Here is a 576,716-nt window from a genome sequence, read left to right on the forward strand (position 1 = left end):
AGAAGCCGCTGAGGCAAACGTACTGGCTGTCCTCCTGCACAAGATCAGTCAAAAGTTGCATGTTATCTTTGTTCACTTTGTCTCTGCTATAGAGACACAAACCTGGGGTTGTTCCATATTACACCTCTACTTTTTGTTGCTCTCTTAATTTTAAACGTCTGGACTTATTTCTACATGAAACTGTGTTTTAATCCATTTATTTAGTTTGCCATTCAGAAGTGTTTTCTGTTCATGAGTATTTTCATCTTGTATTGTCTCTCATCTTTTCAGCATGTTGCTATTGGATTTCTGAAATCCGGCTTAAATGATAGCAGTATATACACTCACGTCTGTGAGCAAGGCACAGTCGGAGGTGTCTTGACAGGTGAAAAGACAGCTGTAAGCAAGTGGAAACAACAAGCCAAATTGCTTTCTCAGAGGTTGGGGAAGGCAAAGGGAGAAAAAAAAAACTTGTACTGCACCTTTTTGGTGTTATAGTCATTCGACAAGATTTATGAAACCTGCAACTTTGGAGGGCTGGTGTTCAGCACGCACTGTACAAAAGATGGACAAACTATCGCCTCTGGGTCTGAAAATTGAAACCAGTGGAAAGTGTCTCGACGTGACATGCCATGAGTGCAGCCAGGCCTAAAATGTCACCGGCTCCTGAACGCTCCCATACAAACAAAAAGGAAAAAAACACAAAGAAAAGAAAACAAAAATAGTATTTTTGCACTGAAGGGTGCATGTATGTCAAGACGCACTAGTCTAGATGAACCAGTGGTGCCAGGAAACATAGAATACTTCGAAATCACACAATATCTTGGTATTTCAAACTGTGTTCTCTTATAAAGCTCACAGTGGTTCAAGTTTTCTTAAACGTGATCATTGAGCCTGCTTACCTGCAACGTTGGAGCGGAGCGCTACTTTTGTCAGTACTCTGTCATCTTCAGTGTGTAATATCTGCTGGGAAGGGCTTTGGATTTATATGATTCAAATGAAAAGCAAGAAACGTGAAATTTTTTCAGGGCACCGGGGACTTAGATGAGCGTCACCATCGGCACCTCCACGATCCTGCCTCCCTGTGTGACTGACTGGATGTGCGGGTAGAAATCATTGTAGATTTGTGGCTCTTCCTGTAAATGAGAACACGGAGAAGAACAGGTGCAGCTTTTAAATAATTCATAGAGATATTCAAGGTCCTTATGAGCTCTATTGGAACTACAAGATAATGACAAATTGCAGCCTTTTAAGTATATCACTGAACACGTTGTAAACATGGTGTATTGATGAATGGAGCTCACACATTTATATATAAACACTGAATTATACCTCGTTATTTCTAATAACAAAAAAGAAAAATCCCTTTCCAGCCATGCTCAGTTTTGGAGCAAAAAAATAAAGGATAAGCAAATACCATAACAAAATAGCTTATATTACTTGATGCAAACTTGAAAGCTGTAAAGGTAAAGCAGAAATCACAAACAATTGCATATTATGTGTAATGAAATTGTACCATCGTACAAAATGAGCAGTGTGATGTGCTCTTCAGATGATGGGGGCGTCTCTGCTGGGAACACTAAATAACAAATCTCAGAGCAGCTTAAGTGAACAGCACTAATGGAGCAAACGTAGCAGCATCCATTTGTGTATGAGTCAAACTGATATTAAATATTTTGATCACTTTCCAGCCTTCAAGCTGTGAAATAAGTTTATCAGCATTGTGAAATTGTGCAGTTTACTTCTTTGTGGAGGCTGCGTCCTCCCGGCGATGCAGCTGAGACGTGAGAATGCCAGCAGGGTGGGGGCAGAGTCAGGCCCGCTATAATATTCATATTCATTAGTTGTATTCAGCAGTCGCATTCATTAATCCCGCATGTGTCTGACTGGTAGAAGTTATTAAACCCACCAGATGAAGAATGAGGCAGATGTTTGTGGTGATCCTCAACTCCTCATCGCATTGGTTTTGCAGAAAAAAAAAAATGGCTCTGCTGGCTGTAATTACTCCTGTAATTTAGGTTGTCAGGGTAGGGGAGTAGCCCTCTAACAACAGCAGTGCAGCACCGGCCAACATAAAGACTGACCAAGTGTAAAGAGTTTGTGCGTAGTAGGCCATCTTAACTGACTTTTTACCATGCAGGAAACATTCCTAACATGCTTTTTTCTTTTATTCTCATATTTGTTCTGTCAAGGTAAAGCCTTGAGCATATAACTGTGAAACTATTTGAAAAATCTGGTAAAAATGGACCTTTCCCATCGCTGAAGGGAAGTTTTTATTCATTCTAAAGCAAATGGTTTTGTCTGCATTAAACAACGCAACAGAATTTTTAAATCATATACAACCGCAGATGCATAAGGGGACAAGGCATTAAAGAGTCTTCAAAGTTGTTTGGCAGCACACTTGACACCTGCAGCTTTTTATCACTTTAAAATCCCTTCTCCAGTGAACCGGATAGAAACTTCCCTGTTCTTAGAGGGGTTGTTAGTGTGGAAGAAGTGCATGTGCTCACTAAATGCAGCAGTTGTGGTGTTAATATCCAAAGCTTTGCAGACCAGTCCCTTTTATGTGGGGTGTGTTTGTGTATGACTATTAAGAAACATTGTGTTAATGTATGATCTTCTGGAGTTTTGATTATTGGCCGGTGCCGCAGATAAATGATTGTCTAAGCTGAGGTTTAGACAGAGAGCAGAGGCAGCTCATTACAGCACCACAGATCACCGGCGGATTCATTCAGGAACGTGGTAAATTTGATGAAAGAGTTGAAAAGATATTGGACTGGTGATGACTTGGCCGCTAGGAGAAAGGATGAAATTTGAAAATTACGCCATTAATGGTCTTTGCGTGTTCCACATCGAGCTGAAAATGGTCCGTGCCCTGAACTGCCCCGTTTATTACAAATGACTCTGAATGTGGCTGTACAGTTATCTTAATGGCATTTAAATGTCTGAACAGTCACATTTCCTCTCTCCTGATGTGCTGCAAATAAACAGTATTTGTGTGAGAGCAAGTTAGCGATACAACCTAGTCAATCAGGAGCTTATGCAACTCTGTGTAGCTGAGAGATAGCAGACTGGTATCTGAGGTGCAGCACAGTGAATAAGATCATTTCTTAAATGTCATCCATTTATCTTACATATAGTCAATAGCAATGGCTCAAACAGCAGCTTGTGTTTTAAAAGGACTCTGTGACAATGATGAAGACACAGATCATCATCATCATCCTCTTCCACCACTGCAGTTTTCTTCAGCCGTGTGGAACAAATTACTGTGTTTTAACCCCGTGGGGGGTTTAGATTGTACTGTTTTGACCTGGTTGTTATGCACCATAGCCGCCAGGAGTGTGCTAAACCTACAGTGGACTGAATTATTAACATTTCTACTATTAGAGTCTGTGTAGAGATCACACTTGTGGTCGTATTTCCTCTGTGAAACATCATGCCCAAGTTGTTCTTCAGTGCTACAACTATCATTGTCAAAACCAGGATTTTTCTTTTTCTTTTTTAACCTAAGACATATATATGTGCATTTTTTATATAAAATACATATGATATATATGCCAGGACGCGAGTACACACATGGAGGTGCACATCGGCAATCTGCAAGAAAGAAAAAAAGCAGGAAAATAAACAAAAAATCCAAAACAGACACGGAACAGGCAGAAACACGAGCAGCAACCGTCCCAGGTCCCGAGGCCCAATCACAGCTAGGCTAAGCTACCGCCATGAACTAACCCCCAAAACTACAGAGCCAGCATGCAGGGGAACGGGCCGATGTATATGTCTGTGTGGCCAGGAATTTTAAATTCTGTCCTTTTTAAGGATGTTAAAATATACCATGGCACTTATTATCATGCATGCTTATCTTCCCTCTGTTCCTTTAAGTCTGGACATGCCAGTGGCTCCAGGTACACTGATTGATGGAATGCTTGTGATCTACAACAGACAGATCAACAATTAAAGCTGGACCTAGTGTGAATATGAAAGTGTGTGAATATGAAATATACTGTAGGTGCTGGTAGCATTCTGCCCGTTGATGTTCAATCATGCACTCCACGCTTTGGGTTTAGCTTTTGTCCTTACGTTGACTGCATTTGATTTTTTTCTTTTTTTCCCCAGCAGGTAAACATTAACATTCTGTTCAGCTACTCCGTCACTCATCCTCATGTTTGGTATAATGTAGTCGGTCTGTTGCTCACAATGAAAGCCAGCACCCGACTGGAGCATAATCATTTTCACACTGCGTGTCAGGAAGACTAAAATTGGGAAAAGCTTCTTTTTTTTTTTTTTTTTTTTTTTTTATTATTATTTGGCTTTTTCTATACCTGATTTTGGGTGATTTAAAAAAAAATAAAAAATTTTTGAATTCCTTTTTTTTTTTTTTTGCAGCGTTCTCTTAAATGTGGAATCTTATGTAAATATGTGTCATTCTGCCTAGTCCCACTCATGCACTTACATCTGCTTTCATCCATCTCCAGTGGAGCACATCACGGCTGCCTGCTTTTTCTTCTGGTCCTGGGGCATGTTTGACCGGAAGACTTTTTTTTTTTCTCTACCCAATTCTACTGCTATTTATTTATTCATTTTTGTCCTACTTTATATTTTAGAAACAAAACATTTCCAAAAGGTAAAATTTGATCAATACTGGTCCGTTCTAACATTGCTACTGAACCAATAAAGACACTGGTGCTCAGAATTGAGGAACAAGCTTTTTAATAGATGGTTTCATTGTAGGAGATTAACTTTTCTGAGGGATTCTGAGATGTATCTCTCCTCTTTTGTCCACTGGTGACTATTCTACTCACGGAGTCGCACAATGATTTGATTTTTTCTGCTCATTGTACTCGTTTGACTTGGACAGAAAGTGTCTTTCCCCCACCCTTTTTTTTTTCTTGACTAATGCCCACCTCCATCTCCTCGGCTGCAGGGCTACTGTGTTAATCTGCAGGATTTTAGCTGGATCTGGCCCCTGATCCTCAACCCACCATCACTGGAATCACAACCAATCGTCTCACTGCAGACCACTTATATACTGTATCTGAAGGTCAGATATATAAACAATGTGCACACGTCCCCTCACATGAAGTGGCAGAAAATAAGCATGTGCAGTGAGAACGTGCGCACTTGCATGATTCATGCGTATTTGCTGTGAATTTGTTAGAGCGCGTTAAATCTGAAAACATGAAGTAGAAATTAGAGAGAGAGAGAGAGAGAAAAAGGCAAGATAAATGTTCACTTAAAGCAAAATACACTCTTGTAAAGAGGTTGCGTTTCGGAAGATAATTATTAGCTTTTTCCTAATGTGGACATTAGGAAAAGCTGCAGCTGTGTATAATGGTGTATCGAGGCGACTTGTGCCATCGGAGAACCTTGCTGATGTGTTTGCAGTCTTCAGCTCTGCCAGAGCTGAGACCCCAAATGTCAAACACATTTTACCACATTTCCCCCCACTTCTCCAGTGAATGCCAGTCTGTCTTTATCTTGTGCGCTGCTGTCCTTGCTTCCCACCAGATGAGCCTTTGGCTCTGCTGTTGTATCCCTGTACATCAATGATGCTCTGCACATCTCCGTGAAATGCTCCTTCTTCTTGTAAAACAGGAATGATTTCCAGACATTAGACTTGAAGGTGCATTGTAAACCGTGTCCCTCATGGTTGTCAGACAAGACTTGTGTGAGGTGTTCACCACATGAACAGTCTGATATATTGTTCTTCCAGGCGCACTGCTGACCACAGCGGTGAAATAGTTGGTGTGGAGTTTATGGTAAACATAGTTTAATCCTGGGCCCCGTCTACTGTACCTGTCTGTGTATAAAATGGCATACGTTCATGGCTGAAGATGAGAAAGAAATCAGGCTTTTGCAAATGCAAAGACTGAGATTTATAAAAGAGATGTGCATGTACAGGTTTGACTTGATGTTTCTGGGTTTGTCTCATGATTTAATTCACACGCCATCCTGTAGAGAATCTTTAGGTGTTCATTAGGTGTCGCATTTGCCTGATTCCACTGGAAATCACTCAGAGGGGAACCTTCTAATGATGATAGTGCATTCAGCATGGTCATAAAACCCCTGCTGCATGAGGTGAATATCATGAAGTGGTATGAATGTCATTGAACCCTGCTAACCTCTAATTACTTATACATTTCCTCAAGTGAATGCTCCCTCTTTCTATTTATCTATTACTTTCATATCACTAGAAAATCTCACTAGACAACCTCAATACTAACAGTAACTCAGTGGGTAATATTAAAAACACAGTATCTGTTGTCTTGACTGTTACCTTTCACATGCCCTGGCGATAAATGAACTGTTTTGTGTATTTGCTGCTTTGAATGAGGCTATAAGTCTCAGGAGTGGTACAAGAGCAGCCGCTGTTGTCTTTTTGTGTTTGAACTGCTGTATCCACCAGCTTGGGAGGAGAAATTACAATAAACTTCAACAATGAATTGAATTTACTTATTTATTCATTTTTTTCTTTTTTTGAAAATAAGTTATGGTCTTTTTTTTTCCTTTTTTGTGCTGGCATTTTGACTGTAACTCCTGACCAGTCCCTGAACATTTTCATTGGGCTTCAGTTTGTCTCCTCTGAGGAATCACTGAGTCGACTGACATTCAGTCGCATTATTTTGGCACAATGACTCACCGGCCACCTGTGACCTGAACCGCACACAGCACAGTGCATGACAAATGCTGCATGAATCAAACCCCCAGAACATTTATACACCGCTGTTGACAGCATCTCAGGGTGAGACCCAGATCAGCTTCCCTCAGTAAACCAAGCAGACAGTGATGAACCTACTGGGCCATGCTGCTCCCTTCTTTTCATTCTTCCCTTGATCAGATTTCTTCCCTACCATCTTGGGGGTGATACTGCACCATCTGGATGCACCTCCTGCCCCATTGCAGCTGGAGTGCAATGGGGAGTGAACTAATAGCAGCCTCACTCAGGCTTTTTTTAAGGGCATGAGTGGCCTGCAGGTATGCGATTTAGAGAAAATCGTCTTGATGGTCTTCAGACTTTCTGCTCGAGAGGCTTGGGCCAGGCACAAGTAGTTGTAAATTTTTTCCGAGTGTCAGCATTTTCTTCTTCGGCACCCTAAGTCCTGCTGGAATAAATTTACACACAATTTTCTGAGTGGAAATTGGACATTTCAAGTGTGCCTTTTTAGGGCCCTCTAAATATTGTCAGAGGGTGCTGTTTGTAAGCTTTTCTCAATCTTTGACCTGCATCCCATATTCTCAGTAAAGGGAAATGTTATGAATACATTACCTCATTTAAATAGAATTGTTTATGGTTACTATTTTCCAGTGCTTTTACACAAGAAGAAAACATGTCTCATGCGCTCAGACTCACTGTGCACTTACGCTAGGCATATTAATGGGTACCACTTCATGCTCAAATTGTGTGTCAAATACTGCCTAAAACCTGTATAGCATTTCAGCTAATTTATGAACATGCACCGCCATTGCCCCGCTGAACATTTTATAATGTAGATCATTGAAATAACGGTTCATGATTTTGTAGAAATTGAAAGATAATTGGTGCAGTGACTGCCATAAATTATGCAATTACAATGCATAATATGAACTGTAAAAAAAAGAAGAGGGAAATGGAGACCTCATGAATATGAATGATGCAGCACAAAAAAGCATTACTTATTTTATGTAACTGCTTGATGCATTAATTTGCGATAGGATGTGATCTAATATTCATCTAAGACACATTAATAGACAAATCCAATGTGTTTAATCTGATGACACACAAATACAATTTTCTTGGTGTTTTTATTAAACATTCACAGGGTTGGTAGATAAAGTATGTGAAGCTACAGAAACTAATTATTCAAGTAAAGCTAATGAGTTTTGGGGTGTAGTTTAGAGAAACTGGGATATAAACATTCAAACAGTTAAGTTTGCTGCTCATATGAAGTATCCTCAGACTTGAATTATGTCTGTGGAAAAGCAGATCTCTGAAGACAAATGGTCAAAAGTAGTTGATGTGTGTGAGGCTTTAAATGGATAGAAAGTGTTTGGATCCATAAATTCATGGTTAGAGAAAGCATCTACAAATTGAGATATTTATGAATCTTCTGGATGAATGCGGAAACTTCTGAGGGTTGAAGACGCTGAAGACGTCACTGAAATTTAAAAAAACATCTTTGTTAATGAGTCTAAGCCATTAAACAGGCAGGATGGAACTACTGGAACAAATGTTTTGTGGACTCATAAAACTAAACTTGAACTGTTTAAGAAGAAGAACCAAAACTAGGTGCTAAAAGCCAACATCAAAGCGTCATCCTAACAGTGCAGCGTGGTGGAGGGAGCATCATGATAAGGGGTTGCTGCACTGCCTCAGGCTGTGGACCAGAACATAGTGTCGCTCCGAGCCGGAGTGGCCGAAGTCTTGCAATAAGTCCTTCAATGAATAATGATGGTGGATGTCCAGGACCTCGTCATCATTAATGTACTGGAAAAAGACGCAATGTTTGGAGCAAGCACCTTATACGAGCAGATGGATTTCTTGGAGGTTATTTTTCATGATTTCATGAAGGAGCAGTGGAACTTTAGGATGACTTATGAAACTCTTCAAGAAGTTACGTGAGGTACTAACTCAACTTGCTGCATCTAACCCAAGGGAACCAGTTCCTGCAGATACTGTAGGTGAATGTGATTGTTTTTGAGGTTTTTGCTGCAGTTTTGTTTGTTTGTTTGGTTTGTAAACACGTTTCTTTAATGAATTACCAGAATAAGCCACATTATGTGTAAATATGTATATGGGTTATATAAGAGCTTTTGCAACATGATTTCTATTCGTAACTCCAGTTTGCACAATCTCAATGGTAATATTAGCAACTTGAGCACATTGTATTATTACTTCTATCACGACTACTATCATGAGTTAGACCTTATCACATTTTATAGAAAAATACTACAGAAAACCAATTAATTCTGATGGCTTCATATACTTTCTCTTGCCACTGGCCTCCAGGCTATTAATCAAAAAGAACTATCTTTAAATGAGATATCTTCATTTAGAATCAATCCATCATGCAATCAATCAATTCATCACTTTATTTGTATAGTCCTTTTTTAAAAACCACAGGGGTAGCCAAAGTGCTGTACATTAAGACAAAAGTAGGATAAAAGAAAATAAGTTAAAAAAGACATAAAAAAACCCTACCAGAAATGTAAATGAGTGCTATTTCAATTTTAACATATTCATAGTGAATAATGTCTCAGGAGGTCATTAGCCTGGAAAATGTATATGATAATTGTAAATTTATATAAGAATTGTTATTGTACTGAAAAGGGCATTCAGACATAATGAATACGTTAGATCAGCTTTTCTGTGAGACAAAGTGATCTGTGCTACAGTTGTCACATCTGTCCATGCGTTTCACTCTCAGCAGAAGGCAGAGAAGAAATGACAACATTTTGGTTAACTTATTAATGACTGAGTTGAGGGGATTTTTTTTTGTCCGGTCAAACATAATGAACAAATCGAAAATAACCGGGACACATGCTGTACACACCGAAGCCCATTTTCTACACTTAAGTGTCTAAGATTGCCAAGTGCGTTTCAGTGTTAACAGTAAAATTGATTTGATTTTCCCGTCTATTTCATGTTTCAACTCATCAGGGGATCAACGAAGGAGAAAGCATGAGGATTGATAGGGTAAGTATTTACACCACTTCAAAGCTATGATGGCAGAAAAGAGCGAGGAGTTCTTCAGCAACAATCAGCCTCTATAAAGGAACAGGCTGACATTTTCAGCAACACCTTAACCAGCTCTTTTTAAAGAGTACAGTTAAAAAACAGTCTCATGTCTGATTAGCATACAGACAAGAGCAGCAGTCAATAGCCATGCATTTACTTTAAAACCAAGCTTTTGCCTATTCTTGCACAAAAAACCTGTATTTATCAAGAGAGAATATGCTGTACAAAATGTGTTGACCTAGTGTTCTCCTCAGGCCAGACACGTACACTATTTTGAAGGACTTGACTTTATTTGGTCATGTGGAAATGTGGGAAAAAGACGCAAAACAAACAACTTTACTCAGAATGTCTGAAGGTGGTGGATGACTTTTCTCAGCTGATTAGAGAATCTGAATTGAATGCAGGAGTAAGTGTGAGCCTGCATGGTCTCATTTGTCTCCCTGTGGCGCCGGGGTGGACCGGTGACCTGTCCGGGGTGTACCAGCCTCTTCCCTAATGACAGCTGGGTTAGGCTCCAGCACTTCCCCTGGAAATGGATGCTTAATGGATAAATAATTGTGTAGCTATAAATAACCGCAGTCACGTATAACGGCCATGTATAAGGATAGCTACTCTCAGGGTGTTACCATACCTTACTAATGAGACTTTATCAAGAGAACACGATATCATTCACATCATCGGGCCCCAGATGATGGTTGTCATACTACTACTACTACTACTGTCATTTAGCAGACGCTTTTGAGAGATGTAATTGTGGAGCAATCAGGGTTAAGGGCCTTGCTCAGGGGCCCAAGGTGGTTAGTCTTGGTTGCCATTCCAGGGCTTGAACCTGGGATCCTTTAGAGCAGGGGTGGCCAACCCTGGTCCTCGAGAGCCACACTCCTGCATGTTTTACATGTTACCCTGCTTCAGCACACCTGATTCTAATTAAGGGTCCTAATTAGCATCAAGGTCTGCACAATTCTGTCGATGACACAGGTATCATGGTGTGCTGAAGCAGGGAAAGATCTAAAACAGGGGTGGCCAACCCTGGTCCTCGAGAGCCACACTCCTGCATGTTTTAGTGTGGCTCTCGAGGACCAGGGTTGGCCACCCCTGCTTTTCCAAGGGTCACCAATCCTGGTCCTCGAGGGCCGGTGTCCTGCATGTTTTACATGTTTCGCTGCTTCATTGCACCGTGATAAAAGTGACTGTGTCGTTAAGAGAATTGTGCAGACCTCAATGACAAGCTGATGACGATGATTAAGTAGAATCAGGTGTGTTAAAGCAGAGAAAACTCTAATGGCGCTTTCGCACTAGTACCGCCTTAGCCCGGCTCGGCTCCACCCGTTTTGTCCCCGTTTGTTTTTTCACAGCCAGGGGAGAACTGGGGGGATTGCGGTGAAGCTGCTGTGACGTACTCGATTGCGCAACACCTTTCGCCGCTGATAAGAAATCAGCTGGAGCCGCGAGCGGCTGAGAAAAAAACAGCCCGTCTACATCCCTTTTTAATTCTCTCGTCAGCCACCAGGTTGATTAACATCTGCACCTCAGAGTTGGATCACCAAACAGACATTTGCGCTTTATAATAATCGCCGCGAGCCGCCAGTCGCCCTCCCGCTGAGTCCTGCTTCCTGATTCAAACGTCTGCTGGCCCCCTGACCAATGAGAGGTGTGGCGGGTGGTGACGGCCCCGCCCCCCGACCAATCAGCTGCCTGTAATGTGATGACGTCGGAAATAGTCCCGGCTCAGCCCGGTTAGAACCTCGCCAGAATGGTTACAGAAAAAGTATCTGCTTGGAGCGGCTCTACCCGGCTCAGCCCTAGTGCAAAAGCGCAAGACGGGGCCGTGGCGGGTAGAAGCGAGCTGAGGCTAACGAGCTGAGGCTAGTGCGACTAGTGCGAAAGGGCCATAAAACAGGGGTCTCCAACTCCGGTCCTGGAGAGACCTATCCAGCATGTTTTAGGTGTCTCCCTGCATGAACACACCTGATTCTAATCAATGGTCGTCATTAACTTGTCATCAAGGTCTGGACAGTTCTGTTGTTGACACAGCTCCTTGTATCATGGTGTGCTGAAGCAGGGAAACATCTAAAACATGCTGGATAGGTCTCTCCAGGACCAGGGTTGGAGACCCCTGCTTTAGACTCAAGCCCACCTCTGTAGCCAAAAGCAAAGTCTGTCTACATGTCGGCGTATTCCTCCAGAACATCTCCAGTAGCAGTTGACCCAATACTCAAACCGATGAAACAAAGATTTGTGGATACTTCTGCTTTATTAACTGGAACGCAGCCTGTTTTTTTTCAGTAAGAAGTATTTCAATTTAAGACTGTGTAATTCTTGGCTGCAGATTTCATTCTCATGTCTACTTGTGGTGCAAATTATGTTTTTGTTTATTTATTTAAATGCGTATGACATAAAAGAGGCTCGAGGTCTCTGTACACTGCACGGTTTCCACAGTTACGTCAGATGCTTCAACTGAAGACCATGCAACGTTCAGTAAACAAACAACAAAAAGCAAAACAACAAAAATGAACCTGCATCCATTATGTGTGTATGTTAAAATAATACTTCAAAAAAGAAGCGGTGAAGGAGGAACATGTGGTTCTGCTCAGGCAGAAGAGGCAGGTGTTATTAATTAACTCTGATTTCATGTTGCTTTTTAACTGACCCATAAGTAAGTCCTGCACCCCTTTAGTTACTGTTGCTAGCTCAGTCTTTCAGCATTGTTTACAGTTTAACAATGGCCTTTTAAAATGTACAAATGTCTACAAAACCTTTGATGCTAAACTCCTGAGCGCAGGCACGCCGCAGGGCTGGTGTGATCGGCCTGGAACAGGCAGGAGGTCCAACACCTGCTCAGTCAACGACCCGGTCCTTCCCAGCAACAAAACAAAAGAGGTAAATCACTTTTAGATTGGGTCCTGCTAATATCTCTGGATTATGAACACCTGTTAAACGTGCGTTGGCAATGTAAACTCAAAGCGTGTTATTCATCACCTCGAGCCTGAAGGTGAGTTGAGGGGAGGGAAGGCGTTATCTGCGTAACATAACTTAACCTGTGTGGGTGTGTACAGTGATTATTATCCCTACATCTGCAAGATTCATACACCGTCAGACAGGCGTAATTTTCAAAACGAGGATGGATGAACATCAGGATAAATGTTTGTGGTCGGGTTTTGTTTCTTGCAAACCCCGATTTGTCATATTTGTGTCCAGTTGTTCAAATAATGGACCATCCTTCATGGTTCTGGACATACGCCGGTTTATGGCGTCCTCGGCTCTGAGGCTGAGTAGCTCCTGGATCTCCTCGTCTCCCCGGTTTACTAATCTTGTAAACATAGATCCTACCCGTGACCTCCTGCTGCTGTTTCCTTGTTTTATAAGATAATAATAATAAATAAAAACTCCCGTGGTGGGTTGTACTCAGGTTATGTGATCAACAAACCCCTCCCACGACCCGCCACCCGTTAGTTCTGTTTACATTAGACCTGACCCGCGGTTAAGACCATCATCAAGAGGAGTTATTCCGCGTTGGTCAATGTAAAAGGGGCACACGACACGCTAGATCTGTGAGTTAAACGTGAGGTATTCGCCAGTGTAAAAGGGGGCTATGGACTTGAGGAGGACCAGGAGAGACACCCCCCCCTCTGCCAGGGGTGTACGGGGTGGGACAGCAGCTGCACAGCAGAGGAGAGGAGAGATCTGTCCCGGGTGGTGAAGATCGTGAGAGCTGAGCTCCCAGACTTGGACTCTGTGTGCGCTGAGCGCATGCAGAGAAGAGAGCAAGACATCTGCATGGACAGCAGCCACCCTGGACTTTCCCTGCTCCCACTGCCATACAGGTACAGGATTGTTAAAACAAGGACTAACAGGCTGAGAAACTTTTTTTTTTTCCCCAGAGCTGTAGCCTCTATAACTCCTACCTCCCCAACACACACACACACACTCCCCCCAATAAAAATATCTGAATGTTTAGATGCAAAAGGATTTTTTTATCCACTTATTCGGAAATACAACGAAAGGTTTTGGTCATCAAAGTTGTGCAGTGCAGACTAACTGCTCATTAATCTGCATCAATTCATGGCAAAAGACTTCACGTGATGAAAGTAAATCATGTGCACAGCTTTATAATTATGGCAAAAAGAATGCATATGCATGTTTTGATATTGCTTATTTCCCAATTAACGAGGGTTGGCCCCTCCCGGGCAGAAGGAGAGCAATATAAGATATATGTCAGGATTTGACTTTCCCCCAGTTTCAGTTTCAGTTCTGTCTTGACCCTCCTGTTTCCCATCTGCCCTGATTGTCTGCATCTGTGTCTCGTTATCCTCTGTGTATCTAGTCTTGTCTTTCCCTGCTCCTCGCTGGTCCGTATTGTTTGCTCCCTCCATGTTCTCCTCGTCAGTTTTCTTCATTTTCCAGTCCCGTTTTGGATCCTGCTCAGCAGCGTTTTTGTTGAATAAATCCTGCTTTTTGTGAACTCCTGCTCTCCTGTGTTTGGGGCCTCATCAAACCATTCCTGCGACAATATAAAATAAAACAAAATAAAAAATGAAGATGGACTCAGACAGAGGTGTGGAAGAGCAGGAAAGCGTTAAATACCCGGGATGGAGAACATCGGACAATTTGACGTTAGAATGTTGACAACTTAGGTCACGCTGTTGTGATGTGAAAACAGCAGCTGATTAATAACCTGAAACCTGATTATATCACATCATTATGTTAGAAAAGAGAAAATACTTATTTTAGTGAAGTTACTTACTAAACTTTGTGTTTAAACTCGGGTGCTTCTCTGTTAATAGGCAACTACAGTATGTGTTGAAAAGAATGAGCTCAAAGAGATTTATTGATTTATTTTTTCTTTTTAAAATGTTTTTGTTACTACAACATTTAAAGTTAACAGAGTTAATGTGCTATTAAACTGAATAAATACAGTGAATAAAGTGCCAGTAAGTGCTGGTCTCTGGCCTGAATGATGAAGTAAAATTGCTCAGCTCTTTTGTGACAGCTGAATAATTGCTCGCTCTGAGTTTAGGTTATGATTTCTTTTCCTAAGGTTAGCCGCTTACCGACAGTCAAAATGAAGACAACCCTCTCCCAAAATACAAAACATCTTAAGCCAGGTGGCCTTAAGCTTTCCTTTTTTTTTTTAGTGCAATAGAACATTTGATGGCCAAGTTTAAAATCTGTGGTGTATATCAACAGATGTGAAGTGATACTGATCTGAGAGCAGTTATTTTCTCTTCAGCAGCCTGTCTCTTGGCTGGCTGATTGAATTCAAGCGGGCCAGATTCTGTCCTTTTGCCGCCAGGCGGCTGGGTGATTTGTGCTGCAGCGGTCTGGACTCGGCAGCTCAGTGCTGTTTCCTGATAAAGGGGTCATGCTCAGCCTCACATCCTCTGCCAACCCACCCTGCCACTTAGTAGCCTGTTTCCTGTCAGTCTGCCTCCAGTGAACAACAGGTCGCTCTCCCACCTTTTTGCCTCGCCACGTCTTCCACAGCACTGGCTATCCATTAAGCGAACCCTTCTGTCACCATTTCTTGGTGCAGAGCATCCGTGCACTGCTTAATCTCAGTCAACTCTGAATACAGAAAGTTAACAATGCAGCCGCTGCAGCCATATTATGCTCATTTACTGCAGAGGAAGATGAGAGGACACAGACAGGATGAGGGTTAGTTATTTGGATATTATACTGAAGAGAAATTTAGATCTGAGGGAGAGAAGAACTTCTGTTGGCAACGGTACAATTACAGGAGCGATGGGAAATAAAATGGATGTGATTGTACCATCAAAGAGCAGATTTATTGTGCCTAGACAGGTTTTCTAAAAAGGATTGAAACTGGAGAAAGAGATATTGCTTCATGCCATGCTTTTGTGTGAAATGCCTCAGCACTACAATGCAAAGTCAGGACAATATCTCCTTTTGTTAGATATTTATTGGAATTTCAACAGAGTGATAATTCTCTTTATTTGATTATATTTTCAAGAAAAGAAAAAAAACCCAAGTCAAAAGAGTTATTTTAAAGTCATTGTTATTATTTTTACCCCGATAGATCATGCAGACCACCTGAATCCAAGATATTTCATATTTTCTTCTTGTCAGCATCATTACTTTGTTAGTATGCACCCTTTTTAGCTTTTCAAGCTTCAACAAATAACAAAAAAGCTGGTGTGGTAGCACGTTTACTTCGTTGTGTACTGCTATTCCTTCTCACGAAGATGTCCTGGCATTAAAGATGCCAAGTAATGAAGCGTTTTAGGAGTCATTTTGTCCCATTCATCCTGAAAAATACCTCTTTCGGTGTGCAACAGTTTGGCCTCCTTGATGTGACATTCTGGGACAGATCTGGACTCCATTTACACAGTTTCAGAAACTGTACTTTCCGCTTCTGAAGCCATGACTTCATTTGTATTCATTTATTCTTTTTTTTTTTTTTAAATAATGACATTGACACAGGGCTTTGAAATGATGTTGCATGTGTTTGCAGCATGTGTTGTTCTGAAGTCCCTATGTACTATTGCCAAGGGCAGAAACGCCACCATCCCAGACCCTGTGTTGAGCCTTGTTGCTGATAACAGTCTGGATTGCTCTTTTTGTTGTTGGGCCAGAGGACACGACTTCCATTTCTTCCAAGAAAAGATCTTTAATACTGATTTGTCTGACCACAATAGACATTTCTACCGTTATGCTGTGGATCCGGATGCCTCTGAGTCCTGCGATGTTGATCCCACCTCAGGTCGAGGTTTACGTGAGGATTCTTTTTAATTATGTATTATATTATTATATGTATTATTATAAGTTTTCAGTGGCATTTGTTAATGTTTCTTGTTATTTTAGCGCTTTACAAAGGTTTCACAAAGTAATCTCTTACTTGTGTGATTTTATCAGCTGTTGTCATGACGTTTGATCATTTTTGATGCAGAGCTTTGAAAAGGACCAGGGTCATGGATTTCATTATTTATAGAGCGAGAGTTGCAGCCTTCATCCAAACTCCTCAAACTGCTAAACACAACCTTGCACTGTTGTGCGCTTAATATGCACATTTTTACTCATCTTTAGAGGAACATTGTTTCAACATTTGTTGACAAAGTGGAGATCTTCTGCCCATCTTTGCGTTTGAACTTAATTATGATTAACATCACCTTAAATATCACTGGCATTTTGTTTCTTCACTTCATCAAGAAGTTAGATTTGTAACCTCATGAAATGTCTATCTCAACCGTTTTGTCAAAGTACTGCATACCTGAAATGTAAGAATCGATGAACGTTTAAAAAAATGACATAATGCTGATAAAACGTAAAATATAGTGTGTGCAATGCAATAAATGTCAAAGTAAATGTGAGATTTCTTTTGGCATTTTTGCATTTCTATACCGTCCTAACTTTTTCTGGTGGTAAATAAGAACTGAACCTTCACAACTTAATGATTGAATCCCATTTTAATAAATAAAAACAAAAAGATCTTTTCATTCTGAGCTACATCATTATTCAGTATTCGATACAAGGGGCGTTGCCTTCGAAATAAGAGTAATTATCTCACGTAATCCACAGAGAAAGTGTGACAGTCCTTGCAGCTCACCTTGATGCGTCCTGGAGGGTCAGCAGTAGGATATTTTTAATCTGTTTGTCCTCACATCCTTGTCTCTGTGACCTTGCAAACACACCATGAATTTCATTACACGCTTCTTACCTTTGATGCACCAATGACAGCTGCTGTTTGCTCCCTGAAGAAGTTTTCTTTAGGCATCACTCACAAGCGGGGAAATCCATCAACTTGCAAGCCCATTTCCCGAAAGAAAATATTACTTTCAGTCCTGCTCTGAGATTCAGTCGGCTCAGTCAGAATTCAGTCAGATGTAACTCTTTTGAGAATGAGCCTTATTGTTTCATTTTCTGCCGTGCACACACCGACACACCCACAAACACTGAAGCTCGGCTCTATTAAGCTCGCCCCGTATTCAGGATGCATTGCTAAGCATTATCTGAGGCTGCCTCATGGTTGTTACTAATTGATGATGCAGTCAGTTCATTATTTTTGTCTCCCATGGCTGCTCAAATATCTGATTCATATGTATACCCTGCATTTAATCAGTCTGAAGGCAGTCAGGGAACCAAAGCTGAAGGCCTAAAGTCATCAAACCTCGCATGTGTGAGGTTTCAGTAAAATGAAACGACGATAACATTTTATTATTGTCATTAACCTGTGCATCAGCGACTCAAATGAAAAGGTAAATGTGCTTTTATATTTGTGCTGTATCTTATATTTTAGTCCGCTGGTCTGTTTTAAATGTGGCGCGAGTGATTTAGGGGTCACATTTGGTTCTGTATATATTAAGCCACAATAAATCTGGTTCGTTTCCTCTCTGTTGGTGTCAATGTGCACTATATTTGTTGCTAATTCCTGCTTGATCAAAAGTACCCGCCCCCAAATGCCCTTCTCAACAGCCAAGTATTATTCCATCTAAACTTTTAATAGAACGGCGAGGGCGATAACCTGGAATTATGAAGCTGCCGGCGATAAACATCGGCCTTGACTGTTAAAGAGGCGCAGTAAAGTCCAGAGACAGCAGCCGTTACGATGTTCTAAATGAAGGGAATTCATCAGCCAGTGGGATGACATTAACCACACCCACAACAACCTTTTTGTTTAAAAAACAAGTAAATAATAATGCTTATGTTTTCACCACAAGTTAACTCGCCACATTCATCAGCCATCGCAGGGACATTTCACAAGTCACGGACAAATGGAAAATTCCTAACTGCAGTACATTATTCTTGTCATAACTCCCAGAAATGATGCATTAAAATGCTATGATGAACTCGAAATAGACTTTATGCCACCAGCAAACATTCGGTCTAGGAAAAGGGACTGTATGCCTCTGATAAAATACAGACAAAAAGAAAGACAATTAGGATGTGGAAAAAAAGGAAGATTAGCGGTCTCATTGATGGTTGTGAATAGAGTCCCTGAGGAGGAAGAGGTAAAATGCTCCAACTAGAGGACATTAGCACAGATCCCTTCATTACTTTGATATAATGACCCTCCCCCAGCCGCACTCCCGCCCACAGGCCATCCACATGACCCAGGAAGAGGGAGAATTTAAACACATCAGTGCACTATGCAGACATTGTCAAATTAAGCCTAATGAGCTCAGATGTCCTCTTTGTTAATTAATCTTTATTTTCTGCCGAGAGCTAATTTCACCTTGCTCTTTTTTAGTTGAGGGGAGGTAAAAAAATAAGAAAAAAAAGAAAAAGTTTACAGTATATAGTGAAGGTTTATGCATGAAAATATTTCACACCTGTTTTTAGAACTGATTAATTTAGGCAATTATTACTAACGTCAGTGATAATGAAGTGTTAAAACAATAAGTCAACTGAGTCACAGCAATTATGTGTGCAGTTTTCCTTTTTGTGCATGTACAGTATGTCCTCCTGTGATATGCAACGATTTTCCATCAATTTTGTTTTTCTTCTATTTATTTTCTTTAGGAATTAGAGTAATTGACGGATCTAACAGATGTGTTCTCAATTGACAGACTTTCACTGTTTCAAGCTGTTGTGAAGCTTTAGTTCAGAAAAATACAAAACTTGGTACATGTTGAGAAGTTGAATAGCTTATGAGAATAAAATTCCTGGTTCTAGTTAGGGGAATATATTTTGTTTGGAGTTGAATTCCATCCCATTCACCAGGAAATGCAAACTCCCGGCATGTCTCCACTGAGCAGTAGGGAATGATTTGGGTAGGTACAGTTGGCATTTACATATTTCACAGCACAACAGTTGGAAATGTACGGTGGCCGACAAGGGCCAAACGCACTGCAACGGCCTAATGCGTCTCAGTTAAGGAAAACGGCTTCAAATACAGAAACGATTCAAATTCACAAACTCAAAACGAAGTATACAAAAAGAGGAACATTCCTCTTTTTATACCTCGTTTTGAGTTTGTGAATTTGAATCGTTTCTGTATATGAAGCCGTTTTCCTTAAAGGAGCCGTCTGTAAGAAATGGCCAAAACTGGTACTGCAGTCACTTTCAAAATATTGTTGAGCGGCGTGTACCCTCCCCCTCCTCCCCCCGACCAGAGGTTGCCAGGTAGGCTGCAGAATGCAGCAGGAACGTAGGCTGCCATGGCTGCGATAATTAGAGCCGATCTGGCAACCCGGATGCCGAAACAATACTGACTTGGTGATTGGGAGATAGGTGGAGGGTGGAGCTTCAGAAACAATACTGACTTGGTGATTGGGAGATAGGTGGAGGGTGGAGCTTCAGAAACAATACTGACTTGGTGATTGGGAGATAGGTGGAGGGTGGAGCTTCAGGCCAAAACAAAAAATGACAACATAAACATCAGTTGAGGGCTGCAACTCCTTTTTAAACTAGAATATCCTGGCTTGAGTGCTGTTGTCAGTGACATAAGTATTTGAAATGAACATGATTTTTAAATGTCTGTTGACATATCGGGGTCATTTTATGATTAGTTTTATTATTGCTCTTACATACAGCTCCTTTAACTGAGACGCATTAGGTCGTTGCAGAGCGTTTGGCCCTTGTCGGCCACCGTAGAAATGCTCCAAAAAAACAACTAATCTATAGTATCACACTTCCAGGTATATTTCTGTTGAGGGACCATAATCATAGACCGTATAAAGGGATTTGGACAAGCTCTTTGTCATGTCACTCAAAGGTTTTCTAAAGGGCGGGTTTGAAGCCCAATTTCTGAGGATCTGGGTCTTTGCATATTGCCAGGAGCTGGCTCTGTCCAACCCCAGTTAATCCATAAATGGACAGAACAGGCAATACTCACAGCTGGTTGTAGGATGCCCACCTTAACAAATGTGATATATTATCTTAGCTTAGCTCATGCTTCATGAGCCCCACCAGGACACTTACTTGAGCTGAGTTTGGAGCAGCTCTGGCAGAGCTCGTTCAGACCTGCCCTCGCTGCCATCCGGCCATCTGTCCGCCACTTAGCCCCAGCTCGCAGCTGCGCTTGCATAAACACGTCCGTCTAGTTTGTTTCACCTGATGGCGCCTGTGGTCACAATTATGTATAACCGGACCTTAACCATAACACAAATGTATTCATCCATGCACAAAAAACATACCAAGAAAATGTAAGTCTTACACATGGATAGACATAGATATTTCATTAGTTTTAAAACAAGATGGTAAACACTGATATGGGTCAATGAATCAATCACTTTACTACTACTACTACTACTACTACTACTACTACTACTGTCATTTAGCAGATGCTTTTATCCAAAGCGACTGTAGCAGGGCGAGTGCTACCGGGGCCGACCGAAGGATGGAGAGACACAGAGTTTCGTGCAGACCCTTTTATTAGACCATAAAACACCGCTGTGGCAGGGTGGAGGAGCTGCAGCCACTCAGGTTGATTGGGGCACAGGTGGCCCCAATCAACCTCTCCACCCTGCCTGGCTTGATAAGTCATGGCTGCACAGCAGAAAGGGGCTGCTGCTGCTGGGAGAAGGTTCTGCACGTGTGTCTTGGGTGTGTCTGGAGAAAATAAACGGAGTTCCTGCACTGAAACCTGTGTCCTCTGTCCTGTCGGTCGGCCCCGTAGCACTCGCCGTGCTACACTGGCACCCAACGTGGGGCCCGACAGATGGAGGCACTGGCACAGAAACTGGCAGACCTGGCGGCCCTGATCCGGAGCCAGGCGGAGCGGCAGACTGCAGCGCTGGAGACGCTGGCAGCGCAGCAGCCGGCAGGGTGGGGTCGCCCGCCTACTCTGCTCGCAGAGGACCGCCCCTTCACCTTCAGCTACCCGGACGTGCGGCGAGGGGTGCTGGACTGTCCAGGGCGGTCCTCGGAGGACGACTCCTTTTCCTTCACGTGCCCGTACGTAAGGCGAGCGGCGCGGGACTGTCTAGGGAGGCCCTCGGCAGTCCTGGAGGCGCCGGTCCTGGAGGCGCCGGTCCTGGAGGAGGCTGTCCTGGAGGAGGCTGTCCTGGAGGAGGCTGTCCTGGAGGAGGCTGTCCTGGAGGAGGCTGTCCTGGAGGAGGCGGTCCTGGAGGAGGCTGTCCTGGAGGAGGCTGTCCTGGAGGAGGCGGTCCTGGAGGAGGCGGTCCTGGAGGAGGCGGTCCTGGAGGAGGCGGTCCTGGAGGAGGCGGCGGTCCTGGAGGAGGCGGCGGTCCTGGAGGAGGCGGTCCTGGAGGAGACGGCGGTCCTGGAGGAGGCGCCGATCGAGGAGGCGCCGATTGAGGAGGCGCCGATCGAGGAGGCGCCGATCCTGGAGGCGGAGACGTCGGTCGCCGGGGCGGTCCTGGACGTGCAAGCTCCAGAGGCGGACCAGCGGCTGGAGCAGTGCTGCGTCGGGGAGGGGGTGGTCCTGGACGCGCCGCGGATGCCGTCTGGCCCGAGGCCACCCTGGGCCCAGTCCCGAGAGCGGCGTTCTCGGCGGTCGGCCTGTCGCCAAGGACGACCTCCCGACCGGTCTCTGTGGTCGGCCCGTCGCCGAGGACGACCTCCCGACCGGTCTCTGTGGTCGGCCCGTCACCGAGGGCGACCTCCCGACCGGCGACCTCCCGATCGGCCTCGTCAGCCGGCCAAACCGGGAAGGCCCGGAGGCGCAGTCTCCGGTTCCTGGCTTCCTCTCCCGCTCCGAGGGGGGCGGGGGGGAGTTGGCTCGGCCGGATGGTCCCCGGCCTGAGGTTGGCGATGGGGGTGTGTGGCAGGGTGGAGGAGCTGCAGCCACTCAGGTTGATTGGGGCACAGGTGGCCCCAATCAACCTCTCCACCCTGCCTGGCTTGATAAGTCATGGCTGCACAGCAGAAAGGGGCTGCTGCTGCTGGGAGAAGGTTCTGCACGTGTGTCTTGGGTGTGTCTGGAGAAAATAAACGGAGTTCCTGCACTGAAACCTGTGTCCTCTGTCCTGTCGGTCGGCCCGGTAGCACTCGCCGTGCTACAACCGCCAACACGTGCAGAAGCACCTTCACACAGCTTCTCAGCAGAGCTTGCTGCTGGGCAGCCATGCCTTATGAAGGCTGGCAGAGTGGAGAGGCTGATTGGGCCCACCTGGGCCCTAATCAGCCTGAGTGGCTGCAGCTCCTCCACCCTGCCACACACCCCCAACGCCAACCTCGAGCCGGGGTCCGTCCGGCCGAGCCTACTCCCCCCCCCCCCCCGCCCCCTCGGAGCGGGAGAGGAACCCTCCGGGCTTCCTGGTCGGGTGGTCCCCCCCGGCGTCGGCCTGAGCCACAGAACGGTCGGGGTGGTCGGCCCGCCCGCCGTGGAGGATGCGCTCGGGGCCGGGCCCATGGTGGCCTCGGGCCACCCGGTGCGCGCACGACTGCCTCCTTCACCTCCGCGACGCAGCCCTGCACGGGCTGCTGGTCCGCCTCCAGGACCGCCTCTTCCCCCACACTCTGCTCTGGCCGCAGGTCCGGCCCCGTCTCCGCGGGACCCGCCGTCGCTGGCGGCTGCGCCTCCGAAGCCGCCTTCCCCGCCGCCTCCGCCTCCGTCCGGCGGCCTGCAGCCACTGCCTCACGGCCGGTCGGCTGCAGCGCCACCAGCGCTGCCGCGGCGAACCTCAGATGGGGTGCAGGGATGGGCCGCTCCGCGGGTCCCGCCGCCTCGGGAGCCGTCGCTTGGCGGCCCGCAGCTTCTGCCTCCCGGCCTCTCAGCTGCGGCGCCGCCAGCTCCTCCCGCGTTGCTGCGGCGGCCCTCAGACGGGGTGCAGGGGTGGGTCGCCCCGCGGCCACCAGGGCTTCTATGGCGGCCAGCTGCCGCTCGCCCTGGTCCCGGAAGGCGGCCGCCATGCCCGCCATGGCCCGGGCGAGCGTGTCCAGGGCCCGCTCCATGCCTCTCTCCTCCATTCTTCGCGCCCCACGTTGGGTGCCAGATGTAGCAGGGTGGATGCTACGGGGGCCCGACCGAAGGATGGAGAGGACACGGAGTTTCGTGCAGACCCTTTTATTAGACCATAAAACACCGCCAACACGTGCAGAAGCACCTTCACACAGCTTCTCAGCAGAGCTTGCTGCTGGGCAGCCATGCCTTATGAAGGCTGGCAGAGTGGAGAGGCTGATTGGGCCCACCTGTGCCCTAATCAGCCTGAGTGGCTGCAGCTCCTCCACCCTGCCACAGCGACTTACATCTGAGAGAACAACACAAGCAATAAATCACATAGGAGAGTACAGCTGGATCAGTGCTGGTCAGACTGCTGAGAGTCCAGTTGAACACAGGTGCTGCCATGCCAGTGCTAGAATATACATATATATATTCTTCAAGTAAGAAAACTACGTCTAAGAAGACACCATCTTGTCATAAGTGCATGCATCTTACTACATGCCGAAGTGTTCCTTAAAGAGCTGAGTCTTTAGCTTGCTCTTAAAAGTAGGTACAGACCCTGCGGATCGGACAGAGTTTGGTAGACTTTGTGGGTTTTGCTTTCAAAAGGTTTCAACAGAAACTCCATAAACGTACGACCCGGCCCACAGGACTTCTGATGGGTTGAGTTTGGGGGCGCCAGGTTGTTGACGGCCAGTCGCACCAAAAAAGAATACGTCTGTAGATGAAAGAGAAGACGGCAGGACAGTGAGGATGGAAGCTGAAGCTTAATTACTTGGTTTCAACTGTGGAAAGAAAAAAAAAAGTGTGGAAAAGAGGCAAAGAAGAGAACGCAGGCAGGTTGGAGCGGGTGAAGAAGAGTGCCTGTAGTTACAGAAGAGTAGCAGGGAGAATAAAGGAAAAGGTTAAATAAAGCTTTGGGCCTTGGAAACTGTAGCACCGACCAAGAGACAGGACTCAGAGCCGGAGGTGGAGATGAAGAAGTTCTTTGAGAGTGATGAGGATGGACAGGGTTAAAAGGGAGTACACCAGAGATACAGCCAGAGTTAGACGTCAAGATGAAGTTAGAGTTTGGACACGTAAATATGGAGATGAAGCTGCCAGGCGGGAGAGAAAAAGAGGAAGACCAAAGAGGAGATTTGTGGATCGGGTGAAAGAGGGTGTGGAGCTGATTAATGCAACAGAGGAACTTGCAGAGGACAGGTAAGATGGAAACAGGCGGTGAAAGGGAAGACCTGTACGCAGTTTTCATGATGCGTAGTGAAGGAGATTCAAAAGGTCGTAATGGTATATAGCTGGTAGTAAAAAATTTAATGTTGACTATACATGTCCTGAAAGCAAATATGACATGCCACCAGAACGAATGCATCCTAACCCAACCCATATTTATAACATTTAACCTGCATTTAATCTTACAGTTCTAGTAAGAGTTGGCCACTGGCTTAGGTTGAAGTTGAGTAAGCAAGTTATATTCAGAAGTTTACATTGTTAAACTGACCTGTTTTTTTCACTGTCTTCCACTTATCTTACATATATAAGTTAGATGCATGTGAAAACACTAAGCCCTGCAAGTACGCTATGAGGAAATTATTTGGGCTACCATATCCTAAGCCCTTGCTGTTACCTTTAACAGTTTAATGTTAAATGTCAATTTTTCTTTTTCATCAATATTATGATCATTTCTAATTGATCTTCTGGATTGCTCATCGCTCAGAAAAGTCAGACTGACCGTTGATTGACAACCTTAAAGGAAAACATGTCAAAAAGATTACAGAACAGTGCTCTTGACTTATTTTTCATGACAAAAGTAAAAGTGATGAGAATGATATAAGGAATAAGGACAGAGCACAGAAAGGAGGAAACAGGACAGAGGAGACATGAACGAGGGAGAGAGGAGAACAGGAGAGCCCAGAGCAATAGTGGGAAGAAAGGAACAGAAAAGCAGGAGTCACTTTACATCCTTTTGAGTCTGTTATGTTAAAAGATAAAATCATCCAAGACTGGATTTTAACGGATGCTGAAAAAGCTATTTTGCTCCAAAATAAGTGAGTGGCAACACAGATATCCCCACTGGTCCCAAAGCGGAGATAAGCAGCCGAAATATAACGTTTTGTCAGAAATAGAATAAGACTGGCTTTCTTTGCAGCTTTTTGTGTATATTGCTTACCTTCACGTATTTATAAGAACATCACAAAACTGTGTGTCTACATCAGTCTTGTTTCATGTCAGAGTCAGTGTCGTAGATGCTCGGTGAGCTTAGAGAGGACGAGCAAACAGAAGACAGGACGAGCGTCATCAGGACGCAGCTTTCCCTCTTGTTTTATACAATCTATATTGAAAAATAAAATCTGGAGAACGCTCATTTCTAAATTCTGCTTACGGACCTGCTCTCACAGACATAGTAGATTAGTTTAATTGATCCTTTTTTCCTTATCGATAGAACTATTTAGTAACAAATCAGATTATTAGACTTGAGAAATCTTTGTTTTTCAAAGACTCCCATAGTAGTAGTTTAATGTCCACACACAAAATCTACATCTTCTGTTAACATTAAAAGCAATAATTAATCCATCTATTTAATTGTGGATGACATACAGATTTATTGCACCTGTGCTGTGATGGCTAATTTGTCCTTTTTTCTTTCCATCTGAGTCTTATGCTCCAAACATAGTTTACATTCTCTATTTTCTTCCTTTCAGTAGTTTCATTTGGACAACAGTGCTGATCCCCAAATAAGACAATCTATTTCCCCCTCTACTCCAATAAATGTTTCCATTTTACATTTGGAGAAACTTTTGCTGGTGTTTTCATCACCCGACTAACATGTGGTGCAAACACTAATGAAAATGATGAATTCAATGAGCGTTTGCTCTCAGTCTTGGCTGAAGATAGAAGTGGCAATCAGACTCATGCGCGTGCATAAATTTCACAATGATTTAGATTATTAACAAGCCAGGTGTACCCTGAGCTTTTCTGAATGATGGAAAACATACCTCTGTGCATTTAATCAATGTTTTTATGGACTCTGATCTGAACTATCACCCGTATCCCAATGGTAAAGATGGATTCACACCGTACACTGATTTGTGAAAGTACTGCTTCTATATTTTTCACGAACCACAAAGACCAGCTCAAGCCCATGATTTGCCTTCGCTCTTGCACTGGAGCACTTTAATCTTTTGGCAACATGCAGAGCCCTTTTCTGAGCCCCCTTTACAGCAGAGTTTCAGATCACAGCCCTCAGGTCATTGAACGTTATCACTGCAGACACTTGAGGAGTCATGCATCAATTAATGCTAGCTCAATTAACAGAGAGCATGGCTACGTAGCCAAGTACAGATAACTTGAAAATGATTACGCAGCTGTATCTGCTCGTAACATTGGTCATGATTAGAACAAGTGCGGCTGCTGAGTAATTACTGAACGAGTGAGCTTAATGAGCAGAGGTGAGCACTTAGAAAGTGAATCATGTCTCCACATACTAATGATGTAGGCGTTCATTAGAATAATAAAGGGAAGTGTGTTCTTGAATCATGCTCCAGATGCAGAGGAGGGGATTTAAAATTTGAATTGAAAAACTAAAAACAGAATGGTGTTCATCAAGCCTGTCAAATATTTGGACTGGTTGTGTAGATATTTGATCTGTAAAAATCGAAGCGGGTGAGGACCGGGTGGAAAGGCAAGCAGAGATTTTATGTAATTGTCTCATTTCTCTTAACATCTTATTAGTTGTCACCGCGTTCAAAGTACAAAGAGTAAGCTGTCACAGACTTTAAGGCAAAAAGGAACTTCATATTCATTTCTGATGAAAAGAGAATAAATGAACAGATTACTATGAAATAGAAAGGGCAGCTTTGAACTAATGTTGATTTCAAAACTGGTTCCAAAGGTTTTAATCCGACCGATCCGTCAGGCTGCAGTGTGTAGGTAATGCAGTCCTTTAGTTCCAACCTTTTTCTTTACTGCTGAGTCAGTCAAAGCCCAAAATCTCCAGTCATGACCTATTGTAGCTGCAGAAGTGCTGCAGAGCTCGCTGGCTTGTATGAAGCTGCCTCAAAATAGTAGTTTCTGCAAAATGTGACATTTGTTTCCTTGAGAACGCCCTTACTGGTTTAAGTAATGGAGTCGTTCATCTGCACCACATCGTGTGTAAATAGGTTAGGTTAAAAAAATGTAATGAATAAATAACTCGGACACTGTTTTTCCAGGCTCAGGTCGGATGATTGAGACAGGAGATAACTTAGATGCTGATGGCGAGAGCGTTACTGGAGTGCCCTCATGGTCCCAGAGACAGATGGGCAGCATGAAAAGGGAGCACAAGCACAGCTGAGGCCTTGCAGCGTGAAGTATAACAGGACCAGGAATCGGTGAGCTCTTGCTCTGCACTCACGATGCTGGCGTCTCCCTCCCTCACTGTTCCCCTGATCTCACCAGGAACCCTGGGGATGAGGCACACTGAGCGCAGTTGCAACAAGACGAAAGGCAAACGTTTGCTTTTCCATGCCAAAAGTCTCTCCAATGGAGGCTTCATTTGTTTTTGTTTTTTTTTCCTCCCAAACCCAACAGAAATTGTAAAATTAAGCTTTGGTTTCTAAGTAAAAGATGAAGTTAATACTTTATGTCCCCCATCTGACTGGTCACAAATGGTTTCACTTGATTTGAATGTCCAATTGCAAGTTTTGACAATTTTCCAAACTACCATTGTCATCAGAAGTGTGGATTATAACAAGAGGAGTTGCCTTGACTTATTATAGCCTCCATCCTTTGTGAAGTCTGCTTCACCTTGTGCATCAACACCAATATTTGCAAGGCTGTTGTGAAAGGACCTTGAAAATAATCCTTGAATGGGAAAAGAGAGGTTACATTCAGGTTATCCACTCATGCAAGAAACCTTGTTTTTCTGACTTGCTTTCTGCTCATTACATGCTGTTTGATGAATGTGTCCGCTAAAACGACTAGTAAGAAAAATATAAACAGGGTCAAAAATTGAGATGAAGCACAACGCCTACTCCACCTGAAGTCTGTAAACACTTGTAATCTTCCTCCGGGGATTCAGCAAGGAGGAACAGAAAAGTCCACAAAAAAAGCATCGTCCACTTCAGGTCCATTCTGTGAGAAGGGGACAAAAGAAAATCAACACATTGCCTCAGCAGCTGTATGGAAGAAGAAGAAGAAGCAGTAAAGCAACTTCAGAAAGTCCACAGCTGTGGATCAACTGCATGTGAAGCTTTATCCATGTGATATGTGAGCTAAAATTACAAGAAAAATAAAAGCTGAGGATTACTTGACATGATTTGAAGCTGGATGCTCATTATTATGCTTTCAGATGCACCATTGATCAAAGTAAAGAAACAACAAAACCCAGAGCTGATGGAAACAGCATTTCACAGTGTTAATCGCTTTCGCCTCACTTCATCATCTTCCTTTCTTTTCACAGAGGAAACTTTCATGTAGGCAACTTAGAACAAAGTAGCTCCACAGGCCAGAGCTGGTTTCCAAGGTAACAATGAATGGGCTCAGTGTGAATTGAAAGGCTAATTTTCACACCTGTACTCACTGTGACTGAAGAGCTGTACAATATTTCAGTGTAGTTTATGATTGCTTGCCTGAAGTGATCTGTGGCTCCGGCGTAAAAAAGCTGAGAAATCAGACCAATGCGCTGCCTTCTTATAAGTTATGTCACAGCGATATGAAGTATTGACTTTTTCTTCTTACTCATCACTGCCACTGTTTCATTGTGTGTTATGTCACCTGGGTTTTGTGCTGCCTTTCCTTTTCTTGTAGTAGCGCTCAGTGCTGCTGTCTCATGCTTTGAGCCTCACCTTTGCCTCATCGCCCGTGGTGATCCCTGATTCATGCTGTCTTCAGGTGGCCCTTTTCATCATTCTCAAAGGGCCATCTCAGTTTGCCACAACATAATTAAGTCACGATAGCAGTTATTAGGAGTTACTCATACCCGCTGTGTTTGGCTGCAGACATTACCAAATTTAGGATAAATAGGCCTACTGTATATCATTGACAATATAAAACAGCTTGGCAGTGTTTTAGCTACATTAATGTTCTCCAGGACACTGCTTCCTTCAAAAAGAGGAACAAAAGTGTCTCTGAAATGCTCTCTGCCTTTTGCCGTACAGACATCATTTGCAAGCAGAATCAGTGCAGCAGTAATCTCAGTAAACAGATATTCGCATATAAATACGCAGCATCTCTACGCAAAGGCAGGATGTAGCTTATTAGCTTCGTAAACTTTCTGCGCTTTTAAAGTGAGATGCATTCAAATCACGTGCAACTCCTTCATTATGTCAAGCAGTGAAACACAAATATCCAACCAATGATGTTGCAGCATGAAAAGAGAAGACTAACAGTTATTGGGAACTGAACTGCTCCACTACGAGTAAAAACATGTCCCACAGTCTTTACTCTGTGAGAGCTGCTTTCTCAATCTTATTGTTGCCTTTTTGGGTGCAGGAGGCGGCAGATGGAGAAAGAGAACTTTTTTTCTGCTGTGTCTAACCTTCTCTCTGACAAATCACTGTACATGTAAGTATGTACAAGGTTGCATCTGGATGGTGACTTTGTTATATGACTCATATGCTGCAAAATCAAGATTTCATCAGGGCAGTGGAAGAGTGTCAAAATGCTCTGATAGGGTTGAGATGGCCTAATTGATTACTTTTCATTCTCAATTTGTAAGATGCTCTCTGGATATACAAATAGAAGATTGTGTGAATGACAACAGCTCTCTTGGTAATTCAGCTGTTTTTATAGAGGGTATATGGGATCACAGGGAATAGGGACAACCAGCCATTGCCTCCCTGATGTGTTCAAATGGCATGACTCGAGAAAATAAGTTCTACGTAATGTATTTAGTGTGTATATGTGTAATGAGAATCATTTTTCTGTGTGCATGTGTGAACAGGTAAAAGCTGATTGTTAAGCACGCTCTAAGCATATTATTACCCTTGTGCATATCTTTTAGTTTGGGTTTGTGCAGATCTGTTTAAGTTCTGTTGCTTCACCCCCACTCATTCCCACCTGTTTATATGCCTAATTCTTTGCCTTCTGCTTTGTTGTGGATTGATTGGTTTGCTGTTTCACAGTGTCCAAGGTTTGTTTTCATTATTTTTATTCAAGAGTCTTCGCTCTCCTTCCAGCTGCTGCCTGTGATCTGCATTCGGGTCTTCAATTATCTCCATGACGGGCATTTTCGGCCATCTTGATTAAATTGTACTGAGATAAACACTGCTGGTAAAAGAGGGACAAACTGTGTAATGATAAAGGTCAGTAAATGTCTCATTTAGTGAGCTGCTCAGATTTGCAGGCTTTTGTGACATCACAAATGCAGATTATCCAGCCTTTTTTGGCTCCGAGCTGCATTGTCCAACTCCAGTACATTTCTTATTTTGCTAATTTGATTTGACGGTTCACAATCATAACTGCAAGTCTTTTGCATCAGACTTCCATCTGAATGCAACAGCCTTTTGAAATAGCATGCGTGTGCACTACATACCCTCGGGATGCATCATGTCTATCAACAACAACGGAAAATGTCATATTTATGAGAGCATATTGGACAGGAAAGGAGAGACTGAGGTGATCCAGGACTATTGTCCCTTTCTTTTATCGTTGCTGGCCGATGTTTGCTGCACTACTGCCACAGGTCAATGATGTCAAAGCTCTGTGTGTGAGTAAAGGTAAAAAGCTGCACGAAAGCTGATGTACCTGTTTTCATTCATTTTTATGTTGCGTCGTAAGTCTAGGACAGAAACGACATAATTCTAATCTGAAAGATGGAATTGACAGCTGATTTCTGTGTCCACACAATCCTGAAAATGGCAAATACTGTTGTGGTAGGTTAGATAAAGACCCAAACGCAGGAGAGAGAGTAGGAGGCCGGAGGCAGGAGTTCTCAACAAAAAAAAAGGTTTAATTACAAAAAACAAGAACTAAAAGCGCTGCAGAGCAGGATCAGCAAAAACCAGGATCATGAAACACTACGGGGAGACATGGAGGTGGAAACAGTACGGACCGACAGGGAACAAAGGAATGACAAGACCAGATATACACAGGGGATAACGAGACACGACGAGACACAGGTGCAGACACAATCAGGGCAGATGGGACACAGGCGGGGCAAAACAGAAACTGAAAGTCACAAACTGGGGGGGGAAGTGTCAAACCCTGACAGTACCCCCCCTCAAGGGACAGATCCCAGATGTCCCAACCCAGGGTGGGCGGAGGGGGCCTGGAAGAGGGCCCAGGCCACACACGGCCAAAGTTCCGGGGGCCGTCCTCGGGGCCGAGCAGACCAGCGAGAGAGTTCTGGAGGACACCGACGGGGCCCGGAGAGTCATTTTGGGGGCCCAACCCCGGAGCCAGACTCGGGACCAGGCACACCGGCCAGAGGGCCGTTCTCGGGGCTGGGCAAATCCATCCAGGATCGCCTCAGGAAGAGGAACAGAGATGGGCGGGACCGCCTCAGGAACGGAGACTGGCGGCGAGACCGCCTCAGGAACAGAGACTGGCGGCGGGACCGCCTCAGGAACAGAGACTGGCGGCGGGACCGCCTCAGGAACAGAGACTGGCGGCGGGACCGCCTCAGGAACAGAGACTGGCGGCGAGACCGCCTCAGGAACAGAGACTGGCGGCGGGACCGCCTCAGGAACAGAGACTGGCGGCGGGACCGCCTCAGGAACAGAGACTGGCGGCGGGACCGCCTCAGGAACCGAGACTGGCGGCGGGACCGCCTCAGGAACCGAGACTGGCGGCGGGACCGCCTCAGGAACCGAGACTGGCGGCAGGACCGCCTCAGGAACCGAGACTGGCGGCGGGACCGCCTCAGGAACCGAGACTGGCGGCGGGACCGCCTCAGGAACCGAGACTGGCGGCGGGACCGCCTCAGGAACCGAGACTGGCGGCGGGACCGCCTCAGGAACAGAGACTGGCGGCGGGACCGCCTCAGGAACAGAGGCAGATAGAATGCGGGGAGCCAGTGTCGGGGGGCAGAGGATCCTCGGAGCTGCCTGAGTGGGGGCCCGGGTCCGTGGCACTGGCTGCAGGGGTAACCGGGTCCGAGGCGCTGGCTGCGGGGGTAACTGGGTCCGAGGCAGTGGCTGCGGGGGCGACCCGGGTCCTCTGAGCTGGCTGGGGGGCGACCCGGATCCTCGGAGCTGGCTGGGGGGCGACCCGGATCCTCGGAGCTGGCTGGGGGGGGACACGGGTCCTCGGAGCTGGCTGAGGGGGGTCCAGGACCATCACCGGAGCAGGGGCTGATGCGTCCGGGACCACCACAGGAACATGGGGAGGTGCGTCCGGGACCACCACTGGAACAGGGACGGGTGCAGGAGCTGGAGCTGGAAAAAGCTGGGGCTGGCGCTGACGCCGTCGTCGTTGCTTCCCCTGAGCCTGCAGGCTCCTGGGCCCAACCAGAGCCAGGCGTGTTCCCCAAAAGGGGTCCCAATACTCCTCCTCGGCCCAGCGCATGTTCTCGGCCGATTCCCAGGGAGCAGGAACAGGCTGGGGCTGAGGCCGACACCTTCGTCGTTGCCTCCCCTGAGCCTGCAGGCTCCTGGGCCCACCCAGACCCTGGCATGTCCCCAAAAAGGGGTCCCCATACTCCCCCTCCTCGGCCCAGCGCATGTCCTCCAAAAATTCCATCAGCGTGAGGCACTCTCCCGCTGGGTCCATCTGGTCGGTCCGTTCTGTTGTGGTAGGTTAGATAAGGACCCAAACGCAGGAGAGAGAGTAGGAGGCCGGAGGCAGGAGTTCTCAACAAAAAAAAGGTTTAATTACAAAAAACAAGAACTAAAAGCGCTGCAGAGCAGGATCAGAAAAAACCAGGATCATGAAACACTACGGGGAGACATGGAGGTGGAAACAGTACGGACCGACAGGGAACAAAGGAATGACAAGACCAGATATACACAGGGGATAACGAGACATGACGAGACACAGGTGCAGACACAATCAGGGCAGATGGGACACAGGCGGGGCAAAACAGAAACTGAAAGTCACAAACTGGGGGGGGAAGTGTCAAACCCTGACAAATACGAGAACTCTTATTCACCACTCAACATCAGATTATGTCGCACATATCTTTCACACAGAAAAAAATTTAAAAAGCAAAAAATTAAGCCATACGCTGTGTAAAAGGGGACTCTAACCTCTGTTGTGAACAAGGTGTTAAAAGTATGCTTAAAAATGACGCTTTTGTACCTCTGTGAGATTTTGACCAAAACACATCACAAAAAAGTTATTAAAACCTTAAGAAATGGTGTCAGATTTTGAAAAGCAGCGTGGTAATTAGTTATACATAAACAAGTTTTTTTTTTCTTCAAGTTGTTGATTCCTAATGTGTTAACACTTGCTTCACTGCAATTCAAGGGAGAAATTACATAACTTACTTATTCAATTAGCTTTCAGAACTAGTATTTAATATACATAAATGAATGCAGAGGTGCCATAAATCCCTCATTGTGTTGGTCGGTAGAATTTACTGCAGGACAACTCCTGTCATGTGTTGAAACATAACCATTAAATAACATGGATGACGAACTTGAGATTGTCATATTCAATTTAATATCTCGACCCTCTGGGATCACTTTATTCAGACCTGCTGCCATAGACAGCTCCCAGTCATGACAATCCTCTTCTAATGTCCTGTCTGATGGATTAGAAGGGGCACGCTTAGTAATGTATGCTACTGACAACCAGGGAGTGATCAAGTTATCTTGTCTTCGCTTCTAAGGTGCTGTCACGTTATAAATCCACTAACAGCGGTCTGGGGTAAAACAGGACCAGCCTCCTCCTCGGTCCCTTCAGCTGTTGTGTCTCCATTAGTAGTGATGATACCCCACTTTTGCTGTTACTCAACAGTCAATAAATAAGAGAAGAAATACAATCAGAAAGGACGAGATCAGCACTGAGTGAGCTCGATGGTTGCTGTCTGCATAATGGCGGCGATGAATGTGATGTGAGGACTGGTGCCTGAAGGGGATGTCTAGGCAGCCGAACAATGTTATCTCCTGCCCATAGCATATCCTATCAGTACCGAGTCAACACCACACCCCACCCAGGAGACCTTTAGTACTACACTGAGGCGAGGCAGGGACTTATTCTGTATATGTTTTCACTATGTGGCCATCTTCGTAAAGGAAACGTGCTCTGAAGCTTCGTGAAACAACCCCCAGGTCTCTGATCTATTCAGCATTTACTTTTTCAGGGTATAAAAACAAGATTTTTGAGAAAAAATAAAAACCTATTTAAACTATTTAAAATCATACTGCTTGACTAATGTAAATAATGCTGATTAAAATAAAACAATATTTCAGAAATATTGAAATAATATAAGTGTGCTGCAGTTTCTTACATTAATAATTATCGATCATTTTTCCTTCATGATGTCCCACGTACAAATCCAGTCTCCTCTGTGAGTTTTGGGTGTGTTTATGTTACGGTGTTTGGTTTCATTTTGTTTTATTATGGCCTGAGCACTGACAGTGCGAAGGCCCTATTGTATCTATAGGAATTTTTCTTCCGACGAAATGAGGGCCTTTTTGCCCCCCTAAACGTGCCCCAAAAGTCACCAAATTTTCCACGCAAGCAAAGCCTGGCAAAAATTTGATATTTAATGGTTTGCATTAATGGGCGTGGCCTAATGGCTCAACAGCACCCCCTAGAAAACTTTGTGCCTCAAGCCCCACAATACGGTTTGACGTACATGCACGAAAATCGTTACACACCTGTATCATGTCGCAACTTAAAGAAAAGTCTCTTGGCGCCATGGCCGAACCCAAACATTATGTCGGCCATTTGGAATTAATCATGTAATTTTGGCGCAATTTATGCCATTTTCACGTGTTGTACTTTAACAAACTCCTCCTAGCAGGATCGTCCATCGACATAAAACTCGCTCAGGAGACACAAAAGACGTTAACCATGAAAAGTTATCAAAATCGTGAATTTTCGTGAAGTGGCCGTGGCGCCGCGTCAAACTTCAACGTTGAACAGGAAGCGATACTAGTAGCTGATTGGTCGATATTTGATAGATCCTATTTTCTGCCTTAACTCTTGAATGTTTTGACATATCAATCAATCAATCAATCAATCAAATTTTATTTATATAGCACCTTTCGTCCAAGTACATGAAATACAAGGTGCTTTGACATTGTGATTGAAAAATAAGCATAATAAACAAATAAAAACTGGGAGACCAAAAAGATAAAAACTGGGAGACCAATGCACCCTGACATACAATATAAAATATATAAAATTTATAAAGAGATAAAGGTTCAAGGATTAAGGCTAAAAAAAAATAATCAGTCCACAACAATAAAAATAGTAAAAACATTATAAGAGATAGATAAATAAATAAAACAGATACCTTTAAAAAATTTTAAACGGAATAAAACTAAAACTATAAAATGTGATGCTACATAAAAGCCAGACCAAAGAGATGAGTTTTTAATCTACGTTTAAAAATGTCCACATTTCCAGCTCCTCTCAGATCCTCCGGCAGGCTGTTCCACAGTTTTGGAGCATAGTGGTTAAAAGCAGCATCACCAAATCTTTTAGTTCTACTCTGTGGAACAGCTAGAAAAGAAGAGCCAGAGGATCTGAGGGGCCTTCCTGGTTCATAGAATAAAAACATTTCTGAAATATACTCTGGCGCAAGCCCATGTAGCGCTTTATAAACTAATAAAAGAACTTTAAAATCAACACGAAAACTAACAGGTAGCCAGTGTAAGGTTTTTAAAATGGGCCTAATGTGTGCTCTCCTTCTGGTCTGAGTCAGAAGTCTTGCTGCTGCGTTTTGAACCAGTTGCAGCTTGTTGATGGTATTCTTGGGCAGACCAGTAAGGAGAGCATTACAGTAGTCTATCCTGCTAGTTATAAAGGCGTGCATTAGTCTCTCCGTGTTGCCCAGAGAGAGAAACGGCCTCACCTTAGAAATATTTTTTAAATGATAAAATGCTGTTTTTGTGACACAGCGTACGTGTGATTTGAAATTAAAATCTGAGTCAAATATGACTCCTAGGTTTCTTGCCTCTTTGCTCGGGTTTACTCCATATGTATTTAGTTTAGAGGCCAGTTTCTCTCTCTGGGCTTTTGAACCGACGATCAGTACTTCAGTTTTTTCCTGGTTTAGCTGTAAAAAATTCTGCGACATCCAGGCCTTAATATCTAAAATACAGTTAAAAAGTGAGTCAATCGGCCCAGTGTCATCAGGAGACACGGCCACATAGAGCTGTGTGTCATCAGCATAACTGTGGAAAGAGATGCCGTGTCTCCTGATGACACTGCCCAGGGGTAACATGTATAAATTAAAAAGTAATGGTCCTAAAATCGACCCTTGTGGTACTCCATAGGTAGCCTCATAGTGTTTGGAGACATTATTATCTATTGAGATGAAGAATTTTCTTTCACAAAGATATGAAGTGAACCACTTTAAAACAGTTTCAGCTAGGCCAACACGCTTGCTTAATCTATCTAAAAGAATTTGATGATCAATAGTATCAAAGGCAGCACTCAGGTCAAGTAGTACCAGAACCGAGGGTTTATTCTTGTCAAGGTTTGTTCTGATGTCATTTACTACTTTTAGCAGGGCTGTCTCTGTACTGTGATTTGTTCTAAAACCAGATTGAAACATTTCTAATGTAGCGTTTGAATTTAAATAGGCACTTAACTGAATAAAAACTAATTTCTCTAAAATTTTACTTAAAAATGGAAGATTAGAAATTGGTCTATAATTGCTGGGTGATAAAATGTCCAGGTTCCCTTTCTTTAAAATAGGTTTAACTAAAGCAGTTTTAAAATCAGTGGGGAAGACGCCTAGCTGTAGGGAATGGTTTACAATGGCCAGTATGTCTTCAGATAGTGAGTTAAAAATTGTTTTAAAAAGGGAGGTTGGGATTGGATCAAGGGAACACGTGGAGGATTTCAGTTCTGTTACTACTTTCCTCAGGGTGTCAGCATCAACCAGGTCAAAACATTCATACCTCACGTCACATTCCATACAGGATATTGGTAAAAGTGCAGCGTGCTTGTTTTGCTGGCAGATACCAGACCTGATGTTTATTATTTTCTCCCTGAAGTAGCCAGCAAACTCTTCACATTTAGAAGCTGGAAGCTTACAGCTATTATTTGTTTTTGGATTTAAAATATAATCTATTGTATTAAAAAGCAGTCTGGGGTTATGGATATTGGTATTAATCAAATTTGAAAAATAATCCTGGCGAGACTTTCGAATTTCTTTGTTGTAGTTTTTAAGTTTTTCAGTAAGTATGTTTTGATGAATTTCTAGTTTTGTTTTTCGCCATCTGCGCTCTGCAGCTCTACATTCTCTTTTTAACTTCATAGTAAGATTATTTTTCCATGGAACAACACTTTTTGTAGTTAGTTTCTTGATTTTAATAGGAGCGACTGCATCAAGTACTGTTTTCATTTTAAGATTAAAATCATGGACTAAAATTTCACAAGATGATGGTAGGACTGTATTTTTGCAAGCTATAACATGTGATGAGAAAGTTGTGGCTACTTGAGGGGTAATGTATCGTTTTCTAACAATGCGTTCTGTGGTGTTTTGTACAGCATGATAAAGACTATTAAAAAATACACAGCTGTGGTCAGAAAGAGCCAGATCTGTAACAGATGATATGTTGATGCTCAAACCATATGATATGACTAAATCTAATGTATGTCCATATTTGTGAGTAGGTACGTTTACATGCTGTTTAAAATCCATGCATTCCAATAATTCTAAGAAATCTTTGGCTCTGGTATCTGCCAGATTATCAATATGTATGTTAAAATCTCCAATTAGAATACAAGAGTTGTAACTCGTGTGAATGACAGACAATAGTTCTGAAAATTCTGTTAAAAAAGAAGGGATAGATAACTTAGGAGCTCTGTATATGGTAACTGCCAGGAAGCGAGGCTGAGAGTTTAAAATAGTTGCATTGTATTCAAATGTGTTAAAAGTGCCCAAATCCACATCCCTGCCCTTCAGTGCCTCTCTGTATATTGAGGCTGTGCCTCCACCTTTTTTCCCTTCTCTGCATGAGAAGGAAAAGGTGTAGCTGGGTGGACAGGCCTCTAGTAGTGTGGCAGGAGCATCTGCGCCCAGCCAAGTCTCAGTTAAAAAGAGGCAGTCAAGATTATTGTCACTGATGAGTTCATTTATGCAAAAAGATTTGTTTGCCAGTGCCCTTATGTTGAACAGAGCCATTTTAATTTCCGTCTGTCTTGAAAATGAAAATAAGTTTCTGTCAATGTTAACTGTAATCAGATTGTTTACAATTGTTCCTCTAGTAGCTCGTGTTGCAGTATTATGTCTAGTTGATATAATGGGTTTGATAAAACTAGCAGGGGTGGGTGGGGTATTAATTAGTCATGATGTAATGCAGTGCATTATGTTTTGTGCCAGTATCTGTGTGCCCCTATGGTTGGGGTGCAATCCATCCCGTTTAAAAAATGCAGGGCGGCCCCAGAAATGGTCAAAATGGTCAATAAAAGTAAACTTAAAATTTTCATAGAGACATAGAGAGTTGTGGGTGGTTTCATCGGACTCGGTATTGAGTACTTGACCTTCATTGGCCTGAATTAGCCCAGCCCCTTCTTCTGATTGGTCGATATTTGATAGTTCCTATTTTCTGCCTTAACTTTTGAATGGTTTGACATAAAGAGTGATGGGTGGTGTCATCAGACTTCTTTTTGCGTCCCTGACCTTTATTGGTGAGAATTGCACCCCCGAGGGCCCTTTCATCGCTGCTTGCAGCTTTAATTTGTTGTTTTATTTTGAAGGCCTGTATCCTTGTGTTTACTTCTGTTTTGATTTCCCTGAGTTTCAATGTTACTTGAGTGTTTGCACTAGTGTCTTGTCAACTCCTTGTGTATATATTGTCTTTTCCTTCATTTTCTCCCTGCTGGACTGTATTGTTTTCCCTGTTTCTGTGGGTTCTTCATGTTTTGCTTTTATGTGTGGCTTTCTGAGCTTTTTGGGTTGTCCTGAGTTTTGTTTAGTTTCATTTTGGTTTATTCTTTTTGGTATCCCTACCTAGTAGTGCTTTTTTTATTTAGACAAATTACTTTTTCAACCACTCCTGCCGCTTTCCCTATTACATTTTGGTCTTCCTATAATCTGTATCATGACAGTTTATGCATGCAACAGAACAACCGTCACTCAGCCACACTTAGCCACACCTAACAAATGTACTGGATATTGTCATAGACTTAAGTTTAAAAGCACCCAAGAAGAGTGAGGCACACAAAAAAAAAGACTTTTTTTTTCATGTCTTCATTGATTTTCAAAATATCTGTGACGAAGACAAGAACAGCAAAACAATTACATGTAATTAAAAGGTTGACGTTGAAGAACATGGATGGTTGTGGAGACTGTGAAATTTCATAAAATTTACTTCTGTTGACCCAGTAACAGGAAAAACTCAAGAAAAAAAAAATATTGTAAAAATTATTCAATACATTAGGTTTGCATTGTTTTTTATTGCAATTGAGCTGAGAGGACGAGAGGCAGTTAAATGTTGTGTTTAACCAAAACTATTTGACTCCTTAAAAAGCAGTCTGTGGAGTGTTTTAGATAATTATCCTCAGGTTGAGTGCTTGTCCTCCAAGGGCCAGTTGGCACAGAGTCTAATGGCACTGCAGATGATCTCATTTGTGTATCCTAATGGCTAATGCCACAAGCTGATTGCAGCATCCCTGCAAGCCTTATCAGGGTCAACATGGCATCAAAGCATTCGTTACAGGCAGAGTTTGCTTTTTTTAAATAAGGAACCCCAAGAAGGCGAGAGAGAGAGAGAGCACTCAGTGCTGTACTAACCCGTATCTAAGTGATTTGCTCCAATTCTGACATTCCTCTGCATGTGTATTTTAAATATATCTACATACATGCACGGCACCATCTGTTTTACCATACATATTGTGCACTTTGACATGAAGCTGACCTCATTTACTGTTTATGTTTTATGCATTAGGAGGTATTCTTTTGTTTTTCTAATGTAACAATAATTACTTTAATCCAGTTTAGCTGTTGCATCGTTTGTTTACCTGGAGTATGAAAAAAAAAACATCAGAGAAAGTAATTAGATAAATTCCTCCACATAACCATATGTTTAAACAATGCTGGGCAATTAATATGCTCCTCAGAGCAAAAATAAATCTGCTCTTAACTCTAATACAGATGCCTCATGCTCATCATTATGAAATCCTTTTTCTGCCTTTTGTTTCTTTTGCAACCGACACCAAGGTGGTCTAAAATCTTGTTACAACCGGTCAAGGGCTCCGTAATCAAGAGTGACACCGTGGAATCTGATATGGAGGTGCTAAGGTCAAAACTAATCTTTAATGGTATCTTTTTTTTCATATGTTCAGGCTGGCTAATTTAAATTACGAAGATGAAATCAAGAACGCAGGAGTCAAAGTTGCAAATGGCAAATGAGCACATACATAATGATAAATTATTCGTTAATTAACCTTGGCGTAATTATCATATTGTGAAAGCACCCCATGTCATGGGCATCAGATTATACACACCCTTACCTTTAGTCTTCATTTAGACCTCATACATCAGAAGCTCAACGAGCATTTTCACATTAATATATCTGAAGGAAGAGGCTTGAGCTGCAGTGCAGGGCCCTCCTGGGGTTGGCAGAGGGAGAACAATGCCCAGGACTGACTACACTGGATGAAAAAATGGGGAAAAATCTTGCCAGGTAATGTTTCACTTTGACAGTAGTTTACTCTTGGAAAACATTTTCTTTAGCACTGTGAAGACAAAATGAACAAACAGAAAATACAATGACAATATTAGTGTCTGACTGATTCATCAGTTGGTGGACAATAGGTTGGCTGATTATTGTTGTTTTGTGTTTTTTCAAAACAAAGAAAAAAGAAACATGTCCGCAAAATAAAACCACACAACACTCAGACCAAAATAACTCCACAAGAAAAAGTCAGTATTCAGTGTGTCAGCTCAGAACTACGGAGCCCTGGAGGTGACATGGAAATTATTATTTTTATCTCGTGCGCACGACTTTTTATCTCGTGCGCACAACTTTTTATTGACTTACTGTATCTCGTGCGCACGACTTATTATCTCATGCCATTCGCTTCAACATATACAGCTATTGATGCCAAGCATTTATCTAGTCGTCGAAGTCCAATCTCGGGAAACTGGCTTCACAAACGACGTTTTAAAAGTGGAACTATTTCCAGAGGCGGAGTTGACACAAAGTGCTTCGACATTGTCACGTGAGCGTGCTGGACCAATCAGAGTGGCCGCTGGTCCAAGATCGCTGCCTACAGTGCTGATTTTATTTGTAGAAATAAGCTTTAAATTGCACTAAAATGACTACAAACAATGTTATATGTAAACGAAAATGAATCTGAATTATAAACCTAAGAGACCTGCTGAAACAGTGATGATTCTGTCATTAGAAATAGGGGGTTCTCCCTAATGATGGGAATATAATACCCATATGCTCAAAACCTATGTTAAACCTGCAATAATTTATAGAAAATTATAGATAATTAATAGAATTAATAGAAAACATGTTATTATTGCAGGTTTAACATAGGTTTTGAGGGCTCCGTACAGAACCAAGCACGGATCTAACTTTTTTCAAGGAGAAATCATATGGAGATGTTTGCAATTAATTAGGATTTAAGAGAGCCAGGTTACTGTATATTCTGTTTAGACTGGACAATAAAGACAAGACCAGCTGAAAAAAAGCTAATCAACTTCTTTTGGCTTTCACAACTTTGATATAAGCACAGTTTTCTAAGATAATGATTCTACTTTATTTTTTCTTGACTAATTGGTGGAAGTCAGCCCAACACAGCAGGAATAAGGCTGAGCTGCTAGCGGCCTAACACACAGGTACAACAGATATTTGTCTGGGTTTCATTTTTTTTCTTCAGAAGTTGTTGCTTTCAGAGTCAAGTGAGTCTTTATGGCCAGTAAACCTGAGGAAAATATGTACACTGTGCAAAGAAATGCCTCAGCCAAGACTCAAAGTAGTAACCCCCTTTGTTATGTCTTTTCCACCAAAGCGGTTCCGGGGCTAGTGCCAGACTTGGCACTAGTTCTTTGCTTTTTGACCACCAGCCCCTAGTTCTTTCTCGTTTCTCCGCAACTCTCTGTATCTCATCCCGTGATACTTCTCTTTAAGACAAGGAGAAAGACCTCCCCTTTGAAGATGGATAAAAATATCATTTGTTTTTGACAAAGCCCTTATGTACATACCTGTCAAATTTTAGATCTAAAAATATGGGACATTTTCCGCCGCTGTCCCGCCAGCCAACCGAGGTCCAGTATCCCTTACATTTTAAGACAGGTTTACAAGAAATCCAACCACTTACAAACTACAATTATGTGCTCAGAATATGATCGGCATACAGTACCTTTGTTGACACTGAAATTCTGTGGACATTCCTATGTTTGTAATTCCTATAAAAGGAAATTAAAGTACATTTATTTATTTTAAATATTTTCAGTTTATGAGTTTACTCTTCAGATATTTTGGTGGGATTCAGCTGAAGGAAATGGGAGCTCCGAAGCAACATGGCTGTGTCCCAATACAAAGAAGAATGGGCTTCAAAACCGGCCTTCAGAAACCAATATGTCACATGACGAAATGCAACATCCATTGTTTTATACAGTCTATGTTGGAGCAACAGGGGATAGAGAGGTGGGAGGGGCTTGACTTCCCAACTGGGACAACAACTCCCTGAGCACCTAAGGCGGCAAGAAAGTTTGTCATAAACCCATGAATACTTATAAGGGCTTGTGAATGGATCTCAATACTCTCCTTCTGTCAATAATAAAGGAATAAACAATCGTATATTATACTATAATGAAGTACAGTTACAGTGCAACAGACACAATTCTTCTCCAGGAGTACTCTCTCATCAGTGGTAGCGTTTAGAAACTGGTTAGGCCTAGTCCTCAGTCTTGTTAAAGCCCCTGAGCAACTGAACGTTTGTCAGTTTGAAACCACAATCAATGGAGGACAGCAGAATCTGGAAAAAAAGCTGAAAACCTTAGTCTCTATTACCTTTTTCACATTTTGTGTTGCCCTGTTTTCCATTAAATCCAATTTTCTTTAAAATCAGACAGAAAAAGTGCAGTTCAGTCCAATAAAAACATAATCGCTACAGCATGGTGAAGGCTCTGATGTAACAAAACACAGACTCATGTTGACTAGACTGCCTTTATCTGAATTTAATGCTTTTTTGTTTTGTAGTGTTTTGTAATTTTCTACTCAGACATTTAATAATCCATGCTGCATAATGATTGATTTTACAGGTTACTAATGCAACAAATTAGAATGCAGCATTTGGTAAAATATGACACATGTGCTCATGATGACAACAAATACTTATGTGAGGATTGTAAATGCAGTTGCTCTCGGAGACAGGGAAGAAAATAGGAATCTAAGCAGGTGAATTGGCAGCTTTGCCATGGCTGTCCTGAACAGACTGCCTAATAAGGTTCTCAAATGTCCAGAGAAAGCAACGGACCGTGGCAAGTTAGAGAGAGAGCGAGAGATGGGGGAAGGGACACAAAGGAGGGGCTTTAGGTGCAGGAATAGTGAGAGAATGAGGAGGAAAGGTGGAGAGACATAAGGAAAGGAGGGAGACCAAAGGAAGACAGACGGCAAGTATCAAGGACTGACGACAATAGAGGATGAGGAGGAGAGGGTGAGACAAGTACCTTGGGAAATAAAGCAGCCAGTATATTCTCCAGAGGGGTGACGAGGCTGGCCGTGGCTGACTGATCCAGTGCTGTGCTGCACTGTGTGAAAGGGGCCAATAACAGGCTGAGTAATAGGATTGTGCCACTGCAGATTGTGTGTGAACAGGTTGGGTCCTTGGGTGTTCCTACATGTCAGGTTAGGCCCGACCTGAATGAGACTGAGCTGAAGACTCTCGTACTCATTATTCAAAGACATTACAGTTTAAATTTAATGAGTAAGGTTAGGTATTTTATGAAGATTTCTAGTTATTTGACAAAAAAAAGCCAAAAGCAATAGGGAATTGATCATAATAATGAATGTTATGTCTGTAGTCAAACCTAAACAACAAATGGACAACATATTTACTATTGATTTGTTATTGCTCTAGTGACCAGTTACCGGTACATTATTTATGAAACCTAAGTGTGGGCAGAGAAAGCCTCTCCTATAGCTATAAGATTTCCATCTGCCTGATTGGATTTCAATTCCTTGTACTACTGCAATAAGTATTCCACCCACAAATACTTATAAATTTAAAAATTCATCAGTCGCCACTGGTAGTTTTCAGTGTTCAAATATGTCATGCTTTTCACACACATCTAGTCAAAACTTGATAATGAATTTTTATGTCTTTATTCGTTTCCTATGACTATTGACTGTTGCTGACCTCGACATCTTAAGAAATGTCAAACAATAGATATTACAATAGAATGATGATGAAAATACCTTTTTGTTGTTTCCTGTGTATGTGTTTATCTACTTATTCACAGTTGGAGGGAGTGTTGTGCTGTTCCACTGAAATTAGGAAATTGCCTCAAAAACGTGTAGAACCTACATCAGTGTTCAAACCAGTGTGTATAAAGTGTATATTAGTTGAGGTTTTGGATTTTAGGGGTCACATCACTTCTAAGGATTGAAAAGTGTACAACTTGGCAGGTTCATAATAGGTTATTGACAGGATCTTTCTTTCTCTGAAACAGGAAAACCAGACTGTGTTCGGATGAACATTATTGTGTAGCATCTATTTTCAGATTTCCCACCATGGTGGCGAACTTAGAAGCTTGTGGTTATATTAAAAGTAGTGCTGTCAAGCGATTAAAAAAAATTGAGCGATTAATTAATTAAGATTTGTAATTAATTAATCGCTTTTTTAATCTCACCTAAAGATTGCAGAGAAAAGCCCTCAACTTGAACTGTTTTCCTTTGAATTCATTACATTATTGTGGCAGATCAAAAGATTGATATATGGCAAAAAAAAAGGGGCTTTATAAAGTAATTTTTTACTTTTTTTTAACAGACTTGAACAGATCCAGTCCTAGCCATTTCATCCACCTGGCAAGAACATTCGCCAGCCTCTCTGTCGCAGACGATGCAGATCGATGATAGTTTAACTGGATATGTGTGATTTGCAAATATTAGCTTAACATCGGTCCTGTGAAAGAGATTTTCTTGGGATCATTATTTTGTTGTACCGTTCAATTTTAGCCAAACTTTGGCAAGCGTCACATTTTAGTCATAAGTATTTTGGAAGACAAAAGAGTTCATGTTGAATTGAATGACTGCATGCAAGCTAAAAAAACCATCCCCCCCACCACCGTGCTTCGTAGTTGGTATGGTGTGTTTTGTTTTTGCCAATATAGTGCTGTGCATGATCACCACACATCTCCACTTAGTTAACAATGTTCAAAGGGTGTTGTTACAGAACGCTTTATTCAGAAGTCCGGTTTGTTCGGGTGAAACTTTGCAAATAGTAAAGGTTTTCTCCAGTCCATTTCTCTAAATCTGTTATAAATTTAAACATTTAATATCTTAACTGAGACTTTAAGAATATTTATTGTATTTCATTTATTTATGTATTTTTCACAGTTTCTTAGACGATTGCCATCTGACTTGGTGTGAACTTGCTGGGACATCCACTCGGGGAGATAAACAACTATGTTGAGTGCCTTGTGAATAATCATTTCACTGTAGAACATTGTACTCCAAATTGTCTGATGTTTTTTATAATCCTTTCTAGATTGATGTGCAACAGTGATGGTTTCACTAAGATTATTGCTTATGTCCGTCCCTCTTGACATTGTGTTAACCAACAGCTGAAACCAGCAAACTCCCAAAACATCAATACATTGATGAAGTGAGAAAAAATAAGTTTTGTGTCCTGAAGATGCCCTAGATTCCCAAAACACAGCTTTAGTTTTTAGTCAGCCACGCACCTGCTGTTTATCATAGCAAATGCCTGTTTTTCTGTGAGAGAGCCTGGTTCGCACGGGATTTTGGTCCCGTGGGAGCCGAAACTTAGTTTGAGAGCTTGCAGACGGGGGGGCGAATAGGTCTTTCCCCCCCCCTCCGCAAGGTGCTGAGGGAAAGGTATAAAAGACAGGGAAGCCGGAAGTCTAGCCAGAGTCTGCCGTGGGTTGGCCCTGATAACGCCCGGCACGGGTTTTTTTCCTTGGCCTACTCAAATCGGACTGCTGGCTCTCCAGTCCCCTTTGTCGAGGTAAGATAGGCCTTAAAAACCCTTGTACTTGTCTGTGATGATTGCTGCTGTTTTGCGGGGGATAACTTGGCCCGTCATCCTAGCAAACGAGTAGTCTTGTGTGTGTACTGTTGATTTGCGGGGGGTGACTAGGCCCGTCATCCTAGCAAACGAGTAATCTTGTGTGTGTACTGTTGATTTGCGGGGGGTGACTAGGCCCGTCATCCTAGCAAACGAGTAATCTTGTGTGTAACTGCTGTCTGCGGGGGGTAACCCGACAAGTTATCCTAGCAAACTGCTGGTTTTGTGTGTACCTGCTGTCTGCGGGGGGTAACCCGACAAGTTATCCTAGCAAACTGCTGGTTTTGTGTGTACCTGCTGTCTGCGGGGGGTAACCCGACAAATTATCCTAGCAAACTGCTGGTTTTGTGGATGTCTTCTATGTAAATGCTTGCTTTTTGCTAATAAATGTATGAATATCTTATAGCAAAGACGAGGTGTGTGTGTGATTCATTTTGGTACAGCCGACCACTCCTAGAACCTAATTGAGATTTCTCCCAAAACAATTGAATATATAGAATTGTACCTAACAATAGATGATAATTTTTTGTAAAGTAACTAAATGCAGCATTTGTCTTTTTTGGACTGCAGTAATTAATTCTGAGATTAAACTGGATTCGCGCTGGATACGTGACGTCTCTGTTTTACTTAGATTTACAGACATTGATGGCTTGCATTGAGGCTTTGCATTTGATGAAATTATTACCTTTTATTTTACATTAAATTGGAATATTGAGTTCAAAAAATCTGATCAGACACTCGAGACTTAGATTTCAGTGACAACACGTCAAATTTTGAAAAATGAAAAAATTGGAAAATGGCTGTCAGTCTTGGTTTTAAGTTTCCACGGTAACAGTAAATGTAGGCAGGTCCAGAGTTTTTCGTTGAAACACTAAAGGTTTTGTGCTGTCAGAGAGGGTTTGAAGTGGATGTACAATAAAAGGTTTCTTACTACATGATCCAGCACAGGTGTGATCATCATCAATCATCCAATTCTATCCAATCAACCAATATTGAAAAGAGGTCATTGAATTAATGTTGTTTTGTGGTCAAATATTAATGCTATTGTATAATCAATGTTGAAACCATGTATGCTTTTTGTCGCCGGCCAGGCTTCAACCTGGCTTCAACATGGATTCAGTTCTTCTGCCTAACCCTATTTCAACATTGATTCACTCATATTTTACTATCTGGGTCTGCTGATCTGGACATCTTGAAGCTTAACGTTGATTAATTTTTTTATGTTTATCATCTAAAATCATCAGATTGTTTTACTACATAGGTTGGATAAAGGCTGACATTGTAACATACAGTAGTGTTAAGTTTCGGGTGAGTAGGACCCAGATGCAAGAGAGGGAGGTGACAGGAGTTATAAAAAACAATGTATATATTTTTTTTGTATATTACAAAACAAAAAACAAGAGCCTAAACTTGACAAAAAAAAAAAAAACATGACATGAGACATGGTGGAGTACAGTGGTCAACAGTACAACGGTACAATTTGACTCAGAGCAAGGGAAAGACAAGACAAGATATACACAGACGAGTTTATCTCTTATATATACCAGTATACGAGTGTATATATATATATATATATATATATATATATATATATATATATATATATATATATATATATATATATATACATACATACATACATACATACATACATACATACATACATACATACATACATACATACATACATACATACATACATACACATATATATATATATTGACGAGACACAGGTGCAAACGATCAGGACAGATGGGAACAAGCGAAATCAAAACAAAACAAAGAAGGAAGCAGAAAATGTGGTGAGAGAATTTTTTTAAAGATTCCGTCCCACACATCATTGAATCCAGACATGTGCATTTGGACGGGATTAAAATTATTTTATGACCTCGCTGTTTGCTGAAATAGGGTAGGAATTTTTACTTAGCGCATTCAGATGGGATCAAAATCACAGACGTCCTCTGTGATTTTTACAATTTACCGCAGGTCCCCAGATAATTTTAATCCTGTGCAAATTGGACAATTGTCTATGTATGAATCAGTAGCCAGACAGTTTTTTCTCTATTGTTCCCCAAAGGTGGAATGACATACCAAACCCTCCGATCCGCAGGGTCTGTATCTACTTTTAGGAACAAGCTAACGACTCAGCTCTTTCAGGAGCTTTTCTGCATTTAGTTAACTTATTTAGTCTCTGCTCATCAGAATTAGTTAGGAGATTTGTCCAGCTCTTTGCATGACTCAGCACTGAGAAAGCTGCATGCAATTATGCCAAAATGATGTTATGATGGTGAATTTAAGACCTAATATTGCTGAGTAAAGGGACTGTTGTGCAGGGTGAGAAGGGAAGAAAAAAAAAGTCCTCTAGCACTAGCATGGCAGCACCTGTGTCCAACTGGACTCACAGTAGTCTCAACAGCACTGATCCATGCTGGAACCTCCTATGTGATTTCTTGCTTGTGTTGTTCTCCCAGATGTAAGTCACTTTGGATAAAATCATCTACTAAATGACAGTAGTAGTAATAGTACTATGTTGGTACATCTCCATGGGGACTAAGCCTTTCACCCACCTTCAGTGTCCTCAGAATAAAATAGTTTTGTTTCATCTGCAGAAAAAACACATCAGTCTGGTTCATGGTGCAAAGAAAAGGAAAAAAATGGATCTATATTCAATTTATGATTATACCTGAGAAATGTTCTGAATGTCTCTGAAAAATCACAATAGGAGATCAGCTACTTTTGTATCGAAGCAGGCTGAAAAGCTTATTTGCATCATTCTGAATAAGAGTGGGAAAAAAACCAACAAAAAGTATAGTGAGCCACTGGGACAATTACAATTTTATAAAGATATTTCTGCAAATCCAAGTTTTTGCAACAAATGCAAGGTGCCATTGTTTACTGTCATCCCATGAAAATCACACCTTGAGTTTTCAAAGTTACGTTGTAGCAAAATTGTCCTAGACTAACTAAGCAAGGACTTGACTTAGAATTGCATTTAATGATTTATTCTCACTCAGAGGCATTGGAAGTCATACATCCGATATCTGTTTGATGCAAAACGTGGCCTTGGAAACATCTCATCTCCTCACAAGCTGCAGCCTGCAAACAGATTATGTCTATGACAGGTCTATGACAGGTTATTAAGACCCAAAAGTGACTAGTATTATATTAAACACATCATGTCTATTATTTCACTTACAGTTACTGTATAGACATAAGGCACTGTACAATTCTAGTGGGGCCTAAGACAAATTGAAGAATGCTTTTATCGGAGTCTGGATGATGCTTTATGAGAATTTTCTGCTAAATCTGCCTTTAACAGCCATATTGTAAGATGCAGTAAACTTATGCAGCCATGCAAATTAAATCCAAACATCTAAAAAAAACTACTTAAATAAAAGGAAACATTACAAACTTGTCATGCCAGTAGAATTACTTGCTTGCATTTTATAAATGGAGTGTAAACTCGACCGTTGTGTCCAGCATATATTAGCATTATTTATAATATATTAGAATAATTTCTCCTCTGTATTGTGGACTGTGTTCATTAATGTGTTTTGCTTCATACATGCATTATTGTTTTATGTATGTTGTGTGACAGGACAAGGCTTATAATCACCACAGGCAGAGACGACACAACTGTCCAGTCTACTGTTGTTACAATGTTGACTGTGTCACACTGCTTCACAAGAAACCACCATGAATCTCACTCTGGAAGATTACATATTCAGTTATTAACTCAAATAAGGTTTGGTCCTTATTTTAAGACAAAACAGATAAAGTACACAACAGCTACATTGCATAAGGCTTCTCATCCAGTTTGTCATCTGTGTTTCTATTCACCAGTCTACCACATTAACAATAACCTAAAGTGCCCAGGGCAACTTGAGATGGACATGTAAGATCAGAGGCTTTGTCACACATGATGAAAATTCTGTATTTAAACAAATTATTTGGCTTTATCTGTTTTATAATGTGTGTAAAAAGAACACTGGGTTGAGATATTATAATCTCCAGCCCCCGTATTACTGTGTGTCGCTCAGCCTGCCTGAATGAATAAGATCTAAAGTAAGCACCACACTGATGTGAGGTTTAGTTACTGTAGTTCACTAGGTGTCACTCTGGATTAGAGCTTCGATTGCTCAACAATCCTGCTTTGAAGCCCTTCTGCTTCATGTCCTGCTGGTGCTTTATCTCACATTTATAATGTCCCGTTGCATTAGTCTCACTCCATCCCTTACCTTGTGGCTCAGCTCAAGATGCTGCTTAACCATTTCCATCTGTCCGCTGTTTTTTTTGCTCCACCATATCATTCTTTCTTGTGGAAATGTGTGTCCGTGTGTGTCGATGCACAGGTTTTAATAGTACTGTAAGTGGGGCGAGTCATCAAGGTCTACCGCTGTGATCAGTCAATTAATTTAGCAATTCAGGGTTTTGCCGAAGCTTTTGGCCAACTGCACGGATCAAGAAAGTAGCGTGTAAACAACATGACAAGAACACGGCTGAACAGATGACTGTACCAATCCTAAACCAATAGAAAATACATTCAAGAGTGCAGATAATTACTCGGAGAACTTTCTCTGCTGGAAATTTTAGTCAGCATTGATTTGAGATTATTCAGGTGAACTTCACACTTGGTGAGGTTGGTGTAAGGAAAATTCACTTGTGAGCAGCAAAAAACCCTGATTACTGCATGTTTTTTTCTTTATAACTGGGGTAACAAGCGCTCAAAGAAAAGATCCCAGGCCTTTTCCACCTCTGCCTGCAGGAAGTACTCTATAACTCTTTCAGGCCTCTGACGTCTCATTACTTTGGATTAATTTTGGATTAGCAAGTGCCACATTTGTGAGCACTGTGGGGGCTACTAATGACAGTCTGAGTTTATTTATTTAATTATTTTGGACCACTCACTACTCAGAGTCGGAACCCGACGAGTTCTTACAGCTCCCTCTACTCCGTATAAACACTTAGAAATCCTGCCAGTGAAACAGCAGCCCATTGTCACCCTGAGCACACATTAATACATATGCAGTTGATAGCAAGCATATATCTGCCGGGTCTGGTTTAGAATGTGTGATGATTGTTTTAAGTAGCTTGTTTATACAGAGGGATTAATGTGGCTTCACTTTATTTCAAATATGAAACCAAGATAGAGTTCTGTTGAGTCAAAAATGTCAACAGTCGTAAAGCTACATTCTCATTATTTAATCATTTCAGCATGACAGCAGATAAGGAGTGCATAAACGTGCAGTTACAAGAAATGATGGGAATGCTGTGCAGCAGCGTTTCTGACTCCGCACTGTTTCAATCAACATATTAGTGAGTCATGTGTCCATGGCACTGGCTAAATCCGGGGCTTCATGCAAGTCGACGGATTCAGGCAAGTCTGTGGGGCTTTTGGATCAGTGGCTCGAACACGATCACACTGACCCCAAAAATACAGCTAACGTGCTAAAAGCTTGAGCTGAAAGCTGAAAGCTACCAGTAGATTAGGTATGTGGTGGCTCAGAAGGAACTCACAAAAGTGCAGTAATGAAGAAAGTAGCCTGTAGGCCTGTAACAGCAATTAAGTCTGAGAACTCACACAGTGAAAACTTTAAACACTTGCATTAGAAACTAAAATTTAGTTTTTGGCATTTAGGCTACACTCCAGCATCATTTATCTGGTTTACATAGAAATATTGAAGTGTTGGACTTAACCACCATCTGGGATTCAGGACTTCTGAATCCACCCACAGATCCAAGTTAATCACTCGTATCTGCAAGGATTCCCTACATCACTGATGAGTGCAGGATTCCTTCTCCATCCAGTGAACCCTACATTCATAACTTTCAAACAGAATTTCTAATTTCGATTCGTCACACCCTCTTACTCCATTTGAAATGAGCCTAAACACAAGGCAGCAGTATTTATGCATCTTTCAAATATAAGACATATTTTTATTCGCAAATAAATTCAAATTGGAATAATTTACTGATTTAAGTGCTTTGCGGCAGACCTAAGATACAACTCTGTAAGTGTAGTGAAAGGGCTGCTGTGGGATATGAAGTCTGACTCCAGCAGCTGTGTCATTGATAATTACACTACAATGAGGATACATTTCATTATGCCCTCTAAAAGACATAGCAAGTCCCTGTGTAATCCTTTTCAATGTGCTGCCCATTATGACTCAGCTCCATTCCGCTGCTCGTAAAGTCATCTCTTTAATCTAGCTCCAGCAGCCCAAATGGGCCAGGTGCCTCGGGCTTTTTGACCCCAGACCTGTCTCCGGTGACTGAAGTTACCTGAAACTAAAACTTCCATCTCAAAGGCTGAATAAAGATGGAACCATGGCTGTGTTCCCTAAGTGTTATATCTCTGAAGCAGAGAAGAAGAGTGCCCTGACTGGGGCTGGCTGGGTTGACTGAAGAAACGGTTATGAAACATAATGAGGAAAAATCGCCGCCTTCAGATTTTTACTCCTCATCATCACTCATCATTATTTTTTCATTTAAGTTTTGATTGTTAAAAAAAAAAAACTCCTGAAAACAAAATTTCAGATTGATATTTAGAGTGCAAATGTGTTTATTTCCACCTTTTTCAGCATCAGGTCTTTCAGCTCTTCATAAATATTTAATAAAGACCAAGATTCATTCTGCAAAGTCAAGCCTTTCAGAACAGTTTTATGAAGAGACTATTGGGGACACAAGTAAAAGCCCATAATAAAAATGTATCTTATCAAATGCCAAGTGCTCAGATGTAAAGGTGTTATGAAGCACAGGTTTGAGGTGACTTTTGACTAAATTTGCCACCCACCTGCCTTCATTAGGTTTAAAACTCTTAAGAGACTCTTGCGAGTCCAATGGGGCTTCTTTGATCATCATTCATAAACATGAAAATATAAACATGATCCCAGTGAACTGTTCCAAATAACATGATTATGAACCACTAACATTCTGCTTTTTATGTTATCCTACAGGGTAACCTTATCCAAAACACTTTCCCCAGTATTATATTGAGAAACGTATAAAGAAATGGCGAATATATTTTTTTATGAGGATGTGTGTAAACAGAAGCAGATGGTCAGAACAATGTGCAGTAGAGGCGAAGCTCATAAAATGATCTCTTTTCTGTCTGAAACACTTTTTTCAAAATGTTTGCCATTCACAGGTGTGCTCCTTCCTTGATGTGTATAGTCAACGCCTGCGGTACGCTAATCACTTTAATGTTCACATTAAGATCCTTAGTTCCCAGCTTGTACGACAACTTTTAAAATGCACACTTAATAATATAGAAGATATTAGTTTAGGTTAAAAGTGGTATTTTGCACGATGTAAGAGCTGCTGTCTCATATAGCTCAGATGCTCCATTTAGGTCATTTACTGTCTGCTCTTCCATCCACCCATTTTCCTCTTTTCTCACTATCTCTGGCGAACTGCTGTGCACTCTTTTTGAATAGCCCTGTTATTTTTTTGTTTTGTGTTGTTACTCTGTCCCTGTAGCTGAACTTCACACAGTTGTGGAGAAAGTCTGAAATGAACATTTCAGATTTCGCAACAAAGAAAGTTCCCATGAGAAAATTTGGACTACATTGACTTGGTGCTGCAGTGTTTTTATCAGGTGGTGGCATAGGCTACGTTCCATGTGGCCGCAACAGTCAAGAAAAAAAAAAAATAGAATTGGGGAACAAGAAAAAAAAAAGTGGCATGGGTCATTTATGGGAGAGAACTCTGAATAGACCAAATGGGTTGAGCCCAGTCTGAAGGAAGCAAAAATTGCAGTTCATTAACTGCACTCATTCAATCACCATCAGGGGCGTAGCACAGATTCTGGACCCTGTACACTCTCAATGTCAGTGGGCGCCTATCCATGCCAGTGCATGAGGCGCTTGAGCAAAAAAAAAAAAAAAAAAAAGAGAGAAAAGGAGAAAAAAGGGGGTAAAAAAGAAGCATATATAGGGTTTTAAGCTACAATCATATCAGATTATATTGATGAGTTGTTCCTTAATTTACCACCTGAACTGATGCATTTACTTGTGTTCAAATAAAGATAATGCAAAAATTTGAGAATATCTTATCGGTAATTCAAAGTCAAATGTGAAGTAAAGATCAGATATGCTTTCCTACAATAGGCGCTTAGACTAGCTTAAATATTTTCTATAATACACAGTATTCATCATGGTCAGTAAGTTGCAGAGGCAAAAATGTTTTCAGTCAGATTGAGGGAAAAAGCTAATTGCTTTTCTATGTTGCCCCCCCCCCCCCCTCTCCCTCTCTCTGTGTGCAAAAATCAAAATCACAATTATTTTTGATGGATATTGAGATCACAGTTATTTAACATGATTATTCATTGGCTTTGGTAACATCATAGATTTATTGAGCATTGACAATAGCTTTCAAACACAGCACTTCACTGCTAAAGCTTTTTACCAGATAAAAATAATGAAGTGCTTTATTGCTCAATTAATACATTACTAGTGTAGACTTTAGTCTACTGTGATATTGGTGGGTTATTCACATGTTGATAAATGCTGCAGAAATATTGCTAGGTGGATCATTTATTTAAAAACAGACCTATCTTCTTTTGAGTTGAGTTTGGGTCATTTAAATATGACTTATATAGCATTGTACTGCTGGTTAATTTGATGTGCGTCCCTTTATTGTTTGACACTAAAGTCCGACAGACTTTGATCACCGTCGCCCCCCAATTAGGGGCCTCTTGAGCTCAAGGGGTTGTATCAGCACGGAGTTTCATTTTATGGTTTTTGGAGAGCATGGTCTTGCCCCCAGGTCATTCAGTCAGGGCTCACTGATGTTACACTTGTCACTGGTAGCTGTCAGATGGACTAAACCATTTTGTGCCTCTAAGAGGGGGCTCCCAGAATGTCCAATGTATATTGGGAGGATTGTGACATAAAGTTAATTCTCTCAGTCAATATCAATGTATTTGAAATAAATAATCTATGACACCAAATGGAGGGCCCAATTCATTCAAAATAAAAACATCCCCCCCAAAAATCAGGATTTTCATGGGCCCCTCTCCCTACTTGGGCCCTGGGTAGTGAAGTTCACTTCTCCCCCGCGACCACGGCCATAATCACCATTAATGCCCATGTTTAAATGTCTGACTTTGCAGCAGAAATAAACATGGTCACAACTTTACAACGGGTCATTTTTTTTTATTCGCGTATGATCAAGACATGGACTTTTGATTGATGTGTCATCACTTTTTCTTCTTAGTAGGCTACTGCATTGACTTCTGAGAATACCTTCTGAGCTGTGAATGAAGACTTAACAGTAGCCTACGTGATTATTTGTGTTTGGAGGAGAATACACTTTGTTGTGGTGTTAAACACCAGGCCAAGACCAGGCAGCTTGTGCTAACCCAGCTTTGGCGAAGCAGCCATTTCTTAAGTGGCCCCCAAAACGATATTTCAAACAATTGCTCCATTTGCAAATTTTCCACTGCAGTTCTTCAGCTCGGTGGAAAATTTGCAAATTTTCCACTGCAGTTCTTCAGCTCCCCCTCCTTGAACCGCCACCTTACTGTGGTGGAGGGGTTTGTGTGCCCGAGTGATCCTAGGAGCTATGTTGTCGGGGGCACTTTCGCCCCTGGTAGGGTCTCCCATGGCAAACAGGTCGTAGGTGACGGGCCAGACTAAGAGCGGTTCACAAGCCAATCATGAAGAAGAAGACAGCGAGGACCGTTACGTCGCCCGGATCGGCGTCACAACTCTAAGGGCCTGAGCCAGGCCTGGGGTTGGGGCTCGTGGGACCCGGCCGGGCTCAGCCCGAAACTGCGACGTGGGCCCGCCTTCCTGTAGGCCCACCACCCGCAGGAAGGTCCATGAAAGGCCGGTGCAATGTGGGCTGGGTAGCAGTCGTGGCGGGGTGCCTCGACGACCCAATCTCTGGACCAAAACCCTTACAGTGGGGACATGGAATGTCACCTCGCTGGGGGGGAAGGAGCCGGAGCTTGTGCGTGAGGTTGAGAGATACCGGCTAGAGATAGTCGGGCTCACCTCCACACATAGCTTGGGCTCTGGAACCCAGCTCCTTGAAGGGGGCTGGACCCTCCACTACTCTGGAGTTGCCCATGGTGAGAGGCGGCGGGCTGGTGTGGGCTTGTTAATAGCCCCCCAGCTCAGCCGCCATGTGTTGGAGTTCACCCCGGTGAACGAGAGGGTCGCTTCCCTGCGCCTTCGGGTCGGGGAAAGGTCTCTCACTGTTGTTTGTGCCTACGGGCCGAACAGCAGTGCGGAGTACCCGGCCTTCTTGGAGTCCCTGGGAGGGGTACTTGATAGTGCTCCAACTGGGGACTCCATTGTTCTACTGGGGGACTTCAACGCTCACGTGGGTAATGACAGTGATACCTGGAGAGGCGTGATTGGGAGGAACGGCCTCCCCGATCTGAACCCGAGCAGTGTTTTGTTGTTGGACTTCTGTGCGAGTCACAGTTTGTCCATCACGAACACCATGTTCAGGCATAAGGGTGTCCATCAGTGCACGTGGCACCAGGACACCCTAGGCCGGAGGTCAATGATCAACTTTGTTGTCGTTTCATCTGACCTTCGGCCGCATGTCTTGGACACTCGGGTGAAGAGAGGGGCTGAGCTGTTAACTGATCACCACCTGGTGGTGAGTTGGATGCGCTGGCGGAGGAGGAGGTTGGACAGACCGGGCAGACCCAAACGGATTGTGAGGGTCTGTTGGGAACGTCTGGCCGAGCCCTCTGTCAGGGACATCTTCAACTCCCACCTCCGGGAGAGCTTCTCTCGGATCCCGGGGGAGGCGGGGGACATCGAGTCCGAGTGGACCATGTTCTCTGCCTCCATCGTCAACGCGGCGGCTCGAAGCTGTGGACGCAAGGTCTCCGGTGCCTGTCGTGGCGGCAATCCTAGAACCCGGTGGTGGACACCGGAAGTACAGGATGCCGTCAGACTGAAGAAGGAGTCCTACCGGGCTATGTTGGCCGGTGGGACTCCTGACGCAGTAGATAGGTACCGGCAGGCCAAGCGGGCCGCGGCTCGGGCAGTCTTGGAGGCAAAAACTCGGGTCTGGGAGGAGTTCGGGGAGGCCATGGAGGAGGACTTTCGGTCGGCCTCGAGGAAATTCTGGAGGACCGTTCGGCGCCTCAGAAGGGGGAAGCAGTACTCTGCCGCACCGTTTATGGTGCTGGTGGGGAGCTGTTGACCTCGACTGGGGACATTGTCGGACGGTGGAAGGAATACTTCGAGGATCTCCTTAACCCGACTGACATGCCTTCCACTGAGGAAGCAGAGGGTTGGGGCTCGGAGGCGTGCTCGTCCATCACCCAAGCCGAGGTCACTGAGGTAGTTCGTAAGCTCCTCAGTGGCCGGGCACCGGGGGTGGATGAGATTCGCCCTGAGTACCTCAAGTCTCTGGATGTCGTAGGGCTATCTTGGTTGACACGCCTCTGCGACATTGCATGGAGGAAGGGGACAGTACCGCTGGGGTGGCAAACCGGGGTGGTGGTCCCTCTGTTTAAAAAGGGGGACCGGAGAGTGTGTTCCAACTACAGGGGGATCACACTTCTCAGCCTCCTGGGGAAAGTCTACGCCAGGGTACTGGAGAGGAGATTACGGCCGATAGTTGAACCTCGGATTCAGGAGGAACAATGCGGTTTTCGTCCCGGTCGTGGAACACTGGACCAGCTCTACACCCTCCGCAGGGTGCTCGAGGGTTCATGGGAATTTGCCCAACCAGTCTACATGTGTTTTGTGGATCTGGAGAAGGCATTTGACCGTGTCCCTCGTGCCATTCTGTGGGGGGTGCTGAGTGAGTATGGAGTCCGGGGCCCTCTACTAAGGGCTGTCCGGTCTCTGTATGATCGAAGCAGGAGTCTGGTTCGCATTGCCGGCAGTAAGTCAGACTTGTTCCCGGTGCATGTTGGACTCCGGCAGGGCTGCCCTTTGTCACCGGTCCTGTTCATAATTTTTATGGACAGGATTTCTAGGCGCAGCCAGGGGCCGGAGGGGATCCGGTTTGGGAACCTCAGGATTTCATCTCTGCTTTTTGCAGATGATGTTGTCCTGTTGGCTTCATCAGACCGGGACCTCCAGCATGTGCTGGGGCGGTTTGCGGCCGAGTGCGACGCGGCAGGGATGAGAATCAGCACCTCCAAGACCGAGGCCATGGTTCTCGACCGGAAAAGGGTGGCATGCCTTCTCCGGGTGGATGGAGAAGTCCTGCCTCAGGTGGAGGAGTTCAAGTATCTCGGGATCTTTTTCACGAGTGAGGGAACAATGGAGCGTGAGATTGACAGACGGATCGGTGCAGCGTCCGCAGTAATGCGGTCGATGTACTGGACCGTCGTGGTGAAGAGGGAGCTGAGTCGAAAGGCGAAGCTCTCGATTTACCGGTCAATCTACGCCCCTACCCTCACCTATGGTCATGAACTTTGGGTAGTGACCGAAAGTTTCCTCCGCAGGGTGGCTGGACGCTCCCTTAGAGATAGGGTGAGGAGTTCGGTCACCCGGGAGGAGCTCGGAGTCGAGCCGCTGCTCCTTCACGTTGAGAGGAGTCAGCTGAGGTGGCTTGGGCATCTGTACCGGATGCCTCCTGGACGCCTCCCTAGGGAGGTGTTCCAGGCATGTCCCACCGGGAGGAGACCCCGGGGAAGACCCAGGACACGCTGGAGAGACTATGTCTCTCGGCTGGCCTGGGAACGCCTCGGAATCCCCCCGGAGGAGCTGGAGGAAGTGTCTGGGGTGAGAGAAGTCTGGGCATCCCTGCTGAGGCTGCTGCCCCCGCGACCCGGTAACGGAAAAGCGGGAGAAGATGAGTGAGTGAGTGAGTGAGTGAGTTCTTCAGCTCCTCCGGTGTGGACTGGCTGAAAGGCCTGGGCAAAACACGTTGGCTCATTTTAGGTTCTTCCACATGGATATCTCCATGCACTTGCAGCCTGTCGGGCTACAATTCTATGAGCAGTTCCTGATATACCGCAAACGGTGGTGGAGAGGGTCCAAGAGGAGCTGTGCTAGTCCTTGTTTTGTCTTGTTTTGTACATGAAACGTGCTGTACAAATAAACTTGCCTTGTTTGAGCTCTGACAGTGCTAGTTTCGCCTGTTGTTTGGGTGGCAACACTTGAAATGATGATGTTTGGATGGATTTGATAAGAATGAATGTAGATTAATATTGAATGACATCGTAGGTTAGCATAAGTTAAGTCACACAAGTTAAAATGCCTGACTTTGACTGACATTTGGTGGCCTTGGTTGAAGAACACTGGTCAATGGGATAGATGAGCTCAAGATTTCTTTTTTTTTTTTTTTTTTAATTTAATATGTTCTGGATTGGGCAGCACGGTGGCTTGGTGGTTAGCACTGTTGCTTCATAGCAAGAAGGTTCACGGTTCGACTCCCTGGCCCGGCGGGGTCTTTCTGTGTTTGCATGTTTTCCCCGTGCTTGCGTGGCGTCCGGGTACTCGGCTTCCTCCCCCTGTCAAAAAACATGCATACTACTGTAGGTTAATTGATGATTCTAAATTGCCCGTAGGTGTGAGTGTGAGTGTGTCTGGTTGTCTGTGTATATACAGTATTTGGCCCTGTGATAGACTGGTGACCTGTCCAGGGTGAACCCCTGCCTCTCGCCTGTGATGAGCTGGGATAGGCTCCAGCAGACACCCGTGACCCTGCGAAGGATAAAGCGGGTATAGAAAATGGATGGATGTTCTGGATTATCGTCCAGGTTGCTCAACACAGCAGCAGGGTTGCCCAGTAGCTAGTGCTCCAGGTTGGGCAACAAAGTTTATAATGGAGTAATCTCTGCCTCTTATGCCACGGTGGTAGTAAACATGATGGTATTTGTTTTTTCTTTTTACTGCATCTTTAACTCGCTTGTCAGTTGGCTATGCATTCTGAGACTAGGTGTTAGAGAGAGAGGAGAAAGACAGGCTGCTGTCTTTCTCCTTCTCTGTGTTTCATAGGCTTGTTGCTTGAGCAGCAGCAAGTGGCGTGTAGGAGCATAGTTTGTGAGACATTCCTCATGAATGATTTTGTGCATCCATCCATCATGATCTCATGAGGGTGCGCTGTGTCGCCTATCCGCCTTGTTGGATAAACACTCAGAATAGAGCACAACCTGCTATTCCAATTTCTTCACACACACACAAACAAACACACACCGACCAGTTTGTTAGGTATAGCAGTACAGATGTTCCTGCACGCTATTTCAGCTACTTGATTGTTGCACTCTATGTATGGCTTACCTGCTGGAATCTTACATCACGCTATTATGAGCTATCATGAGTCAACAGTGGCATCTTTGCACAGTCTATACCTGTCTTTATCCTGGACGGTGTCTTCATACATGATGTATATCAAAACTGACACATTGTTTCTTGGGTTAATTCTCATGCTACTGCTTGGTTGCTATTCATTCCTATTCACTTCAAACGGTTTCTATGGCACAGCGTGTAGCACGGCATGACCACGGCTACTGCGGTGCAAACAGGGAGTAGCATAAAAGAGCATGAAGTTGAAGCCGAGCACATTTTCAGGATGAGTAGGCTGCAACATAAAGGCCACGGTTGGCACTTGTAGTCTATGATTTCCAATCTACTTGCTTCTCCATCTTTCCCTCTCCAAATCAAACCCCCTCAAATACTCTTTTCATACTCTTTCACTCTTTTTCATTTCTTTTATGCCTGCCTTCAGTTATTTCAGTTTGTAGAAGCACAGATTCTTAGTGAGGCTGTCAGTGTTAATGTGTTAACACCTGCTCTTAATAAAGAGATTCTAACCGTTGCTATTGTTTTACTGCTAGTTAAATATGTGATGAAGTTTGACCTCAGCGCAGATGGTTATCTGGCTGGGTGTGATTAGGATCTGACATACACGAGGCTAAAGAGAGAGTGCCTTGTGTTCTGAACAGCAAGCTCTTTAATACAAGTTTTGTTAAAAGCAAAGCTGTGTTCATGAAAACATGACGGCTTTGAGGAATCATCTTCTGGCAGACAACATTTTTGCCAATATTAGTAGAGATCGTAATGGTGAGAAAGCGTCAACAAGCTGTACTTGCCAAATGACACTGACAGAGTGTATTCAAGGCCATTCTGGGCCATTCAACAATACAATGACAGCAAAGTTGATCAATACGATTGCTAAATGGATTGCCACAGATTGCAGGCCCATCAACATAACTGAAGTTCAAAAGCTTCATCATTCACATGGATCCATCATAAAAAGTGAGCCATCGTACAAGTCACCTTTTGAATGAGACTACTTTTACAAGAATAACTAAACTGTATTGCACTGAAAATAATACAAAAGTAAGGCACTTGCCAGAAGCTACTTTTATTGCTTTTACAGAAAAGTACTGGACGTCAGTAAGTAACAACACTGTGGGGTAACAATGATGATAAATACCAACTGGATTTATTCGGTTTGAAAATCACAGTCAAGTACTTTAAAATAGTCAGGCACTTCAAACACAGTCCTGCAAACACGGTGAAGATGAAAGCTCCAGTATCTATCAACATGCTGGAATTCAGCACTGGAAACAAAGTGGATTCAACTCAACAAAGACCCACGGAAACAACGCTGGCACAGCAAAAGCAAAGCTTAACCATGCCAAATTCAGCTGAATATCACAGGCTGGTAAAGTTGGAAACACTGCTGGAGCCCTGAAGGTAACATGCTTCCTCTGTATTCCCCAGTTCTATTGATTAAAAAAAGTAAGTAAATCAATAGTCATAGAAATGATTTAAGGTCTGTATTTTCTTAATTAAATCTGTTGATACATGCAGAACTCTAGATAAGCAAAGACGTGTACACTCCAGTGGTGATCAGCATGCATAGGGGAGCTCATGGAAAGGTGGGCCATATTACACAAATGTACTTTGCAACACCTACAGTACCTCAACAGAGCTGTGTGAGAGACTTCTCACTCTGGTGAAACACATTGTGCAGCAGAAGAGGTCAGCTCTATCGTCTGAAAATGTCAACAAGCTGACTGAGCAACTTGTTAACACCAGAATAGTCTGTATGAGGGGCTGGCTGGAGTAACACAGCTCTGATGGACAATGTTTGATGCAATCATCTTTAATCAAAAGTGTAGAAAGAGACTGTCTCTATGGCATTTAGTTTCAGGAATCGGCCTAGGCTCTATGGGTCACTGTGGTCTGTCAGTGCATAACAAGACACAATCTTTCAAATTAGGTTAAAATAAGAGTGATAATGTGCTCATAGCTTTCAATTTGCAGCTCACGTGTCATTTTCTCTGGAAATGCTAAGAGCTAATTAGCTAATGTGATGCCAGCTAGTCATTTGAATGCAAAGTAGCTGTTACTCAAAAAAAAAAAAATCCCAAACCTAATTATGCATACATTTGTGACTGCATTTAATTTGACCTCATTAAGCACATAAAAATTCTCACATGCGCAGCTGTCAGTTTTTACTTCAGCTGTAAGGATGGACGATTTGACGTGGGGGTCAATGGACATGACCCACTTCCGTCCCTAGTGGTCATTCAAGGCCCGTGTTAATCACTGATTTGACATCTTTTTGCTGTGGGCTGAAACTCGAGTGCATATAGAATGTGTAACCATGGTGAGAGTGGTGGGGAGTACCCAACAATTACAGTATAGCAGCTCGAGCTGCTATAGTTTGTGTTTTTGTTGAGCAGCAAGTCATGAACTTTTTAATGTGCTTTCCCATAACTTTGTCCTCAATGTCTCCAGGCTGTAGTGTTGAATTCTTCAGGTGGATGTATAAAGTAGCATTTTTAATCACCGTCCAACCCTGAGAACGGCAATCGGACAATATTGTTACACTTCCTGACAGTGAATATTAAAGCATTAGCTCGCTATGACTCAAGATTTTGCAGTGCCTCCTTGAATTTATTGTTTCGTGCCAGTTTTACAGACAAGGGTGGATTTTTTAAAACTTTTTTCTTTTTACTCCTTTTGCTTGCTTCTTCTTCTTTTCCTTTTGGCTGTTCCCTTGAGGGGTTGCAATAGTGAATCATCTGCCTCCATCTAACCCTATCCACTGCATCCTTTTCCGTCACACCAACTAACTTCATATCCTCTTTCACGGCATCCATAACACTCCCTTTTGGTCTTCCTTTAGACCTCCTTCCTGGCACTTCCAATATCATCATCCTTCCACCAATATATTCACTGTCCCTCATCTGTATATGTCCAAACCATCTCAGTCTTGCTTCTCTGACTTTCTCTCCAAATAATATAACATGTGTTGTCCCTCTAATATTGTCATTCCTTGTCCTATCTATCCTTATTGATCACAAAGAGGACCTCAACATTTTGCTTGCTGCCGGCTAACAGGTGCTATATGCTGTTCTGACAATGTCCATGCCATTTTTAGCTATTTTATGTTACATTTTTAGTGGTGCCATGAAGTAAAATAATAATGAATTCATGACAAATATATAAAAGTATATACTAAAGAATTACATAAAATAAAAAAACAGACATTCCTTCTCTCCAATTAATTTCTCAGGTGAAGACTCCATAAGAAATGAACACACTTTTCTTTTGATAAAAATCACCCTATACTCTTTTGCCCTAGTTGCCCCACAAAATGCTTCGATAAACAGCTTTAAGTGAAAGCGTCTTGGACCAATTACATATGCATCAGCAGCACCAGTGAATTTATGGAACTTAGCCCACAGGGTAGTGATGCTCCTTGTCTGTGTAATACTTTGATCACCACAAGACACCAGCAACACTGGGCATGTTTTCTACCTTTACCTCACCCTCTACCACAGGAATATATTTGCATATTTCGCTTTAAAAGAGCTGTCATGTGTATCTGCATGGCTGCAGGTTAACAATGTCTTCAAACAAATTTGTTTTTCCCTAGTTGTGTGGAAGTATTGACTGGTGCATTAAACACTTCTTGCGTCATGAGTGTCATCAGAGCTTTGTTGTGTTAAAACACAGCGTGCAGCAGCTTTGTGAAACATTAAAGACCTTTTGTCATTTGGCAGACCTTTTGTTACTGTTCATAAAACTTTTTCCAAGCGAATAGTCTCCGGCTGTAATTTACATGTGAAAGGTTTAAGTGCACTTGCTCACTTACGCACTGACTTACCCACAAGAGATGGGAATCTGTGCTTTTTGAGTTAAACTTAAAATATTCGGAAACTTATCACATAACATCTTCATCTGAATGCAGTGCCCTAAGCAATGCCAAGTTTGATATGCTTTGTTTTTAACAAAGAAGCAAACAGAGATAAGGCATTAACTCCTCAGGCTTTGTTTATCTCTGGTCTAGTCTTGTTTTTGGGTTTGAATTCAGTGTGAGTTCTGCACAGCTTAAAGTTGTTCCCACATCATTGCACATTACAACAGTTGATAGCTGATTGAACTTTAGTACTAATGAGACTCTTTGCAAGCAAGAGGAAATGCATTCAAATGTCATGAATGTCAAAGACGAGCTGTATCCTTAAGCTCTTCCCTGACATTTCATATGCATTGCTCTAAGATCGTCTGATAGATTTTAGAAGGTTTTGTCAAATCCTCACAGATTAAGTTATCGTGCATACAAGGGATACATTATATCTCATTATGTTTTTCATTTCTACCACTCATGTTTCAATATTTTTAATCTTTTGTTAGATGAGTCAATTGCAACATATTTGTTTAATCAAATGCCTCATTTTGACAGTAATATCACCCCCCTACCCTGGGATCATTAAGGATAAGACCGTAAATATTCAGTGCCGTAAATCTCACTGCACTTGCACTTGAGGACATTGCTGAATCATGCAATTATAGTTTGGACGACGAAAGTCGATTAGTCCCAGGTAGGAACGTGCAAAGATGTCCAAGGTCACACCTCTAATCATGGCAGCAGCACACTCCATTGACCCAATGATGAGACTCTGTAGACAGGATTGAGACGGGTGCTGATTGCTCTTTATTGGAAAATAGAGTCAGGCTGTCATGAATCCTGCTTCCTCGCAGATGGAGTTATGCTCTAGCAGGTGTATGTTTGCACAAGTCAGGCTTTGATGCAATGCCTGGATCCAAGGGAAACACTTCAATGAAAGTTAAAGAAACACCTGAGGAGTTAAGGTTGGAGGAAAAAGGAAATACCAAAAGTAAGTAGTTTCCAAATGCATTAAAGTGCCATAATAATGAGCAAGATAAATCGTATATAGTTAGTGAGTGAAGGATTTTATGTATGTTGTCTAAAGTTACTGATTGGTCACATGTTTCCTCCCTGGGGCCCATAGACTCTAGTTCAAAGTTGTAAATGCGCAGTTTCCTCTCTTCAATACAAGAGATTGGAGCTTGTCGGGGGGCAGTCCTGCTGCGCCCAAAGCTACGCTACGTCACGTCCGTCTGTCACAAGGTGCAGCTGAGTAAGTTTGAGTTTGAGTGGGAGTTGGAGACGGGCGTTTCAAACAGCAAAATGGAGATGGATTAATTCAATTCAGTGAAGTCACTTAAAACAGCACCATTTGAGATGAGGATGTCTCAGAAGAAGCTCACCGTGAAACAGCTTGGACCTGATCATCCACACATCGCTGTCAATCGATCATGGACTCAGTCTTTGTCCAGGAATCGTGCAGCAGTTCACAGACAACATACAAAATATCAGGTGAATGAATATGTGTTGTTGTTGTGTCGTTTAATATTTCTGATATTGTGTTATTCTCTGTGATGCTTGAACTTAACATTTCTTGTTATTTTACCTGGAAAGTAAAGCTTAACTTTTCTCTTCTGTTCCTGTTCAGGTTAGCTCCCTACTTCCTCTGGAGAACACAGTGGCAGTGTATCTCAGCTGGCAAAGAAACACCCACACTGCGCTCAGCTAATCTTCAGAGGGGAGCTACAGAGGTGAGATAGAAGCTAAATGTGTGGTGTTGGTCTTTTACATTTTTTTTTAAATCATAGTGGTGTATTGTGCAGAAAAGTGTTGAACACACCTTAGAATAAAAAATGTATAATATAATAGAGGTGCATTTTCCCTTAAATTGAATGAGCACATTATACATAAAATACTTTGTTTTATATGAGTTCATATATATTGTAAAGTTGACTTGTACCCATCTCCATATTCTATTAAATGTATGCTTTCATGTTTTAGGGGTTTGTGACACCATCTTAGGCCGTGCACAAGAGCAGTTCTCCTTCACCAAGCAGCCTATCAGTGCTATGCTGCTACAAGCAGAGATATTCCAGCAGTAGAACAACCCTGAAGCAGCACTGAACACCACCATGGAGGTGTATCCTCTGCTGAACAAGTTGAAAACTGAACTATTCCTCATCTACACCAATGATGAGTTCAAGAGCTGCAGTGGTGCTGTGGCTCTGTACCAGCTCTTCATGGGGAATAATCTTCGGGAAACCTTCTCAAAGACTCTGCTTAAGATCGTCATCACAACTCCTATGACTGCAGCTGAATCTGAGAGGTGCCTCTCAACACTGAAGAGAATCAAAACTTTCCTCAGGAACACAGCATCGTCTGAATACATTGGCCATGCTCTCTATGGAGAAGAAACTTGTCAAAAAATATCTCTGACTTTAACCATAGTCATTGAAAAATTTGCTTCTCTCAAGGATAGAAGGACAAAATGTATGTATGTCAATAAAATGTTGCTATTTTTAATTAGGGCCCGAGCACCTTCAGTGCGAAGGCCCTATTGTATCTGTAGGAATTTTTCTTTCTTTCTTTCTTCTGACGAAAGGAGGGCCTTTTTGCCCCCCTAAACGTGCCCAAAAAGTCACCAAATTTTGCATGCAAGTCAGGCCTGGCGAAAAATTTGATATTTAATGGTTTACATTAATGGGCGTGGCAAAATGGCTCAACAGCGCCCCCCGGAAAACTTTGTGCCTCAAGCCCCACAATACGGTTTGACGTACATGCACGAAAATCGCTACACACCTGTATCAGTACACAACTTAAAGAAAAGTCTCTTGGCGACATGGCCGAAACCGAACAGGAAGTCAGCCATTTTGAATTAATCGTGTCACTTTGGCGCAATTTATGCCATTCCTTCGGCAGTTAATACGGCCCGAACCGTAACGTGCCCCCAAGTGTGTTATACATCAAAATGTGCGTCTTCATCTTGCGACTACCCGCATTACTTTTCTCTTTCAAAAGTGTTACCGTGGCGACGCTAGACGCCAAAAAGCGCACCTTCCCTTCATCTGATTGGTCCATATTTGATAGTTCTCCAAAAGTCACCAAATTTTGCATGCAAGCCAGGCCTGGCGATAAATTTGATATTTCATGGTTTGCATTAATGGGCGTGGCCTAACGGCTCAACAGCCCCCCCTAGAATACTTTTCTGTGCCATAACTTTTGAATGGTTTGACATAAAGAGTCGGGGGTGGTGTCATGGGACTCGGTATTGAGTCCTTGACCATAATTGGTGAAAATTAGCCCCGCCCCTTCTTCTGATTGGTTGTCCCGATTTTCTGCTATAACTTTTGAATGGTTTGACATAGAGAGTCGTGGGTGGTGTCATTTTTGATATGCTTATGGGGGGCGGTGGCCGTGAGTGCGAGGGCCCGTTCATCGCTGCTTGCAGCTTTAATTTTATTTAAAATGGCAATTTAAAATAACGGTATATGTCCATTTTGCAGTTTGGTGTAGCCCCCCCTTGGAGAAAAAGTAGAACAGCCGCTATTGTGAGAAAGTCTGATTTATTTGGGGAGATGTGAAAAAGCAATTGAACTCTGATGTGGTTCAGCTAGGTGGACTCTGGTCCACCTAAAAATTTTGGGCAAATGCAGGAGGTTGACTACAACGCAGAGCATTGTGGGTAAACTAAACCTAAACAAATACATGTATTGTGCGATTTCCGAGTGAAATGTTTCACGGTCAGATGACTACGTCAAAGCTCTGACAGAAGTATGGTCTGATAAAAATATATTACAATTGCTGTAAAATATTCACAAAATGACGTTTGAAAACAAACTCAAGCAAGCGCCAACCATCTAACTTCATGGTTGAGTCTCCTGCTTTTGATTTCACATCCATGACAACTCTGAGAGGCATTGATTTTTTTTGTACTACACCAGGAGAGTTTATATAAAGAAATACATTTATTTTTAATATGATTAATTGACAGTCGGCTCAGCCAATGGCTAGTTGTTTTCACTTTCTCATCCGCAGTCGTCAAGCTACACTGCTTAGCAAAGCAATCAACAGTTTGTCGAACCCAGTGTTGGTCAGTTAAAGTGACGTCAATTTTTGATTTTGCCATCAAGTCCAACCCAGTCTCACACAAAAACGTACCCTGCCTACGTTGGTCCAAAGTACAAAAACGTAGAGGGGCTACAATATTAGCCCTTGAAACGTATAACTGTTACATTTTTCTGCCGATTCGTTTTGCGCCCAAGTCACGTGACTTTTAAGATTCTGGCCGTGATACCAACAAACACGGTGGACATTTTTCATTTTTTAGTGAAGAAAATCAATATTTTGAGTTAGTTTCTGCATAGAAATGCGTTTTGATTACATTTCTAGCAATACATATTTCACTTTCATAATATTCACTCAGTAAATGTATATAATCTCTTGCTTGCTCGTGGTTGCAAGGTTTTTTCAGATCTCGTCAGAATAATGTAAATCTGGAACGTTTTAAAAACGTGAAATGGTTACATTTTTGGTTGCTGTACACGCTGTGAAGAAAATCAATATTTTGAGTTAGTTTCTGCATAGCATTTTGATTACATTTCTAGCAATACATATTTCACTTTCATAATATTCACTCAGTAAATGTATATAATCTCTTGCTTGCTCGTGGTTGCAAGGTTTTTTCAAATCTCGTCAGAATAATGTAAATCTGGAACTTTTTAAAAACGTGAAATGGTTACATTTTTGGTTGCTGTACACGCTGTGACGAAAATCAATATTTTGAGTTAGTTTCTGCATAGAAATGCGTTTTGATTACATTTCTAGCAATACATATTTCACTTTCATAATATTCACTCAGTAAATGTATATAATCTCTTGCTTGCTCGTGGTTGCAAGGTTTTTTCAGATCTCGTCAGAATAATGTAAATCTGGAACGTTTTAAAAACGTGAAATGGTTACATTTTTGGTTGCTGTACACGCTGTGAAGAAAATCAATATTTTGAGTTAGTTTCTGCATAGAAATGCGTTTTGATTACATTTCTAGCAATACATATTTCACTTTCATAATATTCACTCAGTAAATGTATATAATCTCTTGCTTGCTCGTGGTTGCAAGGTTTTTTCAGATCTCGTCAGAATAATGTAAAACTGGAACGTTTTAATAACGTGAAATGGTTACATTTTCGGTTGCTGGACACGCTGTGGAAAAAATCAATATTTTGAGTTAGTTTCTGCATAGAAATGCGTTTTGATTACATTTCTAGCAATACATATTTCACTTTCATAATATTCACTCAATAAATGTACATAATCTCTTGCTTGCTCTGGTTGCAAGGTTTTTCAGATCTCGTCAGAATACCCTGGCTACGTTGGTCCAAATGCAAAAACGTAGAGGGGTTACATTTTTCTGCCTATTCGTTTTGCGTCCAAGTCACGTGACTATAAGATTCTGGCCGTGATACCAACAAACATGGTGGACATTTTTCATTTTTGAGTGAAAAAAATCTATATTTTGAGTTAACAAACACGGTGGACATTTTTCAGTTTTGAGTGAAAAAAATCTATATTTTGAGTTAGTTTCTGCATAGAAATGCGATTTGATTACATTTATAGCAATATATAAATGTAGATAATCTCTTGCTTGCTCTGGTTGCAAGGTTTTTTCAGATCTCGTCAGAATAATGTAAAACTGGAACTTTTTAATAACGTGAAATCGTTACGTTTTTGGTTGCTGGACAGTGCTGTGAAAAAAAAATCTATATCTTGAGTTAGTTTCTGCATAGAAATGCGTTTTGATTACATTTCTAGCAATACATATTTCACTTTCATAATATTCACTCAGTAAATGTATATAATCTCTTGCTTGCTCGTGGTTGCAAGGTTTTTTCAGATCTCGTCAGAATAATGTAAATCTGGAACGTTTTAAAAACGTGAAATGGTTACATTTTTGGTTGCTGTACACGCTGTGAAGAAAATCAATATTTTGAGTTAGTTTCTGCATAGAAATGCGTTTTGATTACATTTCTAGCAATACATATTTCACTTTCATAATATTCACTCAGTAAATGTATATAATCTCTTGCTTGCTCGTGGTTGCAAGGTTTTTTCAGATCTCGTCAGAATAATGTAAATCTGGAACGTTTTAAAAACGTGAAATGGTTACATTTTTGGTTGCTGTACACGCTGTGAAGAAAATCAATATTTTGAGTTAGTTTCTGCATAGCATTTTGATTACATTTCTAGCAATACATATTTCACTTTCATAATATTCACTCAGTAAATGTATATAATCTCTTGCTTGCTCGTGGTTGCAAGGTTTTTTCAAATCTCGTCAGAATAATGTAAATCTGGAACTTTTTAAAAACGTGAAATGGTTACATTTTTGGTTGCTGTACACGCTGTGACGAAAATCAATATTTTGAGTTAGTTTCTGCATAGAAATGCGTTTTGATTACATTTCTAGCAATACATATTTCACTTTCATAATATTCACTCAGTAAATGTATATAATCTCTTGCTTGCTCGTGGTTGCAAGGTTTTTTCAGATCTCGTCAGAATAATGTAAAACTGGAACGTTTTAATAACGTGAAATGGTTACATTTTCGGTTGCTGGACACGCTGTGGAAAAAATCAATATTTTGAGTTAGTTTCTGCATAGAAATGCGTTTTGATTACATTTCTAGCAATACATATTTCACTTTCATAATATTCACTCAATAAATGTACATAATCTCTTGCTTGCTCTGGTTGCAAGGTTTTTCAGATCTCGTCAGAATACCCTGGCTACGTTGGTCCAAATGCAAAAACGTAGAGGGGTTACATTTTTCTGCCTATTCGTTTTGCGTCCAAGTCACGTGACTATAAGATTCTGGCCGTGATACCAACAAACATGGTGGACATTTTTCATTTTTGAGTGAAAAAAATCTATATTTTGAGTTAACAAACACGGTGGACATTTTTCAGTTTTGAGTGAAAAAAATCTATATTTTGAGTTAGTTTCTGCATAGAAATGCGATTTGATTACATTTATAGCAATATATAAATGTAGATAATCTCTTGCTTGCTCTGGTTGCAAGGTTTTTTCAGATCTCGTCAGAATAATGTAAAACTGGAACTTTTTAATAACGTGAAATCGTTACGTTTTTGGTTGCTGGACAGTGCTGTGAAAAAAAAATCTATATCTTGAGTTAGTTTCTGCATAGAAATGCGTTTTGATTACATTTCTAGCAATACATATTTCAATTTCATAATATTCACTCAATAAATGTACATAATCTCTTGCTTGCTCTGGTTGCAAGGTTTTTTCAGATTTCGTCAGAATACCCTGGCTACGGTGGTCCAAAGTGCAAAAACGTAGAGGGGTTACAATATTCAACCCAGTCTCACAGGAAAACGTGGTACAGGCTACGTTGGTCCACATTGCAAAACGTGGCCAATGTTACGATTTGCCCTCCTAAAACGTGAGATGTGAAACCGTTCCGTGGCTCATTCATTTTAATAGGTTTCGTTAGGTTTCGTTTCTGTCACGTGACTTTCAAGTTTTCGGCTGTGGAGGAAAAATAAAATTGCTGCCATTTCTTTGATTCTCGGTCTAAATTGCAATATTTTAAGATAGTTTCGCCATGAAAAGCAGATTTTATCATATTCATAGCAAGAAATATATTTTGGTTATTTTACCCTCATTTAATGGATCTTATTGACGGAAATGTATGAACCATGTGCTTGTTTTACTTCCTTTGAGTAATAAAACCACCAATTCTCTTGCATGGCCCCGTTATTAAAATATATGCCAGGCCCAGTGCTTAATTTCTAAAGTGGGAGGTCCCGGAGCGCAGACGATGAGTGGCTCCGGTGCGAGAGAAAAAAAACACACACACACACACACACACACACTGTTGAACTGTCCATTTTGACGTTAACGGCGATTTTCACAATGATATCTGCAACATTTCTTAAGGCAGAAACACCACTGTATCATTGTTAATTACACAACATTAGTGGGTTAATTTCCTGCACACCAATTTTCATGTTTTTCCCTTCGATTGTGAGAAAAAAAAGAGTTGTTTCACGCTGAGAGCATCATGCCAGCCAATCAGAATCCTGGAAAAAACATCAACAAATGACACGTGTAACTTCCAGGCTGATTTATGGTTCCGCGTTACACCAACGCAGAGCCTACGGCGGAAGTGATACTAGTAGCTGATTGGCCGATATGTGATCATCATCATCATCATCATCATCATCATCATCATCATCATCATCATCATCACCATCACCACCATCATCATCATCATCATCCTCATCCTCATCCTCATCATCATCATCACCATCATCATCATCATCGCTACCACCATCATCATCATCACCATCACCATCATCATCATCATCATCATCAGTCAAGTCAAATTGCACGTGCGAGGTCCCGTTCATCGCTGCTTGCAGCTTTAATTTATATATAACTATTTTAACATTTCTAAACACAAAAACACGAAAGTGTCCTTGATAATTCAATAATACAATAGGTTCATGTTAAGGACATCCGTTTTAATTAGTTCTCCTTCGATTATGAGATGTTATTAATGCTCAGTAGACACAGGAGGTTTGTTATGTATTGTTATGAGGCCTATTTCGTGTCTATTTTTGAACAGTTCACTAATGCTTTGAGCTAGGAAGCTGAAATTCTAGACTCTGTATCAAGAGGTGACTTTCATCCACTGTGCGGATTTTCAGATCTGTGTGACCTTCGGAAGTGTCAAAGGTCACCCCGTCTGTTGCTTTTCGGCCTGCTAAGACTATTTCGTGTCTTTTTTTGCATAGTTCACTAACGCTTTGAGCTAGGAAGCTGAAATTCTAGACTCTGTATCAGGAGGTGACTTTCATCCACTGTGCGGATTTTCAGACCTCTGTGACCTTCGGAAGTGTCAAAGGTCACCGCGTCTGTTGCTTTTCGGCCTGCTAAGACTATTTTGTGTCTTTTTTTGCATAGTTCACTAACGCTTTGAGCTAGGAAGCTGAAATTCTAGACTCTGTATCAGGAGGTGACTCTCATCCACTGTGCCGAGGTCCAGACCCGTGCGACTTTCGGAAGTGCCAAAGGTCACCGTGTGTGGTGCCTTTTTCGTGCCTTTTTTGTGTGTTTTTTGAATAATTCACTAACGCTTTGAGCTGGGAGGCTGATTTTTGACTATGTTGCAATGCAGAAGGCCCTTTGCTAGGATCTTTTGGTCTTGTGGCTGTACGACTTCCACAGAGCTAGTTGGCATTGCAGAGGGTTTACAGAGTTGAGACTTGGTAAGCCCAATTTAAGCCCCATATGGAGGCCACAGGTCAAGTTTTACTTGGTTTGGTCAAATATTGTGGCAACGGTGTCCGTTCGAATGTTGGAAAAGGTGACGTTTCAAAGCCCCGCCCATCGAAAAGTACAGGTCTGATCTCCACCAAACTAACGTCTGTCTGATCAGGGGATGCCCCCGAACAACATATAAAAAATTCAGATTTCTATGACTTCTGCAACAGTGTTTCCTCTAAAACGTTCTAGCTGGTTAGGAGGGTGTAGAAACCTCTAGCTCTGAGAGCCTCCTGACTAATGGAACAGGGCCTATTTTGTGTCTTTTTTTGCATAGTTCACTAACGCCTTTAGCTAGGAGTCTGAATTTTTTTATATGTTGTTTGGGGGCATCCCCTGATCAGACAGACGTTAGTTTGGTGGAGATCAGACCTGTACTTTTCGATGGGCGGGGCTTTGAAACGTCACCTTTTCCAACATTCGAACGGACACCGTTGCCAAAATATTTGACCAAACCAAGTAAAACTTGACCTGTGGCCTCCATATGGGGCTTAAATTGGGCTTACCAAGTCTCAACTCTGTAAACCCTCTGCAATGCCAACTAGCTCTGTGGAAGTCGTACAGCCACAAGACCAAAAGATCCTAGCAAAGGGCCTTCTGCATTGCAACATAGTCAAAAATCAGCCTCCCAGCTCAAAGCGTTAGTGAATTATTCAAAAAACACACAAAAAAGGCACGAAAAAGGCACCACACACGGTGACCTTTGGCGCTTCCGAAAGTCGCACGGGTCTGGACCTCGGCACAGTGGATGAGAGTCACCTCCTGATACAGAGTCTAGAATTTCAGCTTCCTAGCTCAAAGCGTTAGTGAACTATGCAAAAAAAGACACAAAATAGTCTTAGCAGGCCGAAAAGCAACAGACGCGGTGACCTTTGACACTTCCGAAGGTCACAGAGATCTGAAAATCCGCACAGTGGATGAAAGTCACCTCCTGATACAGAGTCTAGAATTTCAGCTTCCTAGCTCAAAGCGTTAGTGAACTATGCAAAAAAAGACACAAAATAGTCTTAGCAGGCCGAAAAGCAACAGACGGGGTGACCTTTGACACTTCCGAAGGTCACACAGATCTGAAAATCCGCACAGTGGATGAAAGTCACCTCTTGATACAGAGTCTAGAATTTCAGCTTCCTAGCTCAAAGCATTAGTGAACTGTTCAAAAATAGACACGAAATAGGCCTCATAACAATACATAACAAACCTCCTGTGTCTACTGAGCATTAATAACATCTCATAATCGAAGGAGAACTAATTAAAACGGATGTCCTTAACATGAACCTATTGTATTATTGAATTATCAAGGACACTTTCGTGTTTTTGTGTTTAGAAATGTTAAAATAGTTATATATAAATTAAAGCTGCAAGCAGCGATGAACGGGACCTCGCACGTGCAATTTGACTTGACTGATGATGATGATGATGATGGTGATGGTGATGATGATGATGGTGGTAGCGATGATGATGATGATGATGCGGATGATGATGATGATGAGGATGAGGATGATGATGATGATGATGGTGGTGATGGTGATGATGATGATGATGATGATGATGATGATGATGATGATGATGATGATGATGATGATGATCACATATCGGCCAATCAGCTACTAGTATCACTTCCGCCGTAGGCTCTGCGTTGGTGTAACGCGGAACCATAAATCAGCCTGGAAGTTACACGTGTCATTTGTTGATGTTTTTTCCAGGATTCTGATTGGCTGGCATGATGCTCTCAGCGTGAAACAACTCTTTTTGTTCTCACAATCGAAGGGAAAAACATGAAAATTGGTTTGCAGGAAATTAACCCACTAATGTTGTGTAATTAACAATGATACAGTGGTGTTTCTGCCTTAAGAAATGTTGCAGATATCATTGTGAAAATCGCCGTTAACGTCAAAACGGACAGTTCAACAGTGTGTGTGTGTGTGTGTGTGTGTGTGTGTGTGTGTGTTTTTTCTCTCGCACCGGAGCCACTCATCGTCTGCGCTCCGGGACCTCCCACTTTAGAAATTAAGCACTGGGCCTGGCATATATTTTAATAACGGGGCCATGCAAGAGAATTGGTGGTTTTATTACTCAAAGGAAGTAAAACAAGCACATGGTTCATTCATTTCCGTCAATAAGATCCATTACATGAGGGTAAAATAACCAAAATATATTTCTTGCTATGAATATGATAAAATCTGCTTTTCATGGCGAAACTATCTTAAAATATTGCAATTTAGACCGAGAATCAAAGAAATGGCAGCAATTTTATTTTTCCTTAAATGTAACAGTTATACATTTCAAGGGCTAGAAAAATGTAACAGTTATACATTTCAAGGGCTAATATTGTAACCCCTCTACGTTTTTGCATTTGGACCAACGTAGCCAGGGTATTCTGACGAGATCTGAAAAACCTTGCAACCAGAGCAAGCAAGAGATTATGTACATTTATTGAGTGAATATTATGAAAGTGAAATATGTATTGCTAGAAATGTAATCAAAACGCATTTCTATGCAGAAACTAACTCAAAATATTGATTTTTTCCACAGCGTGTCCAGCAACCAAAAATGTAACCATTTCACGTTATTAAAACGTTCCAGTTTTACATTATTCTGACGAGATCTGAAAAAACCTTGCAACCACGAGCAAGCAAGAGATTATATACATTTACTGAGTGAATATTATGAAAGTGAAATATGTATTGCTAGAAATGTAATCAAAATGCTATGCAGAAACTAACTCAAAATATTGATTTTCTTCACAGCGTGTACAGCAACCAAAAATGTAACCATTTCACGTTTTTAAAACGTTCCAGATTTACATTATTCTGACGAGATCTGAAAAAACCTTGCAACCAGAGCAAGCAAGAGATTATGTACATTTATTGAGTGAATATTATGAAAGTGAAATATGTATTGCTAGAAATGTAATCAAAACGCATTTCTATGCAGAAACTAACTCAAAATATTGATTTTTTCCACAGCGTGTCCAGCAACCAAAAATGTAACCATTTCACGTTATTAAAACGTTCCAGTTTTACATTATTCTGACGAGATCTGAAAAAACCTTGCAACCACGAGCAAGCAAGAGATTATATACATTTACTGAGTGAATATTATGAAAGTGAAATATGTATTGCTAGAAATGTAATCAAAACGCATTTCTATGCAGAAACTAACTCAAAATATTGATTTTCTTCACAGCGTGTACAGCAACCAAAAATGTAACCATTTCACGTTTTTAAAACGTTCCAGATTTACATTATTCTGACGAGATCTGAAAAAACCTTGCAACCACGAGCAAGCAAGAGATTATATACATTTACTGAGTGAATATTATGAAAGTGAAATATGTATTGCTAGAAATGTAATCAAAACGCATTTCTATGCAGAAACTAACTCAAAATATTGATTTTCTTCACAGCGTGTACAGCAACCAAAAATGTAACCATTTCACGTTTTTAAAACGTTCCAGATTTACATTATTCTGACGAGATCTGAAAAAACCTTGCAACCACGAGCAAGCAAGAGATTATATACATTTACTGAGTGAATATTATGAAAGTGAAATATGTATTGCTAGAAATGTAATCAAAACGCATTTCTATGCAGAAACTAACTCAAAATATTGATTTTCTTCACAGCGTGTACAGCAACCAAAAATGTAACCATTTCACGTTTTTAAAACGTTCCAGATTTACATTATTCTGACGAGATCTGAAAAAACCTTGCAACCACGAGCAAGCAAGAGATTATATACATTTACTGAGTGAATATTATGAAAGTGAAATATGTATTGCTAGAAATGTAATCAAAACGCATTTCTATGCAGAAACTAACTCAAAATATTGATTTTCTTCACTAAAAAATGAAAAATGTCCACCGTGTTTGTTGGTATCACGGCCAGAATCTTAAAAGTCACGTGACTTGGGCGCAAAACGAATCGGCAGAAAAATGTAACAGTTATACGTTTTAAGGGCTAAAAAAACGTAACAGTTATACATTTCAAGGGCTAATATTGTAGCCCCTCTACGTTTTTGTACTTTGGACCAACGTAGGCAGGGTACGTTTTTGTGTGAGACTGGGTTGTCAAGTCAACATGTTTAACAGCTTATTCTGCTGTAAACGTCTGCTGGCAGCTCTGCAGCTATTTCAACAGGGATCATCTGAAGGAACTAGTAGCCACTGCTAACTTTGACATATGATGGGCGTATTCCTGTCCGTTTTCTGGGCAACATGGCTGCGTTCAATATAAAGAAAAAGGCTTCAAAACCGCTCTCCAGAAATCAATGAGTCAGATTACAAAATACTTCAACCATTGTTTTTACAGTCTGTGGCGGAGAATTAGCGCTGCATTTGTCTTGTCTCTTTCAGTAATTATTAGGGCACCCCGCCACAGATGAGGAATCGAATGTGCTATTCACAGGGTTCTGTTTGTTTCAGAAAGCGCAGTGTGAAATCAGTCTCAGGCCAGCTGAATGTTGCGATCACAGTCGAGCCAGGTCTCCAATGGTTGTGTGTCTGCTGGCCAATTGTGAAAATGACCTAATTTGTACGGCCATTTAATTTGAAAGAATAAATCCCTGCTTTTAGGAAGCGTCGTCTAACTCTTGTCATCTCCTGTCCCTGTTATTGGCAAAAGTTAGCCAAAATAACTTTAAAAAACTGTGTCTAATCTTTATATTCACAAGCTACTTTAGAATTAACTTTTATGTTTTTGTTTTTGCTATTCTGCCTGGCTTGCACTCCCAACACGTTGTGCACCCTTTGCAGCATAATTAGCCAACAAATATTCGCATTAGTGAGTTGTGAGTTTTCAGTCACTATGTTGGCTCCACTCCCATCTCTCACTGGTTGATTCATTGTTTGGCACTTTGACGCTTCTCTGTTCACGTCCCCATAATTATGCCCCTTCCATATTTGGAGTTGATTAACATCTTTTACTCGTCCGCTTGCAATTTGGTCTCTCCCTTCTCACCATACTTGTGTTTGACAGCATGACTTCGTGTACAGGTAGCTAAAGTTCTATTCTCTGTTAACAGTGACTTTATCTCCAGTGAATCTGCAGCCAGTGTGTCAATGTTGGTAGCTTGCAGTTTTTGTTACCCTGAAGCAGATGTACCACTGAGAAAAGGATGGTTAGCTGCCAAAACATTCACTTTTTTTTTGTGCTGTGGAGATCGGAAGCCAGAATCTGGCTGCTATGTAAATGAGAGCTATTACAGGTTCGAAGGCTTTATTTCCTTAATTGGAGTGTCAAATGAGCGCCATCATTATTGTTGAAAATATGCAGATTATTTTGTGTATATAAATTGTTGTCCATCTTATCAAGTAAGTAAAAAACACTTTTGTTTAGATGGAACGGATGGAACTTTAACATTTTATATTAGCGCAAAAATAGGTGCACAACGAGGGGTGCATATCAGACTGTCCTTGGCTGAACACAACTCAGTTATGCTGGACTGGTTTAGTTTATTTGCTTGTTAGTGTGTTTGTGCTTGTGTGTTACCACAACAGTGAAACATCAAGGATCACCTCCTGCCAAGCTGGTGAAAAAAACTGCAGGCATGATGGGTTTTGTTTTAGTTGCCTGCTTGCTAAGTAACACTGGAAGGGAATGTAATAAACATTGCCGCTTAATGACCTCCATCAAAATGATTGCAGCAGTTATTTTTGAAACTTGATTTAATTGTGTAGGCTCATATTAAAATGATTAGTGAGCAAACCCCTGACAGGTGTTAGATGTTTCCAGCAATCTAATTGTATTAGTTTAATTGGCTCATATTTATTAAACAGGCTCAGGAACATGCTTGTCAAGCCATCAGAAAGATGATGTGATACTTTACAACCTTACCTGGCAGAGAACAGTGGAAATTTCTTAAAGTTACATCAGATACAACCTGCTGGGTTGTCATTTTTCTTTCTCAAATTCTGCTGTCTTCTGGCTTTGTTCAGCACCTATGCAAAGCCTTTATCTATTCTACTAAACTATACTGAGCAAAAGATATGGTCGGCTTAACTGCCTGAGACTAACAAGCGTATTTGAGGTGTTGTTGTTTCAGTTGGATGACATCCCTCTTTTGATCTGAGCAATAATCTGTCTCTCAAAGTCTTGGAGCTATTTACAGAGGAGATTTATTTCACAGATTCTCTGTGTACAATGAGCCATCCGCTGCTGCCAGCTCAGGTAGAGAAGGGCTGTTTCAGGCAGCCGCTCAATGAATGTGTACTGATTCCTCTTGAAAACAAAGACGGGGAAAAAAGTAGCCCACTGAGTGTCTTTTGTATGCTTATAAATGGGTGTAATGCTGCTTTCAAAGAGTTAAGGTGGGAGTAAAACATCCAAGTATGAGCAAATCCTTCCTTCTTTTGTGTCAATGCTGCAGTGAATATACCACAGGAGGAAACTTCTGTCCGTTTTCTATTGACAATGGAATGAACCGTGTTTTTATCAGGCCCGCGGTGACTACAAATAAAATGAAAACGCTACAAGAGGTGTATTCCATTGGACTTATCTTTGTGTTTTATCTCTTACCTCCAAAGTGAATTGCAGCAGCCCTTAGAAGTGTTTGGCAGGCCGTGCGAGATTCCAGGGCAGGAACAACATAGGTGAAGGTGTGAGACCGACGGCCTTAAGCACAACTTGAAATTCTGGCAGTCCTCTCCCACAGGCTTACTTTTCCGATTGCTCTGTTTCTGTCTCACTTTCCTGTTTCTCTCTTCTGCACAGTCCATCTCAGGGTCTCACTCTTCTCCATTTCTATTAACAATTATTTCAGTTCCATTTCTCTTGTTCTTCACTGTTGTCTTTGTACAGCTGTTGGTGTCAGTGCAGTCAGGGATGAAAAACGGGGACTTTCAAAGTATTGAGGTCCAGGTTCCCTCAGCACAGCTGAAGAAATGTTTAACTTGACAGAAACACCCTTAAATTTGTTCACATTTTATTTCCGTTTGCAACTGCATCATTGTGATTTTACATTTTATTTCAACCACCTCAACTAACCATGGCATGACGTGAGGATTGCCTTGATTGGTACCATAGACTTTGCGCCATGTAGATTCATGAGGATTACTGTTTCTGGCTATACATTGTGATGTCCCAGGTGAACAGAAATGAACAATGTTGCCAGACTAGTGTTAAGATGTATCCAGACATACTGTACAGTATAACCAAACGTTTTCAACAATGCACCAAGTAAGGAGTGGTCACCTTCTGCTTCGTACAAGAGTCTTTTGGCTTCATTTCCATAATATTTTGGAATTTATGTTTGTGAGGATGGGATGAACATTGCTTTTACAGCCATTTCAAACAGATTTGTTGGCATTTAACATTTGTGGTTACGGTTCCTCCAGCTGACGACTTCCACACTGTGGTTTTGATTCTGGTCCGGTCTTTGTTGAAAAATCTATGTAATTTCTCACAATGTATATGTTTATGGGAGCCACAACCACTCACATTGCAAAAATGTTCTCTTGTGAGATGGGTTTGGGACCTTTCCATTTCTTAGCCAGTTCTACAATACAGAAAGTATCAAACCAAGGTACCAAGAAGCAAGGATAAGCTTTATGCAATGACTCATATAGGTGCAATCCAAGAAACTCCAGTTCTTCTTAAAGAAACTTGGCGTGAACAACATCTCCGGTATCGAAGAGGTTAACATGTTTACAAATCAGAACAACTAAGATGGCTGCTGAGTAGCTACAGTAATAACACATTTTTACTGCAAAACCATTGACCGATGTTCCAACTCCACTGCACGCTACTGCGGATGTCTTTTGCTAAGAAAGGTCAAATAAAAATAATTTGAAGAAACCATATGAAAAAAGGTTAAACATGTAGGGAATTTTTATCCCAGCAGGACTTTCCTAAGCCGTTTCTCCCTAAAAAATTGCCATCAAGCAAAATTATGTTGGTGCAGAGTGAAAGGTTTGATCCAAACTTATTTAAAGATGCTCATTGCTATGGCAACAGGGAGTGAAAGGTTTCACCTAAAATCACTGCATGTTTTGTTTCTCTGATTGGTTGAACACCTATCTAATGGTCTCCAGAGACAGTTTCGGTCAAATCAAAGAAACCAGGGTGATTATATATTGGAGAGGCAATGAATTAGGATGCCTGGATGGGCACTGCGCTCATTCAAGGCCACTCCCCCCCCTCACAGTAAGCGTTAGAAAATTAGCCAATCAGAAGATGTAAGAAACTCCAGACATTCAGCCAATCTGAAAACATCTCTTTTCCAAGGAAGTTATAATACTTGTGATATTTGTCTTAATTGCTGTAAAATAACTACAAACTGTTTGTTATAAATTAAATAAATTATAAATTTACAAAGAGTTCTTGTATGTTTGTTTTTAACTTGAAAAATGTAGCTTTTATATATATATGGCTCATACAAGTTTTATCTAGCTTGTTTGATCCAAAGGAACCAAGCCAGATAAGGTTTATCTAGCATGTCTTAATCATTATATTCATATCAATTATTTATTCTGTGTTTTTTTTAAATACAACTAATTCATTTTTCCATCTTGATCTTTATCCCATCTGTCTTCAAAACATGTTGCTGAAATTATCTAATAAAATTCTTTATCGATCCTATGTCATGAAAATGGTAACAATTTTTTTCTGAAATATGGGAACGCTAAATGCTTCCTTCAAACATATTTTCAATGTCAATACTGCAGTGTGAAGACATATTAACAACAATCAAATGCTGGGTATGATATTGACAAAGAGTAACATCTGCTAGGATCATATTTGCCTGCACGTTGAACCTCTTTTTGTGTGGTTTGACTCAGGGAACAGCAGGTTAAATAGTCAAAGCTCAGGCTGCGATAGGGATGTGTCTGGCACAAGGAGGCATTTTTATGTAAATCTTTTGCCTCAGGAATTTGCCATCTGTGCAAACTCTGCATCTTAACAGTGTAAGAGCTGAAGTACTTGCTTTTGTACACATTTTTTCCCCCCATCTGAATTAAAATAAATGTTAGTCAGAAGTGGAAGCCACACTTTGATGCTTTTTTTGGGGATAAACTGTTTAGATTTGTTTCATAAATGTCACCTTCAGTACAACCTCAAGTGAAGAGGAATATATCTGAAACTCATCTATTCATCATAGGTGTTACAATTTATCAAAGGTGTCTGTAACAACTTGAATGTGAACATGAAGCAGAGAAGATAACTAAAAATAAATGTATGCCTTGGAGCGTGTGAATGCGGCCACCGTAAAGATCTAAAATATTATGTATTGCTTATTGCAGGGTAGTTTGGTATGACGCTCCATGGGAGGGATGTCATCAAAAGCTTTTTAACAACTCTGGTCATATCAGGTCTTTGTATTTTCCCCCCTTAAAGTACTGGCATTTCATAGAACAAAAAAACCAAAGCTGTGGCTTCATATTTTTTTTAAATGTGAAGTGTCTGAAAAATGAAATAAAAGAAAAGAAACAATCATTAAAAAAAGAAATGGGTCCTCGGTGCAGAGTGGTCAAAGATTATAGTACATTTTTAAAAATAAAGTCTCCCTCTTTGAAAAGTATGAGCTACAGTAAATACATATATTTTACAATTACTAAGCAAACAATTCAATCTCCATTGGCATCCTTGATGCTGTGAAAACACATACCTGAATGCTCATGATCAATGTAAGGACAAAAGTTCTGCTTTCATAGAGATGATCACGTATACTGTTGGTCATTTAATAAAGCATATGTTTTTATGAGCAGCAACTGGCTGTAACTCAACCTCTGAATTCCTGTAGTGAGAGGCGTCGAATTTACTTGTGTGTGTGTGGGGGTGGGGGAAAGGGGAGGGGGACACAACATGAATACTACTTATGAAGCTTGTAATGGTACTCTGGCTGCATACATTGTGCAGGCTAAATAGTTCAGATTTTTTTTTTTTACCCATATCTGCTTTTTTCCCAAGAGTTCAAACAGAAAAAACTAAATGGGATAAATGGGATACAGATCTGATGTTTCCCAATGTGACCTCAGTCTTAACAGTCACCTGACTTCTAAAGTTGTGCATTCTTCTGGTGCTTGAGTGGCTTTTGGCTTCCTCCCATAGTCCAAAATGGTGTCCGTTAGGCCCACTGGTGATTCTGAATTGTCCGTAGGTTTGGGTGTGCATGATGGTTTGTCTCTGTGTGGCCCTGTGATGGAGTGGCGACCTGTCCAGTCTATACCTCTGTCCCGCCTGATGACAGCTGAGACAGGTATCAGCCTGCCTGTGCTTCTCTTTGCATTTTAAAGCTCTTTAGGTTGTACTCTGGCTTGAAAAATGCTGCATAAATAAGGATGAGTTGAGTTGAGAATGTCTTCCAGAGATGAACAAGCGAACAGTAGAAAAAATGTTGAAAATAGATTTTGCCTTCTAATATGACCAGTAGAGACCAGTAATATGGCAACTTTTATCTATATATGTACAACACTGCACTCAGCAGAATGAATGCTATAAGCTTGAGTTCAGGTCAGCAGCAGACCAAGCATTGACAGCTTTTAATCTTTGCCCCTTTGAAATGCTTGCCATTCATCAGTTCGACAAACTTCACTACAAATCTCATTACTACTCTTCGCTAGTGAGGCACCGCAGACCGTTAAAGATCTTGCTTGCAGAAGCATTACCTTTTCTTTTCTATAATTGCTTTTCGACTACATATTTTTTTTATGATCTTAGATGGAGGCCCATTTACTCTCAGACATGTTGCAAGACTGGAGCTCCACAGTATGGAATCACAATATACTACAGCTAATTTTTAAAATCTGCATAAGTAAGGTACAGTTGTATCAGCGCAGTATACGACAACATGACAGTTTCGCTGCTGCTCATCAGTTAGCGTGAAATCTGTCACAAATATTGCTGTTGATTGTGCTGCTGGTGAAGAGAAGGATATGTTTCACTGTTACTTTGAGTTTGAATAGAGGATCACATCACAAAGCATTACACGATTTAAACCTAAAGGTCAGATAGCACCTTGTACTTGTTGTGATTAATGTTAGTTATTCCATTTTTTCCCATCTATTTAACACAAAACTTGACTCTAAAAACCAAAGCCATTTAACTGTCCTCTCAATCCTTGTTCATTCCTTGTTCTGCTTGAAGCCATTACATGCAATTTTCACCCTGATGATTATTATGTCGAGTATACTAATAAAATAATGGTGGAAGAAAAAAAAAGAGGTAATTAGAAAGCAGTGGATCATTGTTCTTGCCAAAAGGGAAGAGGTGGAGGGAATTACCTTGTCCACAGATGGGGAGACACGAGAAGGGAAGAAGAGAGCGCTGATAGACACAATATGTTTGAAATTTTGTTGAGATGGACCTAGTGTCATGGTTTGGTTTGCTAGGACCCAAGTGCAGGAGAGCAGGAGCCAGGAGTTGCAACAAAAAAAATTGTTTATTTTAACAAAGGCAAAAACAAACCGCTGCTGGGCAGGATCAAGACAAAAACCAGGATCAGAAAAACTGCGAGGAGACATGGAGGAAGAAACAGTACGGACCGACAGGGGACAAAGGAATGACAAGACAAGATATACTGAGGGGATAACGAGACATGATGAGACACAGGTGCAGACACAATCAGGGCAGATGGGACACAGGCGGGGCAAGACAGAAACTGAAGGCTGGGGGGAATGTCAAGCTTGACACCTAGTTAAGAGAGAAAGACAGGAATTGCAATAGGATGGAGACTTAAAGAGAGAGAAAAGAATGAAAAAAAGAAAAATGAGAATTGATTAATTTAGAAATTATAGAAATTGTTCCATCCCTCAAAGCTTCCCTCAGTTTGAGAGCTGTAAGGAGAGCTCTGGAACTTTAGAGCTCTAAAGAAGAAGGGAAAAAGGATAAGAGAAAGAAGTAGGGATGACTCTGTCTTGTTGTGCTTGTGTGTGTGTGTGTGTGTGTGTGTGTGTGAGAGAGATAGAGAGAGAGAGAACACACATGTGTGTGTGTGTTATGTGCATCTATGTGTGTCCAACCCATAATTCCATGAAGAGCATTAGTCCGCCCACTCTGCTGCCTTCACTCACTCTGCCGCATGACTGATTATGATCAAAGAAAGATTAACAGATGGATCTCTGCAGTAATTCACAGAAAAAACTCAAACAAACTTATATGCTGATGATGTTATGATATTCATGCAAAGCATTTCTGTTTTTGTTTTTCATACTTACAACTTGTTTCTTTTTATTTAGTTAGTTTATTTAAGGTAGAACATTTATCGTGCCATTTGGAACACGGATATCCTCACTGTCACTTAGTTTAACTAACAAAACTGAGTTTGCGTGTATGATTCTACAAAAACAACATTTGTTAATATTTACTGGGAGAAGGAACCCCTAAAAATATTTTTTTGCAGTAAGTAAATGTAATTTTATTCAACTCATGAATTACTTTTTTTTTAATCAATGCAGACAGTTTTGCTTTTCAAGGTTTTTACATTTTATATCTGTTGAAGACAAAGTCAAATTTCCATTTGGTGTGGAGGACATAGATTTGCAGTAACTGTCTTTTGTAGAATCTAGAATGGCCTCCTAAATTAAAAGAAAACTAAAGTACAGTATAGGGTATAGGATGTGTACTCATTCTGAAGAGGACTACATAGGGAAACAGGAGACTTTACTTTACTGTTTGGATTAGGAAGTTTAGTTTAAACAGACTGCATCGGGCCAAAGTTGCCAACAAATCTATATTGTCAAAGTTATTCCTGGTGATACAAGATAAACTAAGCTCAGCACTGCTCTCTAAAGATCCTGAATTTATCAACTGCAAACTGAGAATAACCGTTGCCATGTGCAGTTACACGCTACTGTATATAAACACTATTTACCCTGAGTCTATGTATTCTTCTATACATAAATGCATACATTATTTACAACGTGAATTTATATAAACCCTTGTACAATTATTTTCATTACAAGTATTCTTACTCAGATATTTCTATACGCAATAAAGCATACCGTTAAACATCAAATAAAGGCCCGGGCGTTTATTTGCTTAAATCGCTCAAATCAACAGGCGTTTATTAGGGACATGCGTTTATTTGGGACCTGCCTTTTACTAATTGTGTGTCTCCATTCAACGATAATCTTATTGTGCGTCTTTGGACACTGAAGCCGTTCCTCAGGAATTGATCGGTTGTCAGGCCAGCGCCGTTGTATGGCAGCTCCGCCGACAACCGGTGTGTGTGTGTGTGTGTGTGTGTGTGTGTGTGTGTGTGTGTGTGTGTGTGTGTGTGTGTGTGTGTGTGTGTGTGTGTGTGTGTGTGTGTGTGTGTGTATGGGTGAACGTCTACAGTGTAAAGCGCTTTGGGGCTGTAGGAATACAGCTGAAAAGGGCTATATAAGTGTAAGCCATTTACCATTCACCATTTAGCCAGCCAGCGCTAGCCACGAACAGCTTCTAGATGTCAGCTATGGTCTGACACAACTCTTTTCCCGTTACTCGTATGATATTCCACAACCCACGCTGGTGTCTGGCACGCTTGTGAAGTATCTAAGCTAAGGGAAAAGAGAGGCAAAAAAAGGAGGGGAAAAAAGGTGAGTGAAGAGCTAGAATAGCGGGCTCCCCACCATCTCCCCACCAGCCACCAAGGCATTCCCACCCCACAACGGGAGCCCCCCTGTGAGCCCCGGGGCAAGGAGAGGCAATATGATCAGCAAATATTTTTGCTTTTTATCTTGCTAAAAACGGATTCCCAAATGTTAAACCAGTGCATGAAAAGTAATCAATTCACCAAAACTCCAGCTGGCACACAGCTGTTGAATGCATGGCACTCAGCTGGCTTAATTCTATGATTGGTTAACCCGGGAGCTAACATGGAAAATAACTTTATACAAATGTGACATTGTCAGTATGAAGCCAATCTTATTATACCTCATTGGTTCCCAAACCCTTTCTGGTAGGTCGTTCTTTGTTTGATAAGATTTTTTTTTGCCAATGAATTCTATAACTTAACATTCTTAGCTTGACAGTCAAGTTTAACTGGACACAGCTTTGATTTGATGGCTGAGGAACGAGTTCTGTCCAAGACAGCCATTCTATTTTCAGTCTGCTAACTGAGTAAACAAGTTGATTGCAGGTGTCTTTACTGTCACTCTACATTAGCCGGACAGACTGAGCTGCTCTCAGCTAAATTAGCTTATGTATTATTTGAGACAGACAGACAGACAGACAGTCTCAGACTCACTCACTCACTCCATGGGAGCCCCCAGGAAATCCAACTCAGATATCTCACTTCCACCAAGCCATCCAACTGGAATAAGTTTCTACCCTGGGTGGAATACGCTCATAATTCAATCATCTCTGTCCCCCTTTGAGGTCAACTGCTAGTCTTTCCCTCCAATGAAAAGGAGCAACTTGTGCCCTCCAGCCGAGCCCCCTCCGCCCACCCGGGACTTTGAGGGGCACCTTGTCTACTCGGTCTGAAGGATCATGGACCCCACTCGTCGGTGGGGTTGTGGTTGGCAGTACCTCTTTGATTGGGAGGGCTGTGGTGCTAAGGGCCGCTCTTGGGTGCCCCGTTCTTTTATCTGTGATCCTTCTTTGATCTCGGATTATGTGTCTTCACTTCAGTCCACATCATCTGGGCCGTCAGGCGGCAGCTATTGAGGGGGGGGTGTTGTCAGGGTCTGGGAGACTTTGTCTCCTTTTTTTAATGCAGTCTTTTTATACCCTTGAGGGCATCCATGAATGTGGTGGCTGGGTGAGGCGATGGGTGTCATCTATCAAGACCTCATCAGCAAGAGGATAAAGGGAGCATGCTGCCAGCACTTCGTTGCCAGAGTGTTACGCAACTGTGATTTTCTTGAGTCCTGGATTCGGGTCCAGCTCTGGTTCCTGGTTTCTGTACCCACCTGCATACCTTCAGAGTCTCCTTGTTCTTAAGTTCATGTCTGGCAGCTTCCCGGATCCTCTTTTCATATTCCTCCTGCGCTCAAGTCCTGCTCACCCTCCACCATGTTCCTATAAAGACTATTCTGAAATAACCCACCGAACGGCTCCGAAACTACCCGTCTCCTGGGTTCTCTCCATTCATTCAAGTCAACCCTTCCTGGCTAATCACAGACCTTGCTCATTCCTCCCTGGTGGATTCCTTTCTCATTGCCAGTAAGCTCAGCCTCTCGGAATCTCCAAACAGTCTTTACGTCATATCTCTAAACAAATCATTCCTCTTCAGAAACTGTTACCAAGCCCCAGTTCCCGTTCCTGGATTCCTGACAAACTTCATTCTTTACAAGAAACATTTTATACCTTTCTTGGTCTCCTGAATGTGTTCTGCCTGTGGGCCAAAGAACTTGGTAAAACCATGACATAGATAAATAGATAGCTAATTTATTGATACTGATGGAAATTCAAGACAAATCCCTTTCTTGAAGCTTCTCTTCATCTTGATAGAACCTCTCATCAGGTTTGTTATCGTAAGACACAGCTAAAGCAAGAGGTAGATGCACCCCTCCAAAGTTGGCCGGCCCTCAGGGGCGCTCTTCTGGCTTGGGGCCCCAAGCATTGTGTGGCCAGTTGGCAATGCCAGTATGGCAATCAGCGTCTCTGATTATGCTAACAGTGTCCAGGCATTCTTTTTTTTTTCATTAATTCATACCGTGGGTCCTACTCATCCAAACCCTTACAGATTCAGATAGTCACTTTATCTGTACAACCTTTTGAACACAAGAATTGATAAACTTTGGTTGACAGTATTTTCTACTTTGATCTTTTCAATTTGTTGCTATAATGGAAAAAACTAAGTGATGGGGCTATGGTATAGCATTGGTGAAAGTGCGTGGTGAACTCTAGCACTCGAGTAGGAAAGATAAATGTTTGTGGCCCTTCCAAAAAGCAAATTTGCCCATTCGCGTATGAGGAATGGGAGCGGTGCTGTGAAGTGGGTTGTCACAGGTGCCGAACAAGACGACAAAGCATGCAATTTATGCTCAAATTAGACAGACAAAGGGCTTATTTACAGCAAACCAAATGAGCAAATAAACTGACAATATTTGCAGGTGACCTTTTAAAGAAAATGAGCCCAAAATAGCGTATAATAAGCAGACCTGTACTTCTGTTTACCAAAACAAGCTATTTGAATCAGAACCATTCGTCAAAAGGAACTTTTTCAAGTGTGACGAATGGGAGGAAGCTCAGCTTCAAGACCCCTGCGTCAGTCTCCTGAGGCTTCTTTATTATACAATAGCATCAGTTTATCAGTGTGTGACTCTTATGATTTGTTTAATGAAGTTCATGATTTGAAAGACTTTAGAAGCATTTTAAATAAAAGTGTTGACTGCTCATAAAAGGAAATGTTTAAAAAAAGCAGCTGCATAGTTTCCTCTAATTTAGAGGCAGTATTATTCATGAATATCAAGTGTTTTGTTCACATAAATGCCTTATTCATTTCCTGATGCTTTTCCACAGATACACATTTTATTGTAGAAAGCCAAAGGGCTTATGTAATGTAAAATGGTTGAATTAGTTGATGTGAAGCTGGGGGTAAAAATAAAATGGAAAATGCAATTTGATGTCATCCACATAACGATATTATGAAGTGACGAAGGATGTGCAGGACCCAGTGCACACTTTGTACTCAGATTAAGAGTTTACTTACTTATTTTCAGTTCACAAACACAAAAATATGTGCCAGAGCATATGCCCGTTAATCTTCTACTTTAAATATCGTTTTTTTCTTGGCTTCTCCTGAAAAATACAGTAGAACAGGAAAATCCTTGGAACATTTAGTTTCCCGAGGCAAAAAGCTCTTTCAAACTGCTGTTCACTCTTGTGTCCCAGTGTGCACTTGATAACGGAAGATTCAAAATGTGTGAGGAATTCATTTAGAATGAATATATATATATATATATATATATATATATATATATATATATATATATATATATATATATATATATATATATATATATATATATATATATATATATATATATATATACGTGTGTGTGTGTGTGTGTGTGTGTGTGTGTGTGTGTGTGTGTGTGTGTGTGTGTGTATGTATATAATAACCTGCGTTAGTCACTAAGCCTGAAATGATGATATGTATTTGATTTTTTTTTTTTTGTGCCGGCTTAGCTGTTTGTGTAATAGTTATAAAACGATCATATCCTGTGACTCAGACAGCTGAGATTTATTTTTCTAATTCTGCAGCATTTCTGCAATCTGTTGTTTGTAGGAATCATAGGTCTGGATTCTTTATTTGAGCAATATTTATTCACAAAACAAAACACTCAACAGAGGAATCATTGTTGCTGACATAATGCAATAAGAAAGCAGCTACCAAAACCCACAACACAGGAAAGAAAATGAAGAGGAACAAAATAAACATTACTTGATTTTTTTTCTTTTAGAAATGGTTAAATCTTAAAGAAAGCTAATGAGAAAAGCATAGAACAATTATCAAAAATAGGAGAAGCTTTCAATGAGGACAACAGTGGAAGCTCATGAAGAGATCTTTATTTTTTGTGCATTTTTTGAGTGTCTTTTCTTCAACCGCCCTCTTGACAGTCCTGCTACATTTTATTGACCCCTGTTGTGCAAAAAAGGAAGTTCTTGTTCAGTTATTAGAGAGTTATTAATAATTGTCTCACGATAGTTATTAATAATGAAGACGAATTCTCAAAATGAATGAATCAAAACAGGGCACCACCTAATTTATCAGGAAATAATAACAAAACAGCACAATCAGTCTCAAAGGAGCTGTTATTCTATGTGTGCCAGCCTGTTGCCAGGGGTGGCGCTATAGAGTAACACTGAAGGAAGGAGTCCGAGCACAGGCCTTTGCAACCAGTAAATGTAACAAATATGTCCAAAATAAACATAAACAACTTCTCACATTCAAATGAAACATAATTTATTGACACAAGTGTTAAAAGATAGTGAAACAACACTTGGGATAAATTCCGATACCTACACTACACATAAACAACAACTAACTAAGCGTGCGTGCGTGCGTGCGTGCGTGCGTGCGTGCGTGCGTGCGTGCGTGCGTGCGTGCGTGAGTGCGTGCGTGCGTGCGTGTGCGTGTGTGTGATAATAATAATAATACATTTTATTTTTAAAGGCAGGTCGCCATACACAACACTTTAAAAAATAAAACCAGCAGAACACATTTTAAAAAAACATCAAAAACATTTAAAGGGGACCTATTATGAAAAACAAGTTTTTTCTTGCTTTAACATATATAAAGTGGTCTATCCTCAGCCTGCCAACTCAGAGAAGGAGGAAAGCAACCAAATTCTGCAGTGTCTGTACAGCCGCCCGGATGAGCCGTCAGTGTGATGTGTCTTCTACGAGCCATTCAGATTCTGCTCACGTCGTTACGTAACGACGGGCACGAGTTACATAGGCTGGCCTCAACTGCGTGAAACCACGCCCACAACTAACTCCCCCGGCCGGAGTTTCTGCCATTTTTTCGTAGCGGTGTATCGCGTCATTCGCGCCATCGTGTCAGGCAGCCAATAAGCACAGTGCCTCATTATCATAGCCGCCCGCCCACTCAGAATCCCACATAGAGAATGCGGTTAGAGAATGGGATCCTAAAAACATAGCTCAGAGGCTGAATTTCTATCAAAACAATCAAAAGCATGTTTTTAAGACATTCAAGGTCTCTTTAAAATAGGTATTATATGCCATAATAGGTCCCCTTTAAAAACAGCAGAGGTAAGAAATAAAAAAGACATGAACATTAAATGAGGTAGGCAGTCTTGAACAGATGAGTTTTGAGTTGTGGTTTGAAAAGAGGGAGTGTGTGTGTGTGTGTGTGTGTGTGTGTGTGTGTGTGTGTGTGTGTGTGTGTGTGTGTGTGTGTGTGTGTGTGTGTGTGTGTGTGTGTGTGTGTGTGTGTGTGTGTGTGTGTGTGTGTGTGTGTGTGTGTGTGTGTGTGTGTGTGTGTGTGTATGTGTATAAGTGTAAGTGTAACGCCAAAGATAGATGGCAGACGAAGTGCGCTTTTCAAAACTGCTGGGGAAGTTTCCTCCGCTCAGTGGTAACTGGAAGTATTGGAGGCCTGATGGCCAGGATATTAACTTCTCCATATGGGTTAATAAGGAGGGAAGGAAGAACTGGTGTGATCTTTCACCACTTTAGCGTTCTGCTGTTTCCCAGTCAGGAGCCAGTGTGCATAGCAAACTCCACTATACTTGATCTAAGCTTTTAACGTGGGAACAGGAGCACGGACCGCTTCAGTAGTGAGGGAACACATTATATGGGTCCACCTACAGGGGCCTGTAACAATATAATAACACAAATGTAATGGCCGTCGGTCTGCTTCTGAGACTGTTGGCCCGTTACACAGTAATAAAAAAAAAACAACAACAGCAAACACACTCAATGCTAATGACTTTAAACTTTGACTCCAACCAGACACAAGCCTCTTACTTTGAGTTGCTTCGTGGTTAGTCGGCGGCGTCCTGGTCCTGGTTGTGGAACTTGTGGTCCACAGGTTGCTGATTTTACACTCCGCCGGTAATTCAGCTGTAAGCGGCTCCCTTGTCCTCTCCCTATCTCTGTCTCTCGGAGACGAAGAATGCAGCGTCGTTGGCAGCCGGGCTGTCCCCCTTTTCCTGGTCGTTGAAGCTGATCGTGGAAGCTGTCGTCACGTGCGCACAGGTCCCCGTCCCACTCGTCAAGGCGTTGGAACGTTTGCAGGTCACTCCATGGTAACGCGGGTGGACGAAGGATGCGTTCACTGGTTCTTGGTGACCAGTGGACTTTCACGAGCGCAGCTGGTGGGATGGACAAGAGAATGAGTACAGCAAACTGGTGGACTTTTTTGTGCCATTTTGTGGGAACATGCATCTCGTCTTGAATGTGAACAAGACAAAAAAGATGACTGTGGATTTTAGGAGAACCAGGATTAAATCAGATTATCCATCATGGAAAAGGTGAGGTTGTGGAGGAATATAAACACCTCAGTATTCACCAAGACAACAGACTGGACTGGAGATACAACACTGACGCTGTTTATAAGAAATGACAGAGTAGACTTTACTTCTTCAGGAAGCTTAGGTCCTTCAGTGTTGGCAACATTTGATTCTGTTCTGGGGCCTCTGGAGTTGATTCTGCAAATGGAGTATACTTCATAAAATGAAGAAGACTATAGACAATCCTGAGCAACCTCTTCACAACACAGTGATAAAGCGACGGAGTGTCCTTATTCAAAAGTTTCTTCAGAACTGCTGCAACACAGACAGGAGATCTGTCCTTCTTACAGCTATACACCTCTACAATTTCCTTTCGGGGACTAGTGGAATATTTTGAATAGAATTGAATGAAAAATTTAACATTTCTGGATATGCTTTCTTCAGCTTTCATGATATTGTAAAAGTAAGGAAAATCCAATTTAAGCGATTACAAAAACAAACTGCTCTTTATGTTTGTTAATAAATGATTAGACCACTGCAATTCCGTATAGCGAGGATGTTCTGAAATGACCCCAAACAGCATCCAGCTGATCCAAATGCTGCAGCGAGAGTTCTGATGAAGATTAGCAAGAGAGATAATTAGGGCCCGAGCACTTGCAGTGCGAAGGCCCTATTGTAATTGCAGGAATTCTTCTTCTTCTTCTTCTTCTTCTTCTTCTTCTTCTTCTTCTTCTTCTTCTTCTTCTTCTTCTTCTTCTTCTTATTGTTCTGACAAAAGGAAGGCCTTTTTGCCCCCCTAAACGTGCCCAAAAAGTCACCCAATTTTGCATGCAAGTCAGGCCTGGCGAAAAATTTGATATTTAATGGTTTGCATTAATGGGCGTGGCAAAATGGCTCAACAGCGCCCCCTTGAAAACTTTGTGCCTCAAGCCCCACAATGCGGTTTGTCGTACATGCACGAAAATCGGTACAGACCTGTATCATGGCGCAACTTAAAGAAAAGTCTCTGGGCGTCATGTCGAGAAACCGAACAGGAAGTCGGCCATTTTGAATTAATCGTGTCATTTTGGCGAAATTTATGCCTTCCTTCGGCAGTTAATACGGCCCGAACCGTAACGTGCCCCCAAGTGTGTTATACATCAAAATGTGTGTCTCCATCCTCCGACACCACGCATTACTTTTCTCTTTCAAAAGCGTTACCGTGGCGACGCTAGACACCAAAAAGCGTGCCCACCCTTCATCTGATTGGTTCAGACAGAAAAAACTTTGCGCCTCAAGCCCCATAATACGGTTTGACGTACATGAACGAAAATCGGTACACATCTGTATCATGTTGCTACTTAAAGAAAAGTCTCTTGGCACCATGGCCGAAACCGAACAGGAAGTCAGCCATTTTGAACATTCTGAATTTATCACGTAATTTTGGAGCAATTTATGCCATTCCTTCGAGAATTAATACGGCCCGAACCGTATCGTGGACCCAGATGTGTTATACATCAAAATGTGCGTCTCCATCCTGCGACTACACGCATTACTTTTCTCTTTCAAAAGTGTTACCGTGACGACGCTAGACGCCAACAAGCGCACCCCCCCTTCATCTGATTGGTCCATATTTGATAGTTCCCCAAAAGGCACCAAATTTGGCACGCAAGCCAGGCCTGGCAATAAATTTAATATTTCATGGTTTGCATTAATGGGCGTGGCAAAATGGCTCAACAGCGCCCCCCGGAAAACTTTGTGCCTCAAGCCCCACAATACGGTTTGATGTACATACACGAAAATCGCTACACACCTGTATCATGGCACAACTTAAAGAAAAGTCTCTTGGAGCCATGGCCGAAACCGAACAGGAAGTCGGCCATTTTGAAATCTGATTGGTCCATATTTGATAGTTCTCCAAAAGTCACCAAATTTGGCATGCAAGACAGACTTGGCGATAAATTTGATATTTCATGGTTTGCATTAATGGGCGTGGCCTAACGGCTCAACAGCGCCCCCTAGAATACTTTTCTCTGCCATAACTTTTGAATGGTTTGACATAGGAAGTTGTGGGTGGTGTCATGGGACTCTGTAATGAGTCCTTGAGCTTCGTTGGCCTTAATTAGCCCCGCCCCTTCTTCTGATTGGTTGTCCCGATTTTCTGCTATAACTTTTGAATGGTTTGACATAGAGAGTCGTGGGTGGTGTCATCAGATTCGTTATGGAGTCCTTTAGCTTCGTTGGCCTTAATTAGCCCCGCCCCTTCTTCTGATTGGTTGTCCCGATTTTCTGCTATAACTTTGGAATGGTTTGACATAGGAAGTCGTGGGTGGTGTCTTTTCTGATATGCTTATGGGGGGCGGTGGCCGTGAGTGCGAGGGCCCGTTCATCGCTGCTTGCAGCTTTATTAGGGCCCGAGCACCTTCAGTGCGAAGGCCCTATTGTATCTGTAGGAATTCTTCGCGTTATTATTTTTCTGACGAAAGGAGGGCCTTTTTGCCCCCCTAAACGTGCCCAAAAAGTCACCAAATTTTGCATGCAAGCCAGGCCTGGCGAAAAATTTTATATTTAATGGTTTGCATTAATGGGCGTGGCAAAATGGCTCAACAGCGCCCCCTTGAAAACTTTGTGCCTCAAGCCCCACGATACGGTTTGACGTACATGCACGAAAATCGGTACACACCTGTATCAGTACACAACTTAAAGAAAAGTCTCTTGGGGTCATGGTTGTCCCGATTTTCTGCTATAACTTTTGAATGGTTTGACATAGAGAGTCGTGGGTGGTGTCATCAGATTCTGTATGGAATCCTTGACCTTCATTAGCCTGAATTAGCCCCGCCCCTTCTTTTGATTGGTTGTCCCGATTTTCTACTATAACTTTTGAAAGGTTTGACATAGAGAGTCGTGGGTGGTGTCATCGGACTCGGCATTGAGTCCTTGACCTTCATTGGCCTGAATTATCCCCGCCGCTTCTTCTGATTGGTTGTCCCTTTTTTCTGCTATAACTTTTGAATGGTTTGACATAGGAAGTCGTGGGTGGTGTCTTTTCTGATATGCTTATGGGGGGCGGTGGCCGTGAGTGCGAGGGCCCGTTCATCGCTGCTTGCAGCTTTAATTTTTCTTAAATTTTAACACTCCTTTAAGGGATTCCTTATAAATTCAGGATATAATTCAAAGATATAAAATTCATAAGGACTTATCTCTTTCCAACCTTAAATAACTCATTATTCCTTCTTGTCCAAATAGAGGATCTTACTTACTTGTGGTGCTTAGTTTCCATGATTACAGGAGGGAGAACCTCCTATTAACAGGTCTGTCTTTTGTGGAACCAGCTGTTCTGGGCACAGACGTCCTCTCTGTGTACAAGTTAAGACTTGCAACATTCCTTTTGATAAGGCTAATAGTTAGGGCTGGTTTGCATGCCATGAACCATCCCTTTAGTATTTATGTTTGATTTGTTAGGCTGCTTGGATCCTCCCATGATGCACTGGGCTCTGTATTCACTCTTTTCTCTTCACTCTTTCTTAAAATCATGTTTTATGAAATTAACATTGTTCTCTTTGTATTAGACAGATATCCACACCAATCTCTGTCTTTGTTGGTCTCTCTTTTCTGCCATATCAGATCCCCAACCATTCGAGGCAGCTGGTCAACCTCCCTGAGTTTGGTTTCTTAGTAATTTTTTTTCTTCCTGTTTCTCGGCTACACGCACAAGCGTAATGATGGGGTTCCATTTTCCTCTGGATGCTGGCATGTCAACTTCTTGTCGCACTTCCTTATTGCTGCCGGCCAATACCAAACAGCAACAAAAAATAAATAGAAGAAGCACAATTCTTTAAAAATTCATGCATGACACAAGGCTAACATGGGGACTGGGCTCCAGTCTGCTCAGCTTCAAGGTGATACAACAGCTTCTTGAGCTTTTACTATTTTTGTTTTGAAAAAAACAGCCCCTTTGCACATTTTCTGGACAAATAAAGGAAGCAGGAATTTCAGAGACAGTGCACACAACAGTGTTTAAGAGTACCAAAGGTCAAATGTCAAGTCCAGAACCTGGGTTGGCAGAGCCTGAGGACATTCAACCAGAAGAGCAACCTGTCACGGCCCTGGTGGTTACAGACCATGTCTATGAAGCCAGCTGAACCATGTTTGTCAGACTAGAAGCAGTATAAACATATTGAGCAGAGATGACACTAAACCCACTGCAAAATCCTCTTACACTTAATAGTAGCAAATATTTGGTAATATGTGCAATGAACTTGTTTGTTTCATGTGTAAAGTGTCTTTAAATTATTTTTTGTATAAATCAACTCTATTCAAATAAAATGAATTGAATGGTATTGCAACAACACACAGTAGGCCTTTGAGAAAAAATGTTTTTTTTATACATAAAGCAAGTAAATTTACATGTTGGCAGAGCCTCAGAACAAAATCATAAACTTCTACATGATTGTAACATTGTAACTCTAACAGGAAAATGTCACGTTTCTAGTCAGATGGGAGAAAAGTGATAAAGTGTCTCTCAAAACATGCTTTTTACCACCATCCTTGATCCTCTTTTCTCTGCTTACTCTCATTGCTCTCTCAGTGCTTCACTTGTTTTTCCACTGTGCTTATTCTATTTTTATCCATTTTGAGGCACCAGGATCATCTAATCATTAGGGGTTAAGGTATGAGCCATTTTGGCACAATTTGTTCAGACGTTGCTAAAGGAAAACTCCTATGGAGGTAATATGTTTTGCTCTTTATTAATGCAGAAAAGAATTTAGGCAGATAATAAGGTTGTTTGGCTCCAAGGCCTTTTCTGTCATTTTTGGCCATTTCTGTAGAATATGCTTATACTGTAGCTGCCACTTGTTATTTTCTAGATACAGATGATTTGTATCTTTGCAAAATGTCCCCATTTATGTTATGTTCTAAATTTACTGCCAGTTTACCAAAATCTAATATGTTGAAAAATCACTCACAGGCATATATTTTCACAAAATATATATGCATCTGATGTAACGCCTGGAAGACTGATCCTTCTTCTCTTAACCAATAATGATAAATCTGACATCCAGAAAAGCTGTTTCAGCAATAAAGTGTTTTCTCAAATTCATCTCTTCAAACAATAAATATAATTTTATTGCATTAGTCACTGCTTCACACAGCGGCTTAACTCCATTATGAAAAGCAGAAGATAAAAACATAAAGTTAGACAAAATAGTTCAATTAAAAAAAAAAAAAAAAACACTACAACAGTACAATAATAGTAGGAGAGTTTTGCAGTCAACCAATGAAAACCAAGAGTCAAATAAAATCAGCAAAGAGTCTCCTGATAAAGGTACATTTTAAGAAGAGATTGAAAAGAGGTCACTGACTCTACAGGCCTGGTTTCCTCAGGCAGCTCCTTCCACTGCAGATGCTGTCATCTCTGCTCTTCAGCAATTAAAAGTCATCCACGGTAGAATCCCGGTCTAGATCCAGGCTATGGTACTATAAGGTCAGATAAATAAGACAGTGAAAGGTAGGAATGAGCTTTAAAAGTCAATAGTAATATCTTAAAATCAATTCCATAACACACTAAAAATCCAATTCAGGGCAGCTAAAGCAGGTGTGATGCGTTTACTTCTCCAAGTGGAGCAGCAGACTGTTATTAATTGTATAAACACAGATTCTTCTAAAATGTGCAACTAAAAAGAAAGGCAGATATTGGCCTGTATCTATGACATGAGGGAAGATCCAGGCCCAGTTTTCAAAATGAAGTTTAAATTTAGTATGGATAAGGAACTATTAAAGATAGGTAACAACCAGGACATCAACTGGACAGGAGGACAATATTTGAAGTAACTCTGAAAAGGCAAGGGTATAAAAATGATTTAAGATGCCTTATAGAAAGCAGTGGATGCAGAAGTTTGCAGCATTAGCAGTTATGGAAGCACTGATTAACTGTATTTTATGGCTAAAATAATTTAAATATTTTCACCATCAGTATCACTTTTAGCAGGGACACTGGAGGAGGGCGGGTTTACTAGTTGATCTATAACCTTAAATAAAACTAACAGGGTGCCTTTTGAGTCTTTACTGAATAAAAGTGAAGTAGCAGCACCTTCATAGGCAAGTGGTGAACTAAAACACCTTGGACCTGATGCATAAAAAAAGTGTTTGCCCAAAGGCAGAAATGTGCATGCATATTCCTTTCATTAGATGACTACAGCTATGTCTATGTGGCTTTCTTTAATAGATCGTAATCAATGTGAAAATGCAAATATGCATATGAATCTGATCTCCCATCCAATTTTTAGCCTTGAATGGATGGGGGCACTCTGCTACTTGGTACTTTGCATATAAAGACGTTGTTTGCAGCACAGCTGAACACACACAATGGAGAAAAAGCTCAATTTTTGTCAAATGTGATGCTGCAAAACTCATCAGTAAAGTAGCAAAAATCGAATATATTTTATTTGCTGTCTCAGTTCTGGAATCATAAACAGTAAAATTAGTTTCTGAATGGAAAGAAGTTATAAAAAAGAAAGTAATCAACTTCTCTATTTTAGAGACGAGAATCCTGCAGGAGGTAACGAAAAAAAATATGTTGATTTCAAACTAAAAGCAAAACAGTGTATCACCTGAATATGCCAGGGTACAGGAGCTTTACCTGCAACTGATGAGCAAATGTGGATATTTGAAGCATTTCCTTTTAATGATCAGGAGGGAGACACGGATGTACAGATGTCCCGACTGCTTTACAAACCAACCACACTCCCTCTTCCTGCAAATCAAGCATCAACACTCAACTTAACCTGCATGTTTATGGAGTGTGGGAGGAAGCTGGAGTGCTCAGAGAAACCCCACACACAATTAAACAAGAATGAATTAAAAAGAAAGGAGGGGAGGTAAAAAACAATGTTACAAAGATCACTATTACACATTCCTCGAAAAACTGTTTTTTTTTTCAGTATGCGAACACTGTGCCCTCTGGTGACATAGATGCCGACCTGGGTTTTTTAGGCCATATTTCAGGAAATGCTTGAAGGAAAAGGACATTCGACACAGCTTTTACACTATCACATTCACAAAGACGACTGACAGTTTTCATGTAACCATCTCAGTATGGCTGCTCTTTTATAAACCTTTACTGGCAACAGAAAGATCTGAGAGATCAAAATGATTTAGATTTGTCACAGAGACTTGAGATTACGTGGATCAAGTGAAGTTTTTCACTGGAATATGATTTATGAAGGCAAAAAATCAAAGATGATACAAATTCAGAGTTGGACTGTAGAAAATTAAGTTTGGTTGTTGTTTTTTGTACAAGTTCAGTTAATTTGTCCTCTCAGATTAGTCATCCTTGCACCACTGCAATCTCTGGAGTCTTAGCTTTAAAGGGAAACAGTTTTTAGCATGTTCCGGTGGCTAGTTCTGCTTTTTTCTCTTTGCTATGTTTTCATGAACTGTTACTTAACTACTTGCTATTGAAACTGTGTTTTGTTTATGTAGAATTTGTCTTCATAGGATTGAAGCTGAGCTTTTCCGATTTGTTTGGTGTGCTGCCTGTGTGTATTGTAATTAAAAATGGCTTGAATGATGTCTACGTCATCTGGCCTTGGTACCAAGGGTGCTCATTAGAAACTGCTTACATTATTTTGCTTTTCTTGGCATTTCCAGGCTTAATCAGGCTTAAGGCGCTTGAAGAACATATGTATGCTTGGTTTAAAGAATGCATGAATTGCATACTTTCTCAGTGTGCACTCTGGCTTGAGTGCAAGAAAAGGTGTGTGTATGCTCTTTGTACCCACGATTGATTCATACAACCGGTCCTAGATTCTTATATGTTCCCTCAGCTTCCTCACTAAGTGGTGCATTATTATTCAGTATATGCATGTTTCCTGTCATATCTCAGATACCAGACACGAATTACACTTGTGATCACCTCAATATCTTTTTTTGATGTGGTGAGTCATTAAAGCAACTACTGATGTTGAGTTAAGATCAGATAATTTTCAAAGGAACTTGTTCCTTTTATTTTGTCATGTCATCACAATATGTTTTCATTGTCTTTACCCACATTTTCACATAATAGCTTAAAATATGACCCGCAGTCACTTGTTAATAGTTTTTATCATGGTAAAACCATTTCCACCTGTGTTTTTAAATCGGTGTGTCTTATCACAAATTTTCTTCAGTACTACATTAACCTACTTTTCACTAGTTCACCCTTCATCCCATGCTGTATGGATGTTTTATCCATGGATATACATTGTAATTTTATCTAATTAAAACAAGGGTAAACAATGCTATAGGTGTTCAATATACACTGATGCAATATCACACCACATTTCTGGCTCAAGGCAAAAAAATACATAATTTTATGCTATGATTTACTGAGGTATTGATTACTTTCCTTCCTGCATGAGAATGCAGAGTTTCTGAATCACTGGAAAGACAAAGGCAGCAACACCAGAAGAAAGGACTGAATTAAACACAAAAGCGGAGATGACATGCAAAGCTGCGTAGCCAATAAGATGTCCTTGAAGCATCATTTGAGACAGTTAGAGCACAGAGCCTGAGGCTCAGGTAAGTCAATGACCCACAGGGTTTGTATAGTGATCTGTCTGACAGTCTGAGGATTAACACACACATATTTGGTAAGCTGCTTAGCACGACACCTGATTTGCCTCAACTTTGCACCATGCTCTCCAAATTCAAGGCTAATTGTAATAATAATAAAAAAAATCACACATGAATAAGGCATATTTTAACATTTGGCCCATCCTGCTCTCAGTAGTGATTATTGATTTTTATGTTAAATTCACACTGTTTAGACTGTTTGTCAGTGTCTGTGTTTGATGCACCTATATGTTGATGATGACACTAATGACAATGATGTGGCTTTCTCAAAACAGCTGGAGAGTGCTATGGCAGTATTTTGCCACACTGTTGCACTCTGGGTTATCTTCCAGTACACAAACTGGCACGCAGAGCAAGTGCAATGCAATAAAACTGAGTTTTCTTTTTACTCTTTTGCAAGAGGAACACTCAGCATTTACATTGTCACTTGGGATTGGCAGTTGCAGGTCTTATTCCTCTTTGGGACTCAGCAGAGAGAAGCAACCAAATAGAGATCTGGTGCAGCTGTGTTTCCTGACCAAATGACCTGCATGTCATCCTACAGCTAAGCAGAAACCACACAACACCACAACACTACTGTGCAGGACTTTAAATCACACACTATTAGATAGTTATGAGGATTTCATAATATGGATTATTAAGAACAAGTGCTACAAATAATTTACACTTATTTGTAATTTTGAAAACACAGGTTTAAACATGTTATTTACACGAAGAAACAGTTCTGTCAGTATGTCTATGATTTCAGTTTGATTGAAAACCTTGCCCTGCATGATCCAAATACTGTATTTTTAATACTGCTTGCATTATTTTCCAGCATTTACTTCACACTCACAATAAAGCACACACATTTTTTGGGTGCCACACATTTCTTTAACCAACTAAGGTGTTATACTTATCCCCCCTCTGTGGACTAAATAAAAAAATCCAGCGTTTGCTTATTCTTTCCTCCTCTCAATCAGCAATTTTTTCCTTTTGATCTTTTATTCACATGATAAAATGTGTGCATCACCAATCTGTTTACTCTACATTTCAGTATACGATGAGTCCATCTTTGAAGTTGGATATACTGCTATAGAGTCACTTTAACAAGCCAAGTGCCTGTTTTCTTTTTCTTTTTTTAAACATTTTTTCTAATCTTCTGTTCAGTTGTTCCAATTATTATTGGGATGGAAACGCTCCATCTTATTAATTATGTGATTTCAATAAATTGACCTCAACTGCAAACATTTTTGCATGCAGTGGCTGGAAAATCCTTTTTTTATTATTATTATTATTTATTTTTTTAATTATTTTATTTTAATGTGTGATATGGTAGTTCCCAAAGTCCCAGAGGCTTCCGAACTCATATGTCCTTACCTCATTCAATATATCTCTGTTTATGTATCTCGTTTCTCTTTGGAAAAAAAACAATTTTCTGGTACTAAGACAGCTCCACCTTTTTCAACACTTTCCTTGTTTTTCCACCATCTGTGCTACTCTTTTTTTTAATGCTACTTATTATAATATTTTACCCTCACTCTTGACTCTCTTCTTCTTTTGGCACATACTGCTTTGATTCATCTTCCCTATGCCCTCCTTCTGCATGTTTGCCCTTCCCTGTCTCACCCTCCTTCCCTTCAGATCACATCTGTTTTCTATCTTGTTCCTCTAAATTTGCCACTATGCATCAGCCAATTCCCTTAACCCTTGTTTTCTCTCAATTTTTTGTTCTCTTATCTCTCAATCTCTCGGTCTCTCTCATACTGTTTCAGATTTTTCCTCAGTAGATAAAAGGTTTAGTAATGTTTAATGACAGATATGTGAACAAAGCATACGTGCAGACTCGGTGAGCCAGTATCAGACTGAAATCTATATAAAACTTAATGAAGAAAAGACAGCAGACTGTGAGAATCTTGCATGTAATATTAAGGTAAAGGTAGTGCTCCTTCAAAGCAAAGGATATATATTCATATCTAAGCAACATGCCATGAAGGGAATAGATAAAATATTGTTATAAATATTCATATTGTATTATTCTTTTCTTGGTCTAAAAATGGATCAGAAATGGTTCTGATGTATTTTATATAACTTTTTATACATATTTATTCAGATTTAAGTTTATCGTGACTCATAGCTCTGAGTGTTGTCCTGGGCGATTATTTTGGGCTGATGATGATTTTGGCAATCATGTCAGAGAAGCTTGTATCGCTATTTTTTGTCAAAGCAACACCCTGTAACCTACGTGATGAGGCATGAAGGTGTACTTTTGTTTAATCACAAGCTCTGCATTACAAATCACAACTGCTTCTGCACTAGGGGGGAAAAGAGTGTGTCTGGTTTAAATCCCAGTGCTGCATTTACTTTTTCTGTTTCAGTCATAATTCATTAAGTGGCCATTATCCCAAAGCACTGGAGTGGAGCAGAGGTCATCTATTATGACATGGCCTCAAAAAGGTACTCATGAGCATTGAAAAAGATATACAGTATGGGCATTTGTTTAAAGTCATATGTTCAAGAGTGACTTCCCTGCCCTTTTTTTTTCAGTAAACAGGGACCTAAATCAGGAGGCAGGTGGATAAGAACTAGATTAGCTTTTATTTTAGCTAGAAATAACTAAAGGGCTGATGTTGCCAGAAAATCAACATGGAACATGCCAATTCAAAAATCACAAACTGAATTGGGCTATATACCACAACCTGAGTTCAACAAAAACAGGCTTTCTTTTTTGCACAGCCAGCAGTTGAAAAAGGGCAGCCGAGATCACAGATAATTGAAATTATAGTTCTGCTGTTTTATGATTATCTACTAGATTAATAACCCAATCTGTCTACTTCAGGTACTGCATATGCTCATACATCAAATCCTACTGCAGATTATTTCTGGGTTTTCATCATTAAAATGAATAAACTCTTTACCAAAATTTACCAGTCTGATACTTCATTGATAAGAATAGTGAATAAAAAAAGTGTGGAGAAAATGATAATTGTAGAATAAAACTATAACAATGCTGCTGTAATTTAAATTACAATGGAAAGGCATACACTTATTTGGTGTACAAAGCAATACATTTGTGCCATATTTTACATTTAGTGTAAAAATAATAAACTCTCAGTGCAGCAGCTGCAATAATCTTTCAACTTGATTCTGAAAAAGAGCAAGGTTTTTATTCCAACACTCTTACAAAAATGAATGTATGAATGAATGAATAAATGAATATTTTAAAATATACTGAATAACTTTCTATTTTTTATTACATTTATCTGTTGAATATCAGCAGTTTGGAACAGGCTTGTTGGTAAACTTGGACAATGTACTTAAAACAATTCCTATTTTTCTTCATGGTTCCTATCATTATAGCCTATAGTTTAAATGCATAGGGTTTGGGATCTTGTCCATCATGCTACATTGCAATCTGGAAAGAGCTGGCTATTTGCATCTATATGTATGCTATACTAAACACAGCCATGTTGCTCGGGGGGGCCAACGGGAACAAGGCGACAGCATGTCAATCAAAGTTAGCAGCTACCAGCTCCTTCAGTGGATCCACGCTGGAGTATCTGCAGAGCTGCTGGCAAACGTTCACAGCAGAGTTTCCTGTTTCACGTGTTGACTTGAAGGTGACATAAAAAATTACCGTCACGTTTAGCCAATGCAACGCCATGTACATATATTTATTTCTGCTCTAAAGTTGGACATATAAATCACAATGGAGACTGACTCACTTTTGGAGCCTTTAGCAGTTGGTTGTGGAACTGCAATGAATCTTAGTTGTCAATAAATAATATACACATTTCAAAGCTACAGGACACACAGGAATTCCTCAAATAGTTGAATTATTTTTTTTATATATATAAACATGAAAGACAAAAGACAACGCTCTGGAATAAATATGATAAAGCATACATTTATGGAACCAGAGAAGCGGTGCCATACCATAACTACGCTGATTAAAGTAAAAATCAATCTTCATATCTTAACATTGCCATTAACTCGAAATTAAAATTAATTGATAAAACCATTTTATCAATTTATCACCCTAATCTGTACATCATTGGTAGAGGATAGTTACATTTTACTCTGCCTGTTTATCTGCTGTCTTATTTGCTTTTTGGTATATAAACTGGACATGTCATTATGGTTAGATGGTATTTTATGAATAAGCACAGCAGGGCTTCACATGCAGTAGCTGACATCAGCGAAAACATAGAGTGGGACAACTTTCTACCTGGAGCATGAATGCATAAACATGCAAAGTTGCACACCGTACTTCCACCAGACTCGTTTACCTTGTTCGATTGAGGTCTTTCTACATGACAATGTCATGTGTAGGTTATCACTGTATGTGACTACCTTATTGTTCATCTTTGCTTTTCAGTTAAATTTTACTTGAAGCAGATCCTCATTACTGTTTTGTAGTTAAAATATTTGAAATATAGCTGTTGGTACTTCTGATTTGTCATGATTTATTTCTTCTGCGCCTTGGTTTATGTAGTCAAGCTGTGCATGATTTTGAAAAAAGGTGCTAAATACATTCAAATGAAGACATTTTTAAGACTACATATCTTTGTTCTTGTGATTGTATTACAAGACACTTCCAGCATGAAGATTTGTGAGTCCTGAACCAGCCCATTTGTAAAATCCACAAGAAACCTCAATAGATACAGTAACAGTATACAGTATAACTCCACAACTGCTGAGCTGTTTGTGCCCTCACATTGCAACACATCAGGTGTCTTGGCAGCATCACCGGACAACTAGTGTGGAATCTCATGTGGATCTAAACCATTCAAAACTCCATCTTTTCCAAATAACGCCGCAAGGCTTAGGACAACTTGTCACAGTGCAGTACTTTATCATTTTTTTATTTCAGTGGTTCTTGATTCTTTACCTTTTCATGACTTTTCATGACTTTTCATGACTATATACTTACATAACTGCCAACATGGCCATCATACTTCACCAATAAGGATGGCGACTTATAAGATTGTATCAATACCAATATGATTATTAATTCTGCTTAAGGATCAGATTTCTTTTTATTCCCTTTTCCAAGCCAGACCAAGTTTCAATTAGGAAACAGGTACACTTACACCTGGTTTTCACCTAAACAAACAAGTAAAACAAAACAAAAACAGTAAGTACATGAATTCATACTTTTGTGAAATGCTGTATATATTGAAATATATACAGTATGTTCCCAGGTCCTATATGTGAGGCTTCTTCAGGGGTATATCATACACTCCAGACAGTTTGGAATATTGTCAATATTGTCTTTCAGCTGAGAATTTCCATCCTGACTTTTTAATTAAACATACATTTCTAATTTAAGGGATTGTTTTTAGTTCAGGTTAAAATACCTGCAGGAACAACTATTAAATTAATTAATATCTCCAAAGAATGAATCCCCATTGTATTAGGATTAAATTTGTAAAATAAAATCAAGGTGTATATTGAATGACTGACATTTAAGATGACAGATGAATTATTGAATGTCTGTCAGTCATTCTACAATTCAACAGTTTTCAACACCCATCAAGTGATGATGCTGATTCAGTTTGATTTAAATGTTACATCAACATTCAGTATTGTAAATTCTAATGCTAGTTCAGTATGATTTTATTTAGGACATCATAGTTTAACCCTAAACACAGAACATAAGCGGATCCAGACCAGGTTATGAGTTCAGCATTTAACTATGGCAATTATGCCCCTTTAAGAGACACTTTGTGATAATGGAAATCCTGGCTTTAGACTCCACAGAACTAGTTATGAACCATGGTACGATCCCTTGGTGTGAGTGAAAGAAACTATAATCTGGGAAATGGGAACAGAAATACAGCAAAGATGTGCTACTGACGACAAATATAACACAGGTGTGTTGGTATCAGTAATCGGTACCTGAAGCCAGTGTGATAAAAGAGCATGAACCACATCTGCACAGAAGGCGCAAGGGAGCAAGACTACACTACACAAAAACAAAAATGTGACAATTGCCTTCAGCAATCAAGAACACATCAATGATTGCATTGATTTCATCTCCATGGTCTTTCACTCCCACATCCACATCTAATACTGCTCCTTTCACCTGTACCCACTTTCTCCTCCCCTTTGGGTGCTGTTTGTAGCAGACGCGGAACAATGAAGGAGCAGAGCCCAGCAGTGGATTCATAGTAGTGTGAATGTGAGAGTCCACAATCAGAGACATTCCTCAGGGGAAGCCAAGCTAGCTAAACTAACCCCAGTGCTTACTCTATCAACACCCTGCCAGCTGCACTTTCCCCCACTGCTACAAAAGACACAAACACAAACAAAATATAACCCGGCTGTGAAGATTTCTAAATAGATGTGTATGCCAAACCACATAAAACTGGAGCACGTTTTCATGAAATTCTTTATACACTGTGAAGCACAAGTGTTGGATACACAGTATATTGTTGAACACTTTTATTGGCAGATATGCATTCATTCATGCGTATTATACACAAACAGTATAGACAGAAAGAGAATACATCAAGCATCATCTGGGAATATAAGAGATCATTGTTTTGTGTATAACATGGAAATCTCCTCCCGCCCCCGTCTTCATACATGGTCTCTGTGAATCAGAACATGCTGCTGCCAACACTCAAGTGTAACTGCCTAGGACTCCAAGGGGAATTACACTTCAACAGTTTCTGTTCATTTGGTTGGCTGATTATGTGTCTGGTTACCTGACTGGTCCAGTTCCTCTTCATACAGTACAGTTGCCAGTGTATAAAAGAACATTAATCAGCTGAATTACCATTCAGAATCGGCTAATACACTCACATTTTTTGACAATATTTGTCTACATTTACATTGTGTTAAACCATACGTTTAACATGACATACATTAACTACCAATACACTGAAAAGGATACACATCCACAGGCGCACACAAAACAATAGGAAGGTCATGAAGAAGTCTTATTGCTCAGCATAGATCCAGGGAGATAGAGGCATCAATAAGTCCAGAGCGCACCCTCTGGGGCCCACCTGTCGATTACACCGGTAAAGACAAGCTGTCAGGTGCCTCAATCCATCCCCACCAGCTTCCACTGGGTCTGTACACAACTGACGAATTTTGACACCAGGGGGGAATAAGGGACCTCAACTTCCCACTTAGACACACAGTGGTTTGCTTCTGCTGAATAGTCCAATGCGATCTACAAAGTCTACAGAGAAATGAAGTACAGATACAAATGTATCTGTTATGTGCAAGTCAGAGACTATCGGCAGAATGATGTTTATCAATGTCGTAACATTTTCATATGTTTTACACTACATTTCACTGAGCTGGAGCAGAAATAATACACATATGGTAAAAGTAAAATAAACATTATTTAAAATGTAAGGTTTTAATTATTGGGACAGCATTAAAAAAATGTGTTCACTAGTTCTGGAATTTGTCTATGTGTTCCTGTATTGATGATCAACATGCTGCAGTCTTGTTTATCCATCGAAACATATGTTTTGAAATGTTTCTCTCCTCCGGTTCGGATGCTCTGATGCTTAAGCCATTAAGACTTAAGGCTTTGTTGAAAGAAGTCTTCTTAAATCTGGGAAAATATGAAGCTGGTCATTAACCTCCTTTATTCAGCTTCAAGGAAAGTAGAAACTGTAAAGTAAAGGTTGAACATTTCTAATTATACTGTAAATTACTGCCTTTTCTTTCATGGTTATTATTATTTCTATTATTATCAATATATTCTAATACTAAAAACCTTAAAACTGAAAGAGGGTGCACTTTCCTTTTCCCATGACTGTATGCTTCTCATATATCTGTCTAACAGACATGAATCCCCTTTGCCCTGTATTTGCCCTGTATTGACTTATAATTAGATAAGATCGCAACATAATCAAGCTGTTTTGTCATTTTTCCCTTCTCCAAAGAAGCACTCGGAATGTGGACAGGAACTTCACTTGATCTATTCTGCCATGACGATGTGGAAGGCACAAATTGCTTTTGATCGTGGAATCCTGCAATTATGGACTAAAAAACTAACAAAACCCAACAACCTTCCTTTTGTTAAATAAGTATGTACAAACCAGTGCGAAGCATATTACTCTTAAAGTCAATTATTTCTTTCAATTGTGAAAACAATTGTGAATTCCAAGCGCCCTTACATGTAAACAGGCAGTGGTTTGTAGTTTCAGCACCACGGACAGCTCTCAGGCTGAGGACAGTCCTTCAGACTGATCCATTAACTCTCTGACTCCACGCTAATACATCTTTTTAAAAGAGCACAAGATATTGAATAATATGAAGGTCATTTCAACCACAGTTATCAATTGGGAACTATTCAAATACACATGCTTGATGAAAATCTAGCTTGTGTATAAACTGCTGTAGTGACTTCACTGCACTTTTGTCATTCCCAACTGCATTAGCGGCAGCTGCTTTACATTTTTACAAAAAAAAAAAAAAAACTATCCGAATGACCGAAGATTGCTCACACATGAAGCAATCGCAGCATCTCTTCTTCCTGCCACCCCATCTCTCGCCTCCGATTCAAAGTAAAGGTCGACGACTCTTCCGAAGCTAGATGGCAGAAGAGCCACACTGCAGCCCAGCTGCACTTTGCGCCGTCATCATTCCATCTTTGCATTGTAAATCGCCCAGCAGCCCCATCACTCCCAATGAGGGATCCGCTCCATCTCCAAAAATGAAAATCCGAGTTACGTGCGGGATTGCCAACGAGGCGAATTTCCTGCATCAGCCTTTGGGGGAAGGAGAGCTGCCTTGTCTGAGTCTTACCTATATCCTCTTGTTCTCCGGACACACTCTCACATATATAAGAACCATTAAGTGTCATTCGGAGAACTCTTTTTTTTTTTCCTCGGGATTTCCATTCTCCCCCTCTCCTTTCTCCTTCGCCACCCTGTTGAGCCGCATTTTGTAATAACGGTGCATTTTTGAATAAACGTCCAAAATGTAATAACTTTGTAATTTCATTTTGTAATAAACTGCCGCATTTTGTAATAAACTACCCCAACGCATTTTGTAATAAATGTTGCCGCATGATGTAATAAGTTTTTACATTTTGAGAAGATTATTACAAAATGCACTTGCAACTTTTTTATTCTCTAGAAAATGTAATAACATGGTGCATTGTGTAATACCAATTCTAAAGCATAGTTTATTTGTTTGTTATTGGCCTATATAATTCCAAACTTCAAATAGGCAACTAAAGTTATATTTGGTGTATTATGTTTATTGGGCTGCAATAAATGGAAATTGCATAAAAAACAACAAAAGTCACTCTTGTATAAATTCATTGTTAAACAAACAACAATAATAGGTATTATTACATAATGCACCATGTTATTACATTTCCTAGAAAACAAAAAAGTTGCAAGAGCATTTTATAATAATCTTCTCAAAATGGAATAACTTATTCCATAATGTGGCAACATTTATTACAAAATGGGGCAGTTTATTACAAAATGAAATGGAAAAAGTTATTCCATTTTGGACGTTTATTACAAAATGCACCGTTATTACAAAAATGCGGCTCAACACTCCCACACCTCGCTGTTCGCACTTGATGATTTGATCCCGACACAGCGGCGAATAAAGGCTGATTTATGGTTCCGCGTTAGAGTTACGGCGTAGGGTACCGCGGCGACGCGCAAAGTACGTTGCACAACGCCGCGTACCCTACGCCGTAGGCTTTGCGTCAATTTAACGCAGAACCATAATTTAGGCTTTAACTCATACTTCCACAGGACGCTCTCCCCTGTTCCCAGCTCCTCCTCCTCCCCCCCACCACCACCTCGTCTCTCTCACTCTGCGTGCTCGGATTGGTGATCGATAAAGGCAGCCTTCAGATTCCCTCCGTCCTCTCCAGCACTTCATGGGGAATAGCAGACAGTTAGTGAGACGTCCTCCTCTCAGCAGAGATGGTCGAGCCCTCCTCCAGGTTGCTGTGGTCCTCTCCTAAAAGCCAGTCTCCTCTCCCCTGTCAGCTGACATAGGCGGCTCTGTCTCCTCTGGAAAAGGGAGTCACACTTCAACCCCGGCAAGAAAACAGCACCCGGGCTTTTAGCTTTCACACTGTGTTAGTTGAGAGAACATGAAGGGGATTTACAGGGACGGATACTACGACGGATCTATTGGACTACGGGACGTTTTCAACAGGAGATGCGTTCAATGTGGCCACGGGGACTTTTTTCAAGCCAAAATCATGAGGATTAGGACTGGGATTGTTTTTTGGAACCTCGTCTTTTCACTGATGCTCACTTGTGTCAAAGGTACGAGCACATTGCAGCAGTGACCCGTGTATTTTTCTAATGAGCTTGGTGTGTGTGTGCGTGTGTGTGCGTGAGAGAAATCAAAACCTTGATCGTTAAACCTGAATTAAATCGACGCAGAGCCTACGGCGTAGGGTACGCGGCGACGCGCACCGTAGGCTCTGCGTTGGTAACGCGGAACCATAAATCACCCTCTACTGACGTGCGCAGATCAGTCCGTGGATGGACTTTTAGGAACCGCATTTCCACGGCTCTTTGCGCTCATTGCGGGGCTTTGGCGGAGTCGCTCCTTTAGATATTCTTCCTACGCTTCTTCTAAAAGCCTACGTGAGCTGTTTTGCTTAGTAGGGTAACTAATGAATTGTTGAGGCGAAAGTGTATGCACTGCAGAGGATGCTACGAGATTGTAATTGATGGGGGATGAAGCCCCTCGCATTGCAGGGGCCGAGTTTTAAAGTATTAATGTGGGATTTTGCGTCAGGTCAGTTTGGCACTTGCACTGATCGCCTGCTGAAGCCATGTATGGATATACGGGGCCGGTTTGGCTGCTGGTGTTTACTGGACTTGCCTCTGTTTGCACCTTATAAGGTGGGCTTCTTGGTATTCCAGGGACTCTTTCTCACGCTCTGCCCGTTTGAACGCCAGCTGCTCGTGACATAACTGCTGGCTCCATTTCCCCCTCCATTATATAAATGAATCACATTTATTCAGACAACTGAAGAATTCCGCATTTTTGGAAATCAACATTATTTAAAAACATTAAGAAACAAAAAAAAAGCTCCAATATTCTCCAGCCCACTTATCTCTCTAATCCTTTCTGTTTTTCTTATATAATACCCCAGTTATTTGATTCATGGACTGTATATCCTGTCAGAAATCAGGGAAAGCAATTGTTGCTTATTCACCCCTCTATCATAACCCACCATGTCCTCTGCAACCACATAATCCAGAGAACCAGTCAAAATGCTTTTCCTTATTCGTTTGCACTGTTACTCGGCTTACATGTTGAAACATGAGCCTGTGTGAGATTAATATTATTGACTGAAATTAAATGTAATGGTACAAGAAAATCCAGCCAATCATTAAAATGCTTATGCTTTATGCACATGTGAGATTTCAGAGAGATTTTGTATGTGTGCACGAGAAAGTGCTCAGCTACTTATTTGTTGAACAATGCATGTGCTCATTTCTGAATGTGTGTACAGATATCGATTTATATGCAGATTTACTTTATTTTATATTTTCCTGTGAGTAATTCTCCTGTCTGTCTATCGGGGGTGGATGTGCAGCATAGCAGCGCCCACCAAGAATGAGCCAAATCGAGTCGAGCAGAGTCGGGCACAGTGCTGTTTCATCACCACCCACATTGAGGCAATGTCAAACCTCCAGGCCACTGCCAATCCTACTAGTTCTCTTACTTATTAGGGAGCCAGCCATCCGGGAATTGGCAAGGGAAGGGGTGGATGAAGGAGAGGAGGAGAAAGCCTGTTTTCCCTTTTGGAAAAGAGTGGTGAATGAAGGACCCAAGACAGCTGTTGGTCTATCCTCTGACAGTTTACATACTGTTTGCAGAGGATATAGACTAGATCTGGTTTGTGACTCACTCTTCCTGCTAAAAGATAATGATGCCATAAAAATTCCCATCCAGTAGAATCTGTACTACAGCACTTTTTTTTTTTTAGTGGTTCTCTTTTCAGTAACTGGTAATTAGACTAATCATGAATCCTGATGCTCAATTCAATTGTCTTCAAGTAAAGTTGTTGCTATCACTCGAGTCATTCTTTGACAACACGCATACAAGGAATTGGACCAAAGTGAAATGTAGTAGCAGAATTGTGGAATTAAAGAAAATGCACAATGGTGTTGTGTTCAGTATCATATGTTCGTGGTCATTCACTGCAACCGAGTCACCTGATCCTGAGGGAAACTATAATTGCTCAACAGAAGCACAACTATAGAAAACACAATGGCAGGCATTAGACTCTTTACAAATAAAAAAATAAGAAAAAGAGCTCATTAAAGTGATGTGTAGAGATCCACTGGCTCCAGTATTAGTATCTGATATTTGCCCATTGTTGTCTGGAACATCCCAGCATTACGTTAAAATACCGTTCTTTTTTTGACAGAAAGCTATTTCAGTAAAAGAAGAGAGCAGCTGCCTCTCCAAAGCCCACATTCAAAGATGTCACAGCAGCACTTTCAACAACAAAACACATCTGAAAATGTTATGTCTTCCTAAACAGCACATAGTTTCTTTATAAGCTGCTTCTAAATTGTTGTAAATGGCATCAGAATCTTCTGAATGCATACGCATTAGAGCTAGTTGATAGGAGTGGTAGCCGCTGTCAACGTGCCATACCTAATCTGAATTATTTCCTATTGTGTGGGACTCTGTTAGTTGCAACCCCACCCAAACATGATCTTCCACTGTTTCACTGTAAGTTGACCCATAAGAAGTTTCCAGCTTCTATATCCCAGTAGAGGAATAGAAATGTTGTCTTAATGTTTTTATTCACAAACTATTGGGCATTTCTAGGGAAGTTACTGACTTTACAACCACTTTCACTCATGGCACCATACAGCGGAAACTGTTAGGAACAGGAAAACAGTAGACATTTGGTGATTACTAACAATAACAAGATTGGGCTACAGATTATGCATAATTATCCTAAACTCAGTGTTAACAAGCACACTAGGAAACATACAAAATATTGCAATTTCCTTTGTATTTATTGAACATTTTTCCTCCAGCACAGTGAATGTTTAATGGGATAAAAAAGCAGGAAAAAGTAAAATTGGTTGCGTAATCATCTTGAAGACGAATTGTTTGTCTATTATTGTGACTTAGATGAAGATAAGATCCCCTTCCATGATAAGCTAACACAGAAAAACCGTTAATTACAACATTTTTACATAGTTTTTGTACTATTGTATTCTAACAATGGATAACAATTCGGTATGTTTGTGTCAGCAGTATGCGATAATGTGCTACATTTTGTTTTACAAAGTCATGAAAGTGATGTTTCATGTCTGATGCCCTCAGTCTCTTCCTTACATCAGTGGTATCAGATTGGTATTAAGCATCAAATGATAAGAAAAGCCCAGGTAACAGCATCAAAATAGAAACAGATGCATCTCTACTACTTTGTAAAACTCATTTACACCATCATACATTCGAAACCATCTCTTCCTGACTCCAATGACTGCTTTTATGCCTGTATTTTTATGAAAGTCACATTGTATTCATTGATCACTAGACAATCAATCAGGATTACAATAATGACACAGTCAAATAGCTTTGAGCGCTGAATTCATATTGCACACGCTTGTAATCATGGTGACTGATATTCAAGGAGAGACTGGCAATGCTCTCAAAATGAAGCGTAGGCACATCAGAGTCATGGCCACCACCTCCTGCATCTGCCATTGATGGTTATCAGACTACTATACCAGATGGGGGCTGCTTAAACTTCTACTGTATTTGTACTTTAATGGACCGAATGGGCTTTAGATGAGAGTGGTTGTCCAGATATACTCAGATATTCAGTGTTTGTCTTTGGAGCTGAATAGAAAACAGCAGGAAAGGGCTACATCATCAAGTCGAAGGGACACCAAAGGAGAGGGCATTTAGAGCCCACAAGTCCATTTGCTGCACTAACATTAGTAGGGGGGAAAAAACAATTACAATCATCACTTTATCGAAAACGTCTCATCTGTTGGATCCAAGCACTTCTGTTTCTTGTGGCTAGAGCTGATTTCTCAAATGTACATTTAGCTAAACATTTTGTCAATATACACTTTTGTAACTTGATATCAGACAGTTGCACTAATTGCTAGTAATCAATGGATTTCTTAACAAACCGTAATCTGGCCACTGAGCCTTTGATGATACGCTCAGCATGATTATGTAAATAGGCTGGAAAGGCTACTGGGGCTAATCAGGATTACAATTTGTCTGTGTAATTATACTCCATCTTAAAAGAATGCAGGGCATTATCACTCTGCCTCCAACATTCTTGATCTCCACAAGAGTAGCAGAAAAAAATACAAGAGGACAATAGAGAGTCTGAAGAAGTATCATGTGTTTTCACCCAAACTGGAAAGAAGAACCAAATTCCTTCCCAGTTTAAGGAAAACAGGAAAATGGAATAGTGACAGTAAACTCATTGTATTCCGAGGATTGGCTGATATTCACTAGATTACAAAGTCTATTTAATCACTAGTCTGGCTGTGGATTTAGTCTTCACTCAAGCTCTTAGATGTTTCTGCGGGGTGCCTTTGAAGGTTAGATGAATTGTCATGATTCTGATGATGTAATTTTTTATTAAAAATAGAACTGTTTTGGGAGGACAGATTGGAAATATTTTGTCTTCAGGAAGAAAAAGAGCTTCCCTTTGTTGAGATGAAATGTTATGGACTGTCAAAATAGACCATCTTTCATCATTAAGCTGTATTAATTTTCTGCATTTATATTTCTTATGAAAATGTATAACTTTATTTGAACTTCAAATCTTCAAAAAACTGATACAACAAGATTTTATGCTGCATCATATGAAGGAGTCAATGTCAAAAAGAAAAGCATGATATTTAATCAAAACTTAATGCAAATGCAGCAAGGTAGTCATTTTGATAATTAATCAATTATAAAGCTCTTTTTTTTAGGCTCATGGTTCAATGTGCAAACAAATGAAATAGCAAAACGTACGGCAGTGTTGATAAAGTAGCGTCTATTAAGACAGAAAAAGACAAATATCAAAACAACAGACAGAATAAAATATTTAAACATAACAAACTGAAACAATCTAAAGAATTTAAAACCTAAAACAAAGCCATATGTTATAGCAGCACAATAGCAGTAGAAGCAAAGCTTACTTACTTGAATTAATGCTTTCTCATATTAGTGGAATTAATTATTGATACACTGGTTACTGGTAGCCAAGAAGCCTCTGAACTGCTTCATGGCACCATTCAATTTAAAGGAGACATTATTATACTCGCTTTTTTTTCTTCAAAAGGTGACACAATTTTCGGAGGTCTTAATGAAATGTCGGTGACATACTTTGGTCATAATCTTATTCCAATGCAGTACCGCAGACAGTTTTGGGGGGTAGAGTCAGCCACTCCACCCCTGATGTTATAGCGTTGTGTTACCAATGCAACATGAGTAGAAATGGAAAAGGATGGGGAGGCTAGACAATTCTGCTGTGATCTGGGCCTGGGATGTCACACAACCTTGCACATCTGAACGCCTCACTGAATGACATGTTTTCAGTGTGACAGAGTATTCTTATGTCTGTGTTTTTGCTTGGATAGTCACTTGTGACAGCCAAAAAGCACAGAAAGAGAAAAAAATGTACAATATGTCACTTTTTAAAAATTGCATCCACAGTCTTTTAAGTGTGCGGTTGTGCGTACACATTCACAGACCCTCGTGAACCTGCCTCCGCAGTGCAAACAGCTGCTCTTGTTTGTTTCTGTGGCTGCAGATTGAATTTTTGAGAAGTTACAGGAGAGCAAGCAGGGAGGTAAAGTGGGGTGATGTCAAGTCAACTGGGAACTAGACTATGAATGAAAGTAGTTGTGATTCCTGACCATATTTGAATACCAAGCTTTGGTTTGTATTATCATCTAAGCTATCATCATATCAATATGGTGCACTGTAGGCGGTGCTGTACTCCATCTATATCTGCAAAATGATTCATACAGGAGGCACAAGTTAGAATTCATAATCTCTAGTGAATTTGAGATACTTATAGATCAAAAGTTTAGAAAGTTGTTGTTTTTGCCCAGAATACCACATTCCTATTTGTTGTTTTGACTGTTTATACTTCTCCTGGCTTGCTTTGCCAGGACTGAGTTCAGTGATAAACTGTGATTTCAAGCGTGAAAAGAGATTCAGACTTCTGCTGTGCTTAGTGAAAACAACCACTGATCAACTATCAGTGATATCAGGGGGCATGCTGCGTGCATTAGCCTTTCATCTTGCTTATTGGAGCTGTGTTTCTTAAACTAGATGTTTGTTAATTTCGTTAACTGTTAACTAAAATGAGGCACACTCAGCACCTGTCCACGCTGTTTTATTAACACTGCATTGCAATTTTGGAAGCCAAATTAGATTTGTGTGTTTAGTCAAACATCTCTACCAGCATGCTTCTGTGTTTTTGGTGCAGCAATATCTCATTTTGATCAGTATAAACCACATGGTGCATGTTATAAAGAGAAGGTGAAAGCAAATAGAGCTTGTACTTCACACCACGTATACTAGTATGTATGACAGCAGTAGTAAATCTGCTAATCCAAAGAATGAAAGAAAATTAATAAAGCAACCAAACAGTAATTGGTGATTTTGAATTCAATGGGAATGATGCATCTCAAAATAGTTGGGATGAGGTGATGTTGATGACTGCCTAGCATCTCTTCTTTTAATATCAGTTCACATTCACTTGGGAACTGAGGAGACAAGTTGCTGAAGTTTTGAGAGAGGAATGTTGTTCAGTTTTATTTGTCTAATCTAGGATTTAAGCTGTTCAACTGTCCTGAGTCGTCTTTTTAAAAATGTTCCTTTTAATGATGCTCCAAATCTTTTCAGTTGGTGAAAGCTCTGGACTGCAGACAGGCCAGTTCAGCAACCGTACTCTTCTACTATGAAGCCATGTTTTTTGTAATGGATTGATTTGACTTGGTTTGACTTGTTGAAATATACAAGGCTTTCTGTAAAAAAAAAAAAAGAAGATGTCTGGATGGGAACATATGTTATCCTATACCTTTCAGCTCTGATGCTGCCTTCACAGACGTGAAAGCTGCCCATTTGAGAGGCACTAATGCCTCCATATACCATCAAAAATGTAGGCTTTTGCACCAAATGCTGAAAAAAAGCCAGATGGTCCCTTTCCTCTTTAATCTAGAGGGCATGCCGTTCATGGATTCCAAAAAGGATTTCAATGACAGGTTTCCAGTTTGCCTCGGTCCATTTTAAGTTCACTTTGACCCAGAGAAGACAGCAGCATTTCTGGATCACGTTCACATATGGCTTCTTGTTTGCATGATAGAGTTTTAACCTGCATTTGCGGATGGCCCAGCAAACTGTGTTCCAAGACAGTGATTTCTTGAGTCCATGCAGTCATTCCCATTAGAGACTTGCCTGCTTTTAATGTAGAACCACCGGAGGGCATCCTGATTTCTAGCCATGTCCCGTGCAAACAGAGATTTCTTCAGATTCTCTGTTCTATATATATATATATATATATATATATATATATATATATATATATATATATATATATATATATATATATATATATATATATATATATATATATATATATATATATATATATATATATATATGTATATATGAGGTTTCACAATTTTTAGGAATCTTCTTTCTGAAATAGAGTTCACAATTTGTATGCTCAGTCCTTCGCAGACTGTTGAACCTCTCCTCATCATGACTTATGTGAGGACCTGCCTCCCCACCATGCTCCTTTTATACCCAATTATGTCACTGATCTATTGCCAATTGACCTGATCATTTACAAGATATTCCTTCATGTCTTTCTTTTTAGTACCACTTACTAAGACCAACTTTTTTGAGCGATGTAGCTGCCATTAAATTTATAGAGACAGTATATCCTATGAAATGGTAAGATATTTTTTCCTTCCAGGGTTTGATATGTTTTCTATGTTCTATTGACATATGGGTTCATGATATTGAAAAATCATTGCATTTTGCTTCACACAGCATTCCAACTTTGTCAGAATTTGAGTAGAGGAAAGATGAGACATTGACAAGATGGCAGGCAGCATCAAAATGGAGGCCACAACTCAGTGAACAAAATAAATGTCATTTTCAAAGGATTTTTCTCACTTTTCCAGTCAGCTAAAGTGCTGCTGCACCACCTGTGAACCCCAAAACACAATTTAAATGAGTTGTTCAGTTGTAGCATCAAAAAGAGAGAGTTTTATCATTTTGATAATCTGCAAGCCAGAAAATCCTCGTACGCTCATGAATCTGCCTCCGCAGCGCACGCAGCTGCTCTCGTTAGTTTCTGTGGTCAGTGAGAAGTGTATTTCTTCACTGTGAGAAATTTGCTCTAAATGAAGAATGTTTAGTGTCTGCATTGCTCACAAGATGCTTCCAGGACATTTGAATATACAGCACGACATGAAAGCAAAATAAGAAGTTGCAGTAGCAAATACTTGCATCTATTATATTATGCCTTCTTTAAGAGATCCAGCTGTAATTATTTTCAAACTGCGAAGACTAATGAGCTACAGTAAGTAGATAAAATGTGTTTTGCAATTTTAACCTGACACGTGTAATGCCCAGGACAAGTTATCTGCTGCTTGGTTTATGCTGTTGAGAATATTATTCAAAAATTCAGGTAACTGGGGAGGATGACAAACAATTATGGACCTTTTTATCAAAGAAAATGGGTGTATGTGTAGTCTGAGAGGGTGAAAGTTCAGAATGGTGCTGCGGGCAAATCATGAGGACAATTTGAGGCAAAAATCATCAACAGTTCCATGTTACAGGCTCAAAAGTGAAAAGATTTGTAGCGCCTTTATTCTGAAATTGATTTTTTTTTTTTAAACGAAAACCTTTGGGTTTAAGAGTGTTGTTTACTGCTTTGAACCAATATTCTTCTTTTTTTTAAACAGATATTATTCAGATTCTAGTTCTCAGATGCAGATGCAGAATCAGAATCGGTTTATTGCCAAGTAATTTTTTCAAGAAATGTATAGGAATTCTTACTTTACCGAGGTTCTGCAGATGCAAAGCACCAAGCAAAAGCGCATCCAACCCCCCCTGTGAAGTTTCTGAGGGCTTCATAAGTAGCTCTTCCCTGCAAGTGAAGAAAGCATTAAATCTGCAGCAGTTGTTACTTTTTTGCATGGTGTGATTTAAATTTGCAAAACTAAACTGCTGCCACCACCACTTTCCTTTTTCCGGAGTTGCGGCAGGTTGTGCAGGAACAGACCAACGTGTTACACATGATATAAAACGAATAAAACATTAACAAGGGGGACTTGTAAGCCTCTGACTTTCCAGGAGGGTGTATGAAGTACTCAACGGCCAAGAAACATGCCTCCACTGTGTGAACAGGCTTTTAACTGGAAGGAGATGTTTACCTGGAGAGTAAAAACAGCCAAGTAATGTTTTAGCCTCCGCAATTGTCTCCAGATAGAAGAAGACAGATTGTTGTTCAGAGCCTCATTCCTTTTCCCTTTTCGGGGAAAGTGAAGTGTTGATGCTATTGTTTGTTTGGGATATTGGATGCTGCAGACACAAGCATCCTATTAGATGTGCTTTTGACTCAGCTTTGTATTGTACAGCAAGCTCTCACAGTGGTGGTCTGGCATCAGGTGCAGTATGGCTGAGTAGTACTTGGAGGAGGTATTGCTGTGTAGCCGTATCATACTGTATCTGGTGGGAAGCAGCTAAAGCACAAGCAGCACACCAACTTTGGAAAATAGTTATTATCCTAGGGCACTCAGGCACATTACTGCTCCTATTTTCATGTGCAATAGTGAGTCTTTGGTGTGTATTTGTTCATATGCCAGCTGTGGTTAAGTGTGGCAGTGAATTTGATTTTTGTATTTTTCACCTCAGTGGCTGGCAATTTAAAAGCACCAAATGGAATATTTCTGTGCCCTCTCCCAAATTGCATTGACACACTCATGTGGTAATAGTCATTCCCTGTAAAGCCTCTTTTCTGTTTTCGTTGTACGCGGCCCATTTCCCTTTCATCAAGCATGCAGACAAGCATGCGTTGTGAGGGGCTGCGATTATGCACATATCAGTGGGAACTGTGAGGGTGCAGCACAGCCATGCAGATAAAATCCTTTTCTGGGTGGACAACAATTGAGGATTTTGGTCTGATAACTTTGCAGTCAAGACTGTTGTGTTCCTGTGCTGATGAGAATTAATGTTCTCTTCCATCCTCTTTCATGTTCCTAGCTCAGATCACAGCTTGCTGTCGATATAAGTGGGGGGAATCTTGGATTTCTAAACACAAGACTTCCTCAGAATATAACTTGTATAACTGTTGTTCCTCTTGTGGACACGGTGTTTTATAATCTGAAAAGACTTCACTTGTGTTCTGGTCACATTAATGTCAAAAAATATTTTCCAGAACTGCCCTTGTTTAGTTTTTGAAAACTGGATCTAAATGAGTCAATACCAGGGCTGATGATAACAGCTGTTAGCCATATTTCGTATGAGCTACTACTATACAATGAAACAAGACCTTTTGCAGCAAATGAAGCCCACCAGTGTGTTTGTTGACCTTCTTTTTGCTTGCTAAGGGTTCTATCTTTTACAGTCAGTGCTCTATAACCAGGCTTTGCTGATGGATATCACTGTATTGGCTGACTCACCTTTAAGGTCAGGTGCAAATCAATGCAGGTCTTTTTGCACTTTAACTGTGATGGTTAGGAGTGGTGCTATAGCCTAGCCTGCTGTTTGTGATAGGAGGCCATCATGATAAATGGTGATAAAATGCCATATGGAGCGAGGGAGGTCCTTGACTGAGCGTGCACTACTGTCATCCGGGAGGAAATGGAGTATCAAGCAGAGAAAAGATAATACATGTCAGAAAAAAAGAAAAAAAAATGCTTTATGAGCTTGTGAATATTGAGCTATGGATTTGTTTGCAGAAAGATACTGATAAATATGTTAAAGGTGAAGGTTAAACACCTCCCAAGCATCACTTTGGCTGCTGTTGCTCAAAACAGGGCTTTTATGCATTTAGTTCTTCAGATCATTCTGTATTTATTTACTCCACACTGATGTATTTTTTACGCAAGGATGAGTAATTCATTCCGGTCATTCATTCAAATCCTTCAAATCGTTTTTTCCCTCACATATTTCAAAAGATTGTTGAATCAGTGACCTTTGTATCTTCACACAGTCAATACTAATTAGACTCTTTATGTATATACTGCATGCTGGCACTGTTGGTGTTGAAGAATTTAAGAACTCAATTATTTAAAGGCTGCTTTCTGGAACTCTTAACCTCATCTGATGTGGTTATGTAAAAATCATCATCTTTGAAGGAAAAAAGAACAAGCTAAAAAGTCTCAAAGGAATGCAAATGAAGCTTTAACAAATCACAGAGAATAATAATAATGTCATTAGTGTTTGATGATTTATGCTTCTGAGTTAGCTGGACAACACTCAGTGAAAGCACTGCTCTATTGCAGAATAGGTGTATTAGAGCTTGAAGCCTTTTACAAGCAGCCAGAATCACTGAAGGAAGCTGTCTCTCACATCTCTACACAATGGCTTCAATAACTAGATATGCGTCTATGTGGTGAAAAAACATGTACGTTGCATTTTTCCAAAGCATCTGCATAATGACTTTGCTATTTTTCCTTTTAAGCAAGCTTTCCTGTATCACTAAAGAGCATTTAGTGTGTAGTCCCTTCACAAAAGCCAGATGACCTACACACAAACGTGCATGCTCAACAACAACTGCAGCCGGTACCGGGCTCCTGCTGTTTTATTTGTCCATATGCAACCATAATGTTAAGCCATGATGCGAATGAAGAACCGAAAAGAAAAAAACCTTTAATGCATCTTATTTACTTTTCTCCATTTCACTACTCAACTGATGCTTTCAGGATAAATGCACATTTTTTCCTCCATCAGTATAAGAACTTTAGAAATAACTGGTGCCAAAGCAGGTGTGTCAGCATGACTTTAATTGTCAGTAAATTCCATTAACAAGGCTACAAAAGGTTTAATTTCTCAATTATATAGATTGCTGTAAGCCAGGAGATTTTAGCACATTAGATAATGTTCATCGTCTTGTCCAGGCTGCCCGATAAACTATCGGACGACAGTCAAAATACAAATGCATTTCAAGGGCAGTGTACCAAATTGAATATGATGCATTTTCCAAACCGAGTGCTTATGTTTTTCATTAGAATTCAGCATGGCTGGAGTCTGAAGGTGAGCGTTTAAAGCTGTTTTGGAATTCTGAGGCAAGTGGCTGATGGAAGCGGGTCAAGTTGTGATTATTTAGTTTCAAAGCCTGGAAAAAAAAAGGTCAGTTCTGAAGAGCAATCATCCATCACCCAGATACCCAAACAGTAACCTGCTTGTCATCCATCATAATTTGAATGACAGCAAACGACTGCTCTCCTCACCTGCTTCACATAATTACAATTAATGCTGGGCAGCATAATGGCTGTTCATACGTTTAAGCAGGAAATATCCTGTTGTGTACTGGAAAACCAAAATGCTGTCTTTCATTTTCCTCCATACTTCAATTAAACCTCAAATAACCTCTTTGGCCTGTAACAAATTTGTTTAGGCTTTGAAAATAATAGGATACCATCTATGATGCATAATGCATTTTGTTTACAAAATCAATTATGTTTTCCGTCCATGCAGCAGTGTGGTTCATTAACTGCTAGATTCTGCCCCAAATCTCTGTTTTCACTGCAGGAAAAGAAAGATCCCATTCAGTAGCTCTGTGTCATCCACTGCATTAACGAGGAGCACTGCAAGGCCAACAACCTACATACATATGCATGTGCTGCAACACAAACACATACATGCAATTTAGATATTCAAAACACCCTTGGAAATCTCCTCGGAGTGGGGTGCAACTGCCATTTCCGTGTCTGTGTTTTGCTCAGCAAGCATAACAATCTGTTATCGGCATCAGAGGTGAGGCGATGTGCTAAAATATAGTATTTTTGTCTATATCCAAAAGGTCAGGGGTAAATATGAGTGCTCACGAAACAGCTGGGGCCATTTTAAGCTGTCTGTCAGGCAGCTTGGCCTCATGCTGAGGCCTTTGTCTCCGCCAGACTTGGCTGATATGATACCAATTTATATTTCTGAACCACATTTTCCCTGCTGTGTAATCACAGCGTGTTGTTAATTAAGTTTCTCATCACAATTTATGGACAGTGGTGCAGCGTGGCACTATTATGGGGTGGGACAAGACTCCAGGGATTGTGTTTCACAATTGAAGTGATGATAGAGGTCGGAGCGGGCGACATAACGCTGACAGCACAATTCAAAGAAGACGTACTGTGGGTCCAAGTGATAAATGAATTTAATGCATATTCTCTCTCCTACACAAGGAAGCACATGTTGTCTCTTCATTTCCCTTTGAAGGAACAAGATGAATGTTAACAGTGTTTTTCTTTTTTTATAGATACACTTTTATGAAGCTGACAGTGCTTAACACTGTACAAGCTTGTGTGATTCACAGCATTGAAAAGAGGGATTCAAATTCATAATGGATAGCCTGGGAAAAACAAATACAAGCAAAGCAAACTGGGGAATGGGGTGTTGGAGGGTTGGTGGTAAGAGTTAGGGTTGTAGAGATTCTGGAAACAACTGGCCGAGTTGGCAGTCGATATGAAAGTTGACTAAGACAGACAGAGGTTGAGGAGAAAAATTTAGTTGGAGAGAGACACTTGTGAGACTTTGAGAGAGGGAGGAAGGAAGATAAAAGGAATGTATATTTCTGAGGAGGAGAACATTGGAGGGAAGGAGTCTGAATCTTGGCAGTGAGCATCTGTTCTGTCATCCCCTGGATATCCGAACAATCAGCCACAACTTCCACTGCTAAGCAGTTCATACAAGCAGCATTACCCTGAATATTCTGCCACATTAGTCATCCAATATGCAACAAACACGGAAATGGAGACACCTGCAGCGCTCTATGGCTACTTCCGCTGGCACTCAAGAGCTTCAAATAAAAACCAAGCAAGACTTGACTTTTGCTCTTTAAAAACGGTGTCAGTCTAAGTGCTTCTGTGTTTAACACAAGATTTACAGGTTTTCGTTTGCTGTCCTTAAACAGGATCGCTTCAGGTTTATGGAACCTTTCAATAGTCTGCACCACTTGAACACTTACAAAACTGTGTAGTCACAAGTCAGATTTAGTTTTCTTGATATGCACTTTGGGTTATGTAGCAGCGATTAAAACTGTATGTTTCTGGTTTCATTTATTTTTTACTCAGCTGTTTCGACAGTCTCAATATAACAGACATTAAGTTTTAGTGGTTACCATCCTGCTACAACATTTAAAGGCAAATCTTGAGCGATTTAGCCTCACCATGTAAGTTTCACAAGGGAATGAGCTGTGTCGCAGGAGGTTAGTCATGCCACAGAGCAGAGCTGTGCACTTATAGCAGTGCCAACTGTATAAGACATGCTACTAAGGTCATTCCAATGCATTTGTTCATTCATTTTTATAAAGAATGGGCAAAATCTGTGTAAAAAAATAGTAAGAAGCTGTCGTTTAGTCTTTTTTTTTTTAATTCCATAATTCCATCTAATGCATGAAAATACATGGCTACAAAGGCACATGGTCATACTGTTTCTCTTTGTTGTTTTGACCAAAGCATGTTGCTGACATTTCATTAAGATCTCCTAAAGCTATGTCAACTTTTTGTCAAAGGCTAAAACATATGACACCTTTAGGTCATCTTTAGGTCACATTTCTGATTCATTACAGCCACTGGAGGCAGTAATGTATTTGTTTTTTATGCGTAATGAGAAGTGACAGGCAAAAATACCCTGTTAAACTAACAAGCTTTCTATTTAAATCCGACCAGGCTTGTGGAGGTTGAGAGAATTTTGCAGAGCTTCATTACCTCCTTGTTATTGGGATATAACTGCATTGTTCTGTCGTGATAGCCAGGTAAAAATACAGTTCTGTCACATTCACAAAAGTAGAGACTGTGACTTTTAAAACAAAAGGAGCTGGACATCAGGATTCAAACAGTGGTAACACATAATGATTAAGTAATGGTTAGGTACTTCTTGGTTCGCCATTTGTCTCTTGGTAATTGGCAACAATTTTTGTACCTTTTATTGTAAAGCGTTACCCAAATAGTTTCACGTCATGCATCTGTGCACTCATTATCTTGCAATCCCAGCATATGAATGAAGCCAATTAACTCTAAACTGAGATTGAATTTAAACAGAACAACTCCACGTGGACCTGCATTCAGAAATTGAAATATTTCCCTTAGATTTCTGTTACAAATTCTTTTTTATATTCACTGTGTCTGACTAATCTTTACGTTTTTTTTTCATTACCTCTTTAGAACAAGAGACTTTGTAAAAATGAAGCCATTATGAATCAGATGTTCTGACATAAAAAACATTTAACGATCCGTTCGGTTGATTAAATTGAATAACGTGTGACAACTCAGGCTTATCAAATATCACATTAGAAATATCACGTACCATCCTCTCAGATTGCTGATTTACCATTCAAAAATCCACATTCTTCCAGCTATGCTCATGACTTGGCTGCACAATTGATGAGCCTCGTTCTAGTAATTGCAATATTTCAGAGTACTTGAATGCAACCATAATGCCGTGTGTCACAGGTTGGATCATGTTGACCCTGTAGGCGGTGCATCAATGGCGCAAATTTGCCATGATTACCCTGCTTGCTCTGTTTGTGGAAATAATTGCAACTTAGATACGCAACAAAGCCAGGCGAGAATTAATCTCAGAGCAGTAGCTCCTCACCAAAAACATTATTTATAACATTTTGTGTCCTTGCGTCTGTGTGCACTTTATCAGTGGATACAGGGGAACTGAAGTGGTCTGTGATAGTCGGCTATCTGAATTACAGAGGTACACACTCTGCCAGGGTTTCTGGGTCAGGACCCCTGTGAGTAAAGACTGGCTGGGTTATTGTGCATTTGATAACAGTCCCCCCCCCCAAAAAAAAGAATAATAATAATAATCAACAGCTGCTAGGCTTTGTCAAAAATAAATGGAAATAAAACAGCTTGAGGAAAATTAATTATCAGTTTGTCTCACAGTTTATCATTCTGAATGTTTGTGCATATCAGTTTATAAGAAGCCAAATGTATAATCGGGTAAAATTACATCCATCTTTCTAGTTAGGCATCATTTGAGTTACATAGCTGCCAAGTGATCTGTATCTTTTGCGTTTTTCCCCTCATTCTCCAGTGTGTCTGTCTGTGTTGGCCAACTATATGCAAAACATCCTTCACCTACCAAGTGTGAAAAGCTAATTACACAAGGAGTAAATTGTGGGGGGTAAACTATGCATCTTAATTAAGTTTGCATTTCATTAGGCAACGTGCAAGACAGCCTGAAACAAAAAGAGCATACTTTTTGCAGTGTGTATGGGAGCACGTCCCTGCACTTTTTGTGCAAGTGTGCCAGTAATGGATGCAATGGTGTGGGTTAGTGTTTTTTTTCTTTTTCTTTTTCTTTTTCTTTTTCTTTTGCATGTCTTCGGGTAACACAGCTGTGGCCTTCACACGCACATACATCATTACCACCTCATGGATAACTGAGTAACCATAGTTTGACAGTGATACTGTGAGGTTTGAGCTAATGTGTGAAAGGTATTGATTTTCATGAAACCAGTGCATTTAGGTGCAAAAATCCTTTGTGGATTGACTGTTAACAGCTTGTTGCACCACACTGGAAGATTGTGCTTCTTGCTTATCTATGGATTGAGCCTCTGAGCCTCTGAGAGAAAAAAATAAAATACCACAATTGCTGATCTGTTTGATAAAGGTATAAGTTAAAGAAAAATACCATAATTATGCATCTTTTTTCAATTATTAGAGCAGCAGGTGCGCCATCTTGTTCCTTTTTAATGTGACAGAAAACACAAATCATAAATGGAAAAACAAAAATTAGCTGTCATTCAGCAGGTTGCCAGATCTCCCACACAGCCAGATGAGAACAATGTTTTTGTGTGTAAAAACATCATTAAAAAGCATCTGATCTTATTGGGTTTCCGGGTGTGGTTAAGGTTAGGCTATGAACAAAATATCATTGTTTTTCATTCTGCAATTATTTATTAAAACCAAAATGAAGCCAAAACAGATCATTCAGATGTGTGTTAACATAGCGCCTTGATGGGAAATCAACAACAAGCAACTGTTGCTGCACATCAGTCTGGAAAATGGCACTAAACAATGTCCAAACGATATGGAGTTACATTTGCAAGTAACATTGTTCACTCGTGGAAAGCAACGTAGTCAGCAATGTTCCCAAGAGTGGATGTCAAGTAAATGTACTTCAAATTTAAACTGTACAATGCTCAAAGCATTGCCAAAAAAAAAAAAAAAAAGGTCAGTAGGGTACGTTCATTTACAGAACCACACTATGCATTGCCAAGCACTTTAGAGGAGACATGATTGATTTGGATGATTTGAGGTTATTTCGCAGCCAGAGGACCTGGGCAGCCTGCAGTCATTGAGCTGACTCAGAATCTCTTTCTATACCAAGATATTCTAGATGTAAATGTGAAGCCATCATTCTGACAGCTATAAGTTTGATCAAATCAGACTCATGCAATATGTAAGTGATCAGCAGCACAACTGCAAATCTACATCAGAATGAATGAAATATGAAACAAATCAAGGGTTGGGATGGCCTTGTCAAAATCCAGACATCAGCTAAACTGAAATATTGTGACAGGAGCGTATGAGGGCTCTGCGAAAGCAAATAGCCAACAAACCTCAATGAGCCGAAGCAACATTATGGAGAAAAATGGGCCAAAAGACCTCCACAACTATTTGAGATGCTCATAACGTCTTACAGGGATTGCATATTTCAGGTTTTGCTGCTTTTTGCGGCTTTTAATTCTGTCAAATAAAAAAAATGGAATGGTAAAAAAAAAAAGTTAATTTTTACCTTTGGTTGTATTTGACTAAAACTAAGACTATAATTCTACAATGAACTGATTTCTATAATAGAATTATTACACACACACACAGACACACACACGGATATATATTGTGTAATGATGCATTGATTCTTCTCTTTTTCTCTCTAGGTTTTATCCATACTTGTGGAGGCACATTAAAAGGAAGGAATGGGACGATAGAAAGCCCTGGGTTTCCATATGGATATCCAAATGGAGCGAACTGTACCTGGGTGATTGTTGCTGAGGAGGGGAACAGGATTCATATAGTTTTTCAATCTTTCGCCATCGAGGAGGAATATGACTTTTTATCTTTGTACGATGGGCATCCACACCCAGCAAACTTCAAAACGAGGTAAGGAAGTGGCTCTGAAGACCAAAGTTTTGAGGGCTGTGTCTGAAGGCTGGTATGTGATGATAGAGATGTATAAGGGAAGAAAACCGTCAGTGACAAAAGGTCATCTTTCATGCACACAAGAAAAGCCTGTTTATTCTTGTCAGGGAGGTGTCAGGCAAGTCAAGCGTTGTGTGAGTGTTGTGTGTGAGCTCTTTTCTGACATGGTTATGTGTAGAGCTTCAATACATTTAATAAAAAGCTTTAAAAAGAATCCCAGTAGGATTTGACATGTGAGAAGGTGTTTTTTATTTTGGTTTTAGAGAATGAAGTTAATAAATCTGCTATTTAATTTTGGCCCATTTTAATAGGACAACCTTGAACAATGAGATGAGTACTAGGGAGAGCTGTCTCTTTTACGAGGTACACATTAAAGTTCTCATGTTATGCTCTGCTTCAGGTGTGTAATTTTAATATGTGGTAACTCTAGATTAGTTACGATTTATTCCAAAATGACAAAAGGAGAAGGTGATCCTGAAAAGGAACGGATTTGACTCAAGTGTTTGAGTTTAATTATCAATGCCTCTTGATGGTTGGACATGTTTTCAACACACTGACATGTTATTAAGGCTGTTTTCAACATTTTCTGTAGATCTCAACATCCCAAGTGCTTCCATACATTTTTGAGCCAGAATTTGATTCAGAATATCAAAGTGGTTAGCCTGACGAACCGCTTTTACAAAATTTCAAGTCGGATATCTGTGTTTTGTAAATACTACAGTCATTATCTGCTATTAATAGAGGTGTCATTTGCAGCAACTGCTTCTCGTGTTGGAACAGCGCTGACTTTCAGCTTTGGTCTCTCTGACCCATCCGGGAAGCTGTCCTGTTCAGTCCTTCATTAAATGTTACAGAGCCATGTTCAGCTGACTTTCTCTCAACCAATAACACATTTCTTTGGAGACATCTTGGAAACACAAGCAAAATGCTAAGTGAGAAGTGCTAGCAGACCCACCCGGACAGGATTATGTGTGCAGTCGTAAACCAGTGGACATGCGCTCCCTGGATACTATGACCATTTAAGAAAATTGCGCTTGCTATAAGCACTTAGCTGACTTTGGAAAAGGTTCTGGAAGAAAGCATTCTCAGTTCTCTGAAAGTACTTGTACATAGGAACACTACAATACGCTTCTGATCAACGCTAAGAAGATAATTCTTCATAACACTGCAGATAACCCAGAAATAATGAATTGCGAGTGCTTTAGTCTCTGAAGCAGAGATCCATTGACCGGGACACTCCAAGCAGAACCCTGCTTTGGTTTTGCATCAGCATTCTGGACTCACTTCAGCAACAGGTCACTTCTATCAATGCTATCCTTCATTCAAATATTTCACAGGAGGAGATAGAGGTGGGGAGAACTATGAATATCAATCACAAAGATTTCTTCTCGTTTGCTTTCAACAGAATGGGCAAACAACTGTTTGCTCAGTGTGCTTCCTGGATTCCTGCGAAAGGCTGACATTCAGGTTCTGTGGAGTCTTTGCATTTTCATGATGCCCTTTCAATATTTGCCTTCAACAGAACATTTTGCCCCGTTCTTTGCGTGGGTTTGACTGTAAACTCCCAGTACACAGCTGAACACAATATTCATTAAATTCTACAGAAAAAAGAGGATTTTGTGCTCATCATTGTACTAACTTTTATCTTCTAAGAAAGATTTTAACACTCTGCCATAAAAAAGGAATGTAAAATTCAATTAAAACATGGTTTGAATGCCTTCTATTTAAGAAATGACTACTTGAGAACAATCACCTCTATAACCTGGTAAATCAATACATTCATGAAGGTTTTAAGTCAATCAGGGTTGACTTGTCAAGAGAAAAAAAATATGTAGCAATATTCTATTGATAAGTGTCACATACCTGTATGTATAATACATAAATGCCATTCTCTACATGTTTCTCTTTCCCTGTGAGCTGATCGAAATGCAGATACTCACAGCTTTCAAATTTGTCAAAACATTCATTTACAGTATGTGTTTGTTTTCAACTCTGTGTGCTTATCCACTAGCATTCATAAGCTTGCGGGTCCCTCAGAGGTGGATAGTAGGATCCAGCATTTACCGTGAAACACTCAGAAAAAAAACACCAATGATTTCTCTTGGTGCATTTATGTGTCTCAACTTCAGTGGGAGTGGGCTGAGGTCGCATGCAAATACGCTGGAGATTGTATAACAAAGAGTGGCATATGAAAAGTTGTAATTCAAGAGTTGACACCATAGCAGCTTTACTGCACTTTCAACAGTATTTTACATCATAATAATTTAAAAACCTAGTCTCCTCTACGACATTTAATCCACAGACAGCACATATGCAACTTTTGATACTTTTACTACAAGTAAATGGTGTTTTTACTGCAAGCAATTACAGCGTTACTCCTGACTTTGCATTTTCTCACATTTATAATAAAGCTACCCTTAAAACACTGGTGTGCTTCAGCAGACATACTCATCAAATATCTTATGCTAATTGGCAAAACATCAATAAATTATCGTTGATGGTGCATTAAAGACTGAGACTATAGTATTGGTTCTTATGCATGACTAACCATGAAGCTTTACATTACCAGAGTAGATAGATCTTCATATTTGGACTCAGTTCACAATGCAGCACAGGAGATTTTCCATTATTCATGAATGCAGCACAATTTCAAAAACACTATTTTACCAGAGTGATCTATCGTTTGAAGAAGTTTTAAGAATAAGATTTAAGACTACTATGAATAACATTTTGTTAATGTTATGGTTTATGCACGATACTTGAATATTTACTTCATGTTAATACTTTTTTTTCAATGTCAGCCTACAAAATGAGCCGCTCTCCTCACTGTTATAGAGACCTAACCTGACAAAAAGCTTTACATTGTCCTGCAGTCCATTACTTCTTGGCTAATCACTCATCTCTGCCAGTAAATCAACCCTTTGTTCCTGAGCTCCTCTCGTTGCTTGTGGATTCAGGCTTTTGGTTTTAAGGTATCGGCCAGCCAGTGGTGATCGTACTGAAGTGATGTCAGCAGCAGCACTTCACTTAGGAAGTTGGAAGGCTGTAGCGCTTTGTTCTGTTGCTATTATGCCCCCCTTTAGCTCTGGGAGGCAATAACAGAAGCAATAACAGAGGCATAACAGAGGTAAAATGTAAAAAGTAAAAAGCTCTGGTAAAAAATTCTGCGTGAAGTGGTAATGTGTAAGGGTGTAGCAGTGGCGTGAGCGCGGAAACTCTCATGGGGGTTGTGAAAAACACCCTGTCGATAGAACACTGGATAAAATGCCTGGACAAGCTACAGATGCTGTAGGGAAAAAATATATGAATAAAAGTCCTCCAGGTTTCTGGCCACAGTGGTTGGAGAGGCAGAGTCCAGCTGGACTAGATTCTGGGAACGTACAGCTGGAAAGTGGACTCAGAGTAAAGGGATGATCTCCAGTATATCTTTAAATATGCTACTTCTGTGTGAATGTTTATTTTGCTTTTTGAATTTCAACATGGATTGTTTGAAGCAACCCTAAGGGAGGATTCGTGTGTACTCAGTTCTGGCTTCAGCAGTACTGGATCTCTTTCACTTTGAGATGCGCAGCACCTTCCACTGCCGAATTGAATCGGGGGTGCATTGCTTTGTTCTGCTAGAGTAGATTGCATCGCAATGAATATTATTGAATTCAGCTTTTCAAGTTTTTCAATATCAACGTCTTCAGCATACCAATAGACCATCACATTCTTTGACCCAAACAGAAAGTGAAGTTTCATCTTGTGCAAAGTGAAACAAAATTAAATTTTAAGCATTGTAGATTTAACATTTATAAAATGCTCTGCAACTATGCTGCTTGCTTCTCGTTTCAACTGTGTTCAGAAACAGTGGGTTGCTAATTATTATTTTTTAAATGGCTGATAACATGGCTGTGCGAGCTGCCCAAATTTTATCCAGGAAGCTTTGCATATTAATCGGGTCATGTTCAACTCACAACCCACTGCTGAACGTCTTTTTTCCCCTCTATGTTAGATAAGTACTGACTATAACAGACATGCAGCTATGTAGGTACAATAAATGGATATTAGATATTAAAATTATTTGTCAAATGTGTGAATTGATTCTGTGTCCTAGAAAGTGAGGGGTCAGATTCTCATGTGAATCACTTGATGAGGGATACTGAGGGTTTCTGGAGCTATTTGCTGCTATCCTAGCTGTCCTTAACTGGCTCTCGTGTCCTCCCCTTATGGCTTCTCCACAACAAACGTGGTGGTTGTAAATGCAGCCTGGAGTTCCATAGGAAGAATAGTCCCTTTAATCTGGTCTAGGATTTTTCATGCCTGCTCTTCTGCTCAGGGGCAGCGCTGGCCAAATTATGAAAGTGCATACTGTAGAAGGAAAAACTTTTTTTCCCTCCACATACCCTCAGTTTAAAGTGCAGCAGTGTCCTTCATTACATTCAAAACAAATAAACAAACAAAAAAACTTATAGGAAAAAGAAAAAAAAGACCTCTGATCCACTGTTGATCTGCTGGTTGTTAATTTATTCTTTTTATGTAAAATGTACACAGCTTTCCACATGGATATGAAGTAGTAGCCAGCAAGAAGAACAGCCCAATTTTCCATACCTTTACTTTTTGCATTCTGTGGTCTCCAATCATGGCCAAACTTTCTGAAGTAAGGGTTGACTCCACCAAATGTAATCTAAATGCAAATAAATGCATAAGGGGTTGCTGCATGTCAGTGAGGCGCTTAAAAGAAGAACTTTCTCTAACTCTGAGGATAATTTCAGCAAAGCAGCTGTTGCATTCAGGTAGAGCCTGTTAATGTTTTAAATAATGTCAACTGTTATTAATTGCTGTTGGTTTTGAGAAGGTATTTAAACTTCTAAACAATGCAGCTGGCAACCTGAGTCAGTTACCTGCTCAGGCATTGTCAGAAAATAGTACAATTCCGACATTGAAGGGAGGATCATCACTCATTTTCACTAAGATTCATTAGTGAGACGGATGGTGAAAGATAGGGATGAAGACAGATACCCAATTATCTAACATGAGACAGTTGTGAGCAAAAGTTTGGGCAGTGACACTAATTTTGGCTCTTGCTCATTTTGCTGCTGGGGAGATCTGGGAAGTTTCCTTGCCACGGATCCAGAACTGCAATCCTCTGATCTGTCTGCCACTTTGCTCCCACTTTTGCCTTGTGACATGGGAAATCAAGTCACGCCTGAAAAATCTACAAATTATCACCATATGCTTCTTAACTGTTAGTAGAAACTATTGTTTGAGGACATTTTGATTCCATTGTCTGTACATTGCAGGATGAGGATTGTTAGGATGTTTCGCCACTGATACGGTGCTCAAGGTGCTCAATTCTATTAACCGTTTAGATTTCCCAAACAGTTGGGAGATGGAAAAGAGCTCAGCACCAGTGTGGTTCTGTGCAGTTTTTGGCATAGACATATATAATATATACATATATGTCTATGCCGCCAGAGACCCATGAAGGAGGGAGAAAAAAAATACGTTCTTTGTGAATGGAATAGTTCAATCACCTTAATAGGCTACCTTTTTTTTTTCAATTTTTTTAGTATTTATTATTGAAATATACAAAACAACTGGTATACAGTAACAAACAGCACATTGTTGACAGTACATAAAAGTATATCAATTACATCAGGGTTAGTTATATATATGAAATAAAAGTAAGTCATTACAAGAGATGGTTTAAGACAAATTTTAAATAATTAACTACATAATAACCTTAATAGGCTACAGTCATGTTAAGTGCACGATGACGCAATGAGGTGACGTAGGTTTTCAGCAAGAAAAAAAAAGGTAAGAAAATAGACGACAAAAATAGCGTAGTGTCATGTTTAAGAAGCCCAAATAAAAAAGCAGTGCACAAAAGAGAAAAGAAAAATCGAGCCACGATGATGTTAAAGCAAAAATGACAAAATTAAATAGTTTTTTTTTTACTGCAACCGAGGAAAAAGCCGCGGCCCCGCAGCGGACCTGCAGTCAGGGATGACTCTGCCCGCAGACTCAAGACATTATTCTGCCTCCTGAGGCCAAAACAAAAGCTATATCATAGCCACTGGTTCAAGGAGCCCCCCGGGACCATTCCCCAGAGACAAAGCAAGGAAACAGGTGTTTGTCCGACACCACGAGGTAGGTATGAAACCCCCGTGGCTGTTATTCGCCCACACTGGACTATGCCTTGAGCCTTAAGGATGATTTATGGTTCCGCGTTACACTAACGCAAGGCCTACGGCGTAGGGTACGTACCTACGGCGTACCTTACGCCGTAGCCTCTGCGTCAGCTTTTAGTGGCTGTATCTTTCTACCGGACTGGCAACATGTGCAGGATCTCAGATTCACCCCGGAGTGTGTCAGACATGAACAGTAACAACTACCGGTAAGACTGTAGTTTTATTTTATGCATTGTGGCCCGCCGTGGAGATGTTATGGTCGTGGTTGTGTAAGGAAGTCCCGAACTTAAACTTATCGATTTTCCTGCCATTGAATTTGATTTTAGTGGCTGTGTTGTTACAGGTTTGTGTGCACTGAACTGTGCAAAGTGCTCAACCGGAGAAGAGCAGCTCTGTCTCCCATGTGCACAAGTGTTGCTTTACGCTATTAGCTCAGTAAACATAAAAAAACATGTCTCTTGTCATAATAGCAGCAAAACAATATTGCAGATCTTCACCAATCAGCGCAGTGCCCCATTTAAACCCTTTAAATCCGGTGGGGATCCGGACTCCATTGGTCCCTGCGTCATTGCATCCTGAATTTGTTCAAAATCCGTTTATAAACTTTTGAGTGACTTTGCAAACAAACCAACGCCACTAAAAATACAATAATAAGTCAGTCTCATCGGATTTTTCCAGGCCCACCTTGGCCGTGTGCGTGCATTATCCCCCACCAGCTGCTATTGTTATGCAACTGTGCGCCTGTGGTGGTAACACAATATTTTGGCTGGAGGAAATGAATATTTTTTTTACTGGTATCCTTGGATGTCCCGTGGATTTCTTGACTACAGTAGAACTCCTTTCTTTGTAATTCTTGATAGTGCAGTTAATGTTTCTTTCAGGTGCAATTTCCTGGTGTTTTAGACCAGTGTTTCCTAACCCTGGTCCTCAAGGCCCACTATCCTGCATGTTTTAGATGTTTCCCTTCATCATCACACCTGATTCTAATTAATGGTCCTAATTAGCTTGTCATCAAGGCCTGCACAATTCTGTTGATGACACAGCCACTTGTATCACGGTGTGCACATTTTTCTTTGTAGGTAACAATCTCCAACACCAAAAGACAATGCTTTCTTGACAACCTTTTACTTTGTAAAAAAAAAAATTATAAACAAATTATAAAAGGAAATTGTATTAATATACAGTAGTATAAGAAGTTGAAATTCAAATGGAAAAAAAATGGTTAGGAAAATTAAAATACAACTGCATTTTAAAGGGGACCTATTATGAAAAACACGTTTTTTCTTGATTTAACATATAGAAAGTGGTCTCCCCTCAGCCTGCCAACTCAGAGAAGGAGGAAAGCAACCAAATTCTGCAGTGTCTGTACAGCCGCCCGGATGAGCCATCCAGTGTGATGTGGCTTCTACGAGCCGTTCAGATTCTGCTCCCTTTCGTTACGTAACCAAAATGCAAACCACGCCCACAACTAAACACCGTGTAACTGCATGCGAGCGTCCGACTATCGCGTTGCACTGCATGACATCGGACGCTCTCTGTCCATCTCCCTCCAGCAGCTGCCGCTTTATTGAGATTTTTGTAGTGAAATGAGGAGGTATCATAGAGATAACTTCTCATTTCAACTAACTGACGGTTTGTGTGCAGGTTCTAAACGGCTCGTAGAAGTCACATGACACTAGAAGATTCAGGGCTGTACAGACCCTGCAGAATTTGGTTGCTTTCCATCTTCTCTGTGTTGACAGGGTGAGGGGAGACCACTTTATATATGTTGAAGCAAGAAAAAACGTGTTTTTCATAATAGGTCCCCTTTAAGCCAATCTATGTAGGAATAATACCCCTGACCACATGGGGGCAATGTGTCTCATGAATGTTGATGGCGCCCAACATAGGACACAATCAATTGCGCTTCTGGGAGGACAAAGCAATAATACAAGATCAGTCAGACTATCTCAAATCATGAGTATTTATCTCGAGTGGCCAACACAGCTGCTTTATACTGTATACCCTCATTTTGCCATAAGCAGTATTGCTAAATAGAGTGGCCTTAAAACTCAAAAAGCACAATAAACCAATGAGAAAAGATATTTTGTTTTTGTTTACAGAAAGAAAGTGTTGGCAACCACCTCAAAAACTGTTTCCAATGGTTGATATGGCACAAATGGTATTATTGATATAGAATGGATCTATTTTGTTTAAATGGTTTATAAGTTGTAGAAAGGATTTTCGACTGTATTCTAAATTTTACATCCAGGTTTTAGGTCAAAATTTTACACTGTTTATGTTAATTGAAGATGACCTAAAAAGGAGAAATGTGATATTTCCTGACAGTAATCTGGGAGCAGCGTTTTGGATCAACTGTAATATTTTGAGGGACAAATTTGGACACCCAATTAAAATGGCATTGCAACAATACCCTTCAGTGTCACTCGGAGTGTCTGGATTTTGGTAATTAATATGGAAATGAAGAATGCTAATCTAGACACTTGTTTGATATGAGAGTTAGAGTTAGAAGAATTTTAATATCCCAATAAATTTGTCTCCAACAATAAAAAATGTTAGCTTCCCCAAATCTGCTATAAATATTTTATAAATTAATATTTTATTCAGTATAAACAAGTCAATCTTTTAAAAACTATTTCAGATTAAAATATATTTATCAAATAAAGAGTTGAAGGATTATTTGCTTATGATTATTATTAGGCCCCTAGATGGGCCAATGATTGGCAGCAAAATGGATTTGGTGCCTTTTTTTTTTTTTTGCAGTGTCACATTTTAAAACAAAAAAATACTCTCAAAGTCCTAATGGCAACAAATATCAGCTTCCCAATTCTGCTACAAAACATTATTAATTAATATTTATTTCCATTTAAAAAAATTAAGTTGATTTCAAAGACTTAAGTTTAAAATATGCATATGATGTAAAAATAACACCTGTTTTACCCCTTTAAAGGCCAGTATGTTAACATAACTCCTCAACTGATCACCTCCCATGCAGGCTTGTCATGGCCACAATTTACTGCAGTATTTCATCTGTCAGCAGCAGTGCAAAGCTGGACTTTGGGTCACTGATTTGGTGGCAGCATGTGGAGGTTCTGGGCTCAAACCTCTGACTGCAGGAATGTAGCGGAGCGTTGCAGTGTTTGTGGGAGACCAAAATGTTTTTCTTTTTTTTTTAACATGGATCATGCCTATTCTTCATCCATCTCCCCTCAGCTCTCATCTTCATATTATTCTCTAGTTGAGTCTGAACTGGACTCAAGCTGGTCTGTTTGGACCTCCTTCATGTCAGTGTCAGAGTCCTCGGAGGAGGATGAGGAGCTATACTTGCACTCAGAGTGCATGATAATATCCAGAGCCTCCTGTAACGTCTTGCTATCACCAAAATAACTACTCCCATAGTGCTCATACTTACAACCTTTTTTTTTTTCCTCCTATGAATGGATGAAAAAAAGTGCTATAAAACTGCTATAATCAGAGGCACCGCTTGGGTCCCCAAACCAGAAGGGAGCCCTCAGCTTTGAATCGCAACAATTTGCGCATCTACCTCTTGCTCTTGCCACTTCTTATGTAAACAAACCTGAAGAGAGTGCCAGGTCTATCAAACTGAAGAGAAGCTTTCCATCTGGCAGTAAGAAAGAGAGGCCAAAAAAAAGCATGAAGTAAGTAATAACTACTGGTAAGTAATGCAGATAATTCAAAAGCAAATTTAGCTCAGAGCAGCTCAGTCTGTCCTGCTAATGTTGACTGTCACAGTAAAGACACTTGCAATTAGTTTACTCAGCATAAAAAAGCTGCCTTGGAAAAAACTTGTTCTTCAGCCATCAAATTAAAGCCGTGTGCAGTTAAACTTAACTGTGAAGCTAAAAATGCTAAGTCATAGAATTCATTGGCAAGAAATCTAGAAAATATGCTACTCATGGGTCGATGGTTACATGGGAGTAAAAAAAAGCTCCTTGAGTGCCATTGGTGTTTATGGTTTAGTTTGAAACAATAAAAATGTGTACTATTTAAAAAACAAAAATACACAGTGTTTACATCTATGGTTTAAACATACAGCGGGAATGGTAATGTGATATAATGTGGTTTATATCACTGTACAACGCTGTACATTACGAGACGTTTCTTTATTATATTTTAACTTTACAGTCAGCTGTTCAGTCTCTCTGTACATCCCGTGTGTCTGTCCATTGAGCTGTTACGCAGAGAGCGCCCCCTGCAGGTTTGGTAACCGGTTATGAAGCATTTTTCTTTTGAAGATGGTTTCTTGTTTTATATCGTTTTGTGCTTTGCATCATTTCTCTATTTGCAGCGTGTTTGATGATGCTGCATTTGTTTTTGTTTTTTGCAGCACGCTTTTTCATTTGCACCATGTTCCTCTTTTTGTACCTCGTTTTGAGTTTGTGAATTTGAATTGTTTCTGTACTTGAAGCCGTTTTCCTTAACTGAGACGCATTAGGCTGTTGCAGTGCGTTTGGCCCTTGTCGGCCATCGTAGAGTTGTTCATGTTTTTAAACATATTTTGAGAGACATTTCTTGAATAATGTATTCATAGCAATGTGGAATATTGTTAAATAATAAAGAAAAAACATTACAGTGAACATGATTACACTGACAGCAAAGAATACTGTTACACAATAGGTAAAAACACTTGAAGTACAGCTATACTTGAAATAATTACACTGTAAGTGTGGTTTATTAATTTAAAATAGGTTGTAGTTTGGTTTATTGCAACCTGAAAATGATTGCAGTTTACTTTTATTTGTCCAACTGTTCAAAAAAGGTTGGTGAGGTGTGAAATAAACTACAATGGAGTTTGAAAGCAAAATGTGTGTCTGACACAAAATGGCACAAAAATGGGGGGCCCCACCAAAAAACGTTTGGTAACAACTGACCTATAGATTAACAACTGACCTATAGGTGAACCAAATCAAAGTTCAGTTTTGTTATTGTTCTCTCTGCAGACTGCAAGAACAAGTGCAATTGGGTTTTGTTGTCACTGCTTAGGTTTCTTTGAATCATTCAACAGTGAATCATTGCTTTTTATTGTTGAAATAATATATAACGCAGAATATGACCTTCTAACGGAAAAAAAGCTTATGAAGTTGGGCGTGAAAGATACAGATGCACACACACACACACACACACACACACACACACACACACACACACACACACACACACACACACACACACACACACACACACACACGCACATTTTTTTTATTACATTTTTTTAAACACACACCATTATCCAATATCAATAGTGGCACATATTTCAATAGCAAGGCACCTACAATAATAAGTAAAAAGTGTGACATTTGGCTCCACACATTCAATATCAAAAAGTAGCACCATTTATTGGACAAATATAAAATGTTTAAAATTGAAATCTGAGTGTCAAATGAGAATATTAAAGTAAAGAAACATATCAGTGTATGTTAAGATAAATTTGGGACCAAAAACCTCAAGAACAAATGTGTTGGTTTTTTGTGCAGCTTAGCCATTTAAGGTTGATTTAACGAACAGAGATGACAATTCCAAAATTTTTCAAAGTGATTATCAGATGGAAAACTTGACCCATATTAATTAAACACAGCAAAAATAATTAGGACAAAAAAAATTAATGGCAGAAAAAGTCCTTAGGTCTCTCTTATAGATCTCTTAGAACTATAAGACGGGTCTTAAAAATTGACAATGATTCTTTACAGAAGTGCTGCAAATTTGAATCCCACAAGTAAGACATTAAAACATATAGTTAATACCAAACAGTAAAAATACTTGGCGGGGAAACATGATAGTTAGGAGTTAAAATAAATCACCAGTGTGTCAGTACCACTGCTGATAAAGGTAACCACCTCTCAGAGACCAGTGGAGGATAGAATGAGTTTGTAAAGGAGATGTAAATATACGTTTAAACAACTTTTGTTAGTTAAATCATTATTACTTAATCAAACTTCTGCTCTTCTACACAAAAATCACTTGGATGTAATCAACACATTGAGATTTTTTGTTCTTGTACCTTTTTAATTTGTTCAAGAAGATACTGCATTGGTTGTATTTCCCTCTTCTCTGTTTTCTTTGATTTCATTTTTGTTTCTTTATTTCATAAATTATTCTGAATGTCTGTAGATGTGTAGTTTGCTTAAGTGTTATTTCAGGTGAAAAAAAAGTGATTGTACTGACAGTCCACCCTGTTTCCCAGCTTTTCCTTGTCTTTTTTCAGCATATTTATAAATAGAAGCTTTGATCAAGATTTAGAAGCCTTTTAATTTATTAATGCTATTAATTATTCATCATGGGAATCAAGGGAAGGCGACAAAAGCGACAATGAATTTTCAACTCAAAAAAAGAATCGACATCATCACAATCTGCCCTGTTAGCACGCCGTTTCATTGATCTGTGTAATCTCTTTGCTCAGTGAAGTTTTACCTCAGCCCCTTCGCTCGCTGCCGCACTTCCATTATGTCCAATAACTCTTTTCTAAGAATGGCTGGTGATATAGCTCATAGCTGTGTTGAAATTTAAAGCTGAGAGTAGTAAAGTGGAGGAGTGTTGGGGGGATAACCCCCTTTTTTCCCCCATCGTTTCCAAACAAAATTTGTTCCTAATGTAGTGATGGATTTGAACTGTTTTGGTTATATTTGTACTGACTGCTGTTTTCATATAAATCAATTTGGATCTTTAGATTGGATTGTTGCTTATTTCATTTAATCATGTATTCATTAAGCAGATAAATGGCCAATACGTGCAGTGTTTCCCCTAGAATTTTTTTCAGGCCCGGTGGTACCCACCGAAAAAATCCTAAACAGACGAGGCGCGTGGGACGGCATATTGGACATGTAGCAATATAACAAAGTTTTACATTAAAAATCATTGTAGGCCTATATTGCTGAATGATATCACTTCAATGAAATAATAAGATTTAATCTAACCTTTAACCAAAGTGTCATGGGCCAGAAAGGTCTGACCCCATATGAGCATTGAGCACATCTTTTCTATATATTTCAGAGGGATCTCTATGAAAACCCTCTGGGATGCTGCTCTTTTAACGGCTGCTTGTGCTGACGGCATATGCCACAAAACATCCCTATTCACAATTGAGATTATATCAGTTATAAATTATTTAAACATTGTATATTTGTTTTACCCGTTTTGTTATAACAGAGTTACATGCATTTGACTGGGGAAAAATGAACCTTTAGTGGTTCTAGTGGAAAGACAATCTATTGTCTGTGTTATTTTCATCATTATTGCTTACCAAAAGAAGCTCAATCAGAACAAAAATGTAAGCTAAACAACAAATTGGAAATTTAACATGGGGACTGTGGTACAACCAAGGGCTGTATTTATGGTTATTAAGCCATTCGGGATCCCAGCCAGATGTTTAAATGCGTTTATTTTACTGGGTCACCAGTCAGACCGGTGTCAGCGACGGTAAAGGCTGATTTATGGTCCCTGGTACACCAACGCAGCCCCTACGGCGTAAGATACACGGCGACGCGCACGTACGGTGCGTGTCTCCGCGTACCCTACGCCGTTGGTGTACCGCAGAACCATAAATCAGCCTTGACGCTCATACATGGCTGGCACTAGGACCCCGCGGACGCCTGGTGTCTCGTCGGGCTGTGTTTTCTTTCATGCTTCCCTGCAGCGTCTCATGCAAACACAAACACACGGACCTGGCAGAAACATTTCTTTATATCATGTTGTCTGTCGCCCGCGATATTTTTTCTTTTTTTTTTGACTAGCTACAAACTCTATACATCCCATAATAATATGCCCGCATTCAGCGAAGCAGGTTGACTCCCGTTGCAGAACAGCGCTGCGCAGAGGCTCCTAAACGTAAATGATCATGGATTTTTTTTAAGGCCTGGCGGGGGGTCTCGTTGGCCTGGCGGCCCCGCCAGGCCTATATAATGGTAGGGGAAACACTGACGTGCACTTTGTGCATGCATACGGGCAACCTAGGCACTTGACAGGCTGATATGACACCAATAACGCTACGAATGCTTAAGTTAATTTCTTGCTTCAACATGGTGTCAATAATATGAAGCTGTTGCTTGTTTCAGGAATGAACAAATCTGCCGCAGCTCCTTTTCCTCGTGTAGAATCTTTATGCATCAAACCAGTGGCGTTCAGGATTTAACCAAACTTCAGGAGCAGGACACATACAAATTAGTAAACACCTGGTGGCTCGGCATTTAAATCTTACTCTGTGTACTGTATTCGCTGTACACACTCTATACATACCACACATCCTTACTTCTCAATACAGTGTGATATTCAAAAGTGTTTGTCTCCAAGTTACTGATACGAGACATCATGTCAAAAGGTGGCAGAAAAATTATTATCCTTTGTCCAGCCCCCCCCCCCCCCCCACCCCCCCGATCAGTGACCCTGAGTCAGCTTGACTCTAAATGTTTGAAACTAATTCACACTGATCCATACTCTTCATGATATATAACCACGTGATTTCTCCACACTACTGTTTAATTTTTTATTACTGTCTCTTATTTTTATGCGTGATCTCTCAACCCTGTACGTGAGCTGCAAATATGTGCAGCAGTGGGAACGACCTCTCAGGACTTCCAGGATTTCTGCACTTGAGTGTTTCATCAAGTATGAAATGTCTTGGCCCGAAAGAACTTTATTCTTGTTCTTGCTATCTTGAAAACAAGAGCACATGTCTCTGTTCTCGTGAAGTATGTATCAATCTTTAGTCGGCATATTGTCTGATGGAGGAAATCTTATTCGCTGTCAAGCTTAGCTCCAGGTTATTTTAAAAATATTGCCATTGATGTAACATTGTGCTTAACAGTTTTCTAATCTAGTCACATGCTAATTGCATCTGCATTTAGTTAGTTTACAGTTCAGTAGTTAGTTTTTATGTCAATGTCGAATTTTGGAATAGTTTTTCTTTCGAGTGTTAGCTGCTGAGCTGAGCCTTCTTGAAAATGTCCTAGGTTGGATAAACACTCTTAAGTGTATTGTTGAAGGTGGTGAGTGATGGACAGTTGCTCGATACAAGAGGATCCCCTCACAGGACATACCCCCAGTGCAGGCTGCCCCGCGATAAATACAATGAACTAATACTAATGCCAAAAATGCACAAGCAGTATTGGAAGAAGTAAGCACACTAAATGCACTCCTATTGCTTGCAGATGATTTACTACAGTAAGTTGTAGCCAGGTCAGGCTTTACCCATCGTAATTTTGGCTTGTTTTGTAGCTGGAGCTACAGGAACTGGGCTCTGTAGAGTCACTGAATCAGGCCAAAAGTCCTTCATTTACAAGAGTAAAAGGTAAGAATAGAAGAATATGGCAATACTCACAATTAAGACAGTATGAAGACATTGTGACAAATTACCTTATTTATCAGTTGGAAAATATTGTATTATCTGAATATAATAGTCTGAAACTTGACACTTTTGGTTTAATACTTGTGGAAGATTCTTCATGTGTAGGTTTCTTCCCATAAACAAAGTAGACACTGTTGTGAGAAGACTGACTGCAACAATGATTCAATGAAATTGATTTATAGTAATTGATTCAAATATGTAAGCAGTAGGATACAGATTAGGGCTGGGTGATATGACCTCAAATCAATATCACGATAAATTGGGCAACAAAAAAATTTCAATAGAGGGTATGCAATGACGTCACTTCCCCACTGGACAACGCCCCCTTACTCACACTGAGTGGCAAAACATCAGCAAAAATGGCTGCAACTAGTGGAGAAGACGGGATAACAAGCCGATTATCGGCTTAAATTAAAGGCAGTTGGACTTGACAGTGACCCATACAGTTACCCGAAAGAACCAGTGGTCCATGGACATTAATATTTGGCCACGAATTGATCCTGATATTTATATGTACTTAATTTCTTCGCCGGGGAAATACACAAAGCAAAGCAGCAAGGCATACAAAAGTCTTGACGCTTGGTCCGACTTCAAGGCAGGATTTGTTGGCGAAATTAAAGTTGATGAGGACACGGAACTTTATGATTTGACGGTTTAACGTTAGCTAACCAAAAATCCAACATTACCTGATACAAAATGGGAACCACAAATCCACGTTTAGGTGCCGGGAATCCAGTTGTTTCTGCGAATTGTAGCGTTCTATTTGTCTCTCCTAAGCTTATATTTCGGCAGTCTGTAAAACGAACACTCTGATTTCTCGCTAAATCTATGGGTACAGTCGATCACACAACAGCCCTTTCCCATTTTAGATGTTTTCGAGTGTGCTCAAAATGAAAGTTTACGCTGCCACTCAGTGGGCGTAACCCGCCGTGAAGTTGCATCTGTGACTTCATGCGCATTCCCTCTATTTTCAGCTTGGCTGATTGGTCAGATATACTAGCTTTCCAGAACGCGTACGAGAGCGCATCATGACCGACATGCGTATCCTGCGTTTGTTTCACGTGTCGACATGCACGTTCTCCAAACAACACTGAATGCGTACGTAAGTGGCCCTGGTCCAGTTCAGAGCACCAGTTGACCACAAGTGACTTGACGCGGAAATCGGAAACTTGCGGACTGTTTTGAAGAGAAGCTGCTGAGCACGTGCTGTTATCCTCACATATATGATGTGGCATCGGCACCGCAGAGTGACAAACATGCGTGTCAGCGGGCGGCAAATTGGCTCAGTCCTGGGTGCAAATACTGAGTCGTGCTCGTTATGTCCTTGCTCGTCGGTAGATGCAGGGCAAACACAGCGGTGATGGTGTTGGTGGGGAATTTTGTCCACCGATCATCAAACGTCTGAGCTTTTTTATTACTTTTCTAACTCTGCCTCTGCATACTGGCCCCGATCGGTTACCGCTGGTACGGCGCGCTCTCCTCGCATGCCACACGAGCGGGGTACGCTCACAATGCAGCTGGTTGTGAACGCGAACAGACACGAACGCTGGCTCAAACAGCAAGTATATTCGCCCCTTTGAAGGGGAATGAAACTAGCCTATCAGTACACAGTCAAAGACAAAAAGACGTTTATATATTTTTTTTTAATCAAAACACAGAATTTACTGACATGGGAAAATTAGGGGTTGGTCATTGCAGTGAATGGCGGTAACAGTAAATTTTCGGTTTATTGCCCAGGCCTAATACAGATTTCATCACATGTGGTTGGATTAACCTAATAATGCATCCTGTGTGATGAATTATGTGGAAGGAAGCAATTTGCTATTTTTATAGTAAAATTTTGAAAATGTTGCAGGAAAAAAAAACTAGCAATAGAGCGTAAGAACATTATAACGCAGAGGCCAACTGTTACAACGAAGAAAAAAAATGCAGTAGCTTGCATAACAAAAGTACATGGCTGGCTGGAATTAACCTTTTTTCAATTTATCTGGATATATAGTTTCAAACAAGACTTTGACAACTTAGACCAGGGGTGGGCAATTCCTGTTCCTCTGGGGCCGTGTCCTGCACGTTTTCAGATGTTTCCCTGCTTCAACAAACCTGATTTTAATTAAAGATCATTATCAAGTCATAAGCAAGGTCTACACAAGTCTGGTAATGACACATCCATCTCTATCAGGGTTGTGTTTTTAGGCAGGGACACATCTAAAACATGCAGGACACGGTCCTCGAAGACCAGGAATTGCCCACCCCCGACTTAGACAATAAAGTTTATCCTGCCTGCAACTGTTGCCCTGCACGTTCATGTATTCCACCTCAGACGTAGTGCAACCGTGCTTCCGTTTTACTTCTGATTGTGAGATGATGAGTGGCAGGGTTGCTCAAAATTTCTCCTCCTATTTAGTGACTAAGCAGCTTGCATTGAGTATAGTAATGGATCGAACAAACCATGGCCAATTCCTTTTCAAGAAAATCACCAAAATACAATGAGAATATTCTCTTCTTACCACACGTCTGCAGAGCAGCTCAAGCCTTACCAACGCTCCGAACCGCTCATTTGCACCAAGGCAATGACCACACTAGCAGGTTAAGCAAATGCAATGACCTCAAAAATATCACTGCTACCACAAGGCGTCTTTTTTACGCATGTTTACTTAAACCTCATGCAAGTAAGTTCAACTCCTGTCAGAAAGCACCATCCTTGCACTTAGTAGCCATGGTGTCTTTTACTTATTTTTCTTTTTTCTTTTTACAGTAACTTGTGAGCAGTACTTTACATCTTGCGTATTAATTCTCAGTTTCTTTCCAAGTTCATTTTACTTTATTCATTTTATATGTCCATTAGTCAATGAAGCTTCATCTGCTTTTATGCACTGACTCTTGTATTTTAATCATACCAGTTAGACTGTTTGATGTTTGACTGATCTGACAAGAGTATGACATCATGCGTAGCTCTTGAGCCTTTGGCAATGTTAATTTTGGCCTAATAATTATATTGTGGCAATTCTTTTTATCTTGGATTTTGGTTAAATTGCAATATTATGTGACAGATATTAGTCACTCATCAAGGCTTTTACGATGTCCTTTCATGTCCTCTCAGTCTGTGTAACTTAGTTGAAATGCAAGACTAAAATAAATGTATATTTATAGCATCAATCAATTGTCAAGATATACCCCAAAAACTAAGTCACATAAAAGTGAGCCTTTGCTGAGGAAAATTAAACAAAAAACAGTAGTTCTAAGTTATCACCAGTAGCTATACATTGGTCTTTATGGAGCCAAAGGCTGGACTTAATAAAACTGAATGTGTATATATGTGCAGAAGGGAATGTGTTTTATCAGCAACCTGCAGCAAGGATTTATTCGTGTTTTTTTTCCCACTTGACTTTTCACTAGTACGCACATGTCCAGGGAACATGGATTGATGTGTGATGTCTAAATGTAGTGGTGTGGCATAGATGGGAAGCTCTTCCTACACTGAGCTGTGATGCAGATGCAGGTCTGTTTTCTTTTGAAAGTTGCGTTTTAAAAACAGACTAGCAAAGTCTTAGCCTTGGTTAATGTCACTTGTTTTGCACTCTACAATCAATCACATCACCGTCTCCCCGTCTCCCTTCTACTCCGAGTGTGGCAGCTGTCTGACAGGCATCCTGGTGTCTTGACAGCTCTCAGTCTGAGATCAGCGAGGTAGTGTATAGTTAACAAACTAGTAGGCTCTTCTCTTCCACCCATATAATGTCAATACAAAGATTTAACTAATGTGTAAATTAGTGATAAAAGTAAATGTTTGTGATGCTTTTATCTGTTTTTAAGTACTTTTAAGTACCCTGTCAAGATGCCACCCTGGGCAACTGTGGCTTAAATGCGCCCCCAAGGCTTAATGAATTAAACTCGACAGGTGGGAGTACATTTACCTTTCACTCCTCTGCCTGGTGAGCTAGTTTATGTGCCCTGTCTCTGCAGCGGAGAGCAGCATCTGTCAATTCGACAAGGACTGGTCTGTCTGTATTTCCGTCACCATAGCCACTGAAACTGAACACTGATGGCACAGCATCTGGCTTCAGCTGATTTGTGGTGCAGCAAACAAACTTCCCACACTCATCAAAGCCTCCCATCTCCTGATAATCAGAGGAGTGAAAGTGGTCACTGCAGACGTTGTTGACTGTCCTGGTCCCACACATGGATCATAGCTTTTCTGTGGGATTAGCCAACAGTGGGGAAGCTGCAGTTTGCCCGGAGTGATAACAGCGTGGTTTACTCTGCTACTTTGTTCGTTAATACTTATTTGAGTATCCAGGGGCACTACAAAATGAGCCACCTCGTTTTTCTCTATGCTCTTTGATGTTTCCATCTATACTAGATTAATGATGAACAGCCACTGAAATCAACAGAGTGGCTCCCCAAGCAGCCATGCAAATGATGTCACCTATGTTTTGTTTTTTTTAGAAATGATTTTCATCTAAAAATGAGAAATGCAACATAATTTTCCCCCAAAACTACTTGAATGTTTGGTTTAACCGTAAAACAATATTTGCTTTAAAGCGACTCAATGTGTCAGTCTATGTTAATAAATATGATTCCAGCACAATCCAGAGCAAGCGCTTGATTAGATGAAATCATAATGTCAGCTTCCTTTCAAACACTAATGATGAAAGGATTAATTACATGTAATTTATGTAAAACACTCAATAAATGTTATTTCTGTTGAATGTGAAATCAGTTTTTTCTGACTATACTGACTCTGCGTTAATATCTGCGTTGCAGCATAAATCAAGTTTCCAACTGGTTTACTGTATTTTGTGGACCATTAGCCGCACTACATCATAATGCGCAAAATCAATGAGCTGGTTTATTTTGATACATAAGGCCCATCGGGTTATAAGGCGCATGATAAAACATATAAAGCGAAACAAAACGGTCAGGTAAGTCAAACTTTATTCAACTCATTCACAATAACTCAGAATATTGTTCAGTTGTACCAAATACAGAAAAATACAATCAAAGACAAACTCTATAGAAAAACACGCCTGTCTATTTTCTTTTTAAAAACACCAATTATTTTATATTTTCCTAAAATGTATGCATTTTAATGTCTCGTTGTACAGCCTATAACAAGAACTGAAGTTAAGAAAAGAGGTCAATGTATAAATGTATAAATGTATAAATCAACAATTTTCATCAATTTCTGACCTATCAAAGAAGCCACCAGCTGAACACATGTGGCATTCTCTTGTGGAAGTTATTTTTTCAGAAAGTTTTTCCCAGCTCTTTTCCTATAAATGTATGACATTTTTAGGTTGCTTTGCTGTCACTCCTCTGGCAAGTTCATGACTGAACAGGCCATTTCATGTTGTCCAGCTCACTATCTAGTTCATCTTTCTCAAGGTAGATCTGGCAAAACTTGGACTTATGCTTTGAGTATTCATCTATCTGAACCCCTGTTCAACTAGCTGCTTACCAGAGAATACTGCATGGCGCTGCAGAATACAGAGCACAGTGCTTTTCTGCAGTACAGTACTGTTCGAATAATGCTCGTGAAGGGACCTTAGTTTGTTCCAACCTACTTTTATGACATAGGGGATTGTAAGTAACCAAGAAAAATTAGGACACCTGCATGTATCATCTCTGTTGCCCATAAAGTTGTAATTATTTTGTTTGCAGAAATATTTTTTTCTGTTTTTGGTTATAATCATTTTTTATTACAACTTTGTAGGTGTATGTAAATTCCCTGCTCATTCTCTACGAGAAGCTTTTGAGCTTGAGAGTTGGATGCAGCGTTTTTGCTGTTCATAGGACTGTCCACCTCTGGACAGACATGCTTGGAGGTCCCAGCTTCTAGTGCTTCAACTGCCACTGGTATCCCTGTTTGTCAGCTACCACATTGTCGGGTGGGTTAGCCATCACCAGTATATCAGTCTGGATCTAGAAGTCCCACAGGATCTTTGCTCCTCCAGTCTCCACCAAACTTGGAGATGTCTCCCATCTTGACTTTCTGACTTCCTTCTACTTGGTTGTGGCATTCCATATATCCTTTACCTGCTCCCAGCATCTTGCATCCTGCTATTATGTGCTGGACTGTCTCCTTTTTCTTTGCTCAGTTTGCAGCTGCGGCCTTGTCTGGTGTGGTAGCAAATGGCCTCAATTGTGCTTGTGCTCAAGGCCTGTTCTTGTGCTGCTCTCATTAATGCTGTAGTGCGGTCCTTCTGATCAGCCTTTTCTAGACATTTGTAGGACTGTCAGTTGTACAGTACATGCCATGCATTGGCTTTTCTTTTCATGATGGTTCCCCCTCCATCTTTTCTTCCTTCTCCCCGAATTTCTGCTGCCTGAGTTTTTCACTTAGCAGTTCATCATTGTGACCACTTTCTGATCGATCTTTTATGTTTCATCCTGGATTGTGGCTTTGACACTCACCAAACACTGACCTCCCTCCTTTCGGTTTGTGTAGTCACATGGTGCTGGACTTGGGCTGAAATTGTCCATGCATCGTGAAGAGTTTTCTGGTCTTGACATCTGAATCATGTGGAGGAGTTTTTGCCTCATGAGAATAAACCCAAGCTGTATTTCAGCACATATATACTGCTTTTGTTCAAGAAAGGAAGGTAGCAGTCCTGTGGTGGCTCTCTTAGTGCCCAGATCTCAATCATATTGAGAATCTCAGTGGTCAAAGTTAATGACCAAGATTGAAAACCAGACACTGGGTGAGCGCGAATGACTTGTCATAGAGTTCCTTATGGTGGTTCTCAACTGGTCCAGCTTTGGGAGCCAGATTAGATGTACAGTACACCACCCACAAAGGACATCTGAACAACTTAGTGTTGCATGTATTAGGTTATTATAATTGGCATATTTTTGCCAATAATGGAGTTTTATTTATGAACCAAATAAACAACAAACACCCTTGTTATAGTGTTTTGCTTGAAAAAGTAAATGGTTTTGTTTGATGGGATTCTGTGATGTTTATCCGTTGTTCAAATAGACTAAATGTCCTGAACCTTTCTGCAAAATTAGTCTATTTATCATTCTCATCTGTGTATTTTTTCCCCTTGTTTTTTGGAGCAATGAACATTAAGGCCTTATTTATCTCAGGAAAAAAAGCAGGGTTTGTTTTGTTAAAGCTGGTTTCTAATAATAAACTAAAGACAAACACTTTACTTTAATTGCTGGTTACTTGGACAGATCAGTCAGAGCACTTAAGATCTCTTCCCCTTTCAGGCGTATTTCTGTTCCATCTTTCGTCACTCACGGTGGATGTGGCAACAAAAAGATATAGGCAGAGACAAAAAAAACACAGAGGCAAAGTGACACACAGCATGAATCAGTGTGTCATGAAAAGGAAAAGTAACGGTTAACCCAACCACCACATGCAATGAGCAACTGAAAAAGTGACTAAGAGCTAGAGAGCAAATGTAACACTGAGCTGGAGGTGGATGGAGAAAGACAGACAGTGAGTTAGACAAATGGACGCGCATCATTTCTGCCTCTCTCTTCGTTCTCTTTGTGGCGCACCGCTACCCCGAAACACTAATCAGATGGCGGGAATGTCTGACAGATAACTTCAGGGCTGATGTAGTGTGTTCAGGTGGGAGTAAGGGCTGCATCTGTCCAGGCAATTATTGGGCCTCTGTTCCCAGACACGTAGAGTCATTCTTTTGCCACTGTTGTTTTTGTGTTTCATAAACAGGAGATGTGATAGCTACTCAGACAGCTGGTGTCTCTAAACCCACAGTGACATTTCTGGTTGACTTGGAAACCAATACAGATGCACAACACCTGCTTTCTTTTGAATCACACTTGTTACTGGTAGTTTATATGCATAGGATGTATTCCAGCATTATTTATTAACAGCATTTTATTAACATTTAAATGTACTGGAAAAAAAGGGTTTGCATGGTCTAGCCAATGTGATGATTTTTACTCTTTTTTTTTTTCCAATCAGCTTTGATTCAATCCATCAAATAACTTTCACTGAAAGAATGCGTTTCTGACCTGAGGCATTTGTTTCTATTTCAGATCAAAGCAAATAATGTTTCGGTTTTCCTATCAATACTTCATGACTTTGCTTTCTCTGAAATTGAAAATTACCTCACTAATTTAATACCTTTTAAATCAAATCCCAGTATCTCATAAAATTCCTCCTTTTTAGGTAAACGCTCAATCGATCCGTCTCCGAGTGTGAGTGGAGATTAGACAGTTTTTCACATGGAAGTAAAGCACCACTTTGTAAAGAATTCAAGTGGAATGTAACTAGTTTATGAATGATTATAAAGATAAACACGCATGTCAGTTCACTAGGGCTGTAATCTCCCAGTGGACTGTTCGATTTATTAGGTCGATGCCTGGCTTGACCAAAATTCTGATTGGTCGATTCTTTAATTTAATTTAATGTCATCAGGGGGAAAGTACCGAATTCTAAAGGGGGTTGTTTTCAGGGCACATCTCTTCATTCATTCATTCATTCTATCTTTGGAGACTATCTTTTGGATTAACCCAACCCACTGACTGGAGACGGATAGATTGTAAAGTAGAAGGACAAGGTCCAGTGATTTCTTGAACTCTATCATGTCAAAGACATCTGCAGTGTGGCAGAATTTCATAAAAATAGACAATGGAAAAAAAAGTTGAATGCAAACTTTGTAAGCAACAGTTTGCATTTCAAAGCTCCACATCAAGCATGGCGTACCACCTGAAAACGGTAAGCCAACCCATCCATTTTGACAATATGAACATAACAGAATTGACATATTGACACCCAGACCATGCTAGATGTTGAGCCTCTCACTCCTATCCACCTGTGTGCTGTTGTTAACGTAACTAGCGTCGCCTCTCTCTCTGTCTCCCTCTCTCTGTGTGTCTGTGTGCGCGCCCCTGCCTGTTTCTATCTGTGGTGGGAGGGTGTTTTATTAAATATATATTCAAATTGAAATTCTCGCCCCCACTGTGTACTGTGCAAAATGATAGTGTTATGAAGACATGACAAAACAATTGTTTTATATAAATTATATTCCACCTATTAATTTCAACGCGTGTGTAATTAAAAAAAAAAACCGACCCCACCCTTGCTGTGTGCATCTTGCTATGAAACTAACTGGAAACTAACTGGAAATATATCCAAATGATCCTTGTTTTATGAACTACTTATAAATAATAATTAATATAATTAAAAAAAAAAGTCAGTCAAATATTTATTCCTCTATATTTTTTTCTCCTAATTCTATTTTTAGGCTTATTTCCTCCCTCTTTTAAATCAAGATGAAAACTTCCTCTTTGGGTCAGTCTGACTTCCTGTAGTTTTCTGGCCCTTTATCCTCACTTTCAAAGTTGAGATGTACAACTGTTTAAATTAATGGACTGATTGAATGTTCTTCGGCTCTGCTTCTCTATAACCGCTGTCGGTCAAAGCTTTTTAATGTACATTGTACTCAAGCTGGTGGGTGTCACTGATGTCCATGTGCTCATACACCCGACAGCTGCGGATTGGATTGTTCTCTTCTATTTTGCTCACCCGATAATTAGTAACCCCACGGGTCCTCCTTCCCAGACTTTAGGTTTAAGGGGGGGCAATTTTAAAAGCTTCTCAGCTTGACATCAATTTGTGATTTGTTGAAAATATAAAACTTGATATTAGAAATGGCACTCTGGATTCCTCCTATTGACCTCCTGTTGAAATGGCAGAGAGACAGAGAGATATGTTGGAAAAGGACTGGCCAAAGGCTTGTTTGGTACTGTACAAAACACAATGTGACCTTAACAGCACTGAACCAAATACTGAACGAACAGATGTCTCCATGCATGACATTTTCATGTTATCTCTGCCGTTGGAGTTTTTTTCCAGGCGGTACAAACAGGTGCAAGAAAAAAGTATGTTAGCCTTTTTCATTTTACAGTTGTTTTTTTATGTGTTAATTTTCCATAAAATGTTATCTGATCTGCTTTTAGTTTATCTGTTACATCAAGTTGGAGTATCTTACAATGTACTATTAAGCTTGACTCAGTGATTATTATGGGCCAGGTTCAAACTATAACTGTTTATGAATGAAACTGTTTTTAATGTTGTTCAGTCTTGTTATGTATTTGTGTTTTCTGTGCTCTTGAAAATACTTGAAAACTATAATTTACCTTCAATTATTCCATGACAAAAGGTACCATTTTATAAAAAAAAACTATCTATAAGTTACAAAAACAGAAATACATGAAACTGTTTAAACACACAGTTATGATTTCTCCTGTCTTCAAAATATTTGATGAAAATTGTGTGTACGCATGTAGGAAAAAAAAAATCAAGTAGCCACACGTTATCACAATTAAAACATTGTTCCACGACTAAAATATGGTGTAGCTATGATTTGCTGCCTCGCAACCTGGACAATTTCCCTTTTTATTTAGTGAAAAATAATTTCCTACGTTTAGTAGAATATTCTACAGGTTGGGGTCATTGTTTCCGTCTCCATCAGACCTTAACTGCGTGTTTAACTCAAGAGAGCTGTTCACACCAGCTCCCCCTGCAAGCGCTCTGGTGTGAAGCAGTTCTGTGTGGACTTGAAATCACTGCTGTCACAGGAAGTTTGACTAGGTATCAACTGTGAGCATTCAATGTTAGTGTTTAATATATAGTGCCTTGTGAGTTTTGTGTGTCTTCAATAAAGACCTAATACAAATTATAATAGTATTATTATTCATTTATTGGAGCTACAAAAATAGTACAAAGTTTGTGGGTCAACAAACTATAAGTAATCAACAATTGAGGAAGGATTGCAGCATAAATTTGATTCCTATCCATCATTTCTTTAATTGCGGTTACCCCATGCGTTGTGATATAACATAATACAACAAGTCTACGTTTCCCTTCAGAATCATCTGGGGACTCTTGTGAAAGCATCTGTTACCATCAGGTATACGTCCTGATAAAGAAGTCCCTCCAGTTTTAGAGGCAACACAGCTGTCTGCAGCAGAGAGTTTTGTTGATGTAGAGAAATGTTTTTTTTCTTTCATTTCATGAATTTATACATCTTTTGCATCAAATTTTATGTCCAACCATTTTCCCTTCCCTTCTTACATGCTTTATTGGACAGAAAACATTAACGGCATCAATCACCTTTCCAGGCCGTCCCTGCCTGGTTCCTGCGGTACCTCTGGCTTATGCTGACAAACCTCAACTTTTTTTTTCTTTTATGCACTTGTTTCTAGCCATGCAGGTTAAGGTTGCACCTTTACACCCTATAGGGTGTTGCTTGGTTGGGAATTAAAATTGACTGATAAGTTACAGGAGCACACTGCCAACCTGCCATTGGCAGGTTGAGTTTTAGGGGGTGCTCTTGGCTCCCCCGTACTGTACGTTTTAATTAAGGTGGTGGTTTATTTGAAAATTCAACTCACAGATTTACAAATAATTACAAAGGTGTATCGTGTTTGTCTATTATTGAGACGTAGATCAAGATCAGATCACATTTTAGGGCATTCTAAGACACTTATCATTGCTGAATTTAATGTGATTTTTTTTCTTTTCCATTTTGAATTCTTTCCATGCCATCAACATGATTTGGGATCTTCAAAACTGTTAAAGTAACTTTTCATATGTTGATTGTCACCAGTTTTCTTATAGCCTAAACAAATATTGTTGCTAACAGACAATCATGAATAAAATGACAAAAATGCAATTCATATGATATCTTTCCATTGCATTTTCTTTCAACTCGAATGAACCAACGTCGATTTATCTTGTTCTGCGCAAGCTTACCTATCAATTTTAATTTAAACTTAATCAAATCTAAGTTAAAGAAATTGTGTTTTGAATTATTACGGCTCTTACAGGGTCACATTTAACTTATGTTTTTGTGTTTTAAAATTACATCATTACTGACTTTTAGCTGATTCTTGGCATACTGTGTGCTACCTACACAAGGAGTAATTATTTATTGCTCAGTTCACAGCCCTGTAATTGGAAATGCCATAGAAGCTTTAAATACCCACCCTCTCCTTTGCTGTCACAGGCAGGGTTGCTTTTTTTTTTTTGCCCTCACGCTTGCCGGGCCATCGACATTATTTACTAGGGTTATTGTCAAGTAGAGATTCAGGAAAAAAAGGGCCACAAAACCAGCTGTAAGACGCAATAGAAAATGAGTCAACGAAGGAAAAGGAGACGTTTTGTTTCATGCAGAAGTTTAGTCCACGCTCTGGTGCCTGGCTTACAGCACTGGAAAGTCAATAGAACATCAGCTACTGCCACTGAGAAATAGTCAGCAACACATCTTGTTTACGACGTCGTGAAAGTAAATGGATTTGTTTGGATCCGCACCTAATTTGAAATGCAGTAATGAATCAGTCCGTTACAATGCAGCTGTGAGACCTCAAGCGCCATCAAACAACAGGGCGGGTTCCCGCTTGGGCTTTGATTGCATGGTACCAAGTATATTATTGCTGGACAAATTGCATCACAATCCTCATAGCAGTTCTGTTTCATTAGACTCAAAATGCTGCAAGACTAAACCCATGTTGTTAAGTCTTTTAAGAGTCATTATTTTTAATAAGCTTGGTTCTGGTGTACAATAACCTACTTTCCAATGTGGTCTATCTGATTTATACACAAAAACAGCACATACGTTACATGTTGGGTTCGCCTGCAACATTTTTAATCATGTTGTCTCTTGGAATTATAACTGCTTGATGGGGAAATAAGGTTATATAACAGTAATCTTTTTAATTATAATATAATTATTTACATTAATCTTTATATACTCTATAGAAGGTTATGGTGTATGACATTATGCAGATGTCATCTATTTATTTTGTTTTACATTTAATTGAGCCAGTGCGGACGCTTCTTAATGCAGTATTAAATATTGGGTGTAAATGTGATGATGTGAGTAAAATCATACATTCAGCACTGAAATGTCTTTCTCTTATCTGCAGGTTAACAGGATTTACCATCCCTCCGCCTGTTACCAGTTCTGGCTCCATTTTTTCGCTGAGGCTTACCAGTGACTTTGCAGTAAGCGCTCATGGATTTAAGGTAGCTTATGAAGGTAAGGACAGCATTATTTTCTATTCTTAGACTCTTAAAGATATCAGAAGCAGCCTTTAATATGAAATATGCAGCTCCTTGTGGATGGGCCTTCATTTAGAAAAAAATAAATCTACCAACTTAGGAAAGAGACACCACTTATTCCTAAGAGAGGGAGGTGAGATCATACTTACTTCACAAGATTACCTCTGGGACTTTCCGTGCTGCACTATGGAAATATTAATTGCTGCGATTAAGCAAATTAACCTCATATTTTCCAAATCAACATGAGTCCCCCCTAAAGTCCTGAACCTTCTCTGCTTCTCCAGAGGTGCATCTGAAATTGCGTGACAGATGGCGATGGGAATTAGACGAACTAATGGATGTAGAGAGATATGTGTGGTGATGTAGAGCCGTGTGCAGCAGTGATCAGTCTAAATATGAACTATCCCTCAATGACCATCTTTCTCAGCACTGTCTTTGTCTTCTTTTTCACTTCTCTTTTTCCATTTCTGTTTTTTATGCATTACTTTTCTCTTAAATTATGTTCCTTTTTATATTCCAGTTTGCTTTCCCAACTTTTGACCCACCAATTTTTTAACGCCCTTCTGATTTTTATGTCTTTCAGTTTTTCTTTCATTTGTTTTTCTTCTTTCACTCTCTCCCTAACCATGCTGGTAACATTGTCTTGCCCCACATGTCTTCCCTAGCTCCATTTACTCCCTCCTCATCCCTCCACCTGCCCTGGACCTTGGCATCACAGTACCCACTCTTGATTTCTTGCTCAGTTAAGTTTGATTTCCCTTCTCTACAAGTTTTCTTTCTCCTTCATAATCTTCAACAAAGGTTCATAAAACATATTGTGCTAGACACAATAGACAGAAATTTCATGCATTTAAAAAAAGCAAAAAAAGGAAACATTTGTGAGACAGTGGAGGATAAACCGAACAGCCATAACATTATGACCCCTGACATGTGACACGGGTAAACACTACTGCTAATGCTGTACTGGGAAAAACCAGCACCCTGGCATTTTATTTATATAGTGTCGCCAAATATCCAAACAGCTTTTCACACCAACCACCCCCTATAATCTTCAGTAGTCAAATCCAACAGCAGGTCAGCAGTGGGATCCTTAACAATTGTTTTAGGAAGTGCCCAAAGGCCACAAACAAAAAGGTCCTGAGATACTCAAACTGATGAGACATGATGGTATCTGTGGTAAACAATCCCAATCCACAGAAACTCCACCACATAACTCACATCCCTGTAGCAGACTATGGAGGTGCTGTCAGAGCTCGTTTGGGAGCATGAAAAGAACCTGCTCAGAATTAAGTGGGTGATATTAAGTGAAAAGTCACTTTGTTTCTGTTATTGACAGCATGTGTTGATGTATAAAGTACTAACTAAAAACCTCTGACATAACACAACCTTGCCACTTTCTTTGAGGCCACCAAAACCTGAAAATACTGTATGTCATCCAGTGAGAATTTTGTTTTGGAAGTAGGTAGTGCTTTTATAACCTTGTCTAGGTTCAAAAGAACCTTTTACATTCTGTTTCTTATTCATGTATTCACCCAATATAAAATATGTAGCACTTTGTTTTGACATGTGCCAGAGCTGGGATCGCTGTCCAACCTTCCAGCCGAAGGATGGCATAGTCTACGCACTGAGCCACATTCGCACCAATGGGTCTTGCAACACTGTTCACCAACTTTATGACACATAACTTGTGTCAAGGAACAGTATGGAGTGTCTGGCTCCGCACCTGAAAACTAGCTGCTTTGAACGGAAGTGTAAAGACAGGGTTAAAAAGCTGTATCTTTGTGGAATTTTCACCAAGGCACCTGACATTTCATTAATACTTCAATTAATTATTAAGGTTTTTTAATAAACGTCACAATAGGTCTTCTTTAAAATGTGTAACTCAGATTAAGGGATTGAGCCAAAGCTGTGATATGGTAATATGTGGACCATAAAGTATGCAGTATGCAACTCGGCTTCTTTAAAAGCGTGGCAGCTCATTTTCCAGCATGCAGCATAAATGCTTAAATAGCCTCCTTCATCCCCCCAAAATTTGCTTTAGTTCTTGTTACTTGTCCTAAACTTTAATGATAACAATTCTTTAGAGCTCCAGTGTGCAGGATTCAAGTGGATCAATTGGCAGAAATGCAATGGAATATAAGTAACTGACGTGGACAAGTCAAACACCAGTTTCAGGTTAGGATTTCTACACTCTTCCTTTAAAATGATCCTGTGTGACCAAAGTTGTTATTATTCCAGTATGCAACTTCTGTGAATGTGATGTAGAAACCAAAAGCTGTTTTTTTCATATACTAAGTAGGGAGAGGACACGTCTTGTATCCTTTTATCAAACTGATTCAATAAATTTATGCAAAAATTTGTACCATTTTCTATGAAAGGAAGAGACACATTATGTTTTACACAAAAACAAATAATTTAAATTTAAAAGGCCAGCAGTTTGACCATTACCACTTTACTTTCTCCAGTCAGACATTTTTACGGAGAGCTATTTAAACAAACACTTATTCATTGAACCCATCCGCAATATATTTGTTACCATGGTAATTTGCAGTCCTTGTATTCCTCGCTTTTCACACCGAAATGGTCAGTTATGTTTTGCACATAAATATGCATGATTTTCTTATTGTAATGACAAAAAATGTGTGATGCTTGAAGACTCTCAGAGATGATTGACTCTTGACTGCAGTTGGATTTCAATCTGACTGCATACAAAGGACACAATGAAGGACATGTCCACACAAAATCTAATTTCTCAGCAACCTGCTGGTCTATCAAGTGTTTACGTGTATCATTGTATTCCTGATTAGTACCCACTATCACGACTCTACTGGTGTGTTCCAGCAACTCTTAAGGGTCAAAGGGTCCTGAAAAGTGCCCCGCTGCATTTATTAAATAGTAGAGATATGGAGTTTCTACAACACAGCCAAACAATGGCTACCAGTGCTTTTCAAAGGTTAGAGATAGGCTGCAGCCATGTAGCGTACACACACTGAGCTGGGGTAACACTATCTACTTGCCCTTTAGCGCATATATTTTCAGCAAAAACCTTACAGCGTCAGTCTAAAACCTTTCTCAGTGCCATTTCAACCTGCCTTTTTTGAATATCTCTCTGCAAGGCAGTTGACCCATGAAATATAATTTCTTTTTTTCCTCCCTAAATCTTTTCATTTGTCCCTGTGTGACATTGCAGCCTGTCCACTGAGCCAGAAAAGCATGTTTATGCGTGCATGTGTGAGCATGTGTTACTTGGCCCTGTCATCCAACATGGCTTCACATGATACTCTTTTCCCCACCAGCTATGGATACATGTATGCAAAATAAATATAAGCTCAGCCAAAGAGAAATCTATCACATAAATATTTAACTTACTGATTCATACAGTGAAGAAGGATAATACGAGCTGGACTTCCTCTGTTTGTCCGTGTGGGTGAATTGTGAGCAAAGTTTGCTGAGAAGTGACTGATTGGAGAGGAAGGTTTGGTCGATTGTTGAATCTCAGAATCTGCAGGGGCAATGCTGTTTCTGTTCTGGCTGTTGATTAGGGCTGGGCAATATGGCCTTTATATGGCCAATATCTCGATATTTTAAGGCCAGGTCACGATACACAATATATATCTCGATATTTTGCCTTAGCCTTGAATTAACACTTTGATGCATACAATCACACCAGTATGATAATTCTATATGTCTACATTAAAGCATTCTTGTTCATACTGCATTAATATATGATCATTTTAAACTTTCATGCAAAAAGGGGGAATAAGTCAAATTTACCAAAACTGTATTTATTAAACAGTTACTAAGCAGTGAGTGGCACAAACATAAAAAGTGTCATTTCAAAACAGAAAGTGCACGTTGCATCTCTCTGACTCCCCGTCTGAAGAACATCTGCTAAGAACATGTTCTGGTCCTGGTTTTACCTGGTTTTACCCGGTTTTACCTAGTTTTACCAGGATGAGCTGCTCTGAGCAGGAGGGGCCCCTGCTAAAGAGCACCTTTATATTAAGACTAATTGTAGGTGTAGGGACTGCAATGTTTCATCCTCTCCTCCTTTACTTTGCATCACTATCACTTACTTTTAGAAATATGACGTCATATAGTCTTGTTTGACTTTGTTTTGATGATAGTGATTGATTTCATGTGGCCACATTTAAGCAATACTAGGTGACGTTTCTCAGCTCTGGAAGAGAAAAGCCTGAATTATGGTTCTGCGTTAAATCGACGCAGAACCTACGCCGTAGGGTACGGCGTAGGGTACGGCGTAGAGTACACAGCGACGCGCAACTACGCCGTAGGCTCTGCGTTGGTGTAACGCGGAACCATAAATCAGCCTAAAGGCTCGGCTGCGCGTGTCGCACTGAGCGGCTCCTCGGCTCTCCGGGGAGCCGTGCGAGGAGAAAACATCCCCTCCCATCTTTACTAAACCGGGTCCGTCGCACGTAACAACCGTGCGGATGAGCTCACGGCGCAAACAGGCCAAGTTTAAGTTAAAGTTAAGTTAAAGCGGGGTGGAAGTGACCGGCGGTCCCGGACAGCAGCGCCGACACCAGCAGGGCCTATGATAATGCATGCACGACAGCACGTGACTGACGTATCTAACAGGGTGCGCTTGTTTTGTGTCTCTGAGAAGGAGAGACGAGACGAGAGAGTGAGAAAAGTCTGTAATTTAATGCCCGCGGCTAAAAGCAAAATGCGTGAAAATTTATACTCGAATATGCACAATAGAGTCATTTTGTACATCGCACAGAGTAGAAGCCGAGATACATCGGCTACACTCGATATATCGCCCAGCCCTACTGTTGATCATGGGACCGACTCTATGCCCGCTCTAGTGTGTTTTTTGGACTTGCAGAAGGGAGATGAGGGGGGTTCTCCAGAAGTTTGGCGTACCGGGTCTATTGGTGCAGGCCATTCAGTCCCAATACAAATGCAGGGAGAGTTTGGTGCGGATAAGCTGAATAATAATAATAATAATAATTTGTCAGGGCTGCCCCTCATCACTGATTCTGTTCATAACTTTTAAGGACAGAATTTCAAGGCAGAGCCAAGGGCAAGAAGGGCTCCAGTGATGTGGTCTGAGGTTTTCATCACTGCTTTTTGAGGATAAGATGGTACTGTTGACATCAACCTAAGACCTTCAGCTCCCACTGCTCAATGGGGATTCAGCATCTCTATATCTGAGACCATCAGTCGGAAAAAGGTGAAATGCCCACTCTCGGTTGGAAACAGGTGGTGCCTCAAATGGAGGAGTTTAGATATCTCAGGGTCTTGTGTGGGTGAGGGAAAAAGTGAGCAGTAATAATCATAATTCTGTACCAGTCTGATGTGGTGAAGAAAGAACCAAATCAGAGAGTTTGGCCTACAAGCTGTGGGCAGTGACTGAGAGAACAAGATCACGGCTCCTGTGCATCGAGAACAGCCAGGCGTGGTGGTTCAGGCATATGGTTAGGATGCCTACTGGATGCCTCCCTGAGAGAGGTGTTCAAAGCTTATCCAACTGAGACGAGGCCCTGGGACAGAACAGGAACATGCTGGGGAGAGTATATCTCTCAGCTGGTTCAGGAACGCCTTAGTATTCCTCCAGAAGGGCTACACAGATGACACGAAAGCAATAAGCAACTCCAACACAACCTAATAACCAGAAAGCAGTATTCATCTTTTTTTTTTTTTTTTTAAGGAAGGCTATGAAGTTGTGGAAGTGCAGCCTGCACTCAGATTGACAGTAGTTAATGGATAGATGGATGATTGTTAAAAGCATTATTCCCTCCATTTTGGGTATATTTGGTGTCCTTTTAACAAATCACCATCACTGTGTCTGATAAAGTAAAGCACTAAAGCACAGTTTTATGTAGGTCCCAGTTTGCGCATGAGGTGATGCTTCTGCAATGCATTAATTTCTTCACTGACTTTCTGTTTGCATTCTCTGCACTTTAAAGTGAAGTTGGTGGAGCTCTTGTTCAGTCATATCTACAACATGTTATAGGTCCTCGAGACAATAATACTTGTTAGCTCAGGGCTTACACTGTATCTAAAACCCCTTGATTTCTATGGGAGTATTTAGGGCCTCATAAAAGCTGAAAGCCTGAGTCAACATTCTCTGCACCCCCCACCCCAAAAGTTTTGCATTTGCTTACAAATCCAGATCACAATGAAGCAGGAGGTTTTATTTTTATTTCATGACAGTTTACTGCCATATACAGAGCAACAGCTTTATATATCTGCAACGTGCTGTGAATTAATTTGAGGACCATGCCTGTTTGAGACATTATTTATGACTCTCCGTACACCAAAGGGCAGAGAGACAGGGCTGGTATAATTAAAGCTGGGATGCATCTATTACTTTTTAATTAGTGACCTGGGGTTAGTTTCTCTAAACATTTACTTGTGAGAATAGACAGAATGGAGAGAAATGAGAACCCCCCACCCCACTCGATATACAGTAGCTCATCCAGGAAACCGCTCCCAGTACGTATAGTGCTCCCAGTAAATTTATGTTACTCATTTCACTGCTCTGATAGGGAAGAGCAGTAAATCCATAAATTAGTAGCATCTTTAAATGAAATAAACAGCTATATTATCTGATGCACAGTCACAGTACTTTTTTTTTTTTTGGTTTCCTTTTTACAGGTTTGGTGCCTCATGCATTATCCGTGCAATAGAACATTGATGGGACATTAAGGACATATATACTTCTTGTAAAATGCAGCGCTGTCCTGGAAAGTAATTTATAAGTTGTTACCTCCAATTTTTTCTAACTGAATTCAGTCTGCCCAATGTCCCAGCAACATCTGGCAGCTAAAATTACAGTGCTGTTCAGCCGCAAAATTACATGCTACGATCTGCTTTTGAATGTGATTTTCAATACTCCCAACACTACGAAAAGTTTGGAAATGTTAATTCTTTATTTACGCATACTTTTGATTAACATTTTCATATTAAAAAGGTGCTAGAAAACAAAGGAACTCTGCTCCCCTTCTCCCAAATTTACAGCCGCACTGCGCCATCCATCCATCACATGATTGATAAAGAAAAACAACTTTAAGGAAAAAAAAACAAATAAACCTCCAGCAGAGAAACAGAAGATAAAATGTGGTAGGGCAAGGGATAAATCAAGCCTGACTGGTAATTCTAGTGTACTCATTAGTCCAATAATGATCCAATAGTTTGTTGCAACACCCTTCCAAAGTTGCAGTGTTTGCCTTGTGAAAATCCTGCAGCGAAAGCTGTTGAATTTGCAGCAGCCTGACACTTGTCAGGGTGAGACTGAGTAGGACCCAGATGCAAACGTTCCAAAAAATATGATTTATTTAAACTTTGCTGAGCAGAAATGACCAAAAAAAAAGAAAAAACACAAAAAAAACCCCACAAGTGCCTAAACATGACAAAATCCAAACAACCTGACCTGACACATGGGGGGAGAAACCTTACAAACCAGCAGGGAACAAGGGAATGACAAGTCAACCTACATGTATACACAGGAGACTTAAAGGAGCATGAGGCAGGATTGAAGCAGGATTTATGAAAAAAATTTGTATACGTTTTAAGTTTTCTAGTAATAATTTCAGATGAAGCGTTCCAAACCAAAAAGAATGAGCCCTCTAGCGTATCTCTCTGTTGCCTTGAACAGGCTGTGTGCTGCAAAATATGCTGCAATTGTGGGGCCGAATTTCCCGCGCTGTCCTGCGGATGTGACGTCAGATGACGCTGCATGCGCGTTCTCCCCGTTCTCCCGTGCCGGCTTCGCTGTTGGCTGCAGTACCCCCGACGGCCGTCGTGGCGAAGGGTGGCGCTAGAGAGTCTCATTTCTTAAAAGGAGCCTTATGCTCCTTTAACGAGACACAGGTGCAAACGATCAGGGCAGATGGGAACAAGGGAAGTCAAGACATAGCTTAAACACAAGGACATGAGATTTCAAAATAAAACAGGACCTAAATACAGAAACTGTGACCACAACCGTGACAGCACTGTGTCATACTCACGTCTATCTCTGAGTCACCACGCCATAACGTTAGGGTCTAAAGGAAGACTTTTCTAATACACAAATACATTCCCAGATCATGTTTCAATGGGTGCCTAAAGTCCCCTGTGATCATTAATTACATCATGTACTTGAGTAGAAACTAAACAGAAGAGCCCCCCACATTTACATTTACCGGTACGTTAGATCACATCCTGCCCCTCTTCCTTATCTATGAACTGATACAAGTGAGCTTTTCATGATTAAGTAATTTCAGCCAGTAGTGCACACACGTGTCACAGTCTTTGAAGGTTTTGGATGCCATGTATGACAAGGAATGTGGGCTCTACGTTGGGAACTTACTGGGATAAGAATTTTTGCATGAATGATTCAACTTAATGGATAACAACGTACACCTTCTACACAAAATACTGTTGATAATAAAAGTTACACTACTTTACTTTTCCTTATGAATTTATGATTTTGATTGGGCCAGTGTACAGAAACAAAATTAAAAATGTGTGTCTGAACTAGCTGCTGGACTGAAATTAAGAAGTGGGGTTGAGAAAGATTTCGACTCCATATCTTCCTCAGATGGGGAGACATTTTTTGATAGAGCTGGTTTCTTCTTCATTCTGGGAAAAAAAAGGTTCCACATTCAGATCCCGACTTGTGTACTCGCTGTGTTTGCATGTTCTCCCCTCGTCTGCATGGGTTTTCTCTGTGTACTTCAGCTTCCTCCCACAGTCCAAAAACATGCATGTTAGGACACGCTGTCTCTTTTTATTTACTGTATGTGTGAAGAAGCCTTTTTAAGGCCTGATTTACCAGATTGAATTTCCACATAAACAGATGGCACATGTCAGGAATTATGTTTTTATATTGGGTGCATAATTTGTCACTGTGATCAGCTGCAGGTAGGACAGGTTTTCATTAAAGAGGGCAGTTTCCTTTAAGAACTAGGCCAAGTGTGGGTTTGAAATCCATTCTATACAACCATGTTTTCTTTTCTTTTTAAATTATTATTTTCAAATGAATTGATGGAGAAGGTTGGTCATGATTAATTTAATTTCAAAATCTAAAGCATTTCTTACAAAGCCCTCTATATCATTACAGTTTGACTCAGACAGGTGTTAACCGTACGCTGAACCCGAGCTGGCTTCCATCTTGCCTCTGAACCAATTGTTCAGCTCTCACATTGAGGCAAAATGACATATAACTGTTGAAAGAAAAAGAAAAAAGAAAAAGACCTCTTTTACTGGTGGGCTTGAACAGCCTTGCAGATTCGGTACAGAGATGGCATCGTGACCGTCTAAAAAGGGCTAAAAGCAGTTACTGGGAGGTTCTGTTCGGCTGAAAGAATACATGACTGAACCATCCTCCACACTAGTTAACGTCTTTATTAAAATTCCTTCTCCATGGCTCACCAAGGAGCACACTAAGCAGGCCGGGTACAGTGATTGAGCACATTTGCATGGTGTTAATAACTGCTGGGGAAAATATATAATTATATAACTGCACTATGTTCCCAGCAAATATGAATGCATTTTTATGCGGCTACCCTCATTTGTCATTATTTTGGTTGTTTCACATGCAGTTATTTATTTGTAGGAGGTGTTTATATGTCCATACACTACTTAGCAGTAAATGACAGAAACGCAGAACATTATCAAAAAAGAACAATGAACAAGGGATTAGGCACTAGTTAAAAAAAAAAAAACTCTATTTGAACAGTCAAACATTATTTGTCCTGCAGCCTTTTCAGTGTATTTCAGTGCACTGAATATATTCTGTTGTCAGAGAATGACAGCCTTAAGAGGCCAAACCACAAACAGCGGCTCTATATCTTATCTATGATTCTCTTCCATGGTTACACTGCAACCTGCTTTAGCGCTTTCACCAGTATGACAAAGTGTACCTTTGCTCAACTGGTAAGGGAAGTACATTGTGAAAACGATTTTGATTAGAGAAACCATGAATCCAGAGTTTGTTTATTTAATGATGCTGGCAAAGATGTTGCAACACTGTTGACACAGGTATTGGCATCGTTTCCACAGTATGAGAGTATATCCGTGTATGCCGTCTGCAATGAAGCCGTAAACTGTCATAGACAATTCGGAGAAACAAATAAGTAATAATAGGACAAAATGACAATTATTTCTGTTGATGCATTGCTAGTTCAGCTGAGAGAGACACTGCAAACATGTTTTCATGAAGGACACTTATTTTTATGCTCTCTTTAGCAACACAATATATTTTTACAATGATATTAAAACTTTTGCAGCAAGCAGATGCACTAATGTTACAATTACCGAGATAACGGCGCAACCTGGATAAACATGGATGACGCTAATGATTAGTTGATGCCGTCCACGGCATAGTTCAGCTATAAATAATGAAGCAAATTAGCTAAACAAGCAATAAAAACACAGCAAGTTAGGATGTTCGTTCACATGTAATTATTTAGGGAGTCATGGCTTACATGCATGTCCTTCAAGTGCACACGAAGGTCTTAAACGGTCCACATCATTGCCTTACTAGTTAGTTTCAGCGTTGGAAGAAAAAGCTCTGCTTGTTAACTGCTCTGGAACTGAGCAGGGCTGCATGACAAGGTGGTGAGAGAGGATGAGAGTATGTGCAGCTCTGATGTTACCTTAACAGGTAAGACTTTTGGAAAACCAGTCTATTTGCCTTGAGCTTGGCCTAATTGCCATTTATAGTGGTATGCTCAAACGTTTTACCAAAGTGTCAAGCTTGGCATCATTTTCATAATTCAGACACACTGACTATTTCTTAAAAATTGTACATTTTTTTAACCTAGACATATTTTTTTTCTCTAAACCCAAGTTGGAAGCCCCTCTTTCTGTTGAGAAGGGCATCATTAGACATTTAAACTCAGCTGCAATGGAATGATCAGGCATTGGGCTTGTTGGGGAAAAGAAAACACAAAAAAACAACAATATGGAGTGAGGGTTTTCTTCTAAAACAGGATGAAGTCAATTGAATACCACAAAAGGCTTGAACTTGAGGTTCTACTATGGTCACCAAAGTAATCAGAGCTTAAAGGAATAGTGCATGCCAAATATCAGGAGTTGTACAGTGTCCATCCCTGCAAAAAACTAATGTAAGCAAAACTATTCCCACAAAGAACAGAGACTCTCTGGTGGCTGCAATAATCACTAATATCTGTACTTAGCGCTAAAGAGGGTACAAACCTGTCCAGAACATGCGTGGCTTTTTTTCTTTTTTTTTTTTTTTTGCCTTTTTTGTTTTTATGTCATTGTCAAACTGTAAAATAAAAGGAAAAAAGTAGTAGTCTTGAATAAGAAAATATCTATTTATGTAGTGTCTCTACAAAATGGGGTCATATTTTAGAAACGTTGACTTTGGGTTTCCAGACTTTTGCAAGCGTTCATGATTTGGCCTGGTGCTGTTCTTCTCATTTTGTAAATTTTATTTATGAAATGCAAGTCAGAGGCAAACAATGTATACAAATGAACAGTGGTTTACTTTTTTCTTTTTTTAAAACATAAAAGAACATCTCCCTCCCTCCCTCCCCCCTCCCAAATCCCATAGACCTATCAGACAACTAACATGTTACCTCAGGCACGACATGGCAATGTAACATGCGAGAAAATAAGACAAAATAAATACCACAGGTCTAAACATAAAAAAAAAAAAAAAAAAAAAAAAAAAAAAAAAAATAAATAAATAAAAAAAATAAAAAATAAAAAATAAAAAAAAAAGACAAAAAAGGTGCTTGTCAAACATCGTGCAAAATGAGAGATGGTGGCTGCTTACTCCTCGGTCAACGTGGCAGAGTGGTTATATTGGGCTATTCTGAGGTGGCTGAATGGGCGACCACTGGTGGGCTGGCGTGAAGGGGCGAGTTCCACTTAAGCCGTGAGGTGAATCCTCAACCAGAAACTTCCCGAGCTGGGAGTTTATCAAAGTAGTTAAGTAGGGGTCTCCAGTGTGTATAAAACCTGTCAGATGAGCCTCTGAGTGAGAACTTGATCTTCTCCAGTTTCAGAAGACATAAGATGTCATTCAGCCAGGTTTTAATTGATGGTGGCTGGGGAGATTTCCACAACAAGAGAATTCTCCTACGAGCAACAAGGGAAGAAAACGCAATAACATTATTTTGGGTGGCTGTAGTGCTATGATCGTCTGGGGGTTTGCCGAAAATAGCAATATGTGGGTTTGGTCTTAAATCTAGGCCTAATATATCCGAGATAGCTTTAAAGAATGATTTCCAGAATTCAAACAATTTGGGGCATGACCAGAACATGTGAGTAAGGTTGCACGGAGTCTGTGAGCATCTATTACATTTATTGTCTATTTTGTCTGGGTAAATCTTTGAGAGTTTTTCTTTACTGTAATGGAGTCTATGAAGGGTCTTGAATTGTATGAGGGAGAGTCTAGCGCAACTAGATGATGAATTAACAGCACTCAGAGCCCCCTCCCAAAAAGCTTCAGAGAGATTTATTTGAAGTTCTGACTCCCAGCCCATTTTAATCTTATTTAAAGTCAATTCGTCAGACGGAGAGAGTAAATTATATAAAAACGAGATACGTGCCTTTGGTAGAGTTTTGGCTTTGAGCACCAGATCTATCCCGCTAGGTGTTGGTATATGTGGGAACGAGGTCGAATGCGTCTTAGCGAAATTGCGCAGCTGTAAGTACCGGAAAAAATCAGAATTTCGTAAATTAAAGACAGACATTAACTGGTTAAAGCTCGCAAACAAACCATCAATGTACAAGTCTCCCAAGCTACACAGACCCCTATTTCCTAGAGCAGTATAATTAGGGTCAATCTTTGCTGGTATAAATAGGTGGTTATTGCAAATAGGAGTAGCCAGGGGGAGGGTGAGCCAACCAAAGTGACGTCTTGATTGTGCCCAGATCTTCAGTGTGCCGGTCACAACAGGGTTGGCGGTGAAACTTGGCAGAGAGAGAGGCAAGGTGCTACATGCTAAAGCCAGTAGTGAAGAGGAGCAAGACGCCGACTCAATCTGGCACCAGCTATAGTGAGGTGAAGCAAACCATGATATTATTTTATGAACATTGGCTGCCCAATAGTATCCAATAAGATTGGGTAAGCCCAGCCCTCCAGCTGACCTGTTTCTACAGAGCAACATTCGGCTTGCTCTTGGACGCCTCCCGGCCCAGATGAAAGATGAGATCAGATCGTTTATAGTCGTAAAAAAGGATTTGGGGAGGAATATGGGCAGGCATTGAAAGACATATAGATATCTTGGTAGCACATTCATTTTCACGATCTGCACTCTCCCCGCTAAGGACAAAGGCAGGAAGTTCCATCTTTGTAAATCTGATTTGACCACTGCTGTTAACGAAGTTAAATTTTGTTCTCGCATCGTTTTCATGGATCTTGTTATTGTAATGCCAAGATATTTAATTCCTATTTCGGCTATTTTAAATGGTATAGTAAGCGGTGGTATGTCTATAGCCAGTTGGTTGATTGGGAGGTATTCGCTCTTAGCAATGTTAAGTTTATATCCAGATATTTGACCAAAGGAATCTAACAGAGTAAGAATGTGTGGGATGCTTGACAAAGGATCCCTCACATAGAGAAGCAGATCGTCCGCGTATAAAGAAACCTGATGTTCCACACCCCATCTTTCAATTCCCTTGAAACCCCTCTCCTTCTTTAGAGCAACTGATAGTGGCTCAATTGAAAGAGCAAAAAGTAAGGGGGACAACGGGCACCCCTGACGTGTGCCCCGAAAAAGAGCGAACGGTGAGGAATGCTGGTTATTCGTACACACTGAGGCACTGGGTGAAGAGTAAAGTAGTTTCACCCATGAAATGAAATTACTGTTGAAGCCGAACTGTCGCAGGGAGAAAAGGAGATAGTCCCATTCCACCCTGTCAAAGGCTTTCTCCGCATCCAGCGATATTACCACCTCTGGGCTATTGGGCGAGGATGCGGTGTGGATGACATTGAGAAGTCGTCTTATGTTAAAGTAAGAGTGTCTCCCCTTTATAAATCCGGTTTGGTCTTCTGAAATGATTAGGGGCATGACAGATTCTAAGCGTCGAGCTAAAATTTTTGCGAGTATTTTAACGTCGACAGGGAGAAGCGATATTGGACGGTAGGAGGCGCAATTTAAAGGGTCCTTACCCTTTTTAAAAATTAAGGAGATAGAGGCCTGCATAAGTGTAGGGTGCTGTTCTTCTCAAAGATAATATTCAGCCCTGCTTGGTTATACGTTTTGTCTGATTCTGAACTCACAAACACGCGGCGTGTGACTTTGAAGTTATCCTGTTTGATCCGTCCGAAGTAAACTGATAAATGCATGCCTGAGTGCTGATTCTGTCACGGGTATGGTGAGGGCCCAAAGCCGCAGAGCAGGTTTGTAACCTGGAGGGAATAGGCAGGGCAGAGACGAGGCAGGCAGGCTGGGTACAGGCGAGGTCGGCAACAGGTGATCAGTCCGGGGGAAACCGCTGGAAAGTCAGGCGTGACACAAGAACAATCTGGCACTGAAGCAGTGATGGGGGCAGGCTTAAATGCAGCCAGGCCTTTCGCAGGTGTGGAGCGTTGGCTTGATAAGGAGCCGTAGCCAACAGGTAGAGTGGAGCAGAGACAGGTGAGTGGAATGATACAGCAGACAGGAGATGTGCAGACTGTGACAGATTCTCCTGGAAATCACACGTCAAACAGAAAGCAGAAACATTAAAAGGTGTAACAGGTGGATGTGCCGGTTAGTTCTTCTCCCTCGTATATTTTTGTTGCCTTATTTTTTTTTTTTTGTAAATTTTATTTATGAAATGCAAGTCAGAGGCAAACAATGTATACAAATGAACAGTGGTTTACTTTTTTCTTTTTTTAAACATAAAAGAACATCTCCCTCCCTCCCTCCCCCCTCCCAAACCCCATAGACCTATCGGACAACTAACATGTTACCTCAGGCACGACATGGCAATGTAACATGCGAGAAAATAAGACAAAATAAATACCACAGGTCTAAACATAAAAAAAATAAATAAATAAATAAATAAATAAATAAAAAAAAAAAAAAAAAAAAAAAGACAAAAAAGGTGCTTGTCAAACATCGTGCAAAATGAGAGATGGTGGCTGCTTACTCCTCGGTCAACGTAGCAGAGTGGTTATATTGTGCTATTCTAAGGTGGCTGAATGGGCGACCACTGGTGGGCTGGCGTGAAGGGGCGAGTTCCACTCAAGCCGTGAGGTGAATCCTCAACCAGAAACTTCCCGAGCTGGGAGTTTATCAAAGTAGTTAAGTAGGGGTCTCCAGTGTATATAGAACCTGTCAGATGAGCCTCTGAGTGAGAACTTGATCTTCTCCAGTTTCAGAAGACATAAGATGTCATTCAGCCAGGTTTTAATTGATGGTGGCTGGGGAGATTTCCACAACAAGAGAATTCTCCTACGAGCAACAAGGGAAGAAAACGCAATAACATTATTTTGGGTGGCTGTGGTGCTATGATCGTCTGGGGGTTTGCCGAAAATAGCAATATGTGGGTTTGGTCTTAAATCTAGGCCTAATATATCCGAGATAGCTTTAAAGAATGATTTCCAGAATTCAAACAATTTGGGGCATGACCAGAACATGTGAGTAAGGTTGCACGGAGTCTGTGAGCATCTATTACATTTATTGTCTATTTTGTCTGGGTAAATCTTTGAGAGTTTTTCTTTACTATAATGAAGTCTATGAAGGGTCTTGAATTGTATGAGGGAGAGTCTAGCGCAACTAGATGATGAGTTAACAGCACTCAGAGCCCCCTCCCAAAAAGCTTCAGAGAGATTTATTTGAAGTTCTGACTCCCAGCCCATTTTAATCTTATTTAAAGTCGATTCGTCAGACGGAGAGAGTAAATTATATAAAAACGAGATACGTGCCTTTGGTAGAGTTTTGGCTTTGAGCACCAGATCTATCCCGCTAGGTGTTGGTATATGTGGGAACGAGGTCGAATGCGTCTTAGCGAAATTGCGCAGCTGTAAGTACCGGAAAAAATCAGAATTTCGTAAATTAAAGACAGACATTAACTGGTTAAAGCTCGCAAACAAACCATCAATGTACAAGTCTCCCAAGCTACACAGACCCCTATTTCCTAAAGCAGTATAATTAGGGTCAATCTTTGCTGGTATAAATAGGTGGTTATTGCAAATAGGAGTAGCCAGGGGGAGGGTGAGCCAACCAAAGTGACGTCTTGATTGTGCCCAGATCTTCAGTGTGCCGGTCACAACAGGGTTGGCGGTGAAACTTGGCAGAGAGAGAGGCAAGGTGCTACATGCTAAAGCCAGTAGTGAAGAGGAGCAAGACGCCGACTCAATCTGGCACCAGCTATAGTGAGGTGAAGCAAACCATGATATTATTTTATGAACATTGGCTGCCCAATAGTATCCAATAAGATTGGGTAAGCCCAGCCCTCCAGCTGACCTGTTTCTACAGAGCAACATTCGGCTTGCTCTTGGACGCCTCCCGGCCCAGATGAAAGATGAGATCAAATCGTTTATAGTCGTAAAAAAGGATTTGGGGAGGAATATGGGCAGGCATTGAAAGACATATAGATATCTTGGTAGCACATTCATTTTCACGATCTGCACTCTCCCCGCTAAGGACAAAGGCAGGAAGTTCCATCTTTGTAAATCTGATTTGACCACTGCTGTTAACGAAGTTAAATTTTGTTCTCGCATCGTTTTCATGGATCTTGTTATTGTAATGCCAAGATATTTAATTCCTATTTCGGCTATTTTAAATGGTATAGTAAGCGGTGGTATGTCTATAGCCAGTTGGTTGATTGGGAGGTATTCGCTCTTAGCAATGTTAAGCTTATATCCAGATATTTGACCAAAGGAATCTAACAGAGTAAGAATGTGTGGGATGCTTGACAAAGGATCCCTCACATAGAGAAGCAGATCGTCCGCGTATAAAGAAACCTGATGTTCCACACCCCATCTTTCAATTCCCTTGAAACCCCTCTCCTTCTTTAGAGCAACTGATAGTGGCTCAATTGAAAGAGCAAAAAGTAAGGGGGACAACGGGCACCCCTGACGTGTGCCCCGAAAAAGAGCGAACGGTGAGGAATGCTGGTTATTCGTACACACTGAGGCACTGGGTGAAGAGTAAAGTAGTTTCACCCATGAAATGAAATTAGTGTTGAAGCCGAACTGTCGCAGGGAGAAAAGGAGATAGTCCCATTCCACCCTGTCAAAGGCTTTCTCCGCATCCAGCGATATTACCACCTCTGGGCTATTGGGCGAGGATGGGGTGTGGATGACATTGAGAAGTCGTCTTATATTAAAGTAAGAGTGTCTCCCCCTTATAAATCCGGTTTGGTCTTCTGAAATGATTAGGGGCATGACAGATTCTAAGCGTCGAGCTAAAATTTTTGCGAGTATTTTAACGTCGACAGGGAGAAGCGATATTGGACGGTAGGAGGCGCAATTTAAAGGGTCCTTACCCTTTTTAAAAATTAAGGAGATAGAGGCCTGCATAAGTGTAGGCGGTAGGGTGCCCTGTTTGTATGAGGAATTAAACATTTCAAGCAATAGAGGGGCCAGTTGGTCTGAAAATCTTTTAAAGAACTCAACCGGGTACCCATCGGGACCTGGAGACTTTCCACTGTTCATTGACCGAATTGCGTCTTTAATTTCTGAAAGTGTAATGTCAGCGTCAAGCCTTAGGTTATCTTCAGGCGACACTTTGGGCAGTCCCAATCCTTCGAAGAAATCATGTAGACGGTTTTCCTCACCAGGGGATTCTGAGGCATATAAACGGGAGAAAAACGACTTGAAAGTGTTGTTTATCTTCTCTGGATCCGAGGTTACAGAGCCTGATCCATCTGTTATTTGAGTAATTTGATTTGACGCTGTTTTAGCCTTCAGCTGATGAGCCAGGAGGCGACCCGCCTTTTCACCATGTTCATATACCAACCCTCGAGAGCGCAGAAGGAGTTTTTCAGCTTCAGTAGTGAGAAGTAAATCAAGTTCCGTTTTAAGACCCGTTCTTTTCTTACACAAATCCGGTGTGTACGAAGACGAGAGTAAATTATCTAGATCTGCAATAGCTTCTTCTAGCACCTTCTGACGCGACCTCCGCAGCTTATTTGCGTGAGATGTGAAAGAGATAATTCTGCCCCTTATATAGGCTTTGAGAGTGTCCCAGAGTAGAGATGGGGAGGTCTCGCCGTTTTGATTAGTCTCACAGAAAAAGTTAATCTCTTCAGAAACGTGCTTGCAAAAGTCAGCATCCGCCAGTAAAAGAGGGTTCAACCTCCAATGTCTGAATCCCTTCGGCTTCATATTAAAGTGAAGGTCCAACACCACTGTGGCATGATCCGACACTGTAATAGGCAGGTATTGAGCAGAGACAACTGCTGGAATAAGATTTTTATCTATCAAAAAATAGTCTATACGTGAAAATGAACGATGTGCGTGGGAAAAGAAGGAGTATTTTCTTAAAGAGGGATGTAAGAATCTCCAGGGGTCAACAAATCCACATTGATCCATAAATACGGAGAGAGCCTGAGACATTTTCATAGGTGGAGTTCGTCGTGGATTAGACCTGTCCAGTGCTGTGTCAATAACACAGTTCATGTCTCCTCCCATTATCAGTTGGTGCGAGTCTAAATTTGGAATTGAAGTCAGCAATGAGTTCACAAAATTGTAGTCGTCCCAGTTGGGAGCGTACACGGAGGCTAGAATTACAGGCTTTCCATACAGTATGCCACTAACAATAACGTAACGACCGTTGGGGTCTGCTACTACCTTATCTGGCGTAAAATGAACATTTTTCCGGATCAATATAGCTGTGCCCCTAGTTTTAACAGTGAATCGAGAATGAAAATTTTGGTCAATCCATGGTCTATTTAATTTCTTATGGTCAGAATTACATAAATGTGTTTCCTGGAGAAACATAATTTCAGCATTTAAGTTTTTGATGTGTGTCATAACCTTAGTGCGTTTGATCGCTGCGTTCAGCCCACCAGTGTTAAGGGAAATAATCCTCACGGTCCGTCCACCAACCGCGCCCCCATTGGTCACACTAGCCATGGTTCAGCGCTCTGCAGTAAAATCGTCCAGCCAGCCTCAGGATGTAAGCAGCAAAAAGTGAGTAAGTCACCTGCACATTGACATCACAGCACAAGGTAAATAAAGTCGTAAAATAAAATACAGCAAAAACAAAAACAAAAAATAAAAACAAATATAAAAAAAACCCCACAATATCAGGCAAAAAGGTAATTTCCCATTTCTTCCCCGAAATCCCTTTCCACAAAACCAAACTCAAATATCCATACTTCCCTTTCTGCATCATCTGTATTCTTCTTCTTTCGTCTTAACTCTGGCAGCTTATTTAACTCAGTTTAAACCCCCATCATAATGAATTTAAATCCTGAACATATTACCCATAACGTTAACGGCATAACATACGTAGATATGCAAAGGCGAACCCCAAGAATAAATTAGGAAACATACCAGGCATTATCTACTCAGATCTAGACATCATGTGATGGTAGGAACTGCTCCTCTTCATTACAGCATTAATTTAAAACAATCTATAAATTGACCTCCATTCAACTTAAATAAAGTGACATGCTGTTCAAACTGAAATAAAGTCAAAAGTTAAAACAATTACCTTTGGAAAATCTAACAAAGTGCAACCTTTAGCACCAACATCTTGACTTTTATAATATAAAAAATATAAAGTGAACAATTCAACATTGTTAAAAATTAAACATATCGTCCTTGTGAAGTTACGAGTGTTAAGGCTCCGCCAGTCCTTGTTTTGGTCGTAAAACTCACCAGTGAAACATCCTCTCCTCAGGAGAGCTGGCAAAAATTAGCATGTTAGCACGTTAGCACATTAGGCGCAGGCTAAGTGCTCTCAGGCCTCGGCGTTTGTTTGTAGCTGGCCGCGAACGCGGCAGCCTCCTCGGGCGACAGGAACCGCTTCCTCGTCCCGCTCTCCAGAGTAATCTGAAGACGCGCCGGAAAAAGAAGCGATGGTCTCAGAGCGAGGTTGTAAAGCTCAGCCATCACCGGACGATACTTAGCTCGTTCCTCGGCAACCTCCGGCGTGTAGTCCTCAAAGATCTGGATCTGGGACCCACGGTACTGGAGCTTCCCTCGTCTCGTGCGGGCCTCCCGGATGATCAGCTCCTTCGTCTGGAAACGATGCAGGCGGATAATCACCGGTCTGGGCCGCGAGCCGGGCGGAGGTTTAGCAGCTAGCGATCGGTGGGCCCGGTCCAGCTCCGGGGAGGATTGAAGAGTCTGGTCGCCGAATACTTCCACCAGGAGGTCGGCGAAGAAGGTCGTGAGTCTGGGTCCTTCTATAGATTCTGGTAAGCCGACAATCCTGATGTTATTTCTCCGGCTACGGCTTTCCAGGTCGGCGGTCTTCGCCGCTAGCTTGGTGTTGCTAACGGCTAGCGTCGCACATCTCTCCTCCAGCGCTTGAATTCGCTGGTCCTGCAGCTCGGCGTTAGTTTCTAACGAGTCCATACGCTGGCCGTGCTCCGTCACTGTCGTCTGTATTTTTTCAAGGCTCCGTTCCAGAGCAGCGAACGTCGCTTTAAAGTCGGCTGCGATCCCAGCTCTGTGGTCCTCTAGCAGGCTAGCAATGTTAGCCAGGGGGGCATCATCCCCCTCAGGAGCGGTGTCAGCTGCGGCCTGTTGCCTCGAAGCTTTCGGGGTCTTTGTTGCTTTTGACATTCTACCAAGGCATATATGATTCTCCTTTAACTTATTTAACGCCCAGTCAATAGGGGTATTAGTGGAAAAAGTACGTTTTTAAAGGTACCGCTGCCAGAGCCAGAGACGACGCGGCTCCTCACATGCTCAACCAAACCGGAAGTCTGTTGCCTTATTTTTTAAATTTTATCAAAAGTTTACTTTGATTTGTCCTCTTATTCAGATTGTACAAGGCCACCTCTTCGAACTATATATTTAAGTCCAGTGGTCTATTATATTTGAAGTTAAATGCGCAGACTGCTAGAACAGAGCCTGAAAAGCAAAAACCTATTGGAAATCCCCGATACCTTCTCTTTGTTGTTGTTATAATAATTCTCTTCCAGACCAACTAAAAGGAACCACAAATGTAAAACTAACAGCAAGTAATATAAAGCATACATGCAAGGTCATCAAGGTCATCTGATAATTCAGCACTTTGGTGCTTTCAATAAAGTTGAATCTATGAACGTAATTGCAACTATCCCCCCTATTATTAGGCAAAGCAGTTATTATGTAGCATTCAAGAAAATGATTATAGTCTGCAGCCATGGCCTCCTCTTTCATGACTCCATGCCACATTTTATCACCTTGATTTTCTACCTTTTTGCTAAAGTACTTATTTTTATCTCACTTTTAGCTCACCCCAATACATTTATGAAATTTTGACTTTTGATGAGATAGCCAATGTTGAGCGTACAATATAATGAATTGTCATTTGTAACAACCCTATCTCATCCATTTTTTTTCTCCTTTTTTCTTGTCATTTTCCAGAGCTGAGAAGCAGCTCGTGTGGAAACCCTGGGGTTCCAACCAAAGGCATACTTAATGGAACCCAGTTCAACGTGGGTGACAAGATCCGTTACCGGTGCGTCACGGGCTACGTTCTGGATGGCCACTCGCTCCTCACCTGCGTGACCAGTGCAGCTGGCGTGTCAGTGTGGGATTTCCCTGTGCCGATTTGCAGAGGTAAGGTTGTCTTATCTCCAAACATTGACCTGTAATGCGTTCGTCTTCAGGCAACGTTTTACTCCAGCTGTAGCATGTCATTGCAGGTTATCATAAAAGAGTGCTTGATAGTAGTTTAGATTCATGCTTCCTTAAGAAATTGAAAATGAGGAGCGGATTAGTTTGGTTTGACCTCTTCATATTAATAACTAAGTGATAATTACTTTATAACGATTTGCAGAGGGATTGGAAGACTGCGCCTCATGTGCTAAAGTTGCACAAGCCTTCATGAGACCAAAAAATATATTTTTCTGTCTGATAGCATGATTTTCATTATGATAAATGAGTTGATTAGGGTTTCCATGGCTCAAAAGGTTAATTAAATATCTCTCCCTGTGGAGCAAGTAGTCTGAACAATGCTTTAAGAAAGATTGGTGCAAATTTAAGTCTTTTCTGCCTTATCTGATTTATTTGGGTTGCTATGTGTTCTGTGCACAGGTGTTTCTGATCTTAAACAAGAAAAAGTAAAAAATTAACAATAACACTAGTTTAATTTACATGCAGTAATAACTTACACCAGTTTACAGCATAACGATCTCTCATATGATTGAAAAATCATCAGTACTTGAGATGTAATACTGTATATTTCTAGGATATGGAGAGGTTAATATCTATATTTCCTCAGACGCTATTGTGCATATTGCGTCAGTAATTTGTCTCAACAAGCTCCTTTTCTCAATCTGTAACAAAACATATATTAATGAGATAAAAATAGAAACAAAATGAAGACGTGATCATGTCTTTGATACAGTTTGAACCTGGTGCCACAATGCATGCTGGGTCATCTAAGTACTTGTGCTCACATATGGTATTGATAAACGTTCTCACATGTGTCTTGAGCCGCCACTTGTGATCTGATCTCTTTAACCGGCTGTTTGTACATTGCTTGCATCACTCACTCGTCAGTCCGTCTACTGATGTTTCTGTAAAATCAGGCATGCCTACAGTGACAAGAACGATATCATTAACGGGACATAACATGATCCAGAGTCATATTTTGTCTGTTGGATAATTTTTTCATCACAGTGAGCCCAGAAACGAAACAGAAGCAACATGTCATGAAGGAAGTGAAAGGAACTTAAAATAATTGATTTGGGATGCTGCAGCTCACTTCTTCTGACAAAAGAACTCAAACCAAAGCTTTTAAACTCTTTGCAGACTCTGCAGTTGTAATGTTAAACCACCACTCTTAAGACAAAACTTCTCAAAAGATATCTGCTCATTATAAGCAGCAACTTGTGTACCCTTAATAAAATCCTTGGAACTGATATACAGTAGAGCGTTGGTGCTGCCTTCTCAGTTTCCTTATCTGCCATCACTGCAGGAATTAGTATGAGAGACAAGTAGGAGGTTTTTCTGATGCCGATACATCCTGAGAGTATATGAACAGTGGTTTCTACAGACTGTAATTTTCCAGAAACTGACAGAGCGAGAAGACACCCGCTGCCTGTGTGAGTCGGCACCAGCTCTGTATGTGGTCCTTCCGTGCGTCCCAGGAGACATCACATCAGCTGTGTGACTGGATCTGGATGCATCCTCAGCTATTGTTTTGCTGTTGTTCACTTGTAATCCATTCTCCACCTACAATGCAGCCTTTTTTCCCTTTTATGTGTTTAACTGAACCTTGTTCTTCTCTACTGACACATACTCCACTGTTATATTGGTCCTTGTGTAATTAAGCAGTTGCATAGTTGCTGGTTTAACAAAGTGATTAACCACCATGACTTTCTAATAGATGCAGTTTTACATATCAATATGTTGGTTTAAGGAATTCTGTCGGCTCTCTTATGTTCTGGAGCTCTTATTTTACCTGTAACTTCACAACCAAGATACAGTTTAGTCATGCCAGTTGCATAGACACACACACACACACACACACACACACACACACACACACACACACACACACACACACACACACAGATACCCTTATTAGGAATTCCCTTTATTCTTCCTCATTAGGACTGGGCTTTGGTCTCCACAAGGTCTGCTGGTCCCCATAAGATCAGTGGCTAGACCAAAAAAATATGTCCTAATGAGATTACAAAAACAAGAAGAAGAAAGCTGATGTTTTTATATTAAAAGGAAAGAAAAATCAGTACAACAGTTCCTTAAAAAGTCACTCAAGGTTGTTTGACTTCTAAAGAAACAGCAGTTTGCCTTTTCATGTATATTTGTTTATTCATCACCTGGAAGCTTGCACACATTGTCCAGAGAAGCAGATGCATTTGCTGTGTCAACTCCTTACACCCAGAATCATTTCCCAGAATGATTTTTGTCACTTGGGAGCCAAGAAGAAGGAAAAAAGTAGCTTTTTTTTAAGAACATTGTCACCATTTCACTGATCGAAGGCACTTCCCAGATTCAAATATTCCCTTCCAGTCTGAAGCAATCGTCTGCTATCGTTGTATAGTAAGATAGCTTCATCCAAAATCAAACACACCTTAGTCAGATTTTCTGAGTCAAAAACGACAAGCCTTACACAGCGATCATATTTATGCTCAGTCTGTGATTACTTTCAATTTTTTTCTTTACTTAATCACATCAATCCACTAAGAGAGAAGGAAATATCTTTACAGAAAAAGAGGTTTTGATTTAATTTTGATCTAATTAGTTCCCGCTTCTGTTGGACCGCTTGGCTTCAGATGTACAAAGTTATCTGAGTAAAAAAAGCGGATGTACTATAAAAGGGAGTCAAAGACGTCCTTTTTTCCTTTTTAACACTTAATCCCAAGAAATCATGAAGCCAGCAGAGCAAATGTTATCATGCCATTTTGGTTTACAGTGCAAGACTGAGAATAATTAAAATGACTTTGTAGGTTTTAGAAATGGCAAGCTTACAGACAGCGGAAAGCTGCAGATGGAGCGTTCTTTTCATTTAAGAACCATGTCAGCCTCCATTGCCACGGGCCACAAACATCACTCTTTCTCAGGCCAGCATGGGCACGGCTTTAGCCACAATCTCTCAATGAAATCCGGGCTGGCTCCTGTAGGTACGCAGATGGTCCTTTGATCGTATTTCCTGAGAGATCCTGCCCTTTCTCCTCATCACCGATTGTTTCAGGGTAAACTCAAAGCAACAAAAAACCTCTCCCCAATCCACCATCCACCCCCACTCCATCCCAGGGCAGTCTTTCATCTAGTCGCCATCTTTTTATTACAGTATCTTTCTCCTTCATGTTTCACCTAGTTCACTGTCCCTTTCTGGCGTTCAGAAAAGAAAAATTAAATCATGTTTGTTTAACATTTAGCTTTGGATGTGTTCATCACAGAGAAAGTTTGGAAAATAGAGCAGGGAAAAGAGTGAGATGCAGGGAGACAACCAAGATGTACGATTGTAGACCCAAATGGGGCAACTATTACATGTAATTACTAAAATAAATTAAACAAATTACTAACAATTCTTTTAATTCATAATAATTCCTAAAATAGAAGGTACTTTTCTGTGTAGGTAAATCATTTAGGTGTTTTTATTTTGCGTCATAGTAAGAAAGACTGATTTAAATAAATAAAAAATAAAAGTACTGCGGGGGAAATAGGCAGCGAGTTGGAGAACTAATAGCTATTGTGACTAATACTATCCGTCCCAGAGGCCTATTTTGATTCCTTTTATCTATCTAAATTGTCTCTTGACATTCATTAAACCAGCCAATGAGACGGCAAGCAGGGAGCAGCATGGCAACATGAGGATACGGTCTATTGATACACTGTCATTCAGCCTGCCAGCTACTGTCCAACAAAATAAGAAAATCAGGCCACAGAAAGCCGTGCTAATGTGAAGGGACCGATCACATAGTTCTGTCCAGAGTATTTTAAACCCTCAGCTATGCACAATATGAGGTCAAATCTCAAAATAAGGCTCTCACTTTACAAAATTGTTCAGATGCAGCACCGTGTTACATTTTACAGTTAAAATTTTAATGAAAATGGCTCCACATCTCATCCAGAAGGTACTATGAGCATGAAGACAGACAACCATTTTAACAGTATTTGAATTAAGAGCAGCGCTACCAATATAAACCTCCATACTTAAGATACATTGATTTCAAAAGACGAATGAGATGATAATGAGGGTCATTACAGACTATACCATGAAACAAAATGATAAAACACCTCACTTTTATCTAGTATTACTCCCGTTCCCACAGTACAAAATTGCTCATTGAATCCTCCTTTTCTTGGCTCATAATTCATTTAGAATTAGAAATTCCATAGAGATGGACACTGTAATGAAATGACCGCCAGAAATATGCATGATGCAAAATGAACCTCTGTGCCTTCTACAGATCTCCTTCCCATTCCTCAACCCCATCAATGTTTAACATGACTCGGAGCAAAGCAAAGGAGAGACTTACTGTAGACAGTCACTCCCTTCCATTAACACCAGGATTATTACAAAGGAAAAACCTGGGGTAGTGTAAAAAATTATACATGAGTTCCTTCCTTTTTATCCTTAAGGGTGAATACTTCTAAGTAGAAAGACAAGTGCTGTATATCTGATCAAAGTCAAGGGGGGAGAGGCTTAATCCGTCCTCAAGTAGCATTAGATTGCTGATGCTGGGGATGTAAATGAGCTCAGCTAAAGCTATCGTAATCCTCACTACCATCTTTTTTTTTTTTTGTTACTGACAGTTCTTTAAAAAGAGAGATCCATTTTCATTTTTAAACACAGAGCATGCTGGATTGATTAGCTGAGGAACACATTGTCCACAATTCAGTTTCTCTTGTTTTCCTGAGCTTCATTTGCAAAACTGAATTAAAAAAATTTCACCAAACATGGTGAGTGAATTTATGAAACCTGCAAAGCATTATGTGACTGAAGCTCCATAAAGTTTGCAAGTTGTACTGCAATAACAGTAGTGTGGCTGATTGTGATTTACAATGTTGTGCATGTGTGCTAAATGAAAAAGCAAAGCAAGCTTGTTTCTAATATACGATTTATGAATTTCTTTTTCCCAATTTTCCTCTGTAATTCATGTACTTTTTTTTGTGCACATTTTGAGTTTGACTAAAAACTAAAAATGTATTTATTTGAAGTTGCTTGCATTCAATGACCAGCATGCATTCGATCGAGAGCAAGCTGAATTAATTCATATCCCCCACTGTGTATTGATATTTGATTGATTTTGACATACCACGCATCATCCCATGATGCCTCAGTCGTTACAGATGTCTTAAAGAATCTTGTTGAACTGGGTTCCCAACACTCTTCAAAATATATATTAAAAAAAATTGGAAAATGTTTGTAAGTGGGTCCGTGAATCTCATTCAGAGCCCTTCAATTTAAGAGTCTAATGACCTTAGGATAATCAGCGTATTGATTCTTTCCTTTGTGCCTCTAAACTACAATTTGAGCTTGTCGACTGTTTAAGAAAGGGTTCAAACGATCAGGTGTTATTGTCCTTAAAGTTCCTTTACATTCTTTCTGCTGTTGCTGAAAGACCTGTCAACAACATCAGAACATTTTCATTGACCATCCTTTCAAAAGTGCATAATGCTGTTTATGTTCGGGTGCGTTATACATACAACATAAAAACAGTGTAGAGTCTATTCCAGTGGCGTTCAGACTGTGGGTCTGTATTTGCTCTAATGGAAGTATAAAAGGCTGAATAAATATTCAGCTCTCTTAAGCTGGTATTAACGTGTTTTGTTTTATTCCACGTTAAAATTCTCACTCTTAAGTTTTTTGTCCGACTCATGTCTGTTTTATGCGTATGTGGACACCTGTACTTACTGTTACCGAAGATTTTCACCGGTTCATTGTAGAATTGCTTAGAACTCAGTGAGTTTGATCAAATGTGAACAATATCATGCTGAACGTTTGATGTATAAAGTTGTATAAATATCTAATTATAAAGTGGTTTAGCTAAAGGTATTCATCACAGCGAATAAGTCTGTAATACCGCCACAGAAACGCTGAAATAAGTGTCCTTATTTTCACTTGACTCTTTTTATCCAGTAAAATACACATTTATTAACACAACATAGAGGAGTTCAAAAGTCATCTCCCATTGTCAACATAAGACGTTTAGATTAAAACGTTGTGAAGCACGTAATGAAAGAGACTTGATTTGTGATAAATCTACAGTGTGTAGCTAGAGAGGCTTCTCACATTTGTTTTCCATTTCTTTTGGGTGCTGTCTTGTCTCCTAAACAGCAGGCAAGCTGAGAATGAGGCCTGTATCTTTGTTACAATCTGTAACTTTGTAGATAGATACCAGTAAAGGATAATCAGTGCTCCTATAATTATGAAACAAGGTGAATCAATATTCTGAACTTGACTGGATGTCCCGTTTTAAGAAGAGTGGAGGAAGTAATCTTCGGTAAAGATGAATCAATTCAAAATTTGATCCGTAAAATTACGACTAATGCACTCTTACATAAGCCATATGTTCCCATCGTGGTTTTATACATGACGTCTTTTATCACCGCCTCATACTTCTCCAAATTGTATGTCTTTAAAACAGGAAACTCCATCTTCATTAGCACTTTTTTCTCTCCAAATTTGCTTTTCTGACCATTGAGACACTGAAAGTGACATTGCTCCTCCACTTGGATCCTGCAGTAGTTTGATATCATTCCAAGTGATACTCTACAAATCCGAAGAGCTCTTTTTGATCTTAAATGCATTTTGGTTATATTTCTTGGGAAGGGTTTTATTAAGTACACTTATAATGGCCTAAACCATAAACGGATCGCAGGGTTGAAAAACAAACCCCAATGTGGCTAGATTAGACCTGAGCTTGGGGTAGTACGAATGAAAAGTATCACATAATAGCCATTTCACTCCCTGTGAAGCGCTTCTGCTAATGTTTCAAAGAATAGAGCCGCCCTGCTCATCTCATCACCATTTTTCCTTTTTTTTGTTTTCTTCATCTTCTCTTCAGTTTGATATCCACGTTCCTGTTCCTTGTCCAATCGTTTAATGCAGCATACAGGCATACTTTGAGGCTTGCCGCTCTGACAGCCCTGAAAGCAGAGCTGAGCCATCAATGGTTTCAGCTGGCACAGCTGAGTGTCACGTTGTCATCTTAAATGATATAAAAACTGTGAAAACCCTGCCATCATTTGGATTCTTTACAGAGGGAGCTAGGGGGAAAAATGGATACAGGAATCAATGGGAGGGGTGGTGAGTAATAGTAGAAGGAGTGGGGCAAAAGAGAAAAGCTGCATGGAGGGAAAGAGAGCAAGCCACTGTTATGATGGAGAGCATTAACATTCAGCTGACGCACCGCGCCTCCTACATCGGAATTTTTCTTCTCTTTTTTTTTTGTAGCATTATAAGCTCTGTTTATCAGCAGTATTTTGTTTCCTGAAACTTTACGGGGATTTGAGGAAACCAAGATCAATTCCTAAGAGGAAAAACCACAAGAAATATCAATTACATTTCCTCACATGTTTTGACAGTAATGAAGACAACTGTCAGAATAAGCGAGAGATTAATTGATTTGTTAACTTGTCAACTGATAATTACTGTTAATTAGCACTTGTCTGTTCACGTTATTTTTGCCGCTGCAAAGAAAACACAAGCCACCTTCAAACTGTCTTATTGCCAACAGCTCTGCCCACGTGCTAAACCCGGGTGTAGATGCTGCGATCGAAAACCTGAGAATGTGTGACAAATAAATCAAGATTTGTGTTTGAATGGTCTCCACAGTTCAATGTACAGATTTCACCTAGGTTTTTCTTTGGTGTGAAGTTATCCGAGTAGACAACCACAGATGTTTAATGCCAGCAGTCATTTTTTTTCCTCCCATCCAGCAAAAGGCCTGAAATAACCCAGAATACATGCGTCTCTCTCTGTCACTCCCACCCACCCCCACCCTGGGCTCCTCTTTGGTGACTGACAGCCGAGGACACGTGCGGTGGCACCCTGAGAGGCTCCAGCGGGCTCATCTCCAGTTTTGATTTCCCCGGCGGTGACTCCCCTGGCAATGGCGGAGGCGGAGGTGCCGGCGGCCTGGGCAGCAGCGGGGAGTGTAAGTGGACCATACTGGCAGATCCAGGCGACACCATCTCTTTGGTGTTCACAGAGTTTCAGATGGAGGAGAAGTCCGATTATCTGGAAGTCGAAGGATCTGAACCGCCAACCATCTGGTGAGTTGACCTCTGTGGAGAGATGAATGTTGGGAGGTGTTTGTGTTGCAGTGGTTAAAGGGGACCTATTATGAGAACCACGTTTTCTCTTGCTTTAACATATATAAAGTGGTCTCCCCTCAGCCTGCCAACTCAGAGAAGGAGGAAAGTAACCAAATTCTGCAGTGTCTGTACAGCCGCCCGGATGAGCCGTCCAGTGTGATGTGGCTTCTACGAGCCGTTCAGATTCTGCTCCCTTTCGTTGCGTTTCGTTGCGTTGTGTAAATGCGATTTACATAGGTTGGCCTGCGATGCGTGAAACCACGCCCACAACTAACTCCGCCAGCCGGAGCTTCCGCCATTTTTTCGTAGCGGTGTATCACGTCATTCAGGCAGCCGATCAGCACAGAGCCTCATTATCATAGCCCCGCCCACTCAGAATCCTGCATAGATAATGAGGTTAGAGACTGGGATGCTAAAGACATGGCTCAGAGGCTGAATTTCTAATTCATTTAGCAAAAACAATCAAAAGCTTGTTTAAGTTTAAGACATTCAAGGTCTGTTTAAAATAGGTGTTAAATGCCATAATAGGTCCCCTTTAAGCATTCAGGTTTTCTACTGCATTGTACAGTGACAGGAGGTGCATGCTTGGCGTTAACATGATGATACCAGAAACGTGTGTGTGATTTACATGGCATGAAGTTGTGGATATGTGCAGGTTGAATCTCCACATATTATTACTTTATGATGTGCACTATTCTGTCAAAATAAATGATCCTTGTTCAGTGAAATAAATAATTAAGGATCCTTTCAGGGTTAAAGTCTGATCACCATTAACATATACATGAGCATGTACTATTCAATTAGAGCTCTTCATTTAATCATACCCATTTCTTTTATTATTTAAAAAAAAAAACAACCTAGGAAAATAAACCTTTTGTCTGAGTAGCTGAGTTTGGATGTTTTGTAGGTCTTCATCTGCAAACCTGAGCCAAACTTTCTTTCTATCTCTTCCCTATTTTCTAATACACAAAAAATTACGAGGAAAAAAAAATTAAAAAAAATCATAACATTGATGAAGTGGTCCAAAAGGAATTATATCAATTTTAAACAGTCTTCCTCTAAGCATAGGGGCCACTTGCACAACTCTACCATTTTGGCTTACGTCCTCCAAACGGAGGGGCTGCCACAGCAGATCAGCAAAGGTTTTTATTTTTTATTTTACACCAGATGTCCTTCTAGAAAAAAAAGACCCTGGGGAAACGCACACAATCATTCACACCTATGGATGATTTATAACCACCAGGTCACCTACATACACTATGTTGGACTGTGGGATGAAGCCGGAATAGCCGGAGAAAAAGAAAAACCCACACAAACACGAGGAGAACATGCTACTTCACACAGAGAGACTCCTGCCGGGAGTCAAACCGCCAACCACAAAACCCCTGTGCTGCCGATGGAGGTCACTTCTACAACACAGTCCGAGATATATTCGCGTTCAGTCTCTTGCTCGGTCACCTCCGCCATGATGGCTCCTTTAGCTAGTTTCATCACTGATGAAGTGTGACATTGTGCTGTAAAGCATTGTGCACTTGTCGCATCGCACAACTACGATGGGAGTTCAAAGTTACTTTGACTTGGTTTTGCCTTAAAAAAGACTGGAGACAGTGAGTTTTCCAGTTTTCCTTCAATTGAAAGTGAAACTGATATCTTAACATGAAAAAAAAACATGCTTTGTGCTGCTTAAAAAAAAAAAAAAAAAACACAACAGCCATATAAAATTCAAGGCCTTTTTGAAAACCTGTCCTCTAAAACCTGAATTTTCAGCCTGTAAAGAAACTAGCAATTTAGGGTTAAATCTTAAATCATGCCTTTGCTCTTACCTTCATAAGAAAATAGTATTGCAATTAAAAATATGATGCTTTTTACATGATAAAGTTGTATATTCTCTCAAATAAGTGTTTAGATATTTAATTCATTGAGAATAGACATTTATTATTTTATTTTAATACATTTTTTACCAATAATATATATAGTCAGGTTTTCAAGCAGCAGGCGGACACAGGTGTAGCCTGAACTCACAAGAAATGAGAACCAAACAATACTAAAGAGCTGGGGAATGTGCAGGGTATAGTTGAGGGCACAGGTGCAGGCCATAAAGTGGAGAATTGAGGAATGCTGGGAGTTGTAGTTTAGTTTCAGGATGGTCATCAGAAGGCTGGCTACGCTGACTGATTTCATATATATATATATATATATATATATATATATATATATATATATATATATATATATATATATATAATATGTGTATGTACGTATAATTTACTGTATAGCTGACTGCATGAATATGACTTAATATTGTTACAGTATATTTACATTTGTATGATTATTTAAAGATAAATTAATCTATATTTCTTTACATAGATAGTATGTACATCTTATTTTCATGTAATCGGTATACATCAACCCCCCCCCCAGCCTAGACACAAACATTCAACAGGTTACATGCTCACTCACATGTACCACACCACACATTCACCACACAGTCACCAAGCTGCACCCTTCACTGTCTCGTCCTTCCCCCCCCTGCTCTTTAATATCCCACTGTCGGTGATTTTAGTCCTCTTTGACAGAATCAGGTTTGGTCTTTTTAGGGGTCAGTGAATATGGTAGTGTTAAGAGAGCTGGTGAAGGACACACACTCTCACACACACCCATGCACAGAAAGGAAAAACACCTCTGTTACAAGATCAAAAGGCATGTATATGTTGCTTCAGGTTTTTTCCAAGCTTGGTATTGTTTTTATGTAAATATGTTTATGTATGTATGTACACACATTTATTTGTGTGTATATATATATATATATGTATATATATATATATATATATATATATATATATATATATATTTTCGATTTAGATTTTTTTGTTAAAACTACAAAAGACAATGGAATAAATTGTTTCAAATATTTTATCTTTATTTTTAATAAAAAATATCAAACAAATTTCCCTATTGGGAATGAAGTGCAATTGAAAGATACTGTAAATCCTCCTTGAGGAGAAGGCAAAGATGACTAGACGAGCTCTGTCTGTAATGCAGCCAGCTGCAAAAAAGGAAAATCGATTTTCCGATTTTCCTTTTTTTAACATCGATTGTGATTAATAAATCCGATTTAGATTTAAAATCGATTAATCGCACAGCCCTAATATATATAAATATATATATATATATATATATATATATATATATATATATATATATATATATATATATATATATATATATATAAATAAATAAATAAATAAATAATAGAATAAAATCAATTTAAACATACACTTAAAAAAAACGTAGAAAGTACCAAATGCTTCATGGGAAGCCTTATTGAAGTCTCCAGTGTCGGGTGTGTTGAGGTGTTTTGTGGATAATAATGGACAAAAACTCATGGTAACAACTCAGTCATCCGCATCTGAGGTGCAGGGATGCTCAATTTATATTAAAAAAAAAAAAAAAAATCATTTTGGTCATGGCAAATGTGCTGATACATCCGGCATTCAGGGGTTAAATGGGTTATATCGATTCAAGAATACACTATGTCCCTGCTGCCACATGGCCATGAAATATTGAATATTGCATTCCTAATATTCTCGCTGTGTCCTTTGTTCTTGTCAGTATTCAGTGAAATGTATAAAGAAATTGAAATAAAACAGATATGAAAGAGAATGTTTTCTCCCTAAATTGTAAGTGTAGCATGAGGAAGATGGACATGTGAGATAGCTGTACCAGGAGATGACTGGCCACATAAACAGCCTTGTGCCTTTTCATTAGTTCCTGATTAAAGCTTTGATCACATGATGTCTTGGTGTACATTAGCACAGGTAGGTTGTGTTTGTTCTTACACTGCAAAAAAAAAAAACATTTCAAAGAAAGTAAAAAAAAAAAGCCCTTTTCAATAAGATTAGACTGTTTTTCTGGTTTTAAGAATTCCAGGAAAGGGAATGTTCTTTTCCTGTTAGCAAAGATATTTTTGCTTAAAAAAAATACAATTTTGACTAGATTTATTGAATATTAGTCTTACTGGAATATTAATACTATAACTGTTGCTTCCCTGAGCTCTTGCCTCTTAAAAAAATACATTTTAAATCTCACAATTCCTATTTCATGTTCTAATAATGACAATAATAATTAAAGACAAAAGCAAATTATCCAATTGAGTAGGCTTAGTGCCACTGCATCATAGAGCTTTACCTATAGCCTATTTATGCCTCGTGGAAGATTGATTTACTTTCAAATGCAGCTGTTTAAAATGCTTTTAGCTGTTATCATAAATACATTCAAACATTAAGTTCATTTACTTAGCCATTTAGGCTGTAAAATGCTAAACAAAACCATTGTATTCAGTTTTAGTGATATTTGACCTGCTGGATTTTATTTGAAGCGGTTTCGTGGGCATCATGCCATGTGCTCACACTGTCAATGAAAGCAGTCACAGTTATTTTCTAGTTAAGTAATTTCAATATTATCAACCTTTAGGAAATGGTAATATTCTTTGAAACTCATTATATCAGAAACCATATGAATCAGTCTCTGGTTATATCCACATTTTACCTCTGCTAAGATGGTGATTGGTTGTGACAGTCCAACCTTTTGAGAGAAAGGAGTCTCATTGACCATGGGCATATTTTTTCCCCCCATCTTCTATGAAGGCTGAATAGTTGGAATGTGGTGCTCTCACATTTGCCCCCTATCTGCTCCTTAACAAGAAAAAAATGAAAAATATACGTGCATCTTTAAATAATTTGCATTGGTTGCTTTTGAACAGAAGGCATTTAAAATATGCCTCATGGCTGTGGTGTAATTAAATCCATTTAAAAAGATTATTTTTTTTATAATTCAAATCATACTTAAAATACAAATCCTTGAAAAAAATGTATTTCTAAAAAAACATCCTTTCTTATACTGTAGGTATATTTCTGGCCTTTTGATGCACTGATTCTGAAATGGATTAAGCTTCTTTCCTTCAGGTTAAGCTCATCTTTCTCCTTCACATTTTATTGAATGCAAGCATCCGCATTATGTGTGCGTTTGAGATCCTGTTGGCCATTAATTATAATTCACCAAAAGAGGCTCTAATAAATCAAAAAGTCTGCAGCTCCGTTATCCCTGAGAGTTGTGAGTCAGAGTCAGAGAGCGAGCGAGAGTGAGAGAGGCAGGCCGTGTGTCAGCGAGAGAATGGAAAGGAAAGGTGGTCTGAGTGTGGCGATGACTGCTAAGTATTGCATGTTGACACAGTTAAGAGGAGTGTGACGGAGGGTCAGTGTGGGATGACAATGATGTGTTTTGACAGACCATCAGGTAACCCTCTTCTCTCAGGTATGACAGCACCAAAATGGACTCCTTCACTGACAAAAATGTCTATTTGCTAATGCCTCAGAGCCACCGTGGCAACTTCTAACATTTTGTTTATATTTGACTAGATCTGTTTGTTAATAATACCCTTGTCCATAAAATACTACCATATGATATTGCCACTCTTACAGGAGGCTGTCAGGTGGTGGAAACTCAAGGTCAGAAATGGGCAAAATTCCTAAAGAAAAATTCCCCAACCTATTCTTCTTTTCGAGTCCGTTGCAATCTCAGATGTCGTTCTGCCAGTATCTGGCGCAGGTCACAGCTGTTGGGGTCAGATCCCGGGGACTGCACTGGGGGGCAACGTAACAGTCGAGTAGGTGGGACATTGTCTGCGCTGCTCCACAGCTGCATGTGTCTTCTGTCTGGGAGCTCCATGCTTTCATGAGGGCTTTGCATCTCCCCTGCTCCACTGAGGTCGTGTCCGTTGGCGAGGCATTCAGTCGGGGGGATTCCTCTCTCCGTCCAGTCATGGGCTCGTGTGTTGAGCTGGTTCCATTCATCTTTCCAGATGTTGGTCCTTCCTGTTTCTTTGGTTATCTGGACAGGTGGGACTGTCTGTAGGAAACTGGCTCTGGATTTCAGTCGGGCTGGGGGTGCTGTGTCCATGCAGGGGGGACCTGGTATCGAACTCCTGTGCTCTTTGCTCGGCGATGATGGATTGTCTGATGTAGGGGGGGGGGCAAGCTATTGAATCATGGACATACGTACATACTTAAGGCTGGATTATGGTTCTGCGCTACACCAACGCAGAGCACACGCCGTCGCCGTGACGCCGTCGTGAATCCTTCGGACTTCACTGTCCATTTCGCCGCGGTGCAGTACCCCCCGCAAGCGCTAGGGGGGTGCGTTCTTTTCCTGAAAGGTTTATCCGACTTTTCCGGTCACAATGAATCAAAGAGATAAGGACAACTATTGTGCAAAAAAACAAAACAAAAAAAATCACACACACGAAGAAAAGAGCGCTGAAAGTTCACGACTGCTTCACGAACCAGAACCGGAAATGTGTTGCTACCAAGCAAACCAATCACAGCCCTCTTGGTCTGCGTTGGTCCGCGACCTCTTGACGCGTAGTTACCATTTTTGGGACGTGCGCCGCGTCATGCACGGTGTGGCATGCGCTGTGGGGTGCTCATTGCGGCGCAACTTGCGGCGCATGCTCGGCGTCGATTTAACGCAGAACCATAATCCCGCCTTTAGACATGCATACATACATACATACATACATACATACATACATACATACATACATACATACATACATACATACATACATACATACATACATACATACATACATACATACATACATACATACATACATACATACATACATACTTTTTTACACACTGTTTCTGGATATTAGTTTAGTTTCCATTAGATAAATAATGTCGTGTTGTTGATTAACTGAGGTCATGTTGCTTAGTTTAAACACTTGAGTAATTTCTTAAAATTGGCAGAGGGCATATTATCGTTTTTCCCATCAGAACAGTCACATGTGTAGAAAAAACAAACAAAAGCCACATTTTAGGGTTACTTATAAAGTTTACCAAGTAGCACTTCTTGGAGTTGTATTTGTCTTTTGCATTGTTGGTAAAAAAGCAACAAGAATATGAAATTCCAGTATGATGTTACCATATATCACCGAATGTCAGAGGCTGTCAGACAGGGTTCTCCTTTTAAGAGTTGCTATTCTTGAGGGATCTGGTGAATCAGAGTGCACTGAGGCCAGCACGTTAGAGACGCGGCCTCAACTCTGCCAGGTAAACAAACAGACTAGCAAACAAGCACGGTTCAGAGCGGGTGAATCCCCGATGTCCATAAAACTCATCACTCTCGCTCCCTCTCTCTATTTATGAGCGTCAGTGTCTTTGTACAAGGCTGCGGGACGGCTAAACAGTCAAACATCCTAATGTATAGCAACAGCTTTAGGCAGAGACAAGCAAACTGTCAATTTACCCTTGTGTTTTACAACGATGGACAGCCTGGAACCTCATACTCTGCCAGATTTATTGTTGCCTAGTCACCCTTCTCAAGCAAAATCACATAAAATGTGGACCTGAACTTAAAGCATATGCCAATATGTTATTAAATGTGATTTTTGTTATCACCCAAACCTATAAAATGTTATGTTTTAAAAGAATACTACTTTATTTCTTGTTAAGAATTCTAGGTAATTCCAAAAGGACAAGTCAGACAAATCAAATATGCATACATTTCTCATTTATACTTAATGTAACCACTAAAACTATGCATTCCAAAATTATGTAATAAAGTTCCTTGACATTTCGCGAAAGGGAGGTACATGACAAACAAAAACTATATACCAGGTTTGGATGGTTACAAATGTAAAGTCCTGGACCACAGGGCAAGAAAACTGATCTGCAGACACCTGCTCACTCCTGAAAGCTTTTAGTCTTTCATGAAGTGAAAAGTTCGATGGATCTCTGCAAATGAGTTGATCAATATCAACTGTTTTCAAGCTGATGAAGCTTGACGTAAGCCTGCACATCAATCACTTTGAACAATATAAATAAAAAGAAAACTTTTTTCTTCTTTTTGTCTTTATTTTTTTTATCAACAACTGACAGTGGGGTTTGGACATGTGGAGAAAAACAGTTCTTTGTTATTCAGTTGACCTTTAATATGATTGTTTAGCCCTGTACACAAAAGGGCAAAAACAACAAGCACCAGATTACACATCAGTCATTATTTCCAATATGGGCAACGAAAAGCCTAAAAGGCTTTGCAAAAATATTTGACACGCTGTTTGCTGCATCGCATAGTACAAATTGGACCAGAAAATGTTATGATTTTTTTCATTCGTATCGCTTTGTGTTTACCTCATTTTCCGCCTTTCGATTTAGTCTCTTGCAGATGTTTCCAGATGCTCAGTGAGACATTTATTCTGCATGCTATAAACATACCATAAAAGCGCAGATTCGTCCTGATTGTCTGCACACGAGGCAACATTTTGCTTGGTTTGTTAAATATTAACGATCCTATTCAAACACAATGGCTACATAATTGTCAGAGGGAGATTAAAATATTCAAAGGTTATTTAAGTGAGAGGTGTATTGCAGCTAAACTGTGGTTAAATTATCATTTGTATTAAATAGTATCTTCTCTCTGGGAATTTTTATTGATCTGAAAACCCATCAAGCTGTCTCCAAATTCCTTGTTCTCCTGTGGTCAATCCTGGAACACTGCAATGTCAATAGACAATTGAGTCAGTGTTTTCTACCAGAACAATGGCTACGATCAGATGCTGGTCACACAGCCACTGTTTTCAGAAGTCAGTGAGCTGGTGGATCGGCATGCATCAAGCTGTATGTAAGCATCTCTTAAACGGCAAGTGATGAGGGAGCAGCAGATCAAATGGAGAAAAACGACTTCCCCTTCTTATCGTTCAAAGAATTTCCACAATTAATCCCCCCTGTCAGATTTTATAGCGTATCTGTGTGGAGAAAAAGGAAACTCTCCTAACCCATATCTTTTTATTTTGACACGTTTGAATGAATCACTCTTTGTGTTGCATTTCGATGAAACTTCTCTGTGAAACCAGATAGAGACACCAGAGGTTTCAGCCTATCGCCGTGGCATCAAGGTCACGTTTGGCCACAGTTCCTTCCCAGTGAGGCTCAATACCATGGTGTTTTGATGATATTGCTATGCTTTCTTTAGCCCCCATATGCTTTTCAATCGTGCACATTTTACTCTACAAACCGCTCTTACATGTTGTTCAAACCTATAAAATCTCAGAAATATCCACCAATAGTCCTTTAAATTCCCCCCAAATCAACCATTGTGAAACTGAGCACATAGAAACACTGCACTTTTGCTTAGAAGCAATCTACAACTACCCATATTGCATAACTATAAAGGAACAAATGGAAAGTTGAACTGCATCTGCAGAAATATAAAAGCCTTTGTAGTTTCTCATTTTTTTTACAACTCAGTATATATAGTTGTAAATGACATAGTAAGAAGACAGAAGACAGCTTTTATGTACCTTTTTTAGTGCACTGTACATGTGTATTTGTCTCCATCATAGTGGCATTAATAACGATGTGTGTCACTATTGGCAAAATGGTTCTTATTTTTTTAATTTTTAATTTTTTTCAAATATATCACTGGTCTTATAAAAGTGGTCACACACTGGCCACAGAAAGGTTAAAACGTGTGACATAAAAGGCAGAGGTCATTTTCAGCTTTAGGTGGGCATAGTTTGACAGTGATGTCTTATTTCCTCTCAGCTCAGTCACATATAACGTACAGTACCTGACAGAAAATGAAAAGTCCACAAGGAGTTGACATCAGTTTCACAATCGTATGAGATATTGCAAGTCCTTCATCTCTGCTGGCCGTCTGCAGAGTAGCATATTTGTTTTCTTCTGGGAGTGTGTTCCTACTGGGAGCAGAGGCTGCAGGGAGTTGTAAGAAAGTAAAGCAGACGTCCACTGACCCCACCACAATGGATGGTATTCTTTTTGACTTTATACTTGCATTTCTCTTTATAGGCAGGAACTTTTTTCCCTCCTGCAGTTATCGTATGAATTCACCTGCAAATATGCTCATTGGAATGAATCCTCTATAAGATGCCATTAAGAGTTTATTTGCAAATTGATGGGGAATCATGTTTCCCTTCCTCTGTCAAATGTACCTTTATGGTTCTAATATATTCACCTCCACAGGCCTGAAATTTCCAACATCACTCTTGTTTTGTTGGAGAATCTGTGCATCGTCTGGATAAGTGCAGCTTTATTATACCGATCCATTTTCATTTATACTTCTAGAATACATCTTTTGAAAATTTGCGGCCTCCATTCCAGGAAACACAGAGGCTGTGTCTTCTTACTTCAGCTACCGGAAAGCTGCTTTTTCATTTTGTCTTTAAAATGTTCTCATTAGCATTTTATCAATTATGGAATGAGAAAAAAAGGTCAGCTTTTGTTGTGGGAATTGATTACCTTTTAAATCCATATTAAGAGGTGCCATTGTTTTCCTGTGCGATGGATAATTAGGATTTTTAAACTAAGCATTAAAAAATTCAAAACTTGCATTTACTCCGCTATCAGTTAAAACTTAAACATGCATTCATCCACATCTGACAATTGTTTCAGACCTCGGGATAAAACAAATAAACAAAAAAACGAATTAAAACAACAAAAACCACCAGAGAATTTACATTTTCCCCTACATTTTTTCATAAAATTTTAGTTTGACTTTAAAATGCATTTCTTCTATTTTCACTGGCAATTCTGACACATTGCCACACGCTCTTTGTCTCATCACTCTCCCTGCCTCATTGAGTTCTTTAATTTAGCTTTTGTCATTACATTTTTGCATTGTGTCGGAACATTACACAGAAAAGAACCTATAAAATTACAACACAGTAAAGCGTAAAGATACACACATACAGAGTAAGTCAGCGTGGTGGTTTTTTTTTCTTTTTGTGTTCACTGAGCCGCCGCGGGAGCTGCACCACACGCTTGTTCAGCCTGTCCCAAGCCTCTGTTTAAAGCTACACTGCCACTGTGTGCCACTGACTGTAGCGTGACACAGCTCGTTTTAGGAGCCTAAGACATTAGTTAAAAAAAAGAGAAAAAAGAAATAGGAAGCAAGCTTGTTAGTCCGACAGATGAGAAGGCCCCTGGCAGCTTTAAACCTCTGCAATTACAGAACATCCCAAACACTGCAGCCACACACTGGTCTTCTACACTGCAAAACAGATGCAGCAGGTGAACACAGAGACATTGAGTCTCACACACATATATTACGTAATATCTTGAAAATTTACCATCGTCATCATATCAATATGTGTCATATCAGTATCTTAAAAGGGGACAGAGTGTGATAAATTGTTGCTTGTTATATTTCCAAGTGGCCAATTAGATGGCCCCTCATTGCCTCGGATTAGATGTGAGTGACGGACCCTAAAGCACATGTTGTGACGGATATGTCACTGAGAGTATTGTGATGACAGGAAAGGAAAGATGGGTGGAAGGAAAACGCAGATGACAAAGAATTTGTGGGCAAAAAGAACAACAGCAATCAAAATACTCAACATTACAGAACAAAACAGCTTCTTCTGCACATTTGTTTAAGTTCTTTGTGTTAGTTTCTTTAATCAAGCACTTAACACAAAAGGTGAATTTTGGGGAGTCTAAATTTTCATTAGTCCCTTTGTAATTTGTTAGTTTTCCCTACTTAAGTCTGCCCAGCGCTGTAATGCTTTCCTACTAGAATTTGTTTCACGGAGCAACTGAGGCAACAGAAACAGACTATGCAGCTGGATTTTTATTTATTTTTTGTTTGCATTCATTCTAAATAATTCAATTTATTCATTCATTTCAAGAATCCAACTAGTAAGGGATGCTGTCCATCACGTAGAAGAAAATGTTTTAAGGAGAGCATAAAGATGCTCTGCTGAAATGATCAAGAGACTGTTTCGCCATCCAAGTTGGTTCGTTGCCAGTGTAGCTGTTGCTGCCAGGTGCATTTTTTTTTTTTTTTTTTCAATAAACCATGTTGTGGGAGTAGAAATAATGCATTTCATTTTTTGCAGTGTTTGTAAAGGCTACTCATTGTCTGGTATTAATGTTAGCTGCAAAACAGAAACACAAAGTGAGTTAAAGGCACTTAACTCAAGTATTGGTTTATTTATTACAAGTCATATTGTCATCGCAGTATTATTACATCACAGTTTATGTGCACCCCTAGTACGTGATGACTATTTAACCTCTCAAATGTAGTTTATTTGATATTTATTGTTTTGTTTAGAGGCTGATAAATAAAGGTTTTAGTGGACAGTGACTTTATTTATTTATTTTTATTTTACAGAATATCTGTGGTTTTACAAGGCTTCTTCCGCCTCTACAGCTTAGTATGCCGTATATGCATCCTGTAAATCTTGTAAACTCTTGATGGTCTTTCCCAGCTTCCTATTCATGGGTTTCTTTTTTCTTCTTTATGATAATGATACTACAATGAGTCTGGTGACCGAACAGCTGCAAAGAGAGCCTTTGTTCATATGAATGACACGTTTTCGTTATATTTGGCTTGTCACATTCAGGCTAACTGGAATGAATATTCCAGCACCCATCATCAGCAACAAAAACTGGCTACGGCTGCATTTTGTAACAGAGAGCAACCACCGCCACAAAGGCTTCAGGGCTCAGTATCAAGGTAAGACGCAATTACTTCATTTGCAAAATGTATTAGAGGGCCCCCTACTTGAATAAAAAGGTTCATCGTCGGAAATGCACTCTGTAATTACAAAACATGTTTTGATCTTTGCAAAGTGAATATTAAATAGTTTGATTAATGCCCTCTGTTGAGGGCATGAAGGCTTCAAACCAGTGACTTCAAAGGACCTGGTTAATCAAATATTTGAGAGGTAAATAGTGTGTATATTTCACCCTTTAGAAAAATTCAGTGCTGGAAGCCCAACAATCAATTACCTTGACATTGTTCTCTGGCATGACTTTAAAGTCACTGTATGTGCCGCATTTGCTCAGTGTTAAAGCCTCGCCCCAGGCCTCAAATGAAACCTTGCAACTTCACTATAAACATCTCCCAAAATGAAAATCTCACAGTAACTTCAATGTGCAGCAACTCACTGTAATCCAATAGCATGGGAAACGCTGTCTCTCCTTTTTTTGCTGTGTTTTTGCTGGGCAGTCACAAAGCAATTGTATTACACAGTTTGCTCATGAGCAAATAAGAATCCTGATCACAAGGCAAATTGACATCAATATTGCGTGTGAAGCAGCTTGATATAATCAGCAGACCTAAAGTGTTGCTCAGACGAGCGGCATCATCACAGTACCCTGAGATGCAGACTCCATTGTCGTTTCTTGATGCATCATTTATTGCTTTTATCTGTTTCCTATTATTGCCAGACACTATATCCCTTTTGCTTTTGTTTGCAATCTAGCCCCGCTGTGTTTGATTAGACTTTTCTTAAGATATGTAGAGCAGCAGTCCTTGGGATGCTCTTTGAAGCTGCATGGTGTTCCCTTATCCATTCAGTCTACTATGACTAATCAGTTTCCTGTTATACAAACATTAAAGAACTAAAAAAAACAGATTAAGCCTTTCCTAAATTGCCAGGGCAACTCCAACAACAACAACAACAACAACAACACAGTTTGGTGTTCGTCATAGGATCAAGTATTACCAAGAGAAAGAAACATTTGCACTGTATCTTCTCACATCTAATACTGTAACTTCTTTTATCTAATGAACTCTTTCTATTGCTCTCGACCAGTGAAAAGCTCTGGAGAGCTTAAATCCAGAGGGGTAAAATTATTACCAGGAAAGGACAACACTAACAAACTGTCTTTGAGTAAGTCTTTTATTTTTCTTATGTAACTGTTTTCATTGTTTGGCATTTTTTTTGTTCATATAGGCCTTGCGTTCTGGATCTTTGTTTCTTTCTGTACCTTTCTTTGCTGCATCTTTTGGTGATGGAATTAAGCTACAGTACTAGATTTTGCAGAAGTGCAGTCTCTTTTTCTTTCTGATGACCTACTTCCCATGCTGTCCCGGACCTCCCGTCCACACAGAAATGTGCTCGGTTACATGAGACTTAGTTCTGTGTCACGCAGCAGAACGCAGCATTTGAGTAACTTCATTTGGACCTGACTCTCCACTCCCCTCCCCCCGACACCACCCTCCGACCCGACGTCTCACTCTTTAATGTGCAAGCAATACATTGACTTATGTGTGATTTACACACACGCCAGTCGTCAGGGTTGAGTGACCACTTATTTGTCAGGTGATTTGTGTACACTTCGAACCAAACAGAATGCATTCTAATTGCTTGCGGAGCTCTGTCATTAACATAAATCTGGAGCACAATTCCCTTTAACTCAGCAGTGTGCTAAACACTTGGATGATAACAGGTTGTAATCTTTATTACCTTATGCCTCATAGATTCAGCACTCCATGGAAACATGAATAATGCAGAGGGCTGTAATCTTCTCTATGAGACAATACTGTTTATCATTAAAACAGTATGAAAAGATGCTTCACTTGCCTGGTGAATTTATTGTCTATAATTGATCTTATAACTGCATTATAACCCACGACAATTACGTTTCAAAGCTGATAAACCTCATTAAAAAGTAAAAGAAGAAAACATACACCAGTAGAGATGCTCACATAAAAGCACAAGTTGCACTGTGGAGTGACATAAACCTTAAGCAAAGCTAAAAATTATTTATTATGTAGCACTTTGATTTATTTAGAGACCATAATTTGAGGGGAGATGAGTTTTTTAATGGCCAGAACACACATTTTTCTTCTTCTTGGGCACTTCTTGACATTCATACTGTAATAAAGACAATGCTAAAAATAAACCACATCTTCAAGACTTTATCATGTCTACTTCAATCAGTATTATTTAGAGAAACCTGGTGGAATGATATCTGTTCAATGTCTGGAGGTTATGTAATCCACTGATGTTTTTGCTCAAGTATTAGATATTCATTTAACCTTAACTCTAACTCTACCCTCCAACACACCATACTGCGAGAAAAACAGGCAAACATCTTATGAATGTGAAATTGTAATATTCCTGTACCCAAACATAAGCATATTACACTGTGGCAGACCTGTGTACTGTTCATGTGCTTTTTCGTGGCAGTGGGTCTTTTTCTGACAGTTTGGAGGATTTGACAAAGTACCCCTCTCACCGAAACTCTTTGTTATTCTCTCTCTGTGTAGTGAATGAGGGGGGAATCAAACAGGTGTCTAATTACTGCCCGGACCCTGGGGAGCCGGAGAATGGCAAACGGATTGGTTCTGACTTCAGGTTAGTCAGTGATTTGCAACTGAACCGAAAGGATAGAAGGCTCCAGCCTCGTTTTGGGTTTGGCAGGACCGTGTCCAATGTCAGTCTAATCCTGGCAAGCTTGTTTGATCTGTTCACTGCAGTCTTTACTGCCTTGTAGGTAATATTATACAGAATGGTGGTGTATACACGTTACGTTCGGTTGCTTTGGGTGGCATGTTGCAATTTACTCATGCAGCTTAAGACACCCTGTACACTTCTACATTTTAACAGATTGTGAGATTTGCCACAGTGCCGTCGACTGTGGTGTCTTTGCACAACTGATTATAGATCTATGAGTACCATGAAATGAATAATGAGAATATCAATGCATACAGGGTCATTTTTGGAGAACTGATTGCCTTTTCAGATGTTAATGGTGTTTTGTTATCGTCTCAGCATCGGAGCCACTGCTCAATTTACCTGTGATGAGGACCATGTGCTGCAGGGTTCCAAAACGATTACCTGCCAGCGCGTAGCTGAGGTCTTCGCAGCTTGGAGCGACCATAGACCCGTCTGCAAGGGTGAGCGTGGCTTCTGAGGAGCTAATAAAACTGTTTGATTAAGGCAGTGCCTCTGGTTATAGGCTCTATGCAGATAGGAAGAAAGTTCATTTCTGTTAATTATGCATGAAAGCCTCTGCTTTAGCACTCTTCCATTCCAAAATGCTTTCCCAGTTTTTTCGTGTTTCATAATACCTGGAGCACCTTTTAGAATTTGATTAATGGAAATGCAGCTAATAGACTCTCGCTCTACTTACAATATATTACCCTTCAATCATAATGCAGGAGTTATTACTTTGCTTTGAGCGCAGCAGTTCCATCAATATTTATAGTGAATTTGACAATAACTTTTATATGTCCTGTTGTACAGTATATCGATGGGGGGAAAAAAAAAAAAAAATAATAAATATATATGTATATATATATATATATATATATATATATATATATATATATATATACATATATATATATATATATATATATATATATAAAGAAAAGTCAAGTAGACCTCTTTTGTTTCTTATAAAGGCACAGATTGTCCAGTGTATGCCTGCAGAAAGATTTGTGAACTGGTGGCCTTGGTGTCTGTTCTTATGACTCTAGTTGCTGTCATGCTGCGAAGTGTCTGTGACACTGAACAGATGTCTCAGTTTTTCACATCTTCTGTTGCAGTGAAAACGTGCGGGTCAAATCTACAAGGACCGTCTGGGACGTTTACATCTCCAAACTTTCCCATTCAGTATGAGAGTAACTCCCAGTGTGTGTGGATCATCACTGCCAGCGATCCGAACAAGGTAGTAGAACAAATGTCCTCACCCTCTAATCGCCATTGTTCTAGCTCTTGGACACAGAATAATACACATCCACTGCGACTGCAGAGATATGAACATCCAGCATTGAGCAGATTTATGATAAAACCATTTGAAAAAAAATTGAACTTGTCTTCTCTGAGCAATAAAATGTGGGTGCTATTGACGGAAAGGGCAAAGTTGTTGTCACCCCTATGGTGAAAGATGTTGGCCCAGTGTTATGTATTCACATGTGTATTGCAGCATTGATAAAGCAGTAATTTCCCAAATAAAAATGTCTGGCACTTAAAATACAAATTAGAGGCCCATTGATTTCTCGTCATGGTTACTATCACACTTGTGAAAATAACAAGAGAAAAAGTGTTGTGTGGAGCCATTACTGCCAGCAGTCACCTTGATAAAATACATCTAAATCTGACCTCTGTGTAGTGTCTTTGCACTGCACATAGTATCTTTTAATAATTTAATAATAGCTCCACTTATCTTAAATAATTTATGGCGAAAATCCCTGAACAATCTGACAGAAGAGTATAAGTAACATGATGTAACGGCTTACATGTGTTATTTATAAATGCGGGGAACAATCCCTCAGTAGTTTTATGAGGATCACAAATGGGCGTTTTCCTCTTCCCCTCACCATTATAGATTAGAAATCTTTCCCTCCTTGTGCTATGATGGATTTTTCTAAGCGTTCCACTTTTTGGTATAAATTTATACATACATTTTTTTGCATCCGTTTACTAAAGTCAGGAGAAGGTTACCTGGAATATGCATGTTTTGGGATTCAGCTCATTGTCAGGGTTCCTCATTAATATACATAACTGCAGTGGATTTTATTTCTGATCTCACTAAAATACCAGTTTGACCGTGGCCATAAGCTCCTGGGTAATTCACCTCATTCATCCGGGGCACTTGAAATGATTAGAACAAGAAACTGAATGAGAACAGCGTTTCCCCAAAGCAAAGCTTTTTTCCCAGTGGTCACAAACACACACTCCTACATGGATTTGTCTCTCCATTTGTATTCTGCACACTGAGTTTAATACACAAGTATGTGCTGCCCTTTTAATATAGTGAAACTTGCTAACCAAAACGCACTTGGTCTGGCAATTGCCACAGTTCTGTGCCGCTGTGCGCTCTCCAAGGCGAACAAGCTTTTGACTTGGCAGCAAAACATGGTCCATTAGAGTTATTATGGCAATTATGCTTATGTGTTCATTGTAATGAGGTTGTTTTACATAGATGTTGTGCAGTCACTGTCCTCCCCCTAGCTAGAAGAAGAGAGGCTGGGGAGGACGAAGCAGACATATGTTTGTCATCAACAGATGTGACACTAGTGTCTTAACCAAATCTTTCCCGTCATTACTAACGCACACAAAGTGTAGGCTAAGGTAACGCAACTGATTGTGAAATGTCTATGCAGTCAACTGTTTGTGTGGTTAGTATCAGTCTAAGCAGCTGTTGCCAGTTTTATCATTAATCATGTTGTCTTTTGGGTTGCTATGTGCATTTTTATCACAAGATAGACCAGTGACCGCCAAAAAGATACCGCAAGGGTAAATTTTGATGGGCAATTCATAATTTGCAACTCTTAAATTTGGTTTTTCGAGTTTAATTTGTGCTCTACAGTGATATGACGTGATGCTGCTTTCAGTTTCTGTGTTGCATTAAAAGATGTTTGCAGTGTCCTTGGTTGTGGAGTTGCATAGCACGAACAAGCAATCTTTGTCAAAGCAACCCACTGTTAACAGTGAAAACTTTAATGTGAGTTGAGTTTAAAGTTTTGTTTTCTCTTCTTTTTTTCCATTTCTTTGTTGACTCGAGTTTTCTGCATAATTCATGGAAGTACCAGAAAATAAGCAGCTATCTGAAGTATGAGCTTTGTGGTAGAATGCATCCGCTTTTGTTACATCGCTTCATCAAAATTGTTGCTGTCTGCTTCTGCAGAAAATGTGCAATTTCTCTTGACGGAGTTACCCTTCTCACCTTATCTCCATAAACATTTTTCAGAAGGCAGGTTTATTATGAAATTCACATAAGTTAGAAGATGTGCATTTGGAAATTAAATCTGAAACTCATTTATGTTCATTTCATTGTGAAGTTTGGTTTGTTCAACAGTGGAAATGAGGTTGGGATGGTAGTGACTATGAGTTGTTGCACAACTTTCTTACATATTTGTGTAAAGGAAATACCTTCCAATGACAAGTGATGGACTTTTAGCTGTGTAATTGCGTGGGGTTGTTTAGGAAACGCCACACAAGTCCTGACAAACAAAAATGTTCAGCCTGTACAGCTGTTTATGTAAACTCTCTCCACTGATAAAAATGTTAAAAGATATCTTCTGAAAGAATCTTCCCAAATGTTGTTAAATGGATTTAAGCATGTCCCTGTTGCTTGTTAACACTTTGGAAATGTCAGACTGCCAAACTAACTGGTAATGTACTCTTATTGACTGCAGGTCATTCAGATAAACTTTGAAGAGTTCGACTTAGAAATTGGGTATGATTCACTAACCATTGGAGATGGAGGGGAAGTCGGGGACTCCAAAACAATAATTCAAGTGTAAGTACAAAACAGGCTTTACAGGATGTATTAATGTACCCTGATAATAGAAAGAAAAGTGAAGAAGAAAAGATAAGTGCCTACAAAAAAGAAGGAGAACGAAAAAAAAATAGATAGAAGAGTGGTATTTTTGTTTGTTTTCTTGTTATAAATATGTGTATAGATAGATTGGTGTTCAGTAAGTCAACGTAATTGTATTAACAGAGAGGGGCAGGTATCATAAGTTTTCTTCTTCCTGCTCCTTTTCTTTCATGGTGATAATGTGTACTTCATGGAATTTTGTACAACATTATTAAGAATATATATGGAATAAATGAAATGAAATGAAATGAAATAATGCACTCGAATAATAATGGAAAAGTATGCTTTTGTTGCATTAAGTGTCGTCTGATGAGGTGATGTTTGAAAAGTGGAGCTGACTGGGTTTGTCCTGTCTGCAGGCTGACGGGGAGCTTCGTCCCAGACCTGATTGTCAGCATGTCCCATCAGATGTGGCTCCATCTTCAGTCTGATGAGAGCGTAGGCTCAATAGGCTTCAAAATCAACTATAAAGGTACCAACATCTAAGCGCTGATATCTTCTCTCACGCCTGTATAATTCTTTTCCTAACTTTCATTTAGTAAATTTAGAAATATTTTCCTGTTCAGCTCTCCATCATGCTCTGGTTTGTCTAAGATACAGTATATACCATGACCAAACTTTTGCAGCATAGCTATAATGTTACCGGGAAAAAAATAACCCTCAAAATTTTTAAGGCTCTCACCCGTTCATCTCTTCTTTTGTTCTCTATTCCCTCACCCACAGAAATTGATAAAGAGAGTTGTGGTGACCCCGGTACACCTCTGTATGGCTACAAAGAGGGCAGTGGTTTTTTAAACGGAGATGTTCTCCGCTTTGAATGCCAGTTTGGATTTGAGCTCATTGGAGAAAGGATGATAACCTGCCAGGACAACAATCAGTGGTCAGCTAACATCCCCATCTGTATATGTAAGTCCCATGCAACCTTCTTTTTTCATATCTGAAAATAAATACGGTTTGTTAATTGAACTTGCAGCACATTGTTGAACAGCCAGCTGTTTACTCAAGGTAAGATGGGAAACAGAAAGCATCTGGTTGCCTCACTGCTTAGGTTTGCAGAAGAGGAAAGTCATGCTGTGCACACACTCTAGAGGGGGCGACCTGCATTATACACTGCATCTTCCTGTATTTAGACAGTTGGAAATACTCTATCCTCTTAGTTTCAATATGCCTTACCCAAATCAGGATTTCCGTTTCTCCATGTTAACTTTGCCCATTGGGACAATATGTTGTATTCCTGTGCGTCTGTAGTGCAATATGGCCATTCCCCATGCAGTTTCATGTTTCTTCTGCTCCTCTGTGCCCATGGGACCAGTGCTGTCTCCTGATTGCTGAGCTACTTATACAGTAGTGACATTGTTCTGCATGAATCTTTGTGCTGGATTTGGTTACAGCAGAACGCACACTTTAGAAAGTAATGTTGCCAGTGAGAATTGCTGTAACGGATTACTGTCGTTGGTATATTGACTTTTTTTTAGTTCTCGCTGATATATTTTTCTCTTTTTATCACACAGTTCCCTGCTTCTCCAACTTCACCTCCCCCATGGGAACGGTACTGTCCCCCGACTACCCAGAAGGCTACGGGAACAACCTCAACTGTGTGTGGCTGATTATCTCCGAACCTGGCTCCAGGATCCATCTGGCCTTCAATGACTTTGACTTGGAGCCTCCCTATGATTTCCTCACTATCAAAGATGGGGATCAGTCGGGAGCCTCAATATTAGGGCGATTTACAGGGGCTGAAGTTCCTTCCCACTTGACCTCCAACAGTAATATTCTGCAGCTGGAGTTTCAGGCGGATCACTCTATGTCGGGGCGGGGTTTCAACATCACCTACAGTAGTAAGTTGCTGTTTGATCAAACAATCATTTTAAGATAAAGTTTTGAGGAGCACCCGTTCTTGTCCTTGTATACTTGGGGATTAGTGTGATGATTATCATCAAGATTGGCTTTCTGGGCTTTTTTGGAAGCAGTCTGTTAGAGGATCAGTATTTAGAGCACACACACACACACACACACACACACACACACACACACACACACACACACACACATATGTACAGTGCCTATCATAAGTATTCACCCCCTTGGATGTTTTACCCTTTTAGTGCTTTCATAAATTAATCCTGGTCAATAAAATTTGGCTTTTTTAACACAAAAATTTATTGGAAAAAACTCTTCAATGTCAAAGTGAAAACAGATTTCTACAAAGTAATGTCAATGAAATAAAAATATATAAAGAAATATAATTGTTTGCATAATTATTCACCCCCTTCAAGTCAGTATTTTGTAGATGCACCTTTAGCTGCAATCACAGCAGTGAGTCTGTGTGGATAAGTCTTTCTTGCAAAACTGCTCAAGCTCTGTCAGGTTGCGCGGGTATCGGGCATGAACAGCCCTTTTCAAGTCCAGCCACAAATTCTCTATAGGATTGAGGTCTGGGCTTTGACTTGGCCACTCCAACATTAACCTGGTTCTTTTTTTAACCATTCCTGTGTAGCTTTTGCAGTATGCTTTGGATCATTGTCTTGCTGGAAAATAAATCTTCTCCCAAGCTGTAGTTCTCTTGCAGACTGAATAAGATTGTCCCCCAGGATTTCGGTGTATTTTGCAGCATTCATTCTGCCCTCAATCTTTACAAGCCTTCCAGGTCCGGCTGCTGAGAAACATCCCCACAGCATAACGCTACCACCACCATGCTTCACAGTGGGGATGGTGTGTTTTTGGTGATGTGCAGTGTTTGGTTTTCGCCAAACATAACGTCTTGTCTGATGGCCAAAAAGCTCCATTTTGGTCTCATCAGACCAAAGAATCTTCTTCCACTTGACCATGGAGTCATCCACGTGCTTTTTGGCAAACTCTAGTCGAGATCTAATATGAGTTTTCTTCAACAGTGGCTTTCTCATTGCCACTCTCCCATAAAGCTTTGACCGGTGAAGAACCCGGGCAGCAGTTGCTATATGCACAGTCTCACCCGTCTCTGCAGCTGAAGCTTGTAACTCATTCAGAGTAGTCATAGGGGTCTTGGTTGCTTCTCTCACTAGTCTCCTACTTGCACGGTCACTCCGTTTACAAGGGCGGCCTGATCTAGGCAGATTCACACAAGTGCCATATTCCTTCAATTTCTTGATCATTGATTTCACTGAACTCCGGGGGATGTTCAATGCCTTGGACATTTTTTTATATCCATCCCCTGAATTGTACTTCTCAATAACCCTTTCCCTGAGTTGCTTGGAGTGTTCTTCTGTCTTCATGGTGTAATGGTAGCGAGGAGTACTGATCCACCAGTCTGGACCCTTCAGACACAGGTGTTTTATACCTCAATCACTTGAAACACACCCACACCACTCAGGTGATCTTCATTTCACTAATTGTGAGACAATTGGAAACAATTTGATGGACCTCTATCGAATTAGACCATTCAATTAAAAAGGGGGTGAATAATTATGCAAACCATTATATTTCCTTATATATTTTTATTTTATTGACATTACTATGTAGAAATCTGTTTTCACTTTGACATTAAAGTTTTTTCCAGAAAATGTTTGTGCTAAAAAACCCAGATTTTATTGACCAGGATTGATTTATGAAAGCACTAAAAGGGTAAAACATCCAAGGGGGTGAATACTTATGATAGGCACTGTATATAAATAAATGTGTGTGTATATATACATATATATATATATATATATATATATATATATATATATATATATATATATATATATATATATATATATATATATATATATATATATATATATATATACATACATACACACTCACTCATATCTCAGTATAGTTGAGGCCTTTTGTGACCTTTTTAAACTGATTGTGGTCTCATTCATATGTATATATAAATACACATGAGACCACATTCACAGATGGTCCAGACATAAAAACGTACAGATGGTTGTGCCCTGTAAAACAGCAAAGAGTTCAAAAAGGGTGCATGAATAGAAGGATATGTGCAAGAGACAGTGCTGGATCACAGCAAGATTGTACATATTTATACTATGAGTATATACGGATGTGAACCAGGATTGTTTGTTCTGCTGCTACAATGATGTGAGCTGTTGTATAATGAAACGATAAAAAGTAGGAATAATTTCCTGAATCATTCTTTATCTGTGAGAGAATGAGCTTTGCTGTCTCTGTATGTCATGGAGGGGGTGGGATGGACTGTCAATGATGGAGAACAGTTTGTTCAGTGAGCTACTGTCTCCGTCTGAGTCAAATATCTCTCGGTTCGGTTCTGTAATTTTTCCAGCTTAATAGATGAGTTTATTGATCCTGCTTACATCACGGGCATTGAAGCTGCTCTTCCAGCAGAGGACAGGTGAATATATGGCTCTTGACACTTGGTGGGGGAAGATGTCAACACCTTTTTTGTATATACACAGGGATCTCTGTTCTTCCTGTGAATTGGACCCCCAATAATCATATTTTTGGTGTCAGTGACATTTAGGAGCACAAGACACTGCAGGAGCACTCCATGCAGAAACTGAGCAGTTCTTTTAAAGGGGACCTATTATAAAAAACACGTTTTTTCTTGTTTTAACATATATAAAGTGGTCTCCCCTCACCCTGCCAGCACAGGGGAGACAAAATACCATGAAATTCTGCAGGGTCTCTGACCCCCGCCTTACAGAGTCCCCCAGTGTCACGTGACCTTTTTTTGAGCCATTCTGAATCTGCGCCTAGGGTGACGTCACCATAGGCGCTCATTTCCATAGGTTCAGCCTCCGCTGCTGAAACCACGCCCACAACCAGCTCTCTCCGCTGCTGGAGCGGTGGTTCCTTCAGCCAGTCAAGGCGCCGCGGATCCGGGTTAAATCATCCAGGTTCCCGGGTGGTTTGGGAGCTGGGTCCTCGGGGGTCCGTCCCAGGTCGGACCAGCTTCACCCTCCGAGATTTTCAGCGAAATCTGTCGGTTTGATCCCCGGTAACGGGAGATGCGCCGCGGATGCGCTCCGGAGCCGATCTGTGTGCCCGCCGTGCGGTTGCAGCGCCAGCGCGCAGAATCCGCCGGGCAGATCCGGCTGAAATTCCGCTGGTCGGTCCCCGGGAGTCCCTGCTACCAGTCCAGGCCGGTTCCTGCGGTCCCGGCCGGTCGGAACCGGTCAGATTCCCCCGTTAAAGCCGCGGTGATGCACGCTGCTCCAGCAGCGCTGCTCCCGGGCGCCCGGCGTGGCTCCGGGGCCAGCGTTCAGCATCCGCCGGGTAGATCCGGCTGAAATAGTGCATAAATGGTATTTATATACAACTCATATTTTATTTTTTTAACAATAAAGTTTCCATTTGTGAAAATTCAGTGTTGTGATAATTTACAGGCTTGGGCTGCTCTGGCGGAGCGAGGGTTTATTCTCCTCCCCTGCTACACGTCATTCAGGGAGCCAATCAGCGCAGAGCCTCATTATCATACCCCCCCCTTCCCTAAAAATGAGGCGCAGAAAAAGAGGTTAGAAGCGGTAAAACTAGTGACAGGGCCCACAGGCTGGATTTATGATTTATGTGGAAAAAACAAGCTTTAGATTGTTTTTAAGACATTCAAGGCCTGTTTAAAATATACATTAAATGCCATAATAGGTCTCCTTTAAGTCTGATTCCTGACCATCTCTGATTCAGTAGGTTATAGTGAAAGTCCAAGGTTTGGAGAGTGAACAATAATGGAGACAGAACAGTGCCCTGTGGTGTTCCTCTGCTACTAACCACATCTCAGGGAGGAAGCTCTCCACCCACACGAATGGATTCTATCTGGCAGATAGTTATAGTAGCAACCTATGAGGCAGTACATGCATGACACCTATCTTGAGCAGTTTCTCATTCTGGAGAAGAGCTTAGATAGTATTAAAGGCAATGCAAAAAATAAAAAAAATACTGACATGCCATCCAATTGAAGGTGAGGATGCTGTAGCAGATAGATCATGCACCTCCACCTGGCAGGCAACAGAGAGGGTCAAGAGGAGGTAACAGAGGAACACAGCTAGGCCAGTCTCTTGAATAACATCTGTTTAAGTGGACTGGTCTAAAGGCATTGAGGTTCTGATGGGGTGAGTGTTTAGAGTCTTTCAAGTCCTGAATGGTATATTTCAATCTGATGCTGAACTGCAGAATACCAGACAGCTGGATGGAGCAAAACTACAGGAACATATGTGAGCAGGGTCAGCAACCTCAACCTGGTGAAGTCTCTTCAGCTGCCTCGTCACCTGGTCAGATGTCATGAGTCACTGCTGTAAAGGTTGAAGTGTAAGAGTCGCCACCAAATAGCCCAGCAATAAGGAGGGGGTGGAAAGGGAAGGATGATTTGATAATTGAAGAGGCTAGTAGTGGAGTATAGGACGGTCAGCAAAGGATCCCGTGATAAATCTTGTTCAGATTCAACTCATTGATGCTTTCATGGTCGACTCCCTGCTGTGGGCTGATATTTGCTTCCTCGCCATCCAGACATCTATAATGTTATTTTGTTGGACTTTATTGCTCAGCTTCTGCTTGTATGACTCTTTCGTCCTCAGCAACACTTTCAGTTGAAAGCTGTAATCTTTTTTACTGCTCGTCACCAACCCGAAGTCTGTCTTCTTTCAATTTAAAAAAGAAGAAAGGTTTTCGTGTTAAATGATCAGCTTACAGTCCTGGTTTTGGATGGTTGTGTCCTCTCAGACACTGATCAGTTCCATGATGCAGTGAGTGATGCTATTAATGATATGCAGCTCAGTCAGGCTGAGATCAAGTGACTGACTGAGCTGTTGCAGAATATTACACCAGTTTACCCGCACCAACCTTTGGGTTTTCTTGACTAAATGTTTGCGTTGATACTTGATATGCTAGCAAAAAAAGTATATGAACCCATGGGGTTAATAACTATTTGAACCACCTTTTTAGCAGTAGTTGCATGGAAGCCAGTACCTACAATTGAAATTGAAGCAATTACTTTAAGCAAGTTCTTTTCAAATCAAACTTGTACAATGTCCATAAGGAATTTTTGGCCACTTTTCTTGAAATAATTGTTTCAGGTCAGACACATTAAATGGCTCTGTTGAGGTCATTCCACAGTATCTATGGAGGTGAAGTCTGGGCTGCGACTGGCACACAGTAAAAGGCTGATTTTCTTTTTCTGAAACTATTTTCTGGTGGATTTGCTTTAATGCTCAGTAACATAATCCACCTGCATCACCCAGCCTCTACAAGCTTCAGCTGGCAGATTATGTTTTTCTCCTCCAGAATATTTTTGGTGAACTTGGCAATTAACTTTAGTGATAAGAACTGGTCTGTCCCTCAGGCAGCAAAGGAAGCCCATATCATGATGATACTTTCACCATAGTTCACTGTTGGGATGATGTTTTAATCTTGGTAAACTGCACCCTTTTGGCACCATAGTGGATAATATTTCCAAGGGATTCATACCTTTGTTTCACAACTCCGCAGGGGCTTTTCCCAGTAATAATGATAATGATAAAAATTAAAATAAATGATAATAATAATAATAATAATAATAATTAAAGCTGCAAGCAGCGATGAACGGGCCCTCGCACTCAAGGCCACCGCCCCCCATAAGCATATCAGAAATGACACCACCCACGACTTCCTATGTCAAACCATTCAAAAGTTAAAGCAGAAAAAAGGGACAACCAATCAGAAGAAGGGGCGTGGCTAATTCAGGCCAATGAAGGTCAAGGACTCCATACAGAATCTGATGCCACCACCCACGACTCTCTATGTCAAACCATTCCAAAGTTATAGCAGAAAATCGGGACAACCAATCAGAAGAAGGGGCGGGGCTAATTCAGGCCAATGAAGGTCAAGGACTCCATACAGAATCTGACGATACCACCCACGACTCTCTATGTCAAACCATTCAAAAGTTATAGCAGAAAATCAGGACAACCAATCAGAAGGAGGGGCGGGGTTAATTTTCACCAATTATGGTCAAGGACTCAATACAGAGTCCCATGACACCACCCACGACTCTTTATGTCAAACCTTTCAAAAGTTATGGCAGAGAAAAGTATTCTAGGGGGCGCTGTTGAGCCGTTAGGCCACGCCCATTAATGCAAACCATGAAATATCAAATTTATCGCCAGGCCTGGCTTGCATGCAAAATTTGGTGACTTTTGGGGAACTATCAAATTTGGACCAATCAGATGAAGGGGGGTGCGAGTGTTGCCACGGTAACACCTTTGAATGAGAAAAGTAATGCGCGTCGTCGCAAGATCGAGACGCACATTTTGATGTTAAAAAAAACACACAAATTGCTGACTATAAACTTTGCATTGTGCTGGGATCGAACCCGCGATCTCTCACACGAAAGACGGTGACAATACCCCTCAGCCACGAATCAGCTTGGCTGTTTCCTGACTGACTGATTAAGGAGACACCAACATAGCGATATAATCTGAGTCCCGAATTGTTATTTCGTAATTTTTTAAATATTTGTAAGATATAAATATTAGTAAAACCCCACTATTTGTGCTTTTATGAATAGCATGTTCCAGTCTTTACTTCCTAGACACACACACTGCATTGAAGGGAGCGTTTGATTTATTGTTCACGTAACATTACTTTTATTTTTTCACAACCAAACCACGCACTTTATTTATGTCATTTGCAACAAGCAAGGACAAAAAATAAATGATTCCACCAAAATTCCAGAGATTTTTGTGGTTGGCTGACACATTACCAGCATATTTCAAATATGTCAAACCATTCAAAAGTTATAGTCAGAAAATATGGACAACCAATCAAAAGAAGGGGCGGGGCTAATTCAGGCCAATGAAGGTCAAGGACTCATTACATGGTCCCATGACACCACCCACGACTCTCTATGTCAAACCATTCCAAAGTTATAGCAGAAAATCGGGACAACCAATCAGAAGAAGGGGCGGGGCTAATTAAGGCCAACGAAGCTTAAGAACTCATTACAGAGTCCCATGACACCACCCACGACTTCCTATGTCAAACCATTAAAAAGTTATAGCAGAAAAAAGGGACAACCAATCAGAAAAAGGGACGGGGCTAATTCAGGCCAATGAAGGTCAAGGACCCCATAAAGAATCTGATGACACCAGCCACCACTCTCTATGTCAAACCATTCCAAAGTTATAGCAGAAATCGGGACAACCAATCAGAAGAAGGGGCGGGGCTAATTAAGGCCAACGAAGCTCAAGGACTCCATACAGAGTCCCATGACACCACCCACAACTTCCTATGTCAAACCATTCAAAAGTTATGACAGAGAAAAGTATTCTAGGGGGCGCTGTTGAGCCGTTAGGCCACGCCCATTAATGCAAACCATGAAATATCAAATTTATCGCCAAGTCTGTCTTGCATGCCAAATTTGGTGACTTTTGGAGAACTATCAAATATGGACCAATCAGATTTCAAAATGGCCGACTTCCTGTTCGGTTTCGGCCATGGCTCCAAGAGACTTTTCTTTAAGTTGTGCCATGATACAGGTGTGTAGCGATTTTCGTGCATGTACATCAAACCGTATTGTGGGGCTTGAGGCACAAAGTTTTCCGGGGGGCGCTGTTGAGCCATTTTGCCACGCCCATTAATGCAAACCATGAAATATCAAATTTATCACCAGGCCTGGCTTGCGTGCCAAATTTGGTGCCTTTTGGGGAACTATCAAATATGGACCAATCAGATGAAGGGGGGGTGCGCTTGTTGGCGTCTAGCGTCGCCACGGTAACACTTTTGAAAGAGAAAAGTAATGCGTGTAGTCGCAGGATGGAGACGCACATTTCGATGTATAACACATCTGGGTCCACGATACGGTTCGGGCCGTATTAATTCTCGAAGGAATGGCATAAATTGCTCCAAAATTACGCGATTAATTCAGAATGTTCAAAATGGCCGACTTCCTGTTCGGTTTCGGCCACGGCGCCAAGAGACTTTTCTTTAAGTTGTGTACTGATACAGGTGTGTAGCGATTTTCGTTCATGTACGTCAAAGCGTATTATGGGGCTTGAGGCGCAAAGTTTTTTCTGTCTGAACCAATCAGATGAAGGGTGGGCACGCTTTTTGGTGTCTAGCGTCGCCACGGTAACGCTTTTGAAAGAGAAAAGTAATGCGTGGTGTCGGAGGACGGAGACGCACATTTTGATGTATAACACACTTGGGGGCACGTTACGGTTCGGGCCGTATTAACTGCCGAAGGAAGGCATAAATTTCGCCAAAAGGACACGATTAATTCAAAATGGCCGACTTCCTGTTCGGTTTCTCGACATGACGCCCAGAGACTTTTCTTTAAGTTGCGCCATGATACAGGTCTGTACCGATTTTCGTGCATGTACGACAAACCGCATTGTGGGGCTTGAGGCACAAAGTTTTCAAGGGGGCGCTGTTGAGCCATTTTGCCACGCCCATTAATGCAAACCATTAAATATCAAATTTTTCGCCAGGCCTGACTTGCATGCAAAATTTGGTGACTTTTTGGGCACGTTTAGGGGGGCAAAAAGGCCTTCCTTTTGTCAGAACAATAAGAAGAAGAAGAAGAAGAATTCCTGCAATTACAATAGGGCCTTCGCACTGCAAGTGCTCGGGCCCTAATTAAAGCTGCAAGCAGCGATGAACGGGCCCTCGCACTCACGTCCACCGCCCCCATAAGCATATCAGAAATGACACCACCCACGACTTCCTATGTCAAACCATTCAAAAGATATCGCAGAAAAAAGGGACAACCAATCAAAAGAAGGGGCGGGGCTAATTCAGGCCAATGAAGGTCAAGGACTCCATACAGAATCTGATGACACCAACCACGACTCTCTATGTCAAACAATTCAAAAGTTATAGCAGAAAATCGGGACGACCAATCAGAAGAAGGGGCGGGGCTAATTTTCACCAATTATGGTCAAGGACTCAATACTGAGTCCCATGACACCACCCACGACTCTTTATGTCAAACCTTTCAAAGGTTATGGCAGAGAAAAGTATTCTAGGGGGCGCTGTTGAGCCGTTAGGCAACGCCCATTAATGCAAACCATGAAATATCAAATTTATCACCAGGCCTGGCTTGCATGCAAAATTTGGTGACATTTGGAGATCTATCAAATATGGACCAATCAGATGAAGGGGACGAGCGCTTTTTCGCGTCTAGCGTCGCCACGGTAACACTTTTGAAAGAGAAAAGTGATGTGCGTCGTTGCAGGATAGAGACGCACATTTTGATGTAAAAAAAAACCACAAAAATTGCTGACAAAAGTTTCGGGAAGCCAGGCTCGAACTCCCGACCTCTGGCACCAAAGACCGCTATGATCTGGCTGAGCCACGTCTCAGCCATTGCTTTTGCTTTGACTTACTGGCTTAAGAGAGACCAACAGAGCAATAAAATGTCTGGAACTTTTTTTCATAATTTTTTAAATATTTGTAAGGTATAAATATTAGTAAAACACTACTATTTCATTTATTACTCTTTCTGTAAGCATTCTACCGAGGTTCTAACCGGGCTGAGCACGGGACTATTTCTGACGTCACCACATTACAACAGCTGATCGGTCGGGGGGCGGGGCCGTCATCACCCTACTCGCCACTGATTGGTCGGGGGGCGGGGCCGTCATCACCCTACTCGCCACTGATTGGTCGGGGGGCGGGGCCGGCAGACGTTTGAATCAGGAAGCGGGAGTCAAACCATTAAAAAGTTACAGCAGAAAAAAGGGACAACCAATCAGAAGAAGGGGCGGGGCTAATTAAGGCCAACGAAGCTTAAGGACTCATTACAGAGTCCCATGACACCACCCACAACTCTCTATGTCAAACCATTCAAAAGTTATGGTAGAGAAAAGTTTTCTAGGGGGCGCTGTTGAGCCGTTAGGCCACGCCCATTAATGCAAACCATGAAATATCACATTTATCGCCAAGTCTGGCTTGCATGCAAAATTTGGTGACTTTTGGAGAACTATCAAATATGGACCAATCACATGAAGGGGGGGCGCGCCTTTTGGCGTCTAGCGTCGCCACGGTAACACTTTTGAAAGAGAAAAGTAATGCGTGGTGTCGCAGCATGTAGACGCACATTTTGATGTATAACACACCTGGGTGCACGTTACGGTTCGGGCTGAATTAACTGCCGAAGGAATGGCATAAATTTCGCCAAAATGACACAATTTATTCAAAATGGCCGACGTCCTGTTCGGTTTCGGCCATGGCTCCAAGAGACTTTTCTTTAAGTTGTGCCATGATACAGGTGTGTACCGATTTTCGTGCATGTACGTCAAACCGTATTGTGGGGCTTGAGGCACAAAGTTTTCCGGGGGGCGCTGTTGAGCCATTTTTCCACGCCCATTAATGCAAACCATGAAATATCAAATTTATCGCCAGGCCTGGCTTGCATGCCAAATTTGGTGCCTTTTGGGGAACTATCAAATATGGACCAATCAGATGAAGGGGGGGTGCGCTTGTTGGCGTCTAGCGTCGCCACGGTAACATTTTTGAAAGAGAAAAGTAATGCGTGTAGTCGCAGGATGGAGACGCACATTTTGATGTATAACACATCTGGGTTCACGATACGGTTCGGGCTGAATTAACTCTCGAAGGAATGGCATATATTGCTCCAAAATTACGCGATTAATTCAGAATGTTCAAAATGGCCGACTTCCTGTTCGGTTTAGGCCATGGCGCCAAGAGACTTTTCTTTAAGTTGTGACATGATACAGGTGTGTACCGATTTTCCTTCATGTACGTCACACCGTATTATGGGGCTTGAGGCACAAAGTTTTTTCTGTCGAACCAATCAGATGAAGGGTGGGCGCGCTTTTTGGCGTCTAGCGTCGCCACGGTAACGCTTTTGAAAGAGAAAAGTAATGCGTGTTGTCGCAGGATGGAGACGCACATTTTGATGTATAACACACCTGGGTGCACGTTACGGTTCGGGCTGAATTAACTTTCGAAGGAATGGCATAAATTTCGCCAAAATGACACGATTAATTCAAAATGGCCGACTTCCTGTTTGGTTTCGGGCATGACGGCAAGAGACTTTTCTTTAAGTTGTCCCATGATACAGGTGTGTACCGATTTTCGTGCATGTACGTCAAACCGTATTGTGGGGCTTGAGGCACAAAGTTTTCAAGGGGGCGCTGTTGAGCCATTTTGCCACACCCAATAATGCAAACCATTAAATATCAAATTTTTCGCCAGGCCTGACTTGGGTGCAAAATTTGGTGACTTTTTGGGCATGTTAAGGGGGGCAAAAAGGCCATCACTTTGTCAGGAAAATAATAATAATAATAATAATAAAAATTCCTGCAAATACAATAGGGCCTTCGCACTGAAGGTGCTCGGGCCCTAATAATAATAATAATAATAATAATAATAATAATAATAGCGTTTTTGTAATAATGCAGGTAGCAGTTTTGTTCTAGTTGAAGTTTGTTGACGAATTTTAGAGGAAGACCAGACACGAGGTAGATACAGCAGTTGAGACGAGAAGTAACTCAAGCATGAACCAGGGTGGCAACTTTTGAAGGTGAGAGCAACGGGTGAAGACAGTTGATATTTTGAAGGTGAAAATAAGCAGATCTGGTGATGTTATTGATATGTGATGTAAATGAGAGCGTACTGTCAAGCGTGATGGAAAAGGTGTCATAGAATGGCAGTGGATTTGGAGTTTGGCTGTGTTCTCGTTGGTACATTTTAGGCATGCAGCGATGTTTCTTTGGACGGCAGCAACTTCCTCTGTGGTACCATGGTCACCCTGTTAGTTCAGTGGTTTACGTCGACTCATGAACAGAGTTGTTTGCCTTTAGCTGTTGTTCATGGGTTCTTCTTCACCTCAATGAGAAATCAGTGTTGTCTTTGGCGTCCTCTTGGTGAGGTGCTCACTTCTAGAGAGTGTAGCCACATTACTGAACTGTCTTCATATAAAGTCTTTAACTGTGTTCTGATGGATGCCTGAACAGCTTAAATAACTTGGTATCCCATTCAGCTGACCAACAACTCTTGATATGTCTTCAGAGATGTCCTTTTTATGAACCTTGGTTCACATCAGCAGTTGTTTCTTATGAACAGTAAACTCAAAATGTTCAGAACTACCGGTATGTTGATAGATTTTTATCATTTTGGATTTTATTTTCTTTTTTTTTTCATTTCAGTCATTGATTTTACTCCAGTTGTCTTAACTAATGACATCAACTAGCTTTTGTTTAAGTAATTAGTCCGTGGGTTTGCTCACGATTTCCACCAGCACTGTGAATTTTTAATGGGAGCGTTCAATAACGAAAGGAAAAATTATAATTCTGTTATCAGCTTACAGACAATATGTTTGTAGATGAAGATCAAATGTCACTTTCTGGCATATTAATGCAGAAAACCAGTTACAGTGGGGCAAAAAAGTATTTAGTCAGCTACCAATTCTGCATGTTCTCCCACTTAAAAAGATGAGAGAGGCCTGTAATTTTCATCATAGATACACTTCAACTATGAGAGACAGAATGGGGAGAAAGAATCCATGAAATCACATTGTAGGATTTTTACTGAATTAATTGGTAAATTCCTCAGAAAAATAACTATTTGGTCACCTACAAACAAGCAAGATTTCTGGCTTTCACAGACCTGTAACTTCTTCTTTAAGAGGCTCCTCTGTCCTCCACTCGTTACCTGTATTAATGGCACCTGTTTTAACTGGTTATCAGTATAAAATACACCTGTCCACAACCTCAAACAGTCACACTCCAAACTCCACTATGGCCAAGACCAAAGAGCTGTCAAAGGACGTGAGAAACAACATTGTAGACCTGCACCAGGCTGGGAAGACTGAATCTGCAACAGGTAAACAGCTTAGTGTGAAGAAATCAACTGTGGGAGCAATTATTAGAAAATGGAAGACGTACAAGACACTGTGATAATCTCCCTCCATCTGGGGCTCCACGCAAGATCTCACCCCGTGGGGTAAAAATGATCACAAGAACCGTGAGTAAAAATCCCAGAACCACACGGGGAGCTAGCAGAGAGCTGGGACCAAAGTAGCAAAGGTTCCATCAGTAAGACACTACTCTACCAGGGACTCAGATCCTGCAGTGCCAGACGTGTCTCCCTGCTTAAACCAGTACATGTCCAGGCCCGCCTGAAGTTTGCTAGAGAGCATTTGGATGATGCAGAAGAGGATTAGGAGACTGCTATATGGTCAGATGAAACCAAAATAGAACTTTTTGGTAGAAACACAACTTGTTTGGAGGAGAAAGAAAGCTGAGTTGCATCCAAAGAACACCATACCTAGTGTGAAGCATGGGGGTGGAAACATCATGGTTTGGGGATGTTTTTCTGCAAAGGGACCAGGACGACTGATCCGTGTAAGGGAGAGAATGAAAGGGGCTGTAGCCGACTCGTGCTACTAGGGTAGCCGGACAGGAACGAGGACACGTGGGTTGGCAGAGAAATGGTGGACTTTATTGCTCACTGTCAGTCAGCAGACACACACACACACACACACACACACACACACACACACACACACGGCAGCCGTCGTCTCCGTGTCTCAGGCGGCTCCGTTTCACCCCCCTCTCCAGTGTCAGGCCACTACTTAAAGACACAGGCAGGGAAGAGAGATTGATTAGACACACCTGTGCCCAATCAGCTGATCCAACCCGCGCCAGCTGCTCCCCCACACTCACTTTCTCCCCTGCAGACCACGCTCCAATCCTACACCCTGCCACAGGGGCCATGTATCGCGAGATTCTGAGTGAAAACCTCCTTCCATCAGCAAGGGCATTGAAGATGAAACATGGCTGGGTCTTTCAGCATGACAATGATCCCAAACACATTGCCCGAGCAACAAAGGAGTGAAGAAACATTTCAAGGTCCTGGAGTGGCCTAGCCAGTCTCCAGATCTCAACCCCATAGAAAATCTTTGGAGGGAGTTGAAAGTCTGTGTTGCCCAGCGACAGCTCCAAAACATCACTGCTCTAGAGGAGATCTGCTTAGAGGAATGGGCCAAAAATAGCAGCAACCGTGTGTGAAAACCTTGTGAAGACTTACAGAAAACGTTTGACCTCTGTTATTGCCACCAAAGGATATATAACAAAGTATTGAGATGAACTTTTGTTATTGAGCAAATAGTTATTTTCCACTATAATTTTTCACTATAATTTCCACTATGATTTGCAATTTAATTCTTAAAAAAATCAGACAATGGGATTTTCTGGATTTTTTTTTTCTTTTCATTCTGACTCTCATAGTTGAAGTGAACCTATGATGAAAATTACAGGCCTCTCTTATCTTTTTAAGAGGGCGAACTTTGTGCCAGTTGTGCAAAACTGGTATCTGACTAAATACTTTTTTGCCCCACTGTATAGTCTAAAAGTTTCACACACTCTTTTCCTGTCTACAAACTAAGTGGCTGCGCTATAAACTTGATTGCATTTAACTGTATATGATCAGATTATACATCCATAAACATTTGAAAGTTCTTCATTTTCATTCACATGTTTTTCCCGTGACTGCATAATTTTTCCTTGTCTGTCTGTACTGTAAGACCCCTTTCCTCATTCTTAGGTTTGACACTAGATCTTGTCCTCTTTCTTCTTACCAGCTTTTGGCCATAATGAGTGCCCTGACCCTGGAATACCTTTGAATGGTAGGCGCTTTGGGGATAGTTTCCAACTGGGAAGTTCCATCTCTGTGGTTTGTGAGGAGGGTTTCATCAAGACACAGGGGACCGACACCATCACGTGCCATCTGGAGGATGGGAAGGCAATGTGGAGTGGACTCATACCTAAATGTGAAGGTACTGAAACGGAATAGTTGATGATTGTGTGGATGTTAGGACTATGACGAACACATTTTGAGAACATTTGAGTGGGTTATGTAAAGCCCACAACTCAGTCCACCCAAACTAGAAAACATTTATTTTCAGGTATATGTTTAACTGCACTGCTTTATGACTCATCCCGTCTGAGCATTTGATGTGGATACAAAAACTCTCTTCTTTTGAGCATTTTTTTCCCCTTGCTTTCACTGCCTTCTGATCCTCCTGTGTTTTTCATCACTCAAACACAATTCTTTCCTCCTCTCCAGCTCCTTGCGGAGGACACTACTCAGGGCCGTCTGGTGTCATCCTCTCCCCTGGGTGGCCAGGCTACTACAAAGACTCTCTTAGTTGTGAGTGGGTCATTGAGGCCGAGTCAGGACGCTCCATCAAAATTAGCTTTGACAGGTCCGTATGACACTACTGAAACAACTGAAAACAAAGACTCACACAATGACAGACAGACATCTCTCAAGCAAATCTTTAAGCGTCTTTGAGATCTTTTAAAAGCGCTATATAAATAAAATGTATTATTATTATTATCATCTCACAACAGAAGGTATTGTAGCAAACAATGTTTCAGCTTTATTTAAAAAAAGGCATTCATGCATTGGCTTTTTTCCTGATTAATTCTTCTCTAAATGTACAAATGCAGCTTACATGGTTACTTCCTTCAAATACACATACACAATTTACAAGTGCATAGACATAGATATAACTACAATACATAGAAAAATGAGAACCTTGATGTAAAATATTTATTTTACAATCCTGTTTACCCGCACCTTTGCAAAGAACAGAAAAATAGTTCACAACACTTTTCCAAATAGTTTTCAATGGCAGAACAACACCATTTTCTAAATTGACATTTGTTGTTGTATGTTGTTGAACATTTTCCTTATAAATAACATAATGCAGCACATATTTTCTTTTTCAGTATGAAGGATTTGTTATGTTGACCTTCTGTCCTGGTGACAGTTTGTTTGATGGTTAGACCAGGGCTTTGTCACTGACTCAAAAAGGCTGAATAGAGATAATTTTTCTGATTCTGCACGTCATCTCTCTCCTCCTTTTACTCCTCAGGTTTCAAACGGAGCTCAGTTATGACTTTCTGGAAGTGCACGATGGGCCCAACCTGCTCTCTCCACTGATTGGCTCATTTAACGGTACCCAGGTCCCTCAGTTCCTGTTTAGTAGCAGTAACTTCATATACCTGCTTTTCACCACTGACAACAGTCGATCAAATAGTGGCTTCAAGATCTTCTATGAAGGTGAGGCGAGGCTCCTGCTGCCAGTGTTCACAGTTAAATGATTTACATGTACATTTTATGTCATACATTGATATTGAACTTGCACAAAATTATTCTTACACATAACTTGATTAATTTCTGGGATGTTTTTTTAAAGGATATAGATGCATTTGCTTTTATCTGGATTAAATTAAGCATGTAATGCCGGGTCAAACGTTCAAAGAAAAAATAACTGGTTTCTTTTTAAAAAACAAGTTAAAACAAAACCGTGTTACGTGACACTGGGGTCAGAAAACCGGCTTTAAACTGCCTTGATTCTGAGGGTGAAAGTGATTTAATTCACATTTTGTATGAGGATGATAATCAAACAGTAATCCTCATTTGAAACACTGCTTTCTTACTTTTTTCTTTCTTAAGAAAGGCAGCAGCGCACCAAGGCCAAACATGGCTCTTATTGACTCATTATCTGTTGAGTGGTGTGAAGTCTTTACTTTTCACAAATGCTTATCACTGATATTAGTTGGGAGCTATTTTTGTGTGAGAGATTTGGGAACAGCACCTAATTAAGATTATTATTATTTATTTTGTCTAATTAACTTTTTGACGAGGTCAACTGTAATTAATAATCTCAGTAGCTTTTAAAAAAAAAAAACACAAAAAAACAAAACAAAACCTGGATTTGTCTCATCAGGGACGACACGGATTATGAATGCATTGTTTCTATACTGCTTCATTATGAAGGCAGCTGGCTGTGCAGAAGTCAGTCACTCAAGTTTATGTCTGATTTATACAGTTATACACACACACACACACACACACACACACACACACACACACACACACACACACACATATACATATATATATATATATATATATATATATATATATATATATACTTACCAGCCACTTTATTAGGTACACCTAGCTAGTACTGGGTTGGACCCCCTTTTGCCTTCAGAACTGCCTCAATCCCTCGTGGCATAGATTCAACAAAGTACTGGAAACATTCCTCAGAGAGTTTGGTCCATATTGACATGATAGCATCACACAGTTGCTGCAGATTTGTCGGCTGCACATCCATGATGTGAATCTCCTGTTCCACCACATCCCAAAGGTGCTCTATTGCAGGGGTTCCCAACCTTTTTTGAGCCAAGGACCAGCAGAAGTATAAACAAAAAGCTCAGGGACCGGTTGACAATTCGTCAATTTTAATAAACATTTTAGAAAAAAACTATGCATTTTAAAATGCAGGCTATCATCAGCGATGTTAGCTGATGTTGTGGCCTTTAAAACTTGCTTCTGCAAATGTAACTCACGTTTTTTCCTTTCAAAAAAATCCACTGGTTGTCTTTGAGAGAAGGATGTTTTGTATTTAAGTATCTTTGAAGCTTGGATGGCTTCATTGCTTCGTTGGCGAGCATTTCTCCACATAAAATACATAGTGGGTTTGGCGCCTCCAAATCGCCCGTTGCAACAATCCGTATTTTATATACATAATGTCGTACTTGCGATTAAAGCTTTTGCTTTTCTTTTTGGTAGGATTTTCTACTTGTTCATCACCATTTCTTTTACTCGAACAACCAGTAAAGAAACGGCTCATGGAGGTTTGCTGAGGTCCGCTCATCTCTGCAGCTGACTGTACCTAACCTGCATAGCACCTGTGCATGGCGCTGTTCAGTCCGGTCGGGTACCAGAACTTATTGTCCGCCAAGCCATGACAGGGCTGCCACTCAAAGAAACACATTTCGATTTATACAAGTTTTGGATGAAATTATATGACAAAAAAATGCAAAAATTGTTTTCTTAAATTTAGTATGAGGTTGCTTTAATTATGTGTCAAATGATAATAAACACGAGAAAGATGGGTACTTCAATGAAAAATAGATATTTTATTCAACTTTGCTGCTGTTCATACAAAAAGTAAATAAAAAACAACAATTTTTTTTTCAAAGATTTTCACTTGAAATAAGTAGAAAAATCTGAGATTTTTTTGCTTGTAATGAGAAGATAAATCTTGTTCCACTGGCAGATTTTCCTACTTATTTCAAGTGAAAATTGACTTGAAACAGGTGAAAATTGTCAAATGAGTTATTTTTCTGGTGTTATTTTTCTGGTGATGACTCTAAATGTTGAAATAGCAGTAAAACCACATTCATTGATGAAATGACATAAGGGATGGAAAGGAGGGATGGCAGTTTTACAGGGGGGGATGATTTGGACTTTTTTTATTTCACGGGGGATGATTCTGACCATTTTTATTTCGGGGGGGGGGGGATGATTTGGACCGTTTTCATTTCAGGGGGGGGATGATTCTGACCGTTTTTATTTCAGGGGGGATGATTTGGACCGTTTTTATTTCAGGGGGGGGATGATTCTGACCGTTTTTATTTCAGGGGGGGATGATTTGGACCGTTTTTATTTCAGGGGGGGGATGATTTGGACCGTTTTTATTTCAGGGGGGATGATTTGGACCGTTTTTATTTCGGGGGGGGGGGATGATTCTGACCGTTTTTATTTCAGGGGGGGATGATTTGGACCGTTTTTATTTCAGGGGGGGGATGATTTGGACCGTTTTTATTTCAGGGGGGATGATTTGGACCGTTTTTATTTCGGGGGGGGGGATGATTCTGACCGTTTTTATTTCAGGGGGGGATGATTTGGACCGTTTTTATTTCAGGGGGGGGATGATTTGGACCGTTTTTATTTCAGGGGGGATGATTTGGACCGTTTTTATTTCGGGGGGGGGGATGATTCTGACCGTTTTTATTTCAGGGGGGGATGATTTGGACCGTTTTTATTTCAGGGGGGGGATGATTTGGACCGTTTTTATTTCAGGGGGGGGGATGATTTGGACCGTTTTTATTTCAGGGGGGGGGATGATTTGGACCGTTTTTATTTCAGGGGGGGGGATGATTTGGACCGTTTTTATTTCAGGGGGGATGCTGGCTTTAGTTCTTCTGAGGAGGAGACGAGCAGCAGCAGCAAGGAGGGTCCATGAAATCCTCATGAGAAGACTTGAGAAGATTTGGGGGAATCCAGGCTCGTTGGAGCTACAGCTCCATGATGACCAGGTCTACTTCAGATTGAACAGGGAGCAGTTTGACAGCCTGTTGGGGAGTGGGTCCTCAGCAGGATGACAACCACCTTCTCTCCTATTGGTCGCACCGAGATGCCCTCACAGCGCGATGAAATTAAAAAATGTTCAATTCAGACGCAGGCAGGTGAAACGCCCGTGGCAGGTGGCCTCTCGCGCGCCGCCAAGCTCGCCAGCAGAGCGGTCCACTCTTGCGCTGCGGCAGCACATACACAATGAATGGGAAAGCCGGCGGCGGTCCCGCTTTGCGCCCTCTATGTGAAAGGAGCTTAATACTGTTGGCCCGTGAAGGTTACATTTGGCCCCATAATGGCCCCTGTTTCAGAAAAATCCTAGAACCCCCAGTGCCAAGTTTTGTTACCCGCAACTGCGCTGACACGCAAAAAAAAGAAAAGCTGCTGAGACCCTGTCGTGCAGCGCTGCTCTCGGCAGAGATTGTATGAGGTGAAGTGAAGTGGGATGCCTCACTCCATTGGGAAAAAAACGTCTGGTGACAATTTTGATTATCGCTTTTTTGTCGACAACGTCGGCGAATCATTGCAGCCCTAATTATGATCGGAACACAAGCCATTCCACGGCCCGGTAGTAACGGCTCTACGGACCGGTACCGGTCCGGGGACCGGGGGTTGGGAATCACGGCTCTATTGGACTGAGATCTGTTGACTGTGGAGGCTGTTTGAGTAGTGAACTCATTGTTATGTTAAAAAAAACAGTCTGAGATGATTCACACTTTATGAGATGGCCCGTTATCCTGCTGGAAGTATCCATCAGAAGATGGTAAACTGTGGTCATAAAGGGATGGACATGGTCAGCAAAAACACTCAGGAAGGCTGTGGCGTTGACACAACACTCAGCTGGTACTAATGGGCCCAAAGTGTGCCAGGAAAATATCCCCCACACCATTACACCACCACAACCAGCCTGAACCGCTGATACAAGGCAGGATGGATCCAGCTTTCATGTTGTTGACCCCTAATTCTGACCCTACCATCCGAATATTTCAGCAGAAATCAAGACTCATCAGACCAGGCAACGTTTTTCAAATCTTCTGTTGTCCAGTTTTGGTGAGCCTGTACAAATTGTAGCCTCAGTTTCCTGATCTTAGCTGACAGGAGTGACCTGGTGTGGTCTTCTGCTGCTGTAGCCCAGCCGCCTCAAGGTTCGACACGTTGTGCGTTCAGAGTAGTTCAAAGTGGTTATTTGAGTTACTGTTGCCTTTCTTTCAGCTCGAACCAGTCTGGCCATTCTCCTCTGACCTCTGGCACCAAAAAGGCATTTGCGCCCACAGAACTGCAAATCCCAGTAGATCAGCAGTTTCTGAAATACTCAGACCAGCCCGTCTGGCACCAACAACCATGCTACGTTCAAACTCACTCAAATCACCTTTATTCCCCATTCGGATGCCGGTTTGAACTGCAGCAGATCATCTTGACCACGTCTACATGCCTAAATGCATTGAGTTGCTGCCATGTGATTGGCTGATTACAAATTTGCGTTAACGAGCAGTTGGTGTAGGTGTACCTAATAAAGTGGCCTGATCTATCTATCTGTATATATATATATTTAAAAAAATTTTTTTTTGCATGTATGGCCACTAAATCGAAGCAGTTCCAGTTTTCTTTCGCTCTAGGTGGTTTAGTTTCAGAAACTATTACTTCATACCTAAGCAGAATGAAATAATATTAATGTCCCTTCTCTATTGAGAATGCAAGCTGAACATTGTCCTGTTACCGGAGCGCTCCTCTAATAGAAGCTCTGTAGCAGTCAATACAAATTATCCTGCAAGCCTCAGGCAGTCTGAGCGAGAAAAACCCAAGATTTGTTCCATAATCTATAATCATAGACAAAGCTAAAAAAAAAAAAATGAAGAATGGGTAAATGTCTTGGATTTCTTTTAACTTGGTTCACCCAGGTCAAACCTGATTATTGACCTGTGATTCCAGATGATCACAAATCTTTACTATTTTAATGTACTCTTGTACTTTGCTGCCTCTTGTCAGGTGCAGCAGAGCCTCCAGGGTAAAGATTTAAGTTAATAGGATGAGTTTGACTTCAAGTGCACACACTGCCTTCGAAAATGTGTACATTACAGAAACCTTAAGCTCTCAAAGGTGTCTAATTACAAGCGGGTTTGTAACGTCAGCTTCTTTACTCTTACAATATGATACTTGGAGTGGTAGACCTAGAAAAATATAATATTTAAACATTTTCAGCAGAGGGATTTGTTTTCACAATTGTTTTGCACTTGCACCATTAACCTCGTCGCCCTGATTTGATTCATAAGACAGAGTTTATTATTATGTCTGTATTATTGACTGAAAGCAGGCCGCAAGTGCCCTTGTCTTATTATGTTTCTCTTTCAAATGCATTTCTCTTTTGTTGATGAGCCTATTGAAAAACAATAACTGTAAGATGATATTAGCTTCTTCCATTGCCGTGCAGGATATATCTAATTGCTGGAATACCTTAGGGAAGCCTGGCATGCTTTATTTGCAAAGTTGCCCTGACCAAAACGGTTAAAATATGCGGTGAATAATCTGAGACACAGTAACACGGTATCGGCCCCTCAATGTGAAGGTAAATCAAATCTTTCCTGTTGCAAAAAGTACCACTGAATAGAATCAAGTGATTTCTAGGTATAAACATCAAGCACACAATGCAGAGTAACTTGCGTACATGCAGGACCCCGCTGGTTTAAGAATGAATGGAGCTCATTATCTTCCACCAAATTCTTCTACCCTGGAGGCCGGGACCAGCAGTGATCAATGAATGCTCCACTTCCTGGACACATTAGGGCAAAATTTAGAGTTTCCTACTAAAAATATCAAGTACTCGTGGTGTAGGTTTTCTACATAGGCTTACAAGTAGTTTCCTGTTAATACACAGGAGTAATCGGTCATCTGTGGCTCTTGTACTTGCTATTATTCATGACAGCATCTGCACTACTGCATATAGTATTTTAACTGTGTTACTTTATTCCCTTTTAGTCACTAAAAGTGACTATAAGTGTAATCTGTGAGCTGTGCAGCAGAATTGTCCTTCCCTAAGGGATAAAATATTTTAGATTAGGGCAAAGTCATTTTCAGATCATCCTTTGTTTTTTTTCTCTTCACCTGCAGAGTGAGTGATGGTGTTTGATTACAGCTTTAAAAGACACCCTGCTGGCTACAGTCTCTGATGATAAATATAATGAACAGGATCCTATTTGTTGATATGTTGATGTCCCCAGAAAAGGGTCAGTCCCTTGAAAACACCACGCGCTGCACTAGAGCCAGGGCACAAACCATTTGTGACAGTAGCACTGTCTCTACCTTCCCTTTTGCCTCGTTTAGATCTGTGCTATTCATGTAGGCTACCATGGCAACTATGTGGCTTATAAACTATCAGCAAGGAGGCACAGATCAGATCTGATCACCTGCAATATATGGTATCGTTAAGGGAAGATCGGATTCTGATCAGATGAGCTTAAAATCGGATTTGGACTGACTGTAGTCAAAGTGGCAGTTCAGACTCACAGACATACAGACAGACGGAAAAAGCTTTTTCCCTGGTATTTCGATAACGTTAATGCTTTCTGCAAAATTAAGTTTCCTGCAAACTCAAAAAAGTACGAGCTAAATATAAAAGTCCTTTAAAAGCATGTTTGCAACAGTCTAGCCACTGATGGCCTGACAGCTGCTTACACAACTTTCGCCATTCATCACATGAAATCAGCATATTTTTAGTGCATCAAAAGCAGTCCTACTTGGACGGTATCCAAACGGCAGCCTTGGAAATCACAGGGAGAAATGGGTCATCTCTCTCCAGCTTAAAAAGAAACCAATTCAATTTGTGCAAAAACCAGTCATGTATGTTTCTTGTTCCTTTTTTTTTTTTTATTCTCAAAAGTGGTGGGCCACCACTTAAAGTGAGCGGGTGGTGGTATTTTTGTTCAGTTTCTACAAGATCATAACCCTTACTTTCCCCTCTCAGTGGAAAAAAAAAACCTTCTTGTGATCCTCCACTGAAAGCTAAGTGAAATCCGCCTTTGATTTGATCAGTGGGGGATTAGCTGATTTAACCACAAAAGCTTAGCATGAGCATCAAAACAGTCCTTTTTCAAAAACAAGAAAAACCAGCAGCTCTGCTGAAGTAATCAGAGAAAACTGTTACGTGTTTTAAGTTACAACATGACTTTTGCAATCTTTTGAAGCGTCTTTAGTAAGAAACTCCATGAGTGAGAATCCTTTTTAAAAAGTTGAAAGTAAAGATAAAAGTCAGTGGGTCAATGGGAACTTTTGCTTGTTACTGTATATTATACTTTTGTGACAGGGTGGAACTATCAGACATTCTCTCAGTACTTATAATGAATACACATAGACATTTCAGTGACATAAAATAGTTTTTCATGAAGCCTTCATGACTCATGGAGGCTGTGTAACAGTCACTAACGCTCTATTAAATGCGTGGTTACCTGCTCACTGAACATAATAAAAATAAGTGCCTTTGTCATTCTGATGATAAATCACAGCAAAACTTTCATATATGAACACAAAACAAGACATAACATCAAGGTTGCGTTTTCAAAAATGTTTTTAAGAGTCCTTGTGACGAAAAATAAAATGGTAACCATCAAGCAAAGGCTTGAAATATTGATGTTTGCTTCTAAATCCTCAGTGGTCACGCTGGACACGTACTCCTGTATGGATCCTGGTATCCCCGTGAATGGCCGACGACTAAACCACGACCTGTCCATCGGCTCCACGGTGTCCTTCCAATGTAGCCCAGGATATAGACTGAGCCACGAGGAGCCATTAGTTTGTGAGAAGAACCACTTTTGGAGCCACCCGCTGCCCACTTGTGACGGTACGTACACATGAACAGCTACTGTCCAACACAGGATACGTTTCATCTCTGAAAAAAACAATGAGATACACAAATACATGCAAAGGAAAACATAAAATTAGCTTTGACTTTTTTTTGTTAACCCAATATATTTGATACTTTAGCTTGTCAAATCCGTTTGTTAATATACTTGTTTTTTTCTTTTACATTTTACACTTGTTGGGCTTTAAGGGTCATTAAAGTCCTGGCAAGGAAGCAAAAGGGAAAGTAAAAAAAAAAAAAAGATTTTAGTCCAAACAGGCAATGCCAAAAGATTCTTGAAATAATGATTTGGTATAAAAGCACTTTTCATGAAAGGTTGAGTCTTTACTTTCTGGACAAGTATGTGAGAAAACAGTGACATTTTAAAAAATGATGTTGCTCTAAAGAAAGGTTTGGAAAACATGTGCAGAAAGACGGACCATCACAAAATGGAAATGTGCATTGTTTTCAGCTTAATCAGTATTCCAGATTTTTTTTTAAGAAATGGATACTTCAGGCCGACATTTTCACCAGCAATTCAAAAGTCAAGGTTTCTGACAGAGTGGGTTTGCAGGTCATTTTCACTTTGACTGCAACATTTATGCAGAAAAAGCACACTGAAATTTTTAAAGCAACATGTGCTGCCTTCAAGTAAACATCTTTTCAAGAGATGTCCATGCATTTTTCAACAATAAAACCACATTTTGTTCCCATGAAAAAGACATAGCTGAACAAGGAGAAGGTACAGGGACCGGACTGACCCGTCTGCGGTCCTTACCTGTCCCCAACAGACATTACAAGGATAATTTAGAAACACCTTTAGGCTTGTTTACTGGAAAAATGAGACAAGGACTGCTGTTTGGGATCCTGAATGCCAGAATAGCTTTCAAGCGTTGTAGGAAAAGTTAGTCTGTACCACCCAACCTTTTTTGGAACATATTGAAGGCCTTGTATACAAAAATGGATGTTCATAAACAAAAATACAAATTAAACCAATTTAATTATATATAATAACATTAGATATAAAGAAATGAAATGAAATTGGCGATAAAAAATAAACTGCAAAGAAATAAAAGTCAGATACGAATATCAGCTTTTATTCTCGTTAAGCATTTTAAATATGATCCCAGCCTTTTCTCATTGAGGCTGTATAAAACTGGAGATTAGGATCTTGGCAAGGTATAAAAATGATCATAAGGAGCCTTATGCATGGCTGCACATATACATACATATACACATACAGAGTATTGTTGACCTTTCAGCTACAAACACTTGTGGGATGGTGAATGGGTGCGGAGCAGGTTTGACTGAGCAAATAGACACTTGTCCTTGTTCTTCATCAAATACACAAAGCTTGTGTGCACAACTCATGGGTGTCATGAATCATGTAATAGTGTGGACAGATTGTCCTCCACTTCAAAGAATGAAACATGCATATCTTGCACCGTCTCTTATTCTCTGGGCTCTGTTTGCACAGGTTTGGTTTTTATTCAGAAACACACTAAAGGACAGCAGTGGGAGTTTTTTTTTTTTTTTTCGTTTTGCAGAGTACAAACCGTAACTCATCGTCCTTTGCTATGGATCACCCCTCTGAGACAAAATGACAAACACAATACAGGCAAGAGCTGACAGGGGAATGATGTCATGCATATGATACAGTAACAAGCCACACCACTTCATTCAAATGGCTCTTCTGGAAATTCCTTTCATATCTTGGAGCGCTTTTCTTGCCGAGGTGTGTGCCAGAGTGAAGCCAAATGCCTTGGCTCTCAGCCTGTGGAGCCTCTGAAGTAATCGTTCGCCAAGCATGCTCATCCACTTTTAATGACTTTATATAATTTTGGCTCATTAATAAAATATTTGATGTAATTTTGTTGGTGGATAAGGATTCCAGCCTTGATGTGTTGTGCTTGCTGGAAGGCCCAAGGGTGCAGGGAAGAGGATAAGGGAGGGGGTGTGGGTGTGTGCAGCTGGGGAGCCCGAGGCTTCCCAATCTCCAAAACATCAGTTGACAGTCATTACTTTGAAATTATGTACATCCACATGAGTTCCACTTCTAATATTTGTCCATGTTCGCTATTTTGTGGAAAACATCAGTGCATTTGTCAGCAATGCCACCCTCGAAATAACTACGGCCGGGAAAGCTCACACTTAAGCACAAGCAAGCAAAAAAAAACAACATAGTCCTGTCAAATTTCATAAATGCTGTATTTAACAAGCATCGGCCTTTATGTGAAATGACCTTTTAGTCGAAACTCAGGGAGAACATTTACAGGTTTGAACAATATCCAATTACACCATTTAACCTTCAGGCAGATTTGGCTTTCATCTCTCCGTGGCCATCAGTGACAATGAAGGAGAAGCTTATCTCATTAAATTCCTTTGATTAGACAAGGAGCTTTTTGGCAGTAAATTAAGCCAACAGTCAACTACTCAAGAGAGTCGTATAACTGAGGTGACACGAGTTGCTTTTTTCTGCAGCGTTTCCTTATTTTAACCCATTCAAGTGTTCATGGTGAGGCTGCAGCTGGATCACGAACGCAGCACGAACGGTACGAAAAGTATACTGAAAGAAGTTTTCAAAAGGACTTTGAAATGATAGTAAACGTAAAGACTTGCCAGTTCTCTAAACTTGCAAGTAAATGAAATGGATTGTCATGTTTTCTGACTGTCTTTCCTTTTAAGACATGACGTTAATCAGTAGGGCTGGCTTGGCGAGAAGGAGAGGGATAAAAACATTGTGTTGGCAGAATAACAGGTACTCATAAAAATGGTAGGGCAGATGTGACATTGCTCAAATGCATTATTCATCCAAATTGCTTCTTTGTCTTCAGGTGAGGGATTTATTGGTTAATCTGCCGTTTTTATTCATTTATTTATTTATTTTTAAAGCACTGTCGTTTAGTATCCTCTTTTCTTTATTCAGCATCATGTGGCGGGGATATCAGGGGACCTGGAGGGATAATTCTGTCACCTGGCTACCCAGAGCTTTATCCAAACTCTCTAAATTGCACCTGGACCGTTGAAGTCAGCCATGGAAAAGGTAAGAGAGCTCTTTTTATTATTATTTTTTTTGCTCTAATGCACTTTTTTCATGGCAATTGGCCAGAATAATCGCAGGAGCAGTATTACACCCACAATACATATACTAGCAGTAATTCCTTATTCAAAGTCGCAATCCTTCTCTGAAAAGTGTTCAATGCAAAGCTCTTCTCTTTCACTAATTCGTTCATTTTCTCGTCACTTAAAGGTTTATGAATGCGCTGATTGGTTTCCCTTATGATTAACACACCTACTAAAATGCTCTTGTCTCATCTATTACCGGTTCTATGCATCTACTTGTAAAACTTGTAAAGAAAGTTTCAGTCACGTGCGTGCAGAGAAATGGTGCATTATTAAGTTGGACAAATGATGTAGAGTATGGAGCTTTTTTAATTTCTCTTTTAAGCTGGGATTTTTGTTTTGTTACTAAGAAAATGATCAGTTAATTTGCCACTCAGGGGTCCATCTGTGCAGCGGATTCTTGTATCTGAGTTTTCTTTACGAATTATTTTCCATTTTAATGAGTTAATTCTATTATTAAAGCACTCTGTGTGTTTCATATGTGTGATCAGTAACCAGTTCTTCAAGGCACTCTTTGTTATTCATATTTGAAAAGCACACTAAGCTCATTTTAGGGCACTAGCTATATTATCCTCATGCACTGCTTAACTGCGGTGTTCCTTGTTATCCTTTCCACACGGCCTCTTGGAAATCTGTGCTGTATTTTAACATTACGTCTGATCCGATCCCCAAAAATTAGCAACTCTTTTTGCATCACAAGCCAGCTTCATTTGTTTTTAATCATTATTGTTTTCCATCCATTTCTTTTTCTTCATTTGCTTCTTTTGCAACGTAAGACTTTTGCAGCCATCCACTTTCTGGTATCTCTTATTAGGAGACATCATTTATTACATCTTCACATAATTCACACAAACAACCGAGTGCTCTGAATTAACTGCACCATCCTGCTGTCCTTTTTATGTTTTATTTCTTGGTGATTATTAAATCAATTAAATCTTTTATCAGCATTCCTGTCAGTTCTTTGCTTCTTTAATTACTGCTGTCACTGAACTTCATAGCAACCACATTTTTTAAAATGGTAATAACTTATTGTTGGCTTTTTCTTGAATATGTCACATTTATATGTATATTTACTTGATAAGGTTTTCATCTTATTTGCAGTTTCATTCACACCGCTTGTAATTGGAGCCACCCTTTCCAAGTGCGTTCCTTTAGTGCTCTTTTCTGCTTTAAGAAACATATAGTTCTAGTTAGTTTCTCCCTAACAGAACTGGGATCGGCTCCCGCAGACCCATGTGACCCTAAACTGGAATCAGCAGGTATAGATAATGGATGGATGGATGGAAAATCTTTTGACATTGATTTCCATGGTTTGTTATCTTTGGTTGGACAGCGGAAGACAAAATCAGCTTCATTAACCGCTCCTTGTATCTACTGCATTATAAAATAGTGTGACGTCTCCTCACAGAGGTGACACCTGATTAATTGATCATACGCCATTACGCCCCTGTAATATAATTGTGGATTTAGAGAGCATGATCAATCATTTAATTTTAGGGTCACTTGGGACTCGCTTTATCAAGTGAGGCTAACATTGTGGAGGACAATATGGAGTCATACTGGAACAGATTCAACAGATGGCATGGACGTGGCAGCACCCATTGTGCTGAAAAGCAGCCAGTTGGCCATGACGGACGGAATCAGAATGTTGTTTTTGAGCATAGGCAACAATGATGGAATAGAAACTAGAATTTAATACATGTATGTACTGCTGAGAATAGCTTGTAGTGAGAACAAATCATCTGACTATCTGTGCTTCCACAGATGGATTTATGTTCTCACCTCATAATGTTGTGAATTTGCATGATTTAACTGCAGAATAATTCTCATGTGCAAGTAAAAATGTCACTTTATCTAGACTTCTTTTTTCCCCTTTAAAGGTGTCCAATTCACTTTTCACTCCTTCCACCTGGAGGATCACCATGACTACCTTCTGATAACAGAAAACGGCAGCTTCGCGCAGCCCCTGGCTCGACTCACGGGTTCAGAGAGGCCTGCGCCAGTTAATGCCGGCCTGTATGGGAACTTCAAGGCCCAGCTACGCTTCATTTCAGACTTCTCCATATCTCTGCAGGGATTCAACATCTCCTTCTCGGGTATTAAGACCTTGTGTGGATTCTGTCCGTCTGGGGAAGCATTGGCAGCTGTATTGAGGGGGGAGCAGGGATGCTGCTCGAGATGTAGTTGCTCGTGTTGTTTGGAAGAGGTAGAATACCAACATGAATGGAAGTGGCAGGCAGTCAGAAGAAGAAATTACTTTTTTATTTTTTCTTTCAGTAAGAAATCAAAAGCATCAAACATCTTTGAGGCGTGCATAAAGCATCACAAGAGGGTGATTTGTGGGTCAGTGGGCTGAATGGAGACCGTGCCTCAAGCTTGTGTCAGTCAGAGGAGAATAATTAACACATAAAGATGTCATGCAGGTAGAGGGTGCCTGGTCATGATGTGAACGCTCATCAAAGCATGTGGGCTTGAGTCCAGACAACTGAGGAGACTGCACTGTACTGAAATAATGGGACCCCGTACAGAAACTGAGGAGATGAGAATTAAACAGAAGTGAAAATGGAAGCCTTATGGAAAGAAAAGAAAGGGAGGTGAGACAGATGGTAATACCAAGTGAGCAGGATGAGTAGCAAAGGCGGAGAAAGTGACAGCAAAGGAGTGTGGCATAGTTGGGGAGACATGACAACAAAGAAGAAGAGAGAGGCAGTCTGCTTCATGAACATTCTAGTTTAATATTTGCATGCTGTTTTGCTGAAATTAAGCACAACTTGTGTAACTTTGAATATTCATGAGACAGTTTTCTGATTGTGTGTTTGTTCTTGCAGGTGCTATAATTAGCATCTGTATTTTTCCTGATCAGAATTAATTTTTCGACCTTTAAGAACCTTTGATGAAAGTGTGCTGATGCACTGAGGCCACATCTCACAGCACAGAATGCTGGAATGTTTTGCAGGGTTCAGATCAATAGGCCTGCATAGTTCTGCAAGCTGCCAGATAGACTGTAAGAGAAATGCTGATGGCATTAAGATGTTACTGTTCTCATACAACCTGAGTGGCATCCTCTCGTTTTCTAAGGCCATCAATAGCGTATGTGTGAGAGGATTGCACAGAGGGTGGCCTAGTTTTCAGAGAGGCCATCCTTCATCCAGACATCTCAAGCTTTGGGCATGTATCCCAACTTGATGAAGAGTCTTAGAGCAAGACATTTAATCCTCACGAGCCACTATATTTCTTTTTTGTGGCTGAATGTGCACTGTACTTTGAAAGGAACAAGGGGGAAAAAAAAGGTCTGATTTGTAGAGCTTTCTTGAGATCCAGTTTAAGTAACAGAAGACTTTCAGTAATATATTTTTTTAGAGCAACATTAGTAGTTGCTGCAACAGATTTCAATCTCTTGTTATCTTGTTTACAGAGTACAATCTGGAGCCCTGTCAGGATCCTGGAACGCCACGGTTCGGCAGGTACATTGGCTCCAGGTTTGGCATTGGCGACTCGCTGTCGTTCTACTGCAACACTGGCTATCGTCTGCAGGGAGCCAAGGAGATTGTGTGCTTGGGAGGTGGCCGCCGCATATGGAGCGCCCCTCTGCCAAGGTGTGTGGGTACGTGGTCAGCTGCTTCTTCTTTCTTGTTTCTGTGTGTTGAGTTGAGACTTTTGGATGCTGTTCAGTGTCAGCTAAATAGATGTCAACACTTTAGTTTTTCTCCAGACATCTCTACATTTAAATATAGGGGCATTTAATCTTTTCAAATTGAGGGTATGTTTGACCTTTGCAGTAGGCATGCTCATGTTTCAAACAAATGGGGGAGTCGTTGGTTCCTTCAAACAGTGCAGAGAATTGTTATTTTGTCTGAACACTTCAGAATATTAAGGAGTATAAAGTGAGCTTTAACTGTCTTCAGGAAGACGGTCAATGTATAATTATCTTTGAATTGTCTATTCCGCAATTGTCAGTGATTATTACCCGTTGTTAATGATTATTATGACAATAGAGTGATTAAATGGACGCACAAGGAAGATGAATTCTGCCTTTTATCTCTTTTTTCTGGCTAATTTACCAATTATGCAGTGTCAACTTTATTTGTTGGGCGGTTTTGCAGTACAAGTTGAAATATATCTGATTTAATTCTATTGTCTTGCTTTGTGTTTTTGCAGCTGAGTGTGGATCCACAGTCTCCAACAATGAGGGAGTTCTTTTGTCCCCAAACTACCCAATGAACTACGATAACAGCCACGAATGCGTGTACAGCATTCAGGTCCAAACAGGCAAAGGCATCAACATCACTGCTAGCACCTTTCAGCTTGCACAAGGTGACGTTCTTAAGGTAAGCAATGCAGCTTGTTCTCTTCACTGACAGACATTCAGTCATTTAACTCCTACAATGGAGACGTCAAAAGGCTTTCTTTATGATGACACACTTGAGTTGTGGGTTTGATCAATCCTCAGTATATCAAGCATATGTAAAGATTGTTAGGCATGCATAAAAGATGATAAACAGAGCCATAAATGACGTGCAGTAATTAGAATAAACCACAGAGAAGAATTAAAGTGGGCATGAAATGTTGCTTGGACTTGCCTGCCTGAGCTGGCTCCCCAGTGGTCGCTGGTTACTAAAAAATGTAACTTCTTTTATTTTCTTAAACAGTTGAAGCATATGAGCAAGATATTGGCTTTTTTTTTTTGTTATGTTTGAAAATTGGATACAAGCAATGGGATTTTGTGGCGAAGCATCAGCGATATTACTTCATTGATGTGTTTATTGAAAATCAAAGAAAAGGTGAACAGCGACTGCTGCAGGATCCATTTGGGAACGAAGGGATTTAATTCTTTGCTTAAAGGCATTAAAGTGATTTTGGTAAGCACCACAGATGGATAATAAATGCTATGTAGACTCCACTTCACAGCTGGAATGTTTTCCTTTGGCATGCAGATGTCTAGTTTAATACTTCAATTAACAAACATTGTTCCCTATTATAGGGTTTTCTGGAAGTCTCCCGTAGTTTGTAATTTGTGAGCATCAGAAAGACAACTCTTTAAGCTAAAACACCCTGAGGATAAAACGAGGCATTGCCTTCATTGTATTCCAAAAGAAAATCCCAAAGCATAGTTCTTCATTTCTTGTCTTTTCACAATACCAATCAATAAGGAAGATCAGGTCTGTTGTTGGAAATGCATATTGTAGGTTTAAAAAAAAAATTTTGGATAGAGCACAACACAAAGATTAAGAAATACGGTTAAGTTTCGTAAAAATCCGTAAAGCCTTGAAAACATTGCTAGCATAGCTGCTCATATTTGCTGAAATCAAACCAACACAACTAACACAAATTATATACATGCTATTTTTCTGTAGCTCGAGAATAGGTTATTTTTATTGACTTTCAATTCGACACAAACCTGTCAGCTGCAAAGTGTTACATCAATGGGAAATGGATTCCAGATTATCATTTCATCAACATTAAGTTTTCCATACAGATAACATCTGAACTTGGATTCTAATGATGTCTTCATTTGTCCGTTCTTGCTCTGATTAGGTCTACGATGGGAAGGACGGCACGTCCGCACTCCTTGGCAGCTACACGGGCACGCTGATGCAGGACCTGTTCCTCACCAGCACGTCCAACAATCTGTGGCTGGAGTTCTACTCAGACCCAGAGTCAACGGCAGCCGGCTTCCGCCTCGTATATCACAGTAAGTCACAACTCGTTTCCCCCGAGGACTGAGCCCACAGAGCTTGTCCAAATGACAGAATTTAGCCTGATTTTAGGAGTCTAACTTTTCAAGTAACAGAAATTTAAAAGAAGATCTTAATTGACCCACAGCCAGCTCCACCGTGCCTTTCACTGTCGGAGTATCTATTAAACACAGCATGGTGTTTCGGCATGTCTCCACCAGGAAAACGAGCGCTTTTCTTTCTGCCCTTTCCCTCTCCGTGTGAATCTACTTTTGCTCTTTTCTTTTGCTCTGTACAATTAGCATTCCCGCCTGCCTGACCGTACCTTGTTAAAACAGATAAATTATGAGGGGGACAGTTAAAATCCCTGTGTGTGTGTGTGTTAACAAAGTTGTTGTGTTTACACTATTTACAGTGTTTATCTTTTCTTAGAGTGTACGGTGTGTATTGAAAGTTTTGGTCATTGTTGTAAGGGGGCTACATTAGTTTTCCCCCTAATTGGGATGCGGCCTGTGTGTTGCTGCTAACCATCTCTAATTCATTACTGTGACAAGACGACATCTTGGTGAGTCTGCAATTTGCTGTCCAATTAAAATAGATTTTGTGCGTCATTTGCAATTGAGTGTTCAAAATTCTTTTTTCGGTGTGTGTTTTTTTTTGACGGCTTTTAAAGATAAAAATCAACATCCAGTAGTTAGCAGGTGTGTCCAAAGTCGGTCCTCGAGGGCCGGTGTCCTGCAGGTTTTAGATGTTTCCATCCTTTAACGCACCCTGGCAGACATGGCGGTGTCATTAACAGAGTTCTGCAGACCTGGAAGACAAGCTGATGACGAGCATTAATGAGAATCAGGTGTGTGAAACCAGGGAAACATCTAAAACTCGCCCTCGAGGACCGACTTTGGACACCCTGAGTTAGTGAGAGGATGCAAAATAAACCCCATGTGACATCATCCACTGGTTTTCTGAAGAGAGCTTTTAAAGCTCCCTTTTCCAATTTCTGAGCAGCACCATGTCGCAATGGGCAGGACGAGCTTATGTTGGTCATTTCAGCTCGGCTGACTTTTCTTCAAGTTAGCTAGGACGCTAATTGATACATCCATTCTCATCAAATCTGTCCAAATGTCCACATTTCAGGTGTCTACAAAAAAGGACACTTCAAAACAAAAAACAAACTGATGATTGCTAGTCATTGGTCTTGCAGGCTGTCAAACAAAAGCAAAAATCTTACCCGTTGTGGTATTTAAAGAAAATCACCACACTTAGTGTTTATGGATGTGAAATATAGCTCCGGAGACCAACAATGTTTTTTGAACCAGCCTGTAAATATGTCTTAACACTGGGATTATTGGAGAAGGATTTACTTTTGGAGCTAGCCCCCAGTGGTCAGATGAAGAAAAGCAGTTTTTACTTTTTCCTTGTTGGCTCCGACCCAGTAAATGGAATGTTGCCACGGTCTTACGACCCATTAGTTCACCTCACGGGAATCCTTGTTGAGCCTGCACCACAGCAGGGCATTTAAGATGTTGTCTGGGGATAGTGCGGCGTCTTAGATACATAATTAATCGCTGTGCCATTTAACACGCCCACAGAGTTACCACAGTTCATCGGAACACTCAAAAAATAATGCAACAAATTTGGAAAAAGAGATGATAAGAAACTGGGATGACAACAAAATCAAGGAACTGCTGGCTGCTCATGCGGAGGAAGAAATGTCTCCGGAGTTCACTGACGCTGATGCAGTCATCTATGCGACTATAAAATGGTTGAGACTTTCCACAGAGGCATCCACGGAAGCTAATCTCAAAGTATTTATGAAGTCAAATCACATGAAGGAACAAAGACATATCAGTGATCATAACCGCTTAAGTAATACTGGAAGGGAGAGTTTCATATGGGTCAACGGCTGCCGGGACGTTCCTCTTTGAGACGAGCAGCCAGCCCACCGCGGGGAGAACTGCCAAGCAACCAGGTCCTGATCCAAACCTGATCCACACTGCTCACAAGGCTGCAGCTGTGTGAGCAGTTTAGATATTGAATCACAAATGAAGAGACAGGTGACGGGAGCAGCCAGCCTGCTCCTGACTGAAGAGGAACATAGGTGCGCTTCAATATTCTCTTTTGCTTAAATGAGTTTGAATGTTGGCTAAAGTTAATTTAACAATATTTCTTCCACCTACTATGTTGCTTATGTTAAGAAAACAGGTTTTTTATGTCTTAACGCAATGGCCAGCTGCTCCCTTTTGGCTAATTTGTGGTTAACACGTTCAGTTTTTAAGTCAAGATATAAAAAAAAATAACCAAAGTTATTTAAAAGCCAAATAAAACACAACATGAAAGCAAAGGAACAGCATCAGATATATTAAAAAAAAGTGAACTGAACAGTAAAACAGAAAAGAGAGTCTGTGATGATTACACAAACGTGCTGTACAACCGCCCGTGCTATTAGCAGTTAGACCTTAGATGACCTGCAAAAAGGACAAGGAAATGGACATTAATCAGGATCGTGTGGTCATTTGCAAGGAAAGCAAAAATCAACATCTGTATCTAAACACAAGATTAATTAGATGAGAAGAAAAGGCTTTCGCACTGATTGCCCTTTGAGTTGTAAAATAAACCACAATTAAGAATTCCACACATTCATTTGATTTCGTTTGCAAATTTGTTTTCTGGGGACATGCACAAAGTGAAGAGCAGGTTGTTGTTGGCTGGCACCTCTTATCCATTTTAAAGTGTAATCGTCATTAGGTCTTTTCATCAAGAGTGAATAGCCCTATTGAACCTGGAGAGGATTGACTGAACTATGAACGACTTGGTACAAAGGAGAAGGTGGGATACGGCAAGCTCGGATCTTGTCTGAACATAAAATCTGATCATGTTTTCATGACTTTACTACCAAAAAGGCTGAGGGAATTTTCCAAATGTGAGCATTAACTGCTGGGGATTTATACCGGCCATGACACTTGTAATATTACCACCTGGCACGGGCATGGACCTCGCTGTAAGAAGACGCCATAAATCAGCCCTGCTGGGTTTATGTGCAGCCCCTGTTGCTGCATAGCAGGGCACTTGTGTTTTCTACCTGGAAGAGGGACACTTATAGAGGCCACGGTCACGTTCAGGCAGGGTGTGCCAAATAAATGTTGCAACTCTCCTTTGTTTGTGGCTGTTGTTTTATGCCTTCTGGAATATATTAAGCTGTTCCAAGTGGATGAGCTTTTTCTCTTTTGCAGTAAATGTTCACACCCAGTTGAACATTCAATTGTGACCGTCTAATTGTGGGGCCTTGAAACGAAACCGTCCTCTTCTCCACCTGAGCTGAATTCTCAATGTTCAATTACTATCTCTTGGCAATACAGAAAAAGGACTGACTACTCTCCACCAAGGTCTTCTAGATGCCTTGAAGCAGCTCTTTGTCAATTTATGCCCATGATGTTCTTTTAAAGTAATTTGTCATTTCTTTTCCAGGTTTTGAGCTGTCCCACTGCGACGACCCAGGAGTGCCACAGTTTGGCTTCAAAATCAGTGACCAGGGTCACTTTTCTGGCAGTTCCATCATGTTCGGGTGTGAACAAGGTTACACTCTGCATGGAAGTGCCATACTTAAGTGCATGACCGGGGAGAGGAGAGCATGGGACAACAACCTACCATCATGCATAGGTGATCCTTCATACCTGTGTCCTTCTACTGGCTTTTTCTTTGTCTTAGATTTAAGATGTAGATACAGTGCCTCCACATCTCTGTGTGTCTTATTTTCTCTTCCACTGTTTATGTCTTATTTTATTATTCAGAACAGGCACACTGTCAACATTTCTCAGCTAGGTGCTAATCCAAAGGATTTATCCCAACATGATTCCCACTTAATTGCTCTTTGTTGGAAGACACACACTGCTTGTCATTTTGTAAGAGAATATAAACGGCTCTGGTGTTATATTGTTAATCATTGATCTGCCTGTGCTGTTGCTAACAAACTGGCTATGGAAAATCATTAAGAACTCTATAGTAAAGAGCTCCAAACTGCGTCAATTGTGCTTCTTTTCACTCTGCTGCATTCATACACTCTGTGATTTCAGCGTTTTAATCCCAAAACACTTGATCTGTATTTCTCTCCAAGTAAAGGCCTAATTTTTCGAGGATTCATATCTTATTGACTCATGGATATGAAACCGATTCCTGACTGTACATTCATATTCAGATCGTGCTGCGAGAGAGAGACTGATATGATAAAGCTATTACCTACACGCAGCTTGAGTCTGGAAGCTGTTGAGAAGCAGAGTCTGTTTCATGGTGTCTGGAACTGATGGATGAGAGGGCACGGAAAAAAATTATTTACAAATTTTGAATGTGGCCAGAATTGCTTTTGAAGTGCCACTGTCTTCTGATGCCGTTTTCGGAAGAGTTTGTGTTGGGTTTGACACTGTGACACGTTCAAAACAATGACAAAACCCTCCCCCCAAAAAACATCTGTTTAAGAGTGCTGGATGATTGAACGGTCATCAGTGATGGGGCGCTTCGTGTCTGTGAGCGGAATATGAAACGGTATTTCTCCAGGGCCGCGTCTACCTCTCCCCTCAGGTACTTTAACAAATGTCCAGTGTCATGAAACTGATTCTAGCCCAGCAGTGCTATAGCAATCTCATATAATTTTCCTATTAATTAAGTGCTTTCAATTCTGTTATATAGATGGCAAGATGATGATAACCAGGGAAGAGACACCTTAGTGTAAATTAGATAATAAGATGTTCCTTTAGTCATTAACGTTTGCAGCACTTGCAGTCTCCCAGCAATTCGAAGCCCATCCTACATATATTCTCTGGACACAGTCCCTTTTACAGCCAATAATCACATCGTTCGTAGATATACTTAGAGACAAAACAAGTATCACATCTCAGAGGATCTGTGGCCAGAGATGAAATGCATTATTGACCCAAATTACCTGTTAGCATTCTTCATGTTGAGCCCAACCTTTTCATCCAAACCCTCTGAGCAACAGCAAGCCTGGATCTACATTTTGGTTCTACTTTATATGCATTTTCTCATGTGTGTGGAATGTTGTATGCATTGGTAGTTTGAGCAATTTTAATGCGTTTTTGTTGTCATTTGTGCGTGTGCTTCCAGCCGAATGCGGTGGCAGTTTTAAAGGAGAGTCTACAGGGCGTATCCTCTCTCCTGGCTATCCCTTCCCCTATGACAACAACCTGAGATGCACCTGGACAATCGAAGTCAGCTCTGGAAACATTGTCAGGTAACCGCTGTTGGTGATCTATACCCTCAGATATAAACTGTCAACGAAACGGAAAGATCCTGGGATTAGTTTTCAAGCTGGGACTCTAGGTTTGGAGGTCTAGTGTAGAGCTACTTTGATTAAAGGCACTCAAATATTTAAACTTTGCCGCTCATAACAAGCATCTGGTGATGTATATGATGTCTGGCAAAAAGGTTGATTAGTCAATTTGAAGAAGACTGGAAAATAATCTCTAGGTGCTTAAGCATATGTCAGTCCACAGTTAGATATACTGTCCATAGATGGACACAGCATTGTACTTCGGCTACTCTTGCAAGCAGTGGACGGCCAGCCAAGATGACCCCAAAAGTATAACACAGACTCATGAATGAGGTAAAGAAGTACCCACATGGTCAAGTATAGCAGTGGGTACATCATTGACTTGGGCTTTCTCAGCAGTTTTGGGGTCTGAGCCAGCTCCCATCGTCAAAGGGTACATTAATTTTCAAATTTAGCAAAGCATCCTGCAGTATGATGTCAGGGTGGCTGTCTGCCACCCGAAGCAAAATCACTACGGACTGGCTTTAGAAAAAGAAAATCTTTCTTTTGTTGTGGCCTCGTCAGAGCCCAGACTTTAACCCCCTTTTGAGATGTTGTTGACTGACCCCAAGAGAGCCATTCACATCAGACATCTTACAAATGCGTCTGAGCTGAAGCGGCTCTATAGAGAGGAATGGACAAAACTTCCTCCTGATGGTTGTGCAGGTCTGATCCAGAGCCACTGAAAGCTTTTGGCTGGAAGTCATTGCTTGTAAAGGAGTTCGACCAGCTCTTGGTGCCAAGAGTTATCTTTCTATTTCCTCCAGCACTTTGAATGATTAATGAGTATGTTGAATAAAGACACAAGGAATTATAATTGTTTGTGTGTTATCAGCTTGAACAAATTGTGTTTTCTCTTTTATTGTGACTTAGATAAAGATCAGATTCTTTTTCAAATTAATACAAAAAGCAAACCAAAACAAAAAACTGTTAATTCCAAGGGGATTACATATTTCTGTGAGCCAGCAAACATGAAATACAATATTTGTGAGTGATCATAATGTAAGAATACTTTCATTAAACATTGTAATAATGTATTTAGATGTGCAAAAATATTGAACACACTTTAGTTACTAATCAAATATCACTGTGAGTGAAAAGATCGTAGGTTGGAAAATAGATAATAATAATAACAATAACAAAAACTACTTCTAGTACTATTGTTAGGTAGTACATGGTGTGTGTGTGTATGTATATGTATGTATATGTATGTGTATGTATATATATATATGGGATGGGAAATGCCGCCAAATGCAAAGCAGGACACTAATGAAATTAGAGAATTGATTTGACTTTAATGAGAACTTGCAAATTATATACATAGGGGAACCGCTTCAAATGTAATTGTAAACACATCTTAAATTAACCAAGAACATCTGATGTGACCTCGCCTCAAATTATGAAAACACCCTACAAAGGGAAATTATATCACATTAAGTGCAGTTGAGAGTTGAAACAAGAGACGTCTCCTCTAAAGTCAGGTGTCATGGAGAAATAACCTGCAGCAGCTTTATTGAGAATAATTATGGGATGGACGGTGACAGCACCTGTGGGAATGTTTCTGGGACATGAAAGCCTTTTGGTTGAGAGCTCCCCTTATTATTGTGAAATAGAATCCATTTGGGCTTAGAGGTCAAGGTAAACATGTTATGATTTAATAAAGTCAGCCACCCTGACACTCTTTGTCAGAACAGTTGCTTCAGGTCATCTTTTGTAGAAATTGTGGATCAGTCTGTGGCTTCATACTGTATTTCAGAGAATGATACGCAGTGATACCAGGACTTAACTTAATAGCCCCGTAGCACAGGCACCATCTTTAGATATACTAAAGACTCATTTGAACATGTTTTCTGTGGGAATGCAAAATTGTTCAAGTGAACACAGCAAATCAGCCAAACAATTATCATGGGAGAATTGATACGATTTTATCTCAGTCTCAAGAAGCAATACCGTTGTGTTATTATAATCTGACGGAACTGCAACCAAACTAATATAATTATTCCTTGTTTTCATCTCTTCCAGTCTCCAGTTTCTTGCATTCGACACAGAGGCATCCCATGACATCCTGAAGGTGTGGGACGGGCCTCCTGACAACGAGATGTCTCTGAAGGAGGTCAGTGGCTCGCTGCTGCCTGAGGGGATCCACTCCACCCTCAACGTCGTCACCATTCAGTTCGAAACGGATTTTTACATCACCAAGTCTGGCTTTGCCATTGACTTCTCAAGTGAGTATTAATTAATGTTCTTGCTCGCACTTAGTGAGAGTTGTTTCGTCAGGTTTGTTAAGATTACGTATAAATTATGTATGTAAAGCATGTCCACATCTGGAACATCACAACTCGAGCTCGCATACTGTGCAATCCTTTGAAAAGTAGGTTAAAACCTCATGTGATGTTGACTTCGAATATTCGGAAAAAGTGTGTTTGATAAGGTTCCCCTCAATCATCTTTTGCAGATCATTTAGAATTTTGTGTAATCTTCAAGCGTGTCCTGCTGAGCAGTCACTATTTTACAGCTCATTGCTGTCTGCTGCAAATTGTTTGCTGCTCTCACACTAATGGTGTCCATGTGTTCTGGTGATGACTAGTTTCAAAACTAAAGCACCTGGAAGCAAGTGTAAAATGAAACACCCTGTATGCAATGTAGTGGGTGATGAGTTTGTTAATGCTTTCAATTTAGCATACAGGCATAGCAGGCTAATGTAAAAATCAATGATATGGAATGCAGCGCACTGCAAGTGGAATTGATTCTGCAGATGCATGCTGTACTCATATAATGTGTTTGCTTGAGGCTACTGGTTTCCAGAACCAAAAATAAAGTGATGAAGAAACCTATTTATTTTACTAAGAACATGCTGTTGTCATTCAATTGATGGTTTATTTGCACTTTGTTATGGTGAAAATAAAGCAAACGAGCAAAATGTTAATTCTTAAATAAAAAGTTCAAGAGTTTTTATTTTTTTGCCTGTATACACCGCCGCGATGAATCTGAAATGAAACAGCTAAGCTGTGATAAGGTGTAGACTTTAGTTTTAATTTGAGAGTTTTTACAAAAATATGGCATTTACCATTAAAGCCATTTCAAGCTAATTGCTTTACTTTTAAAGGGTTAAAAAATATTAAACAAGTATACAAACATAATTGTGAATATAACCATCATTTTTACTTGTTAGATAAAAATCCTTTGCAGTCAATGACTACGTTTATATGCAGTCAAAATTTGGGTTATTGCTAATATTCCGGCTACTGAAACTAGAGCCCTGCGCGGGACTGTTTTCTTCATCCCGCTCCCGCCCGCTCCCGCCCGCTCCCGCCCGCTCCCGCCCGCTCCCGCCCGCTCCCGCCCGCTCCTGCCCGCTCCCGCTGCATTTCTGACCATTACCGCCCGCACCCGCAATGTGTGCGTTACACTCCCGCAGTGTTTACATCCGCTCCCGCAAAACTCGCCTTTTGCGCCCACATCAATTATGTGATTGTGGTTACAGCAACAAGAATAGGTTGTGAGTGGCTCAAATAACACAAATAAATAACATAAAATAAACAATGTTAATGAATGAAACAAATTACTGTAATTTAACAAATGAATCGCTTGGCCATTACATTGCTGTGGAGGAAGAAAATGCTGCTGACCGACTGCGGTCCCAATCCCGTGCGTCTCTCTTCCAACATGCGCCCACAGACACTAAATGCAGTTTCTCCAAATATCTGACTGGCCTTGCTTTGTCTTTGTTTTGTAAAGACCTTGTTTGAGGTTCTTTTACACGTCATTGATTTCCATCTTGTCGCTAGACTACATCCCGATCCCGCAGTGTTTTTTTTTGTCCGCCCGCTCCCGCCTGCAGCAAAATTCAAACCGCCCGATCCCGCGAGATTTGCGTTGGGACCCGCGGGACCCAATCCCAATGCAGCCCTCTAACTGAAACATTAGGAATATTCCGTTTACATGCGTGAGCAAACAGGGTTATCCCTGTTTACATGGTAATTAATCATTCGGGATATCTGGATCAAACCAGCGACGCACGGAGAATGTGATGACGCAATTCCCGTCATTTCCGCTTCTTCTTCCTGTATCCAAATTCAAAACAAATGCTGCTTCACGCAACTTTTCGCTCACCTTCTTGTAAATCTCACTATCCCGGTACTTTCTACTGTCTACAAATGCCAAAATGTTCATATCCTTCATTACATTTATGAAGTGATTGGTCTCCTCCTCACTCCAAAAGTGTGGCGTGGTCTTGCGTTTCTCCATGTTTATAAGAACTTCCTGGACTCAAAAGACCAAGATTCCTTGCAAACGGAGCATGCGCAGAAAACAAATTCCTGTTCCGTTTGATGGGGATATTCCGTTTGGCGTTTACATGACCCAATATTCGGGTTTTAAAAGGAGTAACCCAGGGGTCATATTCAGGTTTTTAAAAACCCGAATATGAGCAAATTTGGGTTATTCAAAGGGGTTATTGGTGTTTACATGGCCGTGCAAATTCGGTTTATTGCCAATATTTGGGTTTTAAAAGGGTTATTTACTGCATGTAAACGCAGTGATTGACTCATTGAAGTCTGGACTTCATGGTCGTCACCAAAGTTTCCTCCCAGGAGCAGATTTACAGGCCGTCAGATGTCGTCAGTTGCTGCTTTTCTGTACGCCTTCCTCCTTTCAGATTTGTTTTCAGTAACTGAAAATCATCTATTGGATTAAAAGACATTTTATTTGGGCACTGAAGGCTATTTGATTTCTTTTCCTTCAAAAGATCTTGAGTGGCTACTGCAGTTTTCTTGAAATGACTCGAATGGTAAATGCCATTTTTTAAACCTTTTACATTAAAGCTGAAAGTCCACTTTGACTACATGTTGATTATATTATTTTCAATCTATTGTGGTGGAGTTTATAAGAAAAGGAGTATGTTGAATTGAAATAAAGTGCTACTTTAAAACTCATCATCTCCTATTCCACAGATGTTATTGTATCGCTATCTTTTTTAATTCATTTAATAGGTTATTTATGACAACAGCAATCCAAAACTGAACTTTTGCGCTCAATATTAGGTTTTTAAATCTTTCAAACTCTTGAAAAATCCATCAAATGTTATTAATGTACTCTTGAGACTCTTGAGTTTCTGTTCAGCTGCGGTGTAGGAAAACAGATGAGGAAAACCCGGCAGGCTTTTGACTGGTATTGGCTGGTAATCTGCTCAGTTTCAACTCCAGTCTCACTTCAACAACTGTCTACTGTGAGATAGAAAACTTCACGGATGTGTGCATGTTCTCCCCCGGTTTATGCTGTTTTCCCTTTGCACTGGATTCATGCATGAATTTAATTCAGTTCAGTTAAACTCAATAATGCCCCATGGGCAATTGTGGTGTTGCACTACAAAGTCTGTCAGTATTAAGAAGTTACTTTTAAAGATTCATTATAGAAGGTTATAGCTGTGTGTAGGAATGAGCTCCTGTAGACGTCTTTATTGAAGCAAAACCTTAATGAAGACACTTTGTTGTTTAATCACTGGGATGTGTAGAGGTACTTAGGTATACTTTGCATTTCCTATATTTTTCTTTGCACACTTCGTGCCAGGCGATTCAAAGCTGTCCTCAAACAAACTGTTCAGCTTTTTGCCGTTTTTTCTTTTCTTCTCTTTCTCTTTTGAATCTGCTGCTGTATATATGTGTGCGAGTCACATGTGCATGTTTGCCCTTCAGGTTCACTTGCGACAGCCTGCAGAGATCCAGGTATCCCCATGAATGGCAGCCGCAATGGTGAAGGGAGGGAGCCCGGTGACACTGTAACCTTCTCCTGTGATCCGGGATATGAATTGCAGGGAGAGAGCCGAATCACCTGCATTCAAGTGGAAAATAGATTCTACTGGCAACCCAGCCCCCCAAGCTGCATTGGTAAGGAAGGGGGGAGAGAGTGTGCCCTGGGGAGGGAAGGATGGATGTGCAGAGGTGACAGAGATGGGCATATGGATATTTTAATTGGAGTTTAACAGCTAATTACATAACAACCCAGTTGAGAATAACTTGAAAAAATAACACCAAGTAGTTTAAAAAAGAAACATATATTCTTGAGTTGATGACATCTTGTCTTTGGCTGGGAAGATACGGTATCTGTGTTTAAAGAACTTGTGATTTTTTTGACAATATGACACAAACGATCATGATGAGAAGACAAACGCTGGTGTAAATGTCAGCTGTTCTCATCCCACTAGATTGTTAGAACAACAAACCGTCATATCGGTGCAAACTCTTCCTTCTTGAAGCAGATGGCAGATGATAGTTATTCTGACAAACATTAGTGAATTTATGAAGCTTTCAGTTTTTTCACCCTGTAAATCTACCGACAATAAAACAGCATAAACGTAAAGGTGGCGATATTCATTAATTCCTCGACAAATAGAGCTGATAGTTAGATATCTGTTACATGCTTCATTTCTGAGAAATACCTGGGAGTATAGAGAATAGGGATGCAAATTATCGATTATTTCATTAATTGATAGTTGATAACCTTATCGATCGATCATCGATTAGTTGATAAGCGGCGTTTTTCCCCCATCTGAGATACAAACATAATTTTTTTTGCTTATATAAAATACAAAGGACATTTTAATGTATTCCTTAATCAAATATTTATTTTATACAAAAGTAACAAAAATAAATTTTTGTACCACAAGGAATATAATATAAAGTGCACTTCAAGGCTATTAGTAGTAGCAGCAGCCATAATAGTGTCATTTGTGTCAAGCAAATTTAAGTTCTAGTTACGTTTTAAGTTAGAGTTTTGGCAGTGTTCAAAATAAAATTATGAGACCTGCTGTATTTTCTTTTAGTTAAAACTGTAGCGGGGACAGATGTTTAGAGAAACCTATGTATGTACCGGGTGAAGGCTGATTTATGGTTCCGCGTTACAACAACGCAGAGCCTACGCCGTAGGCTACGGCGGCGGCGGCGGCTCTGCGTCGATTTAAGGTGGAACCATAATTCAGGCTTTAGGGGAGCATATCGGACAACAACCAGAAGAATATAGAGTGGATTAAAAATAAAAGTTAAGCACTGAGCTACATGTGTCTCCCGTCTGGGCCATTGCAGACTCATTTCCTGAGCATGATATTACTAAAACCGTCTCTTTCTTCTAACTTTATGTGCGCGGCGCAGCTCGTTGTGTCGCATTAAATGTCGTCCGGGCGTAATACCAGCTGGTGAAATTAAACGAAAAAAAAAAATAAATAAATAAATAGATTAATTGTAATCGTTAATTTTAATCGGGTAATTTCATAACGGCAATTAATCGAAAATCGATCAATTGTTAACATCCCTAATAGAGAAGCAGTGAAAAAGAAAAGTCACCATTTTGGCAGCTGTTTTGTTGAAAGACATGACAGAATAAATGGAAAGCTTGAGAAGTCGTAAAGTATATTCTAAAGTATGTAGCATATTCTATAGCTGCATTGTATCATGTTCATTAAATTTGTATTCCTCATATGTCAGGGTCGTCGTAAATAGCTTCACTGAGATCTTTAATGTGTGTATGCACTGTGCTTGTTCAAGCTCACTTATACAGCTGAATAAAGCATTTAGGTGTCAGAGAAATGGCTTGATTTGCCATAATGCAGGGGTGAAATGGTTTAGACTTTTAAAGCCGTTTTTTTGTGCTCGATATCGCTGCAGCACCTCGGACTTTATACTGAAAGATGTTGACCAAGGTTATAGAATTTGAGTCATTTATATTTGATGACCTGCACACACTCATTCTTTCTCTGTCTCAAACTGAATGCAGCTAAGTTAAAGGTTTTGCAGCAGTGCAGCTGCATTTAGAGCCTTTTCTGATGTCTTGGTCTCTCTCTTGTTTCAACTCTTGATTTAAAAATTTTTATTTTTATTTTTTAAATCTTTAAATCTCTGTAGCTCCATGTGGTGGAAACGTGACCGGGTCTTCTGGATTCATCCTCTCTCCCAACTACCCGCATCCATACCCACACAGCAAAGACTGTGACTGGCTAATTGCAGTTCACTCCGACTATGTTATTTCCTTGGCTTTTATCAGGTAAATATGGAAAGAAAACAATGTCACAATTAGGGTGAAATATTGGTTAAAAATATAAACTCAGTGTGACATTCATTACTGTTTTTGCTATAGTATTGGCTGAGTAGCTGTCTTTTTTACTTTCAAACATGTGCCATCGCCAGGCTACAGAGAGACGCGTTTCACTAACACCGCTGCAGGCCGTACACTTTTTATACTCTTTATTTTCTTTCACAGTTATTGTAGTGTTGGAATAAGTGGGCTGGATATGACAAAAAAAAACAAAAACAAAAAGCACTGGGGTGTTAAAAAAAATATTTTGTCCTTCAAGTGCATGGTCCAGTAGATTACAGGATGAATCTCCCTGTAAACCTGCGGTATGTTTGTAACCTGCCTGGAAAACAGAATGGACTCTGTTCTCGGTGGATGCACTGCAGCTCAGGTTGCACCATGGAATTGCTTGTTTTCTGCTGTGGAACGAGCTATAACAGCATAGTATTGAGCAAAGTTGGCCATGTGTGTTATGCAGAGGTCCTGAGTTTGAGTCCAGGTGTGTTTGGCGATAGGAGAGGCAGCAGCTCTTCCACAGACACCAAATAACCAATATAGTGACTTTGCTAAAAAGAGGTCAAACAAGATTTCTTCCTGACTTTTCTATGGCAGAATAATGATAAGTGCAGCTGGTATCCAGTGCCAAATGATACATCGACTGCAAACTTGACATTATTAATTACAATCTAAGAATTTATTCGAAGCAAACACATTGATGCACCTTTTCTAAGGGAGGTTTTTTTGTTATGGGCGGTCTTTTTTTCACCGTTTCTGTTGTCATTTTTCTACTCACACAGTTTCACCAGATTTCTTTTTCAACTTTGTCCTTCAAAACAAACATTTAATAGAGTTAACATGGCGCTTCTTGATCTCGTGGGATTGCCAAATGAAAGGATGCAGTTATGATTTCAAATTGGAGTTGCCTTGATCCGACTTAAATGCAATTATCTCCAAGCTATTTACATTTTTGTCATAAACCATGCTCATTATTTTGAAAACAAACGCTCCTCTCCCTCTTGGTGCAGCTTGTGATTTGATATACAGCACTACAATATGAAATGATCTTTTCACACTTCTTCGCCGTCGCCGTCTGGGAAGATTTCGTGCCACTGCAGTGTCACAACAATTTAATCTCCTCTCACCTCTTGAGGGACGATATGCTTTTTTAATTTTTTTTTTCTTTGTCTGGAAACACAAAACAAATCTCTTGGCATGACTCACTTAGTGCATTGCAATGCGCGCTCTTATTTTGTAAACCTAATGCGTTTCAAATCTCTCATATAAACTGTTCAATCTGGTGGCTAAGACTTAGCAAAATAACTGCTTTATATCTTTATTTGTTTGATTGTTTTGCTTAATGCAGCTTCAGCATTGAGCCCAACTATGATTTCCTGTACATCTATGACGGGCCAGACAGCAGCGCTCATCTGATTGGCAGTTTCCAGGACAGTAAACTTCCAGAGAAGATAGAAAGCACCTCCAACTTCATGTACTTGGCATTTCGCAGTGATGGCTCTGTGAGCTACACTGGCTTTCATTTGGAATACAAAGGTATTTAATGGCTGTGGAAATGTGACTGTAAAATGTGACTCTAAAAGCATTTCCCCTTCATATGTTTTATGTGTGTAAGGTAACTTGTGTGCCTTTTACGTCTTACGCTTTTATTTTATTCATGTTCACCATATGAGTCATTTTGAAGTCTGTGCAGCCGTTTAGATTTACCCCTTTCTATTTAGGGCTAAGTAGAAGCCCTCACTGTTGTAAAAGCTTTATTTTATCTCTCCTCTTTGATTGGCAGCAAAACTGCGGGAGGCGTGTTTTGATCCAGGGAATGTGATGAACGGCACTAGAATGGGTACAGACTACAAGCTGGGATCTATGGTGACGTTCCATTGTGAAGATGGCTATCTTCTGCAGGGCTACTCCACCCTGACGTGTGTCATGGGCAACAGCAAGAGACCAGAGTGGGACAGAGCCAAACCGAGCTGTCAGGGTAAGAGGCAACATTTCATCTGCAACAGACAGCTGAGCTGGTACAAAGGAAAACAGCTCTCCAGCTGTGTGCCTCGAATTTGATCCCATATGCAACAGGATAAGTGTGTAAGGAAGGAAACGAGCAAAATGTGGCACAAAATATTCTCTGAATAAAATGTAGCGTAAACCACTAATTCATTGCTACAGTATGAAGTAGGAATAGAGGACACATACACCACATGTTTGCTTTAAGTACCTCATACCGAGGTGAGTCATGTACCTGTGCCCTGAAGCATATTCTCTAACTTGTGGCTTTTTTTCCCCCAGAAACATATAAAATACACTCCTTTTTTTGTTTTCGGAAAGAACTGTGTGCCATTTTCTTGTTCTCTTGACACTCCCAGCAGGTACTTCTCTTTCTGTTCTAAGGACATATTGCATTTAGTCCTAATACAGAAGCGGCATGTGAAAAATCAAATACACACAAGGATTCAATCTCTTTGTTCCACCATATTTAGCAGCAATTAATTTAAATATTTGTTTTCTATATGCTGTTATTAGACTCTCATACTGCTCTAGAGGAATTTTGAACACACACACACACACACACACACACACACACACACACACACACACACACACACACACACACACACACACACACACACACACACACACACACACACACACACACACACAGTCTTGGAGTAGCATGTCCTGGTGTAGCATGTGTATACATTGATAGTTTGGTATACATAGAAAGTCACGGTCAACTGAATTTCTGCAAGGTGCTGATTTGATTGTTGTCAGGGATAAGGACCCAAACCTTGTAGCACCTTGGAGGCAGTTGGCTTAAGAAAAGTGAGTTTAAGATACAAACTCAAGGTGCTGTTGGGCAGAAACTGCAGATAAAACAAAATGACTGAACAAAGGGAACAGATGCCAAGGAAGAAAGAAAAATGGTCAGCATATATAACAGAAAGGTAATAACTACCTCGAAGCAGCTGGCTGGCAGTCAGTAACTGAAACATGGTGTAAAGCAAGGGCAGGACGCAAAACTACCTGCGATGAACAAAGGAGGCAAGCTCTATGAAATACAACAGTCGGTAAATCTAACCAAGGTGCAGAAGGAAATAAACTAATATAAATCCTGAATAAATAAATAAAGCTCAAGAAGTCAAAGTTTAACCTACAGTATGAAAACCAGAAGATTTAAACAAAACATAACATCAGAACTTATAAACCATGACAAACACACCCAAGGTCCTAAAACAAGCCCAACCCTCGTCTCTGCTATGGTTGCTGTGGTATGGTGGGTTTTTTTTGTTTAGTTTTTTTCTTTTCATTTTTTGTTTTTTTTGTTTTCTTTTCATTTTTTTTTTGTTTTCATCTGACAAGGAATGGCACATATTGATAGAACATCTCTGCTTTTGTCTTGTCTGTCTGAAGAAACCTTGCATCTGAGGTTTTTGTGTTTTAATTCAGTTGCATTTTGCAAACAGAAATGATTTGTTTTTTTTTGTTTATTGTTTTTTTATTTCATAGAGAATAGGTTTTCTGTTCCAAACCTTTCAAAAAAAAGAAAGAAAAGACTGTTGTTATTCTTTTTCTCTTATTATACTGTGATAAACTTTAACGGGATGGAACTCAGCCTCCCAAAATCCTAAAACATACATGTTAAGAAAGCAGTTTGTCTGTGTGTTGCCCGGAGATCAACTCTGAGTCTGTCTAAGGTGAAACTGATTTATTTCCCAACAGGAACTTGAATAGGCTTCACCCCCTCAACATTACCAACTATCAGGAAGCATACATGAGTGATTTGATAAAAGTTGACATTTCACATTCTGAGGTCTAAAGAGATGGAACACATAGATGTGCATGCAAATGACAGACCGCAGCTTCATAATTATGAGCTGAATAGGTGTAGGTGTGAGAAACAGCAGGAAATTGCAAGTGTTGGCAAGTGGAGATGAATTAAAATGTGATATGGGGAAAAGCAGTGAAAAACCGAGGTGGAGCGCACCTAATGGTTGCTAAAATTGTCTTCACAACACTGTAAAGTTGGACATCACATATTACAGTCCAACAAAACTAGAGGTGATGTTTTAATACTCAAGTATTAGATGGACACAAAACAGAATTCATTGCCTAAGGTTCAGTTGGTGGGATATTAGTCATCTTGCATTGTATAGCAGAATGTTGCCACAGTACGGAGCCAGGGACATCGCAGCAGGAGGAGAGTAAATAAAGAGAGAAATGAAGGACAAACTATTAAATAAGAAAAGCAGAGTTACAGTGCACTGTTCCCATTTCTGTCGGGAAGTATCTCTTGCTGATCCATCACTGTCAATTCCCTGGGCTTGTACCCCACAGTCCTGGCAGCCTGATGCCGACGATGACACAGAACTGCACAGAATGAACCGCTATCAGCTATTAATCTCAGATGAATTTTGGCTTCAACAACCTATCTGGAGCTCCAACACATCTCTGGCCACATAATCTTTCCATTCAAATATGCCACACACTGTTGTTTGCTGAAAGCAGAAGGGTCAGTGGAGTCCTGCCTCCTTCCTTCAACAAAGTACAAGCAGGAAGGCAAGCTCCTCTAGGTCAATACAATCAGAAGCTTTGATCTCTGGAAGGTGAGAGTTTGGGCAGTCTACCATAACATTATATTCACAGAGATAAAAATTACAAATAAAACCCAACAAAATCTCAATAGATTTTCACAGTGATGGAGCAGAGGCACACTTCCAAGTTAAGTTCTGTCTGCCAATCCATCAATCCATTAACTTCCACTTATCCAAGTGTGGTTAGCCAGACGAGGTAGCAGCCAGTACGGAGGCCCAGTCCTCTCTCTCTCCCTGGCCATATTTTCTAGCTCATTCAGGGGAATGCAGAGAGATTCCCTGGTCAACTGAATGCTGTATCTCTTGAGCATGTCTGTTTCTGCGTTGGGCTTTCTGCGTTGGTCATGTCTAAAATATCTCCCTAAGAAGACAACCAGACACCCGAACCACCTCAATTGGCTTCTATCAATGTAAAGGAGCAGCAACTCTAAAGTCCCTCCCATCTCTAAGGGAGAGTCCAGCCACCTTGAGGAGACAACCCATTTCCGTGTCATCATCACAGCAGGCAATGTCTCACCTGCAAATTGAGGGCATTAAATCTTTTTCCTACTGAGAACTGTGATCTCAGATTTGGAGGCGCTGATTGTCATGGATGCAAACTGGTCCAATGAAAGCTAGATGTGTTGGCTTGATGAAGCCGACAGTACCACATCATCAACAAAAAGCAGAGAGAATTCTGGGGGAAACCAAACTGGACCCCCCCCCCCTGTGTTTTGGTGATAATGTGACAAATTGGTGAAAGAAAGTCTTTGACATCACTGCTAGAAGGCCTGCTTTTTCGGGGAATATCTTAACATTATCAAATCTAATATATTATCTTCATAATCTGTGAATTTAAATACACTTCAGAACAACTTGGATGTATTTTAAGCCTAACTATAAGACCACAAAGGAAGTCGGTGGCCTTTGGGGCTAAAGGTACTTTGTTATGGTCAACACTTTTAATATAAAATAATCTGATGCAGAAACAATGATTTGGTACAGAAGTCCAACAACAATGTTCCACTTAGCTTCAGAGCAGGCCGACCGTTCAACATCACTGCCCACGTGAGCACTGGTGTTCAAAGTAGGCATTTGATAGAGCACGGAAGTATAACAATGCTCTGGAAGAAGAAAGGAAAAAAAGCATAAAAGCAGTGTTAGGAAACTACCCAACAGACCTTCCTCCAGTAGATTTATAACGTTTATAATGTCCTAAGTATTTAATCCTCTAAAGTAAAAATTCAGCACTTATTTTTACATTGCCAAATGGGAGCATCTGCTTTCTCACCAGAGAGCAATTCATTACTTTAACAGTTGACACCTGGGTCACCGAATAGCCCCGGAGATAACTGCATAACAAGAGGCCATTAGTATCTTTTTGTTAAGTATTTTTACTTTGGGATTAAATCTGAACTGATTTGAGTGAGCCCAACTTAGAGCAAGCTCTTCCTGTTTTACATTATTTAGCAATATTCTGAGGTTACTAAACAAACAAACCTGTTTTTCCACTTTTAAATTGAATGCATGAAAAATAAAGAACAGAAGAGGAAAAAAATATGAGTTACAGTGCAGTTGCATAATAATAGACTTAGGCTAGAGTAACAATAGTACTGATAGTTAACATTGTTTACATTTACAGTAAATTCAGAATGGTTTAAATACTTCAGTCAAAGGCAGCTCTAAACAAATGCGTTTTAACCTTGATTTAAAGGAACTGATGGTTTCAACATTCCTGTAGTTTTCTGTAAGTTTGTTCCAGATCTGTGGATCATAAAATCTGAATGCTGCTTCTCCAACTTTCGTTCCGATTCTAGGTTACACAGAGTAGACCTGAAGCCATAAGACCTGAGAGGTCTTATGGCAACTCTGATGTATTTTGGTCCAAAACCATTCAGTGATTTATATACTAATAGAACTATTTTAAAGTCTGCTCTCCGAGATACAGGGACCTCAGAACTGGAGCCATGTCGTCCACTTTCTTAGTTCTAGTGAGAAATCGGGGAGCAGCATTCTGGATTAGCTATCTGATTTACTTTTTAGGGAGACCTGTAAAAACACTGTTGCAGTAATCAATTTGACTGAAGATAAACGCATGGATGAGTCTTTCAAGATCCTGCTGAGACAGTCCTTTGATCCTGGAGATGTTCATCAAGTGGTAGAAGACTGACTTTGTAATCGTGTCTCTGAATGTTAAATTCTGAGTCCATGTCTGCACCCAAATTTTGGGCTTCATCAGTGTAAAAACTAAAGGTGTGTGCTGACTCTTAAATGTTGTTCTTTTGGTCCAAAAGCAAATACTTGTTTTTTTTACAGTTTTATTTTTGTTCAACTGAAGCAAAATATGGTACATCCACTCATTGACTTGTTCAATGAATCTACTCAGTGCTTGTAAGGGCTCATTGTCACCAGTTGACATTGTAATGTAAAGTTATGTGTCATCTGCATAGTTATGGTAACTTATCTTGTTAATTATTATCTCAACTAGCGGAAGGATGTAGCTGTTGAATAGTAGTCCCTGTCCTTTTAAATTAGGCCTAAACTAATCCAGTAGGCTACTGGCATAATGTTTGACCGATTTCTCCAGTCGCTCTACTAATATACCATGGTCATCGGTGTCAAATGCTGTGCTGAGGTCCAATTATACTAGAACCTCTGTGGATGTCACTGAACATCGTGACTAGGGACGTCTCAGTAATGTGGTGAGCACGAAAACTGGACTGGAAGATGTCAAAGCAGTTGATCAGAGTTAAGAAGGTATTTAACTGACGAAAAGCAGCTTTTTCAATAACCTTACGGATCAGAAATCGCTTTATTTTGCCAAATGTACAATGTACACATGAATTTAGCCTGGTAAAAACAGTGCCACTGAGCAATAAAATAATAAATTAGAAATAAAAATAGAAAAAATATAATAAGTAAGTAAAAAAAATATATAATATGTATGTAAGTGTGAAATATGTACAATGGCTAGAAGTATTTACAGGATGGCAGGAATCAAAAATATAATTAAAGCTGCAAGCAGCGATGAACGGGCCCTTGCACCCTTGTGCATGTTCAGGCGTGCTGCAGTGGAAGTGCTTGTATGACTCGTATGTAGATTCTTCAGGCCTGGACATTTAGTGGATGACACCAGCCACGACTCTATATCAAACCATTCAAAAGTTATGGCAGAAAGTAGGAACTATCACATATCGACCAATCAGTAGTAGGGACGGGGCTAATTTGCACCAATTAAGGTGAAGGAGTCAAAACCGAGTCAGATGACACCACCCACGACTCTGTATGTCAAACCATTCAAAATTTATGGCAAAAAGTAGGAACTATCAAATATGGACCAATCAGATGAAGGGGGAGGGCGCGCTTTTCGGCGTCTATCGTCGCCACGGTAACGCTTTTGACTCAGAAAAGTAATGCGCATTGTCGCAGGATCGAGACGCACATTTTGATGCATAACACACCTGGGTGCACGTTACGGTTCGGGCGAAGAAACGGCCGAAGAAATGGCATGAATTGCGCCAAAATTACACAATTAATTCAAAATGGCCGACTTCCTGTTCGGTTTCGGCCATGGCGCCAAGAGACTTTTCTTTAAGTTGTGACATGATACAGGTGTGTACCGATCTTCGTGCATGTACGTCAAACTGTATGGTGGCACGAGGCACAAAGTTTTCTAGGGGGCGCTGTTGAGCCATTAGGCCACGGCCATTAATGCAAACCATTGAATATAACATTTTTCGCCAGGTCTGGCTTGCGTGCAAAATTTAGTGACTTTTGGGGCACGTTTAGGGGGGCAAAAAGGCCCTCATTTCGTCGAAAAAAAAAAAAAAAATCCTACAGATACAATGGGGCCTTCGCACTGTAAGTGCTCGGGCCCTAATTAAGTGTCTTAATTAAGCGGCGGGGTTGAGGGGCTGAGATGCCTTTTATTTAAGAGGGTGGCGCCTGGGGGAAACACAGTACCATTGTGAGAGGAGGGAAGGGGGGCAGAGGAGTGGAGACAATGGGGGGTTGAGGTGTTGAGATTGTCAGCCTGTCTGGGGGAGGGGGTGGCGACAGGGCTTTTTCTTTTGTAGTTGGTGATGGTTCTGAGGGTCCTGCACACAGCTGCAGAGTCGTTGGTGCCTGAATCATGCTCAAGTTTGGCACTATAGTCCCTTTTAGGAATTTTAATGGCCCTCTTGGGGTCCTGTCTGGCCAGCCTGAGTGTGTCCCTGTGACCTTCTCTGTACGAAATCTGATGAACGAAAGATTTAAGATGGGTCTGTAACTTGTCCAGATGCAGTTATCATCAGATACTGATGGATTGGATTGAACACTTTTGTATTACCACCAGGGTTACATCCTCAAATAATTTATTTCCTTAAAACAGCCCATAATATAAACTCAGGATGCAGTCAGGTAAATTATGCATGCAAATTGGCATTTGGTATGAGGTCTTTGTGCTGATATTGCATTTGCTTTGCATAAAAAATGAAATTAACTACTATTTCAAACAGTTATGCTACAGCAGTAGAAAATATGATTTTTGGATTAATATGGGATGATATGAGATAATTTACAATCAAGTTTAATGCATTCCTTAAAGACACATAAATAATATTTTGTTAAACATAGGTATATATTTTAAGAAGCACAGAGGAGTGTTGCCTATACAAGAAAAAGCCAGCTGAACCAAAACATTGCAAAATTTCCTTTGAGCTGTTTTAGCATTTTATTTCACTATTGGCCTTACATAAAAATGTTGATTGAACTTCGGTTGTTGCCTTTGGTTTGATCTCCATATTTTATAGATGCAATGAAACTGTTGTCTGTCCGTAGCATTTCACCCAATAGCATCAGGATGCTGAGGTGCCTTTATTTTCTGCAGCTGCTGTCCTTTTTTAACGAGCACATTTGTGAGAAATGATATGAAAAGTATATTATTATTTTATTACCTGGAAGATAATCTAAGCTTATTTAAAATGAAGCCTCATGCATTCATGTCTCAAATCACAATGCATATTACGTTTAGATTTAGGATGTCTGCGGGCCATATTGAAAGCAAAAAAATTTCCTCAGTTGCAGTGTGCCCACTCCTCTGTTGCACTGCATTCACCTGTCAGAAAGAAAACACTAAAGGAGACCTTGAAATCTCTCTTTTTCTTATTGGTGCTCTTACCTACCAGACTTCCAATGCAAGTCTCCTCTTCTTCCTCCCAGCAGCATTCTCAAATTCCCATTCTGCATCCTGTCCTGACAGCTCAGCTTGAAATAGTGTCACATTTGCCATTATTACACCTAGTGTATGTGATTTATGCCCCCTTCTTTTCCATATATTAAATGGGGGCAAATTGCTGATTCATCTTTATATATTAACATCTCTGCTTGGCTCCTGTGTGTTGCTGGGCGAAGCAATAGCGGCATGTATGAGCCACAGGAGGTCCGGAGCAGCTGGTGACAGCTTCTCTGTGACAAATGAGCGTGTGTTGGTTTACTGCTGAGAGTCTCCCACCTGATGGCTCATTCCATGAGGTTTGACTTAACGGTGTAGAGGGGACTCTTGGCAAATTAGGCCCATCATTAAGGGCTTAAGATAAGACTCTGGGATGTGGTACAAGTGTGAGACAGACCTCGGCCTAAATTAACAAACCTATTTTCTCACTGAAGATAAGCCAAGCCAATGGTAGTAAAAGTTTGAGATATAAGCATGCATGCAAAGGTATGTTGGGGGAACAGGTGGGGATTCTTCCCTCATAGTCACATTTCTTAGCGTAGCTCTCACGGCACAAACTGCCTCCGCATATGTGAACATAAATAATTAGTGCTCATCTTACGATGGTATTACATCGGCCTTCATGTCAGTGACCACACCTACTGTACAACATTTACTACACATTTCTTTACTCCAGATGAAGAGTTACTGATCATTATAGTGCTGATTTAACTCTTTTAGAGCCATTTTAGTTTTACACTTTTTGTTAATCTCTAGTTTCAACAACAAAAAACAATAGCTCATTAGCAACACAACAAATGGGAGAGAATGTGACCAGTCAAATAGGCCTTTAAAAACCATATAATTAACTGAAGCTATCATTCAAACTCATTTGTAGTAGACAGGACATGGCTCTTCCTCTTCTTTCTGAAGCTGACTGGCTGTGCCTGTCACATGTCACCTAATTTCAAATTCTCTTTTCAAACTGCTCATAGAAGAATGTCTTTCCTCTGATGATAACCAGTCTGACTGAATGTACTGGATCTTACTGGTGGGTCGCCAGCTCTCCCCAAAGGATAACATCCCGTCGGCCTTTGTCCCATGTGAAACTCTCCACTGCCACTTAAAGGGGACCTATTATGAAAAACACATTTTTTCTTGCTTTAACATATATAAAGTGGTCTCCCCTCAGCCTGCCAACTCAGAGGAGGAGGAAAGCAACCAAATTCTGCAGTGTCTGTACAGCCGCCCAGATGAGCCATCCAGTCTGATGTGGCTTCTACGAGCCGTTCAGATTCTGCTCACTTTCGTTACGTAACCAAAATGCAAACCACGCCCACAACTAAACACCGTGTCCTAACTGCATGCGAGCGTCCGACTATCGCGTTGCACTGCGTGACATCGGACGCTCTCTGTCCATCTCCCTCCAGCCAGCTGTCACTTTATTGAGGTTTTTGTAGTGAAATGAAGAGGTATCATAGAGATACTTCTCATTTCAACTAACTGGATCAGCCGTTCCTCATCCATGACTGTTTCCTACAGCACTTTCAACCGGCTTTCTACGCGAACGACAGGAAGAAAATAGAAGCAGGGCGTCCGACAAATGTTCAGCTCAAAACGGCGCGCTGCGTCGCTCGCGGCCAGTTAGAACAGTCCAATAGAAAATAAAGCAATTGAATTGATTTTGTCGCTGACGCTCGCTCGCATCGCATGCAGTTATGACACGGTGTAACTCCACCGGCTGGAGCTTCCACCATTTTTTCGTAGCGGTGTATCGCGTCATTCAGGCAGCCAATCAGCACAGTGCCTCATTATCATAGCCTCCCCGCCCACTCAGAATCCTGCATAGATAATGAGGTTAGAGAATGGGAAGATAAAGACATGGCTCAGAGGCTGAATTTCTAATTTATTTAGCAATAACAATCGAAAGCTTGTTTTTAAGACATTCAAGGCCTGTTTAAAATAGGTATTAGATACCATAATAGGTATCTAATTATAATTTAAGCAATTATGTTCACTGTTGTCATTTTTTTTTTTTAACTCTAAATGATTTCAAACCATTAATCATTTACCATATACATTTGTTGACAGCTCTACTGACAGTTTCAGCCATTTTACATGTAGTTAACTGCATCAGTGTGATCCACAGAGAAGTGTCCTCCTCGCAACAAGCAGCCAGCTTTTCCTTGGTTTTGTTGTCTCTCCAAATTTGTCGGTTTACTGAATGAGTCCTCTGATTAACTTTAGCGCATGGGTTGTATTGCAGCAGCTTTTATTATCTATTTACGTCACTGCACCATGCGCCCACAACAATCTGCTGTGGTTCAGATTGGACACTTTTAAAAGTTGGTAATCTGGTAATTGAGATAACGATATCAGAGGGGCTTGTGTGCATTAGGAGCCGCCTGCTACACCTGGGTGCCAGATTGCACAACCCACCCCCAGAGTGGGATAGAGAGCCAAACACCACCTCTGTTGGGGGGATGTATTGACCCCAACACAACACAACCCAGGGATGAGTGAACCTCGGGCCAACGCTCCATCCTCCGGAGTCAACACCCCGTCCAATGCAGAGGACTCCCACTGAGGAAACCCTGGAGTTTAAAAGTAAAAAGTATGGATAATATAAAAATGAAAATAAGAGAAATTGATAAATATATAAAAATGAAAAATAAACAAATAGATATAAATAATTATAATAAATCACAATAGAAACAGACAAATAAGCAAATAAGATGTCAGCAATAAATAAAAGTAAAATGTATTAAAAAACAGGGCTAATCAGAAAATCTAAGATGGAAAGTCTAAAACAGGATTCAAACAAAGAGCGATATTAGTTAAAAGCTACATTTTAAAAGAAGCAGGTCTTGAGCCTGCTTTTAAAAACATTTATGTTCTCTGCAGCCCTCGTGTTCTCTGGTAGGCTGTTCCATAAATGCGGGCGGCGTATTGGAAAGCAGCCTCACCACAAGTTCTTGTATCGACAACAGGAATATTAAGAAGGCTGGTGCCGGAGGACCTGGAGGTCCGGGAGGGTTCATAAGGTAAAAGCATATCAGTAAGATGAAAAGGCACAAGACCATTAAGACTTACCTTAGAAGTACCTTAAAATCGATCCTGAAAGACACGGGGAGCCAATGCAGTGATTTTCAAACTGGTGTAATGTGAGCTTGCTTTCTGGTCCTCTTCAAAACACGCAGGCATCCGAGTTCTGAAGAAGCTGAAGATGTGATCTGACCAGAAAACAGGGCATTACAGTAATCAATGTGACTTGAGATAAAAGCATGCATCAGCATCTCGGTGTCGGCCCGAGAGAGAAAGCAGACGGGCTATATTCTTAAGATCAGTTGTTCTCAACCTTTTGGGGTCCTGGACCCCCTGAAAAACTGTGCTACATTCGGAACAAGCAGTCTTTTTTTAATACGAGCCATCGTCCTTTACTTCTTTTTTCTTCTTCTTCTTTTTGTTACTGTGCTTATGGTGTTCTTCTTTGTTTTTGTTTCTACATGATTGCAATTTCAAACGCTAACTTGAACTTTGCAAGTTAATGTGCGTTCCCCCAACAGCTTCCTGCATATATTTCATAATAAAAGATAAATTGATAGATAGATGGATACGTTATTAATCCCAAAGGGGTTAATAATAATAATAAGATTTTTTTGAGAACTGAATGACGTGTACCCACTGAAACGCTCATAATTTTAAAAGGATGCAGATCGTGTTACGTTTGTATTAACAGTGTCATGTAGTAACTTCAACAAGGCAAACGGGTGCAAGATTTCTTTTTAAAATACAATGAATGATGATTGTGAAAGAGAAAAAGAAGGTCATATTACCCTCTGTAGTTTAGATAGATAAAGGTCTCAGTCACATTTGAATAAAATAATCTATTTCTATAAATGTCAGAGGATCTTTTTTTTTTTAAATATATAATTTCTTATCAAAGACCTACAGACCTCTTACAATTGTTTGAGAATCACTGCTTAAGACGATGAAAACCTGTTTTAACCACATGTCAACATGTATAAATAAAACTAAGGTCAGAATCAAGAATGACGCCCAGGCTCTTTACTTGATCAGACAAAACATGGTTTGCTCCACACACACATACAAATGGGGTTTTTGGCCATTTGGTTCAGTCAATCCTTTGTTCGATCCGAGGACTTCACCTCTCATGGTCTTTGTGTGTCGTTCAGATACCTTTTTGCCAACTCCCTGTATCAAATATTGCAACTTTTAGCAACCAATAGTTTCTGTCTGAGTAACGCGAAAGCCTGCAGGGAGCAGTCTTGCCACGATAGCTTCTGTCTGTTGGGTTTCTTTTTCTTATAATTGCAGATGGACTCCTGAGACGCACCTCAGGGTCCAGCAGTTTCAGTAAAACACACCTGAACTTTCGATGTTCGATGTGTCATGAAAAGGGGATGGAATAATTATGTAAATGTAAACTCTGCCTTTTATTTTTAATTATCAGATAATTATCCAAACATTCACATATTTCTTTGTCGTGTTTTATCATTTTGTGTAGGATAATGTGGGAGGAAAAAAAAGAAACGGATTTGATGTTAAAATGACTGAGTCTTCCTGCTGGGGAAAATGCTTTTGGCAACACTTTTGTGACTGGCAGTGATTTTATGCATTTTAAAGGCAAAATTACTTTTCCTCACCCATTTTCTTTTCCCCCGCTGTTTTTTTTCCCCTGACCCTGCAAAACAAACTCTGGTTTTCTTTTCCGTCTTTTTACAACTCTGTCTTCTTTTGAAAGCGTCCCTGCTCTCTTAAAAGTGAAACTACTTTCCTCCGCTGTCCAAAAGTATATTTGTCAGCAGTTGAAAGTTCCAAGGTTTTTCTTTTCACCTCATTTTGTAATGTGAACTGCTTACCATGCACTTGTTCCAGTTAAAATGGATTTGCTGATTATGTTTTATTGCCTTATTTCCCTTGGCATTATACTATGCTGGTAGTACATGTGTTAACTTTGCTTGTCTTGTTGCTTGCCTTTTTGTCCCTGCAGCTCCCTGTGGAGGTCACTTCACTGCTTCAGAGGGAACTGTTTTGTCCCCAAACTACCCACATAATTACACCAGAGGTCAAAGCTGCGTCTACGACATCTTCGTCCATGGAGACTTTGGTAAGCATTTTTGGCACGAGTTAATTGGACTTCTAGAGACTTATTACTGTTAAGTTAATAAGCAATAACTTAATTTAAGTTATTGCTTTTTTAGTTTTGCTTAGAAATATTTGTATGTAAGAAATAAAGCCAGAAGAAGAAGCTCCTAGAGGAAGTTGTCTGTTGATTTGGCTGTTGGAGTTGATAATGCGGACAATAGACAGTTTGTGAAGAAAAGAAGGCTCACTGTCAAAACTGGTCATAGTTGACAGAGAATTACCAACTAAAACATCCAGACTTGCATTATTAAATTCCCTGAAGGGCCTAATTTGTGTTTTACACATTTCATCCTTTTTTTACATCTGAATTTGTAAGTTTGATCTTTACTGCCACTGACACTCAATTTAAATGCCTCTTTGCGACTTGAGTAATATTCAGTCCATGTAGACTTGCCTCACAATTAAAATTAGTTAAAGACCAGGCTAACGGTTCAACAGTAGTCAATCAGTGATGCTCCTGCTCCTGCTGCCGGTAAGTGTCTGGTAAAATCTCCATAAATGGCTGTTTAACATGTTGCAGTTCCAGTCCGGCACATTGCTTCAGGACAGCTCTTCCGGCTGACTTCTCAAGTTGAAGTACACCCAACAGAGTAACAGTGTTTGGTCTCTATTGAGAGGTGTGATAACAGAGTAGGATCAAAACAACAAAAATCGATTGCTCATATAAAGAATGCTCTGTAGAGGGTAATGGAGAGGAACGGCAAGTACTGTACAGATGGGAGTAGATGTGGCAGGCAAATTTTTAGGTGCTCAGTTTATCCAAGTGGATTTGTGTGTGATGTATTAAGCGAAGATCTTAGAAAGACTTCGCTGCGTCGCTGCCCTGTGTTTATGAAACACACATTAATCCCCTGTGTGATGATCCAGTCCAGCTGCCGCCATCTCCTGCTGCTCGTGGTCTCCACAATCCCACAGGTCTTTCTTTGTAATGAATGTTTCATAAAAACCCTACCGTTGCTCAAGCTGCCAGCAGAAGCTTAATGGAGTGTGGAACTCGCCAAGCAACATTCCCACTTGGGCGTGTGAATTTAATCCAGGGAATTTGCTGTCAAGTCGGAGGCTACTGGTGCTGTGGAAAAAACAAAAATGTTGGGATGACAAATATATCGATGCAGTGGCAAATTATCTCGAGCATGTGCTTTTCATTCTCCTACCAATACTTGAACCTTTGAAGAAGCAAAAGCATGAAGACTGCATGGCTTTGTGAAAACAGTAGCGGCATTTTCCTAAGCAGAATTTCATATTGGAATAACAACAGCTCTGATTACATTATGTGTTTAATTGGGTGTATGTAATGTTTTATTCAAACATACATGTTCAATCAGTGGGGCTGTTTGGAGAGATTGTTTTTTTCCTCTCTTTTTCTCTCAAGCAGCTTGGCAGCAGTGTCATCTTTGGGCAAAGTTATAAAATTGTTTTACTGTACAGGTGACTAAAACTTTTAAACGCCTTTGGGTAGAGTGTTTTCTTTTGTTGCTCATATGGCCGATAAAATAATCAGAATCATTTTATCGTGAAAAACTCTGAGAAAAACTCCCATCTCTTGACTTTGGCCAAGGGACCTGAGGGTTTTACACCCGTGTTCTAGGGTTCCTGCAATGTCTGGAAGGATCTCAAAGGGTTTTTACATGTTGCCACAGGGAGGGTTGCCCAATACATTACACAGAGACGTGCTGGGGTAGAATATTGATCAAGGACATGAATAGCAAGTCTCCACATAATGAAAGTCTGTTACAATACGATTGCTGTAGTTACACATGCAGCATAGATGCATGACGCAAAGACTCTTAGCTCAAGGTTTCACTGTATTCTCATTATGCACGTCGTCCTTCAACATAACAATATGCTTATTGTCATTTTTTTAAGAATGACCTTTTTTTTGGAGGCAATTGATTGTGCGTATTATCATCTCACTCATTCCCAGTTTCAGTCTTGTTACCATGGGAACCCCTTGAGTATGATTAGCATTGAACATTGTCTAAACATTACTGATATTTCAGCTGAACTACCCTTTTGTTTTATCGTGTCAAATCGCATAAAAAAAAATCTTAGGCAGAATAGTGTAATGTACTCTTTTTTTTCCAGTCATATGTGAGGTTCTTGAATAACATTACGTGTCAGATATTACATAAGCACTCACAACAATGTCTCTCAGAGGCTGTGTAGATAAATGTGTACATAAAATCAGAATTAATGTACAATTTATGTAGATTTATTCTTATTTTAATCCATATTTTGGTTCTCATATAAAATGATTTTTTGGATATTATATAAGCACTTTCAAGCCTGTCCCTCAGAGTGTGTGTAAAATATAAATAAAAGCAGAATGCAATAATGGAAGCCGTTTCTATCTTACGGAATTCTTCTGTTTCACCTTGTAAAAGCTTTTAAAAGTTTTTTGAATTGATAAAGTGAATCCTGTCAGGTTTTTATCTTTACTGTGACTGTCTCTCAGATTTCAGTGCAACACTTGAGACCTTCATACTTTCCAGGAGACTGTATTCCCCCAGACTGTTGGAGCAGGTCTTTAGTGCTGTAGGACCACTTGGTAGTTAGTTTTGTCAACACCTCTCTCCTCATGGGTTGTGTTAAACATGCTGTTGTGCAACCTCTCCTTTAAAAATAGCAACTTAGCAGTAGTTCAGTCTAGTTTTTATCATTTGAGGCTAATCAGCAGATATAGCCTTATCTCAGATATTACATAAACATTCACAACAATGTCTCTCAGAGGCTGTGCAGAGTGTACATAAAATCAGAATTAATGTACAATTATGTAGATTTATTCTTTTTTTGATCCATATTTTGGTTCTCATATAAAATGATTTTTTGGATATTATATAAGCACTTTCAAGCCTGTCCCTCAGAGGGTTTGTAAAATATAAATAAAAGCAGAATGCAATAATGGAAGCCGTTTCTATCTTACCGAATTATGTGGAATAATAAGAATGACTCATAATCTTGAAACTTTGTTATGCTATTGTTTTGATTTTGTATAGATGAGGAACAGAAACATAATAAAAAAAGATAAATAAAGCAGACAGCTAATTTGAGCATGGCAACGGATATCATCAAGTGGAGGAGTTTAAGCATCTTGAGATCTTATTCACGAGTGAGGGAAAATGGAGTGGGAGATTGACAGATGGATGGGTGTGGTGTCTGCTGGAGTGCACACTCTGTACTGGTCCGTTGGAGAAGAGACAGCTGGTCCAAAAGGCAAGGCTTTCTGTTTACGGGTGAATCTATGTTCCTACCAGCATCTATAGTCCCAAGCTGTGGGTATAGTGAGTGAAAGAACAAGATCACAGATACAAGCAGCTGAAATGAATTTGCCCCCCAGGGTGGCTGGACTCCCTGCCATTTGTGAGGGACTCAGCAGAGTTGCTATTCTTCCACACTGAGTCAGTTAAGGTGGTTTGGGCCCCTGGATGCCTCCTTGGGGAGGTATTTAGCCATGACTAAGTGGTCAGATGTCTCGGGGCCGATCCAGGAAAGACATGCTGGAGAGAATACATCCGTGTTAGCCAGGGGATGTCTCTGTTGGATGGATGGATAGAAGGATTGATGTGCATCTGGCTGGAATTGTGATATTAGAAATACTTTTGGATGCATTTTAGACAGTCATTGACATCATTCAGATTTTAGATTATTCATACTACTCAACCGCAGCCAAGTGCACCGCCTCCGAACACACACTTCCACAGGGAAGTTCTTTTGTTCATGTTGATGCCAGGTTCAGAGGCTAGTGTGTTAGTTGCAGCGCATTTTAACAACTATTTTGCATATTTGTAGTAGTTCAAATAGAAAAGATGACATGGGTTCACACATTGATGTGAAGGAGATCCTTGATTGCGGTTTTTCTGATCAAATGCCTGTTTTATTTGAGTTTAATCTTTTGACTCTGCGCCTGGCCCGCTGGTTCAGTGAGCTCCCGTGGCCTGATCAACGCACAGACGGCGTTACATTCCTCGGCTGCTTTTACAGATTCCAAGCTTTCCTCTTTGGAGTTTCACCAAAATGGGAATGTTGATCAGCTCCTGGACGATTTTAATCAGTTTGTGTGGACATCTTAGATTTCGCTGCTCCTTTTAAGACTGAGCGCTGTAAAGCTGCTCCAGAGCCGTGGCTCGATCAACACACTTGCACGCTGAGACTGCTTGCCGGCGCGCCAAAAGGAAATGGAAAAAGGACAGGCTGAGGATCACACTGCTGTCAAAAAATCCAAGACTCAGTTTATTACTAATTTTGTTTCCGGAAATATCAGTGCAGCCTTGTATTCTTTTTAATTCTCTGAAGTCTTTTAAATCCTTATGATTCCTCCTGCCTGACTCCTTCTGTTTCACCTTGTAAAAGCTTTTAAACGTTTTTTGAATTGATAAAGTGAATCCTGTCAGGTTTTTATCTTTACTTTGCACCCCTGATCCCGCTTTGTCGTCTGTAACGTCTAAGAACATTTTGATCCTGTGACTGTCTCTCAGGTTTCAGTGCAACACCTGAGACCTTCATACTTTCCAGGAGACTGTATTCCCCCAGACTGTTAGAGCAGGTCTTTAGTGCTGTAGGACCACTTGGTAGTTAGTTTTGTCAACACCTCTCTCCTCATGGGTTGTGTTAAACATGCTGTATTGCAACCTCCCCTTAAAAATAGCAACTTAGCAGTAGTCCAGTTTAGTTTTTATCATTTGAGGCTAATCAGCAGATATAGCCTTATCTTCTTAATGATCTTTTCTAGACTGGACTACTGTAACTCCCTTTATAGTCATCTCCAGCTGGTCCAGAATTCAGGTGCTCGCCTATTAATGGGGACAAGACGGTGTGAGCATATTACCCCAATATTGCGCTCTCTTCACTGGTTGCCTGTTTCTCTTAGAATTGCTTTTACAATTTAAGCCTTAGCTTTTATGTGCTTACATGGTCTGGCACCTCTTCATCTTTCTGAGCTCTTACATGGTGATTGTAGAGCCCTGAGATGGTGGTTCCCAGGGCGCGACTTGGGGAGACAGAACCTTTTCAGTTGCAGCTTCTAACCTCTGGAATGGTGTCAATCTTTATCTGCAGTTTGCTTGAAATCTCAATGATTTAAAATCTCTTTTGAAAAAATTTTTTTTTACAATGGCTTTTCATTTTTAGCAAGCATGATCAGTAGGCCAGTCCTTGCACTGGTCTTTTGCCTTTTTATTGTTTATTTTAGTGACTTTGCTTACTGCTTTTATATGTCACCTGGCAAGTTAAAGCACTTTATAAAAAAGGTTTTGATTGATTGATTTGATACAATTATATTTGTCAATGTGACTCACTTTTGTGAATTAAGTGAGCATGTTTGTATGTTTTTTGTGAAACCTTCTTTGTCAATGTCGCCGGCTTCAAAGACGCCCCCTATTCTTCTAGTCGCTGGAGCCTCCATGTCTTTTCTTGTATCTTCTCTAATGAAAAGCAGTGCCTTTCTTTTGTTTTGGCTTTGATTCCGCATGAACTGAAACTGCATTAACCCCAAAAGAACATTTAAGATGGATAACATTTAATAAATGAACTGAGGATCCTAAAAGTTTCATGAACATTGAGATGACCATTAAAAGCCCTTTCTAAGATTGATATCAAAACTTAAAACCTCATGGTTTCCTGGCAGTCTGCAATCATTGAATTAACTTTAATATACTCTTATATATATGAAAGGGTCACTTCTATATCATACTAGGAATTTTTAATTTTGTGAAAGTTCCCATTTGCCTAACTTATTGGAGGGAATTTTCCTAATGAGTCAAGGTGAATTTGATTTTACAGACACACCATTCATTCACTTCTATTTATCCTGAGGCTTTTTACAGCGCCAGCGAACATGTCTACAGTATTATAGCGACATATGCATAATGGCTGCCACAGGATGTGTCAGGAGGCAAGACACGAGCTCTGACTGATTGCTGTAATAAATCTAGGCTGCAACAAGACCTGCGTGGAGCAAATGAGAGGGATTCTGGAGAGTGCAGGATGTAGGGTAAACCACAAGAAAGGGGCATTGGATATTTGTTTGAATGTGAAAGTTTTTGGGAAACCCGGTTTGATGGAGAGTGTTGTAATGAGTGAGAGATTTGAGGAGATATGAGGAGAGACAGAAATGGAGTGCTGCCGAGAGCGATCATAGCAACGTTGACCCTGGAGGCTGCCTCTTGAGTTGCCAGTGATGTTTGCTGAAGAGTAAGATTATGCCTGGAGCAACCCCAGCACATGCAAACTTTGTCTGTCTACATCAGCGTACAGTAAGCACACTTCCATCAATGAACTTAAACTAATATAAACCGTAAACTCTTTTCCGGCCCAGTTTGGATCAGACAGGTGTGTTTTATTTGTCGTTGTTGTGGTACGACACAGGCACGTGCATTTCTATTGATGTCTGTTAGATTAGTCTGCTTCAGTTGAATTTGAGTGCCAAACACTCACTTGAGTGACATCACCGACGGATTTTTCCAACCTGCAGCTTTCAAGATGTTGACATTCTGGTTTCTTGTCTTGTAGTTGTTCTGTTTTTTTCTTAGCTGTCAAAAATGACCCTGCAGAGTATGGCACACCTTTCTAAAAGTCAACAACTAAAAATAGCACTGAGTACACTCAACTAAAAAAGGATGAGTGCAGATAAATCTGGAAGTAAAAGAGAACATTTGCAAATCTGTCATGTTATGTTTCCCCTGTCTCTTTTCTTCCTAGGTGACCCACAATTACCTCTTTATATCCAATAAAAGCAAATGTTAGCTAAAACAGTATCTCTAACATAGTCCTAATGGACTGCATGGAGCTCATGCCAAGAAGCAGCCACATACTTTCTGCCAAGAAAACTAATGCAATTTCACTGTGATAATGGTTCATCAAAAATATATGTCTTTGCTGTCATATAACCCCAGTGTTTCCGTAAATTAAGTATGTGTATGCTGTCACAGTCCAGAATCTCAGAGGGCTTCTGCTGTCACAAAACAAATATGACGGGTAGCTCTTCCATAATTCATACCCAGAAGTACAAACAAATGTTTCCATCTTTCTTATCTTTCACTATTGTCTGTAGTGTGGGTGTTTTTAACACTTTATCTGGGATTCGCCTGAGGGCAGATGCAATTAAACTAGAGGCTCAGGGCCAAAAGGCCTTGCATTACATTCCAGTTACATTTGTGGTCTCCTGAGCGATTGCTTATCACAAGAGTTGCTTCTTTACAGTCTTTCTAAATAGGATTCAGAGTCTCTCTTTTATAAGATGAATGGATACAATAAAAATGTAGATACACAGGGTATGATCTTTTTGATTTTTATTCGGTCCGTTACAGTTATTTAACAACTGTTTTAGACAGATATTCATTTAGCGCAAAATGAAAACAAAACATTTCTATGAATGCATACCTGGTTAACAACCTTCAAATAGGCAGAGGAGAAAATCACAAGCACCTGGCCTGTTTTAGACAAGGAAACAGTTAGTGAAATAGTCTAATTTTATTTATTGTTTTACATAGATTCTAATGCATGTGAGATACACATGCATGATAAACCCCAGTATAAGACTTTCAATCTCAAGGTGGCTGTCCGTTATGGGTGTTGAGGAACTTTTTGAGGGACTCAAATGTGTTATATTTCCAGATTACCAGGAATGGCCCTTCAACGAGACTTTTTGGGAATTAATTCAAAAACTGCTGGTAGTGGTGGGGAGTGATGTTGACCCGGTGCTGGTTGGATGTGCTGTAGGCACCGAATTATATCGTTCAGGTTTATCTATATCCCTGTCAGGTACGGGTTGCGTCTTTTAATTCATTGCCACCATCACAGTCCCAGCAAACAGGAACAGCAACATTCTCGCCTCTTTCAGTGCCGATGTCGTAGTTCTAATTTATTTTTCTTCTTTTATCGTCTTCTCCTTTGCCCTCTTAATCTGCCTTTTACCTACTGGTGATTGGCAAGTTGTGAAAAAAGGCAACTAGTGCCACAAAATCTTTAAGAGAGTAAAACATCCTCCAAAGATAATTAAATTGATATTTTAACATGAAAATACTCTTTTATGCAGCTTTAAAACATGCCTATGTTCATTGTATTGGAATCCATTTACACATGATGTCTCACTGGGTGAGAGTTGGTGTTCGTTGCACTGCTTCTGTGCTTCATCGATGCTTTGCAGCCTTATGTACAAAAACGTCCTCCTTATAAAATCCAAATGACTTCCAGATGTTAGAGTTGATGGTGCACTGTGAACAATTACTTGTTTTCCCCTTAGAATCAACTGATTGGTATTTCAATTTTCATTCAATGTCATAATCATCCAGTCTTCGTCTTTGCAGTGGTTGGGTGCACTTATACACTGTTTACATGGTGTGCAAGCACTAGGATTGTGATGGTACTGACTCTGTGGGATTTGGAGCAGGATAATTAGTCAACCAACTCTTAGAACTGTAGATATTCAGCAGTCAATCATTTGTGATACTTTTTTTCTTCTTCTTTATATCTGGGGGTCTGCATACCAATGTAATTACATCTTGAAAATTAAACTTGGTCTCTGATTCGTATCAGTTAATCACTACAGCCTTTTTTTAAATGTATAACATTCCATGAAATGAGTGTCCCTTACTTCAACAAGTTGAACTTGCGATCTTAAAGAGCGGAGGAAAAAATGGTATACAGCTTACAGTATCTTTTTTTTCCCACCATTATGTCGTGCATATCCTTGGAAATAATGTGTACATTCATTCAAATACAATTACACATGATGCAGATAACTTGTTCAGTGTGAAAGAATCACAGAGATGCCCCAAAGTAGGATGGAAAAGTTTAAAGACTTACTTCTGCTTCACAGAATCCTTCTAAGAGCGCTCAGGGCTCGGGCAAAGGGCGATGGAGATCCTGCTAAGGAGGTCAAGGTTCACTGATTAGATTTGACATGATACCTCAGAGCCAAAGCCAACTATCTTGCTTTTATGCTCAGTTTTAGACAAAAACTGCACCATAACAGTTTGGTCACCAGTAAGAAATAATACGTTTTACTGCTACCTTATTTGAAGTGAAAAAAAATGAAATCCATTTCAACAATTTGATGTCACCATCAATGTTTCATTGTGAATTTTTCATTCCAGCATAATGCTGTTACATAACTCACAATGATATTACTTGACTTAGTTTGTGACCTAGTTAGTGATCTAGTTTGTATGTCAAAGTTTTGACATAGCAAAATGTTTTGGTTTTGTGTTAAATAAGTGCATGTTTTTATGGAACAGATGAACCATATGGTTTGCTGCAGATTCTGCTGTTTCAGCTGGAGAACAAGTATACTCGCCGGCCACTTTATTAGGTACACCTTGCTAGTACTGGGTTGGACCCCCTTTTGCCTTCAGAACTGCCTTAATCCTTCGTGGCATAGATTCAACAAGGTTCTGGAAACATTCCTCTGAGAGTTTGGTCCATATTGACACGATAGCATCACGCAGTTGCTGCAGATTTGTCGGCTGCACATCCATGATGTGAATCTCCCGTTCCACCACATCCCAAAGGTGCTCTATTGGACTGAGATCTGGTGACTGTGGAGACCGTTTGAGTAGTTAACTCATTGTAATGTTCAAGAAACCAGTCTGAGATGATTCACGCTTTATGACGTGGCGGGTTATCCTGCTGCAAGTATCCATCAGTAGATGGTAAACTGTGGTCATAAAGGGATGGACATGGTCAGCAACAACACTCAGGTAGGCTGTGGCGTTGACACGATGCTCAGTTGGTACTAATGGGCCCAAAGTGTGCCAGGAAAATATCCCCCACACCACCACCACCAGCCTGAACCGCTGATACAAGGCAGGATGGATCCATGCTTTCATGTTGTTGACCCCAAATTCTGACCCTACCATCCGAATAGTTCAGCAGAAATCAAGACTCATCAGACCAGGCAATTTTTTTTCCAATCTTCCAGTGCCCAATGTTGGTGAACCTGTGTGAATTGCAGCCTCAGTTTCCTGTTCTTAACTGACAGGAGTGACCTGGTGTGATCTTCTGCTGCTGTAGCCCATCCACCTCAAGGTTCCACGTGTTGTGCGTTCAGAGATGCTCTTCTGCATACCTCAGTTGTAATGAGTGGTTATTTGAGTTCTATCAGCTCCAACCAGTCTGGCCGTTCTCCTCTGACCTCTGGCATCAACAAGGCATTTGCTCCCACAGAAGTGCTGCTCACTGGATATTTTCTCATTTTCAGGCCATTCTCTGTAAACCTAGAGATGGTTGTGCGTGAAAATCCCAGTAGATCAGCAGTTTCTGAAATAATCAGACCAGCCCGTCTGGCACCAACAACCATGCCACGTTCAAAGTCACTTAAATCATCTTTCTTCCCCATTTTGATGCTGGTTTGAACTGCAGCAGATTGTCTTGACCACGTCTACATGCCTAAAGCTGCTGCCATGTGATTGGCTGATTAGAAATTTGCTTAAACGAGCAGTTGGACAGGTGTACCTAATAAAGTGGCTGGAGAGTACAGTACAGTATGTACAGTATGTATGTACAGTATATGTAATCTGACACCAGGCCTTTTCTGTTTTTTTGCTATTGTCCCATGGTTTATGTGAAAAACATAATTTACTAAAGCTGTAAATCATAAACAGTCTTCTTAGATGGTTAAGTGGTTCACTTCCCCATCAAGGGGTGTAAAGAAACCTCGTAAAATGTAACGACTAAGCCTACGTTACTGCATCTGCAAGAAACACAGCTACAGTGCGTCATTGGTGGGGTTTTGTTTAATAGCTGTATAGGCACTGTGGCAACCTGTTTCTTTGCAAATGTGACCCTGTACATGCCATTCAGTGTCATCCATTTGTGCAGGATTTAAGACGCAATGAATACCAACAATTCAAAAGTAAGACCTTTTTATTCAGCAAGTCCTCAATGGCATTTTGTTTAAAGTTTTGCATGAGTTGGAAAGACAAAAAGAAAGATTCTCCAACAAAGTGATACCGGCAACCTTGTGGATTTTTGCATTCATTTTCCCGTTGAGCATCATATTCACTAGACCTTTTTTTTTACGTGTCTGCCTGTATTGCTCAGTGACAACACCGAAGGCGTAAGAAGCCAAAGGTTGATTTACAGATGCAGTAAAAGGGAAAGAACAGATTATTTTTCTCATCTATGTTGTCAAGTAAATACGTTGAACTCAAAATACCAGCCGAACTGATTGCTGCTGTCTACATCTGTAAAGCTTTATTCACACCAAAAACTTTCATGGTAACAATCTGTCAACGCTGCTGAATGAATAACGTCCAGTGTTGCAAAGTGCGCTCCCTCCAGGCTCCAGAATGAACTTTGATGACCTGCTGCAACTGCTGTATGTGGTGTAGAAGGAAAAAAACAAACAAAAAAAAGCCCTGAAATGTGAGCATTCATGATATTTTAAAAAGATGCAAGGAGTTAGCACCTCAAATAGCATGGCACTATCTCGGGTATATTGCCGCTTTCGTAAATCAGATTTTTCTTATTTTTTAATGTGTATTTTGATTAGCCTTCAATTTTTTTTTTTTTTTTTACCAAACCTGCAATCCCAACTATGTTGTTAACCACTATTGTTATTGCTGTTGAATCTTGGATTCTGCTGTCACGCATTTATGTTGTATGGTTTCTTGGTACAATGGGCCCATAAAGCATCGCAAGCTGTTTGTAATGCCATAATGTTTGCGCACAACAATGCCGGCAACACAGCAGTCCAATGCACACACTATTCAGCTTGAAACACATTTCAGGAGTGCAGATGAAGGAGTCTCTTCGGAGCAGTTTGTGACAGAGCATCTTCAATATGGCCAGGAAAATCATGCACAATGACCGTAAGTACCAAACCACCAGCTAAACTTAGATGATAGCGATGGGGCCCAGGGTAGCTGAAATAGATAATCGTGTTGGCCATGTATCAAGGATAAAGGTCCTCCTTGCAGCTGGCAGCTCCCTTTTGCTGCCTGCTGTGCCCCTCCTCTCTGCTCCTTTCCTACCTTTCACCCTTCTTTCAAACAGAAGCCACCAGTGCAAAGATTTGGGGGTGGGGGTAAAGGGTGATCTGTATCGAGTCCTTGGCTCTACCTGAGTTGCTTGCACTGATGATTTTAATGGAAGTTGTTGTGTTCTGATAATGTCGGGCTTTGCTCTATTTAGTGTACAAAATACACACTGAATTATTTTTATTATTTTTTTTAATGAAACTTTTTTTTTGTGTCTGTGTTTCGATGTATGGACAGCCAGTGCAGTTTCCTAGTTTCAACTTTTATAGTATAAATGAATACGTACATTTTCAGACTTCTTTTTAGGATGGCATTTGCATTGGCAACGCACAAAAGAAATGTTCAGAGAAGAGAGAGAAAGAGGGGAAAATAATGGAATCAAAGGAAATATAGAGCAAAAAAAGGCCTGGTAAGAACATGGAGAGAAATGTTATCAGATAATCCCATAATGGGGCAACACAAACACCATTTCTCTTAAGGTTATACAGGTTATACAGCAAATAATTACAGGTAGGAGTGGGTTTGTCTGGTCACCTCTGTGAGTGTGTGATGGCCGGTCCAGATGTACCCTGTCTGAAGACTTTAAAGATTTTCAAATAAGATGTTTCCCTTCGCTTTTCTTACATATAAATGCCCCCCCCCCCAAAAAAAAAATTAAAAAAAATACAAATAATAATAATGATAATAGTAGTAATAAATAAGATCTGGGTAATGGTTGGTCTGTGCCCCAGTGAAGCTTGATGTCCAGAATCAGCCGTACCATTAAGCCCCATTCATCCACAAAAGGTCAAATGGCAGCAAAGTAGAGGTCCAGACTAAACGAGGCGTTACAGAGTTCTGTTCAAAGAGCAGTTGAGCCATATTGGTGCAAAAAAATAGAAAATCCCCCAAACTCCTCATTAAGTTTCCCTTGTGCCCCTTTGGTAATATAGATCAGGCTGAGCATCTCTACTGTACATATAGGCTTACATGCAATGAGCCAGCACTGTAGAATTAGCTGTGACACCAGCATTGTTGGTGAAAATCAGTGTTTTGCTGTGCCGTTGCACATGCATGCTAGTTCAGTTCGGTGACAGCCTCCGTTGTCAGCCCAGCTGCGTATCAGCGGTGCATCACCTTCAAATTCCCATTTCACCTCTGTACTTACACACAAAGCACTAGTGTGCAACGAAGATGCATCAGTCCCACTGTGAGCAAGCTGTGCGCTTGAGATTATGACTTTTCTCTGTTGCTGTATTCCTGTGATCCTATCTGCAGCACAGCTTTTGTTTTTGACAGGAAAAGGTCTGCATAACCAAAGCTGAAATGATAAGAGAGCATAGTCAAAAAGTTCAGGCCAAATTTATGATGGGGGAGCACTGGCATTCAGCAAACCAGATCTGTTGTGTGTTTCCTAACCTTTTTACTCTTTCTCTCTCTCTTTAGAGATTAGTTTTTGTTTGAAAGCATGAAGTTAAATTGGCATCCAGCCACAATGTCCACATTTCTTGAATGATCAGACTGGCATTCATATCTGATCTTTTTCTTTTCTATTTTCTTTCTTCTTTCTCATATATATAGATTGAGTTTTATAATAAAAACAGACAGAAATGGGAGTACAGTAGGAGTGTATAATTCCTTACCATTTAAATGTTTGAACTTCAACACTAACATTTCTTTACGTCATCACATACAACCTTCAGTGTAAGAGTGTAAGATTGCATATTTTTGTTCTCCAGATACCATTTTTAAAATCTAAAAAAGTTTCCATTAAGTTTCATTGAATTTTTTTCTAAACAAGTCACGTACTGTATGTGAATTCAAATGAATACTATTATAGCTTTAATCCTTTGAAAACATGTGTAGACTAAGTTCAGAAAGCTTTAGAGTATTAAAAGGAGGCTGTCAGCACACCGGAGATGAGATGAGCTGAACTTGGTCATTTAAAAGGTGGTGATTTCTGGTTAATTATATTATCAGAATATTACTTACAAATTGCACATGTTTGAAAGTAATTCAACACTTCATTAAGAGTGTCTCAGCACCTGAAGTTAATCTGCACAGAAGATCTGGTTCTGAGTAACAGAGATGCCTATAAAGTGGTTAGTTAAACTAGTAAAGTCACTGCATTTGGAATGAATGTGCTGTATAAGAACCAATCAGAGATCATTAGTTTGATGAAATCAATAGTTTAAAAAATGTGCAATGATTCAAAGCTCCGCTGTTGTGGCCTATTGCAGCTTTGAAATGTGTTACTTTGAAAGTCTAGATTAAAAAAAAATTGTGTTTTTTTTTTTTTAATATACTTCAATCTATTTAAAGTAAATACCGGTTGCAATGCTATAAAATATGTCGACTACTAAAAAGACAGTTTATTTAAAATTGCTAAAATAAATCAATTTGATTTTTGTGAATAAAATGGAAAGGACTTCAGGCCCTTAAGGGAGCCAAATCCTGCAGCTCAACAATAATAACTTGTACTGATGTCCTTATTCAGCCACTGCATTGACTCCCATTCTTCGTTTATTCAATGAACTGACGAAGAAAGAAAGGAAAAAAAAAAACTACCCTCAAAGTGATGGTGACGCGAAAGTGTGGAGAAAAAGGACCAGTGCAAGATTTAAAGTGTTCCACTTCAGCTGTTAAACATGATGCAGTTACTGTAGGATCCCAGACTGAACAGGCATGGTTATCAGACATATTGATGATTTCACTGCTGGAGCAGCAGCACCCAGGTGAATTCACAGGTTAAAATGAGCATTTGGTTTTCCACACATTAGTCGGAGTCAGTGAACAGAATTTCATTATTCTGCAGGACCTCAAGTCCTTCAATGCTATAATTAAAGCTGAGCTTTGGCTCCAAGTTGAACATGATGAACAATGAAATACTTTACGCAAATAGTCTTGACTATATCTATTGATCTTAAGATGTACAAAAGTTGTATTACACAAAAAGTGGAGTTGTTGACAAAGGAAAAAAAAACACTCTTCTTGTAGAATGGTCTGCTGGTTATGTACTTGTGAAGTGTTATGCAGTGGAGACATTTTATTGGCTCACATACAGTAGCTCCCTTTAATATTGCCTGTGAGCCATTTGCACCTCATAACATACTTGCTGACCTAATGCACCCATTTATTGCCAGAATCTGCACTTTTTGAAATTGATACTTGATAAAGAAGAATATCGCTAAGAACGTATCCCACTTAAATGATTTGAGGAGCATGACACAGATATTACCCCTCTTTCTCTCTGGATGTCTCTTTGGATCCGAGGCCAAAACTACCTTTGAGATGTTGTGGGAGGATTTATTTACATCTTGAATTTGCTGGCAAATACCTTTAGTAACTGTGTGTGGGATCCATCAATGTTGAATGTTTTTATGGAGAAAGCTCATTAGTTTGTTGTATCAACTGTTTTTCTTTGTCATCCCATAATGGAATTTTTCTATTTTATTTAAATGCATTATAAACATTTTCCCAAACAAGGACATTATAAACCATCAAAACTCAATTTTTCGGTAAAATTGCTTCCAGGTGTAAAAATTTAAATCCTGTCTTTCAAGAGAAGGCTTCACTTTTAGGGTTTTTATACATTTTCAGTGTTCAACAGGCAAGAGGTACCATTCACAGGATTTCACTGAAATTATGATTGAATACCCTGAGAGGTTTGCGATTAAGGGGAATCAACAGCTCTGGGATAATTGAAGGTGAAGGTGCAGACAAGACAGTGTTTGTTTGAGGTGCAAGTGCATCATTGCGCTACCATGACTGAGCCCAGAGGACAACAGATTCATCACAGTCCTGCATAAATTAGGTAACAAGTTTCCAATGATTTATTGACTTGATATCTGGATGTGATTACAGCAAAGGAGCAGATTGGAGTCATGCATGGCTGGTTTTGGATTAGAGGCAGAGATGAGCGATGCTGAGTGTGTATGTGCTCATGTTTCAGCCTGTGTGTCTGTGCTCACAAAGCAACACCTATTCAACACAGCACAGTGTTGGTATCCTCAAAACACAGCACAGTGAGCTGCTCCTCTGGGAAAAGTCATCTCTTACTCCAACTCAAGTTCAACCACCCGCTCTCTTACCTGGCCTGCTGACCTGATAAGTGGGAGTGCAGGCTTACATGTGTATGTGTAGATATATGTGTGTGTTTGTATCGGAGCATTTGCATTTTTTAATGCTTTGTCAGACTGTTCTGGCTTTCATTTGTCTTTGGCTGCTGTGTTTGTTCAATGTGTTTTATTCCACGCAGAATAAGTAGTGAAGTATATATCTTATAAAAATGCAGAAACTGTTATACCAAGGTCAACATTTCCTTCTTAGTACTTTTGTTTTTTTCTGCCTCAGTTTGGATATTTGCCTTTCTTAGTGAATGTGTGTGGTGTAGTGGATTTAGAGCAGTGAAATGTGACACTCTATATACCAAAGGAGGCCGGCACTACTGCAATGTAAAAAAGACGAGGCGGTGCGCCATTTTTCCACTGGCAAAAAAGAAAAGCATATCCTGCCATATTCAGTGTTACGCTTATGTTTTTGCAATATATCTTTTCAGCTGCATCTTGTGAGCGTTCTTCCTTCAAAACACAAGGTTGTGGTGAAAAATCGACCAGAAAAGTTTTTTGCTCCATATTATCAACCATTAACCTTATTTTTGTCCTTCTTTTTTCATCTCAAAATATACATCATATATCAAGTTTATCTAAACGTGTCAAGTTTATTGGAGAACCGGGCTTTTTCTCCAAAAATATCTTTGACATAATTTAAAGATAATCTTAATCTCAATTTTAACCAGTCAGACCTAACCTGGAGATCAGGATGATATAAGATGTGAAACTGATTGCTGCACTACTGACATTCAGGGGGTCGTGCATGTGACATGAAACCAGATCAAAAAGTTATGGTTGCAGAACATTGGAGAAGTCTTTCCAGGTCAGTATTGCATTATTTTTGTGCTTTGGGTTGTATTAAATTTCTGACAACGCTATCCTGGGCTGCAGAAATTGGATTATTCTTTTACTTCATTTCCACAATGTCAAAAACAAGAAAGATTGTGCTTTTGGCCATGGAAGGATCAAATGTGTAAAGAAATGGTGAAGAAAAACATTATCAAGAGAAAATAGAGCAAAAATATGTTGCATTATTAATGAAAAACTATATTTGAGATAAACAATTTGGGTCTTTTTTCTACCAAAAGCTCTACCACACGAAAGGTTGGTTAAGGAGAAGACTGACTTTTTTAAACTGCCACATGCACATCCGCCAAAACTGGCATATTTTCTATTAGTAATGAAGATTACAAGGTTCTTAATAACAATGCAGCTGAGAGAGAGGAAGTGATTTCTTTTTAAATGACACAGTCCTTGAATTTTAATTAATGGGATCCTCACTTGTTGAGCCATTTTTAATCTTTGAATGACACTTCAACACACAGAGGTCGGGCACTGCTCTGGAGACATTTTGATTTGAGGACACCCACTTCTCAACCTAGGCTCTTTTAATTCATAAAACAGATAAAGCATCAATAACTACGTCACTACTTATTTCTAAACAGTTAACTCACTACTTAAGATTGCTGTTTAAGAATTCATTTTTGCTAAGAATAAACCAGCTTTTGAAAAACTGCATATTGTTATAAATGAGCCCCTAACATTTTCTGACAGATCTAAAGTTTGGTCCATATTGGAAGTTGGAAGTCAGATTAGTTTCCAGTGAGCGTCCACTGCCCTTTGTCACCAATTCTGCTCTTAACTTTTGTGGATAGATTTTCTAGCTGCAGCCTAAAAAGGAGCAGAGTGGATCCGGTTTGGTGACCTCAGAATTGTGTCGCAGCTTATTGCAGATGATTGCTTCATCAAGTCGTGATCTACGGCTCTCGCTGGAATGGTTATCATCCAACTGGGAAACAATGTGGAAGAGAATCATTATTTTCAAATCTGAGGCCACAGTTCTCAGTCGGAAAAAGGTAGAATGCCCTCTTTCGGGTTTAGTATGAGCTGCTGTCTTAAATGGAGGAGTTTAAGTTCGCGAGGGTCTTGTTCATTAGTGAGGGTAGATTGGAGGGGGAGATTGATGAGCCGATCAGGACGGTATCTGCAGCAATGCAGACTTAACCTGTTTTTTTCTGTTAAGAGAGTACTGAGTCAAAAGGCAAGGTTATCTAAGAAGAAGAAGTAAATGGGTAGATCAGTTAACAATATTACCTTTATTGTTAATTATTTTTCTGTTAAATAAGCTGAATTAACCTGAAACTGAATAATTTAAACAGAGTGAGAGACCTAATTTTCTTTCTGATGAAAAGTCAGTAGTTCATAATTTATTTTCATAACCTATGCATGAAGCATATTAAATTGCTTTATTATTGGAATATCTGCTTGTAGCCAAACATGCAAATCAGCGCCTCCACCAATGTAAGGTACTAATTGGTGTCATGATTTCCAGGTTTATTCTACCTAATATGGTGGGCAACTTTAAACTGTAGTGGAAATCTGTCATTTTCTGTGCTTCAGTCATCTGCCAGTACTATGCCTAATTTTTGGCAGATATTTTCTGGCATTTGTGGAGCTCTGCTGAGGCAATAATTAGCCCAGCCCCATGGAACACAGAGGAAGTAAACTTATTGTGATGATGCAGTGAGCGCAACAAAGAGGAAAAAGAGAGAGAGTCATAAAACAAATGTGTGTAAAGATTCTGTAGCTTTCACTGTTCACCAGAGAGCAAGATTGAGCATGCATGCAAATCTTTTATGTGCACAGGCATGCACAATTGCACAGTCACAAACTCACATGGTGTCACTGAAGTTGTGATCCGCTCTGCCATGTGTGTTCAATTTGGCTTGGAAAACAGATTATTTTCAAGGGCGTGTACACATTGATATAATCAAGAACGCTTCACTGGAAATATTTATAAAGGAGATTGTTTAAATAATTCTCTTTTATCATTGTAAGTTCTTGTTCTTTCTTGCAGCTTTTAGTGAAAATAAGATTTAATCATTACCTTTGTGATAAATGTGCTTGTGACATTTCATTAAATAAATGTTAATTAATTCAAAGATTAGATTATACAAAGGCTTTGTCTGGATGCCCCACCCTTAGCAGCTCATGCTTATGGTATGATACTATGTTAACCAGGGTGACATTTTTAAGTTTCTTTATAGCATTTTGTATTATTCTACAATTCTGTTAGTATTTCGATATACCAAAATGAATAACAGATAAAATTGCTTCAGCTTAGCCTGTCCGTCATTGGCAGATTAGTTTCATTCTTTTCGCAGAGACAAATACGGTCTGTGTCTTTTCCTGCCACTTAAATTGTTGAATGAGGGAACGACCATAGAAGGACAAGCGCTCTGCAAATATCAGTTTGGGGGTTGGAAAGGCAATTAACTGGTCAGCTGAAACTACAGCGTTGAGTTTTTTATGATTTCTCTTGTTGTTCTGCCGGTGCCTGAACTCAGGAAAAGTGGTACTTTTTAATCAACTGCTTTATATTTTCACTGCTAAAGAGGACCATCATCACATCTGGTCTCTGTTGTCAGAAGGTTGTTGTCCATATGTTAAAGTGTAATGGCATACCAAAGTAAAAAAAAAAAAGAAAAGAAATACATCGTTATTTGTTATTCAAAAATGTCTCAGTGAGGGTTTTTTTCAGATGGGACTTTGGCTGAAGTAATGGTTTGAGAAAATGGTGACATTAAAATTTTACTGGCAAGATGGCATTTTAGACAAAAAAGGTCACAGTTTACACGAGTTGTTAAAGTCTTGTCTCCAGTTAAATTCAGGTTGTTTAGAATTTGTTTATGATTCCCATTGAGGGAAAGAGATGCTGATTTCAATATGGTCCTATATTGTTCAGTTTCGGGGTGGGTATCCATTATCGGGAATATACCAGAATTTGCCTTTCCAGAAGAATTTTCAGTCTTTAATTTGAGTTTCAGGGCAACCCTCAGAATGTGGTGATATTTCCATGATCTGATAGTACCGTATGTTCCGAACAGAGCTCTCCGTTCTCAGAGTGCAGGTTTACTCGTAGTTCCCATCGTATCCAAATGTAGATTTGGAGGACGGGCCTTCTGCTATCAGGAACCATTAATATGGAACCAACTTCCAGTTTGGGTTAAGGAGACTGACACCACCTCCACCTTTAAAACGTTTCTGTTTAGTAAAGCCTCTAGTTAGTGTAAACTGTAGTGTGTTAGGGCCAGTAGTCATAGCTGCAGCTACAGGACAAGACTAGAGCAGCTGGTCTTGAACATAGCCTCGTCGTAGATATGCTGCCATAGGCCAAGGCTGCAGGTGGACACCGACATGATCCACCGAGTGCTGCCCTTCACCCCTTCTTCTCTTCAGCTCAACCCTCAGTTGTTAATTAGAAGTATCTCATAAGCATAAATGTTCTCCATTGTTCTTGTAGTTTGTTGTGCTGGTCTGCCACCTCTTTTTCTCTTCTGTGCATGTTTGCAAGCTGGAGCTTCCGGAGCTGCATGCTGACATTCAGTCCCACTCTCTGTCCATCCCAGTGTTTACCTCCATCTGTCTATATAGATGTCTCTGTTGGATATCTGCTGAGATCCTGACCTGCAATCCCACCCTCTGACCACCTCAGTGTCTGCTGTCTACATCTACTACTACCACTGTGATTTATCAGACGCTTTTATCCAAAGCGACTTATATCTGAGAGAACACAAGCAAAAAAATCACATAGGAGGTCCAGCTGGATCAGTGCTGGTCAGACTGCTGTGAGTCCAGTTGGACACAGGTGCTGCCATGCTAGTGCTACATTATTATTTTTTTTTGTTCCTTTCCCACCCAACACAACAGAACCTTTATAAAGCAAAACTAGGTTTTAGATTTACCATCATCATATAATTTTGGCATGAGTGCATGCAGCTTTCTCAGTGCTGAGTCATCAAAGAGCTGGACCAATCTCTAAACAGATCAGTTGACTAAATGCAGAAATTAGTCTCTAGCTTGTTCTTAAAAGTAGGTATGGACCCTGCAGATCGGACGGTTCTGTAGGTCATTCCATCATCTAGGAACAATGGAGGAAAAGAGTCTGCTGATTTCCCGCCACATTGTGGTGGAAACACCAGGTGTCTTTCACTTGCTGAGCGGAGCTGTCGCGAGGGAATGTAGTCGCTGGACAGGATGAGAGGAAGAAGAGAAGGGTGTAAAAACACAAAGCACTAGAATAACTGCTCACCACCAGAAAACCAAGCTGCTCTGATGTTTCCCAAACAGAGACACGCCGATGTCAACTGGGTTATGAGGAAAAGCTTTGTTTTGTCCTGTGGATGAATGCATCAATGACATCCAGCAACGTGGATGCAAAATAGATTAACTATAACAATAAACAAACACACTTCAGCATATAAACACAGTTGTGGCGCGATCAGTGGTCTGGCCCATCTGTGCAACAGAAACTTGTTATATGCGTTAACCAAGTTTGTCTCTGCCCAGACACAAAAACAGCCTCTTATGTGGATTGCTTTGTAAGCGATGGAAGTGATGGTTTTACCCGTGGCAGACCAATGTTCCTCCTGGTTTGGTGAACAACGGGATGACTACGCTCTGCCGGTGGTCCTGGTGAGGAGCAGATCTCTCTCTCGCTCTCCTCGTATCCATGTGGATGAGAAGATGTAGCATCAGTACCACAGCTGGGCTTCCCTTGGGTCTGGGTCAGTCATCAGTTCATCCATGGCTGTGGCCCAACAGCTGGGTGAAGACCAGGCGTGCTGCATTCTGGATCATCTGCAGAGGTTTAACTTAGCATGCAGGGAGGCCGATCAACAAGGAATTACAGTAGTACTAGTACAGTAGTGCGTGACATGACCAGAGCCTGAACCGCTATTCCTGAGGTTGTAAAGAGCAAATCGGGAAACCGAGGCAACATGGTCCTTAAAGGTCAACTGCCTGTCTAATATGACACAAAGATTCCTGGCAGAAAATGTGGGCACAAGTGTGGTGGAATCCAGCTGCACGCTTATCTGAGGAGGTAAGGATGACTGGCTGGACAGACAATAAGCTCAGGCTTGGACAGATTTAGCTGAAGGTGACGGTCCTTCATCCATGCAGAGATATCAGAAAGACATGCTGATATTCACATTGAGACGGCAGTGTCGTCAGGTGGGAAGGAAAGGAAGAGCTGGGTGTCATCGGCATAGCAGTGGTAGGAGAAGCCATGAGAGCTGATGATTTCACCTAGTGAGATGGTGCACAGTGAAAAGAAATGAGGGCCAAACCGATCCCTGTGGCACCCCTGTTGCCAGCTCATGCAACCTGGTGACACGTCCTTGCCATCTGTTTATATAGTTGTCTCTGTAGTACACAAACTAACCATGTATCAGTAATATGTACATATAACTCTTAGTTCTCCTGCTAAATTATAATTCATACTAATATCTGTTGTACATTTGACAAAATATCTGTGCCGTTTTACCTACCATTGTTTATGTAATAATTGCTCTGAAGTCATGCTCTGGCTCCCTGGAAAACGCCTCGAGACAACTTATATTGAAATAGATGCTATATGAATTAAATTGAATTGAATTCATCTAAAAACAGCTATTGTTCCACCCTCTCGATGTCCCTCCTAGTGCAAGTCATCTTTTCTCAGTCAGTACACTGTCATCTGTCCCCCGCCTACCCCCCCAAAAAAAGAAATGCTGCCTCCTTTTATTTTATTAGCAAGTAGCAAACCACGAAAGTGCTGCATTAACTGCCACCAAGCGGTATGGAGTGTAAGTGCCCTTGGTCATTGGATCCTACCATGGTGGACAATAGAAATTGAGACACAAAAGCTGAAAAGATTAAAGAAGGAATTGTAGGGAATTTTTACAGCTTCCTAGATTTTACTCCACACCTTGCAAATGGAAACCCACCTATGGTGGACAAAAGACTTCAGTTTCAGATTTGCAGTCAACAATCTGACAAAGCAGCTGCAGAAACTTGAAAGATTAAAATTAACAATTGTAGATTTTACCAGCCTATTTGTCCTCCTTTAGAAAAGCCTCAATAAATTGACGTAATGTCTGCAAATGTAATGTTTGATAGTATGTGCTTACCAGCATCATGCGATGTCACTCTTGTCCTCTGCTTTTTGTCTCGTCCAATCTCTTTCTTTGCAGTGCTCTTTGGCCAGTTTGTGGTTTTCCAGACTCTGCCCACTGATGTAGTCGAGATCTACGATGGACCTTCAAAAGACTCAAACCTTCTCTCGTCAATATATGGATCACACTCTGGTAAAAACATAAATCTAACCCAAGAAGCCTGCTTTTGATTTATTTTGTGTTACTAGCTCATACGTGTGAATTGTAGCTCAATGTAAGCACAATGTCTCATTTAAGATGCAAGACAGTACATCCACCTCTCCACTCAATTCTAATCTGATCACTATTTTCCCTGGGTAAAAGAATTGAAAGTTTGAGCAGCCTCATGTTACTAGAGATAAAAGATCAAGTTTATTTTCATACTGTTCTTTAATGGAATTACATCTGATTAAGTAGTGATACCCAATAAAGAAAAAAAAATAAAGAAAAAACTAGAAATAAATTACATTTGTTTTTTTCCATCCCTTAACGCATCAAGGGCCTGATTTACTAAAGGTTTGCGTGCGTAAAAACGTGTGCAAACTTGACATCACCCGCAAACCAATGTGCAAGCTGATCTACTAACAGCGTGCAAAGAGGACTGCGCCTCTCAAATGAGCAAAATAGCACACGCAATTCATTTAGTACTTTTGCCCTGATGAATAATCAATATGGGGCATACCCGCCAGAAATCGTTAAATACTGGGAGGGGAAAATGCAAATATGTTCATTTACCACCCGCAATGAGATTTACCAAGCCTGAAAGTTTTTGCGGGGATTGTGATTGCGTCTGTATTTAATACGTTCGAAAGGAAGGTGCTAATCTGCCCAGCATTACGCAGGGATGCTTGTTGGTGCCTGATTTGAGGACTGGGTTGGGGATGGCTCATCTTGTGGTGAGGATTCTCCACATGCAAAAGGAGAAATATTTTATTTGAATGTTAAATCGAGTATTATTCAGCAAAAGGTTGCCACAGGAGGCACATTAATTTTTTTATTTGTGATAATAAATAAATCACGTGTTTTCATGGAAAAAAAGTGTTTCTCATTGTGCGCCTGTTCTGCAGTTGTCATACCCCGGTGTTGTGCCGTATTCAGCACCCCTGCCGTGAAAAGCACCCCCTCGTCTGACAAAAATTATATTCTCATTCTGTGTCACGTTCTGTTCAGCGTCCAGTTTTGTGTTAATGATTCATGTTTAAATGCGCTCATGGATTCCACAATAGTCATACTTTCCCACAATCACAGTCACAGATAACAAAAATCGGGTAAATGGTTATTGATGTCATTAATTAATAGCCTGCTTACTGAGGAGTTTATATTATATATATTTACAAATATATATAATATAAACTCCTAAGTATGTGTTTGTGTGAGTGTGTATATATAAATATATTGAAGTGTCAGTGTGTTGTTTTTTTTCTTGGTCTACTTATCATTGAATGTACGAGGGGGTGCTTTTCACGGCAGGGGTGCTGAATACGGCACAACAATTTGCCTCTTCCACTAATATCCCTAACTCCAACTCGTCAAATTTCATTTTGTGCTCGCAAACCATAAGACGCGCAACACCTCATTTAAATACTGAGGTTTGCACCTGTTATCAATTGCGCACGCAATCTTAGTTGATCACCCGCAAAACACACAACAACAGCACGTGCAAACTTTTTCAGTGCACATGCAATTTAGTACTCTTTATTTAGGATCTTAGTAAATCGGGCCCTAAGAGTACTAAAAAAATACCAGGTACCAAATTACTCTGAAAACTGCATCTATGAATCGGTATTCCAACTATTTACAAAGCACATCTTTATGCATTTTGCTAATCATTTATGTGTACATTTTACAAACAACACTGTCCAAAAATAGTATATAATGCCTTTGATTTTCTTATTTAGGTGAGACACTCCCTTTGAGTTCTGGAAACAAGATAATACTTAAATTTACCACAAATGGAACAGAAACTGCAAAGGGATTCCATTTTGTATACCAAGGTAAGGTTGCTTTATTTATGTGATTCTATATATTCAAGTTAATTTAATACACTGAGTGCATCCAGCTTTGCAGGTACTTGTGTCTTGCATTCATCACGTGCACAGTTGTGCAGCAGAGTGGGACTGGATGTGGCTGGGCATGACTTGGCAGAACAAAATGATGTGGAGTCAAATAGCCTGTGTTGGAACAGCAGATGAGAGTGACTAATGACGTGCAAGAAGATTCACAAGGGCTTTGCCGTATCATTCTGCCTGCTTTGTCGTGCCATCTCTCTTTCTCCCTGTCGCCTGCCTGCCCAACACACCCACCAATCTTTGTCTTTCCTTCCTCTTCTTTTCGCTACCTCCCTTTTTTTATCCCCAGCTGTCCCTCGGACAAGCGCCACTCAGTGCAGCTCAGTCCCTGAGCCGCGATTTGGAAAGCGGATAGGGAATGACTTTGGCATCAGCAAGGTGGTACTGTTTGAATGTAATCCAGGCTACACGTTGCACGGCACCAATGCCATCAGGTGTGAGGCCGTGCCCAATGCCCTGGCCCAGTGGAATGGCACCGTTCCCACGTGTGTTGGTAAGCATCCTTTCTGCATAATCCTTGCTGTCCCCACTGCATGTACTCAGACACACAATCATACATCCAGAAACGGGGGAGCAGGTGGACAAAAATGGTCTCTGTGGGTTTTTCTGTTGCTTTTTTCCCCATGCTATCCTAAAAGTCTGTCAGCTATAACAAAGAAGCCCCTAACTTTTGTCTTGTAAAATTTGGCAACAGTAAAGAGGGTAAAGGTCCACATATATTTCCTGTATTGACAGCTGACTACTTGACATTGAACTGAATCAGGTGGAGGGGCAGTTTGCACTACTGTAATTGGCTTTTTTCACAATGCACCTGGGACAGTTTGTACCAGCCAAATTGTAAATGATAACGACCTGCGCATGTGAAAAAGCTGCATGTCAGCTGAATGGCCGACTTCGAGCTCAAGTCTTTTTTTTTTTCCTTTTTTTTTTTTCTTCAGAGCTTTGCTGCAGATGAGAAGGTGTTTCACAAACTTGTACCTGTGCCTTCCTGTTGTGGGGTGCGAGGGTTTGAGTCTATCACATTCAGCTGTAGTTAACAATGTACATCCATTGCAAGTTATACTGGGCTTCTTTAGTGTGCTAGCACAAAGAAATACACAACAGTATATATTCACAGCAAGTAAATAATTGCTGGTTATTTTATTTATTTATTTGCACCATTAGAGAAAGCCAGAGCGCCCCCAAAGAGCTCCATGTGCTGGTGACACAGGGAGACTGTATAAGCTCCACACATAAAAGCTTTGTCCAAACACAAAGTCGCAATATTGTGTTCACACTCAGTTTGTATTTATTGCAATTGGCCTAAAACATTTTATTGCAGGTTTATTATCACATTCAATTTAATTTTCTCTTTCTCTTATCAGTGTTATAGCCACCTCTCTCATTATGATGTAAAATATTGTTATGGCTTGATATCATGTCTGTACAACTGTTCATAATCTATTTCCGAGTTTCACTGTGTAAAACCTTGTAGGACCTGTTGGCAGAAAGGTAATATGATAATAATCATAAGTATGCTTTTTATTAGTACATGAAAACTATCATTTCTAGCTATTTATATTACGGTAATAGAAAACGTTCTCTTTTGCTTTCTCCAACATGTTGTACTGCCTAACTGCTGCAGTGGACATAGGATCTGATTGTGTTGGGGCGGGAGGCTTCATTCGGTTACTTATATTTACAAGGTGTCATATTTCAGCTGAAATTGGAAGCCAGCAAGTTGAGATGAGTCTCGAGCAAAGATCTGAACAGTCTGCGTAGTTCTAATTTGTAGTGGTAAGCTGTTTGAAAGCACAGGAGGAGCGTTTATTTTGAAGTCTGGATCTTAGAATATCAAGAGCCATCTGGTTTGAAGACCTCGACGTTCTAACATTAATAAGCTCAACCTAATGTTGCCAATCAATTGAAAACCTTAAAAATGTTCAATGAATCTAAAAATGTATCCCAATGTGATGTAGGGAGGCAGTGTTTCCTTTGAATGGTCTTCTGTGAATGAGTCACGAGACAGCTTTTTGTGTTTTCTAGAATCTCATCTTGTGAGATTTCCCTTGAAAACAAAGGAGAGGAAGAGCTCAACTTAAAAAAAGACAGATGAAAAAATCTTTAGTTTTAGATAAATCATTGTGACTGCCGCTACCGCTGTTGCAAAAAAGGTCAGCAGAAGATGAGGCAGCAGCCGATGATCATTCTTTGTCTCGTCATGTGTCCACACATAGCGCGCCATCTTGCTTTCTTTTTTCATATGGTCTGGTTATCACATCCAGGCCAACATCATCACATCCAGGGATGCCGGAGACATGCAAATATGAAAAAGGTGTTTCCACTAGGCTACACTGGATGATCAACGCGGATGAAAGATTTTTGCGACGTATGAAAATTTGTTTTAAAATCTAGGTGTTTTTCTTTGCAATATTTAGGTTTTACGCAATTTTAGTGGTAATGTAAACATGACTATTGAAATGGAGAAAGTTCCTGTCCAACCAGGTGTTCAGATCACTTAGGAAGTTTAAGAAGGACTGCGGCACATGATAACTACTAGATTTTATTGGCAGATATGTTTGGATAACGTTCACAAAACACTGAAGGGGAGTATAAAGGCAAGGCAAGTTTATTTGTATAGCACAATTCAACACAAGGTAATTCAAAGTGCTTTACGTCAACATTAAAAGTGGCAAGACACAATTAAACAGTAAGACACAATTAAATAGTAACAGTGTAAAAAAGAAAACAGTAATTGACACAAAAAAGATCCTTAGGATACCTGTCAGGATAGGGGCTGCATAATAGGAATGCTCACCAAGTGTATGAGAAAAGTGTGAAATAAGCAAATAAACTTTGACCCAAGCAAGAGTGGTACTTCCAATGCAGACACATGCTTAAGATGGGATACAGTAAATGAATGGTTGATGTTATCAAAAGCAGTAGTTAAATTTAACAGTACGAAAGCAGCAGAGTTTTTCTGAATCAGCGATTAAAAGAAGATTATAAAATAGCTTTTTTCGGGGCTTTGATGAGGCTTTACTCTAGATAATTTTTCATCATTGCTAAACCGATCTGAAAAAGTTTGCAGGTGGTCAAAAATACTTCACACCAAATATTTCTGTATGTATTTGACAGAATATTTTTTATTCCAAAATTTAAAAAGCAGGTCTGAAAACAGTCTTGATAAAAGTTTCATTTAGGTGCGACACTCCCGTTGAACAATAACACAGCAAGGGTACAGAAAGAGCCAAAGAAGCATGTTTCTAAACCCTGCAGTGGCTCTGGAGACCTGCCTCTCATTCTGTTCTGTTGCTTCATAGTGTCAGTGTTTGCAGATCTGTTTCCTGATTATAACCCATGGCTGAAGACATGTTTTATTCCACTTAAAAGCTTAACAATTCAGCATCACCTGTGGTAAATAAGACCTTGAAATCAGGATTAGTCGGGACCTTGGCAGAAAATGTAAGAATAGAATGATTCAGGAGTGTTTTAATATTACAGTCGTATCTGATGGGCTTGTCGAAGTGAACACCACTTAAGGGATTGTTATTTCTCTTTACATGATTCCTTGGCTGGCTGACATTGAGCTGTGAATACATAAACATACTTGCATTTAGATCAACACACCTACAAGAACAGATTTTCAGTGCGTTCGTGCCCTCGATGTTACCCAAAGGAAAAGCACTTAGATGGACGCACTCAGTCTCACAAAGACACTCTCATGCCTGCATTGGGAAAATGCAGAGTTAAGGATGAAGTAAGGCAAAAACCTACTTAAACCAGGCCTAGTGCCAACCAGCAGTATAGTTTAAGACAGTGAGTGCACAAAATTTTAACCTGGGATTCATCCAAGTTCCCTGCCAACTGGAAAGGGAATAGCCACAGAACATGCAGTTGCATTTTAACACTAGACTTTTCATCTGGAGACTGAATCCAGAATCTATTTTTGAAGAAGTTTACTGATTGAGAATATTAGATGTAGTTTTATGAAAGCTTTAGAAAAAACGCCTGCTGAGCTCAATTACCTGAGTGCTCTTTATTGGATATGACAGCTTCAATGATTGTTCAGAAGACAGATTTCTATTTTCTCCTCCCGCTCTTTTGACCTGGCTCATCATGTGATTGTTGTTTAGCCTTCAATCTCACAAATACATTTTTTTAATTAGTGTTTTGTTTAATTAGGGAGTTTTCGCATCGTTCCATAGGGATTACCTGGGTGAAGAGTAGATTATTTTTATTTAATAACATAGAAGTTTAAATGAAAAGGGTTTTAAGAGGAGTTTTAAAAAAGTGAGTTTTGGACTCTTCATATAAAAAAGAAAACTGACATAAATATGCATTCTGAAATAAAGGAATCATCAACCAGCTAGCTGTGCGTGGTCGATTAAACTGACAAGCAGGTATATAAAAGTAAGTTTTACAAAACTCTACTAAATTGAGTTCAGCTTGCTGCACTGAGACACTGAGGACACGTCTGCTTTGAACTCTGACGGATCTCAAAAGACCGTTTCAAAATAAGCGCATCGATGTGGCACACAGCAGATTTTGTTTGACTAAACCAAACTGCTTAGCTGTGAAACACACAATGGAGATAAAACATATTAAGGTCACCTTCCAGCTGTGGACTAAATTGAGAAAATTCTGAAACTGAGCAATCTTTATTTCTTTGTCAGGTACGTTCTACCTCTGTGAACCTGAGATGTTGGCTTACAGTAGCAGAAGAATAGAGTTACTTCAGTACAAGTTTTCAGTTTTTATTTAAATCACATGTTTCAGACATTTATTGTCCAACTTGTTTTTCCTCACAGCAAACCTCTGAATTTGTATTACTCAGATTGGGAACATCTGCTTATGCCGCCGACAAAACTCAGAAGGGAGCGAGGGTCGAGGACGGGTTAACAGAAGTAAAGATCATTACAGCCTGACAAATGGCTCACATACATATCACATTGCTTCTGACAGCAAATTAAACAAAACAGCAATGCCAATATTATATAAGCTCGCAGATTGCTATGATTCATGCTCAGTATGCCCACATGATGGAATTCACAGTTGGCTTAAACACTTGTTCGAAGGTGCCAACAAGTAAACAGTGTCGCACTGTGCTTATTTTTTAACTGTGAATTCTTGTTTTGAAAAAAGCCTCCGAAGACCAATTACTGTAGGTCTGTTTAGGGGAGTGTGGTAAGGTCAGTTCAGCGTGCTGCTCTCAAGGTCTCTTAAGCTTAATAAAGTATCTGGAATAGAAGGAGGAATTATTGACAGTTTTGCTAATAGTGTCTCCACTGATACCCTGTCTACGTTTTTTATTTATTTATTTATTCCCAACACAGAAGCAAATATCATGTATTGGTGTAAAACCTTAATCTAAAAAAATCCTACTAATAACTAATGCTGTATGGAATGCAGCATTTAATAACATTAACTTTACTTTCTGACCATCCAAGATTTCATATTTAGCTTCATTAGGTTAATTTAATTTGTAAATATTCTTCTGTTCCTGCATTTCAGGCCTCTAGCACAATGTGAAAACAGCTGGTATGGGGCAGTCTGGAACAGGTCATTGTGATCCATAATTTGGTTGAATGGAAAAAAAAAAAACAGGAGCTGATTTTTGGAGAAGCAAAGATGGAAACAGGATCTGCTATTTATCAGCAAATGCACCCGACAGACACGGAAATGTTTCTCAAAGAACGATTGAGAAGAATTAGCAAAATTCTCCTTACACGGTATATAATTCCACGTCATGATTAAACAAAATCTGGAGGAATCTCTCTGTGCAAAAGGAAACTGTATCCTTAAAATGGACATCCATGACCTCTTACCTTGTTGAAAGGGAAATTGTAATCATATTCCCAGTCTCTGAACATGTTTAGAGAAAGTAGCCTGCTGTATGTATTGGAAAAAAACAACAACTGTGAAATTGATCATGCCTTGCGCTTGGTTCAACAGCGGCGAGGGGAATTATAGATTCCAAGAAAACCAATACATTCTGTAAGCAAACACCATTTTAAACAAATACAAGATGAATTTGTGTCTTTTACACAGGATATTCCTAAACGTACAGCAAATCCCACAGTGGCCCACCTCAAGAAGTGCAACTAAAAGGTTTTTCTCAAACATAAACGAAAATTGGTGTATTGACCTCTGTGTATGCTGTTAGATTGCCCAGGACCATTACGTGTAGTATGTGTGTAGTGTAGGTTTGTTCTCAAATGAATGATTTCTGGTTCTTATCCTTGAAGTAATCAAATGTAGGAAGTTACTTCGAGATGAACACTTAAATTCATACGGTGTATCTGACATATGAAACAATGTGTTGTTGGGTTATATACAATATTAATATATACATATTAAAACATTTATTGAAATAATTCTGTATGATAAATTGCTAAATCCGATGAGCTTAACGGCAACACTTTATACGTAAGGTGCCCACACTTTTCTACCTCCGGTAACTCTGACTTATGAGCCCTGCACATATTTAGATTGATGAGAGGCTTTTTCGCCTTTCACGGTTGTCAGGATTTCTCATCTTTCATTACTATTAAAAGACGGGTCTCAAATCAGTGCTCAGATTTTTTTTCTTTTAAAGTACATCTGTTAAGTGTTGTCAAAATTGTGCCCTTCTCCTGCAGCAGATGCCTTTTAGGTTGTAGTCAGAACAGAACAGTTTTATTCTCTTTACTTGTTCAGCATTTAAGTTAGAAATGATTAAGTTTACTGACGTTGAAAGTCTGCTCATTCCCTGTGTTATTGATTGTCTACCAACTGGTAACGCTAAGAAACGTCAGTGCAGACTCCAGTGGATGTGACATCCGCAGTGCTTTATTGTGGATATTATTGTCATTGATCGTATTTTCCATTTGAAGAACTGGCTTCAGAACAATTACACGAGCCGGTATGCTCACTTGGGTTTCTGGAGTTAATCACTGTCAGCAAAGATTTTTTTCTATACGTGACATGCCTTTACAGAAGTAGTTAATCCTGTGGCGGTGATTGTATGAAAGTTTGATTTCTTCACTTGGTGATTGCTTTGAGATTCAGGGCAGAAGTAATTTTCTTAAATGTGTCACCCAGGAGGTAAAGAACAAAGCAGACACTGTGGCACCATCTCTAAGTATGTTATAGAGGGGAAACTGCACCCGGGGTTGAATTGATGGTTATGTATATGGGGAACAACTTTGATGCTGATATGTGAAATGTAGTTTTGTCTTTGTCCTGTTTCCAGTGTCCCCTGTTAATATTAAAACTCTAGTGGCTGATGGATGTCAAACATTGGTGGTTATCATTGACCTGTGCCAGGTGGATCCTTGTCCTTGACAAATATGGTTCTTGATTGTGAGAACACTTTTCACAACTCTAAAACTTGCCTGTGAAGGACGTCAGTGCCAGTGGACACGCACAGTTTGAGAAGCGGAAGCTAGTAATGGCAATAAGCTGCAATATCAGGCCGCTAATTTAGTTTGGCTGGCTACTAAGAACAATAATTGTATCATTGTGTCTTTATGAAATCCATGGAACGCTTGGGTGTCATTATTTAGGGACGTGGTTTGGGTGGGGACTTTATACAGCTTATTATTATTATTATCATTATTATTGACTGAGAGCTCAAAGACTTGATAACTAAATTACCTGCAGCTTTGGTTGAAACAGATTCACGTAGAAAAGCTTCTGTGGTTAAAGGATGTGATGAATCTGGTCTTTGAAAATGTAAATTGCACATTAGGGTTCAACTTTTCACTTTTGTGCAAAGCAAGAAATAAAAAGTGCTTCCATTACTGTGGTCAACTGATTTAAAACGTGATCAATCATGATGTTACAGATCATTTGCATAGTGTAAGAGGTATCTGTGGTTTCTAGCACTAGCTGTGTGACAGACTTTGATCGTCTCATACATTTAATTCTGCAGCAGTCGTAAAGTCACTTCATGAGAGTTCGATCTCATGAAGTGACTTTACAGCTGCTCATTTGAAATCAATTTACTTGCAGTCCCCTATAGAAGGTGAGAAGGCCTTTATAAATGTCTGAAAGTGTGCAGTTTCCTCATGTGACACCTGCACACTCCTTAATGTCTGGGGCTTCGGCTTATCTGAACTTTTCGGTCCTCTTTTTTCTTTCCTTTGCAATATGTCATCCTTTGTCCAGTTCCCTGTGGCGGATTGTTAACTGAGCGCCGAGGCACTATTCTCTCTCCTGGATACCCTGAACCATACGCCAATTATTTGAACTGTGCTTGGAGAATCTCTGTTCCCGAAGGAGCTGGAATACAAGTGAGATGCACATTTTTGCTGGTCATGTTGGATATGGAAATTTTTCCAGGGGCGGAGTTATGAAATGGCTCCTTCTCTAAAGTCTATTTTAGGTTTTACTGTCGTATTGAGCCTAATTTCTCTTTCAGATTCAAGTTGTGACCTTTGCCACTGAGCACAACTGGGATTCGTTGGATTTTTTTGATGGAGTTGATGGCAATGCTCCGAGGCTTGGCAGCTACTCAGGTAAATCTGATACAACTGCCTTTTACTGTAGCTGTCGGCTCCCACTTGAATTTCAATCAGACGTCACAATCCTGCAGCAGCAGACAGATGTGGTGATGGTGGTGATGACATTTGAAATGTTCTTTGAGAGAGCTGTCCAAAATGACTTTAAATCAGAAGTAAGGAAAGCAAAAAAAGTCCTCTTTATTCCAACACTGATCCTGTCTTTGCAGGAGATGTTTTCATTATGAAAGCCCTGTTTCAGTTTGGAATTTTACTGTATTGATGCCGAAGGGTTCATACTAATGAAAAACTCTCCGCTTGCCACATGTTAACGTACAAAAACTAAGCTTTCACATCATTTAGAATGCTCACTTTCATCTGATGAACTGTCAAATTTCTCAAGTGGTGGATACTTAACTTAAGCTCCCCAGGACAGTTCCAACTATGCAGAGCGGAGAAACACTATCAGAAGACTATCGTATTTTGAATGGCTGTAAATCAGTTTTAGCTTGGAATAAAGTGATAAAGATTATGATTATGTGCTATATGTTAACATTTCTATGCAAATTTTCAAAGGCATGTCTGGAATGAAGAAAATGATCCCTGACCTGTGGCGGTGCCACACGTACACAATATCCTTCCCTGAATTAATAATGTAGGCCGTGCTTGGACTCCTGAGTTTAACTTAATGGGTCTAAAGTACCAAAAGAGGTGCTTGCGATAATGATTTATACAATAACATAACGGAAAATGTCCATCATCCCAGTGGTTGCCAGTTTTTAATGACAGTTCTCAACCACATTTTCTCTCTCGTGTGATGCAGGAACAACGATACCCCAACTACTGAACAGCACGTCCAATAACCTGTACCTGACCTTCCAGTCTGACATCAGCGTATCTGCTGCTGGTTTCCACTTGGAGTACACAGGTATGAAGAGCGATGGCATGTAAGCCTGCCTGTCACTTCATGTATGCGTCCATCTGCCAGCTGTGTCCATCTGCTTCAAGAGAATTAGAGAAATGGGAAGGACAGCTGAAGTGGATGGGATGGACGGAGCTGGAAAGAAACTGAGAGGGATTGAGTGGGCAAAGTGTAATTCTTTCTCTCTTTAACTTCTAATTTTCAGTCTCTGCATTTGCACCTACAGTATTCCCCAGTGCAGTATATTCCTGCACCGCCCAATTTACTGGACTCGCATCCATTTTCATGCTAGGCGTGAGTTTGCTCACCTCTTAATGGGCTGTTTGCTTTGAGGCTTACTTTCTGAGGAGCCTGCTAAACATTCACTGTACGGCTCCTCTCAGTCAAAAATGTGTCCAAATGAAAATAGTCTTATTTTTAAAGGGACACAAAGAAACTGCAATATTCACCAATGACGGTCCCTCTACGGATGTACAGTAGAAGTGACGTAGCTTTAAAGACACTTGGTTCCTCTGTCATTACTATATTGGATCTCGTAGTTGCCTCCACCATGATATCCACAGTAGCTCTGTGAGCTAGCTTTATCTTATAGCCATCATTGACCATCATGGCTAATGTTTGAGATATTTCCATATCCTAATAAGCAGTTGTCATGAAAGATGACTGGGACCGCAGTTCAAACTAGCTTTTGGTGCTTTCAGCCAATAGTAGGGATGGGAGACCATGAGAGCTACACACAACCTCCCAAAAATAATCAAATAATCTTTTTTTTTCTTCAAATTAAATTGAAACTGTTAGTTTAACAGGGAGGTAACTGGTGTTGTTTTGATGAAATGGTCAACTGTGGTGGATTTTAAATCGTGTGTTCTCTGTCTGCTCTTCTGCGTCAGCGGGCTTGTTTCTCACCGTGCAGCCAGCCAGATTCCACCACTGTGTTGCAAAGCTAAAATGCATGAAAACACATCGCCCTTGCTGAATGTGCTGCCCTTGTTGTCACTTGTGTAAATCATTGCAGTGTAAGGAACATCTTCCAGTAATGTTTCTCACAGCCTGTTTCAGCCTGGGTTTCACTTGTTGCAGCCGCTCTGTTATCATGGACCCCCCACATGAACCATCCTCCCCCTCACCAGCACCAACTGCTGACAATCATTTCAGTATCAGGCCAGTAGGCTTGCTCGTACGCTTCTCCGTCTCACATGTTACCCTTGTGGAGCACGTGAAATTCATCCATTGAATCTTGGAATAAACCAATAAACCACTGCTCTGTACTTTTCAGATCACTCTTCATATTAGCCTGCGTGCCATATGGCTGTACTGCCTGCTTATTGGCACACCTTTCTGAGAGCGAGCCATGTCACCTCCCTTGGGAGGAACTCTTTGGGAAAGCTACTGTTTTCCAGTTTGAGATGCGCTACTTTACATCAGTTATCTGGACAAATAACCACAGCCCTCAGTTATGAGTTTGAGTTTGTTGTAGCTTTCTTGTTCCCTTCAAAAGACCAATTTATTTTCAACACTCCCTATTTTTTAACTGCCAAACCATGCTCTAAATACTGAGCAGGAGTGGAAAACAACCACAACAGTGGCTGGCTCAGACCCAACAAGCTAACCATCTGTTTTAAAACATTTCCTCTGGGTGATTATAGAAATCCATTGAGACCGGTCATAGAAATCCTGGACCACCCATCACTGGTGATTTCTCAAAGGCAATATGGCATGTACAGCCAAATAAAACCCTGCTGTGGCCTAATTCATTTCTAGCTTATTTGATAACAAACAACTCAACTGTTCGATGCTTGATGCTTGTTTCATTCTTTGAATCTTCCTCAAAATATTTCAGGATTGCATGGCAAATTTTTATTCTCTAACACAGAGGGTATGATGTCATCAGTGTGCTTACTCTGAGTTTCATTAAAGACCGAGATGGGACATTTATTGGTGATTATCTCAAATTAAACATTATCTCATCCCTTTTTCTTGTTGCTGCACTGCCAGCTTGCATGTTGTGGTTGGAAGTAAAATGTGGCTTCTGCAACATTCTGTCATATATATTGCAGCTTTAGTTTATAGCCTTCTGGTTTCATTGGCGGTGTCACTTTCATCTAGGTACAAAGTTACTTTTTCGCACCAGCCCCAGTTGTAATTTTCTTGCCCGGCTTGCATCAGAAGGAGCCTCAGTCCACAACTTTCCACATTTTTGTTCGAGATTTGAGCGATTTGATCCCACATTGGTGCCACAGCAACACTTGTACAGCCACACAAAAGAAAGGATTGGTGTGTCTAGAGGTTTTCATGTAGAACAAAATAAAATACTAACAAATATATAATAATATTTTTAGCACATAGGAGATGGAGAGCGTTTTTAGATAACACCCTCTTATTTTCGCTGGAGAAAGTATGCGTGTTTAGCCTCCGCTGGGCAGTGTAAATGCATGCAAGTGCCTCTCCCCTGCCTCAAGCCAAGCTAAGGGGAGGGAAGATGAGTCAAGAGGCGTCATCTGCGTAACACAACGTACCACGCAGGGGCGTGTGGAATGATGTGTTGTCCCTATTTGTCAGACAGGTGTCCTTTTCTTCTGAGTGGGAGCTGGGGAACGGTGGCGGTGAAGAATAGTCCCGTGCCACAGGTAGAGGGTGGAGGGCAGTGCTGTGCTGGGGTTCAGGAGCACGTGCAAATCCATTCGAGTTCCACAAGAGAGCGGATTGGGACTTGCATGTCCCGTTGCATGTCACGGAGCATATGGCCCAACAACGACATTTGTTCGGCCGCCCCCGGCTGTCAGCCTTTCGTGCCTGTTCTTGTTGTTGTTGTTATCAGCTGTTTCCTTTTAAAAGAAAAAACTCCCCTTTGTGGGGTTGCACTCAGGTTACATCATCAACCATCAGTTCATCATCAACAACTCCCACCCCGCTCATTCTGTTTACATTAGGCCTGACCCACAATTAAGTGTGTCCTCGGAGGTGAGTTATTGACGGAGCCAGCTCCAAACAAGACCCTGTGTCAGTTAATGTTAAAGGGACAGGCTTGATTCAAGGATTAAACCATAGACTGTATAAAAACAATGGAAGAAGCAATCGGTCACATGACCCACTGGTCTCTGAAGACCGGTTTTGAAGCCTGCTTTTCTTTCTACGCAGTGTTGCTCTATTGCTCAAGAAGCTGAGGGGAACAAGCCCCCCGCATGTCTATTAAATTTAGCTTTGCTCCTGGCTCCTTCAGCAGATCCTTATTAAAATATCTGCAGAGCTGCCGTCAGACATTTACAGCAGAATATATAATTTAATATGTTGATTGGAAGGCAAAATCAAAAATGACAGTCTCGTTTAGCCAGTGCTGGGTTAATACTAATGGGTAATTGCTTGACAATTATGAATGAGGAAGTAATAACTAGCCATTGGCTGGGCTGACTGTCAATCAGTCACATTAGAAATAAATGTGATGTCTTTTATAAATTATCCTGGCACGGTACGAAGGAATTAACCTCCCTCAGAATTGTCGTAGGTGTGAAATCATCAAAGATTGGGACAACCTTTTTATTTTATTTTTAATCAGGCTGTAAATATGTTTATTTCTGCTCTAAAGCTGAAAATGTTAACACTGGAGTCAGTAGAGATGGACTCGCTTTTGGATCCAGCCTCTAGTGGTCAGTGGAAGAACTGCAACAAATTCTGCATGAGCCTTAATGTAGAAGTTAGATGGTTGGCATTCGGATTCAACACAAGATGTACAAGGGGCTAGTCAGGTTGGGTCAGGTAGCATTACTACATACCCTACTTAAAACTGACTCTAAAGAGCATACCATTCATTTTCTTCAGTTAATTAAGTGAAGACAAGAGCAGGAGAAAATTGTGTTTAGTGTCTGTATCATGAAATAGATTTCATATAATTGTATGCAGCTTTAGAAATAACTTTAACAACATCGTGTTAAAAAGAAAAAGGACAGTGTTGTAAAAGAAAGGAAAAAAAAAAAAAAGCTCACACATGTCCATATTTTCTTACACACCAGCCAAAGTGTGAGGTCTGAGCACCACAGGTGACCTCGGGGTTCATAATGGGTAAATCAGAAACATCACTCCTGAACCCAAGCGGATCAGACAGAAAAGCTCATGTGATTAATAGCTATTGAATCTCTGACTGACTCCATAATAGTGTATTCTTAAAATTAGAATACCATTTAATAAAATAATGCACGGCATTATAATTAAATAAAACCTTTGATTAAATGCCAGATTGTTCGTTTCTTTTTTCTTTTTTTTTTGTGCAAGTTATGCCGCACGATGACAGGCTTTTTTTTTTCTTTGTTCTTCTAGTCATAGAGGATTTAATTATTATTACTCACACATTCGGCTACACCACCAAAAGCACTCTGGCTCCATTTCAGGGAAATTGGAGCTTGTTTCAGATTGTGATAATTACTTATATAAAATATAACATCATGCCATGTTAATTAAAATGATTCTGATTTAGATACTTTCGCAAATAGTGTGGATCATCTGACTGTCAAAGCGATTAAACTGATTGGATTTTGTCCATGTTTATGGATGTTGGCTGATGGTGAAAGATGAACAACAAGATAATTATCACAGAAAGGAAGAATGTAATTATGTGACAACTGATATTACAGATGTTATTCACATGGCAATAAAGAATAAATTAAATGACTGGGATAAGGACTATCTAATCTAGTGTTTCTGTATCTCCTTCGGACTAAAGTACCAGCTTCCTGCGCTGTGATTTTTGTGTAGACACGCTCCTGTTTTCCATAAAAATTAACCTCCAGTTTTCCATTGCATTTTTGTAAATATTTACAAAAATATTTTTATTCCTCAGTGGAAACTGTTTCATTCTGTTTTCTGTCTGTATCTGCCAGGCAGCATTTTTTCCCCCTTTTTTTTGTTCAAGCAGCCCCCTCCCGGTTATTAAAGAGCCTTCCCTGCCTTCACCGGTTCAATTGATTTATTTGAAATTGTACTGAAATTATTAGATTTATGTAAATTCACATTTCAAAGTAGAAACTTCAACAGCTCCAGGTACCTAAGCTTCCGGTTTCACTTCGATAGCGCTGACACAGACTATTTAAAATCCATCGCCTTGACACAGTCACTAAGGCCTCCTGCTTAAAATATCAAACATGTTTGATAAGACATAGCTGCGAATGCAAGAACAGGTGTCGACCTTCTGGCAGCAGGATGGCAACACATACTACCTGCAGATACGGATCCTCACAGTTTGACCTGAAACCTCTGAGAGAAGCAGCAGAACCAGGACCACAGTATGTTGGTGGGCTGCAGCTTTTAACCTGACCAGTCTATTTGTGAAGATTTCCTCCCTCTCTTTTAAGTGCAGGTTGTGTTAGAACCCTCCTTATAGTGTAAGACGTCTTTATGGGTCAATTTGCTTGATGTAATGGATTTTTTTTTTATTTAGTAACCCGGATATTATTTTTACCTTTTTTTTTTGCTTGCTCAGGTGATGCAAGCAACTATCAGTGCACCCTAAATTAACACAAAACACAGTCTCTTTTACAGAACAGTGGCTTTTCCCTAAAGTTTTGACACATGATAACTTCACTAAACGGTGTAATTTAGATCTGTCTTTTGCTTTGATGTCAGATTTACCTCGTGGCAGCTTTGCACTATGGCAGCAAGTGCACTACTTTCATGACTCGTGTTGTAACCAAATCTCCTAGAAATCAATTCAAATTTTCAAAGTAAGTTTTTCCTTTCTTTTTTTTAGCCACATATGACAAAACTTCCCAGCTTCAAAGAATCCACCCACTCCACTTGTACAGTAGCTCTCCTATAGCTGATATGTAGTATCTTTAGCTGCTTTCACGTTGCTTCCTGCTCTGCGCCTCTTCGGGTTATCATCCTCTCCCACTCAATTATCCTCTTAAACATTCGCCTAAGTGTTGAGTGGAGTGACCACTACTGCTATTCAGCTCTCTGATGAGTTACGTTTAAATACTTCTGAATGCTGCATTGCTATATTTACTGCCATCCACAGACATCCTTGGTGTGATTGGGGTTGAATACAGATGTATAAACAGTTGTGTATGTTCTTCTACCTCCAAGCAATGTGCGTACATGTTATCTGTCCCCGCACATGGGTCAGGTTACTTTTTTTAAAGGCTGCTGTTGTTGTTTATATTCCCTCCCAATATCTCTCATTGCGCTGCATAAAAAATGCATCACTGAGAGAAATATCATGTATATGAGCTTTTCAGAGTTATGAAAATCTCAACCGTTCTCTTGCAGCCCGTTTTTAATGGCTTATTATTCATCCGAATAGCTTTTAAAGAGCATATCCGCAGAATATATGTATCAGCTGAAAAAACTCTCAATAGAGGGATTTTTCCTAAGCTTTCTCCCACTGCAAAATAGAAAAACGGATCCATCAATAATGAAGTTAAATATAGAGAACTGTTCTTCTCTGCCTCCTTGACAAATGACACGGAGACCTGACTTTATTTCTGTCACTATTATTCACAGAAATGGTGAATGTAGCTTAGATTTACCCAGATGTACCACAACGGTGTACTCTAAAGCATCACCGGTGCTTTTAAGCTACAGTATCAACCCTGTTACCACCTGGAAAGTGGCACTGTTATCGTTTTATTTCAATAGAGCTCAATGCATCTGTCAAGTAATACATTAGAGATTGCTTTGTAATTTCACAGTGATTGCTTCAGATCACAGTCAGTAGAACCTTGTGATTACATCCCCATGGAGACTAGCTTTATGGCATGTCCCAGTTTTTAAATGTTTTGCTGAAGGGTATGAAAAATAAGACTTAATTGTTAGCTATTACAAGCAAATTAAAATGAGGGACTGTGTAAATATGTCAAAAAGTTTCATTTTAATTAGTTTATTCAATTTTTTCCGTAGATATTAGCAAATAGATGTAAATATGTCAGTGGCATGTATAGAAGTACAAAACAGAAATGCACATTGTGATGTGATGCAGAAGAATAATTGCTGTCCACACTTGTGTGTTGTGACTCTGTCCTAAGCAATAGGTTTGGATTCGTGCCCAGAGCCGCTGCCTCCAAGTAACGGTCAAAGAGTGGGAGATCGCTTCACCGTGGGGGATATGGTTTCCTTCCAGTGCGACCAGGGCTTTTCATTACAGGTAAGAGGAACCGTGCTGATCTTCACCTCTCTTCTGGCTATTAAAACTGAATCAAATCCACCCGCCTGCAGTGGCAATTTTAAGGGAATACCCCAAAAGCATGAGTCAGTCAAGTCAGCATTACTAATAATATTTTTGTGTGTTTGTGAGTGTGTGTGTTGAATGCTTGTGTCCTAATTTTCAATGGCGTATGTGCACTTTTCTTTCATGTTTCTGTGCCTGGATGTGAGTGAGTGCATCACTGTGTGTCTGTTGAAAAGCAGCTTTAAGTTCTTCCAATCCTCCTTGACCAGATACGGTAGCAGGAGTGTAGAGAGCTTCAGAGTCTTCCAAGGCCACAGGCAATGGACTGTGTTAACAGTCACCTCACAAATCCCACAAAGATTATTCTTCCCAGTTTCTTCTCACATTCTCTCTGGACCAAGCAGCAGTTTCTTACACACATCTCCAGGCTGAATGTCTGAACTATAGACTTGAGGCCATTGTTGAAACAGAAACGCTGCCATTGATTATTTTCTTTTTTTTTCTTTTTTTTTATAGTTCAGGTGCATGTGTGTTTGTGTGTAGTTCAACTATACACACAAGCCAATACTTAGGTAGAAATATGTTTTTAGGTCTGGTAATGAATATGTGCTGTGAATTTGTCACATAACAGAAAAATCTCTCGTTGAGTACCTGGCCAAATTATGCAATCTGGTTTCAAAGTCATACAAAAATTTGCACTGAAGATGTTGATTGAGAGAACTCAAATCGGCTTAAATGACCCATACTATATTTGGGCAAACAGAGGAGAGCTCGTTTTAGGGTAATCCAACTAAATCTATAATTACAAATGCCCACTGAGGATAATAAATATTTCATTTGACTTCCAGCTGTGCACAAACTTATTAACTCAGGCAACCACTGCAATGTACACTTTCATGGTGGGCCAACAATGCAGCTATCCTGCCGAAGGGAAGGAAAGTCTTTGTGGATACAACTGTGGCAGGTGTCTCTGTTAATCCCAGCTGTGTCTGGGGAAAGTTTTTAAAACAACCTCATAAATCATCAGGTAGCTCTCTGCAGTGATCCCCACCTCTTTATTGCTGTAGTTCTGCACAACATCAGTCCACCTACTCCTGTAACTTTGGTTATCTGAGTAGGTGTGCAGTCCTCGATGGCTCCTCACAAAGTTAATATGATGTGTTACTCACTCATTGTGTGTGGTAACTCTAGAAAGTTTGTTCTTTTACAATCCCATGAACCCGATCACTAACATTCAGCCCACCAAGCATAAATGTTAGTTTTTTTCTGAATCTCTGACCTGGTGTCTAGCCCTCCAACATCTGAAGTGCCACTTCTCAAGCTTTAACTTAACATAATTCATTCAGTTTTTCTTTGCACTAACCTATCCGCTCCAGACCTTGCAAATTCTCGCCTCAAGAGAATGTGCATGCGCAAGATTTCATTAGCTGATTTCCAGATGTACTAGATGAGATGGTTGGTCTGAGGCTAATGCCCTGTAGTAGACCTATATGTATTTAGAACAAATGTAATGTTTGCTTCCAAGAGAGGCCTTTTCCCTGTACCAGGTGGTTGTGGTGGTGGCAAATGGATCTTCCGCCATCCTTGCCATTTCTGTTAACCTACTGTATCCTAAAATGGTCACTTGGGGGGAGGTAGCGCACCTTCCGGACTATAAGCTGCTACTGTTTTTACACGCTTTGAACCCCACCAATTCTTAGATATATTATATAAGTTATAAATGTACAAAATCTGTTTTCTTTTTAAATTTAGTGGATTCGGCTTATATTCAGGTGCGCTCAATAGTCTGGAAATTACGGTATCCACATCACTGGTGACATGTTCAAGTACATCCACAAACCAAGCACCTATATTGCTCGTTACCGCCACAGAAACTGGTGTTACTAGATTGGATGGAGCACTCTAGCTTGGTAGATACCACAGCAGCCAAATACATAGTCATCATTTTTATGACAGGACTGCACTTGCTTCTTATTTCATTTTTCTAATTGCTTTTAGGTTATTTTGGGATATTTCCACTTATGGTCTTGCACATTGATTTTAAACCTAAAATATATACTGTATGTAAATATGTCTTTCTTAACACAAAAGAGTTTCAAAAGTGTTGTTTATAGTAAAATGCTGCTCAGCTTGGAGTCTTATTTATCTCTTAGCAGGGAAAAGTGCATCTCCCACCTTTGTCCCCCACAATTGAGAAATAGCATGAGGACTTTAAGTGAACCAAAAATATGATTTTATCTTTCAGAGATCCTTAACAGTGTATGATCGGTGGATCCCCTTGTCTGCATTTTAGTTTTCATTACACAATGTTTTTTTTTCAGCAAGCCAATAAATGTGTCTTTGTTTGTTTTCTTACAGGGTAATGCATATATTACCTGCATGCCTGGCCCTGTCAGAAGATGGAATTACCCCGTACCTCTGTGTTTAGGTAATTCATCATCCTACACAGTCAAGCACAGTGTTGCACTAAGGTGATAATGTAGACAACAAAACTGTATTTATAGCATCAAACAAGGGTAGTTCATTTACATTTGACCATGCTGGCTTTTTCATTGACCCGTTTAACTTCTTTCGTCCATATTGTATCTATCTCCCACAGATGTTTCACTTGCACACCGTCACACGATAGATCAGTGGCCTAAAAGGGTCTTGTTATTGTATTAGGGAAACGAGCATTTTATTGTAAGAGAAGAGATGATAGTTGTGAGTCGATGGCTTGTGGAGATAGGCATTATAAATGTTCTGCTTTCCCCGTCAGCTGAAAAATCAATAAGGCTTTGGACCATCTCAATATGTTGTTTGATTTCTGATCCCACTGATGAGACGCTGCTGTCTCCCCGACTCTTCTTCGGGCGTTGATTGCCGCAGAGGTAGAATCCAGGGATGATCAGCGATGAAGCACAGTTCTCTCTCTTCTGACGTCTCATCATTTTGCCCCCCCTCAAATATATATGTAAACAAATGCACTCCCACTGTAGTGCAAATGCCCATAATGTGCAGGCTATACAGCACACTTGGACACAGTGTTTTCAGATGTTCAGTGGTTTTCACGCATCACTACAGACATGAATCCCAGCTTTGCTGTTTACCGACATGTTCGAGATGCACACGTACACTTGTTAGCTTAACTCCTTGCTTGTTTAATGTGCACACACTCACCCAAACACCCCAGGATCTGTATTCATTTTGGCGGTGATAAACCCACATCAAAGTGACTGTGTGCCCCCTGCACAAACGTTATAACATCCTCAAAAGTGCCTCTCTTCCGCTCTTCCCTTTCATTTCACAAAACAAGCAGGTCAACCTCGATCCCCTCACAGCAAAACATTTTTTTCAGACTTAATTTTTGCTTTATTCTGGCCCTGGTTGGTACTCCATCGAGATAAGGCAGATAACGCTGCTTCTTCTTCTTCTTCTCCTTCTTTTTGATACTGTTTGATACAAATGTGTTACATTTAGTGGTTGTGAAAGGAATAGGAGGTATGAGCCTATGGTCAGTTATTAAAATTGCATGCACTTGGATCTTTGTGTGGGGCTATGTTTCGCGGAGGGGGGAGACGAGTGTAACCTTCACCGCAAGCCCGAGTGTTCTCAAACTCAGAATCAAATAAAGGAGGTAGGGGCGAGGGTGAAGCAATCACTGCTGCTGCTGAGGAAAAGTGTGTTGGTGTACCGAATATTGACTCCATCATTTATTACAATTTACGCATCAAACAAGAGATGCATCCAAGTCTAATATGTTTGCATGAATGCCCTTACAGGCACAATCAAGTCAGCCATAAAGAAACGAGATGCTCAAATACCAAATGCCCGAGTTGTGTCTGCATATAAGCACAAGCGTATGAAGCACATGCCTTGCACATTTGGCAAGCACACACATAAACCATACTGCAACACCTCCTCTTTGTTGAACAAATACTCAACTGTTATTCATGTGCTTGATCTCCCACCTGCGCGTAAACACTGTGGTCTTTGCACTTCTCCGAATTCAAACTCCCAGTAATTGTTTTCCTCTGTTTTCCCATTAAGCCGTTCCATAGAGAGGTGACATGTTCTTTCTCCTTGGTTGGTCTCTTTCAGCTCAGTGTGGAGGCTCTATGACAGACTTCAGCGGTGTCATCCTCAGTCCAGGCTTTCCAGGGAATTACCAGAGCAGCCTGGACTGCACCTGGAGAGTTCAGCTCCCCACTGGCTTTGGTCTGTAACCCACCCACCACTGCCCTTCTGTTTTCCCTCTTCTCTCCTCTAACATTTTTCCTATTTCCTGCTGTAGCCCTCTTGTCTCCTGTCCTGATTTCCTCTGTTCAGTTGTGAATTCTCACTCGGCTTTACTCCTCCTGCTTTCTGTTAAAAACTAATCCGTGTGAAACCTCAGACGTAGCTGCAGAAGTCATGGTCGTTAGCTAAAAGGTTTGAGGCATTTGTTTTAGGATAATTCTGCATCTGTAGGGTAAACTTCTGGATATTCACAAGCTGAATGCCTATGGACCTCCATCACAGCCTTTACCAAAATATACTACCAGCTGTGTTGTACCCCCAGTCCATTATTATTTCCCTTTGCAGTAGTAATCAAGGATTTTTTGTCGTAATTGGCAATACCTGTGAAAACGTGAATTACTAGAATGACTTCAGTGGCTTTGAGGGTGTTCAGTCTCATTGCTGGAGTTCACAATGCTTTTTGTAATACTTGTTTTTCCCCTGGGGCATCCATTAGACTTTAACATTCCTATATGTAATATTTGATATATATTACATAAAAAAACAACCATTTTTAGACTATGTTAAACAAATAGATCTGCTGCGTTGACACAAGAGCCACTAAAAATACTGTTCTGACAAATGGGGATGGTCTGTCAAGTAATACTTGTGGTGCATTCACTTGAAATGGGAGAAAACCTCAGCTTTGGAAAAGTGAGATGGAACAGCGCCTGAACTTGGGATGTCAGTTCAGATATGATCCTTGTAGCTCGAGTTAAGCAAACTCATCTCACAGGAACATATTAGTGTAAGTTTTACATTTGAATGTTCAGTGTTCAAATCTTTGATGCCATACATTGATTGTGAATTATGGACCAAAATAGCTTTGTGGCTTTATTATTCATATTGTAGAACAGTTTGCATTGAAATATTTACTTTCCATATGCTGTTTCTTCTCACTCGTGTTGTTGTGGTATGTTCTCTTCTGCTTGTCCAATTCAAGCCAGTCGTCTTCTTGTGATAATCTAATCTCTCTCAAACATACTAGTGTCAGAAGTCTGTAAAACTGTCTCAGTATTTCTGGCTTGCACTCGAACATGGCATTAGTCCCATGAGAGATGTACTTTGTTGTGCCTTACATCAGTGGCTGACACATTTAGATTTGTGTGATTATGTGGCCACTTTTTGGTCTGACGTAGTAACATTTTATAGTGTGGCTTTAACATTTTTTTTTTCCCTTTTGAATCCAAATAAGGTTTTTTAGATTTTAAACTGTGTTGCAAGTCCCATTAGTTGTGTTCCAATATATATAAGGCACTTGAACCTTGGACCTCTAGCACAAAAAGCAAGAACCATGACCCTAGGTAAAGTCTCCAGAAACTCAGAAAGGGTTGCTTCTCACCTTGCCAGCCGAAAACTCCAGCACTGGTCACATTGACCAGTGGTGTGACTCCACTCTCCGTCTAAGAATTAGAGAGCCTAAGTCAGACCTGAAACCCAGATAGCACTCTAGTAAACAATAGATTCATTAACTGAAGCAGAAGGTTAGAAATCCATCCATTTTCTTCTGCTCATCCGTTAACAGGTTGTGGGGGCAGCATTCCTAGCAGAGATGCCCAGACTTCCCCCACCCCAGACACAAGTTCCTCCGGCTCTTTTTAGGGGAGTCAGAGACGTTCCCCAGGCCAGCCGAGAAACATAGCCTCTCCAGCGTCTCCTGGGTCTTCCCCCGGGTCTCATAAAATCAAGTATAGTCATTTCAGGGTAGTCCAAGGATGTCATGCAGGTGTTTTACAAATCACCAAACTTGATACTCCTAAAAGGGAATATAACACATCTACACTTACTAAAATGCCCTCTTCTTTTCCCTAGTAAATGCTAAAAGTCCTGGACCATCTGACCCTGAAAAAGTAGATTTCATTTTCCCTTTCACCTGGTTTATCCTATGTGTATTATCATGAAGAGGTCTAGGTTTCAATACACAGGGACTGACCATAGCTTTAGCCGTACATGACTTTTAAAGCAAAGGTGATTATCATATCAAAAGAGAAAGGGAGATAAAATGAAACAATAAATAATAATAATGATAAGAAGGTGAAGATTAACGCTGCTTTTATTTCTGAAAAAGCAAATGACAAAGCGTTGAAGATGGAACCAGGGTGTGGCAGGCGATTAGGCTGACAGATGTGCAGCTAAAACACAGTGGACCACCCAGAGGAGCATACGGACATAACACTCTGTCATGTTTTCACGCATTCGTATTCAGCTCTTCACTCACTTTGACTTTGACTCTTTCTGCCCTTTAGGAATCCATTTGCAGTTCCTAAACTACTCAACAGAGCCCGTTCACGACTATTTGGAGGTGCGGAGTGGCAGCCTTGAGACGGGAACAGTGATCGATCGATTCAGTGGTCCAGCGGTGCCCAACTCCCTCTTCAGCACCACCCATGAGACCAGTATCTTCTTCCACAGTGACTATTCCCAGAACAAGCCTGGCTTCCACATTGTCTACCAGGGTGAGGATCAGAACATATTTGTTCAAATTCATTTTTAATCAGAGCAAAAGTGGAAGAGGTCTGAATAGTTTGCAAACTAAACTCTTGAAACGTCTGCTTACAAAAGTTAAATTATTAATTACTCTTAATATGCCCTTGGTCAGAGCATATATCTTTGAATGTGGAAAATTCTTTGTGCAAAACATTTTTCAGTTAATGTGGAAAAATAAATAAATAACTTACTTGAATCTGTTTTTGATCTTCTGCTGTATATGGATTTGACATTTATCTCCCAGCATACGAGCTGCAGAGGTGCCCCGACCCCAGACCATTTCGTAATGGCATAGTGATCGGTCAGGAGTACAGCGTAGGAATGACCATTTCTTTCGAATGTCTGCCGGGTTACACCCTTCTTGGAGAGCCCTTACTCACCTGTTTGCATGGAGTCAGCAGAAACTGGAATCACCCCATGCCTCGCTGTGAAGGTGACTGCCAACTCGGCCTGACAAACACACTCTGCCTTATCCAGACAGTGTATCTCATTACCAGAAATAATGTGAAAGACATGGAGCTGGACCCTTCTATCTATCGTTCCATCAAAGTCTTCAGTTTTTAATCCCATTAACCTCAGTGTACGCTAACAAAAAAACAATATATCAGTTCTACCCTAATGTTTAATGTCTATAGTGTTTCTACACTTTGTAGGAAGATATTGCAGTGCAAATCTTTCAAAAACTAATCTACGCAACTTCAACAATGGGTGATTGTAGTAAAGGCAGAGAAACTTTTCTATTGGCTCTACCCTCAACAAACCATCTTTGAAGTTCTTATCAAACGAATTATATACTTTCTTAAGGCCTGTTTGTTGTCCTGTACTTTGTTTCGGCACATTAAAGCAAGAACAAAGCACCATTTTGTTGAAGTACAAAAATAAAGTCGTTATACTGATCCACTGGGCATTTACAAGTTTTTTTTGTTGTTTTTTGTTTTTGTCAAAGCTGAAAATGCCTGTTTATTTCCTACACCTAATGAGATCTCCTTAAGGTGTGAAAAAGATCTATCATATCTTACATTTGCTGTTGCATTTCACGATGCGGCGACAAATGTTTTGAGCCCAGACCACACATTGTCTATATAACAGGTGCACTTCATTATACCTGGTGAGTTTGCTGTCATTTTTTTTAGATGCAGTGGGAATTCTTTTAACTTGCACTCCCAGATCAATGTCACATCCTAACACAGGTGAATCGGTGTATAACAGGAGGAGTTGCAGCATCAGTATCTATTGGCATCATTACGTTTTCTGTAACTAGTGATCATCACCTGCAGTGGTATCAATCAAGAGAGTTCCCCCCTCAGTGTATCAGCGATAAACCCATAACATGCTGCATACTAATATAAAAATGTATCATCCATCGATGACTGTCTTTCCTCCCTCCAGCTCTTTGTGGTGGAAATATAACATCCATGAATGGTACAATATACTCTCCTGGACACCCTGCAGAGTATCCACACTTCCAGGACTGCATGTGGACTGTCAGAGTACCTCCAGGGTACGGCATCTACATCAATTTCTCTGTTATCAATACGGAGCCAATCTACGACTACATCACTGTTTGGTAAGTTCCAATTTTTCTTTCAGTGTTCGATTATTTATCATTCATTACCTCATTAAACATGCTGCACACTGAGACGTTTTACTACCACTGGCTTGGAGTTGTTCTTCCTCATTCACAAGCAAAAGTTTCATACATTCCTGCTTCCATTCATTGTTGAAGCCCTCTACTTGAACCCACAGTCAAACTGTGTGACCGATCTGTTCTTCTGGAAGTATCGCTTTGAAACAGCATTAGCTTGGAGCTAGGGAAGCACCTCTTCAAAGCTTTGGTATTTCATTTCCCTGAGTCTGAAAATGTAAAGATCCATCACTCATGATGTCTTTGACAAGAATGTGTCAACATCAGCAAAACAGGACTTACTTTCTCCCTGAAGCATGTTCAGATTCAGAGTAAATTTCTGTGTAAAAAGCTTACACGGTGCCATTGGACTGCTTTGTGTGCTGTGGAAATTGTTGTGGCTTCCCGTTTGACATATTTTCAAGTATGTCCTGCAGTTTGGGGCGAAAATCATACACTAAGTTTTTTTATTTATTTTTTTCAGGAACCCACATGTTGGTCTCATGGTTGTCATGTGTCCACACATATGGGACGTATCTCTAAAAAGAGATCTTTAAAAACGCACCAGGCAGCCGCTCACGTGATTGTACATTAAGCTCCCTCCAGACTAACAGCAGTGTTGGATGCGTTTCATCCTCACACTAACCTTTGATTATCCAGAAAATGTTTTATTGTCTTGTACTTGAGCACATTTGATTTAGTTAACTCCGTAGCCTCAGTGGAGCGGCAACCTCACACATCTTCTCTCATCTTTGGTGTTTCTGTTGGGGGTAAGCACCCTAGCCATGTTACACATAACAGTAGGCAGTGAGATACAAAAAATAAAATACGGATGGAAATGTTTTGTTTTCCCCATGTTTGTACCATAGAGTTCTTTGCTAGTGGAAAAAAAAAACTCCCAGCTGGTTTGACAAGGCAGAATTGGAAAGAAAAGAGATTTTCTGTCTGCAGTGAGCAAGTATTTCCCTTCATTGCGAGGCAAACTCAAGAGCTGCACAGAAGGGATTTAACAATTGACAAAGCGTTAAGGCCATAGGCCAGTTGGACAAGTAGTGCTCACATCTTCTGAGATGGCACCCGCATTAGTTCAGCCAAATGTTTTGAACTGTGTCTTGACAGTTTTGACTTCATTTTGGTTTTCTGAGAAGGTACTTTCTCTCAGCTTCCTGGACAAACTCTGATTTGGTACTTCATGTACTTCAAATTAGAGGTAAAAGAGGATATCTTCACTGAGTGTTACATAATACGACATGAATGTGTGTTGGCATGAATAGGTATATGAGTCACTCGGGATAACGGTAGGTGCAGAAAGAAACTGCGGCTGATAGTGGACAGTTGCAAAGCAGTAAACAATGCTACCTTCCGTCTGCCACTGCAGCAGCTGCTTTCTGCTCAGTTTCTCCTCCTTCCTTTGCCTTCAGATGGCTTCTCTGTTGAGTAGAAAGTCTTGGGCAATCATGAAGCCATCCGAGGAGTGAAGGCACTACCAGCATCTGCAGGCTGCCATTCAAACTGGGTGAATGTAGCATACGAACAATCTGAGCTCTGATGGCAGTCTTTCATTTCCTTGCCACACTGCTGCCTTCCATTTCACTGATCATTCTGAAATGAATTAAACATAAGATTATATATATATATATATATATATATATATATATATATATATATATATATATATATATATATATATATATATATATATATATATATATATATATATATATAATGTGTATATATATATGTGTGGAATTGAAAAGTACTTTGTTTCTTTACAAATTCATATTTCTGTCCTCAGAAATATAACCATTCTTACAAGAGTTTGAAAATTCTCCCCTTTATTGCATTGGCAGAAGTGCTTGATTTGAAGTGAGCAGCAATACATACCTCATGAACAGCTTTACATCTAATAATGACAAAGTCTATTACTGCTCCACTCAATTCGACCAACACTGCTGTTCATCTTGGGGAAGCGAGAAATAGCCACATTAACCTAAACTGTTTTTGGGTTCATGATGGAAGTTAAACCATAAACATTACTCTCACATGATTTAGGTTTTGTTGTAATCCTGGTACAAATAATTTCCATAGGGAAATGAACTATTTATATAAACACTTTAACAAGCAAGTGGATTTTTTTTTTCTTGGCTCATTCGGTAAACTCGCACATTTCTCACCTACTTCTCTCCAGCTCCACCTGTCAGATCCTGAGGTTCACCCAGGCCAGACGGAATATTTAATTATTATGTTCTGGGTTTTTCCCAAGTCTCCTCCCAGTCAGACGTGTCTGATGTAGCTCCACAGGGAACCACCCCAGAGGCTTCCTAATTAGATGTCTGTGTTGCTTCAACTGGCCTCTCAGAAGGAGAGCTGGAGCAGCAGGTCCACTCCAAGCTCATCTAAAATATCTGGCTTCCATGACCCTCGCCCGCAGCTTATTTCATCTTTTTGTTCCCATAAATCAAGAATTTCCCCCTTAGGCTTAGCTCCATTTCAACACATATCATTAGTCAGTTCCACACACCAATGCAGCCTCATATGGGAGGAAACCCACTGTATACGTATGCTCTTTTTTCTGGGGGCCACATGCTGATATGCCAGAGGTGAACTGCACTGACAACATTTACGCCCACTGCTGACATAATTCCTGGAACTTTCCATTGTATTTTACCGACCTGGTCATTGTTTTCTCATTTAAATGTGCTCAAGAGACTATGTTGACATCTCTTGACACTTTTCTACACAGTCACTTATTTGCTTCATTTAAATGATTCTACCATGACACGTGTGCATGATTTTTGAGAACAAATGTCATACAATTAGTGGTAAGCTGCACTTTGGTGGGAGTGATGTGACTTTACACTTGGGCAGATTTACCAGCACATCACAGATAACTGCCTTTTTTTCCACTCATTTAAGGATGAAACGCTTGGATTAATTACCAGTCAATTAAGTTTGGATTCTTATGTGGGACTACAGTTCCTGCTGCATCATGATATTCACTTAAAGACATAATGAATGATTGATATTATTCCAAAAATTATTTAAACATTTCTATTCTTTCAATCAGTATGCGGAGCAAGGGTTGCCAAATCTTAGTCTCAGCAGTCTCAGTTAAATTTAATTTAATTATACATTGATTTAATTTTCAAGGAAATCAGATGTCTCAATGTCCATTGACATCGATTTATTTTTCTTCTTCTTCTCCTCCTCCACCAAAGCTTCACTCTTCATATGTGTGTAACGTGGCTTAACCCTTTAAAGCCTGACATGAAATAATACAAAGACTTTTTTTGCATGTGTTTATTTATGGGGGTGGAAGAGAGGTCTTACAAACTCATGCAAATATGATACATCCAGAATTATAGGGTGTTAAAGAGCTCTATTCAGCGAACATACACTAAGCTTCTTCTGTTTTTGTCAATGTGAAACTTTCTCTCAGTGTTGGGAATGCCTATGAGACTGCTTAGGGATAACGTGATCTGCTCCTTGATCCCAGCTAAGTTTAACTGCTTTGCATTCATAAATAATTTGAACTCTGCAACCACCTCTCTCCCCGTCCCTTGTATCTGTCCACCAGGGACGGACCCGACCAGTCCTCACCTCAGATCGGCCAGTTCAGCGGCAGCACCGTACAGGACGGCGTGTCAACAACTGCCAATCAAGTCCTCATCAAGTTCCACAGTGACTTCAGCACCAGTGGCTTCTTTGAGCTTCATTATTACGGTAGCGTCACCTTTTTGCAACAGTTAAGCAGAGACCTTGTTCCTCTCTGGTGCAGCACTGATCAACAGAACAGAGCAGAGAAAGATTGCCCACCTTGTTGCCATATTTTAAAGTTTAATTTATCTTTCTTATTTGGCTCCCTCATTCTGCCTATGGTAGGGCTTCCATTTATGTGTAATGATAAGTGTTGAATGACTCCTTATGCTGGTTTTTTGTCTGCACTATTAAAATGCCTTTCAAAGACAAGTTGATTAATAATAAAGCGCTCCTCATCCCAGCTAAATTTGTGATTGTTCTTTGATGATCATGAATACTGAGGTGGCAATTTATGATTTAATGAAGTCTCACCATGATGGTTGAGAAGAGATTGCTGAACAGAAAATGCATGTACACTATCTGTGTGCGTGTGCCTTTTCTTTCTCTCTGTTTTGTCACACACGATCAGTTGCAGAGTTCAGTGTTTGTCTCTCCCCCACAGCTTACCAGCTAAGAACTTGTCAGCCACCACCTCCTGTTGCCAATGCCACTATCCTAACTGAGGACGACGAGTTTGAAATAGGTTTGTCTCAGTTTATTTTGCTCATGCACAAATCCTTTAAAACAACATGTAATGTAATAAAATCAGTTCTCACCAGACAAAAGTGTATTAGCTTGCACAGCAGCAGATGAATGGAAAGCAATCTGAAATGGTTTCCTTCACCAATGAATCCATTCACTTCACTGTTTGTTCCAGTCTCTTATTTAATTAAAAGTCCATTAAAAAGGTATTCTATGATCATTTGAAACTATTTAACTTACATATGTTTTTCAGCGTTGTAGAAACGGAGATGTTTGCTGAAACCATTAACATTTTGTTCCACCTTTAGTTTCTACATCTCCGTCTCTCCGCTCATCCTTTTTAAGTGTAGCCAACAGTTCACGCTTTCTGCATTAAAATATTAGTTTGAAGGCAGGGCTAATTAGGTGTACTCATCGTTGTTTGTATTTTGTATCCTCATAAGTAATTAGCAAAGTGAAGTGGAAGTCGTGGCTAGTGGTTGTCCTTACTTTGTGCCTTTGAATTTGTGTGTGATTTTGACTTTGTGTGTGTATGTGGGCTCATGCTTTATGTTTATAGCTGCATAATTTAATGAAGCTCTTTCAGCACAAAGGGATGTCAATCTTCATTAGAAAATGTGTAGTTGATAATTGTTTCAAGTGTTGATGCTGAGGAGTCCTACTGACACAACCTGATGGGGATGTGTGTGTTTTTATGTGTGTCTGTGGTTGCATGGGTGGATGAATGGATGGATATGTTTTTCATGTCCACTCCTTGACTCTGTGGGTGTTTGTGTTTGGACGATTGCGGGTGTAAATGACCTCATAGGGGACATCATTCGGTACTCGTGCCTGCCAGGCTTCACCTTGGTGGGCAGCGAGATTCTGACCTGCCGACTCGGGGAGAGGTTACAGATGGATGGACCGCCACCAGTGTGTCAAGGTTGGTTTTGTTCAGTTTAAGAGCCTGTAGGTTTGTTTTTTTTGTGTGTCGCTTTTTGCATTTGCACACGTATTCTTTCCTTTCCCTGCGTGTGGATGTGTTCCCATAATTCTGTGTATGCACAATCACGTCATGGATGTGCTTGACACCACTCTGCCAAGGTTGGATGCAGTCAGCAGCACTCACTCTTGATGCATCATTTAACAGACAGAGTCCCAGCACGGCCGCCTCCACAAGCCTCCCGGTGGCAAACAGCACCTCTATTCCAATTTATCAAAAGTCGTATGTTTTGAATAGAGCTGACCCAAATCAGCCCTCAGAGTCGACATTTGACTGCTGAGGAACAGTTTGAGACCAATTACAGATCAGCCGGTTTCTGTAGCTAGCAGCACCTTCTTTTTCTTTTTTCTTCTTTTTCTCTTTTTTGAAATTTTGACACTTAATCCCACTAAAAGCCTCATGCCTTTTATTGATCTTCGTAAAAAACTTTAAGTGCCCTTTTTTTTTTTTTATTCTCACTTCAAGCAGAAGGCTCAGGAAAATAAACATGTAAGTCCTCTTCATCAGGTAAAACAAAGGTCTTACTGTCTAAGCACATGTCTGCGGCGATAACAGGGAGCCCTGAGACCTCCTATCCACTCTGGATGGACATGTTCTGAAATGCTCTGCTAGTCTCGAGCACCCCTGCCAGCCATCCTAATTCTTTTCTTCTTTGATACAAAGCGCCTGCGGATCAAATGCACACAGAAGAGACGGCCTCTGGACACCACTGGAGAGGCATATCCACTGGTGTCAACCAATCAGAGAAATGAAGCATGTCAGTATCAACAAATGACTTCCAAAGTGGCACGCAGTGGAGTTTAAATGCAGAGCAATGGCCGTTGGTAATTCTGCAGCCGTCCTGGCTGTTTTTAATAATGGTTCTTGGATACTTGTGCGCGAGTGTTTGATTAAAACCCATCACTTCCCTCTCCTCACTGGGTACGTACGTTCTGTACTGATGGAGAATTGCTGTGAATGATGCGAGTACCAGACTCATTTTACAAAAGAGAATTTTTGGAAAGTGAATAGGCGATGCTGGCCAGGCGATGTCTTCAAATGTTGAGCTTCTCACATCTGGAAACTGAAGATTACTGCGAAAAACCACAGGGTTGACAAACCCAGAGCATCCAGCCTATGTAAAAAGATGCTGTTCCTATCCTTACGTGATCCATAGTAAACCACATTTTCACTTAGAGAATGCGTCTCTTTTAAATGTTGTCCATGACGGGTGCCTTAAATAAAGCCAGACAAAAACTGTGTTTCACATTAATTTGATCTTATGCTGCTCTGTCGGTGAGAAGCTCTCCACAAACTTTAAAGTCACCAGAGATGAGGCAGTTTGATCAAATTTACATTAACATGTCCGAAAATAGCAATGGCCGTGCTTGTTTTTCGCAATGGCACACTTTTTCCACTCGTTACAGGTAATCAGTTATCGTTTTCAGTCCTTTATAAGAGCACAAGCAGCTTGAAGGCTTGCGGCATCTTCTTATCTTGTTTGGTTTTGCAGAGTAAAGAGTGATTTGTACTTTTACACCAAACATACTGATTTTATCACTTTGCTTTGTGCTAAGAGGGGTCCGATTGTTTCAAGTCACATCTCATAGATCTAAGCATCTCATATTAGATTAGCAAACATGGTGTGTTTTTTTTTTTGTTTGTTTTTTTTTACCCCCGAGGCTTCTTGAGGTTTTCATGAAATGCTTTTTGACATGGCTTGGTCAAATTTACTTATGTCATTTAGTAATTATTGACTGTTATTATACAGTCTCTTTATGGACCAGTGGAACCTTTGGAAATATCCGGACAAACACTGGACTGACTAAAGAACAGAAAACATTGTGAATGTCAGAAGAAAAAAAAAATTAAATTCATCTTTGTATTGGTTTGCTTTTGAGGCTTTACTTGGTTTCCTAAGATTACTCAATAGCTGAATTAAACCATTATTATGTAACAGTATTTTCATAATTCAAGTAATGAGCATAAAGGGAGGATTATACTGTAAACGCCAACATTCCCTTTACTTTATTCTTCCCACAAAATAAATACTAGCTGTACTTCTGAGAGACTGTGCTAACATTACATTACCTATTTTTTTTCATCATTAGATCACTTTGATGCATCCAAGGCTCAAAGTATGTGATATAGATGGTGCAATAACTTATTTTACTGCGATAGAAAGTTAAAAATATATGAAACCAGTATTATTTTGGAAAGATTTAGAGATGAGAGTGGAAAGGTTTTAACTGAAGCCCCAAAACTGTTAGTATACCTGAAAATACAGGTCATACGTTTGTTGAGAGAATAGAACAACATTTTATTTTAAGTGTAGGAGACACAGATAAACCTGGGGTTTAGTGAAGAAAACCTGCCCCCAAACAGGTTACTCCCAAAGATAACATGTTCAAATCATGCAGTAAGTTACCACTGTAACAGTCTGTGAGTTTAAACTATTTTTTTTTTCTAAAATGGGCTTCAGATACCAGAGTTGCTTGAATTTGAGCAACCACTATTTCTGAAATGGAAAATACTTTCCCTCATATCAGGTTTAACATACTCAGGTGTTCTCACTCAACTTGCTTAGTGGTTCCTGGGTTTTCTGTTTCTTTATTAAAAATAATTGAAAATAAATATGTCTATTAAAACTTTGATTTAAAAAAAAAATAAAACTAGGATTGTACCAACACTGTTAGATAGTACTGTCATTCACTGCTTCAGTACTACATTCCTATCTCATCCTCCACAGATATTAATGTCTGATAGCATCATTTATCTTATATCTCATATCAGCGATATGGCTGAGTGGGAGGGAGTTAATGGTCTTAAAGCAAACTGGCTGAGTGGGAGGGGATTAATAGCCTCCAAGCATTTTGAAACTTAAATTTGTGGTGGCCTGTTTCTGCTTCAGTGCTAGAAGAAAGAGAAACTCTTACAAAGACAAGGGTTTTAAGATCACACTTTAGTGAATCCAGAAAAGGACCACATCTGTTACCTAATGAGTGTACAATTTACAGTCAAGATAAATAATGGATATGTGGCTCAAAGTCATCATGTCTGTGTCCTCTTCCTCCTCATCTGGAGATGGAGAAACATCTCAGATGAGTAACAGTTTGAAAATACTACTGTTTTGTACAGATGTTTCCAGCTGCCGTATCATGTATCACTCTCATGGAGTCAGGATGACCCATCTCGAAGCTTTCACAAGTGAATTTGTAGCCAAAAGGAATCAAAATTATTGTTCTGCCACATTCCTGCACAAGGGAAAAACAATAATAGTCTCACTTGTGTAACATGAATGTTAGTGCTTTGCTCTTTTCTGCAGTGCTATACTTAGTGTTAATTACCAAACATTAATAAAGAAAAAAACATTCTAAAGATGTTTGCTTGGTCTATCAAACAAGTCAGACTGATCAGCAAATATGTGATCATATGGAAGTATAATCAAGAAATAGGGGTGCGTCTTTTTTTTAAATCACCCCACGTGTTTACATGACAAATTAAATTGTAGTTTTAAAGTAAATGTAAAAATCTTGGTCCAACTAAGATCAAATTAGATGAAGCTTCTCATACAGTCGCTAACACACCCAGACAATGCAGCTAAAGTCAGGCTAATTCCAGCATGTGAGCAGTCAGTATGAAACTGGCCTTCAGCCTCTCCACAGTTCCTGTCCCCGGCTTTAACCCTCCATGTCTTGAAGAAGCAGAAAAACATCACATAAGACAAAAACTAAAGCTTAAAGAATGTGAAAACACTGCTGTAAATAGTATAAAACAGTGCCAAGACATTGTATCAGGCATAGATCTTTTCAACAAAGAAAAAGAAAATAACCTATTCCTTTTACAAAAGTCTGAATCATATGAGAAAAAGTGTCTAAAAGATTGTTCCTATTAAAATTCATACCCAAATTGTGCATATAAAGTTCTCAGGCAGTAAAATGTTCATTAAAATGAGCAATGTAAGTGATAGACTTTCTTTATGTGTGTTACTGTGTCAGATGACTAATCATCTTGTTCAAACTTCTCCTTAAAACCTGCCTGAAGCATCACACACGCGCAGTTAGGGCAATTCTAGGGTTGGTAAGCTGTTGCTTGACATTTTCATGGATCGCCTCATTTTCACAGTGAGGAATTCATTACATTTTCTTATGGTGGATATGCTATGTCCTTGTGCACCTCTTGCACAAAACTAATTGCTCTCATTGGGACATGTAAAGTTGAACTTAATTCAAATTGACCTGCTATTCACATCCAAGAGACTGCAGCAGTCAGCTTGTAACGGGGCCATTTCTCATCAGCAGCATGCCGAAAGGCTAGGAAAAAGAATTCTGCTTTTGTTTGCTGTGAACCTCCCAGTTAATTGTCATTTTATGCCTTTAAGATAAGAGGAAAATGTCCTCATTTCCACATACCCCTGCCTTTTAACATTTCCCCCCTTTGACAGCTTTTAAACGTGTGATCGTAGCTCGTGCATCTTTGGAAATAATAGATTAGTATACATAAATGGGTTCTAAAGCTGCACATAATAGCTGTTGCCTCTCTTTGCCGTAAGAGTGGTTGCGAATGTGATCATTTACAAGTTTAATGAAGATTCCTTTGAGACAAATGGCTCATTCCTTGAATGAAATCTGTTTAACTTAGACATACATGGACACCAATTGTTGTTTATTTTTTCTTTTATTCGTCTTCAAGATTGTCTTGTGTTGATGTGTCTAAAACTAGATGGGAATCAGGGTGCATGTGAGTCAGGGTGATGGTAATACTTGAACCTGCATTTGTGGCACACTGCAGATGCAGATACATGCCTTTTGTTGTGAATTCAAACTCCTTCATGAGGATATTGTAAGTTGTCTTCTGTCCTCAGGGCAGCCTCCCATTATGCTGTATCGTCTTTATAAACCTTCAAAAGTAGCAGCATAGAAGGGTTTAAAAGACTCTAAGCTTCTCATGATTATTTTTTCCTTTATTCTGTGTACTGAAAGTTACATTTAAAGCTATTTAAGCCCCAACTGTGCTCACTGGATAGACTTGTGTTTGTTGCCTGGCAACACCCATTTATTAGAGAAGTAATGGAAGCTCAGTTATTACGACAAACGTTCATCTGCAACATGGCTCTAGCAGCAACATGTTAGTATGTTTGTCGAGTTCCTCTCAGACACAAACAACAAGGAAGGGAAAACCTTTATATTGTATAAAAATGTACGCATTGTACCCCAGATTCTGAAGCAACCCTAAAGTTAACTGCCATGGCAACAAAACAGATGTTGATCAATGTTTTACATTTGCCAAATTAATAAAAGAAAAAAAAAATTCTACTCAATTAGAGAAAAAACAAATACTTAAAGTATAAAACTTGTTTTTTTACTCTAATGAAGAGGTCTGGCTTTGAAGCAACAAAATCCTATTGATGTTAGTGGGAGTGGTATTAAATGTAACACATAAAACACTGGCAAACAGATGGATAGATAGATATGAGACGCTTGCGGAGAAACAACAAAAGTGCAGTTGCAATAATATAACAACTACAGGAGATATTTTTGAAGAGGAATTGTTCTTAATTATGACATTACTTTTCAGTATTGATATAATAATTGAAAATGTGAAGCTGTCTTTGCTGAGTAGCAAATCATTCTTTGGGTTTTGTGGATGTCTTGTACAAAATTCATCCTAGTTCACGATGGGGTTAAGAAAGAATCACACCTTGACAACAGTCGACTAAAAGAGATTTAAAAAAAAGAAATATAATATATACTTTTTGTTCTGTTCTGTTCTGTTATGTTATACTGCGTTGACTTTTGTACTAATTGGAGGGGATCATTTTAGCATCCTATCGTTCCACAGCAAGTAAAGTGAGGATGTTAAATGTGCATTGCTGAACACACCATAAGAAACCATTGTGAGTGGAAATTATTGCAAAAAAAGCTCTGGCTGGAAAGTCTTCATGCAAGAATGCCAGGAAAAATATGCATTTCAGGTTAAAACAATGAAGAAATATGATATTTTCATCATACAGTCATATATACAGTGTCTTTCTTTGTTTTTGTGTTTTGTTTTAGCCAGAACTTGTTTTTGGAGGTCATATGTTGATGTCAACACCAAAAAAATGGCTGAAACTTTTATAATAACACTCCTAGAGGAAAATTCATACTTCTTTTTTTAATATATATATTGTTTTGATATATGTTCAGATTTTTCCACTGACCTTTTTATCTGGAGGGCTTTTTCGTATTAACCTTTTATATGCTTCATGTTTCTTCACTAATGGCCCTGAAGAAAAACTTCTGTCACCAACAGAAACGGAAACGTCATTATTTCGCACGTGCAGCCTACAGGAAATTAAAGGATTGTTCTGAACTTTTATCCCCTCTTAAACACACACATCCACAGGCCCGGGTGATCCCAGCATATTCACCGGCTCAGACCGTAGGTAGAAATATCACTTTGGCTAAAATGTAATTGTGTTGGGACTAGTTAGTATTTCGTTGGGTTTTTTTTTAAATTCAATTTCTGCTATTACGTTGGAGAATTCCCTTTTTTCTTTCATTGGTCTCATTTAGCTCTTTCTTCAGCTCTGCCTCTTCTCTACCTCTGTGTGTCTCACTGTCTGGCAAAAAGCCAGATTTCTGGTCCTGCCTGTCGTCTTCTTTTTTCATTTACTTTTGTGATTTGTTTCTGTGGCCAGTGGCCACCCACTGTCCGTTCTTCACTTATTGCTGTCTTCTCTTGCTGCTTTTTCTTTCATTTTCTTTTCCTGAAACACTGTGTCTGTTTTTTATATTCCCAGTGCAATGTCCAGCCCACGAGGTGCGCTTTGACTCAACGGGGGTAATCTTGAGTCCTGGCTACCCTGAAAACTACCCCAATCTTCAGATGTGCTCCTGGCTGATCAGTGTGGAGAAGGGCTACAACATCACCCTGCACTTTGAACTCTTCCAGACAGAAAAAGAGTTTGACATCTTGGAAATATTTGATGGTGGGTAGCAGTGGGTTCCTACAGTTTTCAAGTAAAGGATGAAATAGATAAGTCATTTAAATTATTTAGAAGTGAGCCTCAGAGGAAACATTAGTCAGCTCTGCATAATGATGGTCTTGTGTGTGTGAAACTGTGGTCAGGTCCCAACATCTACAGTCAGAGCCTTTCAACTCTCAGTGGTGACATTGAAACGCCCTTCAGCCTGACGACCACGGGCCACCAGCTCCTGCTGCGCTGGTCCTCCGACCACGGCACCAACCGTCGCGGCTTCCACATCAGATATGTGGGTGAGTATCAAAGTATGTATCCACTTTATAATCATATTCTCTTTTTAATTATGCTTTTTTTAATCAATTCTACAGACAACAGATAAAAATCATGGGTCTCCACATTTAAAGAAGCTATATTTTAAGATTTTCACTGCCACTTCAACATCTAATGAAAATACATATATTGATCAATATGATGAATTGTTACGTGTTTGCTGTGGATTTACAGGAGTGACTCGCATTTGTAATCCAATGCCCCCAAAATAAGGAATATTTCAGTCTACATTACAGGAGGTTTTACTCTTTCCTTGGAAGTTTGAACTTGCTGAACATCCTAACTAATTTATGGAGATTCTTATAACTCAAATTCAAAGCTTGCACAATGTGGATTTATGCAAAACCGTACGCTACCGTTGTATCCTAAAGTTAAAATGTACACCGTGAAGACTGTATCCAACTTCTCAGTAACAGCTACTGTATCTTACTGTGAATACAAAACGACCCCATGAATTTTATCACTCCCCACTCGATTGTTCTCCAGATGACATCCGTTGAATTTTCTTTTATGAGTCAATCTTTAAAATATGATCTCCACAAATAATGGCCCGCGAAGGGAGTTCTTATGTGCAAAAAGCATGAGGTCGGCAGAAAGTCATGAGTACGTTTGCATGTTGTTTTGCATCCCTTAACTTCAAAAGGTTTTAATTCTTAATCGGGTCTTTAATAAAGCAAGTGGTGCTAAGCAAAAAAGAGCGTAGGCATCTTGAAATGAATCAATTATAATGACGAAAAGCACAAAAGACATCAACTTTTTATATTTCCTCTTCATTATATCTAATACACAAGAGTTTTCCTGTTAGAGCAAAGTGAGTGGGATGAATTTTGTAAAGAGAGCCCCATATTGACTTGATTGACTTTAACTGGAACTGATTTAAACACCAGCGTGTTTCCATCTTAAATCCACACTACGTCCTTGTCGTGCTGATTTGAAGAAACGGTTGACAGTTAAGGAAATGCATGCAGCCTCTCCCTGGATTGTCTGTCCCATTAGCTATCCCCTGGTCTTACTCTACAAAAGAGTTTGGAGGGCTTTAATAGAAGGGGAGGATTAAAAGAGCTATGTGTTACAGAACAAATGACAGCAGGAGGCACCAGTATCGCATGTGTTGAGACAAATTGAACGTGTGCATGCCAGTATGCCAAAAAGGAATAGTCATAATGTGATTTTGAGGACTTGCTGTGTGCCACATGAGTGCTAAGTAGATGCAGCATTCCTCAGGCATCTCCTTTCATTATCCGGCTGCATTTAAAATAGAAACTCACTGTAATAAAAAATGTCTGCCTAAGTATTTCTCTGGAGCAGCTTTGCTAATGCCTCTCATCCTTTTCTCCGCTTTAATGTCTACTTTTCCATCCTATTTCCTTGACTTATTCTCACCCCCTCCCTTGCATCGGCTTTCCTCGTCCCTGCTCTCCACTGTGACTTTTTCCTTCATCTGTTGTAGTGATGTACTGCAGCACCCCAGACTCCCCACAACACGGCTTTGTCGTGAGCCAGACCGGGGGTCATCTTAACAGCGTGGTGCGCTGGGCTTGTGATAGGGGCTACAAGCTGATCGGTAAGGGCACAGCTGTGTGCAAGAAAACCATCTCTGGGTACTATACCTGGGACGCGCCAGTTCCCGCATGCCAAGGTGAGTTCATCAGCACTGGCAGCCTTTTATTTTCTAGCTTTAGTCTGCCTCTGTCCCAGTTCTTGTGATCACTGCTTCTGCATCACTGTAGGCAAACAGTTCGTCACATAAAGCACCCAAGCATCTCAGACCCACTCCTGCCTTGTTTGAGCTGCTGAACTGAATCCAACCTGACTGAGAGCCAGTTTCCTGTCCGGTGGAAATGAAACAAAAAGAATCAATCATTTTTTCTTCTGTCAATTTCCACTCCTTCAAATTACTCCGGCGAACTGGCCATTAACATGCTGTGTCTGTTGCTGCTGGGCCTCACTCTATGAATTGGGTTCTTTGACGTGCACTTGTGCAATGCGTGCATTTATTTGCACATGGCTGCCTTCACTCGCAGAGACACTCACATCAACAGATGGCGCGCTCAATTACATTTTTATCGTGAAGCAGTGAAATCAAAATATGCGTGCTGCGTGCTTTAGATGATTTCAAAACATTTCACACCTGTGATTGATTCCATCAGTTCTTAATTGGGCGCAGGTTTTTCAAAGCTGATAAACCCAGACATGCCTGCAGATGAATGGTGTAGTCATACAAATGCTGCTCATCTGCTATATGCTATCTGCTAGTTGGCAAAGGTTAAATTCCAGTGATCTCAAAGATGACACACTCTTCAAACATCAGCACTTTCGTCCGTGTGAAATGTATTGCAGTACATTTTCATTAATGTATGTTGAATTATCATTAAGCTGTCATCCCAAATTATTGTCAGCTGGACTTTCTCCTTGGGTGTGATTGGCATCGTAATGGCGCCGTGCCATATAGGCAAATTCCCGTCTTTGAAGATTCATAAGCTGTCGTTCCTATTTCTGCTCCTTTTTTGTTAAGTGTGAGTTTAAGTGCTGACATTTAGTGTGGCTCCTGCAGAGGAGGGTTTCCCTACTCCAGCCGGCCCCTTTGAAACTGTCTAGCTCAGCCTCTCTGTTTGGCCATATCTCAGAAAACCAAGGAACTCACGGTCAGTGTATGTTCCCACCAGAAAAAGTTGGTACTCAAACCAAGAAAGCAGTGCTGCATGCCCCTCAGAGCACCTTGGTGATCTACAGTTCTGTTGAACAAAAAAGTTTTGTGGACTGATTTTAGCAGCTTTGCTGGCTCAGTGGACGAGTTGCCATGAAAAGGAAAAAAAAAAAAATTCCCAAGTTAACTAAAAATCCTTTAGTATAATGTCAGGGTGTCTGCCAGCCGAAGCTTAGCTGAAGTTGGGTGACTCGGCAGGACAATGACCTTAAGAATTGAAGTAAATCCACCGCAGAATGGTTTCAGGATAAATAAGAAAGAAATAAAAGATCTGCCTTTTGGAGTCGGAGCCCAGACCTCAACCCCCTCCGAGATGCTGTAAAACGACCTCAAGAGAGACATTCACTACAAACGCAGATCAATGGGGCCTTTTCAGTAAAGTCGCACAGAATATATAATTTTATGTGTTATCAGCTTAAGCACATTGAGTTTGTCCAACATTCTAACTATACTTCTTGCCGCTGAAATTGCCAAGGGACCACCTTTCCCATACTTACCAAGCATCTGTCTAGCCGGTCTTTTTCTGTGCACACGCACACTGACAGTGGTTGTCTTGCCGCCTGTAGCTGTGTCGTGCGGTGTGCCCAGTGCGCCAGTGAACGGAGGTGTGCTTGCTGCTGATTACTCCGTTGGCACACGGGTGACCTACTTCTGCAATGCTGGGTACCGGCTCTCCTCCAAAGAACTGACGACCACAGTCTGCCAGCCAGACGGCACCTGGAGCAATCACAACAAGATACCTCGATGCATTGGTGAGAGGAGGATGGGAGGGAGAGTGATGTAGAAAATCAAGACAATGGACAGAAACTATTTGACTGATGAGTGAAGAAGCTGATACTTGATGACTAAAAATCCCTTTAGTCTCATAAACAAGATCCCTCAACCTTTAATGATTTACTGAGGGCTATAATTTTGATAACCACTCAGTGTTTTGATGCTTCCCCTGACTGCATGGATACTTTCTATTTTTGGACTGCAGAGAATATAAATGCGGGTTTTGAAAAAGTCTACTGGGAGCTTGTAGTGTATCAGAGTTTTAACAAAACTGTCATTTCAAAAAGGGGACTGACATCTCAGAGAGCCATGAGTCACATATTTATTACAAAGACTTGTTGAATTGTGATGAAAAGGATGAATCAGAAGAATAATTGTTGAGAGCAGAGAAATGGAGCCCACACTAGGGTTAGAGCGTTGTATTCCAAGTCCGCTTAAACATCCGCTCTGATTGCTATAGAGACCAGTGTTTATTCATGGCTGTGTATGATTACAGCAGTTAAAAAAGGAAAACAAAGTTTTGAAACTCGTTTGATTTCGACTTGACTTCATAAATTGAACACATGTACAACTTCCATTATTTGATTGGTTTATTAAACTGCTTTAGATTTGTTACTGTAGTGTCTGAAGATAATGGCCTGTGACAAGTTTTGGCTTTGCAGTTTAAGATTTCAATTAAGAAATAAATTAGTCCTCTTTTGAAATTAGTTCAAAATGTAAATCGTTCATTCTTTGTTGTTTCCTTCCAGTAATGACGTGCCCCAGTCTCAGCTCCTTCTCTCTGGACCACGGGAGATGGAGGATCGTCAATGGTTCTCACTACGAGTACAGAACTAAAATAATTTTCTCCTGCAACCCTGGATACTACCGCGTTGGCCCCGCCCACATCCAGTGCCTGGCCAATGGAGTGTGGAGCTGGAAGAGCGAGAGACCTAGGTGCAGAAGTGAGTACATGTGGGTGATGCAACACGTAAAGTCAGCACCATTTAAGCTCAGAGATGGCTAAACGGAAATAAGATCAAAGCATGGATTCCACAAGAAAATATATAGCTGCTAGAAATGTTGCATTTATCTCCGGTTCGTCGTCCAGTAATTCTAAACGCATATCAGTGGATACACTGATAGTTGTTTCATTGAATAGAAATTGAAAGCCAAATTGAAACCCTCAGGCACTCTACTGATCTTATGACCGTAGAATAACTACAGACTGAATACTTTATTCACAGCTCAATTAATCTACAGCTCACTTTTTCACTTTTGTGCTCTTCACCTATTCTCTTAAAAGAATAGGCTAGATATTACTTATTGTGGGAATTGTGGTAGAAAGCTTTCTTCTGCTGCCATGGAAACTGCTTCTTGAGAGGCAAAAGAGCCAAATAGCCTCTGTAATGGTAGCTAGTATGATGAAAGATGTCGGGACAAAGGAAAACACCATCATTATCCCCCCCGTGCAATAGTGCAAGTTCACGTTTTATCACATTAAGGTCAGAAAGAGGGGTGTAAATGACTGTGCTCACCCATTGACTCTGAAGGGCTAAGCCATCTTCATCTCGTCTTTCATTCCCTCGCTCTCTTACTCAATCTGCCGCTGCCTCCTCCATTTCTTTTCCTCCTCTCGTAACTATCCTCCTCTTCTTCTTATTGCAGTCATTTCCTGTGGTGATCTTCCTTCTCCTCCTAATGGGAAGAAAATCGGGACCCAAACTACGTTTGGCGCATCAGCCATTTTCAGCTGTAACCCCGGCTATGTTTTATCGGGTTCTACTGTTCGAGAGTGTCTCCTTTCTGGCCTCTGGAGTGGGATGGAGACTCAGTGCTTGGGTAAGCATGGTTTAAATGTTCTTGAGCAGGGTCAAACGCTGCTGGGTCAATACCAATTCAAACATTTAAAAGAGCTTTATTGTTGGGGCCAACATGCTCAGAATGGAAACAGATGGTGGACTAGTAGTTGATTATAATTGCCGTTTTTGCCAAGTGTGCATGGCCAATGACAGTAAAACATCAGATGATTTTTTGATGCAGTTTTTGTTCTCCAGTCCAATTGGAATGATGTCTGCACTTACTTGTATGCATCAGACTTTTTCAGACCTTGCAAGGACTGTTTTGCAGTTGTGTGACAACACAACTGAATCTCACTCGGCGTATGATATCAAATACGAAAGAGCAGCTGTAAAGCCTGAAACTACAATATAGTTTCTTAGCTACAACCAGCAAAGTATGATCTGCTGTTTGGACATCCAGTATGAACAGAAAAATAGTCCACAGCTTAGATTAACTCAGCTCATCACAGCTCACTACAATCAAGAAAATTAGATTAACTGAGCTGCATTCAAGCCCACGTGGCAGCAGAATGGAAAGATTTTCCTGGCAGACGGACGCAGAAGTCTGTTAATCGACTTTGCGGCACCAGCACTCCAAGCTCGACTCAAGATTTGCTCATTTCATTAAAAGAGAGGCACCTCTCACTTGGCTAGTGATGTCAGACTGACAGGGTTAACATAGCCAGGGACCTCTCGGTATAGTCGCCTACTTCAGCACTATTTTCACAGGATCTGGCTGCTCTCAGTTAGAGTGTGATAATAAAATGCTCGACTGAGTTTCTGGGTGCAGGAGTGAATTAGGGAAATCAGACTCGCAGTCAGCTGCAATTTCCCAGGTTTTAAGTGGCAGTGGAAATCTCAGCGCGATTCCTCTTCCCTGAAAGGGATTTATTCTAACCGTAAGTAAAATTATTATGTGCATGGGCATGTTGGTCAGGCTGTTGAAGAGTTTCACATCTGTTTGCCTGTCTGCCGTAGATTAGAAAAGCAAAGTTATCAGCAGCAGGTAGCCTGATTCCAGGATGAGTTTAGAAAATTCAGACATCGCGAGATGAAATAAGCTTTCCAAATCCAGTATGTTCCATGTGTGCAAGAATGTTGCTGCCAGGTTTTCAACTCTTGGGGTGCATTTACAGTTGGCATGTTTGGTTTGATTAAAGGGAACTGTGAAATGGTTAGTTGCCTTGGTTTTCGAGCTTCACTCGTACATTTGCGAAGGCTTCCACCTGAACCTTGGACCCCAGCAAACATGCATGCCGAAACCCCTCCGAAAAGTGGGTGTTGCGTTTTAAATGGACCAAAACCCTCTGTTCAGTCAGGTTGTGACCTTTCCTGAATTTTATTTTGTCATGTCTTTTGGACTTGCTGATGTCTTTCTGATGTTGAAAGGCCAATGTGAGTCCCAGCTGAACCAGGACTTTCTACTGGGTGACCAAACTAAAAGTATCATCCATCATTTATTCCCCCATCTTCAAATTCTGAGTGACAGAAGGCTGCTGGCGCCTACCAGTGCTCTCATCAGGCAAAATGCAAGAGTACATCCTAGATATGCCGCCAGTCCATCCCTGAGTCAGATGTAAAACAACTCACCCTCACACCATGGGCAGATTTAGCCCATCATGCATGATTTTGGACTGTTGGAGAAAAACTGCAGTAGCTGGAGAATTATTTTTTCTCCAGAGAAAAATACATCCCAATCAGGATTCGAGCCAGGACCCCTCTAGCTGTCGGGCAGCAGTTCTTACCACGAAGCCACTGTGTTGTCCCAAATGTACCGAACTACAAGTTTGAATGCACCCTTAGATTGTTTAAAATATGTCTTTTTCAATATTTAAATGTGATTACACAGTCAAGATAGTGTTTCTACCGCTCAACTTTCACCCATGAGATTGTTTGCATTGGAGCTACTACCTCAATTATTTATGCGCCAGAAAGAGGAAGTAAAGCATTGGGCTGTATGACTGATGACTGAGATTTGTATCGTCAAGTGTCTGCATTTCTTGTCAAAACTGACAGATCTTCTTGGATTATATTTTTTGTTATATGTTATATTTCCCACACTGTTACAGAATGCAGTGTCTTTTTTCTTCTTTTTTTAAATAAAGCATGTGAAATAAAAGGTCATGTCAAGAAAGAAGATATTTAGAAGGAACTTTATTTTTCTTCTCCACCACTCTGCAGCGGGCCACTGCGGCATCCCTGAGCAGATCGTGAACGGGCAGGTGATCGGGGAAAACTTTGGTTACAGAGACACAGTGGTCTATCAGTGCAACCCCGGGTTCAGGCTCATTGGCTCCTCTGTACGCATCTGTCAACAGGACCACAACTGGTCTGGACACCTCCCAGTTTGCATCCGTAAGCATCCCATTCTGCCTGTCACTCACTGATTAACTGCAAATAGGGTCAGAGAGAAAGTGTCCATGTGTTGTCCATGTCCATTCTTGTGTTTCACTGAGAGAGGTAATTATGGGGGATGGAGTAAGAGTGACTGTGTGTGTGTGTGTGTGTGTGTGTGTGTGTGTGTGTGTGTGTGTGTGTGTGTGTGTGTGTGCGTGTGTGTGTGCGTGTGCGTGTGTGTGTGTAAGGTTTTTTTTTAATTTGAGGTTATTATGTACATACTTAGGATGGATTTGACATGTGCAAGACTTTGGCATATTTGTAAATAAGAAGGTATTTTGTTAATTTCCTATGAGGAAGTCTCAGATAATCGTTTATTTTAGCATGAAAGACGTGTTCATTTAAAACAGCAACATAATTTGAATGCCTAAGCACAAATCAAAACATTGAAATTTTTAATTTTTCAAAAATATCCCAAGGCTGATGGCTGACACAAACTCATAATGTGAGTCTTAATCTCTTATTCACTACCAGTGACCTGAAATGAGCTGTTTAACAGTCATGATCATGTCTTCAGTTTTTATTCCCCTATTATCCTCGGAGGTTAATTGTATGTTAATGACCATGAGGGTTTCACTGTGTGTGACCTCGATCGGTGTTATCGAGTTTTAACTGTAGTCCGCTCTCTTTTTAAATGTTCTCTTTTGCCGTGTCTCTCCTCTTTGCCGTCATCCATCTCCTTCCTCGCTGTGTGTCACTTCCATCATGTTTCTGCATGATTTGTGTGAGCCCAGCTGTCACATGCGGCCACCCTGGCAGCCCTATCTACGGCCGCACCACAGGCGATGGCTTCAACTACAATGATGTTGTGCGCTTCTCCTGCAACAAAGGCTACACCCTCGAGGGCCCGTCCACTGCCCAGTGCCAGGCCAGCCGGCAGTGGAGCCAGCAGCCTCCGACATGCAGAGGTAAGGTCCCGTCACAGCGCCTGCAGAATGCATAAGTGAGTGACTGACAAAGTTTCAGTGTCAGAAGGACACATGTGCACCTTCCAGATGACGTCGTTTCATTTCATTATAATATCTTCTGTTGCAAAAGTTGAGATCACACTTTGTCTGTGAGGTCAAACCAATCAGGACTAAAAAACCACACAAAAAAACTTGGAGGCATATTTTGTATCAAGTTTGCATTATCTGCATCTCATCAACCATGCGAAAGTGCCCATTTCTAAAGAGATAATATCACAATATGTTAAGGAGTTCACTTGTTGAAAGAGGCTACTTTGTTTTGGCTGACGTGCTGCATCCTGTGAATAAAGCTTGCCAGAAGTGTAGCAGGTAGCTGCCAGCAAGCAGAAATTAGGATCCAGCCAAAGTGCTGGGGCAGAATCAGAACGCTTCCGGTGGGGTGGGATTATTCGGTTATCTGAACCCGAGCGGGGAGGCTTCCAGCAATCCAGCACATGTCATGATAATCCAGGAGGAAGCAAACAGTAAACTGATTGAATGAATGTATTTTTATTACCCCTAAAAGCACTACCAGTCATATTCACCCACTTACACACACAATCTTATCGTATGCAGTGCTTTTTTTCTGTCATATGCAAACTCTGAACCTGGAAGGTGCAATGTGGTGACGTCGAAGTGTCCAAGGACACGTCAACATCATCATAAAGCCAGGGATCGAAGTACTGACCTTCTGAATGTCAGGCGACCGCTCCAGCTCCTGAGCAACTGTCACTCTGGACAGCAACTGCTGGCTCGCTGAGGCATAAGCAAACAAGCAGAATGGATTTTTTTTTCTTATTTTGTCTAAATGAAGGACAAAAATAGAGTAAAAGACAAGAAGTGCTGGTCACACAAGTATTGATTTGAATGAGCAAAGTCCCCTCTCGATACAGCATCAGGCAATGGCGAGTAAAGCCACAACTTTCAAGGGGAGGAAGAGCAATAATGAGCTTACGGCTGAATGTATAGGAGGAGAGTCTTAAATGGGAAAATGTTACTTCAATTCAGCTACAATCTTTGCAGCCTGAAAATGGGTTTCTTTGAAGGAAAGGAAGCTCCGCATCCATTCAGGGGTAGAAATCTCAGTGATCCTTGCAAGGTAATAGCTATATTTACTGTTTTGTTTTGCTTTCTTTTTTTCAACTGTGGCCGGATGTATTTCGCACAGGTTATGCTCATTAGCGGCATGCTCACGGCCCACAGTAATGCAGGTATTTTGTGTATCCAGCGTGACTTCGCTGTAATTGAGCTGTTTCCTCAGGAGTCAGTAAACCAGAGCTGGATTTCCCAGTTTGTCTCGCCTCTTGGTATGAGTTCTGTTGGCAGTTATATATAAAGAGATGTTTTTTTTTTTATTTTGGTGAGTAGCAGCACAGAGATATACCTGGAAAGAACAAAGTAGTTAGATGTATGAAAGTGTCAGGACTCTCTTTGTCAAAATATGTCTATTCCCACAAACATTTTCTCACATTAAGTCGATCTTTGTCATCCATTTGTGGGACTGCTCTAATTTGATGCGTCTTTGAAGGTAATTTCACCCTCCTCTGTGCTCAGCCGACTGAACCACCTTGTCACTGGTGCAGTTTTGGAGGCTGCTTTTTAAAATGACGGCTTTGTGACAACAGACAGTTCAGGTGCCTTTGCTTTTCAGGTAGAAGCAGCGGCTGCTATTATTACTGACGCTGCTTAATATAGCTCGTGCTCACTCTTTTTCATGTTTGTAGACTTAAAAAAAAAAAAAAGGCAGCTCAGATCATGTCAACAATTCTATTATTAACTCACAAGCGAACATGCTGACGGATAACATTTAAGCAAATGAAGCCCCAAGCAACAGTTTCCTAAAATAAACATATCCCCAGTGATGCGGCTGTGCAGGATTGCTCCATGCATGTTGACTTTGTTTTTTTCACTCATAAATTAAAATAATTCACTGCAGATTATTGATACACGTCAGTTAACTTGATACATGCATCATATTACGCAGCCACAATAGATTTAATGTAAGAAAAGGTAACAAAAAAATCCATATGTGACAGTTGAATCTAATTAAGAGTTGTTGTATGCTCTATCTAATTTACTGCAGTGCGTTAAGCATAATGTGCTCTACACACATCTAAATGCCATGGCAACCGCATGGATGGACATCATACATTTTTACAAGATAGGTTTGAAACGGCTGCCAAGGCTTGAATATTCACTTTGGCTAACACTGCTTTCCTGCACTGTACATCAATAATTCATTTACATTATCTTTGAAAACTCACAATAAATTGATGTTTATGAAAAGCTGCCAGGAATAGTTGTGCTCAACATTAATAAAATATCACAGTACTCTTATGATAAAGGGATTGATGAGAAATTGAATCCATAAATAGGCTCACTGAAGGCAACAGGAGTATTAGAAGAGGGGAAGGGGCCTTTTTACATCATTTAGTCCAATAAGCCATCACACAGGGCTCTAACAGTAATTGGCCTGAACCGATCTTGGCTGATATATTCTTCCAGCAATGAAAATCTATTGCACTTCTATCAGTTCTGTGCAGTCTGTACTTTTATTATGATCAAATGACTTGTCTGATTCTTGGTGGCCTTGCTGTGTTTATCCTTCCTGTTTTCAACACAGTGGTTAACTGCACGGATCCAGGTATCCCGGCCAACTCTATCCGGGAGAGTAAAATCGAGCACGGGAACTTCACGTTCGGCAGCGTCGTCTTCTATGACTGCAACCCCGGATTCAACCTGTTCGGCTCATCGGTGCTCACCTGCCAGCCAGAGGGACACTGGGACAAACCTCTTCCAGAATGCATCGGTACAGTGGCAGCTCCGACATTTACTCATTTCCATCACATTAGTGAACCCTGAACTTGATCATATTTATCATGGAGAGGTTTCGCTTCTCTGTGCGCATGGAGTCTATGCATGTGCATGGAGTCAGTCTTGGCTCGTCTGTCCTTTGCATGTCCCCTTATCCTTGCAGAGTGTTAATAATTAATAAAAGTTGTTAAATCCTGTGTCTGGTCGCATCTGTGCAATATGGACTGCTTCAGCGGCTTGCGGTTCATCGTGGCTACATGAGCTGCCATAAGACCAGCCAACCAGTCAAGCTCTACAAATATCCCTTTAAAGCTAAATCATTTAGATCATAGCGAAAGCCATGTGTAGACTCCAGGGGTCATCTGAGGTTGGGATGTCTTGCCCAAACAGTCAGTTTATTGTGCACAGTATATGAGTCTGCCAACCATAATGACCTGTTTCTTGTCAGATTCTCTAAAGTAAGCCTTTACATTCTCTACACAGACTCAAAAGCACTTAATTTTATGGCAGAAAAATAACTCGAGTATATTTATCAAATGAAATATTCCTTACTTATTTATTTTCCCCAAATGTATTAATTTCCTTCTATTCATTTAAGATTTTTGTGGAACCGTTTTACATTTCTGTAACCACTTCTGCTTCATTAGGGAAGCAGAAGTGCAAGTTTTGTTGGGGAGTTGGCATCGTTAAGAAAAAAAGGATTGAATCAGTTAATGGAATTTGGATTTAAATAAACTAAGTATGTCTTTTTAAATACACAATTAAATGAATATGTTTCCAGATTTTTTGGCCCTTTTGTCCCATTTATTTACACCTGGTATTTCTTTTTGTTTTTTTTAGCATTGCCATTTTGTACAAACTCTTGTCTGTCAACAATAACTTGGCTTGGAAGTCATTCATTCACTTCTGGCATTTCACATGAATTTACATGAAAAAAACAAACTTCACACACTTTCCTCCCTGCCAGTGTTGAACAACAGCTGTCGTCCTCCGTGCAGCAACTGTCAAAGCCTCGTCAAGCGCAAGATTTAACACATGCTTTTTTTTTGCTTTTTTTTAGGCTGTAAATAATGATGCAAGTGGCAGGGAAAGCTTTGTAAATCAGTCTGCTGTGATTCATTTAAATAATCCCCCTGCCAAATTTTCAAGTCTGAAAGGGAAACTCTCATAAATACATGTAAATCAGGGCTGAGTGGAAAAAATGTGTACATGCCTTTTGGGCACCAACCTACCTTGTTTGTAAATAGTGACAATTAGACTGCAAAAGCAGACTTTACGCTTTACACAAGGGAAAAGAAAATCCATCCATTTTCCTCTGGTTTCCTGAGGTTGGGTCGCATGGGCAGCAGCTTAAGCAGGGTAGCCCAGACTTTCCTCTCCCTGGCCACTTTATCCGTCTCATCTGGGGGGACTCAGGCCAGCCAAGAGAAATAGTCCCTCTAGCGTGTCCTGGGTCTTCCCAGGGGTCTCCTCCTGCTGGGGAATACCCAGAAAACCTCACCAGGGAGGCGTCAAAGAGGCATCCTCACCAGATCCCCGAGCCACCTCATCTGGATCCTCTCTAAGAGAAGGAGCAGTGGCTCTACTCTGAGAAAATATATCTCCAAAATGTTCATACTCATTTTGGACTGAAAACTGTCATTTAGGGAGCAGTCAGAATAATTACTGTCATTTTCAGTGTAAAGGTGCGTTTACACCAGCCGGTCCATACTGTGCCTGAGTACTATTGACCCCTAAACGCTGGTTTCATTTGGCTCCAACACAAGTCCTACTAGAGGTGTGTGCAGTTCCACCTTTATACGGAAGAAGCTGTGTGACGAGCATGATGTATACATGCCACTCGTTGAATAGAAAGTTGTCATCTCTCACAAGAAATCTGTATCCGACCAGAAAAACTCAAAATAAGCCACAAAGTCAGCAGAGTTGCAGCCATAGTTTCTCAGCTGTTTTCCATTCTGCTTATTCTTTGACACGGCGTGAGATTTGACCTGCGTAGACTAAAGGGCACCAGGCTCACACTGGTTTGTGGTGTTACAATGTGATGACCTATGTAGGAGCAGCACGACTGAGGATGGAGTCATGCGAGTTCAGGCCAGCAGGGGAATCATTTGGACTTTTCACATTTTTGCTGATATCAGATTTCTGCTAAACAAATATTATTTCAGTATGCACTTCTCTTGATTTTTTCCCCCCACATCAATACTGTATTAACTAGATAATAAAATTGTTTGCATGTTTTTTGTTGGTAAAACAACATATTATATAGTCTTAACTTTTACGAATGTAACTGATTCAAAGACATTTTTGTGATAATCCTTCCTGCTCACATTTATTAAGCACACTCTATATGTCAAACCGCACTTCCGACAGTCAATATTTTTTGCTCTCCACCCTGGAGCTTCAGTGTATTAGACAAGTCTCAGCATTAATGTCAGTGCTTCAGCACTAAAAGAACTGACATTGCTACTTAAACACCTTCTGCAGCATTCAAATGGATTCCAAAAGCGAGTGGACACTTGTTTATTAGTCGCTGTTATGTTTTGACTACGTTTTTACAAAGTAAAGTATTTGTGAAAACAACTTCAGGGGACAAAAGCCTGGGGAGAATGAAACAGCACAGAGACCAGGACATCCTTACTATGTCTTGAAATGAGTCGATTACACGTTCCAATGGTTTACAGCATGCTACATTTTACATGTGTCATTATTTATTGAACAAAGATTAAATTAATGTAAAGCAGCATGTGGAAACTAAGTGTACCCCATGATTTAACAGCTTTTAGTACCACCTTTAGTATTTTGTAGTTATTGTTTTCTGTCTCTCTTGTTGTGGTGGAAGAATTTTGGACCACTTTTCTTTAAATCATTTCTCCAGTTAATTTTTTTAGTCATTCATGTATTCATTCATTTCATTCTCTCATGTCTTGTCCAGATCATAAGTGAATATTGGTTTTTAATAACTGAATATTGATGTATTAATGTACTTGACTATCCATCCATCCATCCATCCATCCATCCATCCATCCATCCATCCATCCATCCATCCATCCATCCATCCATCCATCCATCCATCCATCCATCCATCCATCCATCCATCCATCCATCCATCCATCCATCCATCCATCCATCCATCCACACTAACCTTTCCTGTCCTCGGTGTGTCATGTAGAACTGGACTGTGGCCACCCTGGTTCTCCCCCCCAAGCTGTGATGAGTGGAGAGAAGTTTACCGTCGGTTCCACGGTGCGCTACTCCTGCGCCGGAGACCATCAGCTCATCGGGGACTCGTCACTCACCTGTCAGCTAAATGGACACTGGAGCGCTCCGCTGCCCCACTGCTCAGGTACCGACTCACAGGCGCCTACAGCACACTCACGCAGTCCTCATATCAGACATCAGATCTCAGACATTTGAAGTACAACTGAAAATATTGTTTTAATCCCAAAGGAAAAACAGATTGTTGTAACATATATTATTGATGAAAAGAAAATGGGGGAAAAAAAGAAATTAAAACTCAAAGTAAGAACTTGGACCATTATTATTTTTATAGAAAAAAATAGGATAGTTGGTTTACGGAGCCAAGTTTGTCTCAGTTAATCAAAAGTTAGAAATCCAATCATGTCTAGGTTGCAATGAATTTAATGATTTCGATGATCAAGCAAGATAACCCCCCTCCCTCTGCATGGGTGCACATAACAGAAGTTAAGTGAGCAGAATATTCAAGACGCACTACTGGACGATGGCATGGTCTAGTAGTAGAGCCCTTGCTCATGGCACTACAGTCCAAAAATATGTGATCTTAATAATCTACAAATTCCCCTTTACTCAAAACTATTTCAACATTTTAAAGCAGGCACTTGTGTAGTCTATCTAATGTATCTGCTCTTAACAGATCATTGTCTGAAAATGACTGATGGCTGGATAGGTTTAACTTTAACTAGGTTTAACACTTCAGCTAGAAAATGTTTGAAAGATTTTTTTCCCTGCTGAAATCGTTAAATGAGCAATATTGAACTTGTGGCCTATTTCAAATAAAAGCTTGTACTGAACTCTCAGTGACTTTGGTTCAGTACATTGAATTCAGTTTTTTTTATATTTTCTGAAAGCATGAAAGAGGTTTTTCTTCAGGGTCTTTCTCCCTGAATCTCTTCTATGCCTCTTCCCTCCCATCACACTTAAGTAGTCCTGACCATTTAACTGTATTCTTTTCTGAATGTTCACCTAGTTTCTTAAACTCACTGATGCAGAATTAACGCTTGTAAGCAGACTTGTGTAATGGTTACCACTGCTTCTTCAACGGCAGTTCAAACTTCAATATTTTGCATATACTGTAGTCAGGCAGTAGGAAAGTAGTGAGGCTGTGGAGAAGTTAGATTATTTATATTATGTTCTTTTTCTTGTGGCTCTAGTGGCCTTTATTTTGAAAGTGGATAGACAGGAAACCTGGATAGAGAGAAGAGGGAAGACATGCAGTAAAGAGCGACAGGCCAGGATTCAAACCTGCGCTGCCTGCACGAGGGCGTTAGCCTCCGTATGTGGTGCGCCCTCTTAGTTAAGATTCTTAAGATATCAATGAAATGCACACCATCGAAGGGGTTCATATCTATCTCCCGGTCAGAGTTATCAGTCCATGTTTTACTTCTTGTTTTATAAAACGTGAAACGTGGGAAGCCACAAAGGGAAAGATGTGAGGGGCAAGTAAAAGCCAGCTCATGAGGGCCAACCCCACGGAGGTGCTGCAGAAAACACCTATAAAGTCCACATGAATGCAAACCACCAGTGCAACATGGTTCCCCACTCTGCTGAGTCAGCCCGATGTCAAGAAAGACTCTTCTTTAAGTTGGTTCACGATGATCTCAGTATGGGTTTCACATGGATAAAATTTGTGAAATTACTAAACTTTTTTTGGCTGCAAAGTTGTTTCAATATTCCGTTTCCATATAATCACATGATAATGTTTTGCATCAGGAAAATTGTTTGTGCATACTAACTTTGGCCAGTTAAAGCAGCACAATGTAACTTTTCCACCTTAATATCATATTTCCAGAGTCATTGTGATGGTACATCAACTTCCAACAGGTTTAATGACACCTCTGTCATGGTCTGAGGGGTCTGTATCGCCTTCACTGGCACTATGTAACTTTGAGGTGGATGGTAGGAACCCTGCCACACTACTGGTAAAGCACTATCGCTTTTGTCCAAAGGAGCCACCAAACTCAACAAAAGCTGAAAGTTACATTGTGCTGCTTTAAGTTATTTCAGTGACCATTGGGATTTTCCTGTCTATATTGGAAGGGTACCAACAAATATGTTCTTGTGTATATATAACTGGAAAGCAGATGGTTGATAGTTTAAATCTCTCAGATCTAACTCTGACTGAAGACGTACCTGGTAACTTTCAGGAACCTGTAGTCCTTTATTATAATGCAGTGGTGTTAGAAGGCCATTTTTTCATCATGCAAGGGCTGCTTTACTGCTATCACTTCGTCAGGCTTGGGCTTTTAATTTCATATTGTGATATAAATAAGAAATCTAATATTGTTGTTTGGGGCAAAAGCAGCACTGTTGCAATGTATTTGCTTTTTCTGTATCACCCATCACTTATGTGTTTTAAACAACGGAGCATGTATTATTGCAACAATTGGATCAGCACCCAGCTGTTTTGACAAATGAGCCTCTCTTAAAGAGATGATGAGTAGTTGTGCTGTGTATCTCATTCTATCATTCACATTGCTTAACTGCCTGTGTTAAATGTTGTCTTGTTAAATGGTTAAATGTTAAATGTATCTTGGCCATAAAGTAATCAGCATCATTCGAAGACGAGAATAATTTTTTTCTAAAGTATTTAAAATGGCAGAGAGTGTTTTTTTTCTGTCCTGACTGAATCTCTGCATTTATTCAGCAGACAGTAGCATTTAATCAGAATAAATAACTATGTCACTTAGTAATCTGGAGAAAGTTAATGAACTTAGTGGGGCCTAATTTAATGCCTAACACACTAATGTTTTGGAACACCTTTAGCATTAATTACCACATGCTTTTGTAGTGCCATAAGGTCAGTGAGCTTTGCATTTTCTTTCTATCCAAATATGCATTTTTTGCTCCAAAGCTTTTACTGAAGCTTTTATCGTGTTAAGTCTTGTCCAGCATATGTTAAATATCCTCAGCCCAATTAAGGGGCTTCTGTAGTGGATAGTTCATGTGTGAAAATTATGTCTCTCGTTTGTTGGATCCCTCTTTCACAATTTCAGCCAGATAAATCCTGCCATAGTTATCTTGGAATATCCCTGTATCGTTAGGGGAGTAAAAATTATTCACTACATTCAACTAGTCGGCTGGCCTATTTTTTTTTCTTGGCCACATATTATTTCTAAGCTACAACCTGGGCAACCCCAATTAACAGTATCCCACAGGCTTTCACAGTCGGCACCAAGCTGCATCACTTTGTCCTCTGCTTTTCCTCTGGAACAGGGTCATCAGACTCCATGACCTTTTTATGTTTCTCAAGTCTAATCTTTATGATTTCTGGCAAATTAGAGCCTTTATTTCCATTAGCCTCAATGATTAATATATTTCTTAAGGCTACACAGCTGTTCAGCCCCAAAGAGCTTAACCATATTGAGCTGAAGCACACATACTGTATCATACCTCAGATGGTGCATGTGAGATAATAATAACAATACCATATATACATATATATATACACACACACATACATATATATATATATATATATATATATATATATATATATATATATATATATATATATATATATATATATATATATATATATATATGTATATATACATATATACACATATATATATGTGTGTGTGTATGTATATATGAAAAAATGCATACATTTGAACAACAAAGTTATGCGTTTGTACCAGATACATCACATCTATAACAGATGCTTTGATAAACTTTTTTTAATTTATTTCAACCATTTAATTTGCAGATGTGTATTATTTCCTTACTAAAATATGATGTTGAATCTAAATACATCATCCTTTGCACATGTGTGGCAAAGGATTAAATTGCATGGATGCTTGTGATTTACTATGAAATTAGTAGCCCGTAATAGAAAGAAGAAAGCGTTGTAAATCACTCGCTCCTCTGTGAAAGAGCTAATGGATTCACACTCGGCAGTTAGCATCTGTTACAGTTGTGGCAGAAAGCGGAACCGGGACACAGCTGAAACTCATCTGTTGCGCACCAGAAGCAAAAATTAGGCTGCTGTAAACACGTGGAGAGCGAAATCAGCGAACGTGTACATCCCAACACCAAGCATCCACTTGAAGTGTTTCAATTAGTGCTGCCATGTTGGCAGTTTGATCAAGCAAAATATTATAATATAATAGTAGTGTTATGATCTGAGCTCTTTTTCTTGATATTTATTAACAGCTATATCTAAAAGGACTAGAAAAAGGCATATCATAACTCTCAGTATCCATCACTCATAGCAACAAAATCACTTGAACTATGAATTTCTTGAAAGTCAAGGGCCAGCATCAGCAGCACTTCTCATCCATGCAGCTGTTCCTTCCCTCATCTGTCCTCCGTTTTTAATTAATAAGATGGCAGAAGGCTGCTTGCCAAGTCGTTTCCCCTTTTGTCCTGCTCTGTTGCTTGGTTGAATTTAAGGCCTTATTATTTCCCCACAAAGGGGTCCTGGTGAACAGACATCAACTCGGACTCAAACCAAACAAACATCCCAATTAGTAAGATTACAGCTGTTACAGTGCATGTCAAATCAGGCTGCCTTACCTAACCGAAGGAAGATAGTGATGTTGCAATAGCTGCTGTGAGAAATACACACATTATTCAAAGAGCTGCATGCACCCCAACGACATCTAAGTATGTGGCGTTCAAATGCATCTGTAGTCATTCACGCATGTGCAATGCCACCCACAGCCATACACACACAAACTTATCCTCTTCAGATGTAAGCCTTTGACCTGGCAATTGCAGTTGGGCACATTTGAGCAGTGGGACGTGTGTAGGAGATATGAGCTTTTGTGCTTGTGCTGTAGTTCTTTGTAAACAAGTCCAATATTACAGCAGCTGTATGCTGTTGTGAACAAAGAGAGCTAAAGCAGACACACAGGGAGCCATAAACAGGGTTAGTGCACAGCCAAAAGAGGAGGAGCTGAAAGCCAATAATGATGAAATCCCTAACAAAGACTCAATGTTAATATCAATTTGAATATTTGTATTTGTGAATATCTGTATACCTGTTGGTAAGAATGTACTTGTTTTTTTCAGAGAACAAAAGCAAAATGGTGAAATAGGGATGTGATTAGTAATGATGGTTGGGTGCAATGCACGTGTTGCCGCCATGAAATTCTAAGTTAATTATTATTTGAAAAATAAAATAAAGTTTATGAGTTTGAGCATTAAATATGTTGTCTCTGTAGTGTATTCAATTGAATATGTCTTAAGAGGATTGTCAAATCATTGTATTTTGTTTTTATTTACATTTTACACAATTTCCCAACTTCAACCGAATCTGGTTAATAGGAACTATCAGATATCGACCAATCAAAAGAAGGGGCAGGGCTAATTCATGCCAATGAAGGTCAAGTACTAAATACCGAGTCAGATGACACCACCCACGACTCTCTATGTCAAACCATTCAAAAGTTATGGCTGAAAATAGGAACTATCAAATATGGACCAATCAGATGAAGAGGGGTGCGCTTTTTGGCATCTATCATCGCCACGGTAACGCTTTTGACTGAGAAATGTAATGCACATCGTCACAGGATCGAGACGCACATTTTGATGTATAACACACCTGGGTGCACGTTACGGTTCGGACCACATTAACGGCCGAAGGAATGGCATAAATTGCGTCAAAATTACACGATTAATTCAAAATGGCCGACTTCCTGTTCAGTTTCGGCCATGGCACCAAGAGACTTTTCTTTAAGTTGCGACATGATACAGGTGTGTACCGATTTCCGTGCGTGTACGTCAAACCGTGTACGTATTGTGGGGCTTGAGGCACAAAGTTTTCAAGGGGGCGCTGTTGAGTCTTTAGGCCACGGCCATTAATGCAAACCATGAAATATCACATTTTTCACCAGGCCTGGCTTGCATGCAAAATTTGGTGACTTTTGGGGCACGTTTAGGGGGGCAAAAAGGCCCTATTTCGTTGAAGAAGAAAAACAAAAATAAAAACGAGGAAAATACAGATACAATAGGGCCTTCGCACTGTCAGTGCTCGGGCCTAAAAAAGCAAGAATCTGTTTACCGGATGATATATGCTCCTTCCCCCACCAATGGTCATGAACTGCGGGAAGTGACTGAAAAAATAAGATTCCCGACACAAGTTACTCAAAATGAGTTTCCTGCAGAGGATGGCTCAGCTCTCCCTTAGAGATAAGGTGAGAAGTTCAGTCATCCGGAAGAGACTCGGAGTAGATTCGCTGCTCCTCCACATCAAGACGAGGCAGCTGAGGTTTGGGTATCTGGTGGGGATATTCTCCTACCTCGTGAGGTGTTTCGGGCAGGTCCAACTAGGTAGAGGTCCTGACGCAAACCCAGGAAATGATGGAGAGATTATGTCTCTCAATGGCCAGTGAACGCATTTGTGTTCTCCCGTAAGAGATGGGGAGAGGAATGTCTGAACCTCTCTGTTTATGTTGCTGCCCCAAAAAGCTGTTCTTGGATAAGCAGAACTTAATGGATGGGTGATGGTGATATGTGCTACCTTATCTGTTTTTTTTTCTCTTTGCACAGAGGGGGTCTCTAATGAATACAAACTCTAAGCTGCAGACAAAATAACCAACCACTCAGCTTAGCATGATGTTCATTACCTCATAAAATCTTCAGGAATGGTGCCACTGCCTTGATTCCATACCTGTCATCTCTTTTCCTCATGTCATGTGGCTTAGCAAGGCAATGTGTCCTATTTGTGTTCTAGGAGAAAGGCCAAATGATAGCAGGAATAGAATTTGTGAGAGGCTCAGCATTGTTTCATCTGATCAAATTCATAGGCAAGCATGAAAGGTCACGTGAGGTGGTGAACTGAAAGTTCCTCCACAGAATAAAAGACAGAAGGAATAATTCAGAATAATGCAAATGCATTTACCCATAGCCATAGAGGTCAAACTGTATTCATAATGTCTTATAACCACAGATGGCTACCTTTTAATGCTGGCTCCTTGTTTTTATGGACAGAAAGCTGCTCCTGTCAAAGCCCTGAGAAGTGTTGGCATGGTGACAAATGGTAGATTTTCTGCACATATATAGCTGCTTTTAACCTTAGCAGTTCAAAAAACAAAAAAGAGAACGAGAGACAGGAAAGAAAAAAAAAGCTCTACACATGCTCAATTCTATGTTATATTTCTGCTTCCTGGAGGATTTAAAAGTTTCCTACTTTGACTCTAAACTCTCTGTATTTTCTGTCCGCTTGACAGAAAGGAACACTGTGTTGTAAACTGCTGCCGTACCAGTTCAAGATGATCCACCTGTGAACACACACAGATAGACGGTTTAAGTGGGTGGCATCTTCGGTGTCTTGTTTTCATTGCTCCATGTCTGGTTATCTCCTCTTGCAGGCGACTCTGCAGGCACCTGTGGGGATCCTGGCACGCCTGCCCATGCCAGCAGGGAGGTGGGGAACTTTAAAGTGCGCAGCAAAGTGCGCTTCACCTGCGCAGTGGGACATACATTGTATGGCTCAGCAGAGAGGATCTGCTTCCCCAACGGGACCTGGTCGGGCAAGCAGCCGTTCTGCAAGCGTAAGGCGAATCTTCTGCATTTCTTTGGGATGTTTTGGATGAAACAGTGTTGGAGTTGTGCAGAAAAGTAACACATTTCTTCAAAGACAAGCACACATTTAAACTCATCCAAACAGGGATACAGTACATGTTGACATTGAAGGCTGGGCTCTGAATATCAATACTTCATATTGATTGAAACAATGCTCCCAGTGCTCTATAGTATCAAAAAGATTGGCCATATTCTTAAATAAAATATGAAATACCAAATACTGAGCACTGTTTTGGTTTCGCACCAAAGCTTGCATCAGCTGTGGGTCCCAAAAAAATTACAAAAGCACCCAGATCTAGCATAAATACACAAACATTGCATGAGACATATTGACTGCATTCTAACACATGATTGCAAAAGCTCACAAAACGCAAAACTGCACCAGATGGATAAATATCTCTCTGCTGCAGTGTTGTATTTTCTGCCAGCATATGGGACGCAGTCTATCTTCCAGAATGCAACCGAAAAATTCATTAAATCAAGACACATGAAGCCAAGTTCTTTTTAGGATCGTGATAAACGACTCATTGTGGATTTTGATGATATTAGCTCACGGAACGCCAGCTCCACAGCTTGCATAAATTACCCCCAAGGGTCAACCTGATATTGAGGCAAATGTTTGACTGCTTCTGCTCTGCTCTACTCACTGTCCGCCAGCTTGGAACAGAGCCATTGTCATTTTGTGATGATAGGCCAAGGCAGGGCCCTTCTGAACTGCTCTACTGTGTATCTGCATCTCATTCCATCTCCATTATTATCTCTCTTTCTACTTTCTTTTTTTTTTCTTCTCTGATTTCTCTGCTCAGCCTTTTTCTACCCTCTTGTTTTCTTCCCCCCACATTTCTCTGCCACTGGATTTTTATTCCTCCATCTCCCAGCTAAACTCTGATATGAAAATTGTTTTAACCATATTTCCATCTCATGAGGGAGGGGGCAGCAATTCAGCAGAGCCCGAATGAGTTTCACTGCTGCCTGTCTGTGATCTAAAGCCCTGTCTAGTGTTAAAACCCGTTCATCCATTATCCACAACCTTTCACAGCTCATGGAAAACAGTTACTGTGAACATTCAGCTTAATAACCATCTCACCTTGCCATCAAGGTCTGGTTTGTGTCATCATGTCCATCTTAAAGAGGAAGAGATTCCTTTATTAGCCATTCAGCCAGCGTCCCCACACAACAAAATTTCATTCCAATACAGCCCGTCCAAAGAGAACAAAAAAAACAAACAACATAAGACACAAGTAGACAGGTACATGAGGCTGCAGCGCCACCATTTAGTATTTCAGAAAAAAACAAACATCCATATTGCTAAATTCACACAGGAGCATGTTCGTATGTGCATGCATATGCAAATATGAGTGCACCTACAATCCAGTACATGAGCACCTGGTAGGGCCTGTGGGGAAGTGTGTTATGTGATTGAGTAATAGTGTCGCAGCCTGGTGACTTTCTGTGGATGCATTTGTGCTAATTGAGAAATCATCACTTCACTAACAGCACATCTCTCTCCGAACAAGAATCTCTATTTCAGATTTTCCAGGCAATTAGTTGATTGAGAGACTGGATCAGTTTAGTAATTAGGCGTGATTTGGAGCACTGGAAAGATTCATGAAACAAACCTCTCCACTCTTCAGGGAAACATTTTAGCGGGCATGTTTAGAAAAAACTGAAATGAAATGACTTAGAAAGACAAAAGCCCATCATCACTTCTCTTTTTCCTCCCAAACGATAGCTCACATAAGTCATAAGCTGAATCATCATTAAACTGATCCCCGATTCTTCACATCATAGCTGCAAAGTTACATAAGTCCCGCAGTTTTTAGAGAGCTCTGAATCTAATTACCACCTGGGAACTATAGGAGTTAACAATACTAAAGTTAAACTTTACATAAGAATGACTCAATACTGCAACAGGATTTTGTCACCACCACCTCTTCTAATGAGTGTCTCTTGATAAAGCAGTGTCTCTATACAGATTAGTGGCTTTTTCTACAGCTTCTTTAAAAGGAAGTCGATGCCTCGTCACATCTCCAGATCTGAGGCACACACATAATGATGAACTCCTGTACAAGCCTGTAATTCCTGCTTGTCGTTTGAAGACTCTTCAGCCTAAGATGCAATCAGACTGAATCAAGAAAAACACAAATATTCATTAGGTCAAAAGCAAAACAGCATTTATTACAGCATATGACTGGTAACATTCATGGAAATATATTGTTTGTAGCAATTTACCTCCTCGGAAGCGGTTTTGCAGCACCTCGGGAGGGACTTGCAACCAGCCGATTATGAATTACTGATATGGAAATTACACTTCTGTTAGATACATTTGACCTTCACGTCTTATTCCTTCTTTGTGTTGCAGCGATACAGTGTGGGAACCCAGGGACGCCTGCCCATGGCCATGTTTCCCGCGTGGAAGGCACAACTTTCTCCCACTCCATTGTGTACTCTTGCATGGAAGGATATTTCCTCACTGGATCACCTACGCGGCAGTGTCTGGCAAATGGCACGTGGTCTGGTACAGCTCCAAACTGCACAAGTGAGTTTTGTGTGTACAGCGGTGGAATTATGTCTCTTGCTCCTTTTGAAGGCACTTAAGAGGCTATTCTTGACACAGTGTTCACATTGTGAAATGAAAAGACTTACAGTTCTTTGTGTAATCACCGCCAAAAGAACGTTGAATGACTGGTGTTTGGCCAATAAGATGTTGTCAGGCACAGTTCCAGTTATCCAAGTGCTCAGGAGAGCAACATTTACTCCAGTCAAACACAGGGGCAGTAACGATCTTTGTTCTTTTATAAAATGGAGCCGAAAAAGAGAGTCTTAAAAATTATAATAAGGTTGCTAACCAAGAAATAATTCACAGTAAGTGTTTGGATTGAATCAATCCTGTCACAAATGGGTAGATGAGGATCCAAGCAAAGGAGAGACGCAGGGAGCAAGAGTTCCAAAAAGGTGATTTATTTATGCCGAAAACATATCAAAAGCGCTGCAGAGCAGGGTTGACAAAAAAACACAGGAGCCAAAATCCAAAAACCTGACAGGACACACGGAGAGTGCAAACAGTACGGACCAGCAGGGAGCAAGATAAGACAAGAACAGATATACACAGAAGGGTTGACGAGACACAGTTGCAGACAATCAGGGCAGATGGGAAGACAAAACAGAACTGAAACACAGACACAGGTTTCAAAATAAAACAGGAACTGACCAAACCGTGTTTTTTTTTTACTTTCAAATTGGATGTTCACAGACAAACTTGATGGTGTAACTTCTAATTTCTCCCAAAAAAAGGCATTCAAATTGATCAACTGCAGAGTAAAAATAAAAATAAAAAGTCAATACACCTATTTTAGCTACTTCTCCTCCTCAAAGAATGAAAACTGCACATTTCATTGTCTGAATCTCAACAAATGAGCCTTTCAGTAATTAAAAACAACACCAATCTATATTCAATTTGCACCAGGGATGACTTTCAAAGAAAATTACCCATTGTTCTCTCTGAAAATCAACTTATTCTCTTTTCCTTGCTCCTTTTTTGCCTATTATCGAAACACAAGAAAAGATAAATGGTATAGGCCTAATTTTCAATTTTGGAGTAAAATGGGTCTCTGGAGAGATACACGCAGGGAAGCAGGGAGCGGAGAGAAAATGGAAGTGAATAATAATGACCAGACGTGCAGAAATACTCCGGAGCCTTCTAGGCGTTTCCTTTCCTTTTCAAGTCTGCTCAACACCAGACTTATGGCTTTATACTATTGCCTCACATTGATGTTTAGTGCTTAGTCCAGAGACATCAACAGCTGAGTTGCCAGGTCTGCTTTCATTCAGAAGGTATACATTTTTACGGTTCATGGGAAATTGATCACGTAGGGCAGCAGATCAAAGTCATACAGGATGTTCAAGGAGAAACAACAATTTTTCATCTTGCAACCCTTTGCTCTTTGCAAAAGAATATTTACAGATCGTATAAGGCTTTAGAAAATTATAGTCACAAAGCAGAAAGACTTTGTGGAACATATTGCAAAAAAGTTTAGATGGTAACATTCAAAACATGACATTCAAGTTATCAAACGTTGGAGTGTTTCAGGTGGTATAATGTCCCGATCTATCTGCAAATACATATTAAGATGTGCAATGAGACAAGCTTGGACAAATTTTTTGTTCTTTTCAAACCTCTACACACACTCTCTGTTGGTGACAGGTTGGTGTCCAGTACCTGCACCCTCCCTCCCAACTATGCCTTTGCAAGACTGTCGTTTTGCATTGTTGTAGTAAAATATGCATGAATATCTTGGGAAAAGATGTTATCTTCTAGGCGGAATTTGTTGCTCTGAAATCTCAACATGCTCTGTTACCCGTGTTTTATTGTTACTATGACAGAAGTGCAAATGACCTGCTGAGACAACCTTGCACTCTAGCTTTTAGACTTTTTCCTGGTAACATTCTGGATGGCCCTCATCTCTTTTTCATTGTTTACTAAAAAGAAATTGCCACATTCCTCCCCATGCTTCTTTGAAAACCTTTCAATTATTTTCTCAATGATTGATTTTTTTTTAAATTTTATTTATTTATTTTTTTTACAAAGTGACAACCCTGTGCTCATCTTTGTTCCCAGGAGACTTGGCCTTTGATGGATACTGCTTTTAAATAATAATGATTGCATTCACTTGTTGGTATCACTCAGCAAATCTGCACACTGTAGCTGCCCATACAGCTCAGTATACAGTATGTACTCTATACTGTACTGTACGTCATTGTTAGTACATACCAGTATACCAGTATAAGGGATCCTGCTGCGACATCAATAGAACCTATATGACCAGCTTGTGCTGTAGTGGCCAAATGCATTATGGGATACAGTTTGTAAGGTAAACTGGTCAGTTGTATACTGGACATTTTAAAACAAATGTGTACCATCCAGGTACGTACTCCGAATGTGGTACAAGGTTTTGAAAGTGGCCCCAATTTCTTTTTCTTCCCTCATTAAAAAGGTCCTGAGTTCCCCGTGACCCAACTTTGTTTTTGTTTTTATTTTCTACTGACCTAAAATAGAAGGATATACGTAAAATCTGAATTATTATTTTTTTTTTAAAGAAACGTTTAAGGTTCTCATTTTTTGCAATTAAATTAAGTGGTCAAAATAATGATGAATTACTATTTTCTCTGGGCATCTTCCATACCACCCTAGACGTCTGTGATTTTGGGCTGTAAACAACCTGCTGGCCATAAACAGCCATCCATCAATTTTTTAATACTGCCTCACCGTGTTCAGGGTCACGGGGGATCTGGGTTCTGTCCTAGTCCATCACACAGACACAAAGAGACAAAAAGCTCACATTCATACCTGTGGTCAATGTAGACTTATCAATCAACCAAACATTCATGGTGTTGGATTCTGAGAGGAGGTCGAAGAAAATCCCCACAGGCACAGGGAGAACCTGCAAACTCCACATAGACACAGAGACCTGTCTTACTGTGAAACTTACCGCCACAACCACAAAAAAGACAAACTCAACTAAAACTCCTGTTTTCTTGAACACAGGTTGGAGAGTTCAGCAAAAACTTCCAGCGAAAACTGTAATTTAGTTAAGTTGTTAAAGTTAATTGCTTGTAGCTTTTCTGCGTGGTGCAGAGATACTTTTTCTTCTCTCACAGGTGGACAGACACATGTAAACGTTTCCATTTTACACAAACTCTTTTCCTTTTGTCTCCCTCATGCTCTCCTTCACTAACTCCACTTTTCCACCTCCTTACAACATGGCTGTATTTGATATCTATTGAATTTTTTATGAGTTGTTTTTTTTTTTATTCATGGCAGCTGCTTTTCACTTGTACTCAGAGAGACATGATGCTTAATTCAAGATAATGTGTAATTGTAGTGGCGCAGAATGGAAGCAAACTACAGATCTGAAATGATGCACACACAAAGAGGTGTTACTGATACTGGTTTACAAGTATGTGTACTGTTTGTGTTCATAAACCAGGCTGCTGCAGAGCAGACTAAGTATTTTTTGACAATGAGGTAAAAAGACTTGTGATCTCCTGGCTAAAACAAAACAGATGGGCACTGTCAGCTCTTTGGATGGTTTCCATGCAATCTTTTAGCTTATTAACATAAACTCTAAATATATATATATATATATATATATATATATATATATATATATATATATATATATATATATATAGATATGTGCTTTTTTTTTCGGTTGGGGGGGGGGCAACATTTCTAAACTAGACACTATCAACCTCCACTTCCATAGATGACCCTGCACAAAGAACCATCAATAATCAATACTTGACCACATGGACAAGGGATGACTTTGGGAAACAGTTGCCAAGCACTAAATTATGTACATTCACAAATGCTATACTTAAAATGTTACTGTTTTTAAAACAAAGCCTTAATAGATTCAAATCATGTTGAAAAAGTTGTAATGTTAAGAAACATTTTCATAACTGAAGGCTGGGTGAGCAGAGGGGCATTCAACGTGCAGCTAAATAATAACTTCCCTTCTTATAAATAACAATGATTAGAATTTCTCAAAAGAGACATATAATTTGTCATTTGTTTACACTGCAGCTTAATTCATCCAACATTTGTATTCATTAGTAAAACAGAAATTCATGTTATATTTCATATGCTCCCCTCTTAGACTGAAAACAGAAATGATGTCACATCTTGTGTCTAAAACAGTGACTCGTCGTATCTGCATGGATAACTTTGTGTTGGTCTAAAAAGCTTTCTTGTGTGCAACTTTTGTGAGGTGATGACCCCAAAAAAGTAGTGTTACTCCCCAAAATGCACTTGAAAGAAAAATTGATTATGTTAGTTCCGTGTGAACCTCAGGTGTATTTGGAACGACTGCACATCAAGCATAAAATAATTTCATTATTTATTTATTTTCAAAATAATTTTTATTTTTCTGACACTTTATACAATGATGGACACGGGATCCCTGCATGAAGATACAATATGGAATCCACCCAAAAAATCAAAAAAGACACTGCAAAGAGCTTCACAACATGTCAGACAAACGTGCAGGCTGCTGATTTTGTGCACTTAAATGACAAGTAGACTCATAGTTTTTGGTGTAGCAGCTTTGTGTTAATTTGAAAAATGTGTACATGAAGGATATGATTCACTAATGGAGCAAGCAAGGACTCATTACCATCCAACTAGAACTGCATTTAGGGGTCCTTTTTGTCTGTGCTCAGAAAGAATTCATCTTCACAAAATGAATCCTCTCTGGAGGCAAAGTTAGTCTAACCCAGCAATCATCAACAAATACAAGAATCAAAGTCCTTGGCAGCAACTGAAGATAAACAAGTGGAAACTGATTTAAGGAAGAGGCGTTAACGTGGACAGTCATGTGCATAATACTGGCGTCTTACATTAAGCTGAACATGTCGAGAAGGATTTTCTAACAAGTATACACAAATTAGGACCTGTGAGATGAAACGAGGGCCATGAAAAAGCAATCAAGACCAGCAACTATAATTTCATCAGAGATGGGACTGGGTTAGGACCTGGCGGCATAGTGGGCCAGCAGTCAGCCATCTGTTTACTTTGGAGAAATTCGACTGTGACAAGAAGCCAAGAGTGGGCATGTGGAAAGATATCACCAACATGTCAACCAGCTACTCCACTTTAATTAGATAAATTACAACAAGCCTAAATTCTAAAAAGTTAACTGCATTTTGAATAGTGCTACAACACCAACACATTTGTCCCTCATTCATCGGTCAAAGACTCAGCATGAATAGCAAGGATGGATGCTAGACTTCATTAAAGTAGTTTTTATCTATATTGTCAAGACATCTTGGAATGTCTTCATCCCACCCCTGCAACTCAGATCAGCATGAAGAAGTTATAGAAAATGAAAGGGGTTAAAATCCTTATTTAATTTATTTTAAGGTATTCAAATCCCAATAAGAGGAAGTGATAAAAGAATTAAAGCTCTTTAATATGTACAACCGTGTCTTGCAGGAGCTGATGTTTAATTGCAGAAATTAACACACTTGGAAGATAAAATTGATTTTAATGTTAAAGGGAAATACTTTGTTGAGAATCCTTTGCAGGCAATGACTTATTGCTTTACTGCTCCATTGATTCCCAACTTCAATGCTTAAAGTCAGGAAGTAATGAGTGTAATCAATGAAGAGATATCCCCCTTTGTGAAGCTCTGCCACGCCTCTACTGCAGCTTTCTTCAGCTGTCTTACAGCACTTCCTTTTGTCTTCAGAGATAAGGCGATTGACCCAACACCTGCAGAATGTTCCAGTTATTTACCTTCAAAAACTCTGTAATCTTTTTTGGGGAGGCTGTCCATCTATTCAGAGGGAACTGAGACCCACTGCATGATTTTTTTTTCCTTTCCCTTAATGTATCTATTTGTTGACTTGACAGGTTTGTATGTTCCTACTGCCTCGTCAATGGATTATTCTGTTTGTGCAGCCTCAGAATGATCTATTTTAGTTCCAAGGGTCCCTTTACTCCATGTTGCAGAATAACAATAGCCAGGCCAGCCCTCCCCTCTCCCTTCCAGAAAATGTCTCTCCTGTGAAAAGGGTCGGGCACCTCTAACATTAACAGACATTTTCACCAGTATAGAACTTACCAAACCCAAACAAATCACAACAGGGCAGGGATGGCCTATGTGCAATGAAATAACACAGAAAAATACAAGAATTACTTTTAAAACAACCAAAACGACTACAGAATTGCAAATAACACCATGGATCAACACATTATTTTTGTCATGGTGTGGCTCAGTAGGACCCAGATTCAGGAGATGAGGAGGCTGTGGCCTAGGCCGAGTCCTGGGCCGAGTCCTGGGCCGAGTCCTGGGCCGAGTCCTGGGCTGTGGCCTGGGGGCCGGCAGAGAAACAGTGACTGAGAAAAGTGTCTGATCTGTGTCTGATCTGCTGTTGAGCAATAAAATCTTGTGAGACATTGAAGTCTCTGATACACTGATCCCTCATGTAGGTTATTATGGACTTCCTTTTACACAATGAGTTGAAACGAAAAGAAAACAGGGCCAAACATGCATTCAATACCAACGTGTGGCTGGAATGTCTGAGAAAGCATCTTCTCCAAACATTGCATCGTAGTGTACAAACACTGCTCACCCCCTGAACAAAACATCCAAACAGAAACTAAGTGCTTTTATATAAAAAGCTGTCCTGTGCAGCACATCAACTCTGCAAACATGACACAACATAGGAGAGCCAGTTCCTCAGGTCAGGACATATTGATCAACCCAAATCTCAAGGGTAGTGGTCACTCTTTTGACGACAGTAATGTTCACATTCAGGAGAAGATAATTGATGGTTTGAGAGGAGTGAAAGAAGCCATGCGGGAAAAAAAAAAAACTGCAGATAGATGAGGCAGTTTCAAGTTTCCAGTTTCTATGCAGCCTTGACTCACCTCCCCAGGCAGTTTTACAACCACTCGAACCTTGATCCATGTGGCAAAAAACATCTCACATGGTGACCAAGTAAACAACGCAGTCAACAAAAAATATTAACAACCCATAAGAGGATCTGCCGGCTCAGTGATATATATCTGACCTGGTGGCTTAAGTGAACCTCCACACCAGTTTTTTTGTATATGTTTACTCTTGTTTCAGCATTATTATGGTATTATTTGGTTGTTGATTTAGTAGTAGTTTGTAACTCTGGAATTGAAGAGACTCGAATACCATAGCATCAAAGAAAATCCCTGTTACAAAAGCCCTTTTGTATATCTCTTCCTGAAATAAACACAGAATAGAGAAAGTATTAAGTAATACTTGATCTTTTTTTTTAAGTTGTCATTGTGAAAAATATGACAAAACAGGTTCTACTGTAATACTCCATAGGTCAAGGAAACGCCTCATTCTGCTGTCCAACTGTTAAATGACCACCTATCAAAAACACATAAAAGGCAAAAGCCATTTGCAGCTGAGAATGATGATAAATCATTGAAGTGTCAGACAGTAGGTGACCTATTAGCATTTACTCATCGTTACCACATAATTAACACCTTTTCATTGGCAAACTTTTAGTGTTGGCATTCTTGTACAAAGTTTCTTTTTTGCTGTTCGTCACCAATATAAAATGCTGGTGGAGTGTTAAAGTAGCTCCAGTTGCTTCTTTTGAATATTAAATGTTGATCTTGATTCAATTTTCTTTATTATCCGCTAAATGACACAGCTGTTTACCTCATTTGAAACAGATACCGTATGTGGCTAACAGGGTAATTGTCAAACCTGAATGGATGATTATCAATCATCACAAACTAAAATAGCAAGTTTTCAGTCTCACAAGGGAGTAAATGCTTAATTAAGAACTCAACTGTGCTACCAGCACAATTATAAGAGACTGTGCTACTCCCCCTTAAATTTTGCATTAGAAAAATATTGGAGAGAGATTATTACTTTATTTCTAATGCACTTTATAATCCTGAATACGGTAGCAAAGAAAATACTTTAACTTGTTAAAAGTTAGCTGGTTTTTCTGCATTAAAATTAACTAACAACTAGATCTTCCACAACTTTTTCATGGAATAAACATACAGCTATATGCTGACAACACTGTTTTGTATATGCATGCAAATACCACTCAGAAATTAACTCATGCCATACAAGGTGTAGTCGAGTGGTTTGATCAATCTTGTTTTACTTTGTATATCAGTTAGACAAAAGATATGTTATTTTGTAAAACTAGGGGCCAGATTTCAACTGCAGACATTTTCATTAAGTTTGAATCTATTGAAATAATCACTGAATCACTATCCTGGCCCCTGCATGTTTACTCGATTTTGTCTGCTATCACCCTGCTTGTTCTGTGAGTTGCACCAGAGTAGCTTCCATCTTTAACTCTAATGTACCTTTCTGCCGCAAAACTTTCGGGCAGTCTGCCTTTTCTTTTGAAGCCTCTCCACAGTGGAGCACTAAGAGACTATATTAAGAGCTGCAAATACTATGGGATTTTGTGCTTGTGTTGTTCTCTCCGATGTAAGTCGCTTTGGATAAAAGCGTCTGCTAAATGACAGTAGTAGTAGCAGTAGTAGCTCTACAGTTTTAAATCCCATCCGAAACTGTTTTTAAAAGTCACCCAAATCTGTAACACTGACTTATGCGACTCTAAATTTTAACCTTTTGTATGTTCTCATGGTGCTGACTAAATATGTGCTTGTGTCTGGGTGAGTTGGGGGCTGTAACCATATACAGTATTTGTATGGGTGTTAGTGTGCCCTGCTTGCAGATGTAAATTAGCCCTAAGGCTAACACTGGTACAACGCATCAAATGAAAAATGTATGTTTGAAATTGTACATAGTCCTTAATAAATAAATGAAATTGGATTTTTAAAAGAAACGATCTGATCTTCAGTACCATTTATAAGCAAATACTATGTGCTCGAGTTGAAAATACACAATTATAGGTTCTTGAGTCTTTATTGAGCATGCTGATTAAACATTCAAAATCCTGAAGGAAAAAATTGAGTGAATCAGTATCTCTGAAACAGATCTGCAGAATGCTAATGAGGATTTTTTGATGATTCCTCTTTTATAGAAGAGACACCTTTGTAGGATGTCCAGCAAGAACAGCTCTCATGAGGTTATTTTACTGTACGTCTATGGATATAAAGACTTGGATTACAATAAACAAAATAAAAGGTGGCATTTCTTTTTCTGAAGTCATTCTGTGGGGGGTTTACTTTGATGAGTGGAATTGGCTGCTGAACACCTACCCTGACAGTATCCTGTAGTTTCCTTTCAGTGGTTGCTGCAGTAATGCAGTGAAGTAAGCCCAAATCTTCCCTTTTTTTCTCCCTAATTTTTGAGAGTGGACGTTTTTCCATCAGTTTACTGCCATGGTCACTCTGGCTGTTCCTCGACTTACCCATGCTAGACTTATGAACAAAGATATGTATCAGTTCCACTGATGAAACCTTCACCTGTTACTCTTGGTTGTTACAACTGGGTGTTGTTCAGCAGGACCCGAATGCAGGAAAGTAAGGCAGCAAGAGTTTCAAATGTCCTTTATTGAAAACAAATGCTGCACTTACAGGAATACAAAAGTAACTCAAAATACATCCGCTATTGGAAGTAAAGAGCAGACCGAGAAGAAATGCAGAGCGAGGAAAAAAAAAACACGCACACAAAAACAGACCAACAGGGCCCACCAAGACAGACGAATACACGGCTGATGAGACATGGGTGCAAACAATCTTGACTGACGATAACAAGAGAAGTCAAAATGCAACTTAAGAAACCAAGAAATGGGCTTTCGAAATAAAAACAGGAACTACAAGAAAAAACAAGGAAAACCAAGAATAACAGGATGAGAAAACTGACACAAAACCCCTAAACAATGACAGTGGCTTCTTCTTTACCTCACTGAGGAGTCTGCATTGTGCCTTTGGAGTCAAATGATTGACTCCAAAAATGCTTTTCGGTCTCTTTTCAGTCAAGTTAGCTCTAAACTACAACCACACTGACCTCATTTCATGAATGAAACTCCAGATGTGCAAATACTGACTAAAAGTAGCTTTCTTTGATGTCATTAATCTATGGGTTCCCTTAAAAATTAAATGTTCCATATGGCATTTTTCCACCACATGAAATGTTAAATGGGTGTATTCAATAAAGACACAAAACATTATAATCATTTGTGTGTTATCAGCTTGATCTCATTATAAATATCTATTATTGTAATTAAGCTAAAGATCAAATCACCTTTTGTGAAAAATGTATGCATAAAACCAGCTAATTCGAAGGGATTCACATGCTTTTTATAGCTTTATTATTGATATCTGTACATTTTCATGTAGCAGTGCACTCTTTTCATCACTCATATATATTTTTTTCTACATCGTTAACTACCCATGGCAGTGATCACCTGCGGCGAACCTGGGGTTCCAGCGAACGGACTGAGATTTGGTGATGACATCACAGTGGGCCAGAATGTGACGTTCACTTGCCAGCCAGGGTACGTGATGTTAGGAGGAGACAGCTCCGTCACAAGGACCTGCACCAACAACGGGACCTGGAGTGGAACCATGCCGACATGCCAAGGTAAGCGTAGAGACTCCACATTTTACTCTGCAACATAGTTGTTCTGCAGCAGACAGTCAGCCTTGATAACCATCAGACCATTCTGTAATAACCTTGGCACCCTCACATAGTGTCATATACAAGATGAATTGCATGCTTATTCTCTGAGATGTAATGAGATGAGCAGGGAAAGTGACACAAGACTTCCTGTGTGGTCAGATAGTGTCACACTCTCCATTTGATACAAGACCATGTGCCATTAGTCTAGACGTCTGCAAGACATACAGATATATTTGCATGTGGTTACATGTATATATTTGGTTTAATGCACGCCAACACTAGTAAACACCGGTGGTGGCCAGTGACTGAAGCAGTGTCTGAAGACTAAATATGATAAAGACAAATAAGCTCGAGGGTTAGAATTATTCCTTGTCTTCCTCTCTGTAAGTTTGTGCATAATCTAGTTAGAAACTCCAAGAAGAGGACTTAGCTGTTGTTCGCCCATCAGCGATACATAGTTCTTTGATTTATGATCCTCGGGTTGAGGCATAGATTAGCATTTTTTCTGTTGACACCGTAGCGTAAGTGTTGCAGGGAAGATTAACTTGTGCAGCAAATACGACCAGGAAAGGGAAGCGCCTATGTGGCAAATGGTGGGTCATTGTTGCTAAGGAACTGCTCCTAGGCTGCTGTGTCAGCTACAGCAAAGTAAGCTTTTTGTTTTATGTTTGCCTCATGAGAAATGGCAAAGGACACATTAAATATGAGAAACAGAGACAGAGTTTGGGGAACTGACGTGTACGCATAAAAACCTAACAACCTTGGAGATTTAGAGGCAGGCAAACTCAGAACAGCTTAGAGTAAGATAAGATCAGATCCAAGTTTCAAACACGGACCTGTTGTTGCTGTTTGTATCTTTGTATAAAATGCTGTTAAATAGTTCAGCTATGTGTTTAAAATATTTCACCTGTGTGCTCATAAAGCTGGTGATAAATTGCTGGTCATCCAGCTATTGCCCACATAGATGAAAATAATGGGACACTGGGCTTGTGGGTACATATGTGCACAAACATAGAAAAAAAGAAAGGAATAAAAGTTTTTGAATCTCCTAACCTTCTAGCTCCAGTCCTTGACAGCTGCTGTCTCTGTCCTGCTCCTGCATTTCTTTATGCGGGTAGTGTGAGTAGGAGTGAAACTCAGAGTTTATCCTTTCAAGTCGGACGCATCACCATACGTTTATACAATCACATGACCTTTGGAGGTATGGGTTTGCCCCTCTCATGCATACATATTCACAGAGACTAACGTGGAGGATTTGAACAGACCATCACGTTTTCTCCCTCCACTGCTGTAGCAGCCTCAGTGCTGTCAGCTCATGTTGACCTGTATGCATTAGTAACTGACCCACAGGGTCCCTCTTGCCTCCACTCACACTTTCACTTCTCCAGCAGCACTGATTTCTCTCTTGAGGTAAATGAATAAAAGAAAGGCAAGACAAAAAGTTGGATTGTTAAGTGCGTGCTCTACATAAATTTTGCTGCTCCTCCATGTGGATGGGGTATTAAAACAGAACCTGGATGTTCTGAGCTTTATGTTCTCCTTGTCACGATGCTCCCCCTCTTCTTTTGTCTCTTTCTAAGACTGTTAACTGTCTCTTGCATACCCTATCTAGGGCATGCCAAAGAAAACCATATGTTAATCTGCAAAGCAAGACCAAAAATGAGGCCTTATCCAGTAAGACTGTTTTTATTTTCCTTTAGTGAACTTAAGCCGAAGGTGCAGCAGTTCAAATGGGGTGAGCAGTTTAGAATCAAAGCGAAGCAGGGCATCTGTCATGTTGTCATAGATTTGGATGATGTGCCACACGTATATGAGCCGAGGGGTAAAGAGATAGAAAGGGTGCCAAGATGAAAGGAAGGAAAGGCAAAAAAAAAGAGACAAATGGAAACTGGAGGAGACAAAGAGGCTTTACATGTGCCGACTCTGTGCATAATTTTTCACATAATGTGTGAATGTCACTTCTAGACACAGCGCTCGTTGTGATGCACATACTGTACACACATACAGCAGATGACGCATTCCTAAGCCTCGCCCGGCAAGGATTCAGCTAGAATCCCAGGTTTGACATGTTCAGCTAAGAGGCACTAATGCTGCTTAGAAGTACTTATGAAAATGGGGCCACTCTGCTTCTCATTCACTTCTGCCTGCCACCCATGCCTGAAGTTTTTTTTTTGTTGTTTTAAGGGGTTTTTTTTTCATGTTTCGACTAATTTCTACAGCAGTTCTTATGGGATTAGAATACTTACTCCTTTAATCAATGCAATTTGAACTTTGTACAGATGTCATCTCGTATTGTCAGACCATAACTTTCTCTTTGTCTCCCTCTCACACATATGCATATATATGACTGCAGGATAACTAGCAAATACGCCAAAACCCGCTTTCTACTGTACCCAGCTGAGCATTTTAGTTATGCAGTTCAAAGTCAAGTGAAATCTTTTTTTTTTTTTCTAGGACTCTAAAGCAACATCAGGGATAATCCCAAGCTGTATTTGCTTTCTTTGAAGATGAAATATTTTATGCAAACTTTTTTCTCCTCAAGAACTTCAGAAAAAGCGATTACAATAAGTCAAAATAATACAAAACAGATTGCAACATCAGTAAGGTTTTTGCTTTTTTACTTTTAGTCATCATGGCCTAAATATCTTTCCACACATAAAAACCCCCCTTGAAGCGTATAGTACACTGGTTGCAAAATGTCCGTATGGAAATTGTTTTGGATCCGCTGGCAGCCAAGAATAAATAGGCGGTTCCTCTTTGGAGACAATGTATGAATATCCCTCTGTGGCTTGTTCCACATTTATTGTAACTCATTGTGTAGAAAACAAACAAAAAAATGTGGCGAGAAAGTTGTCTACCATGCCTTTCAAAGGATCATTATCATACTATGAATATGACTCATTGTCAGATTTTAATTGTCATACAAGTGTTAAAATAGTCAAAACAGTAAAAAGTCTTATTGGAATTAAGCAGAGAACCTGATAATTGGAGTTGCCTCCAAGATCAGAGTTTATCCAAACATAAAGCCTACAGTTCCTTAGACCTTATTTATTTATTGTGTTCTCATCTTTATTTAAAACCACAAACAGTAAGAAAGTTATATAATCTCGCCTTTACCAATTTATAAGGCACATCATGACACTGTAATATAAGTTTACATTAAATGTCTTGTCTATTCTGTTGTGGAAGCAATGTAAACTTTGCAGCTTCATGATTCAAGAATATTTACAGTATATCATGTTTTTTTCATGTTTCCATGAAAAGCACTTTAAAATATTTTATTAATTTCATCAGATGTATTCAAAGAGTTAGTATTTAGTGACATGTTTCTTCTTAAAAGCTTGTGCAATTCACTCTGGCACGCTGGTTGTTAGTTTTTGGGCTCCATCCTGACCTAAATCTATTCTTGTTGTCATAGCTCCTAGAGATTAAACCTATAATGCTGGTTGTATCATATTTGATGCAGGAATTTCTGAGACCTGAACCACCCCCATAATCAATAAGGGGAAAGAATATATAAAGAATAAAAATGAATAAATAAAAAATACCTGAATGTATTCATAATGAAACTGTTACAAACAAGTTTGGAAGTGTTTTTTCATTTCAATATATTACCAACAAAAAAATAAATGATACATTATTTTTATTTCTTATGTCAGGCATTAAAGTGTTAAGACCTGTGAAACTTCTGGCTGTGGGTCCAAATCTCAATGCCGTGATCTCTGAGAAACCTTTCACTTCCACCAAGCTGGAAAAAGCCCAGTGCATTACCAAATTACTCCTGGATTGTTTGGGAGAAGTTGCTCTAAAAGGACATTTTTGAACCATTCTTTATTCTTGACGGTGCTTTCAGACAGAATTGCAAGTGAACCCACTCCCTGACTTGAGAAACAACCCCAAACATGGTTGGATGTTTAAATGTTGGCATGAACTATCATGCCCAAAGTTTTTCTATGATCAATTCATTTTTGCACATTTTCCAAAAGCCTAAAATAATGCACCACTGAAAAAAATGACTTTGCAGCAGTCTTGTGCTTTCAAAGTTTTGTATCTCCTCCAGTGTTTCAACCTGTCCTGATTTTTTTCTTCTTGGGGACAAGTAGGTTCCCTTGTTTGCTGCCCTTCTTGACACCAGGCCGATCGAGCTCAGTACTGAGGGATCACAGGGTTCCTTAGTTCAATCTGCACACGGAAACAGTCCTGACACTTGCTGGGTAGCAGCTTCCTTGCATATACAGTACAGCCATTTTGATGTAGTAAACAGCTAAACTTTGTTGTTTGGAGATAACCATCTCTAACACCAAGGCACGGAGGTTTCTTGACAACCTTCCTTCTTCAGCTGTCAGTCTGCTCTTATTCAATGAAAATGATGGAGTGGTTTCAGCTGACTGGTATTCATTAACTCAGAAACAATAAAGTGCTTTGCAACATACAGCTAAGATTGGGTTTGTGACGAAATATACTTAAACTGTCAATTTAGCTCTAGAGCTAAATGTTTATCACCAAGAGAAAGATTGGAAAGAGCAACAATCAAATAAAAAGTCTATATCACCTTAACGATACCTTCGCTGAACTCCGAGTTACTCTTTCCTAACAATGTCTACAGTACAAAGAACAACTACACCTACAAATACAGCTGCTGCTTCTGATGGAGGTCCTGCCTTCATCTCGCTGCATCTGTATGATGTCGTCTTCTATTTGTTGGGTGAAATTTTCTGCACCGCAGTTTGACTAAACTAGAATTTAGCATGACAGTTAAAGTTGGTAGATTTATATGCGAAACATATTATCTTGTCACATAGTTTGAAGGTTTGAGTGACTTCAGTTTGTGTGCTAAGTGGTTTGCCGTAAACAAGATTGAGTGTGTGCCTAGAGAAAAGAAAGACTTGAGGAAATGATGGCCATTAACGGAGCACAGTAACAGTTTCAAAGAACAGACATAATTTTATGCACGTCCCTAAAACTCATATCCCGTCTGCATTCCCACGGGTTCATCTCCAAGCGTGTATTCCAACATACTCTGAGCTATGTTTTGCATGAATTTGTTACATCCGTTGAGCAAAAAGTTTATGGCTAACACAGACACCAGATATCCTCTCATTTGTCACAGATTTAGTAAACTCCAAACACAAAAAGCTGGAAAAAGCCTTGCGGTCAAAACACAAGCAATTTAGATGTGTTTAAGACCTAGTTTTAACTCAGGAAGGGGCTGGTGACTTTGTGCCTCTTCTATTTATTTCTTTATATCTGTGAAATAACTATATTATTTAAATCTTGATGTGTGATCACGACTAGAACAAAACATGGTCTTTTATTAAACTGTCACATGACAAAACGAATAGAAAATGCCAGAGCCAAGCTGTAGCCATCCATGTAGACCCTCAGAAATGATGGTATTGATCAATAAACCACAACATTTGTTGACCTACATGTTGTAGCGTTTTATTTCACAGTAGAAGAAACATTCTCTGATATATTTTTTTTTTTTGTGAAAAGCCTTGTTTTGCTGGTATTGATGGGTGTAAAATGCTTTGTTTTCAAGACCACCTGCTTTCTTTTTTTAAAACATCTTGATTCTTATAGAACATAGTCCCACAGCAACTCTTGAACATCTGAGGGACCTTCAAACAAACATGAATTATTAAAGATGTACATCTTTCGATCCACTCCAACTACTCTATGCTGCTTATAACTCCTCATATAGCAACATGTAGCATGATGGATTTGTCCTTTTAACAAGAGAAGGGCTTTGGTTTTCATGGTTCAAAATGTTGTTTTTTTATTTATCTATTTTTGCTGTAGGTCTTACATTTTCAATGGTTTTGGTCTTTGTTTTGGCTGGAATCCTGCCTGTTTGTGTAACTGTGTCCACCCCATCTCTCCAGTGGTAACTTGTCCTTCGGCCCCGTCCATCCCCAACGGCCTGCTGGAGGGCTCGGTGCTGGAGTGGGGCACCAGTGTGAGCTACAGCTGTCTGTCCGGCTACGAGCTGTCCTTCCCGGTTGTGCTTACCTGCACGGGAAATGGGACATGGAGCGGAGACCTGCCCCAGTGCCTGCGTGAGTTACCATTTCCTGTCTGAATATGTGAAAACTGGCATCGTAATAGTATTTGTAGAAGCCTGAAGGGGACATTTTACTCTTGGTCTTAGTTCTTGGGGAGATTGATGTCTTGACTATTTGCACGGAAAGCAGAATCAAGTCCTCTCTTTTTTTAAATGTTCTTTTGAACATTATTATGAAAAGTTAATCTGGTTGCTGTCCTCCTTCATCTACTGATATTGATCATTATTTCATTTCCTGTAATTGGGAAAGAAAGATAAAATATTCTGTCCCCTCTTATGTACGTGGCGGTGAAGTTACCTAGTCTTCTGCTCAGCATGAAATAGTTGTGAGAGATTAGATAATCAAGCATTTTACTTTTTTCTTTTTCTTGGGGAAATCGTGATGTAATTGACACTTTCTCAAATGTCACTAGACAGTACCGTGCAGCACCTGCCTGTTATGTTACAACGTCTATTATACATTGATTGCATTAGTCTGAACTTTGTTCTCCATGAAAAACCCCTTACACCAATTAGCTGCTCGCCGTTTTAGTCATTTATCTCAAATGACTGAATTTTTAATGAAAATCGTGAATAAGAATTGGAATTTAACATTGAGGCCAGAGTGGAGTGGCTCAGTTATAATACAAGCAGAACGTGACCGCCAGCAATTCAAAGATGGAGTTCCCCCGTGTTACAACACCAAGAAGGATTTTTTTTTTCTTTTTTTTCTTAAGGCTTTGGAAGCAAACTTTAACTACTTTTAGTGTTTTTTCTTGTCTTCAGTGTATTATACTGTGTACATTTACTTGCAAAATCTGAATAATGAAAACTGTTAAGATGGTGAAACATATTAAGTCCCATCTGTTCACGGTGAACAAAAATGAAAATTTCATCATTAGCACATGAAATGGATCATCTAATTTACATGTAGATGAAGCGAAAAGTGAACTGATCTCCAGCCACAGAGTCAAAGGCACAGCATTGATGAAGATGAAGATTTGAGCGGCGCCACACATGAATTGTCATCAGGATCATTTTGCAAGTGTAGTAACAACTTCTGCTGTGCTTGGCTGCTCAGGTGGTGTCTCACTTGTTTCTCTCTGAATGTTCATTATAACTATATTGAATGTTAGTGGAAAATGAAATTAACTAAATCCCACTTAATCAACACTGAGTGCTAAAACTGCTTGTTTTTTTGTTGATTTTTTTAATGTTGCTTTTTCCAATCACATTTTTATTTTCACTGAAGCATCACGACTGGAAGTGGCTATTGTAGGAATTTATTTTCATTGTGACTGAGGAGGCATTGTCTTTATTAGCTGCATTGATATACGGTAACTGCATGCCATCACTTGCTGTCTGAAAGTAAGAGTTTGGGAACTGAGGATGAATTGGATACTTTTAAGTAGCACTTGCTGAATCACAACAAAACTAAAAACTCTCAGACTGTGACAGAATTTGATGCACGTTGCCATATTCAGTCAAGCGAGCGCCGCCCCATATGGGTACTTGTGCGTCTGAGATGCAGATGGCAGATTGCTTGTGTTTGTTACCTTGCAGCCAGAAACACACCACGTCATGCAGATATTTGCTCCCCTGAATACCCAACATTGCACTCTGCTCTCGGATTAGCAGTATATTGTGCCTCACTGTCGTGTGTGATGACCAGATATGATATGTGGTTCAGCAAATGACCAACTATGAGTTCACAAAAAGGTGCCCTGGTCTCTTCACTCTGGTCTGTGTTACTTTGATGGCAAAAACATGCTATCTGTTCATACAATGGATAGTGTTCCTCTTGGTAAACGCAGCATGTCTGGGAGCTGGCCGCTGCAAAGATGATGAGCACTGACACATCCCTCAACACCCTGCAAACGTTTTTCCACTTCAGCACCCCCACAATAACCTCCTGCATCAATGTGAACAAGTAACCTTTATATTCTAGGGTGGTTTTTAGTGTCAAGGAGAATAATTGTACTTGACCTTGTAATTAAATTTAATAGCTCCATTACTGGGTGATGTGGATGCAAGTTCCAATGATCGTGCAAAACTGACATAAAATTTAGGACTGTTCACTATAAATATGGTTGTAATCAATATCAAACTTTGGAGACTGAGTACGCACCAGAGGAACCAGAGAAGAAGAAAGTCTGTGATGAATAACTCAGATTTCCACACAGCAAATAAATGAGAGAACAGAAACATGGAACAAAGGGGACGAAAAGGCTGATTATATTTGGTGTAGGAGAGGTTATTATCTATGCATTAAAATGTCAGCACAGCACTATCTACACCAGACCCAGCTGGTAGTTTTTTATAAATAATAAAGCCATTATTAAGAGGTAAATCCTCAGTGTCGATGCTCACAGATCAGCACTGACCACTAATACTGTACATGCTCTGCGTTACTTCATAAATGCACACACTTTTTATGGAGAAGCTGTAAATGCACAATAGGCAAAAAATTGTTTTGTATATACATATTTAATGCAAACCTACGAATTGTCTCTATTAAAGTCAAAATGCTGGACATTGCACACAATAAATTATGTTGTAGCAACAAAGTTAGGGGGGCCAAACAGGATTAATAAGCCACTTGTTGCTAATTAAACCTTACACATTTGTTACACTGTGTAGAATGCACTGTTGTTTATTGCACACACAGTAAGGCTGCACTGCTGCATATTTCTGAAATAATCATTGCAATCCATCTTCAAGTCAGCACTTTTAGTTTACATACAGCTCAGCAAAAACTGTGGGAGATTCAGTGGCTCCGAAAAAGTCAAATCTTTTTCTTAAAATCTGTAATTTGCAGCCAAATAGGAATCAAATTCATGCTCATGCCCCCTGTAAGTACCCACAGGAAATGACAAGATTCAGTGTTTGAGAATGGTAGTTCTGCATGTCTACAGGGATAATGTCTATGATCTCAGCTTTTGAATCTGGCCTCTGCATACTGATGACTTCAAAGCACTGATAATTCATCAAAGGAGGAGAGAAGCAGTGGGAGACAGGGAAAAAAAAGTTTGACTTGTCTCCCTCTTATACCTCCTTCAACAAACATACATACATTGGAACACTGGGACATTAAAAATGCTGAGCTTGGTTTGGCCTGGGGCCATTTTTCTTATATATCCATAAAACAGAACATTATTTCCCTGCAGCTTGAAGCTTGTGACTGATGAGCATGTCACCTGTTCGGGCTGTATTGTCAACCCTCCAAGAAATGCCCTTTGAATACTAAGTCTCAAAATGCCATTTGAACTGTAACAAGAATCATTTTCAGATCTAGGCCAGGCATTTGCATATTCATTTGTTGTCATATCAAACATGGCCACACTGGGGGCTTGGAACACACACACTGCATTGTTTTCAGAGGACACCAGCAACAGAGACATATTTCCTCGCAGAAGATAGGACTCACAATACAAGAACTTGTCTCTGAGATAACACTATTTGAGGTAATGGTTTTATTCAGCCGTTCCTGCATGAGCTGGATTCCAATCTCCTCCTTCACTGGGTATCTATTAAGTCTGGCAATGGTGGTGGAAAGACCCGGCTGGTTCATGACTTGTAGGAGGAGAGCGGGCGAGAACTTATCTCAGTCACCAGACCTCCGCACAGCAGCACATGTCAGGTCTGGAGAAGCAGCTGGCTCATTATTGGCTTGATATCGCAGTGGCCTGGCTGCATGAGTCGATGCTAGGCCTTTCATCCTGCCCTCACTCACACTGAGTGTTTCTGAACCTCCAGCAGCTAACAAGTAGCTCTTAGTCATAGTGAAGTGATGGATGGATACAGTGAGGAAGGATGGATAGAAAGATAAAAAAAAGGCCCACACAGCTTATTATCTCTGAATGCAATGAAACACTGAAAGTTGGCTTACTCCTCTCACCATCAAACCCATTTAGCCTAAATTATTTCAGTCAGTTTGATTAGATGTCTGTAAGCAATAAACTGAAGCAGCATCAGTGATAATCCATCAAGCTTCATCTGCTGGGGCTGTGGCTGTGGCTAGAGTCCTATTAAAAACTTTTTTTTTTTTAAAGCAATGTCATACAAGAGGCTTAGAGAGCAGCAGCACCAGCCAGTGGTGCCAGCTGAATTAGCCTCACAGCCCTGTCAAAGAAATTAATATTTTTCTTGCTAATTATTTTTGATATAAAACTGAGAGCCATGACCTCCCTCACTCCCTCTTTGCTGCCAAGATGAATATTCTCGAACCCACTACAACCACGCACCAGCACGGTTGATGGTTGGAAACAAAAAATGATTAGACGGAGCAATTCATCCTGACACAAGGATGAGATGCATCCACCCGCATTCCATCAAAAAGAAAAAAAAAAAACAAAAGGACTTTCTACACAAAGTATAATGCCAATGCGTTTGAGAAATTCAGTCTTTGAAGACTTTCCAAATCATACAGAAAGACAATCATTGGTACGGTTACGGAAATTGGATATTCCAATAAAAGCCTATCAAAGGAAAGAAGGGAAAAAAAAAAGCAAAGCTGTATTGAAAACCAGTGTATGCACGTGCGGCCTGAGCATGCGGAGTCCCACGCGGCTTATTATTCCTGATTTAAATTTGCACTCGGTTGACTATCTGCTGCGCCCATCTTCGCAATGACATAAATGAGACAAATATTGAATTGTAAAAATGAGGCAGAGCATCAGGGCGTGTTGATATGAACAGAAGTAATGTTAAACAGTGCGGATTATCCATCCGTGCATCCTCTTTCTTTTCCCGCTTTGACCTGTTCAGGGTCACGGCAGGACTGTGATTTATTCCAGCTGTCACTGGATGGGAGCTGTGGTAAACTCTGGACAGGTTGAAAGTCCATCACAGGCCCCGCAAAGAGAAAAACAACCATTCACACTGACACCAGGGGACAATTTTGGATTGCGGGGCAGATGTTGTTCGTAATAACTGTGTTTGATTTGCCGGCCCTTTGTCTACCGTGCCAACAATATCACTCACTGCTGCCTTTTACAGCCAAGTTCTGCGGAGACCCCGGTGTGCCGCTCAAAGGACGGCGAGAGGGACGGAGTTTCATCTACAAGTCCGAGGTGTCGTTCAGCTGCAGCGTCCCCAACGTGCTGGTAGGATCAGTGACACGCATGTGCCACGAGGACGGCACCTGGAGCGGCTCCCAACCACGATGTATCGGTATTTGATATTTGATATCATGGCTTGGTGCTTTGAAACAGTGTTATTATTTACAGTCATGTCTTCCTGAATTGTACTATACATGAACCTGATGTTTACTGATGAAATCAATTTGGTGCTATCCATTACTGATTGAAAGAATAACAATATAGAGTAAGTCATTTTCAATTATTTATGTATTTATTACCTCATTTAGGTTCTTAAAAGCATGTTGCTATAGATTTGGACTTTTATTTAACTGGGAAAAAAAGGCCAAACTATCCTCATCAATCAGCAATACAAACAACACTGATAAAAACAAGTATTGACTTTTACCTATGTCTGTATTTATTACGTAGTGTCAGACGCTGAGGAAATATTTCACAGGTTTCAAAATAAGATGTGATGAACCTTATTTTAGAGCCATGTTCCTCTCACAGTGAAAGGAACTTGGCATTTCAGAGTGATTCTGCTCCTGTGACCACATCACTTCAGTGACTGTGCTGATACCAAAGAGAAATTGCTTTTTTATTCAATGATGTTTCCTCCCTCATATTCTCTTTCTTGTCCTGCTGCCATTTTGATTTCATGTTCCAGAACCTACAAGAACCACATGTGAAAACCCAGGGACACCTGAGCATGGCTTCATCAACTACACCACAGGCTTTAAGGTAAAATGAGCTAAGTTTTTATTTATTTTTTATTTTTTATGAAAAAGAAAATCCAAATTTAAAATAGAACCAGAAAAATCCCATTTGAAGACGCCGTAATTCGACCTCGGAGCGAGGCAGTATACTTGAACCACTTGAGTTTCAGCCGTCTCAAGGCTGAGGCTCAATACACGTCAGCGCGTCTTTCAGAAAAACCCACTGAACTCCAGGTTTAGACTGGTGGCAGGGCAAACACCTCGCCTGTCAGCTCTGTCAGCACGGGTTCTGTGAGTCTGGCAGGGAGCGTTACTGAGGTTAAGCTGAGCTATATTAGAGCAGACCATTCACAGTTTCACACATCCATGTTTAGACAACATTACATTTGTTACTGACGTTACATGAATATAATGGATTTCAGTTGATTTCACAGTGCATTGCATATCATATGAACATTTGAGCACAGAGATCTATTCATGTTTACTAAGTAAGCTGAATGTTTAGGTTTTTTGAGCTGCCCTGGATACATATGGAAAGTCATATTTCTTCCCTGCTGTGTACTGACATGCCCTCCTTCAGATGGACAGCTTGCTCTGGTCTTTTTTGGAATCCTCCTATTTTTGGGGGGGGATGATGATATGGGGTTGCATAGATTCTGCAATGAGGATGTGCACTCTTTCTCTTTTTTTTGATGCACAGTTTCAAGGTAAACCAAGTAATGCAAAGTTGCATCTTAGTCACAATCAATACCATGACCACTGGTGTGTTCTCAGCAGCTCCCCTGACAACTGGCTTTCAGCCAGTTCATTTCATTTTGTTTCTGCCCTGTTTTTGTTAGATCCTTGCAAGTTAGTTGCAAACAATTTACTCACTGGATTCATCCGCAATTCTTAAAACATGTCTTGATGAAAGTAGAGGCGGCTTATTTGGATTAGCGCTTGTAAGGCTGTGTAGTTTTGCTTTTTCTTGCATAATTAAACAACTTTAACAACACCCGTACACCACCAAGGGACAAAATCCTGTGTTCGGGATGCCTTGTAGGAGCTGACTGGAATAGTACATAAGAATAAAAACTAATTTATTCAGATAATGAAAAACAGTTGAGCTTCCTGTTTTTACTAGAAAATAATCTCTCTCACAATGTGCATCAGATGAGAGCTCAAACATGAGCCACCGCCTGTAGGAATACTCTCCATCTGCCTCCACACACTACAGATAATCATTAAAAAAGGAGAATGAAACCTTCAGTGTGCAATCTTTTATTCTTCCCAAGCTCTGAACATATCGGCATTTGCATCATTGTATATTGACACCTTCCGCTTTGTGATTTGTCTGTTTGTGGCCAGGTGGGCAGCAGAGTAGACTTCCAGTGCCAGCAGGGACACATATTGCAGGGCTCCACTACAAGGCAGTGCTTGCCAGATCTCACCTGGACTGGCATCCAGCCTGCCTGTATCCGTGAGTATTTTGTTCTTTATGCTCTCGCCGTATCTTCAGGTCGCTCTTTCCTCCTCACTAACCCTTCAGGCTTTTTGTCACTGTTTATCCGCATCGCTGGCCGCTCAGACACTCTCTTTATACTTGTCCTCAACCCCACACCTCCTACCCAAGCTTACTCTGCCTCTGTCGATCCCAACTTTCTCTTATTCGCTCAATCCCACCATGACCTCTGCCCTCCCTGTAGATTGCTTCTCGCGCCCCAATCAACCTGCCATCATTCTGAGAGTGAAGCGTAGACCCTGATTACTGTCATTCTGTCTGAACTACCTGAACCGTTGACCAGTATCAAACCGGGGCTTTGCGCTTTATCCCCTACCCTGATCCAAGACAAGTGTCTCTCAAAGTTTTGATGTTATCCCGTACTTCAGTGAAATCCCTCTCGGCTTAAGAATGTCTCATGGAACTATTAGCCTCTGAAATCTTACCACAATCTCCCTTTTTATGAAGCATTTGCAAAGTAAACCATTGAGCATTGTGAGGAAAAGAGGATTCAAATTAAGATTTCTAATCTTGACTTCATAAGGATGCGCCACCCACTTGGATCCTGCAGGCATTTATGCTGAAGGAACAGAAACATTACAACACGTACCCCTCATTCTCTCGCTGATATGCTCTGCAGCACAGCTTCATCTGTGCGCCTGTGTTTGTTGTAGAAGGGGATCCCTTAAAGGGATTTCGAACTCCTCAATTTGTGTTTGGTGTGTTTTTATTGTGCATAAACTCAGTCAATGCTTTATTAGGCAGATGTAACGGAAACAAGGGCTATCATCTGAAACAAATTTTGCTCCAGTGAGGGTTGAGATGTGCAGCAGCTGGTTTAGAGGCACGTTGGTTTAACTTTGGGGTCATCTTGGAGGCTACCGTTTGTGTAATTCTAAAAATATCATGTCCAGGCATTGCAATTAGGCAAAGACAATTTACTTGAAGGCAGATTAAACAGAATATTCTCCCGGGCGGGGGGGAGCAGCCAAGACTCACAAAAAAAGGAAGTCCTCCCCGTCTTATCTCGCGTCTCTGCTCCCTCCACTCTGCATTAAGGAATGGGAGACATTCACATAAAATCTGGCAATGCAGCACCTTCCCACGCAGCTTTGTGGAGTCGTGGGCGTGTTTATTTGGGCTTCAGAGCACAACCACTGTGAAATAACTGTTACATAAGTTTTTATTTCACGGATTTACTGCTTTGCTCTGCAACTAGTAAAAGTCCAATCTCTCCTGCCCCGACTCTGATCACGCTGATCCAGAGCGGAGGGGCCAAACTTGAATATGGAGTGTCTAGACAGTAAAGCAGTGGAAGGATAAGACGAGGCTGACCCCATGCTGGAACCCCTGACGTCAGTGGCACTGGTCCTCGCGCTTGGTCGTGCTCCTGATGACACTTGTTGCCACGAGACTTTTTTCACTCGTCATAGATGAGCTATTGGCACCGAACGACGACATAGATAGTCGCTGGCACTCCGTGGTAGACGTGAATTATGCAAATTGGCTTTGCTCGCTGACAGTGCACTCTCAAAGGAGTGTTGCAGCATCATTTGCTTGTGGGTGACGCCTTCATCGTGACAATAAACAACCAATTAAATGTCTTCCTGCCAGGTCTACAAGAAAGCCGATGCTTTGACACAGTCCCACCCCCATGTGCGATTTCACTGACAAACACCAGACTGGGTAGCTGCAAGTGGCGCTTGTGTTGACACCTGCTAACCTGAACTTTTGCCGACTTCTGAACACGATGCAACAGACCCAAGATTTAGTTCAGCAACGCTTGATGTCACCCTTTTAAATTAATTGAGCAAACACTTTTTTTTTACTATTGAAAAATGCACTGTAGCTGTTAAATAACTCCTCCATAGATATCCTATCAAATAAACTGATTTTATAATTCATCAAATCCATATTTTATTTCCCTATAACACTGACTCATTGACATCATATATATTTTTGTGAGGTATGTGGGAACGTGCAACACTTTCATTGGACTTTTTGTGTTTTATGGCCAAGTCATCATGTTGCTGTCATCCTGTTTGTCCAGAAAAAATCAGTGTCCATGTGTTTGCTTATACTAATTTATGCCAGTAATTTTCAGCTGATAACACACACACACACATATTCACACAGATTCAGGTCTTGTGGATGGTCCTGACACACACCATCATTGTCAGCAAAATGCTATGTTTTGGATATGGGTTGAGCTGTCCTATGACAAACTGGAATTACTGTAACTCTTATTGTAGGAAATCATTGCCTCTTTAAGTGGCAGCTGTCTTTTATGGTAAACTTAGTTTACAATGTTGAGCATAAAACTGAGTAGTAAGCATCGTCTTCTTTGATGTACTGTGCTGTCACAGATCGTGGAAAAGTAATACCCTGTAAAATCTTGTTTCTAAGAAAGTAAAAAAATGCCTTGTTTCAAGAAGATTAAAAGACTGTCTTATACTATACTATTTTTTACATTTTTCTAACCCCATTTGTAGGTATATATTTGCTTAAAGTAAGACAATTGGGATTTTGGAATATTAAGCTTATCTCTAGAGGACCATTTTTTAAGCATAGAAGCTGCATTTTCTGGCATCTCTTACATATATTAGAACCTGATAGCTTTGGACTCTCCTCAAAGTGACAGAGGATGAGCTTTTGCAGTTTTTAGCTTCAAATCCCCCTGAAAGCATTGAGGTTAAGCCACTTTTGACAGAGTCCAAGATTTACTCTTGTTCCATTCTCTCATTTTCTCTTCCATCACTTCTTTCTTGAGTCTCTTAGTCACCCCTGCTGTGATGTCCACTGTAGCTCTATGTGCCAGCTTCTTCGTTGTTGATGTCTGATATAGAGCAATAACTGCCGTACACAGTTATTGCAAGGAACAAGCGGGGCGGGAGTCCACTGTAGGTGGTTTTTGCTGATAGTGGGGAAGGGAAACCGAGTGAGTGAGACAGCACTTCTTAAAAAATATCAAATATTCCTTTCAATGAAATTGAAACTGACATTTTAACATGAAAAGTCCTTTGTGTCACTTTAATCAGCAACTGAAGCCTTCCGATGCTACCAGGGGCTTGAGTGGGTGTCCGTGCAAATGATGAATTCTTGTGACATGGGAAAAAGAAAAGAGTCTGACTTCTAAATGTGTGATCTTCCAGTTGCCTATTGATCAGGTCAAACTGAAAATCAAATCGGTTTGCAGCCCCTGACCTCTTAATAACATTTTCTTGCCACCATTTTTATACGAATCTTGATACAAAGCAGCAGTCAGATCAAGTTTAAGTTAAAGTAGCACTATGTAACTTTTCCACCTTACAGGGGTGATAGCGCTCCGGCGTCACGCCGGATTTCCGGCATACCGAGGTGTTTGCGAGAAAATTTCTCTAATGATATGATTTTTTTATATACCGTAATACCGGTGAGTAGCGTACACAACGTTGGGAGCGCAGCGCGGCGGAACGTAGCGCCGCTGGACACTGTTTGTGTGGGGACTGTTTAGCCAGTGAGCAGTGAGCAGAGCCGGCAGGGAAATGTCAACAGTGCTGCGTGTCCGCGTGTAACCTAAATCTACCATGGCCACAGCGTTAGGGCTCGACCAAGTGAGGCTTTATAAATATATGGGCTTTATAAATTTATTAAATATATGAGCGCGGAGTCGGCGAGGAGCCGGGCACACAGTGAGTTGCGCTGTGAAGCCTGATTTATGCTTCCGCGTTAAATCGACGCAGAGCTTTCGCCGTAGGGTGCACCGACGTTCGCGTAACCCACGGCGTATGGTCTGCGTTGTTGTAACGCGGAACCATAAATCAGGCTTAAACCACACCTGCAGCCTCGTCAGCTCATCAGGAGGTTAAACAGCGGGGCTGCTAGTTGTTTATTGCTGGTTCGTTTTGTTAACTGAGAGCTTTATTGGTTTGTTTTTTAGCTTGCTGGTGTTTTTTTTCTCTCTGGGATTTTTTTAGTTATTTATGAAGAAGTTCTGAGTTCCGTGTGAGCAGTATTCGAGTTGAAGGGGGATGAGGGGTGGTGTGATGGCACCCCCCCCCCCCCCCCCCGAAATAAAAACGGTCCAAATCATCCCCCCCTGAAATAAAAACGGTCCAAATCATCCCCCCCTGAAATAAAAACGGTCCAAATCATCCCCCCTGAAATAAAAACGGTCCAAATCACCCCCCCTGAAATAAAAATGGTCCAAATCATCCCCCCTGTAAAACTGCCATCCCTCCTTTCCATCCCTTATGTCATTTCATCAACGAATGTGGTTTTACTGCTATTTCAACATTTAGAGTCATCACCAGAAAAATAACACCAGAAAAATAACTTATTTGACCATTTTCACCTGTTTCAAGTAAATTTTCACTTGAAATAAGTAGAACAATCTGCCAGTGGGACAAGATTTATCTTCTTATTACAAGCAAAAAAATCTTGTTCCACTGGCAGATTTTTCTACTTATTTCAAGTGAAAATCTACTTGAAACAGACTGATTTATTGCTTGTGTAGTTGAAAAATACATGAGAACAGGACCTTGAAAAAAAATAATCACATATAAAATCGCAATCGTAATATTGAGGAAAAAAATCGCAATTAGATTATTTTCAAAAATCGTTCAGCCCTACATTAGAATCATAAGTGCTGCCACCTCATTGTAAACTGCATCATTTTGTGAGGCCATGCAAACCTGTATTTATACTAGTGTGGACATTAATGTTTTTCTACAATATTTCCTCCTCATGACAGTAAAATAGGCCATTCTAAGCCAATTTACTGCTTCACATGCGGTTGTGTTTGTGTGTGTTTGGCAGCGTGGAGGCATATCTACAAAAATATGGAAAATCTACAAAAGTCATCAGAATATTCAATTTAATTAACTATTTATCAAAATGTTGTCCCAGGGAATCACACCCCTGGCCTATGTTGTTCAATTTACTCATTCTGTTTTCTATGGGGTGCATGTGGTGAGCTTGAACAACAGGACCATGGGTCAATTTACACCAGACTTACACTTTAAGAGGACAAAAAATGACAATTGTGTTGATCGGGGCATATATCTTGGCTTAGGGGCTCGCTTACCTCCCAGGGAAAAAAAAGTTCAGGCTCAGGATTTTTTTTTACTATCACCCCTGACCTTAATATAAGGTGGTACATCAACTGCCAACAGGTTTAATGACACCTCTGTCATGGTCTGAGGGGTCTGTATCGCCTTCACTGGCACTATGTAACTTGGAGGTGCATGGTAGGAACCCTGCCACACTAAAAAACTACACATTTTTTATGGCTTTGACTGCTTTACGGCATACGTCACTTCCCCCTCCTTCCCGATTCGTAGTCGAGACGAAAGCTGGGCGGGGCGGGGAGCGCAGAGCTCAGCAGAAGCTGGTATCATGGCCGAAGCAGCGAAAAAAATGAAGAAAATGAAAGTTTTATCGGAGGAGGCGAAAAAAGAAAGCGGGAGAGTAACAAGCTAAATGCCCGGACAAAAAAAAAAAAAATGCCAAGAAAAATGCCGGACAAGAATAAACATTGGCCCAGCGTTCACTCGCGGGCGTGAGATGAAAGACGAGGAGGGATGTCCGACAAGAGAGACAGAACTCTACATTTACATTTGTATCATAACAATTCTATGTTCAATAAGAATCAAAATTAGAATGTTTTCACATACAGGGGATTCGTCTTGTGTTCTAGTATTTTTCCTGAGAACTGTAAAATTGTGCAGGGCTGATCTGCAAAATATAAGGAATGGGCATTCATTCATTCATTCATTTATTCATTCATTCATTCATTCATTCATTCACACGTTATAAAGTATTTTTTTATTTGGTCACTAAGTATGTTGGACTACTAATTTATGACAAAGTCCCTCTAAAAAATGTGACAGGAAAAAGGTGCAGAGCGTATGAGTTTGTAGGGCACATTATCTCGCTGAAACAACTTAATAAAACCAAGTTGAACTTATTGTTTTTCAACATCGTCATATTATATTGTTTAGCCAAAAATAGGTACATTACCTCTTCGCTATCCATCCTGCAAACGACAGCTGAAAACAGAAAAGTAGTTTTGAAAGTCCGTCCCGTCTTCTCTCATCAAAACAAATGCAGCGACGGGGACAGGAGTTTTCCGCCAGTACACGCTGGTGCTCATGGGAAATGTAGTGTTCTTTCTGGTAAAGCATTACCGATTTTGTCCAAAGGAGCCTGCCAAACTCAACAAAAGCTGAAAGTTACATTGTGCTGCTTTAACTTGATTATGGGATAGAGCAGTCACCTAGTAATTGTATTACAGGCAGAGAATCGGTAACCCCTGACTAGAACGGTACCGGCAGTTCTGTCACGTGACATCTTTGATCTCCATGCAGATAAATAACCATCACAGGCTGAAGGAGCACGCTCTGCATGCACTTCTGTGTGCTAAAATCTTCTCGTGGGTAAAGTGGCATGGTCCTGTTAGAAACAAACCTTGTCTGGGGCCCAATTTATGAAAAAAAAAAGGTAAGATGGAGGTTACCAGAAACAGATGAACAGAATGCAAGATAAGTTACTGAACAAGGATATAAAGCTTTTGAAGTTTTACTTTCTTTGCATCACTTTCAAGTTGTTGAGCACCACTTCTCTTTATTATCCTCTGAGGAAAGCTAGCGCATAATAATGTAGCACACATTATTTTGGAAATGCAAATGAAGAGCCAGCTGATGTTGTTTTAACGGCTTAATATAAGACATTTTTACAGCTGCAGTATCTTAATGCTTGTGCAATATAAAAAAAAAAATGCAACATAAGCCAAGACAATGAGTCACTCAATTGCTATACTCTACATTAATATTCAAAACTTGACCATGTTATTTGTTGAACTGTAGGCTTAGTGGATTAATAAAGGAATTTAATAGTTGCTGAACAAGAACAAGAAATGATATAAGGCAAAGCTCAAAATGGACTTCTGCAAATGTTGTGAAAAAGGAGTGCATTTACCCTGAAAACTCAGTCAGAGCACATTAAGTTGAATGCAACACCAACTTTATGGTCGTGCGTCTGCAATAACATGACACACGTGATCACTGTGAATATTCTCACTTATTCTCATAAGTGGTACATTAAGCCACAGTGAATGGTCTTTGAGAGGATAACTGAAGCCTTTTTGCTTCAGGATATTCTGGAAAGCATCCCGGCAACCACATTTGCACATTGGTAAACATGAACCGATCCATAAGACAGGATGTTTCAAGGTCCTTAACTTTCTAGGTGCATCATGTTCAGCAAGTTTTTTCTTTTTTTGTCCTTCTTTTGGACTGATATATATGTCTGTTCAGCGTGCAGCACCTCGGGAGCTGATCTCTGGCCCTACTCCATCATAAGCAGTGGCTTGAAACATGCATTGACTCGCCTCTCTGCTGTTATTGCTACGATGTTCACCAGATACTCCTACCCATTATTTTAAAAATTAGCCCTCAAATTTCTCAATTGACTAACATACATATATAGTGCACAGTGCATAGACATTGATGAAGCAATATAACCATGTTTATGGGGACTATAAGCTGCAACCTGTCATATGTACTTTATCCAGAGATATATTTTAAATGAAGTTAACTTCCTCTGTAAGTCTGCAACACAGAAACTCATAACCAAGCGTACAGCTGAAAAATTTAGGACATTTTAACATTCATATTGTGCAGTAATCAGGTTTTCTCTACCATAGAGGACAATGGTGGTGAATTTATTTATTTATTTAGGCAGCTCAGTAGCTTTCTGTGTTTTGCATTCATAGCCACACTGACTGGGTTCTTCTTATCCAATTCTTTAATGGTCTAACTTTGGACTCGTATATGAACGCACCAGGATTATTTTGTATACTTTTGGTGTTTTGTGTACTGCTCAACACCAAATTATCAACACCAGGAAGGAAGTAGACGAATTGAAACATAAGAAAAACCGTGTAACAATTCTGAAGTTAACTTTGTAGCCTTGGCTGTGACTTGTCTTTAATGGGACGCCATCGGCAACCTCGTGCTCACTTTGTCTCTCTTTGTCCTTCACTAAAGCACTGACACCGATCCTAAACTAAGAAAACTGCATGTTGTGTGAAAGGGAAGAAGTGTCCTTTAAGGTCTTGTGTGATCTCACGGTTATACCTACTGAACTGTTTGAAGTGTAAATAAACATGACACCCTCACCAGAAATCAATGAGGGACCTGACTTGTCTTTGATACAACAGTCTGTCAGCCTTTTAAGTGTCTTTTGTACGCACAATCTACAAACACTGCGACTACTGTACTCTGGACATGAGCTGACAGTTTGTCATTTTAATGGATTACACACGCTTCTGTTCAGACAGTGAAGAAAGACTTTATTTTTATACATACTTACTTATACATGTTTCCACATTGTGCCATTTGAATCTTGGCTGGGAGCCCACTTTTGTGAAGAATATGCACAGTCTTCCTTTCTAAACATTTTGTCTAATGCCTAAACAAGATTACTTTGTGTCCCTTTCTAGTCCTAAGTAGATCAACTACTCTTGAGATTTTCAGCGATTTCCTTTTTGCAGAGCACAGTTCACATCAGCAGATGCTCCATGTGGGCAGCAAACTTAAATTGAGTTTGATTAAAGCAGCTCTAAACCCCAGGTTCAAAATTATCTCATAAGTTCAAATAGCTGCCCGCAATTAACTTTCATTTAACAAAATTAATCAATGGATTCATTTTTAGGGTAGTACTGTGAACGTTTAGGGGGTGTATTAAATAAAAACATAATAAATTAAACTTGTTTGCGTGTTATCAGCTGAAGAACGTTTTTGTCTATTTTTGTGACTTAGATGAAGTATCAGATCAATAGTGGAATGTGATATTGCAAGATTTGTTATCGATCTTATACCACATAAGTACAGGGCCAGTATCAGTGATACCGATACGATATCAAGATAATACAGATACTTTTAATTAAGTTGGATGCGTCATCAAATTGCTAAATCTGAACAAATTTTGATGGCAATTTGGAGTTCTTCCTCTGGATTAGGAAATTAGTTCAAACCCAAGGAAGAACTTGGGCAAAGTTTACAATAAAATAGAAAACGCTTATACTGATAAAAGTTTTTGTTTAGAACCACTGAACAGTAATAAAACAATTTCATTACATTTATTGATTTATTCAAATTGATACATGTCAAAGCTATTGTATGGAGCATAACCACATTAACACTAGTATGAATCTCTCTCTCTCTTTCTTTTATATACATGTGTGGGTGTATATATATATATATATATATATATATATATATATATATATATATATATATATGGAGGGAGGAGGAGCAAAGTGTTCCTGCTGCGCCATGACAGGAGACACCTGAAACAGCGGCACTTAGACAGCCGAGTCACTTCTTTGATGAACTCTCTGCAGAGCATGCAGGAGAGAAACTGAAGTATCAGTCTTAGTACAATGGAACCGATCGATAACATTGGCATCGATATTATCCATATTCATGATCGATCTGCCCACTACTACAAATTCTAAATGCAAACCCAAAGACAGTATTGGGTTACATAGTTTTTCCCATCCCTCTCTTGATGTAATCTCAACTGTTGCATCACTGTTGCAAATATGTAAAAAATGAATTAGTCAAGCACCATGCTGGATTTCTGCTGCATCTTCAAGTTTGACCGGCAGGAGCATGAGCGATGTCTGCAGACAAGCCCATGTTTATGTAGTTTTGTTAGACCAAACACAAGAAGTATTATTCAACCAGAGGATTCTCCTTCATTTACTTGTGCATAATATATCTCTTTTCATAAACTCTTGAAAATTGAGTTTCATCCTAGCATTTCCTTTCCACATCCTATTGCCACTAATGTCATCAAGAAAGCATGAAGGACCAATTTGGGACTGAAACTCATGTGCGGCTGTCTCGCATTTGATAGCTGGCAACGCTTTCTTTCACTCCCAAGCTTCAAAATTATTTAGCTATTTTCACATTATTGTTTATGGCTTGCAGCTTGAATTTTCAGTCCTGGAGTACTTTTGGTGGTGATTTGCATACATTTTTGCATTGTAGCGAGTTTATTTGAAACATTAAACTACTTTCAGTCCACAGCATTTTAATGTACTTTCAATCAACAATGTCTATGGTCTTTTTATTTATTTACATTTATGTACCCCAAAACTATGTCCCATTCACTTTTTGTGCACCTTTAAACAATGTATTTTTATTTTGGTGCAAAAACAACAATAGCAACAGGATGGTAGATGGGAAAATAAAAATCAGGAATAAAAAGCACCAGCACAGATGTATAACAGTAAGCAATTAACCTCCCAGTCCTTCCTCTTCCTTAGTGACTGTGTAATTATATGTTTAGAAGTTTGTGTGTGTACCAACACATTTACCCTCTCCTTGCCCTCCAGCTCACGCCTGCAGACAGCCACGCAGCCCGGCCAACAGTGACGTCATCGGCCTGGACCTGCCCTCGTACGGTTACACCCTGGTGTACACCTGTCAGACGGGCTACTTCCTCTCTGGGGGCTCCGAGCATCGCGTCTGCCGCTCCGATGGCAGCTGGACTGGCAAGGTGCCTGTGTGCAGAGGTACGCTCTCGGTAGAGGTCTTCGGGGGGCAGATGGTGGAGAGTGTGATGAAGTAAAAGTTAAAATATCCCAAAGGAAGGATTTGAATAAATGTCGTGGGTTTGGCATGCGAGTAATGTGCGTAAAAGGGTGAAGTGGCATGCTTTCTTTGAGCACACTGTTTTATGAGCCAGTTTCTATAAGTATGCTCTCACATGCTTGTTGCTGTGAAGCACCACATTTATTTTTGACATGCATATTTCTTTTATCCTGCAGCTGGATCCAAATCTGCAGAGAAAAATGTCAAATCTGCACCTGGGACACCAAGCCCTAAAATAATGGGTGAGCATTAAAACATATGAGTCTCTCAGCAAATAGACAGAGAAACTGTCGTTCTCAGATCCGTCTTTTGATGAGAACAAGATCAGTCCACACATCGAGTTAAATCTTGAATCGAACAAAATTCACTATTTCCTCTAAAACCTCCACTAACTTCACGGACTGCAGCTGTCTCTGCCTGGCCAGATAGTTTAATGTAATGTCTTATAAAGATAATACATCTGCACATCTCATTCATTTACACGTTATTTTACCTCAATGTCAACAGGTTAGAAGTTTAGAAGAGGAAAGTAATGATAATAAGAGGAAAGCAGTAGACCCTGGTGAATTGTGACATAACTTCTCTTTCATTCCTCTTTTCAATTTCCATATTTGAAACTGTGGACAATCCAAAGTGAGCAATTACTGCTCTGAAAGGTTCTGCTTCTGTCTTCAGGGAGCATTGTCAGACATTAAGACACATTTCCATTTTGTTACTTTTTTATTTAAAGTTCCAGATAATTAGATTTAAATAGTGCCTAAAATGAAATCTGTGTTTTCAGTACTAGATTCTTGATTTTTTTTGGGGAGAGGATTCTTCTCTGCTTTTCTTTTTTAAATCTTCAACCTTTTCACCAAATACCCATTCAACAGGCTTTTTGCTTAATGCTGATTACATGTTAACATTTGAATGGACAGTGAAATGTCCTACATTACAAACGTTACCAGGTAATCAGCCGCTGTTAGCACAATACTGATGTAGTAATGATAGTGTTTAACTATGTGTTTAAGTGTTTAACTAGTCACTAACACGTACAGACATAAAACTAATCTACCAAACCTCTGAACAATTACAAATCAAAACAACATTGGATTATTCTGAATATAGCAGAGTTTATTTTTGGTGATTAATTACAGTCAGTCAGTGAACTTCTCATTTCCAAATAGATAATTACGTGCAGATAACGGTTGAGCTGTAATAAGAGATAAAAAGAGTTTGATCATTACCAAATTATGTGAACGTTTTGCTGATTTCACAGTGCCAGACTTGAGTTATCTCACTCAGAGTGTGTTTAATTATCATAAACTGAGATTGTCAAAGCATATCAGGATTGTCTAATAATTCAAATTGAATGAAAAGATGATCAGACTTGATATGTTTCTTCCACTGGATATCTAATTATCATTTTGCAGTGTGAGTGCAAGTATCCAGTTTTAGCTGAAATCGGTGATTTAAAACATATTTACGTCAGACACCTTTGCTTTGCTTGTGTTTCTTCACTGGTCATTTTCTATTTTCGTTCAGTTCCTGACGATGTGTTCGCCACGGATTTCGTCTGGAAGGGCTCCTACGACTACAAGGGCCAGAAGCAGCCGATGAGTTTGACCGTCACAAGCTTTAATGCTACAACTGGAAAAGTCAACGTAACTTTAACAGACAGTAGCATAGAGTTTCTGCTCTCTGGTGAGTCTTTTCATAAATCATCTGTCCTTTACTTCCTCCCCTGCTCCTCCTCTCTCCTCCCCCAGCACCTCTGCATGTCACTTCCATTTATTCCGAGGGTTCCTCGTGTCAGTCAGTCAATCACCAAATTATCTCATGCATGGGGCTGGAAATTAAGTATTGGCTTTAAGGATTGATGAATTAGCCCACTCAAGTCTCTCTTTTCCTTGCTTGTTTTTCCTTCTTTTTTTATTAGATCTCTCTGCTTCTTTTTTTATAACTTGTATAATTTCTCTTTTTCCTCTTTGTCCATTGCCATGTAGGAGTTTACAAACGCCAGGAGGCACGCTTAATGCTTTTGCTGTACCAGATGAGAGCACTGGCCCACAGCTCCTTGAGCAGGATTACTGACGAGACCTGGGCCATGGATGGATTTGTGAGTATACACGGGACTGATCCTTTTAAAAATACAAAATTAAAGAGCTGTAACTCTTTTTCATTTTATCTGGGCTTATTTTGTGTTGCTTTGTCAGCCTTGAAAGATGTTAAGATTACAGTTGGAGGAAACGGAACTATGTGAAAGCAGCCTCATTATTATAATATCATCAAATCATAACACACACCAAACAATCCTGTTACTACACTTCAATATATTCATGTTTCTGCTGTTTCAACCTGCTGAATGGGTTCAGGCATGCGCTTGACGGTGGGTAGACCTGGCAGGGCTGCAGATCATTTTTAGTCTTCATTAATCTTCACATATTTTTGCAGCAATAATAAATTACAGTCTTTAACAAACTTTACTTCATAGCAGCCTGTGACAGGTGTTTGCTCATCCGTGAGCTATTGATAGCTACTGCACAGTCTCTGTTGTGGAGGAGAATTTCACACGAAAAAAAAAACAACAAAAGGTTATATTTTCAATTGTAAAATAACACAATGTGTCGGCTGTCGAACTAAATACAGTATCTCCGTAGCTTTTGAGGTTCTGTGGAATAGATGTGACGCTCTCACAGCTGCCATCAGAAACACTTTGTACCCTTGCAGCGGAGACGACGTGTACTGTTTCTCGAGCTCCGTTTCTGTGTCTGTACCAGGTTTCTGCTGAGCCTGAGGGCGGCAGCTACGTGTTCCAGGGATTCATACAGGGTAAAGACTACGGACAGTTTGGACTACAGCGACTTGGTAAGCACCCATTAAAATGCCTCAAAAGCCTCATTATTTTCATTCGCTCATCCTCATCCCCCATACATCACTACAGAAGGAAGAAAGTGATATTATATAAAGCCACAAATCAAGTTCTCTCATTATTATTATTATTACTTCGTGAAGATGGTTGAGCACTGCTCTGCAAAAAAGTGTTTGATACTTGCAGTCATAACTTGGTGGACGTTTGCATGTGATTGCCTGAAGGCCTAATTTAACCAGCGCAAGTCCAGTGTTATATTTCAGAGGGATTTGTATAATACTGTAGATTACTGCAGCTTGTCATCACTTTCTATATGAAACCCTCTGTTTTAGTTTTCTTCTCTTTGAAGTTTGGCAGCAATAAAGACGCCCTCTGAGATTTGCCTACTCAAAAATGTCAACCTCCCAGACATATGTGAATGATGAAATCATTTGCGAATAATATAAAATCCGGACTAAGAATGAGCAATAATCTCTAAAAGCAGGAGTCTGCTGAGGTGGATTGACTCCTGCGGACCAGCTCCCCTGAACTGCACTAAGTGGGCGAACAGAATTGAATTTGCCTTAACCAAATCAAACAATTCATTTGTCAAATCAAAAACCCAGGCTTCTGATGGAGAAATATTCAAATCATTTCCCAGATATGAAGTACCAGCAGTATTAAACCAGATGATGCTGGTGTGATATGAGGATTAAAGGCAGCAAAGGAAGAGCCCACCCACCAGTTACCCGTCACAAGGGCAGCGGTTTGTCTGTTAATCCAAATTGTGTTTGGTGAGGGTTTGTGAAAGGGTTGGCGACACTTGCAGGTGTTAAATGATCACAGCAGAAGGTAGATGTTACCAGTGATCCTCAGCTCTCCATCAGTTTAGGCTCAGTGCATCCAGAAAAGATGCAGGCAGCATTGTGAGCGAGTTTGGTTACTGTTTGGTTGTTTAATTAAATGTGAATCCATACGATTATTATTTTTTAAATTAGTATAGTGTGAAGGTTGCCTTGATATAAGTTCCCCTGGCTCACTGAGTACAGTTTTTTTGTAATGTGCAAAATAGTTTTCAGTCTTTTCACCTTTTTAGCCCTTATCTTCAGACCAATCTCTTGTGTTTCAGGCTCTTAATTTGCATTACAAAAGCTTTGGGTGCATTGGGCTCAGTCTGCTCTAATTGGTCAGAAGGTGGCCTGTGAGGCAGCGGATAGTGCTGTGTTGGAGGCATGCAAAACTAAGCATTAGGCAACATTATGCAAATAGTGTTGTTGATAAATTTGCAGACCTTGCAGACCTTTCCTATGCAGCATTGAACATTATGCAAGGAAAGAAAAAAGCCCTCAGAGGCTTGGACCTTTATATTAGAGACGCCCGTGTCCAAGCATCATTTCTGATGTCCACTTCACGTCTGATTTTCAATTTATGTTAAATAGCAACTTAACAGTTTTTTTGTTGTTTTTTTTGTGCACCCGAGAGGGTTGACCCTGTGACCATTTCGAGGGATTTAATTCATTTCAATTCAATTCACTTTATTTGTGTAGCACCAGTTCACAGCAAATGTTATCTCAGGGCACTTTACAGAGAAGAAAATGTTTAATATGGCCCAGTTAAGTGCAATTCAATTTAGTCAAAAATTATAATTCAATTCACTTCATTATAAATCACTTAATCAGATTTGTTCCAACAGAGAACAGCCTCAAAATTCATATCATATCATTCCTAAAAAACGGAAACCCAACAGACTGCACTAAATCTGCACTGCAATTTCTCATTCTGAGCAGGTTCAGGGTGGCAGTGGAGAGAAAAACTAATTAACAGGGTCAAAAAGAAGCAAAAAAAAACCTCCAGCAGAGCCAGACTCAGGGAGGATGACCATCTGCTTGACCAGTTTGGGGGTTGAGATGACGAGAAAGGGAGCAAGAAAGAGAGAGATTATAGGACATTACGGAGTTGTACATTCTTGCCAGTCGTTGCGTTGCCTGTTGTCATGTTGCTCATTTTCTATTTTGACTCTAAAATCCAAATTTCTACCAATAAAAGGTTCTCTGCAACTGATAATACCATGCTGGAGTTTCTTTTTCTACTTTTTTTTACAAAATCCAAACTGAAGCCAGACTGGTTCCTGTGTTTCTTTCAAGCAATGTCTACTACCATCTTGGAAATTGTGCTTTCTAATAACACAGTTGGCTCCCATGGCATCGTTCACACACATGTGCAGTTCCTTGGATTCGTTGTTAGTCATCCTCTCATTCAGCCGCTTTCATCAATCATGTTTATTATCCCCTTCAGCATCATTGTATTTAATTTCTTTGTGCTCATCATCACCGCTGTCTTCACCCAGATCATCACGGTCTCAGTGATGATTATCGGAGTGCCTGCTGCGTCTCGCACATCTTCTTCATAGTCACTGTTGTCATCACCACCAGCAGATATATTTCTCTGTATCAGTAGATTGTGCTTCTGTTCTGTCGCTTTTCTCTGCAAGTGTAACTATTAACTATTGCACATGGACTACTGTAAATATTCTCTAGATGAATGCAACATGTTTTTCTTTTCTCCAGGTTTGAGTCTGAGAGAAAATGTCACCTTCACTGATCCTGAAACCAACGGCTCCACCAACAGCAGTTCTGTTGCCGTGGCTATCCTCGTGCCTTTCTTTGCTCTCATCTTTGCTGGCCTCGGGTTTTATCTCTACAAGCAGCGGTATGTTGGGCCTCAGACAAAAAAAATCTCAGAACCTGAATTTTGTATATTTTCAAAGGTTTTATCTGTTTACAAGCGATCTGATGGCAAAATCATTTTTGAAACCCAGAGTTATGTTTGTGCTTTCATGTATGTTTGCTATACATGAATCTGGGGATGATCTCCATAGACTGCTGTGCTGAGATTTGGCTTCTCAATGCAAATGTAGCATACTTTTAAGAGATTTCAAAGCATGATGAAATGTTTACGTAAGCCATGTTATTAATATCCAAACTGAATCCCACAGTGGCATACATGAGACCATTTTAGATAACATCTCTAATATCATATGCATTGTTTTAGGTTTTGGATGCATGTGTGTTGTGTACAGATGAGCACATTCCGGTTTGGTTCAACTGACAACCCCACGAGCATACATGCATACATGAGTGTGTGGCGTGCAAATTTTGCATTCATTAAGTTAGCTGCCAGAGATCGTCTGACCGCTCTTTTCGACAGTAATTACCACACAGTCTCATTTACCTTTTGCAGCCGTCCACTCCGAGATAATGGAAACATGTTTATGTGACTGGAAGGAGTGGAGATAATTGGAACTCTCTCTTTCAGCTTACATGCAATCTCCTGTCTCTCTTTTTTTTGTTTTTTTAACCTCAACAGAAAAACCGATAAAGCGCAGTATACAGGTTGTTCCGTCCATGAGAACAATAATGGACAAGCCACATTCGAGAACCCCATGTACAACACAAACACGAAGGCTGCTGAGGGGAAAGTCGTCCGCTTCGACCCCAATCTCAACACCATCTGCACCATGGTTTGATGTCTGCCGAGCGTGATGGAAGCACCTAGGGAGAAGAAGAAGAAACACACGATGGGTGAAGAATTGCAACTTCTCCTTCTTTTGTCTTCACTTGAAATATATATATATATATAAAAAAGAATCTCAGCTTTTCTCAGCAAAGACACAGATTTGTTCAAAAACAGAAAGCACACTTTCAGCAACAATTAAAGTAGCTGAAATCAATAGCGTTCAGAAGGTAAAAAAAAAAAATGAAAGGGGGAGGAAGGGGCCGGTTCCACATCTTTTTGAACGCTTCCCACAGTCTGGTGGAGAAGTGTTCTTTTTTTTTTCTTTTTGCACTCTGTGAGTGTTGGCTCCTTAAAGAAAAGAGCCTCTGGCATATAGTTAAAATGGAGTATTTTATGCTCTGTAGTATAAATATGGAGGGTTTATTTTACCATGCCAAATAAAAAATGTAATGTTTTTCTTTTCAAAGAAAAAGCCCATATCAAAACTGTTTTTTTCCTCCCCTTTGTTTCTTTCCTGATGACAATTATTTTCTATTACAAAGAAGAGGAGCGTCTCAACTCTGAGCTAATCAATGTAATCTATATTCTATTTTCCGAGCAGCAGGGTGTGGAAGAGGAGCTGAAGTAGCAAAAACGGAGTGAAAAAAAAAGAAAAAAAGGAAGAAAGAAACTGCCTCTCTTTGAATTGTGTTGGCGCTGAAGTCTGTTCAAAGTTATGTGGTCAATTATACCTCTTAATTGGATGGTACCTCTTACTGTTGAAATATATGGCCATGAATTTATGTAGGCTACGGAAATGCAGTGCAATTCTTCGAGTGCCACTGGGAACGCTAGGGCTTTTATTGTTACAAGTTCTCTGAAAACAGCAGAGTATATTTTCTTCAACAGAGATATAGTCTACAATAGAGTTTATTATCAAGTGGGTGCAATTTATTTGTTGTGGATTGAAATTTTTGTTGAGCATGACTATTTAAATACTTAACAAGCCTGGGAGACTCATTGGAGCATCTTCTACTGGTCATGTGGGGATTTATTTGATGGCTCTAGCTAAACTGAGCTCAATTTATTTAAGTCTATTTTCTTAATATGATTGTATTATTTTTTTCCTCTTTCTTTCTTTTTATTTTTTTTAAAAAAAAGCTCAGAAATATTTTGGGTCCCAAATGAACCAAATTTGGAGTGAATAACCCCCGCCTTGTGCCTGTATGTATCAAGAATCTCAAAGTAGGAGTTCTGTGTCTTGATTTTTACAAGTTTTATTTAATGACGGGGATGAAGATATTTGCAGTGCACAGAACTTACATCCGGCCAGGTTTCCCAGAGGTTAATTCAAGTCTGGATGTTGACTCAAAGATAAATGAGAGGGCCATCTGAGGTGAGATGAAGCTCAAAGTCTTGCCTGCTGCTCATAAAATGTCAGTACACGTGTCTGCCCCATCTTAGATTAACTTAAAGGCAAAGTGAGTCCAACCACTAAATCATCTCCGTTTTCACCAACCGAGCAATCTTAGTTGTCATCTAATTCTTTTGGGAAACCGTGCCTTAGACAGAAAACCTATGAACCGTACTCCTACTCTTAGACAATTGATAGATACACGGCCTCGGCCTATTTTGTTAAACCCTTCTGATACTAATAGTCATTTCAATGTCTTAAACACATCAGCTTCTGCCAACAAATGTACAGTATACATGAAAGAATTTGCACACTTGAACATGATCCATCACCATTCACGACCAATTACATTTTACAAATGAAAGACACATTTGAAACTGTCATCACATTTCTACATCATTGCAGTGCCTTGAATACTGTGTGGGCATGTTTTTGAGGAAGACGTAACACTTATTAGTAAAACTGCACACTAGTGTAACTTATCTGCACAGTTTGCAATGATTTAGCATAGTGATGTCAGATGGTTTAATTGTTGAGGCAAAAAGCAGCTCATAGTTTCATACCTGTGCATGTTGGTAATAAGTGATCCAGTATAGCGATTGCTGCTATAGTACTTTGTACCACTATGTTGATTCCTGTCATTGCTATTCCATTTTGTACATTTATACATTTTTGATACTCGATGGCACTCTTTGGGAAGATGTCTTGTGTTATCAATATGTAAGAGATTTTGCGACTTCACGTTTCTTATGGATGGGGAAAGAAAAATATCTGGTACAAGCGGCATACAGTCAGTCTCCCATCCAGAGACTGCAGAGTAGAGTAGAACGCTTTTAAATGTGCCACACAATTGTTATCTCATTCAAGAACAGGTGTATATGAAAATGTACATATTACAAAAATTTTGTAAAGAGATATATTTTTTATTCAGATGAAGCATTTGTAAGTTATTAAATATGTTGTGTAAAAATTTCACATGTAAATGTCATGTAAGATCAAAAAAATTTTGTATTTTTACTTTATCAGCAATGTATAAATCGTTAATTTATATAAAAAACATAAAATGATTGACTTGTGTTGCTGTTCTGTTCTTGGAGAATTGATGATCTCTGCAGGTTGCTTCAGTTTTTTATATTTCAGGGAAGTTTCCATGTGTTTAGCAGAGGACTGGCAGCATTTAGCCAGCGTTGTTACTAATGTGATCCAAGTCCAGGGTACTGCACAACACCAAGCACAATTTGATCATTAATCATTTTAAACAGCAACTAATAGCTTGTTGAATATGTGTTGTTTTATGTTTTTTTTAAAGGAAGTGGTAGAACGTATTCATGTGCTGTTATCTGCATCTTCACACATTCAAGAGGAGACAAAATGTTGTTGTTTGCTCCTCAGTGCTGTCCTTGTTTCCAGGGAGCTTCATTTTGTGTGACTGTGATATTTACTCAAGAAAAGCAGAAAAAATGAGATGACATTTGAAGGAACTTTACCATGCATGCAATATTTACAATCTTTTTTTTTTTGTTTTGTTTTATATCCCTTAAACTGACCACTTATGGTGGGAAATAGAATATGGAGGCATGTGCTAAAAAAAATCAACCATGAATGACATGCAATACATTCCTATTCAACACAAAATTGAAAAACTTGGGTTGCTACTTTATGTAGTAAAACTTCAAGAAACACGGGAGTATACAGATCCACTGTGTTGAAAAAATAGCCACTGACAATACCGAATAGTGGTGATGGTGCTGCAGGTCTGGTAATACTGGTACTACCACCCTCCAGGTGCTGACACATGGACTCTCTTGATATCCTACCCCATATGGTCAGAGGTGGAATTTCTACATACAGTGGCTGTAATTTTTGTCACAACCATTTTTGCTTTTCAGGCCTGCAACGTCCATTCATCCATTTTCTATACCAGCTTAATCTATTTCATGGTAACAGGAGTGTGCTGGAGCGCTAGCACACGAAAGGCAGGGGCACAACCAGGATAGGTCGCTAGTCCATCACAGACCAACAATCACACACACTCACATTCACTCCTACAGGCAATTCATCCATTAACTCAACGTACAAGTTTTTGAACCATGGAAGGAAGCCGGAGTACCTGGAGAAAAAACCCTCACAAGCACAGAACTTAATTAATAAATAATAACCTGTAACATTAAAAAAAAATGTTGGAGCAGTAAACTGTTACACTATACAGTAATGTTATCATTTGCTCTTGTTACACTTAAAGGGGACCTATTATGGCATCTAATAAATAAATTACAAATTGAGTCTCTGAGCCATGTCTTTAGCATCCCATTCTCTAACCTCATTATCTATGAGGGATTCTGAGGGGGCGGGGAGGCTATGATAATGAGGCTTTATGCTGATTGGCTGCCTGAATGACGCGATACACCGCTACGAAAAAATGGCGGAAGCTCCGGCGGAGTTAGTTGTGGGCGAAAGGGAGCAGAATCTGAACGGCTCGTAGAAGCCACATCACACTGATGGATCATCCGGGCGGCTGTACAGACACTGCAGAATTTGGTTGCTTTCCTCCTTCTCGGTGTTGTCAGGGTGAGGGGAGACCACTTTATGTAGAAAATGTGTTTTTCATAATAGGTGCCCTTTAAATAATGTTCAGGCATATAAGATCCCAAAGAGTTGAGCGTTTTATGGGTTTATCCAATCCTACCTGCAACTATTGGTGATGCAACATGTTTCACCTCCAATTTCTCCTCACATTCTCATTTCTCATGCAGGCAGTATAGTTCAGTCTCCCCATGAGCCTATTCCTCAGCTATGCTTTGGTAGTGCAAACGTACTGTGATTTTGTATTGTGTTGTCAAAAATGTATGGATGTACCTAAAAAAAAAAATGTCTTTAATAGATAATTTATTTTCTGGACTTGTTGCTGATAACAGTCTGCATATACATAACGGTCTTTTTTTTTGTGTCTTTTTCCAGAGAAAATGACATCCATTTCTTCTTAAGAATATAGGAAATACTGATTTGTGTCACCACAATGCATTGGATAAACCAGTGTTGTATGTCAGATGTTATCTGATTTTTTGCCAGAATTCACTGGCAAAAATTCTGACTTCTTAACTGAATTAGTGTTAAGTACTGACAGTCATTATTGTGGGTGGTTACAGTATACTTAATGATGTTGAGCGTGACAGCTTTACCACTGAATTCACTTCCTTATTGTAATAATTAGGTTTTAATCATATCGTGTCAAAACCCACTCACCGTCCCAATCACACACTTGATCTTCTTTTAACTTATTGTGGAGCATTGAAATGAATCATAATCATTTTGTCTAATCATTCTTCATTTCAATTAAGGGCCTTAGAGAATCTAGTTGTTAAAAAGGTCCATTCCTTTAGGTGTTAATCAAACATTTCAGTGGCGGTGTTTAAGCATGTGATCATCTGCATTTCCTTCATCCCTAGGGGTTTTTCATATTTCACTACCTCACAACCGGACTGTAGATTGAGTATGACACACTGACAATCTGACGTGTAGCCTGGAAAGCTTTATAATATGTGAAAAATGTTTTACATAGATCTAAAACTTCATTCTATTCACTGCTAACGGAGGAAGATAACAATAACTCAAAGTTCCTTTTCAACACTGTAGCCAGGCCGACTGAGCGCCGTAGTGCTTTTGGACGATACATTCCAGCGCTGAGTACAAATGATTTTATTACCAGTAAAACTGTCAGTTGGAGAATGAAATAATATTTCCTACCCCAGTGAGTAGAACTTTAATGTTTAATGTTAGTACTTCAGAAAATGGTCGAAAGGCCGGATGTATTTATACTTTTGCTCCAATAATCAGGGCTTCTAACCATTAACATGTGTGTTGGAGTCCAAATCAAAATGCTGTTTTTAAATCCTTAACCCTCTTTTTATTGCAAAAATCTTCAAAGAATTTACCTTGAGTCAACTAAATTTGATTGCCAATGTTAAGAACAATAGTTTAGCCTAGACCAGTACAGGTTAAACTGCATTAATGTTAAAGTTACATACCGTATGTTACACTAAATTGCCTTCCGATTTTGAATTTGACTTTGCTGATTAAACCGTCCATCCATCATCAACACCTGTATGTTCCTACTGGTGCACTTGTTCATCACACGGTTGTAGTACAGACTGAGAAGTGGTCAAATTTCCAGGATCTTTTTGTTTTTTTGGTCCTGTCCAGAACTGCTCTGTGCTATTTATGAATAAAATATGAGGAAATATCAATAATGAAATTAATAAATAGTGGAAACTAAATGGTGAAGTAACGGGTTTGCTGTAGAGACACAAAGCCGTAACCTGGTTGTACTACTCTGATGGTATTTTAGCTGGGTGTTTAGAAAAAGTCCTGGAAAATACATTATGTGGAAAACAGTATTTGGCCACATACTGTTTGAGGAAAAAAAAAGCTGTATAAAACCAAGCACCACCTCTACATCTGTAAACATCTGTGTTACCAAATGGATCATTTTGAAGAGCTCAGTGACTTTAAGTATGATACGGTGATATTTACAATAAAAGGGTTTGTGAAATTTCATTCCTGCTGGATTTCCACAGTCAACTATACTGTATATTATTAGATAGTCCAAGCATTTCCAAACAACAGCAGAAAGAAGAAAAACCGTGGAGCAGCTACCTTCAAATCACCAAATTAAATGCCGGGCATCAGATGGAGAGATGTAAAGCTCACCAGCACTGGAAGTATATTCTGAGGCGTGACAAATCATGCTTTTCTGTTTGGCCATTGGATAGGATAGTCTGGGTTTGGTGGATGCTGACAGAACAGCTGAATGCATCGTGCCAGCTGTCAAGTTTGGTGGAGACAAGATAATAGTATTTATGGGGCTGTTTTTCAGGGTCTGGACTAGACTTATCTCAGTGAAGTTAGGAAGCCTAGCCTTAACGCTTCAGCGCACCAAAACATTTTTGACAATGTTATACTTCCAACTTTTCAGTTTCCTGAAGACCCTTTTCTATCCCAGCGTGACTGCGTCTCAGTGCACAAAGCCAGGAGTATAAAAGCAAAGTTTGATGAACTGGGGGTGGAGGAAGTAGACCGGCCTGCACGGAGCCCTGACCTCGTCCCATCCAGCCCCCTTGGGATGAACTGTTTTACTCCATATACTGAACTTTGATTTAATGATGTGACCTGAGTGGTGCTGGGTACTACGAAGAGTGTTTACATCTCTCTTGCCCTCGGCTTTGTTAACTGATTGACCATAAAATTTTAAACAGAATTTAAATTTCTTCTCGTGGCATGCAAAGTTCTTGATTGTCACGCTCCTATAGATCCTGCATTTACATGCATTTACATGCAGGAGGAAAAAAAAACACTTAAAACACATCTACAGTATTTGAAAGAGCTTATATATAATTCCCTTATGAACTCTTTATTTCAATATTTATTCAGTCCATCTTTATACACCTTTAAGCACTATGGCTATTTACAGTGCAAAATGGTTTCTGTAATTCTTGTTAGTCTTTTAAAAAAAAAAAAAAAACGTTTTTTTTATGCTTCTGTCTTAATACGTTTTTTTTGCCTTTCCTCTAAAGCAGTTACGGCTGCGCTTTTGTTTGTCAAGTGCTAAATAAATAACGTTGAGCTGACACTAATTGAAGTACCTATAGTGCAGATGATCAGCAAGGGAGTGTGAAGTAACAGAATTCACAGAACGAAGTGTGAAAAAAAGCCCATAACAAACACTTGAATGGTAGAAACTGGCTTGATTTCAGGCTCAGGTTAAGCGCGTGCTTTAACGTCTAAGCCCAGGATTTGTGTGTACATTAGTAATATTTGCCAAAAGGCTTTTCAGTTGAAGTGATTCTGAAGCTCCACCAAGCAGATTTTGCCACAGGGGTGGTGATGTAATGTAAGCCGGTGGTAGGCCGAAAATGTCAGAAAGCTCAGGGCGTTTTCTCGGTGTGAGTGCATGTTCATTGTGATACAGCTCTGACTTCAGGAAGGTTTGTTCTCAGTGCGCTTTCTGTGTCAGAGTATCCTCAGAGGAGCTATTGTGGTGTTCAGTGGCTGCTTTCCGCTGCTTGTTTGTGTCGTGTCATCCTCACAAATACTCAGCTGAGATCCAGTGACTGAACAGGTTAGTGCAGCAACTCGATTTCACCGTTCTGCTCATGGAGGCATCCGTGGTCCTGTGGTATCAGCACGTGACTGGTACAGAAAATCAAATTTGCTGAGATGCATGTGCAATTATAATGAAAAGATGTTCCTGGCTGCCTCTGATGTTCGGATACCCTGTGGCGCTCCTTCACTTTCATCAAAGGGCTGGATGTGTACTGTGAAATCACTCTGCACAGCCCTGCCAGCCAGCCGGTGTTGACACATTGCATCAGAGATGGAAACACTGTTATAGACATAACACGGGACTTCTCTCAACAGGAACGCTCGCTAATATGACTGAGAAGTGATGATAAACGCATGGCACAACATCTTGTGTTTACAGGAAGGCACAAGTTAGTAAAGTTGTTGGGTCTCCTTTCAAGTGCATGTCAAAGCGTAATGACTTATATGTGCGTTCATGGATCTTTTGGCTCTAATGCGCTGGACTGTCAGTTGACTAACTAGCTGTTCTCCTGCCGTATATTTCAGCGTCTTGCTAATGAGTCGTTTTCCACGGCTCTCACTGATCAGATGTCCTCGGGGTGGTGGAGTGTTGGTGATGCAGACGGGAAGATGCTGACAGAAGAAAAACCCCATGAAGCTATCAGCCATCGCCCATCGTCTTAAAAGGCAACTAAAGCACTCAGTTGCCAGTTGTGTTCTCAAATGGTTTGGCATTTGCTTGAATCGAAGTATCAAAACCAAAAAAAGGAACAGTTTTAGTACTCACAACAATAAAGTAAAAGTAGAGGTTATGTAAAAGGATTTAATGTTCTGTGAAAGCGTTTCTGAGAGCAGAGCCTGGAAGAGATGTTGAGTTTGATATAGTCTTTTTAATCTGGAAGTGGATGAATAATATAAACTCCTTCATTACCGTTCCTGCAAAAATGTATTTTTAACCACCAGTTAAGTAACAATGGCGCTGCAAAATAACACATTAGACTAAGTAAGTCTCCAGTTAAATGGAAGGATGTTAAACTGAGGTCAACAAGCACGATCAATGCTGCCATTAAAGCAGCTACGGGTCAGAAGTGTGTGTGTGTGTGTGTGTCCTGGGTAGGGACACAGGACCACAGTTGTATTTCCTCAGTAGATGAGGGATTTCTGAAGACACCTACCAGATGATTAATAGTCTTATATCTCTAATCATAAATCATGAGAGGGATCCATTATGTTCCTCCTCCGTCCCTGAGATTTCTGGGATATCATATATTGAACTGAAATAATGTAAAACATAAGTTGAATATTTTTAGTAGACTTCTTACGAAACCCTAAGCAACGTTTCTTCTAAAATAAAAAGAATAATAAAAGAAAACAAGAAAGTGCAGCGTGACAGCTTTAGACCCAGATGAGAAGATGATTTTTATTTCTAGCTGTCACTGTGAGGTTGCCAGGCAACCAGCGCAGAGTCAAAGAAAGTCATTGTAGCTGGTCGAGACATTCATAGTCCAAATAACAGCTTTTTCAGTTCTTACACCTTTTTTTTTCTGATTTCATGCACTCGCTCGCCGTTGTGTTTAGTGAATCTTCCGTCTCATACAGAACTTTCCGACAGGAGATCAGTCTTCTCATCCACCTCTGCAGGCAGCCCGCTGGGTCTCTTTCACATATTAATGAGTCCTGAAGAATTTACTCTGAACATCTCGTCATTTTGATCAATCTTCTCATTTCCTCTTGCTTCATTTTTTTTCTTTGTCAATGCTTGAAGACACCACATGAGCACAAATAAATGCGAGGAAACCTTGTACCGTGATGGATAATCAAATCCCCCCCAAAGCTATATTCTGTACATGTCACAACACTGATACTGTCAATACAGGTGACATTTTAAAAGGCTGCTTTCATAACCACTGACTTGCAACATCACTTGAGACAATATTGTGGCTATTGAATTTGTGGCTCTTTTCAAAAGACGACACACACATTGACCAGAAGCATCATTTCTGAATGCGTATTGATGATGCACATTAAACTGTCAGAGTGACAACGTCTTTGAACATTAGACTTTTTAAGTGTCAGAAACATTATGATAAAATAAATGTTTGTGCAAAAATAATATATAAATAAATTATGAAGATCAAAATACATGAAGGCAATTAGAGAGACCTGAACTAAATCTGTATGACCTTGATAAACTGTGGCAGCCCAGTGGGAGCAGTGAATCTCTTCATGGCACATGACAACTCCGATCTGATTGCTCAAAGGGTGTCCAATTTAATAGCCCCCCTGTCGCAATCAATTAATTGTGGAGATTTTCTTAATTAGTCTCTAATGCCGTGTGACTCCCTGCTGAAGGTAACAGGTTCAGTGTGATGAGAGAAGAAGAGTCTGCAGCACACAAGCCACTTTTCTTTTTTGTCCATCTCTGAAGAAGATGCTGACCGGGCGGTCACTCACGTCTTTCACTTACAGCGCTATTAGCTGCAGAAAAACCTCCCCTCCCACGAGGCAGATCCTTGAGACATCAAAATGAAATCTGATATTATGCTCCACTGTATGGAGGATTTGCACCTTCTAAAGGGCACGAGAATATTTAAAGACACACAATGCGTTATTATAATTTCATCAGCTCTCAAGTGTGCTGTCACAGAAGCCACAGAGAGAAAAAAGCTTCAATCCTGCCCCACACGGCCCAGAATCCCAACCCCCTTCAGGGATATCCAGAAAAAAAGAGCAGGCAACAACAGAACAGAGGAGCCAACTTTTGATCACTTCAGCTGGTGAGAGAATAATTGAACTTCAGAAATGAAAAAAAAGTCTGTGTAGTATTTTACTCAAGGGTGTGGGTTTTACTACACACTGCTTTTGCTCAGCCTTTTATTGTTAGACTTTCTTAGATTATTTTATAAAGTGTCTACAATTCATTTCAATTAAGTTTTAATTCAGTACAATTATTATACATTATGCAACCCAAACAAACCGAAATGATATTCTGTCTGTTTATGCACACATAGAACACATACATACTGTAGATAGATACACAGATAGATAGATGGGGATGGATGCTGGAGTGATGCTGCTCCTTATGTCTTGCTGAGTACAATTCAGCTTTTACTCATCAGTGCACAGTAGATTTTTCAAGTAGAGTTGTGGATTGCCAAGGTGCTGCGAGGCAAACTTTGGACACGCAGCGATGTTTCTATTGGAGATCAACGTTTGCTTCCACGCCTCATTGCCTGTGCAATGACTTGTGTATGTTAGTCTCATAAAGAGAGATGTTGCCAGTTCCTGTGATATCTTATAAAGACTTTAGCCGTTACGCAGCGGTTTTCTCTACCACACTGAGGAGTCTGCATCGTACCTTTGGAGTCATCTTGGCTGGATGCTTTCTTCTCAGACGAGTAGCAACCATTCAAAAATGTCTCAATTTATAGACAATATGTCTAACTGTGCACTGACAGAGGCCGAAACACTTGATTGTACATCTTCATGATCTCATTTTTGTGTGGCATGGTTTATATCAGCAGATACTAAAAGGGCCAATTGTACTGTTACCAAGCAGGACTGACTCCGGTAGGTCCATGGGTGTGGATGGATGGATGGATGGATGGATGGATGGATGGGAGGATGGATGGATGGATGGATGGATGGATGGATGGATGGATGGATGGATGGATGGATGGATGGATGGATGGATGGGAGGACAGCAGAACAAAATGGCAACCACACTGTGTGGTGCGCATACATTGTCCAGGGATACATTGTTCGGGGATGTAGTCGTGCTGCAAGTGTTGAAACAGATTGGTGGTGTTAACCTTTGGTTGCTGGAGCTGTTTAACATTTCACTTCTCTTTGTTCAGTGTTGTTTTCAGAAAGCCCAACCGTGTCCAAATGACAGACACTACATTTGTCTTCGGCGCAAGCTGTTGGAGTTGCAATTTCCCCTCCATGTTTTCTTCCATGCCGCAGACTGAACGAGGTGGGGTCATATGACTAAAGACATGCTGCAGAATGTTTCTAAGGAAACGGTACATGAACACACACACTGGGAAAAGTAATTACAAAGAAATAATTGATATGGGAAAGAATACAATAGTTATAGGTTCTAAAGGCTGGTTTTGATTAATTTTCAATTACGTTCCCACCCAAAGCTCCCTGTCAAACTCATTAATGACAACAAGATTCAGCAGATGTACTCTATAATAGTGAATAAACATTGCTTTTTTTGTAAAACAATTGCTTTAACAATGGCAACAATATGATGCTGAGGTTTAGCGTTTATATTGTAGCATACTTGTGTTTTCCAGCCAGTTCCACTGTCAATCAACTGAACCTGCCCTCATTCTAACACTGTGATCAGGTTCAACTTTGACTTCAGTTGCATGTTAAACCCAAATTGTTGTGGAAGAAGTTAGCCGGAGCTACGTGCAAAACAAGAGTACATGTTACCCAAAAAGGGCCTTTTATTAAAATAACTTCAACTCCTGAAACTCCTGCTCCATTTGATTAAACTCCATCTGATCAACTCTGCACTAACACCCCCCGTTTCATTTGCTCTCACCTAATAATAAAACCGCTGACATATTCTCCTTTGTCATGTCTGTTTGATGAAAATAAACCAAAAGAATAAAGTTTGCTCTAAGTGAATATCATGCTGACGCGCTCTTTATACTCCATCTAGACTCACATCACACACCGGGGGTGAGGGGGCTAGAACTATGATCCATGAATCATCTAATCATGTAAATGAAAAGTTGATGAAAAGTGATAAAAAATGAAAGGTTGGGTTTGATATTCAACCTTCTAAGTTAAATACTGTGGTATAATTCACTGGAAGATGACATTTTGGATTTATTAGCAGGTATGCTATGCAGGAACCGCAGCTATTTCTTTTTTACCATAAAACCAAAGAGAATAAGAATCACGATGCTTTATAAGCATGTGACGATGCACATTTGTCCTGTGTGGAATAATTACATGGTTTTCTGTTGGCGTTAATGTACCATAGTTTTGCCTGCAGTGACTTCTGAAGGAGGGCGGCTTAAGTTGTCTCTTCAACAGCCCACAGAGAGAACTGGTGGCAGGGATTTGTGTCGACAAAGCTGCGAGTCTAAGCACAGGTTTTATTTTTGTATGTGTTTAGTTGATTTCTTTTCACCCCTTTTTTTCCAGTATGGTGACTTGCCCAGAACTTAAATAAGTCAAAGTGGGAGGAAGGGTAGCAGAAGTGCTGTGAGTAGCTATTAAAGGGCAATTTTAGTATCAAGAATGACAGGATGTGTACTTAGACTAGGTTAAAAGCAGAAAAAATAGAAAGGCACAACTGCATTCAGGGATTTAGGAACACAGTTTTCTATCAATATCTGTGAATAGTTTAGCAGTAGTTATTTATAAGCACATAAACCCAGAGAACTCAGTCAAACACATATTTAAAACCTCCTTTGACACTATTTACTCTGCAGAATATTTTGGTTGAAATAAAATGTATGAAGTGGTGAGCCTAAAGGCTTTAACAAAGTCATTGCTCTTTTTTTCTTCTTCTTCTTTTCATAGTAAAAGGTATAAGAACCAGTGTTCATCTTCTACAGTTTATTTTCTATACGGACACCGCTTGGATGTGTAGCAGTGCTTTAAATCACGAAGGCCATTGGATTCCTCTGGACTTGTAATGTGGTCTTGTTCTGATCCAGACGTGTTTATAGTCATGCGAATACGACTCTACCTCTGGAAATTGTTTTCTATATAGAAACCAAACAAAATAAGGTTATTTTTCTCTCTAAAAGTATCTCTAAGGGTGATATATTTTAACTCAATGGGAAGGGAAATTGACTCTTTACTCAGCAGAATACCAATACATGTGTTGTTTTTCTGCACAAACAATTGGATTTGCTGAAGTGCTCAGTAGTATCATCCTGTTGTAATGTCTTTTGTGATAGTCACATTATGTTCAGGTATTTTTGGATGCAGAACTCAGTTGAGTGAAAGCACTGCCATTTACCACAGGGACATTATCCTGGAAGGAAGGCTGTCTTTGTACCAGTCAGGCTGCTCTTAGGCTCATTCTGCATTGGCAAAGGTTGAGGTTTTTCTCTGATGTTATGTTTGATGTTAAACACAAGCACTTTAAAAGGATCTGCTTAAAAAATTATTATGAAATGATGTGATCGTATTCAAACAGTTTGTTCTTAAGCCGAATTTGTTGAGGCAGTGAGTCCAGGATACAAAAGGAAGCAATCGAAAATTAAAGCTGCAAGCAGCGATGAATGGGCTCTCGCACATGCAATTTCCACCAATAAAGGTCAAGGACTCAAAACGAAGTCCGATGACACCACCCATGACTCTTTATGTCAAACCATTCAAAAGTTATAGCAGAAAGTAGGAACTATCAAATATGGAGAAATCAGATGAAGGGGGCGCGCTTTTTGGCGTCTATCGTCGCCACGGTAACGCTTTTGACTGAGAAAAGTAATGTGCATCGTTGCAGGATCGAGACGCACATTTTGATGTATAACACACCTAGGTGCACGTTACGGTTCGGGCGAAGAAACGGCCTAAGAAATGGCATGAATTCAAAACGATTAATTCAAAATGGCCGACTTCCTGTTCGGTTTCGGCCATGGCGCCAAGAGACTTTTCTTTAAGTTGCGACATGATACAGGTGTGTACCGATTTTCGTGCATGTACGTCAAACCGTATTGTGGGGCTTGAGGCACAAAGTTTTCAAGGGGGCGCTGTTGAGCCATTTTGCCACGCCCATTAATGCAAACCATTAAATATCACATTTTTCGCCAGGCCTGGCTTGCATGCAAATTTGGTGACACGTTTAGGGGGGCAAAAAGGCCCTCCCGGAAGAAGGAAAAAAACAATTCCTACAGATACAATAGGGCCTTCGCACTGTAAGTGCTCGGGCCCTAAAAACAACACAAGTATGTCACACTGAGCTTGTGTGGGTTTGTCATTCAGTGAACTGTTCAGATCTGAAGGTGTTGTAACATAACAGACCCAGATCAGAATTACTTCTCATGTCTATCTGCACTCAGCTTCAAATCATGCAGCTTTTGCTTCACCTCAGTCACGGAGGATTTATTAAAGCTGTAATGTTACTTGTAAATAAGCAACACTGCAGAAGAAAGTGGCCGAGTCGAGTGGCTCCCTGAGCCGCTCTGAAACCCGTCAGACATGTTGAGAAAGATGATTTTGTATCATGTATCCTTCAGATTTGATTGAAGAATGTATCAAACATTTCATTAGTTGTGTCAGCTTGTGAAAATATAGAGTTGAATCTGTGTCTTTTTAGGCCTTTAATCTTTTTAAAAAATAGATTTTTTTTCACATGACTCTTATTCTTTGATCATTTTCTTTTTTTCAGTATCGCTGATCACTGTACAGTTTGACAGTAATTTTTGTTACATAAATAAAAACAAGATGTCATATTTATCTAATTGATGTGAAACAGTTTATTTTTATTATTATAATTACCGGTACTATTATTTTGCATAAAACCTAAAATCAACTGATTGAAATTGACAGATGGTGTGACTCCTAAATGATTTTATTATAAAATAATTAATTTGTTTATTTTCATTGTATTACTGATGTGTGTGTGTGTACTGAAAAAAAATGTTGTGATCATTTGCTGGACTCTTTCGCCGAGGTTTCTCTGAGCTTGCATGATCAGTTTATTTGCTTGTTTTTTATATGGGGGGGGGGGGGGGTAATCTTAGGAGATATTTGTTTTATTGTGTCATGTTTAAACAAAGCTTCAAAGAGGATCAAATGTCTTTTTGTCCAAATATCTCAAAAAGCACAAGCTTCCTTTGACGGTTTTTTAAATGGATAAATGGATAAAACAAATTCCAATAGCAGAAACCCTGATTTTGCTGATGTGAATGGCACGTAACTGCTGGTAAACAGTAGAGATGAATTTGCTTTTAACCTGCACCTCTCTCTATCTTCTGCTCCGCTGCAGACCCTCACTACCTTTTGTTTTGGATTTTTCATTTCCCTTTTTGATATTACTTTAAAATCCAATATACCACACCAAACATTACTAAAATTCCTGTGGAAAAAAAGCAACTTTTCCCCAGAGAGTTAATGAGCAGTCAGTGGAAAGTGATTTTGGCACTTTGCAGCGCTGCCAGCTGTTGATCTGTACGTTTCTTCATGTGTCCGCCTCCCCATTAGTCTGTCACTTGATCCAGCTTCTGTCACGATTTCTTCACAACTACTAGCTACATTACTTTTCACTCTCTGGCAACATGTGCCCCTGAAGATTTTAAGATTTTGAGGATTTCATTGAAAATATCAGCGTTCAAAGACTTTTGACAATATGCCCTAATACTTTGATGACTATTGTTCCAATGTTTCTCGTGTTGTATAGCCATTATTTTCTTCATCTGGTAAAAAAAATATATCCCCTTTTAAATAAAGATAATAAATAAAGATTAAATTCAAAAAATCAAAAAAAGGCCAATATTCTCATAAATGAAACTGCAAAAACTGATTTTTAACTATTTGGTTAGAACTTTGAACCGCATATTTTCTAAATAAAGAAATATAGAAAATTGAGTTTCTATGTACATACATTAATTTGCTACAGGGTTTCACAACATTACCATATCCACAGTAAAGCAGAATATATTAGTCTTTCTTTTCTGTAAACCTTATATGAATTTTAATGGAGTGAATGAAAAGCAACATATTTTATGCTGCAGCATTTGTATGTAGAATTATTATCCAAGCCGGCTTTGTTAAGGCACCAAGATGCGGCCAGGCTGATATTTGACCGCTGGATGGTGGCAGGAGTCCTTCCTCTTGTCAGAGGCATAAGAGAAGAGAAATGCCACTGTCAGTTATTGTTCTGTGGGGATTATTACTAATGTGAAATCCATTTCCTCAGTGTGAAGACATTCTGTCAGGGAAGAAAAGCCCAAACTCAAATCTTTTCTGTCCATTTTTAGAGAGGGAGCACGTGACAGCAAATAGCCGTGTGGCTTCTTCACAGATGAGACATCCATCTGTCCTTGGACTGCCTACCGTCTTTCACAGGGGCTTCATTTTATTCTTCTTCTCTTTTTTTATATTCTTTTTTAACACTAGTTTGAAATTACCTTACTGTCCCTGCTTTGATCTTCTGGAAGATTGGAGGAGAGTCTGCCTCAATGTCATTTCAGTTATCCATGCATTACAGTGCACCTCATCATCACAGGGAATTTCATTTTATTTTAGCCACATGTTTAACGTTTTTATATTATTAAAAAAAAAATGTAATAAATAAACTTGTTTATGTCCAGAGACAGAAATGTGCACAATGCTTTCTTTTTGACAGATTTATAAGATGTGATTCTCTTTTGTAAATCTCGGTTACTGGGAAATTGTATACAGACTGTAATTATTTGTATCATAAAATAGGATAGATAAAAATGCTCTGTGTACCGCAGCTACAAAGATTTAACAATGAAATGCTCTTATGGTGAGCAGCAGTTACAATTGACCACAAGAGGTCCAATTAAAGACATCCAGTGTACCACTTTGGGTGATAGGGACATGATGATGCTGCAAGAGCAAGAGCTACTCCAATCTGAGGACCTCATTAATCGTTACGTTACCAGAGACATGATAGGCAGCTGGATACTAAAATCCTTTGCAAGAAACAAAACTCAGGTCATCAAATAGATTGAAGAGCCTTTGAAAAAGGTTTCTTTGCTGTCCACGACCACGACTGCAGGAGCGGCAGAGGACCACTGGACTGATCATATCTTGATTTTTGCTACACGATTTGGGAGGGAATTCTAACTCAGTTGCTATTCAGGGTAGCATGAGTCCAGTACCCGCTCCATCTCCTGCACCCAGCGCTGCGTCAGCCAGCTCTTCAGATGTTGGTGAAGCAAGCGAGTCAAAACAAACAGACAGCGAGGCCGTCATGTTACACAGTACCAGTTGATAACACCTCCTGACTGCTCTTCCCTCCCCTCAACTCGGCTTCAGGCAACGGGGAGGCAATAACATGCCTCGCATTTACACTGCCCAGTGTGCTTTAAACACAAGTTCGTCATCCAGGGAAAGAAACGGGGTCAACTCTAAAAATGTCTGATGAAACACAAGAAGGATTTTGCAAGTATCGCTTTAAGGTGAAAAAAGTTGATGCTTGCAGCTTTAAATCTTACAATGAAAGAGTCAGAACAAACAGTACATTAGAGCTTGCTGTGTGTAAGGCTGTCAGCAATACAGCAGATGGCCCAAAAGTGCCCTGTTTAATGCCAAAAGTACCTGCGCTGGGCATACAAATTGCAAAACTGGCTTTTAGTTGAAGAATGAGTGAGTCATGATCTTTTGCATCATCTTAATGACCCTCTGAGAGTATTGTTTACCTGGCAATAGAAGTGAGGGAGCAGCACTATGTGAAAGATTCAAGCCAGCAGAGACTAGCATCTGTGTAGAAGTTATTTTGATATGCAACACCTTAACATTGTTATTGGCCCCATGTACTGCTTCAAAGCAAAGTCGCTCCCTGAGGGGAACGTCCTCGTTCAGCAGGATGTTGCTCCCTGGCACAATCCAAACATTTCTCTGGAATGGTTTGAGGAGCATGTCGAAGTTTAAGCTGTTGACCTTGGCTGTAAAATTCCCCAGATCACAGTCAAATGGATTATCTTCAAAAACAAGTCTAGCCCATGGATATATAACCCTTTAAACCTTACAAGACTCAAAGTAAACTGAGCAATAGTTGGTTTTCTTGTTGTTGCTGAATAATGACTACAGACGGTACCATTCATCCATCCATCTATTTTTTTTATACCCATTTAATCCTGTACAGGGTCACGGGATCTGCTTGAGCCTTTCCCAGCTCATTACAGGCTAAACGTCTGTACATCTGTCTGTATAGATGTCTCTGGGCCCGATTTACTAAAGGTTTGCGTGTGTAAAAACGTGTGCAAACTTGACAGCACCCGCAAACCAATGTGCAAGCTGATCTACTAACAGCGTGCAAAGAGGACTGCGCCTCTCAAATGAGCAAAATAGCACACGCTATTCATTTAGTACTTTTGCCCTGATGAATAATCAATATGGGTCGTACCCGCCAGAAATCGCTAAATACTGGGAGGGGAGAATGCAAATATCTCCATTTACCACCCGCAATGAGATTTACCAAGCCTGAAAGTTTTTGCGGGGATTGTGATTGCGTCTGTATTTAATATGTTCGAAAGGAAGGTGCTAATCTCCACATGCAAAAGGAGAAATATTTTATTTGAATGTTAAATCGACTATTATTCAGCAAAAGGTTGCCACAGGAGGCACATAAAATTTTTTTATTTGTGATAATAAATAAATCACGTGTTTTCATGGAGAAAAAAGTGTTTCTTATTGTGCGCCTATACTTGTTCTGCAATTGTCATACCCCGGTCCGGTGCCGTGCCGTATTCAGCACCCCTGCCGTGAAAAGCACCCCCTCGTCTGACAAAAATTATATTCTCATTCCGTGTCCCGTTCTGTTTAGCGTCCAGTTTTGTGTTAATGATTCATGTTTAAATGCGCTCATGGATTCCACAATAGTCATACTTTCCCACAATCACAGTCACAGATAACAAAAATCGGGTAAATGGTTACTGATGTCATTAATTAATAGCCTGCTTACTGTGTTGTCTTCCATAATATTTGTAAATATATATAATATAAACTCCTAAGTATGTGTTTGTGTGAGTGTGTATATATAAATATATTGAAGTGTCAGTGTGTTGTTTTTTTTCTTGGTCTACTTATCATTGAATATACGAGGGGGTGCTTTTCACGGCAGGGGTGCTGAATACGGCACAACAATTTGCCTCGTCCACTAATATCTCTAACTCCAACTCGTCAAATTTCATTTTGCGCTTGCGACTATATCCTGCTTTCCATCCAGACTCTCCATGGCGCAAAGTTTGCGCCGCAAACCTTAAGACACGCAACACCTCATTTAAATACTGCAGTTTGCACCTGTTATCAATTGCAGACTGTAATCATGAGTCCAGCCTTGGGATGGCACCTGTTGAACCTACCGAACCTGCTCTAGCTGCTGTTTATCTGAAATGAGTCTGTTTTAGTCTAAAATGACTGAAACAAAGGACAGATGTATAGACCATTAGACATACCAGGAGCAGCCAATGTGGAAAGATTTTATTAAAATGCATTAAATCTTAAGTACAGTAGGCCTAAATACATGTTTTACATATGTAAAATCACTTTAAGTTGTCTAGATTTGTCCACTTCCTGTGCACGAAGCTGCTTCTTTCCTTTTGTGAAGTGAGGGATGCAAAGGGATGCACCATAGGCCGCAGGCTAGTCTCTGATGAGAATTCTGCCATCCTTCTGGCTTTTTTGTGTACATAAACACAGATGACATAAAACCAGGACTAGCAGACTGCAAAAATAAAACACAAACATGTTTGTTTGGCCTAGCAATCCACCAGCCAAATCTACTGCATTTACAGTTGCATTTGATTATTATTCTACATCATAAAGACAATCACTAATGTAAACAAGGCATTCCCATGATAACCTTACCTGATATAAAGCGGTCGTTGCAGATGTGAGCCTTTTTTACTATGTCTTTATTCCAGTCCACACTTTTAATCGCTTGTAGCCGCAGACCCCGCCGGTTGCTCTGAAATGGTCGTGATCCTGTCGGAATCCTTTACAACTTTATATAGCGTTTCATACAACCGTATACGCAACAACCAGACATGTTGATGAACAGTTTGTGAATACCTGCTAACCAGTTGCTACCTCGTCTTTCAGTCAAAACTGCTGGAAAACAACACTGCTTGTTTTCCAGCAGCATGTTGCCAAGATGCACGCGCAACATTGGCTGAAAAAGGGTCTATACTGCTTCAAATACTTAAGGTAACGCTTGTTATGTTAACTGACTATAACATCAAGTCAGTTAAGCTTTTAGATATCAGTTTGATTATGATTATATTTTATTATTATTTAAGTTTCTCCAGACCACAATGCAGTGTACCTGTCTGCATAAATAAATCTGAGGTTTTCAAACAGGTTGGGAATTTTCTTTCCATGGCCCTGGTCATCAGACAGTTTGCAGATGATACCCAACTGTACCTTGTTAACAGATGACACCACAGTTTCAGCGCAAATCTTACCTTATCTCTCTGACATATCCACATCCTTTCCTAATTCTGACACATAGCTCTCTTAAATTAATGGAATACCTCTCCAATTTGTTATCAAGGTCTACACAAATTTGCTAATGACCCATAAATATGAACCAAGTGTGTTTTGTAGCAGGCAGGTTTTTAAGACATGCAGGGATATAGTATCTAAAGGTTTAGAAAGGCTATCCTAAAAATAATTGTCTAAGCTTGATCTGTTGGTCATTTCAGCCAATCACACTATTGAACATGGTGTCAGTGTAAATGTCATCTCTAAAACTACTTCCCCAACAACTGTTACAAGAAAGATGGGTGGCCTCATTAATAGTTGTTGTTTTCCTTGGTTGAGTTACATTCCACTTTACAGCCCAAGAAAAATCAGGCTGTATCTGAGTCAATGTGCCACCAAACATCTGGTTCAGGTAACTGGCAGATGCCATTTCAACTAGTAGCATGTCTGCGAGCAGAGCCCTTCAGACATGACTGGTGTTTAATCAATAAATAGGTCAAATGAACCAAATGCCATCAGAGCCCTCTCTAAAATCTGTTGCAAACTGATCTCTACCATGAACACTAGCACTCAAAGTAGATTCTATCACTCTTACAAACAATGTGTTTCCTGCTCACTTTTCACTTATGTACATGTTCTATTTCTACTCTGTCATTCAAATTTATTAGCACTTAATGTGCATACCGGGAATTGTTTATGCACCAAAGTTTGAATGCTTTATTTTTGTGAGTCACTTTGCTTCAAAGGTTAATGACTACATTTGAATAGAGATATTTGGAATCGTGGTATTTTCAAATGCAGTTTCTGTTGAAATAGCCTTTAGAGCCCTCTATGTAGTAATTCAAGCAGTGTCATAAAGTTATTGTGACTCTTTTTTGTTATTTTAGGAGATTGCAATATGTTAACTTTTTATTTCACTTTAAGCTTTGTCACTCTGCTGCTTCTTTTTTTCAATAAATCTGGAATATGTAAACATAAGCACTCATAATAAATGTAATTCTGAGGTTAATCAGCCACCAATGGGACTCAGTTTTCATGAGTTTCAGCAATTCTCAAATCACTAAACTCTCCTGCTTGTTTCAGTTCAGCACACATATTGATGACCCAAATGGATCTTTAAAAGATATGTAATTAATCTTTTTAATACATCATGGAAATCTTGGTGAAGATCTTTTATATGGATTCGGCACTTAATCGTGTTTATACAGAAATTGAACATAACAGTATTTTATTATCAAATTTGGCTATAGGAAAATATGAACCATTTTCTTTTTTCCTCTCTGGATGTTACTCAAAGAATTTTTAATTTTTTTTTCCTGTGCAGATTGGAATACAAAACACATTGCGATGATATGCTACAAGGGTTGGGGGAAAGTTTCTTCAAAGCCTTAGCACAGCCTGACAAACTGGAAACATGCTGCCAAGTCACATATAGGCTGTAGTTTCATCATACCCTTTCAAGTTCAGAGCAATTGTCAACATTGATTATTTTCTTCCTTATTCTGTATGTCCGTGTTGCACACATACCAAATCATTATAAAATTAATATTCATCGTCATTAGAATAGTAGCTGCCTTTAAATTCAATTAAATTTTGTGTATATAGGATCTATTACAACACAAGTTGTCTCTAGGCACTTTCCAGAGACCCAGAACATGACCCCGAGGAATATTACATAAAAAGTGGCAGGTAAAAACTCCCCTAGAGGGAGAAAACCTTAAGCCAAACAGTGGGAAAGAAAAACTCCCCTTTAGGAGAGCAGGAAAAGAGAGATCAGAATGAGAGAATGAACAGAGAAAAGAGAGACACAGAGGAGATATCACAGATATATTCTCAAAGGTATATACACAATATAAGATATATTAGTATTAACTAGAGTATCTGTGAGCAGGAGAACTAAGAGTTTTACATATTACTGATACATGGTTAGTCGGTGTGCTATAGGGACGACTATATAAACAGGTGTAGACAGCAGACACTGAGGTGGTCAGAGGATGGACCACAGGTCAGGATGTCTGCAGATATCCAACAGAGGGCCCGATTTACTAAGATCCTAAATAAAGAGTACTAAATTGCGTGTGCACTGAAAAAGTTTGCGCGTGCTGTTGTTGTGTGTTTTGCGGGTGATCAACTAAGAATGCTTGCGCAATTGATAACAGGTGCAGTTGCTCTAGTTACTTCTAGAGAAATAACACTAAAACAGGTTATTTACCACATACAATCCCCCGCCACCTAATAAAGTGCCAGGTGATTTTATGTTTATAATTCAACATGAAGTTTTCTTTCATAACACTAAATTTGTTTTAAGCACTGACGCTTACTATGAGGCAGCTGTATAGATAACACTTGGCAAAAGCGAAAAAAGAAACAAAACATCCACTTTAGGATTTTAATAGGCAAACGAGTGAGAGCCTCCCTTTGGAAACATTAATATGTTTCAGCTGGCATCAGATTGTTAAACGCTACAGTAACTGATACAATGTGAAGAGAACTCGAGCTTTTGGGATTGGACAGCTGTATAGCTTTAAGAAAACTACTTATCAGTGAAGCTAATTAAAAATAAATAAAAGGCTTCACTTAGCAAAGCAGTGTAAAGATTGGACAGCAGATCAATGGAAACATGTCATGTGGTCTGAGTCCAGATTTAACCAGTTCCAGAACGATGGTTCCATCAGGCAGCAGATGAAGTGATGCATCCATCATGCTTAGCTCCTACTGTACAACTTGTGATGGGAGTATTATGATCTGTAGTTGCTTTAGTTGGTCAGGTCTGGGTTGAGCAGCTCTGTGTACCCCAAAAAGATCTGCTGACTGGCTGATTACACTGAGTGACTTTTCAGTAGATCTTTATTTCTTTTCCCATCATGGCACAAGTTAACCATGGCAGGTTTCATTTTGAAAGGTGATTCAGAGAGCATGACACATCCTTTTACACACATGGTTCAGCTATCGCAGAGTCCAGACCTTAACCCCACTGAGAATATTTGGGATCTGCTGAAGAAGACTTTAGGTAATGATCTGATTCATCCACCATTTTTACAAATCTTAGAGAAAAATGTATGTATCTCTAGATATTAGTCAATCGTTTGACAATGGATAAGATTGTAGAAGTAGAAATTTTCCCCCGATCCTGCTCCTTGCCATTTGTCGACCAATTGTAGAGGAGCTGGACCAAGAACCTCCTAATTTGCATAATGAGGCAGAAATGCATAAGCTAAAGTAAAAACAAGGATGCACATATAAGGAAAAGGAGAAAAAAAAAAAATATATATATATATATATATATATATATATATATATATATATATATATATATATATACATACATACATACATACAGTACAGACCAAATGTTTGGCACACCTTCTCTTTCAAACAAATGGGGAAGTGTGTCCAAACTTTTGGTCTGTACCGTATATATATATATATATATATATATATATATATATATATATATATATATATATATATATATATATATATATATATATATATATACGGTACATATATATATACGGTATATATATATATGTATATATACCGTATATATATATATATATATATATATATATATATATACGGTACATATATATACGGTATATATATATGTATATATACCGTATATATATATATATATATATATATATATATATATATATATATTTTTTTTTTTTTTTTTTTTTTTTTTCTGCTTTTATTTTTAATTATGGCAGTTTTGGTACATAAGAAATGACTTCAGATAGCAATGATGGAGAGATGGGTTCAGACTGGTTGAATAGCAAATTGGCAAAAAGGAGGAACACTGGGATCAGGGTCAAGGAGTGGAGGTGCAGACTGACTTTTTTAAACAAAGAAGATTAAAAAGTCATTACAGAGGATGGTTGTAGGTAGAAGACAAGTAGCCACATAAGGGTTTACAATGGAGTTCAAAACACTGAACAGAGTTTTGGATTTTCGAATATTATTAGAGACCAGTTTGAAGATATAGGAAGATTTAACAACTTTTACAGCTCTCATATATTCCAATAGAAAGTCCCTTAGAATTTCAAAAGAGGTGTGCAGCCTGTTCTTCTTCCACCTTCTCTCAGCCCACTTACATGAGCGTCTGAGAGGACGACAGAGTCTGTGATCCAGGGTTTGGAGTGTGTTTTGGGACAAATTATTCTTAAAGGTGCGATGCAATCCATAATAGTAGTGCATTTAGAGTTAAAGAGAGCAGTAAGCTCCTCAATACAGATGGCTACATCCATCCACAGCGGAAAGCACTGAGTCTTTGCAAACCACAGGGAACTGAGGTGATGTATGACACTGATAACGCGATGACGGCCTGGAGGAGGACAAGCTACAGCAACAGACCACGGGACAGTGGCAGAGAATAAAACAGGCAGGTGATCAGGAATACAAGCACTTTCACAGATTTCAGTGACACAGACACAGGCTAGGCCTCCACCTTTGCCTGTAGACCTAAGCGAGCTGAAAAAAGTACAATCAGGGGGAAGAAGCTCAGCAAATACCAAGGTCTCACCAACATGTAGCCAGGTTTCAGTTAGGAACATAAAGTCCAGGTCATGAGAGGAGAAGACATCCTTCAGCAGAAACGTCTTGGTTGGCAATAAGGTCTGTTGCGGCCATTGGTCCTGCAGGATGCAACAGAAAACACCGGGTCTGCAGACTCATGGCTGCGGATGGGCCAGTGTCGGAACACTCAGTGCAGGAAACATCAACGGTGGAAGTGAATTGGCGAGCCAGAAAGGCACTGACTTCAGCCCTGGGGTGGGGAGCAGCCAGCACCGACAAATTGGGAACTGCAGCAGGTGGAGAAGGAGCAACAATCCGCATGGTCCTCTGAGTTGGAGCAAACCTCCCATGGCTGCAGAAAAGAAACAGTATCCCATCTGGAGAAGGTAAGGATCGGTTGCACAAGACAGCAACAGCAAGGCCTTTGTTCGTCCCAAAACACTGCCTCCCTTCCCTGACCGTCTTCTCCAGCGTTTCTTACGAGGGAGGAGGCAAGATGTACTGTGCAGGAATGCAGGAATACTGGCAAGCAGTGGAAAGAGGCTAGTTGTTTGGCCTCCTAGATCACAATTTGAAACTATTTATTTATTTGTATTTATTTATTTATTTATTTAAAGGACAATGTGCAGGTACATTGAAAAGATGGCTGCACCAGAGTTAGCCACAAGCAATTTTCTATCTGTAGTCCTTGACTAGCAGAGTTTCTGCTGAAAAGACCTTGAATATCATAGGCCTACTGTAAATGGGGAGAGCAGTGACATCCATACTGAAAACGTTGAAAAACAGCAAACTGAGGAGACAAAACTGAAGGCCAGCCAAACATACTGGCGCCATCATAACGCCAGTGGCCAAAGTTAGCATCATAGAAATGATGGCATGGCATATGTGTGCAGCAATCAAAGCTAAAAGTGGTCCAACAGAGTATTAAAGAGTTTGACTGTGACTGTTGAATCGATTATTTTCAGGGTCGCTGTTTGTGACAGGTTGCAGGCACTGAGATGACAACAGGCTCCCGATGTCGTTACCTTGATAAATTTAGCACAAAGAGTAGCTTCTGGAACATGTTTCCAACTCTGGATTTGTATTCTGGGGCTCTACTACAACAGCACTGAAAGTCTTTATTTATACTTCACCTTTTCGCAGCGCTTCAGTTCGTTCTCTCAGGCATAGTAATACTTAGGTATCAATTTCAACTCTACACAACTCTGAACTGCTACGGTCACAATATTAGATGGACACAAAGAGCGGATGGAGCTTTATTTGGCATAAGTGGAGAGAAATCCATTAGTTACTGTTATCAAATAAATAAAAAACAGCTCTGCTCAAACTTCCCTTACTCCTCAGCTCTCCTTGTTGTTTATCAGCGAAGCAACCACTTTTTGGAGAAAAAAATAGTAGTTGAATACTCACTATGGGGACAGAGAGAGACGGAGACTGACTGTGCACCTCTCTTTTCTGTGCATCTGTTGCGGTTAATTTACCAAGAAGATTGTAGTTTGACCTCATGACAGTGCCGTGCATGGAGAAGATGAGCATGTCACAAAAAAAACTGTGACGAGAGAACAGACATTTGTCCTCACAGCAGTGTGAAGCCAGAGCTCTCGGCTCACAGGGATTCATTTTGCACGTTTACCTCGTTATTTGAGGTTCTGGTCACATTTTACACGAACTTCCGACATTGTCACGTTATACAGTATGAAAATAAAGAAAAGCGTAATGGATTCTTAATTCACGAATGTATGCTCGCCTGATTTCTATACAGTTTGGAGAGGGCGAGAAGTGCTAAAAAATAAATAAATAAAAAGAAATGCTAAGCAGCTTTGAGCGAGATCATCGAGGTTTAAAATGACTCTCAATCTGCTCAGACAGATGGGTTTTCCATGTACCCTAAGGTATGTGTGTGTTTCGGTTTGAAATCAAATCCCTTAGGACATTTTCAAAAAAGCTGAGTTTTCTCAATTTACACACTGATTTAATTGACGACATGTGCAATTTTAAGTATCTCACTGTAATATGATTATTCATGACTGGATACATGAGCTGATCTAGTTCACAGTCCTGAAGTGATATCAGAGTAGATGTCCACATTTCCTTTTAATAGGGTTTTTTTTTTTTTTTTAAACAATCTATTGCAGAGTCTTGAAACAAAATAACTTAATTTAAGTGAATGCTGTTTAACTATGTCTACTGCATAGTTGATGATAATTGATTAAGCTCTTTGTTGAATATGTTTAGGCGGATGTTTCCCCGAGATTATTTATAATTCAGTAATGGAGTGCTCATGGTAGGCATAACTAATGTAAACTCTGACTCTAATAAGGATGAATTCATCTGCACTCGCTGCCACAATAATGCAATATATTAAATCAACAATGGATAACAGTCATTTATTCACTTAATTATGTCCATTTAGTTTGTTAAACTGCAGTTGAGTCTTTTGAATTGCACTCATTTGCTTAACAAGATAATGTTGTTTATTCTAAAACCGATGCACTGCTGATTCGGCCCTCATAGTCAGTCCAAACATTGTCCTGATGGACCGAAATAATGCGCCGAACGCCACAAAGCTGGAGCAGAATATATGATTAAATGTAAATCAGTGCAGGGTCCCTTTATTTGCAGGAACACGGACCCTACAACTGTGTCATGTGAGCCACTGAAGTTTCTCATCAGCTATTCATCCAGATGAAAGTTCTACGAGCCCAAATGGGAGAAACGTTGGGATGATATTGACAACGCGTACCCATCTTCCTCTCATGCCAGCACCATAGAAGTATACATGGATTTAAAGACCACTGACACCCTAGATCAACATATGCTCCCTCAAGACAACAATGCAAAAATACATTCTGCACACATTAAAAAGGCACGGCTGATGCAGAAGAAGGTGCGAGTCCTGACCTGCCTGCAATAAAGAAAGGATGACAAATTTCGAAATGGAAAAGAAAAAGTACTTATGACAGTTCTGTAAGATGTGTCTGCGAGAAAGATGCCACAAAATAACAATGGACGACAGACTGGCTTTTAAGTGTTGTAGGAAGGAATGGTATCATTACGAAGGGGTGAAGGCTTGAGTGCACTTAGTAGAGATATTACAGGAGGTGAGTGGAGTCCTTCAGTATACCACGGACGGATTTACAAACAGTCCTGCCTTGTGTGCTCTTGAGTTTCTTTTTATAATGGGTTGCAGATCCAAAGAAATAAGTTGACACGAAAAAAAAAAACCCATGAAATATATTGGGTTCATACTGTTTGCAAAGATATAAGTAAATGTCAAAATCACAGTGTTTATTTCTGATTTGCATTTTCTGTTTTTCTGATTTAGGAGGTGTACACCAGCAGCTCCGGAAAGGGTTTTAAATTAGAAACACAGGAGCATCTAGTAGCACAGAAACTAAAACCTGAGCGCGGAGCTCACTGAGACTACACAAACCATCATTTCATTCCTAAAATAAACCTTCTTGTGGTTTTGCCATCTGGGAAAATGTTACTCACAACTGCATGCAAAAGCAGAAAAGGAGACTCGCACAGTGGCTACATCTCACTTTCTCCAGTGACACCAGGACACCCCCCTCCCTGGTCCGCCGTCCCAAAAGCCCCAGAGCATCACAGCAGACAAAACAGGCCTGTCACTACGCATCCAAACAGGGTTTTTCTTACATTTTTTTCTGCCTCGTCTTCTTCCCCCTTTCTTTACAGAGATAGATAGATAGATAGATAGATAGATAGATAGATAGATAGATAGATAGATAGATAGATAGATAGATAGATAGATAGATAGATAGATAGATAGATAGATAGATAGATAGATAGATAGATAGATAGATAGATAGATAGATAGATAGATAGATAGATAGATAGATAGATAGATAGATAGATAGATAGATAGATAGATAGATAGATAGATAGATAGATAGATAGATAGATAGATAGATAGATAGATAGATAGATAGATAGATAGATCTCCATCCATCACGGCTCTCTGGTCTTCACACATCCTGCTTCAGCAGTTCTTATGTGCTGCTCTCGTTTGCAAAGGGACCAGGTAATCTGATGCATTTGAAATTTGGCCCCACAGTTTGTCAACACAGGCTTGATTTCAGCTGCCTGCTCAAATGTGACTCTGTTTGTTTGTGCTTTCCCGTTTAAATCCGGCCAATCTGATGAATAGATGGGTAGCAGGTTCGTCAGATTTGAGCAGGCACTATAAATCAAGCCCACGTGTGGACTGGCTCTCCAGTCGGCGGAGAACAATGTGAGAATCACCGTTTGCAGGTGTCTTTGCTTTCGAAATGTGATTTCCATGCTGTTAAGTCTTTATTCCCTTGTTGTTTTTAATCAATTTTTTTTTTGTTACTGTTGTCTAAACACAGGAAGACAATGTTTCCTGTTATTTTTTACAGCACTTTGTGTTAAGAAACACAAATGTCACATGTGGGTGACAGAAGTGAAGAATTTGATCCATCAGATAAGATGAAGAGGCCGTTCGTTTAAGAGGGCTCTCTGGGGGATTTGATGCTGCCTGGTGGATGGATGGGTGGATGGATGGGTGGATGGATGGGTGGATGGATGGATGGATGGGTGGGTGGGGACTGGGAGGCGACAGTGTGAGAAGTCACAACCAAATCACTGCAATTAGTCGAGGAAGCGCAGGAGAATACTGCCCCCTAGTGTTCGCTGGATGTATAAATACAGCAGCTTCTGTGTAATCAGCAAACCGAAACTCATTTGAAACATACACACATTATTTAGCAGTTTTTGAACATTGTTTGTCAAAGTGAAAATTCAGGTCGAGATTTTAACCTACAGATCTGTTGGATACTTGAAGATGGGACACCATCGAGAAGTTAATTGTTATGTTCATCTGTGATCACTTTAACTTTTTAAGTGTGTGTAATTACTGTATATGTAGTCAAGGCGAAAGTATAAATCATAATTTACTTGAGTTTTTAGGAGAAAAAGGTTTACCTCGGGCTGCTTTCTGATTCATGGTTTGATTCCTTAATATAGCCCATTTACTGGCTCTTTGTCGAAGGATTAAGACCGTATTGACCTAAATCATTTCATGTATTTTCTGCATACATTGTTTCTTTATGTCTTTAGGTTTTCAGCCTTTTTCTTCCTACTTGGCGTGGCCCAGTATCTCTAATCCCTTATCAAAGCCTAGACTTAAGACGTGCATCATTCATCCGTCTCTTTGTTTCTGGATGGCGTCCATGTACAGAGTGCTGTCAATGTGTAACTGGGATGAGGCGGAGAGGCTACGTGACTCCAGGGATCTCACAGGGTATCATTGTGTTGCTTTTTCCCATTTGTAGAGTGAAGTACAGGCTTATCTTCTAAAACAGGATAATGATGTATCACAACAGGAAATTGAAATTTAAAACAGCCTCTTGTTAAAGTGTTGGAAATACATGAATAATAAGATATCTTAAAGGCTTAAGAGTATCCTTGTTGGTGGGATATATAAAGTAAAGACACAATTTGCTCTGACAAACTGCAAGCATTGTTGGTTTAATGATATTTTCTGAACTTCATCTGAATGTCCCATTGAGCCCAATGCAGGAAGCATCCGCTTCCCAGCAGGGAGCTAAAGTCCTGTCTCTGTGGGAACCAGCTGATAGCAGGTAGACTTTGCCCTGAAGGGGAACCAACGCATACAGGAAGAGCAGAATCCTGACCGTCACAGCAGAGGTAAGACACATTACAATGTACCGGAGTTGTGGTTTCTGTGAAAAGACTCAAATCAAACAGCTAGTTTCTGGAGAAATTACATACACAAGACTCTTATTACATAGGAGGCATGTCTGTCCTCAGATTATGGAAAGGATTTTCAGGTTAATGCTGTTGCATCAATTCTTATCGTACATACTTTCACCGTTCTTCCTGCGTTGGAGCTTTAAGGTTTTGAAGTTGGACTGGGAAACGAAATGATTAATTACTGCCATGAATGCAAATGTCTTCACTAATCAGAGATATTACATGAGGCAATGGTGTCATTCATTAAATCAAAGGATGGATTTACACGCAGTGCTGATGTTGATTTAAAACCGCCTTATATGCTCTTGAACTTCTTTTTATCCAGAGCAATCATTGTTTTACTGTTATTTAACATCATGGAGGACTGATTATCGTGGAGCTAATTATGACTTCATCCCATGAATGATTGATTACAACCAGGGACAACCAGGGAATATGTTTTTTCTTCACTTCTTTACATTTTATAAAACAGAATTCCTGAGTCTATCGTCTTCGTGTCCTGCGTGATGACAGCTGCGTTTCCTCTGAGATCAGTTACATCTATCTGGCCATTTAATATACATACAACCAAAGTCAATTAAGCTTTAAGGCCATAATTATGGATGTTAGTCATGGATGGTCGTTTGTTTGTGTGATGCATCATTTTGTAATCACCCATTTATTTGTTCCCCACTGACATTGCTCCATTTGCCAGTTTACCATCACTGATGAATTTGCGATATGATGCATCTGTGCCTCGGACGTGACCAAAACGTACTTGCATGAGTGATGTTTATTGTCATGTCAGTTTTGCACATTAACTGATGAAAAGATTTGCCAGCTTTTCTTGAGATGGAGCAGTCCAAGGGCCGCAGACATGAGGATTGTGAACTTCATCCTCCTCCCTACAGCCCTCAGTCCGGGATGACTTACCAGGTGTGTAGCTTTGATTAAACATTTGAGGAATAAGGAAGTGAGCTAATATCACTCCTTCCTCTCTTCATTGTGGACTTAATGAAACGATTGACCTTTTGAACATAGGACAACCATAAAAGTATATCGAGGGCCGAAGAACATAACCTATCTGCAAAATTGTCTGACTGGTGTTTTTCACTTTAGATGACATCACAAGGTGGGCTGCACCTAATCAGCTTGTCTTAGGGTTGCCACCCGTCCCGTAAAATACGGAATTGTCCTTTATTTGAGAAAAACATGTTGCGTCCCGTATTGAACTAATACGGGACGCGATTTGTACCGTATTTTCATTAACTTTTACACCATATTCTAGTTGAATTATTGAAATAAATTAACCTTTACACCAAATTCTAGTTGAATTATTGAAATAAGTAACTTTTACACCATATTCTAGTTGAATTATTGAAATAAATTTACTTTTACAGCATATTCTGGTTGAATTATTGAAATAAATTTACTTTTACACCATATTCTAGTTGAATTATTGAAATAAATTAACTTTTACACCATATTCTAGTTGAATTATTGAAATAAATTAACTTTTACACAATATTCTAGTTGAATTATTGAAATAAATTAACTTTTACACCATATTCTAGTTGAATTATTGAAATTAGTTAACTTTTACACCATTTTCTAGTTGAATTATTGAAATAAATTAACTTTTACACCATATTCTAGTTGAATTATTGAAATAAATTAACTTTTACACCATATTCTAGTTGAATTATTGAAATAAGTTAACTTTTACACCATATTCTAGTTGAATTATTGAAATAAATTAACTTTTACACCATATTCTTCACCTGTAGGCTATATTACATCTGGGCTGATATGGACATACGTAGCATAGGAGGCTATTTCAGCTGCTATATGGTTGGCTGTCTGTACAGTCAATGCTATTAAAGCACTTTTAACTTTAAATCAAAGCATTTTGTTTTTTCATATAAAATAAACACATTTTTATTCAGTTTAGAAGTTTTGGGGCTTTTTTTTGGCTCCTGCGCTGTTGAAATCAGGGCATCCCTTATTTCTATTTCTGAAAGGTGGCAACCCTAGCCTGTCTGTACGTCATTTCCACCCATATAGAGGTATCCTTAAAAAAAATGTTGCATTCTACAACAAAACAACACAGTTTTTTGTGTTTTCCCAAAAAAGTGAAATTTTCAGATAGGAGGTTATGTTCTTCGACCCTCGATATTGAAGATATTATAAAGTGACTACATACACTTTCATAAGGACGATTTGCTCATTTTATTAACTCACCCGAAAAAGTCATGTTTCTGGACTAACATGGAAAGGTGGCGTGTTGCTTCTCTCGTGGATGTGTCAGGTTGGGAAGGGCGGCATTGCCGTGGTCTCGCCTCCAGGCAGCTACGACAACATGGCCGGTCCCGGGGGCTCGGGAGCAGGGGAAATGAACCAGCAGTACGACCAGCCTCCGTCTGCTTACTCTTACGACTCAGAGGAGAACGTCTTCAGTGATGCTGCAATACGAAGAGGTGAGCACTACAACCAAAAGGTGGGAAAAACAAATGTTTTTGAAAAGTGGATGTTGTTACACAGAAGTTTCTCCCCTATTGGCAGTGGGGTGTTTTCTAAATTGATTTGGAATTGAAAAACCACGCAAAGTCATTCACATGGCAGGCATGTGGTTCTGTGAATGCCACCGCGAAGAGTCCCGGACGTGTGCACGACTCCTGCCTCTCTGTCTGTGAACCTATCTGGTTTTTATTTTTCATCAGGTTTCATAAGGAAAGTCTACCTGACCCTGATGATACAGCTGCTGCTCACTTTGGGGATCATCTGTGCTTTTCTTTACTGGTGAGACACCATCACACACGGAGGCATCTCTCTCAGATAAGGAGGCCTCCGTGTCACCTACCCTGTCAGCTTGAGCAAGCGCCCGTCACACAGAATAGCAATATTAGAGTTGCCACCAGCCACGTCTTAGCATCCCCTTTACTTTCTGAAATATACAACATGGAAGAAGGAAAGCACGTTATAGTTTAGATCACATTCATTTGAACGTTCTCTCTCCTTCCCATAATAGATGCAGTAGATGCAGTATTTTGCAACTACATTCATTTCTTTTCATAAATTGTGTTCAGCTCCCATGTGTACAATTTTCTCTCTGACATTAATATTTAATAAAATTATTCTACACATCTATCAAATAAATGTTTGGCTCTATTAAACACCTCTATTACTATCTCAATCTCTCCCTCTCTTTGTCCATCAAATAACAGGGACACGCTCAGGATATGGGTTCTGCAGACCTACTGGTTCACCTACGCCATGATGTGAGTGTATAAATGTGGCCTCTAAAATGTTGCATGAGGGAATTAAAATAGAAATAAAATCATGTGTTAGTTTTCCCACTGTTTTTCTTTACATCTTTTGATCGTAGTGCATCTTAGTATTGGACAACTTCACCGTTTTACGTACAACAACAGCTGTGTTAAAGTGAGCAATACTAAGCACCTCTTTACTGCTACCATAGGATTTAAGAGGGTTAAAGGGGACCTATTATGGTAACTAATACCTATTTTAAACAGGCCTTGAATGTCTTAAAAACAAGCTTTTGATTGTTTTTGCTAAATAAATTAGAAATTCAGCCTCTAAACCATGTCTTTATCATCCCATTCTCTAACCTCATTATCTATGAGGGATTCTGAGTGGGCGGGGCTATGATAATGAGGCTCGGTGCTGATTGGCTGCCTGAATGACGTGATACACCGCTACGAAAAAATGGCAGAAGCTCCGGCCGGCGGAGTTATTACACCGTGTCCTAACTGCATGCGTTGCGAGCGAGCATCAGCAACAAAATCAATTCCATTGCTTTATTTTCTATTGAACTGTCCTTACTGGCCGCAGCAATGCAGCGAGACGCGGCGTGCCGTTTTGAGCTGAACATTTGTCGGACGTCCTGCTTCTATTTTCTTCCTGTCATTCGCGTTGAAAGCCAGTTGAAAGTGCTGTAGGAAACAGTCACGGATGAGGAACGCCTGATCCAGTTAGTTGAAATGAGAAGTTATCTCTATGATACCTCCTCATTTCACTACAAAAACCTCAATAAAGTGGCAGCTGCTGGAGGGAGATGGACAGAGAGCGTCCGATGTCACGCAGTGCTACGCGATAGTCGGACGTTCGCATGCAGTTACACGGTGTTTAGTTGTGGGCGTGGTTTGCATTTTGGTTACGTAACGAAAATCAGCTTAATCTGAACGGCTCGTAGAAGTCACATCACACTGGATGGATCATCCGGGCGGCTGTACAGACACTGCAGAATTTGGTTGCTTTCCTCCTTCTCTGAGTTGGCAGGCTGAGGGGAGACCACTTTATATATGTTAAAGCAAGAGAAAACGTGTTTCTCATAATAGGTCCCGTTTAAAGTTAAGTTTTAGCCAGATGCTGCTAATCATCAGACTGATTGAAGTTCAACATTCTACAGGGAGAAACATGATTCAGCCTTGGAAAGCCTTCAAGGGGCTTGCTAATCTTCTCGGGAGGGGATATCCAAGCAATATACCCCGAGGTTAGACAGCCACTGCTCAGAGAAATACAAGAAAACAAAGAGCTACACCTCAGACCCCACCGCCTCGCTGAGATCAAGTCCATGAGGCACGATCACGAGACTGAACAAGTATGGCTTATGGCTTGTTTGGAGGGGTTTGCCAGAAATAAAAGCAGGATGATTTATGTTTACAAAACTGAATCCGAACAAACCACGAGTCTTGTGGAACAATGTCCAATTTGCAAATGAGTTGAGAGTGGAGTTGTTTACTGTCAATGCCCATCGCGTTAGGCAACAACAAGATATTTCAGCAGGAACGCCTCATCCCCACTCAAGCGCATCGGTGGGAGTGGGCGGCGGATGATTTGGACGTATTATGTAGCCACGGGACACAGGCAGCGTTCAGTCTCTGAATTGAGCATGAGCTCCACCGTGTACCAGTTCATCATCCAGTCAAACGCAAGGCCATCTGTCTGACAGTCAGGTAGATTTAAATCATAAAACAGGACAATGATCCAAAGCACACCAGCAAACCTACATTAAAATGGATGAAAAACAGAAGAACCAGGGTTTTGGTATGGAGTCGTCAAAGTCCAGACCTCCATCCAAGGACAAAGAAATAAACCTGGAATGAACTAAAACAATATACGGTAGTAAAGATGAATGGGACAATATTCATCCACAATGATGGGAGAGACTAATAAAGTCATGCAGGAAAAAACTACTTCAAGCTCTTGTTGCTAAAGGTGGATCAACAAGTCAGTCTTAGTATTGCACACAAGATTTCTTTGTTTTTGTTAAATAAATAATGACATGGTGAAAATCTTAAGACCCCCTATGTTCAGATGATTTATATCATGTTTTTAAATAAAAGAGGTATGCTGGGATAGGCTCTAGCAGCAGATCCCAGCGAATGGGAAGGGTTTCATGAATGTTCGGAAAAGACACAGGATTGAAAGAAGGTGCTCTAACTTTTGCAAATGATGTTAATTCACACAATGACTTAACAATCTGAAAGACTGCCAGTTAAACCAGACCTGTATATTGAGGGCAATGTTTCTCTTTGTTCATGAACCAGTTAATTAAGATGCTCTCCATGTTCCCTTTGAAACAGGGTAACGGTGCTGGTGCTCATTTTGGCCTTGTCCTGCTGTGGAATCGCTCGTCAAGTACCCCTCAATTTTATAGCCCTGGGCCTGCTTGTGAGTAGAGCCAGTACCGGCCAGACATCAACCAACCTATTCTGTTTTTTTTCTTCTTAGTTTGCATTTATTTTCTATGTGCGTCTCCCTTCTTCTCTCCACCTCAGACGGTTGCAAAGGGCCTGATGCTTGGATCCGTGGCAGCGTGAGTGCTACAAAGGCTGAGTCCAAACTAATCCTCACTCATTTGCACTATAATAACTCTATTTCATCCATATCTGATGGCATGCTCCATGCCAGCACACAAGTCATCAAACCAGATAAGATGCTATCATCATTGGTTTACCACATTAAAAAAGCACAAGGAATTCCATTTTCTGGGATTTTGGCTGAAGATATCTCTGAGGCATCACGAATACTTCAAAACCATTTTCTCAGTGCCCATACCCGTGTAAACATGAATCTCCTTTTTCCATCTGTAATACATCTCTCTTTTCAGCAAAATGTCCCCCTGTCATCAGCTCACTGTGGACTTTCAATGGCACATTTAAATGGAGGTGTTTGAGAGAAAATTGCTGGAAATGGAGCTTGATTAATAGGAAATTGAACACAGACATGAAACACTCATCCTGTGGAGGAGTTTGTGCCATCTCTGCGGCTGAGAAACATAAACCAGACTATTTAATGACCCTATATAAAAAGAGTCCCAGTGTTCAATGATGCTCTGGGGTGTGTTTCTCACAGCACCTGTGTTTGATATGTCCATCTGCAGGTACTTCAATGCAGAAGCAGTCATGTGGGCCGTGGGTGCAACAGCGGTTGTTTCCTTTGGCATGAGTCTGTTTGCTATGCAGTCAAAGGTAAGATCACTGTCTCGCTTTGAGCTCCTGGTTGCCGCGCAGCCAAAAGTGAAATTTTATAAACTGCAGTGACTTGGCAGTGTGTGGTAAATGTCCGTATGCTGAGATGTGTTTCCTGTGCAGTCAATTGGAACGTGTTAAGCTGAGCTGCTGGCCGGGCTTTCTCATGCCGGGCTTGCTGCAAGCACCAGCAAAAGGTTTAAAACTGTGTGATGGGATTGCTGTCCTGGCAAAGCTGTGATTATTGCTGAGATCAGGGTTTATGTCAGTCATATTAATGCCTCACGTCGACTGGTCAGACAGACTTAAACCTCCCTGAGCTGAAGCTTTTACTGCAGATTATGAGTTCAGAAATGATGTGGAGCTGTGGCTATTTGCAAAGTCACCCCTCTTCTCTTTCACTCTGTTTTTGCCATGACTTGTATGATATGAATGATAGGAGTGGCAACAAAGGGGAACTGATAAATTCATAGGAGGATAAAGAGGAATTCATGAAGGAGCACACATAAGGATGCTGCATCCAAACTGTTTATGACAAGAAGAAAGCACCAGTTTAAAAAAAAATTTAAAAAAGTCCATCCCAAAGTTGGAAAAACTGCAGTTCCTCAAATGACCAGTAGGGACTGACTCACTGACTCAAAAAGTGAGACAGTTTCCAATTTTTTGAGAACTGGGGGAGTTCTCAGCATCCTCAGAGTTTCTTAAGCTGAAAAACTAAGGTTTGCCATAAACTCATAAATCTGTCGTATATATATATATATATATATATATATATATATATATATATATATAGATATGTCCCCTTGTCTTTGCATCCAATAACCCTGTCAGACAAACTAACAAGGCTTGACATATCTAGAGAAAAGGCTGCACAATCTCTCTGTGTCAAGAATTTTCTGCTTTAATGTATTCTGCATCCCAGCGTGATGGAAAAATAGTACTAAAACACATTTTTATACAGCCTTGGAAAATCAAACACCCCCCACCAAGTGAACCTAATGGACAGTTGTCCACTGAGTGATTATAAAACTCATAATAAATGCCTCACAAACTAGTATACTATTATATATCAGTTTCAGACAATCACTGTGGCTAGATAGTGATGCTGCACCCAAATACACAGTGTGATTTGCATCGTGTTTATATAATTGTTATGTCTCAATTTACACTTGATAGATACCACTTTAGTATTTGTCTGTTCAGCTCCACATTTCCACTTTTAGTCTTCCATTACACCTTTTTATTTCCCCTTTTTTTCTTTTACAGACCTTTTCATTTTGTGGAACAGCAATACTGTTTCAATTCATTGTCCCATAAACCAAACAAAATTAGACCTTAAAAAGGTTCCCCCTGATACAAGTGATGCCTGTTCAGCAAGTTATTCACAAACACTGAACAATTGACAACTGGAGTTTTCTTGAGTTTACATGTTTTTAAATAACAATTGATCAAAATACTAGTATCAACAGCTACTTGGCTCCTAAACAAAACTTAAACTGAAAGCGATCTCGTCTCAGTTTATAAAGCAGCACCATCATATAGTTTATAAAGAGGAACCATGAAAACGTTTTTCTTGTGTTCTTGAGTTTAATTCATACGAACAGCAGGCGGTTCAAGGAAAACATTTCTGACATTTTCTCAGAAATTAGTTCCTTGGAGGCTCATTATTGATTTCAATGGGTCGGGTATATCAGTTCAACACTAAATATTTATAAAACGGTAAAATGTTTGCACGTTATAAGACTCTACACCAGAAGGTAGTTTCTGGGGTGGCCCACAGAACAGGGGAGAGGAGAAAAAAAAACCAAATAATTTAACCAGCAAAAGCATATTTGTGGGATTGTTGGGTAAGAAGTACTCAATAATGATGCAATTCTCGTAGTATTTTCAATAGCACAATGCGTCTCCAGGATGAATTAATATGTATTAAGCTTTCTTTGAGGTATCACTTGGTTAACATAATAAAGACTCACTACATAAAAAATTAATTCATTCAAATAATGGCAGCGCACGCATGCACGCACGCGGAAAATGAAACTGATGTTGGCCCTTACTAAATGTACGTAGTCCTTTATTTTTTTATCTGCATCTAAATAGTCTGGCATTTTGAAAGTAACATATTAATGATCTATAAGACTATATTTCTTGCTCTTACTACAAAACAAGTACGTGTTTAAGGATTATTATTCTCAGTGTACTTGGTTTTGGATGTTTCTGGCTATCCATCTGTACTACGGCGTACAGGTTTACAGTTTTAAATGACAAGCATATGAAGTTAAACGCTGTGCTGCGAGTGGCCGTCCTGCTGCTGGCTCAGTGTCCATCAGGTCAAACAGTTCAGTTTTTACTTCATCTTGCCGTCTCCAGCAGCTCTTGCTCTGCAGCTCACACCTTTGCCGAGGCTTTTTATCACTGACGCTCTGATATAAATGTCATACAGACCATCTTGCATGTTCAGCTCATAGATCCTCCAACGATCAGTGTTCTGTTTTAGAGCCATTTTTTTTTTCTTCTGTCAATTTGAAAAGGGCACGCAGGCCAAAAGGCCAACTCATCTCCCCTCCCCTTCACTGCTGTCACAAGACGTTGATTAATCATTGAGCATCAATACATCATGAACCTTTAAGGATTTTTTTTCAAACTTGTTTTATAATCTGAAGCTTCACAGCACAGCTGCAATGCAGACGGCTGAGTGTAAATGATAAATGTTCTGTGCACAGATCTCTGTTTGACAGGCTCATCAAAGTCTCTTTCTCTTCTCTAACCATCTTTTTTTTCTTTTTCTTTTTTACACCAGTGGGACTTCACCGCAGTAGGTGGTATGCTTTGGGCATTAGGCTGGTCCATGCTTTCATTCGCACTGCTTTGTGCAATCATCCGATCACAGGTAAATCAAGTTGCCGCCCTGTTTACACAAGTTTGCAGTGAGAGACTTCACTGCATTCAGAGGTGCACGGTATGCTTAGCCTCGCAGCTTTTATCTGCCCCCCCAGTGTACAGCAACTGACCTGTGAGCCGAGTAGACTGTAAAGAAGAGCATATGCGCTTTTAAACCTCCCAGAAGTCACCGTGATATCAGACTGATGCATTTTAATTCGCACTGATCCGTATTGAAGGCTTAAGCAGCTACCAGTGTTATAAATAACACATAATTATGATTTCCTTTTTCTTCTTTTCAATGGAGACCGTCATAATTACTCTTTGAAACAACTAGAGCGGGAAAGAGATGCATGTCCTCTTTTTGTTTAGTTTTTTTTTTTTGTTCTAAGTTAAAAGATGATGCTGGATTGTCGTGACTACTGCACAGTACCGTTTTTAAGACAGACCAACATTACATTTTAAACAGTGAAAAAGAAAGAAGACATAGTTAGCCTGTTTTTCTCAAAGAAATAATCACAAAGGCACAGTCACTTATTTTGCTCTGCTCATTTTATGTTTTTTTCTTCTTCTCCCAGTTTGCTTACATCGCGTATGCCTCCCTGGGAACCCTGCTGTTTTCTTTTGTAAGTGCACTCAAACCAACCTTGTCTGCAACACTTTGCATCCAAAACAAAATTATAAATTTGACATTTGAAAAGAAAAATAAACTAACATCAAAGACGGTTTAATGTCAAACGAATGTACGTCACACAAGCTTTGAACCCTGGGACAAGCAGTCTGCCACCAGTTTGTGACAGTAGTTGCTGGAGGTCTGGTGTCCTTTGATTTCAATTATGCATTTTCTTAACAGCGGTGGGCTTCACTTTCACAGCCATCTGTGTACGTGCTTTTGGCATTCGCAGCAAAATGTTGTGACCCAACTCATCAGCTGGTGGAGCAAATTGTGGCTACAATGTAGAGCTGAACGGAAACAAGCTGCAAGTTACAGCTTGTTTCCAGCGACCCAGCTCTGATATCCACTTGTATGGCCCATGTCTTTAGAAGTAAATAATAATAATGCTGCCCATTTTATTTAGGATACCTTCCCTGTAACTACATCTGTCTTTTACGATGTGCAAATGTGCTGTCTTCAGATGTCAGTGTCATCACAGCTTCTCATCCCTCTCTCTGCAGTACTTGGTGATGGACACGCAGCTAATACTGGGCGGGAAGCACAGAAGGTATTCATTCTCTCCTGAGGAGTACGTGTTTGCTGCCCTCAACCTGTATTTAGACATCGTCAACTTGTTCCTCCTCTTCCTGAATTTCATCGACCTGTGCAGATAAACCTGCAAGCCTTCTTTCAGAATCACTTCCTGTACACGCAATTAGTGTTGAGTTGATATTCATATTGAACAAATACTCATTGCTTTTCCTCCAGACATGTATTATTACATTCTCATGGATGTCTTTGATGTATTTAATATAAAAGTCTTACTGTTGTCATGAAAATCCTCTGTGTTAATTGTTTAAATTATTCAAATACTTCGAGCACCTCGGCTACTGTATCCTATAATATGTAACGCATTGGAAAAAGTGTCCGGCTGAACCAAGGAAGTCTGAATCCTTCACCAGAAGCATCTCTGTGATGAAGAGCATCGTTTTCAGCATTATGCACACACCCTCCAAGTAAAACTCAACAGTTTATTGGCATTACACGTCAAACAGTTTTCATATAAAGAGGGAATGTATCAAGTATAGACTATGAAAGTGCAAATAGCATTTCAAGGATTAGTTGCTTTACAATAGAAAATTTCAATGAGTTACAAAAAGTTGTCTTTTTCTTTTTTAAAGAAATCACCTGGACATTATAAGTGAAAGACAAAGTAAAAAAATCCCATTTAGACATGTACCTTTCCCATGCACAGCATCCTGTTAGACAAACTGGGAAAAATAATGTTATTTCTTCTATTAAACGCAGACATAAATACAGCTAACATAGTTAGCTCCACGAACCATATGGCACTCACAGTTAAACAACTTCAAGACACTTGTAAAAGAAAAACCTGTTTTTAGATGTAATGTTGCCCTATTTGTTAACTGGGGTTAAAAAGAAAAAAGAAAAGTTAATTTAGGGATTCAGAAATGAGTTTGTGGAAGAAAAAAACAAAGTAGGTTTTTAAGATTAAACAGCAGGAGTCATTGACAATTAATTCTTCAGTTAAATACCTATTTTATATTTCAACCTTTCACAGCTGTAGTGTATTCAAACAGATGATGCATTTGAGTCCAGTTATGTGACAAAGAACCTCCACCCTCTTTCAATTATAAGGTTTTATCTTTTAACTCCACAACTTTTCAGGCTCAATTTCTCAGAGTGCTTAACATATTTTACAGGCAGTCTGACATCCATGATTGTTTTCCAGGTTGTAATTAAATATTCTGTAGCTAGTGTTAAAACAGTGACACAAAAACATCTGTGCTCCAAGTGCAAACAACCTAACTCATGCCACCTAAAGTCATTATTTTATCTCAACACGCTGAACAGATATCACACATTCCTCTATTTATCGTTCTTGTTAAAGAAAAGCAAGTTATAAGTTATACGTTAACATTTTTACAGTGTCTTTTCTGCTTTGATTAATCATGTCAAGATATCCACAATGCCACTACAAAGCTTTCACCAGCATCACACTTAAGAGCACCGCACGAGTGGGGCTTTACCAACTTCCCACTCCAACCACCATTAAGAGCTAGAAACAATTAAGGTCGTCGTCTCCTGCACTGAAAAATCAACAAGAGAAAGCGCCTTAAAGAGAGTGGGAGAGACCACTCTTGTTCAACGACGGCATCTTCGCTCAGAGACACACCGTTACAGGAGATACTTCATGCCCGCAGCCACAACCATCTACAACTCTAAAAAACAAGAAAAGACTCAAATACAAGCAGCTACTGCAACAAAAATGGTTCCCTTTAGCGATTATTTAAGTATTATTGAACTGAATTGAAAAATAAGGGGGACGGTGGGAGAGAAAATCAACCTGCTTCTCACTTGATGTATAACCCACTTTTTAAAAACAACTTGTTTTGTTGGTTTTTTTTCGAGGCCATGATTCAATTTAGAGTGCAATACATAAAGCGGGGTATTCTTATGGATGGAAACAGGTCACGTTACAATACCTGCGCACGTCCGACAGCGGCACCCAAACTTCAACGCTGACCAATACAGTGAATGTGGGTTCTTAAGTCAATAAATCCCAATCCACCATCTGAAAACCATTTCTACTGTATACATGATCCACGTGAAGTCCTCTTCTTTTTTTTCCTTTCGGATGGTTTCTGTTTGTAAATAATCTCTCTAACCGTTCAATAACCCAGTCCAAACTGTGTGGAGATGCTCTTAAAACCTTCCACAGATTGATGATATAATTACTACCAGTACTCCAAAATCCCTGCTGACTTTTTTCCTCATGAGCTTTGTGTTCCCACAAACCTGCATGTCAGTTTATAAAGCTGCTGACACTTGCATGACGATCAAGCTATCAAGCAGATTAAATGAGCAGGACCTTCTCTTAATTCTGTGTGATTTAATTTGATTTAATTCTTATTAGTTAATGGCATATGTAATGTTTTGTTCTGTTGTTTTTGCCATTTTAGAGTGCAGTAAGAATCAAATAATTATAAATTTTGTACAAATTGGGAAATGTTATTGAACTTAATTGAATTAAGGGTGTGCTTTCTTTTTCACACAACTGTGTGTCAACTCGTTCCAAAGAAAATAGAGATTTAGATTCCAAACCAGAGGAAAACCTTTAACATGTTCTTCCCTAAATATATGGCTTAAGCCTTTCTGCACAAAAGACAGAAAACCTTTTTTCACAACATTTGAAAGTATGGCACTGACAGTTGCAAACCACACCACTCGTGGCAGGAAAAAAAGAGAAAGAAAAATAAAAGAAACCCTTTCCATAAAGATGTTCTTATAAAAAGGATGAATGCAAAAGTTTGTGTCTGCACACTGTACAAGTTATGTGGAACAATAACTTTAAGGTAGCAGGTGTCTTTGTTAATGGGTAACTATCAGAATTAGAAATATGTGAAAAATAACTAGATAATGATGTCGAACAACAAAGGCACTATATTTTTAGCTCCACAGAAAATCACCTCAAAGATGCACATTCAGAAATTCTCAATGCATTGCCCTGCAGTCTGGGGCATCAGTAGACATCTAAGAAGGCTCTCTATTTTTTTGCCTTAACAGGACCCAAAGTTAATGACAATAAATTGAGCTTGATTAATTTAATTAATTCACTTAAATTTTCAAATGCACTACTTTAATTAATTCAACCCTGGTAGTGATGGCCTGGTTATCTTTTGACTGGCTGGCCCTGGAGTGGCTTAACAAGACTCTCGCCCGCCGCACTTGACATTCAAGCGCTAACACAACTTTAAGACAAACTTCAGTGGAATTCAGACGATGCTGCAACAAAGGTGTTCACTAAATTACACTCTGCAGCCTCTCTGGGCCTGTCAGCATTTTTTTTCTCTCTCTCTTTTGAAGCTCTGAGGACATTTCCCATTCAAACTGAGGTTTTGAGATGAATAACCACTGTCAAATCCATTTTGAAATGTTTCTGGGCAAGCCACCTACCTCTCAGTTGAAAAATTCATAATCTTTTTTCTAAATGTGGATTTTATTTCCTTCTTTCTCCACTTGCTTAAGCATATAACCATTGTGGCTTCAATCTAAACCATTAAATGCAGCACATTATAACTTTTTGTGAGATTTGAAAATAACCCTCAACTTCAATCTCAAATAAAAAATATGGCTCAATACTGTTCACATTTTAAGTATAGCTGAGTGGTTGAGATCTTGATAAACAGGCACAATTTACTTTTACTTTTGCAGCTGACACTCGCAAACTGCAACAGCGCTTTTACTGGTCAGTGTCTGGCACCTTTAAGTAGGCAGATAAGGAAAGAGTGAGAAGTATCTCTCAGCCTTTTTCCTATAGATTGAATATGTTATGCAAAATAATTTGCTCACTATGCACAGCTGCCCCAATGCCGATCCAGAATCACACAGTTTGCCTTACTTCAGTGGGAGGGGAACATCAAAAATAGTTGCTAGACTTTATAATCTATACAGCATATCGCCTCTGAAACTGATTACAAAAAAAGGCTACTTGTTATTAGAATTATTCTTTTTAGTGTAGGCTCCCTTAAGGGGCATTCCTCATTGAAAATACTGTGTAAATGTGATCTCTTTCATGAGTGTTTTCATAGCAGAAGGGCTGGTTGCAGGGGCTACTCACGACTCCAGAAGTACTGATCGGTTTGCTGGCTTTCAGTGCCGGCACTGGAATTAATGAGTCTCCATACTTCTTCCCCAAACACACCAGCCAGACGTGGATAATGCTATTTTCATTCCGGCTATATTCGACTTGAATAACTTCTACGTGTACTTTCAACTCAGTTTTGCAATGTACAGTGATTTTTGGATTTCCAGACAAGCCTCCTCTAACCTCAGCCGAGCAGGTCATACCAGGTGCACTTGCTCCTCCCACTCGGAGGAGCTGCTGCTGGGCACCTGGTTGGACACAGTGACACGTTGCGGACTGTCTACGTAGCAGGCCTTTGAACTTGTACACTCTGCAGATTCTTCACTTGTGTCTAGGGCTGCCGTGTAAGGCGGTGGCGTCGTGCTCGGCCCTACCAGATCTAACTGAGTCGGCCTCTCCATGACAGCACTCCTCTTCTCTTCCATGTCGCTCTTGCTCTGAGAGCTCAAACCCACGTCGGCCCTCACCTCGTCCGGCTTGCTGTTTTCAGAGAGGTCGACAAACCTGCTTTTCTCCTCATCTTGCAAGGATGCTCTTCTGGGTGCGATGAGTGGACCGGCATGCGTGTCGGTGTCAGAGGAGGTCGGGGGGACCAGGGTGATACCTTGAGGATTCATGTCCTGGAACCAAGCCATGATATTGCCAAGTAGGTTAGCATTTGATGCTAATGCAGAGGATGAAGATGGATCGTGTTTGCAGCATGTGGTTGAGTCCGTGGTGTCGGAGGAAGAGGAGAAGAGACCTGTTGAAGAATTGCTGTTACCTGGAGCCACAGAAGCCCTGTTACCCCAGGGGTGACTGTCACAGTGTTGCACGGAGACGGAACCACCAGGAGCAGCAGAGTACTGGCAGCTGATGTTGCCTAATCTCGCCAAGTTATCTTCCAACTCGAGCAGTTCTGAGCTGCTTAGACAAGCCCTGGGGAGAACTTCAACACCTGGAGTGCTCTGCTGAAGCCGGGAAGGCAAGGAGGTACCAATTGCACCAAGAGAGGCTTCATTGGCGAGAAGCTCCTGATTGGACGCACTTCCTGCCATCCTTGAGTCCTGGAGTGACAACTGGATGGCCAATAAAATGTTAGGGTCATCTTCCTCCAAGGAACCAAGACCCTGCAAACACAATAACCAGTCATGTAGTTAACGATAATCCGCCAACTTTCAGCCAAGTCCAACCTGCACGACCAGACGGCAGCAAGACGTGGACAGAGAACAAAACAGCTGCTGTATCTTTAACACTTTGACACAAACATGTGATGTGCTGTCATTTCATCTAAAATGTGCTATTTACAAAGCTCAAAATAGTGAATGCATTTACTTTGATTTTTGGCAGCAAGTCCAACACAGTGACTAAAGGTATTTAGTCCACTTCTTGGCACAAATCTCATGTACAAGCCATTTTGTAGCAGTTAAATATACAGTTAGAAACAGCCTTGTAGGACATCGCAGTTTTTAGCAAATGTAACTCAAATACTAACCTTTGTAAATGTAGGTTTTAGTAAATGGTAATCTGTAAATTTGAAAAAGGCATCACTACCCTAAATACCAGAAGTTACTTTGCTGAAGGAAAATTCTATTCGTTGCATGTTTTAGATGTTTCCCTGTTCTAGTACATCTAATTCAAATGAATCGATCACCATCAGCGTCTCACCAGAGTCTGGTAATGACCCATTCATTTAAAGCACATGTGTTAAAGCAGGAAACATCTAAAACATGCAGGCCACGGGCTCATAAGGACCAGATCTGAGAAACACTGGGCTAAACGCAGTAACTGTGCACTCACCATCAGAAGACCTTGCCGATGGCCACCTCCAACATCCTGTGTGTCTTTTGTGGAGGGAAAAAAAATATATAAATTAAGGTAAATACACAGAGTCTTTACAGTAATGACCGGATAGCAGCTTAGTCACCAATTGTAAGGTTTTTCTGCACAATGCAAATGACACAAACCTGACTATAGTCTCAGACATTCATCAGTAATTAACTAATTTAGTTTCTTCAAGAGCAATGAATAAATATTTCTTGGTATGACAGAACCACTTTACTTCTACACTGCAAATCAATCTTCCCTCCAGACATTTAAAATAAATGTGATGGATGCCACTGATAGATTAGAAAAACCGGCTTGTTAAACATGAGCAGTTGTAATTTTTCAGAGTCTGATCCTTAATTTGGAGTCTCCGTGCATATAAATTCATCAAAACTGAAAGAGTGTGACTGGATCAATGAAGTTTACAGGTTCAGGTTGTGTTTGAAGTGCTGTGGATGGTTAGATTCTCCTGTATCATCAAATCCATCAAGGGGCCTCCAGATGGTCCCAGATAATTTTTTTCTATAAAACCTAACTATAATTGAAACCCGCAGGTGGCATGTATAACACTGTTCTGTCCTTTTCTAAACAGAGATGTTTGCAACATATGGCTCAGGCTGAAATTCACAGAACTGTGGCAAATTCTCAAAAATGTTTGGTGGAGGTGATCTGCAACAAACAGATGGATCTGAAAGTCTAAAGAAAAACAAAAGCAAAGATGCTTCTACATAAAACTCACTATGAATTCAAGACATTTATAATGACAAATTATGATAGTAGGTGCACAACTTGGGTGAAAGATGAATGATTTACTGAATGGCTCTAACTTTGATTCTGAAAATCCGAGCAAAACATGATGATATTGAATGCTTTTCCAGCATAATCTGACAATAGTAAAAGAGCTTCCTATGATTCTGTGAACCATTGGCTTTTCCAGCCTAAGTGTCCCTGCAAATATTCAAACCTGGTTTAGTCAACACCTGTCAGGACCACCTGGTCTTCAAATAGTTCATGTACAGCTTTAATGTCTATTTGCTTTGGGTCTGTAAAAAGCATCTGGAGACAATTTGTATTAATAATTGCTATATAAATAAAACTAAATTGAATTTGGGGTTGCTGTTCAGCTCCAACATCAACTGCTCTCCATTAAGCTGCAAACGAGAGGCTTCTTTGTCTTGTCAGAGTGGGTCGATTTAGTGCAAATTCAGACTTTTGACAGAGAAAAGACCCCGCAGCGTTAAATATCCTCCCACTATATAGTGGGTTCTAAGATATTCTCACAACTGTGGATCTCCTTTTAGAAACCATTCAATAACTGGAATTACCAAAACGGGGGATTTTCTTATCCCACCAAACATTGGCCTATTTATTTGGTAAATTCTGTATGAAGTCTAAAGTTACTTTTCTTTATTGAAGTGAACAACGTTTGACGAGTTAATGCTCTTTTAATCTGCCTAATTGTGCTCTGGATACAACTAATCCAAAGTTTGAGTTTCACACAAACTTCCTAGACCTTCAATCTATAACTTCTCAGAGGAAAGACAGCTTCTTGGTGTAGGATAACAATCCAACACCCTTACTTAATTCTTCCCATTATTACAATGCTATTTATAGTGACTAGTGTTCTGCTGAAAACTTGTAAGCTTGTCTTCAGTACACTGACTTAACTCAAGCAGATTGAACATTAAAAAAACAAAAAAAAGGTGATGTCAAACTCAGATCAATTTTTATGAAGCCTGATCTAGATGTTGCTGATCCATGTTTCTAAACCCTCAACCTTTACTACATAAGAGTTCTACATGAAAAACAAAATTCTAAATCATTTCAAATACTAAACAATGGTTAAAAAAAAGCTCACAGATGAAAGTGTAATAGAGATGAACCAGAGTTGTACCTAAAGTGCTGTCGCTGAGGTCATCGGGGTCAGCTGTGTCGCTGTGAACGCTGGACATATCGCCTCGCCTCCGCTGCCGATGTCTTCGTTTATATTGAAACTCTGCGTACTCCTTTAAACCAGAACAGAGAATATAATTTACAACTAGGCACAAAAAAGGTCCACATACATTTTATTTAAATTCAAAATTGTTCCAGTCTCGTAACCTACTGAATCCTGAAATGAACATGCAGTTTTGACCCCAAGAACATCTTATAGAAAAAATTAGATGCTAAGTATATATTGGGAAAATTGGTGAAGTGGCAACTTTTCTTCATGTAGTGAAGTACTTTGGCTGAAATGAGGTCAGTCGTATGTTCCAGGAAAGCTTAGCCCCAAGAGACGGCTTCGAGCCCTTTCATCTCCAGAACAGGCCTTCAGTCACTAGGTTCAAGTCTAGTCTGAATTCATGCAGAACAGATGCTAGTCAGAAACTTCAAATTAAACATCATGAGGATTGAGATATTGATGTTGGAAAACACTAATTGTGCATGCAACTCATCTAAAAAATAAGGGCAATACTTAGAGTGTCACTCACAGTGATTCTGTAATAAAGTAAATGTGATTCCTTTTTAGTGGCAAATCAACTCTACAAGAAAAAAAACTGCAAGCAGTGCAAGGTACAGCACCTCTAATCCATACTTAGGTTGTACATGAGCACTTAGGAGCTTAAACCAAACACACTCTAAAACAAAGAGAGAGGAGAATAGATCTCTGGTAAAAGATGTTCCCTCTAGGAACGACCTGAAACTTAGTATCTTGCCAAAGGACAATTTAAACCACTGGATCAAACCACAAACCTTACAGTTTGTGGACAAAGTGTTCTCGCTGTTCCATGTTTGATTTTGTTACAGCGGGTAGGAAGAAATGCAGCATCCTGCATCCAATCAGCCTAAAAGCCATCTCCTAATACACTATGTTCTTTTTATTAGAGGTCGTGAAACATGTAGCGCATCATTATGATGACAAATAAGTGCATTTCTGGTACGCCACACAGAGGAGTTTGCACAGTTAATTAAAATAGTATATGCGAGTGCACATTTCTAATTATTGGAATATCTTTGGATATCATTAACTGAATAGCGATGATAAAAAGAACGGATACATAGCAAGGCTGAGCTCCTATAATAATAATTTTTCCAGTGATATGTAGCTTCAGATGATTAATTATGCTGTGCAGTTTCATTAAGTCAAAAAGTTAGATTTCTTGGGAAGTATATGCCTCATTTCCATTTAGTATGGACATCAGTGAACAAAAACATTATGACTGCTCACAAACTGGATTACTAATGACTCTTTCAGATCAATGCTGCAACCTAAGATGCTACAATGTGGGTTATAGAAGAATAATTTCAGATGGGGAGGATATCAAATGCCAGAGAAAGCACAATCAATTGAATTTTAATCATGATTTTAATTTTGGCACCTTTCTTGATTTTATAATCAAGAAAAAAAACAATTATTTTACCACATACTGTACTCTGTCCTGTGTTCTCACTGAGGAGTGCACTTCAGGCAAGGTGGATAATCATTTTAGATAATTGTGATTTCAGCATTGACCAAAATGATGAGACAGGTCTGAGCAATGTTGATGACGACCAAAAGTGTTACAGCCAAATGACTCAACGGAAAAACAAGCTGAGGAACAGAGATGAGAATTAAGACTGTTCTGTGATGTCCCACCTCCCAACTTTCAGAACTTCAATCTTCCACTGAAGTCTTTTAATGGCTCAGTGTGCTTTGGCAGCACATAAAAGACAAACTGCTCGATTACATCTACATCCTGAGTAGACTGTAGAGTAAACTGTGTTGTGAATTCAGTAAACATGTCTACCAGAGAAGTGATCAGGAGTCGGCCAGGCCCTATAATTTCCCAATTCTGCAACAACTCATTTCACTGGGAGAAAAGTCAGCAGCATGCCCTTTCTCTGCACCAAGGACACCACTGTACTCTCCTCACCTGCCGCGGTTGCCAACGATGCACTCTAAGCCCTCGAACGCAGAGCTCGCCAGTATGCTACTCTTCATTATCCAGTACCCAAATAATGGGATTTGCAGTCAAAACCAGCAAACAAACCCAACATGAACCTCAAAAAAAGTTCAATTATAATATGGGGGTTCTACTAAAAGTGGTTTATATGTTGTTGATAGGGTTAATCCTGTGATACAACTTGCTAAAAAAGACAATTTTCCGACTTTGAAGTGTATGAAAAATGCAATGCTGCTGCCATAATCTAATGATAACCTTACTGCAAGTGTGATAAAGGTAATGCACTGAATTTTCAACTCAAGATATCAGAACCTCAAAAAAATGATCAAGTGCACTTTTCATTTAATCCCCTCATTCATTAGCAAGTGTCACTGAGTCACATTCATATATAATCAAAAGCGTGTCATCCAAACTTCAACTTTCATGTTTCCAGCACACTATAAATAGCTTGCTATGAAGTGATCTGCAGGCATTGTAAGAAGCATGAAGTGGGCCATCTGTAGCTGTGCCTGTGAGGCAGCGCCGCCTCGCTTTGATTAGTACGAGACTTGCCATTAAGTTCTGCCGCTGAGAGACGGTGGCTCCAAATCTTGCGATTACAAAAATGCATTTGGTGATAACTTTCACTATTTCTACTAGATACACACCCATCAATAAACTTTTGTGAATTTACGGACAATTTATTCTTTTAAAGAGGCTACTCCTTTGTTGTGTAAACACACCTTGTTTTTTTTTTTTTTCTTGTGCATTGAATACAAAACAAATTGGTTGATTTACCTTGTTTTTTTTCTTTGCAATCACAAATCAAGTGAAGAATAGATCTAAGTTGTGACCAAAAAACTTGATGCAGTCTACATGAGAGACATTGACTGGACGTAATGTACCTATGCCATATGGACACCTGACCAATCACACCCAAAGGGACTGTAATGACGTTTTCAAATACATATACTTTAACATGCAGTTGTACCCTCTTATGTAGTTGTTACAGCTTTCATTTTTGGGGCCCAAACCCTTAAAAACAGCTTCATCCCATTATCCTTCCTCCACAACCCTTAACCAATGGCACAGTGCAACCGGAAAGGTGGTTTTCTCTTAGTATCCATCAAATCCAGGCTCGCCCATCTGATGGCCAAACACAGAACCGTGATCCACCATTCCACAGAAAACATTTCCACCTGTTGCAGTGTTGTGTGCTTTCCACCACTCCATCCAACACTCTGGACTTTGTGACGTGAGGCCCGGGTGCAGCTGCCCAGCCATAGACACCCATGATTTCTAGCTTACATTAATGCCTGTGGACGTCCTGAACTATTCATGTTAGGAATCAGCAGAGTGTTGGTGACGTCTACACACCATGCACCGCAGCAGTCGTTGACCCCGCTCAGGAATTTTACGTGGTCTTAAACTTTGTGGCCGAGCTGCTGTTGTTGTCAAACACCTCTACTTTCTAATAATACCACTTGCAGTTTACCGTGGAATATCCAGCAGGGATGACATTTCCCAAACTGTCTCATTGCAAAGGTGGCATCTTATCACAGAACCTCACTTGGAGTCACTGACCTCTTCAGCATGACCCACTTCGTATCAGAAATGTTTGCATGAGTAGATTTTTTTTTTCACACCTGTGGCAACAGCTCAGACTGAAACACTGATTTTCAACACGTGTGGCTGAAAACTTTTGTATCTGTATGCATTTCTCAATTTTTATTTGAAACAGCACCAGTGTGTTGTCAGAATGTTGTTTACATTTGGCAGCCAATTTAACCACATTACCTGAATTTAAAAAAAACGTTCTGAGATGAAACACACAAAATTATGTGAACGTAACAGGAAAATTCATGTATTATAGTTGCATAGCATAGGAAATCTATTTGGCTAATTTTAATATTGTTCATTAAATACCAGATTTTAACAGCCAAATCATTGGTAATAATTTCAGACTTTATTTCATTATTATTCCATACTGTTTTGATTACTTCATAATCTATGTTTTTTAACTGGCCATTCAAGATAACGGGCATAGCAAAAGAGTCGATTTCTTTTTTATAAGTATAGCATTAGGTCTGGTAAATTGATATAATTGTTTTATTACTATTAGTCTGGCAATAACAAAAGTAAAGTGGCAGAATTAACACACACTTGGGTAATAGTACTTGTACACCAGTGGCCATTCATTGCTGTAGCTGAAGAAGGAGAGGAAAAGATGTACCGGTACTAAAACTTGGCCATCCAGTGGCAGATTATTATTGCCATTTATTTTTCTGTCAACTGACCTTTGTCAACAACATCAAATTACAGTTGTAAAAGTAGGAAACGTGCTAAAAGCAATGCCAGATAGGTAGGCAGTGGCAGCTGAATCCACGTCTTTTCACTGGCACACATGACACTGAGCCAGTTTATTCAGACTGATCTATTCAGTGCTTTCAGCGCCTACTTAACTATTGCAAGACTGAGAATGCCATCTTTACATTATTAAAATATAATCACACACAAAAAAGGAGCCTTGCATGCTATCTCATGATTTTAACACTACAGAAAGCATTTGAGAGAAACCTGAACAATAATGGATCTTTTTTACTGCGTAATTGTATTTTTAAGAACTGCCTGCAACTCTAAATGAAACAATTATGCATACCTGGAGTGAAACTGCAGCATCTTGATTGATGCACTATTAGCAAGTACTGCATTAAGCTTGGCAGGAAAAGGAGGTAGGCTCGTAATCAAACCATTACTTAGTCATCGGTTTTATGACTCTAAATGTTACCTATACCAGTTACTAATGTGCAACGATCCAGAGCAACAATCTTAGGTGTTTGCCACAGCAGAATGTTTTAATCAATGCAGAAAAAGAAAACAAAAAGCACAAGGGACCACTGAACCATCTGGTTACTTCAGTGTGTTGAATAACACGGGGATCGATGGCTCATTGGGGTTTGTCGGAGACATTATTTAGTCAAATATGAAACAAGATTTAGACGTGCCATTTCTTTGCAAAAACATACAGGGCGTTATAATTGAATGGTATATTAATCTGATTTAAGTTTTTGGAAAGAATTAAATATGATCAGCTGTAATATATATACACAGGAGGAGTGCCTACATTGCTACATCAAATCAAGCACACCCATTCACGGATAAAGAGCATTTCAAATCATATGTGTGAAACTCCAGGACACTGAGTAACCACTTTCAGTCTGAAGTATAGGTGTAATTACTGTTGAGAGCTGCAAGAGCAATGTAACACCATCTTCTGCGGCCTTTGATGCATTCATTTGGCATCTTTGATGTAAAGTTCTGTGGTTTTTTGAAAGAAATAAAAACTGATCATCTAAAACCTAATTCAGAAACTTTTACCTGACTACATGCTTTAAACTTTAACGTGACTTTTTAAACTTAGACCCCTTTTTCTTAAATGGACATTAAAGGTTTAATTCTGTTCAAACTTTCCAGATACAAAGGACTCATTTGCTAAAGTAAATCTGCAAGCATAGAGCTCAGGCTTCACATCATTTAAATTCTTTACCACCTGTTTGTTCTATTTTTGCAAGGAAATCAGCTTGCGGCTGTTTTCTGTACACGGTCTTCTGCCACAGATGCAACGCAGCATGTCCAAGAACTACAGTTCACAAGCTCTGGCTGCCATCTCTCAGCAAGCAGCTCTTTTCAAATAGGAGATCAAGTGAGCAGTACAGTATTTAACTGTAAATCATGCAAAGCAAGTCAATTAGTCACATACTAAAAGTATAAAGCTGTACATGAAAGTTGGATTGCCCCCTTAAGATCTTTACTTAAAAACACAGAACCATACAGTAAGAAGACAAGACAAGAAGACAAGTGCAGACTTTGCTGGGTGTGGGGTTTGTATAACATTAGACATTTGAACCAGTGATCTGTTACCTCAGGGGATGCAAAGCCTAAATATTCCCAATCCCATGATCCACCAGTGAAACTATCAACAAGAGACAGAGAAAGTTACAGTTAGCTATGACTGAGAGCTGATTTCATGAAAGAGATATGTCACTTTATATTTCACACATGGCATTTTTTGCAGAGAGAATAATATGTAATTGCTGAGTGGCCGATAATTTACCTGCGTCTCGGGGCCTCAGGAGAGTCGTTGGGAGCCACTCCCCTTGCTACTGAAGTCAGGAACTCATGCCTCTTCTGCTGCACCAGGCACGCTGCACGGATGATCCTGTGACGTGGCGTTCGCAGGTACGGCCTATTAACCTTCTGTGCCAAGTCCTCCGTCACCATCTCCAGGTCCGTCTGTGGGGAGATAAATAGTTACACTGTATGTGCATGAATGCATGAATTCCTCTTTTAGAGTTCCCCTCCAGTGATACATTAAAGTGCAAAAATATGTTATGTGGTGTTTATCTTAAAATATGTTTGCAATAAAAAAAAACGGGGTAAGGGGTGGAGCATTAAAGTGACATGCATCATTACTGGACCATTTGCAGGTTTGCCTTTTTCACTGAGTGTGTATGAATTTGTAGAAACCATAAAATCAGTCCGACATCTTTCAGACCCAGTCAGGCTCACGACACAGTTGAGGACTCTGTTGACCTCCAAAAATAGACACTGCCAAATGTATACCAATGTTGAGTGGGGAAATCTCTAACATGTTTTTAGGTGATGCGGTGTTGCATACAGCATGCGTTGTTGGCTTGTAACCTGCTTTTCACTACAATGCTCATGCAAAATCTCACTCTCTACTTTCGCTCAGTGCCGAAGGTTTAGGGAGGACAGATGTATGAGAAAACCCTTTTACAACAATGTTATCTTTTAAGTGCTTAATAAAACATTTTGTTCCCAAACTATAATGTTCAAAACAACTTTAAACATTCACTCATTTTACAAACCTTTATGAGATTTTTACACTAACATTAAAAGGTCCAAACTTTTGCTTGCTAGTGTGTGAAAACCTCACCCAGATATGCTACCGTATCCCAGAGGCTGCATTATAAAAGATAATGTGAAAATACATTCATTGTCTATACTGGGGATCGTTAATGATAGAAAACTCAATGTACAACTAAAAGCTGAGATGTGCAGGTATTAATGAGGCAGACGGTAAAGATCGTGTGGTAGAAAGAATTAGTCCTATATCTCTAGTGGCCCATATAAAACTGACTGCTCTGAACATTTGTCTTTCTGGAAAGGAATAAGCCGTGAAACCTGCATAAGTTCATAGATCTCCTTCTTTGTGCTCTTAGGCTCCAAAAAGAATCCATAAGGGTAGGAGCCCTTGAGGATGCGGCGAGTCTTAAGCAGTTCTAGGACTGCATCTTCAATGAATGTAGTGTCAGGTGGGCCTCCGTCCCCTGGAAAAGACAAGGACAGACAATCAGAAAAAAAAAAAACACAGCCAACCTAAGTGGAGAAGCTCTGAAATAAAGAAGCCCCATTCTGTCAAGACATATCAGCGCTGTACTTCCATACTCCACCTCCACATGACTTTGAACTTAAGCCCTCAATATTATACATTGTTACCAACAGTGTTTCCAAATGACTCAATATATTTAAATAAACCATTATTTTTACTTTATCTGCATTCAGATTCTCATCTGCAAGACACACAATACTGGTGGAGACACTGTGTAGAGTGGTGTACTGAAATAAGAATGTAATTAAACATTAATAAGTATCAACACAAGCTATGCTAAATACACTGAAAGAGCCTACAGAGACTGAAGTTAAAATGTTTCATTTTTGTGAAGTTTAGTTTCAGTAATTTAACCTGTTAAATTCAAAAGTTATACTCATTAACAGGAAGAAAAAGAGGGAAGGGTGGAGATTTCTTCCCATGTGCCAACATTACAAAAACTCATTTTAAGACAAATAGATTAAGTTGCAGCTCAGTGTGTAATAAAGATAGACACTGTTATGGTAGACTGCACACTCACTTCCTCTCAGGGCTCGACTGAGTTGCTCCATCTTCTCTTTGGCTGTTTTCAACAGGTGCTGCTCAAGCTATTGTTAGGAAGACAGAAGGTTTTACTGATTAAAGCCATCTTGGGAGTGCTGCACAACCAAACAATGGAGAGACTTCCAGAATATGAATCTAAATTAATCAACAGCGGTGGGAGAAGCAGACTTTATAAGCAGGTGATTACGATGTATAGACAAGATATACCATAATTTCAACATCTGGAATATTCTCAAAGTGGAGGGATTGTTCCCCTCTGAGATGAGTTTCGTCTTTGCATGTGCGTTACACGACTGTTTGAATATTATGCAAAAACAGACATCACTGCAAGGCAAGGGGAGCCCTGTTTACCCGATAGCTGTGCTCATGGTTCCTGAAGCGTGTGTAGTAGTGCATGAAACGGTCGAGTTCCTGAAAGTTCTTGTGCTTTTTCTCTGCCTGCAAAACCACAAGAAAAAAAAAACTGTCACATTCAAACTCCTGACAAAACTGATCCCTCTTACCCATAAAATGTAAAGACTAGTTGTGAAAAGTCAAAGTACTGCTGCAAACGAAATCCACACTTATCACGCATTAGATACTAGGAAAGACTACATTAACCTTTTTTTTGCTTGGGATGAAAGGAAATGGATTGTCATTGCTTTTTAATGTTTAGAGGTTGTGTCTAAGGGCTTTTCTCTGAAACTGCAAAGCTTGCAACATAAGCCCTCTCCTGCCTCTTTTGAAATCTACATTAAAGATTGGCTCCACCCACCTCAGAAGTACAGCATAAACAGCAATATGTGAAATTGGGTGGAGAGAAAAAAAAATAGGGACTCTGGACAATTCAACCCTAATCTGGATCTGTGATATCAGAATACACAGTAAACTAAATCACTCGCTGAAAACATTTTTTCCAGACTTGGTTTACCTTATAAAAGAAACAACCCATAGTGTTATCCATAGTTTATGTGTCAAACATCCATCAGTTATGTTCAATTCAATTTAGTTTATTAGAATAACATCACATCATCACAAATGTCATTTCAAGGCAGTTTATCAGGAAATCCAATTCAATTATATTCAAAAATCATTAATTTCCTTTTAGGGATTGAAAAAGTATCTTCTTATTATTGCCATTTCACCTTGTCTTGTTCTTTGGCCTGGTTATAGTTTTCATAGATTTTTTTGGCTTGTTGCTATCTTTCTTATTTTTTAGCATTTTACATTTATGCAATTAAATTCTTTATTCTTCTTAACTGTGCAAAACACAACACGGATATGGACCATTGCAGCAAATTGTATTCTTGTGTGTGGATGTACTGAAAAATAAATAGTCTTGAGTCTTATAGAAAAAGTGGACCGTTTCAATACAGTCCAATTAAATACAGTCCAATTAAATCCTATTATATCTTATACTGAGGAGCTGACTGCTTATGTTGGCATTTTCCCATTTCATGTGTCGTCTGGAACTAGAAAGTCTGTCTCCAGTTATCTACAGTCCATGGCAGCTAAAGGTAACGGCACGGCTAATTTATTCAAGTATTTTAAATGGAGGCATGCGGCTGAGTAGGAGAAGTGTGTCGTGCAAACTGCTGTCTGCTGTTAGGCTCGTCTACACTCCATGGCAGCTAAATGTAGCAGCATGACTAATTTATTCCAGCTTTTTAAACGAGTGAGAGAAGTGTGTCACAATCACTGTGAGCTGCACAAGACAGCAACATCCTGAAAACGCACAGGCTACATCAGTAGCATCATTTTACGGTAGTATCCCATATGATAAAAAGATGACCAAAACATCACAAGAACATCGCAGATTCAGTGGTGTTTCAAATCACTAAAAATATAATTTCCACATACAGTTGAAAAATCTGGGTTGATCCACATGCTGTAAACCATCAAGCCCAGGCATGATTCTGCTTCTGTATTATTTATTTTAGAATAAATTAAGTCTTAAAGTTTAGATTACACCTTTTTTAAATCGCATCATTTAATTAATCTCTAATTGGAATATTTTATAGCTGTAATTACAGCAAAAAGAAAAAAAAAACAACAAAAAAGAAAAATTCATTTTTAATCTTCCTTTTTTTTTGTTTTTATTCTTATTTTCCTTTCGGCTCTGCCCTTCAAGGGTTGCCACATTGGATTATCTGCCTCCATCTAACCCTATCCTCTGCATCCTCTTCGCTCAGACCAACTAGCCTCATGTCCTCTTTCACTACATCCACAAACCTCCTCTTTGCTCTTCCTCTAGGCGTGCCTCCCGGCAGCTCTAACCCCGTCATCCTTCTCACGATACATTCACTATACCTCCTCTGTGTATGTCCAAACCATCTGTTTGACTTTCTCTCCAAAACATCAAACCCGTGCTCTCCCTCTGATGTGTTCATTCCTGATTCTATCTATCGTTGTCACTCCCAAAGAGAACGTAAACTTTTTTACCTGTTACTTCCAACTCTGCCTTCTGTCTGTTCCTCAATGTCAGTCTCTAAACCACACAATATCGTTAATCTTGTACACCTTTCCTTCATTCTTTTCTGAGTTTTTATTATTAAGGGAAAACATCATGAGTAAAAAAATAGGTCATACTATCCAGCCTTAGATGCGGGTTGCTGTATTTTTCAATAATAAATGCAATGAAATTATTCACCAATTTTAAAGAATATTCTTGGGCTTAAAATCTTATAGAAAAAGAGTGAAAAGTTACCATTTTGTGTAGATCCAGGGGGTAAAGTACATAATACAATAAAGTGCCTCAAGTATTATCCCTTGACGCAGTTAAAGTTCAAATTTTTAACAAATTAAGAACTATGGCATTAAAAAGGGAGCTTGTTATTCCACATTCCTGCCTAAAGCTACATCACCTGCAACTGACATAACACACAAGTTGCTCTCTGTGTAATGTCACTGTGTAAGCTACGTATGGTACGTATACACCATACGTAGCTTAAAAAAATAATACATGGGATAAAAAGAAACACTTATGAGTCTGACAATCGTGAGTCTGACAATCGTGCAAGCCCTATTAAATCACTAGATGGTTACTTTGCCATTTATGAGTCAAATATACTATAAAACCTGAAAAGCCCCCAGAATATTTACTGCATTCACTGTAAATTCTCCTCTGTCACATGTCAGTGTAAAAAATCTATTGGGAATGGTTGAATTAGACCCAAATATTTGTTATATAAAAAGTCACCAGTAATGGTGTTCCAGTGTATACCTCGTCTGTCATCTCCTTTGACTGTTCCTCCACCTGCTGGATGACTTCGTAGCGGGTGCAGCGGTAGTAGCCCCCTGTTGATGAGCTGTGCTTTTTCCACTCCTCCAGGCAGATCCAGCAGAAGTCATACTTGCACTACAGGGGGAGGAAAAAGGCATTTGTTCTTAAGTCTGCTTTGGTCAGCTGTCAAACTGTAAATAGATAACTAATTATGACTGCTTATGTAGCTATACTTGAATGAAAACCATTTGAACAACAGGAGGAAACCCCGATTTAAAACACTCAGCACCTTTTATGTTTTTGGCAGATTTAGCATTTTTGAATTTCAATCAGCTGTTGCACTATTGTACAAGCAGCACAATGTGCTTGTCTTTTGATAAGAGGTTTGAAGTCTTAACAAGACTATCAGGTAATTAGGGATCACAAATTACATAATTTCTTGCTTCATGCAACTGCAAACTTGTCAAAGAGTTATGCATGTTTTATAAACATTATATGGACAATTATCTTTCTTTTCATTAATCATATGCCATGAAACAATCAGCTCCTTGTGAATTGTACTCAGCTTGCCATTGGAGAGAACTGGAAACTCTTTTTTCCCCAAACTCCTCTCTCAAGTTTGATGTTGAATTGAAATTTTATTTTGAACATGAAACAGTGAATACAAAAAAGTAATAATCAATAATAAATAAATGTAAATAAGAAAACAAAAATATAAATAAAAAAAATCATGCATCCACCATAATTAACATGTTCAAAAAGGAGTAGGAAGAAGTAAAAACGTATTAAATCCTACCCCCTATACTATATTTCATTATGATCCAAATTAATTTAATTTCTATACAAAAAACAAAAGATCAATATATAAATATCAATTATACATCCTCACACCTATATACACTGATATAAATACACCCATTTATAAATGAATATATCCGTATCAACAATATACAAAAAAGAAAAACAAACAAAAAAAATAAACAACTCATAACGGCTGAGCCCCCTCCTCAGCCCTGGCTGCTTTTGCCCAAGTTCAACAACATTTCCTGAGTCCAAGCAGACTTTACCTTTTTGCCATGCTCTACAATGTTTGATGTATGTTTGTTACATCGCTCCAGGTTTCCCTCTGCCATGACCTCTATGATTTTAATTCCTAGCCATCCTTTCACTCGCCAACTGCCCCACCAAGTGGGAGTCTGTGAAATGTCAACAGGCATCATGAGCCTTTGAAGGAATCAGTGACTGCTGATCAAACTCCAACCGTCTGCAACCCAGCCGTGTCAGTGTAAAATCTGATCTTAATAATCATGGAGCTTCAACTGGGCTTTCCTAAGTCACAGTATTTAAATTTAAAAATCACATCTTTCCACATAAATAAAAATATTTAATATACTATGAAGTAAAGGAAGGAAAGAAAATTAAAGACTTAAACCCCCAAAATCCAAATAGCAAACCTATTAAATAGGAATCTTGTTCTTCTTTAACTAGCAGTCAGTGTGAGCCATGGCTAGTGAGTTTAGAAGAGATTTCTCTGTCTGGGTTTCCTGAAGACAGCGATTGTATTACAGTATAGTTGCAACAAGAAGGCACTTTTCTGTGGGTGTCAAGTTATCCAGAGTACCACAAAAGCCCGACAACTCTGTTGTCCTGGAAACCCTGTTTACATGGCACTTCAGAAAAATCAATAGGAGATCTTGGAACTGTGGGAGGTGAATGGAAGGACAAAGACAAGATATGAAATGGAGAGAAATATAACAAGTATGACACCGCACTAGAAGTAAAAGAGAACTGTTCCTGGGCAACGTTGAATCCCATGTTTCCAAGTAACGGGGCGAAGCCAAAGTCATAGCTAGTTACAACCCCAAAAGAGAAAAAGATGGGATGACATGGAAAAGGCACTAAAAGAAAATCTTTGAATTACTTTGACTTTTATTCTTACTTTTAGAGTTTTCCCCAATCAAGTAATAAATTACTTTTATTTTTGCATTTATGACCTGCAACACATTGCATAAAAAGTCGAGACAAGTATTTTCTTTTGGCTATTCCTTCTTATAACACTTGAGTTCTGACACTTTTCATCAAGTGATTAAAAGTTTCTATTGTTTCCATTTTCTCCCATTCTTCCTGCAAACACATGTTAAGATCCGCAACAGTGCAGCGCTGAGAAAATAGTTTGCTCACCAGCAACAACAGTAATAACAGAGACCGTGTCAACTAACAAATCTTGTTGTAACTCTCACTCTCTCCCTCCATTTTACCACTTTTTTTAATTTGCAATCTCATCCATCTCTGTATATAGTTTTATCTGGTCCTTGTACTTCTTTGATATATCATCTGTTCAAATGACATAATCACACCATGAGCAAAACAACACTTTGTTATGATGCATGCATGTAAGCAGTATCCTCCAAACAGAGTATTGTACACGCATTCATTCTTAAAAGTTATTCAGCACAGCTTTAGTTTCAGTCAGTTTCATCAGCTTAGTCCCCTCCAAGTGCAGTACTATCAAGAAATGCAAAATACCAATTCTGAGGGGATAAAAATGCAAGTAATCATAAAGTTGAATGTTTCAGACAATACATCTTAACGCCCTTTGGCCTTGATGATAGAACTGCAAACCACACACTCTGTCACTGAGTTTTCAAAGTAACTTTCTACATTCTTGGAGCACCCGAGCATTTAGTGGCGGCACCATTTGATGCCTTAGGTCAGTGTTTCTCAATTCCAGTACTTGTGGGCCACTGCCCTGCATGTTTCAGAGGTTTCCCAGCTGTACACACCTGATTCAAATGAATGGACCATTACCACACTGGTGCAGACTCTGGCGGCAAGCTGATGGTGATTGATTCATTGGAATCAGGTGTGTTAGAGCAGGGAACCATCTTTTTTTGTGAATGTTTGGGAGTTTTATCCCTCTTTTTTCAAAGCTATAACATACAGATCATATCAACTACAGCATGGAGCAGGTGGAAAGCAGCAAAAATACAAGTCAGCAACAAAAGAATCGTAAGCAACACCTCTTACCAGCACATTTACTTGTGTGTCATAAGGTGCTTAAGAAGATTAATTGCAATATTAACCCTCTGTCACGCTCAAAGATATTAGAGAAATATCTTGGATATGCCTGGGAAATCTCTGCGAGAGCACTAGGATGACGGATCTATTCCTGTATACTGCACTTCTGGAACATCTCTGAACATTTCAGGCCTGCAGTGCTCATCTTATAAGCAAGCTTTGACGTAAAAAAATAATTACAAAAATGATTAAGCCTATTAGCTGTTGTACTAAATCACAGATACAGTATCAGCAATACTGATACTTCACTTTTAATTTTGTGTTCAGAATTGTTTTTCAGTTTTGCTTGACACATCTTTATGTCAGGAGAACTGACGTTACACTGAAGTTTAGAGTAAAGCTGGGTACAGTTTTACTTATGTATATTTGAAGGACACCGTATATACAGATCAAAAGTTTAAAGTTGAATACATGGGTGTCTGACTGGTACCGTACATGTACAGCATAAAAGATTACTAGTTTAAAGTTTAAAGCCCCTTAGTAGAACTTTTGCTTAGGCAAACTAAAGAGTGTGACATTGCTTACTGACAGCAGTACACTAAATATTAATGGTATTCCAAAAGTGTGATCTGACTCAGGAAGTTTTTACATGGCAATCCAACACATTAATGATGAATAAACCTGACAAATTGACTTGAGCCTAATGAAAGCTGAAGACTTGTGAAATAAAAAAAAATAAATAAAAAAAAGTTGATTCTGTTTCAAGCACATCTCTGTGATGAGTGCATGTTTCCATTTATGTTTGTTTTTTTACAGAGAAAATTACTGTCAATAATGTCCAAATGCTAATACTCCAATGTCCTAATCATGTAAAATATTCACTTACTGTATTGACCCGAGCAATCTAAATGTGCACGTTACAACTCAAATCTTAAAACATAACATCTCAACAGTGATGATGATGGAGAACACAAGATGATTCAGTGAAATCATAAAATATGGCATCACACAATAGGATGAGCAGCAATGGTGATCCCAAAAAGATGACTTCATCAATACCAAGTATTGTTTTTTTCCCAAGTGACTTCTGTGAGAGTGACCCGAGGGTACACACATCTCAAATAAGAAATGAGGCTGTCCATCACTTGAGTCATTACACCGCTGACAGCCTTGGAAATGGCCAGACCTGAACATACATGCCACGTAAAGCTAACATCAGCTGGTGCAGATGAATGTTGTGGTTCAGGGATGTTTGCTGAGCTGGATAAATATGACCAGAGGCAACTCAGGATGTTTCTAAGCAAAGGGACCACAGTCTTGAACAAAATCCCGGTCAGGTGCATTTCAGCAATCACACCATTATTTTTAATCTGCATAGAAAAAAATGCTTTTTTTAAAACACACAAGTTTGAGGTCCTGTTTGACCTCAAACTTTGGAGAGAACCTGCTGTCATTGCATCATCATATCATTACACTCATATCTGGACTCAAATATATAACTGAATTGAAGCTAAATTCCTTATCAAGACAAAGCAAGATTTGGTGATCATACAACTTTTTTGCCCCTAAACGATGCATCTTGAAAGAGGACAAATTGTCTTATATTCAAGTCAATATAGTATTTCTTCCCAACAAATAGAGAAATTACATAAATGCACAAAACTCTTTAACGCAGAAGTAATGGATAACTTTGATGTCCAGAGAAATATAACTGAACTCTAAGCATATAATTGAGCTATATAACGCTCAATTACAATAAATGGCAAAGGCAAAGAGGGCACTAGAAATATTTGGCCTGATTTATCCATGTTAGTCAAATGGAGATTGGAAGTTTGTGCTAAAAGCACAAAAGTATTAAACTTTCTATTAGCAGCCTCTTGCTTCACTCGATGTTGATGATGCTGACAAATGTACAGATGTTGGAAATAGTTGTTTGAGTAGGTGCTCGTCTGCAACGATTCTAAATTAATTCCAGCAGAAAACTCAAACAGAAAGTCTCCTTGCAACTTTGGAAAGAATTGACTTGAAAGGGTAGCATAGTGGCTTGTGTTGTATTACGAGTCAAGTTGCCCTGACATGTCCAGAAAACTCCCCCCCTAACTCACCTTAGCGCACTGCATATGATTGCAGCCCTCGTTTTTCTGAATTGGAGACTTGCAGTTGGCGCAGGGTTTAGAGTTGCTGAGCAGCCACAGGCAATTGGCTGCATCCTCGTAAGCTTCGCTCACACCAGCCACTACAATAGGAACAGTGGGGTGTAAACACAACAAATAAAGCCACAATGGGATACATTAAGAATGACTATTATTACCTCTGCATCAATACAGAACCCTGCACAGTGTGGCAAACTGTAACAGCACTAAACCAATGTCTTTAGTGTGTATATAGAGAGAGGAAGAGAGCAGAATTATCCTCAACCAACACTGAATATTTGGCTATTCTCAAAGCACCTCTGATGTGTCATTTGAAATGATGAGATCAAACAGATTGGGGAACTGGAAGGAGGAGATATTTTGAGAATAAAATACTTGCTATTATCTTTCAACTGACACTTTAAATGCAGCTGCACGTAGAAGCAACTCAGGGCATCTTACATCATCGGGGATACTGCTTACAGTTCAATTACTGCTTCTATACTTTGTGTGCTTCAAGTGAGTGGGTTTTTCATATCAATTCATCCTCCTTTATCAAAATGGTAGATTCTAATTGGTCTAATTGCAATTGCTACAAATGACTTCTCAACAATTGAGAATCAAATCAATCACTTTGTCTGCAAGACAAAATAACAAAAAAACAGACAAAGTAAAAGGCTTGGTTGATAAACTAAACTTCACAATGATGTTTTACCACTAAATAAGGAAATGATTTAGAAGATTCATCTTTTGCGGAATTGGGGATTGTACACATTTTTATTTTTAACCAAAAGAGTAGCCATGGTGAATGCTGCATATCATAGAAAAAGATCGAAGTGGGAATGTTTGTGAGAATGGGAAAATGAGAAAGACATTGTAAAGTACTTTGTAGAACCTGGAAAAGATTCAATAGGATTGATTGGCAAAACAATAAATAACAAAAAAAAAAAACATTAACCATTTTATAATTTGTCTACATAAGTGCTCACATTCCACAGGTTTCATCTGAGCAACTTTCTGCTGCCAGAACTTCCAGGTCTCGCAGTCACACGGTTCATGGGCTTCACCTTGACACTCCCTAGAATATGAAAGATAAATATAAATCATGCAGAAGTAAGTACCATTCTTTCTTGTAAATATTCCCAAAAACCTAAACTATAAAATACTGAACAGTACAACCCTTCTTGAATGTAAAGGCAGCAACACATTTCAAAGGAGACAGATTATCTCCTCCCTTGTATGTGGTCGATATACCACAGGGGTCCAGAACAAATGTACCATTTTTCAAAGTGTCTTCTTACTGATTCAGGGTTGGGTTTCCCTTATTATCAAATCTGTCCATTAAACTCTTGATAAAAGCCCGCATTTATATAATGAAGTGATGTGTTCTGAGGTATTATTATGATTATTAGGTTGGATTAATCGTGACTTGATAGAACTTATATTACTGGGTAGGAAGAGAACTTTAGGAGCAGCGTGTTGGCTTGAGAATACAGAGAACAGAAGGTGGAGGGACGTCATCTGAGCTCATCTGCTCTCTATACAATACCAGTCCTACACTTACACACATGCATTACATGAACTAACGGGGCACATAAAATGAGCTAATGTTGGATATTACTTAACTACCAACTTTTAGATGTGTTTTGGCAATTTTGAACCTTTTCTCAAGTGTTGTTGTATTCGATTAAGATTATTTCCAAGTATATGAAATAGCACTCCTCACTGACCAGCAGAAAAGATGGCCCTTGCCACAATCCACAGCAGGTGCCCGGAGCAGTGGAAAGCTCAGAGCATCTGAGGTCGAGGTCCCAGGGGCCTTGGTGTTTAGTCTTACTGCTCTTTCACATCCTGCCTGAGGACACCAGCGTATTACTGGATTGTTTTCCACAAACGCCTGTCAAAGCAGAAGAAAAGATTACTAAAATCTCCAAGGTGATGCCAAATGTTGTGAGCAATGATTCTCAATCTTATGCCAAAAGTGGGGGGGAGAAAAGTTAATACGATACAGCTTTAAAAGAAATAGACTACAGATGACAAAGCATTTTAAGATCTGCATCACAGACTTTTCATTGAATATCTCCCACTTGATTTAAAAAATTAAAAAACAAGAGAAAATGTGTTTAAACCAAGGTAACGAACATTATTTTTGGTTTACTGTTTGTGGTATTCTACCTTAACAAGAACAAAGTATACAATCCTGTATCCAAATAAACAAAACCATTTGTTTTTATTGCAAACTGACAACAATATTTCAATATTTTAGTGGAAGACTCACATATCAGTGACTATCTTTATTCATTTAGAAGATAATGTTCTTTATCAGTTAATACGGATGCTACTGGAAACACCAATGTACCTTGATGTCAAACTGGAGGTAGCGTCTGTCCATCTCTCTAGAAACCACACTTTCTATGACTTCCACTGGCACTAGCTGGTAACAATCGTAGGCTGGGCAGAAAATGTTGTGGGCTTCGCCCTCTTGAATCTTGAGGTTCAAAAATCTTCAAAATAACACAGGTATCTCAGACAACAATAAACTTGTGACAGAAGTTGAAGTTGAGTTCAGTCATGAAGTTGAAAACACCTAATTGCAGCTAATTGACAGAATGTAAAATGTGACTTACCCTTCCCAGCATGCTCTACAGAATTCATGGCCACAGGACATTTCAACAGGATCCTCAAACATCGAGATGGAGGACATGCATATGCCACACTGAGAACAAAATAGAGACAGATCCATTTACATACATTTCATGACTTGTTTGGTTCATTTTCATTTAAGAGGTTTTTTTTGGAAATTGCAAAGAATATGCACTGTTTAATCAAACCACATTGTGCTTGAAGGCTTGTTTTATATCAAATACATTTGAATGAGCAAGTTATACCCTGAATGATCAGGTATGTCAATATGTAATGACAGGCAATTGTAACAGGGGGTCAGCAATAAACAACATTGTGGCCAGCCCTTACCATGCAAATCTCTTAGAATGTCATATATTTTCCTCACACTCAAAGACAAAGACAAGGGCTTTATTACAACTGAAGACTCAGCCGCAGCAAGACAAAGAGAGGGCAGTGTGCTTCAACAAAGCAAGTGTTGACCGGGAATGAGCAGGAAGTTAAATAATCAACTGTTAGCTTTCAACAAGCCCACGAGTGCAGTCAGTCAATCCACAGCGCAGTTTAAGGTTAAGACCTTCTCCCAGTCAGGAACAAAGTTGATATCAGACATGTGTATCACAGTTTCTCTTAAATCATTATTAAAGTCGACTATCAACACTTGAGAAAACGAACAGGAACCAAAGGTGGATGTCTCTTCTACCTGCCTATAACCTTCTGTCCAGGCTTGTATAAAATACCACCAATGGCTAAATCTTTGTCATGTTTATACACAAAAACAACTACTCCTGCTTGCAAAGCTGATTGATATTGTGGATATTATATGTGATATAACTGAGGCGGAAAGATTGAAAAAGGATACTTGGAACCTACTTTCACACTCAGGGCTTTGCGTGGTCAGGCAACAGCATTTGTGGAAAAGGGAAAAACAAGTCTGCAGTCCGCCAACACCAGTACTGCAGGAAACTGAGGTGCTATGATCAAAGTTTGTTGGCTGTTCCTCAAGCTTGTCTTAGAACAAAAGTGCAAAGCTTTCTAGATTTTTGCTTCTCTGCTTTGGAATCGTCTCCTAATGAACTTAAGATCTGCACTTTTAAAAAGCAGCTCAAGATCCATTTGTTTGAAATTGATTTTGTTTGTGTCTTGCTTTGCCTCTTCATTACAGATCTGCATCTGCCCGACTGGTTTTTGCATTTGTTTGTTTTTCATGATGTTTTTCTAACAATTAGTTTTATAAAGCAATTTATGATGTCTGTTCTTGACTATTGTTTATGGGATCTCCTCTAATAACCACGTACTCTGCTCAGGAAAGACACACACAGCACTTCTTCAAGGAAGGGAAATGAGAGGTTACCTAAATATCTTGAAAATAATAGTTTACCACTCAGCATACAGAACTGAATTTACACACGAGAGTGAGTTTTCTCATGACAACATACATTAATACATTGGCCTGGTAGGCCCTTAGTAAACTGAGGACATTTCTCACTAGGGAAGACTTCTCATCTGCAGGCATGAGACTGATTTGGTCAGGGCAGGTGATGGAGGAGTGGGTGGTGCGCGGCGTCCGGGGAGAGGGCAAGGTGTCCCACGCGTTGTAGCCACTTGGAGGTGGGTTGTGCATTTGTACGCCTGAGCGTTGGCAGCATTCCTCCGCGTTGCTCATCCAGGCCTCTAAGAGCTTCTCTCTGTCCCAATCTGACGCAAAATATCAAGAGGGGAAAAAAAACAATGTCATCAGATAAAAAAGACGGAAGGAGCTCTGGTAAAGTAATAACAAGGTTGTTTTTCCGCAAGCAGGAAAATTAGGTCTCAAGATGTTGTTGCAGGAAAAGAAAGCACAACATGACTTCTAGTCATGTGATAAGCTGGCAGACCAATTTACACAATGCTTCTAAAAGCAGCTCTGATCTAGGATCACATGGCTGAAATAAAAACAGTATTTTGCAAGTATATTTCACAACACACTATGATTTGGTTTCAAACAAGATGTAGATGAAGATCCCTGTAAAACGTTACAGTACAATTCCTTTTCAGCCTTTCAAAAAAATAACATGTTCTCTAACAAAATTGCAAAATCCAATCCTGAGACTTTTTTTTTCCCAGTGCCCTTCATCGAGTACAATGCTCAATCCACCGCAACCTACATAATTCTCACCCCAGGTGAAACACTAATAAGATTTTCAATCAGTCAACCAAAAAAGTCCTGCTGCCACCTGTATTGTTTAGAGCAGCTTTTCTACCTCACATTCAGAGAGGAACTTGGCTTATTCCAAATTGTCTCCACTGCTAAAATAAGGAATATGACCCGGTCAACTGCACAATTAAAACATTATCAGCCTCCAGACACACTTCGCCACCAATCAAATGCCCCAGACTCTAAATGCCCTCGTTTAGATAATGACTGTCGCAACAATTCCCCCTATTTCCACCCAATTAAGACTAATCAGTGAGTATGGCCCTATCTTCATGCCCTGGGCTGTTAAAAGAAGTCAGAAATTAAAAGTTTTTAAATTTGGTCTTAATGTTAATTATTAGCTGGCTAATGCAAATTGTCAGAAGCACAGAAAGATTGACAAGAGGGCTGTTAAGAAGATAAGCAACGGGGAAAATAATAGGAAAACTGAAAGGCTGTATAGTGGAAATAAAAGTTACAAAGTTTAAAAAAAAAAAAAGTGGAAAAACTTTCACAAGCAAGGAAATCCAAGCCCCAAAGGCTTTCTCTTAATCATTAACAAAAACTCATGTTCTATGTAGGTGTCTTGAGGGCTGCAGCTTTTTGTTGCATTTGTGTGATCTGACATATTGGTGCGGTTGATTTACTGCATCCGTTTGTAAAATGTTTGGATACCAAATCCCTTTTCTTGTTGTTTTCATTTTTTAACATAAAGCAACTTACCACAGGACTTAAGTTTAAGGTTTGTGGAGCCTTATTTCCTGCGTGAACAAAGTCAGTGTATTCAGTCACAGCAGATTTTTGTTTCAACTACTCCACTTTGTTTGATATAACACATACCAAGTTTATCTTTATTGTTTTTGAAGTACTGGGTTGCCTTACTCACATCTGACAAAAAAAAGCCAGGACTGTAGTTTGCCCTTATAGTTTGGCCAGAGCTAATTTAAATATTAGTTTTCATCACTGCATGTTATATATGGTTTTATTCCCAGGTGCACAAACTGTTACATATACAAAGTTTACATAAAACATAGCAATACGGACCTATCCATTATCACTATCAGCCATGCAGAAGCAGTTCATTATTGGTTTTGGCTTAATTTGTTTGATGTGCACTCTTGCTCTATGCTCTTAAAACAGCCTGCATAGCAACTTGAGAATTTCTGTTCTTAAATTATTGCCTAAAGCTTCATTCAGGGGCTGATGGATGTTTATGCAAAATATCTACAATAAGTTTATCTGAAAAAAAGAACAACACAAGCGTCTAAGCCAGAGGCTATGCTAGATTTGTCCAAAGCATTAAAATAATTGATTTGATGCTTCTGTTGAAATGAAAGAAAAATAAATAAATGAATACAAAACAAAAAAAAAAAAAAAATCAAATCCTTTATTTTTGGGCACACTTTAAAAGAATGTCAAAAAAAATCAATAAAATGTACTTACATTTTTTACTTTACCATACACAGCAGTTTTGTAAATCCGTAAACTACCAGGTTTCAGGGAAAACAATTTGAATGACAAAAATAGTACCCTCCATTTGCGTCATAATGTGTGTGTATGTTTAGCAGTACCATGGGCACGCAGCAGTGCTTCTGCGGTGAAGAGTGGGGCCTGCAGCATGTCAGCTGTCTCCACTATCAACATGTCCTTCAGTTTGCGCAGATCCTGAGGTCGCAGGCCTTCATGCAGCTGGTCAGAAACAAGGGAGGACAAACAGCTTTACTGATACGAGGGACATGATAGGGGGAATGAAGGCGACCAAACACCAAATGACAACAAAAACGTGTGTGACAGGATGGCAAGTCACAGAGGGAACAACATTACAACCGCTTCAATGTTTTAATGCACAACCAGGTGCTTTCTTCTAATCAATATCAATCAGAATTAGATCCGATTAATACCCACAGGCACTGAAGAGTCATGCGTCACAGGACTGAATGTAATTTCAAAATGTTGTCACTGAACTCCAAGGTAGATGTCAGCATGACATCTGACAGCTAAACCACTGGACACATAATCTCTGGTTAGATGTATCCTTGTTTCTGTTTTCTTTTGAGAGAAGTGGATATTAGATTCTACCTGCCAAAAAAGAGACAGATCCTCCAAGCAAAAAGGTGAAATAACTAGCGTCCAGGGTGGTATGCTACTTTCAAAGTGATGTCTTTTCCAAGGAGGTCTGAACACTGCAGCAGAACAATGCCATAATATCATTCTGCACAGCTTGCAAAAGCACGACTCCATGGCCAGAGAGTCAAAATGCTGCCTGCCTGCAGTCCAGATCCATCTTCTATTGAAAATGTTTGGCTCATCATTGGGACAATCAGATGACAACAATCACTGACTGCTGAGCAGCTGAAGTCTTGTAATCAAAAACAGACAAACACCTCACAGTAAAATGTTGTCTTTTTAGAATCATAAGTTACAAAAAAGATTATGAACTGCAATTAAAAAAGAAGGATGTGATTTATATTAGTTGTCCTATATTTTTGAATATGGTGCTGATAATCAAATTCATTTTTGTGTTTTCTACATGTAGTACAGTTGGTCTGTGAAGACACTGGAAAAATCATTTAGTTTGTACTTGTGTCTGTAAAATAATCAAAGACATTAACAAATTACTGAGTTAACTTTTTTGTTCATTTTAGAAAACTTGTGTTTGGGGTACAAACACTCGAGATTATCGCTGATGCATGACTTAGCCCGGCCCAGAGATCTAATTACAGACTGATGCCGACAGGAGTCACATGTCTTTTTGTTGAACTGTTTTGTGTCATTAATTTTTGTATTTTCCTGCCTTTTTCCATCAAATCATCTGCAAACAGAAAATGTCAGTAATTGCAGAAAAGTTTTTTAACACTGAACTAATACCTGAATAGTTTCAATTCAATGGTGCCTGTATTCACAAGAGACTTACAGGTATATAAAATCTCTTAACTAAAATAGATAAATTATAACCAACTAAAAAAAAAAAAAGTTGTTTTCTGATTACTTATGTCAAATAACCATTTCCCACCATGAGCACTGCATGAGACGCCACCTGTGTGGGTTTGGCTAATTTAGGGTATGTAAGGCAGCTTACACAAAAAGGCTGTAATCTGCAGCTATAAAACTACAACTAAAAAAAAATAAATAAGAAACTATACAAAAGTCTGACTCTGTTGATGTCATAAGTCACACAGAAGGGTTGTAAACTAAATCTTTAAACCAACAGCCTCTTAGTATGTTATTGTGTACCTCTCTTCGGTCAAGAGCTGCATACTCAGCTTCTATATCCTCCGCCTCAGGGGCCAGAGAGAAGACCATCTGCGACTCCAGGCGTAGGGCCAACTCCTTGTGGTGCTGCTTTTCTGCACAGTCACATGGAGTCTCGCGGTTTTCGTTCTCCGCAAACAGGTCCGCTTCTCTCTGCAGCAATAACTAAACAAGTGAAAACAAAAGGGAACATTTTTTCTTCAACAATCGCAATCATGGTGTATTCAAAAGCATGTGCTAGTATAAAAACAGTTACATCTAAATACAATGTCTTCGTAGTTTACATTTATCTCAATTCATTTTATTGTTGAACAATGCAAAGCTCTGTCATCTAATAAGTTAAAATATGAAATGTGTCTATTTTGGGAGAACAGTTTCAAACTCATTCATTCTACAGTTTTAAATAAGCAACAGGTTTTTTCCAGTGATATTGAAATTGCATATTTGCAAGGTACTGTTACATTACAGACCCGGGTCCCTGGTTTCAAAAGAAGCACACCCTGTGAATGAGGGGGCTCCAGTGTCTACTATAATCAGAGCAGTACATACATGGCTGAAAAGGGAGCGTTTGTACTGTATCTCTGTGTGACATTTTGACCAAAACATGTCAGGAGCAGGGGTGAATCAGTATAACGTATTTCGGTTTACCACTGTGGTGTAAAGCCACGGTGGTTACACCGTGAGATTTCCAAGCTCGCAGTGATAGTAATTAATTAATTATTTTGGTATGATGCGGCACTGCCAGCCCAACTCTACATCATAAATCCAACTGTAGCCAGTCTACGATGTTTCATTCACAGAACACTCTTGTTGTTGTTGTACATTGTCGTCATTCTCTGTGGGACGTCGTGGTCTTGCTGTCTACAGAAGATGCAGATCTACAAGACATCACTACGTTGCAACGCTTTGTTTGCTTGTAAATTAGTTGATTGTTTGGCACATGGCATAGACGTCATGCCAAAGCGCAACCCGAATTTGGCTAAAGAAAGGAAAAAAAAAGATTAAAGAAAGAAGGAGAAACATAGACTATAATAGATGAATACACGAACAGATGCATAATAGAGGCAGTATGACTATATAGATGTTCATATATATATATATGTGTGTGTGTGTGTTTGTGTGTCTGTGTCTGAGAAAAATAATACTTTATTGATACTCGTATTTTGACTCCCAACCAAGTAATGTTGTGGGTGTGTTGGTCTCACTTTGAGAAATTTACCTTGCACCTTTAGTAGTCAGATTAAGCTAACATAACTTTAACAAAATAATGAACCCACCTATCCATTATCACTTATACCCTAATTGATTCTCACTTCATCTGTCAATAAAATACTTGGAGGTGGGGGGGGTAAATAAAAACTGTCTTTCAGGAAAATCAGGATGCATCAGCTTGTTCGTCTTTTCTGTGGTTGTTGTGCTCAAGTTTGTTGCACTGACATCATGGTCTCCTGGTAGAACTGTACATTGTGACATCTACAGTATGTTAATGTGCTTTAAGAAAATTAGCGTGGGCCACAAAATGATTTTACCTCACTGAAACTGTCATAAAAAAGGTGAATGCGTGTAAAACCGCTCAACAGCAAAAGTTAAGTATGTGAAAGTATAAAACAAATGTAGCCCAACGTTCCCCATCTGCCTCAAGTCCACATTTATCACCAGTTCTCTGAATCCCTCTGCTAACGGAACTATTTCCACAGCCAGCTGAACTGCAAGTTGAAGTTGGTGACAAAAACTCAACTTAATATTAAAGATATATAGCTGTAATTTCATGTTATTGGAAAAAAAAATGATTAAAGCTGACCCATGAGGCGGATATATGAAACGTACTGCAATGTTCCACCCCAAACAAAGTAACAGCAAAACAGCTTTCCTTTAAAGATTTGAAGAACTCTGATCTATGTTTAGCAAAAGTAAATCTTTGTTTGGACAGAATGGATGTAATCCTTTACTAAAGTGTTTCTGAATTTTTAAGTACAAAGCTAATGAAGTCATAAGAGTTCATAAAAGCAAAAAAAAAAAATCATAATACTCCAAAGCATTTATAACTAGTTTTCACTGTGAAAAAATAAACAACGTGACCGCTGTGATTGTACATGGTGTTATGAGATACGGGGTGTAGAGTGGTCAGGTGCATACTGGAATTATTTCTGGACGTAGAATACCACCCATGAATTGATTTACATACTATGGATTACGTAATCTGGCAAGAGGAGTACTACTTGCTACTAATATACTGTGCGGTTTACAAAAAAAATATCTGTTAGCTCAGTGGGTTGAGCAGGTGCGTCATATATACATGTGCACTATTTACGCTTGTGGAAGCTCATTCAGGTCATGAAGTATCTGCACATAAATGCACAGTTCTTGTTCAACTTTTGATGTTGTACTGCTATGAGTTTGTTTGTTGTACTATCCACCCAGCTGCCTCTGTGGAACCAGTGCTACAGAGGCAAGACCAAACAAAAACGATAACATGTGTGCTCCAGTTATGTTGCAGCACCAGAATTTGGTGGCACTGATGGAGAACAACTTCCTGGTAGCTTGTATTTTGTACCTTTTATTCACTGCAGGAATTCTTTTGGGACACTTGACTGTTTTTGAAAAAAACTTTTATAAGTTTTCATATGTCTGAACACACATCTATTATATTAAGAAACTTGCATTGTAGTTGAAAGGGTGTTTCCCTATCCAGACAAGTTTACTCATCTGGAAAGTGACTGTACAATGACACAAAAAAAGGAACTGCAACTGTTGCTGTGCTATTTTTCCCTCATACTGGCTATTTTCTTTATTTAAAAGTTATACACTGTTGTGTATTATTTAAATAAATTACACAGTGCATTGAAATTTCCATATTTACACTTCTATAAGCTCATTCAAGTCATGAAATCCTCAAAGACTTTAATTAAGGCAACTGGACTTTCTTTTCCAGGGGCATTGATACGAGCATTCGAGGATTCAATACTAACAATTAGCTTTGCAGGAATAATTTAATTCATGAGATAAAAGTTATTAGATTTGCTGTGTACCAAGTTCATCGAGTGGACTACTCAATTTCTGTAATTGGAGTTTTATTGTTTTATTATCTCTCTTGACGTACGAATGAAACATAGTTATGCTCTATTCCGTAGAATGACATAAAAGACTGCTGAGAAATAAAAACAAATCTGCAGTCGGCTCCACTTTTATTCATTAACTTTATTATGTAATGCAACCTGACCGAATGATTAATAATTATCTGTTGTGCTGCACATATTCTAATTATTTTCCATGCAGAGCTTTGATTTGATTAATGTGAGCCTGCAAATTGCCGTTTCTCACCCTCTCATCATTGTGACATCTAACACGCGAACACACATCAGGAATTACTGTACACATATTAACCTCACCAGGTTCCATTTATGAAGCCTTTAAGCAGTACCCTAAAACTCCCCACTTAAAAATATGTTAGGGGAAGTATGGATAAAATTGCGATCTCACCTCAACACAGGTCTTCATGCCTGAGGCAGCAGCATAATGTAGGCAGGTGTTTTTTTTGTTGTCGGTGGCATTGATATCAGCCCTCTCGAACTCTCCACGGTCTAACTTTGCACCTGTCCACGACAGGACGAGTTTTAGGCATTCTCCTCGGCGGTGTTCGTCTTCATATGGCCGTGAGAGCCGCGGTTGCAGTGCCCCTTCAGATATCAGGATCCGGGTTCCCATGCAGAGAAGATGCAGAGATGTCTCATTGTGCACATTCCTCTTGTTAGGATTGCCATCTTTCTTGAGAAGAAAAGCCCTACAAGAATAAGTCAGAACAAGGACACAAATGTTATTGTTTTGGCTTTCTGAGACCATGCCAGAAGGCAGGTTAAATAATTTGCTTAGCTTTGCATTTTTTCCATTCTACTGTTTTAGCAAATCACTATTTAAGCTTATGAACGTCCACCTAGCACAGTTTTTACTTTATTAACTTTATAAATAACACAATCACCCTTTTACAATATATATTAGTAAGAGATATTAAAAAAGGTAGCAACATTTTCTGTTGAATTGTGTAAATTATAAGAAGTAGTGCAACTACAGAAATTTGAGAAATATGCTTGTCCTAATATCAAACCATTTCCATACTTAATTTTTTTTTTATAGCATTTTACACTTACTGTCATCTTACTACCCTAAAAAAATGTCAGCTAGGAATGTAAAAAAATACAGATATCCAATTTTTTGATACAAATGATTAGCTTTAACAGTGGAAAAAGAAAATGTAAATTTGAAGCCATTAGTTTTTAAGTTGGAAAGCTCATGGAAGCTCATTCTATTCCAACCCAGCATGTTGCATTCCTGAGAACAGATGGCTATGTGAGGGGACAGATGGGACAGGGATGTATAGACAAAACAGGACAAATATTCTCATGAAATACAGCAGTAGTTTACCAGTCCGAGGTCAAGTATAAGCCATATATTCCAATAACACCTGACACAAGGCTACAGGATTATCTACAATTTTCCCCCTTATTCACTCCACAAAAGTTAAAAGTACATAACGCACTTGCAAGTTGAATTTGTATATGAGCCATATCCTGACCTGAGTAGGCTTATCATGCCATGCCGGGCAGCATAGTGCAGTGGAGTGTTGTGCTGGTAGGACTCTCCATATGTGGAGTTGGGATCCAGAGCCTCCTTGAACTGCAGGTTGCTGTCGTAGAGTTGGCAGGCGAGCGGCTCGTCCCCGTTGACGAGAGCCTTGCGGAACTTGGTAGCCGTGTTCCCCATTTCTTCTCCTACTGCGGCTTCAAGCTTTGACTGATACACAAGCTTTTTAAGCCTTAGTCAAGCTGTTAAAGTCAAATAAGCCAGCATGGTGCATATCCTAGAAAAATGAAAGAAGAAAAAGAAGTGACAACAATGATTAAATCCTTAATGTTTGATTTTAAGTCCAATGAGGCCTTGTCAGGAAAGATACGGTCACAGGAATTCCATCGTCAAGGTTGTGCCGGCTTCTGTGCAACAAGCGCCTGTGTAAACACCACTAGTGCACTGTAAACACCTCCTTGTGTTTCTTTTATTATTTATTTATTTCGTCCCTCACCCTCCCCCCTTTTGAATAACTCAACATAGAGAGCACAAAGCTCACACAGAGAAAGAGCGAGACTTCCTCTGGCATCACCAGGAGCTTCCACCTTATTGTGCCAATTGCTGCCCAACCCACTGAAGCTGAGACTCATTACGGAGCAACATATCCTCAAATGGAGAATAACATGCAGGGAAACAGTGTTCCGCTCCCACCAGAGCACCATATGGTCAGAACTGTCGGGGCAATGGGCAGCTTTTTATGTCCTGGTCATGTGTAGCACAATTCACAGAACACCACACCATATTCTTCAGTATATGAATCACACTTGGTCATATTGAACCTTTCATTACCACAGAGTTTTACTCTGCTGTTGCTGACTGCTTATTTGTGACCTGACCAAGACAATATTTTTAGGCTGTATATAGTCACCTTGACTGTCCTGGGAGCTAGCACGTCTGAACATGTACAAATCCATGCTCTAATATGTACCTTCTTCTGAGCAAGGGTCAACATTTTTTCCTGATGGTCTGATCCTATTTGTCAGCCTGGAGAAAACTGGCAAGAAAGTCATGGAAATATGTTCTGATAGACTAAAATAAGGGCATGGGAGGGACTTTTGGCTTCAGGAATGCTCATATAAACACTGTCCAGTGTATTTATTTTCCTTGTGGGGATCTGAGCATACTGGAATTTAGGAACAAAACATTTTCGAGGTATGTTTGATTAAATTCACCAGTTGCAACAAAAATGCCATTCAGTTGTTCTTGTCATGCGGCTGCTGATGAGCCACCTTTTATCTGATTTCATGTTTATGCTTCGTGAATACAAACAAAGAAAATGCTTTGCCAATAAAAGTTTGGGTGTAACATACAAAATACCCAACTCTCTATGGATTAGGAAACAGGACAAAGAACAAAGTGAATTTGTCAAACAGTGTATTTGTTTCCCACAAAGTAAAGAGGACATGTCATACATTGATCTAAATTACATTACATTTTGTTACTATCAGAGAAAAATATGCAATTCACTACTATGTAAGAGGAGCATTGTATCATTACAAATGTCACAACTAAATACAAACATGCCAATATAGCTGTTTACTGAAGCATACTCTTAAATTAAATACTTACCTGCTGTACTCTACAGCCCTTACTTTTGAACAACTTGTGCTTATTATTTTACCTCTTTTCTTATCATTTTATTTGTTATTTACTGTTTAATTGTGTCTTGCCGCTTTTAATGTTGATGTAAAGAACTTTGAATTACCTCAATTGTGCTATACAAATAAACTTGCCCTGCCTTGCCTTAAAAAAATGGCCAAAAGCTTAGACTTTTTTGTTTTTAGTATTTACATAACACTGATGGGGTGGACATTAGCAAAACAGGGGCATAGTTTCGTATCATAATAACATTGATTGTTTAATAGTTGTTATTTTTCAACCTTTAACTGTATTACTACATAGACACCTATAAGATAGGATATAGTCTCCTGCCACATGTTTAATCGGAGCGTATTTACATTTAAATAAGAGTAATACATAGTTTGGGATAAGTTAAACGATCTGTGTCTTATGAAGACAGATGAGAATCACTTTTATTTGGAGAGGACTTGGAAACAGCAAACACTGAGCAAAGTTTTAGAGTATTATCTTCCAGACAGAAACTCTAGTCATTCAAGTGCAATAACCTGTTTTCTGAAAGCAAATACAGATTTTATGGTCAGCATTTTTGTAAATTGCTTTCCCTTCAAGTAATGGCTCACGTCACTCCACAAGTTGAGTTTAAAAGTGCAATAACCTTCTCCCTCTAAATACATCACTGGTATTTTTGTCTCTTTGCACATGTATATATTATTTGTTTCTCGGGTTTAGTATTTCTTTTGTACATTGCTCATTTTTTATAGTGCTCTTTTTAATTACTTTTTTGTATTACTTAGCTATTTATTGTTTTGTGGGTTTTTTTTTTAGGATATACTTTTTTTATACCTTTTTCATACTTTCGTGTATATTTTGTAAAAATTGTTGAGCGTGTGTATGTTTGCTGCTCTGGGGGATCAATAAACTTTATTCTATTCTAAAGCAGACCACTTCACAAGATCATTGTCCTAATATATAACTAATTACCTGAACAGAGTTAAGGACGCTCCTCCCATCCAGTCACAGCAACTATCTAGCAGCGCTTACGGTGATTTATGGTCCCGCGTTACACCGACGCAGAACCTACGGCGTATGTTCTGCGTCGATTTAACGCGGAACCATAAATCAGGCTTCAGACAACAGGGGGACTAAAACTGTGCCCGTGTGGCCACTTGTCAGTGAACTCTCCCGCAGGCCTGTCCTGGTGCTGTGTTGACCATCTCTACCGGCTCAGAGGGGGTTTGCATGGAGACCACGCAGGTCCCGCACCTGGCCGGGTCATTTATCCCCACACACGTCCACTAGTGACCCACTAGGCGGGTGTCAGCGAAACATGACTGTTGCCAGGGCTGGTGTTCATGAGAAACACACCGCTGCTGCTGCTGTGTGTTGTCAGCAGTGTGTTTATTCAGAAACACCAACACGGTGACGCCAGCAGCAGCCGCCGCGCGCTCTCGCGGCCGCGGGCACGCGCCGCTAGCCGCTGCTAGCCGCGCTGCTAGCCAGCTCGACGCCCCCCTGAAACAGTTGAGAAACTCCGCTAAAAACCCGGGAACAAATGTTCCGACTCACCACGATGGTACATGTCGCTCCCCTAGAGCTGCCCCCGTGGGTTGGTGGCCAGTTGCAGGTGCAGGAAGCGGAGGGTTGTGCGGTGAAGTGGAGTGATCATTGTGTGTCAACACTGCGCTCGCAGCGCTGCTGTTGACGCTGCGCCGGGTTGCCAGGTCTCCCAACAATACGCAAAACCGTGTGGAAAGAGGTTTTGTGAAAAGAAAAAAAAAAAACCTATGAGAAACTGAATCACTTTGGCTCAATAATGTACACATGTAGCACCGAGGTATTATTAAAAACAACAGTGGAACCCTGGGACATGTGCTCAACCTTACATTTTATACTTCATTCTAGTGATTATGCACGTTTTTGTTGGTCATATGTAATCACTAATAGCTATTTTACGTTGCAAATTGTCATTTTGAGGTGTTTTTAGATGTGGAATTATTATATCGTTGGGATACATCACTTTTTGACACTTTTTTTTCTTTAAATAAACAATGGTTAAAGCACATAATCAATAAAGTTATTTACTTTTCTTGGATTGAACATGCAGCAACCAAATGGGCAGTCTTGTTTCTCTTGTATTTTGTTGTTGTAAGGTAGGCTGTAGCCTATGTATTTTTCCTTAATATTTATCCCATCAGAATTGCGTACATACTGTATGGTGATAGAGCATATACATTGATCATAGTAGATAGTAGTTTTATAGCCTACTTACTTCCACGTTTCTTTAAAAAAAAAAGTTCACACTCTTAACTTCATGGTTTGATGATGTAACATTTTGCTAAAATTGAGATTGCACTCAAGTTCAGTTGGACTCAGTTTACATCATAAACCAGAGCCACGTGGTTTAGCATAACCCCTTAGTGTCGTACCTAAATATGGCCACTAGATGGAGGCAACGTCCACCTAAAAAAAGAATGCTTTCTCCCGTATCTGATGTGCATTATGAGTGTAGAGTCGAAATCTAACTATCCATCCACCACCCATCCATCAAATAAAATGCTATATAAAATGCTATATCAATATAGAATGTTGTTTGTTTGTTCAATAATTCATAAGTACATCAGAAAGAATGACAAGATGTGCAATTTAAGTGTTCCCTTGATTTTTTTAGCAGTATGAAGAGGGAAAGAGAAAGAGGAGAGAACGTACACAACACCCCAAAGCCTAAAGCCTAAATGATTGTCCATTTAAACAGGAACAAAATCGTCTCAGTGTAACTTAGAAATTGAAATATCTAATAGAACATATGGCTTTTATTATCAAATATCTGAGCTTTGCAATGAAGTTAAATACAGCATAATGTTTCTCAGCAATAAGAGCGTACACACATGAATAGGCCTTCAATAAATAATCTGTATACACATTATCTGAATATAAAGGTAGATGAATACATGTATGCAAGAATAAAACGCACATCAACTGTTTTTTTAATATAAAATGAAGGCACCTTAAACAAATGCTATAGCACAAAATTACAAATACAGGTGCTTATATGTAAAAAATATAAAGTCCAAAAATCAGACAAATCAAGTCTACAGTACATCTGAATGCTTTTTGTGACATAATTTGAATTTTGATGTAATAATTTTTTGTGCGCCTTTGTTGCCATGAAAGATAAAAACAGTTTACAAAGACACCCTAATTATCACTGCCAAAGCAAAATGAATGGTTAACAAAATAGTACAGCAGACGGCAGATGAAGACCAAACAAAATGGGACACAGTCTCACAAGCAAAAAGTCAGGGGTTTGTGTAAAAGGAGTAGTACGCCGCCATGCCTTTGGACGAGTGGGCTTCTTTACTGTAGGAGCCATTGGAGGCGGCCGAGGCTAAGTCCTCGTACTTGGCAGGTGAGTCCTCTGTGCTTGTACCATTTAGAGACAAACGCCTCCGTTTGCAGGCCATGGAGTATGAATCAGTCTTGTCCGGGGAGAGAATTGACGACTGGTTCTCATTCCAGGAGCTGATCAGACCGTCACCGCCATTTACCTCCTCCTCTATCTGCGGTTTGAGTTTGTCCGAGTCCTCAGCAAAAGCGGTAGTAGAGCTGGGCCTGGGAGACCACGGCAGACTTGCATTGACCTTTCTTTGGTAAGTTGCTCTGGACCCCCACCCTGCAGAAATGGTGGTGAAAGGAGAGTCTGGGTAGTAGCTGAGAGCATGAGAGGTTTGCATGGACAGCGATTTGATACCATACGGAAGGAGGGAGCTTGAATATTCCCCCTCGTAGGGTGTCAGATCCAGCTTGTTGCCGGTGTCATTTCCCCCCTGTTGCATAGAGGCGACAAACCACCTCTGTGACGCCCCGTCTTCTAACTGAGGAGAAAGAAGGCTGTTGGTCTGGGGTACCGCTCTCTCACTATTGTAGAAGCGACTCTGGGGAAGATTGTTGACAAACTGGTCCTGGAAGAGGGGCTGCATCGTGTAGCGGGTGCCAGGGACGATCTGGTGGGAACGGGGCGAGTCGTTTGGAGACGGTGTGAGGCGGTCGTTCTCTGGAGCTGTATACATCCTTTAAAAAATAAAATAAAATAAGCATGCAACATCTTGAAATTTATTCTTTCACTTTGAGCTGGCCACAGCAGAATCTCGTGTATTCTTGTATTTGGAAAAATTTAAGTCCATTTTACATGCATGGAAAGGACTATAATGTAAAATACTCACGAATCATAGTTGTCTCTGAATCCTTTGGCAAATGGGTTGTGATCAATTTTCAACTGCGTGATCTGAAAGAGGGAAAATGGAATATATACTTTCATGAGAAAAGAGAACAAATTAATATACCTGCATCACAAGTGAATTCATCATAGAAAAGATCAGAAGCAGAAGGTGTTTGGTTAGTGAGGGGGGCAATTTTTAGCCTAGTTATAGAGCATACGTGTTGTTCTGACCAATGTTGTTCTGACAAATACAATATGAAAAACAATGTGACGGAAGCTGGATGGGCTCCACCCTTACATCAGTGTTCTGGTAAGCAGTGACTGCTATGAACTGGGTCTCTGGAAAAGTGAAACACTGGCTCTTCACGTCACTGTTGGCGTCCTCTACCCCGTCCTCCGTCACCTCCACGATGTGCAGCCGAGGTTGGTACTTATGCAGCGATTGCAGAACGGTCATCTATTGAACCCAAGACAAAAAAAATAATAAAGATCATGAATTATATTTGTTGAAATAAAAAGAAGTCATGCGTGATATAATCTCCCAATTTTCTGCATAAGCTGAATTTTTACAAAACTGTTTCTTCAAGTGGTTTGTCAGCACACTGTTTCTCAAATGTTGTGTCTTACGTTTAGCGCTGCACATGATGTTATCAGATTGAGGCGTTTTCTTTTAACAAAACTGAAGCTGTTTTTAGTTTTTTAGTTGTTTTTTTCATGCAAATTCATACAAATGTAAAAATGCTTATGTATTTAAATCCAACAGACATTCAATCCTGAAGTAGGCATGCAGACATAATATTTTACGATATGATATATTATAAATAAACATAATAATACAAAATAATGATTTAAACTAGATCAATTCATTTGAAATTACAAAAACATCTTAACACAACCAATATGATTCCTGGGTGACATTTAAAGACATATATGTATTTGTTTAAATTTATCACCTGGGCTGTGCTGTGGCTGGTTCCTTTGTTGTTGGTGAGTTTTAGCTTGCTGAAGGAGATTTCTTGTCTCATCCAGTGGGCCCCTGTGTTCGGGGATTCCGGGTGGATGTAGACTTTGTTCCCTGAAATACACAAATGCATTGAACATCAAACCACAAGAGCCAAGCCGAAGTAGACCGTCTGCTGGGCTATTCATTCACATAAATGGGCTTTAATTGCAGATAAAAGGCCGTTTCAAAGACGAGGGTACTTGTGTAGCACTTTGTTTAGAGATGTTAAAACATTTCCTGTCCAACACATATCTGTAGTGACTGCAAAAGGCAAGTTTCTATTCTATTCTATTTTTTCTTTGAATGAAGGCGAAGCCAATATTACATGCGTGAAATGTTAAGAATGTGAATAAATCATTGAATTAAATTAAATGAACCTTTGACCTGGTTCAGTACCTTGGCTGCTGTTGTCCGCTTTCCCACAGGTGACCCATTTGCCACCCTGAAATCTCCAGTGGTTTGGATCTGCCAGCACCACCTCCACAAACACGTTATAGTGCGAGGTCACGTTCAGACCGGTGATGTTAAAACTGAGGAAAGGAAACATGCGCCTGCAAACACAAAGTCAAATCAACATTTAACTGTAGGCTTAAATCACACGGGAACTCGAGTTCGGTGGTATACGGCAAAACCTCCAGACACAGAGACAGTTTCTTCCCCCAAGCTGATGAACTCTCATGAACTCTCAACACTCATAGAGTCTCAGAGTAATAAATCACTGTGCAATAATAATAGTTAGTTAGTTAGTTAGTTAGTTTATTTGTCCACAAGTGGAGATTTGTCTTTTGTCTCATAATAGAAAAACAACAGTAACATGACACAGCAACAAACACTTAACATTTACACGCAAAACATCTTAGTGGCAAAAAAGGAGGAACAACAAGGGCATGTACATAAAAGACAAGTCTACCGAGACGTACCCTCATTCAGAGCCTTAATGGCGTTGGGAATTAATGAGTTTTTAAATATGTTACGGTTAGCCTTTGGTACACTGTACCGTCTACCTGAGGGAAGTAATTTAAACTTGCTGCAGAGTGGGTGAGGAGGATCATTTGCTATCCTGGCAGCTTTTTTCCCAATCACTTCCTTATAAATACCACCAATTCTAAATACCAATTCTCTGTGTCTTCCCTATTATTTTTTAGGCTAGATTCACTATTATTTGTAGTTTGCATCTATTTTTTGTGTTAATAATAACCACAATCATATGCTGTAACAATGCACCTTTCAATAACCATGTCTACCTCGTACTGCTGCACCTTTCACTTTTTTTTTTAATTGTATATATGTTAATAAGAGCTGTCATTTGTCTATTTACTGTACAGTGAGCGAAAATAAATTCCCAGTCTTGTTTGACCTGACTTGGCCAATAAACCTGATTGTGATTCTGGTGTTTTTCTCCTCACCTGCCCTGCTTGGTGATGATCATCTCAGTCTGGTGCCGGTGGAACTTGAGCCAGAGCGGGCTGTTGCAGAGGAACACCTGTGCGCGGGCCCCGGGGCCCATGCTGCTGAGCGCGGGCCCGGCGCCCGGGTAAGGGTGGTGGTAGATGCAGCTCTGTCCGAGCTGGTAGGGCGGGCTGAAGTGTCCGCGGCCGGCGGCCGCCGCGGGGAACCCCGCCGGGGGCAGCATGGAGCTCAGCTGCAGCGGAGAGGGATACCTGCCCGCGGAGGACGGGGCGTACACCGTCCCGCCGGGGGTGTACGGCATGAAGGAGCAGTGGCTGGCCGCCTCTGGGCTCTGCTTGGAGCCGGGGGGCGGCAGGTAGCGGTCGGGGTTCAGCCCGGGCTCCGCGTACCGGCCGCCCGCCGCCGGCTCCTCCGCGGCCGCCGCTGCCGGAGACTTGCGCCGCAGCTCTGCTGCGTCCTTGGAGTAAGAGCTGCTCTCTCCTTCCCCGCCGAGCATGGTTTAACTTCTGTCGTCTTCTTACACGAGTTTAAGGTTTTTCAGGTCCTTGTCAGGGATGTTCCTTCCCCCTCATTAAAATATTGGCCTTTGATTTAAACCTCCTCTCCAACTTCCCAGCTTCATGGAGACAAAGACATAAATAAAAGGTGATCAGGGCGCAATAATGTCCTTTAAAAGGCCTATCAGCTCCCAACAAATTCACACATTTCACACATTTACAGGCCTGCAATGAGATGGCTGGTTTTCTCATCGAACATGTTTGTAATGACAAACTTAAATGAATCAAAGTTTCTTAAATAAAGCGGATAAATGAAAGCAAGTTCTATTTGCAAAATGTGTGCATCTACTTTTCTTTTTTATTATTTTAAATCCATGATCAGTTAAAATGGCTAATGAAAAATGTCCTTTAATATCTGATTTTAATATTTAAATTCACAATTGGGGATTATTCAAGAATGAAACCGAATAACTCAGAGATTATCATCACCGGTGCACGTGAACTATAGCCTAATTTCTGTTCTACAAATGATAAAAAAATTATGGTAAATTAAAAAAAAATAAATGAAACAAACAACCACATTTGTTTGTGATGTGGTGCCTTCAAGGCTTGGTTTATTTGGATGATATCAGAGAGAGTCGCTTTAAGGTAATCGAGCCGATTTCTTGTAAATCATATGACAAAGGTGAAATGGGATGCACAGATTTTTGGAGGTTGAGTGTTGAGTAAATCTACAACTGAAAACTCGCCCACGGTTCAAGAAACTCGTGGCACGTTTCACTTGCATATAATAAATAGCAAAATTTGTTTCGACAAAAACAAAAATAATTAAAAAAAGACCTTTCATTTCTTTTTGCAATTAAATCTCTGTCTCGAAAAATATCAATTCAATTTGTTCGCAGGATATACTTTTTTGAAATTAGTAATATTTATTGTATAAAATACAAGGGAATCGTGAAGAAATGCGCTGACTTATTTGCAAATAGATAATCCTATCATTATACAGAGTTAATGAATTTGTAGTCATTGGATTTTGATGGGGGTCTTGTGTCCCACCGGGACAGGCGAAATGGAAAGAAGATTATTTTTCCGTTTGAAGAAGCCCGTGATGTTTCATGGATCAGACAGTTTGATGAGAAATGAAAGCAACCAAAAATATTTTAAAAAGTCTGTAAAAAGAGGAACAAAAACAGCCTACTTTTTTGTATTTGCTGCATACGGCCTAAACCCTTAAGAATAATTTTACTATCAGTAATGTTATAAGCATGTTATTTTTATTTAGTACTTCTATTTTGCATTTATCCTTTTTTTTTATTCATTAGTTTTTTGTTAAATATGTGAAAGAGCATGAACTTACCAGGTGAATGTTCCCACTGGTTCCGTTTGAAAATCGGATTCAAGACGTAAGTAAGAAAGTAGGTATAAAGAATGTAAATCTCAGACAACTTCAAGCTGCGAAACTGAGCCCATACCTGCCAGTGACATCACTGTGTTTTCGGGAGAGAGCGGACTGATATAATATGGCTTTTTAGTAAAAACCCGAGCCATGTGGAGGCGGGCTCATCACACAGCAGAGACGCAGTCCCTCCTTGTGGCCATGATGCATCCTTTTAACAGGTCTGATCACCAGGGGAGGGGCAGGGTGATCCTCACTACCACAGCCTCGCTGTGTGATACAGGCTGAGCCATCTCATCACACCTCAGTCCTGTAGGCTGAAGCAGGATTTATGGTTCAGCGTTAAATCGACGCAGACCTACGCCGTAGGGTACGTCGTATATCCGCGTACCCTACGCCGTAGGCTCTGCGTCGATTTAACGCGGAACCATAAATCAGCCTCCCATCAGGGCTTATGTGTGTCTGCAGGGGTCATTGCTGATGAAGTTCCCGGTGACCTTAATGAGATCATGTGATTTTAAATCTTTTGTTAAAACTTCTTATCTTGAAGCACGCCTTCCTGTTTCAAAACCGTCAAGATCCCTGAGACTATAATTTATTACCTTGAATGCAAAGATAAAATCAGAAGTATATATGCATGTTTTCAACAGTTTGATAGTAGTACATTTCTATTTTAAATGTTGATCTATGTCAAAAGGCACAGGGTTGGACCTTGGACCTTGGAGTGTGATCAGAGAATGAGTTTCTTTCTTTGAACGGCTGCACGGGGTGAAACCTGGCACGAAGCACGGCTCTGTCTTTGTTATGCTGATCAAAGTTGTGCATAGATGAATCAGTCTGAGCTTTCTTATCAGCTCAAATGGGGCTGAAGATTGAGACATCTCGAATAGAAGAGCACGAAAAAAGGTTCATCCAAATGAGGATCCCCCTGTCACTCTGGGATTTAGCCAAAGAAAGAAAACACTGTTTTGATTGAAATATGTGTTTCTGTCCTGTAAAACTACAGTTGTATTTCAGACGTTTGCATCAACTTCATCATTTTAATGCTTGAATTCCCACACAGTGGTATTTTTTTGGACTTTGTCCTGTCAGATTGTCAAAAAATAAAAGAACTGGATCACTGTGAGTCCTGAAGGAGCTATGTTGTTGTTTCCTCTGACAATTTTCTACTTTTTCACTTCAAAGAAACCAAAGTCAGACTCTCGAGTTATAGTTCATTGCCGTGTTAATGGTACGCTTTTCAACAGCTTAAATGCTGACTCTCTCAACAGCAAACGATCCTCAGCTGCTGCTGTTTACTCTGGGAAGCGTTTCCATGATAAAGACGGTGAGGGGATTAGTGAAGTAAGTCGCCACCTCTGAAATAAACACACCGCACATCAAACGAGACAAATCAAAACTATTTGAAGAGCAAACAGTCTATACCTAATACACTTCTCCTGATAGCCCCGAAAAAGCCAACGAGCTGCTTGATTGTTTCAGGAACTAGAGAAATCAGGTTAGAACTCACAGAACTTGGTATGGGGCATGGGGAAATTTGCCTTGTACTGAGAGTATTTTCCACTGCCGGCTTTTTATTCTCTGTTTGCCAACAATACAGCAGAGCTGCTGCCTTTCTTTTTCATACATCCCCAGGATCTAATTCAGTTTTTGGTTTAGATTTGTATTGCACTGAAACTGAATTTCATCAAACTCTTCCACTCTTACTTTCTCTTTCTTTATTTAGCAAACTATTTATCTGACACAGAAGGGCATGCTTTGATGGTAAAATGAGTCAGAGGTAAGAACATAACTGGCACATCCTCCACCCCCTTACCCACAAGTCTCTTTAACCCTCAACTCAGAACTTTAGTTCCTTCTGCATTCTGGTTTTTAATACTCAGAACTACTACTCTATCATAAATGTATAAGTACAGAATGATTACATGAGTGTGGAGCCAGTCATTTGAGTGGAGCCTTGAAAGCAGAATTTTTAAAGGCCTTTTAAAGAGTATATTTACAGGATGTTTTGGCTCGTTTGACATAGGGTTGTGTGGAGGACTAATGCGTGTCTCACCTGCAGTAGACAAAGCTATGACTTCGGAGATTCAGCAAAGAATTCTGATGGCAAGTTTGACTAATGGCCACTCGGAACGAAAGCTTTCATACGAGAGGATTTTCATCAAATGAAGCTGAATTATATACCTACTCCAAGTCACTTTTGCTGCAGACCGTTATTTACTGTCACTGTGTCTTTCTTACTGCAGAACAGTTTTGTTACAAACAAGTAATGCAATTTAAAAATAAATGATCAATGAGGTCAGAATTGTTTATATCTGTTGTGAAAATGTCTTAGGCACCCCTAGTTTTGTTTATCAAAGTTTTAATATGGCATCCATGTTTATATGCATCACCCAAAAGTAGTTATTTGCAATCAAATAATGTTACTCCGCCAAGCGCTGTTTGGCTATAGCGTGTTTATTGGGCAGGCAGTGTTGTATTACATTGAATGAACTCAATGAATAGCTTCCTCTAGCTGTGCCTGCTTTTTGACACATCTAAAGGGCCATTTCTGACATCTTGCCATCCTGCCTCTCACCTCCCCCCGCCGCGCTCCTCCCAGGCAGGAGGACAAAGCTGGTGACCTGGCCATCGCGGGCCTGCCCTCGGCCACCGCCACCCCACTGGAAACAGAAGGTCTGTTGACCTGAAGCCACGCCAGGAACTCATGCTCGACGCAGATAGTGATGTCACGACAGACACATTCTCAGAGGGGAGACGCCATTGGCTTGGAGGCTCCGCTTTTCTTGCTTCGCAGAATATTCCCTGTCAGCAACTTGCAGAGCTGTAAACCAGATTAATTATCACTTTAATAGAGCGAGAGCCAAGTTTTCTGCTGTCCATAGCCGATCAGCTGTCTACTCAGATCATCCCTATATATGTGATGTGACATATGTGATGTCATTTACACAGTAGTCTCATTAAAAAAAAAACAGACTAATTAGAATTTTTGTCACCTTCATTGAAAAAAACCTACTTTTTACATGTTTTTGTTAATTAGATCCCACTGAATAAAAACATATCTCATTCACTTCTGTTCTTCTTTTCAGAAACCAAATTTGCCCTCCAGATGCACTTGGAAACTCACAAATGTCAGATTGCCACCATCTTTCCTGGCACAAATATGACCACATTCAAACAGCAGATGACGCTGAGACACGTGTAATGATGTAAGAGGTAAACAAAAGTTCAAAAAGGCATAATTCACACAACGTTGCACCAACTGAATAAAAGCTTGTGAAAATTTCTCCCGTCATACTCAGCTACAAAAATGAGTAATCGAGCAGTTTTGTTATAGTACAGGGTCTCCAAAGACACAGGTGAAAGGGCCCTTAACGACCCCCATCCCCGTCTCCCCCCTTTGATTACATTTATGGTTTGGTCCTAGATCCTGTTAAGAGTAGCAGCAGGAACGGACCGTCACATTTGGTGCTCAGCGTGGGGGCAGTTGGTGAACTGTCATGTTCCAGCTATCCCATGGAGATACACTTCTGCCTCTCTGTGAAGACTGGGTGTTTTCTCATTTGCATTTGCTAATGAGATCCTGTTTGCATGACTCTATATTGGAAGGGTACCTCTCAGAATATCTCTTTCCAAATACAGGATGAAGTCCTGTTTATTTAACCCCAATTCTTTAGTTAGTCCTATTAAGATTAAGGGAAGCCTTTTTCAGGAAAGATCTGGCCAAGAAATCCACAGGGCGGCAATTTAAACGCTGCAGACAAATTAGATGATCGTTGGGCTGAGAGTATTTTTTTTAAACTCTCAGTTCTTTTAGGTTTGGAGTATAAAATGTGTTAAAATGCAAACAACTGTTTTGATTTTCTGCTGAGTAACTAGTGTAGCAACAGCTGCAACAATGATTTCTTTTTATATTTCTATCTGGAGTACATATCATGGACGATAGTGTCTTCCCTTGCTAGCTATCGTAATCACAGCATCACACAAGAGACTCATCCTACCATGCTTTGCTCAGCCAAGGCCCACGGCTTTTGCGAACCACTGATTTGACGGGAACTTCCTGCCAATTGAGGCATGCTCAGAGCGCTCCCTCGTTATTATCACCCAATCTGTAGTGTTAAGAGTTTCTGCCCACCGATCCGCTAGTGTCCGTACCCCCAAAAGACATCCATGGTTTGATCTCAGGTCACTTTTAGGACTTGGACTATGGACTTAACAAAACCAAGATGACCCTCGGAGACGATGTAAAGCTGGTCAATATAGGCTACTCCTTAAATAGTTTCTCACACGATTTATAATACCCATTCTCTCATTTCACTTGGTTTGTTGTTTCCTTTTTGGAGTAAGAAATTATTAGATCTAGTGTATCTATGAATGCAATAACTTGCAAACGAAAAAAAACAACATCTTGTACAGTTTCAAAGAGGGCACCCCTCTCCAGTGGGGTGGAAGGAATATTTTCTCCATCACGTCCCCTCTCGTTGCAGACAGGCATGCAGGACCTCGCTTGTTTTCTCCTCATATGGGGAATCTGCTGACTGTGGTATCACATTATGATTAACAATTTAGCTATGATCCCCTTCTTTCACATTATTATTCCACAGATGACTGAGAACAGGAGCAAAATGCCAGCGACTGCACACAAGCTTCATTAGACTCATTGATTGATTTATTGTTTTCCATGGTTGTAATCATTCTCTCTCCCCCCCCCCCAAGGTAATTTGCAAGCTCTTTATGGTTCAGAGGTATAAGCCTGAGAGTTAATTAATCAGCTTTGTTTCGAAGTTTGAAAGTAGAAATGCCCCCTTTGAATTGGTAACAGCTGAGAAGGTTGCAGTCTCTTGTTTTCCACAACAAAAGATCAGAACTGAGCGGGTAAACAAAATAACTATGTTGGGATGGTTTCCTGATCTTCTGCATTTATCTTGATCCTTGATCATTTTATTCTAAACAAATATACATTTGGGATTCTGTCATTTTTGAAAGATTTGGAAATATATGCACCCCCCCCCCAAAAAAAATAAATAAATAAAAAAACATGCAGTATAGTCATTAAAGTTCAAACTAAAACTGTTTAAACTTACAGTTGCGTTCAGGGCCCTGTCTTTGGTTATAGCAGATTGGGACATCCATCTTCCATCTGACCTCTGATATTATCTCTCATTTGTGAGTCTTAACTGAGGTTTAGTTTTGTTTTAATTGGCTGTTGGATGGAATATTAAACAGGATCTGCTGTTTATGGGTTAAGTGCATCTTAATCAGTGCATTAATCCAGTCATTAACAGACAAACGCGAGGTGTCGAGAGTGGTGAGGAGAGGCTCACAGCTGAGCGGCTGCTTTGTTGCTTCCTGTGTGTGTGTGTGTGTGTGTGTGTGTGTGTGTGTGTGTGTGTGTGTGTGTGTGTGTGTGTGTGTGTGTGTGTGTGTGTGTGTGTGTGTGTGTGTGTGTGTGGGTGTGTGTGGGTGTGTGTGTGTGTGTGTGTGAATGCTTTCTTTAGAAAGGCTGGAAATTAATCCAGAGAAACTGAACTCTAGAGAAGAAATACTCTATAAAATACTTTTCTATAATTTGCTGCAACCTAACGTTTTCTTTATGACTTCAGGTTACGTGGACACCTGCATGTGGTGAAGTCAAAAGATTTTGAAGATTTTTCAAGAGCAAGCATTTCATAAATCAATAAAAAAAATTCCAAAAATCTCATACTGAAAGTATGTACTGATGAAAGTATTGGGTATACTTGATAGTAAAAATAGATTGGGACAGTCTATAAAACACAACTACATACACAGCCCACTCCCTATCGTTCCACCGACACAGTCTCACTCAGTTTTTCTCACTGTATATTTTAGCGCCCACCCCTGGTGTGACACGTGGTGTTTCATACCCCAACTCTTGTGCCCGTGCAACATGCACAGACACCCCCCCACAAACAGCCCTGGATCTATACCCATGTTGATTAAACATATTAGTTCAGGCCTGATTAGTGTTGAGTCCTGATTTTTTCATCATTTCTTCCTTGTTTATATATCTTTTTTTAAATTTATTACAGGCTTACACAAACCTACTGATCCCATTGTAGCAATGCTAAATTCTCTTAAACCCTCCGCACCTCTGCCATTCTTAATGAGGCTGGTTGATGAATAAAACCATTAAAAAAAGCCTATTCATGTTCTTCTGGCAGCACCACATCTGAAGAAAGGAAGTTTAAGTAAGTGTCGGTTGAGGTCAGGGTAGGTTTATGTTATATACATTTCAAATCTGCTAATGAACTAACATTATGAATTCTGCCCCATATTCAACCAAAATTAATTTAAAGAAAAGAACAGAAAGATTTAATAACCTTCCTGATATGAAATCGCTACATTTAATAAAATCTCCATATGTGTGAATACATTTCCATTATTATATATCAAAAAGAAAATCCAAGGTTCAAGGTTATTGGGCAGGAATTAACCAGAAAAAGGCATCTACAGAGCTAAAAAGAAAAAAAAATTCAGTTCACCCTTCACTTTTACTCTATCTAAAAATGTCTTGCAGTGGCTTCTGCTGCCATTCTTTCATTTGTGTTTGTTTAAATGCTTTAAATGTTTCAGAAACATTCTTCAGCTCTGTTTAGAAGTTTCAGGAGTTTTCTGATTTAGGTATGCACTAACTGCTGGCTATTGTATAGGAGCCCATTGTTTTATTTTCAACCATGATTTTGTGCTGTGACCCTTCAAATCTAGTATCCTAATGCTGGGCAAAACATTTAATTGTAAAACTCATTAGTAACTCATTCTACATTCTTCATGTTTTTTTTTTATATAAAGAACTCTTTCCACTACCAGATTTGGCAAAGCAGCCCCACATCATGATGAAACTCCACCCTTTTTTTAGTTGTGAACAGTGTGCTGTAGGATGCTATGCTACATAGGTCTGCCACTTGCTAACAATCCGATTTGTTTTACTTTCTTTTGTACCGAGAAGTTTGTGCAATGATAAGTTTGATGTTTTTTGTGTATTTCCTTAGATCCTGGTGTCATACTTATATTCAGCCACAAAGTGTTGCATGTTTCTGTATTATGCTGGCAGGCAGAGGCGGTCCTGGCTACTTTTGGGCCCTGGGCGAACTGTCCATCAAACGCCCCCCTGGCGCTGCGAAGAAAAAAAAACCCACATCCCATCAATGCACAGCAATGTATCTTGAATAAATAAATGAACAAGACAAATGAATGAAATACAGTCTGTATAAAAAAAACGGTGTGTAAATTACACTAATCCTTCACAAATTCAAATGTATAGATTATGAAAATAAAATAAAATGAATAAATAGATAAATGAATAAATAAATAAATAAATAAATAAATAAATAAATAAATAAATAAATAAATAAATAAATAAATAAATAAATAAATAAATAAAAACAATTAGGCTTATTCACATAATCTGAATTGAGTGTTCAGTAGATTTTTTAACCTGGCTGTTTCACCCTTTCACAACAGGTGTAAAGTGGTAAAGTGCAATCTAGAACTTGACTTTTCTAGCCTTCTTTGCAGCAAAATCAGCATACGAAATCTGTTGTACAACTGTATGACTGATGCTGATGATGGCAAGTCCAGAGAGACGCTCCTGTGACATAGTGGAGTATGTTTTAAGCTTCAGCTTGGAAAAACTCCTTTCTGCTTCCGCTACTGTCACTGGAAGGATCAGACCAATTCTGAGTGCAGTCTTGTATCCCACAGCTCCTCACACATACTCACAGCCAAAATGATTTTTTCCTCCATCTTGATCGTCCCCACCACCTTCTCTCCTATTGGACGCGCCGAGATGTCGTCACAGCACGGCACGTTGAAATGAAAAAAAAATTCAATTTGGGGAGGCAGGCGCGGCGCAAACCCGCTGAGCTGGGCGGCAGAGCAGTCCGCTCTAGCGCCACGGCAGCACTACACATTAGATGGGATCGCTGGCGCTGGCTGCATTGTTTCTAAACAGCAAAAAATTGAAAAAGTTGAAAAGAAAGTAATTGTTTTGGTTGTTTTTTTTATTCTTACTGAAAGTCATTTCGACTCAGCGTCAGGGCTTTAGCTTATTTTCAAATTTTTTTTAAATGCATAGTGAATACATTTTGTTGTTCTAACTATAAAATGTAGATATTTTATCATAACACTCAGATTAGACATACCTGGTTTACTAGGTAAAACTCTGTAACCCCATAAACTCCTCTATCTCCATGGAAATTGTACATTTCAAATTTTTTTTAATGAAAAATAGTTTTGGGTATGATTATACAATGTGTTCCTCTTTCTGTTTCTGCTTATTTGCCCAACCCTTCTCCCTCCAACAGATGACTCTATTCCGACTTTTGACCTCAGGCTGCCACTCTAGGTCACTTCTAATATTGGGGTAATTGAGCTATAAAACCAGAGACATTATCAATATGAGGTCAAGGTATTTATACAAGGTAACATGCGAGTAGAAGCATCAGATTAGCAGTGAATTGGATACTGTCACAGCCTCTGTCCACTCCTTCTGATTGTTTGCGTCTCATTGACTGTGGGTTTCATTTGAAGTGGTAAAATTATAAAATAACATTTGTTTCAATTCAGTCAGCAGTAATTAGAAAAAAGGCAGCTGCGTTAAAGAAAGACTAAGACTATTGACATTTATATATTAAGTTTATTGACCATACCATAGTGCCTCAAAAAGTCACATTTAGAAAGCAGCGTAGTTATAGGTAACTTTCTAAATCACATGCTACTAATAGTAATTTCTAAACAAATTGTAAAGGTAATTGCAAGGTAACCTGGGATTAAAGCAATAGGCTACCTATATAATGCCTCAAATTATGAAACTCTGAAGTGAACAGGTGGAAACACCTCATCTACATTCCAGCATTAATTTCACCGACAGACTCCTCCAGCTTTCTGTTTTGTGTTGTAGAGTCCTGCTTTAATCTTCCCATGAGCCTGATTTAGCTTACTCTGCGGTACCAGAGTCTGTGTCACTGTGGGACCTGTACTTTGTCTTTTGCCCGTCGGCAGTAGTGGTTATAACAGCATCCCCTGAAGGAGTTAGGGATTTCAGTCCCAGTGCAGCTCTTTACAGCTGGTGTTAGCAGAAACTGCAGCCCACATCTCTCAAATGCAGAGACTTCATACGTCTCCCCATGTATGGTCTACTGATTCTCTGTGGTCATCTCAGTAGTCATGCCGCAGGAGTGCATGTACTACTAACGGGACTAGGACAGAGAGAAAGAAAATGACAAAACATTTATGACTGACCAAAATGCTTGCGATATTTCTTGGTTACCACAAGCTGGAACTACAAACTTCCAAAATAAACTGAAAACGCTTCTGTTAAAGTTTATTGAACGTTTGTTAAAAGTTTACAAAATTTGATTTAAAGGGGAACTATTATGAAAAACATGTTTTTTCTTGCTTTAACATATATAAAGTGGTCTCCCCTCAGCCTGCCAACTCAGAGAAGGAGGAAAGCAACCAAATTCTGCAGTGTCTGTACAGCCGCCCGGATGAGCCGTCCAGTGTCATGTGACTTCTACGAGCCGTTCAGATTCTGCTCCTGTCGTGACGTCATGACAGGAGCAGAAGTTTGCCTCCGATGCGTGAAACCACGCCCACAACTAAACACTGTGTCCTAACTGCATGCGAGCGTCCGACTATCACGTCGCACTGCGTGACATCGGATGCTCTCTGTCCATCTCCCTCCAGCCAGCTGCCACTTTATTGAGGTTTTTGTAGTGAAATGAGGAGGTATCATAGAGATAACTTCTCATTTCAACTAACTGGATCAGCAGTTCCTCATCCGTGACTGTTTCCTACAGCGCTTTCAACCGGCTTTCAACGCGAGCGACAGGAAGAAGATAGAAGGGCATCCGACAAATGTTCAGCTCAAAACGGCGCGTCGTGCTGCACAGCGTTGCGTCGCTGCGGCCAGTTAGGACAGTCCAATAGAAAATAAAGCAATGGAATTGATTTTGTTGTTGACGCTCGCTCGCATCGCATGCATGACACGGTGTAAAGGCTGATTTATGGTTCCACGTTACACCAACGTCGATTTAACACAGAACCATAATTCAGGCTTAACTCCGCCGGCCGGAGCTTCCGCCATTTTTTCGTAGCGGTGTATCGCGTCATTCAGGCAGCCAATCAGCACAGAGCCTCATTATCATAGCCTCCCCACCCACTCAGAATCACGCATAGAGAATGAGGTTAGAAACGGTAAAGATAAAGACATGGCCCAGAGGCTGAATTTCTAATTTATATAGAAAAAACAATCAAAAGCTTAAGAGACATTAAATGCCATAATAGGTCCCCTTTAAGACTTTCCCAGTCATATACAAACATCATGCAATGAGAACTTTATGGACATTAACTAGTAGAAACATGTTTTTTTTACTATCGTAGGGGATCTTCAATTTTCTTGTCAGTCAAGATTAACAACTCAGAATATTCAGTTAGGTATTCAGTTGTAATTTGGAACCTTAAGAACTTGCAGTGGTTACTTAAAATCAGCGTTTTTGACTCTTCTCTGTAGATGCTGTACTTCTGCTTCATGCAACGCTTTTCCATTTATATCATGAAGTTGGGAATTTGTATTACTTTAAGGCGTGAAGGGGCCCTCAGTAGATGACTACTGTGTTAAGTGACTTGAAACAGTGACCTCTACCACAACTTCAGCACACATGACCCTCCCTGTGAGAGTGTGAAAATATTTAGAGGGACCCGAGCGCACTACATAATACTTCCTCCTATGGCTGCGTGTTACATACTCCCTTATCACTGTCAGAGCAACACACGAGCAATGTCTCTCTAGCTCTCTCTGGATCCTGAAAGCAAGGAACCAAACAAGTATCTATCGCAAATAAAAAGTAAACTCCAATTTCAATGAAGTTTGGAAGCTGTGTAAAATGTAAAATAATAACAGAATGCAATGACTTGCAAACCTAAATAAAAGCAACTTTTTTGTATTCTCAATAGAGCATAAACATGTTTGTTCTGTCCTCACCAAGTGTTGAACATAGACTCAGCTATACAGACAGCTACACACACAATCAGGCTCCGAGGAACAGGCCGGCTGTTTAATAAGGATACAAGTACTAGGCAAGAGCTGAAGAAAGGAAAAGATATGATTCCATCACAATGTTGAAAATGAGACATCTTGCCATTCCCCAGAAAATATCAGCTCATTTTGAACCTGATGGCAGCATAAGAAAATTGGAACAGGGGGAACAAAACGGGGCAACAAAAGGCTGAAAAAATTCATTGGCACAAATCAAAAGCAACTGTAGCAGCATTTTATACCTAATTAATTTAACTGTCAACAGCTCAGTAACATGACTTGTAACATGGTGTAAACGGAGCATTTCAGAGAGCCTCTTAGATGTATAAGAGGGCAACGGTTCACCAATTTATGACAAGCTGCATCAAACAATTTCTCAAAACAAATTTGCAAAGACTTTGCAGATCCCACCATCTACAGTGTTTAATATCATCAAAGAGGTCAGAGAATCAGGAGGAGTCTCCTTTCACAAGGGAGAAGAAAAACTGGATGCTTGTGATCATTGGGTCCTCAAGCAGCACCACATTAAAAACAGGCATTATTCTTGACTGAAATCACTGCATGGATAGAAACACTTCCAGAGATACTGTCTGTGAACAGTATTGGCTGTGCAAGCCAGAAATGCAGTGTATGGCTCCGTCATGTAAAAGACAAATCGCTGCCGTCTTTCCTGTTCTGAAGCTCAGTTTAAAATGGTTTAAGGCAAAATCGTTCTGCGGTCAGATGAAATTAAAATTTTAAATTCTATTTGGAGAGGGACCATCCAGTTTATTATAATCTCTGATGGTATGGGGTTGCAACATACGCTCCCATTCTGACAACATTTCTTTCAGGGAAGGTCTTGAACATTTCAGCAGCACTGGCCTGCCTGCAGTCCAGACCTTTCATCAATACAAAATATTTGACGCATAGTAAAATGAAAAATCTGGCAACAAAGGCCCAGGACTGTTGAAGAGCTACAATCCTGCATCAGATAGAAATGAGACACCCTTCCTTTCCTCATACTCAAGCAACTGGTCTTCTTACTTCTCAGATATTTACAGACAACTGTTAAAATAAAAATAATGATAACCATCAACCTTTATAACTTTGTTTGAGATGTGTTTCTGCAATCAAATTCAAAATTAGGTATAATATTTTCCATGAAATGACAAAATGTCTGTTTCGACATCTGTTATCTTCAGCTGGGAATTAATCTCGATTTGTGAGATTTGCAAATAATTTTATTCTGTTTGTATTTACATTTTACACAAGTTCCTTGAAATTGTGGTCAGAAAAAAAGAAAAACTACAAGTAAAAAGTTGAAAAGCAGATGATGTGACAGCAAGCAAAGAAGCAGAAAACAAAAAACAGTGCAATGAAACATACTGACCATGGGACAGATGGAGAGATGACATAGGAGCGTTCTGGGTGAATGTATGGATGTGAACTTTTGTATGTTTTATATTGTGCATGCTTTTGTACATTCGTGGAGGCCCCACATGTTTTAGTTGAACGTACACACATTCACAAACTGAAGCAAATGCATAGTTAGTTCTGAGATGTTACAAAATCTTCTCTTTCTTCTTATCCATTAAAAAAAAAAACTATTGATCTTGTGCTTTGCCTTTTCTACTTGACAGGCTTTTTATGTCATAATGGAAAGTCTCCCTTGCCATTTTTCCAGCCCATTCTTCATTTGGAGTAATTATAGATGGAGAGGTAATAGATGTTTTTTCCCCTTTCTTTTCTTTTCTTCTTCCTACCTATCTTCCTCTCCCCTACATGCATTCAGAGGAGCTCTCACCACTGCATTCTTATTAGGGACGAGTCTGAAAGGCTCTCCGCAGCATGTGGTGTCCTCTGACCATCTGCTATGGCTGCTTTTTGTTGGCATTAACAAGCCAAAAAACCAAGGATAGCTTTTCAACAGGTACAAACTTTTCCCTTTAGATAATCAACTGCATTCAGACACTCAGCGCAGTGTAGGCAATGCGGATACAGAAGCCCAGAAAGGATCATATTCTAGTAAAAAGGACAGAGAAATGGAAGAGAGATGGAGAAAAAACTTGATCAAAAAGACAAGATGTTCTCTTTGGTGTTGTTTAGTACTAGTGGATTCTATACCAAACTCCTATTCAAATGGTGTGGTCTATTTTTTTTTTTTTTGCTCCCTTCCTCATCCTCACCTCTGTCCTCTTCATCTTTTTCATCATTATGGACCTTGTAATGAGGAAAAACTTTGGTCATTGTGCAATGGTCAAAGGTGTTCTGACTTGATGAATAGAAGAAACACAAGAAGTGCTGTCCTTCTCTCCCTTTTGCTTCACCGCAAAAAAAAAGTAAAAAATAAAAACCACAGGATATCTCCTGAAGAAGGCCTTCTCCATCCATTGCCGTCTCATTTCTTGTTAAAGGGGGCATAAAGTGAAAGCACAGGGGAAAAGTAATTTTCCACTCCTGTCTATCCATTCTTTTGGTGGGTTTCTTCTGCGTTTTAGTGTGTACTCTCATAAAGCTTATAATTATCCTGTTGAGAGCCCCTCAAGTGAGAACGAATACGGTCTTTGTACCCTTCTCTCTTCAGTCGTCTCCTGTTTTGGGAAAAAAGGAAGTCATATTAACATTTGGTCTTCCTTTTAGAGATGCAGTGAGAAAGCCAGATGAGTCTGCTCCTTAGAAAAAGCTGGGAAAAAAACTTTTAACAACTTAATTTGACATATTTTGGAATCACCATTGTGCATGTCTGAAGCATAATAAACATCTTGAGAGGCTTTAACTGATTTTTTTTCTCATATTTGCATTCATCTTTGCAAAATGAGAGACATGGAGATGTGTTTGAACCGCCTTTATCCATCAAACTTTTGTCTGCTAAAAAAATCTATCAATTCAAGAAAGAAAAGGAGAATTACCATGATAACTAAACAATGACGACATTAATGATCAATAGTTTAGGGTTAAAGGTTTCTCCTTTGCCATTCCTTACCTGCCCCTCCCTCAACTGCGTCTGACCTCCATCCATAACTCTTCTGGCTGATTACTCCTAATGTAATTTTAATTAAAAACTGTGGTGTCAAAGGGTTTAGCCTGCCTGAGAAGTGGGTGCAGATTGTGGCACAGTTGCAGACCCCTTCACTTGCTTGAGAGGAAATGCATCCTGACATTGCTCAGGTGCTGCCAACAAGACCGGAGCCAGGGGCAGCAAATGTGCTATCTGAGTGATTTAAATGATTGTGGTTCACCTGTATTCATGTGGTTTTGGTATCCAAAAATATTTCTTTTATCTTATTTCGTCTGGTTTTTGTCCTGTTGGCTTTTAAAATGAGGTTGTTCCCATTTTAGCACAAAATGACACTGCAAAAACTCAAAATCTTACCAGGAATATTTGTCTTATTTCTAGTTCAAATGTCTAATTTTTAGTCAAAAAATCTCATTACACTTAAAACAAGAGTCATTACCAGAAAAATAACTTATTTGACAAAATTTTCACCTGTTTCAAGTAAATTTTCACTTGAAATAAGTAGAAAAATCTGCCAGTGGGACAAGATTTATCTTCTCATTACAAGCTAAAAAATTCCACTGGCAGATTTTTCTACTTATTTTAAGTGAAAATCTACTTGAAACAGGTGAAAATTGTTGTTTTTTTCAGTGATGAGTCTTGTTTTAAGTGTAATGAGATTTCTTTGACTAAAAATGAGACATTTTAACTAGAAATAAGTAAATAATAAATAAATAATAAATATAAATAATAATTGAGTTTTTGCAGTGTAGCGTATAATCATCTTAGACTTTATTCACCAACTGGTGGCAATGAAAAAAAAATGAACAAATCTACATTTCTGTTGTTTATTTCAGCAAATAAATATATAGATTATTGCCTCCAACAGATCAGCACCAATCAGCACACAGCAATAAGGAAAAGCGCAGCTACGGCTCATTATGATATCCTGATATAGTTGACATTGATCAAAAATGCCAGTGCCAAATGTCACAAGGATGATTGGCGGAAGGTGAGCCACCCAGCAAGACTCAACAGCAGAGGTCTGCCTGCAGGTTTGTAATCCCCTCACCCGATTTCTTGGATTATCTGCTCTCCACCGACCCTGAAGGGACTCCCCATAGTTTGGGCTTAAACACTTTCTCAAATCTCATCTCCACACCCCATCTGCTGGCTGCACCATGTCTTGGAAGTCACGGACATGGTGGAGTGAGGATGGGGGCAACGGAGCAGACGACGAGAGAAAAAATCAGCTCCTCCTTCATGGCTGGGCTTTGTGCTGAACTGAAGTATGTCCTCCAGGATACTCCCAGGGAGCATATAATCTACACTCAAAGGATTTAAATTAATAAAATTTATAAATAATAAATTGATTGGTCAGTTGAAGCGAGTCAGTGTCAGTAACCCTTAAACATTCTCTGACAGGGGCCTTGTTTTGTGGCTGTCAGGAGACAGTTGGAGGAGCTGGTGGTTGGCCCTGAGCAGTGAGGCATGTAGTAAGAGGTTTTAACTTTGCTAACCTCCTCCTGTCAGGTTCATGGGGCCCTGCTGCTAGGGTAATATTGGATCAGTGTTGGGAGCCCGTTGCCATGCCAGATCAGCCAGAACGCTGCCTGCGGTGGTGAGCACTTTCCACTACAGAGCCAACTGGACTTGTTCAGGGTTTAGTTTATGCCTCATCCTCTGTTTTCTTGAAATCCAACAAACATTGCTCTTGTAAAGCATGTCATACGTACATGAAGGCATTGCTTATAAATGCAACTAGAAGAATATTTGTTGTATTTTATTTGACATAAAAGGAAAAACTATCAGAAAATGCATAAATGGTCATATGGAAAATGGAGAAGGTTCCCATAGCAAATCAGGGATGGTTTCTGTAAAGATTACCCTCTAAGCTGCTTGAAAACTTTACATCCAAATGTGATTTTTGTTTTCCAAAAGCAAAAGATTTGTGTTTCACAATCAATGAGAAAGTGGGAAGTAAAAAAAGTACCTAGATGTTTCTCAGTTCTACTAGTTTTGCAGCAATTCCACGAGTTTCACACGAGACAAAAAAAGAAAGAAAAATAAATCTGAGTTTAATATTATCACACTATACATCTGCAAGGAAATATCCATTGGAATTAACTGGTTTTCTGCATTAATTTGCCATGAAATGTGACCTGAAATTCATCTAAGTCAGAATGACAGACTAACAAAGTATACTTCAGCTGATAACAAACACACACAGTTAGAATTTTCATTTGTTAGACTGAGAACACCCGTTTATAAAGTAAATGAACCCACAACCTCATTACGTCAACAAAATGGAGCCAGTTGCACAACTGGAGAATGATGAAATGAATATTTCTGGTGTGATTTAGAGCTTCTTTGACTGCTAAGACATGCAAACATTTTAAGTTTGTAGTCCAGAAGGAGCACATGGTGATGTTAACTATACCTGGTTTAAAATAGGTTTCTGAAAAACATGCAACTAGAAAAGGTTGATCTGTATAACTTGCACAAGTGTACTCAGAGGGTGATATCCATGTAAATCTGCCCAGACTTTCAAAAACATTTTTTTATATATATATATATATATATATATAAATGTTTATATATGAGACTGTTCTGGAGCTTCTGGAGCTGATTGTGCAAAAGAGGATACTTCATAAAATGAAGATGATCATGGACAACCCTGCTTTCACAACACAGTGTTTCAGCGACAGAGTCTTCAGTCAGAGGTTTCTGCAGATCTGCTAGTAGAGTGCTACAGGAGATCCTTTCAGCCTAGATCTTTGAAGAGACTTAAATCAGGACGACTGCAACAATTCATTTCACTTCGGGTATTCATAAAGTGTTTTTGAATTGAATTGAATTTGAATGAGGCAAATGAACCCATGGCAGAACAGCATCGAGGAGACAAGTGAGATTTGTCAAAGAGCACTGACAATTTTCAACAGTACTGGGTGAATGTTTGAATGTTTCAGTTGTTTGGGAGGAAGACTCTGCAAGTTGTATGGCACAAAAAGGACACAGCTTACCAACATCAAAACATCATCCCAACAGCCAAGTACGGTGGAGGGAACAACATGATTAGGGCCTGCTTCGGTGCTTTAAGGTCTAAACCTTTTACTATCATCAAGGGGAAAATGAATTCCTAGGTTTATAAAAAATATCCACCATCTGAAGCTCAGCAGAGCTGGGTCATGCAAAGGACAATGACCTGATTTATCAAAGTAAACACGACAGAATGACTTGAGAAAGACGGATGATGACAGAAATGACGTGAAATAATCTCAAGAAAGCTGCTTCTACCAGAGATATCAAAAAGGTGTCTGAAGCGGTTCTATTAAGAAAGATGGTTATAAAAATAAAAATAAATAAACTCATAACCATTGTGCAAATTGAAATCCAGAGCTACCAAAATGACTTACTTAAATTCACTGCTGACAAAAGAGGTTCCATAAGGTATCACATCTAATAGTTCACTTAATTTTTCCAGCAACACTAATGTTTAAATGTTTAATGGGTAGGTTCAGTAATGACATTGAAATGATTAATGTTTGAATCTTATCTTAAATTGTGAATATCTATTATGTGATTAAGGTAAAGTCAAATCACATTTCATGACACATCAATGCATAAAAAGCAAATATTCCAAGGGGTTATACTTTTTTTCTACTTTTCTTTCTTTTTTGTTTTCTGGAGCTATATCTTTACACCCTTTTCAGTGAATATAGCATTTAAAATGTCAGACTTGAATGGTTGCATTAGTTTGTTTTTTAGATTTTTTTTTTTCAGAAGGAAGCCGATAAAAAAAAATCTAATATTTAAGTGGCATTGATATGTTTTTGTTTTTTTTCATGAGATTTGGCTCAGTGGCTGTGCAGTCATTCGTGTGAGCTCCATTTGGCTCTCTTGTGAAAATTTGGCAGGTTCTGTATTATGGAGAGAGCTGTTGATATTAAAATCTGCAGATATCCACCTGGTGTCAGGAGGCATGCAAACAGAAGATGGTGCTGTCTGGAGCTGGAGAGTCGCCCATCCATCTGTCTATGTCTGTGAGACTTGAGTAAAAAAAAAAGTTAAAAAAAAAAAGTACAATGCATACAGGTGATGTCCTGTGGTCTCTGTTAAAAAAAAGTCTTTGTTTTCTTCTTGCAAAGATCATCTTGAAGTTGTGTACTCTCTTTTGTTTGACTTGGAGATGAAAGAAGCATCGTCCTACACAAAGAAGACTGGCAGCTTGGCAGCTGTAGCGTTATAAGGTCAGGGGCAGACTTCAGGCAGACAAGCAAGAGATTCATTACATCCCCTCTAGTAGTGCGTGTGGTTGAGTGTCAGTTGTCAAGGTGCACTGTGTGTGTGTGTGTGTGTGTGTGTGTGTGTGTGTGTGTGTGTGTGTGTGTGTGTGTGTGTGTGTGTGTGTGTGTGTGTGTGTGTGTGTGTGTGGTTTGGAGGAAGAGGTACCTAGTTTACACCTGTTTTTCAGTGTATTCTGTAGTCAATGCTAATGTAGGTGTGAAGATTGTTTTTTGCTTCCAGGTGTGTTCATCTGCAAGCGTGTACCTGTTTCTTTGATTGACCAGGTGGAGCTGCCTTGCATGGGGTAGACTGTGGTCAGACTTACTGTGCTCCGTAAGCAGCCTGTAGGTAATGCACTGTGGCTGGATGTCGACATGTAGTCGTGGTCAAAAGTTTGAGCAGTGAAAGAAATTTTGGTTTTAAGTGGGTTTTTTTATGTTTTTTTTAAAGCGTATCCATGGTGTACTGAAGAACATTTACAAACATTTAGTATTTTCATAAATGTTATTTTATTCAGAGTTAATATTTACCCTGCTAAGCCTTTTTCTTTAAAACTCCTATATTAGCTGTGGCATTCTTGAATTCAATTACAGTATTTTCCAACATTACAAAGCACCATATCAATAGGCAATCAGATTGTAAAATAATTCAAATATCTAGGCATTATGTTGGATTCAAATCTGAATTTCAGGGCTCAGGTCAAAATGATGATAAACCAATAAAGGGTAAAAACAAGTATTACAAATTCCAGGGTCATATGTAACTTCACGTCAAGTGAAGCAGATAAAGTATACATGTATTCAAAGATGTTTTCACACATAAATCACTGTTTTACAAGCTAGTCACGATGACAATTTCTATACACTCAAACCACTACAGTCTTTGTACAGACATTTCAAATCTTAGACAAAAAGATGAAGCGATCTCACCATTGTATAATTTTAAGGAAATGTGTTTTAATGAATTTGGAAAGGGGATTGTGTTATTCTACCAGGAAAAAAGGCCTCAGGACAGTCAGCTTTTTCTGTTATAGCTTCACGAGAGTGAAATAACATGACACATACAGTACATTAAGGAGATCAGTACATATGTGATTTTTAAGTCTTGTTTAAAACAGTGACTAGTTAGTGATCAAACCTCACAACATTGAAAATTATTGGGATAGCTGTTGCCATATTGTTCCTATTTTTATTTTATTTTCATTGCGTTTTTATTACATTATATTGTTTTTCTTTATTATTAGGTGGCTGTATCTATGGTGTGTAGATTTTAACAATGGTACTACTAATTGCTGTTTCTATTTTTATTACTGTTTGATCAGTTTTATTTTGTTGATGAATAATCTTAGATTGATGGATAATTGATTTGTTCACGATCTTCTGCTTCTGTTTTACCTCATACCAGGGAGCCTTTGTAAAACCTGGCCAGGGACAACAGAGGAAAAGTAGCCCTTGGCTAAATCTGGCATATTTAGAAGTTTTCCTTTCCTTTTAAAAAAAAAAAGAAGAAAGAAAATCTCTTTTCCTGTCAAATAAATAAATTTAAAGAAATAAAAGGAAAAAAAGATGTTAATGCCATCTAGGACCCGTGATCACTCCTCAAAAAGTTGCTGGAAAAAGAGAAAACGGCAAATTATGATAAATTCAGAGCACTAATACAGCATGAATGGACCCCCATCAGTCACAATATGCAGCATAGCAGAGAAAAGAATTGCTGAAATTTTGAAGAGGAAGGATCACAACTGTAAATATTAACTCTTTGAATAAATCTGATGATTTGACAATAAAAGGCTCTGAAACCTGTGAAACTCTTAAATGTTCTTAAATCGACCATGGAAACAGAGACCATTTAAAAGGTTGTTTTTTTTACACCAATTTTATAGTCACTATTTTTATATTATTTTATAATCAGTGAATCTCTCTAAGTTAATGTGATGTCCTGCCATAGAGAGAACAGCATACAATGGTTTTCATAGATATTATAAATTAATTTCCCTTAGTGATTAATAAAAAAAATGTTAATGACACATCTTCAGTGAGTTTTATCTCCATCGGCTGTGGTTTTATCACAATAATCAATCAAAACATCTTCTATTACTCTATGACAAACCTTTTTGTTGATGAAAGAAATGTGGTCTTTTGAAAAGGAGAATTGCATAGTTGCTTTCCATGAAAAAGAAATGTAAAAGTCACCATAACATTTATTTTGAATGCAGATTAACATATTTATCTTCGCTAATTCTATTTTGAATCTTGTAGTGCACTAGAATCTGTTATTTGTTATGAAAAGTAAAACTGATAGATACACAACCAGGAACACTTGAGTGTACAGTGCAGGCTGCAATATATAATTGTAAGACTTACAATTATATATTACAAATAAACGTTGAATGTAATGTTTGAAATGTGTAAATTATGTGGGGTATTAGGGGACTAATAAGAATATTAATAATAGCAGCGGTAGCTGTAATAATAATAGTAGAAGAATTCTTTACTTCATATTTCAGCACGTGTAGCGAATAAAGGGTAATTTATGGTTCCGCGTTACACCGACGCAGAAAATACGCCGTAGGCTGCGCGGCGTGCGCGTCGCCGCGTACCCTACGGCGTATGTTCTGCGTCGATTTAACGCAGAACCATAAATTAGGCTTAAGCTGCGCGATGGGATTTGTAGTTTTTAGGTAAGTGTTACGTCAGCGGAAGTGTTTTCTTGCAGCGTGAGCTACTGTAGGTCACATTGGTCCTGTTTTGTAATGTTTTGAGAGGTCCCACCACTATGGAGGCAACAAACATGGGTATTAAACATTTCTACACTCATAAATGTTTTTCATGGCCTAAAAATGATCTGGTATAATCTCAGTGTTCGCGCAGTAGCTAATGGTCTTTGTAGGCATCGTTGTGGTGATTCGTGTAGCTATTGGCAGCTTAGTTACCTTAGCTGAGTCAAGTCTGTCCCTTACTAGGCATAGTACATCGTGAATAAAGTTCGCAGTTATATACCCGACACATTAATGTATAGTGTAAGTTTAATTTGATAGTTTTGGTTAGCTATGAATTTGCATTAGGCATATGCATGGATGAATTGTGTTTCATACTAAAAGAAATGGGTATACATTAACCACGATGACTGATGGTGATCAGGCTGTGATGGTTTCCCTTTTTTCTTTGTCTTTTTTCTCTGCTTTCTCAGAAGAAATTCAATTGAGGCATGTGGAGACGGATGTTCTGATTCCCAAGATGATGAGGGAGAGAGCAAAGGAGCGCTGTGTGGAAAGAGTTGAAGGTGTGTGTGGCAGAATAAAAACACAAAAACAACATATCCTTTACCCTATACAGCCTATGTATGTATGTATGTATGTATGTATGTGTGTGTGTGTGCATATATATATATATATATATATATATATATATATATATATATATATATATATATATATATATATATATATATATACATACATACATACATACATGGTTTTATATCTATTAGATGAGGTACCTCCTCTTCTTGATGATAATGAGAACTGAGCTCACTGAGCTCATGGGGTTCATAGTTGAGTTATAGGGGAAATACTTTACCCCAAGGACATAGTACTTTTGAGATTACCTGAAACCTTGGGGTTGGTTCTAAGTTGTTAGTTTTGTACTGATGTATCTCTGCCTGTTTGTCTGAGTCATCCCAGGTTTAATATTCATTGTTCCCCCCCTTTAAAAATAACATTCAGGTTTCTGACATTCATACCTGCTTGAGTTAGCTGAGAGGAGACCGGTGCACCACAAGCTTTAATGGTTAAACCAGCTTCAAAATCAATGTGGAGAAATGACTCCAAAAGTGAGTCATTAAGTCAAAGTATTAAGTCAAAGCAATACATCACAAAGTTTCAAATCCATTGTACACTAAGACAAATAAAAAAGAAAGTAAACAATTTGTGTAATACAACTCCTTCACTGCTGTGACTGGCTTTTTGGCAGCTGCGTGACCAGCTGAGCAGCTTCAATGTACTAGTAAATAAAGTAGCACACTTAAACAAAAATGAATCCACACTGTATCTTACTGGATCTTTTTAAAACTGTTTAACTGTGATGGCATAAGGAAACCATTGCCTTATGAAAAACAATATCTAACATAAAACATCGCTATGTCTCAATATTTGAATGCGTATTGGAACACTTACTTTTTTATACTGTGGACAGTTTAAAATTGAAAACCATCTTTTTTTTCATCATGTTCAAATATCAGTTTCAATTTCGTTTGAGGGAATATTTGCTTACTTGTAGGAAGCATCAGCTCCCATCCCTGCTATCACCAAAAACCAGCCAAAGTAAGTTTGGATTTGTGTCCTGGTTGTCTCTTGTGACGACTATATGTCACTTTACAGAACAATTTGAAACATCAGTTACAGTGACACTAGGTCACTGAGCAAAATGACGCATGGTTGTGTTCTGTAGTAGCTTTATCTTTAGTCTGCTAGTTTTTGCTAGCTTTTGCTTTTGTTCCATTCAGAATTGGCAAGCTGATGCTTTTGTGTTTTGGATCCAAAGGTTTTGGTTGTGGTTGTTTCTCCAAGGCTCATATTTACCTTATAACACTGGACATCATGGCAGAAGCGAGTTAAGTAAGAGACTCAAGAAAGTAATGACGAAGGGCTATATATGAAAACCTATGCACAAGAGACCACACTAGTAAATCTTGGACAATATGTAAGACTGATGGGACCAAAGAGCTAAAATCCCTAAATTTGTGCTGCAGCGCATTTTAGAGCCTTTAACTGTTTAAAAATTATAATTTTCCATTTAGATACGTAAAAGCGAAAATGCATCATGTTATATATTATGTCTGTTATTTCCTGTGAGGACACGTCAGATTCTTCCATTACTGAGATGTTGATGAATTGATCATAAATGATTATTGTGTTAATACATGAGATGAGTGGGCATTCTAGTTTCATATGTGAAACCAAAAGCCTAAGAATTGGTTTAATCATGACCATGACTAATTATTAACTGAAGGAAAACATTTCAAGTTCAAAATACATTATATGTACTTTACAGCAGTACTAGTTATGTGAAGTGATGGTACCAGTATTAGGCTTACCCACTTATCTAATTTCTGCAAAGAAGACATTTTGAGTTTTCATATGTGGAAAAGCATGAGGCAGCATTATTAGGTCCAGAAACAAGTGTGTTCATGGAAGGACACATCTAAAACAAGCAGGACAGGGGGACACAATAGCACACACAAGATTTGGGGCTATTTGGCCCCCTGCTTTGGCCAGGGTATATGAAGACATTCAAAATACACGTTCATGTGTTTATTTTACTACACTTTTTATAAATGTATTTTGAAGTCTCTGTTTAGTGTTTACATGCAAATAAGCACACGTTTAGTGAGTTAATGCCTCACTTCTATTTTTAAGAAGTACCATTTCAGAAAATATTCATTGTGTGAAAAAATGTTGTCTTGAGGGATGCATAAATAGTATTCATTTGGTCAATTCTAATTCCAATCTGATTTTCTTAAAGGTGTGAACGGAGTCACAAGATAGTGTTCTCATAGCGTGGAACAAGATTGTCCACTGTAGCCACCCCTAAAGAGAAATGCTCAATGACATTTTTTTTAACCTGCTGATACTGATTTCAGTGGACCGATATATTTTCTAAAATAAATAATCAGTTGCATATAACAAAAAAGTGAACAATAACAAAGGCGCATGGTTGTGTTCTGTAGTAGCTTTATCTTTATTCTCCTAGTTTTTGCTATCTTGGTACCATCCATTATTGGCAAGATGATGCTTTTGTGTTATGGATCTAACCCAAACTGTTTTGGTTGTTTTTTCTCCAAGCCTCATATTTACCTTATAGGTTGTTCAGATTGCTGTTTTTTGGTTTTCAGTACTCTTTTCTTCAGAAAGTTCTTCCTAACTCTGTTGCAGAAGTTCCAATAAATGTGTGATACGTGTAGGTTACTTTCCTTTCACACTTCTGTCCAGTTCATCCCAAACAAACTTGATGGGGTTTACGTTTGGAGGCTGAGCTGGCCACTTTATGTTATCAAACTTACTAAGGTGGATCTGGCATAGCTTGCACTCATGTTTTGGATCATTGTGATGATGTAGGATGAACCTCTGACCAACTATACCAGAGGGAACTGCACGGTGCTGCAGAATGCCGTTTTGGTTCAGGGCGCCTCTCACCCTGCACTGTCACTGATGCCGGATCAAGCGAAACCATCATGCTCTCTCCTCCATGGTTGACAGTTGATGTCACACACTGATGTGTCATTCTGAATTGTACATTATTAGTTCAGCACATAGCTTCGTGCAATTCATGCTACTAATTAACTGGATTTGAAAATCTTGAATTTCAATTTATAAAAAATAAAACATTAAAATATGGGTTTTCTAAAACTTTTGACCGGTAATGATTTATATGTATATTTATTTTTTAACAGCATTTCCTTTATAGTTCTTCTCATTTAACGTTTGTACTTTTAATATGTGTTTTCTCCGCTACCCACTGCTGTTTGCACCTGCTTCCCGAGCCCTCTTGAATACTCAGACGTGAAGGCAGCCCCCGTTGGCACGGCAGCAGTTACCAGTTCATCTGCAGGCCAACGGCAGCTGCAGCTTTGCTCTTGCACCCCACTCGACTGCAGCAACACATCAGCCCGATAGTGACTCGGTTATGTGGTTTATGTCAAATCTGACGATGGCCCGTGCGGGCCAGCGTGCGTTGCTCACACGGGGAGGGAGAGCGCACATGCAGGCTGAGGTGATGGGACAGACGGTGGCTGCGTGTTGGTGGAAACCCCCCTCACATTACAAGCTTCTCGTCCCACTCGTTTTCACACCTTTTCCTCCGCCCTCTCATGTTGTTTGTGTCTGCGCAGGGTTTTACAAAGAAAAGTGAAAAACAGAATCAACAAGTATGCTTTCCTGTGTGATCTGTCTTGCATATATCCTCTTATTCACCGCACAGTTGTGTATTGTGAACTCGGGTAGATCAGACAGACGAATGCTGTTGACCTGTACAGATCACTTTTCTTCCCACTGCGCTGATGATTTGTTTCAGTTTTTTTATCTCATGTCATTCAGAGACGATTCGACCTGAATATTCAATTAAAACCTCCTATTTTATTAGTTATTACTTTTCATATTTACTACTTGCATGTCTTTGGTTTAAATTGAGTATATAGGACTGTCTCAGAAAAGTAGAATATTGTGATAAAGTTCTTTATTTTCTGTAATGCAATTAAAAAAAAAACAAAAATGTCATCCATTCTGGATTCATTACAAATCAACTGAAATATTGCAAGCCTTTTATTATTTTAATATTGCTGATTATGGCTTACAGTTTAAGATTAAGATTCACAGAATATTCAAATTTTTTGAGATAGGATATTTGAGTTTTCTTAAGCTGTAACCCATGATAAGCAATATTAAAATAATAAAAGGCTTGCAATATTTCAGTTGATTTGTAATAAATCCAGCTTTGCTTAACGGAAAATAAAGGACTTTATCACAATATTCAAATTTTCTGAGACAGTCCTGTATTAGGTCTGTTTGAGTGCCCAAATTGTTATTGTAGTTCAGAAAAAAGCAAATTTTTTACTTTTAGGTTGGTGTTTGTTGTTTAAAAATATGTTGATCCTGCTTTAAATCCGGAGTTTTCTTATTTTTGTTCATATATATATATATATATATATATATATATATATATTTATAAGTGGGTCCCACTTCACTTTTTAAATGGGCATGCATCTCGCTTCTGCTTTCCACAAGCAGCTGTACTAAACTTCTGTATTTAAAATTGGTAAAGCAATAAGCCTAAAGTAAAGGTGCCACTGTACTTCTCTTTTGAACAGCGTGTTTTGGTGGAGCTGCTGTGCAGTCATAAAGGCAACCCTCTGCAGTCTCTATTAATACCATGGGACAGGGACGAGGAGTTTGTTGATTAGATTAGTTGCACTCTTCTGCTTCTCTAAATTGGTTTCGCTGTTAGTTTTTTTTTTTTCGGCATCTGCATGCTGATGAAAGTGTCTGTGTGATATCCATACTGATGCCGCCGATAAATGCAATTATGTCAGTTGTTTGAGAGGGAACATGATCCGGCAGTGGTTTGCTTTGAGAACGAGCTCGCTAACAAGGTGAAGACTCCGTCTTCAACACCTCGTTTGCAATAAGGACCTCACACATTGAACATGGCGTAACGCCACAAGCTGTGACGTGGTGTTGTTGACGTATCCTTGCAGAATGTCTTTTTGTGATATCTAAAGTAATATTCACAAGGTTTTGTGTTAACCTCAGTCTTACAGCTTATAACCTAGTGGTACTGGGAGTACAGTCATCTAATCAGCTGTACCGGTGTAATCCAAAGACATGTGAGGCCATCTGCCTTGACGGCTAAAGAGACAATGATCCAACCCACACCAGTAAATCTACATCTGAATGGCTGAAATATTTAAAGAATCAGTTTAGAAATGGTCTTGTCAAAGAAAAAGTACAAAAAACAGAGCAAATGTGTAAAAACCTCAATTAAAAGAAGCGCTGATGTACCGAAGACAGGGTCAAAAGTCCACCACAGGAGTTTTGTTCTTTTTTGGTCTCAATTTCTATTTGCTTAAATCTATGATCGGATGGCCCTTTTTCTTTTTTTGGAACATACAATAGATAAAAAGAGGGAATTCAATGTTAGGGGTTACAGTGAAACCGAGGTTTTGAGTTAATTGGGTAAACGATGGTTCTAGATCAGCACACGTCAGCCCAGTTGAAAAAAATGTCAGAATTTGGACCGAGTGGTCGACACAATCTTCAAGACTTATTTAAATGTTTCTCACTCGTTCTTCCTCTTCTCCATCTCCATCCAGCTTTTAACCACTGCTGCAAAGAATCGGGTTTCTTGATGGCGTTTAAGTGCCGAGAGCAGAATTCGGCCCTGAAAGAATGTCTGACAATTCAGTGAGTATTTTGCACTTTCTCCGCATCAGTCACACTGTAAGGTGTTGCAGCTCATTCACAGGCTCGCCGGGTTTTTTTCTCTCCCCATCATTAACTGTTGCCTGTGAAGTTTCAGTTGTCTCTAAAACCACGTGATTTCTGTCACAGTCATGATGCTGTACCTTTTTGTTTCCCCCAGCTACCGGGATCCAGCTTTCTTTGAAGAGTGTAAACAACAATACATTCGAGAGAAACTGGAATTTGAAAGGACCGGGATCCCGGCCAAGAACAGGAAACAGAAACTTCCAGCGAGCATGTAAAGAAGAACATGGGAAGAAAGTGTGTTTTAAGATGTGCGGACTTGGACTCCAACTCACCCAAGCTACATGATGGCAATATGCCTAAATCCATTAGAGCTACCAGCTGATGCATTTTATTTAAATGTGTGGAATCACTTTACATGATTTTGATGCTCAAATGTTGCTAGGAAAAATACATGCTCAACTTTCAGTCTGTGTGAAAACTTTAACATGTCACAAGTGTTTCTTTTGAATGATTTTTCAGTAACTTTAATGAATCAGCTTTGTTGTCATAGCAGGAATGGTCGAACCACCCTGCAGCGACGCGTAGAAAATTGCTTTAAGTGTTCAGGTTGTTCTGCTGCGGTTGTTCTGCGGCGGCCAATCACGAGTCTGCTTTCTGTTTTGGTTGGAAAATTTTCTGCTGAAGAAGTCGTGATTTTTGTGACACTGTAAATAATTTCCACTCAGTAGCAAAAAATAAAAACAGAACATTGGTATGAATGTGTTTTAATTTAAATGAATGTTAAATATAAGCTTCAGATTAACACTAGCTAAAACTTCAGGCAAGTGTCTTACGTAAATGTTTGGATTTTAGCTTACTCTTGAAAAATGGGATTTAAAGTGAAATTATGTGCATGCTTGGTGTACTTGACATTTATACGGTCTAGTGCATTCAGACTGATAAAATGGCTAATCAAATGATTAACTTTTATTGGCTTCAGTTGTGATGTAACTTTTATTTTTTACTACAGTATCTTCAGTACAGAACAGCTATATTCATTTAATTTAAATTAATAAAGCTAAACTAGTTATATGCTTCTACATCATAAAGTTTTTATGAGGGTTTTTCTAGAATGATAAAATGCTTTGTAAAATATAAATTAAAAGCAAACTAGTGATTCCATAATTTAAAGCACTTATGAGAGAAAACTGCTTAAAGATATCAAGTTAAGTTTCAGAAGACAAAATCGGATCTTCATCATTTTCTGAATGATTGAGTTAATCCTCTTTTACATCATCAAGTGTCCATAAGATGAAGAGCTTCAGGAACCTGAAGGAATCTCTATGTATCAGTCAGGGGTGATGATGGTTGCTGATGGGAATCACTGTGAACACAGGAACATGTAAGGAGTCAGTTAAAACCTGCTCAATGGCAAGTTAAAAGATTAAGTTAAAGATTATCTCAGAATTCGACATCCTTGCAAGTTTATGATAAGGAGAAATTGTGCAATCTTCAGAGAAATAGTGAAAAAGCCAAGACCTACATCACAGACTGAACCGTTTTTGCAGAGTTTCATCATAACAAATTACCTGACTTCTAGACTAATGTCTTTTAAACAGACTAAACCAAGTGGAGATGTTTGCTCAAAAAGGCACATATTCAGAGGAAACCAAACTCAGCATATCAGCATGAATACCTCATACCAACAGGTAAGCGTGGTGGTGAAGGGGTGGCAAATTAACTTATTTCCCACCATTCAATTACCATGAACTCATTGAGAGTTATTCTAGAGTGACATGAAAGAGCTAAACCCTGAGTGAAGTTAAAGCCAAAGCACACCAGCAAATCTACTAGAATGACTGAAAAGGAAAAGAATCATGGTGTTGTAATTCTCTCGTCAAGGTTCAGATCTCAATCTGACTGAAATGTTGTGCAAGGAAATTAACGAGCTGTGCATAAGTGACTGTGCGAGTTCATGAAGAGCAGTGGTCTTAAAGTCTTCCACAGTGATGTGGGACTGATACACTATGGAGAAAACAATTTGAGTTATTGACAGTGGTTCTGCGAGATACTGAATTATATATGTGTTCCTAGTTTTTTAACACACTGCTTCTGGTTTTAACATTGATACTGTCTAATACATCGAATTGTTTATGTGAGGTTGTATTCATGTGATTTTTACTGAACTTTTTTTTTTGTTTTGTTTCCAAAAAAGAAATCTATTTGGACAGTGAGTTCAAACAGTTTTTTTTCCTTCTTTTTAATAGGAAGTACCTACATGGTAACCATAGTAACAATTCTTTAAAAGCTAAGGAACGTAATTTTTTGATAATTTCCTTCGCCATATTAAACTACAGAGCATTCTTTATAAACAGTAGTACCATCTCACGGTTCCTTGCAGCTGCAGTCACCCTATTATTTTCCATAAAAAAGAAGATGGGGACCCGTGTAAAGTGGCCCGTAGTGCTTAGTAGTTAATGCTGTTGTCTCTCAGGTAGAAGGTTCCTGGTCACAGCAACCACCGTAACTGCATAGCTGTTATTACTGTTGTCTTAACAGGTATTCCCAATTTCAAAAAAATCTTTTAGATTTATATGCCAATGCCAGTTGGGATGTGTGTGGTGTAGTGTGTACAGCTGGTTGCCAGCTCAATCCTCAGCTCCAAGTATGTCCCTGTCCATGACACCAAACCCTACACTGCCCACGTTGCCCTAGATTCCCGTAGTGACCCTCCCAAGCCTGGACCGACAGGAAGGGTTGTGTCAAGAAAGGTATCTGAGATAAAACCTAAACCAAATCAGTACGTGGAGCACAATGATTCACTGTAGTAACCCTTATGTAGGGAAGTCAAAATAGAATAGCTGTTTCTATGCTAAAGCCAGCTGACGTGGGACCAAGAGCAACCCACAGTTGGTACCTTTCATTCATTTATTTTATCATATTTACAAACAGTCCGAAGTGCAGTAAAGTCTAAAATATAATCCATATCTACTGTACATTGCATTTTGGTTTGCAAATTGCTTACAGAAGTATGAATCTACTGTTGCAAAATAACATTTCTTTTAAATTAGGAACAGATTGTTCACAGTTATGAAACAACAAAATGGAAAGTAAACAAGGAAAAAAAAATACAACAGCAACTATCCGCCTTTATGCTTTCTGCACCATTTGTCAAGTTCACATTTTTTTAAAACTTAATCCATTGTTTTCTCATCACCATTACAGACATCTCCTAAGAGAGGCCTTGGTGCAAGGGGAAGAAAAACAAAAACAAAGTATATAGTTGACAGTGCAAACCATGTTTGGCAACGTACTAAAGCCCACCATACACATTTATACAGATATGCACATTCTGTTTATTTTTATAGTCTTACATATATGCTTTTGTACAACCTTCATTTTAGACTCACTTGAAAGTAAAAAATTAACTAAAGAAAACCCAAAAAACTTTGTAAAAATTATCTCTCTTTCTTTCTCTCTCTCTCTCTAGTTAACAGCGAGGTTAAAATAAGTTCAGTGCAGAGTTTGGGAATGGGTTTCACTTTTCAAAATATTCACAAACCTTTGCAGTTTTATCAGGTTTTAAAAATACGAGGGAGTGTACGGGAGCTAACGCGAGTCCTTTAATGTAAATGTCCCAGTCAACATCTGGCCATAGACAACTGTACCTCTATTGTATGACTGAGTTAAGAAAGAAATAATAATAAAAAAAGACAATGTTTGACAAAATATCTGGGAAAAAAAAGGAATATGTGAGAAGTGGCAGATTTAAGGAAGCTTGCATGAGTTGTGAAATCATGAATCTCTGTTTTCTGGTGCAGGTAACATTTTTAGATTGCCAATATCTGTCCAACACTGCAATCTCCATAAACATCCAAATAAATACATCAATCTCCAAAGTGATGCAGTATACAAAGTTTTTGGTGCAAAATAACAAAGATTTAAATTTGGTAATATTTGAAAACTGAAACAAAAAACAAATAAACTACACTCATGATACAGATACTGAATGCCTGTCTCCATAACAACACAAAAAGACAAAATTCCAAGTCCCTAAACCCAGAAATGTCCCACAAATGATCATGGGACAAACATGGGGCTATATAACGTGTATACTTTACAGTGATCCAACTTAAAAAGACTTCCATTAAGGAGGTACAATTATACAAATTATACTTCTATGCTGTGGATCAAGTGATCCTTGGCCACAATATATGAGGAAAGACACCCTTTGAGCTCTGTTGGGTTTATACAGACTCAGGCAGGCCTAAGATGCCCACACATGGATCTGCATACACAGGCACACACTTATATGTGCATAAAAAGACACATACACATTTAGAAAGGATTTCAATCTTTGAGGGTCTCTCATCAGATCTCTCTCTGCAGGTCTATATGTTCAGTGATGCAGTGTGCAGAGATGGCAAAAGAATGATTTGACTGTATTTACCTCAAAAAAAGACCACATCAGGCCTTGATTCGTTCCTACAACCAGCAGGTCCATTGGAGCTCACCACTAATGAGTGGTTTAATCAACTTAAGGCAGGTTAGGTGGTAGCTATGTGGCAGAGTTGGAGAGTTCACCCATTCCTCCGTTTGTTTCTTTTCCACCCCGTTATTAATCATTAATTCTCCTTTCAAAGTTTCTGTTAATAGGGCTTGACCCAATCTGTACTGGAAGGGTTGTGACTGCTGTTTCCCATGGAGGAAGAGGAGTTGGACGCAGCTGCGTGTCCCTCCCAGAAAGTGGCATCACTGGGCTTGGGGGGGCTGGGGAAGGAGTGGGAGCTGTCATCCAGCGAGGCCTGGTTCAGGGGAGGCGGGGGCAGCACGACAGTGTGGAGGTCCCTCCCAGCCAGCACGTCTCCTGAACTATCCTGAGAGGGCCAGGGTCCGTTGTACCAGCAGTCCTCCCTCAGCCCGTCCGGCAGCAGCGTGCCCGGGGGGCCGCTGACGGGGGGGCAGGGCCGCCCGGAGCAGGAGGGGAGCGGTGGGGCGCTGGGCGGGTGTGGACCTGACACCCGAGGGACTGGGAGGTTGTTGTTCTTTTCAATGTCGTCCAAACACTGGATTGGGACATTTGAGGCAGCTGGAGACAGAGAAGGAGAGAGAGAGAGAGATGGAGAGGACGGGCGGTGAGAGACAAAAAACAGGACAGAGGAAGGAAGGATCAGAGTGAAAAACAATCACAAGGTGGTTGCAGTTTTACTATGAGAAGCATAAGTGGCAGCTCTGTGTCTGTTGACAGTTTTAAAACACAAAGTACATATTTATACAACTACTCTCTATTCAGAGTAGGGCTGGGTATCGATTCAAATGTCAAGAATCGATTCGATTCCAATTCTTAATATTCAGAATCGATTATCATGATTCGATTCGATTCGATCCAATTCGATATTGATTTGGCTTAGTGTTATTTAAAATGTTTTTGGAGCTGTTGCCTGAATTATATGACTGTAAAATAACTAGTGAAATAATACATTTCACAATAATTATTGTGAAATAACTAAGAAATAAATAACTCAAACAGGCCTTTCAATATCCATTTAAAGTGCAAAAAAGAAAGAAATTGCAACAGTTCATGCAGTAAACAAATCATTTTAGCTTATCTAATTTATTCTGTCACCACGCACACATATTGCCATGAAGCACCTGGCATTTTTCAGAAGTGTCATGACAAACTGTGTGTCCGATTACTGGGATTAAAGTTCACCTGGCGAAAATGGAGAAAGAAAAAAAAAAAATCGATCTTTAGACATAAGAATCGATTTTTAGGAATTAATATGAGAATCGATTTAGAATCGGAAAATCGATTTTTTCAACACAGGCCTAATTCAGAGCAGTGAACTGGAGCCTCTTTTAAAATATAAAAATAATATTTGACAAGGATTGACCACCCTGATGTAAATTTCAACCGCTGTCACTCGTCCAAGTCATGGTAACACCCTGCAGACACAGTTTGACTGAGCCAGATTTATCGACAAATGAAAAACAAAGCCTATTCTTCCTCACATGATTATGATGTTTTTAAATATACCTGACCCAAAGTTGAGGCTCTCTGTCCACCTCTGAGACGGTGGATACTACCTGGTGGCATCATCTCCTACAATCCAAATCAATCCTTCAAAATCATTTTTTATTTTTGTTTTTTGGAGCTGAAAGAGGTCAACACAACAATTAAATATTGGTTTCTAAAGACATTTTAATATTATCCATTTGATCTTTTAATTGACATAAAACCTGACAACATGCAGGAGGTTCATATTGTAGAATAAAAATTGCACCATGTAAATTGCATGTGAATCCCTTCAAATAATGATTTGGTTTTATATAAAGCCCCATCAAACAAACCTCTCTGCATTATTTGCACATAATGCACATCCACACATAAATCAAATGTCCCAATCTCACACACATCATTGCTTTGATATCAAATACCCATCTTGGGCTGTATTAAAGTTTAAATGACAGCTCCTGCTTTAGGTATTTTTTTTTCCCTCCAAAGACATTCTAGACATTATCTATGCATCCATCTTTCCCCGCGATGCTTCCCATGAGTTGGTCTCCCGAGTCCAAGATTTGAATAAAAGTGATTCCAAAGGAGGAAGATTAGAAGAATACAAATGCAGAGAATGACTGAATAAACACATTGAACACACTCCTCCCCCTCTTTCTCGTTGTTCTCCTTTCTTTTGCCTTTCCATAATTCACTTTCTGCGTTATCCTTGCCACAGGATTACTCTCTTATTCAATGGAATAAAAAGGCCAACATCTATTTTCTTGCCATATTTCACTTTAATTTTCACCTCATGTTCTTGTTTTCTGATGATCAACAACAGAAATCACAGCTCGCATCCAACAGTGCTGCGGAAAAAAGGGATCGGAGGAAAAACCCTTTCAAGATGTCCATTATAAAAAGTGTTGGATAGGTAAAATATCCACAGTCTTAATAAAAACCTCATACAAAGTGCAACTTGGAGCCGCGGGAGGCATCTTTGTATTGAACTTTTTCTTTTCTTTTTTTTTCAGATCACAAAGAAGCAGCCGTTTGTTTAGTTTCTGTTCAGCAAAGTTTGACTTCTAGCTGTTGTACTTCAAAGATCCAGGTTCAATTTACTGATTTTACAATGTAAAATTAATTCTACATCTTTACTTCTTTAGTATGGCTATGAAAAAAAATCCTGTAACTACTTAAAGATGATTGCAAAGTATGGTTAACTTCAGCTTGTATTATTCCTTGTCACAGCCATCAGAAGTTGTGTTCATTTCCTTCTGTTCCAGAATACCTCTTTTCATTTTAAGGTTTTATGTATCAGGACATAAAAGAAACAAAAAAACATTATCTAGTCCATTACAGCTCTTAAAATGAAGTAAACACAACCTCAGATGAGCAACAGCATATGACACTGCATCATTATTCAGTCAACAACCACAACCAAAAAGCATAATAAGTGGATGTGGAAAACTAACTACACAAAATGACTCAGACATTAGCAGTAAAAATAATCCCTGTCTGTGTGATATTATCAGTCTCTCACATTGTTTTGAAAGAATTATGGGACACTTTTCTTCACAGTGCTGTTTCAGTTGACTGAGATATTAACTGATACGCAGCTCTTTCAAGGTTCCATCTCAACCTTTCAACTGGACCATTGTAACACATTGTTTCTCTTCTTCTTCAGGCTTTCTGGTGTAGATTTGCTGGCGTGCTTGGGATTAAGGTCGTCTTAACTCGGTATGGCCTTATAACCCTTCTTAAGGCGTTTTTAGATTAGATCCTGCTATTGTCGCTGGATGACGATGTGCAATATAAACGCAAGGCGTGTGATTCGCCACCCCGGGCCTGAAGGTGAGTTGTGGGGAGGGGAGGCGATATCTGCATCACATAATGTAATCTGTGTGGGCGTGTACAATGACGTATTGTCCTTACATCAGCAGATTCATTACGCTGTCAGTTAGGTGTAATTTTCAGAACGAGGATGGATCGACATCGATATGAGCGTTTTTTGGCCGAGTTTTGCTTCTTGCAAAGCCCTGCTTTGTCATCTTTGTGTGCAGTTGTTCAAATAATGGACCATCCTTTCTGTTTCCGGACATACGCCAGTTTATGGCGTCCTCGGTTTCGAGGCTGAGCAGCTTGTAGATCTCCTTGTCTCCCCAGTTATTCATCTTGCCAATATAGGCCCTACCTGTGACGTCCTGCTGCGGTTGCTACTCTCAACAGCTGTTTCCTTATTTTATATAATAATAACTATAAATAAATTAACAACACTCCCTTTTGCTTACATTAGACCTGACCCTCGGGTCAGATCTGCATGTTAAACGCGTGGCATCCAGTACTGGAGTTGAGGGCGGATGAGGGGGGATGGCATCCCCCCCTGAAATAAAAACGGTCCAAATCATCCCCCCTGTAAAACTGCCATCCCCCCTTTCCTTGTCATTTCATCAATGCATGTGGTATTACTGCTATTTCAACATTTAGAGTCATCACCAGAAAAATAACCCCAGAAAAATAACTTATTTGACAATTTTCACCTGTTTCAAGTAAATTTTCACTTGAAATAAGTAGAAAGATCTGCCAGTGGGACAAGATTTATCTTCTTATTACAAGCAAAAAAATCTTGTTCCACTGATTGTTTTACTTTTAATTTTAAGTGAAAATCTACTTTAAACAGGGGAAAATTGTTGTTTTTTTTCCAGTGATGATGTTGTTTTAAGTGTAATGAGATTTTTTTTTAACTAAAATTAGACATTTTAACTAGAAATGAGACAAATATTCTTGTTAAGATTTTGAGTTTTTGCAGTGATCCATTTTACTTATCCTGTGAAGGACAGAGTCATATTGATAAGTTCAGAAAACTGTTTTTTTATTGTTGTGTTTTGATGTATTTGATATAAACCCAGTGGATATTTAAAGCTTACAGAAGGCTGCATTTAACTGCTGCTATGTCATTCCTGCAGTATTTCTGAAGGTGTTTTGGTCAGTGCTATTATTTGTAATATATTATATTATTTGTAATCAGCACAAATTATCTGTCCCCATATGATAAAATCCACCATCCCCCCTGATTCTTTTTACAACTCGAGTACTGGTGGCATCCACCAATGTGGTGGATTGATGGGACAGAACAATCATTTCTCCAAGAGCACTGCCTTCGTCTTTCCTCCTTGGCATTGTGTTAACTCACACCTGAACATTTCAGATCAACAAATTATCAAAACATCTGCTTTTACAGAGGAACTCGCATTCCCTCTGTAAAACCAAACATTTATTGATAATCAGTTAATCAAATGCATTTGATGAACAACATCTGACCTCTTACTTGTAATTCTAACAAAAGCAGTTGGGTGTACTTAGCTTTTGTTAAATAAATAATGGCACAATAACAGCACATTCTAGAGGCCTTTGGTTTTGTCCCTCCAACCTAGACTGCAAGGCTGCATTTGGATTTAGTGTGGTGTCATGTGGACACCAGGTGTAATGTGGTGTAAAAGGCAGCAGAGCTGTGACTTACTGCTCACACTGAAATAAAAATTCAGCATAGACTGGTGTGGATAAAAATACATACAAACCTTGACATTATCCTGAGCTAATTCTGTGCATGTCTCACCTTGTCTTGTCTCATTGATCACGGGCCTGAGTTTCCTAATCAGGCTTGTTTGCTGCTTCATCTCGGAATGGAGACGGGTGAACTCATTACACAAAGCTGTGTATGTATGCTGCATGGTGTTTTCCCTACAGAAAAAACAAGAACAAGTTTAAATCATATTGTCGTGTTGGATCATCTCCATACCAGACATTCTCCTTCTTTTGAATAGGAATGTCCTCTTAAAACTCAAGGAATTTTCACTTTCACACGTGTGCTAAAAGCTGAGGTGACACCTAATGAATGGATTTGATCAAAATGTGTTGGAAGCCTAATCCACTTACCAAATTATTCCTGGAGAGGCCTCCTGCTGGAGTGCCCTCTTTGAGAGAACTGCATTTCTGTTAAATGACTTGTTCCACTGCTGACATATTTAACACCATCACTGACTGAGCTGCGGTTGAGCATAATCACATTGCAGCATAATTCACATTATCAAAGCTCATCTTATCTGAATTTCACAGACCCTGGGCGAGGAAAAAAAAATAGTTCAGCTTACAAAAATGATTTTATGCTAAAGTGCACCTGTAGTTTTAATGGTAAGCCATCCAGCTACATTTAACATGTATGAAATAACAAATACAAATGAAGGTGTTACTTAAAGATGACAACACCTACAAACTTTCCTATCAACACCTTATGCAAAGATGAAACATCTCATCAATGCCTAATCACTTGTCAATGCTCTAATGTAGCCTTTGCTTGAAAAAGCAACAAACCTGGAAATAAAGGCCCCAAAGAAAGACTGGGGGAGTTTTGTCTATCAAACAACAATAAACTACATTAGTAAACCACAAATTACACTTTCTTCAGCGAATATAAGGAGATGCTAATCTTACAGGGGGCAGCCACATGGAGGGCAGGATGTGGACACCAAAACACAGAACTGAAATTTTAAATGATTTCTATGGAGCGTTGCTTTTTAGGTCTATCTGCCACTGATCTTGTATAATGCTCTGTTGCTTTAGACGGTATATGCATGTCATAGACTGTCTACAAAGTGCAGATGTGTTAAGCTGTACCCTCCTCTAGTGGCTAAACAGGACAAGTACAATTCATATTTATCTTTTTTGGAACCATCCTGACGTTCATCAGAGGCTGATGACTGTGTTGCACCAGTTCAACAAAGAAATCAGACAAACTTCCAAGTTGCTTCATCCAAAGTATAAAACAGTAAAGTTGCATGGCAGCAGAAATATAGGTAGATGAGGTTTTCTGTCTGCATTTATGAAGTAAAAAGTGCAATGTCTTCAGGTTTTAACATGGGCTGTATTAAACAAATGAAAATAATGTTTTTTTGTCATTTCCTTCAGTTGATCTTACTACCACGTTGTCCTGTGAAAATGTACTTGAAGTAATCAATCAATCAAAGCAACACAATAGACTTTTCAATCTATAACATTTGTTCCAATTCAGGTTTTGACATTTTTTTGTTGTAACATAAGTGATAGTAAGACACTGAAGTGTTGCCATTTTTCATCAATATTCATAAAATTACTATACCTTTCATTATACTTTGTGTCACAGGTCTGGTCCAAGTCCGGTCCGTTAAGGCCATGAGGTTCCCCCTACGACAGAGTTTAGTTAAGAAAATAAAGAGTGGAGGTACTTTCTAAAGTTCTAAGTGTTTCCATAACTATTACTCATCTGATTAAGTAATTTTATTTCAGTAACTAATTATTACTTTGTCTTGATCTCCTACTTTCCTCCCCTACTCTGTTTCCATCTGTTAGATTCTCTCACTAAACCCCAACACCCCTCAACTAAGCTCCTATTTCTTTGTTATGCCACATATCTAAAAGAATCTGCTGTTTTCTCCTCCTTTCTTCCAAATCTTTCCCTGTCCAGTGCTTTCTTCCCATCTTCACTTACTGTGCTTCTTTCCAGCAGCCGACTGTTCTCCAGTGTCACCCTCTCTACCTCCTCTTGCAGTTTGTGGATCTGGATCTCAGTGTTGACCATTTCTACCTGCCAGTAGTCCTGAGGGCTGTTCAGGCTCTTCATCACTGGGCAAACACAGAAAAATAAAATCAAAATATAACAAATAAGTTTTAGTCTAAAAAAAAAAAAAAAACTGGTACAAATGACATAATATTAAAATAACTTTACTGGGAGTGATTTAAAGATCGACATCACATATAATCTGACACTATTAAATCAAGTATTACAATATAATATGAAAAGGAAAAATATGATATGACAGAGTTGGAGGGAATGATACTTGGATGCTTTAACAGTAACAGGAGTAAACATTGTGTCACAGGAAATTGTATTTTAAGTGTTAGGAATTAAAAGGGCTTCTTTATTATTTGCACTGATGAATTAATGTCCACTGATAGTAAGGCTGAGGAGTCTTTTTTGCTTACAGTAGAAAGGTTTCTCAACGATTTAAATATCCCGGGAGTGGCATTCACGATAAGTGTTGGTCCAATTCTCTAAAATGCTAAGTGAACAAGCTTCAGTGCTTCTATCATTATCAAAAGAATGCTTTATGAAAAAAGGAGATCATGTCGTGAGGCTGCTGCACACAAAGCAACATTTGATTATTGTCACATGGTCGCACTAATTGTAATGCATGTAGATAAACAGAAGGACATGAGTTAATGACAGCTGCTCTTCTTTCGTTTATTATCAGTGTTGTGGATTCATTTTATATCCGGGATTAAAGCATGCGTTAGGTAAAGTACCAAATCAGCTTTTAGTTCAATACTTTTGGATACATTTGTTGTTTCAACGCATCATGGGAGTTTAGTTAAGGTGTGCGGGGGTTCCCATCGTCTTTCCACAATCCTCAAAAGTTCCTCCTACCAACTTATAACATAATGTTTTCTGATGAGGTCAAAGAAAAGTGTGAAGGAAAAGATAGTTTTTTATTTTATTAATTTATATTTACTGTAACCAAGTTTGCTATGTTCCATTGTAGTCTGAACACAGTACAAATGTAATTTGTTTCGTTTCATGTTACTGATGGGAGGAGACTGCCGAGCTCAGAAACGTCAGACTTGCTTCAATAGATTATGTGACTGAAGACATCATCAAATTGAGGAGCAAAGGCCACAGGGTGGGACTCAAACCTGACTGCAGCCTCTAGACGTAGGCTGCCAATCAGATATAATAGTATATGTAATACGTGTATATATACATATATATGTACTTTTTCAAAAGGCACATAAAAGGCATCTAAAGTGTTGTATGACTTGTCTTTTCATAAAACAGCTTACATTTTTGACGCAGTGTTGAGCATTTCCTTTAGCTGTTACACAAGGGTAGAAATCAGGGTTGTGTGCTCTACCTGTACCTTGGCTGGTCTCCAACTCCGTCCTTAGCTGAAGCAGCTCCAACTCTTTCGCTTGGAGCTGCTCAGTCAGCAACCTTTCACTCTCACTCTTCTCCTTTTTCTGACAAAGAAAAATAAGAAAATGAACCAAGGGGATGATAGAGAAAGGAGGAGTCAGCATCCAGTGCATTAAAAACTAAATCTCTTAGTCACATGTCTAAGCATGACAGCTCAACACTATCACATGCTCTGTGTTCCTACAGTATAAAATGAATATTACACCAGAAGAATTGATTAAGAGAAAATACAAGTAAACTATTCTCTGTAAATGTATAATGTTTGAGATCTTTGTGCCTGGATGTAGTGTTAGTTTTGTGAAAGTTTAAATCTACAAGTAAACAGACCAGCTTGTTAAGCTCCAACTGTAGATCCTCCTTCTCCATGTAGATTCCTCGGTAAGCACTAAAAGCCTTGTTCACATACTGAGGACCCTCTGATGGAGGAGCTTCAGGTCTGAAGAGCTAAAAAGAAGAAATATTAAAAAAAAGGTCCAGAGAAGAAGAATTAATTTAATTTACATACACTGTAGAATGATGTTGCTCTCCTCTGAACATTTATCATCTTGCTGAGCTGGTAACCTTTTTAAACATGCGCTGATAAATTTGTACCACATTTTCAGTTGAGCTGATCATCTTTATTAAGGCCTTTACTGCCGAAAACAACTATTTTTCTATGTTGTTTTTGTATTTTAAATCCACTTAAGGGATCCCTCCAATCTGCTTTAGCAGAGCTCTAATACATTGTTGGGTAAAGTCATATGTCCTTCTCTTTTTAACAGAAAGAGGAAATGTATTTCTCATTGTTTTACAACATGACTATAAGTCAACAATTCTAATTAGGCAGACATTTAAATTTCTAACTGACAATTACAAGGTGCATAATGCCAAATGTGCTAATTTTTCTCTGAAAATTTTGAATTTATCCATATTTTTAATGCCTTTCCCCCAATCTTACTCCATAGCTCCTAAACCTGTCTAGATATTTACTACTACTACTGTCATTTAGCAGACGCTTTTATCCAAAGCGACTTACATATGAGAGAACAACACAAGCACAAAAATCTATTTATCCAACATAATTAACAGTGTGTCATTTTACTTCATTCTCCTTAATCAATCACTTCTTTGTCTCACACATTCTCGTCTTCCTGATCCTCTCCTCTTTTTCCATCCATACCTTGTCCTCTAGCTGCTTAACCCTTTTCCTCAGCAAGGTATTCTCTCGCTCCGTGTCTCTGAGCCTCTTCTTGATGTCCTCATAGGCCGTGACCAGTGCAAAATGGGAGGCAACAGATTCGTCACCGGCACACACTGATACAGGGCTTTCACCAGCGGCTGTGTATGCAGTCTCATGTTTGAGGATGCAAATGTCATCGTCCACTGCCAGGGGCTCCATGCCTGCACAGGCCTAAACTGCAGCAGAGAGACCTGTGGATTGCAATTAAAGTTTCAGTTATTTCTACAGCAATGACTATTTTTTTTAAACATGAAATAAATAGTATTAATTAAAACTTTAAGAAATAATTAATATTTCTTCTTATAAACCTGTAATTCCCATAAAAGCCCTATTGGTGCAGAATGATTTTCTAAATTGTCTAAGACAGGAATTTTGCTTATTCACCGGTACAGATTAGAAAATGAATCTGACTTTAATGCCCTATCCTCATTATATGAACTGACCAAGAAAAATGAAATCAGTTTAGAATAGAATAGAATAGAATAGAATAGAAAGCCTTTATTATCATTATACTAGTACAATGAGATTAGGCAGCAGCTCCATAAAAAGTGCACACATGCAAAGACTATGTAAACAAGTACTGTAAACAACAAAATGAAAAACAGGAAACATAAATATATATATATACACTATAAAAAAAAAGAGTGAATGAGAGGATAAAATGCACATGAATGGATGGAAGGATATTGCACTTGAAAGGATGGACGAGTATTGCACATAGATAAGTAAGGAATATTGCAAATTATGGATAGAAAATATAAAATATTGCAGGAATATAGCTCTTAGCTTTCCCAGACTAAAGGTCCCTGGACTTTCCCCTGTTGAGAGCAGCTCAGTACCAGACCCGTAGTGGATGATGATGTCAGCGTGCAATGATGCAGCAAACACAGAGGGGGCAAGTTTAACACAGGAACTCTTCTCATTTGGATAAATAAGTGTTAGCATGATAAATGGCCAGGGTGTTGGAGCAACGATGTGAAGACAAAACACAAACTGGGAGCTGCTGACTGTAATGCACGAAGCCGGACCAGAAAAGCAGAGCGACATCAACAACTAGTGAAAGCGAAAGTCAATGTGACTGAAAACGTGAGGAGAAGTGCGACGTCATTTTGGTGAGACTTCCTTCTCGGAAACAGGAGAGATAAATGGGTAATAGGGCATTCACGGCCGAGGTGGGACATTTATCAAACACAGACAACCACAAGCAGTCATAATCATTAAGTAAACAATCAATGAATCTCGCCTGTGTGCCATGCTAACGCTGTGATTTTAGCTTCAGAGAAACAGAAACTATTGCTCAGACAGTCCCAGAATATGTTGCAGAAATGAATGCTGCGATGAATAACCCAATCCCGAGACGCTGCAATATAAAAAACAAATAATATAGAACAATAAGCTATGGTAATTGAAAAATGGAGCTGTTATGATAACAGCTAGCTAAGCTGGGCTACCGTCTCCAGGCTAGGTGAAGGAAATATTAGTCGACTCTTTTTCCACACTTGACTTCCACTAACCGTGTGAGATGCTTTCCTCAATTAGGTATCAAATGGCCGCATGGGATTACCATTTGTACACGGTGTGTGTGGGGGGGAAAGACCCGTTTCCTGGGGGGAAAAACAAAGGAGACGAAGCTGGACGAGTGTCTGGTCCGAGCTGACAGGTGAGAAAACAAAAACTTCCGGGAGTCACTTGAAGGCTGAAGCCCTTTCAAAGTAAAAGCACACGCGGTAAGGATGATTTATGGTTCCGCGTCACACCAACGCAGAGGCTACGCCGTATGCTACGTGGTAACCTACGGCGTAGGCTCTGCGTCGATTTAACGCGGAACCATAAATCAGGCTGTAGTTGTGACGTCAGCACGTGTCGGCGTCTGTCTGTTTTGACTGATCAGCTGCTTTTTCTGATTAAATACAAGTTTCTCTGTTTGGGTAATATTACTCGCTTAAGCAGTGTCCTCCATCCTGTGAGTACTCCTCAACAATACCTGCCTTTTAAACTATCAGTGGCAATGTTTTAATAGAGCTCGTGACGATTTATTTATTATTTCATAATGAAAAAAAGTCGTTCGTTTTTTTTCTGACAGCGAAACACGTTAGTGTTCAGAAAAACAAACGACTTTTTTCATGTTATATAAATATATACATACTACTTTTGTTTAAATGATCTTGAAGATCCAGTAAAGTACTTATATAAGTACTTTGAATTAAAATAAGTAAAGTACTTATATAAGTACTTTACTTTAAGTAACTCAGTAAAGTAAAGCTGGCTGCCTGGCTGCTCATTGGCATTATATTATATTACATTATATTATTAATCACCAGCAAAAACTGGACTATGACTCGATGTCCTCTCTTTTTGTTTTTTTGTTTGTTTGTTTGTTTGTTTTAGGTTGAATAAACGTCCTCACCTTGGAAATAATGACTAAAGTAAAAGTATACTCTTTACTAAACCCACTTAATTTCAGTAACGAGTTGCATTTGGGTTAAGAAAAAAAAAGATACCCATTGATACAAAAAAGATAAAAGAAAAAAGATACAAAAAAAATAAAAAATAAATACAAATACAATAATAATAATAAATAAATACATACATAAAAAAAAAATAATAATAAAAAATAAAGTCACTAAATGGGTTGGCACCAAAATACATCTCAGACCTCCTACATGTTTACACTCCCTCGAGGTCTTTGAGGTTTCTACTCAGTCGCGTCTTGTCGTTCCCAAAACTAGGCAAAAAACCAGGGGCGACCGTGCTTTTTCAGCAATAGCCCCTAAACTTTGGAACAAGCTACCTCCCCACATCAAAATGGCCCCCACACCCGAAATTTTTAAATCTCGTCTTAAAACTTTTTATTCTTTGGCTTTTAATCCAGCGTGAGAGTTGTGTGGTCTCTGTCCTGTCTTTTATGTTTAGGAATCACTGGTTGTTGTCTGTCTGGTGTGTTTTTATTTCGTGGTTTTATGTGCTCTTATCTATTTTACTGTGTTTTTAGTTTTTATTATTTTATTATGTCTTGCTTTACTCATTGTGCAGCACTTTGGTAACCTTGTTGTTTTTAAAATGTGCTATATAAATAAAGTGGATTGGATTGGAATAAATAAAATAATAAAAAATACAACAAAAAAACCCTTTGACTGAATATACTTCAGTTACATAGGAGTAAAACTAATACAAATGTATTTTAATTAAATGTTCATTATTTGAAATTATATGCTAGTTTTTACTTGATGCTGACAATATTTTTCTCAATAAGTTGTGAAGCTCTCTCTTAATTAGGCTAATTGGCACCAGGTTTGATGTGTTATAAGGGGATCGGTCCACATGCTGAATCATTATTGGAACCACAAAGGACACCACTGTGTGTAATGTATCTGCCAAATGTAGTGCACATTTTGCAGTCGGAAAATCTGTAGTATGTAAAAGGAAAAAATACCTGGATGGTGTGCTAATAACTTGTTAGGCTGCGTCCCAATACTCCCCCTCGCCCTCCTTTTCTTCACTAACCCTAACTTTTGCGCGTTCCCGTGAAGGTAGTGGTGTCCCAATTCCTCTTTTCACCTAGGGGGAGGGGGCATAACGAGGGCTAGGGGCTGAGAATAGCCCCTTCAAATCGAGGGATTTCAGATGCTGACTTGGCGAGCGAGGGGGTATGAGCATTTCCCAGAATGCTTTTGCCGTAGGCTCTGCGTCGATTTGACTCGCCGACCGAAGGCAAACAGGCAGACTCATCTCAGAGAAATAGAGAGAAATAATCCTGTGACTCGTCAGATTTGTTTTGGATGTTTCTGATATAATAGTCTTCAGAAACCACAAAGTAATCCAGCTGTTATCTGGGTAATTTAAACACTTTCAGATAAAGTTGTAGAAGATCACGCCAGAATAAAGGGATTTATGGTTCCGCGTTACACCAACGCAGAGCCTACGGCGGAGGTTACGTAAGGTCTGCGTCGATGTACGCGGCGCCGTACGCCGTACCCTACGCCGTAGGCTCTGCGTCGATTTAACGCGGACCCAAACTCCGGAGCCGGCAGACAGAAATCTCTAAATTTCGAAGCAAATTTCTTAACAGGCGTAGCTACAACTGTTAGATTTCATCTATTAAACCAACATCTTCCTAAATGATTTATTTCAGCCGGCGTAATTGTCAACAGAGCTGCGTCCCGGAAGAGAGTTTCTCTCCCGGGGCTGACGGAGCAGCTTGACCCGGCGGACACGTCTCTTCTCGGGCTGTGAGCTGAGGCTGCTCCCCGGGGGCGGCGGCTCTTCTCATCTCCGAAAACATCGGGTCAAATTTCTTAACAGGCGTTATTTGGATAAACTGAGCCCAGGTAGGGGATCTTAAGGTTACCTTTAGGCCTGAAAAAATATTAGAACTTAATAAAGTGCCATATTAACAGCGCTACAGCTGAAATTAAAACAGCTTTTGGCTCTCTGCTTCCTGATCAGGTTAGGGATGAAAACGAGGGGTAGGGGGAGAATTGGGACAGGCACCTGGGCCAAGTGCCCTAGATCTCAAGTGCCCTAAAATCTCCCCCTTCTTTTTTAGGGGTTAGGGAAGAAAAGAAGTGCGAGTGGAGAAAAGAAGGGCGAGTGAAGGAGAATTGGGATTGGCCCTTACTGAGTAGCCTGGGTACTGTATCCTATAAAACATTGGGCAAAAGCTGGTCAGTGATTCTTCGATTGGTGTCCGGTTATGCTGAAAAAGAGTCATGTCTTATGGAGCCATACTGTACTGATGAAGACCACTGTGGTGTTTTAATTCCCGACCTTGTAGTCCACATGTTGAAGTGCCCTTGGGCCAGATGCATTTATGAGTGTGTGATTGAATGTATGATAGGAAAAGAACTGTATAGACTCATAAGATTAACCTATCTAGATCTCCATCGACTACGGCAGTGCTATTTGCATTGGTAGATGTGACTTGTTCAGTAGTCAAAAAGGCTAGATGGGGAGCTATAGTTGCAGCCTATATGACACATACTGTCAACTACATGCTGACTTGGCAGTATCCAGTTTCAAAAACAATTTTACTAAAATCAAGATGTGAAAGGATTACCAACTGTTTGGGGAAAATCAGAGATCACACCTTTTTATAGGTCTGTTATGTCTTTTCAGCCTACCGGTACTTACAATCCACACTGTTTGGAGGTTTGAAGCTTTACGAATTAAATATACGACAAAGGAGCCCTGTAACTGTTAAACAGCTGAAATCCTTTCCTTGTCTGCATACATATTAATGGTTAATACCAAGTTTGGTAAAACCCAAAAGTCAAGTATTTATGCGTTTTAATCTTCCAACAAAGGGTTTTTTTTGTGTATGAGTGATTGTGTTTCTTTCACCAGCCCTCTTGAGAATCTACCATATTTTATTGGTCACTCAAGAAAAGGAAGAAAAGAGTGAAAAAGAATTAAATAAATTCTGCCAGAGGACTAAGATCACCGAAAGTGAAAAAGTAGGAAAGAAAAGACAGTGATGGGTGCAGTTTGATGAGTGTATGATGTGTTCTAGTGTGAACGAATGTATTTGTGTGTCGTGTTTGAGGAAAAGGAGAAATAAGACAACCAGGTATTTATGAACAGAAGAGGACAGAAAAAAGGGGGAGGAGCATTCTGTTTACTATTTTATTTGTATTATTTAGTGTGTGACATGTGTCCTGCATGTGCAGTGTGTTGGCGATGCACATACTGTAGGCCCTGTGAGTATATTTAAGTGTGTCTTTCAATACTAGAGCTTTTCTTTATTTTTAAATGTGATGGTTCGGTGCTCCTGTCCCAACATTTTTATGTTGCTTGATTTAAATCGAATACTCACATCACGGCATGTTGGAGTTTGTGCAGTCTATTTTTTTATTTAAAATTTGAATATTTCTATGTTTATATGCATTGTAAAGTTGAAAAGAAAAGCCCTTAAATCGTTTTGTCAAAGTACTGTAGCAAACAATTTCCAAGATCAGTGTTTTATTTTGAAAGGATGCTGCAAAAATGAGCTATAAGAGTGAAGAGGAACGCAAGATCAACAACACAAAGACTGGTCAGTGTCATCTCAATTTAAGTGCTTTTTCTCCATTCATCATAACTGATATTCATATTGCACAAGTTTCTGACTTGTAAATGAGTGTTTTTCTTTCATTTACACCTTTATCCACCTTTGATGGATGCCCTCATGTGCTGTATACATTGCTGACATAGGGCCTGATTTACTAAGATCCTAAATAAAGAGTACTAAATTGCGTGTGCACTGAAAAAGTTTGCACGTGCTATTGTTGTGTGTTTTGCGGGTGATCAACTAAAAATGCTTGCGCAATTGATAACAGGCGCAAACCGCAGTATTTAAATGAGGTGTTGCGTGTCTTACGGTTTACGAGCGCAAAATGAAATTTGACGAGTTGGAGTTAGGGATATTAGTGGAAGAGGCAAATTGTTGTGCCGTATTCAGCACCCCTGCCGTGAAAAGCACCCCCTCATATATTCAATAAGTAGACCAAGAAAAAAAACAACACACTGACACTTCAATATATTTATATATACACACTCACACAAACACATACTTAGGAGTTTATATTATATATATTTACAAATACTATGGAAGACAACACAGTAAGCAGGCTATTAATTAATGACATCAATAAACATTTACCCGATTTTTGTTATCTGTGACTGTGATTGTGGGAAAGTATGACTATTGTGGAATCCATGAGCGCATTTAAACATGAATCATTAACACAAAACTGGACGCTAAACAGAACGTGACACGGAATGAGAATATCATTTTTGTCATTGTGTGTACGTTGTCATTTGTAGTAAATTAAACATGAGCATTTAGTCCTTTTTGACATTTACTCGTGAATAAGAGATCTGGGTAATATATGTCGACGAGGGGGTGCTTTTCACGGCAGGGGTGCTGAATACGGCACAACACCTGCCGGGGTATGACACGCTAGAGCCAACTGCAGAACAGGCACACAATAAGAAACACTTTTTTCTCCATGAAAACATGTGATTTATTTATTATCACAAATAAAAAATGAATGTGCCTCCTGTGGCAACCTTTTGCTGAATAATACTCTATTTAACATTCAAATAAAATATTTCTCCTTTTGCATGTGGAGAATCCTCACCACAAGTTGAGCCATCCCCACCCCAGCCCTCAAATCAGGCACCAACAAGCATCCCTGCGTAATGCTGGGCAGATTAGCACCTTCCTTTCGAACGTATTAAATACAGACGCAATCACAATCCCCGCAAAAACTTTCAGGCTTGGTAAATCTCATTGCGTGTGGTAAATGGACATATTTGCATTTCCCCCTCCCAGTATTTAACACTTTCTGGCGGGTACGCCCCATATTGATTATTCATCAGGGCAAAAGTACTAAATGAACAGCGTGTGCTATTTTGCTCATTTGAGAGGCGCAGTCCTCTTTGCACGCTGTTAGTAGATCAGCTTGCACATTGGTTCGCGGGTGATGTCAAGTTTGCACACGTTTTTACGCACGCAAACCTTTAGTAAATCAGGCCCATAATCGGTTAAATAGCCCACAGCAGTATATGTGATTTAGTCTTGGACCTTTGATGGAGCTTTCAACATGAATCTACATGTAATGCAATAATTTAGTCTCAATGATATTGGGTTTAAGAAAATCTGAATGGTTGAGGATGTGTCTTGTGTATTGCAGCTGAGGCATTTACATGCCTGCAAAAGTTATTCAACATTTCACAAGTGGATTTGTTGATGAAGGCCAAATTAGATATATGCAGTACTCGAGTTGAGGGGGGGATGAGGGGGGATGGCATCCCCCCCTGAAATAAAAACGGTCACAATCATCCCCCCTGTAAAACTGCCACCCCCCTTTCCATCCCTTATGTCATTTCATCAATGAATGTGGTTTTACTGCTATTTCAACATTTAGAGTCATCACCAGAAAAATAACTTATTTGACAATTTTCACCTGTTTCAAGTAAATTTTCACTTGAAATAAGTACAAAAATCTGCCAGTGGAACAAGATGTATCTTCTTATTCCAAGCAAAAAAATCTTGTTCCACTGGAAGATTTGTCTGCTAATTTTAAGTGAAAATCTACTTGAAACAGGTGAAAATTGTTGTTTTTTCCAGTGATGAGTCTTGTTTTAAGTGTAATGAGATTTTTTTTACTAAAATGAGACATTTTAACTAGAAATAAGACAAATATTCTTGTTAAGATTTTGAGTTTTTGCAGTGATCCATTTTACTTACAGAGTCATATTGATAAGTTCAGAAAACTGTTTTTTATTGTTGTGTTTTGATGTATTTGATGTAAGCCCAGTGGATATTTAAAGCTTACAGAAGGCTGCATTTAACTGCTGCTATGTCATTCCTGCAGTATTTCTGCAGGTGTTTTGGTCAGTGCTATTATTTAATATATTATATTATTTGTAATCAGCACAAATTATCTGTCCCCATATGATAAAATCATACTGGATATATGGTAGTGATGGATACTATTGTGCAGTTTTTGTGTCACTGTCATTGCAGTGTGGTCAGAGACTCTGTCGCTAATGAGAGACATGGAGGAGGAGATGCGTAACTGTTTAACGAGACCTCATCACTTCAGACAGAAATGGCAGAGACTGGTATGTTTGCTCTCAGGAAGCAAATCTCACAGAACCATAAGGCCATGATGCAGATTAAAGTGTACTCTTAACTCTTATCCCATACTGCTTCAAGGAACCTAAGATGCACACACGGTTCCATGAGACATGCTTCTTGGTTTCTGCTTCCATGACAGAAAAGTACAGGTTTAATATTAAGGGTTGAGCTGGAACAGCTTGTTTAATTAACTCCGGCTTGCCTTTATAACACATTCAGGTAATGGAGCAGACATGAATATTACATTGGCTCAACAGTGTCATCAGAAGTGTTCGGGTTACAGGAACTGCTTATAGTTGCATAGCAACGCAGTTAATTTGCACTTTTAGCAGCAAAGCACTATGTATATGTGGACAGAATTTCCATCAACATAAATTATAGCTGACACAAGAGCTGCTTAACTGTCTTACAGTTTAATTGTCAAAAGTCTCCTTTAGGCTACGCCTCTCTGCATCATTTACATGCTCTCACATCAAAGTCATCAAGGAACTATCAGCCCCTGAAGGAGGGTGAGGGTGGGGCAAAGGTGCATACAATTTATTAATTTATATTTATGTATTTATTTGGTGGAATGTATAAAAAATCCTCTTTGCCTAACAAATTACTTGACTTTGCCTTTAATCCCTCCTGTGCTGAATCAGAAGCTGCTGAACCAGTATGAGGAGTCACAACATCCTTGATAGCCTGAGATCATGTCGACATTTCTATATATAATTCTCACTGTGGCCCATGTTAATATTACAACAATTTTCTGACTGGCTTGGTTGTCTGTCCATCCAGAAAAAGGGGAATCCCCAGAGGCCTTTTTGATCTTTAAACGAAATCGGAGTCCTGGAAGTCGGAATGCCATGTCTTAAATAGTCTTTCCCACACACTGCTCATCTGGTTACGATACAGTGGTCTGTAGCCTGGAAAAACATGCATCCTTGAATTCACATGAACATTAGATTGTCACTGACCTACATATTAGAGACCAGTCACCCTGGCACATACACAAACACACACTAGTAGCCACGTAAACCCATATGCACACCATTCTGTCTTGTTCATGCTGTGCAGGTCGGCTGTTTAGGAGGATGGGTCCACAAATGACCTCAAAATATTGTTTGTGCGTAGGCTTGGTGTGCGAAGCATGACCTTGCGCTCATGTTGTTTTTCTGCCACATTCTGCAGGAGTGTCTGAGCAACATAGAGGATGATGGAGAGACCTTGGTCGTCGAGGGCTTCAAGTTTGAGAGTGCAGCCGTCAGCGAGGATCTGAAGAGACCCAGTTTAGTAACTGTTGAATACTACTCATTCAATAAGAAATTGATTTTAAAAAGTAGAATACATTTATAAACATGTGGTGGTGTTGGTATTGTGTTATTTAAATATTTAAATGTGGTGAAACTATTGTATAAGCTGAGGGAAGAATTGCCATGTGGGCAACTCTTAAAATAAATTGCTTACTTTTTTTCTTTGTCGTTTTATCTCAGGAAATCTTACAGTCCGACTAAGACCATTTTATATCGACTACCTCCTAAAATGTAGAGGGACGTTGTTACCCCTCAACCCAAATGTTACATTCATCTACCATTTAAATATTTTTACACATGAATTATATATAAAAGTTTATTTTGAAAATACATGATGTGTTTGAGGATATTGTTAAACTATAAAATGATTGCTGCTTCTCCACCAACAGTCCCGTGTTAGAGTGCTTCAGACTGGATGGTTCTGAAATGAATAAGTGAGACCTGGCAATAGATTAACAAGTGTCAGAGCATCAGTGTAACCAATTAACAAACTTCCAATTAACGTCAGATGAACGATTAAACACAGAATTTGCAGAGCATTAAAATACGAAGCAGACTGACATAATGTATGCAAATAGATCTATTATTATGCATGTGGTAGTTCAGCACCTAAATTAAGTGCTTGTTTGAAGCACTCAAGATATGTTTGCAAGCATGAGCTCTATGACAACATATTACAGAAATAATGGTCACTTGAAAAATCTAATTAGTTTTACATTAGGATGTAAGCTATAGTTGTCACTGGAATGCAAAGAGAGCTTAAATCAAAATTAGTAACCATTCAGAGCTGTGGAGATAGAAACCTTTCATATTTATAGGCATAATGGGAAGGACTTAACAATTGTTTGGACAAGTAATGTGCTGTTACGCAGTCATTGTCACAAACAAGAAGGAGCATGTAATCAGACTGAGTGGCAGGAAGACGTGGTAGCAAAGCAATCAGGAGAGGCTGAATCAAGGATGACTGAAGTTTCACAGTGACCGTTGATTGTCATGCATGTGCTTAAGTCTGACATGAATTATTTATTGCCTTTGCAATTAGAAATTGGCAGAAAAAGACAATCCAGAAGCACTCAAGTATTAATCAGATGCTTGGTCACAAACAGTTTTGAGAATTTCAGGGCAATACATTGTTTTGTTTTTTGTTTATTTTTTCGTGACTCAGGTTTGGTTTACTGATCTTGTGACCATCTTTTTTTAAATAAACATCTGCTACTAACTGAACGGGATTGACGGCGCAAAGAAAATGATCAGTAGTTTGCTGTTATTATAAGATTCTGTCAGAAGAGGGTGCTGTTTCCCGTGGTTTCATTCTGCCTGAAATGCTTCTCTGTGAGGCGTTCGAGTAACAAGCACTGATGACACAGAAACATTCAGAGGCATATGAGACTCATTCTTTAGGGATAACGACATCTAACCTCAGAGGCTGGACTCTTAGCCAGATGTCTTTTGCAGCTCATAAAACCTTAGAACATTATGAAATAGAAGACATATAAAAATATACTGACTTTGTCTCTTTGCAAAGTTGAGTTCATTCTCACACTATTAATCACCAGCCAGACATATATGGATGGTGAGGTTACTGTATAGCGTCTATGGTCCCTTTCTCTACAATATAACGCAACATCAAGTACCACTGCAATACTGCAGTTAAAGTTAAGATCAATGATGCCAGTGGTATGATCATATATCATGCTGGCTGTCCCAGAGTTGTTTCACACTGCTGAACTAAACTGCACCAACACAAATTACACCTACAAGAGACATAACCCCAGTATTTTTCACTGTCAGTTTCATAACACAGTGAAGTTTGACAGCTGCGACTTGCATGCAGTGAAGGCTTATTGCCTATCAGCTATGTGGAAGGTGCACTTGGAGGAGCGGAGTTATAAATTTCTGTTGGAGGCTGAAACAGGGGGCTGACTTTTGACAAATACGATTGATGAGAAAATGGCCCGAGCAAACATTGTGTCACACATTTTTTTTTCCTTGTGTAAAATGCTTAGCCTTGAAACATTATTTGCATGTGGAATTCAGGAGACCTCCATCGGTCAGTGTTGTCGGCTGCCTGTGGGGTATGTTTATGCCGTGATTCACAACTACTGAACTGAAGTGTACTTGCTGCATAGTGATTCACTACAGACCCTGAAACTGTGCCATGTAATCAGGAATTGGCCTTCTTTATACAGAACAAAGGTCAGCTATATCCAAGGACCCTTTATGTATGTTGCTATAGCAGAGGGTTTCCCTGTAGACTGCAACAACATAGATGCAGCAGGGCATCCAAGGCTCTTCCTTTGTTTTTGCTGAACCAATTAGAGGAAGATAGCATCTGCTGTGAAAGGAGAACAATGGCTTGTTCACTGTGTGCTTGAGTCCATGACTCTGTGTGTGTAAATATGCTTAAAGTTTGTGTGGGTGTGTCTGTAGGCTACTGTGTGTTTTTGTAGCTACAGAATATGAGCATGTGGAGAACGTGTATTGAATATTAATAAGAGATAGGAGTATTGTATACAGGAGAAGAGAGCAAACAAGAAAATGACAGATAGCATATGGCTTCATCTGCTGTGATTCAGCAAACACACACACACACACACACACACACACACACACACACACACGCACACAGATACCGTATCACCAGAGAGGCAAGTACAAATTAGGAAAACTTTTCTCCATTTATTTTTGAGGTAAATGCAATGCTGGAAATTTAAGAAGTCACTGCCGTTGAGTGACAGGCAGGCTTATGTTGGATCACTTTGAGTGCTTGTTTGAATTTCTGTGAAACTTTTTGACAGGAAATGCACTTCTAATTTCACAGTTGGCCATTACACTTCATCTAAAGGACCCCGGAGGTCATTAATCCCGACCTGCTGCTGTCTTGAGTTATGCATAGTTTGATGACTCTTCTCCCTCAGCAGAGGAGTGAAATGAGAGTGAGGTGTGTGTGTGTGTGTGTGTGTGTGTGTGTGTGTGTGTGTGTGTGTGTGTGTGTGTGTGTGTGTGTGTGTGTGTGTGTGTGTGTGTGTGTGTGTGTGTGTGTGTGTGTGTGTGTGTGTGTGAATTTAACAGAGCTTGCTAGCACCCCTGTCTTGGCCAGCCGGCTCCACCATATGGCCACATTTATCATGTATCTCGCTATTCATTAAAACTGCCCTTGCAGGTTGCAGAGCCACTGCTGGGGGGCTTAGCCTCACCCCTGAAATGATGTGGACAACCAACTGCAGTCCGCTGTAAATTTGGGCGTGTGACTGATGCAAGATTACATGTGGTGGAACACCTTTTGATGAAACTTATTTTTTTCCATGACGCATGAGAGGGAAAGAATAAATAGATGGTTTTTGGTATTTTGCTGATACTATATTTAGACATAACACAGTCACACGTGCCAACTTGTCTTGGTGTAGAAATGTTTATTTTGCAGTAGTCTGCAACCTTAGTATGCCTTGCACGCCAACTTACCTTCATCAGGGGTCAAATATTTTATTTGTAGCAGACACTGTGGTCAGCAAGGAGTAGTCAACAATATGGCAGTGCAGAGCAACAAACTAAGGTGACACGCAAAGGTCTGGGCCCCCCTGAGAACAATTTACATTTCAGTGACAGAAAGCCAGCAAAATATTGGATGCTTCAAAAGATGGGAAAAATCAAACACATTTCTGAAGTTGTTGTTTTTATACATTATACATTTTAAAAATTACAAAAAGGGAAAATGGTTTGAATCCAGTTTTTGAGCACCTAGCGTGGTCATTCCTACCAACACCTCCCTTGGCAGGTATGTGTAGTTCTCGCCAGTCAAGTTTTAGGTACTTGGGCATCTTCCACCTCATAAAAAAATCCTTCTAGTTCAATCTCAGACAAACTTACATGCTCTTCTCTTTAGAGGTCTGTCCACATATGATTATGTTTTGATTCTGGGAATCTAAAGCCTTAATCACAAGCTTCTTGAGGTAATGCAGTTTGGATTATGAGATGTTTTGTGGATCACAATCTTGCAGGGGAAGCGACTGTCTTGTTCCTTTGAAGCTTTTTTACTGATGCTTATCTTTGTTTCCTAATTTGTATTCATATTTGAACTGTGCATCCCTCTCCCACTGAGATATACTAATGTTGTGGACATTTAAATCCTCACATACAGCCTCTCTGTGTTTCAAGGCTTTTCAGCCCTCAGCTTGACCCTCACAGCTTCTTTTAATTTTTATTTCCTAATTACATTAAAGATGTAAAAGTGATGAAAAAACTCCTGGATTGCTTTGCTATGAGTTTTTTTTTCTTTTTTTCATTTTGTTCCGTATGGGGTTTCAGTAACTTTAATCTTGTTGAGCTGCTGTTGTAATGCTATAAAAATAAAGGTGTGTGTATATATATATATATATATATATATATATATATATATATATATATATATATATATATATATATATATATATATATATACACAGAGGAAATTAGTTCTGTTTGATCCATGCCCGTCCATTCTCAGTCTTGAAATACTTCATTTGATATGCTTCTTTTTTTTCATCCTTTTAGAATTTCTATCAGAGAAAACAAGCAGGGTGTTTGACCTTAATTATGCCCACTCCACACTCCACATTCATCCCTAACTGGTGACGGTCTCAGGAGAGACTTTTTGACAGACAGGCTTAGTAAGAGTCATCTTTCTAAGCCTTTCTTTCAGAAGATGGAGAGGAAAAAAATGTGAAAGACAATGAAAAAAGTGAAGGTGCTTTACAATGGATGTAGGAAGGTGGAGAGAGATACGCATATTTGGTACATCTCACAAACCGAAATTGCAAACGTGTCTTAAATTGGACGGCAATGCGGAGGATGGGTGTGCGGTATGATTTGCAGCGCAGGATCCCAGCTGGAGCTGAATTTTGAACTCTGAGATTTGCGCTTTAATCACTGACTCATATTAGGGGGGGGGGGGGGTCCTAGACATTATCATTTTTATTATAGCGGTCATGCAGTCAGCAGCCCAAGTAATGTTGCCCTGATGGAATCGAAACAAGACTGGCTGATGAGTAACTGAAGAACATTGAGCCTAGTTTTGTGATGAGTGCGTTGGAATGACCCGTTAGACAGCTGGCTCTCATAAAACCTGGCTAGTTGGCCCTTAGTTTGACAATGACACAGCTCAACAATTTAATAATTTTTGACACCGCCCAATAGTCAGGACAGGAGTGAAAAAAAAACAAAAAGGGGGCACTGGGCAGTGCTTTTAAAATATGAGCATTCTTATTGAAGAATTCTAGATATTTTCTTCTTTTTTGTCTTTTTTATTTTTCATAAGATCCATTCGCATTGCTTTCATGGAGCCTCATCTTCAGATCCTAACTTAATGACTTGTCTTTGAGCACTGGGACTGTGCAGCACTTTTCACAGCTTTTGCGAGGCCAGCTGTTGTTTCGGGACGTCCCTGTTGAGCATGAAACAGCAAGCATAACTTAACCGCCCCCAAAGGGTCCCACATTGTTGCCATTTCTGTCTCCAGAAGAAGTCTTGGCATTTCTTTCCCACTCTGTAGAGCTCTGTTGATCTCTCCTCTCCTGCCTGTCCATCTTCATCTATCTTCTCTTGACAGTTTGACAGTGCGATGGGGTGCAGAGACATCCTCACTCTTGTGTGGTGATGTCAGCAGGAGTGAGATGTCTGTCTCTGCACCACTGATTTCTCTTTGTGCAGTTGTCTCTAAAGATCTAGTTGTTTTTATTTTTTCTGTGTATTGAATACATTTTCTGAAATAATTCCATTATTATAGGTATTTCACGCAGATACACACTAAATATATTTGCAAAATATTTGATAAGTTCTGTATGCTCAGATATTACAAGCCAGATAACGGCTCGATATTTAGTAAAAAGAAGAAGCTACACTTAACTCTTGTTAGTTTATGTAGATGTAAAGGTTTCTCCTTTTTCAGCTCGGAAATGAAACTGCAATTTCATCTTTTATGCTGTCAGACTTAAATAGGAAAGAATCATTTAGGGAGATTAGTATAAAGTGCTGTGCTGTTTCTGTTCTGGCAAACACTCTCACACTCGGGTCAGCATCAACATTAAAACTGTCTGTTTGTCTAATAATGTGCATTTTCCCCATGGACTGGATAAAACAGCTGAAAAGGATCCCTTAACATATAGAAGTTACGTGGTAGTTATAGCACATCTGTTGGATTTTCTGTCTTATTCTTTTAGACAATCACCAGCAGTTTTTTTTTCAGTATTGGTTTGGTTTGTTGACCAGATTGTTTTTCAAAGTGGAAAAGAATGCAGCCATAAAGAAGGATATAAAATATTTAGTCCCAGGCTAGGGTGACTGAACTGCTGTCAAGTGAATATTAAAATGTTATCTGAGACATATGAATCCGGTGGAAGGAGAAGACACAGATAAAGATGGCTTTGGAAACACAACTTTGTCATTTCATCAATGATAGATTCGATCACATACACTATCCAATGACAAAAAGAGCCTTTATTATTATGGAGGGAGGGGAAACCCTGTGAGGGTCACATCTGCACAGTGAAAAAGATAAACTAATCAGTTTGTATATGCATGTGGCTGTGCTTGAAAGACATTTGAGGGGATTTCCGTGATCTTTGTATTTATATCAGTGGAATTACCCCTCAGGACATCCGATGCTTCCTCAATCACCAAACCAAGTTCACACACTCACTAAGCTTGGCAAAGTGATAGAGAATTATTTGTCTGCTGCAATGTTTGATCTTTGTTGTTGGCTCATAGGCAAGCACATGCTTCATATTTATAATACATAATTGCAATAAAAGGAACACATATAGAAACTTTAGATCAACCGGGAACAGTTAAAAACATTGCTATTGTATTGTTGCATTTACCTTTTAGTGTCTTTAGTTTGGGTAAATGACAGTTGAGCATAGACACTACATGTGCTGATTCTGTGCCACCTTAGGCGCTTCAGTGTTGGAGCATGTCATTTTTTAATGTGACTCTAACCAAAGCCAGGATCAGCTTTCTTGTTTGCATCCACACACATAAAGATTGGAGTGTGATGTATTTTCTGGGATGAGCCAGTTGTCCCTGGGGCTTAGTTCTCTCCGTCTCTGACTGCATTTGGACTTTTTGCACTGCTGCAATGTTCCTGTGAAGGCTTTAATGAAGAGTTATGAGAAGCGAGATGTCTGCTGTGGTAAGAAGGATGTAGGGAAGGACACTGCGAGACCTGACAGGAGTGAAACAGAGAAGGGTGTTGAGTATAACATGAGGACCAGGCAGTGAAGGTGAGGGACAGATGAAGGACATTGAGAAACCTGGAGCGGGTGCAGGGAGAGAGCAACAAAACACCCTTGGAAGGCTCTGAAGCCAAATGCCTGTTACAGCTCTGCTGCTATTTCTACACTTACTGTATTCCTATATAACACACTCTGAAGCCTTAACTGTGTAATCACTTTTTAAGGGGATATGGTGAGATTCTGTCGTGACAACATAATTATAGTTAGAGCTGCATGTTAGTGTTATTGTCTTTTTGAGCTTCCAGAGAATAACTTGCTGGCACAAGAACCAATATATAATATCTTGTGATCATCTGAGTTAGATGCAATTTACTTCATAGCATGCCTGCATGGATGAATCAGTTTTAATCCATCCCTCTACTTATTTGCAGGATATCTGCTTGCAGGGGTAATGACATGTGGGAATGTTCAGAGCTGGAAGCGTTCTCACTGCTGTTTTCGTGCTTAATCTTGTGTCTGTGGGAGGCTGGCATCTTGTTTTCAGTTTGACCTATTGTGAGTTTTTTCTCATGAAGGAAAAAAAAACAATTTTATCTCTATAATATGCTATCTATAGTAAAGATGATGATCAAACTTGACTATCTAGAGCAGGGCTAGGAAATTCCTGGTCCTGAGGGGCCGTGTCCAGCACATTTTAGATGTGTCCCTGCTCAAACACAACCCCATGGATGTGTCATTACCAGACTTGATAATGATCTTTAATCGGAATCAGCTGTGATGAAGCAGGGAACCATCTAAAATGTGCAGGACACGGCCGTCGAGGACCAGGAATTGCCCGCCCCTGAACTAGAGGAAAAACAAAGTTTCCGTAGATGAACCCACTGAAGGATCATTAATGATTGGATGTAGAGGTATAAATGTACAGTATATTCTCTGGATACATCTTTGGTCGATATGCCTGGGGTCATCAAGTGCCCTGGGTCTTTCTCCCAGATGACCCATCTAGGATGGATTTAATGATCTATTTTGACATTACACATCTCTCCTTTTGATCACTAGCACCCTTGAAGCCAATTCTAAGTGGAGCTGCACCCTATCTCACTTTCAAAAACACTGCAGGATTTATGCAGCATGTTTTCACTAATCTCTTTGGTGGGCAGTGTGATTCTGTAAACTATCTAATTAATTCGTTTTTTTTATTTTATTGTCACCTTTGCTACGGAGTCAACTTTAGAGACAACTTTAGAGACAACCTATAATTGAGTGGAGACGCATGATGCTCGTGGTATGACTTTAACAAGCATGATTTATGTACAGCAGCTGAAACATGCTTTATATTATGGTGTTATTTAATTTTTAAAACTAAATATTAAAATTTTTTTGTGCATGCAGTAAAAGTAAAAAAGAAAAAGACCTATTCATTCTGATTTTAAATGCTCTCTTCTCTGAATGACTGAGCAGCTTAGACCGTTTTGATTTCAGATGCGGGTGGTCGGGTCAAGCCCTTGGAGGGTTAGAGGCGGCTCATTCTGTCCCTTTTAGGGGGAGAATCCTTTATATAACCTCTTCTATTCCATCTGCATTCACTCCAGCGTAAATGTCAACCAGCCTGAGAGCAAAAGAGACGGAGAAAGAGAAAGGGATATCCACGGTCTTCTGGGAGACAGCTGTTGAAAGGATACATGACAACACACTTCCGCCATTCAGTCTGATGAGTTATTGAAAAGTAAGATGACATTTTGCAATAATACACCATACAGCTCCAGAGTTTAGGGAGATTAAATATTATTCATAAAATTTGCGATGCCTGGCATTTATTGATGTTTGTGGGAAGATTTCCTGTCAAATCGTTCTTGGTTTCAGTCCTGTTATTTGCAAAGAAATGCTTCACACCTTGACAAAATGATGAAGCATGACACTGAGCTGTTATAATGAGATATATTACCACATTGTTTAGGTCAAAGAAAATAAAGAGCCACAGGAAATAATATGACAAGATTTATATTGCACCTTCAGTGTAATTATGAAAAATGATCTTGTGTGTAATCACGCTGTTGTGATTGTTGAAGTTATAAAACATCAGGAATTGAATTCAAAATTGAGCTCTGTGTCAGCTTCCACATATAAGCCTACAAAATGTGTTTTAGATGATGTGAAAAGTAAATTAGATGACACACTTTCCCCGGAGAATGTGCTAGAAAACTCCAAAAACTGGATCTTGCGCTTTATGCTCAGTGGTGCATAAGTGTGTTTGCGTGGCAACAATTTCCAGCATGTGCAAAAACATGCCAGGTGGAACACTAACAATCGTAATTTGGGGAAATCAGATTGCCTTATAGGGAACGGCATGTGAGATTGTGCTATTATGCTTGTTCTCATTTACCTCCCTCCATTTTTATACTTTCCACCTCCCTCTATGGGCCTTCTTCTTTTCATCATTCCTCTCTTTGTCAGAGGAGGAGTGCATGTTGTTTCCTTTTATGTCCCCAAATCGGTGTAAAGTTCCCATGAAGGGTAGCAGATTAGTGCCATTTTCATTCAGACAATTTTAACAGCTGCGGCGATGATGGCACTGAAATGCTGTCATCTAAAGCCTCTTGTCTCCAGAGAGACACTCAGGCTGTTGGTTCGAATTCTGTCGCTTTAGATCAGCCCAGCTGGAGAAACACTAAACAGGCACGGTTTATTTCCTCCAGGGTCCTGTGGATGTTCTGGCCTCACAATGCTGAAGCTGCAGCATCAGTGAAGTAATGACTGTTCCATTCTGAGAGGGTTACGGAGAGTGTAGCAGAGGAGAAGAAAGGCTTCAGCAAATCTTTGTGAGGCTGTAGTGACTCAATCTTGAGTTGATTTCTTTCTCCAAGTGTCCTTGGTGACAACATATTTTAGACCAAAGGCTGATTGTTAACATTACGGTCAACCATCAGACTTGCAGCTTCGTATTTTGGACGGGAGCAGAATCATCAACTCTTCAGCATCTGGTGCTGCATCAGTTTTTGGAAAGAGCGGGCCAAACAATGATTTGTGATGGAGATTAATTGGAAACACTCTGGAATAGATCCCCGTCTGGATATCTTCATCTCCTACAAGAGAATAGGCTTTGATTTTTCTGTGTTCAGATTATCATATCATAAGAACTCCAAGACATAAATAGATATTCTGGCATCTGTGGAACAATGGACTAACTCCCACTCTTGCAGAATCCACCCAGCTTAAATGCACTTTACTGACTTGGTAAAAGCCTAAAACCACTTCCTTTGGGAAACCTTTGGTAAGGAAGTAACTGTGGCAGGGATGTTGTAACGAGCCCTCCTTGTATTACCAAAGTGAGACAAGAGTTTCCATTACTCCACATCCTGTTTGTGATATTGATGAACAAGATCTGAAGGTGTAGCTGAGGTGAGGAGGGTGTCCTATTTTGGAATCTAAGATTGATTATTGCGGATTATGTGGTTCCTCCGGCGTCATCAAAAATATGATCTTCAGCATGCATTGGCTCAGTCTGCAGCTGAATGCAAATGACATGATTAGAGTCAACACCTGGGATTCTTCTGGAGAGAAATTGACTGCTTCTGCAGAGTTGGGACTGCCTTTCTGTCTCTAGCAAAGGACAATGGTGATGTGTTCAAAGGTTTGTCAGGCAGACAGATGCACCTCAGCATCATTAGAAATGTGGCCATTATACCAAACCATTATGGTGGAAAGGGGGCTGAGTTGGAAATTATCAGATGATCAAAATTCAGAGCTTCACATATGACCATATTCGCTGGACTGCTTCCAAAATAAACATATTTTAGAAACAAGCAAGTATATTCTGGTTTTCCTAATGTGATGCTAGGCTACACTTTAGGATGAGACGCTCTGACATCCAGGAAGCGCTCAGAGTAATGCTGCTGCTCCTGGAAAGCAGAAAACTCAGGGGGTTTGTATGTTTCTGTTCGTGTTTCATGTAGTCAAGGCATTCCTCAGAATATCCCAGGAGGAACCAAAGTAGATTGATGTTTAGAAGACCTTGCTTAGCTTCTTACCATCAACTCCCAAGTTCAGATAAGTGGGAGAAACGGATGGATTTATGGATTAAGTTTGACTCCTGTGGATATAATTCGTAAGGGAGTAGGCGATTTTCCAAAAGAAACATTTTCTTGTGTTTTTCACTTTCTCTTCTCCCTCCCATCAATCGTTTCAGGTGCAGCTAATGATAGTGTCAGGGTGGGAATTGGGAGTGGATGTGATAATGTTTCCGCTAGACTGCATTTATGTTTTTGTAGATCTTTACAATCATTCACAGGACGAACACTGCAGACCTTTTCATTTCACAATCTTCAGTAAAACATGCCATTTTCAGTGTGGACTTGCAAGGTTGTTTTTAGCCCCACATAGAAGAGATGAATCAAATTTAAAACAATAATGAGCACAAATGGAAAATGGATTATAACATTGGTTTTAATATGTCAAAAATGAGTATTTTCACACAAAGCCAACATTTTATTTGTCAGACTGTTCAGATTTTGAACTGATGCGCATCAGAAATGAAGTGATAAAGTTATCAAATGGATTTGTACTTTAAGAGGTAAAGTGAGAGTTTTTCGGTACATCTGAGAGTATTTGTGATAAAGGCTGATATAGAATGGATGTTTTTTCCAGCCCTCCAAACACTAAACTTTAGCAAGGCATCAACCCGTGCAGATCTCCCAAACTGCCTGAATGTTTAGTTTCCTTTGGATAAGGAAAGGGTTCGTGTTTGTCCTGGTAAATGCTATATCTTGAAACCATACTTTGCTGAAAAACTGAAAAAAAGAGGGTTAAAGAGTAATTGAATTGTGGATTGTTCAGGTTTATACGCCTGCTTACCTCCAACAGTGCAGACAAGATTTGTAGCCTAATCATCATCCTCCATCCTCTCCTCCCACTCCCTCCCTGTGCTATTCAAGAACCTAATTACGGTGATAATTCGGTCTTGTTTGTTGTGGTCATTATTACATACTGTAAGCACTGGTTAGCTAATGAAAACTCAGATAACAGAGTAGACAAGGTATCGCCTCTGACTAACATGCCAAAAAGAAAGGAAGACAGAAATTTTGAGCTGGATATAATGTAAGACTTTGACAAGTATAATGAACACTAAAGCTTCCATCAGCTCACTGATCCTAACAGGCATGGTTAAAGAATAATGAAATGTCCATATTGTAAGATGTATTGACATTTTGTGACACAAATTGCAAATTGCACACAAATGACTGCCCCTCCACCCAGTCATTGAAAAGCGAATAGTCCGCTGTAAACCCAGCAAAGGGGAAGGGGGGAGTGTCACAGTGTCTTTGAAAATAATGTATTCTTTCTAGGGTTATGAAAACATATTTCACACCATAATAATAGAAATTTTGTTATAAATATTGGACTATATTGCTGGCTGAAGATCGTCCTACATATTAAACGCTGGAACATTAAGGAAAAAGAAAAGTAATTAAGATGAGTTGGCTCTTTTTGTTCTTGTTGACTGTGCTTTTTCAAGTGTGACAGTGAAATATTGGTGGAATTTAATGAAGTATTATCACGCTTATTCTTGCTTTGCCTCCAGCAAAGATGGGTTTTGTTAGAATAGATAGACACGGCAATAGATGCAGATACTTACTGGTTTTGAAATTCACACATAAATTCATATTAATTCTGAATCCTTGTAATAATAATAATAATAAGTGTTACTTTAATGTGATGAGGTTGGGATATTGGTATGTTTATTAACTGAAAACTCTCCATCTCTCACCATTCATTTATGAACTTCCAACCCCTTACTCTAAATTACCAACCAACTAAATTACCTACAACTGTTAGATTAGGGACATTTGTAAACAAGGTATCTGTCTTTGGAAAGCAGAAAAACATTGTGACTCAAATTGCTCCTTACTTTTTAAAAAACAGTGCATATACATAAAAAAAATAGTAGTTTCCTTTTCTTTGTTGTCAAATGAGGAATATTTTCTGTATCACAACAGCATCTCTGAGTGAGAGTCCAGTTGACAAAATGTTTTCAAGCTTTTACTCCTCAAAGAGGATGAATGTTAAGGGGTTAGGGGGAAAAAAAATCCAGTTTTCCTTTCTTTTGCATTTCCATACTTTGCTAGATGATTACAAAATCAACTGAAAAATGCATCTGTGAAAATGGCCAACAAAGGAGACTTGAGCTTTAAGTGAGACAAAAGGACCGTCACAGTTGGGAACTGCATTCATTGAAATCTTGACTAGATAAATTGCAGACTAAGCTTATCCTGAAGCACCACTCACTCTCTAGAGCCCTAAGGAGGCATTTTGGTCTACTGAGATTCCCGCCCACCATCTATTAAACGATTTTTTTTCTGTAGTTACATAGCTGTATAAATGTCAGTTGATATAGGGATGGAAATCCATTTTAAGCTTGTCGGAGAGATCCATCATGTAAACCTTTCTGAATAAAATAATTGTTTCTTTTTCCCTCTGTTTTTTTTCTTATTTTTTTGTACAAGGATTTCAGAATTATACATTTATATATATCTGCTAAAATTCTGTTTAAGTCTTACTACAAGTTTTCCGTTGAGATTCTGAAATAAGCGACAATTTATACAGGACCAAGTGGGTTTTTCACTGGCCTAATTATTGACTGGTACACAGACATGTGATACATAACTGCCTATTGCTCCCCTTGGTAACAGATACATTGCCTCAGTTGACTAAGGACAAATGGCCCAGAACGAGGCAATCGTTGACCTGCACTTTCCAGACAAACCGCGCTCATGTCTGGTACATAACGTGGAATTATGACAACAGTGTCATTTTTATAATCCTTGTAAAACCATGGCTGATGCAATCGATTCTGCTGTGGGGTTTCTGCTGCCGCTGCTGCCACATACCTCTCACATGCACGTGCGCTCGCAGATGCAAAACGCACGTACGCAAACCATTTCTTCTCATTTACCCGTGTGCACAGCCACAGCGGACCAGTGGATTTATAGTGTGTGAACAACAGTTTTTTTTTCCTTCTCATATAAAACAGGGGCTTAGGCAAACACTATTTGGAGCCAGCTCATCGTTATGCTGTACATTATCCTATTTGCTGGAACACAGTTTTGTCTTTGCCAGCAACACTGGCTAAAACTTGGCAAAATACAGTAGACAGACCCAACCTTCCCCCTAAAAACACTTGAGATGAACATTTGTCACTTTTAACTTGTAGTTCTTAAAATAAATGTATTAGTGGTAAAAACGGGGTAATTACAGATCTACGTGAAATATTTTGCCTTATTATGGGTGCAGATGGGGAGTGTATTTTTGTCCTGTTTGCTAAAAAACTATGTTCTCATAGTATTTGATAAAGCAGGTAATTTGGGTTAAACCAGCTCTTCTGGCTTCACGACTTGCAGTACCATTTACAAGTATCCAACGCTCTCTGTGCAACATCTGCGGGGGGAGTGTTGGCCAACTGTCAATCACAGGCTTGTGCATTTGCTGCAGAAACCTTGTGCACGCTTCACATACTATGCGCATATCATCACTTGGACAGAATGACAGATAAACAAACACTGCAGGTGAAATTGCAGGTTTATTCAGTTGCCTGTTGCTGTTTACACTGCTAAGAACGTAAGCAGAAGAGGAGAGATGAAGAAAAGCAAATAAAACTCAGAGTGACGTTTCAGCCGCGCATGTTGAAATGTCCAACTTTGAAGGAGAAAAACATATTTAAAACCTGGTTCAACAAAGGGATTTTGGTCTCTAAAGCTAGATTTCCCATCCAGGACAACTGTGCGGAGGGGGATTTTTTTAGTGCTGCATCAGGTAAAAGTGACAAACAGCAAACAGCCGCCTTCCTTGGCAGCTGTAACACGGCGCCGTCCGGTATGAGGATAAAGAGGCTTCAAAGCTGCTCTTCAGACAACCTGCAGGCAACATCACAGAGGGTTTGTCCAGTAATTATACTGTCTAGAGGGATTTAAAGGTTTAAATTTGGATACAGATTTAGTCGCATCTCGTTTTGACGTGTAATTATCTGATATTTATTTGTCTCTGAGCTGACTTTCATTTTTCTGAACCAGACAAAGTGAAGGCAAAACGTTGTTGCAAATGCTGTAATGGCTACATATTGTAAATAACACTAATTGCAGCCAGTTTAGTTAGCTTATCTGTGCTTATAAGCCCATTGGGTTTGTCATCTTTGGGTCTGTTATTAAGGTTCCCAAAGTAACATAATTTAGATAGGTAAATATCCATTTTAACCCATACATATTATTGTGTTTTGCAGTGATGAGGCAAACTCTTGAACAATATCTATAGGTCGGAAGATGACACACTCATTGCCCATTCCGCATAACTGAGTCACTTTCCAATATGTAAGAAATGAAAAAAATGTAAATTCCTCCCGTAATAATTGGGATAAAATTACTCTTTTGCCTAGCTCTCATCACAATCCTTCTACACACATAATCAGTAGAACTCTTTGGGCTGGTTACCAATAAACATTATTCATAATGTAAGAATATATCCATGTGTAAAACTTCAGGATGGAATACATTATAAATCATGATGTTTTTATAAATGAACGTTTGAAATCAACTATTGTCTGCAGAGGGGATTATATTCCCGAGGAGGAACCTGAACCAACTATTCTGGTTTATATGAGAGGTTCCTTTATTTATAATGCTAATGATACCCTGTTCACACAGCCAAGAACAGGCTGCACTTGCCTAGAATGTCAGCCACGATACGAAGGTCACTCCAGAGCCACCTAGCTATATGTAACACTCCCTCCTGCAAAATATATGCCTCCATGTGTGGCAGCGTTGAAATGCACATAGCTGGTTGCTGTTTGCAGCCTTTCCTTTCCATTCCATTACCGCTGGCATTTCACTGCACCTCTAGCAGACACACGATGATGGTTGTCCTTGACAGGAGGTGGGCTCTGTTGGGAGGAGGAGCAGCAGGTAACTGGCAGGGGAAGTCAAAAATCAGGCCGCGGTCTTGTGCCAAAGACTGTTCTAGCACTTTGTGTACCTGATGCATCTCCAAATGTTGAATATGTCCCTAGTAAGAAGATACAGACGGAATACTTGCAAGGTTACGACATCCACTGCTGAAATTATTAGGAGTAGATCATTGTAATATATTTCTATTAGTATCTCATTTATTTGCTAAGTTAATGAATCATTCTTACCTTGTTATGAACTACAGTATTTATTTCTGAGGCTGTGCCTGAAAGCCCCTATTCATATCATATATGAGAGCAAATCTTCAGATGTATGAAGTGACCACCTCACCTCAACTCAGATATCACAATCTTTTTTTTAATTTTGTGAGTTTTATTTTATTTTTATTCTTGACTGACTCAGATTTGTAAGATACTGTGACATCACAGAACAGAATGAAGCCGACTTCTCCATCCTCATTTGACTCTCCCTCACAGTTAGCGGTTGGTAAGGACATGGATGCTCTCTCAGACTTGGACGCAAAGACTTTTCCTAGATGTTCGCAAGCACAGTATGTTCTTGTCCGTTGCAGGTGCAGTACGTAACGTGGTTCTGCGGTCAAAGGAGCATGAGAAATATTTTAGACGTTTAGAACGTTCTCTCATACAAATGGGATTCAAGTACATGACGCAGGAAAATGTGAATACGATGTTTTGTGGCCATCTGTTGCACACTCTTAACAAATGTTCATTAAGTGCAGTCTATCAATCACTGCTCATTGGCCAGAGAAAACGTTACCTCATGTGAATGTCTCAAGAGTAGTTGAGGTATTCCTGACTTGATGAAAGAAACTATTAAGTCAGTTTGGATATTGCAAGAGATTATGTGTTAGTGATATCAAAACGTGTATGAAGGTGCAGTTCAGTGCATTGTTTTGACCACATGCCAGTCTGATTGCGGACTACAGAATTATTCCTGCATGAACCGTAATCGTCCACATAGAACAGTTTATCGGTCCTCAGGAGGAGAGACGGGAGTTGAAGCCTGAAATGCTTTTAGATCTTGTGGATCCTGCATGACATAATGCAAATCTCACTGCAGCTGGTTATTTTAAACATTACTATAGGTGAGAAATAACCAACAAATAAAAAAAAAATACAAAAAAATAAATAATTAAAGCTGCAAGCAGCGATGAACGGACCCTCGCACCCTTGTGCACGTTCAGGCGTGCTGCAGTGGAAGTGCTTGTATGACTTGCATGTAGATGTCTTCAGGCCTGGACATTTAGCGGATGACACCAGCCATGACTCTCTATATCAAACCATTCAAAATTTATGGCAGAAAATGGGAACTATCAAATATCGACCAATCAGAAGAAGGGGCAGGGTTAATTTGCACCAATTATGTTCAAGGACTCAAAACCGAGTCCAATGACACCACCCACGAGTCTTTATGTCAAACCATTCAAAAGTTATGGCAGAAAGTAGGAACTATGAAATATGGACCAATCAGATGAAGGGGGGGCGCGCTAACGCTTTTGACTGAGAAAAGTAATGCGCATTGTCGCAGGATTTTGATATATAACACACCTGGGTGCACGTTACGGTTCGGGCGAAGAAGCGGCCGAAGAAATGGCATAAATTGCGCCAAAATTACACGATTAATTCAAAATGGCCGACTTCCTGTCCGGTTTCGGCCATGGCGCCAAGAGACTTTTCTTTAAGTTGTGACATGATACAGGTGTGTACCGATTTCCGTGCATGTACGTCAAACTGTATTGTGGGGCTTGAGGCACAGAGTTTTCTAGGGGGCGCTGTTGAGCCATTAGGCCACGCCCATTAATGCAAACCATTAAATATCAAATTTTTCGCCAGGCCTGGCTTGCATGCAAAATTTGGTAACTTTTGGGGCACGTTTAGGGGGAAAAAAGGCCCTCATTTCGTCAGAAGAAGGAAAAAAATAAAAACGAGAAAAAAAACGAGAAGAAAAAACGAGAAAAATTCCTACAGATACAATTGGGCCTTCGCACTGTCAGTGCTCAGCCCTAAATAATAAAAACAAAAACAAAAAAGTCTGGGTACAAGTTCTAGTACTCAATCAACTTTAATTGTGATGATAGAGTCCATATTCACAGTCTGGTAATGCGAGCCTCACATCTGGACAGATGTTTCTGTCGGCAACATGTTTAAAACATTAAATATAAGAAACAACAAGGCTAAAGATCAATGGAGCTATTGTTTGAAAAGTCATGTGGGGGTGGGAGAGGAAAGCAGGCATCGGGAGGGGGCAGTAATGATCAGAAATCCAGCAGGGGCGGCCTGGAACACGATTGATAACAGTTCTGTGCAAGACGCGATGCGGAGGAGCCACCTGGATTCAGCAGCATACAGCGCGCCTGCATTGTTGTTTTATAATTAACAGCACTGTAAAATCCCCTTCTTTTTACTATTGTTCATACACAAATTATGTTTTTGAAGTTTTGATTGTGCATTAAGTATTAACTCTAATATACTGACTGTACCTGCATAACAATTTTATTCAGGCAGGAAAATGAAACCATTATTAATGTTTATTTTATCTTGATGTTGACTGTGATAAAAATGTGTCTGTTGATTTTTTTTTTTTTAATTGACACTAATTACTTCCTCCCTTTTGAGGCGTAGCGGTGGTTTTGCTGCAATTACTGCTTCTTCATGGGTAGCACAACATGGAAGGTAAAATTAATCTTATTTGTTCCCTGTGCTTGTCTTTACAGACATGTTCAATTGAGTTTATAGTGATGGTAAAACAAGTGGTATTAACACTAGCTTTGCATCACTAGCATGGTTTATGTGATAAATTAGGGCAATAGCTTCCGTTTTCATGACAATATTCAGATTGAGTAACTACGGTTGTTTAGTGTGGAAATTCAAATTCTTTCACGTCTGAAATTAAATTAGTTTCTGCGTCAGTTCTCTTCCCTCTCAAAACACAAGAGATTTGATGATGAGCTAATGCACTGCTCTGTGTCCATCGTGTTTTCCGTCAAAACAGGGAATAATTGGCTAAAAGGACTTTTGGATAAAGGGCTGGAAGCAGTGAAGAAGACTCCACAGTTTCACTTCACCTCTTCAGTCTTAGAAATTCTGTACACACAACAGACACGCTTGGGTCTGATTGACTCAAATCAGTCAGTTAAAGCACCAACATTTGATCAAATTAAAGTAAAAGCCTGGGAGCTTACAGTAGATGAAATACAGTGTGGATTGGTTAGCGCCTACACATCTGTGTCAGTGTACGAGTGTATTTATGGATGTGCATGAACACAGTGTGTGTGATTTAGGGCGCACAACTGATTCTTTTTTTGTTTTATTGTGTGTGTGTGTGTGTGTGTGTGTGTGTGTGTGTGTGTGTGTGTGTGTGTGTGTGTGTGTGTGTGTGTGTGTGTATGTGTGTATGTGTGTGTGTTTTATGAGCGGTTGCTAGGCAGGGATGAGATAAAGCGTTTAACTGAGACGCAGGAGATTTCCAACCAGCTCTTCCGTTGAGCTGCTGAATACACAAAAGAGAAGAAGTTCAGCAAAGTTCACAGAAACCACTTTTGACACGGTGCTGCATAAATATAAGTTTATGTGAGGTCCATTTTTCTTCTCACAAAAAAGGAAAAAAGAAATGTTTGCAGTAAAAGTAAACACATGACAATGTTCAACTCCAGCATTTTTGCACCTATTGCACAAGATTTTAATGTACCAATTCAACATCAGCAAAGATAACATACGCACAAAAAAGTGAAACACAGTACACCACGTACACTTCTTCAGAACAAAACCTAAATGGTTTTTAACAAACGGCCCTCACAGCAATGCTTCTGCATGCACCTCTTAGGTATATGTTTGCATCAAGATAAATAATAGAATATAAAATGTAGCTAAACTCATGGTATGTGAGTGTCTTTAAAACAAAAACAACCTTTTCACTGCATAAAGCACCGCTCTCCTCTCGACGTTTTAAGACTGCGCCTGAAGACTTCCATGTCCTTTGCGGGACAATGATAATGCCTTTCTTTCAAAAGGAGTATTGTTTTGGAGCCAGTGTCGCCATATCTAGATGCGTTTTACGGCAATGGAGAGAGAGAGAGGCGACCCATATGGTCGTTTTTCCCATTAGCAGATAGACACCCAATTACTCTGAAAGTACTTGGAAACCTGCAAACTGTTTCTGGCACTGTGTCCCCTGATAATACTCTCATCCCATACCTGTATTAGATCAAAATACCAAACAACATCCCATTTTCCCCTAGTTTGAAAACTTTATTCTGTTTACCATGTGAGATTGTTGAAACAAAACTGGGCAACAGAGCAGACTAACTAACTGCTGTCACAAGTATGCTTTTTTTTATATCTTTCTGGGATAACTAGTTGTATGTGGTTTACATATGCTGGAAAGAAAAAAAAGCAGCACACAAAACAAGAGTTGTGAATGGCCTCGAGAAAATGATTTTACACAACCTGTCTTTGTCACCTGCACATGTGCCACGTTCTGTTGAAGTGGGCAGAGTCTTCACATTATCAATGTGTCAATAAACATTATCAGACGCAAACACAGAAACATAAGAAGTGTATAGTTACAGATCAATTCAGAGACTTTTGGATCACATGATGAGTATTTGTAGAAGTATTCATGTTTCTTTGTTTCTTTGCTTTTCATTTTAGTTTTGCATGTAGATTTTTTTCAAAATATGTTTTATTGGGAGAAAATTGTCAGCTCAATAGGTTTAAAATGTTTGTATAAAAGATTATTAACACATGAAAAAGATCCACAAAAGCATGGAGGCAATAAAATGTTAAGCTGAAATACTAATACTACTACTAAATGTTGTTTTTGTATTAATTCACCATAAAATATGATGTGATCTTTACCGACGTTGCAATAATGGACAAACAAAATGTATTTAGGCTGATATTACAAAAACAATTATAATCACTTGCATTATTATTGAACACACCCATTAAACATTCACAGTGCTAGAGGAACATTTAAGAGAAATCATCAGCTAATTACTTACACTAATTGGAGTCAGAAGTTTTCACAACTGGAGAACTAATAATGAGCTACTTTGAAAAAACATACTCAAACATTCTGGGTTTGCGGCATCTGCTGATGTGAACTATGCACTGCAAAGAGGAGATCTCTGAAGACTTATGATTAAAGGTTGTTGATTTGCATCAGGCTGAAAAGGGATACATATTTCCTCCAAGTGCTAAAGCAGGACTGTGCGTTTAAGTCAAACTGGGATCATGATCAAAAAACACATTTTAATGATCGAGAAACCAAATGCTGCCACATTTTCTGTCATGTTCTGAATGACACATATGCATTTCAGGTGCAAACTCCACTTGTTCAGGTAAGTGATTCCTTCCAGTAGTAACATGAATTTAAGCCACACTCAGGTGGCTGTTTCTGGCCAAAAACAATTAGGAGAATACTTGAGCATCTCTTCTTACAAGGCAGTTTTAATTGATTTGATCAAACATAATTTACCGTTGTTGTTTCAACATTTTAATGTTGGGTTCAGTAAAATAAAATTGAATTGAATCACCAACATCAATCAACAATATACACTTCAACTACTGAAAACCTTAAATGACTAAGTGCCTTTTTATCAGCAGCGGTCTGAACCTGCACCTCCAAACTCACATCTGTAATTGGACCTCGCACGTACACAAACCGCTCACTCCAAATAGATTTAATGGCTGTGTTCAATATATACACGAGAACTTATTTTGATTTAGCTTAACCACATTAAATTTTCTCTCAGATTGTGACTTAAACAGAAGTATTTTTACATTTCATGCTAAACTAATTCAGAAAATCAATTAATTCAAATAAAAGCGTTCACACACTAATTATTGACACTTATTATTTATCCACAGCAATCTGCAAAAGGACTTATCACAGTCGGTGTTGACGTTGGACCGAAAGGTTGCCTGTTCATGTCTCTGTTGAGGTAACCCCTGTCTGATGATACTGAAGGGCAAATATTTACTCGCTGTAAAATGCTGCAAAGATACTCCATCGGCTCGAAATGAGCATCGCAATCTGCAAACGTATTTATTTTTCATTTGATATGAAAACATCATTAGAGCTCATTTAACAGATCCTTTTCTTTGTGGTGAAAGAAGAACCCCAGAACACATGAGCCTATGTTTTTCCTTGTAATTTGTGGTATTGACATTAAACATTTGTGGGGACATGACAAGGGGCAATTTCATTCTCCCCAAAGAGAGCTTGGAGACCAGCCGAAGCACCAGTTAAAATTATATTCAGTACATCCATGTGAATGAAACTCCATTCGCAAGGTCAAATTGCACAGGAGACTCTGCTTCAGCCACAGGAGCATCAGCAGAATTTGTGTAACACAGATGGTCACAGAGACAATTTTCACCAGGATATAAGGTGCTGGTCCTGACCCCTAATATCAGTGCCTTATTACTTGAGGGTTTTCTGAGGCCATTTATGGCCACATGAAAAATGGACGATGTTTTTATGAGTTAAGCCTGGAGAAAAAAATAACACTGCATTACATATCAGCGTCCTTACACTTGCAGCAGGGCAATGTTGTACCTGTCTTTGTTCTGAAAATGGAAAATGAACAAGATCAGCTCTGACTGGTGGTTACAAAAATCATCCAAGCTTGACCGCTCCCTATGTGACAACCATTTCTCAAGATGCCAGGGAGCAAAAAATACCATCATATAGAGGGTCTCTTGTGGATATTGGCATACTTGCTTTCCTACTGCTCATAAAAGCAAAAATATTGAAAATGGTGACTTGTAAATTTGTGATGATTTGCTGCGTGCTACACTGTGTCAATTGCAGCCTTCCCTGGTGAGACACAGCATTCCCCCACACTGGAAGAAACCTATTTATGCATTGAGGAGCCAGATGAAATGACATGACCTCCAAAACTGCTGGATGCAAATGCAGTGGGGCATCTGTGGAATTTGCCCATATTAGCCAGAAGTATAGGGGCTCCACCCCGCAACCCACAGGTTCAAAAAGATGCTGATATAGGTGCAAATACCTTTTACCAATCCCTCCATCATACACATTGGAGGCATGCCCAGCATTCCCTGTCTGTAGATGTCAGTGGTAGCGCTGCTTCTGCCAAAATGTTGCAGAATATTCAACTTTTCCAATTTCTGGTGCGCAGCCAGTACTTGCCAATGAAATCATATGTTTCAAAGGATGCACATTATTTGTGCAGTGAACCTAAAAAAAATTGGTAAAGGCATGTCAGGAGCACCCATAGTTGAGATGCACTTGAATGCAGCTTGGAATTGAATATTTTCATGGCATGTTTTGTGTCATCCAAGACATGAAATTGATGCTTCAAATGCTAGTTTAGCATTGATTTACAGCATACATAAAAGAGTATTTGACTTGGTTTTTGTAGGGTTTTTTTTTTGTAATTTTTACAGCAATTCTGCACACAAGGCAGGTTCTATGGCTAGCTCTGCATGAAGAAGCAATTTTTTTGTTATCCTTTAAAACAAAGTAGCAGAAGAACTGCAATGCTTCTTCCACTCCCAAGGTTCAGAGTTATATTCCCATCGGAGCCACTCGTTTTAAATTCAAGAACACACTTTGGCTTAGGCTTAGCTTAATCACAAAGGGGTTTGTTGCATTGGACAAAGATTTGCATATCTTTACCTTTTTAATTGCACAGCAGCGTTTTAGTTTACAGTTAACCCTTTCACTCGTTTACTTGTTTTCAGTATTTAAATATGCGTAATTAACGGTTTGTCAGTGTTCCTGGTATCTAGTTATTTCATAAAATTGATGCTGGCTCAGATCATTTCTCTCAATAGAGTTCTCTTACCTTTTTTTCCTTTCATCTGACCTCATGCCTCGCAGATCTTGACCTGTCCTTGCTCCCTTCCCACCTCATTGCCACCCTCCATTAGGCTTCTCCTCTCTCCCCCACTTCTACTATCCTCTCAATTCTTTTTCTCTCCTCTCCTCTGCTTCTAGGACTTTCTTTTTCTTCTTCGATGACAGGTTGATGGATTAAGCCCAAATAAACTCGTTCATCTTTCAATTAGAGCCAGTGTTTAGGAGGTGCCAGCCATTATGAAGCTGTCTGGAGGACTGGATGCAAGGTAGCGGCGGAGAAGAAGGGTGAGAGCCAGTTGTGGCTTTAGCGTGAAAGATAGAAAGATTTTTATGAAAAGACAGGGCTAAAAAAAGTGAGAAGGGAATGCATAGAGCTATGTCTGGTTGGGATAAAACATGCTGGCTCAGGGAGCAGATCTGGTTATTAAAATATCACTCTTATGCTGCCGTGAGAGCAGAACTCCCATGCCAGGGCGACCACCCACAGCCAAGCTCCCCACGTTATCTTGCGTGCACTTTTATGCAACATTGCCTTTCACTGATTAGATTATTTTCTTCTTCTTTTGTTGTCGCACAATGTTATGTGTCTGATTATTTTTTTCCGAGTAGCTTAGTTGTATAATTGGATTGGTGCAGATGGAGGGAGAGAGAGTGTTAACTTGTACATAACTGTGCAAAAAAAAAGAAAAGTGTTAAGCACTTTAGATGTGTAGTCTGATGGGTCTCAAATTAATTCTGCAGCTTGACAACTAGGCCAAGCGTACAGCCGCAACGATAAAGACTTACTTCCACCAACAAGAAAACCAAGGAGTCCTGCAACAGATGGTGCGGCCCCTGTAGAGCCCTCATGTCAACATCATGGAGCCAGTATAGGATTGCACGAAGAGACAGAGGGCAATGAGGCAGAGAAAATCCAAACGATTCCAGTGAGTTGTCCCAGATGCATAAACTAACACACCTGACAAGGTTTATACCTGGCTGTCTTTTACATTTTTTTTTTAAAGCAATTTAATCTGAGTTTTTTCCCAGCATTACTGCACATGTGGGTGTAAGCGTCAACATATACCTGCAGATGTGTGTGGTTTTCATCTCGCAGTATTCGGCCACATATTTTCATCATAATTTGTAAACACTGTACACTATGCCTGCTTATATACAGTAATCACTGTGTGTGGATGCATGAGAGAAAACCGACAGTGGTATTTGAGGAGGCTGTTATGACTTAGCGCCCTCGCCTGCATTCTCTCCCAGAAACCAATACTGAATGGTTGGCATATTTTCATTTTTCTCTGTTTTACTTCTTCTACTTCTTCAAGGAATATTATGTACTGTAGGCACACAGGGACGAGTTCTAATGAATTTGAATGAGCGTCTCAATTTATTTTCCATGTTTTATTTATTTTTTTTCAGGGTTTGGGGAGTAAATTGAATCGACGGCGGTGATGCGTGTGCTAGTCAGGAGCAATATAGGGACCTGCTGTTCTGATTAAGTTCCTGTTATGGAGCCGTTCATTATTGATTTCATTTCTTCTCACTTCTCGCTCACACATTTACATGTGCTCCGCATCGCTTTCTTCTCATCAGGTCTTTCCCTCTTTTTCAGTGCCTCTCATTCTTTCCCACTTCTTCAGTGCCAGCTTTCATTTAAAGGCAGCAAGTAGTCATTTATAAAACAGAAAAAATGACATAAGCTTCCTCAGTTTCATGTCAGATTTAGCAGAGAATGGTTTTCCTTTTCATCTCGCTCTGTTATTTTGCCTTTACAAGTCACTTAAATATATTGTAGTCTGTATTTTAAAGCAGCACAACGTAACTTTCAGCTTTTCTGAGTTTGGCGGCATCTTTTGGACAAAAGCGGTAGTGTTTTACCAGAAAGAACACTACGTTTCCCATGAGCACCAGCGCGTACTGCCAGAAAACTCCTGTCCCGTCACTGCATTTGTTTTGATGAGAGGAGACTGGATGCTTTTCTGTTTCACCAAGTGAACAGACGGAACGCAAAAAAAAAGATGTTAAACTGCTAGAAAGGAACTGGAATTTACCGGGATACCTTAAACAAGGAAGCCAGGGAGCGGTATATGGAGAAAATAATGATTATTAACGGTCTGGATCCATATGAAATCTCTACTGAAGAGCCATATGTTTCAATAAATTTGTAAAATACAACATACAGTACATGTTTTGTATCCCTCTTCTCTTTTCTTTTTTTTTTGACCGCTGTATTATGCTGAAGAGGCTCCTCGTGAGATTATTTTTTTCCTCTGCAGCTACAAATAAGAGTTAATATTTTTTCCTCAACAAACTAGTTTTATCTGAAGATTGGGGTTAATTGCACCGCAGAGAGCTGGCCAGCAACTGCGTTTAGCTGGAGAAGTGGGGAATAAAACCCGTGTTTTGATCCGACGCCCGTCTGTGTGAGTGTTTGTGGTTTAAGGCTGTTTATGGTTCTGCGTTAAATCGACGCAGAGCCTACGGCGTAGGGTACGCGGCGACACGCACCGTACGTTGCGCGTCGCCACGTACCCTACGCCGTAGGTGTGCGTCGATTTAACGCAGAACCATAATTCAGGCTTTACTGTGTGTTTGGTCGTTACAGCCGCGATCCAAAGCGAGCCGACGACTCTTTCACTCTTTTACTCCGTTATATCAGATACTTGGCCTGCGTGGTTCTGCCTCCGAGCAGGAAACCGTTGAAAAGTTAAACCATTAGGATCTTTTCCCTGGTCTGTTATATGTGGAGCTGCTGCTGCTGCTGCAGCAACAGGTTACCAGCCTCTGCGGAGCTCTGAGCTCCAAGCCCCGCCCATTTTCGTCTCGACTGCGAATCGGGAAGGAGGGTGAAGTGACGTATGTGCCGTAAAGCAGTCAAAGCCGTAAAATTTGTAGTTTTTTAGTGTGGCAGGGTTCCTACCATGCTCCTCAAAGTTACATAGTGCCAGTGAAGGCGATACAGACTCCCTCAGATCATGAAAGAGGTGTCATTAAACCTGTTGGAAGTTGATGTACCATCACAATGACTCTGGAAATATGATATTAAGGTGGAAAAGTTACGTAGTGTCGCTTTAAGTGCAAAGGCCAGAATCCCGTTCTGCTGTCTTAATCATCCTGATAAATAGATGCAGCATTGACCTAAAAGACAGATATATGGCAAAAGGGCTGAGTAAAGGACTACTTGGTTAAACAATAAATCAAACTTATTCATGCGCTTTTAAATTTGCTGCATCGATGTGAATTTGAAAAGGACCTATCTGCTTTACATGCATGAATTTCACAGAAAACAATTCACCATGAAATAGTAGTTATTTGTACATTGCGCCTTGACACAAAATAATTTTTATGGACTATATTTACACTCTGTTTGCTCTGCATAAGCTGTGACACATACAGTCATGGGATATGAGGAGTACATTTCATGGAAACTGATGCGTTTCAATGTAATTTGAAAAGAAAACATGAAACTGTTTTTAAAAGAACACTGCTGCGGTAAGAGCAGGATACTTGAAAAACACCACATATCATTGAATTTTAACAGAAATGTAAACAGTGGTGATATTTCTCTGTGGATGTAGAAGAAATTTTCTCCCTTGACCTTAGAAGGTGGTATTATGGTGGTATTGGCACGTTTAGGAGAACAGGTTTTTCTTATATTCATTTTCAATATATATCTACCAGTCCAAGACATCAATTTGGAAGGTTTTATATCATATTACTTTTACATGCAAAAGTCACTAATTTGCATGATTTTAATGATTTTCTCACATGGAATTCCCATTTCAAATGCACCCCAAGACATTTCAGTGGATGAAATCCAGGCTCTGACTTGGCAAGTCTGTAAACTTTTGTTTTGTTCTTTTGTTCAGCAGTTTCCCAGCTCGTAAAGCAACGTCAAATCTGCACTTTCATGCTTTACTGTTTGTAAGGAATTTGTACCCTGAGAAGCCGCTGAGCATGTCTACATTTTATCAGACAAACAGTTGTATCTTCAATACATCTGTCCAGTCAACATTATTCCAGGAAGGCTGGTCTTTGACTTCCTGTTATCTTGTAATTTATATTTTCATATAACTTTCACGCAGGACAGCATATCTCTCTCTTTCTGCTTGTGGGTGCACACACTTTGAAGGAACCAGCAAAAGCCGTCAGATCTTGAGTAATGTGTTTTAACCTGTTTTTCGTTAATCCTATTGAACATGTTTCATTAGCGTCAAATATAGATCAATTAGAGATCAATCTACTTAGCTGTTCAGTGTGGAGACTGACTGCTTGAGAAAGGAGGTGATTGCAGATAATAAACTACTGAATTAACGTCTCACACACAATCCTTTCCAATTAGTCATCTCCTCTTGAAAACAATCCACACAACTCACAAAGATATGGCCATGAAGAGAAAAAACTAAAATCAACTGATACGGGTTCAGGAGAGACCAGCTTTGTATAACATTACTAAATTACACTAAGCAAACACTGTTTTGTTACACTTTTTATCGACATGATCTTCCTTCTCACTTTCATATGGAATATATATGGTATTTGTCTAGGTATATTCATTGACTGTAATAGTAGCACAATGTTCATATTGTTTGTCTTTGTGTAGCCCTGAGATGGAATGGAGGGAGGGATTTATGGATGGATGGATGGATGGATGGATGGATGGATGGATGGATGGATGGATGGATGGATGGTGCTTGACAGTATAAATTGTTTGCGCAGCTATGCTTTGGTTTCACCAAATATAGGGATGTACATCAGGTGAAACCAGAGCACATCTGCAACAGCATACACATACCAACTGTCAAGCACAGTAGTAGAATGATAATGATTTAGGCTTGTTTTGCAGGATTTGTTGTAGTCACTCAGTTTAACTTTTCCTCTGCTCTGTACTTAAGCACTCTACATTCAAACTGTAGGCCATCCATATAAAAGTTAAAAATGATGTCCAAAATGAGGTCACATCAAATGACCATGATCCCAAGCACACCATCAGACCTCAAATGTAAATGTATGAAAAAGAACAAAATCAATTTTTGACAATTCAAAGTCCACACCTTCATTTGATTGAGATCCTCTGGTGGGATGCAAAAGAAAATTGAAAGCCCACAAATGTTACTGAGCTGAAACAATATTTTAAAGGGGAGAAGGCCAGTATTCCTCCCAAGCATTGTAGTTATTGCTGCTATGAAAGGTGGTTTTTCAGGCTGAGGTAATTGTTCTTTTTTTTTTTTCTTTCCTCACTGCATCTATAATTTCACTCAGGTTTGCTTTTTTTGATAACAAGCTTGGCAAAATATCATGAGGTCATGTACTTTTGTCCATCTCTGCTTATATTTACCTTATGTTAAAAAGGTTAAATTGTAAGGACAATATGATTTGAGAAAGTGTATATTTTCATTTTCAAATGACTAAATTGAAAAGTTAACAGCTCCCATGTTTGTTCTTATTTCTGTTGGCATTACAGATAGGTGTTTAGGCCGCCTGCATGGCCTCTGGCATCAGATTAATACCATCATAGACAGGCTCTCAGGCATCTTTACATATCTAACATATCTATTGTGTGTGTATATTTTTATTAAATGATATAGCTGCTAGCCTTTAGAGAAAAAAAATACATTTGATAAAGTCCTGAAAGTACTGACTAATTTTCCTCATCTTTTTTAATGTCTGAAACTCCTTTTTTAAAGAAGAGTAATACAATTTATTGGTTAGCACTTGTCAGTTGAGAATAAAATTTCTAGACTAAAAAATGCAAATTTTTACTCTCTTATTTATGGAATAGTGCAGTTAATCTCACCACTTTAATTTTTTCGATTGAAATGACGCAACCCATCAAAAACCGTTTTTTAACACCTGGTTTTTAACAAGCAATTCTGTGCCTGAGTATAACACATGCTGCTGTGATGGCATTTTAATGGCCAGTGCCACAGATTTAGAGAAGCGGTTTGGATTAGTTTTGGCTGAGGCGGAGCAGGACGGCAGCTATTTCACTGGTTTGAGTCCCACTCTTCGCCACGTGTTGATGTATACTTTTACAATACTAAAACTAGAAAACCGAAAACTTCCGAAACAAAACAGGAAATAAAAACCACTTTTGTTTATGTGGTGTCTTTAGATCATAAAGATCTAATAAAACCCTGGACAAATAACATAAAACCATTAAGCCTGCCATTGCTCATGGTAATATCTCACATCTGAGACTGATATGTTTCTCTGTAGAAACCTCAAAAAAGCATAGCCCTTGGGTTAGGATGGGACTTACAAGAAATAACATCTAAAATGAGATTAAATTCCTCCTAAGGAGACTGTGTGGTTAAATATTTTTTGTGAAGGATTTAGAAGTGCACCTTGAGTGAACTCAAATGCCTGCAGCTGTGTTAAATCTGAGCTGTGGTTAGGAGACAAACTAAAACCCTCTGTCTGCTGGTGTTATGACTAACTTCCTATAACCTGACCTCTCCATGAGTCAAGAGCCACCTCACAGAGAGAGGAATGCAGTAACAGGTTCCATGGAAAAATAAAGTACCAACTGTCTGGCGTTATTCGGCTAACTGGCCCTTGTGCTTACTGGCAGTGTGGGTGTCATATTGGATTATAGCGAACCCAGCAATAGCAAAGGTCAATTTTAATTTTTTTTTCCTGGCTAATGTACGCTTACTAGTAAAGGCTTCTTAACTTTCCATCTCATTTGCTGGGTATATTTGTGGCTGAGCAAAGATTGGTTGGTTGGAGATGAGAGATGCCTGCTGAATCATTTGTGGTCTTGGCTGGGGGAAAAAAAGAAAAATATTTGAGCACCTTGGTGGGGTGATGGAAAGGTTGGCTGCTGGGTTTGACCAGGGCAACAAGAGGTGGGATGAAGCATGGCTAAGAGCGAGGACCATCAAGTGATTGTGGATAAGGAAAGATGGTCATCAGAAGGGTACAGTGAAGGGGTCAAAGTCCAAGGAAAAGAAAATCAGAGACTTGTATGGATGTATATGTGTTATGAAGTAGTTGCTTTCAACATGGCAAAAGTCAGAAAATGATTTAAGCGTTGAAATGAGGTCTCCAAGAGGAAGTCACTCCATTAACACCACAATCTACTATGATCCATTATCTTAGGACAAGTCTACAATGCTTATTGAGCTTGCCATCTTTCTTTATCATAAACCTGCATCTTCCCAGTGTCATAGTCTAGGGATGCTTCCTCCTCATCTCCTTGCTCCTGTCTCGTCTGTCTCTCCCTGGGAGTGGCCATTCCCCTAATCACCAGTTACCAACCCGACACACCTGCAACCGATCCACTCTTCAACTCAAGTAGTATATCTACTCCGGCTCTACATCCAGTCTTCTTTATTTCAGCTACTGTGGTAGTTACGTTCAGGCCGTGTTACAGAGCACTTTTTTGTCATTTTTGCGAGTTTGTCTCTCTCCATCCCTAACCCCGTTTCCACATCACCGCCACCTGCCAGAAACCGGCTTGCCTGCTCCACCTCTTCTCTCCAGCCAGCCCACATTACCTGCCTTCAGCCATCAAATCTGCCCTCTGCTTCAGCTCTGCCATTCCCTCGTCGGCCATTACCCAGATCCCTGACTACTGCTCAATAAGGCCTTCTGTTGGAATATCGCTGAGTCTGCTTTTGGGTCTGTTCTGTAGTTCCTTAACACCCAGGTTACCTGAATTTACCGCATTTAGGCTGCATACTTAAATTGTACAGGACTGCTAAAAATAAGATGAACTGGGCTGATTTATTTATTTTTTTTCCAAAAGGCTAATCTGACATGCAGCATCACAGATTTTAAAGGGGTGGCAACAGCTCAGACAATTCCCAGAGTCCCCATAATCCCTATATTTATCCCAAGTTTCTTTCTGACATCAGTAGAACCGATGTCAGATCCTTCCTTCCATTTTGGGTTCAAGATGCAGAGACCCACTTTACCTTTGAGATGAGACTCAAAGTCTTATCTCAAAGGAGGAGGAGCGTAGGGGTTACATCCCATGATGCACTAGATCCTTCGCCTAACTCTCTTTACTCCGGACATATTAATATGCTGTTATTGTTAATACATTTTTTATTTTTATTTTTCATGTTTTTTTTTCATTCCCATAGCAGGTTTCCCTGGTTTAGTGTTTTCTGTATTTGATTTGTGTCCGTGTCACGTCCTCTTGCCCCCTAATCGGTCCAAGCAGATGGCCCACCCACCCTGGGTCTGGTTCTGCTGGAGGTCTCTTTCCGTGAATGGGGAGTTTTTTTTTTCTTGTGGACTGTCACCCGCCGCCTTGTGCATGCTCAGCCCAGGGGATTGATCTGCATTGATGATTTAGTGCAATCTGTTGGTAGCTCTGCAGTTTTTTTTAAGAATTTGTATTATATTAATACAATTACAATTAATTGGATTGTCATTAGATTAAATTATATTGTATTAGTTGAACTTGTGTTGAGCTTGTTTGCATTCTTTGTAGAGTGAACTGATAAGTATTTTATTATAAATTGGCACTAACTGAATGGCATTGAAGCTGGAAGTTTTCTAAAATATTTATTTTCTGCAGGTTGTAAGCTTGTTATGATTTCACATCTCAGCAGTTTGATGGGGTTAAAATTGACCCTTTACTGTTTGACTTATTACTTAGTGTTTTGTAGTGTACAGTCCCCTAGAAACTTTTCAGAACTGGTCCCATCCCATGTGGAGCACTGGGAAGACTTCATGGTTCCACATAAAATAAAAAGTAAAGTAGGTAATCACAATCAGTAATGAGTAAGCAGGTATTGTGCATGAAAGATGTGCTACTACCAATTTTCCCATACGGATACTTCTTTTAGTTTACATGACATGTCCAGTCACAGTCTCGTACTGTTTTGGAAGAGCAGTGTCAACACAGACAACTGTACAGAAACTGTACATGTTTAGTTATGAGTTAAAATCTGACATTTAAGTGACTGACACAATGGATCATTCTGCAAATTGAATTATTAATATTATTAATATTATTATTATTAGGGCCCGAGCACTTACAGTGCGAAGGCCCTATTGTATCTGTAGGAGATGTTTTTATTTTTCCTCGTTTTTATTTTTGTTTTTCTTCCGACGAAATAGGGCCTTTTTGCCCCCCTAAACGTGCCCCAAAAGTCACCAGATTTTGCACGCAAGACAATTTGATATTTAATGGTTTGCGTTAATGGGCGTGGCCTAATGGCTCAACAGCGCCCCCTAGAAAACTTCGTGCCTCAAGCCCCACAATACGGTTTGACGTACATGCACGAAAATCGCTACACACCTGTATCATGTTGCAACTTAAAGAAAAGTCTCTTGGCGCCATGGCCGAAACCGAACAGGAAGTCGGCCATTTTGAATTAATCATGTAATTTTGGCACAATTTATGCCATTTCTTCGGCCGTTAATGCGGCCCGAACCGTAACGTAAACCCAGGTGTGTTATACATCAATTCTCAGTCAAAAGCTTTACCGTGGCGACGATAGACGCCAAAAAGCATGCCCCCCCTTTCATCTGATTGGTCCATATTTAATAGTTCCTACTTTCTGCCATAACTTTTGAATGGTTTGACATAGAGAGTCGTGGGTGGTGTCATCTTACTCGGTATTGAGTACTTGACCTTCATGGGCATGAATTAGACCCGCTCCTTCTTCTGATTGGTCGATATTTGATAGATCCTATTTTCTGCCATAAGTTTTGAATGGTATGACATACAGAGTCGTGGGTGGTGTCATCGGACTTAGTTTTGAGTCCTTGACCTTTATTGGTGAAAATTGCATTTTTTAATCTTTCTTTATCATAAACCTGCATCTTCCCAGTGTCATAGTCTAGGGATGCTTCCTCCTCATCTCCTTGCTCCTGTCTCGTCTGTCTCTCCCTGGGAGTGGCCATTCCCCTAATCACCAGTTACCAACCCGACACACCTGCAACCGATCCACTCTTCAACTCAAGTAGTATATCTACTCCGGCTCTACATCCAGTCTTCTTTATTTCAGCTACTGTGGTAGTTACGTTCAGGCCGTGTTACAGAGCACTTTTTTGTCATTTTTGCGAGTTTGTCTCTCTCCATCCCTAACCCCGTTTCCACATCACCGCCACCTGCCAGAAACCGGCTTGCCTGCTCCACCTCTTCTCTCCAGCCAGCCCACATTACCTGCCTTCAGCCATCAAATCTGCCCTTTTTGCACGTGCAATTTTCACCAATTTTCACCTTCATCGCAGCTTGCAGCTTTAATTATTGTTATTATTGCCCCCCCCATTATTGCTATGGCTCTCTAGCTTCCTCTCGTTTCTGAAAATCAAAGAGTTGGCACCTCCATCTTCTCCTTCGACTTAACTAACTCCATGTGCCCTTTCACCTGATGGTTCATTAAATAGTTCATAATGTTGCTCATCTTAGATACAGTTGTGCCACGTCTGGAAAAACTGCTAAATTGCATCATGAGGATTCCACCATAAAATAACGTCTGATTGCCGTGACGGTGCTTAGACTCGAATACTCGCAGATCCTGAAAGTCCTATATTTGCCAGAATCTACAAACATTTCCTGATCACCGTAACACTTCTACACAATATAGACTGCAACTCGTGCAAATTGAGGCAATAAAGAATTGTGTATATATATTTTTTTTTTCATAAAAGAGCCATACTGTATATGCACTCACATTTGCAGATGAACAGTGATACCAGGGAAAAAAAAAACAATGACTGCTATTGCCTAGATTTTATACCTCCTCCCCTTGTTTTAATATTTTTTAATGGTGAGCACCTAACAAGTTTTGCATCTTCATCTGGATACTAATTTTGACCACCCGCCAACCCCCACCACGCCGCTGCCACTGACAGAAACATCTCCATCGTTGTGACTAAAGGCTGACCTTTTCTTGATCTTCAATAAAAGAATTTCGTTTTTGTAGCTGCTTTGGATATTTCACAGCTATAAATTCACTGCCAAATAGACCTTTCTCACTTCAAAATACCCAATGCAATAAATTACTTTTATTTTAAGTCAATATTTTTATAGAGGGATTTAATGTTAGGGAGACTAGGAATTTGGTGGGTAAGATGGCTGTGGAAAAGACTCGTATTTCTGTGATGTGGAGAATGTGGTGAACATAAATCTGGAACTGATTTAGGGTCCATGAATTAAGGTTTGTGGATGCAGAATTATATATTTTTTCTCTTCTGTTCGAACTGCAATGGGAGTCTGTTGTTGAAAAATGCCTGCTGTAGCTAAAGCTGGACTGACAAGATAGATGGATTAAAGATAAGTTGGAATACAAAAGAACTTGGACTGAGCTGGAGTATGTGAGAGTGCAGTTGGTCCCTGGCTGGGAAGTTGGTCTGAGCGGGTGGGGGAGTGGAGGAGTTGGGATCAGGGTCATTTGATGCTATTTTGACTGTTGAAATGTGAAAACTGTCCCTCTCTTACTTTCCCTCTGTCTGTCACACCAGCGAACACACAAACGCCTTTCATGCTAAGCCAGTTACATCCGACTCTGGGGAAACTTTTGGGAAGATGATAATGTGGACGATACAGTACAGAACACAAGATGACTCAGCCACAGGAATTCCAGAAAACCCGCAGTGGTTGGCTCGACTTCACAGAGACAGTTGGACAGAGGAAGTGAGTGAGAGGTAAAAAAACCAAGAAGCAAAGGAGCAAGTATGTCACCATAGCAAAATAATTATAAAAATGGCAATAATAATACATTTATATCACACACACACACACACACACACACACACACACACACACACACACACACACACACACACACACACACACACACACACACACACACACACACACACACACACACACACACACACACACACACACACACATACATATGACATTAAATTTAGCAAACACTTTTATCCAAAGTGACTTACACCAGATAAAAAAAAACAAGTCACAGTAAACTTGGTAAATTGCAGAGTAAGTGCTGTTAAGATTGTAATCTGAAGTAGATGGAGATAAAGCAGTTCATGATTGGAGAGTTTTGGAAAGCTTCTTGAACATAGAGGAGTCCAGCCCTGCTCTTGTAGCAACTGGTAGCTTGTGCCAGGACTGAGGAACCCCATAGGAGAACAGACTTGTGTGAAGAGAGGGCAAGGCCAGTTACTGCTCTTCTCATGAGTGCAATGCCTGTGAAGGAGCATACACTTTTATAAATGAAGTTATAAAAAAGCAGGTGCAGACCCTGAAGTCTCGCTTTAGGTGAGTGTCAGTGACTTGTTTGATTCGATAGATAGATAGACTTGACCAGGTTCCAGTGTCTCTTGCTTTTATCTTAATGAGACTGGAACATGAGCATGGAGGTTGTTGAAACTTTGACAAAACAGCAAGACTGTGGGGGCAGTGTAAGAGTGAAGTCACCAAACTTTGAAATCAAGTCCATTCTTGAGTCTGAGTCAAGTCCAAATCATAAAAGACCAATCTGAGTCAATTCAACAATTGACATGAGTAAAGTCCAAATTGAGTCTAATCCAAATGGCACAGCTGTCAGCTGTCGTGCACGTCTTTAAACACATAGCACCTGTCGGCGTTAGGGTAATGGGTTTATCTGAGTCCTATTCAGTTCTCTTTGAGTTTTAGCCCTGGTTTTCTTGTGATCTTTTATTGTTCAGACTTGTGTGCGTGTTTAATTCCTCTGTTCTTTCGAGATGTAATTGCTACACATGTCCATATCCCTTGAGTGTTTCTCTGTCTATATATTGTTCCTTTTTTTCCTCTACCAGCCGGTAGCTCTGCTTGTATGCCCATTGTGATGGAAAATAGCCTCAGCCACTTGATTAAACTAAAAATGCTGAGGGCGGCAGAAATTTAGCCATGGCCGATTAAGTGTACAGACTAGTCTGTCCCAAAAAGATGAACATCAACCGTAACAATGTTTTGTCTACCGGAATCGTAAGAATGAATCATCATTCTTACGTCATCTTCCTTTATGCCTTAAAACAATTATGCTTCCTTTGTTTCATTGTCATTTCTGCATCGAGACGCCTGATGTATGTTCTGACCCTTTTGGATGCATCTGCTTAATTAAATCTACTGAAATCTGGATCATCTCTCAAGTCTTATTCTTGGTAACTTAGACACTCGCTTTCAGTCTGGAGATTCACCTAGTGGGTAAGAACATATTAAAGAGCATT

The 576,716-nt window shown here is 39.9% G+C and overlaps 6 protein-coding genes across 8 annotated transcripts; 3 read left to right on the forward strand and 3 right to left on the reverse strand.

The window, feature by feature from the left end:
- Window positions 1-112,706: 112,706 nt before the first annotated feature.
- Window positions 112,707-402,148, forward strand: LOC133426445 (CUB and sushi domain-containing protein 3-like). The gene is made up of 70 exons (XM_061716381.1): window positions 112,707-112,904; window positions 130,718-130,940; window positions 159,420-159,532; window positions 181,007-181,201; window positions 189,091-189,337; window positions 201,804-201,916; window positions 203,001-203,078; window positions 204,461-204,548; window positions 204,966-205,090; window positions 205,745-205,866; window positions 208,340-208,443; window positions 208,884-208,996; window positions 209,248-209,430; window positions 210,036-210,362; window positions 225,044-225,238; window positions 225,529-225,667; window positions 226,343-226,530; window positions 234,263-234,451; window positions 237,378-237,494; window positions 239,455-239,670; window positions 240,990-241,178; window positions 241,733-241,902; window positions 243,110-243,266; window positions 246,715-246,906; window positions 248,365-248,491; window positions 250,592-250,794; window positions 254,263-254,454; window positions 256,465-256,603; window positions 257,997-258,184; window positions 258,432-258,626; window positions 271,425-271,541; window positions 294,662-294,775; window positions 296,521-296,616; window positions 296,981-297,184; window positions 304,822-304,946; window positions 305,075-305,171; window positions 305,977-306,081; window positions 313,089-313,207; window positions 315,590-315,659; window positions 317,312-317,428; window positions 319,735-319,944; window positions 320,220-320,408; window positions 321,365-321,542; window positions 325,177-325,322; window positions 325,801-325,881; window positions 326,689-326,802; window positions 333,626-333,814; window positions 333,955-334,101; window positions 335,589-335,777; window positions 337,412-337,597; window positions 338,369-338,563; window positions 339,267-339,440; window positions 341,621-341,794; window positions 342,571-342,744; window positions 345,407-345,592; window positions 348,767-348,940; window positions 356,169-356,351; window positions 358,745-358,921; window positions 369,267-369,449; window positions 375,374-375,547; window positions 380,530-380,703; window positions 381,280-381,353; window positions 382,676-382,787; window positions 393,193-393,372; window positions 393,628-393,693; window positions 394,976-395,134; window positions 395,437-395,549; window positions 396,211-396,298; window positions 398,849-398,990; window positions 399,648-402,148. The coding sequence occupies exons 1-70, from the start codon at window positions 112,727-112,729 to the stop codon at window positions 399,805-399,807; spliced, it is 10,860 nt and encodes a 3,619-aa protein (XP_061572365.1). The 5' UTR covers window positions 112,707-112,726; the 3' UTR covers window positions 399,808-402,148.
- Window positions 402,149-430,566: 28,418 nt separating this feature from the next.
- Window positions 430,567-441,638, forward strand: zgc:110410 (uncharacterized protein LOC553618 homolog). The gene is made up of 11 exons (XM_061716383.1): window positions 430,567-430,632; window positions 431,519-431,613; window positions 432,986-433,154; window positions 433,398-433,476; window positions 433,902-433,955; window positions 436,284-436,371; window positions 436,479-436,516; window positions 437,084-437,171; window positions 439,969-440,058; window positions 440,627-440,674; window positions 441,225-441,638. Exons 2-11 carry the CDS (start codon window positions 431,530-431,532, stop codon window positions 441,375-441,377), a joined length of 891 nt encoding a protein of 296 aa, XP_061572367.1. The 5' UTR covers window positions 430,567-430,632; window positions 431,519-431,529; the 3' UTR covers window positions 441,378-441,638.
- A 2,636-nt stretch (window positions 441,639-444,274) lies between these two features.
- Window positions 444,275-481,333, reverse strand: LOC133426461 (ankyrin repeat and IBR domain-containing protein 1-like). The gene is made up of 20 exons (XM_061716382.1): window positions 481,206-481,333; window positions 478,009-478,293; window positions 476,919-477,219; window positions 473,421-473,603; window positions 471,758-471,875; window positions 469,500-469,708; window positions 468,016-468,104; window positions 467,748-467,892; window positions 467,119-467,285; window positions 466,378-466,466; window positions 465,362-465,492; window positions 460,239-460,373; window positions 457,388-457,474; window positions 457,014-457,080; window positions 456,286-456,431; window positions 455,195-455,373; window positions 455,002-455,053; window positions 449,073-449,184; window positions 447,152-447,195; window positions 444,275-446,481 (listed from the first exon to the last, which is right to left on the reverse strand). Exons 2-20 carry the CDS (start codon window positions 478,194-478,196, stop codon window positions 445,570-445,572), a joined length of 3,354 nt encoding a protein of 1,117 aa, XP_061572366.1. The 5' UTR covers window positions 478,197-478,293; window positions 481,206-481,333; the 3' UTR covers window positions 444,275-445,569.
- A 1,341-nt stretch (window positions 481,334-482,674) lies between these two features.
- On the reverse strand, window positions 482,675-486,870 carry LOC133440924 (eomesodermin-like). Its single transcript, XM_061718269.1, has 6 exons — window positions 486,265-486,870; window positions 485,255-485,409; window positions 484,809-484,930; window positions 484,154-484,312; window positions 483,860-483,921; window positions 482,675-483,707 (listed from the first exon to the last, which is right to left on the reverse strand). Exons 1-6 carry the CDS (start codon window positions 486,762-486,764, stop codon window positions 482,936-482,938), a joined length of 1,770 nt encoding a protein of 589 aa, XP_061574253.1. The 5' UTR covers window positions 486,765-486,870; the 3' UTR covers window positions 482,675-482,935.
- A 22,306-nt stretch (window positions 486,871-509,176) lies between these two features.
- cmc1 (C-x(9)-C motif containing 1) lies at window positions 509,177-516,149 on the forward strand. 2 transcript variants are annotated; one of them, XM_061716387.1, is made up of 4 exons: window positions 509,177-509,278; window positions 509,674-509,766; window positions 515,350-515,440; window positions 515,619-516,149. In XM_061716387.1, exons 1-4 carry the CDS (start codon window positions 509,260-509,262, stop codon window positions 515,737-515,739), a joined length of 324 nt encoding a protein of 107 aa, XP_061572371.1. In that variant the 5' UTR covers window positions 509,177-509,259; the 3' UTR covers window positions 515,740-516,149. The 2 variants fall into 2 exon arrangements, with proteins under 2 accessions (XP_061572371.1, XP_061572372.1); XM_061716388.1 differs by having other exon boundaries at window positions 509,184-509,278; window positions 509,677-509,766.
- Window positions 516,150-519,185: 3,036 nt separating this feature from the next.
- On the reverse strand, window positions 519,186-531,316 carry azi2 (5-azacytidine induced 2). Of its 2 annotated transcripts, none has more exons than XM_061716385.1 (8): window positions 531,178-531,316; window positions 529,604-529,854; window positions 528,772-528,888; window positions 528,389-528,488; window positions 526,963-527,096; window positions 526,594-526,658; window positions 525,055-525,179; window positions 519,186-520,532 (listed from the first exon to the last, which is right to left on the reverse strand). In XM_061716385.1, the coding sequence occupies exons 2-8, from the start codon at window positions 529,820-529,822 to the stop codon at window positions 520,093-520,095; spliced, it is 1,200 nt and encodes a 399-aa protein (XP_061572369.1). In that variant the 5' UTR covers window positions 529,823-529,854; window positions 531,178-531,316; the 3' UTR covers window positions 519,186-520,092. The 2 variants fall into 2 exon arrangements, with proteins under 2 accessions (XP_061572369.1, XP_061572368.1); XM_061716384.1 differs by having other exon boundaries at window positions 528,383-528,488.
- Between the last annotated feature and the right edge of the window lie 45,400 nt (window positions 531,317-576,716).

This window comes from Cololabis saira, chromosome 3 (genome assembly GCF_033807715.1).
Source record: "Cololabis saira isolate AMF1-May2022 chromosome 3, fColSai1.1, whole genome shotgun sequence".
Classification (NCBI taxonomy): Eukaryota; Metazoa; Chordata; class Actinopteri; order Beloniformes; family Belonidae; genus Cololabis; species Cololabis saira.

Coding starts and splice junctions, on each gene's coding strand:
- azi2 (XM_061716384.1), bottom strand. CDS start 529,822: ATGGAGCCCCTGGCAGTGGACGATGACATTTGCATCCTCAAACATGAG. Junction 525,180..526,593: donor GACACAAAGTATAATGAAAG/GTATAGTAATTT, acceptor TTTTTTCTGTAG/GGAAAACACCATGCAGCATA. Junction 520,533..525,054: donor GATCAATGAGACAAGACAAG/GTGAGACATGCA, acceptor CTCTGTCTCCAG/CTGCCTCAAATGTCCCAATC.
- zgc:110410 (XM_061716383.1), top strand. CDS start 431,530: ATGGAGCAGTCCAAGGGCCGCAGACATGAGGATTGTGAACTTCATCCT. Junction 431,614..432,985: donor AGTCCGGGATGACTTACCAG/GTGTGTAGCTTT, acceptor TGGATGTGTCAG/GTTGGGAAGGGCGGCATTGC. Junction 440,059..440,626: donor GTGCAATCATCCGATCACAG/GTAAATCAAGTT, acceptor TTCTTCTCCCAG/TTTGCTTACATCGCGTATGC.
- cmc1 (XM_061716387.1), top strand. Junction 509,767..515,349: donor CTGTGTGGAAAGAGTTGAAG/GTGTGTGTGGCA, acceptor ATCTCCATCCAG/CTTTTAACCACTGCTGCAAA. Junction 515,441..515,618: donor AAAGAATGTCTGACAATTCA/GTGAGTATTTTG, acceptor TGTTTCCCCCAG/CTACCGGGATCCAGCTTTCT.
- LOC133426461 (XM_061716382.1), bottom strand. CDS start 478,196: ATGGGGAACACGGCTACCAAGTTCCGCAAGGCTCTCGTCAACGGGGAC. Junction 473,604..476,918: donor GCATGAAGACCTGTGTTGAG/GTGAGATCGCAA, acceptor TCACTTGTTTAG/TTATTGCTGCAGAGAGAAGC. Junction 469,709..471,757: donor AGCACTGCTGCGTGCCCATG/GTACTGCTAAAC, acceptor ATTTTGCGTCAG/ATTGGGACAGAGAGAAGCTC.
- LOC133440924 (XM_061718269.1), bottom strand. CDS start 486,764: ATGCTCGGCGGGGAAGGAGAGAGCAGCTCTTACTCCAAGGACGCAGCA. Junction 484,931..485,254: donor AGCGGACAACAGCAGCCAAG/GTACTGAACCAG, acceptor TGTGTATTTCAG/GGAACAAAGTCTACATCCAC. Junction 484,313..484,808: donor CCAGCCACAGCACAGCCCAG/GTGATAAATTTA, acceptor TGGGTTCAATAG/ATGACCGTTCTGCAATCGCT.
- LOC133426445 (XM_061716381.1), top strand. CDS start 112,727: ATGAAGGGGATTTACAGGGACGGATACTACGACGGATCTATTGGACTA. Junction 208,997..209,247: donor CTTCAAAATCAACTATAAAG/GTACCAACATCT, acceptor CCTCACCCACAG/AAATTGATAAAGAGAGTTGT. Junction 304,947..305,074: donor CCGAAGGAGCTGGAATACAA/GTGAGATGCACA, acceptor TTTCTCTTTCAG/ATTCAAGTTGTGACCTTTGC.